General features: G+C 38.1%; 4 protein-coding genes across 8 annotated transcripts; 3 read left to right on the top strand and 1 right to left on the bottom strand.

The window, feature by feature from the left end:
- The first annotated feature begins 57,257 nt into the window (after positions 1 to 57,257).
- On the top strand, positions 57,258 to 83,266 carry PON2 (paraoxonase 2). 3 transcript variants are annotated; one of them, XM_032642811.1, is made up of 9 exons: positions 57,258 to 57,570; positions 65,508 to 65,578; positions 72,403 to 72,458; positions 76,091 to 76,256; positions 76,793 to 76,919; positions 78,364 to 78,564; positions 81,143 to 81,224; positions 81,947 to 82,075; positions 82,648 to 83,266. In XM_032642811.1, the coding sequence occupies exons 1-9, from the start codon at positions 57,497 to 57,499 to the stop codon at positions 82,804 to 82,806; spliced, it is 1,065 nt and encodes a 354-aa protein (XP_032498702.1). In that variant the 5' UTR covers positions 57,258 to 57,496; the 3' UTR covers positions 82,807 to 83,266. The 3 variants fall into 3 exon arrangements, with proteins under 3 accessions (XP_032498702.1, XP_032498704.1, XP_032498703.1); XM_032642812.1 differs by having other exon boundaries at positions 57,406 to 57,570; positions 76,829 to 76,919; XM_032642813.1 differs by lacking the exon at positions 81,947 to 82,075 and having other exon boundaries at positions 57,397 to 57,570.
- An 8,830-nt stretch (positions 83,267 to 92,096) lies between these two features.
- PON3 (paraoxonase 3) lies at positions 92,097 to 125,498 on the top strand. The gene is made up of 9 exons (XM_032642995.1): positions 92,097 to 92,177; positions 94,043 to 94,113; positions 107,123 to 107,178; positions 111,555 to 111,720; positions 116,325 to 116,451; positions 121,244 to 121,444; positions 122,426 to 122,507; positions 122,752 to 122,880; positions 125,327 to 125,498. The coding sequence occupies exons 1-9, from the start codon at positions 92,104 to 92,106 to the stop codon at positions 125,483 to 125,485; spliced, it is 1,065 nt and encodes a 354-aa protein (XP_032498886.1). The 5' UTR covers positions 92,097 to 92,103; the 3' UTR covers positions 125,486 to 125,498.
- An 18,754-nt stretch (positions 125,499 to 144,252) lies between these two features.
- On the top strand, positions 144,253 to 163,019 carry LOC116759151 (serum paraoxonase/arylesterase 1-like). Its single transcript, XM_032642578.1, is given in 11 exon segments — positions 144,253 to 144,309; positions 147,308 to 147,377; positions 149,087 to 149,142; positions 150,391 to 150,480; positions 150,483 to 150,579; positions 153,593 to 153,719; positions 157,619 to 157,709; positions 157,711 to 157,789; positions 157,792 to 157,819; positions 159,039 to 159,120; positions 162,849 to 163,019. Coding segments are annotated over 11 exon segments (948 nt in total).
- Positions 163,020 to 167,410: 4,391 nt separating this feature from the next.
- Positions 167,411 to 486,251, bottom strand: PPP1R9A (protein phosphatase 1 regulatory subunit 9A). Of its 3 annotated transcripts, none has more exons than XM_032643664.1 (19): positions 486,216 to 486,251; positions 482,441 to 484,047; positions 312,704 to 312,836; positions 305,976 to 306,096; positions 288,570 to 288,674; positions 271,839 to 271,974; positions 247,752 to 247,907; positions 233,416 to 233,469; positions 230,523 to 230,752; positions 228,483 to 228,579; positions 227,611 to 227,782; positions 207,522 to 207,679; positions 206,713 to 206,956; positions 196,954 to 197,041; positions 196,771 to 196,854; positions 179,357 to 179,555; positions 177,230 to 177,349; positions 175,002 to 175,184; positions 167,411 to 173,639 (listed from the first exon to the last, which is right to left on the bottom strand). In XM_032643664.1, exons 2-19 carry the CDS (start codon positions 483,824 to 483,826, stop codon positions 173,430 to 173,432), a joined length of 3,876 nt encoding a protein of 1,291 aa, XP_032499555.1. In that variant the 5' UTR covers positions 483,827 to 484,047; positions 486,216 to 486,251; the 3' UTR covers positions 167,411 to 173,429. The 3 variants fall into 3 exon arrangements, with proteins under 3 accessions (XP_032499555.1, XP_032499554.1, XP_032499557.1); XM_032643663.1 differs by lacking the exon at positions 486,216 to 486,251 and adding an exon at positions 485,311 to 485,446 and having other exon boundaries at positions 206,713 to 207,010; XM_032643666.1 differs by lacking the exons at positions 179,357 to 179,555; positions 196,771 to 196,854; positions 196,954 to 197,041; positions 206,713 to 206,956.
- Between the last annotated feature and the right edge of the window lie 22,585 nt (positions 486,252 to 508,836).

Here is a 508,836-nt window from a genome sequence, read left to right as displayed (position 1 = left end):
AAGAAAGCAGGGTAGGGTGATGGTGGTAGGGGATTATTTTAGGTAAAAAGAGACTAAAGAGACAAAACAGCTAAATGCAATGACTGAGTAAACTTTATTTAATCTTGTATTTTAAAAAATCAGTTAGAAAAGACTATATTGGTACAGTTGTGGAAATATGAATATGGACTAGATATTACTTGATTTTTTAAGATGTGGTAAAAGTATTGTGGTTATATAGAATAATATTCTTATTCTTAAGGGGTAAACTGTCATGATGCCTAAAGCTTCTTTTCAAATAATTCAGAAATACAAAAATAAATGTGTATATATATGTATACATATATACGTGTATAGATATGTGAGTGTGTGTGTGTATGTAAATAGAGACAGAGAGAGAAAGCAAATGTGGCAAAAAATTAAAAGTTGGCAAATCTAATGAGGGATTTACGGATGACCATGATATTATTTTTTCAGTTTTTCTGTAAGTTTGAAATTTTCCAAGAGAGAAAAATACTCAATTTTTAAATGTACAAATCATTACAAATTAGAAAAATTGTGATAGTAAATGTTAATTTGAACATAAAGAAATTACACTTTATGTATTTTCTGTGGGAGTCAAAACTGGTGCAAACTTTCTGCAGAATAATTAGCAACATGAATTTTAAAAAACTAAAAATGATAATAGTATTCAATTCTTAGAATTTACATAAGCATATAGACATTGATGCAAATTGTAACATAGTATTTTAACTTATTTCATTGATGTGTAACACAAATACAAGAAAGTAGAAAGTGACAAGTCATAAGTATACGGCTTGTCCAATTTTTACAAAGTGAACACACCCCTGTAACCAACCCCCAGGTCGAACCACAGAGTCATTCAGGTACACTTGAAACTCCCTTTATGTCACTTTTCAATCCAAATACTCACCTGACCCCCAATGACAACGACTATCTTGACTTCTAATATGGTAGATTAACTTTTTTTAATGTTTAAGATTTTCGTTAATATTCTTAATTTTAAATCTTCAAGAAGATAACATTTCAAGCTTAACATAGTGTAAAGTACTTGTCCTGAAATAATGGATGGATAAATGAATAAAAATGTATATATAGATGATTATATTGTTAACAATAGTAAAAAACATGGAAGCAATCTAAGTGACTGACAGTAAAAAATTTGATAAACAAATTATGTCATATCCATGTAATGAAACACCCTTCAGTCATTATGACTAGGTAGATATATACTGATTTTAAAATATCTATGAGATAAGTAATTTATAAAATAGTATATGTAGTATAAATATTCTTTAAAAATATCTATACTTATATAATGTACAAATATATGTATATATTTACATAATTTGTCTCTATCTATATAATGTATAAATATGTGTACTAAATGCACACGTAGGAAGAAAACTCTGTACGCATGCATCAATTCCCAAATATCATCAGCTTTTATCTCCTAATGCTAAGATTACATCTGATTTCTTCTTTATCTCTTTCTTATTTTCTGAAGTCATCTACAATGAGCACAAATTACATTTGTGATAAAAATGTATTTCTGCACTGAACGTATTAATAACGATAACTTGGTAACGCAGCATAAGCACAGAATTGTAGATTCCATAAAGTAAGGAACTAAATCGTTCTCCTGCCCTCAGTGCTCAGTATGAACGAATAAATGAATAATGAATGAATAAAGAATTAAATAAAGAATAAAGAATTATTGATTATTTACAACGTCCTTAGCACTATGCTTGGTTTATGTCCACATGTGTGACTCAAGTATAGCAATTATTGATTGATATGTTTTGGCCCTTTTTGACAAACTTAAGAGAAAGAAAAGCATCCCCAGTAGAGGAAACAGAGACATAGAGTTTTACTTTATTGGAGGATAATTAGTCCTGGAAAAGATAATGAAAATTCACACTACCTAAAATTAAGACTGAATTTCACAGTTCGGGGGTGGGGGTGGGGTTCTCTTAATTCATCTTGAAAAAGAAAAGCAAAAATTATAGGGAACAAATTTTCATCTAATATTTAACTTGTAGGCTGACAGTTACTTGTATAATTCATAGAACCACAAAATACAATGTTTACTATTTTTGGAGAAAGATATTTAATTCTTCTGATTCAATTTCATAATGACATGAAGCAATATACTTTACCTTTTGAATGGTTTTTGTCAAACTAATATATAAAAAGAATCATATTTACAAACGTACTCAAGAGCTTCAACAGATTTGCCTAGGGCCTTTCTTCATCCTTTGATATTCCAATGACATACAAACTCAATGGATGGAGTTCCCTCTAAAACACCAATCAAATCCTCATGCTCTCAAACTTTTCTTATGCAATTATTAACAGAAATAACACTGACAAATTGCCATTAGTAAATGGTTTTGTATGTGATTTGGGCAGTTTTCCAACGTTTTCATCAACCTCATGAAATCTTAGCTGATTTACAAAATTTGCAATTTCACTTTGTGATGGACATCAGAAAACCCAAGTGAGATATAGACCCAACAGTCAAGGGTATGTTCTCATATTTGAGTTTGCCACCTTGTGACCCGACGGACTAAGATAATGGGTGATCAGTTAATAGGCTCCATAATTCTTAACAGTAATAAAGTTTTTAATCTAACCTTACCATTCCAAATTTTACATTTTCTGCTTTCAAGGATAAACAATAAGTTGAGAGGGAGGGAGGCAAATACCAATGAATATTGAAAAGGAAATATCAGATAATACATAATTAAATCTCACATTGTGGTTCACAAAGCAATTCATTCCATTATTGGAAAGTTAAAGTCAGAGCTTCTTTGTTATATTGAGTCAATATCTGCCTATTCATAATTTCTTCCCATTAAGTCTAATTATGAACATGCAATTATACATTTACAATTATACTCTTTCTAACATTTGAAAATAGCATTCTCTCTCATTAATCACTTTTTTCCTCAGGTTGTGTCAACTGTTTCTTTTTGGGGTGATTTTCAGAATTCTCTTATCCTGCCTGTTCTCTTCCGGATCCTCTTTAGTTGATTGATAAATGCCTCTCTTAAATTTTGGTGCCTAACATGGAACATAATATTCCTAGAGGGAGCTGAAAACAAAGGATTCTGATGGATGACACCAGGGACACTCTGTTTTTGTTGAAATTGTATTGGGATTCTTAGAGGGCACTTTGCAAGCTTGCCTCGTGTTACAGTTGTAATTCCTTCAACAAATACCTACTCAGACCTTCAATATGCCAGACACTTATTCAGAGCACTGCAGTGGACAACAACAACAAAAATCCCTGCCCATGTGGAATTAAGCTAATGGATTTAAGTAGTAATGAAGTCTCCAGATCTTTCCAATCACCTGTACACTAGAAACTGTCACAAAGTTGTAATTCACTGAATTTCATACAGAAATAATATAGTTTGTTTATATGCAATTAATTGATCTGGTCCCCCTTATGGGTTTTCTACATAACTTAGTGGCAAAGGGAAGGACAACTTAATTTTAGTCCAACCGGATATGCTTAGTCTGATCCAAATATTTAGCAGTCTCTTTAGGTAAATCCTCAGTCTCTTTGGATAAAAGTCTCTACCTTTGAGAATTTTGAATTTTCCCCTAATATGGTCATTTCTAATCTGGATTTCCCTCTGAAAATATGGGATATGTATAGGAGCAATACTAATTCAAAATACTAATTCAATATACTAATACTTAGCATCCAGAATCAATTAGAAGAGAATTTAGCCATAAATAACCAGTATGGCTAGACCAGTGTACACCAGGTGAAGATCACCAGGGGTAGGAATGCAGCTTATATGACCTCATGAGAGGAGTGGCAGTCCTAAGACGAACTCATTGTCCTCTAGACCCTCCCTGATCTTCATAGTAGAGTGGCTCCACTAAATTGGTCTTGTCTGGGTGTATTCAGGTTTCTGGCGTCCACCACTGGAGAACGTGATCCTAGTCATTTGCCTCCAATCTTGATGTCCTCAAATACCACAGCCTCTGGCTATGTTAGTCCAATGTATGCTCTGAAACTCTGTGTCCTCTCTCCAGGCACACTGCCACTCTCTCACACTTCATACAGAGACCATGAAGAACCAGCAGCTTTCTATAGCCACCTTCTTGCCATCTTTTGGGGGCCAGAATGGACATGGACCTAAGCTGAGGGCTGGGGTTCTCCAGGGGGTCTACATTCTCCCTGATGCTGAGCCACTGCTCTCAGCATCTTCAGACTTCCTCAGGCATATCTTGTTACCAAGTCCCCTCCCCTCTCCATGGCTCTACCAACGTTCAACTCTGAAACAAGTGTGTGACTAGGGATGAGAACATGGCATCTAACCACTCAATCAACCTATATCTCTTCTCATAATCCCTCAAGACTTCCAGGCTTCCTGACTAAAAGGGTCCAGTTTTAGACTTCTTACTTCCTCTTTAACTTTTTCTTTGTCTCCCTAGGTTGGCAAGCTTGTTGACCTCCCTCCATAGGCGGAAGAGCTGTCATTGCATTGTGGAAGAAACTTTGGATCCTGAATCCTTTGAGCATGGTTCTTGATATACTAAAGAAGGAGATACAATGATTTAGAAAAAAATCCTCATTTTCTTAAAGCCTGATTTTCACAACTATTGTATTTCTAAAAGTCAGCATTGAGATTTAAACCTTATCAAAGGCCAATATATCCTAGAGTGTTCTCATACTTTCTTTCCTTGGGTTGATAAACATCAAGACTTGGCCCTGAAGGCTGAGGGCTACAAAGTACACGATTTAAGAATGAAAATTAAAAGCATTGATTTAATGTTTGTAAACAAATTTATAATTTTGATCTAAAGAAAGGACTTTAAGTTTTCCCACAGAAGCTATTTCGGTCCCATCTCATAACTATAAAAATAAATAAATGTAAATTCTGCAGAATATTTTGAGAAAACAAAGCAAATTTCCATGAAGAAATGCAGAAAATTGAGAAAGTCATCTGGATTATTGTGCTAAAAAATCAATTATTGACCAATTTATCTGAGCGGCAGAGGATAAAACTAAGAGATTATTATTTGCACTTAGAAAACAAATAGCAGCTTAACTAAAATGCCCCTCAAGGTCGTTCTAATATATAGGAAGTAAAGTGACCAATGCTAATAAAACACATTTGAGAGCTTTCCACATTATCCAGACCACTGCTTCAAGCCACCATCTCTCTAGGCCTCAAGAGGCAAAATTACACAGAGACTATATTTCACTCTGTCTGTTCAGGCCCATCAGAAATTCCTGTCTCCTCTGATCTTAAAAATAAAAACTCCCCATCCTGTAAGAAGAGTTTTTTATTAGTGTTTCACAACATGCTCAGGACAGTGTCCTCTCCTCTCGGAGCAAAGTGAAGAACCTTCTAACAAGGTGATGATATTGTGCAAGGGGCCTGGAAGACCCTCTTGTACTCTCTGAGGACCTATAGGGGAGGCAGCAGGCACAGAAGCCCGGCTGCTTGCTTTCTTGATGTCTGTGTACAACATACTCTGACCACTTGGAGTATCTTCTCTGAAATACAAATAGCTCCTTGGTCCCTGAAGGCATTTAAACATGAATTTGATGCTACTAAGCCAGCAACTACCTATCAAAGGCAACCACAGAGAAGAAATCAGAAGCCAAGGCTTCTAAGATATACCTACAGAAACCAAAACTTCTGTGAAAACAGAACCCCTTGGGCCTCCCTGACTTTCCTAGGCAGATGAATTAGGATGTCCTTGCCATCAGCCCACAGAAATTGTTGATCAGGTGGTCTGATATCTTTTTCTTCTTAGCTGCTATACTTAAGTCTACCATGCAGCATCTTACTGATTACATGTCATCTTGTTTTGTTTGTTATTGTGTCATATATGTTAGTGTTAATGTTTTGTATAAAGATTGCTTTTGGTTATAGGTAACACCAACAACTGAAACTGACAAATAATCAAAAAGATTTATCGGTTTACAGAATGGACAATTCCAGTTAAAGCATGGGTTTCAGGAGAGCTCTGATCCAGGGATTTATAAAGTCATCAGGGCACTTTCAGGTTGCTGGTACTGTTAGTGGTATAATTACAATTGTCATCATTATTTCTAGTTTACAGATTAGGAAAGCTAAGAACGCAAAGACTGTAAGTGAATTATACAAGGTTAAATGACAAATAAATGACAGATCCAAGATTCAAGCCTACTCCTTGAGACTCCAAACCAATGTTGCTATTGGAGCAAAGGCTTTTTATAGAGTTTTGTGAGGCATTGTATTATGATCACTAAGTAACCTAGGAAAAAATCTGCTCAATTTACCTCTTCATTCAATAAACATTGATTAGGAACTTACTACGGGCCAGGCACTATATTAGTCATCTTTTGCTACATAACAAGTAACCCCAAAATGCATGACCTTAAAGCAATAATAATCACTTATTATCTCTCATGGTTTCTGTGGGTCAAGAATTCAGACAGGACACTATGGGAAAGGGAAAGGCTTGTCTCTGCTACATGATATTTGAGTCCTCTGCTGAAAGACTCAAAGGCTAGGTGTTAAAAGATCCCCTTTCAAAATGGTTTGGTCACTTAGCTAACAAGTTGGTGCACGCAGTTTGGTTCCTGTCCGTGTACTCCACGGGGCTGCTTCATTGTCCTCACGACATGGCAGCTGGCTTCCTCCAGAATGAAGAACCCGTGAGAGAAAGTTGGAAGCTGCAATGCCTTTTCTTACCTGACTTAGGAAGTCATACACCACCACTTCCACCATATTCTTTTGGCCATACTGAGCTGCCCTGATTTGATGTGAGATGAAGATAAAAGAAAGGCATGGGGGACTTCCCTGGTGGCCTACCGGTTAGGATTCAGGCTTTCACTTCAGGGGCCCGGGTTATATCCCTGGTCAGGGAAGATCCCACAAGCCACACAGTGTGGCCAAAAAAAGGAAAAGAGAAAGAAAAAGAAAGGCATGAATACCAGGAAATGAGAGTCATTGGGGGTTCATCTTAGCCACTGCTGGGGCTCTTCTTAGGCACTGTAAACACATGAAGAAAATCCCTACCTTTATGGAGCCTGTGTACTCGTGAAGGGATCATAGGGGAATCAGACAATTAAAAAAACATAGTTTGTCAGGTGGTAATACATGCCATAGAGAATAATAAACTAGGGAAAGTCTAGGATCCCAGCCAGCTCATAAGTCACCCATGTATAGATCAGAAAAATGTATGTTCCTTTGGGCCAATAAGTGAAAAAAAGCACCCTCCACTTCCAGGCTAGTCCTGGGAAGGTGTTATGGCCTTGGAAAGCACGGCAATTTCAAATATATGATCAGAGAAGTCCTCACTTTCCCTGAGCAAAAACCTGAAAGAAGTGTGAGAGCAAGGTATGCTGATATCTAGGGGAAGAGCTTTCTAGGTCACAGAAGCAGGAGATGCTAGTGCCCTGAGATAAGGAAAAGGAGGTGACCCTAAAAGGCCATCCTGATTCAGATACCTCTACCTCTTTTCAGGTATTTCTGAAGCTCAATAAAGCTTAACAGTGGAACTGATGTATGTCATTTATTTCATTTCTTATACTTCTTGAACCCAAGTCCAATTCTCTAAGTTAAACCTAGAACAGCATTTTTGTATTTGCTGTGTGTCTGGCCTGGTAGTTAAGTTCTCAAAAATGGCTTATCATTGATGATAGTTTTATATGTTCCGTAAATAAGCAGAAAAGTACACACTTCATTTTATTTGTGGATATTCAGTATTGAAGTGGAGCAAACACAAAAATTTCTCAAACTATATTAGGGTTTCAATTCCCTGTTCTCCAAGGTCCCTGTATCACCCTTCATGTTGGGGCATGGCAGACGATTTATAACAGAGACCTCGCAAACTAGTACCATTACAGCTATACTTTTGTAACAATGCAGATCAAGTCTGTGTGCTAAGCATACTATTTCATAAGAACAATTTCCATGGTTGAAAGAATCAAACCAAACAATGTATATAAATGTGATTTGTACGTTGTAAAGCATTCCAGAAGCATTACAGGGTTACTGTTGCTGCCGTTCATATCAGTGAGCGCTAACAGAACATCACAACTCTCCTGAGAAAGAAAACTCTCCTGAGTAGCTCCTGGTGTTACTGTAAAAGAGCACTGGACTGGGAAACCTGGTTGTGTTTTTTATTATCACCAGCTCTGGTGATAATTAGCTGTGTGTGTTTCAAATAATTCAAAATATCTCTCAATGACTCAGTTTCCTCTAAATCAAAATGAGACCTACTAGACTCACTCCTCAGCCTTTAGTTTTTCTTTTCATCTCTCATTGAATTCGGGGTCTCCTGGATATTGGCAAAGCTTGACAGTGTTTTACAAGGGCAGACGTCCGTGCCCCATTCTCTGAATGGGCTGCCCATTGCCCTTGCCCGCAGAGAGGGTCAGTTTCTGTCTTCAACCAGTTGGGGGCGCTGGAAGAACTCTTAATACCGTCTCAATTCTAAAGTTCTTGGTGGAATTACAAACTGGAAGCGTGTGTTTGGCATAAAATCTGTTTTTAAAAATCCCACAAATGACTGAAATGATTGCTTTGTAAGCAATAGGGCTCAAAATCCTTCTCAAGCACATCCTCACTTAGAACTCTATTTGTGGCCTGGCATCCTTCTCTTTGGAATGCTGAAGCCATTCTTTAGCCACTACTACACACTTGGAATTAATATCAGCGAACAAACCAGCTGTCTTCCATGTGAGAGTATTTAGACTGAATTTGTAGTGCATCACTCGGAGCTTTCTAGAGCTTCTTGGTCGCTGGCACCATGTTACATTGTTCTCTTTCATTTGCTCCCTTAATGAGTGGTGGATGACAGAATGGCTGGATTGACACAAGCAATAACCAAGCTCTGGTCCACCTGAATTTTGACAGACTGTCATCGTTGACTGTGAAAGACAAGGTTTCTTGAGATAAAACATCCCTGCGCACACAGGGGGGCACTGACTCTGTGCTCCAGGTCTCCTAGCAACTGGCCTGCATTTACATGCCCTTCCAGCATGGTTCAGACGCCCAGCACAGCTTGTATTTCCATCCCCCACCCCGTTACACACATCACAAAATCAACTCGAGGGAATCATTTACCACAATTTTGTCTCATCAGAGCATACACAGCATTTGCATCCGCTTTTTAATTTTGACAAATTTACAAAGCAAGAGGGAAGAAAACTGCCCTTCCCTTTCAGGTGTTAAAGACATCAGACTGTTCTGAGTTGTCTTTTCTAACATTCTGGAACGTCTATTAAGACATACAGCTCTGGGCTTCCCTGGTGGCGCAGTGGTTGAGAGTCCGTCTGCCGATACAGGGGACACGGGTTCATACCCCGGTCCGGGAAGATCCCACATGCCGCGGAGCGGCTGGGCCCGTGGGCCACAGCCGCTGAGTCTGTGCGTCCGGAGCCTGTGCTCCGCAACGGGAGAGGCCACAACAGTGAGAGGTCCGCGTACCGCAAAAAAAAAAAAACACAACCTACAGCTCTCAGAAGCCAGTAAGCTTTTTACCAATTAGAAAGATTCCTCAACTTTATTTTATGTTTGTGGAGATACTAAGCTGTGAATGCCCACAAATGCATGAAAGATGTTTGTTCTGGCGCACTGCTGAACATAACACATAATCTCTGGGTTCTTACAGAGAAAATTTTGCATGATGAGTCATGCAGCAGACAAAGCTTCAGTTACAGGAAAACCACAGGAAAATAATCTACCTAAAGAAAAACAGCATTCTTGCTTTTTCTAGAACTTATTTACTTGTCAAGTAGAATCACAGAATTTTAAACTAGAAAACAGTTTTGACTTAAGTGTATCAAACCTACTTAAGGAAAAAAAGTACTGAGACCAGGTAGCTTGTGTGACTTACTCAAGATTCCACAGTTAATCAGTGGCAAAGTGGAGTCTCAGACTTAGGGTCAAGCTTCATACTTTAGTTTTTGATGCTGCCTCCCTACAGTTCTCATTTTATACCTCCTCTCCCCAGTGGACTTAGCAGTGTGAAGAAAAAATAGGCAGCCACTTTAGTGCACACGAGAAAGTCATCCTACTCTCTTTAAAGTGGATAAATTTATAAAAACTTTACAAATTTGTAAAACAAGCAGTGTTCAGTTATTATTTTATATATGTGATATTCTGTTGTGGTTGCTATGTATTCAGGGGATTCAAAAGCTGACACAGAGTTCATCCTTCGGCAGATATTTAAGAATGCTCTCTTAGAAAGAAATCCACAAATATAGCTTCTAACAACAAAGCACATTTAAAAGCTGCAAACATTTTTCTGGAGAGAATTAAAGCCATGCTGTTAGTTGTCATTTATGTGCTGTCTTTAACACACCAGGCCACATGATGGCAGTGTTCCTCGGTAAATGAACCTGGAAAAACAACTGCAGTATCCCCTGGAAAAAAAAAACCTACACCAATGCAGATAAAACTTGATCCAGATTAAATCATAAATATGGGTTAAAAATTTTGGGGTTTTATCCACTTAAACCATATCTTTTATGATCATATTTTCCTACAATGAATTTCTCTGTTCAGAATTTGCCATGGGTCTATGATGTTACAGAATGAATTTCAAGATGTGAGTGGTTAGCAAATACATAAATATAAGTTAAATGTTGTTTGGAGGGGGAGGGTGGTTGTCAGTCTACTGTTTGTTTTCACTGCGATGGTATTAAGAAGAGCACTTAAAATAATAAACTAAATATGTTTTGTACCGTGTGTCTTTAGATTCTTTCCAGACCGTTATTGTCTTATGAGTCTCTGTCTTTGGGTGTGGGAAAGCAAGGCAAGCTTGCTTCTCATGCTCAGAATTTTCCTCTTAGGCTGAAAATATTCCCTCTAAGACGAGAAGGAGATTTCCTGAGTCTCTTCTAAAAAGGCGTGAAGCCACAGATGGAGGTGAAAGCAGCAGCTACTGTCAGTCAAGGCCTCAGGCAAGACTGTGAAATCAAAGATTTGTTCCCGTTTCCCAGCCCCGGCCCTTTCTAGTGTCTCTTAGGCTGCCCCTTGACAGCGCCAGGGGGTAAAAGAGCTAGGCTTGTCCTCTAGATCTTTATTTCTTGATCCTTCCTAGGTGGATTTTGTATTTGAAACACGGGTTGTGAACTTTCTATAAATCTTACAAGAATGAATGTCAGTTACCTGCAAGGGAATATCTGGGGACAGGCATGCAATGCACACCCAACTCATACAGTTGAACAGACTTGGCCGGAAGCTGTCAGAGGACTCTCTGGGCTTGCCTGGCAGTCCTGCCACCGCATACCACAATTCAACAACTATTGACAGAGTTATTATTTATGTGTCTGACACTGGTAGGAGTGGCAGCAGGATGAGTAGCAGGATGCAGCCCCTGATCTCAAGAACTTACAGTAGAATCAAAGAAATGAGAAATACAGACTACACAACAGGGCAGAACAGAATATACTGTGAGAGTATTATGGAAGAAAGAGCTCACACCTTCTGATTGAAGTCTCAAGAAAGATTTCATAGAGGAAATGATATTTTACATAGGATTTTGATAGAAACCAAAAAACATTAGTTGTTTGGTTACACTGTGGCACCGCCTAGGAATGCGCTCTCCCCTATATCTCCACTCACTGAAGGCCCTTCCCAGTCTTAACCTATGTCAACTATCCCTCATGGCAGGGAGTGAGGGCATAGGGAGAGAATGGTAATCCAATTTTACTAAAATAAAAAGAATCTCGGGGCTTCCCTGGTGGTGAAATGGTTGAGAATCTGCCTGCCAATGCAAGGGACACGGGTTTGAGCCCTGGTCTGGGAAGATCCCACATGCCGCAGAGCAACTAGGCCCGTGAGCCACAACTACTGAGCCTGCGCGTCTGGAGCCTGTGCTCCACAACAAGAGAGACCAAGATAGTGAGAGGCCCGCGCACCGCGATGAAGAGTAGCCCCCGCTCGCCGCAACTAGAGAAAGCTCTCGCACAGAAACGAAGACCCAACACAGCCAAAAATAAATAAATAAATAGATAAATTTATAAAAAAAGAATCTCAACCGGAGAAATAGAAGATAACACTGGACACCTGATTTGGGTCTATAACCATAGGAGGCCTTGAATGCAAATAGAGCAGTTCATGTTAAACCCCACCAATAATGGGAATCACTGAGGAATGCTAATACTCTGGGTTGTAATTTTACGTCCAAATTCTGTATCCAGCTGGGCATAGGGAGAACTATGTAAGTAAAGGCAGTCATTAAATATAACTGATGACTTATTCTATTCTATTGGCAGCCTGAATTATGATAAGGGTTCTCAAACTTTAAGGTACTTCAGAATCATCTGGAAAGCTTGTACATTGCAGACTGCTGGGCCCCAACTCTCAAAGTTCTGATTAAGTTTGGATGAGACCTGAAAATTTGTTCAGTGCCAATGCTGCTGGTCTGGGGACCACACTTAAAGAACAATTAGTTTATGGGCTCTATAGAATATTTGTCAGGTTAGAGAAAGCTACCTCGTCCTAAGGATCATACCACAAAAAAACCTCCTAAGCCCTTCCCTGATTATGGTTTCTACATTTCAATGATTGGGAACATCAGATAATTTTTATCTTAACCACATGCCTGTTCTGAATTAAAAAAAAAAAATTTGCTGTTGAAAACATGGTATGCATATAATATAAAAATGAGTTTTTAGAATTTGTTTTATTTCCATCACAGACCTCATTGATTTGAAACTGTATGTTAAGTGATCATAACCAGCTATTGGGGGCTACAGTAACTTAGAATGTTGAAAGAAATATACAAAACCAAAGACCCAAGAAAAGAAATTTAAATGATAATGAGTGAGATGACTGACTATCCCATGTGATAAATTTTATTTCTTTAAAATATCAAAACATATAAGATATTATTAAGTGCTATAGTCTATGTATATCCTATTTTTATATTTTGGCCAAAAAAACAGAGAAAAATGCAAATGGCCGTTTATATATATAAACGGCTGGGGTAATCATTCAATTGAATAGCCAAGAAAAGCGAATGGGCTACAGTTCAGGACACGTATGCTCTTGGGAGCTAACGTGAGGTCGGGAAACTGTATCAACCTGATCATGTGATGTACAGCTGGGCCATATTTGTTATAGGTGTGCCTCTGCTTTTAGCAAATACCACACATAAAAAGCCAGCTTTACAGAAAAGGTCAGGATTCATTGAAAAATCCTAGAAGAGTCTTTGAGATAATTTATGGCTTTATTTTACAGTTGCTGAAGGTGAAGTATAAAGAGGAAATGTGTCCAAAGCCACCCAGTTTCTTCTTTCCATCCCCCATCCCATCTAACCTGATAGTGAGTGAGTAAACACCTTCCCTTCTCTGATTTCCCACACCCTTCGCTTCCACCAGCCCTTGAGTCTCTCACTATTGTTCCCCATCTGTTGGCTCTGTCTCTCCAACAATGATTGCAAATGCCTCAAAAACAGGAGCCGCTTCTTCATCCCTCTCCTGAATTCCCTATGGATACATTAAGGGGCTGATTATTCCATTTATTACAAAAAAAAAGAAGAAACCTCCAAATTACAAAAGCATTCACAATAGGATCTGTATTCTATAGGCTCTTTCAGGTTGCAAGAGCAATGGAGACCAATCGTGCTTCCCTCATTAATGGGGGTTTATTGTGAGGACAAACAGGACGCAGACTCAGCAGCTGCACACACAGCCGGCCCCACCAGGAACTCCTCACTGCCTGTTATTGTCCTGGATGAACCTGTAGCTCCTACGGCCGAGGCCGCGCAGCTGCTCTCCTGACTTAACTGCTTACCCTCTCTGTGCCTCGGGTCCTTCACCTTTAAAATGGACATCATCATAATACCCACCTCGTTGGCTTGTTGGGAGGATTAACTGGGTTGACATATGTAAAGCTCTTACAAGGGTATCTGGGGCATAGTAAATGCTAGAAGATGTTGGCCATCACTATTAATTCAGCCCCTCCCCAATATCTCCTTGAATATGAGGGTTCTGGCTCCTCTGAAAGATACAGGCACAAAATTCCCTTTTTGTCTTCTGTGAGAAGTTGGCTTCCCCCCCCCACCCCCCCACATAGTTTCTGCTCACTGGTATCATTACTGCCCTGGTGCAGAGAATCAGCTCACTGCCCTTCACTTCAGAAAAGGCCTCAGGAGCGAATGATTCCATGGAAACTCGCCACTGGTGAGCCATCATTTATTCTAGTGCCAGACTGCTGGAGGGTTGAGAGAGGAAATGGAGGATTTATCAGATTAGCTTCCTTGTACTGAGGCAGTTTGAATTTTCTCTACAAGTTCTGGCAAATCTTGACTTAACTATAGCATGGCTAAATTCTACAAACACTGTGAGGTGGGAAATAGAAATTTCCAGGAGGACCTGAGCTGAAATTGTACAGTTGGACCCGTGTGAGTCTGCAGGAGCACTGCTTGGGGCCGGCTGCAAATCTAGCTGAGGTGTTAATGTTTTATCATTCTGCAAAGAGGCTCTCTTGTAGTTAGCCCCGCTGTTGAATCTGGAGTCTGTCCTGAGCCTTTTTGCTCAAGGCTATGCACGTGGACCTAGGCAGAACATCCTTAAAGCCCCTATTAGTGAGAGCTGACTGCTTTCCCCTGTGAAGACAAGCATTACATTGCAGTAAAATGCAAATCCACTAACAGGCAACTGCAGATTTATAGCACTGCAGTTCCAGAGGAATCACAGGAAATAGAACCTTGTCTCTCCTGGTAAATCGGAGGTACAGACTTCTCCAGATTGCTCAGGACTCCACGCAGGAATGGCTACATAATTTGCAAGGCCCAGTGCAAAGTGAAAATATGGGATCTCCTGTTTAGAAATTACTACGACTTTCAAGATGGTGACAACAGAGGATTAACACAAGTGCTGGATCTTTCAGAGCACAGGGCTCTGGGCAACTGCCCAAGTCACACGCCTATGAAGCTAGATCTGATTCCAGGTGTCACTGAAAAGTGGCACTTACGGTTTAAACACATCATATGGCCTATGGGGAGAGAATATGAGTGCAGGGGTCAACCTTGTTTCCCCACCTCCTGCAGCCCTGGGGACAACCACCCCATCATTTGATTGACAGGGGTAGAATCAAAACGGACCGCATTGCTGAGCCCCGCCTAGTTTTACTAGTGATACTGTGTCATGCTCCTACCACCACACACCACACATCATCCTTTGCTGTGAGTCTGAGGACACTCACACTCCCCCTCTGGTCCTTGTGGTTTCTGCTTTGCATTCAGTAAGAGATCGAGTAGCACAGTGCTTGAAAGTACAGACTCTGTACCATGGCTAGTTGTGCAACCTTGGGCAAGTTATTTAATCTTTCTGTGCCTCAGTTTCTTCATGTATAAAAATGTGGACAACAGTAGTAGCTGTCTAAGAAAGCAAACTATGTTAGCACATATAAAATACTTAGAATTGTCCTGGGTACACAGTAAATGCTCTACGGTATTAGCTGTTATTAACCTGCCACCTTTGTCCCAATTGAAATCTTCTGTTGCTACCATCACTGTCCTCTGGACTCCTGAAGTTCATGTTGGGGGTTGGGGCATTCCTTCACTGAGGCAAGAGGGTACTGGGCCAGGACTTCAAATTCATTACAGGCCAAAAATTCAGACATTTGTTTATATTTCCAAATGAGGTTAGATACATATGTTTACAGAGATACACTAACAGCATTGGAGGGCCTCTGTTCCTCCTACAAAAGTAATTGCTAAGTGTAAATATTTTAAGTTCAGTACAACCCTACTTTGGCATGTCTTCATTTTTAAGTATACCGGAGGCTGTGGAAATAGAGGGGGCCTCAGCGTGTCAAGGGTCCTTGACACGGCCATTCCTGACCTTCCTCCTCTTTCCAGTAGTTAGAAAAGCAGGAACTGGAATCCACATTGTTCTGCAAAGGAGGAAGCTCACAGGAAAGAGAAGGGAAAATAACATGGGCCCTGAAGCAGGAGCTCTGGGGATCAAAACTGACTCAAACTCCAGCCCCATTTTCTGTGAGGCCAGCCACGTTCATTGAAGGGAGCATCTGTTCCCCTGTAGAATGGATTAAATGTACCTTCTTCCCTAAGTCACAGGGCTGCTGGCATTCGGGCAGGATAGATACTTCAGAAAACACAGTAAGAATGGAGCCAAAGGGGAACGGAAAAAAGGAGACATTTCAAAGAGGTCATCAAGAACCAAGTCACTCTGGTATCAATGATGGCTGAAAATGGAAATATGGCATAAAATAGGAGTTGAATTTAAAGCTCTAGAAGAAAACAAACAAAAGGTTGAGCTTACTTTGTAAACAGGGTCATATACTATGAGTTATGTGTGAATTTCTTTCTCTTGTTTGGTGATAGATTAGAAAGGAATTTTAAATAAAACATAAATATCTTTCCTAATTGGTGGGGGTGGGGCGGTGGAGAGGGAAGAAAACCCTACCTTTAGTTTCAAATGAATTAATGGATGGGGAAGTGCGAAAATTATCATCAGCCTTTCTTCTTACCGTCAGTCACCACAGCTGCAATGTCTGTCCACACAGCAAACAAGAAATGAGAAAGTAGCTGCTGATGCAGCCTCTGCAAGGCTTTACTGTCCTCCTGGCGGTGCAGGGGTAGACAGGGAATCTTGAGCAAATCTGTGTACTCTCTGCTTGATAGATAAAAAGAGAATTTTATTGCACAAGGTTTATAAATGTGGCCCTTGCTACATGTGTTTGTTCATTTTTTTTTAATTTTAATGGAAAAACAGTATTTTATTTGCTTAGATCTATGCATTTTAAGAGTCTTAAAAATAAGCGTAAAAGAGCTTTTACTGCAACATAAAGATCAAAGAGAGTCAATTTCTTCCCACAGCTATTTCTTCAGGTGTTTTTTATTCTGAAATGTTATCTTCTTCTTTTCAAAATCGTGCCCAGAATGAAAAAGCGATCTGTATTTAAATATCTGCATTATATTTCCTTTGCTTTTCAGGAAACTGTGTGCCCAGACATTTAATGGTCAGATTATACTTACAACGAAACTAGAACAAAAATTCAGAAATTGTATACCTGTAATTTGGGGGAATGAGTTTAAAATTAAAAACAAAAACCAAAAACTTTTTCCAAGAAGAAGCTCTGTGCACTGTATTAGGATGGGCTACTCTGATTCAGAATCTGTTGCCATGGTGACCAATCTGGGTGCCTTGTGGGCTCTGTAAGACAGGCTAGTGTGGTAATTATATAAGCTGAAGTGCTGCTGAATAACCCCAGGAAGGCAGGACTGCCTCAGTGCAATTTCTAGGAAACCACTATTTTAAAATTCATACATCATAATGCCTTCTTCTTTTATATGGAAATCTACAATTTTGTATTTTTTGTATATAAATCTGAGAAGACTATCTAGAGTAGAAAATAAAATTTACTAACTTCTGAACATCAGAAATATGCCAAATTAACTGTATTTTATACTAATGAATTTATTTCCAACAATTCTATTTTTTTATGACTGGACAATGAACCAGCAATTAAACGGCCTACTGTTTGTCATAATATGCCACGCATGACTTTTTTTTTAAAAATATGTAATATGTAATAATTATAAAAGTATAAGTAGGTAATTGATTAGAACAATAAATCAATGCTATTTTTAACCTAAATAGACAAGTTAAATTAGTTAAGTGTGAAGTGCAATTAATACATAGATTTCAATAATTTCAATGAAAAATATATTTAAGAAGAAGATACATACAGATCTTATCAATCTTTTTCATATTTTACATTCCACATTGTCACACATGGTCATAGGCCATGCTTGTAAGAGATAGATCGTTACTTGGCACACAGGAAATTGGTTTCTGATGATGATGTAATGTTATTCCTTCATTCAGCAAACAGTTACTTAATGAGAAAGCTAGATATTTCACCTTAAACAAGTCTTTTCACCTCCTCGGGTCTTCAGTTTCCTCATCTGTAAAATAAAAGTTTGTATTCAGGGCCTTTCCAGATCAAAAATTCCACAGTTCTAGAACTCACAAGATAAAATAGTCTTCATTATCACTTGTCTAGTACTTTTACTTTGAAGAAAACTACTATTTATTCAATACTGACCATATCTTGACACTGTGTTTGATATTTTACTTATATTACCTGTGGTACTATAAGGTAGGTACTGTAATCTCACTTAACAAATGAAGAAACAGGGTATATAATTTGAATCTAACTCAAATTTCATATACTTTGTATTACACCATGCACATTAGTGAAGGATCTTCAGCTATCTCTATGGATGGATGATATTTTTGTGATGATAAAAAAATGTAAAGTACGATTGTATAACATGTCAGAACTCTGAAAGCATTGATTTTTTTAATTATTAAAGAACTCTGAAATCAATGTGACAAAAGATTAAACTGAACTATCATGAAATAGGGACTTGCAGATTCTTCCAAAGGCAATGGGATGTAAGAAGTGGACACTACTTAGTGCAAGAACAATGCTAAAAATGGGACTTAGACATTCTCTTACTGTTTATTAGTACCCATTTTTGTCTAGTCATACTTAGGTGATTAATCATGGATCTAGGTCTGATGAATTGAATTTTATAAAAATTAAATGCTGGTAAAAATAACCATTGTAATGAGCACTTAAAATGACAGATATGACTTTCATTAACCTGAGTGTTTTTTCTACTACTCCTCAGAAAGCACTTTCTCTCCCCCTGTATTTGAAGATGAGGCTGATAATGAAGCGGCTATTCAGGTGTCCACATTTATTTGCAAAATCATCGTGTATTCCACAAACTCCCTCCATTACGTACATGGTCTTCTGTTCAGTAGTTTTACATACTTTTTACTGAATCAATACTGGCCCTTTCCTGTTCTGTCCAAAGAAGAGCCCCCCCCCCCCCCCCGCCCACCAAATGCTTTATAACTCAATGAATGCAGTTCTGGCTCTTTATCTTGGAGACTTTTTTGCCTCAAGTCCCAATGTTATACCCCATCTTGTTTTCTGTTGTGTGAAAGAGGGGTCTGATGACAGATTTCATTTCCCAGAATTTATTACCTATTGTGTATATTGCGGTTCAGTCACAATGACCCCATCTGCATTTAGGTTGAATGGGGGGCCCCCACCCTGACCCAATTTAATAAAAAAATAATGAGGCCACTCAAAGCTCATAGATGTGTCAGCACTATGAAAAGGGTCTATAATCAATGCAAATGTGATGTTTTCCTGCTTTGTGGAGCACAGAGGTTTGACACCCATCTCTTTTACTGGATCAAATCAGACTCCCTCTTTGCTTTGAGAATCTAATGAAAGGTATGGACTTTCTTCTTCCCTCAAAAAAAAAAAAAAATGCATGTGGCTGGATAATTTATTGAAATGTTAATTGGTGGGTTGTTTCATGCTCTATTTTTTCCTCCCTCCTGTTTCAGGAATGTGGTCAAGCCTCTTGAGATGCGAATTGTCCCCCTGAGGTTGTACAGAGCACAACCTGCCAATCCATTCATGGGAGGCCTCCCGGAAAGTTCAGGAAGCTTTGTATTGTCCAAGGATGGGGCTGGAAGAGTATCAGTAATGACTGAGCTCGGATTTCCTGCCATCCAAGGCAGAATGGGGGCTTGAGGTCAAGTTTAACTTGATTTAAAGTTTATTGCATAATATGATGTTTTTGCACACTTGTGTGTAGATATAGGTTCCCATCCTCTCTATAATTCTATGTACCCACACATAATTTTACACAATATTTCTGAGGGTTTGTGACCTCCATCCCCCAATTCATCCTACCCCACTCTCTGAGGTCAATAATAAGAATTTTAATGTTTATTAAGCGGTTACTATTGAGTTTTAACACAGAATGATTCATGTATTTTTAATGAAGAGGAGTAAGGGTTAAGAGGTTAAATAACTTTCTTAAGGTCACACAAGCCATATTGATGGAGGCAGGATTTGAATCCAGACACACATGGGGTAGTAGTAAGCTATACTGTTGCACAAAAGCCATTGCTCTAGGATGCTATCCTCAGGACTGACTTTTATTTCTTTTATCTTCCTTAGTTTCCTAAAGACACCCTTTAGTAATCCACGCCCCTGAACCTGGTCATAATGTAACAAATCCCCATACAGAGATCAGTCACCATTCACACTCTGACATATTAAATGAGGTCCCTGCTATATGCCATTACCTGTTGGACCCAGGTCCCCACTATGCCATCCCCACATCTTAGAAGAACTCTGGCTTTGACTGGCTATTTCACCTCTCCAAACTTCAGATTCCTTATCAACGAAATGGGGATGATAAAAATACCTATGACATGAGATTGTGTGAATTATATCAAAAGCAGGGCACATTAATTACTTGGCATAGGATAGGGTCTAGTACATAAGAGTTCAATAAACGGCAGCTCATTGTTATAATTAAACTGCATTATTCTAATCATGAAGAATTGCCCTCAGTTGATACTTCTTTGAAAGCAGACAAGGCCTGGGATCTGGAAGGTCTTCTGTGACTCCTTCAGGCTTATAAATTCTTCCTTTGCACTACCATAGTATTTTTTTTTTTTTTTTTTTTGCAGTACGTGGGCCTCTCACCATTGTGGCCTCTCCCATTGCAGAGCACAGGCTCCGGACGCGCAGGCTCAGCGGCCATGGCTCACGGGCCCAGCCGCTCCGCGGCATGTGGGATCTTCCCGGACCGGGGCACGAACCCGCGTCCCCTGCATCGGCAGGCGGACTCTCAACCACTGTGCCACCAGGGAAGCCCTACCATAGTATTTTGAACATACTTCATTGTTGCTTTTTGGATTCCATAAAAATTATGTTTTCACATATCTGTTTTCCATCACTGGACTGATAGCATCATATTGATTGTTGACATCTCAGTATCTAGCACAGGATCAAGCACTTAGGCTAGGAACTCCAGGAGTCCACCCCAGTTGTGCCTGGCTGTGACCTGGGTATGGCCAGAATAAAATATATCTATAATAATAATGATTTTGTATGTAGGAATACTAGGTATGAAATAATATTTGAAATGGAACAGAAAAGAATGAAGTACTATAGTTTCACATATTTTACCATTAGCATTTCCCCCCAGCTTTATTAGATATATAATTGACACATACATATTACTATTTTTCTTATTCTTCTCAGGGACTGTTTAATTTTTTTACTGTAACAGAAAACATAGAATATAGCAATATTTTAAAGGTAACACACATCCAGCCTTCAAGTGAACTAAAGATTTTGTTAGATGTTCTTAATAGAATTTAAGTTAGAATTTAATATTGGAAAAAATAACTTATCATTGACAATAAATATACAACTTCTTACCTTTCCCTAGTTTGTGTAAATTGAGATCATTTTAAGTCAAGATTGGTAGCATAAAATGTCTTCAAAGCTGGTGCACAGAACTCCTGTACCAGTCATTTAAATGAGTTCTCAAAGAGTTGAAAAGAATCCTGATTTCATTCGATTTACTACTGATGTGTCTCATGGAGAGAAAGGTTGACTATTAACAAAACAGTTAGACTTGAGGAAAGGTTTTGAAGAAAGAAAATGAAAAGCATTTAAAATTTAAAATGTAAATCAAGTTTCTAGCTTTAGAATAGAATATTAATTCAGGCCAGACTAATTTCAAATTTATGATAATTTCATTAGCTGCATTGAAGCTTTCCTTGATCCAATCTGTAAAAGAGTAGTTTGCTAATTAATAATTAAAAAATATGGGAGATATTTAAGGCATTGTTTTCAAGCACTATTTGCATTTGTTGTTTTCAAGCACCATTTGCTCACAAGCTACTAATTATAATTTTAATTCATTTATTAACTTAGATCCAACAGAATCTTTGGTAATGTTTTACTATTCATTACTAATATTATTGTAATTACTTAAAAGTTATATAAATGCATTTATGTTCCAATAATATAATTCAGAATTTTAAAAGTAATTAAACTTCATTTTCTGGTATAGGCTACGTGTTAGCTTTTAATTTACTAAAAAAGACTTAATAGACAACCTCTAAATTAATACTTTCAACTATATAGTGAAGGACTGAACTGCTATGGAGAAGTAAATAAATAAAACATTCTTACAAGTATGGTGAAACCTGTCAATGTTTTTTTTTTTTAACTAAGCTACAAACTTTTTATCAATCTGTCTTAAACTCACACTAATCAGATAAAATAATTTGTATAAACTCTTTAATGCAATAGGGCATCTTTCCACTTTAATTAATATCCTTACATGCCCACAACGGTCATAGTTTACCTTTGTTTCTCAAATAGTCCATGTTAATTTCTGTGGTAAAATTGTAAGTAATAGTAATTATTATAATGGATGATTAAGTTGAAGACAAATATCAATCCATGGTTCTTTTCAAAATGGTACTATTTTTTTTTTCCATCTCAGTAGTTATATAGAGCTCACTGATCCTCCAGTCTTCCTCTTAAACCTCTGACAAATCTTTTTAGAAGTCCCCCTGAGACCCTTCTTCTTTCTCTTTTCTCTGGGTTTTACTTGGGATTCTCACCTAAGTTCTTTCTCTTCCCCTTTGTATTCACCTTTCATCTCAACTGTTGCCATGGAGTCAACCATAGCAACAATTGCCCAATCAATAGCTGTCTGATTTCTCAAAAGCAGCTCAATCCAATAGCTCATTTTGTCTCTGTGGTATTTCTTTATATATATAAAGCTAGAAAAAAATCCCAGTTTTAATCATTTAAATGCTTTATTAATTGATGCATATATTTTTGCTGAAATTAGTATTTCTTTGCATGTAATTTTGTTATTCTCAATAAGCAGGATTTATTAAGAGAGTTTTAAATAATTAAAATTTTATATTTTATAAGCCCTTTACATAAAATAAATTCACAGAAACAAATGTTCTTTATACTCTTGTTCTGGAGGACAAACTGATCCCATGTGGAAGCTCTCCCTTCCATAGTGATTAACTAAAAATAACAGAAAAGATGTGTGATTTTAAAATCCATTACCACAGAGGGAAACATAAATGGGTAACTTCAGGGGAATCCTAGAAAAATTTTTAAAATGGAATTAAATATGAGGAAAAAAACCAAAGGGTGCTGCTCTGGAGACTGCTGGTTCCAGATAAAATGGTGTAAACACATTCCATTTTATTTCTCCCACTAATCACAGCAACAACAACCACAAAAATCTTGGGAAAAAAATGTAAGACACTTATAGAAGACTCTAAAGGGAGGATAAAATAAAGTGGAATGGCTAGGGACCTTGGAACTTGAGGAACAACCTGGCAGTAAATTCTCTGAGTTTTTTCTTGCCTCATAAATACCTCAGCCTGAATGCTAGAGAACCTAGAAACATCAACAGTCACAGACAGAAAACAGCCCCAAGAAAAGTCTGCTTTCTCTAGCCAGAGGACCAGGAAAAGGTGATCCAACAAGACACAAACTCCTTAACCATACCTGCCTGTTCTGGGTGGGGGTGAACATTAGGAAAAGCACCACTCCTCTCCCCTACCACACTGGGCACTGCAGTGGCAGACCAAGGGGGCAGAGCTCTGTTTTCCACTCTGCCCACTGTAGTAACAAGGAGATGACCCTCGCCACATGAGTCAGAGGGTGAAACCCTGTCTTCCAAACTTGCCATGAAACAAAGAGGTGGTACCCTTCCATATACCCAGACAGTGCTGAGAGATTGTGGGATGCAGTACAGTCATCTGGGTAACCGAAGCAGAGCAGATCAGAATAGCATGGCAGAGTCTTGATAAACTAAACTGATATTTGAACTATAGTACACCAAAAGAGTAACAGGATATGCATTCTGAACCTCAATAGGTTGCTAAAGAAGATGACTTAATAGGAACCAAAGTCTCATAACACAATACTCAAAATGTCCAGGGTACAGTACACAATTGTCATACCAAGAACCAGGAAAGTCTAAACCAAATGAGAAAAGACAATCAATAGATGACAACATCTACATAACACAGATGTTGGAATTGTCTGAGCAGGATTTGCAAAAAGCTGTCTAAAATGCTTTAACAAGCAATTGTGAACAATTTTGAAACAAATTTTAAAAAACAGAAAATATTGCAAAGAAATAGAAGATGTAAAGAAAAATTAAATGGAAATTCTTGAACTGAAAAATACAATAATCTAAATAAAAATCTCGCTGGACAGTCTCAATAACAGAATGGAGATACAAGATAAGAATCAGTGAACTTTAAGGTAGTTTAACAGAAATTATTTAATCAAAAATACATAGGGAAAATGTTTTTTGAATAAACTGAGCCCTAGGGACCTATAGGATAATAACAAGAGATCTTAGATTCATGTTATCAAAGTCCCAGAAAGAAAGAAAAAAAAATGCAGTATTGAAAACAATTCAAAGAAATAATGGCTAAAAACTTCACAACTTTGATGAAAGATATAAACCTACAGATTCAGGAAGCTGAGCAAATCACAAACAGAATAAACTCTCCAAAATCTATACCTAAATACATCACAGTCACAGACACGAGAAAAACTTTTGAAAGCAGTTAGGTAAAAATCAACACATTACCTACAGAGGAACAATGATTCAAATAACAGCTGGTTACTCATTAAAAATCATGAAGGTCAGAAGAAGTGATACAAAATTTTTCAAGTGCTGAAAGAAAAGAACTGTCAACCCAGAATTATATATCCAGTAAAAATATGCTTCAGGAGTAAGAAGAATTTTAGAGGATAAAGAAAAAATTAAGAGAAATTATCCCCAGCAGAATGAAAGAATAGCTAAAGCAAATTCTTCATACTGAAAGAAAATGATAACAGAAGGAAACAAAGAACATCAAAAATGAAGAAAGAACAACTTAAAGGATAAAATATATGGGCAAGTCCAATAGATTATTTTTCCTTGCAATTAAAAAAAATCATGTTTAACAGTTATAACAGTGTCTGATATGGTTCTCAGTGTATGTAGAAGTAATATTTTAAGACAACTATATTATAAAGAGGGAGAATAAAGTGACCTAAATAATGGTGATGCATCCACATTACACTTGAAGTGGTAAAATACTGATGATAATAGACTACAATAAGCTGTATATACTTATTGTAACACCTAGAACAACCACTTAAAAAAACTGAATGAAGAGACAGACTCAAGAGATAATACTGTAGATAAATCAAAATGGAATACAAAAAAAAAAAAAAATGCTCAAGCAACACCGAGAAAGACAAGAAAGGAAAAATCAGAAGAATGAAAAATAAAGAGAATAAACAAAGCACATAATAAATGGCAGACATGAATTCTGAAATATCAATAATTACCTTAAGTATAAATAGCCTAAAACACATGAAAAAGGGAGCTGCAAAGCACATGAAGCAAAAACTTACAGAAATGAAAGAAGAAATAGAGAAATCCATAATCACAGTTGGGGACTTCAATATCCCTTTGTTAAAAGTTAGTAGAAATAGTAGAAAAAAATGTTAGGAAGGATTTAAGAGAATTAAACAATACCCAGCCAAAGAAATCTAATTGATATTTATAAGAACATTCTACCCAACAGCAGCAGAACACACATTCTTTTTAAGTGTGCTTGGGACATCCACAAAAGACTATTTCTTAGATCATAAAATGAACCTTAAGAAATTAAAAGAATTAAGATCACATAAAGTATGTTCTCTGATCATAATGGAGTCAAACTAGAATTCAATAACAGAAAGAAAGGAAAAAAAATCACTAAACACTTAGAAATCAAACAATCTACTTCTAAATAATCCATGTGTCAAATAAGTAGTCCCAAGGAAAAACTTTTTAAATCAACTGAATTAAAATGAAAATACAGCACATCAGAACTGTAGAAAACCACAATGAGATATCTATCACTACATATTTACCAGAATGGCTAAAATAAAAAAAAAAAATAATGACAACACCATATCCTGGCAAGGATCTGGAGAAACTGGATTTTTTCATACATTTCTGGTAGGGATGTAAAATAGTACAGCTACTTCAAGAAGCAGTTTGGCAGTTTCTCAAAAAACTAAACATGCAACTATCACGTGACCCAGCAATTGCATTCCTGGGCATTTATCTTAGAGAAATGAAAACTTATGCTCACACAAAGACCTATAGATGAGTGTTCATGGAAGCTTTTTTGTTATAATCAAAAACTGGAATCAGTCCAGATGTTCTTGCAACAGGTGAATGGTTTAACAAACTTTTACACTGTTACAGTTACACTGACCATGGAAAACTACTCAGCAATTAATTTAAAATGAACTATTGATATATACAACAATTTGGATGAATCTCCAGGGAATTGTGCTAAAAAGCCAATCCCCCAAAATTGCATACTGTGTGATTCCACTTATGTGACATTTTTGAAATTGCAAAATTTTAGAAAATGAAGACAGAATAGTGGTTGTGAGGAGGTGGGGAAAGGAAGGATGAGAAGGAGAGAGGTATGGCTGTAAAAGGGCAACATAAGGGACCCTTGTGGTGGTGGTAATGGAAGTGCTCAGTGGTGGAGGATACATGAACCTACAAAGGTGATAAAATTGTATAGTACTTAATACACACACACATACAAATGAGTACAAGTAAAATTGGGGAAACCTGAATAAAATCAATGGGTTTCATCAATGTCAATAACCTAGTTGTGATATTATACTATAATTTTTCAAAATATTACCATCGAGGGAAACTGGGCAAGGTGTATGAGGGATCTCTCTGTATTATCTCTTACCACTGCATGTGAGTCTATAATTATCTCAATAAAAATATCAATTAAAAAATCTGTGGTATGTAGCTCAAGCAGTGATACAGGGAAATTTATGGGAATAAAATGCTTAAACTTTAGCCTATGTTGCTAGTAATTTTTGCTCAGAAAGTCCTGATTATGCAGAAAGATGAAAATATTAGTTGCTTCTGGACAAATATATCACAGATTTAAATGTAAAATATAATACTATAAAACTTTTAGAAGAAAACATGAAGAAAATCTTTGTGACCTAGAGTTGGGTAAAGAGTTCTTAGATATGACTCCAAAGGCATGATTCATAAAAGAAATAATCACTGAATTGGAGCTCATCAAAATTTGAAATGCTTGCTCTGCAAAATACCCTATTAAGAATATAAAAACACAAAACAAAAACTGGGAGAAAATATTTGCAAATCATGTATTCAATGAAACATTCATATCCAGAACATGTAAAGAGTATTTTACCTCAACAGTAAAGCAAACAATCCAATTAGAAATGGGCAAAAGATTTGAACATACACTTTACCAAAGGGAATAGAAAATATGTACACTCAAAAATTTTCAATACCATTAATGTGGTAGGCAGAATAATGGCCTCCAAATGGTGTCCACCTTCTAATTTCTGGAACCTGTGAATATATGATCTTACTTGGTGGAAGGGACTTTGCAGATGTGATTAAAGTTAAGGGCCTTGGGACTGCCCTGGCAGTCCAGTGGTTAAGACTTTGCCTTCCAGTGAACGGGGTTCAGGTGCAATCCCTGGTCGGGGAGGTAAGATCCCACATGCCTCGGGGCCAAAAAAACTAAAGCATGAAACAGAAGCAACATTGTAACAAACTCAATAAAGACTTTAAAAATTGTCCATGTCAAAAAAAAAAAAAAAATCTAAAAAAAAAAAAAGTTAAGGACCTTGAGATAGGGAGATTATCCTGGCTTATCCAGGTAGGCCCAGTTTTATCATATGAGTCCTTAAAAGGTGAAAATCTTTTCTGGCTATGGTCAGAGATACACAGCAACAGAAGGGTCAAAGATATGTGATATTGCTGGCTTTGAAGATGCAAGGAGGGCCAGGAGCCTCTGGTGGCCTCTAGAAGCTAGAAAAGTCAAGGAAATAAATCTTCCAAAAAGGAACGAAGCCCTGCCTACACCACAATTTTAGCCTCATGGGACCTGTGTCAGACTTATGAACTACAGAACTATAAAACAATAAACTTGTGCTGTTTTAAACTGCTAAAGTGGTGGTAAGTTGTTAGGGCAGCAATAGAAAACTAATACAATCAGTCATTACAGAAACGCAAATTAAAACCATGATGAGATACCAAAACATGCCCATTAAAACAGCTAAAATAAAAATTACTGACAGTAGCAAACACTGGAGAGGATGTGGAGAAACTGAATCCTCATTAATTGCTAGTGGGAATGTAAAATGATATAGCTACTCTGGGAAGCAGTTTGGAATTTTCCTTAAAACATAAACATGCAACTATCACATGAGCCAGAAATTGTACTCCTGGACGTTTATCTTAGAGAAATGAAAACTAATGTTTACACAAAAACCTATAAAGTAATGTTCATAGAAGCTTTATTTTTAATAGCCCAAAACAGGAAACAATCCAAACGTCCTTCAATAGATGAATCAATAAGCAAACAGTGATATACCCATACTATGAAATAATTCTCAGCAATAAATAGAAACAAACTACAGACACATGCAACAACTTGGATGGATCTCAAGAGTATTATCTGAGTGAAAAAAAAAAGTCAGTCTCAAGGAGTTGAATACTGTATGATTCCATTTGCACAACATTCTCAAAGTGACAAACTACAGTGATGGAGAACAGGTCAGTGGTAGCCAGGGGTTAGGGTTGGGGAAAGTGTGTGACAATTAAGAGATAAAATGAAGGACTTTATCTGCAATGATGGAACATTGCTGTATCCTGGTTGTGATGATAGTTATCTGAATCTATGTCATAAAATTTTATAGAACTACCTCCCCAAAAAACCCACAGTATACAACAGCATCATTCATAAAACCCAGAAAGTGGAAGCAACCCAAATGTCCAACAACTGATGAATGGATACACAAAATGTGGTACATCAATATAATGAAATGGTTTTTGGCAATAAAAAAGAATAAAGTACTGATACATGCTACAAAATGGATGAAAACATTAGGCAAATATACAGAGACAGAAGGTAAATTAGTGATTGCCTAGGACTGGAGGATAGAGAATCAAGAGTGACTGCTAATGGGTATGGGTTTTCTTTTTGGATGTAATGAAAATGTTCTAAAATTAGATTATATTGATGGTTTTACAACTCTGAATTTACGACAAATCAGTGAATTGTACACTTTAAATGGGTGAATTTGTGGTATATGAATTGTATGGCATATGGTATAAGAATCATAATTTCAGTAAAGCTGTTTTTTTAAAAAAAGGAGTGCATGTCAAAACTGATGAAATCTGAATGAGGCCTGCCCCTGAGCTAATGGTATTGTGCCAAAATGAGTTTCTTGGCTTTGACAACGTATTACATACACATTGTACTGAGTGAAGGGTACATGGGAATCCTCTGTACTATTTGGCAACTTCTTGTGAGTCATAAATTACTTCAAAATTAAAAAATTATTTTTAAGGAAAGTGTGCTGCTTCATGAACTTGGTTGAAAGACCTTTGAAGTAGGAGGGAGCCCTGGGGCAATGGACAGAAAGATGACAGGGTTACTACAGCGGGAGCAGTCAAGTATGTCAACCACTCCATGGTTCTTAAGAAACAAGCAAGAGTGGTGCCCACCTTCAGGCAGCAACAACACATGTAGAGGCCTCCACTGGAAAGGAAGGACTAGGATCTTCGAATAATGGTCACAAACAGGAGGAATGAAGAGTGTCCATCCCTCCTGTAGCTATAGGTACACCCCAATCAATAGTCTATTCTGCCTCTCCCACAAGTGACTGCAAGCAGTCTGCCAGTCCACTCCCAGCATCATTTCATGAATCTCCCCCATATGTAGGCTGGAGTAAATTGATGGAGCTTTCCCAGGATGGCCAAACAGGGCAACACAAATACAAAGATACACACACGACCACTTAACAGTTGAGATTAGCCAGCATCATGAGAAAGAGGTACCATGCATGAAAGAATGCACACGTGAAGAAATAGTTAATAGAGCTGGCAGCACTGGACTTTAGACACCATCACTACTTTATTTAACACATATTTCCCGAGCTTCCCTGTTATGTACCAGGTACTTTAACTTCTGGAGATACCACAGTAAACACAACAGGCAAGGTTGCTACCATCATGGACATTTCAATTTTTACTGGTCGAGACAGACAACAAAAAATATAAACAAAAGAAAATATCAGAGCACAAAATGTGTTTTGGACAAAAATAAAGCAGGGTGGACCTTCCCTGGTGGTGCATTTGTTAAGAATCTGCCTGCCAATGCAGGGGACATGGGTTCAAGCCCTGTTCCGGGAAGATCCCGCATGCCGCAGAGCAACTAAGCCCGTGCACCACAACTACTGAGCCTGTGCTCTAGAGCCCGCGTACCACAACTACTGAGCCCACGTGCCACAACTACTGAAGCCCGCGCACCTAGAGCCCGTGCTCTGCAACAAGAGAAGCCACCGCAATGAGAAGCCTGTGCACTGCACAAAGAGTAGCCCCACTCATTGCAAATAGAGGAAGGCTGCACGCATCAACAAAGACCCAATGCAGCCAAAACTAAATAAATAAATTAATTAAAAAAAAAAGCAGAGTAAGAAAGGAGTAGGGGTGGAGAGAGAATATGTCTTTGAAGGTATTAGGTGCTGCTTTGGATAAGGTAGTCAGGGATTATCTCTCTGATGGGGAGGTAACCTTTGAGTGGAGATCTGAATAGTGGTGGGAGCAAGTCTTATAACATCTGGCGGGGTGTAAATAGTGCTAGCAGGGGAGGGGAACAGGTATATGTGTGTGGAGGGTTTGAAATCTTGACAATAGCAGGGAAACCAAAGTGTTTGGAGCAGAATGGGCAAGGCGGGGGGAGTTCAGAGAATCCACAGGAACCTGATCATCTAGGACAATCTAGGCCATTTTAAGGACTTGTAATTTTATTCTAAGCTTAATTGATACAGTATATTCCAAGAGTATTTTAACCAGCAATTCTTTAAAAAGAATCAGCCAGCAATCGTGTAAATTAAAGGCTTCATCTTTGAAATGAATCATTCAATAGATGAGTAGAATAGCAGATGGGACACACAAAAAGAGCAAATTAGTGAGCTGGAGGAAAAACCCAAATATTTTTTTTCCAGAATATAGGACACACACACAATAAAAAGATGTAAAGTAAGAAGAGGAAGACAGAATCTCAAACAATCCATCCAGAAGATCCAAATTTTACCTAATAGAAGTTTTGGAAGATACTATTAGAAAAGTCCTTTTGGGAAAAATGGAGAAGAGACAATGTTCAGAGCAATACAAATGTAAATATATGCTTAAATAATACCATTAAGAAGTTTCAACTTATATGAAACAGAGCAAATTCTGCACCTAATAAAGACATAAATATTTATCAAAAATCCATGGATCATTACAAAATATGACCATATACTACACAACAAAAGAAGAAGACAGTTATTTTATAAGACTATTACAATCTCTAAATGTAAACAGGGCAAATCCTGCCCAAGAATAAAATTAGAGGTCAATTTCACTTAAGAACATAGAGGTAGAGTCCTAAATATATATTAGCAAATCAAATCTGGCATTTTTAAAAAATGATGAAGTAGAGTTCACTGTTTTTTAAAAAACTCTATATGTAATTTATTATGTTAACACATTAAAAGTTAAAGCAATACGATTATATCAAATGACATAAGTAAAACTTTAGGTAGATTTCAACATTCATTTAAACTTTAATTTTTATTTTTTCAGCTACAAGAGATTTATTAAAGAAAGGCTTCCTAGAGACATTAAGCGAATGGCAGAAGGACAGGGAAAGGGAAGAAGCCAAAAAAGGATGTGATTTCATGTGAAGTCCCAGCCTGATTCCAAGGGGAACTCTGGAGCATAAATTACTCCTTAGACCATGTCCTTCCTTGAAGCAGGGGAAGAGGGCTTGGTATTCTCTGCACTTCCTGCAACTGTGGTTTGGTGTCTGACATTAATTTGGGGTAAATCTTCAGTCATTATTACTTCAAATATTGCTTTTGTTCCTTTCTCTCTTTCTTCTCCTTCTGGTATTCCCATTATGCATGTTAGATCTCTTGTAGATGTCTCACAGTTTCTGGTTATTCTGTTGTTTTCTTCAGTCTTTTTATTCTTTTTTTTTTTTTGCTTTGCTTCTCAGTTTTAGAAGTTTCCATTAAGATATCAAGTTCAGAGATTCTTCCCTGAGCTGTGTCTAGTCTACTAATGAGCCCATCAAAGCCATTCTTCATTTCTGTTATGGTGATTTTGATCACTAGCAATTCTTTTTGATTCTTTCTTAGGATTGCCATCCCTCTGCTTACATTATCTGTCTGTTCTTGCATGTTGTCTAGTTGTTCCATTAGATTCTTTAATATATTAGTCATAGTTGTTTTAAATTTCTGGTCTGATAATTCCAATACTCCTGCCATATCTGACTCTGGTTCTGATGCTTGTTCAGTCTCTTTAAACTGTGTTTTTGCCTTTTAGTGTGCCTTCCAGCCTCTCTGGGAACCAGTGAAATGGTAGGAAAATTTGAACTGTAATCATTAAAGACTTGCTAGAGGATTAGTATGGACAAGTATGAAAGTTAAAAACTCCAAGGGGACCCAGTCATGGGGGGCTGTCCCACACTTGTGAATTTTATCACTAGGAGCTCCAATAGGTCCTCACAGTGAATATCAGAGAAAAATCCCTTTGTGCTTCTAGCAGCGAGAGGGGAAAAGTAACCTTTTTGAAATGTGTCATTGCATTCTATTCTTCTTAACAAAGGCTGCCCTTGGAATAAACTATTTTACCAGAGAGTAACCTGGGGAAGGGAAACACTCAACTCCAGACTCCTGTAGCCATCCTCTCCCAGCTAAGAGCGGGGAGTGGGGGGGGGGGGGGTACTTAGAAGCACTGGTGAGGTTCACAGTGCAGAGGCAGAGGCTCACCAAAAGACTGAGACCTAATCACAGGACTATAGAACACCTCCTTTCTTCCCACACCTCACCACCACATCACTAAAGGCCTACTTACAACTGTTCCTTTTACTCAGCATACCTAAATTAGTGGATAAATACCAAGTTCACGGAGGGTAAGATTTGCCATTTTAAAGATGTCAATTCTCCAAAAATGAATCTATAAATTCAGTATATCCCATATCTAAGGTCAATAGGATTTTTCATAAACTTTTACATGCTAACTATAAAATTTATATCTTTATTTTTGCTTTAAAAAGGTAACTGGGCTGGGGCAATAGAATTCATTCAATCTAATATGCAATTGTATTATAAATATATAGTGATTTATTAAATTTTTTAAAAATTAATTAATTTATTTTAGGCTGCATTGGGTCTTTGTTGCTGCACGCAGGCTTTCTCTAGTTGTGGCGAGCAGGGGTTACTCTTTGTTGCGGTGTGTGGGCTTCTCATTGCGGTGGCTTCTCCTGTTGCAGAGCACAGGCTCTAGGTGCGCAGGCTTCAGTAGTTGTGGCACACGGGCTCAGTAGTTGTGGTGCACGGGCTTAGTTGCTCCGCAGCACGTGGGATCTTCCTGGAACAGGGCTCAAACCCGTGTCCCCTGCATTGGCAGGCGGATTCTTAACCACTGCGCCACCAGGGAAGCCCCTATAGTGATTTAAATAGCATTATTGGCACAATAAGAAAAAGAGATCAATTTTTTTAAGAATAAAAATTCTGGAAACAGACCCATGAATACCTAAGAAAGTCAAATTGCAGAAGAATTACAAAGATAAATGAGTATCCAAAAAGATACTTGGTCTCACAAAGATTCAGAAGCATACAAATAAAAAGGAAAATGAAATACTTTTTTTTATGCAACAGTCAGGCAAAAAATAAAATGTCCAATAACATCAATTGATTGGTAAGGATTAGAGGGAAAGCTATTTTCATATTGCTATTGTGTTAACTTAGTATAGCCACTCTGGAGGACAATTAGGCAGTGTAGTAATTGATTAAAACTGAATAGATGCATACTCTAAGACTCAGCAAATCTATTTCTAGGCATTTACCTATAGAAACACTTATACTTATGCACAAGAAATCACATGCAAGACTATTCATTGCATAATTATTTGTGATAGCAAAAAATCTGAATATCTATCGATTAGAGTCAGTTAAATAAACTAAAGCACATTCGTGCAGAGGAATATTATGTATCAAAGAATAAAGTACTCCTGTGAGAACTAGTAACATGGAAAATATATGTAGGTGACCTCAAGTTCAGAGATATAATTTAAATACTTATAAGAGTTTTATGGGGCCTAATGATAAGCAATATTGATAGACAGCATATGAAAAGAATTCAGGTAGGATTCATGTAAGCTCAAAGATCTTTAGAGTTAAATGGAACTGCATTTACTTATTTTAGCCTTAGGAATGCAATCTTTAATCAAGTGATGTTGCCCCCTGTGTAGGATTTCACAGTCTAATCTGATTTAAATGATGAGTAATTAAAAGGTTAATTTTGTGTCAATTTGGCTGGCCCACAGTGCCCAAATATTTGGTCAAACATTATTCTGGATGTTTCTGTGAAGGTGCTTTTGTAGTTTTTTTTCTTTTCTTTAGTTAATTTTTATTGGAGTATAGTTGATTTACAACGTGTTAGTTTCTGCTGTACAGCAAAGTGAATCAGTTAAACATATACATATATCCACTCTTTTTTAGATTCTGTTCCCATATAGGTCATTATGGAGTATTGAGTAGAGTTCCCTGTGCTATACAGTAGGTTCTTATTAGTTATCTATTTTATATATAGTAGTGTGTATATGTCAATACCAATTTCTCAATTTATCCCTCTCCACGTCTCCCCCTTGGTAACCGTAAGTTTGTTTTCTACATCTGTGACTCCATTTGTTTTGTAAATAGGTTCATTTGTACTAATTTTTTAGATTCCACATATAAGCGATATCATATGATATTTGTCTTTCTCTGTCTGACTTAACTTCACTCAGTATGACAATCTCTAGGTCCATCCATGTCACTGCAAATGGCATTATTTCTGTGAAGGTGTTTTTGAAATGAAACTAACTTGGTGGACTTTGAGTAAAGAAGATTACTCTCCATAATGTAGGTGGGCCTCATCCTATTAGTTTGAGGCCTTAATAAAACAAAGACTGACATCCCCTGAGCAAGAAGGAATTCTGTCTGCAAACTGCCTTTGCACTCAAACTGCCCCTCTTTCCTGGGTCTCCAGCCTGCTGGCCCACTCTGCAGATTTTTGGACTTACCAAGCCTCCACAATCACATGGGCCATTTCCTTAAAATAAATCTCTCTCTATGTAACTATGTATAGCCTATTGGCTCTGTTTCTCTGGAGAACCCTGACTAATCCAGTAATGAATGACAGGACTCAAATCCAGGCATGTAAGCTATGTCTGTGGCCAGCTTACTCTTGAAGTTTTGGAGTCATTGGCTTTACAATTTTTCATACAAGTAAGGACCAATGCATATCATCATTGCCACAGTGATCCAATTATGCAAGTCTATAACCTCTGTTTGTTGCAAAACTCTATCAAGCAAAGAAAACAACCCCAAAATTATATAATAAAGTAACCCCCAAACTCATGTGAAATAACATAATTTTTCTTTAGTAGTAAGCATCTTTCAACCCTAAGAAAATTTGAAGGTAAATATATAAATGTCAAGATAAACAAATCTGTGTTTTCAATAATTTAGTGTTCAGAATTTTGCATAATTTTATATTTCATATACCTGTAATATTCAAAATTTGGTCTGATAGAATAATAGCTTATTAGAACAGCAATCTTGTGATTCTAATTTAAAATGTATTATATAATTTATTTAGGCTTGTGATTTTAATTTAATGTCTATGCTTCATAAATATTAATGGAACATTAAGAGAATTTAAGAATCATCTATTTATAAGTTTAATTTATTTCACATACGAGCTATTTAACTACTCGGGAAAATTTTGTTTGTTAAATCAGACAATGTAGAACTTTAAAAGGAAACAGAATATTAGTTTCATGAATACAGTTTGGATAAAGAAGTTTAAATACCTAACTCTATAAATTGGTCTTAATATTAATCAAAGACCTCTTAAAGGGATTGTTGAAATTTGCTATGAATAGAATAATAAGATTTGTAATCTCTTCTTCAAGCATAAGATATAGGTTTCATAATCTATAACTAATAAATTATCAATTTTTAAAAACAAACATCACCTCTGAAGAGTGTTTTCTGTGCTAAAAAAGTCATCCTCAAGGCACCAGAAAAACTAGTTGACAATATTGCTTCATGAACACACAACTCACACAATAATACCATATGTTTCTATAGGTACATATATAAGAAAATAATAGACAAAGAAAAGAATACATATGAAACTAAGAAAAGTATTTTTCCATGGACAAAGGGTAGGGAGATTTTAATTTTATCAATAACATCTGAATATTCTGCAGTGTGAAAGCATACATGTGTTGCTTGTGTAAGAAAAAATAAATTAAAGAAAATCCTTTGTCAGATCATGTGTACCCATTCCGGGTTCAATAATCAGGGGTCGATATACTTCTGACTCTCTCTGTTGTCTCAAAACGAGTCTGTGTCAGGAGTTAACCTTGCTCCTTCCATACTAACACAAAGCCATTCTCCTAACACCACCATTTCCAACCACCTTCCTATTTGAGGGGCTTTATATAATGGGTAAAACTAAAAAATACAAATAAGATTCTGAATGTAATTTTGGTACTAATGTTGAGAGTTTTGTTGGATTTGTCAGTATCACCATGGCAAGAGGTGAAACATAATAGTTTAGGGAATATCAATGAAAGTAGGAGGGCATGCTTGTAAAAAGGCTCTGGGGTGGGGAGCTCCTGACATACAAGACCATATTTTCCAAGTGTAGCCTGGAGAAGAAACTTGTTATTTTCAAAGAACTAAAGGTAGAATTCCTCTTGAGGTGCTAAGACTCTTGTTTATTTGCTAGAAAAGAACCTGCAGCCAGGCTGGATGTGAAATGACAGGCTTTGAGACATGGTCTGGAAGAGAAGGCAGAACAGAGGGAAAGTGAAAATCCTTGGCATAAAGATTTCATTCTAGAGCAAAACTGGGAGGGCCCTAATATTGAAGTAGAGTGTACTTGGGTGAGTGTCCTTTTAATATTACCATGTATGATCCTTTCTTGAAGAACAAATAGGCAAAATAAAGTGGCATTACTGGAGCTTGTATACAAAGGTTTTTGAAAGATGAGATATTTAATTAAAATTGCTGCTATCCATTAAAAACTTGTTCTTATATGTATAGCTGATTCACTTTGTTATAAAGCAGAAACTAACACACCATTGTAAAGCAATTATACCCCAATAAAGATGTTTAATAAAAAAAAAAAAAAAAAAACATTGTAAAAAAAAAAAAAAGAAAAAACTTGTTCTTAGAAAAGTTTATTAGGTTGCAAAATTATAGGGTTTAAAATTTTATTTATTATTATTTTTCTTAAGATATAGGCCAGTAATGCATATTGTCTTTCCTGGCTAAAGCTCTAGTAATATCTGACACGACCATAAAACTCCTTGCTGAAATTATGTGTAAAAATTTTCTCAGCACAGGAGATAGTTCCACCCTGACCTAGAAACCAGAGTCAGGAGCTGAATGATCTGATCCAACCTTCCTTTGCTCCTACATGTTAAGCCTTAGAAGAGGGAAAGTCCCCAGCTATCCAGGTGAGCTGCACGACTCCTGGGCAGAACTCAACTCTGAACTCTGCAGGACCCCCAGGTAAGCAGTGGCTCTCCTCTGCCACCCTGCTGGAGGACAGTGTCTAGGAATGGTGGCAATAAAGATCATTCCTATTCCCACATAGTCAGGATGTTAATCATCAAAAGACCAGTTGGGATTATTACAGAAAAACATCCTTCAGTGCTCTCCTGGAACAATAAGAACACAAGGAGAATTCTGGTTTTACCCTTGGAAACCTGAGAGGGAGAGAGATGCTTGAGAAATGGACTGATGGCCCAGCAAAATGGTGAGACAACTGGGTGGAAGGAAGAATGAGGACAAGAAAGAAATGTCCAGTGATGAAGGTGACTGGGAGTTAGAACAAGGAGAGGTAGAATAAGGCTACTTAATAATTACTTTTATACTGTTTATTTGGCTGTACTGTGAAGTGACTCTCCATCCCCCAGCTACCTGTATCTTCAGTGCCAACTTAACGGTTGTTAACGGTTCTTTGTAGATCATTAAAGGAAAGGGAAGGTAGCTGCATACTGCAGGGTGGAGGGAAGAGAAGAGACACAGGAAATAAGACACACAGCAAAGGTGGAGAATTTCAAGTAAGCAAGAAAGAAGGGTGATCCAAGCCCCTGAACTTCATGCCAAGGAATCTTTAGGGGGACTTAGAGCAACCCATTACATGAGATGGGGTTTGAGCAAGTTAAAAAACCTATTAAAGAGAAAGATAACTCCAAAGTTTGGAGGTGTGAGGACCACCCAGGAGGCTATCACATGTATTACACATCACTGACACCAGAAAGGGAGAAATGAAGAGGTCAAAGACTGGTTCTATGTATTCCAGTGGACTCTGAGATTCATTATCTACTTCTTTGTCCATGCATCTATCCACCCATCTATCTGTCACTGATTTTATCTATCAAGTTGCTCACTCCCAGTTTTCCTCAATATCACTATTTCCTTTAAGCTTTGAATGGTTTCTTCAGTATTGAAGGGAATTTCTTTTCTAGTTAATAACAGGGGTAGAATTAGCAAGCACTAATGCAGTCTGTGGCCCCAACCTAAAACCAACAAAACACAAAGAAAAAAGTGCTTTTTCTTGCTATTTCCCTCTTTGGTGGCAAGAGGTTGCTTACTAAAGCTTTAGGAGATGGCCTAAGTGAGTTTCTCTGTAGCCCCCTAGGGGTGGGGGTGATGGGGACAACTTCCGGTCCCAGGTCAGCTCCACAGCTGCCCTTGGACTAGAGGAGTTCAGCTGTCAGCACGCATGGATGATCACCAGCCTGGAGTCTAGCAGAGGCTGCTGCCCCACAAGCCCACTGTCCTCTTTCATCCCTTCCGCCTGTGTGCTCTTCACTGTTCAATTCTGTCCAATTTCCTCCACCAGGAATTTTCCATTATTCCAGTGGCCTGGACAAATTCCTGTGATTTCTCATGACCTATGGGCCTCTATGCAGTGCCTCATGTTGCTAGAATTGGCTTCATTTTCCACTTTTAAGATATTCAAGTAACTTCAATTTCTTCTCACTTAGAATAGTCACACAGCTTACTTTCTAAATTTTGGAATGTAGGAGAGGTTACTTGAAATGAAATATAAGGTTACAAAGAATACTGAGGACTTAATTTAGCATCCCCCCTCCATCTCTGCAATTTAATCATATTTCATGTAAACAGTCATTATGTTTTCAAGTCATAAAATATTAAGTAAACATAGATGATAACCACTATCTGTGTTTGAAATAAGAAAGAGCCCTGCCCCTAACTCCCACACCAGAAGTGAGCTCATCTTCCCCCCAAGGCAGCCAGGCAAATTCAAGCTCCAGAGCTTCTGTGAAATATAAAATAATGAAAAGAAAATGCACAGGCTTAAAAGAAATAATGATAATAATAATAAAACACTGCTTGCAGGAAAAATAAATGAAAGGCAGAAAATGAAATAGGTCTCCAAAAGTAATTCCTTAAGACTCTTATGTCAATTCTCCTAAAATAAAACATACCAAATAAAATCTAAATTCCTCCTGCTTGTCTGTGCTGTACACACATAGTCCATTAGCAAAGGGGATGGGGTCCCTGGAAATGGAAGCATGAACCGAGTGAGCAGTGCCTTGGTCTTTCTAGCGTTGCCTCTAGGGAGAAGGTTCTTGACCTCTCCCACCACCGATCACTGTCCCTTCTCTGACCCTAGAAATGGGTGCTTTCAACTTCCACTTGTTAAAATGCTGGCCTGTCTTCCCAAGCTGCAGTTAGGTTCATGATGTCCCCTACAATGTCAAGGGCTGGCCCCAGAATCTCAGTATCTGCTAATCTTTACTTCTGTTTCTCAGATGTCTCCTTGAATGGGCTTTGAGTCTCTCGCCTAAAACTGTGACGCTCTTCCTGTGTCCTGTGGCAGGCCCGGTTCTATCACTTGCACCCCTTTTTGTCAGCCTGCATGACAAAGCTGTTCACCAGAACAAAGAATAAATTGCCATTTGAAAAGGTACTCAAAGGAAGAAATCATGAATTTTTCAGAAAACTTACCAACTTGACGAAATTATCAAAATTGTTTTTCAGTAGTTCTTACTAGATACAAGTATATGGTAGCCCTCAGAACTTAGGAAAAACATATATACTTACAGTCTACTGCACTGGATTTATATATAGCTATTTCAGTGAAAAAGCACACTGTACAGAATCAGCACTGTGCAAAGTGGAGTGTTTGGGGTGAAAGGCAACCATTTTTAAAAACAGTCAGATATCAAACAAGGTCAAAGAATTTTTCAAAAAGTGGAGTACCAGAAGGAATGAGCTAAAAGATAAAAGATGGTAGCTGGAAAATGAGATCTTAAAAGTAAGATTTTAGAATTGTTGTGATTAGTGGTAATAGCAAAATCTTAAAGTATAACCATAGAAGCAGGCAGCGAAGTAGCGTAGAGACAAGGTCACTGGAGGAAAGGCAATTGTGGAACTGAAAATGTAAGTGTGGAAAGGTTACACACAAGGATGTTAAAATCATCAAGCATTTTGGCAGTATAGTATAAAAGGGAGTGATTGTGAGCGGGGGCAGAACCATCGAGGACAGATGGGGAAGTATCCTGGGGTTGGGGGGTCAGTAGATAACACAGAAAGTTGAAAAGAGTATTTAGAGACGATGTTTCAGAACAGAGGGGATTTTGTTAATGACTGACTATGGGTTTCAGAGGACACAACAAAAGTGTTTTGGAAGTTGGGGGTGGGGGAGGATAGGGAGATGGGAGAAAGTACCCTGCCATATGGGAAGAGTCTGCAGGATGAAGGCTGACTAGGAAGCCTGGGCTTCTCCACGTGACCACATAACATAGGGATAAAGGGCCTAATGAGATGAAACAGATATTGGAGGTGAGGAGGTGAGTTGTTCCAGGGCTCTCTTGTCACTTTTGTCCATGGAGGTACAGAGGCCAGGAGAGGGGCCATATTATGCCAAGCACAGATAACTCTGGAGATTTCTTTCCAATCCTATATCACCTCCACCGTCCACATTGTTCCCAGTCCATATAAAGGGACAGATAGCAAATAGGTTGCATTCTCTATGGTCAGGGAAGGACTGACTGGAGCACTGTGGTATAAAGAACTTCAAGGCCACATTCAGGTTCAGGAGAAAAGGAAAATGATCACCTCTATGCCAGTATCTGCCTTCCCTAGCTTAAGGTGATCCCTAAAGCTCAGTTCAATGTCTAATTCTCCATCCTACTTCCTACTTTTCAACCTGCCTCCTAGCCACTTAGGACTTTTACATATGTCACTTTGCTTCAGGCTACAACCTCAACCCTTCCTGAAGATCCTCTACACAACTTGCTGTGCTCTCTGCTAACGAACCCCACGTTTCCATGTCCAGACAAGACCTCATTCCTAAGCACTAAAAACTTGTCCTGCAATCTTCTCCTGGGCTTGGAGCACATCAAAGGTGCTCATCAATCTTCCCCCGTCCATGCCACCCCAACCTGTTCCTCTCCCATCCCAGTTAGTGTATCCCCATTTACACATCTGAACAACCCAAGTCACCTTCAATTCCTCCTTCTCCCCCACGTCTTATCAGTCACCTATTTCCGCCCCTTCAATTTCTGAAATTCCTTAAATCTGCTCCTTGTGCTCCCTCCCCACGGCCTCAGCCTTGTTCACATCTTCTCTCAAGGAGACTTAGGAAGGAGACTCTACCCAACTCACCTTCCAACAGCCATCAGAGTGACCTCTGTGAAACACTGTTTCTCCCTTCCTTAAAAGGCTTTTGTAGTGTGCTCCAAAGACAAAGAAGAAGATAAACTCAAAGGGCCAATATTGCCAGAACAAAGAGTTACAGGACTCCTACCACTCTGTCACAATGTGACCACTGCAGTGTCCCAGGGCCCTCGCAAGCAGCGTGCCCGGTCCCTTTCCCATCCCATTATAAGGAAAGACATTTGCCCCGTTTTTCTCCCTCTCAGCACACTGAATGTATACATACTCTGCCCAGTCAGCTAATGACTTGCACATTCCCTGGCTATAAAAACAGACAAGCAATCCATGCTCATTGTCGACTTTCCCTGGCTACCAGGAAGTCGGCCTGCTATTCTTGCAGCGACCCTTCTCTTTAATAAACTCTGTTTTCCTTACATTCTGCCTTGTGTCTGGAAATTCTTTTCCAACCTGCGCTCCAACCATGACAGCTTTAGTGGCTTTGCAGCATATACAGGATAAAAATCAAAGTTCTTAGCCCTTGACAGATAACATTGTACATGTTTGTTCAGGTGCCTCCTCTCCCACTAGATTATGATCTCCACCAAGGCAGGAAGGTATGCCTCCTTTATTTTGAGTTCCCAGTAACTGCTTAGAGATGCAGAACATACTCAATAAATGTGAAGTGAAGTAGTGCAAGCAGGCAGAGGAAAAGTATAAAAAGTAACCCAATTTTAAAGATGCTCTTTCATGAGAGTTGACACAAGCACATTTTCTATAACTCTCGCTATAGCTAATTCACCTCTGCTTACCATAAATAGCAAAGGAATAAAAATCTTTTAATTTGACAATTAACAAAAAATATAACAGGGTGGAAATGAGGGGGTTTTTTTCTTTTGTGTTTTGGAAATGAGGGGTTTTTTGTTCATTTGTTTTTGTTTAACTTTTTATTTTATATTTTATATTGGAGTATAGCCAATTAACAATGTGTGACAGCTTCAGAGGCACAGCACAGCGACTCAGCCATACATACACACGTATCCGTTCTCCTGCAGACTCCCCTCCCATCTAGCCTGCCGCATAACATTGAGCAGAGTTCCCTGTGCTATAAAGCAAGTCCTTGTTGGTTATAATTTTTATTATTGTTTTTATTTTTTAAAACATCTTTATTGGAGTATAATTGCTTTACATTGTTGTGTTAGTTGCTGCTATATAAAAAAGTGAATCAGCTATACGTATACATATATCCCCGTATCCCCTCCCTCTTGCATCTCCCTCCCAATCTCCCTATCCCACCCCTCTAGGTGGTCACAAAGCACCGAGATCTCCCTGTGCTATGCGGCTGCTTCCCACTAGCTATCTATTTTACATTTGGTAGTGTATATATGTCAAGGCCACTCTCTCACTTCGTCTCAGCTTATCATTCCACCCCCGGGGCCCTCAACTCCATTCTCTACGTCTATGTTTTTATTCCTGTCCTGCCCCTAGGTTCTTCAGAAACTTTTTTTTCTTTTTTTAGATTCCATATATATTTGTTAGCATATGGTATTTGTTTTCCTCTTTCTGACTTACTTCATTCTGTATGACAGACTCTAGGGTCCATCCACCTCACTACAAATAACTCAATTTTGCTTCTTTTTATGGTTGAGTAATATTCCATTGTATATATGTGCCACATCTTCTTTATCCATTCATCTGTCGATGGACACTTAGGTTGCTTCCATGTCCTGCCTATTGTAAGTAGTGCTGCAATGAACATCGTGGTACATGACTCTTTTTGAATTATGGTTTACTCAGGGTATATGCCCAGTAGTGGGACTGCTCGGTCATAGGGCAGTTCTATTTTTAGTTTTTTAAGGAACCTCCATACTGTTCTCCATAGTGGCTGTATCAATTTACGTTCCTACCAACAGTGCAAGAGGGTTCCCTTTTCTCCACACCCTCTCCAGCATTTATTGTTTCTAGATTTTTTGATGAGGCTATTCTGACCGGTATGAGGTGATACCTCATTGGAGTTTTGATTTGCATTTCTCTAATGATCAGTGATGTTGAGTATCCTTTCATGTGTTTGTTGGCAATCTGTATATCTTCTTTGGAGAAATGTCTATTTAGGTCTTCTGCCCATTTTTGGACTGGGTTGTTTGCGTTTTTGATATTGAACTGCATGAGCTGCTTGTATATTTTGGAGATTAATCCTTTGTCAGTAGCTTTGTTTGCAAATATTTTCTCCCATTCTGAGGGTTGTTTTTTCATCTTGTTTATGGTTTCCTTTGCTGTGCAAAAGCTTTTAAGTTTCATTAGGTCCCATTGGTTTACTTTTCTTTTTATTTCCATTTCTCTAAGAGGTTGGTCAAAAAGGATCTTGCGGTGATTTATGTCATAGAGTGTCTGCCTATGTTTTCCTCTAAGAGTTTTATAGTGCCTGGTCTTATATTAAGGTCTTTAATCCACTTTGAGTTTACTTTTGTGTATGGTGTTAGGGAGTGTTCTAATTTCATTCATTTGCATGTAGCTGTCCAGTTTTTCCAGCACCACTTATTGAAGAGGCTGTCTTTTCTCCATTGTATATTCTTGCCTCCTTTATCAAAGATAAGGTGACCATATGTACATGGGTTTATCTCTGGGCTTTCTATCCTGTTCCATTTACCTATATTTCTGTTTTTGTGCCAGTACTATACTGTCTTGATTACTGTAGCTTTGTAGTATAGTCTTAAGTCAGGGAGCCTGATTCCTCCAGCTTCATTTTTGTTTCTCAAGATTCCTTTGACTAAAAGCTGGTTCTTTGAGAAGATAAACAAAATTGATAAACCATTAGCCAGACTCATCAAGAAAAAAAGGGAGAAGACTCAAATCAATAGAATTAGAACTGAAAAAGGAGAAGTAACAACTGACACTGCAGAAATACAAAAGATCATGAGAGATTACTACAAGCAACTCTATGCCAATAAAATGGACAACCAGGAAGAAATGGACAAACTCTTAGAAATGCACAACCTGCCAAGACTGAATCAGGAAGAAACAGAAAATATGAACAGACCAATCACAAGCACTGAAATTGAAACTGTGATTAAAAATCTTCCAATAAACAAAAGCCCAGGACCAGATGGCTTCACAGGCGAATTCTGTCAAACATTTAGAGAAGAGCTAATACCTATCCTTCTCAAACTCTTCCAAAATATAGCAGAGGGAGGAACACTCCCAAACTCTTCCTAAAAGGCCACCATCACCCTGATACCAAAACCAGACAAGGATGTCACAAAGAAAAAAAATTACAGGCCAATATCACTGATGAACACAGATGCAACAATCCTCAACAAAATAATAGCAAACAGAATCCAACAGCACATTAAAAGGATCATACACCATGATCAAGTGGGGTTTATCCCAGGAATGCAAGGATTCTTCAATATATGCAAATCAATCAACGTGATACACCATATTAACAAATTGAAGGAGGAAAACCATATGATCATCTCAATAGATGCAGAGAAAGCTTTTGACAAAATTCAACACCCATTTATGATAAAAACCCTGCAGAAAGTAGGCATAGAGGGAACTTTCCTCAACATAATAAAGGCCATATATGACAAACCCACAGCCAACATCGTCCTCAATGGTGACAAACTGACAGCATTTCCACCAAGATCAGGAACAAGACAAGGTTGCCCACTCTCACCACTCTTTTTTTTTTTCGGTACATGGGCCTCTCACTGTGGTGGCTTCTCCCACTGCGGAGCACAGGCTCCAGACGCGCAGGCTCAGCGGCCATGTGTCACGGGCCCAGCTGCTCTGTGGCATGTGGGATCCTCCCAGACCGGGGCACGAACCCGTGTCCCCTGCATTGGCAGGTGGACTCTCAACCACCGCACCACGAGGGAAGCCCTCACCACTCTTATTCAACATAGTTTTGGAAGTTTTAGCCACAGCAACCAGAGAAGAAAAGGAAATAAAAGGAATCCAAATTGGAAAAGATGAAGTAAAGCTGTCACTATTTGCAGATGACATGATACTATACATAGAGAATCCTAAAGATGCTACCAGAAAACTACTAGAGCTAATCAATGAATTTGGTAAAGTAGCAGGATACAAAATTAATGCACAGAAATCTCTGGCATTCCTATACACTAATGATGAAAAATCTGAAAGTGAAATCAAGAAAACACTGCCATTTACCATTGCAATAAAAAGAATAAAATATCTAGGAATAAACCTACTTAAGGAGACAAAAGACCTGTATGCAGAAAATTAGAAGACACTGATGAAAGAAATTAAAGATGATACAAATAGATGGAGAGATATACCATGTTCTTGGAAGAATCAACATTGTGAAAATGACTATACTACCCAAAGCAATCTACAGATTCAATGCAATCCCTATCAAACTACCACTGGCATTTTTCACAGAACTAGAACAAAAAATGTCACAATTTGTATGGAAACACAAAATACCCCGAATAGCCAAAGCAATCTTGAGAACGAAAAGCGGAGTTGGAGGAATCAGGCTCCCTGACTTCAGACTATACTACAAAGCTACAGTAACCAAGACAGTATGGTATTGGCAAAAAACAGAAAGCTAGATCAATGGGACAGGATAGAAAGCCCAGAGATAAACCCACGCACATATGGACACCTTATCTTTGATAAAGGAGGCAGGAATGTACAGTGGAGAAAGGACAGCCTCTTCAATAAGAGGTGCTGGGAAAGCTGGACAGGTACATGTAAAAGTATGAGATTAGATCACTCCCTAACACCATACACAAAAATAAGCTCAAAATGGATTGAAGACCTAAATGTAAGGCCAGAAACTATCAAACTCTTAGAGGAAAACATAGGCAGAACACTCTATGACATAAATCATAGCAAGATCCTTTTTGACCCACCTCCTAGAGAAATGGAAATAAAAACAAATGGGACCTAATGAAAGTTCAAAGCTTTTGCACAGCAAATGAAACCATAAACAAGACCAAAAGACAACCCTCAGAATGGGAGAAAATATTTGCAAATGAAGCAACTGACAGAGGATTAATCTCCAAAATTTATAAGCAGCTCATGCAGCTCAATAACAAAAAAACAAACAACCCAATCCAGAAATGGACAGAAGACCTAAATAGACATTTCTCCAAAGAAGATATACAGACTGCCAACAAACACATGAAAGAATGCTCAGCATCATTAATCATTAGAGAAATGCAAATCAAAACTACAATGAGGTATCATCTCACACTGGTCAGAATGGCCATCATCAAAAAATCTAGAAACAATAAATGCTGGAGAGGGTGTGGAGAAAAGGGGACACTCTTGCACTGCTGGTGCGAATGTGAATAGGTACAGCCACTATGGAGAACAGTATGGAGGTTCCTTAAAAAACTACACATAGAACTACCATATGACCCAGCAATCCCACTACTGGGCATATACCCTGAGAAAACCATAATTCAAAAAGAGTCATGTACTAAAATGTTCATTGCAGCTCTATTTACAATAGCTAGAAGATGCAAACTACCTAAGTGTCCATCATCGGATGAATGGATAAAGAAGATGTGGCACATATATACAATGGAATATTACTCAGCCATAAAAAGAAATGAAATTGAGCTATTTGTAATGAGGTGGATGGACCTAGAGTCTGTCATACAGTGAAGTAAGTCAGAAAGAGAAAGACAAATACTGTATGCTAACACATATATATGGAATTTAAGAAAAAAAAATGTCATGAAGAACCTAGGGGTAAGACAGGAATAAAGACACAGACGTACTAGAGAATGGACTTGAGGATATGGGGAAGGGGAAGGGGAAGCTGTGACAAAGCAAGAGAGTGGTATGGACATACATACACTATCAAACGTAAAATAGATAGCTAGTGGGAAGCAGCCGCATAGCACAGGGAGATCAGTTCGGTGCTTTGTGACCACCTAGACGGGTGGGATAGGGAGGGTGGGAGGGAGGGAGATGCAAGAGGGAAGAGATATGGGAACATATGTATATGTATAACTGATTCACTTCATTATAAAGCAGAAACTAACACACGATTGTAAAGCAATTATACTCCAATAAAGAGGTAAAAAAAAAAAAGATTCCTTTGGCTATTCGGGGTCTTTTGTGTTTCCATACAAATTGTGAAATTTTTTGTTCTAGTTCTGTGAAAAATGCCATTGGTAGTTTGATAGGGATTGCATTGAATCTGTAGATTGCTTTGGGGAGTATAGTCATTTTCACAATGTTAATTCTTCCAATCCAAGAACATGGTATATCTCTCCATGTGTTTGTATCATCTTTAATTTCTTCCTCAGGGTCTTACAGTTTTCTGCATACAGGCCTTTTGTCTCCTTAGGTAAGTTTATCCCTAGATATTTTATCCTTTTTTGCAATGGTAAATGGGAGTGTTCCCTTAATTCCTCTTTCAGATTTTCCATCATTAGCGTATAGGAATGCAAGAGATTTCTGTGCATTAACTTTGTATCCTGCTACTTTACCAAATTCATTTATTTGGATGGAATAAATTCAATTTGCATGGAATATCTTTTTCTATCCCCTCACTTTCAGTCTGTATGTGTCCCTAGGTCTGAAGTGGGTCTGTTGTAAACAGCATATATATGGGTCTTGTTTTTGTATCCATTCAGCCAGGCTATGTCTTTTGGTTGGAGCATTTAATCCATTTACATTTAAGGTAATTATAGATATGTGTGTTCCTATTACCATTTTCTTAATTGTTTTGGGTTTGTTAATGTAGGTCTTTTCCTTCTCTTGTGTTTCCTGGCTAGAGAAGTTCCTTTAGCATTTGTTGTAAAGCTGGTTTGGTGGTGCTGAATTTTCTTAGCTTTTGCTTCTCTGTAAAGGTTTTAATTTCTCCATCGAATCTGAATGAGATCGTTGGTTGGTTGTAGGTTTTTCCCTTTCATCACTTTAAATATGTCCTGCCATTCCCTTCTGGCTTGTAGAGTTTCTGCTGAAAGATCTGCTGTTAACCTTATGGGGATTCACTTGTATGTTATTTTTTGCTTTTCCTTTGCTGCTTTTAATATTTTTTCTTTGTATTTAATTTTTGATAGTTTGAGTTATATGTGTCTTGGCGTGTTTCTCCTTGGATTTATCCTCTATGAGACTCTCTGCACTTCCTGGACTTGATTGACTATTTCCTTCCCCATATTAGGGAAGTTTTCAACTATAATCTCTTCAAATAGTTTTTCAGTCCCTCTCTTTTTCTCTTCTTCTTCTGGGACCCCTATAGTTCGAATGTTGGTGCATTTAATGTTGTCCCAGAGGTCTCTGAGACTGTCCTCAATTCTTTTCATTCTTTTTTCTTTATTCTGCTCTGCAGTAGTTATTTCCTCTATTTTATCTTCCAGGTCACTTATCCATTCTTCTGCTTCAGTTATTCTGTTGTTGATTCCTTCTAGAGAATTTTTAATTTCATTTATTGTGTTGTTCATCATTGTTTGCTTGCTCTTTAGTTCTTCTGGGTCCTTGTTAAACGTTTCTTGTATTTTCTCCATTCTATTTCCACAATTTGGGATCATCTTTACTATCATTACTCTGAACTGTTTTTCAGGTGGACTGCCTATTTCCTCTTCATCTGTTTCATCTGGTGGGTTTTTACCTTGTTCCTTCATCTGATGTGTATTTCTTTGTCTTCTCATTTTGCTTAACTTATTGTGTTTGGGGTCTCCTTTTTGCAGGCTGCAGGTTCGTAGTTCCTGTTTTTTTTGCTGTCTGCCTCCAGTGGGTAAGGTTGGTTCTGTAGGTTGTGTAGGCTTCCTGGTGGAGTGGACTGGTGCCTGTTTTCTGGTGGATGAGGCTGGATCTTGTCTTTCTGGTGGGCAGGACCGCATCCGGTGGTGTGTTTTAGTGTGTCTGTGAACTTAGTATGATTTTAGGCAGCCTCTCTGCTAATGGGTGGGGTTGTGTTCCTGTCTTGCTAGTTGTTTGGCATAGGATGTCCAACCCTGGAGCTTGCTGGTCGTTGAGTGGAGCTGGGTCTTAGTGTTGAGATGGAGATCTCTGGGAGAGCTCTCGATGATTGATATTATGTGGGGCTGGGAAATCTCTGGCAGACCAATGTCCTGAACTTGGCTCGCCCACCTATGAGACTCAAGCCTGACACACAGCTGGAGCACCAAGACCATTTCAGCCCCACGGCAGTGAATGTGGCAGTCTCCATTATGAAGTCAGACTATGAGGGTCTACAATAGCTGTTCAGCTAGAACAGGCTGACTTGGGAGCAATTTGTCTATGAGGCTGTCTCCAGCAGCTCGTGTCTGAAAGAGTAGGACTCCGCATGTGCTGCGAGAATCTTAAACGTTTTTATAGAGGTCTTCACTGGGTTCAGTCTCGGATTCAGTACAGATGGTCTCTGAAGAACACCTTACTCTCTCAAGGTCGTGTGCTTGAAACAGCTCCTAAGCCTCAGGGTCTACAAGCTGCAGGAAGACGAGACTGCCCGGGGTGGCCTGCAAGCCATTCTTGCCACGAGCCCCGCTGCTGCTGTCGTGGAATCCGGCTTCCCCCACCACTCACCCTGTAGTGAGTTTTCAGTGAAGCTTTCTCTCTGTGCTAGTGAGATTCATGCTACTTGAGTTGCGCAAAGCCCCAGAGCGCGTAAATGTTGGGGTGGGGGTACAAACCCAGCAAATCTGGCCCCAAGGTCTGTGTTATGTCACCCAACGAGAGTGGGGAGGCCACACTCCTAAACACCTCACTCCCACGAGCCAGCTCCTCAAACCCACAACGCCACAGGTGGTTATCCTTTTTAAATATGGCAGCGTGTACATGTCAATCCCAAGCTCCCTAACTATCCCTTCCCTCCACCCTTCCCCCCGCCCCGGTAACCATAAGTACATTTTCTAAGTCTGTGAGTCCGTTTCTGTTTCTAAGTACGTTCATTTGTATCATTTCTTTTTAGATTCCACACATAAGTGATATCAAACAATATTTCTCTTTCTCTGACTTACTTCACTCAGTATGACAATCTCTAGGTCCATCTATGTCACTGCAAATGGCATTATTTCTGTGAAGATTACTCTCCATAATGCGGGTGGGCCTCATCCTATTAGTTTGAAGCCCTTAATAAAACGAAGACTGATGTCCCCTGAGAAAGAAGGAATTTTTAATATGTATTTTCTTATATTGGATTCTGGTTCCACCATTTTCTAGGTGTGTAACCCTGGGCAAGATACTTAACCCCTGGCCTCAGTTTCATAACTCACAAATTGGAGATAATAACAGTAACTAATCCAAATGGTTGTTATAGGAATTAAATGAGGTAGTGTATGAAAAGCCTGTTGGAATGGGAAATGTTCAATAAGTAACAGCTGTGGTAGTTACTCTGAAAGAGGTTGCACATATGGTTTATTTATAGATAACTAGAAACATTATTGCTATTAGACAATGGGAAACATGCATGTATTTCCTAGAATGAACAGAACATATCTTAACTTTTTCCATAGAGTTCAGGCCATACTGAGTCAGCCTCTGAAGGAGATTGGGAGTTTTTGTTTCTGGTCTCCCCAGCTTTTCTCTCTCCCAACATTTTCTACCCTCTGACCTCTCCATCTGGGGTCCAACTGCTCCTGGAAGAGAGGCAGCAAATCTGACAGCCCTCTGTAGAAAGAGGCTTGGGTCTAGTGGACCATCTGGTTAACTTTCAACTTTAACTCAAAATTGTTTATTCATCTGTTCTAGAGATACATTGACACAATTGAAAAAACTCATTCGTTTTCTTTTTTTTTGCTTTTGAACTTACACACTGCTCTTTTCCTTTTAGCATCTTACCTTAAGAAAGTTTAAAGTTATCCAGTATCTCTGCTCTCTTCCCACACATACAAGAACATTAGGATGATTTAACACAGGTTCCACTTCCTCTTTCTTGTTCTTATCCAGAATTTTAAAAACTCATTCATTTTACTGGGCCACTCCTCCTGTAATAAATCAGGCATATTTTTTTACAAAATGCATAATTATCTTGTGACTAGCACATAAAATTTTATTTTACGTTTGTGTGTTTCTGACCTCTAGAAACAGCAAGTTCATATTGTTCAACCTAATATTTGAAGAATGTTAATTTCTTGACTATAAATATTTTAAAATATATACAACAATTTTCTGTTTCTGTTATGGCATTTCTTCACTTTTTAGTATATTGGAATTCTCAGAAAATGACTTGGTGGTGGGGAAGTCTCCTTTACCCTCCAAGAAGCCCTAGCGTGAAGCCTCTACAAAGTAAATCTTTCTTTTACTGATAATAATTATCTTTTATAACACCTTTTCCATGTATTTTTGTGTTAAAAGATCTAAAGATATGACTCCTTAAAAAAAAAAAAGAGGTAAGGAGAGGAAGGAAATAAAAAGGATGTGGAGGGACCAACACCCCATCGTATATTATATAAAATGACAATAATCACAAGAAACCTATTTCACAAATTGCTGGGAATATTACACGTGATAATATACCGCAAAGAACTTTGAAGAGTTAAAAGTACAATCATGAAAGGCAGTCCACTTATGTGTTTGAAGAAACATTTTTGGTCTGTGAATGCTTTATTTCTGGTCCATGGTGACGTAAGTATGAAAATTTGAGAGTAAGCATTTAGAAACTGTTATACGAATTTGACAAAGTCATTTTACATCTGTTGAATCAATAATAAAAGATTTGGGCTTGTATTTTGTATGCCTGAATTTTTACTTCATTTTCTAGTAATTCACTTTCATTTTACTTTACAAAGGCAAAGAAACCCTGTCCTTCACCACACATAGTTTGAGAAGCATCGATAAAAGCTATTATTATTTCTGAAATTTTGCTTAACAACCATTAATTTCTAATTACAAACTAGTTATATGTCATTATTTGAGAAATACTCTCTCAAACTAAGTGTAAGGAGTTGCCAGCATACAAACAAGTTCCAAAACAAGTTTGTTTTGTATTGGGTAACATGGTTATTTGGGAGTCAGACACCATTTTTCCCATGAAATAACATTAGCCGAGGGTTAGGTTCTTGGTGTAGCCTATCAATCCCAGTTATCTCAAAAGATGGGTAAGCTATACAATAAAGTGTGATCACCCGTATATACTGTAAATTTTTTTTTTTCGCGGTACTCAGGCCTTTCACTGTTGTGGCCTCTCCCGTTGCGGAGCAACAGGCTCCGGACACACAGGCTCAGCGGCCATGGCTCACGGGCCCAGCCGCTCCGCGGCATGTGGGATCTTCACAGACCGGGGCACGAACCCGTGTTCCCTGCATCGGCAGGCGGACTCTCAACCACTGCGCCACCAGGGAAGCCCTATACTATAAAATTTAATGACCAGACTTCTCCACCCTCTTACAATGAAGAAATTAGGCTACTGATTTCCAAATCAGAAAACATCCCTCTTCCCCACCCAGCCATGAGAAAAGGTGATTCTTAGCTCTGGCAGGGTGGTAGGGATAGGGATAAGGATGGGGTTACTTTTGCAGAAGTTGCTTCAAGAGCAACTCAGAAAGAGGAAGAGTAATGGAGCTATAGTACTCTTCACACAGAGAATGGAGGAATTAGGAGATCAAGTTTGAGGGAACTCACTGGTCTCGAGTTAATAAAATTAAACTGAGGATTCTCTAAGATTCTCTGAGAATGAGGTTTGGCAGGTTTTGCTGGACTTGAAAGCCTGGTTCTTTACCACAAATGCCTCTATCCTAAACCCCAGGGCACTGTGGTGTCCCAAGACGGTGAGTAGGCTTCATCCTGAATTGAAATCTGTTAGCGGCTACCTCAGAGATTTTAATTTTTCTTTTGTCGTTGTTTGAAAAGATGTGAGGACAAGTCTAGGCTTAGTGAGAAACATTGGTAGAATCAATTAGTGATGTCTGCCACGGGCAAGAAGGGAAAGTAAGCATAAAAGCTTTATTTTGCTACCCTGAGTACACTCTGAAAGAAACAGACCTTTGGCCCTTTAATTTCAGCTGAAACCAGGATGAATTATTAAGCACATGACTTTTTTAAAAGCCTGGGAATAGCAAAAGGGGAACAGCACACAACAAGATAATCTTATTTACAATTTATGGTTTCCTCATTTTGTGATATATTTGAAAGACACAGGAGCCTAGCTCTTGACCCAGAGTCCAAGAGGAATAGTTTTATATACTAGTCACTAACCAGAAACCTTGGAACAAGACTCTCAGAACTAATACAGAAGCCCTGGCCACAGTCCCAGGCCTTCTTCTTTAGGTCCTCATTTTAATTCTGATTTCATATATGAGATTCTTCTCTGTCCCCAAAGATTGACATTAAAAACGTCCCTAGAGAAGAGATCCCATCCACACGTATCCAGTCATAGGGTAACTATGGTGAAATTCTTAACCAAAATGGTCCATGGATAGAATCTGGGGGCTTCATGACCTTGAATGAAGGGGAAAAAATCTTGATTTCTAAAGGAATTTAACATTTCCTTCAACTATGAAAGTAGAAAACAAATCAAATCTCAGAAGCATTAGCAATACTTGTGACTTCGTTACTAATGTAAATGAGAGTTATGTTCATTATTTCATTATAGTGCTGCAGACATCTTGAAATAACATTTATACTCATCGCTATTTGAAAGAATGTTGCTAGATCTTGTTATTTAACGTGTTAATAATGTAGCACACATTACACTATTATATTACTATAGCACAAACTTTTTTTTTTTTTTTTTTTTTAAACATCTTTATTGGGGTATAATTGCTTTACAATGGTGTGTTAGTTTCTGCTTTACAACAAAGTGAATCAGCTATACATATACATATGTTCCCATATGTCTTCACTCTTGCGTCTCCCTCCCTCCCACTCTCCCCATCCCACCCTTCCAGGCTGTCCCAAAGCACCGAGCTAATATCCCTGTGCCTTGCGGCTGCTTCCCCCCAGCTATCTACCTTACTACGTTTGTTAGTGTGTATATGTCCATGACTCTCTCTCGCCCTGTCAAAACTCACCCTTCCCCCTCCCCATATCCTTAAGTCCGTTCTCCAGTAGGTCTGCGTCTTTATTCCTATCTTACCCCTAGGTTCTTCATGACATTTTTTTCCCTTAAATTCCATATATATGTGTTAGCATACGGTATTTGTCTTTTTCTTTCTGACTTACTTCACTCTGTATGACAGATTCTAGGTCTATCCATCTCATTACAAATAGCTCAATTTCATTTCTTTTTAAGGCTGAGTAATATTCCATTGTGTATATGTGCCACATCTTCTTTATCCATTCATCCGATGATGGGCGCTTAGGTTGTTTCCATGTCCTGGCTATTGTAAATAGAGCTGCAATGAACATTTTGGTACATGACTCTCTTTGAATTTTGGTTTTCTCAGGGTATATTCCAAGTAGTGGGATTGCTGGGTCATATGGTAATTCTATTTGTAGTTTTTTAAGGAACCTCCATACTGTTCTCCACAGTGGCTGAACCAATTCACATTCCCACCAGCAGTGCAAGAGTGTCCCCTTTTCTCCACACCCTCTCCAGCATTTATTGTTTCTTGATTTTTTGATGATGGCCATTCTGACTGGTGTGAGATGATATCTCATTGTAGTTTTGATTTGCATTTCTCTAATGATTAATGATGTTGAGCATTCTTTCATGTGTTTGTTGGCAGTCTGTATATCTTCTTTGGAGAAATGTCTATTTAGGTCTTCTGCCCATTTTTGGATGGGGTTGTTTGTTTTTTTGTTATTGAGCTGCATGAGCTGCTTGTAAATTTTGGAGATTAATCCTTTGTCAGTTGCTTCATTTGCAAATGTTTTCTCCCATTCTGAGGGTTGTCTTTTGGTCTTGGTTATGGTTTCCTTTGCTGTGCAAAAGCTTTGAAGTTTCATTAGGTCCCATTTGTTTATTTTTGTTTTTATTTCCATTACTCTAGGAGGTGGGTCAGAAAGGATCTTGCTGTGATTTATGTCATAGAGTGTTCTTCCTATGTTTTCTTCTAAGAGTTTGATAGTTTCTGGCCTTACATTTAGGTCTTTAATCCATTTTGAGCTTATTTTTGTGTATGGTGTTAGGGAGTGATCTAATCTCATACTTTTACATGTACCTGTCCAGTTTTCCCAGCACCATTTATTGAAGAGGCTGTCCTTTCTCCACTGTACATTCCTGCCTCCTTTATCAAAGATAAGGTGTCCATATGTGCGTGGGTTTATCTCTGGGCTTTCTATCCTGTTCCACTGATCTATCTTTCTGTTTTTGAAGCACAAACTTTTAAAAGACTACTTTGATAATTGCATTTGAATGTAATTGGTCTCCTTTGCAATCTGCACCTTTTTAAAATAATTTTTTAAATTATTTATTTATTTTTGGCTGCATTGGGTCTTCGTTGCTGCATGTGGTCTTTCTCTAGTTGCGGCAAGGGGGAGTTACTCTTTGTTGTGGTGCGTGGGCTTCTCATTGCGGTGGCTTCTCTTGCTGCAGAACGCGGACTCTAGGGCGCGTGGGCTTCAGTAGCTGCGGCTCGCGGGCTCTAGAGTTCAGGCTCAGTAATTGCGGCACAGGGGCTTAGTTGCTCCGCGGCATGTGGGATCTTCCTGGACTAGGGCTCAAACCCGTGTCCCCTGCACCGGCAGGCGGATTCTTAACCACTGCACCACTAGGGAAGCCCCACACCCTTTATGGTATGCATTTATGTTATTCTGCGAAGGTATCTATAATTTCACTACTGCCAGAGGGGTTCATGACGTAAAAAAAGGTAAGCCTCCAGGACTTTCAAAGTACAACTATGTTGCTATCTACCATGCAATATAACCTAATATCCTTTAGGACTGAATCAGAGACATACAGAAACTGAGGGGTCTCTTTTTTTTCTTGGTGCAGAACAGGTGAGAAACTGGCATTTGCTTTTATTTACTGGTTGTTAATAAAACCGATGTTTGTTGAAAATTGGCAATTGTGACCATTTCTGCCTACATACTACAGGGTGGCAATTAAGTACTGGCAACCATCAGAAGCTTGTTTCAGCCATACTCACTTATTATAACTGTCTCAATCTTAATGGGGAAGGTTCTCTTTTATACTTTTTTCTTTCTTTATTCACGTTTTGATTGTTAAGTTTTAAAATGGGGTTTGTTTTTGGTGGGGTTTTTTTTTTTCTTGTCTTATTCCCATAAACTGAGTTTGGAGCAAAAATAGTGTCCAGGTGAACTTCCCTGGTGCTCCCAATGCAGGGGGCACGGGTTCAATCCCCGGTCAGGATTCCGCATGCCGCAGGGCACTGACAAAAAAATAATAATAAAATAAAATAAATAAAATAGTGTCCAGGTTTTGAGGTCTCTAGTCTAGATGAAGCATTACGTAATAGAATGTTTCCTTCCTCCCATCTACATCCTGTTATAAAAAGTAGTGATTCCAACATGACGTATTTACAAGATATGGCCCAGTATCTTTTCCTGTAATTAAAAAATATATATATTTAAAACTGTCCTCCAGAAGTTTCTTACCGGACTAGGACGGAAGGAATGTCTTCGAAGATTAATCGAGAACTGAGAAAGGCCTGTAGCCTGCTTGAGATTCCCGTGGGGTTGTCTGTTAGTGAAGGGAGGTGAAGGAATTCAAAGTGTCACGCCCTTGGCCTAACCAGGGGCGGGATAGGACGGTTCCCACTGCCGGGAAGGTGTCTCAAGAGGCAGGTTTGCGGTGACAAAAGCCAAGGGCCGCGCCGAGGGCGGAGCCGCCGCGGCCTGTGAGCAGGAACCGGGCTCGCCGACTTCGGGGCGGAGCGCGGCCCGCGCGCAAGAGCCGGACCGCGGGCACCGCCCACAGTGCTCCCGGGCCCGGCCGAGCTAGGCGGCGCGGCTTCCGCGCCATGGGACGGTTGCTGGCTCTGAGCTTGCTGGGGATAGCGCTGGCGCTCCTGGGCGAGAGGCTCCTGGCGCTCAGGTAGGTGGGGGCCTCTCGGGTCCCCAGGCTCAGGGTAGCAGGGGCTGCGCGCAAGCGGGGACCCCGGAGCCGGCGGCCACGTAGGACCTCTGCATCGCTCTGCTCCTCGGCCGGCGGAGCTCCTCCACCCCAACCCCCAGCCGCCACCAAAACCCGGCAGAGTTTGGGCTGAATCGCGAGACTTCATAGCGAGTTTGTAAGCTTTTGCTGCGCACCCAGGTCTTTCTTACGTAAGTTGACAAGCGAGTCCTTTGCGATTTACCCAGGGGCGAGCCTAGTGCTTTAACTTGAAAACAAAACTATTACTCATTCACTGAAACTTTAATTATAAAGATTTATTTCAGGTCATTGGTGCTGCTTCCCTTTGTTGCCCGAACCAGCCTCCGTCTTTAATAAAGTTGTTTTCCGTCTCTTCCCTTCAGAGTTTGAGGAACTCTTCATCTGCTCTCTAATCTTGGCATGGTTGATCAAAGATACTTGAGATATTCAGCTATTGTTCTTACATCACTTCCTTATTTATCTCTCCGTCTGGGAACACCGAAGCCAGAATGCCAAACAGGACACGCCTAGTCTATCTCATGTTTTAGTTATAAGGAAAAAACGTGGGTGATCAGACGTCATAGTCTCTAAATTATCAACTCAAATTATGATAAGCCTCATGCGAAAGAATTCCAGAAATGTTGAGCACCTTCTCTGTACGCTATGCACTCTTAGCCTCCTGTAATAGAGTAAGGCACCGTCCTTACTTACCCTATTAAAGGGAAGGAGAGAAATAAATCAAATAGATAAATTAGGATGTTCAGGACAGGTACAAACCAACCCCTGTTGGTTTAAGGAGGAGAAGTTACAACGCCTGAAGGTGGAGTTCAGGAGGAAGAGACATCTGACACTAGCCTTGAGGGATGGGTGAAACACAAGTGGGGATGAAGGAGGCAGTCCCAGATGGAGAGTGCAGCGTGAAGAAGGGGAATGGCGGGGGAAGTTTAGATTTGAGCGGAGCATAAAGTTAAGGGATGAGAACAGTAGGAGTAGGGTTTTGAGTTGGTTAAACCTACGTTGAAAAATTGGGGCCTGCATAGATAGGCCAAGGGGAACTAGCAATGTTTGTTGTATGTGTTTTATTTTTTAAAACAGGAACCTGTTTAAACCATCTAAAGCATAACCAGTTGGGCTGTGTAGAGATGACCTGGGAGGCTGGATTGGAGTAGAGCAGTGGTTCTCAGTCCTGGCTGAGCCGTAGGGATCTACTGGACGCCTGCTGTCTGGGCTGCACCCCCAGCAGTTCCAATTCTGTTGCTCTGGGTGGGGCCCAGGCATGAGTATTTTTTTATTTTAAAAAATTCTCCTGATAATTCTAACATGCAGTTAGAGTTGACAAGTACCAGAATAGAGAGCAAATAGACCTGGGGAAACTAGTTAAAGTCTTGCAGTAGTTTGGCCCAAACTCTGGAACCCCAGGGATGAGGGGTAAGGCCAAGGTGATACTACAGTTTCCAGCTCTGCTGTCTTAGCTGCAGCTTCATCTGCTCATAAAGGGATGCCAGGAGGAGGAACAGTGTCTATGCAACAGGAAGCACCAGAGTTGGAGGAGGAACATTTACTTGTAAGAAATGGACATGTTGAGCTTAATTTTCACATTATATAAATGACCATCCTGCTCTGCAGAACGTTATTGAGTTGGGTGATTTTGTATGATCTGTCCAACTCTTGGTTTCAAAGGCAGGACCACTAAAGTTCTCAAGCTCATTAAATTATCCCTAAACTTCAAACCACCAGTGTTTCCATAAGTTGAAGTTTTCTCAATTAGTCAATTTTTTCTTCTTACTAATCTTAAGGTTTTAAATTTAAATCCCTTTAAATGATAAATGTAGATGCAAACCTAAGAAAAAGTAAATAAAGCGTATTTAATTTACATAGAACGCACCTGCTAGATGATTTAAATTTGAATGTATCTTTTCTTTACAAAGACTTGACTATAATAAACTTTACTGAGCAGTGACTTCATAGGGTTGTAACCTCATTGGACAGTTGAAGCCTTATAGTGGCTGATGTGAGAATGTTGGGGTGAATGATGGGTGGCTAGATCTAGCAAATAAAAATGTAGGACACCCAGTTAAATTTGTATGTCAGATAAATAACAAATCATTTTTTAGTATATGCCTATCCCATGCAATATTTGGGATATAATTAGACTAAAATAGTATTCGTTATTTATCTGAAATTCAAATTTAACTGGGCATCTTGCATTTTATCTGGCAACCCTATGAGTGCAGAACATCAAGTGCCTGCTACTTACAAAGTTCGGTGGAGTGCTTAAATGCATAATATTTCTCCTTTCAGACCCTTAGAGTATTTTGAAAAGCAGCATGTTCCCACCTCCACATAAAGAAAGGCTCTTCAAAAACAGGTTTTTGGTTTGTTTTTTTCTCTCATCTGCTGCCTTCTATTTCATTATTCTATTTTTAGAGATGGCACTTTGGCACTCAGGTTATTTCTCTCCCCCAGGGTGCCCACTTAAATTTCAACTTGGATTTCAGATAAACAGTGAATGATTTTTAGTATAAGTATGTCCTGCATGGATAAATGGAATCAAGGTTGTCTCTTTCCTTCTGAACTATAACTGGCTAAGGTTCCCAGGGGAGGATGGCATGTCATACCCAACTTTTCCACTCCTCCCTCCAGGAGCAATAAAGGAAAAAGTAGAAATACAAACATGTCCCCAGGCAAGTGCTCCCTGTTGCAAAGCACACACCCTTGAATGAATCATGAGACTTGAGTATATCAGAGACCTATGCCTGAGCAGGAACTCCAAATACAAGCATCTGAACTTTTGCTTGTTGCTTGACACCTTTTATGACAGCTCCACCAAGAAGCTAGCTATCCAGTTAGCTTTTGAACACTTCTGAAGGGGCAGACTTGTTTTCAGCCACCATCCTCCTTATTTATTGTGTGACTACTGTGTGCTGGTCTTTGTATTGAAACTGTCAGCAGTTCATTATATTAAACTAAAACTTACATTTACTGAAATTTGGAAAGAAAGCCCTTTTACCTTCCTGCTTCTTCCAGTTTTCATATATGTCTTCCTTCCTATATTATACATAATATTAACTGAGGCTTGGAGAGGCTGCCTAGTTAGTTCAGAAGTTAGTGCCAAACCTGTGCTCTAAGCCAGGTCTTCTGTTTCCAAATACAGTTTGTCCCAGCTCCACCATGGCCTCCTCTCTTCTCTGCCATTGGAGCAAACTTTCCCCAGCTTTACAAGCCTAAGCACAAATTCTTAATTAAGTAAGAGCATTACAGGGGACCAAGGGGTGAATTTCAAGGGGTTTTACAAGTCTGTTTGTGAAAGATAAAGCCCCAGTTTGTCTGAATATAAGTCTGTACGTAAAAGATAAAGCCCCATCAGTGGTTTGTAAGTTCAAAGGCACTGAGATATGGAACAAACCTGGTAGTAACACTGTGTTCCCAGTTTGCTCAAAGCATATTGGCACACCAAACTGGTGCATCCTTACTGCTACCACATGATGAGGCAAGATAATCAGTAACCGCCTGTGACCCATTCCACTTTGGATGGGTAATGCCTTTTCCTGAGTGAAGGAAATAGAGATTCATTTCATGGTAATGACTGTTGGTTAAGGGTTCATGCTTTGTAGCCAGGTCGCCTGAATTCTCCACTATTTACATGAGACCTTGGCTTTTATTTCACCTTTCTGTGCCTCAGTGTCTTAATCTGTAGGATGGGGATAATAGTACTATATGCTCCATATAGGGGCTGTAAAAAATAAATGAGTTCATTCTTGTAAAGTGCTAGAACAATGTCAGACATGTAGTAAGTGCTCAATAAAGTTACCTATGATGACAATGATGTTGGAGCAGGGGTTCTTAGATTTTTTTGTGCCATAGATCCTTTTGGTAGTTTGGTGAAGCTTTGACTCCTTCTCAGCAAGCATCATGTTTCTAAATGCATAAAATAAAATACATAGGATTACAAACCAAACTGAAATACTATCTAAGTTAATACTAATTTAAATACTTAAATTCTATTGCCAAACTATTTAAAAGATCTAATGTAGGATATAATAACATGGCCTTCTTTATTAAAGCCTTAAGTAGATCTAGAAGTAGTTGAATACCTAACAGTAGATACTGTGAAGCAGAGATGAGTATAAATGGTATTTTGAGATCTCTACAACAACTAAAATGTGATGAAACAATGTAATTTCTGTTAGTGACAGAGTCACAGGTACTGCTAGTAGAAAGCTCAGGGCTTTGTTGCCTACACTCATCATCAAAAGAAATACTCAGTTTCAGTCAGAGGTTTAACTAAAGATGTGTTTTCTCCCCCCATCAGAATTCAGAAACCCCTGAATTTTACCCATGGACTCTTTGAGGGTCACTGGACCCCAGATTAAGAATCATGATGTACATGTTTCTGATGGGGGTCATTGGAGGAATGATTACTGGCTCAGTTGAAGGAAGGCAGTATGCATTCTTTCCTGTATTATACCTATCATATACTCGTAACTAAAAGGAAAATAACCAAGTTCTAATGAAAAGGAAAAGGAAAGTGAGAAAAACAAAAGGAACCTAGAACAAAGAAAGCAAATAGCTTTCATCTAGAGTGTCCATTTTAATAGCCTAGTAGTGGTGGCCTGGAACATTGTGTCTAAGCTGGAGCTGAGTTAAAGAGAAAGAGTGCTGTAATTGATTAGCAATGTCTGCATGACAACAGAGTGGCAACTGCCACACCATCTCTGATCTAGTACGTTCATAAGCATGCTGTGGACATAAAGTGTTAGGGAGCAAATAGGCTGCTGCAAAAATATGACTTATTTGTGTTTGTATCTCTTATTTATTTATCTGTTTTTGGCATTAATATATGTAGGCTTATTGATCTGCTAGTCCAAAGAGTTTGTATAGCTTTCATTTGTATATTCTCCAAACTTCTTAAATCTGTTATCATTTAGGAGTGCTTTCAGCTGCAAGTAGCATACATCAAATTAATGGTAGCTTATACGTATTGAAGCTTGCTTTTCTCACTTGATACAAACTCTGTGAGTCATTCATCCTAGAGCTTGTCCATTGAGTCAGTGATCACATCAAGAAATTAGGTTCTGATGTTTTTGTTCTTTGATCCTCCGCTGTTGGCTTTGTGTCCTCATACTTGTGTTAAGGATGCTGAATGATTGCTGTAGTCCCAAGTACCACATATATGGTCAAATCGTGAAGAATGGAGGAGTGTTGCCAGTTAGCTCTCTTCCTATGTCTGCCTTTTCTACCAGTAATAAATTTATCTTTCCCAAAAGGCTGGGTCATATGATTACCCCTAAAGTACAAAGGGGGCTGGAAGCAAATATTTGGCTTGCCTGCTTCTGCAGTGAGAAAGAGCAAGGAAGAAAGGGGTGTGAATGGCTTTAGGTTTGTTAGCTAATAGGATCTGCCACTCTGGAGTACAGAAGTCCACTAATGAGTAGGGAACTGATAGTTCTGCCAGGCAAAAAGCCTAGCAGCTTTCTACTGAAAGTCTTGATGGGCCACAAAGGATGGAAGCAAAATCCTCTCTCTTTAATCATAAAGGAAACACAAGAAAAAATGACTTGATTAACTAGTAACAGTCCTTGTGTTACTCTTCAGTTTTAATAGCGGGCAGTCTGCATATCTAGAGATGATATTGTACAACTAAACTAGCTGATGAAGATCGCCCTGTTAACAAAGTATAATCATCAGTCATTGATGCAAACCTAAGTTGACTCTGAAAAATACCCCACACCAAAGTGTCCAAACACATATGAATTTTATTTTATCCACAGAATTTTTTGAGAAAGTTAGATGGTAATCAACATTACCCCATCTTTGTTTAGTCAAATGGGCATAAAAGTAAGTTGTATAAAATTGACACCCAAACCAGCACATGATACAGAAACTTGATGAAACTTCAGCTGTGACCTAATGACTTAAATTTACATCTGTTTCTGGAATCACACAATGTCAATAAACCTTGGAGGTCATTTAGTCTCATCCTTATTTTTATGCATAAAGAAGACTAAGGCCTGCAGAGATTAATTGACCTGCCGAAGGTCATGCAGTCTTGCTGTTATGACAGAAACGTGGTCTCTTCTCCCCTTTCTGAGAAAAATACAACAGCAGATTAGAGCCTCTGGGTGGAACTTCCTGGCTGGGTGCTGAACTTCAGGGAAGTCATTTTCCTCATCTCTAAAATAGGGATAATGGTACCTACTTCTTCGGGTTGTTTTAAGAATTAAATGAATTCATTCAGGTAAATCACATAGAACAGTGGTAGGCTCAATACATGTTCTCCCTTCTTAGTATTTATTTCCTTTTACCACCCATGATTATCAGCAGCATCCTCCTCACTAGTATTACTGCTACAACTTATGTTAGGCTAAGTATACTTGTTCTCGCCTTTAAATCACTGCTGGGACTCGCAGACTTGAGATTTTTTTGTATTTTTTTTTTTACTGCTTTATTTAAATTTTTTATATGTTATTTGCTTTATTTTTTCTATTACATTAATACATTTTATATCTTTTTTTTTTTTTTTTTTTCGGTACGCGGGCCTCTCACTGTTGTGGCCTCTCCTGTTGCGGAGCACAGGCTCCGGACGCGCAGGCTCAGCGGCCATGGCTCACGGGCCCAGCCGCTCCGCGGCACGTGGGATCTTCCCGGACTGGGGCACGAACCCGTGTTCCCTGCATCGGCAGGCGGACTCTCAACCACTACGCCACCAGGGAAGCCCTATATCTTTATTTTATTCATTTATTTTTATTTTATTGCTTTATTGCTATGTTGTTTCAAGAAGTTTAACAGTATTTGAGTTATATGATTCCAAATACATACTGATTAAAAGTTTAATTGGAAACTTTCATATATATATATGGATATATATATATATATATATATATATATATGAATCGCCAAAATATATAGTTGCCACCACCTGTTGGTAATTCTGGGTTGTCCAGGCCTCGGCTTCTTCCATCTCGCCAAGAAACCAGTAGCCTTCCCCATTTTCCGTGTCTAGAAGTCCAAAGCTGGCAAGGATATGAATAGGAGAGAGACAACTGGCAAATTGTCATGTCTCTTAAACGTGTGGTACCTGTGAACCACTTTGAAACATGTAAGCTACTCTGCAGGCACGCTTGTCAATCTTTGTGGATGTGGAGAACAGAAAGAGAAGGTGAGCCAGTGCGAGGAGGGAAAGCCTTCAAACAATAGAGCCCAGATCTGTTTGCCCACCCTGCTTGGTGGCCCTGTACTCCAGGGTGGGAAGGAGGAGGGAAGATGCTTTATTAGAATTCAACATTTTCTCTTTATTCCTTCACTTCTGTTTTTATGAAATTACAACAGCAAGTAGTTTGGCTACAGTAGTTGGTGCTCTCCAACCTTCTCACCCCAATAAACAGTCATGGGGATGGGACTTTCTCCACTTGTTTCTTAATAACTATTTATGAGGTGTCTTCTGTGAGCCAGGCTCTGAACAATGCCATTTTCTCTCGGTCTGCTTTCAGTCACTGTGTCATTTTGCAGAGGGTCTGGGCATTTTATAGCCCCTCTGGGTCCTCAGAAGGAAGACAGGGCTTCTGGTTCTACATCTGAAGCTCTTCCCACAACACAAGAGCTGTGAGAAATGGGACCTGGTGCCGTGTTTACGTTTGTATAGGAACTTGCATTCCAAGTTGTATTTGTTGAATTATTGGCTTCCTTTTACGACCCATGTTCACATATAGAACTTTGTGATATGCATTTTTATTTTAACTTCATTTCTGGTGCTATTTTATGTTCCTACCCTTGTTTTCTGTCTTCTCTTTTATCTGCTTTAGATTTATGCTGTGTTTTATGTATTGCTGTAAGCCTCTTTAAACCCTTTCTGCTACAAAGCAGGGAATATGTAAACAGATAGATTTTTTTTTTAACAGGAATCGACTTAAAGCCTCCCGAGAAGTAGAATCTGTAGACCTTCCAAACTGCCACCTGATTAAAGGAATTGGTAAGTCTGAGAAAATGCTTGTTACACAGCTTACATTCCTTGGCCCACAACACTAGAAAACTCATTAACAGTATTTTGGCACATAATTACTGTTTATCAGAGGAAAAGTCACATTAAATCAGCAAAAACCTTTTCAGTCAATCTCTTTTGATCTCATGCACCCTGTATTTCTTCTTCTCTCTTACTCTCACTGTGATTTATTAATTATTTGTACAATCCTATGTTTTAGACTTCTTGCTTGCTTAGTGACTTTGCTGAATTCGTTTTGTCATCTGTGTTCTGTATTTTGTCAAGTCTGTATTTTTGTCAAGTCTGGATTATGTGTGGCCACTGAATTCTGTGTACCATTAGCCCAGGAGTCAGCTGGTGAAGGTAAGTCAGAAGGAAGAGAAGTTATAAAACAGAAAATAAAAATCTCCCAACAGGGCTTCCCTGGTGGCGCAGTGGTTTAGAGTCCGCCTGCCGATGCAGGGGACACAGGTTCGTGCCCCAGTCCGGGAAGATCCCACATGCCGTGGAGCGGCTGGGCCCGTGAGCCATGGCCGCTGAGCCTGCATGTCCAGAGCCTGTGCTCCGCAACGGGAGAGGCTATAACAGTGAGAGGCCCGCGTACCACACACACACAAAAAAATCTCCCAACATAATCTCCACCCACCACAAATATTACTGAGCCATGAAAAAGAATGAAATAATGCCATTTACAGCAACATAGATGGACCTAGAGATTATCATACTAAGCGAAGTAAGCCAGACAGAGAAAGACAAATATCATATGATATCACTTATATGTGGAATCTAAAAAAATTATACAAGTGAACTTATGTACAAAACAGAAATAGACCCACAGATATAGAAAACAAACTTATGGTTACCAAAGGGGAAAGGGAGGGAGGGATAAATTAGGAGTTTGGGATTAACATATACACACTACTATATATAAAATAGATAGGGGCTTCCCTGGTGGCGCAGTGGTTAAGAATACGCCTGCCAATGCAGGGTACACGGGTTAGAGCCCTGGTCCAGGAAGATCCCGCATGCCGCGGAACAACTAAGCCCATGCGTCACAACAGTTGAGCCTGCAAGCCACAACTACTGAAGCCCGCACATCTAGAGCCTGTGCTCTGCAATAAGAGAAGCCATGACAATGAGAAGCCTGCACACCACAATGAAGAGTAGCCCCCACTCACCACATCTAGAGAAAGCCCGTGCGCAGCAATGAAGACCCAATACAGCCAAAAATAAATTAATTAGTTAAAATAAATTTTTAAAAAATAAACAACAAGGTCCTACTGTATAGCACAGGGAACTATAGTCAATATTTTCTAATAACTTATAATGGAAAAGAATCTGGAAAAGAACACATATATAACTGAATCACTATGCTGTACACCTGAAACTAACACAACATTGTCAACTATACTTCAATAAAATATAAATAAATAAAAAAATAAAAATCTCTACCTCCCACAAAAATAACCTCAAAGATAGAGTTTCTGTTTTATCCTTTCTGGTATTTCCAGTGCAAATACAAACAAATATATGCATATACATTTATATCTACTGTTTTCACAAATGGCATCTTAGTATAAGGTTATATTCTGTAACTTGCTTTATTCTGAACACAGTGTGAACAGATTTCCTCATCAGCACATGTAGATCTACCTCATTCTTTTTAATATTTGCACGTACCATGATTATTTACCCAGTTCCTTAATGCACATTTGAGTGGGTATAGTTTTTTGCAACTACAAGCAAGTCAGTGAACTTCATTGTACATATAGCTCTTGCATTTGTTTATCTGAAGGATAAATCTTTAATAGCGGGATTATTGTTCAGTTAGCACATATGTTTAAAGTTTTGATAGTCTTTGCTAAATTGCTCTCACGTTGGCAACGCTAATAAACTCAGTACCCCATGTTTATAACCACATTCACTCCAGACAGGATTCATAATGCTCTTTTATCAAAAACAAAGTAGTGAGCCTTTTCTGGATCACACAAAGAAGGCTTCCATTTCATGGAAACTATTTGTTTTCAGAGAAGCCTTTTCTACTTCAGAGCTTCTTTCTGCGCACGGCGCCTCCTGTACACATCTGTTTCCTTTGTGCTCTTCTCCCCTTTTCCCATTGCTACTTCTGTACTTTTTCCCAGTCCTGTCTCCCTTCACAAGACTCCTTGACTTCTTTCTCCTGGGGTTTCCCCTCTTTGTTTATTGCCCAAACACTTAGCAGGAGGATACAAACTCAGTGTCAAATACCAGATTGTCCAGATTGGAAAGGTCTGTGCTGGATAATGCAGAGCGTCCTAGAATTAAGGTTGTCTGGAGTCCCAAAAAAACCCAGCAACTGCATCCTGCCTTCTGGCTGCAATCACGAAGAGCCCCCTTGGAACTGGTCACTAAGCAGAAGCCAGATGGCGTCTGGGAGGGATGTTGTACAGGTTGGGAGGCTGAGTCAGTGATCTCGGAGGTTATTTTTGCTACTGAGTTAATAAATGTCAAATTATTAAACAGCCCTTGGCCCTGTGAAGTCCACCTTCTGCGAATTCAAGTCTCAGAGTAGACAATAGGGCACAGCCAGACACATTACTGGACAAACTGCCAAGTGTATTGCTGCTACAACTCACTGGAATGGAGGGCACCTCAGAGAAAAACAAGTCCAACAACATTTGTATTCTGAACAGGCATCTGTCTGTGTTTGTGACCTTTATGTTGTGATGTGTGTGAGCTGCTGTCTGGAATTGGGAAGAATGAGGAAATATGTCACCTATGGCCCCTCTTGTGAAGTGTTTAATGCCTCTGAGGCACTTCAAAAGGCAACAGAGCGAAGACGATGAGTGATTAGAAGCACATTTGGGATACATTTTTAGATCTCATTAGAACTGTGCTTTTTCTCTCCCCCTTCTTTGCTTTTGCTCTGTGGTTAGCATACACTATATGAACATTCGTTGAATGCTATGTCAGTGATGCATAATGGTTAATAATAGCTTGTGGTTATATGTTTTTAACAACAGTTGCTTATTCAGTGGTCTTTGACTACAAAGGAATAACAGGGCATACTTTCCCATAGGCAAAAGCAGTGTCTCTTGGTAGGCAGCAGGAGTAGAGGGGTTCTCTTTTTTAGTTTCCACTTTGGAAGCAGTAGCAGCCATGCAGTTGAGGCCAGCTAATCCCTCCAAGAGGTAAGGGGACAGGTACATCCCCTGTCCCCCGAGTCCCCATCAAGACATACACACACACACACACACACACACACACACACACACATAAAATAAGGCTACATTCACCGTGACTAGAAATGAACTCTTTGCAATTCTTAGGTGCTTTATAAATATCATATCATCTCACGTCTTTCTGTTTTAATAAGTAATAATCACTACCACATATCATACAGGATATGTGCCTTCAGGGGGTCAGAAAGTAAGCTCACTATTTATTCCATTTTTTTGTATTCCTTTCCAATGTATCTAACAGACAGAAACTAACATTTGGTATAATATCAACATCTAAATAATAAAAATTATAATTAAAGAGCTATTTAACTCTATTTGAGGCTTAAAAGTTTAAAACATTTTAAAATGTCTTTGAAAATGCTGGCATTCAGAGTCCTGGACTTAAACAAAATTTTGAATGGATTATTTCTCTTGAGTTAATAAATGATTTTATACACTTGGCAGCCAAGATCTTTATAATAACTGCTGCTTGAGAGGTTTTTTTTTAAAAAGCATTAAAGTTTATAGCCCTTGTTGTCAAGTACTTTACAATCTACCTATGAAAAGGAAAACAGAAAAACCCACTATGTGAGATATAGACATATTTTTTCTTTTTATAGCAGATAAGGACCTAAGGCTCAGAGAGGTTAAATAACTTTTGCAATTTTTTTCCCAATATAGTATTCTCTCCCAGAGTGATTAATACACACATCTGATTAATGAACCAAAAACGTGGAAAATAATAGGCTACATTACATTTTGGATACTCTGTTGGGTATGGCAACGGCTGATTTGCTGTTATAAAGTTACAATAAGTAACTTAGAGAAGAGAGAAATTGGTTCTCTTTTATGTGACAGTCCAAAGATAAGCAAATGACCTAGGGTGATTAGATGATTCTACTCCATGTGGTCATTCTGGAACAAAGGCTGATGAAGCAACACAGCTACCTTCAACATATTGTTTCCATCTTGGTACAAGACTAGAGCTCCAGTTGTTGCCACTTCCCAGCAGGAAGGGGTAGAAAGAAAATTTACATGGATATTTTTATTTTATTTTACCCAGTAGTTGCAAGTAGTTTACCTTGTACTCTCATGTCCCATTAACCTGAACTCAGATAAATGGCCACCTCTATCAGCAAGAAGGGGTAGAAAATGTCTGTAGCTATGTTGCCGTGTACCTGTAGCTGAAAAAAAAGAAGGGGAGTATGGATACTGGGGAGCAGTTGGCCATCTCTGACACAGATAGATAATTGCTAAAGGAATAAGAAGGGATCAAAATCAGATATGCTAAGTTAGAAGACTTTCCAGAGAAAGAGTGTTTGAAAGAAAAGTACAGGATATGAATTGATGAAGATCTTGGTGAAAGGCATGGAAGCAAACATTTTGGGGGAAAAGCCAACATATGTAATTGACCACAGTTGGATTTACAAAGTAAAGTATCTTCAGAGAGGAACCAGGGGATGGTTCTGACAGAGAAATTTCATTAAATGCTAGGTTGTATTTTTTCTATGCATTTTTAAGTCAGAACAAAAGACTTGAATCCCAGCTTCCCAGTTTGTGACCTTGAACAATTTACTTAACCTTTCAACGGCTCCATAGTCTCTAGTCTAAAATTAGAGATAATAATATTGCTTCTTAGAGTTACAAAAATTATATGAATTAACATATGTAAAGTACTTATAAGGAGCCTGGTTCTTGGTAAACAATATATGTTAGTAGTTATTACTGTTACTACTCACACTACTACTATTTCTATTATTGAATTAGAGGAGAAAAAATTAGGTGTTATGAGATGATAAAAGCCTACTGTCATAACGGCTATAGAAATAAAGATCGGGGAGTAGATCTGGAAAATATTCTAAAGAAAGCTACAGATGACTTTTTTTCCTTGGAATTAGGCAACGGAATTAAACAGAAAGAAGCAGCAATGTGGTTGACATGAATATATCTTTTAAAAAACATTGTTCTTTTCTTGCTTATTAAAAGAATATGATTATTTGTAGAAATTTTTAAAACAAAGAAAAGTATAAAGAAGAAAATGAAAATCACTCATAATCCCACCACCCAAAAAAAATTGTTATTTTTTTCTACATATCTTTTCTTTGTCTATGGGTGTAAGCGTGCGCACGTTGAAGTTAAATTGTCTTAAATGATTTTTCAGGAACAACAAATTTTAATTAACTGAGCTCCTACTCAATGGATCTAGAAAGCAGAACTTAGACTAGAATTCTGTGTGCAGGTGTGTGTGTGTGTTCGTGTGTTTGTGTATGTATACATGGTGAAGCGTTCCTTGGTCCTTGCTCTTTATCAGTTAAGAAACACCATGGCACTAGAATCTAGAGGTTTTTAACTTTTGGGAGGTATCACAGACCCTTTTTTTGAATCTGCTGAAAGCCAAGAACCTTTTTCACAGAAAATGTCTTATCTGTACATACACAAGACATTTTGCATTGCATAGAATTTCAGAGGGTTCATAAACTCTTTGAAACCCATGTGTGGTTACTTAGGGATCCACAGACCTCAGGTTAAGAACTCAAGCATACAATACTTAAACTTTTATCTCTCTTCTTTCTGAGAAGCAAGCATATGGGTCATCTTTATGAAGTGAAGTTTTGGGTTTTTTTTTTTTTTTTTGCTTTTCTCCACTATGATGGAGCCAGCAACACTGGAGGCGGCCAGCCAAATGCAAACTCAGGAATCAAAGTCCATATAGCTGGATAGATGCTGTTTGTTTTTGACAACCTAGAAATAATCGTGGAGAAATCCTTTGGAGAGGGCTTAAAGTGGAAGGTTGGATTTTGTGGACTCAGAGCATGTGTCATGATTTGGCTTAATCTAAGCCATTTTTATTCCTCTTTTCTTGTGTTTGGGTCTATTATCTGTCTGTGGAATTTACACAGTGAGACCACTGGCAAGGTCTTATGTCTAATTATTTGCTGTGCTGTGTGGAGTGTACTGCAGACAATCGATAAACAATCAATAGTAATTGTAGCCTGTTTCAGAGACACTGTTAGGAGTTTCACCTGGCTTAGGTGCATGGTATTTTCCATTAATCTTCTTTTGCTAGTTTTTTTCCTGTAATTTAAAGCCTAAATTTAAAGATTAAACAGAAAGCTTTCTTTGCTTATGAGAACAAGCAGGCATTGTTTTTTAAAGAGGGACTATATAATCCCAGGTGTTTTATCTCTGTTAATGAGAGAAAGTCTGTGTTTGCTTCCGATTGAGTGAGCCGAGAAAGGGACAAGAATATTTGCATGGTTAAATGAAGATGAGCCCTTCATTCTGAAAGTAATATTCCCCTGATGTCAATTACTTTTGTACAGACATCTGGATGTTTATCATAAGAGTGTACAGATGTCAACTTTTTCGGTATTATAGCTGGAAATGTGGTGATTACTTGACTTTGATTTGACTAGACATAAAATCTCTAACATTTAAAGTCAGAAGTTCACTGCAGGAAAGGATTTAGACTGACGTTTATTAAAGAGAGTGGTTCCTTGGAAGAAAAAATCAGAACCATTCCGAAAGATACAGATACTGATAAAGTAAACAACGCTCTACCTAACAAGTCACAGAATTCGAACATGACATTTATCTATTTCTTGAACTTAACAGAAGCGGGCTCTGAAGATATTGACATACTTCCCAATGGTCTGGCTTTCTTTAGCGTGGTAAGTATCTTCCTTCCCCAGTCTCAGTGGAGGAGGTACAAGGGAGTTTGATGAGGCCTTCAGAGCAGTAACTTGTTTTTAAAGTTCCTCAGTTTCAAAAAAAAAAAAGACAGGTCAAACAGGATCTTGGAAATTTTCCTCCAGCTCCTCTGAATGTAGGGATGAAAAAGTCTTTGCCAATTGATTTATTGCTCTTTATGTTCCCACTGGCTTGCACTAAAATATTCCAATGCAATCTGTGTTCTAAAAGTTTGTTATTAAAAAGGATATTTGGGGCATTATTGTGGATATTTGATACTACATTATGCTATTTTAAATACAGCGTCTACCTCTCCATTAGATATTCAATTTGAAACTAGTATTCTTGCTGTTATTATTTATTTTCAAACAATATACCAACTTTCCTAGACAAAGGCCAGTGCTTTTGCTTTCTTTCTTTTTCCCCAAATAGCCTAACGTAAGTGGAATGTCATTGACTGAGCTTATTTATACCCTTCACTTTTGCCTTAATTTTTATAAGCTGAAAAATAACAACCTTTTCAGGCATACATTACAAAGACTTTAAAATTGATTGGCCTGAGTGATGCTAGGCTACACCAATATGCATTCTAATTAGAAAATTGTATATGTGGGCCAAGGAGGAAGTTCTGACCACCTCTCTCTCCTCCCTGGCATGGGCCAAGGTGAGGGACCTTGGCATCTTCATGGATTCAGTTTTTCTTGAGAAAGAAGTATCCAACTTTGAAGGCAGCCTGTAGTTATTCTGTTCCCTCTCAGCAGCCATTATTTTCAGGCACTGAGACTCAGGAAAGATGTGAATAACTTGGAGATGCTTCAGAAGAGAGTCACAACACTAATAAAATAGTTGTCAGACTTATGAGAAAGGTGAGAGAACTCAGCTGAGATGAGAATGAGGGTTAGAACACTCTTCAGGTTCCTGATGGTTTTTATATGAAAGGCTGTGAGTGGCTGGTTATTTACCACAGAGGGAGAAAAGAAATACTGTAGACTTTAGCAGAAACATTGATATTTATATGGATTGGCCAAAAAGTTTGTTCGAGTTTTTATCTCATCTTACGGGAAAACCCGAACGAACTTTTTGGCCAGCCCAATATTAAAACTATGGCTTTAAAAGTTTTAGTTAAGGGGCTTCCCTGGTGGCACAGTGGTTGAGAGTCCGCCTGCCGATGCAGGGGACACGGGTTCGTGCCCCGGTCCGGGAGGATCCCACATGCCGCAGAGCATCTGGGCCCGTGAGCAATGGCCGCTGAGCCTGCGCGTCCGGAGCCTGTGCTCCGCAGCGGGAGAGGCCACAGCAGTGAGAGGTCCGCGTAACGCAAAAAAAAAAAAAAAAAGTCTTAGTTAATTACCTACACACAATGAGTAAAATGACATTTCTAGGAGGACTCTGAGTTTGTGTAGAAGCACATGCTTGCACACATATCTTATATTCTTAGGAAAAAACACTGAGACTCCTAGTCAACATTATTCATAACTAGAATGCAAATATCCAGAGTAGAGTAGAAGGCAGTTGCTTTTTTTTTTTTGCAAAGAAGCTGTTTTCAGAGATTTGCGTAATCCAGAAGTCACCTATTTCAAGATTTTCTCCCCACAGGAATAAATCTGAATTAGGAGGGGTGAGGTCTCCAAGCACAATACATCTACAGCCATTTTAGCTGAGAGGCTTAATATAGTCACAGTGATCTTGTAGCCAAGTCAACAGAATTCCTTCTGCTTGTTTTTCTCTTATCCTTCCTTGGTTATATGACTTTTCTTTTCTTTTTTTCAAATTGAGAAACAATCTCATTTTACTGATGTTTTTTTTTAATTTACTCAGCATTGTCTCTAATATTTCCCAGAATGCACTCCTTTCTAAATGAATAACTCCTACATCATAGCATTTGTTTATTCTTCCAAGCATTGTAGCCAATTAGCCCATCCTATTCCACAGTTACAGGCTTGAGGGGCATCTCAAAACTAACATCACACTTAATGAGGAATTAGATGACATAGAATAGAAAAAAGATTTAAATGACAGTGTGAATGTACTTAACACTACTGAACTGTACACTTAAATAGTGAAAATGGTAAATTCTCTGTTATGTATATTTTACCACATGTGGAAATAAAATAAAATTTGAAAAAGAGAAAAAAGAGGTTAAAATGATAGGGAGTATTACAATAACTCTGGAGAGTTATTACATCCCTGGTAGAGCTTCCTGAGCATTGAAACCCTATCATTTATGGGACATTAATAAACAATAGAGATTATTAACCACTGAATTGGCACTGCCATGTAGCAATAGCATAATTGCAGTTTATTCTACTTGTTGGGCCTTGAAGTTGTGTAATTTTGATAGATATTTTTTAATTGGAGAAAATTTCTATTAAATACAATTTGTGCATAAAGTGAGATTTTTTGGGTACCCTTTTAAATTTGCATAAAGTATGACTTGAAAGATTTAAAAGAGAAAAGACCTCGATTATTTTAGTGAGGGCTGAAAAAGCATTAAATGAAATTCAACTCTCATTCCTGATTAAAAGCTCCAAAAAAACTAGAAGTAGAAGGAAACCTTCCAGAAACCTATAGCAAATACCATTCTTAGTGGTGCAACATTAACTGCCTTCTCATTAATGTTTAGAAAAGGAAGAAAATGCCCTAAAATACTGTAACCATCAGTAATCTACTAGAGTTCTTAATAACCCAAGAAAACAAGAAAAAGAAATTTGAGGTAGAAAAAAAGACAAAACTGACATTTTCAGATAGTGTGATTACCTGTTTTTTAAACAGTCTAAGAGATTCACCTAACATACTCTTAGACCTAATAGGAGAGTTGAGTGATAGGGTTGTATTCAAAATGAACATATAAAACTCAATGGCTTTCCCATGCACTAGGAAAAAACAAATAGAAAATGTAATACTACTACTACTACCAGTAATAATAAGGTTCCATTTGAGCAGCAACTTAATTTCCGAAATTTATACAGAAAAATAAATGAGCAGAAATATTTAAGACTATTTTGGAAAGGTAAAGCAATGTGGTGTGGGATGTGAGGACTTGCCATATATATATACATATTGTATCTTATAAGTAAAGCTATAGTAATTCAAAAGTGGCATATTATCACAGGATTTAGACATGAGTCCAAACAGACCAATATGTAAACAGGGATCTAGTACATGATAAAAGCAACATTTGGAATCAGTAGGAAAAGGACAGACTGACTACACGCCAAGCACTGATCCAGGCCTTGGGGTCTAGCAGTGAACAAATGAGACAAAGTCCCACCTCATGTTACAATGGGGAGAGAATGAATGTGTGTCAGATAGTGGCTTATCCCCGCCCTCAACTCTGCGTTATCTCCCAGTCCACCAACCTTCTGGTTACCCTCTGAAGAGACTAAACCCTTAGTCTTCTGCCTCAACTCAGAAATATCAGTTATTGTTCAGCTTTCAGCCTCCCAGCTTCCAATTATTATTTTTTTATATTGTTTCCTCTCTGCTCTCTTTGTGTTTGCAGGTTTATGCCACCACCTTTAGCCAAAGTCTCTATCATTTATTTATAGTTGCCACTTTAGTCTATAAAAATACTTAAGCCTTTATATTTAACTTTTTCCTCTGTTTTAAAAAGGGTCTAAAATGTCCAGGCCTCCACAGTTTTGCACCAGATAAGCCTGGAGGAATACTAATGATGGATCTAAAAGAAGAAAACCCAAGGGCACTGGAATTAAGAATCAGCCGTGGATTTAATTTGGCTTCATTTAATCCACATGGTATCAGCACTTTCATAGACAGTGGTAAGAGCTGATGAGCTACCAACATTAAAAAAACTTACAATGGCTTGCAAATGACTGTGGAAAATAGATTTGGATCATATCTGTAGTAAGAGAACAATTAACTCATGAATTACTTCTGTATTCTTCATACAAATAAGTCCATTATTTGCCTCTTCAGCTGGCAGTAAGTTATACTACATTTAGAAATTTCTAACAGTTAACACCTGAAAGAATGTTTAGATTTCATAACCTTTTCAAATATCTATTATCATTACATTGAAAAAGAGCTATATTTGTGAATTAAACTATTAACAGATTATTCATGAATTCTGTATATGGAGTGGGAAACACTCTTTCTTAAAGGTCAGGGGACCAATGAACAGAAATAACACCAGACAGACAGTGATGGGAAAGACGGGGAAGAAGAATGATCTGTTAGGTCGTCTAACAGCTTATACATTCAACCTTTCCTTGCTCGTGGTATTTAAATGTCAGTGTCTGCCCAGAGGTCCTATGGTTATGTCTTGTAAATTAACTCTGTTCTTTCAATTCTTTAGATAACACAGTTTATCTCTTTGTTGTAAACCACCCAGAATTCAAGAATACAGTAGAAATTTTTAAATTTGAGGAGGAAGAAAATTCTCTTTTGCATCTAAAAACAATCAAACATGAGCTTCTTCCAAGGTAATTAGTCCTTTTGTTCATTCTCTGATTTATCTGTAGCATTTTCAAATATTCCCTATGATGGTCCTTTCACCTTTTGTAAGAGCTGAAATACACATATATATATATACACATAAACAAATACATGTATTTATATGTGTATGTGTGTATACATAGTTTCCTTGCAGAGCAGGGAAAGTCGATATCAGTGTTCTATGTGGGCTCCCTTGAGAAATAAGGAAATGCTGGACTACCGAGGATTTGCTCTTCAGGGACATCTTGAGAGTAGAAGACAAACCTCACCATTTTTCCTTCTGTCACCTCCCATTTCAGATGACTCATCATCCAAATAGTAATAACACCTGTCCTGCCAAGGAAGAGTAGTCTGCTTTATATGGAGTTTGTATGCTTAGTATGGAACTGACAAGAACTGTTTTCACAAGGTAGCTGTGGGCCAATGGTCCTGCAGAATTGGAAGTGGGTCACTGCTATTTCAAGAACATAGAGCTAGTTGATAATGTGACTAAAAAAGAATTATGTGCCCCGCCCCGGCTCAGCTGCATCTTTTAAGTTTGAACTTGATGAATATTTTTAATTTCTGTTACTTCCCTATCTAGGACTTAAGTGTGTAACTGCCAACCATTCTTCCAAAAATTCAATTCATAATAAACAGGAGCATAAGTACCATCCAGGCAGCCTTTGCGTTAGGGTGCTGTTTCAGAGAGGGGACCCACCTTCCCTGTAGCTCCGTTTTTCCTTTAACAAAGGAGAAAGCTACTCTTTCAGACATTTTTGCATAGGGTAATTGGAATTTAAATTTAATAACACCCTTACCTAATTGGTTCTAAAAATGTAATTGTTTTTAGCATATAAGTCTCTCACCTGAAGCATTTCACTATGGCAATTTCATCATTCTTCTCTCCGTGTTTATTGAGCGCCTGTTCGTTCTTAGCAGGTCGGCTTTGTGAGTCAGGTAGAAATTGAACAGTCAACCTTAGTTTGACTAATAACTAAGCAAAGGAACTCAGGAAAATCCAGCAACTGAGAATATGGAAGCTACGTAAATGTTATTGACAGCCCAATCAGCTCACCAGCCAATGAGGCTCCACCGAGCTCTCTCCCTTGGACAGCTCTGTCTTTTCGTATTGTTATTAAACCCTACATTTCTTGCTGTCAAAAAACACACTCTGTTGGCACCAAGTTCTTTTTCCTTTTATAATAACCTGCCATAATTACTAAATGACCTGTCTTCAAATTACCTGGTACCATAAAAAATTGTTCCCCAGCAAATGATATTATAGTAGATTACATATGACTATAGCCATGTGATTTTAGCTGAGTTTTTCCTGGGAAACCTCACCAAAAATTTAAAGCACATATTATGTAAACCTTCTGGAGACTTAATCTTTAATACTGAGACCAACTGGCTTTTTATATTCTCTCACATGTTATTTTTCTCTTCCAGTGTGAATGATATCATAGCTGTTGGACCAGCACATTTCTATGCTACCAATGACCACTATTTCTCTGATCCTTTCTTAAAGTATTTGGAAACATATTTGAACTTACACTGGACAAATGTCGTTTACTACAGTCCAGATGAAGTTAAAGTGGTAGCGGAAGGATTTGATTCAGCAAACGGGATCAATATTTCACCTGATAAAAAGTATGGTCTCTTATAGAAGTATTTTCATTTCTTCTCAGTCATGGTGCTGGGCCAAATTCTTTACTTTGCTTTTTTTTTTTTTCAATGTAGAAATAGCTTACTTGATATTTTTGGTCTATGATAAATATACTATATATAATATTTACAAATATTACTATAATACTACAATATAGAATACATATATGTAATATATTATTAAATAGATGTTTTATATAAAATATATACATATATGTACTATATATTTACATGTAATATATAAATATATATTTATATACAGTATATAAATTTGGTATATATCCTTGTAGAGTTTAATTTTATAAATGTAAATTTTTATAAAATGGGTTCATATTTATATATACATATTAAAGTATTAGGTAGGTGTTTTCCTTTTAAATAAATATATCATTGTTTTATTGGCTGCATATTATTCCATTTTCAGGATGATTGTAAACTAATTTAACCAATTCTCTATAAATGGATATGTAGGGTTTTTTTTTTCTGTATAAAAACCATTTTTTATTTCTCATTTACCACTGAAACTTATCCAAATATTTTTAAGGAAAAACCCCCCAAGGGAGAATTACATACAGCATAGTGGTTAAATCTTCAGATTTTGGAGTCATATAGACCTAGGTTCAGATGCCCACTGGGCACTGGCTAAATGTGGGGCTATGAGCGCCTCCTCTTTGCACATTTATGCAAGTGTTTCTGTAGAACAAACCCCTCAAAATAGAACTACTCACTTAGAGGGTGCTCCTTTTAAATGTTAACTTTAATAGATACTGCCAAATTGCCCCCCCAAATTATCTCACTATTTTTATATGTCCAACTGTAACCTAGAGGAAGGATATTAAACTCTTTATTAACTTTCCCTTTTACTACCTTAGCACACTGAACAATTTAAACTACTACAAATATAACATGAAATAAATCTGGCATTCTGTGACAACTAAATGTCTATTTTCATGACAATTTCTTCTTTCTTGTTGATTACAGAAAAATGAATAGAGAATCATTTAATTTAAATTGTCTATAACTGACCCAATCCAACCTCTCCCACCAAATCTGTTTTTCTCCTCAACTCTCATCTTTCAGTTATGACAGTCAAACTTTCCAGTCACCCAAGCTAAAAATAATAACAAGAGGGCATCCAGCTTTAACTCCATCTCTCTCACCATTCCTATTCAGCCATTGAGCAGGTCACACTGGTTCTATCTGTGCTTCCGTCCCTGACCCTCACCCCCTCTTCCTTCCCATTGACACCTGCTTGGTTCAGGTTCTCACCCTCTCTGGCTGGAGTATTACACTTTCTTCCCACTTGTTTTCAGTCCACTTCCATTTTTCGCACTGTTGCCAACTTTGTCTTTTATATTCCCCTGCCCTTTCAAGATCTCCAAAAGAGGGACCTCAGTCTGCTTCATCTTTGTATCCTCATACTGAGCACAGCCAATTACAAAGCACATGGTTAGTCATTGTTGAACTGACCATTTGTTATCATGCCATTCTGTTATTCCAGAAATTCAGTGGACCCCAGTTGCTTATCAAATCAAGGCAGGCGAATGGGTTGGACTTTCTTTAATAAGCTAGTTCCAACCTCCCTCTTCTACTGTTTCCACACTTACTATGCTTTAGACAAGAACTCATTATTTTGCAAAACTGCCTCTCTTATTCTTGCCCCTGTGCCTTTGTTCACATGTTTTCTTTTGCCTAAAAGGCGCTTTGTCCTCATATCCTCAAATCCAGTCTCTCTTTCCATGTCCACTGCAGATGCCCCCTTCCTTTATAAGCCCTTCTGTTTTTTTAGGAGTTAGAGATTTCTTCAGTTTCTAGACCTGAAATATGTCTTATGGTACCAATCATGCTGTATTATTTGTTTTATATGTCTAAACCATCTGATCACCCCCAACACACTACAAACTTTTCAGGAGAAAAGGCTGTGTCTTCTTCATGTTTATATCTGTCACAATACTGAGTTCGTGGCTTTACACACTATAATTGCTCAATAGAACAGTTGCCATGGAACGGGCAATTCAATGAGAAAAATTACCGTGAAGCAGTCCATTAATTCACCCTCCTTAGATACAGACAGATTGTTCTGAATAGATACTTATTTCTAACTCTTACATTTCTCGATATGTTAATAAATACTTATTAAATATTAAGTATTAATATTCTAATAAAATGTGTTGTTTTATACCATATGTTTCTACATGTAAATGATCCCTTGAAATATCAAATTATATTGTAGAATGTGAAAGCTTTTTTTTTGAAACCAAATATTTGTTTTACTGTCCTTTCAGTGGCAAATATCACAGACTTTATATTTTAAATGATGTCCTATATTATTTTTCCTTACAAACTTTTTGAAAAATAATTTAACAGTTCCATGATTGTTGTAGTAACACTGAATTGATTTTGAAAGCTTACTTTTTAAATAAAAATTGACCTTTATCAAGCATTCCTTGAGAGCCCATCATTGATTAACTTCTTGGCAGGTTATTAAGACTTATTCGTCATACTGTGTTAATGAAGCTTTATATTAGCCTGGGGCTCTAACCAATATATCCTTCCTGCAAAGGTACATCTATGTTGCTGATATATTGGCTCATGAAATTCACGTTTTGGAAAAACACCCTAATATGAATTTAACTCAATTCAAGGTAAAATATTTCTTTCTATATCTAAAGTAGACATTAATCTTGAAATTACATAGTTATACTATAACAATTCCTCACTTAGAACAGAATAGCCAGTGTTGCTATTCTGGGTTTTTCACTGCTTCCTCTCGGTAACTGGCCAAGTCTCTTGTTTCCCCACAATCACAAGAACTGACTGATTACAAGCAGCAGTGTGTTGGGAGGGATATTTGCATCAGATTTAGAGCCCATTCCATGAAGTACTGACGGCACCTGATGAATTCCAATAAGAATTTTCACAATTGAAAAGACTAATAGATGAATTCTGAAATGAAGATTTATACAAGTTGTCAGTTCTTTCAATAATAAATGAAGGTAGAAATTGGGTTCCACACCATTATTATTTTCTTCCTGCTTGACAACACATATTTTAGATTGATTAAGAATTTCCTATTTTGCTTTGAATGAATTCCTTGAGCTAACTGATCACTGTGCATCTTTTAAGGGGAAAGGAATTCATTTTTTAGAGAGATTGATTATTGCCCCAGCTTTCTTAATTTTAGGAGAAATGAAAAGTGACTCTAAACCAGTGTATTAAATTTATTTTAAGCAATATTGGTGTTAAAGGGTGGAAGCAGGAGATGGGTGAAAGTTCCCCATATGCATAGGGGCAAGAAAGTTTAGCCCTAAATTATTTAATCAAATTTCTCATGGCATTTAGATATTGACATTTTTTCATTTGGAAGGTACTCAAGTTGGATACACTGGTGGATAATTTATCTATTGATCCTTCCTCGGGGGACATCTTGGTAGGCTGTCATCCTAATGGCCAGAAGCTCTTCGTTTATGACCCGAACAATCCTCCCTCATCAGAGGTGTTTATATTTTTTAGTTTTTCAACCTTAATTATTCAAGTCCTTTTAAACTAATAATACCATAAACTTATGTGGTGGTTGGTTTTGTAATTGCTTTTAGCCAATAATTGGCAGAATTTCACATTGTTCAAATACTTTTAGAAAGGTAGTCTTTTGATGTATTAAATTATGGTGGAAACTAGTCAAAAGACCTTTTTATAAAGACACGTGCCCTCCTTGTGTGGTATACTGGCAATTTTTTAAATACCTGGCTTATTGTCAGCTCTCCACATGTCATTACTTTTGTTCGTGCTAAAGCAGTGAGAAAGTAGGCACGTTCGTGTGCAAGTATTTCTGTTAATGCTCAGTTACTATAATAACACTCAATCCTGTGTTGGCATGCAATAACTAGATGGTTTAAGAAAGTACTTTCTTTGAAGGTTTAACAAAGTAATTGAAACATTAAAAAAATTGGCAACTGCTATTTTCAACAGCATGTCCTCTTAATCATTGGGTCTTTGTGGAAGGTTATTGGTGACTGAGTGACTGGGTGGATGGTGGTTCTATATTAATCGTTTGTATCTCCTGAATAGGTTCTCCGCATCCAGAATATTCTATCTGAGAAGCCTACAGTGACAACAGTTTATGCCAACAACGGGTCTGTTCTCCAGGGAAGTTCTGTGGCCTCGGTGTATGATAGGAAGCTGCTTATAGGCACTTTATACCATAGAGCCCTGTATTGTCAACTCTAAATGGTCCTTTTGCTATGCAGGCATGCTATCTTCTCTTAACAATTTTCTATGAATTGCTAATTCTGGGGGAGTTTAACCAGCAACGTTGACCCAGAAATGTATGACATGTATAGTAAATTTATTTCAGTAATGAAAGCCCCCCTTCAGTTCACATAGCACTTTTAACACAAAAGGAAAGTGAACAGTTTTTAAAATTGCCAAGTAAAGGTGAGAGAAGAGAGCTGCTTTCAGTAAAGTGAATACACTTTGCATAAAATAAGCCTGCTTTCCAACTGCCAGAGCATGAATTCCACTGAAACAGGGTAGATTATATTTCCTTAAAATGTAAGTGACCTCAGCTCCACCAGTGTGACCACTGTGACTCAGAACTACTGATAGGTAACATGTTTTGATGTTTTGTACTTACATCTTTGTTTACTATTAAAGAGTTGGAGTTATATTAAAGACTAACTAAAATCCATGTTTTGTCTGTGCTTAATTCTCAAGGCATATCCTCAGTGGGGGAATGAGAAAGTAGCCACTTCTTTGTGGGGTTACCTTGGGATGTGCAGGCATGGCAATACTAATTTTTCTCAGCTGAAAAACTAAACTATTTGAATAAAATAAAACAAAGAGTAACTAAATATGGCAACTGGAATTCTCAATTAATATGGAGTATTCCATCAGCTCTATTTCTTAATGGGAGCCCAACTTGCATACAAAGAGGAGATAACAGGTTGGAGCTGGAAGGTCAATCATGCCACCTCCTTATTGAACACAGCCGTGAACTTCATCAGGTGAGATGAAGTCAACTATCCAGGCCCACATGGTTAATCCCAGCAATGTCAGGATCAGGGTCTGCCTCATGGAGAAGCGTTCTTTCCACTCACTGTACCTCCTGTAAATTCATCTTAAACCCTGAAGAGAGACTTTCACATGTCTCTTTCCATTGTAACTTATCAAAGCACTTCACTTTTCATACTCTCCCCCATCTTTAGCATCATTATAATCAAAATATTTGTCAGTTACTTATAAAGTGAAAGACAATGCATTAAAAGTGGTACATTCATTATCTCATTTAATCCTAATTACAGCCTGAGGGAGTATGTATTGATATTATATCACTGTTAACATTTCACAGATGTTCCAGGTCACACCTGGTAAGGGGTGGCTCTCAATCTATTTCTGATGTCAGAGGCTGTACCATTATCCGCTGCATGATGCTTCTGCCATGGAACTAATGAGGATCTCGTTATTTACTCTTCTTCCTAACATATAGTTTCTTCTGTTTTTATAGTTATCAACTTGAGTTCTGCTTTTCGATGGATCATGTAAAGACTTAAATGTAAATTGCATAAGTATTCTTAATCTTGGCCCCTGTCCATTTGGCCTATGTTCTTATTTACATTTTTAAATAGTCTGATACTAATGTATATTGGACGTATTTCATGCTAAAATAATCATTTTCTCTGTTTGCATTATTCATGGAGAAAACATTAAGTCACAGGTGAATAAAGCAATATTAAATATTATTCATTAGGGATCCAAAACCAAGAAGCATATGTTTTAGATTTTAGACTATAAGCAATGCCTATCTAAAAAGCTACATTCACGAAAAGTACCGGAATACAGTAGGCATAAGATGGACTTTTTTCCATTGTATTTATTATAAATTTTATTTGGACAAAAGTAAATAAAATTTAATAGGCACATGTATTATTTATCTTAGAATTTAAAAAAAGTTAAAAAAAATAAACTCTGGTTTTTGGCCTCTATGGGCCATGAGGGATTCATAAGTATATTGTGCACCTATTTATGGTGATCTTACTGGGATCATACACTGAGTAACAATTTGGTTGGTTATTAAGAGGTCAAATCATTCGAAAGGGCTGAAACTGCAATTGGGATAGGCCACCACTAGGTGGATTTAGGTCTCAGGTGGGGGTGTGTGTGTGTATTTTAATTCTTTTAAATCTGAGATCCTGTTAAGTGACAATAAGTATCTTTTTTTTTTTTTTAAACAAAACCTCAGCTCTTTTACAACAGCTGAATGTGAACATGGATGCCTAATACGGGGAGCAAGGAAAATTAAATATAAGCTACACTATTTCTTTTTCTCATTTTGTGTATGGATTAATTATTATTGACAACTAATCTAAGGCTGATCCTTTTTCTGGACCAGATTTGCTCAGTTTGAATGCTCTCTCGGAGACACAGCTTATCTAGGCTGATGAATATTTACTTGGCAAAACAATGAAGAATTAACAGCACCTACCAGCACACCACCCACATCCTCCTTTCTCTGGCCACCTGTAGTTTTCCTTACTCCCTCAGCTTTTTTTCAGTGCAAGCAAGATATCTTCTGGAATACCCTACATTCTGAATTTATTTCTTCCTGGAGTCCTTAATTCAGTAGCACTTTCCTGTAAATTAGAAGTTACTTGAGGCTTGATTAGATTCAGGTTAAACAATTTTGACAAGAATACGAATAAGTGACATGTACTTCACATTGCATTGCATCAGAATATAAACACAGGTTGTTCCACTCTTTGTGATGCTAAATCTGAGTAACTGATTAAGCTGGTGACCACCAGATCAACAGGGTTAATTTGTCCTTTCTTTTTATAGATCCAATCGAATATTCTGCTCCCTAAAACTTTTCATCTGTTTGGTTTTAGCACCCATTAATGATTCTTGCCCAATTATTATTATATTGGAGTTGCAAATGGTGATTTTACTTCTACTATTTCTAGCATTAATATCGATAGGCAGTATTCTATTTCTTAAAAAATTCTCTGTTATTGAACTCCCCTTCTCCCTCTTCTACATTCTCTCTCTTTTTTTCTGGAAATTATTTTCAGTTTATAGAGAGCCATTCCTTACCTTTTTACAGATTTCTACCTTAATTTCTATCTCCAAAATCAGGATAATATTTATTTTGTAGGAAATTAGTACAATGATCTAATAAAACAGAAAGTCTCTATCCCATTTTCTTTCCCAGTGATTTAAAACTCTACATGGATAAATCCTCCAACTCATACCTTCTTAGTGCCTTGATTCTTCACTCCCAATACCCTTTTCTTCCACTACCTCAGCTATCCACTCCCATGGCCATATTCTGTATCAGAAACTTTCTCACTGTAAAACCTTTATTTCAAGTCTCAGACTCTCCAACAACCACCTCCTGCATTTCCAAGTCATCTGCTCGGGTAGCGCTATTGTTCTAAAATCTTTGAAATTGTTCCAACCTCAAATCCATTGACAAGGCCTGCCTCAGAACTTTCTCCCCTTCCAACTGTCCCCACTCTGCATAACATCTCTCCTTGTCCAATCTAGCTCCCATCCTTTAATCACTTCCTTGAATATACTCTCAACTCCTTTGTACTTCTCTTCTAATGTCTTGTGGGGCAAAACTCAAACCATTCCTTTACTTCACATATGCACCTGAGCAGCTATATGTTATTTGGGAAAATCACAAAACAGCTGAATGCTTTCTCTTGCATGAATGTCAAAGCTCATATTCGGTACTCAAAATGTCAAGCAATCCTCAATTTCTTTAGCAGATTAGCTTTTCTCCTTTTAAGTTAATAATTTTATACCTCCTCCTTTTCCTCAAACTTCCCACCATCCCTCATCTACTCACACTTCGGCTTGAAGGCCTTGCCTTATAATTCATTGAGAAAATGGAAGCAACCAGACATGAGTCCCCTCATATTTCCCCACCAAATCTGCACCTCTCTCTATAGCTACATCCATCTCCTCCTATCTCTACTGTTAAAGTGGAGAAGGTGTCCTCCAGCTGTCCTTAGGATTTCATTTTTTCTATTATCCCTTCTCTCTTCTGCTTCATCAAACTCTTTCCCTACTGATTCATCTTCATCTTTCCCTACTGATTTCATCAGCACAAAGACATACTAATTGCATCTCCCGCTTTAAAAACAACACTCCCTTGACCCTACATTTCTAACCACCACATCATTTCTCTGAACTCCACTGTGGTGGCTTAAAATATGTCCACAGGGGCTTCCCTGGTGGCGCAGTGGTTGAAAGTCCGCCTGCCGATTTAGGGGACACGGGTTCATGCCCCGGTCCGGGAAAATCCCACATGCCGCGGAGCGGCTAGGCCCGTGAGCCATGGCCGCTGAGCCTGCGCATCCGGAGCCTGTGCTTCTCAACGGGAGAGGCCACAACAGTGAGAGGCCCGCGTACCGCAAAAAAAAAAAAAAAAAAAAAAAATATATATATATATATATATATATTTATCGACAAATTTGACATTACTCCCCAAAAGAGGAGCCTAATGCACTGCTCCTTAAGAGTAGGTTGGATTTAGTGGCTGACTTCTAATAAACAGAATAAGGCAGAAGTGACATGTGACTCGGTCATAAAAGGCAGAGGCTTCCTCCTTGCTCCCTGACTCAGGTCACTCACTCACTGGGGAAAGCCAGCTGCCTTATTGTCAGGACATTTCTCAGGCAGCCCTGTGGCAAGGTCCACGTGGCAAGGAACTAAATCCTGCCAACAGCCACGCAAGTGAGTCATGTTGGAAATGCCTTCAGATGACTGCAACCTCACGAGTGACCATGAGCCAGAAGTACTTCACTAAGCTGCTTCCAGTTTCTGACCTACAACAATGCTGAGATAATGTATTTTAAGCTACTTTGTTTGGGGATAGTTTAGTGCATCATAACACATAATTAATACAGCCATGATAAGTAAATTATTCGAGATACACACTGTCTCCTCTTACTCATTACCCATTCACTTCTCAACCAACTACGGTCTGGCTTCTGTTCTTGCCACACAGAAACTGCTCTCATCAAGATCATCAGAGATCTTTGTGTTGCCAAATCCAATTACATCTCTCTCTGCTCTCCTCTCACTTGAGTTCTCAGCAGCATTTGGCATTTTTTCCTCTTCCTTCCTTCTTGAAACACGCTTCTGCCTTGGCTTTTGCAATACTATTCTCCTCTTTCTTCCCTCATTATCCCTTTTTTGACTCCTTTGCTGTTTCCTGTACCTCATCCAAATAGAAATATAATGGTTCTTGAGGGCCAAAATTGGGTGCTTTCCTCTTTCCTCTCTCCCTTTCATTCTAATGGGTTTACATACCGCCTGTATGTAAAGTAATTTGGATTACTACAAAATGAAGTGTATCTTTCAAATATAAATACAGGCAGATACAAATACATATTCTTGTTCTTCCCCTTTACTTCACAAAAGGTAGCAGACTACACACCGTTCTGCACATTTCTTTTTTTCAAATGTTCTAAAATCCATATTCTCTTTTTTCTGAAACAGCTTTATTGAGATATAACCACATTCTCTTTTGTGATTTGTTGCTCTCTCCCTCTATCACTCTGGTCAAGATTCACTAATATGAATGATCTTTTTAAATTAAAAATTGTATGATAACAAACACGATGAAAATACATGGTTTAAAATGTTCAGACATCATAAGCCTTACAAAACAAAAGCAAAGTCTCCTTCCACGATCACTGACCTCCCCAATCTCCATGACCCCAATCTCATGTATCGACTCTTCAGTTTGTGTCATAGACTGTTTCTATGCATATCATACACATGCAAAACAGAGAATTCCTCTCATGTTTCCACCATAGGATGATATGTATGTACATTCTGCATCCCCCTGAATGGTACTTTGATTATCCATGGTGTTGGATTAACTAGATTTATGTACTGCACTTATTGTTTAGACATACATGCTTCCATTCGGTCCTATTAGCTCTTTGAGGAGCCCCACTGTATACGTAAGAAAGGCCCAGAGGGAATAAGTGATTTCTAAAGACTAAAGAGTCACTTCCACACAGAACTGGGACTTGACCTCAGGACTTTTGAATTCGTTTGTCCTGCTCTTTCAATGACAGTAAGTCCCTTTTTATGACACTGATGTACTCAGTGGTCTCTGCACCAAGCCAATTTGGCCTCTTGACAGGGTTTGAGTGACCATTACACTCAAAGATTAGCCTTCAAAGATTAGATATGGATGAGGGGCTATGGGTCCCTTTCCCCACAATCTCACTGCCAGGCAGTATGTTTCAATAAACACAAAGCTCAAACTCAAATCTGTCACACACAAATGTTCATTACCAAGGAGGCATGAAAATCATCCTGTGATCCGTTGTTCTGTAAAGTCAGTGAAGTCCCAGCTCTGTCCCGTGTATTTCAATAAGCACATGACAGAAAGTTTCAGTCTGAGACTAAGTTCTGAAGGGAGGATTCAGCTCACTTCAGATCAGAAAGCAGAATCTTCCTTGGTCAGTAGTGTGGACACAGCATACAACAGTGTTCTAGAGCTGGTGCTATGGTCTGAACATTTTGTCCCACCCCAGATTCATATGTTGAAATCCTAACCTCCAAGGTGATGGTATTAGGAGGTGGGACCTTCGGAGGTGATTAGCTTATGAGGGTGGAACGCTCATGAGCGGCACTAGTGCCTTTTTAAAAAAATTTTTATTTATTTATTTATTATTTTTGGCTGTGTTGGGTCTTCGTTTCTGTGTGAGGGCTTTCTCTAGTTGCAGAGAGTGGGGGCCACTCTTCATCGCGGTGCGCGGGCCTCTCACTATCGTGGCCTCTCCCGTTGCGGAGCACAGGCTCCAGACGTGCAGGCTCAGTAGCTGTGGCTCACGGGCCTAGTTGCTCCGTGGCATGTGGGATCCTCCCAGACCAGGGTTCGAACCCGTGTCCCCTGCACTGGCAGGCAGATTCTCAACCACTGCGCCACCAGGAAAGTCCACTAGTGCCCTTTTAAGAGACCCTACAGAACTCCCTTGTTTCTTTCACTATGTTAAGACACAGCAAAAAGACAGCAGTCTAGGAAGCAGTTTCTCACTTGACACTGAATCTGCTGGCAACTTGATCTTGGACTGCCCAGCCTCCAGAATGTGAGAAATAAATGTTTCTTGTTTCTAAACCACTCAGTTTATAGGTTTTTTGTTATAGCAGCCTGAATGGACTAAGACAGCCAAGAACCCACTTCACTGGTTTGAGTATGCTGGCTTCCTTGTTCTTGTTCTTACTCTAGGCAGAGCTGGAGCTGCTTAGATTGATACAATATGTCTTGCTAATCCACATATTTTGGACAAAACTAGCTTTACCTTGAATAATTATCTCTAATATCTCTTGAGCTAATGAGTGAACTCTCCAGGTGCAGATTTTGATGGTGACACATGATATGGTGATGTCCAAAGTTTGGACTTCTTTAATGCTAACTAACCAGGTTAGGGGTCTGAATCACTGATTATGGTATTCAGATGATAACTATCCACGTTTAAGGTTTAAAGTCAATACACACACACACACACACACACACACACACACACACTCCTCTGCCTAACGTGAAGAAATTTAAAACAAATTATAGATGACACAGCACCTGCAATCAATTGCCCAAGAATATATCTCTTTTCTTACCCTCTTCTTCATGCTATGCTGGGAGCAACAAACGCGGCGAAATAGGAACAAGTACTCTAGGGTCAGTAGGTCTCAATCCAAATGGAATTTCTGACACTTCTTAGTTATGTAACCTTACGTAAGTTATCACGTAACTTCTCTAAGCCTCACTTTCCTTATCTGTAAAATGAGGATAATAAGAAGTAATATGATAAAGCATGCAAAATGCTTAGTACATAGGAACAATTACTACTATTTCATCATCCTTTCTTTTTATTCTCCCAATATTTACTTCTCCCAAGTCCATATCTTGCATCCACCCACCTAATCAATTTTTAGAGGTTAACTATTAAGTGCAAAGTCCTGTGGCTGGCACTGGAAGACCCAGTGATCAATGCGATGGGGGTCTCTCCCTACAATTAACCTACACTCTCAGGTGGAGGAGGTTCAGATTTAAATGATGGTTAATGCTTATTGGCTTCTTACAATGTACCAAGCACAGTGGTGAGCACTTTGCTCTCATCATAACATTTGATTTTAAGCCACGTATGAGGCAGACATTCTTTTACAAAATAGGAATCTGCAGGGCAGGAAAGTTGAGCACATTATCCAAGCTAGATATAACCCAGGTAGCCTGAGCCTTAAACTCTGGACGCACGCCTGCACCACGCCTCCTGGCCCCTCAGCTTTGGGAGCACTCCTCTCTTCTTCATATCTCTCCTCCTATGTCCTCATGAAAACAGCATTCAATTCCTCCTCTGCTTGAACTCTTTTAAAATTAATCTTAGAAATAACGATCTTACCAATACAACTCCAGATGTTACAGTGTTCCTCTAGTAGCCCTTCTTCCACAGCACAGTTAAGGAAGGGCACAGGGTCTGGAGCCAGACTGCCTGACTGCCACTCTCCAGCTGTGTGACCTAGGGCAAATTACACAGCTACCCTGTGTCTTGGTTTTCTCACCTATAAAATTGGGATGTTACCTACCTCAGAGAAGTACCGAGAATCAAAAGTAGGCAAAGTTCTAAGCACAGTCCAAGGCACATAGTGAGTGCTGCATAAATGGAAGGCTTTATTATCCTACAGTAATTATGTATTCAGATTACATTCATGTACCCCACAGGTCAGAAACCTCCTTTTCTTTCCTTAATATCGCCAGTCCTGTATTCTCTCAAACACGTTTACTCAGTTAAACTCAACAGATCTAGTACTATTTCTTTCTGTTGGTAAATAAAAACAGATCATGCTTGAAGATGCTACTTTGCTCTGCCCAAACTCAAGTCTTCCTCACCTTCCGCCCCTCTCCCTCCAACCTGGTCGTCATCCTTCCGTTTATCACTGTTCCCTGTGTCGAGGGATCAATTCACCGTCTCATATTACTCTTTGCCTTCCACAAACGCAAAGTTTCGAGCTCTGAACTCTAGCTCCCCGCGCTCCCCCGCCCCTCCAGTTTCCACTTCAGGCCACACGAGGCGATGAGGTAGAACTCCGCAGCTTTGGGCAGCAAATCGCCTCCTCTATCGTCCCAGCAACCGGTGGGATCTTGCCGAAGCTGCCAAGAGAACACCAGACCTTAACCCAGGGCTACGGCTCCCGTCTCTGTATTTTGAGCCTTGAAGGATAAAAGAATCCCGCGAGTAAATGTTTCCTTGAACCTCGAGCATAAAGGTAGCTTTGATTCACGCGGATAAAGATGGCCTTGAACCTTTAGGGGCGGCGCGGCGGGGCGGGGCGGCGCGGCGGGGCGGGGCGGGGCGGGACAACATGACCTTAGCCCAACGCCCGGGCAGCGCACCAGCCCGGGAGGAAACGACGGGCGGGGTGGGCACCACCAGGGGCGGGGCAGGCGCCAGCCCGCAGCGCCTCCCCAGCGCCTGCGCTCGCGTGTCGCGCCCCAAGACCATGGGGAAGCTGGTGGCGCTTACCCTGCTGGGCGCCGGCCTGGCCCTAATCGGGGAGAGGTTAATGACGCTTAGGTGAGTTAGCATCTTGATGGGAACATCCTCGGCTCCTATTCTCTTCTTCCTAGTTAGGTTAAGGGCTGCCCGGTGCCGCCTTCCTATAGCGGTAAGAATGAGCAGTTTGGGACCCCATTCCTCAATCCCACCTAGCAAACTGTCCCTTGAGAAGCGCACATAGAGTGAGCTGACTTCTTGCCTTTCCTAAGATGGTGGGGCAGAAATGCCGCCCCGCACCCGCCCCTTTCCCAGGTCGCCCTTAGCATTCAGCTCCTGTACAAACTAACTCTTTTGGAAGCCCTGAACTTGGGGTAGGGAGCCAGGCTATAAGCTGGATGTTTTTTGGCCGACTCAGAGGTTGCCCAAGGCAAGTTCCACACTGAGGAGTACTGGGTTACCAACTCATCCCGGATTAAAAGAGCTAGGTGGACAGCAGGGAAATGAGCCAAAACCTGCAGGGGGAACCTGGCATTTTGCAGGTATCTGACCTTTTGAGGTGGAAGATCTCCTGGTGATAGCCATCCCAGAAATATCTCAGGAAAAGTTAATACTGGGCTGGTAAGAAGAAACGTTAGGTGATGATGTGCATTTCTGGGTGAATCTATTAGCCTCTACTTGCCTTCCAATTGTCTTTGGGTTGTTTTTATTTATTTCTCTAAGTAGAAACTGGTCGTCTCCTCAGAGGTTCACGTCTAGAATCTACTGAGGAGCCTAATGCCTTTTTTTTTTGCCTCTTAATTTATTTATTTATTTATTTTTGGCTGTGTTGGGTCTTCGCGCTGCTGCGCTGGCTTTGTCTAGTTGCGGAGAGCGGGGACTACTGTTTGTTGCTGTGTGCAGGCTTCTCCTTGCGGTGGCTTCTCTTGTTGCAGAGCAACGGGCTCTAGGCACGCCAGCTTCAGTAGTTATGGCACGCAGCCTCAGTAGTTGTGGCTCACGGGCTCTAGAGCGCAGGCTCAGTAGTTGTGGTGCAGGGGCTTAGTTGCTCTGCGGCGTGTGGGACCTTCCCTGACCAGGGCTTGAACCCATGTGCCCTGCATTGGCAGGCGGATTCTTAACCACTGCGCCACAAGGGAATTCCCGAGCCTAATGCCTTTTGATAATACTTCCTAGTTCAGCTTGAAAGAGTTTATTGTTACATTTGCTCCCAATGCACCCAAGTGAGAGAATCATAAAAAAATAATAATTATTATAATTTTTATAATAATTATATTATTATATATTATTATTATATAATAATAATTATAATAATTATAAAGCTGATCTAAGGTGTATTTTTCTTAAAGTGACAGTAGGATAAGTCTACGTGTAGAATCTTCCTGAATACAATTTAATAAAAATGTAAAATTATTCCTGGTATTTAGAAGAATGTTTCACTGTGGAAACAAAAACACTATTCAGAAATAGTTTGGCCAATTGTTTAAATTGTGGTCAGTTTAATGAATTTAAATACTTGCAAAGTAAATTAGCGTAAAAATTTAAAAATAATAAAGTTAAAGCAAAAGTTACAGGGTTTAGTTATTAAAATACCCTGTTGAATTTGGGAAAGCAGTAGGGGGCACAGGGATCAAAAGGCAAAACTATAGGGGGTTAAGGGAACCAAAGTGCAGATTTATAATAGGCAATACTTTAGCACATTAAATAATATTATTTTGTGCATTTAAATTAATAATATTTATTTACTATTAAATAAGTAATATAGGCACATTACCCAGATAATGTCCACATTATATAAATAAATAAAAGGAGATGTTTACTTATTTGTGATATCATCCATAAATGATGAGAAAGAGAGTTAATGAATATGAAGGTGATTAAAGACCATGTTTAGACATTGATTTTGGATGTTGTACATTGACCTCCAGTGTTTTTATCTTCTGCAGAGAAAGAACTAATGCATATCGAGAAGTGGAGCCAGTAGAACCCCAGAACTGCCACCTTATTGAGGGACTTGGTATGTATGTGACAGTACAATTTCTTGGTACCATCCACCTGACAGAGGCTGCCAGCTAATTTAATTTGCTGCTACTACTTAAACCCTCCTATTGAGCCTTCAGCCTCATCAGCTTTACCCAAGCTACCTCATCCCACATCTCCAAGACGTCTCCTAAATGTCAAAATCTGTGGCTTTTTCTCAGTCCTCCTTCTTACTGACATCTCTCAGTCATTTGAAAAATGTTATTGACTACTCTTTGGTTGGTCCCTCACTGAACTGTGCTCCTGTCCCTTCTGTGAAATTTCACTTCCTTCTCTGTCTTCTTCTGTTGCTTATCTTACTTCTTTTTTTTCTTCTCCCCTCTCCTTGATGATATTCCTAACTTCAAGTGTCACTTCCTTCAAAATTTATCTGCAAGTACTAAGAGGAATATGACTTAGCTCTTATTCTCAAGAACTTCACAACCGACTGAGTTTTTTTTTTTTTAATTAATTGAAAATCCATAGCTGGATCCCTAATCACTCAAACTGCAGGCCTTCTTTTCCCATCTGAAATCTACTTTACCTTTCTGTCATTTCCTCCCTCATACCCCCACCTATAACCAGCTCTTCTTCTAGACTTCTCCTAAGCATGGTACCCGCATTGTCAAAGAGACTCAGTTCAAAATTTAGCAACCATTTGTTGTCCCCTCATCGCTCACTGTTTCACGTGAGATATGTTGGCCTCTCCTGGGCCGCCACACAGAGCTGATCTCATTTACTCCTTACTGCCTCAACTGCTTATTCTGGCTCCAAGTCTTTCACTCTCCCTGACAATACTACTAGAAAAACAAAATTCTAGCTAGATTCTGTTCACTGTTCTGGCAATGTGTTCTTTCATTTTCTCACCTTTGCTCATGAAATTACCCCCATGATTTCTTCATCTCTGCTGGCTGAAATCAGCTGGAAACTCCTCTCATACCTCTGAACTCTCACAGCACTCTGAAACTCTGATTCACTTGTGACACCTACTACATGCTTTATTTTAGAGCCAGCAGTGTTCTTTTCTTTCTCTCACAATCAGACTGTAAACCTCCTAGGGTCAGGGACTGTGATTTATTTCAGTATGTGACAGGATGAAAGCATAGTTTATTGTGACATAAGATATATATATATATTATATAGCTCTCCAAGATATGTTACTTATATATATATATGTATATATTTTTTCTGATATACATATATATCAGAAAAAATAAGAGCCCTTTTGATTTTAGTTTTCTGCCCTTTTTCCCTCTCAACTTCTAAAAAAAGAAGAGCATTAGCCTGGTACTTGTGCTCACTGGTCTTAGATGAGGTCTGTGCTGCCAGCTAGAAAGCAGAATGAACTGATGACAAACTACTTCCTGAGTTTGGTTTTTAAAAACCTGAGCTCCTTCAAGGGATTCTGATGGAGATGGGAGAAGAATATGTGGGTTTTCTGAATAACAGGGACCTTTGCCCCATTCTGGGGGAAGATCAAGACCTAGGAAGGAATGGTTAGAAAGTATCTTTAGGGAGGCTGGATCCTTTATACCGTGTGTCACAGCCCGAGCAAAGGTTATATGCGTACACACGCAGGACGTGGAAGTGGCGAAATTGTCTAAGTTAAAGGGACCACATGGGCTTGGCAGTGAGTAATTCAGTGGTGACTAGCGTAGAATAAAGGCCAGATGGACTTGCCCAAATATTCAGCTTCGTTTTAAAAGTCACCACCTATGGTACCTGCACAACCCTGGCAGAGAGACTCAGGTTGAATTTCCCTCCAGTTTAGTGGAACGTGGGCTCAGGGTCAGATTTAATTTGATTTTAAAAATAAGGAAATATAACATTTAATCATTTGTTCACTGTCTTGTGGAGTAATATTCATATTGACTACACATATATCTCTCAAAAGATAAGAGCCCTGCCAAGTAATTTAGAGGGGTAATTAGACTAGATCATTTCTAATATCTAGTCCAACTTTCAGATTGTATGATTCAAACAGACTTGAGAAGTTAAAACTAGAGCAGAAGAAAAAACTGTCATGTCACTTCTCATGTCTGTTGGCATGTGTACATTTTGTATTTGTAGAACTAAACAAGTGAGAATGATCATGGGTCATTTGTCAGTAGGACAATATTGCTATATATCTAAAAATAATAATACTGCCTTATCAAAGGCCTAGTGTCTATGAGCTTTCTGCTGAGTCCTTTGGAAACGTTTACATCATCCTCACAACCACCCTATAAGGTGAGTGCTGCCATCTGTCTTTGTAGATTAGGAAACTGACACCCAGAAGAATGAAGTTACTTGCCCAGTGGTCCAGAACTAGAGGGTGACAGGCCTAGATTATGAGCCAGAGCAGTTTTCTTCTATGCCTTGGTACTCTCTGTTGTGTAACACTGCCTTTCTTATCTACTGACAGCACATTTTTATTATGAAGCTTCAGGGAAGTATGATAGCAGCAGAAAACAGAAAATCTGAGGTGCAAAAAGGTGAAATATTAATAAATAGAGCTGACCGAGACAAGGCAGGCTAGATATTGAAATAAAGCTCACTAATAAGATAATACTCGCAAGACCCAACTATTCCAGAGTGAAAAGCTTTATGAAACAATGGAAAACACTAAAGGATTGAAGGCAGGGTGTGGTAGGTAGGCAGTAACAGAGCTGGGGAAAAATTCTGATTTGTGTTTTCTTCAAGACCTAGAGTTTTGTGGTTAATTTTATTGGCGAACAAACTCTTCCTTTTTTTGTTTTCCTTCCCCAGTATTCTTTCTGGGAAGAAAGGTTGAAAGGTGAAATAATTCTAACCTCCGAAAACCATACCTCAAAGATCTTTTTGTGTTATGTTCATCCTTTTAACAAGGCTTTGAGGCTCAAGGATTGTCTTAACTAGGAAGTCGTTTGGTTAATTAGAGCTGCACTTGAAATATGAATAGCTTTATCAGCTTGCCCTTGGCAGGATTATCAAGTAGACAGACAGCCATTGTATGTGGTGTCTTCCTATCTTCCCCTCCATCTCTTTTCCCTCCTATAGCTTCCAGCTTCTCCAAGATATGTTTCTACTCCACGGTAGGTTCCATTTGTTTTCTTAGCTGGCTTTCAGAACCTTCTCTCCAAGGTGTAAAATGAGGATAATATTACTTGATAGTAATTTGGTGTGACATTCTTTCAGGATGTCTGTAGGGAACTATTGGAGGCCAAAGAAATGAAGTTATGCCAACTAATAGGGTTGACAGATTAAAAGGCAGTAGATGCCTATTTGTAAGCCTTGTTTTAGACTTGGCAGTGAGGGTTTTAAGGTTAGTTGTGCACAGGTTAATGAGTATGTGGAGGGGACTCAGGGGTGGGTTCCTGGGGACTCTTACTTCCACAGGTGCCACTGTTTCTGAGATGCATTGGGCCATCATGCAGATGCAGTGTAGGTGGGGGAGGAGGGCAAAGGAGGGTCAGGAGTAAAGTACAGTCAGCTACTAATTCTTTTCCACATCTGAGTGCAAAGCACCAGCTTCCCTACCCTCTGGGTAGAGCAAGTAAAGACAAGCATAGTCCCTTTGGAAAATGCCCACTCCTATTGCAGGTGAATTACTGAAGTGGTTAATGCTATCATGGGAGATATGCGACATGGTGTATGGAAGATAAAAAGACCAAACCAGAGAGTATACAACTCAGGACATCTTCTACTCAGAAATTAACACACACTTGTCAATAATTTAACCTCAAGACAAGACAAAGTTCAAGAAACTAAAGCAGTGTATCATTTTTAGTCAGCATACCAGCTTTTACTGAAAGCTTTTACAGTGAAAAGGCAGGTATTATATTGGGTGCAAGCATACCGTACTGAATAAAACCTGGTCCTTGTTTCCAGGAATCTTACTTTCTAGTAGGACATTAACAAATGCAGGAGGTCGCAGCCCAAGTTTGGAAAATGTCATGGTGGATGCAGTCACAGGTGACTGTATTAGTACATAAAATGGATGCTGAAGCCAAGAGAGGTTGAAAAGGCCGAGAAGGTAGCATACAACTCATCTTTAAGAGCCCGTGATACTCAGCCAAGTGGAGGTGAGGGTGGTGTGGGAAAGGTGTGGGTTGCCAAGAAGCACGTAGCAGCATGTGCTCAGGCATGTAGGTGAATAAGTCTGGCACATTTTAGGAACTGCCGACAGAAGTACTGCAGCACACCTGGAATGGAGAGTGAAGAGTGGGAGCCACAAGAATTGAGACCAGAGCCTCAATTCTGTGGAGAATTTGGGATTTATACTGCCAGCCCTAGTGGACCATTGGTGGGTTTTAAGCAGGGGCATAACAAGGTCAACTTTGCAATTTAAAAAGATGACTGTCAACAGTGCAGAGAATGGTTGTAGGGGAGCAAAGCTGACCCATTTGGAAGCTATTATAGAAATCCAGGAGGGAGTTCTAGAACTTGAAAGACTTGTGATTAGTTAGATTTGGGGAGTAAGGAAAAGGAAAGCATCAAAGATAACTCCAAGGTTCCTACTTTGTGTACTTGGGGGATAGAAGTGTCATCCACGGAAATTGAAATATAGAAAATGGAGCAGATTCAAGAGGGAAATTTCCAGGTCAGTTTGAGACATGTTGAGTATGAGAAATGAAAAGGCCAGGTAGAAATGTCTAATATACAGGTGAATACAGAGGGCTGGAAATTGGGCTTGATTTAGAGATTGGAGAATCAAGAGCATGTGAGTGGAAGCTGAAGCCATGGGCTAGAGTCAATGATGCAGGTAGGATGAGTACTCTGCCCCTAGAAACAACCAAGGGCAGGTAGAGCCTGGGGAGTATCCACATCCAGGATGGAGGTGGGAAGGAGATCGGGCAAAGGGAAACCAAGAAGTGATTGTTTAGAGAAAAAAAAGTGAGAGAAAAAAGTTTGTTCAAAAACTAACCCACCCATATTCAACATGATTTTTAAAATTGCTTTATTCATTTTGCTGGATTCTCCCAAAGTCTATTTTACTCCATGTATAAAAAGCACTAAATCTTTCAGGCCATCAAAATACCATATATAGGTAAATCTTGATTAACTGGATTGCTTAGAAAATAGAAAGCTCTGATTAATGTAATTATTAGGTTACTGGTTGGGGATTAGTTTCAACCTTCAGCATAATCAATATGATTAAATCTCTGTCCTCCAATTTTCAGTGCCTATTGTTTATTATTCTGTTGATTCAAATTTGCATTTTCTTTGGGTTTGTTCCACTTTTCTTTCCCCTGTTCTCCTCTATCCTCTCTCAATTGCCTTTTGACACACTAATAACCCATTACCTTAGGTAACCATTTTCCCACGTATTCCATTTACTATAGCTGTGCAACAAACTACCCCAAAACTTAGGGACTTGAAAGGACAATAGGACTTCCCTGGCGGCACAGTGGTTAAGAATCTGCTTGCCAATGCAGGGGACATGGGTTCGATCCCTGGTCTGGGAAGATCCCACATGCTGCAGAGCAACTAAGCCTGTGCACCACAACTACAGATCCTGCTCTCTAGAGCCAGCGTGCCACAACTACTGAGCCAACGTGCTGCAAGTACTGAAGCCCTCGTGCCTAGAGCCCGTGCTCTGCATCAAGAGAAGCCTCTGCAACAAGAGAAGCCTCTGCAACAAGAGAAGCCTCTGCAATGAGAAGCCCATGCACCACAACGAAGAGTAGCCCCCGCTAGCTGCAACTAGAGAAAGCCCATGCACAGCGATAAGACCCAACGCAGCCAAAATAAATAAATACCCTGTTTTTTTAAAAAATAAAAAGGCAACAGTTATTTTGCTTATGAGTTTGCAGTTTGGGCAGGGCTTGGTGGAGACAGCTCATCTCTGTTCCATTTGCATCAGCTATGGTGACTGAAAGGCTGGGAACTGAAGTCATCTGAGACTCCTCCAGACCTCTCTCTGCACTGTGTGGTCTCTCCACAGTCTCTCTTCTGTAGCTTTAAAGTACCAGACTTCTTATTTTTAGGTTCAGGGGTCCCAAAGTACATGCCTTGAGAGAGAGAGAAAGCAGTGGCAGGTTTGGTTATGACTTTACCTTGTATGTCAGGTGGCATCACTCCCTCTTCATTCTGTTTGTCAAAGCAGTTAGAAAGGTCCACCCAGGTTCAAGCAGAGACGATACAGATGTAGCCTCTTAATGGAAGAGTATGAACATCACATTTTAAGAGGAGCATGTGGGGAGTGGTTCAAGATGGCAGAGTAGAAGGACGTGTGCGCACTCCCTCCTGCAAGAGCACTGGAATCACAACTAACTGCTGAGCAATCATCCACAGGAAGACACGGGAACTCACCAAAAAAGATACCCCACATCCAAACACAAAGGAGAAGCCGCAGTGAGATGGTTGGAGGGGCGCAATCACAATAAAATCAAATCCCATAACTGATGGGTGGGTGACTCACAAACTGGAGAACACTTATACCACAGAAATCCACCCACTGGAGTGAAGGTTCTAAGCCCCACATCAGGCTTCCCAACCTGGAGCTCCGGCAATGGGAGGAGGAATTCCCAGAGAATCAGACTTTGAAGGCTAGCAGGATTTGATTGAAGGACTTTGACAGGACTGGGGGAAACAGAGACTCCCCTCTTAGAAGGCACACACAAAGTAGTGTGTGCATCAGAACCCAGGGGGAAGGAATAGTGACCCCATAGGAGACTGAACCAGACCTACCTGCTAGTGTTGGAGGGTCTGCTACAGAGGTTGGGGTGGCTGTGGCTCACCATGGGGAAAAGGACCCTGGCAGCAGAAGTTCTGGGAAGTACTCCTTGGTGTGAGGCCTCCCAGAGTCCACCATTAGCCCCACCAGAGAGCCTGTAGGCTCCACTGCTGGGTCGCCTGAGGCCAAGCAACCAACAGGGAGGGAACTCAGCCCCACCCATCAGCAGACAAGCGGATTAAAGTTTTACTGAGCTCTGCCCACCAGAGCAACACCCAGCTCTACCCACCACCAGTCCCTCCCATCAGGAAACTTCCACAAGCCTCTTAGATAGCCTAATCCACCAGAGGGCAGACAGCAGAAGCAAGAACTACAATCCTGCAACCTGTGGAACAAAAACCACATTCACAGAAAGAAAAAATGAAAAGGAGAGGACTATGTACCACACAAAGGAACAAGATAAAACCCCAGAAAAACAACTAAATGAAGCGGAGATAGGCAAATTTCCAGAAAAAGAATTCAGAATAATGATAGTGAACATTATCCAGGATCTCGGGGAAAGAATGGAGGCAAAGATCAAGAAGATACAAGAAATGTTTAACAAAGACCTAGAAGAATTAAAGAACAAACAAACAGAGATGAACAATACAGTAACGGAAATGAAAAATACCCTAGAAGGAATCAATAGCAGAATAACTGAGGCAGAAGAACGGAGAAGTGACCTGGAAGACAGAATGGTGGAAATCACTGCTGCGAAACAAAATAAAGAAAAAAGAATGAAAAGAAATGAAGACAGCCTAAGAGACCTCTGGAACAGCATTAAATGCACCAACATTCACATTATAGGGGTTCCAAAGGAGATAGGACCCCAGAAAATATTTGAAGAGATTATAGTCCAAAACGTCCCTAACATGGGAAAGGAAATAGCCACCCAAGTCCAGGAAGTGCAGAGAGTCCCAGGCAGGATAAACCCAAGGAGAAACACACTGAGACACATAGTAATCAAACTGACAAAAATTAAAGACAAAGAAAAATTATTCAAAGCAACAAGGGAAAAATGACAAATACCATACAATGGAACTCCCATAACGTTAACAGCTGATTTCTCAGCAGAAACTTTACAAACCAGAAGGGAGTGGCATGATATATTTGAAGTGATGAAAGGGAAGAACCTGCAACCAAGATTACTCTACCTGGCAAGGATCTCATTCAGATTCGATGGAGAAATCAAAAGCTTTACAGACAAGCAAAAGTTAAGAGAATTCAGCACCACCTAAACCAGCTCAACAGCAGATGCTAAAGGAACTTCTCTAAGTGGGAAACACAAGAGAAGAAAAGGACCTACAAAAACAAACCCAAAACAATTAAGAGAATGGTAACAGGAACATACATATCAATCATTACCTTAAACATGAATGGATTAAATGCTCCAACCAAAAGGCACAGGCTTGCTGAATGGGTAAAAAAACAAGACCCATATATATGCTGTCTACAAGAGACCCACTTCAGACCTAGGGACACATACAGACTGAAAGTGAGGGGATGGAAAAAGATATTCCATGCACATGGAAATCAAAAGAAAGCTGGAGTAGCAATTCTCATATCAGACAAAATAGACTTTACAATAAAGACTATTACAGGAGACAAAGAAGGACACTACATAATGATCAAGGGATCAATCCAAGAAGACAATATAACAATTGTAAATATTTATGCACCCAACATAGAAGCACCACAATACATAAGCCAAATGCTAACAGCTATAAAAGAGGAAATTGACAGTAACACAATAATAGTGGGGGACTTTTAACACCTCAGTTACACTAATGGACAGATCATCCAGACACAAAATTAAGGAAACACAAGCTTTAAATGACACAATAGACCAGATAGATTTAATTGATATTTATAGGACATTCCATCTGAAAACAGCAGATTACACTTTCTTCTCAAGTGCACATGGAACATTCTCCAGGATAGATCACATCTTGGGTCACAAATCAAGAGTTGGTAAATTTAAGAAAATGTAAACCATATCAAGCATCTTTTCCGACCACACTGCTTGAAAGATTAGAAATCAATTACAGGGGAAAAAAATGTAAAAAACACAAACACATGGAGGTTAAACACTACATTACTAAATAACCAAGAGATCACTGAAGAAATCAAAGAAGAAATCAAAAAATACCTACAGACAAATGACAATGAAAACACAACAATCCAAACCCTATGGGATGCAGCAAAAGCAGTTCTAAGAGGGAAGTTTATAGCAATACAATCCTACCTCAAGAAACAAGAAAAATCTCAAGTAAACAATCTAGCCTTACATCTAAAGGAACTAGAGAAAGAAGAACAAGCAAAACCCGAATAGTAGAAGGAAAGAAATCATACAGGTCAGAGCAGAAATAAATGAAATAGAAACAAACAAAACAATAGCAAAGATCAATAAAACTAAAAGCTGGTTCTTTGAGAAGATAAACAAAATTGATAAACCTTTAGCCAGACTCATCAAGAAAAAGAGGGAGAGGACTCAAATCAATAAAATTAGAAATGAAAAAGGAGAAGTTACAATGGACACTGCAGAAATACAAAGCATCATAAGAGACTACTACAAGCAACACTATGCCAATAAAATGGACAACCTGGAAGAAATGGACAAATTCTTAAAAAGGTATAACCTTCCAAGACTGAACCAGGAAGAAATAGAAAATATGAACAGACCAGTCACAAGTAGTGAAATTGAAACTGTGATTAAAAATCTTCCAACAGGGCTTCCCTGGTGGCACAGTGGTTGAGAGTCCGTCTGCCGATGCAGGGGACACAGGTTCGTGCCCCGGTCCGGGAAGATCCCACATGCCACGGAGTGGCTGGGCCCGTGAGCCATGGCTGCTGAGCCTGCGTGTCCGGAGCCTGTGCTCCGCAACGGGAGAGGCCACAACAGTGAAAGGCCTGCGTACCGCAAAAAAAAAAAAAAAAAAATCTTCCAACAAACAAAACTCCAGGACCAGATGTCTTCACAGGTGAATTCTGTCAAACTTTTAGAGAATAGCTAATACCCATCTTTCTCAAACTCTTCCAGAAAATTGCAGAGGCAGAAACACTCCCAAACTCATTGTATGAGGCCACAATCACCCTGATACCAAAGTCAGACAAAGATACTACAAAAAAAGAAAATTACAGACCAATATCACTGATGAATATAGATGCAAAAATCCTCAACAAAATACTAGCAAACAGAATCGAACAACACATTAACATGATCATACACCATGATTAAGTGGGATTTATCCCAGGGATGCAAGGATTCTTCAATATACTCAAATCAACCAGTGTGACACACCATATTAACAAATTAAAGAATAAAAACCATATGATCATCTCAACAGATGCAGAAAAAGCTTTTGAAAAAATTCACCACCCATTTATGATAAAAAAACTCTCCAGAAAGTGCGCATAGAGGGAACCTACCTTAACATAATCAAGGCCATACATGACAAACCCACAGCAAACATCATTCTCAATGGTGAAAAACTGAGAGCATTTCCTCTAAGATCAGGAACAAGACAAGAATATCCACTCTCACCACTATTATTCAACATAGTTTTGGAAGTCCTAGCCACAGCAAGCAGAGAAGAAAAAGAAATAAAAGGAATACAAATTGGAAAAGATGACACAAACAGATGGAGAGAAATACCATGTTCTTGGATTGGAAGAATCAACACTTTGAAAATGACTATACTACCCAAAGCAATCTACAGATTCAATGCAATCCCTATCAAATTACCAATGGCATTTTTTACAGAACTAGAACAAAAAATCTTAAAATTTGTATGAACAGACAAAAGACCCCTAATAGCCAAAGCAATCTTGAAGGAAAAAATGGAGCTGGAGGAATCAGACTCCCTGACTTCAGACTATACTACAAAGCTAAAGTAATCAAGACAATACGGTACTGGCACAAAAATAGAAATATAGATCAATGGAACAGGATAGAAGCCCAGAGATAAACCCACACACCTATGGTCAACTAATCTATGACAGGTTATACAGTGGAGAAAAGACAGTCTCTTCAATAAGCAGTGCTGGGAAAACTGGTCAGCTACATGTAAAAGAATGAAATTAGAACACTCCCTAACACCATACACAAAAATAAACTCAAAATGGATTAAAGACCTAAATATAAGACCAGACACTATAAAACTCTTAGAGGAAAACATAGGAAGAACACTCTTTGATATAAATCACAGCAAGATCTTTTTCGACCCACTTTCTAGAGTAATGGAAATAAAAACAAAAACAAACAAATGGGACCTAATGAAACATAAAAGCTTTTGCAGAGCAAAGGAAACTATAAACAAGATGGAAAAACAACCCTCAGAATGGGAGAAAATATTTGCAAATGAATCAATGGACAAAGGATTACTCTCCAAAATATATAAACAGCTCATGCAACTCAATATTAAAAAAACAAGCAACCCAATCTAAAAATGGGCAGAAGACCTAAATAGACATTTCTCCAAAAAAGACATACAGATGGCCAAGAGGCACATGAAAAGCTGCTCAACATCACTAATTATTAGAGAAATGCAAATCAAAACTACAATGAGGGGGCTTCCCTGGTGGCGCAGTGGTTGAGAGTCCGCCTGCCGATGCAGGGGACGCGGGTTCGTGCCCCGGTCCGGGAAGATCCCACATGCCGCGAAGCGGCTAGGCCCGTGAGCCATGGCCGCTGAGCCTGCGCGTCCGGAGCCTGTGCTCCGCAACGGGAGAGGCCACAGCAGTGAGAGGCCCGCGTACCTCAAAAAAAAGAGGCCCGCGTACCGCAAAAAAAAAAAAAAAAAAAAAAAAAAAAACTACAATGAGGTATCACCTCACACTGGTTAGAATGGGCATCATCAGAAAATCTACAAACAACAAATGCTGAAGAGGGTATGGAGAAAAGGGAACCCTCTTGCACAATTGGTGAGAATGTAAATTGATACAGCCACTATGGAGAACAGTATGGAGGTTCCTTAAAAAACTAAAAATAGAATTACCTTATGACCCAGCAATCCCACTATTGGGCATATACCCAGAGAAAACCATAATTCAAAAAGACACATGCACCCCAATGTTCATTGCAGCACTGTTTACAGTAGCCAGGTCATGGAAGCAACCTAAATGCCCATCGACAGACGAATGGATAAAGAAGACATGGTACATACGTACAAAGGAATATTACTCAGCCATAAAAAGGAATGAAATTGGGTCATTTGTAGAGACGTGGATGGACCTAGAGACTGTCATACAGAGTGAAGTGAGTCATGTATCGTATATTAATGTGTATGTGTGGAATCTAGAAAAATGGTACAGATGAACAGGTTTGCAAGGCAGAAATAGAGACACAGATGTAGAGAACAAACATTTGGACACCAAGGGGGTAAAGTGGGGTGGGGGGTGGTGGTGGTGGGATGAATTGGGAGATTGGGATTGACATATATACACTAATACGTATAAAATAGATATCTAATAAGAACCTGCTGTATAAAAATAAATAAATAAAATTCAAATTAAAAAAAAAAGAAGAGCATGTGGCTTTGATACATCCTGTTTCTACCATATGTGTAAATTACAGTTTACCACTCAATAACCATTGCCTTCATTTCACCCTCAATGCTGCCTGCTTGGCTGCACATTATATGTGGGTCTATCTCTCTCCTAGAAGCTACGAGAGCCCCTTTTTCATCCTGTTCTTAGTCATATCTTACTTATCATATGCCTCTTTCCATAGAGAAATGCACATGACCAGCTCTCAGTGAGAAAAAGATCTGACTAAAATCTTTCAAATTCAATTATTTCTAATAGTTCATCCTAAGATCTATTGGTTTTATAACAGAGAACAGTTACTCAGTAATTTCCCAATATGATAGGAGAAGGATAGATTTTTTTAGGCCTCAGCAAGTTGGAGAGGAGAAATACTTGGCAGAAAGGCCTTTAAGAGAGCTTCGCAGTGAGGACTTTCCAAATGTTATCACTTGGTCTGTAGATAAGTATTCTGTGGGGAATAAAGCTGAATCTCTTAGGACATACCCTGAGAGTTTTTATTTAAAGAATAAATCTAGGATATGAATTTATTTTATAGTTATTTGCTTTTTTTCTCCTGAAAATGGACTTCTAAAAAAAAAAAAGAATTTAGTATTTCAAGAGTCTGGCTCAGGTTTTAGTGGAGTGTATCATGCCTGTGGCAGTCCTGAAAGTTAATAGTTTCCCAAGTAAATAGTTTAAAAAGTTAAGGTAGTTTCCAGAAGAAGTTCAAAGTCTTGACTATATGCGTGATTTACTTTTTAAGGCTTTGTACACGCATCTTTCTGATCCTCTGCTTCTTTTGCAGAAAATGGCTCTGAAGATATTGACATACTTCCTAGGGGGCTGGCTTTTATCTCCAGTGTGAGTATTTTCCATGCCCCTCAGATGCTCATGTCAATAGCTGCATGGACAGTACATTAATGTTGCCGACTACAGCTGCCAGATGGATCCCTACACATTCATCCCGCCCATGGGTAAACTAGTCAACTAAAAAAGCCAAAATGGGGGCTTCCCTGGTGGCACAGTGGTTAAGAATCCGCCTGCCAATGCAGGGGACACGGGTTCAAGCCCTGGTCCAGGAAGATCCCACATGCCGCAGAGTGGCTGGGCCCGTGAGCCATGGCCGCTGAGCCTGCGCATCCGGAGCCTGTGTTCCGCAACGGGAGAGGCCACAAGAGTGAGAGGCCCGGGTACCACAAAAAAAAAAAAAAAGCCAAAATGGGATTCCAGAAGGCTAATTAAGATACCACGAAAAAGAAAAAAAAAAAAAGATACCACGGAAATGCCAGGCTTGCCTAACCCTTGGTGGGCAGCTCCCTGTGGGCAGTTATATACCCAGTAGCGTCTCAATAAATGTATATTGAATTCCATTAGATTCCTAGATGAGACACCAGATTTGCTCAGCTGTTGTTCATCCTCATCATCACTCTATTTGCTGGGCCTCAGCTTCTGGAAATCATCTTCTCACTAATTAGTATTCCTCTCATCATGCCTTCCTATGTTTGGAGCTCAGTAAATGTTTGTGGATTGAATGTTAACCATGTTACTCAATTCAAAACCCTGAGCACTTTCCATCTTGGATACCTTGCCTTTCAAAGAGAAGCTCTTTCAAAGAAGAGTAGGGAAAAACCTGCATTTTATTCTCAATACCACCTTCACAGGTTTGGGATGATGAGGAAGCTATGTGAAGGACTGAATTTCAATAAATTAAAATGTATATGTTGTGAGGATGTTGAAAATTATCATGTACTTATTAAATCAGTTGCATTTGGAACGGGACCTAGGATTTTGAAAAAAGTAGGTTGACTACATTTCCAATGTGAATTCTGATTGCTGGAATTGCATGCTCTAATATTCCATTTTGGCCAATAAAATACTACCAAATAACATAAATTTTTAAAATCTATATCTTTTTGGCCAGAAACAGGGCACATAAAATATTCCTTAATGGCCCCAATTTCTAAATTCTTAAGTGTAGTCAGGGTCTCATTTGGATTTTAAATCGCTGCTGCTGGTGGTACATGTGAGGGTGGGAGGGTGGGTGGGAGGGAATTTATTTCTTTAGTTTTCCTCCAAAACCAAAAATAAAACAAAGCTGTCTAGAAAAGCTTTTTCTTTGTTGACTTAAATTACCTATTGTCAATTTAGATTTTCAATGTTATGCCAAATAGACCTTTAAAAATAATTACTTTACAGCTAGATTTCTTTGCTATTTGGAAATAATATTTGTAGTTCCTACTGTATGTTTCTTTTCTATTTTCACTAGAACTAAGTGTACTAAACTCTTGCTATTCAGAAAGTAGAGATTTTCATCACAAATAATTCCATGAGAAATGTTAGCTCTTTTTGCAAAATAACAAACAACTCATTCTTATAGGATAAGGATAATGTTCTTTGCTTATTTTTGATCTTTCTGTACTGCAGTAAATTCAAGTCCTTGTTCTTGGTTACCTCCTACTGCCCTTTCTTGCCATCCTAGAGCATGTTTGGAAGATGCTGATTTAGAGAGTAATTCTGTGCGATAGATATCTTTAGTGTATTTAGAGGTGCCAAGCAGGCTGTTGCTTCCTTACCTTGGGACTTGGCATGCTCTTTGCCTGCAAGATTACTCCCTTCTTCAATGTTATTGGCTAACTCCTAGTTCTCTATGAGGGCTCATCGTGGTGGCACTTTAATTCCTCAGGAAAATCCCTAACACTCTCTTTCTGGGCAAGGTGACTCTTTGATGGTCCTACAGGTTCCTTGTGGTTAGGGTCTTAGATGCCACACCATATCTGATACACTTGCTCGGCGCTGCCTCCCAGGATTTCAATCCTTTTGAGACCAGGACTTTGGAATGTACATTGCCACACTAGCACCTAACATACTACCTGGCATACACAGGTGCTTGACTACTTACTGAATGTATGTACTGATGAATGAGGGCAGTGGAGGAGTTCCATGCCTGTCCACATGGACCTGTAGTCTGTTGGTGGAAATAAGATGCCTGCACATCCAGGTGATTTTCAGTGGTGAATGGTATCAAAAGAATTGCTTGCAATCACTTGCCACAGATTCTTAAACAGAATTTCTGCCTTAAACAGAAAACCAGGCAAGTGTGAAGCCATTTCTTAGAAGAGTTTCATTCATCATGACGCTTAATGTAGGCCACGTTTGTTTACCATGCTCTACACTTATTCCCCAATCAAATCATTTCCATTTCCAGAGCACCCAGTCGTTCTACTGGCTGTCAGTGCCTTCACATTCCCCCAAGCTCCCACGGTACTTGCTATGGTGTTCCACCTTGAGCTGCCTTCCTGAGCAATATTCTCTACTGTCAAACCTTTCTTTATGGTGTGGCAGAAAGAGGCTGTACAACTAATGATCTGAGTGATTTAGGCAATTCACTTCTCTGGGCTTAATTTTCCTTAGGTGAAAAAGGGAAGGATTAGATGTCTCTGACTTTTTTCCCCCAATGTTACTGGACTTAGTGACAAATGGACTATGGAGGGAAGGGGAGACTTGGAGACTCAATTTTCTGGCCTGAGGTTGGGGAGAGCAGTGATTCCCTTAACGGAGAAGAATAGATACAAATGAGATCAAGGATTCTAGGAGAGATGATTCTGGTTTTGACCATTTGATTTTGAGCTGCCTTTAGGAAGAAGTTGGGATGTAAGCTAGGGCTCCAAAGAGGGGTTCCAGGGAAATGTGCATGTTTGAAAATCACTGGTATAGAAGAAATACCTGTAACCTTATAAATAAGAGCTACAAGGGAGGAGTGTAGAATGAGAAGGAAAGACGGATGGATGAGGACAGAGGAGGAAAGGGCAGGAAGAGAATTTAGACTAGCCCTATACAGTGTAAGAGCTAGAACAGGGCAAAGGGACTTGGCAAAGAATTTGATAAGGCAGCAGTAAGCAAAGAGAGAGGCTTCCTTAGAAGACGGGCTCTTGACTGACGATGGCAGATTCGAGCTCTGGAAGCAGAAGTTTGTGGCTAGGGACATGCCGATCTCTCCTCTAGGTGTGGTGACTTAAGGAGAGGGAATGATAGAGGGAATAGACCTTCCACTGATGGGCTTCAGTGGCCAGTATTGTCTGGGGAAAGCTAGATTTCCCATAAGATTTAAGCATAGGAGAACTGTTCTAAGAAAAGCTTGAAGATATAGGTGGGGTTGTTTGAAACTGAAGAGTTACTACCCCAGGGGTTGGGGGCGGGGAAGGGAGGGACAGTGGAAGGGCCAAGAATAGTATAACTGTAAGTAAGAGAGTGTGTGTGTGTGTGTGTGTGTGTGTGTGTGTGTGTAAGAAAGGAAGGGGAGAGGGAGAGCAAGGGAGAAGGTAGAGTAGGAAGAAGGAAGAAGGAGGGAGAGAGAGAGAGGAAAGAATTTAAACTGATTATAAGTGGAAATGAGGGTACAAGAAAAGATACAATATTGTTGATGTTGATATACATCAGAGTGATGGGGGAAGGACACAGGGAGGAAGTGGGCTGAGTTTTGTAATTGGTATAGAATAAACCAACCCAAAGTTTTGACACAATGACCTGGGATGCAGCAAAGGCCCAATACATTCAGGATGCCTATTATTGGTTGATAAACACCTGGTTTTTCCAGGAGAAAGAGCCACTGTTCAAGTTACTGGAATGAACTTTTTACAATATTTGGAGAAAAGGATTCACATCCAAATCTTTGGACATATCTGTAGGAACACAATAGGTCAGAAATAGTAAACTGTATGAAACTGGTTCCCCTATGTTAATTCTTGGCTGATTATTCTCTTTGTCATTACATAATATAATGGATGTAGGATGGGAGCAGTGCAATAAACCCATACACCCCTCTCTCTGCTTTGAGGAGTGTTCATTATATATAGAATAGGGCTAGAAAGAACCTTCACAATTAAATATTTTAATTTCCTCATTTTATAAATGAGAAACCTGTAGTACAGGCAGGTCAAGGGACTCAAACAAAGTAATACAGCTTAGTCTCTTGCATTATGCTTTTTGGTCTAATTCCTTCTCTATATATTAAAAATTGAACATCGGTTCTTCCCATATTCCCATTTGCAATGGCTTAGATGACATTGGTAATCCCTCAGATCCGATAATGACAATACCTGACAGTGTGAAAAATCTCAGAAATCTAAAAGAAATTTAGAGCTTTGAACATTTTTGTTAGGCCTTGAGATTTTAGCTTCCATGTGAAAACATTGCTTTGATATGTGTATATGTGCATACTTATTCTCTATATTTTAAAGGGATTAAAATATCCAGGCATGCCAAACTTTGCACCAGATGAGCCAGGACAAATCTTCTTGATGGATTTAAATGAGCAAAACCCAAGGGTCCAGGCACTAAACATCAGTGATGGTTTTGACAAAGCATCATTTAATCCACATGGGATCAGTACTTTCATCGACAAAGGTAAAGCTTGAATGCTTAAGAATAAGGGGAAAATGAGGGAAATACAAACCACTCATCCTCAACTATTCAACATGTATGTGAAAGGAGGGAAGATGCCATTTTACCATGAAGATGTATATTTATAAGATAATAAATATGTATCAAAACATTTTTTAACGTCATGTTAAAGAGGGGGAGACTAGACTGTGGTCACACCCTCTTTCTCCTACCCCCTTTTCTTCTCATCTGACCATCAAAACCATTTGGGATATTGTTCTCAAAAATCTAACATAAACTAAAGGCCCTTTGAAAATAATCTCGTGACATTTATAAAGCAACATAAAATGAAACAATGGATGAATTAGACATTGCTAAAATTAAAAAATTCAAAAGACACCATCAAGGAAGTGAAAAAACAACCTAAAGCGTAAGAGAAAAAGATTTGCAAATCAGATACCTGATGAGGCTTATATCCAGAATATATAATTTTTACATCTCAACAACAAAAAGACAAATACCCAGTTAAAAAATGGACAAAGGATCTCAGTATATCTTTCCAAAGAGATACACAAATGGCCAATAAACACATGAAAAGATACTCAGTATCCTTAGTCATTAGGGAAATGTAAATCAAAACCATAATGAGATACCACTTCACACCCATAGGGTGGCTATAATTAAAAAAAGACAGACAGTAACAGACATTGGCAAGGATGTAGGGAAACTGGCATCCTCACACTTTGCTGGTGGGATTGAGGGCAGTCACTTTTGAATGCAGTTTGACAGTTCCCCAAAATGTTAAAGGTAGATCTACCATATGATGCAGAAACTCTACTCCTTGGCACATACCTAAGAGAACTGAAAACATAGGTCTATACAAAAACTTACACACATATATTCATAGCAACATTACTCCTAATACTAAAAAGGTGAAAATAATCGAAATTCCCATGAAATGCTGAATGCATAACCAAAAGGTGGTATGTTTATACAATGGAATATTATTCGGCAATAAAAAGAAATGAAGTATTGATGAATGCTACAACATGGATGAACCTTGTAAACATTATCCTAAGTGAAAGAATTCAATGACTAAATGTCACATATTGTATGATTCCATTTATATTAAATGTGCAGAATAGGCAAATTTATAGAGACAAAAAGTAGATTAGTGGTTGGCAGGGACTTGGCGGGGGGGATTGGGGAGTGACAGCCAATGGATATGGGGTTTCTTTTTAGGGTGATGAAAATATTCTGGAACTAGATAGTGGTTATGGTTGCACAACTCTGTGAGTACACTAAAAACCACTAAACTATACATTTTGAAAGTGTGAGTTTAATGGCAAGTGAATTATATCTCAAAAAAGCTATTGTAGAAAACAAAGCATAGTTATGAATACACTATATATGCTTTAAAACAATAATTTCCAATATTACTTCTTACTTTATAGTTTATAATTCCAGACTAACTTAATTTTTAGATATTTGTGGGTCCACAGATCATGTAGAAGATAAGAAGAATGAAACCTCACTAGTAGTAACTATTAATATGTGAAGGGAAGGCCGAATGGAAATGTTACAAATCAAAATTTTAAAATAAATGGTGTTTTAATTCTTCCAAATACATACTGAAGTTACAAGGCATTGTTAATTGTGAAGTTAAATTTGCTAGAGTGATTTAAATGAATAAAAAATGACTAATAATTATCTCAATCCACTTATCCAACCAATCAATGTTTCATTCTTTCATCTGCACCAACGGACTTATTCATTTTTAAACTAATGGGTACCTTTTAAAATGCTTGAATACTATTTTACTAAGTAGGTTAAATATTCCCCTGAAATCTAATATATGATGTTTACTTGCCTAGCAAGCCCTTCTTTAAAAGATAATTGTACCTAACAATTTTATATTGCTTTACAGTTTATAAAGCACTTTATATATATTTTATTCCTCAAAATAAAACCCTGGGCCCAACCTTGACTCTTCCCCTCTCCCCGTCGCATTCAGTTAACTAGTTACAAAGTTCTGTCCAATTTAACCCTCAAATATCTCTCCAAGCTGCTGACCTCTCCCTATCCTCACTGCACCATCCTAGTCCAAGTCTCCAACATGTCTATCCTGATTGCACTTTCCCTCTTATACCAACTCAAGCTGTTTTTATAAGCAAGCATTATTTTTTATACAAATCTGATCATGTCACTCCCTTCTGAAAATTCACCATATTGTTCCTGTCACTCTGAAGATAAACCCCAAATCTCCAGAATGGTTTCCAGGCGCTACCCCTACATATTCTGGCATCTGGATGCTCTCTCCAGCCTCAGTAGACACCACTGTCTCCCTGACTCTCTGGACTAGTCACACTGGATTTCCTTTAGTCCTGCAGAATGCTGCATGCCTCAGGGCCTTTGCATCTGTAATTCCCTCTGCCTGGAATGTCTTTCCATTGATTTCTGGCTTATTCTTTTTCATCATTCAGGCCTCAGCTTAAATGTCACCTTCTCAGGGAAGCCTTCCCATCATCTTATTTCAGCCTGTGAACCTTGCTATATTTCTTCTCAATGAACTTCCTCTTTTAGCACTCATCAAAATGGTAATTAATGCTTTTTATTAATGTTAAAAGATAACAACCTTCTTTCCCTCTCCCACTATTGCTCTATAGTGGCTCCTTCTCTATAGTGGGCTCCTTCTCATCTCTAGATCCAAGCTTAACTGTCACTTTTCAAGTGGGTGCAACTGTATGAAGAAGGCATATCTCCCCATTCCCATATTCTTTTATTTACTAATTATTTCCTTCCTGTTTTCTTCTCTAGAATGTAACCATCATAAAAGCATATGTGACTTGGTCATTGCTGGATTCCCAGAGTCTAGAACAGTGTCTGCAGCATGTTAGGTGCTCTGTGAACATGTGTTAAATGAATAAATGAATGAACCCTATGAGTCAGGCAGGGCGCAGATACTGATAGTTTTATAGATGGAGAAATGGAGTTTAGAGACATGCAGTAAAGTGTGACTTCACTTCTGTCATTAGTAAATGGCAATGCCAGAAGTAGAACCCAGATGGTCTTAGTTCTAATCCTATGTCCTTAATTCAGGTGAAATTTGGGCTCCTGGCTCTATTTAAATAATTTGAGAGTCATCACTTTTTTGCCTGACACCCAACTAGACATATGATGCTTCACTGGAGAAGGTGTAATGAGTGATCAGATTGGCCTGGGATAGTGTTAGAGGTGGGTTTTTTGTAAGGGGGGGAAGGGGAGGTGAGGGTTGGTTTTGGTTTGTTTTTTTTTTTTTTTAAGATGGGACCAGTTTACAGATTAATCCTCAGGCATATAATCAGGCTTTCAGAAGTTAAGTATGTTGTGATTGACAACTTATTTTGTTAGTGACCTCCCTTAATTATGTATTTAATTCATAAGGCCAAAACATTACACATAAATTGGCATGAATGAGAAGACAGAAAACAAAAGTCTTCTCACCAAGCATCTCTTATATGAAAAGAGGCCTTAAGAAGGGGCTAAAGCCAGGGCAGCAATGTATTTTTCATGCTGTGTCCAGCAAGAGTGTCTTGTCGAAGGGCCATGTGAGGGCTAAATGCTACTCAGGTTCTGCTTGCCAAGTCCCTGGAACAGAGTTGCCATGCCCTGGAACACAGTTGGGTCAGACCAAAAGAAAGATTCATCTGCGAGGGAGCACTTTTCCTTAATTCAGGTAAAGGTGCCCATGTGGTTCAGGGGCCTTGAGTATAAGCCCCACATCTCAGGGCTCTGGCTTGCCCCGCTGCATGATTGGAAACCCCATCAAGAAAGGAACTGGGGAGATGAACGCAGATCACATCCTGAATGGGAGCATGGGCCCAGGCTCTTTCAAACTCCAGAGTGCATCTGACTTAGAACTCCTGATAAGTCAGAAAACAGTACTCTGAGAAGCTAGAGTACTGCCCCCAATCCTGTTCACAGCAGTTCACATTCCGGTATGAGAACAGATAGGTGAACATTCCTGAGGTTGGTTATACCTAGAATTGGCTAATCTATTTTCTTCTACATTTGTATTTACATTCCACGTCTACTGGGTTCATTAATAACTAAATATCGTTACTGCAACCACAGGTAGGTGACTTGTGTCAGGAGTTCATTCTCTACCTGGGAAATGTTCATTTTAAAATATTTACACAGGCCTGACACTTCTTGAACGTGTGTTGCAATGTAGGCAGTTCTCACAGAAAAGAATTCTCGGCAAAGCTTTGCTTGCTGTACCCACTTCTCTTGTTGAGGGGCCACCTTGGGAAACCGCATCCGTGTTTATGCACCACTGTAGTTCTTCATCTTCCTGTTAGAGAGGGTGTGCAGGTGAGGCTGAAGGGAGCATTGCAGAAACATCTGGGCGTGGCTTTGCCACTGGGTGGTGATGAAATTGCTGATGAGTTATTAACCTTCTGAGTGTCAGTTTCTTCAATAAAATGAGGATTCTGGCATTTGTTTGACTTACCTATCAGATGGGTTGTGAGGATCAAAGGCAAGATGTATAAGCAAAATCCTTGGACATGACCAAGTTCTACACTAGGTGTAATAATAGTTGCAACAGAAGCAAACTTCTTGGAAATTATGTCTTTTTTCCACTTTAGACCAAATTGTTTATCTTTATGTTGTGAATCATCCCCACATGGAGTCCACTGTGGAGATATTTAAATTTGAGGAACAACAACGTTCTTTGGTACACCTGAAAACTATAAAACACGAACTTCTCAAAAGGTATGGAATTAAAGTATTTAATTTGCGCCTCTGCTGTGTGCTTTGTTTTCTTTAGTTCACAGCCTTTGTTAAACTTTTGTTTTGAAGCTTTTTCTTCTAAAGCTTTCTAAAGGTTCTCATGGTGACACTGCCCAGCACCTCACTAGAAATTGCTGTATTCGGTATTGAATATCTTTATATTCTCCAACGTTTTGAAAGCATTTTAACCCTATAAAGTTGCTCTAATTCCATCCTCCATAACATAACAGCGCAGAACCTGCTATTGGGCTCTTTAAACACCCACACCCTTTAGTTGTCCTGGTAGGTTGTATTCTGAAAGCCATACCCATTGGGTGTTATAACCAGCCTCCAGAAGGACCATTCCTTTGTTCAAAGTTTTAAAGTAACATTTGAAAAAAGGCCTGTAGGCCTATATAAAAATCACATTTATTAAGTATTGACTATGTGCCAGGCACTGTGCCAAAATCCCTAATTCCCTTTCACTCTCACAACTGCCTTCAGTAATAGGCATGAGTAAACAGAGACTTAGAGCAGTTTGGGGTAAGTTACTTACCCAAATTACATAATTTGTAAGTGGTAGAACTAGGGTGTAAACCTTGACCCATCTGAATTCAAAGCTGGGCTCTTAATCACTGTGGTGAACAGCTTTGAGAAAAATTGTAAGTTTTTTACTAGTAGGTTGCCTGTTTCAAGCCTGTAACAAACAATGAAGAATCTTTTATAAAATGGATTCAATGCTGAAAGACTGGTTCTAAAACAGTAGAGGTTAATCTTTCCATGAGGTAGAAGAGTAGGGAAAGAAAAGGAAGGAAGTTCATCTTCTCTCCTTTGCTCTCTTTTTCAACAACACATTTGAATTTCTCCCCATAGAATTTGGGGGCAACAAAAGGAGAGGCAGGAGAAGTAAGAGAACTTGAAGTTGTTGACTTTTCCCATGATGCACTGTGCTGGGTTCTGAGGCTCAGTGGGGACCAGGACTGCCACTGCTGGGTGACTGAGAAACTGTGGACAAGTCACTCAACCTGTGCTTCAGTTTTCCTCAGCAAAATGGGGATTCCCTCAAAGGCCTGACTTACCTACCTGGTGATTGTGAGGGTCAAATGCAATAACATCCCCTTGTGGGAAGAGTGCTTCAGAAAGCACAGCCTGAGGGAAAACTCAAGACACAACTTCTTTGTTAGGGAGTGCCAGCCCAGGATGCAGAAGTCAGAGACCAGCCTGAGGCAGGGAAAGCAGAGTGTTATGGGTTGAATTGTGTCTCCTCAAAATGATAAGTTGAAATTTTAACCCCTGATATCCCAGAACATGACCTTATGTGGAAATAGGATCCTTACAGATGTAATTAGTTAAGATGAGGCTGTATTAGAGCTGAGTGCGCCCTTAATCCAATATGATTGATGTCCTTATAAGAAGACAGACAGACACACAGGGAGAATGCGTGTGAAGATGGAAAGTGAGATTGGAGTGATGCATCTACAAGCCAAGGAATGCCTGAGGCTACCAGAAGCTAGAAGAGGCAAGGAAGGATCCACCAGTAGAACCTTCAGAGGGAGTATGGCTCTGTCAACAATTTAATTTCAGACTTCTGGCCTCCAGAACTATGAGACAGTAAATTTGTGTTGTCTTAAGCCACCCAGTTTGTGGTACTTTGTTACAGCAGCACCAGGAAACTCATATGGGAGAGAGTCTATAGCAAATGCATTGTTAAGCCAGCTACTGCTACGTGCAACTGACTGCTTGAAATCATGGGATTGCCCTCCAGCAAGCAACATAAACCTCATTTCAAGACAATCTGGCCAAGATAAGAAAGGAAGAGGAGTTTATCCACCCCACCCCCCATCTCTCAGTAGTCAGAGGTGTGCCTCAAGGGGTGTTAATTCCTGCACATACCTTTTTACCCATGTGCAAGGCAAGTCTGGTGATATCCTGTGCTTTGAATTTGACAGGGATGCCTGGAAATGGGAGTAAGAGGCCCATAACAGACATGAGGTAAGGCGCTATAAGGGTACACTGTGGAAAGTGTGTCAGATCCTGTGCAGAGCTGGTTGAAATAGTGCCAGCTGGAATAGGGCAGGCGTGGCTTTGAGGATCTAAAGAGGACCTTGAGAGGTAGATAAACACATACCCAAGCATTTCAAAGGGTAGAACAAAGTGCTATGGAACAAATTATGAGGGAATTTAACTTAATCTATGGTGATAATACTTTTTGGAAGGACTGCGTAAGCTGAGACCTAAAAGACAAGTAGCCCAATAACATTGGGAGAGTCATTGTACAACAAAACCTCAAAGTATTTCCTGATTCATCCAAATTTTTCTTTCCTAAATTTAATGTAAACGTGTATGGATATAACTGAATCACTTTGCTGTACACCTGTAACTAACACATCATTGTTAACTATACTCTAATATAAAATAAAAAAATTTTTAAATCATAAATGCCACTAGAAAGGGTGGCACATTAACTTTATTGACAATATTGTGTATTTTACAAAGTTGCTGAGTAGAGAAGCTTCACACACACACACACACACACACACAGGTTCAATCTTTTTTTTTTTTTTACATTTTTTCTAGTCATCATCTCTTTTTTTCTTTTCCAAAATAGAAATGATTTTGTTTTAATTGTTGTGAGAATGAGACTTGGTTCATTTAAAAATTTCAATGGTATTGAAGAACATAAATAAGAAAGAATAACACTCATAATCCCACCTATGCAGAGAAAATATAAAGGTCAGGATGAACTGGGTCTTGCTACAATAATAGAAAAGAAAAACCCTAGCATCTTTAATGGCTCAAACCCACAAAGTTTTGTCTTGTTTTCATACTCATGCTACATATCCAATGTAGGTGATTCAGGGAGTCAGTTTTATGGTGTCCTCATTTAGAACCTTAAGAGAGGACCACACTCTCATTTATCAGAAAAGTTGCTGGTTACTGTGGAAGAGTGAGGGAAGCATGGTGGATCTTGTACTGCCTCTTAAAGTCTCCCATCTCGGAAGCTACATAAATTACTTCATTTTTTTTTAACTCTTTTTTTTTTTTAACATCTTTATTGGAGTATAATTGCTTTACAATGGTGTGTTAGTTTCTGCTTTATAACAAAGTGAATCAGCTATACATATATGTATATCCCCATATCTCCTCCCTCTTGCGTCTCCCTCCCACCCCTCTAGGAGGACACAAAGCACCGAGCTGATCTGCCTGACCAGCTCTTTATCGGCAACCTGCTGATGAGGTGGACAGGTCAGAGCTTAAAGATTTTTTTCAAAATTAGGGGAATATGGTGGAGCTGCATATTAACAACAGTGGGAAATTACCTAATTTTGGGTTCGTTGTGTTTGATGATTCTGAGCCTGTTCAGAAGGTGCTTAGCAACAGGCCCATCATGTTCAGAGGTGAGGTCCATCTGAATGTGGAAGAAAAGAAGATTCGAGCCGCCCAGGAAGGGGACCGCCGAGCTAACCACCTGCAGGGACCTGGAGGCCCTCGAGGTGGGCTGGGTGGTGGGATGAGAGGCCCACCCCGTGGAGGCATGGTGCAGAAACCAGGATTTGCAGTGGGAAGGGGCAGTGCTCCAAGGCAGTGAATTGCTCTTCACCACCCTAGCTCCCACAAAACGCTAAATTTCTTCAGCCAACCTTTGGTATCTTGGAATCTGATCCTAGTCTATCATAAACTGCTTAAGTTTGTACAATTTTACTTTTTGTGTTAATGGTGTGTGCTCCTTACCCACCCCACCCCCATTTTAGTCCTTCACTTCCAATTTTGTGGAATGATATTTTAGGAAAAATGGATTTTTAAAGAAGAAAAAAAAAGACTGCATTTCCCTGCTTTACTTGCATATACAGGCTGGATTTTAACAGTTTCCCCAAAGGAATGTTTCTTGCTTATTACTGACATTTGGTATGTTTCATTCATTGGAATATTTCTTACTTATTTTCTACATGTTTCAAAATCCTGGGAGAATTACAGGATTTGATAAACATTTTGAAGGCAGGAAAAACCCAAATTGTCTCTTCTTTGAGAGTCAGGACTACCTTCTGGTGCAGAAAAATTGCCATTGGAAAAATTGACAATTTAGATTCTCTCTGGTATGGTTAAAAACTGAATAAAAGGTGTTAGTGGAGTTTTTCTTTGGATACGCGATCACCAAACAGTTCCAAAACCTACTGTTTTTACCACTGAAATTTAAATTGTGAGATAGGTTTTAAATGTCTAGAATGCAACTGATAAGCTTTTCTTGAACTGTTAGACTTTTTTTTTGAAGTAGAGTTTTTTCATGTTTAATTTGTATTTGTAAAAAAAAGAAAACAAAAAAAAATTTTAAATCTGAATAACATAAAACCAGAGCAAAACTGTTGTGCCTTCTATTTATCTTTGATTCCAGTCTTGGCAATTGTTTAAAGAATAATAATTTTAAAAAACCTAGATTTGTTCTATCAGGTTCAGAGTGTGTTGGGAATTACAGAATCCCTCTTTCACCTGTAAAAAAAAAAAAAAAAAACAGTCGCAAGTCAATAGATTTGAGGTTTATTTGTATACTTGTCTGCTTTTGCTGATTTCTGTGGAAGGGAGGAGTGAGAAAATAACAAATGGCTAAAAGAAAATCCATCAGGGCAATGAAAAGTCATGTACTTTCTGTGGAATCCTTTAATCCATACTAGTTCATGTATACTTTTTCAAACTGATGAATTTATTGGTCTTTGAGATTTAGTGATTTTAAATAGCCCATGTTTTTTTTTCTTTTCCTCTCTCTGTCTCTTTCTTTTTTTTTTTTTCTTTTTCATTTTAGTGTGAATGACATTGTGGTTCTCGGAGCAGAACAGTTCTATGCCACCAGAGACCACTATTTTACCAACTTCTTCTTGGTACTATTAGAGGTGGTCATGGATCTTCGCTGGACTTACATTCTTTTCTACAGTCCAAGAGAGGTTAAAGTGGTGGCCAAAGGATTTATTTCTGCCAATGGGATCACCATCTCACCAGACAAGAAGTAAGCTCTTTTATAAATTCCAACCCTTTACCCTTGACGTTTTCATGGATTCCTTCCCTGAAGAAGTGCTTACTTCCTGAGGCTTAAGTAGTCAATACATGTGTGGAGGGATCCAGCGTGGCCAGGGTTCACAATAAATGTGTGATCTTAAGCCAACCATGCCCTCTTGCACTTTAGGGTCCCCCCAAAAAATGAGGGATTTTGACTCAAGGATATGAGGTCCTTGTTCCAGACTCTTATGTGACTAGAAAAGAGTATAAATGCAGGATACCTCTGCCCCTTATGAAGCTAGAGGGTCTTTAATCACTTATACTAAGTTCAGTTACCCAAAAGTTCTTATTGGAGAGGGAGACCCAACTTAGATTGGGCATTGGGATTGTATAAGTTTCAGACTTGTTGTACTACAACAGAATTTTCTATGAGAAGACATTATTTTATGCAGCATAAAATTTTATGAGAAACTCTTTTAAAGTGTTTTTAAAATGGAAGGTTATTTAAAAAGAAGAGTACCATGAATATTAAATGTAAAGGTGACATAATAAATAGAGATGATCCCTGTGGAAAACAACACTAAGTATTCTTCCTCTTTTTGAAAATAATTGTGACTGAGTTTCATGATCATCTGCTACTTCTTTTCAAGCACGAGTTTCTGGAAGTATAGGCTCTATTGGACTTATGAGAGGTCCACTTACCTCCATTCAATTTAAAGAATAAAGTATGATTCGTAACTGATGAGACTGAGCCTATATGTCATCTAGAAACATGATTCCATTACCTTATGGTCATATCTCATATTCAACGCTTACTTAAAGCACTTCAAGAGTATTAAAAATACCAGTCCATTATCTTTTACTGTGGTTTAGAAAGGCACTGTAGTGGCACTTTGAGCTATTGTGAATTTGTATACTTCTTCTCCAAAATAAAAGTTAGTATCATCTCTCATTACTACTTGCTTAAATGTAAATGTTACTTACTTCAAAGGTATATCTATGTAGCTGATGTACTGGATAAGAACATTCATGTAATGAAAACACATGACAACTGGGATTTAACTCAATTCAAGGTAAAAGTACCCTGTCTTCCCACACAACGTGTTCTATTACATTGGTTCCCAAGCTTGACCTGGGAATGCGCTCCCTGAATGAAGGAAATGAGACGGTTTTAGAAGAATGTTGGTGAGATTATGCTTGCACTTCTAAAATTCAGTAGCAAAAATCTAATTTCAGGAGCCAGAAGGAGCTGGTGGGAGGGAGGAGGTAGGGAAGAAAGTCAAAACAATGTCTTCACTACTTCCTCTTTGTTGGAAGGTAATCCAGTTGGGCACCTTAGTGGATAACTTAACTGTTGATCCTGACACGGGAGATATTTTGGCAGGATGCCATCCTAATGCCATCAAGCTGCTAATGTATAATACTGAGGATCCTCCAGGGTCAGAAGTAAGTTCTTATACTTCTCTAAGCTCATGGGAAAAGCGACAAGAACAATCAATTTGTTGAGGTGACTTGGGAGAATTTAGCAGGTCATATGTGATGTTCCAGAATTGAACAAATTCTACATATGGGAAGAGTAAAGATTTGGGGCAGGATCGGGAGATACAGCCCATTAACCCCTTCACGTCACCTGGTGACAGTTTAACATCAGTGCTAAACAGCATATCCCATCCTTGCAAAGGCTGTACTTGCTATTGGGAATCATGGGAAAAGATGAGCTTGATTGTTCATATTGACCCAGATTCCCATATCATAGTTCCAATCAGGATGTAGGCTCTGAGCAGGCCCTAAAGTTAGGCAAAGGGAGAGTCATATATGGAAACATCTTTCATACTGCCCAACAGGAAGCTCCCATGAAAGGGTTTAAACGACTGTAGTCTCATAACAAAATTAGATTTTGCCCGCAGGTTCTATTATATATGATAGTGTTGAAGAATGTCTCATTTTATAGATGTTATTTTAAATCTCTTCTAAAATAATATCATATGCCATTGAATTTTATATGGCATTAGAAACAATAGCATAAAGCATTGCAATTTCTATAGCATTGAGCTTAAGAATAAAAAAACCTCTAGTGAATTTAAATACAGATATAAATTCTTGGCACACATACTAGGAGAGATTTTTTCACAAAAATTTACTGAGCACTTATAATGTACTAGTCTTTGTTCTAATGCTTAGAAAATAATCAGAAAACAAGACATACAAAGATCCCTGCTGTTAGGGAGGGAGAAAGACAATGAACAATAAGCATAAGAAATAAGTAAATTAGATAGTAAGTTTGCAAGTGGTAAGTTCTATGGGAAGAAAAAGCATAACAGTAAAAGGGATCAGGATAACTGTGAACAGAGGGATGGCAGGTCTTATTAAATATGGAGACCAGGCTATGCCTCATTGAGAAGGTAAAGTTTGAACAAAGAGGAGAATGTTTGAATCTAGGTATGGGGAGTTGGGAAATTGAGACTCAAATCCCACCCTGGTAATTGGCCCAGTGGATAAAGTAGAACATACAGTTATTCTGCTTCCAATATTGCTATTCTTTAGTATAAAAAAATAAAGATTTGTTTCTTTTATTAACATACTAGTCACAACTTTTTTTGTTTTGTTTTTGGCTCTACCACATGGCTTATGGGATCTTAGTTCCCTGACCAGGGATTGAACCCGTGCCCTCGCCAGTGAAAGCACGGAGTCCTAACCACTGGACTGCCAGAGAATTCCCTAGTCAACAATTTCTTGACAAAAACCAACAACAACCAAAAAACCAAACCAAAACAAAAAAACACCCCAAAACATCAAAAAATATAAAAAGAAACAAAAGTTCAGCCTGAGACTAGAACCTGAAGAATTGTTACCCTAAGCTACCCTGGCCTCAGATATATGCCCCCCAAAGTGATACATAGAACTTTTCTACAAATGCCCAACAACATCTGCTTTAAGAGAATGAAAATACGATCCACAGAATAAGAAAATTGTTTAGACTCTTTTTCATGTCTCCATTTTCAAATTTAATCATTTGTTTATTTTAGATAAGACTTCTTTCTTCACAATCACTGACACCCTTTATTTTTGGTGGAGGCTAATGTTTTCTACATGAGCTCCAGCTTGAGTATTTCCATGTAACAAACCTGAGATAAAGTTGTAGGATCTTCCTCAAGATAAAACAAAAACAAAAACAAAAAAAACTAAATTCTATTTTAATAAGAGATGTTGATATAGACTCATGACTCGTGAAATCCTAATCCTCAATTAAATCCTAATTTAATTCACGTCATGCCCTATTTGAGTGAACTTCATCCAGGCTATTTGGAAACCTGAGCACTTACGTATTTACTGATTAGCAAACTAAACTGTGTAAATCCTGTGGATCAATAACAGTACTAGGCAGTGATGTGTCAGATTGAATTCCAAAGTATGCATTCTTTATGCTTCCTTGAGGGAGGGGTCCAGCTGTGAAAACTACCATCTACTGCTCTGGGTTGGGTTGGCTGGCTAACTGGTTGTCCCTTCATTATCTTGTCCCGTGTTTCCCTCCTCATCCTGAATGCCCAGTCAAGGGCAAGAACCTTTCCACAGAGGGAGCAACACTGTTCACTGAAGATTAGATAAGAGCATTCACGGTTCTTACCTCTCTCTATAGAGTCTGAACTATCAAAATTGTGTAAACCATCTGCTGAGGAATTTGGCTAATGTGAGATCACTAGTCCACTTGAGTGACTAGATATCGTTAGGACACTGATACTTTCATCAGAAGAAGAAAAAGAAAAGATTGAAGATGTATGGATTTTAGCTTATTGATTTCTGAGAAACATATTACTCCTGGAGTATTTGGGAAGGAAAACATCTCTGATGGCTGTTTGTTCATAGTCTACTAATGAATGATCTTCCTTGACAGGTACTTCGCATCCAGAATGCTTTGTCTGAGAAGCCCAGGATAAGCACTGAGTATGCCAACAATGGCTCAGTGCTTCAGGGCAGCTCTGTGGCTTCTGTGTACCAGGGGAAGCTTCTCATAGGCACCGTATTTCACAAAGCTCTGTACTGTGTGCTCTAGAGTCCAGATATTCCAAAAAGTCTACATATTTGGTAAAAGTATACCCTTAATTATATAATGACTGGAACTGTAAGTGAATGACAATAAAAATAACTAAATAATAAATTTTTATTGGACACACCAATAAAAATGTGTCCGGGGGCTTCCCTGGTGGTGCAGTGGTTGAGAGTCCACCTGCCGATGCAGGGGACGCGGGTTCGTGCCCCAGTCTGGGAAGATCCCACATGCCGCGGAGTGGCTGGGCCCGTGAGCCATGGCCGCTGGGCCTGCGCGTCCGGAGCCTGTGCTTCACAGTGGGAGAGGCCACAGCAGTGAGAGGCCCTCGTACCACAAAAAAAAGAAAAAAAAAAAATGTGTCCGCTTTTTCTCATGGATATAAGTAAAGAAGCAGAGAGATTACATAATATCCACCTAATTGCAAGTCAAGATAGTGACAGTCCAACAAGAAACTAAACCTCTTAATTCTTTTTATCTACCACCCCCAATATTCTTTCTACAATAAGATGAGTGAGCTGTGGTAAGTGACGTGTCCAGCTCACCTAGGGCTCCTTGGTAACTGTGTGGCAAAATTAACCTCCTGCAACTGTGATGTTCTGAGCCTCCTGCGGTCCAGACCAGGAGAAAAGCTAATGTTCAAATATTTATAATTCCCCCTCTCTTCCCTCAATTGTACAAGGCACAGACTACCAATCAAGTGCCCAGCCCATGGATAAAAGCAAGAATTGGCATCATGGGACTGCCCAAAGTCCTCCTTGAACTTGCATTCTCCCAATGTTGACACAGGAAATCAGATTCTGGAAAATCTGACAAAGACAGACCACACTGCCTAGTTTAAGGCAGGGCAGGGCTAATCTGATCTTTGTAACAGGTCTTTATTTGTAGTGATATCTGTATCTGAAGTGTTGTAATCAGCTTGGCTCTGACCCAGGAGATGGTGCCTCAGGACTGTTATCCTCAGTTGCTTTAAACGGTGCTCTTCTGGTTGATTCAATAAACACTTATTAAGCAACATTCCATACACCTGGCCCTAAAGAATCTGAAATAAATAACAGTATTGTATTGAAATCTTGTCTTAAGGACCAACTCAACCTTAGTTTGATGAGAATGAATAGAAGTGTCCCTTTCTTGGTCAAAAACCAGGACAACCTTTAGGAAATCATTAACAGGACTTAGTATACACAAGCACTCCACCCCCTTCCTTTTTTGTGACTTTTGCTGGGGAGTGGTTGGTTAATTTTTTTTTTTTCTCTTCTGGGGATGGGGTGTTGGGGTGACCTTTTTATTTCCTAAGTCATTTTGCTCAGTTAGATGTAAGTTTTGTTGAAAAGTTTTGTAGCGGGGTAAATTTTTAGCCCAGGTAACCCTTTCTGATTTAGACACTAGGATTGCAGTTTCCATTGCTTTAGGGGATGAATGACTCAGCAAAATGTTATAGTCAGTTCTCAGATTTTAATTTTGAGAAGCCTAACCATTAGGGGGACACAGAGAAAATAACTAGGAGCATGTTTACAGCCAGTTTCGGAAAATATGTCTTATTTTCTGTCCTTAACCCTTACAACTACAAATTAGATAAAGTTTACCAGACTAGGGGGGACATGGAAATCCAGAGATGAGAAGAATAAGAGTATTTAGATGCTGGTGTGTTTCTAAGAATTTGCCCTGCCTTCTTCCCAGGCCAGTTTAGGAAAGGCTTCATGATAAAACTCCCAGAGAGATTTGGGGGATCTCATTGCCAGGGACCAATATGTCCTTTCACAGCAAGGGCCTAGAAAGTAACAAAGCTGTAGAGTTTCCCTTCTTGTAGGCACTTCCAATCTTTATGTGTTTATCTTGAGCCTCTTCCCTCACTTGGCTTGGGAGGGAGAGGGATTGCCCCTCAAAATAGATGCTGCATTTTGATGATTCCTTGTCTTTTCTTCCCCAGTCTTTCTGTTTAAATTGTCAGAGATGCAGGTAGGGATACTAGGGTGATGAAGAGGAGGTGGTTGAGCTCAGGAAAGAAAATAGTAAAGATAAGCGCAAAAACCAATGTGGTAGACAGCTCCAAGATGGCGCCCAATGATCCTTAATTTCTGGTATTCATTCTCTTGCACAGTTCCCTTCTACATCAAATATGGCTGATCTGTGTAATCAGTAGGATATTCTAGATGTGATGTGTGACTGTCGAGGCTAGGTTATAGAAAAACACTTCCATTTCTATTTTGCTTACAAAAAAACTGTGCATAGTGATAAAAGTTTCTGATTGTTTTAAGATGCTAAGCTCTGGACTAATTTGTAATGATAGTCAAAAATGAAACAGAAAACCACATATAATGCAGAGATTAAACAAAAGCCAAAAGTTCATTCTTTAAAAAGATTATTAAAAACTAATACACCTCTGGTGAGACTTGCGAAGAAAAAGAATGACTCAGTTATCCAATGTCAGAAATGAAAATAGCACATGTAGATGCTATGATAATACAGAAATAAAAAGAGGGGTTGATGAAACACTTTGTGCCAACAAATGTGAAATTTTTATGAAAAGAACAAACTCCTAAAAAAGTATGTAACACTCTATTAATTGGGGTAAGGCTGACCTACTGTAACATACAAAACAAAACATACAATGCCTTAAAAAAAAGGATGATCTATTTCTCTTTTATTTTGCAGTTTTCAGGAAAGTGATTGATGAGGCAGCTTCCCTTGATGGGGCCATCCAGAGAGATCACTGATCAGAATTTTGCAGGAAAGAGAAAGCACACTCAAACAGGGCTGTTGAGAGAAGTTCTTTAAGGGGGACTATTGACACAATGGTGGGAATGTAGAAAGAAGCTAACAAGAAAAGTACACAACACTCCATTGTTAGCAATGGAGTGAGAGAGATTGGGGGTGGGGGCAGGAGTCCAGGGACTCTTTCCAACCCTAGGTTTGAAGGAACAAGGGGTGGAAGCAGTTACTAGAACCAGAAGAGAGTAGATAAAGTGGAGACTCTCCCAAAAGATGCTCTGGTCATTGGTAGAAAGAGGCAGCTAACCTATGACAACTCAGCAGAGACAGCAGAGGGAATAAATGTCTTGACTGAACTCCCCTTCCACCCTCCCAACTAGAATCCAGAAGGCAGGGAGCTATTAATGGAGTCCAGAAAGCCTCCAGGACAAAGCAATGGAGAGTTGCATAGAGAGTGTATCTTGAGCAAAAATAGCTTCATCTTATTGCTGCACCATTGCCTAGGTTACTCTAGTTATCTGCATGGTGGAAGGCAGGTCACCCCCATGTCTGTATTTCATCAAACTGGAAGGAGAAAGAGGTTGGTGGATGTCAGGGAGAAATACCCCATGTCTTAAGGCCTAGAACCAGGAATGGTAGTCATTATTTCTACTCGCTTACCAATGGTAAAAACTAATCACATGGCTGTACCTAACTAACTGCAAAGAAAAATGGATGATGTAATATGACTGGGGAGACATATGTTCAAGGAGGAAAAAAAGAATAAATTCTAGTGAACAATTAGTGGTCTGTGCCACAGTCCACCTTTTAGCCAACAAATATCCATCTGCACCCTTCTCTTACACATTAGTTCCTCACCAAGAAATATAACCCCAAATTCCATCCAATGTCTGCATCCAGCCCAAAGCACAGGATCTCTGGGTGATGTTTGGGCCTCTGCGTTAGGTCCAGATTTGTCTGCATGAGGCAGCCTAGAAAATAAAATGATTGTCTCCACAATACATCCAATTACAATGGTAGAGTATGAGCTGAATAACTATAATAAACACTCCTAGTTAAAAAAAGAAGAGGAGGAGGAGGGGGGAGGAGGAGGAGGAGGGGGAGGAGGGGGGAGGAGAAGGAGGGGGAGGAGGGGGAGGAGGAGGGGGAGGAGGAGGAGAGGGGGAGGAGGGGGAGGAAGAAGAAGAAGAAGAAGAAGTATAGAATATACTCAGTAGTCACTGGTCCATAACAATGATATTATTCCACCAGGGAGGAAATGAGGTGTTACTTGTCTTGGCAGCGGTGTATTTTCCCATGTCCTCTATGAATCCAAATTTTGCCCTTTCAGAATTCTTTCTGGTACATTATGCTATAAGGCCACATCTAAAGTGGTCTTGGAAAGACTGTGTAATTTTAATAGCCTCCTTCTTATAGGTGTAGGTTTGAGAATCTGAGGACATTTCCAGGCCAGAGTTTTGGCTGCTTTTGAAATGTAAGTATCTTAGAAACTCTGATAAGCTTCTGCATCTATTGTTTCCAGTAATTGCCATGTGCCAGCAACAACATTCAGATTTCTTTATGGAGGTTAGTTTTTTAGCCTAGTTTTACTTCCATGTCTACCCACTTCTCTCTCCCTCATTCAAATGCTGTCTCCTTTGAGGCCATCTGAAGGAATAGGTAAAAGGAAGCAATATAATCTCCCACAGGGCTGGCTCCCTTGGCTTTCCTAACTGGGAGGCATTTGGGAAATGCTATGAGCTGTAGCAATTTTACTTCCTGGTGTTGGGGCACAGAACCAAATTTCTAGACCTTCTCTATAGCCTCTGCTTTAGGCCTGCTAGTTCTTACCTGAGCACATAATTTTATTACAGTCCTCTACTAAAAACATTAAAGAACAACCAACCTTTACATATGAACATTCTGGTTGCTCTCTGGGGAAATGGCCGGCCTTTCAAGATACTGCAGGAAATGGTTTTATTAAATATTTTTGTGAGGAACATTTACAAGGGTCTCCAGCTTTGTAGCCTGTGATGTTTCTTCAACTCTAACCACATATTTAAGGTTACTTTTAGAACCACTTCTAGGTTCAAATTCCTATATTTTTAAGGTCACGCTAAGCTGTTGTAACAAAGTGACCTCTTATTTAGTGGCTTAAAGAATATAGAATTACTAAAAGATAGTACATCACAGTGGGTGAGAGCACAGATTGCGGAGCCCAATTTTCTGGATTTGAATCCCAGTTCAGTTAACTTAATAACCGTGCAACTCTGGCCTTCTCTGAGTCTCAGTTTTCTCTTCTTCAAAATTGAGGTAGTAAGAGTAACTAACACTTAGGGTCGGTAAGAGGATTAAAAGAGTTAGGATATGTAAAATTTAGAACAGCGCTTGTTATACGCCAGTGTTATATACACGCTTCCTAATTTTAAAAAGCATTTATAACCTCTTTCACGTCAGAGATCTCAGATGACTGTTCCTGAGACAGATAAATATGAAAACTCTGATCCTTGTGGTACTCCAGGGGTCTAGTAGTTTTCACGAAGGAGCATGTATTCTTCAGAGCATTAACATGTTCATGATCAATCATCATATTGGATTCCATTATATTGGATTCCATCCCATAGAAAAGGGAAAGAGAGGGTGAGGAGACAGGCCAGACATCTTCAGACCCAACCTGGAAATGGCACTCCTACTGACATTCTATTAATAACAGCATAGTCGTATGCTGACACCTAATTGGAAGGGAAGCTGGGAAATTTAGTTTAGCTGGGGAGCCTTATGCCCAGAGAGGAAGGATTTGGGTAGGTAGCCAGTGCCCTCTATCATAGTTCCTTAAACTGACTCAAGGAGAGTTTGTAAATCATTATAATTCTATTACCATTAAAGAAATTTAGTTTGTAATAAAAAATGTTAACACTAAAAGAAACTAAATACTAGAGATAATCAAGTGTTAATAAAGTTGAAACGGATAAACACATTGTAGTAAACTCATACAATGAAATAGTATACAGCAATGTATACCACAACTAGAGCTATTTGCAACAACATGGATGAATTTCACAAATGATGTTGAGCTAAAGAAAATCAAAATTAATACATGTGGGGTGATTTTATTTGGGTTGAATTCCGAAAAAGGCAAAATTAAACAATGTTGTTGGGGTATGCACGCTTAGGTGGTTACATTAGAGAGAAGAGGAAGATGATGGTTATCACAAAAGTTAGCGTAGTGGTTTCCTCTAGGGAAGGCGGGGGTTGTTTGTGGTCAGGGTAAGATACATGGGGAAACTTCTGGAGTACTAGCACTGTTATGTTTCCTGACGTGGATGGTGGTTTGCATTGATATTTCTTTATAATTATTCTATAACTGTGTATATATATTTTTATACACTCAGGTATATACAATGTATCTCACAATAGATTTTTCATGCATATGGAAAAGCTAAGAACAACTTCAGAAAATAAAAATGAAGGGCAGGGATAGACCTAATAATAAAAACAGTTTAGTATTTGTGCAAGAAAAAACCAAACAGACCAATGGAATAGAACAGAGATCTCAGAAACATATTTCTGTCTAGGGAATTCAAATAAGATAAAATTAGCAGCACCAATTAATAGGGTAAGGATGTTTGTTTAGGAAACAGAAGTGGGAGAACCCACTCGCACTATGAAAGGACATAAAATTATGTCCTACCTGACATCACTAGGTAACTACCAACCAAGGAGCAACTCTATAACCTTTAGAGTTAATAGGAGACAACATAGGAGAGTATCTTTATGACCTAAGGATAGGGAAGGACTTCTGAACAAAGTTTCAAAAATGTAAACCCTAAAACAAGAAAGTTGATTGAATGAATCATCGAAATTAAGGATTTCCATTCAGTGCAGGACACCATTGACAAAGATAATAGATGAATATCAGAATGAGAATTATTTGCAATGTTAAACTGACAAAATATTAATAAGTAGAATACATTAGGAACTCTTGAGAATAACAAAGTGGAGCTAGTAACCCCAAGGAATAACAGGCAAATAGTGCGAAGAGGCAATCTGCAGAAGAAGGGAAAAAAATAAAGCACATGAAAAGCTCAGAATCTTTAGCTTTCAGAGAAGTGCCAATTAAAACAGCACTCTTAAATTACTTTATACCTATTAGGCCAGCAAATTAAAAGGCTCAATATTGTCAAGTGTGGATGGGAAGTTAAGAATACAGGGAAACTCGTGCATCATAGGTAGGAGTGTAGATAACTTTGGCCACAATAAATAAGAACCAGAGCTCAAGGAATCTACAGAACTGTAGCATCCAGAGTCGTGCCTGCAGCCAAACTAGCAGAGCAGATGCTTGCTATACTGCCTCTTTTTCAAGGTTTCAATTTACTCTTGCTCAAGCACTTCTGATTGAGACACAAAATCACCTCCTGTACTATGGCTTCAAGAGTTGTGAGTTTAGGTTCTATTTTCCACCTCTCAGGATAGGAAGGTGTATTAGAAGAGTGGTATCTGACCACCCCCACCCACCCCCCACCCCCCACCCCGGCCAAAAACCTGCCCATGCCCCAGGTGAAGTTCAGGAACTGGTATTCTATAAAATCTCCCTACATGATCTATTATGTAGCCAGGATTTTAAAACACTGCACCCAAAGGGTGTTGGAAAAGTGGTGGATGGTGCTGAGTTGGTGTCTCCACCACACCATCACAGAAGACCTAGGTGCACATACAGTATTATTGATGTACTTGTGTTCATATTGTTTGTCACAATACTGCAGGAAATTGTCTATAGAAAGAAAACAAATCAATTACTTTTTGCCAAAACTCATTTTTCCCATGCATTGTGGTTGTTCAGAAAGCAATTTACTGGAGATGCAAATGACCATAATTAGCACAGTACAGGGCAAGTCATTCAACTGAAAAAATCCAAGAGGAACATGCTTAAGTAGGAACAGAGAATGTAATGGAAACTTTTAACACACAATTTGATACTCTCTGCAACAGACAGAGCAGAAAAAGCTTGGTCCATCAGGGATGACTTTGGGAAATGGTGAAATGATTACTTACCACAAAATTGTGTTCATTGTGTTCAAAGCTCCAGACTTTGCCCACTAGAGGAGCCCTGTGGTTTCTAACAGCTAACTGGTATATCATATGAACCTGTAAAATGTCACTGATTCCATTAAGAAGTAAAACCTAAATGAAGTACTGATGGAGCATTCTGTGGACTGTTAGCAATTTTCACTACAGAAAAAATAGTGGCTTCTGTAGTGAATCTGAAGGCTGCCTGTGGGTAGAATGTAAATTCAAGATCTTTGGAAAATAGATTATGAGTGGATTCTAGAGAAGCCCACTGGTGTTCAAAATAATCACGTCATGTGCTAAAAGTCACACAAACACACACATTCACAAACACCCATATACACCCACCCCATGTATAATTAATGGAAACAATAAGGTCGGATGTGCCCTACCATTAATAGGTTTAAATATTTTGATCCTTTCCTTTTCTTTATCTTGCTACCCTCACTCCTTTCCAGAATTTTTCCTGATGAGCATTCTCTCAGTAAATCATGTGCTTCTGAAATCCTCTGCTTCTAGGGAACCAGGCACTGACCTTCACTATGATTCCCATTAGCCCAAGAGAAAAGCTAGATACTCACTTTCTCAACCTCTACAGTAGGTTGGATAACTTTTGGCCCAAATATCCTTGTTCTTTTCCATTAGGCAACAACAGAGTATAAATAAATTAACAAGTTGACTTTAGAAACAGTAAGTGATGAAAAAAAATGTGATAATATCAAAAGGTTGCTGGAGGTGGCATGTGCTACTTTTAGCCAGACAGAGGGAAGATAATCTGTTAGAGTCACAGTAAGTGGCTTGAGCTAGGTGTGTACATTTTGGAAACACCAGCATACTGATGGTATGTAAATCCACTGGAATTGATGGGATCACCTTGAGGGAGAATGTAGAAAGAGAAGATACCTCAGAACTAGTCCTAGGGCTTCATCATTTTGAGGTCAGTGACAGGAGGACCCTGCAAAGAAGACCAAGAAAGTAGGAGAAAGACTGGGAGAGGGTAGAATCATGAATCCAAGAAAGTATTTAAAAAGAAGGAAGTGGTGATCTGTGCCCAATGTGGTTACAAGTTAAGTATGATTAGGGCAGAGAAGTAACCACTAGATTGGGTAACACGGATGTTATGAGTGATTTAATAAGAGCCAATTCTGCAGCTGAGTCAAAGGAACACAAGCTATATTAGAATGGTTAAGTGGAGAATGAGAGATTAAAGATATTCCCTAAAATTAGTTACTGAACCAAACAATCATTTTCTTATGCTTATAAATGAGAAAAGAATTTGGGCAGGGCTCAGCAAGCATTCATAGAGACAGCACCAACTTCAGGGGAGGGATCTTGTGCCCCACTTTATAATAGGAAGAGTGTCAAAGAATTTGTTTCCATCATTAATCTGTTACAAGAGGTGGTAAAATGGAAGCAGCAACTGTTGACATGTCTTTCAAAGAGATTTAAGATTTTTACAGAAGGAGCAGAGAAAGAGAGCAGTAGGTAGTTAGAATGTGGGATCAAAGAGTATTTTCCCCAGAAAACTATGAGTGACCCTAAAGCATGCTGGTATCTAATGGCAATATTCCAGGAAAAAAAGAAGAGGTGGATGTTGTAGTAGGGAGAAGTTGTAACTGAGACCAAAATCCTTGAGAAGGAAAGAAAAAAAGGGACCCAGAGCAAAGAGAAGAGCCGGCCTTTCATGAACAGGAAACACTTCATTCATGGTAACAGGAGAGAAAGCAGAGACGGGTGTACAGAGGCACCTTCTACCTTGCTTTGCTCAGAAGTCTCCTTGTCAGTGATGCCCCCCCTGACTCCCCTTTCTTAAATGGTACCTCCAGTACGCCCTATACCCTTCCCTGCTTTATTCTTCTCCATAGAATATGTGCATATCCATAGTGCATATTCGCATTATCCATAGCACTGCATATGCAAGAGTGATATATTTTACTGATTCCTGGCCCATAGCAGGGACTCAATAAATGTCAGCCAAGTGCCTGGAATGAATAAACACCGGAGAGATGTACTTGATAAGCTGTAAAGTCAGGAGTGGTGCAGAACGAGATGCTTGATACCCAGATGTCTGAAGGTGACACACGGTGGTAGACAGGTGAGAATAAAATTATATCTTAGGGGTTCCAATCACAGCCCTCCCTTCCTTCTGTACCTTTTCTGGCTGAGTCACGGTGGGTGATCAAGTTACTGAACCTGAGCCACAAAGATGAGGACCTTGTTAACACAAAGTGAGCGCTCCTCAAAGCCTGGCTCTCTTTTCCCACAGCTCTCCATTTCCTCCAGCCTGCTAGTTCTCCCCTTTTTGCCCGGTCTAGGCAGCTAGTTCTCGGTCTCCTCCCTTTAAAGCGCAAGGAGCGTGCAGCTCCAGGCCGCAGGCGCTGGGCCCAGCTCAGGCCGTCGGCGTCTGGGGCGGGCCTCGCCGCGTGAGCTGCGCCGCGGCGGGGGGTGGAGCCAATCCCTGGGCGGCCCGAGGCTGCGGGCTGATGGGTGTCTCCCGCCCGTCTCCTGTCCTTGCGTCCGTGTATCCTTCCGTCGTCTGTCCCAGGCCATGGCAAAGCTGACAGTGCTCACCCTCGAGACTGGGGCTGGCACTCTTCAGGAATCACCGCTCTTCTTATCTGTAAGTTGAGTTGTGCCGAGGGCTGCGGCCCACCCCGCTTCTTGTCCGTCCCACCCCCTAGCCAGGCCCTGGAGGCTCCCGCCACTCCCAAGCAGGTTCCGGGCTCTTTAGAAGATCTGCAGGCGAGCGCTGGACGTGCGTCCCACAGCGATTGCATCAATATCCAACTTTCCCCGGCCACCTGAAAACGTACCCTTGCTCATGGCCTGGGAGAGAGGTTAAGGAGAGTTGTTGTCGGTGTGAGTGGCCCAGCTGTTGGCACACACAAATTAATTTTTCATGAAATTGGTGTATCTTGGCTACAGATTCACTTCCCAACTTTGCTTCAAGTTAGATAACCAGATTGGAGGGAGGCCCTGATATTGTGTAAATTTAGGGAAGGAGCTCCCACCGTGGCTGCCCGGCGTGGCACAAACCTTCCCAGCTTGGAAGAGACAGAAAACTCACGTGTGGAGCGGAGCAGGTGGGAAGGAATGGGCGCCGTGATGGCCCCCCCGCTCCAGTGGGGGATGCGTGGGGCGTCAGGGGAGAGACCCTTGCACTGGCATTTGATGTCCTGGGCTCTTGCTGTGTCCCTTCCATTGTGGGATCTTGGGCAAATCACTTTACATTGCTAACATTAGCTGCTCCAGTAAGCCTCACATAGGAAGCACTTAAAAATGTGCCTGGGATATAGTAAGTATTAAATAAATGTTAGTGCCCTGCTTCCCTTAAAGTATTTTTATAAAGCTTTAAGTACTATACAAGGGGAAAAAGGTTTCTAAGAATGTATCGGTAGTTTTGTTAGTAACATTTTTTTTGGCTGCGTTGGGTCTTTGTTGCTGCGCGCGGGCTTTCTCTAGTTGTGGTTAGCGGGGACTACCCTTCTTTGCGGTGCGCGGGCTTCTCATTGCAGTGGCTTCTCCTGTTGCGGAGCACGGGCTCTAGGTGCGCAGGCTTCAGTAGTTGCGGCACGTAGGCTCAGTAGTTGTGGCTCGCGGGCTCTAGAGCGCAGGCTCAGTAGTTGTGGCGCACGGGGCTTAGTTGCTCCGCGGCATGTGGGATCTTGCCGCACCAGGGCTTGGACCCGTGTCCCCTGCATTGGTAGGCGGATTCTTAACCACCGCGCCACCAGGGAAGTCCTAGTAACTTTTTAATAGGGGTTCAAAGTCTAAAGATCATCCTAATCCCTAAGGCTTAATCAATAAAACCTCATTATTTACTTTGAAGTACAACATCACTAAAAATCAAATTGAACATTTTGGATTTTTAGAAAAAAATCGTATGACCCTATGGACTGATTAGAAACATACATTCAGGATAGGTTTTTGTAACTATTGGGCTTTTCTTTTCTTCTACTTGTTGGTTATTTTTGGAATCACAAACTGTTAGAAAAAAGTAAGAAACAGTGATTTGGGGTTTTTAATCATGTAAAAATTATGGTTTGTGGATTTTCATTAATCATGGTACTATTTGGTGCCAAAGGAGAATATATATAGTATGTATTACATTTATATGTATATAAATACATTATATATGTATATTTTTGCAGTATTACCCTGGTGTTACCCATTATGAAAATAAATGAGATGTAAATATCTGACACCCCTTCTAGGCTTTCTCCTTTTGATTCTCCATTTACATCTATCCCTGGGTTTGTTCTGCCCACACTCTTCAAATTGCCCCACACAATTTGAAGATAGGCCCTCACTCCTTCCTGGCATATCTGTAATCTTCTAAAGGATTACAGATCTGCCAGGAAGGAGTGAGGGTCTATCTTTCTGGTTTACCTTCCTTAATTTACTCTAAGGGTGGAGACTGTAGGCATTTTGTATACGCTTTTGTGTAAAGGTATAGCTTTACCACTACCATCCTAAAAAGTTTCTCTATCAACATGAAGTCTTAGCTTATTTGATCCAACATTAATATTTCCCCAAGTTTGTTCACAAGTCACGCTCCATAAAAAATACGTTCCTTGGATAAATAAATTTGCGAAGTGTTGTCTACTGTAGTAGCCTTTTCCTAGAGATTGACAGTGTATTCTGGCATGTTGAAAGCTTTGAAAAGTCCTTCAGTAACAAAACAAACAAACAGAAAATGATTTTGCTTTGTCATTTCACAGACTTATTTGCCCACATCCTTCACTGCCTTTTTTGGTACCATCTATAAACATCCTGTATAACTCTCTGGGATACAGTTTGAGACAGACTATTGTACACCATTGATTTGCACCAAGACTTAAATTTCAACTGAAAAAGTTGAGGCCTGGCCTTGGGCAGCAGATGGACCTTGGCCTTGGTTTCTGGGCCCCAAGCCTGATTCTGATTTGTCTGAAGGGACCAACGCACACTATGGTCATAGCTGAACATAATATCAGTCTCTGTGAGTCTCGCTGTTGGCCTTGCCCGTGGTTTCTTTTTGTGGATGGGGTGCCTGCTGGAGCTGCTTTGCCGTGGGGTTGCTGCAGTGGGATGACCTGGTCTAGTTTGAAGTAAGAACTTACTGTTTTACTTTCAGCACCTGGACCCAGCAAGTGGGGAGGGAGCCTCAGTCCTTGAACTTCTGGCTGTAATCAGATGACTGAGAAGGGAAAAGGAAAGTGGAAGTGGGGTGGACCTCTGGTTTTTGAACAAAAAAGAAGGCTAGAGCAGCCACGGCAGAAGTAGGAGCAGAAATAGGAGCAATGGGCAGCTAGGAGGATGGGTGGTTATGAAGATGGAGGGCGGTTGCAGAGCCTTCGATTAGCCCAGATACGGGAGGAAGGGAAATTGCACTCACTGTTTGAAAAGCTCTAAAGCCTCACTACTCAAAAGGACTGTGGACCAGATGCATGAGCATCATCTGGAGTTCCCAGGACTTGAAGAATCTCGGGCCCCAGCCCACACTACTGAATCAGAATCAGCATTATTTCACAAGCTCCTCAGGGGATGTGTATGCATGTCTCTAAAGTGAGACAGGAGGGAAGGGGGCGGGCATAACCCTTGAAAGAATGACAGAGCCGTTGAGGACACAACAAAAACTGTTTAGCCGCATAGCACAGGGAGGTCAGCTCGGTGCTTTGTGATCGCCTGGAGGGGTGGGATAGGGAGGGCGGGAGGGAGGGAGACGCAAGAGGGAAGAGATGTGGGAACATATGTACATATATAACTGATTCATTTTGTTGTAAAGCAGAAACTAACACACCATTGTAAAGCTATTATACTCCAATAAAGATGTTAAAAAAAAAAAAGCTTAGCACAGATTAGGCCCGAGATGGCAGAAGATTCCACTCGCAGTAGAACTTGAGCCTCATTATGCACTCATTGTAATACATTACCATATGCCAAACGACACACCCACAGGCGCCATGACACTTCCCCGGCCAACCATAGAAGGCCAAAAAGTGGGCGGTGACCCAATTCCTGGAAATCCTCTCCCCTTTCTCGAAATAGCTGGAACAATCCCCCCACTTGTTAGCCTATGAAATTACCCAGCCCATAAAAAGTAACCACTTCTGCACCCCGGGCCTCTTGCCTTCTGGGCCGGCTGGCACTCTCTCTGTGGAGTGTATTTCTCCCAGAGCTGCTTTCCTTCTGAGACGCCCAAGTTCTGTCTCTGGAATGTGTATCTCTGCTTTCCCTTTACTCTGGCTCGCTGTTGAATTCTTTCCTGCCCAGAGCCAAGGACCCTCACTTGGCGGCCTGAGACCTGGGTCATGACCCTCCTCTCATGCCCCATTTTCCTGCAACCTCTTTACAAAGTCTGTTAATAAATCTACTTCTTACCTGTCACTTTGCCTCTCGCTGAAGTCCTTCTGCGCCGAGACATAAAGAACCTGAGGTTCGTTAAGTCCTGAGACTAGGTGTGCGGTTGCAATCAGAAGACTGTGGGTTCGAGTCCCCTCTTAGGCCAGACATTGTGGATTCCAGCCCCACAGGAGGCTCGTCTGTGTTCGCGTCCCACATGAGGTGTGACTGGATTCGAGTCCTATCTGAGGTGGTATCTGAGGTGCGTGGTTTCAAAAGGACATTCAAATCCTGCGTCACGCATCTGAGAACCAGATCAAGAGCTCCTGGAGGGTCAGTAAATTACCTTTATCCCCATTTAAGAGATAAGACCTCTGAATCTCAGAGAAAATCATTAATCTGCCCAAAGGAGTGAAGGGACGAGATTATGTCCTGAGACCGGCAGCAGGGTCGGGGTGAATCCACAGAGGCGATACATCTTTTTTTCCTCAGAGACGCGGTGTATGCGAGTGGGGCAGGCTCGTAAGAAGTTATATAGTCCTGGGGCTGGAAGGAACTTGTGGAAGAATACTTGAGGGGTTCCCGGATGCTTCTGAGGTGATAGCAGCACAGAGCAAAGAAAGACGGGAGCTCCCCTGGATCACTAGTCTTCCCTGCGCTTCTTTGTAGTTGGCTGCTGTGGCCTCGCGGGTTGTGCACTGCGCAAGTCCCGGAAATGCCGAGGACTACGATATAAACAGCGCCCCCTGTAGTGTGGAATGTTGCAGCCCCGCGTCTCTGGGACAACTTCCTCATTCCTAAATTGCCCACTGTAATGCATGAGACCCTTCATTAGAAGGAAACAGCAAAGCTAGCATTAATATTTCTGCCACCCCCATGCCCACTCTAGTGGGAAGCACGCTCTAGTGGGAAGAGGGCAGTGGGGGAATTCCAACAGACCTGGGTTGCATCTCAGTTCTGCAACTTTGAAGTCACTTTGTCACTGTTGTGGTCTCTCCTGTTCCGGAGCACAGGCTCCGGACACGCAGGCTCAGTGGCCATGGCTCACGGGCCCAGCCACTCTGCAGCATGTGGGATCTTCCCGGACCAGGGCATGAACCCGTGTCCCCTGCATCAGCAGGCAGACTCTCAACCACTGCACCACCAGGGAAGCCCTCTTGGACTTTTTAATCAACAGAAATTGATAACAGGTCAGAAGAGAAATTTAGGCAAGGCTTTTTGGGGACCTGTGCTGCAGCACAGGGAGCGAAAACAAATAACGGGTTCCCTTGCTCTCTCCCTGAGGGAGGGCGATCTGGTCCTTTAAATGGGGTGTGGGTAGGGGCAGATCCAGCAGCTGGGCCAGAGGGGCGGCTTAGGTGGCCTGCCCACCCCCTTGGTGGAGCTTTGTGCAGGGATCATGTGCAGTACCCTGTTTTTGTTCCAGACACCTCATGAATGGCGGTGGGTCTTTGGTCTTTTTGTATCATATTGTCCATAATTTGTCCCAACTGCACATGCACGCAGTTATTTTTAGTCCCTTATAGTTTGTATTCTGTTGCTTGAGGAGATGTTTGTCCAAGTGCAAGCATTGTAACAAAGGGTCCTGGGTCCCAGGTCCCAGCCTGTCTCAACTTTACCATTCTGAGCCTGTTTCTCCACCTAAATATTATGGGCTCATAATACATATCACAGTAGGATATATATCAAATCTGGCACATGAAAGATACTCTGTAAATGTTAGCTTTTATTATTGCCATATGCTATCTCAAAAATCTACCTATGAAGGTTGCAGGATACAAAATTAATGCACAGAAATCTCTGGCATTCCTATACACCAACAACAAAAAATCAGAAAGAGAAATTAAGGAAACACTCCCATTTACCATTGCAACAAAAAGAATAAAACACCTACGAATAAACCTGCCTAAGGAGGCGAAAGACTTGTACTCAGAAAACTATAAAACACTGATGAAAGAAATCAAGAAAGACATAAACAGATGGAGAAATAGACCATGTTTTTGGATTGGAAGAATCTGTATTGTGAAAATGACTATACTACACAAAGCAATCTACAAATTCAGTGTAATCCCTATCAAACTACCAATAGCATTCTTCACAGAATTAGAACAAAAAATTTTACAATTCGTATGGAAACACAAAAGACCCCGAAGAGCCAAAGCAATCTTGAGAAAGATAAATGGAGTTAGAGGAGTCAGGCTCCCTGACTTCAAACTATACCACCAAGCTAAGTAATCAAGACAGTATGGTACTGGCACAAAAACAGAAAAATAGATCAATGGTACAGGATAGAATGCCCAGAGATAAACCCACACACATAGGGGTACCTAATTTTTGACAAAGGAGGCAAGAACATGCAATGGAGAAAAGACAGCCTCTTCAATAAGTGGTGCTGGGAAAACTGGACAGCTACTTGTAAAAAAATGAAATTAGAACACTCCCTAACACCATACACAAAAATAAACTTCAAATGGATTAAAAACTTAAATGTAAGGCCAGACACTATAAAACTCTTAGAGGAAAACATAGAAAAAGCACTTTTTGACATAAACCACTGCAAGATCTTTTTTTGACCCACCTCCTAGAGTAACTAAGGGAAATAAAAACAAAAATAAACAAATGGGACTTAATTAAGCTTAAAAGCTTTTGCACAACAAAGGAAACCATAAACAAGACGAAAAGACAACCCTCAGAATGGGAGAAAATATTTGCAAATGAAACAACAGACAAAGGATTAATCTCCAAAATATACAAACAGCTCATGGAGCTCAATATCAAAAAAACAAACAATCCAGTTAAAAAATGGGTGGAAGACCTAACGAGACATTTCACCAAGGAAGACATACAGATGGCCAAGAGGCACATGAAAAGATGCTCAACATCACTAATTATTAGAGAAATGCAAATCAAAACTACAATGAGGGATACCTCATGCCAGTTAGAATGGCCATTATCAAAAAATCTAGAAACAATAAATGCTGGAAAGCGTGTGGAGAAAAGGGAACCCTCTTGCACTGTTTGCGGCAATGTAAATTGATACAACCACTATGGAAAACAGTATGGAGGTTCCTTAAAAAACTAAAAATAGAACTACCATATGACCCAGCAATCCCACTACTGGGCATATACCCTGAGAAAACCATAGTTCAAAAAGAGCCATGAACAGCAATGTTCATTGCAGCACTATTTACAGTAGCCAGGACATAGAACCAATCTAAATGTCCATCGACAGATGAATGGATAAAGAAGATGTGGCACATATATACAATGGAATATTACTCAGCCATAAGAAGAAATGAAATTGAGTTATTTGTAGTGAGGTGGATGGACCTAGAGTCTGTCATACAGAGTGAAGTAAGTCAGAAAGAGAAAAACAAATACCGTGTGCTAACACATATATATGGAATCTAAAAAAAAAAAAAAATGGTACTGATGAGCCTAGTTACAGGGCAGGAATAAAGAGGTAGACATAGAGAATGCACTTGAGGACATAGGGTGGGAGGGGGAAGCTGGGGCGAAGTGATAGTAGCGTCGACATATACACACTACCAAATGTAAAATAGTTGGCTGGTGGGAAGCAGCGGCATAGCACAGGGAGATCAGCTCCATGCTTTGCGATGACATAGGAGTGGGATAGGGAGGATGGGAGGGAGGCTCAGGAGGGTGGGGATATGGGGACACGTGTATGCATATGGCTGATTCGCTTTGTTGTGCAACAGAAACTAACACAGTATCATGAAGCAATTACACTCCAATAAAGATCTATTAATAAAATCTACCTATGAATGATCCACTTAATGAGTGGTACTTGAATATATATTGTGATAATACGTCACTGAGACCATAGGCTAAGGACGAATAACTCACTGGCCCTCCTCTATCAGTGCAACCAACATCATCTCCATCTGATGCACTAGCCTACTAATTCCACAAAACAATTCAGCTGACATCTACCAAGTACCTTCTTTTTTCCTCGAGTGCTGTATTCATGTGGGAAGTCACAGGGATGAATAGGATGCACTGTATGAATGCATGAATAGTATTCACTCACAGATTTCAGAGTTTACTGTGAGCAATGAGACCACAAACGGATTACTGTAAAACAATATAGTAAGAGCCTCTGTGGATGTATACGTGAAGGTTCATGAGGATAAATGAAGGAGTTACTAATCCTGTCACAGAGTATCAGTAGGAGCTGCGGACATCGTGAGAAAGAATCTTCCAGGTGGATTAGCAGGAAGGACTAGGTGGAGGGAAAACTTGCATAAGAAAGTGATGTAGAGAAAAGGGTCCTTGGTGTCATGGCGCCTGATTTCAAATCCCAATTCCATCTTTTTAAGGATAGTAGGACCCAATAAGGAATATTGAATAATGAGGGGTGTGCAGTGGCAGAAGGTAGACCGGGCGAGGATGCATATGGTCCCAAGGAAAGTTCCAGAATGGATTTCTTAATGCATAGCTAAAGATCCTTGCTTTCTTTTGTAAGGAGCTGGCATGTATTTGCAAAGAATAATTCATAGCAAGGAGTATGTGATTTCTGGCCAGAGTTCAGCAGCTTATAAATCAGCGACCCATCTCAAACATTGAACTTTATCCTTTAGACCTGGAACATTTGGACTTAATCAAGCCCTTGACAAGATATTTCCTGATAATTGAAAATAAAATAGAAAAATATGAGCTGGCTTATAGTAATGCAAGCTGAATTGTCTTCTGGTACTTCCTTCAGCTTTTTGGAAGTGGTGACACCGGTAAATTTCGCTGGGCAGAGGACCAAATGTGATCTTTGCATTCATACTTCAGTTCTAATCCCAGCTCAGCCACTTCCTAATTTTGTAGCCTTGAAAAGCCACTTAATCTTAGTCATCTATAAAATATGGAAAACAGTACCTCAGGGAGAGATTTGAGGATTAAAGCAGAGTAATTACAGCACCTGAACTGTACTAGTAAAGATTAGTCTGTTGAGATTTGACTTCTTTTGGCCACAAATTTGAACCCAGAGCAACTGAGTGCTCACTTAATGCCTCCTTACCTACTGTGGGCTCCCTTTAACTGTGATTATTCTGCCTTTTCCAGGTTAGAGATCAACTTCCATGAGAGAGAAGCCTAAGTTAGAATACAGGCTGATCAGTTCTGCTTTTCTCTGCCCTCTGTGAACACATCACATTTAATGAACCTTGCAAGCCAGGCTGCATACCTCTTCTTCCTGTATGATTTTGACTCTAAAAAAGCTAATTTGGCTATCCTTGGCATTTTTCCCAAGTCTTGACCCACTCACTGATTGCACGTTACTGACTCTTCTTCTATGTCACTCTTTGTAATGTCCTTGATTATGACCTCCACTCTTAACATCTTGTACCTGTCCTTTGAGTTCCTTGGGGCACTCTGTATATTCACGGAGCTTTCTGTAGACCAGTGTTTTTCAAAATGGTGGATCACAAAATCAAGTTAGTAAATTATGATCAACACTTACCTATTTATTTTTATTTTATTGTTATTATTATTATTATTATTTTGCGGTACGCAGGCCTCTCACTGTTGTGGCCTCTCCCGTTGCGGAGCAGAGGCTCCGAATGCGCAGGCTCAGCGGCCATGGCTCACGGGCCCAGCCGCTCCACGGCATGTGGGATCTTCCCGGACCGGGGCACGAACCCGTGTCCCCTGCATCGGCAGGTGGACTCTCAACCACTGCGCCACCAGGGAAGCCCTATTTTATTATTTTTAAAATTGAATTATAGTTGACTCACAATATATTATTTTCAGGTGTACAACATAGTGATTCAGTATTTTTATAGATTATACTCCATTTATAATTATTATAAAATATTGGCTATATTCTCTGTGCTGTACAATATATCCTTGTACCTTATTTATCTTATGCATAGTAGTTTGTACTTCTTAATCTCCTACCCTTATATTGCCCCTCCCCACTTCTCTCTTCCCATTGGTTTGTTCTCTATATCTGTGAGTCTGTTTCTCTTTTGTTATTTTCATTCGTTTATTTCTTAGATCCCACATATAAGTGATAACATACAGTATTTGTCTTTCTATGCCTGACTTATTTCACTAAGCATAATACCTTCCAGGTCCATCCATGTTGTTGAAAATGGCAAATTTCATTATTTTTTATGGCTGAGTAATATTCCATTGTGTGTGTACATATATATATATACACACACACACACATCCTCACCAATATTTGTTATTTGTATGACCAGCATCTTTAAATAAATGAAATAGAATTGAGTAGAAAAGTTAAGAATTTATTAAATGTATTAGGGTGAGTATCACTTTGTGAACTTTGTTTCAGGGGTGTGTGTGTGTGTGAGATGTGTGTTTCTACCATGTAAAATGCTTTTCCTAACGTGGGTCTTAGTCTGAAAAGTTGGTAAGGCACTGCTCTAAACTTTCCCTTTTATTTCTTGTAAACTTTTTTGATTATAATGTCAGAGTTCTATTGTTGAAATATCTTTTTGTTTCTCAGGTCATGGGGGCAGATCCCAAGTTTCCTTTGAAGTCTGCTTTCTAAGTTTGTGTCCATCATTCAGGGACCCACCCTCTCCTTGCAGGCCAGGTCTTCGTCATCTATCCATTCACCTCTGGATCTCTAGCACCCAGGTTCTCTACTCTGTGCCTCAAGGTGAACTGTGGTGCTTTAGCAAAGCTGATTACTAGACCCCACTGCTAACCTCTTAGCTCAGACCCTCGTAGAGGGTAGAATTGATAGCGAATGGCATGATAGTAGGAGCATGCTACATTTTTATCTGAATGAAAAGATGAAATAATCAGTCACCTCCAAATTCCTATTATTTTATACCATATTGTTAGAAATTTTATGCAAAGTGTCCAGTCACCCTTAGCCCACCTTCCTCCTTCTATGAGACTAAATTATCAGTAAGGCAAAGTGAAAACTTTCTCTGCCTGTCTGTCTTTAGTCAAATAAGATTTCTAGGAATTGTTGGATAATTGTTGCTGCTCACTCTGTATTGTATCATTAGTTCTCAAAAAATGTTTATTGTTTAGCTCTCTTGGCTGTGCTAATGTTGTGGTCCATTTCTTTCAAATGCTGCGTCAATAGCTCTGTGCTGTGCAGGCAGCCTGCTGGTACTTCCTTCTCACATCTGTTCTTTTTTCCTTTGTCCTTCACTCACATGTTCCCCGCAATGTTTATGCACTCAGATTTAGTAAGTCACTTTTGGGTGTGTGTATGTGCAATGGCTTTTTATATGTTGGCCTTGGGTATGATTTTCTGAAGTTATAAATTCTTTAAGCCCACCTGCATTTTTCAAGTAACACACCCGAAAGCAGATGTCCAGTCCAGGCTTTGGGGCCACACTGGGCAGATGGGCAGGAGGCCCATCTGTCAGCAGCCCTAAAACATCAATGGAATAAATTGGAACCCTGTTGCTATTTAACCCAAATTTCCACCTAGGACTCCTGACACAGCTGATGAAATAGTTCCTGTTCTGCCAAAGCGCAGAGTCCTCAAGAGGACACTATGTATCTCCTTTGTGTATCTACCCACCTCTGCTAAATAAATACTGAATGTTGTGCCCAGGGACCCATGTGTCTGGCTCAGGTCTGGTCTGGTAGAATTGCTCAAGTTTCAGGGACCACTAACCCTGGGGTTGAATGAAACCCAGGCAAAAAGTACAGTTAAGGAGAACTTTATTGGCTACTTACCTTTGCAACTTAATTATAATTTCTGGACAGTTTTATGCATAGTTGATTCCTTTTTTTCTCTCCCAGAACAAGAAAAAATGCTTCCCAAGAGTAAAATTGGTAGAACTTCCTAACTGTAAATTAGGAAAAGGAATAGGTAAGTATTTGAGAGGAGGCAGTATCTCGCTTGAAGTATTATCTTGCGAGTTATTTGATTAATATACTTGTTAAATTTTGTTCAAAAATAAAACTACGAATCAGGAGAGTATTATTAAGTCAGTAGGTAGTTATGAATACCAAATTACTTGACTTTTGACTTTACCAACCTACTGTCAATGTTTTTGACTGTTTTTTGATCATTTGTTTTTGTTTGGTCTCTTTAGCAAAAACAATAGACAGTGTTTGATTTTATGGTAATATAACCTGAGCAGATGGCAGAGGAGGGACAAAAGAGGAACAAAAAGCAATGAGTAAAGGATAAAATTTTTAAAAGACCTCACACACCTATGCAGTTACCACAGGGCTTCTCCTCATGCATCTCTCTTTTAATATCTGGGAGGACAGTTTTTCCCAGAAACTCTCAGCAGATCTTCCCTTAGATCTCATTAATCAGAGCTAGACAACAGGCTGGTGCCCTAGCTGCAAAGGAAGCTGGGAAGGTAATTATGGGCCTCCTTTGTGGAAGACTGACCCTTCAGCAAAGATAAAAGGGCCAGGGAATAGCAGCTGGTAGGCAACCAACAGGAGTGTTGGAGGACTCAAGTCCCCATCTGGCTTCAACCAACCAGCTTTGTTATTTGAGAACAACTTGTTTGACATTCATGCTTTTGTTATTTTTTTTTTTAATTTTTATTGGAGTATAGTCAATTTACAATGTTGTGTTAGTTTTAGGTGTACAGCAAAGTGAATCAGTTATACATATACATATATCCACTTTTTTTTTAGATTCTTTTCCCATATAAGTCTTTACAGAGTATTGAGTAGAGTTCCCTGTGCTGTACAGCAAGTTCTTATTTGTTATCTATTTTATATATAGTAGTGTGTATATGTCAGTCCCAATCTGCTTTTGTTATGTTTTGAGGGTTTTTTTTAGAATTATTTCTCTCAGTTGACTGAGGTTGGAAAGGCTAGACCACATGACTTAATGCAGTTAGCATCAGTAAGCTTGGTCAGATATCTTATAGTGTAATCTTTTTTTCTAGAAAACAAACATGATATTGATATTAAATATCACTGGATATTTGAAAAACAAACACCTCCACTAAAATGATTAATACCAAATCAAAAATTCCATATGTCTTGAGATTGATTGAAATCCAAAAAATTTACATGTACTTAAAGCATAACTAATTTGGTGATATTTTATTGATGTTTATATTAATAGTAAAAGCATATTTGGCATATGAAATGTATCCCCATTTTAACCAAAGCATTTGGAATTTGTTTATATTTCCAATAGGGTTTTCAAAGAGTTTATTTGGTTTGGAATTATTAAGTATCAAGATATATTGGGAGTTTATGTCTTTAAAAAACAGCAGGCTATTTTCAAATTACTGTACCTTTTGTACATTTAGTGAATTTCCATGTACTTTAAGAGGTTTTGGGCTCTAAGGGAAAAAGTTCTAGCCCATCAATTTAAAACAAATATATTAAGTGTACGTTTTAAATATACTTTATTTCAATATATGAATCGCTTTTAATTTTTAGATAATCACAGTAGTCAATTGGAATAAATAAATGAACCTATCAAAGAAGAGCTAAATATGTAGCCCTATTTTCAAGTTAAGAGTGATAAAAAAGAAAAGGACCCTTAGCTTCCTGCAACAGTATGAAACAATCCGTGCTGTCTATTCTCTTTTCTGACAGAAACTGGCTCTGAAGATTTGGAGATACTTCGTAATGGACTGGCTTTCATTAGCTCTGTAAGTGTTTCCTTTCACTTACTGTGCTCTGAATCATTTTCTAGGACTGGCAGCTTGTCTTTTGTTTAAGCCTTTTTTATACCAATGCCCATCTTCAAGTAAAATGAGCAGTGATATGGTTCAAAAAACAAACCGTATATGCATTCATACTGATGTTATGATTTTGATAGTATATGTTCTATGCATATTTGTATTCCTGTGTATACAGTGAACTCTTATATGCCCCTGTCTTCCATTGTGGCAATTTGTGAGTCCAGTGAGTTCAAGAATGGCTTCCCGTTCATCTGTCTATTCCTTGAAGCACTTAAGTGGTATATTCACATATTTGCTGAATTGAGTGTATATATGTGTGTATGTGTGTGTATATATATCCCCTCCCACATCACTTAGATTTTTATCTTTTTTTATACTTTTCAGAATAAGCCTTTTAATTTAAAATCGTTGATATTTTATTCCACAATTTCCAAACTTTGAAGAGAAAAGCCACCATGTTGTTGAACCTCTCCTGCGTATAGATCATTGCGGTTGGTGATATACCTCAAAACAAAAGAAGTCAACAACCTAGTCTAGGAAAACAGAGTTGATAGGATACAGTGTACAAGTCATCCAGCCATTGAAAACCCTTTGCTTCCTGTTGTAGTTCATTCAATCCAGTTTGCTCCTATGAAGATGGAAGACTAGTCATCCTCTGCAGAAGTGTCTTACAAACTCTTTTTTAAAGGAACAGAACGTATATTTCCAGCAAAATCTTATATGGGACCCAGATACGTAAAACAAATAGATATGTGTCGTTGTTCTACCTTCAGGCTAAGAAAGGAGTTGCTCCCTTTGCTTACTAGACTTCCCCTAAACCTCGTCTCTGAGATGCTTCCAACGAACCTGCTAGGGGACGGTTTAAAAACCATAACCAATGTTCTGTCCGTGTTCCTTGCTTATATTATTGAAGCCCATTCATAAATGTCTCTTTGGTCTGCTCTTCTTTTTTTTTATCTTTGCCATGGGTTGGTAGCTTGATAGCTGTGATATTCGACACACACAGAAGGGTCTGTGCCTTTTGTGTGGGGTCACCTGGTGGAGCACATGGCTCCCAGAGACCCCGTGGGCCTATTGCACAAGCCAACTAAGAGGCTTCCCATGTGGCCCTGTGGCCGGAACCAGACAGTGTGAACCCATGTGCCATCTACCACCTCCATCCACATTTGAAGTATTTATAAAGCGCCTGTGTTTTCTCCTCCATTATTCTATAAGGGATTAAAATATCCTGGAATAAAGAGCTCTGAACCCAATAAGCCTGGAAAAATACTTCTGACGGACATGGACAGCGGATCATGTCCACTGTTGAAGAGGATACAACAGTGTCGGAACTGAGGATCACTGGAAGTAACTTTGATTCGTCTTCATTTAACCCTCATGGGATTAGCGCGTTCACAAATGAAGGTAACAATGTTTATTTAATGTTTATTAAAGATAAAGCCAAATTTAAAAAAAACAGAAAAGTGTTAATGAAAGAATATTTCTTTTCATCCAACTAAAGTATAATCATGAACTATGTTCTTACTCTGGGTTTTAAACTTACCCTCATGTTAATTAAATATAAAGTTATAACCACGTAAAGGCTTGAGAATGCTAAAATATTTGAGATTTGCAAAACACCTAATTTTTAAAAATACCAACATTCACATTATCTCTGTAATTACTATAGTAATGATATTCAGCTCTAATCATTATGGGTTTTTCCAACTTAAAGAATTTTACAGATCCAGGCATTTACAGGCATAGATTTTTCTAACGTAAGACACCTGCAACCTACAGATCCACTGACGGATGGTCACTTTCAATGCCTCCCTGCCCACTGGTGCCTCTAGTAGTCTTCAAACTGCTTCTCCACATTTTAACATGTTGCCTCATCCCTTATGCCTTCATCCCACTTCTTCCCTTCTTTTTGCAGCCGTTTCCTTGGTCTCCACATTAACTCTCAATCCCGGTTGCACACACAAGCACCAGGAGAGTTTTAAAAAGCCTGATGTCCAGGTCCCAGCCCCAAATATTCTGATTCGGTTGGTCTGAGGGAGGCTTGGGCGGTAGTGCTTGTTACAAGCTCTCCAGGAGATAAAAATGTGAGACCAGGGTTGAGAATCACCCTGTCGTCCATCTCCTCATCAGACAATCCCTTCTTTGGTCCCTGCAGACTTTTCCCATTTTGGCGGGCTAAAATTGCTGCCTTGAAAGTTATCAGCAATGTCTCTCTCTCTCTTCCAACTCTCCTCCTCCGCCTCTCCTTCCTCCTTGCCCTCCCCTCCTCTGCTCCCTCCCTCCCCACTTCGTTCCTCCATCTCATTTTATACTGATCAATCGCCCCTCCCTGATATTCCAGTACACTTATCTGTCCTCATTCTGATTCTGCTGCAGGTTGTCTCCCCTCTTTATTATTTTGTCACTCATTTCGAATTCTCTGAGCATTCCCCAAAGGACCAATATTTTGTCTCCTCTTTATTTTCTCTATTTTGGAAAGTTCAGCCATGTCACAGCTGTAACCGTGCCGGCTCTCTAGGAGAACACCCCCAAAGTGGATGATGATGGATGATGATTTTAATCAACTCTTCAGTTCCCTCCCTTCAGCTTATTAGATACTTCTATTTGGGTTCCTCTCCTACAGCCACATTAAACTCAAAATGTCGAAAAGTAATTCTTTATCCTCTTACCTTCCATTCTTCATGTTTACCCCATATGACTTCTCTTCTTCCACATATGTATATATGAAATATGTCCATATATCCATATATCTTTCCCTTTCAATGACCTCTTCACCCATTTATCAACACTATATTTTATTTTCAAAATATTTTAAGTGCAAAGAAATAGGGTGTTGGGTGTGTGCATGCTCTTTTAAATTAAAATGGGAAAAGTAACCACATACATATTACACAAGTGCTCATATAAATTGCTTTTGTATTAAACACTACATCATGGATTCCTTTCTCTGACAGTTGCATTTAGAGCTACTTTACAATGGCTCTTTAGAATTTTGTTGTGTGGGAGTACCATAATATAGTTCATCTGTTGATGGATATTAAACCTGTTCCCACCTTTATGCTCATTGAAAACAATGCCAAAATAAACATTCTTGTACATATGTCTTCTGTGAATACTTCCTTAGGATAAATTCCTAGAGGTGGAATCTGCTGTGCAAAATGTGAATCCGGGTTTTAGTCCTCACTTATGTTTGATTTCTGACTCCCTCATTCCTCAGCCATCATCAGGGACTTTTGATACTTCCTGTCAAATGCCTCTCTTGTCCTTTCTTGTCTTTTCCTATCAGTGCCATCTTCCTGGTCCAGTCCCTTACCTCCACGTGCCTGGATTACTGCCATACGCACAGGTCATGTTACTCCTTGGTTGAAAGCCCCCTATAAGTAAGCCCTGGATCCCTATCCTAAGCCTCGAAGACTGGCCTTGGCTTCTGTTTCTGTGGCTTCAGTATTCCCACTCTTTCACTCCCCCAGCCACAACCTCACCATTAAGTGTTCCAAGGAAATGGGTGCCTCAGGCCCTTTGCACACTCTCTTCCTTCAGCCTGGAGCACTCTTTCCCCAGATATTCACATAGTTCAGTTTCTCATTTCGTGAGATCTCTGCTTTGACATCATCTTCTCAGAACTTCCCTGACTCCTGTGAAGAAGACATCTCATTACTCTCCATCCCTTTATCTGGTTTTGTTTTCCCTTTGTAGCACTTAGCACCAATTAAAATAAACATTTGCTTGTCAAATGGACTAATGGGAAGCTTCATAGCTGGCTTTTGTGTTCAAATTTCTTCAATTCAACCTCCTAAACTTTACACTATTTTCCTTTAAACACCAATTCAGTCACGTCAAAGCTTTCCAGAGACTCACTGCTTCCAAAGGCAAAGACTATGGCCTAACTTCACTTGCTGGTTCTGATCAGACCTTCTTGACCACTTAAACTGGTCTCTTTCATGTCTCAGAGTTGCACTGACTCCCAGAATCTGCTTCCCTTTGATATTATCTCTCGCATGCTCTTTTTATGGAATTGATCATCTCACACTGGGTAAATTACACCTGAGCACACCTTCTCTTATTGATATTCACATCTTTTATCTCTTTTATCTCAGTGCTGCATCTTGCTGAGACCATTTGCAGTAGAAAGCTTAATAAGCTCTTTGGAGTTTTAGTGTCAAGGGCTGCTCACTTAAGTTGAGGATTTTTTTTCCCCTTGTGGAGTCTGGAGTTTTTAGAGACTGTCACTGGGTCTTCCTTTAGCCATTTTTCTTTGGAGCAATCACAAATGCTTCTCTACAAAGAGATGAAAATATTCCATCTGCCTGATACCCTAAGTACTGGTTGGAGGTGGGTTGAAATTGCTTTCTGGAGACAGGGCTGACAGCTGACAGCTCGGTTAATGTTTCCATTTTTGTTTTTAATCTCTTCTCAGATAATACCGTGTACCTGCTGGTGGTGAACCATCCAGATTTTAAATCCACGGTTGAGTTGTTTAAATTTCAAGAAGAAGAAAAGTCACTTTTGCATCTGAAAACCATCAAACACAAACTTCTGCCTAAGTACTGAGATATGTCATATTTCTATTTTCCTTTAACACCAGTGGATGGTTAATCCACTTTTAGTGTTTCTTTTTGGCAGGGAGTGGGGGACGGGGTGGGGGGATAATGGCAACTCCCCTTTCTAATGATCACAAACTCCTCCAAATGTTCTTCTGCAGAAACTTTTTTTTTTAATATAAATTTATTTATTTTATTTATTTTTGGTTGTGTTGGGTCTTCGTTGCTGCGTGCAGGCTTTCTCTAGTTGCGGCGAGCGGGGGCTATTCTTCGTTGTGGTGCCTGGGCTTCTCATCGCAGTGGCTTCTCTTGTTGTGGAGCATGGGCTCTAGGCGCACAGGCTCAGTAGTTGTGGCCCGTGAGCTCAGTAGTTGTGGCCCGTGGGCTCAGTAGTTGTGACTCGCAGGCTCTAGAGCGTGGGCTCTAGAGCGCAGGCTCAGTAGTTGTGATGCACAGGCTTAGTTGCTCTGTGGCATGTGGGATCTTCCTGGACCAGGGATCGAACCCGTGTCCCCTGCATTGACAGGCAGATTCTTAACCGCTGCGCCACCAGCAAAGTCCTCTGCAGAAACTTTTGAGGACTCAAGCCCCTCAGAGAAGACCCATCCCTCATTTCCCAGGTTGGCTGGATGCTGCTTTATGGCTCCTGGCCTCAGAGAATGTTCCTTTAATCTTTTAGCAAGAAAACACTCTGCTTTTCTCGAAAACCAGACTTAGTATTTCAAACCCAAGCCAGTTCCATAGACAAATTTCACATTTTGAGCTTATTTGTTATTTATTTTTATATTAAAAGATGTAATATTACATGTTTCTGAGAATTAGAAATACATACCTAAGAGGAGATCTGAAATCTGGTGCCTCTAAGACCTCCCTGTGCTGCCTCTTCTGCTATTTGTTTTGCACACAATTTTTGAAATAGCAGCTCTTTGGTGACACTGAGCTCCATCCCCGGCTCCTTGACAGTATGACATACAGAGAAAGAAAACACACATGGATCCCTGATCCCCAACAACCCAACACAGAGTCAACATCCTCGCTTGCCTTAGGGTTTGGTTTATGAGGTAGTGATGGATTTAGGAAAGTAATCTGACGCTATCTTCCCAAACAGTTTTTATCCTCTAATCATTATGATTTTCTAGAATCCTACCCTCTATTTGAATAATTTACCTGCAGAATTCAATTATCTCTGAATTTGTAAATCTAGATTTCTTTTAAACAGTGTGTTATGTACATGCAGGTGCCTAGCAGAGCACCTGGTAAGTGATGTGTGCTCAGTGTTACCAGTGCTCCTTCCTCTCCTTTCTTACCTGGTGGATTTGAAGATGAGGAAACCGAGATCGGTGAGAAATGGAGTTACTGGATGAAAGTCAATCAACCAATTAGTGGCCATTACAGACTACAGCCCAGGTCTTCATCTGCATGAAAGTTCAGACAACAGCTTTTGGTGGGAGAGTTTCTTCATACATTCATTCAACAAATACATTTTGGAAAGAGAATGAGGACACTGAGTGTCTGGAGAATGTGCTAAATCCCAAGATCTAAATGAGAAGAAAGTATGTAGACTAGAGAAGCTGGGCTAATGGTAATGACAATAGTGATAATAACAACTTAATGAGCTTCAACTATAAGTTGGGTGGTGCAATAACCAATTTACCAGATTATTTTATTAACTTTTTACAAATATTTTCTTTTTTTTAGTTTTTACTTTTGGCTGTGTTGGGTCATCGTTGCTGCGCTCAGGCTTTCTCTAGTTGCAGCAAGCAGGGGCTACTCTTTGTTGTGGCGCGTGGGCTTCTCATTGTGGTGGCTTCTCTTGTTGCGGAGCACGGGCTCTAGAGCTCAGGCTCAGTAGTTGTGCACGGAGCATGGGCTTAGTTGTTCCGCAGAATGTGGGATCTTCCTGGACCAGCGATTGAACCCGGGTCCCCTGCATTGGCAGGCGGATTCTTAACCGTTGCGCCACCAGGGAAGTCCCACAAATATCTTCTTAATTAGGTTTTATTTCTATACCAGTTTGGATTAAAGAAAATGAGGCCTGGAGTATTTCACTTGCCTCAGGTGACACTGTCAATAAATGGTACAACTGGAACTTTAACCCTGGTTGCTGGAGTCTGGAGCTTGTGCTCTGAGTCACTATGAAATAGTGAAAATTTATTTTATTTGTTTTACTATTTAATCTTGGAAATCTCAATTTTGTCCAATTTCCCAGGGTTAGAGTATTTTTTTCTGGGCAATTGCAAATATATTGATCTTCGGCAATATAGAACCAAACTATAGTTAGTGCCACAATTAACTAAAATTCTGCTCTCTCAACCCAAGGATTAGCCATGTATATTTTCTGCTTTGTGTTTGATGGTTGTTTATATGGTTGTCTACAACATTAATATTCCAATGACTATTATAATTTGAGCATGTTATTAATAATATTAACAACACAGTGGTCATTACTGGTCATTTACTGTATGCCAGGCATGGTGCTAGTGTCTTTGATTCATTATTTCATTTTATTCTTACCCCAACATTTCAAGGTATGGAGAGGCTCAGAGTTTAGGGACATGCTGTGGCCCCATGGATGATAGCAAGCAACTCGGAATTCAAATGGAGTTCATCAGATTTCAAAGCTATTACTCTAAACCCTTCTGCTCTGCTCCTTTTTATGAAAAATAGCAAAGGATTATAAAGCAAACTAATTTCAGAAATCTACCTTTAAAAAGGAGAGGAAAAAACCCCAGCTTGCAGGCTTATGCCTGAAGCCTGTACAGACTAATCCTAAATTCCTAGACCCTTTTTCTCATGTAGTAACTGTGGCTACCATTGATGGAGGCTTTGTGATTGGTAGGCTCCCCGCGAAGCGTACAGCAGGCATCATCTCATTGTAATTCCTGCTGCAGTGCCACAAATGAAGATTCTGACCCTTAGTCGTATACTAATGAGCTGTATGACTTTGGGAAAATCATTTAACCTCTCTTTACAGATGAGAAAACTGAGGCTCTGTACGCTTATCAAAGTCGCCCAGGAGCCCAGAGCTGCGTCAGAGCTGATGTGCTGGCCATGACGCCCTCCGCAGTGGAGCGGAGATAATTCTCTCCCAGATAATGGCCCCCGGGAACTTCTGTCACCTCAATCAGCGCAGCATGACTCACTTATGTGTTCGCTGTTGTACCTATTAAAGCAGAAAAATAGACTCATATATCTTAGATTTTCAGTAACACAGGGAGAATCAAAATCAGAACAGCACCGGAAAAGCCACAGCATCCTATTTCTGAGCATTCTTGCTCACAGACATTTCACTGCATTTAGAATTATGAAACTTCATGGCTGGATGTGATCCTGTAAGGCTGAAAGATAGACCGGTCCCTCTACTCCTTTTTTATAGATAAGGAAACTGAGGCCCTGGGATGTGAAATGATTGATTTTCCCTAGATCACACAGCTAATAGTAGCAGAGCTTTCACCAGGATGAAAGTCTCAAGATTGCCAGGGTTTTTTGCACTGCCTGATGCCGACTTGGACTGTTCTATATGAGCATCAAGAAATGTGTGGCCCTGATAATAATTCCTGGCCTAATTTAATGTCTGTGGAGTTTAGTCTATCTAAACATACACACACACACACACACACACACACACACACACACACTTTTTTAAAGACACAGTTTATATAGGATTTTTATGTTCCATTGCTATTAATTAATAACCTTTTAGGGTTTCTTAGGGTAATTATTGTCTTTGAGGATTGTATAGGTTGGACTGATTTCACATAATTCTGGGCTGTAACAGCTATTGTGAAGGCTCCATTCCACTTTTTGATTTTATAAGTAGACATTAATGAATGCCAATGCATAATCCTGTAACGTACCATGGCTTCACCTGCATGTGTCATATGTGTGTGTTTGAATTGCAGTTTGAATGGCATTGTCGGTGTGGGACCTGAACACTTCTGTGCCATCAGTGATCGCTATTTTGTTGACCCCCTACCTGAGATCCTGGGAGTTGTATTCGGGTCTAGCGTGCTCATTTGTTGTTTACTGCAGTCCAAATGAAGTTCGAGTGGTGGCCAGCGGATTTGATTTTGCTGTGGAATCAACGTCTCACCTGATGGCAAGTATGTGAACTCTTTAAAATGCCATGCATGTCCCCAGATTCTCCTTAGACATCTTTAGAGCATATTCATTTTCTAAATGATGGGATGCATTTTAACATGTTATCCCAGTAAGAGGATTAGGGAAAATGTAAAATATCTTAATTTTTCAGGGGGTAACATATATCAAATCAGAATTTTCTGTTTTGTGAAGGCATACTCTTTTTAAGTTGCTTTTTTGGGGAAAAAAGTGCATTTCAAGAGGGGGTACTGCAATAAACATTTAGTATTACTAAACAGCTTTGTTTTGAGGGAAGATTTTTGAGCGTATAATGAGATTAACAATTTGAAGGCATGTATATATCAGTAGTGCTGGTTTGTGACACGACAAAAAGCTTGTACCAAAATGTAAATCAAGGCACCACTTCCTTCATAAAGAAAGTGTTACCATGGGAAAAAAGTCAGCCTCACTAAGTAGTGTGCTTAGTGATGTAGCTGATTTACATTATTTTCTGGTGGTGACCGTGAAACAATTCACAGACCAGCCATGGTTTGGGGACCACACTTTGGGTAGCATTGGTGTGTATATAAAATCCTCCTCGTCTTGTATCATGAAGGATTTGTAACATACTTAGAAGGTTAGTAACATATTTAGAGGGTAGTAACATATGTAGAGAAAGCAGCACAGACAGTTTTCAATTATTCATATCATCTCCTGGTCTTCACAGATAGCAGATAATCGCGCAGTCATTTATCTCTTTGTCCTGGGATGCACTGTGCTTAGACTGGCCACAGATCGTTATGATGAATGTGACATTGCACTCAGGGTAGAGGGGAGGAAGTCTCCTCTCAGATACAGGCCGAGCACTTGTCTTCTCTTGTGCTTTCTCTGGCCTAAAACGAGGGGCTAAAATGCAGAACCTGGGGCTTGCCATTATGTTGACAAACCAAGAAAAGCACTGTCATGCTTTTGCTCCCAGATATTTGTGTTAGAGTTAAGTTCCTTCCCTACTAGTCAGTGCCAATTAGCTTCCCACCTTTAGAAATAACTTTTCAGAGATTAAAACTCCTCTGTGCGCTGTCAACTCATTGAGTTCCTTCAGAATTTGGTGTGCTTTGAGACAGGTTCCATTTTCCAGTCTCTAAGCAAAGTTCTTCCCTAGGAAGAGTTATTACAACTTCATGGTAACCTTCTGAATCACATTGCTTCACGAGCTTTGATGTAGCTCTTTCTTCTTTGAAGGTATGTCTGTATATCTGAAGTGCTGGCTCATAAGATTCATGTGTATGAAAAGCACACTAATTGGACTTTAACTCCATTGAAGGTAAGATGTATTAATACTATAAGTTTGCAGAGTGATAATTAGATTCTAATTGATTTGTGAAATTAAAAGTGAGGGAAAAAGGATTGTCTAATTGGAGTGGGTGAGAACCAATTCTCCACTCTTTTATTGAGTCGTCAGCATCATATGGGTTTGTCGTTCACGTTTGCTTAGCTGCAGAGGGGGAAGCAGCAAACCACACACATCACCTGTGAAACTGATTCTTTCTGCTCTAGTGAATTTTAAGCTTGGCATTGTGTGCTTCAGTTCTCTCTTTCCTTTCTTCCTTCCTCCTTCCCTCCCTCCCCGCCTCCCCCTTTTTTTTCCCCTCCATGTTGATGGAACAGACAATAGCCTCAACTTGTATACGATAGCACAGTATTTATAAAGTCCAAGTACTCACAATGGCCGCCGGGTGCCCTGGCAGCCCATCCCTTTGCTGCCTTTGTCTCCAGCCCTTGGCCCGCTGCTGAGACACTCCTGCTTGAGTATTTCTGGGGCTCCCCCGGCAAGGCCCTGCCTCAGGACGGGGCACTTGTCTCTCTCCTCAGGTGCTCTTCCTCCAGATCTCCATGGCCCTTCCTTCATACCTTTCCAGATTTCGCTAAAATGTCACTTCAGCGAGGCCTTCCCTGGGCACCTCATCTAAACTTGCAATTCTGCTCATTTGCTAAACACAACACACACACACACATTTCCTCTCTCCTTTATGGCTTTATTTTTAGCATCCTTTGCTAACATATTTTGTATTTTACTTCTCTTCTCTATTGTCTGTGTGCCTCTCCTACTAGGGTATAAAGCGCCACAGGAGCAGATATTTTCTCTATGTGTTCCTGGAAGAATTCCCACATGTAGTAGGCACTGAACAATTAATTGTTAATTTAACATGCTGGGACAGGGCATTCTTCGAGCTTCATCTTCACCTGAACCAATTCTGATCCGGTCTGAAGGTTTGGAGCAAAAGGGGTAAAAACACAAAGGAGAGGAAAGAAGAAGTAAGAGCAAAGTGGAGTATTATGAAAGTAATGCTTCGGAAAAACACGAAGATAATGCTCCCCTGTCACAATTGCCCACGGCATATGAAGCGCTGTCCCCAGGCCCCGTGTGACTGTGCCCGTCGGCGCGTCTCAGTGACTGTGCCCGTCGGCGCGTCTCAGTGACTGTCCTGAGGGGCTTCACTCTGAGAAAATTACCTTGAAGCAACATCAAATGTAACATCATGTTTGACATTAAAATCACTGGCAGGGCTAGTTTGGTATTAAGTTGAAGTAAATGGAATTACTCATATTGGCTGGGGGAATAAAAACAAATTGTAGTTATAACTATAGGCAACTTCTGCAAATTGAAAGTTAAAGGATTTTATAAGAATAAAACCCAATACAGTATACATTCAACACAGAACCATAAAGGCACTGCTCTTGCCGAGGCAAGATGGAGGGCAAAGCTTATTTCAGGTTTGGCTCCCACTTCCGGCAGCAAATCATGCCTGTCTCCTGACACAACATTTCAGTTGAGACTCCCCCCCTTCAAGTGTAATGTTATTCTTTCTTTTGAAGGATCATATTCATGAAGACCAGTTAATTGATACTTGGAGTGCCAAGAAATTTGATAAACTAGCTGGGATTGTTCTTAGAATTTGGGATGAGATGCAGATGGGTTTATGTCCTGTCAAAGTGTGGTATATACATACAATGAAATATTATTCAGCCTTAAAAAGGAATGAAGTACTAAATCATGCTGTAACACCTATGAACTTGAAGACATTATGCGAAGTGAAATAAGCTAGACACAAAAAGACAAATAGTGTATGATTCCAGGAACCTAGAAGAGGCAAATCCATAAACAGAAAGCGGAATAGAGGTTACCAGGGGATGGGAAAGGGAGGAATGGGGACCTACTGGGTACAGTTTCTGTTTGGGATGAGGAAAGGTTCTGGAAATGGATCGTGGTGATGGATTCACAACATTTCGAATGTACTTGATGCCATTGAATTGTACACTGAAAAATGGTTAAAAATGACAAATTTCAGGTTTTACATATTTTACCGCAATAAAAACGATCCCCTCCTCAAAAAAAAAAAAAAAAAAATTCCAAGACACAGCCAATGAATAGTCTCACTTCAGTGAGTTCCAACTCTCTAAAAATTGGGATATTTGTTAAGAGGTTCCAGTTTTTCCCAAAGAGAATAATTTACTGTTTCCCTTACCAAGGAATGTAAACATTTCCACTGGACTTTGTGGAAGCATGAAACGCGGTCTGAGTGTGCATCGTGGTGAGTTAGTATTGCTAGGAATTACGGATTTGCAAGGGAAGAGTTCATTGCTGAGCCCAAGCTGGGCTCCCTGCTTGGACTGTCAGCTCTTGCTCAGCAGGACCCAGGCCTGCCCCTTGCTCAGCAGGTGTGCAAGGCAGGAGCTCATTAATCATGCAGTGAATGAACGGGACCCCAGGTTTCTGTGTCCTTCTCCCACTCTCACTCCCCACCCTCATCTTTGCAGCCTTTCATCTGCCATGGAATTCACCAGCTGGCCGTGACCCCTTCCAAAGATAATAGCAGAACGCTGCGACAAACGTTTTCCTCACATAAAGAATTTAACGTTATCAGCCTAGAATGGCTGACACTGGGATAGATGGGGTTTGGGGATGGAGGAGACTTGGAGCTGATTTTGGCCAGAGGATGTTTGCTCAGCCGCCTCCTTTGGCCGAACTTGCCGGTTTCCAGGGTAGGAATGAGTGATGGCACTGCATGAAGGTCGAAAGGAGGCTCTGCCTCAATGCTTGAGCCCTCTCGTCCCTTCCCGGCCATGTGGAGAGAGCTCATTTTGAGTAGGAAGCACAGGTCAGCGTGGGCTCACCACAGCTGTCTGTCTGCCCACGCTCTGGCCTGTGCAATGAGTCACCGCCAGTTATTACAGGGTCTCTGGGTGCTGAGGTAGGCTAGCCTCTGTGTGAGGTACACGGTAGATATTGTTTCTCCAACTGAGAGTTAGAGGTAAACAAATAGACGCGATTTCTCCCCAGTAGAAGGCAGCCAGGATGATGAATGATGGAATTAAGGATCGTTGGTATTATTTATGATCCCGGTACAAAGCCGCGACAGCAATCTGTGCAGTCATCACATGCTTGCAACTTATATTTAGAAAATAAGCAGCAGAAGAACAGGGAGTTGAATAACATCAGGAAGCCAAGGAAGAAACTTTTCCTCAACTCCAAGGCACAAATTAGACCCCGGGTGATCATTTCTCCTCTGGCTGCAGAGCCTATGATTAGCCATTAAAGAAGAGCCTACATTTCATTGATGTTCTCATCAGAAATGAACCTACATTTCCTGGTTGTTTTCTGAATGCTTATAAAAATATCATTTGCACATGCCGTTTTAGAAGGAACTGTTTTAGGCCGCACTTAAAACTTTTTTTTTCTTTCAGTTTTAATTTCATACACAGATGTTAGTCCAAATGCCTTCATCTAACTTTTAACAGTCTTCTTTGGTTTTCTGATCTTCCCCCTCCCTCGTGTGTCCTGGAAACCGGCAAAATACTAGCATAGATGGAAAGCTAGAGGAATTCCCTTGAGTGCTAGTGAAATGGGGCAGAATTGTCGTGTCCCTGGAGCCAGGAGTGTGGTGACCAAGGAAGGACAGGATGATAGTTTTCTCTGATGTACTGCTCCATCACCTCTCAAATTTTTTTCACTTTCTCTCCTTCCTTCTCTCCTTGGTTTTCATCTAGAAGCCTCTGGACTTTAACACACTTATGGATAATGTATCTGAGGATCCTGTGACAGGGGACCTTTGGGTTGGTCGCCACCCCAATGGCATGAAAATCTTCTTCTATGACCCAGAGAATCCTACTGGATCAGAGGTTAGTTTGCAAAATGAATCATGTCAGTGGTTGAAAAGATAAATCTCAATTATATGTGCAAATAAAAGGGGGCCATGGATAGATGACCCCAGAGATCAGATATAAAAGGGAATGGGACTCCGGGAGGCATTTGAATCAGAGTCCAGGCGGGAGACAGATGGTACATGTAAACTGGGCGACTTGAGGGGACTTCGTGAGGGCACTACGTACAGAGGTGTAGGCACAGGCAGTGAACAGGGATAACGCAGTACCCCAAGGCTAACAAGGAAGGCCAGGGATGGTAACCGGAAGCCAGACGAGAAGGGAGCTGTGTGTGGAGAAGGCGCTGGGAGGGGAACCTGACCTCTGGTTGAGGGGTGTAGCCAACCAGCAAGGGCCTCACGGGGTTGGGGGGCTGGGGTCAGCACCCCACCTCCCTCTCGGCCCTCCCTCTCCCCACTGCTGCTGCTCCTGCTCCTGCTCCATGGTCAACCTCTACTGGAGGCTGGAGGGAAAGGGAGCCTTGAATGGGCTTTGTACAGGCTGAGCACAGTGGAGGGTGGGCCTGGAGGGCTGGGTTAGGATAGCAAGCACTGGACTGGGGTCCATATCTTTATTTCAATAGTGAGTTCCTCCAACTTGGCAATTCACAAGAGTCTAAAAAATATACCATACCACATTGCTATGGTCTAATCATTTGTGTGTTACCTGCCTTCCTGTTCAACCCCCTTTTCCTGTGTGTCAGTACACGCACAAGTTTGTGTTATGGACCAGTCCTAAAGCAGGGATGGCCATCCTCTCCAAACCTTCCTGGCGGAATGGAAACCTAAATCCCTTGCTGGAATGATCTGGGCTTAAAAGAACTTCTCTTCCATCTTAGTTTTAGTACCCAAAGACCCTACTGGTGTCCATGGTCCTTTTTTTCAGAGGATTGTTTTGGCAGTGCAAACAAGAATTTGAACCTCACTTTGCCAGGGGCATCTGAACGTTTACTATGACTTACCTGGGGTTTTGACTCGGAGTTTTCAGTAGGTACTAACTGTACTTGTTACTTACGTCAGATACACGGTATACTTTCTGACATGGTTACTGCTATGTATTCTTTTTAAAGCTCAGTTTTAAGAATCAGTCCTCGGGCTTCCCTGGTGGCGCAGTGGTTGAGAGTCCGCCTGCCGATGCAGGGCACACGGGTTCGTGCCCCGGTCCGGGAAGATCCCACATGCCGCGGAGCGGCTGGGCCCGTGAGCCATGGCCGCTGAGCCTGCGCGTCCGGAGCCTGTGCTCCGCGGCGGGAGAGGCCACAACAGTGAGAGGCCCGCGTACCGCAAAAAAAAAAAAAAAAAAAAAAAAAAGTCAGTCTCATCCCACCCTCCACCCCTGAAAAAAAAAAATTTTTTTTTAAAAGCCTACGTCTCTTGGATAAGAAACAAAAAACCAGATACATATTTCCATTTGCCTGTTGGCCCCTCATGCCCTTTATCTCTGGGTTTACAGGACAATTGTGATTATGGTGAATGGCAATCCTCTGTGCCTTCTGTTAGTTCTTAGCTATTACGACTGCTGTATGGTATGCTGAATAGAATTGAAGCAATGTATGCTGTGGCGTGTTCACTGCTCAGAACTGGGCAGAATGTTAGATTCTAATTTGTTCTTGCTTGTTAGCTCATTTGGGGAACTTGGGCCATTTGCTATAGCATGGACTTAGTTTGCTGTTCTGGAAAAAAAAATAGTTCCTTTCTAATGATGCATCTGGTAAGGTATAGCAAAAAGTAATAACGATCCATTGTCTAATGCAGTGACCCACAGGAGAGTGATTTAGTTTTATTAGAAAGTGGTTTCCTAAAGCCAAGGTGCACCATCACTATTTCCCAGTAACTAACTGCGACATGTGAATGCTACAGCAATTTCCTAAGACATCTGTCGTTGGTCCAGCTGTTTTGGAGAGGTCCTTTTAAAATGCTCACGTTGACCCTTTAATAAACAAGCACTAGCCTTCCTATTCTGCCATATTTGGTGTTTTTGTATATCGGTATCTGTTCTTCAAGTCACTGTACTTTATCCTAAAGCCTTCAGAAGAACACGAACTTAAAGTTGAAAGCGAATTTAGAGTTAATATGGTCCCCACCCATCTCATTCTACAAATGAGAAACAAACAGTTAAGTGGAAGATCCAAAATACAACCCTGGGCTCCTGCCTTACAGTGTGCTCGGTATAGTAGGTGAATCATATGAAATTACCATTTTATGGGCCAGAATGGTCAAAACATCGGCTATCATGTACAGCCATCTTAGATACTATCAATACTATACTGCTGCTAACGATACAATCAAATTTCTGCTCAACTAAATGGAGGAAACCAAACTCATGAAATCTTACGCATTTAGAGTTGGGACCCTAAGTTCAGAGGAATGATGAATGTGGTGGAGAGGTATGTTCTTTTTTGGGCAATGCTCTTTTTTGTGTTTGTTTTTGTTTTATTGCCACATTTAAAAACCAGGAATTAAGTGTAAACATCCAAATTCCTAGCTTACCTGAAAATATACAAAACTGGCCTGAATTCCAGCATGGCAATAATTTGACTATTACTGAGTAATACCCCTCCTTCCCGCAATTTACCATAGTCCCTACTGCTCCTTTATGTCTCACACCCAGGCTGTACTACTGATTTATAGTTCTTGTCCCTATAGGTCTTTGAGTCTCTATGTCTGTTAAAGATCATCTGATCAGAATCTGTCATTTTGCCAGGAGGAAACAGGTATGATATAGAGAGTAATTTTGGAACAAAATATGGTTTACCTAAAGGCTTCTTCTTATGGAGAAATGACCCCATATTTAAAGTTATGTCTTGAGTGACCTTTAAAAAATATTAATCTAGGGCTTCCTGGTGGCGCAGTGGTTTGAGAGTCCGCCTGCCGATGCAGGGGACACGGGTTCGTGCCCCGGTCTGGAAGATCCCACATGCCGCGGAGCGGCTGGGGCCCGTGAGCCATGGCCGCTGAGCCTGCGCGTCCGGAGCCTGTCCTCCGCAACGGGAGAGGCCACAACAGTGAGAGGCCCGCGTAACGCATAAAAAAAAAAAAAAAAAAAAAAAAAAAAAAAAAATATTAATCTAATGTTATTTTTCGATGGGTGCTCCAAATCCAGAAGATTTTAGAAGAACCCAAAGTTACAGGTGGTTTAGGCAGAAAATGGTACAGTGTTACGAGGAAGGACGGTTGCCTCTGTATACAAAGGGAAACTGAAACTGCTGATTGGTGCTGTGTTCCACAAAGCTCTTTATTGTGAGCTCTAACAGGCCGATTTGCACCCATGCCCTGACAACAGGGAGCTCCTCATTTCAACTGCTTGCCACAATCTAAGGGGCCACAGTGATCTCATCTGAACAATGAATGCTGACCCTAAATTTGGACATCACAAGAGATGAAAGTGAGTTAGCTGGGAACAGATGTGATGCATAAGGCTTCTTTGAGAGTACAATATCAAATCAGTCTTGGGATATTTGACAACCTTCATTTACCAGTAAAAATCCTTTAAATGGAATTGCTAAAATCGTTACGTCAGTTGTCAGGTCTTAAGTAACTTAACTATATGTGACCCAGAAAGTCCTTTCCCTAAAACACGTTTCCCTGAGAGCACGTGAGCTTATGGCTGCCTTGCCTTGTCTTGTTCAAAAAGCAGGATGAACGCACATGTCATCAGAGCCCCAGCACCCAGAGCCTCCAGTTCACGTGCTGACAACCAGACAGGCACTAAGAAGCTGTCCTCAGCTCCAGGCCTACCTCCTAGCAAAGCCATTAGACATCCTGGCACACTCAGACCCATTCCCATTTCCCTTCTAAATATGGCTTTCCCAGTAAAGAGAAACCTAAATTACCGCACCTCTCCTTTTACTTTTGCTCATTTTTGCATCGCCAAAGGTTAGTCACAGATAACTTACGGTTTGTGTGTGTGTGAGAGAGAAATTAATATCCCCCATTTGTTAACATTCAGTCTCTGAACAGTTAAGGCTTTAGGAATAAAACTGTTGAAGGATCCCCCATACTCTGGGGTGGGCTGACTCTAAGCTTGCCCTATGCGGCGTGAGGCCAACTGCTTAATGGATTTGTCACAGACCTGCACCTGGCTAATAGGTATCAGAAGCTGTGATGGTGAAGCCATGATGGGGGACAGAAAGGTGGACGAGGGAGCATCTAGTGGAGCTTTGATCTTTTAACTTTAGGCCCAGTTCCATAATTGTGCTTTCAAATGTAATTCTAGCTCGCCAATTTACACTTCACCAGGGCAATTTACACTTTACCAGGGCTGAACTTATTTTTAGTGTCATTTTCATGGAAAATGTGCACTTTGGCTCTTGATTGATAGATGATTTTGACAGTTAATACAGGTTACCCAGTCAAGGCTTGTTTTAGTTGAAAGTGAAAATGGAAGAGGGGGGGAAAAAAATTACTTTGACAGATCTTGGTATTTCTCTCTTTTATTGCATTCGTTGTCTAACAACAATAATACTCATTGGCAAGAAATTTATTTACACTAACAAATTAAATTTAATCAAGGAATTTTAGATTGGTTAGAAAACAAAGGACCACTGTGATATTTGCTTTGAATGCCTCTGAAAACCAAAGAGTACGAAATGGCGTTTGAAACAGAACAATCTAGAGAAGTACACGTTAACCAAGCACAAGAGAACAATCCAGGACGTGGCACTATTGTCTCTTCCATGCAAATGATCAGACACCAAAAGGTACAAATTAAAAGTTTCAGATAACATGCTATCCATACTTACTGAACTTAGAATGATTTCCAAACAACTGTTTTCCTTTAGTGATACATAAAGAAAGATGAAAATAAATCAACTCCTCTGCAACGGAATAGAATTCATTCTCTCTCTTTTTTTGTTTTCAGCCGGCCAGTTTTTGTTAGTGATACGTAGCAGATGTACTAGTGGTTTAACTGCAACACCATTAAAAGGTACGAAAGCAGCAGTGATGATCGTAAATAATATTAAGGAAAACATATACATACATATTTAAGGGTTTTCACTAAGCACTAACTAACTCTGATGTTGTTGGAGGTGTTATCTAGCTGGAGTGCCTCCTAATTTCCACTTTTTAAGGGGATTTAATTATTTTGGCCAATTGTTCTTTCATGGGTGAAAGTTTAAATTCTTAACAGGAAACCTGGGTGTGTGAATAAGACAGCTGAAGGAAATAGAAGTGTACACCTTCCAACAACACACTCGCGCTCCTATCCACTTGTGTTATATTTGGTGATGAGCTAACTGTGGCATCACTCCACAGAAGATGGCGGAGGACCACAAATAAATGGTCCTGTGATAGCAACGCTGCCATCGGAGAGCCAGTAGTTAGTGACTTATGCATCACAGCGACCAAATATGTAATTTCAGAGCGTGAGCGAATGTACAAGAACACAGTGCAATTTTTAGCCAAGGAAACTGCGATCTGCAGCTGAAAATCCCCAAAGCTGTATAAACTTCTGAGCTTCAACTCAGCAATGTGCAATCTTGACATCAGAGCATTAACCAAACGTGTGAGGAAATTTCATCCTGCTAAAATACCAAGTATCTAATAAACCAATTTTACCAAAATATATAAACATGTAGAAGGATAAGTGCATTTAATAGAAATACATTAAAAAAATCTCTTAAAATCTCATGAGCCATTCAGTGTAACACACACAAAAAAAGTGGCAATAAGGCTATGATACTGCTCAGGGTCCTATCTGACATTACCAAGTTCCATATGCAATATATATTTTGATGCCATGTGATTGCAGTATGTGCATGTATGTATGGTGGGAGATATATTCACACGTATGTAGTTCTGTACGTCTACACAAATGGCATGCACATTCTTGAGACGTTGCTCTTGTTCTCTTATTCTTTACCTCATTCATTCTCGCGTCCCTAGCGATTTGGGGGGGGGGGCTGAGGGGAGGGGCAAGGATTGGAAATCATCATGTTTCTTTCTTTCCCACTCTGCAGGTCCGAAGCGGGTCACGCGCCATGCTTGGTCCACCCACTCACACGTGTGAGCCTTCCAGTAACCACCATTCCCTCAGCGCATCCACACAGGACACGCACACACAAGCACGTCAGGACCTCTGTTTTGCATAAGGTAGAGCCTGATGTTTCATTTTCAGGGGAAGTTGCTTCTGTAGGCTTTTTCTTTGCCCTTTGATTTCTAGATCGGGTCTATTCTATGCCGCTACTTTAAATACTACTGCTGTACTGTCTGGTGTTATTTTTTCCCCCAGTGTTTTGGACCAAGACTAAGTTTCCTGAGACTTTAAATGCCTAAGACAAATATAAACAAGATCTGCCTGCATAAACAGGCTGTTCTTCAGGAGTGAATTTCTGAAGCACGTTCGTATTTCTTACAACGCTGCTTCTTTTTGAGAACTTACTTCCCACCCCTATCATCATAACAAAAGGCAATTCTAGTAGAAAAATATGGACATTTTATTTCTGGACTTCTTCCTTAAATGCTTAGCTTCATAAAAGTGTGCAGGTAGATCCTTGATTAAAGGTAAATTGGAAAAAGGTATTTAAAAAACTGGGCTTTTCTTTTTACCTTTTCATGCAGAAAGCACTAAGGACTTGGCATTAAGCAGGTGACTTGAACCCTAGTTGACTGCCGTCCACCAGTTGAAATGCCCTCATCTGCAGCTCTATTGGGACAGTAAATTTACTCAATGGAAGTTGGTAATTCTGAAATATCTCCATGTAATGAAGGGGGCTACATCACATCCCAAGCATAGACATTCAATTTAGAATTGCTGGGATACCTCCTTTTGAAACTTCTTGAATAGTATGGCCAAACACTGGTTCTCCTCTCTTGCAGCTTGGTCTGTATAAACTTTAACACTTACAAATGAGTTAGAATAGCCATATAAATGTGAGTTTTCATTTACCTTTTACAATATAATTTTAAAGCACACATTTCCTATTACATACACAAAGAACCTAGCCGAGAATTCTTTGTCTTCAGCAGAAACCATAAAGGCTAATTAAAGTGCTAGATCAAACAACCTGGCTTGGGCCTGTAGCTTGGGCCTGGGATATCTCAAGATTTCAGGGTAGCGATGACTACAGGATAAAACAAGGGTTCATTTGGTTCCTCTCTTGGCCTCTTGCCCCTCTGTTTCCAACGACAACAAAGAAGCACAAGGTAGTTTTCCCATTTCACGCCCCGTTTAGAAGCGGAGGCACCCCTATCACACTGCAGTCATGAACTGTTTGTTTGGGTTAAAATGCTTACGGGATGTTGAGGGTGGGAAATCCATGTCAACCCCAGCTAAAGGAGGATAGTATAGAGTAGCTTTACTGTCATGAAATTAATGCTGGACTTCAGCAGTGTGTTAGAATGGGCAAAATTAGATTTCTACCCTAACTTACCACTCTGCAGTGAACTTCTGATTCAGGCAAAGAAAGAAGGAGAAAACTACTACATAACCTGTGAGTTACTTTAAGGGAGACAGTCTTTAAATAAAGTAATCTAAGTCCTTTAGTGGAACACCCTGCCCCAGACACCCAGCTCGTACAATGCTCTCTGTCTACCGCTTGGCCTCACCACAATCTCCTGTCCCCCAAAGCACTACCTGCACCCCCAAAACACTTTTGGCTTTTGTTAGAGTCATACTGAGCTGTTGTTTAAGGAATATAATTCCCAGTAACCAGATATTCCCTTTTTGTTCATTTTCTGATAAATAAAAAAACTACAAAGCCTGTAACGTTCATGAAGCAACGATTCTGGGCTAAACTGTAAGGATACGGAAAACCACTAGCGTTAAAGTTAGGATTGTGTAAGACACTGGAACCTCAATTAGGCATCATGCACCAGAGTCAATAAAGGAAGTAACAGGAAAACAAAATGTTCACAAGATCTGAGGTCCTTCACCTTGTTTTCATATCCTTTTATCAATATGTTTACGCTTTATCCTTTGTTGGACAATCAAATCAATTTCAGCAGTTTTAATTAGTAATGTTAAAATAACTCATTAAGACCTAAAATTACTATAATTTAACTTAAAAAATCAAAACTGTTACACTACAACCTAAATGATTTGAGGAATAAGACTTTGATGTATAATATTGTCGGTTGTTGATCTAAACATTGGAAGTGTACAAATAAAGTTAAAATAAAGAACAATACTTCTAAGACATCTAAAAATGCAATATAATAGATCATAAATTATGTGCAGAGACTGAGACTTATACACATTTCCAGTATATACTTCCATTTTCAAATATTACCAAAGTGTAAACATAACTTAACATAAATCATCCTTCTATTTCCACTCTTAAAATGAATACAGAGAAACTTCCAGTACGATCCAGATCACTTTTTTCCCCCAAAGATAAGCGAAAATGGCAAAAAGTTACAATAGCAAGCAGTAGCATTACCGGATTTTGACTAATTTAGTCTTTTAGTATTGAAAAGATTTGCTGAATTTTGTAGTTCATTGATAGTGGTTCCTGGTTTCCCATGGTATTAATAAATAGCAAAGCACCACCTATCTCAAAATATTAATAGAGATTCTAGTATGGAGTTTCATTATCATACCCCAAATGACAATAGAAAAAAACAGGTAGTGACTTTGATAATTGTAAAACACAATGTTACTTTATGCCAGTGTTTCTGAGGAGCAAATGAATGATCTATACCTAGTGACAAGGGAACTGAAGCTTAACAGACAACACTGTCACTGAATAGGAAACAAGCCTTAGGGAAGAACAAGATTATAAATTTCTAGTTTAGACAATTTCAGATTTTGGATATTCAGACAAGCAAAAAAAAAAAAAAAAATCACAATGCTTCAAAACAGGAGACGGAGCTATATGGGAAGAAGCCCCTTTACGTTATCTGTTACTTGTAACCTTCAAAAGCCCTCCCCTAAGCTCTGCGTATAGAGCATTTCCAGTGGAAGACAAGGACAGAGACCACCCCCCCCACCCCCCAAAAAACAAAGTAAAGGAAGTAAAATACTTGTCCAAGGATTGGTCTGGCCTCAACTCTTATTTTGAAACTCGTCCTCTGGAAAGTGGATGACCTCATTTTTACAGCCAATGCAGCAAAGAGAACAAGATGCATGAGCATAAAAAGCAAAACAACAACATCAATGACAACAAAAAATCCATCGTTTGAAATTTCTCAAGATGAGTTTATTTTCTCCTCCTCCTGCCCCACTCTCCTGCACTTGCATTAGTTTGATGAAACACTGAAGTCCTTAATACTGGCTTTAAAATAGTATAACCGCCTGCACTGCCAGCCTGCATCATGTGTACCGTCTTAAATAAACTTTAACTGTAAAGTGGAGATCTCCAAAGAATGAAAGAGAATGGCTCAGAAAAACCATTCAAAACATCTCTAAAATATAACTGACAGCTCTTCTTTATGGGAACATTCTGTGTGCTCAATAAAATTGCTTCTCTGGTCCAATGTTAGTCAAATCTAACTTTTCTCTAACTGGTATTTCTATTTTTCTTAAAAGTCTAACTGAGCCCACTTGGGAAATCTTGAGTAGAAAATATGTGATGAGTTCCTGATTGTGTCATAGTCAGGCTGAAGACCAGCCAGAATGTTCCCCAGGAAGAGGAAACCTGAAAATGTTGGTTTCCTTAAAAATCAATTTTCTGTTCAGTTTGTTGGGGAGAAAAGGAACCGTGTTGTGTGTGTCGGTGCTGCTGAAATACTGAACACGCAGCAGTAGCAAAGTAAACAACAGATCCCAATATCCCATGGCTGCACTAATGTCTGAATTTTTCTTTGCTTGGCTAAATCTGGAGGATAAATGTTACCGTCAGAACCCCAAGGTAACGCCCACATCCGCATTCTTAAGGCTTTTGCTTCCTTCTGGGGTTAACAGATAAGTGTAATTCTTTTCTCTCTTCCCAGTGCCCAGCGGGCAGCACAGTTTGCTTGCTTTTTGCCACAGTAGGCAAAGAGCACCCACATTTCCACAGCGGGGTTGTCTCAGTGTCCAGGCACAGAAATGAGGGGGAACCCTTCCCATGCAACCGGGATAGATTCTGCAGCCCAGATCTCATGGCAGAGCGGTGTTCTCGGCCATGCAGATATGTGCCGTTGCTCAGTTTCAGGATCGCATATTGAAAATGCATGGCATTCCATGGACAGCGCCACGGTGTGTCATGCTCTTGTCGAGCAGGATCACGCTGGTTCTCCAAGTGACACCACCCACCCAACACAAGGAAGAGAGAAACACTGCTACTTTGCACCTCTCACAAATGAGATCCTTGGTTTGTTGCTAAACCAAAGGTGGCTTGGGATGATTTCAGTAGGTTAAGAGCGAGTGTACTCTATTAATGCAGAAAATGCAGTTATTGAACACACAGTTCCCCAGTCTGCCTAGAGCACATTACCCCTGTCATCAGTTTCTTCTTCATCCTCCGGGGGAGAGCAGGGCAGGGAAGAGGTGGAAACTTCTCCGTGTGTGTCACTGCTCACCAGCACCCTCTGTGGCAGCTGCCATCTTCTCTGTCTTTTTAGACTTCCTCTGCATTTGCTCTTGTTCCTTCCTCCTCAGCTTTTCTCTTTGTTTTTCTATTTTCTCTTGGGCCTTCCGAGCCTTCTCTAGAGACACTTTCATTTCTTTGAGTTTTTTTTTGACCACTGCTCGGTCCTGGGATGATGTCATTCCAAGAGCCTAAGAAGGAAACACATAAACAAACTGAATTTGAAAACCAATGACTTCTCTGCTTATGATGGGGTTGATATCACAAGATGTTCAAACTCAAGAACTAATGTAAACATAATCAAAGAGGTAGAAAGAGCTGATTACATTTGCCAAAAATCTACATACTGTGGGGCTGAGCTTTATTTGTTCTTTTATACTTTGAAGTCCCTAGCACAGTACCTCCTAAACCTCAGCAAGTAAATGCTTTCTGAACTGGTAATTAATGGGTCAGTGAATGGAAAAAGGGCACAATTCTGCTTCTCCAACCTTTGGGCTGTAGACATTTACAGCCAAAAGTATTGCTAAACTCACTGATATTTTCAAAAGATAGGAGTGGGCACCTGCTGCCACGGAGGGTTCCAAGAAGGGCAGGAGGAATCGAAGTGGCTTCCTTTCTGCCAATGTATTCATTTACAATGGAGACCAAAAACGTCGCTGGGACCAGAATGCTCATGTCAGCATGATTAGCCATTCTCTCCCTCTAGGCAGACCTATAAAGGAAGCCTGATCATAAATGAGGCTGCTTGATGAGCTTGGAATTCAGAATAAGGGGAGTTGGTTACGTACTTTAAATGTTTCATGACCTTCAGAATCAACAGCGGGATGCATCCATCTCCCCAACAGGGACAGCCTTGTCAATGGGCCTTCATATTCACAGGCTATTGATTGATCTCTAACCTTTTCAAGACTGTCAAGAGCTACTCATCTGCCCGTCAGCCCAGCAGGGGGCCGAGGTTGGGGGTGGCAGGCTGGCTGTGAGCTCCTTTTGCCCTTTTTCCACAGGGGTAGGTGCCACCTCAGGCTCTAAAGGAGATGGACTGGACAGGTGAAAATGAGAGTGCCAGGGCAGGGGAGGGAAGACACGGCCTGCACTTGGTGGGGGAAGAAAGTTCTGGGGAGAACACAGTCCCATTTTTTGAGTGGTATGCAGGGAAGAGGGAGGGTGGGGGGAGCAATGAGTTAAAAAAAGGGAAGATTCATGGACCTGGGTTTTAACTCTAACGTTATGGGAGAGTCCACATCGGCCATTATTAAAACTCATACTACACAGGAAGTAAGTAGAGTTAATACATGGACCATGTGTTGCTTGGTGGAAGCAATGGAGTGAGCCTCTAGCTCTCCTGCTCCACAGCCTACTGTTTGATTCAGAACCCGACGACTTTCCGAAACTTCCTTTACCACTCAGAAATCATTCAAGGTCCTTTCTGCTAACTGTTGAGTGAGAAGTACCTCTCAGATACGCGGGATGCTCTCATCTAACGGAAACATTTTAGGCGCTCTGTGTAATACAAATTACACTTGGTAACCTAACACAAACATATAATTCTTTACCTTAAGTTTATTTCCATCCAGCTGCAGGAGCTGCTCTCCAGTGATGTTTTGGGCACTGAATTCAGAGACATACTGCTCCAGATTTAGGCTCATCAGCCAGTGAGAAACCTGCTGCACGCTCCATTCGTGAACGGCCCGACTCAGACACTGACTGTGTTTGGGAGACTGTCCGTCATCAAGAATCTGAGGTAGGAATGTTACGCAGGGTTGTTAAAGGACCAAGAAGCTGTAGCTCAGTATGGCATGTGATGCTATCAAAAGCCATTTCTTGCCTACTAGAGCCACACTTGTTTTTAAACCATAAAGTAAACGAATGGTTCTAGCTGTATGTGTAACATACACAAAGTTATTAACTCTACATTTTGTTTAGGTATTTGGAAATTTAAAAATTCCCCCAAACAAAGCATTTTAATGTAGGAAGTTTAAAACTGAAGAATACACTCCAGTGTTGCAAGTTTTTACATTAAAACACTATGGAAAGATTATCAGATGCAGAAAACGAATACATCATTAATCTCTACATGTAATGCATCACTGCACTGATCCTCTGCTAAGACATCAGAGATATGTAAAGATACATTTAAAAATACTGAGGTATATCTTTTACTTAGAAGGGGAGAACATTAAGTCCTCAAACATACTTAGGGGAAATTTCACAGCCATTATTTCACTTGAGCAGCAAGCAAACCTATGAGGAAGGTAGGACAGGTAATTTCCATAATTACTTTTAATAAACAAGGCAAGTGAGGCCCAGAAAGTCTCCAGATCTGTCCAGTATCACACAGCTAGTGAGTGGTGGAGCTCAGCATTTACTGGTTTATTCCAAATCCCAGGCTCTGTCCAATGCAGGACGTTGCTATGAATAGTGCAAAGGGCAGCTGGGTTCCCAGAACCACTAAGCTGAGAGGAGATGAAGGCAATGATAAATCCGGGAGGAGAGACAGGCGTCACCTCAGTGACCATGCAGGGAACACAGAGGAGGGGATGGGGAAGCTGAGATGAAGGCAAAGGAGGTGAAACACAATGGGCTGTGTCAGGGTAATGGTGATGGGAGGCACAGCAAGGGAATCTGGAGATCCTCTTGAATGTCTTTTCAACTAAGATATAGACAAGGGCAGAGAGTGAAACTATTTAACACGAGGAAACCCTCCACTACAGAGGAAAGTTTCTTGTCTTGTTTGATTTTAAATCATTTGCAAAGAAAAGAAGTGTCAGACAATACCATGTAAGCCACCAAACACAGCCCACTGAGAGCTCACCTCGTCATCTATCATATCCAGGCTCTGAGTGAGAGAGCAGCAAAGGAACCAAAAAGAAAAGTGTTACAGGAACAGGAGACACACACGTACAGTACAAAGTTTTAATACAATTAAAATCACGCCAAGCCTGAAGAATATAGGCAGAAGAATTTAAGGGAAAAAAAAAGTTTTACAAAGCAAAAATCACATTAGAAAGAAATAACTAAGAGCAAATATTTTGGGTGAATATATCTTTACTTACAGCGCTTCCCCCAGCCCAACCCCGCCCCCAGTACTGGTATTTCTTCCTTCTACTTATCTCTTGGAGCACTAAGTCAATCACCAGTGTAATCTCCTGCCCTCCTCTACACATTATATCTCCTGAGAATCCATTGCAATGCACACTTGACCCCGGCTTCTAAGTGGTTCTCCCCCAGTTTTCCTTCCTTATCGCAAGTGCACCTCTCCCCTGCGGTGATTCTCAATCAGGGGCCACGCCCCACTCAAGAGGGAACATCAGGGATGGTGAAAAAGGTGAGGGAGGAGGGGGATGGATCGTCTGTAAACTCCCTCGAGATTTTTTTTTTTTTGCCGCACCTCGCAGCTTGCAGGATCTTAGTTCCCCAGCCAGGGATCGAACCCGGGTCCCCCTGCAGTGGAAGGACGGAGTCCTAAAGACTGGGCCTCCAGGGAATTCCCTCCCTTGGGATTTCTGGGCCGTTCCCTCTTGCTGCTCTCCAGTGCCCAGCCTCCCATTCCCAACCCTCTGTTGATAGTCATCCCATTTATATCAAAGAAAGGCTGAGGAGGTCCCTGGACAGCTTAAAGGGGCTCAGAGATAGTACTCTGCATCCATGTTGAGACAGAGAGGGAGCGAAATCATGAGGACTGATATGCAAAATCTGCCTAAAAACATTTTCCCCAGTGATAGTTCATCGGTAAAATGTATGATCTGAGAAAGCAGCTCTGTCGTCAGTGCCATGCACGTACCTCATCTGATGAGAGCACCAAGGACTGAGAGAGCCCAGGTGTTTTGGGTTCTGCTCCCAGGCCGCTCAGGTCTGCTGAACTGGTACTGCTGGGGCTGAAGTCGTCACTGAAGGTAAAATTCTGAAAAAACAAATAAAGCTCACTGTTAAAATGAGCATAGTGAGTGAACCAGAGGTAGGTATGTTTGCAAGTTCTGGAAAGGTTCTTTTTAAGTAATCTTAGAAGAGATTCATATTGGGTTTGGTGACCTTCATCCGGCAGTGGTTGAGAACACTGTGCCTTCTGCACTGGATAGGGAATTCTGGGTGCTTTCTCCATCACATGAAAGGATAGATATCTTAGAGAAATGATTCTTCAACGTCTCTTCAAGGGTACAGCATTCATTATCCTCTGCAACTGCTCAGAGGGGTAATATTAATAAGCCTATATTCTTTGACCCCAATCGTGATAAGTAACAGTGTAAGTAAAAATACAAGATGGTGTGGTGAGCCTGAGTTATTAGGAACAGATGGCAATCCATATTAGAAAGGTAGCTTGAGCACCCCCTGGGAAGGATCGCTTGCTGTTGGCCGTGATAAATACTGTGAGAGATGGCAGATCCTCTCCTGGACGTAACCTTCAAGATGATGAGTTCTGGGGTAGGTCACAGTCTGCCATTACACTAGTAGTCACATGCTAAAAATACAACTCTTGCCCAGCACCAACGGAGTACCAAAGAGGCTGCAGCACGGACAGAAACACATTTCCAAATAACCACCTGGGGGTTGGGGAGGTTGAGGGTGTGTATGTAAAACTTCCCCAGAATTTCATTAAAATGTTCAGTGGATATTAAAGTTAAATAAATTCACAATGACTACATAGCTGCATTTGTAAAAACATTTTAAACCAAATCTGGTGTCTCTCCAGTGCAAGATAATGGTAGAATCTATTCAAACAACATTTAGATTTCTCAGATCCAAGACTGAAAATGTTTCAAGACCAAAGTGGCCTTCTGCTTCCAGAACTTCTTTTGCTAATAATTCTAGAAGGACTGGCTTTCCTGGAACTCTAAGTACCTGACCAACACCATCTTGTTTCCTATTCCCCTTCCTTAGGAACTGGACTGTTAGTTTTCCATTAGGTTCCCTTGCACTGGGTTTAGCTGGTTGTCAAGAATAAATACCATGCCAGAGGCTAGAGAATTCAGTACCAAACAAACGCCAAGTTTGCCAAAACTTCAGAAAAGGAGACGAAATCAGAGCACAAGGAGCTAGGCTAGTAAAACATTTAAGCAGGTGAGCATTTAACACAGCGCATTACCATCTGACATTGTCATTGGAGATATGACCCCAAATTCTGTCAAAACCTTATGAGCTGTTGACCTCAAGAAAAGAATTAAATTCAAGTTAACATTAATCACAGGTTTCTGTTTGAGAGAGAAAAGTGAACATTGATAAAGGGAGACCAAACAACATGTGAAAGTTAGCCACCGTATGTGTTTCAATAAAATGTTAGGTAAGGTTTGCAGCGCCATGCTGGAAATAACCATCGTGCATTTAAAAACAAATAAGCATATAATTCCTCATTCTGCTGAAGTTAAAAAACTTTGGTGATAGAATTGTTACAGTTTATCAACATGGAAGTTTGATTTAAAAGAAGAAATAAGGGTGCTATGTCAGCATTGGTCTGTTTGAAAGAGTTTCATTTAGATATATTGAACACATATTCAGTCCCAAATTTATTTGTTTTCCAGTAAATCTTGAAGAGCACAGCAAAGATAGTTTTGTAATGTAATTTAAAGTGGAATACCTGGTAAACAGATCTATCATACTTGTTCCATGATTCAAATGCATCTTTCCCAGCATGGCTTGCCTGTCAAACTGAGATTAACTAGAAGTATGTGAAAAGACAGGCAAATCAAAGATTAACGTACAATCTAGAATGGAACAGTATTAAAGAAGGTGATGGTTAGATGAGGCTTTCTTCCTCCCCCACGCAAGAAATACCATGCATTGTTTACTGCAGTGTTATCACATTGGTTTCTCGGATCCAGAGTATACACACAAGTTGAGAATGCTTTCCAAAGATCGAAGAGGAGGAAGGATTGGGGGTTTTCTTGTTTGCTTTTTAAATCCATGTGTTTTCTACCTTAGACCCCTTTTTATCTGAAATTAGAGTTTCAGGAGAAGGCTGAAGGGGACTTGCAGATGCAGGCAGGTTCCTGAAGGAATAGGATCCTTTCCGGCTTTCGTTAAACCACGAGAAAGGCAGGCCCGCTGATGGCGTGGAGGCCTGAGCAGTGGAGGACAGCTTCGGTTTCCAGTGTTCCAGCCTGCCGCTGAAGATCCTGGGTTATGAAAAGAACGGGTATGTTAGACAAAGAAAAGGCAGATGTAAAACTTATTGAAATGAATTCTGAAGGGACTCTGAATATAGTTTGAAGTCATAGTTTGAGAAATTATTCTACACAACGGATAGAGTAAAAATGTTGCCCTTTTGACTAGAACGTTAATCTTAATAGTTATCTTTTTTTTGTTAATTTTAATTTTTCTTTTCTTTTGGACCACACCACGCAGCACGCGGAACTTCCCTGACCAGGGATCGAACCTGCGCCACCTGCAGTGGAAGCGCAGAATCTTAGCCACTAGACCACTAGGGAAGTCCAATAGTTATCTTTTTTTTGCATCTAATTGGATTCTATAACAATGATCAATATTTTGTTATCATTATTGCCACGATGAATTTTATGAAATGTGCCTAATACATGTATGTGGATAAATTAGTATCAGGCATGGTCTTTTAGGAATTGCTATTAAGTTAATCATCACAGCATTCCCTTTATTTGGGTCACATAACAGTGCCTCACACTAGTGACATGAGCTCATAACCAGCATTCTACCCTGGCCTCCTCTGAGCACAGGTTCTCAAGAGCCTGAGACTTTAGAAAATGATATATTTAAATACTTGGAAATTTCTGGGTTCATGACACTTTAAGCAGAACACACACACCTTATTGGTTTTTCATCATCATCTTAGTGCCTTATCACAGGAGGAACATCAGACCCAAGGTCCTAAAACAGTACACACTTCCTGTGTACATGGCCTTGGTCCTTCTCTCAGAGTCTATTTCCTCATCCATAAAAGGTGGATATTTTATATATATCATATGTGGTTGTTAAGAATTAAATTAGATAAGTGTGAAAGTGCTTTGAAAATGTAAAGGTATAAAGGTCTATGCTTATTTACTACTTAAAGGACTCAAAAGCATTTGAAAAACACAGTTTGAAAACAGACTTTTGGGACTTCCCTGGTGGTGCAGTGGTTAAGAATCTACCTGCCAATGCAGGGGACACGGGTGTGAGCCCTGGTCCGGGAAGATCCCATGCACCGCAGAGCAACTAAGCCTATGAGCCACAACTACGGAGTCTGCAAGCCACAACTACTGAGCCCGAGTGCCACAATTACTGAAGCCTGTGCGCCTAGAGCCCATGCTCCACAAGAAGAGAAGCCAGTGGAAGAGTATCCCCACTCGCCGCAACTAGAAAAAGCCCGTGCGCAGCAACGAAGACCCAACGCAGCCAAAAATAAATAAATTAATTTAAAAAAAAAGAAAGAAAGAAACCAGACTTTTTTTTCTTAATGCAGTTACCTGCATATTTATATTTACCTTTTGGTTAAAAAAAATTATCAGGAGCTGAGGCAGGAATGGGCAGTAGTTTCTATGCACTTGGAAGAAGTCACCCTCAATATGTCCAAGTGATCTCTGGTATAATGTCTATTATTTGTTAGCTGTTGATGTCATGACAACAAAGAGATTCCCCTTCAATTAAAAGTGCCTCAACAGCATGGCTTACGGACAACTTTTGTCCCAGATGTATACTGAATTTCAACCGTCTCACATCTCATTTCTCATTACTTTGAAATATTTCAAATTTATATAGGTAATACAACTCCTAACAATTTCTGTTCCATTTCCAAAGATTATTGTGAGAATCAAATGGGACAATTAATGTAAAAGCATCTTGTAAACTGTAAAGCAATATATGTATAAGGGGATTATGAGAACGATAACTAAAGAGAATGCAGAAGTCAGCGAAGTTTTGGTAGCATACTGAAACCACAGGTTGGGTCGGTTAAAGTGTTTCTCACACTAAAGATTCCAGAAGATCTGATGATTTTAATGGTGTATTTATTTAAAAAAACAAAACAAACCCAAAGGGGTCTTCAAGGATAATAAAGAACAACCAGAGATGTGTCAACCTTCAATTTTATCCTGACGTTGAAACTAAAAAAAATTTGTATCCTTAAATCCACTTACTATCAAAATATGGGGGGATGTGGGTTTACAATAACTGAACTTAAGTAAGCATGCTAGCAGGGGCAGATTGGTCTTCTGTAAGAAGCACTTTTTATTCCTGGGTCTTGGACCAGTGCTGTGGTCCCCAAATAAGTCTGATAAGGATCATCTGAAGTAGCTATTCAAATACAGATTCTTGGGTACGTGGACTTACCAAGTTAGAATCTGGGGGAGAGGGAGGAGTTGACCTGGAATCTATATTTTTTAATAATACATGTCTGATCTCACTCTTAAAGTTTTTAATAACTGTATTTATTAATATTATCCTGAATATAAATGTGAGGTTTCTGGAGCAGAAACAGGTTATTATTTACTTACAAAAGTTATTGCACTGGTTTCCCATGCCCTAATTTCCTCTTTCCAGGCTGCCACAATGGGAACAAGTTGTCGTCGTATACTTGGTCTACATTATAGGTGAGGAATCTAAAAAATATGAATCTGGATGATTATATAGGAGAGGGACAGCTGTCTGCCTTCTCTCCTCTGAGAGAGGGAGAGATGTCTTATCTCCTTAATGTAAACAGTTCAACTTGAGAAGGATCTTGGGTTCTTATGCTTTGGAAAGTAATATATGTCAGAGTAATATATATAAGTAATATATGTCAGACTAGTGTCTCCAGCTTTACAGCCCCGGGAACGTCTCCATAGAGTTGGGTCTCAGCCCCCTCTCCATATCCCCACTTCTGGAAAATGTAATCACATACCTCTGGGGAGGTAAATCTCTCTGCAGGTAAATCTATCTATCTAGTCATACTTTAACTTCTCAGGCTTATCGTTTAGCTCAGGTCCCACATTCCAGTAAAAGTGCTCACAAAGCTCTGACTGGGCAGAAACATAAAAATATTTCCCCTGTAGCCCCACACTCTTATAATTGGGGATATTTGAGATTAATTGGACCTGATGATTATTTTCCTCCTCTTTGGTTATAAATTTCTGAATCAATTAATCAAAGTAACATGGGAATTTTTTAAAGAGTTCCATCCATAATTCAAATAAGACATGGTAGTGCTTAAATATATGGATACTGTTTTAAAGGTTATAAACAGGCCATAATGAATGACAGCATGAGTATCTTGTCTTACTCCCAAGTGAAGTGCCTTTGTGGCAATGCTTTTAAAACCACCACCACTACCACATTAAAAAAAATTTTTTTTAACATCTTTATTGGAGTATAATTGCTTTACATTGTTGTGTTAGTTGCTGCTGTATAACAAAGTGAGTCAGCTACACGTATACATATATCCCCGTATCTCCTCCCTCTTGCGTCTCCCTCCTACCCTCCCTATCGCACCCCTCTAGATGGTCACAAAGCACTGAGCTGATCTCCCTGTGCTATGCGGCTGCTTGCCACTAGCTATCTATTTTACATTTGGTAGTGTATATATGTCCATGCCACTCTCTCACTTCATCCCAGCTTACCCTTCCCCCCTCCCTGTGTCCTCAAGTCCATTCTCTACATCTGCGTCTTTACTCCTGTCCTGCCCCTAGGTTCTTAGAACCATTAAAAAATTTTTTTTTAGATTCCATATATATGTGTTAGCATACAGTATTTGTTTTTCTCTTTCTGACTTACTCTGTATGACAGACTCTAGGTCCATCCACCTCACTACAAATAACTCAATTTCGTTTCTTTTTATGGCTGAGTAATATTCCATTGTATATATGTGCCACATCTTTATCCATTGATCTGTCGATGGACACTTAGGTTGCTTCCATGTGTGGCTATTGTAAATAGAGCTGCAATGAACATTTTGGTACATGACTCTTTTTGAATTATGGTTTCTATGGGTATATGCTCAGTAGTGGGATTGCTGGGTCCTATGGTAGTTCTATTTGTAGTTTTTTAAGGAACCTCCACACTGTTCTCCATAGTGGCTGTATCAATTTACATTCCCACCAACAGTGCAAGAGGGTTCCCTTTTCTCCACACCCTCTCCAGCATTTGTTGTTTCTAGATTTTTTGATGGTGGCCATTCTGACCAGTGTGAGGTGATACCTCACTGCAGTTTTGATTTGCATTTCTCTAATGATTAGTGATGTTGAGCATCCTTTCATGTGTTTATTGGCAATCTGTGTATCTTCTTTGGAGAAATGCCTGTTTAGGTCTTCTGCCCATTTATGGATTGGGTTGTTTGTATTTTTGATATTGAGCTGCATGTATATTTTGTAGATTAATCCTTTGTCAGTTGCTTCATTTGCAAATATTTTCTCCCATTCTGAGGGTTGTCTTTTGGTCTTGTTTATGGTTTCCTTTGCTGTGCAAAAGCTTTGAACTTTCATTAGGTCCCATTTGATTTATTTTTGTTTTTATTTCCACTTCTCTAGGAGGTGGGTCAAAAAGGATCTTGCTGTGATTTATGTCATAGAGTGTTCTGCCTATGTTTTCCTCTAAGAGTTTTATAGTGTCTGGCCTTACATTTAGGTCTTTAATCCATTTGGAGTTTATTTTTGTGTATGGTGTTACGGAGTGTTCTAATTTCATTCTTTTACCTGTAGCTGTCCAGTTTTCCCAGCACCACTTATTGAAGAGGCTGTCTTTTCTCCATTGTATATTCTTGCCTCCTTTATCAAAGATAAGGTGACCATATGTGCATAGATTTATCTCTGGGCTTTCTACCCTGTTCCATTGATCTATGTTTCTGTTTTTGTGCCAGTACCATACTGTGTTGATTACTGCACCTTTGTAGTATAGCCTGAAGTCAGGGAGTCTCATTCCTCCAGCTCCGTTTTTCTTCCTCAAGATGGCTATGGCTATTCGAGGTCTTTTGTGTTTCCATACCAATTGTGAAATTTTTGATTCTAGTTCTGTGAAAAATGCCCTTGGTAGTTTGATAGGGATTGCATTAAGTCTGTAGATTGCTTTGGGTAGTATAGTCATTTTCATGATGTTGATTCTTCCAATCCAAGAACATGGTATACTTCTCCATCTGTTTGTATCATCTTTAATTTCTTTCCTCAGGGTCTTATAGTTTTCTGTGTACAGGTCTTTTGTCTCCTTAGGTAGGTTTATTCCTAGGTATTTTATTCTTTTTGTTGCAATGGTGAATAAGAGTGTTTCCTTAATCTCTCTTTCAGATTTTTCATCATTAGTGCATAGGAATGCAAGAGATTTCTGTGAATTAATTCTGTATCCTGCTACTTTACCAAATTCATTGATTAGCTCCAGTAGTTTTCTGGTAGCATCTTTAGGATTCTCTGTGTATAGTATCATGTCACCCGCAAACAGTGACAGTTTTACTTCTTCTTTTCCGATTTGGATTCCTTTTATTTCTTTTTCATCTCTGACTGCTGTGGCTATAACTTCCAAAACTATGTTGAATAATAGTGGTGAGAGTGGGCAACCTTGTCTTGTTCCTGATCTTAGTGGAAATGGTCTCAGTTTTTCACCACTGAGAACGATGTAGGCTGTGGGTTTGTCATATATGGCCTTTATTATGTTGAGGTTAAGTTCCCTCTATGCCTACTTTCTGGAGGGTTTTTAATCATAAATCAGTGTTGAATTTTGTTGAAAGCTTTTTCTGCATTGAGATGATCATATGGTTTTTCTCCTTCACTTTGTTAATATGGTGTATCACATTGATCAATTTGCGTATATTAAACAATCCTTGCGTTTCTGGGATAAACCCCACTTGCTCATGGTGTATGATCCTTTGAATGTGCTGCTGGATTCAGTTTGCTAGTATTCTGTTGAGGATTTTTGCACCGATGTTCATCAGTGATACTGTCCTGTAGTAGTTTACTTTTTTTGTAACATCGTTGTCTGGTTTTGGTACCAGGCTGATGGTGGCCTCACAGAATGAGTTTGGGAGTGTTCCTCCCTCTGGTATATTTTGGAAGAGCTTGAGAAGGATAGGTGTTAGCTCTTCTCTAAATGTTTGATAGAATTCACCTGTGAATCCATCTAGTCCTGGGCTTTTGTTTGTTGGAAGATTTTTAATCACAGTTTCAATTTCAGTGCTTGTGATTGGTCTGTTTATATTTTCTATTTCTTCCTGGTTCAGTCTTGGAAGGTCGTGCTTTTCTAAGAATTTGTCCATTTCTTCCAGGTTGTCCATTTTTTGGCATAGAGTTGCTTGTAGTAATCTCTCATGAACCTTTGTATTTCTGCAGTGTCAGCTGTTACTTCTCCTTTTTCATTTCTAATTCTGTTGATTTGAGTCTTTTCCCTTTTTTTCTTGATGAGTCTGGCTAATGGTTTATCATTTTGTTTATCTTCTCAAAGAACCAGCTTTTAGTTTTATTGATCTTTGCTATCGTTTCCTTCATTTCTTTTTCATTTACTTCTGATCTGATCTTTAGGATTTCTTTCCTTCTGCTAACTTTGGGGTATTTTTGTTTTTCTTCCTCTATTTGCTTAGGTGTAAGGTTAGGTTGTTCATTTGAGATTTTCCTTGTTTCTTGAGGTAGGATTGTATTGCTATAAATTTCCCTGTTAGAACTGCTTTTGCTGCATCCCATAGGTTTTGGGCTGTTGTGTTTTCATTGTCATTTGTCTCTAGGTATTTTTTGATTTCCTCTTTGATTTCTTCAGTGATATCTTGGTTATTTAGTAGCATATTGTTTAGCCTCCACGTGTTTGTATTTTTTACAGTTTTTTTTCTGTAATTGATATCTAGTCTTATAGCATTGTGGTGGGAAAAGATACTTGATATGATTTCAATTTTCTTAAATTAACCAAGGCTTGATTTATGACCCAAGATATGATCTATCCTGGAGAATGTTCCATGAGCACTTGAGAAGAAAATGTATTCTGTTGTTTTTGGATGGAATGTCCTATAAATATCAATTAAGCCCATCTTGTTTAATGTATCATTTTTTTTTTTTTTTTAAATATTTATTTATTTATTTATGGCTGTGTTGGGTCTTCGTTTCTGTGTGAGGGCTTTCTCCAGTTGTGGCAAGCGGGGGCCACTCTTCATCGCGGTGCGCGGGCCTCTCACTATTGCGGCCTCTCTTGTTGCGGAGCACAGGCTCCAGACGCGCAGGCTCAGTAGCTGTGGCTCACGGGCCCAGTTGCTCCGCGGCATGTGGGATCTTCCCAGACCGGGCTCGAACCCGTGTCCCCTGCATTGGCAGGCAGATTCTCAACCACTGCGCCACCAGGGAAGCCCTAATGTATCATTTAAAGCTTGTGTTTCCTTATTTATTTTCATTTTGGTTGATCTGTCCATGGGTGAAAGTGGGGTGTTAAAGTCCCCTACTCTTACACTGTTACTGTCAATTTCCCCTTTTATGGCTGTTAGCATTTGCCTTATGTATTGAGGTGCTCCTATGTTGGGTGCATTAATATTTACAATTGTTATACCTTCTTCTTGGACTGATCCCTTGATCATTATGTAGTGTCCTTCTTTGTCTCTTGTAATAGTCTTTATTTTAAAGTCTACTTTGTCTGATACGAGAATTGCTACTCCAGCTTTCTTTTGATTTCCATTTGCATGGAGTTTCTCTTTCCATCTCCTCACTCCTCTTCTGTATGTGCCCCTAGGTCTGAGGTGGGTCTCTTGTAGACAGCATATATATGTGTCTTGTTTTTGTATCCATTCAGCTAGTCTATGTCTTCTCGTTGGAGCATTTAATCTATTTGCGTTTAAGGTAATTATAGATATGTACATTCCTATTACCATTTTCTTAATTGTTCTGGGTTTGTTACTGTAGGTCTTTTCCTTCTCTTGTGTTTCCTGCCTAGAGAAGTTCCTTTAGCATTTGTTGTCAAGCTTGTTTGGTGGTGCTGAATTCTCTTAGCTTTTGCATGTATGTAAAGGTTTTAATTTCTCCGTCAAATCTGAAAGAGATCCTTGCTGGGTAGAGTAATCTTGGTTGTAGGTTTTCCCTTTCATCACTTTAAATATGTCCTGCCACTCCCTTCTGGCTTGCAGAGTTTCTGCTGAAAGATCAGCTTTTAACCTTGTGGGGATCCCCTTGTATGTTATTTGTTGCTTTTCCCTTGCTGCTTTTAGTATCTTTTCTTTGTACTTAATTTTTGATAGTTTGATTAATATGTGTCTTGGCATGTTTCTCCTCAGATTTATCCTGTATGGGACTCTCTGTGCTTCCTGGACATGACTGACTACTTCCTTTCCCATATTAGGGAGGTTTTCAACTATAATCTCTTCACATATTTTCTCAGTCCCTTTCTTTTACTCTTCTTCTTCTGGGACCCCTATAATTCGAATGTTGGTTTGTTTAATGTTGTCCCAGAGGTCTCTGAGACTGTCCTCAATTCTTTCCATTCTTTTTTCTTTATTCTGCTCTGCAGTAGTTATTTAATACACTATTTTATCTTCCAGGTGACTTAACTGTTCTTCTGCATCAGTTATTCTGCTATTGATTCCTTCTAAAGAATTTTTAATTTCATTTATAGTGTTGTTTATCATTGTTTGTTTGCTCTTTAGTTCTTCTAGCTCCTTGTTAAACGTTTCTTGTATTTTTCCAGTTCTCTTTCCAAGATTTTGGATCATCTTTACTATCATTAGTCTGAATTCTTTTTCAGGTAGACTGCTTATTTCCTCTTCACTTGTTAGGTGTGGTGGGTTTTTACCTTGCTCCTTCATCTGCTGCGTGTTTCTCTGTCTTCTCGTTTTCCTTAACTTACTGTGTTTGGGGTCTCCCTTTCGCCAGCTGCAGGTTCGTAGTTCCCACTGTTTTTGGTGTCTTCCCCCAGTGGGTAAGGTTGGTTCAGTGGGTTGTGTAGGCTTCCTGGCGGAGGGGACTGGCGCCTGTGTTCTGGTGGATGAGGCTGGAGCTTGTCTTTCTGATGGGCAGGACCACATCCAGTGGTGTGTTTTGGGGTATCTGAACTTAGTATGATTTTAGGCAGCCTCTCTGCTATTGGGTGGGGTTGTGTTCCTGTCTTGCTAGTTGTTTGGCATGGGGTGTCCAGCACTGGAGCTTGCTGGTCATTGAGTGGAGCTGGGTCTTAGTGTTGAGACAGAGATCTCTGGGAGAGCTCTTGCTGATTGATATTACGTGGGGCCGGGAAGTCTGTGGTGGTCCCATCTCCTGAACTTGGCTCTCCCACCTCAGAGGCTCAGGCCTGACAGCCAGCTGGAGCAGCAAGACCCTGTCAGCCACACGGCCAAACTTTAAGCTTGATTTATTTGTTTAATTCGAGTGCCCATCCTTGACTCTGTTCCCATATGGAATGGATCTTGATCTTATATATCCTTTTCTTAATCCTCCTTGGAACCAGGAAAAAGAGAGTAACGTATCACCTCATTTCCAGCATAGAGTTCACTGTCCACTACCACTTTTAATAGGTAGGAAATAAGAATATTGTTGCCAAATTGTTGTCATTCTAATGCCCTATTTGAAAAGGACTTTTGGTAGTTCATATCCTGGCCAGGTAACGTTTCAAAGAAAATCTGCAGACCATGTCTCATTAAACCCTTTCATAAAATTCTCACTGCCAGGGAAATACTCAAGAGTAAAAATTCCATGTGGACTTGTACATCCAGCACTAAAGACGGGTCCAAAGGCCAATGTGATGAATGAGATCATAGAAGCTCAGCCTTGGATAATATCCAGAGGCTTTCTGCTCTAGCTTTCCACACCACGATAACGGAGGAACAAAGGAATAGTCACATAGAAAGCAAAGAAAGCCCACTTCTAAGGAGACAACCACTGTCCTCACAGCTGCAAACCACTAGATCCTGGGATATTTTGAAGACTATTTTCGAGGTCTGGCAGTGCCCCTGCTGGGGCTGTATCCTGTCCCCCTCATTTCTTTGTGTATCCTTGACTCTAAAACTCCCTGAGCTGATGGAACCTCTGTGTGGTTCCTAGTATCCTTCAAAAAACTGAACAGTGATATGCTTCCATTTGCTTGGACCTAGAGTATAGAATATTCATTTAAAAGAGCAAACTCTTCACTACTTTAAAATTATAGACCTATCAGCTCACCAGCTTTCTAAAATAAATGCCAATTTCCTTTTGGATATACAACTCTCGGGCCTACAAAAGGAGCAGAAAGGGTTTGGTAACAGTTATTCTACTATTGACCACTCTTATAGTCTGTTTCACTTTGTGGAGAAATCTGTTAAGAATAACATAAAATTCTTCCTTCCCTCCCTCCCTTCTTAACTTTTTTGACTCTGAGGGCAGGTTATGGGCCAAGGGACATAAACTCCATACAGATCCTTAATAATTCCCTTGAAAAATCAAGATTGGTAGAAATGAATACTTAATAGATCTGAAAATAATTTCTAGAGGATCAAAACAGGTTATGTGTTCTATACTTGCTTCATTTTCTTTTTTAGCTTATACACTAATGACTTACTATCATTTTTGGAAAAAATAGATTCACAAATCACTGCTATATCCCTGATTGTTTTATTGTTAGGAACTGGGAGAAAGCATGTCTTCAAATTAAGTCTCTATAATCCGAAAATGCCATATGCTGGGGGTGTGAGGTGGGGAGAGTAACTGCCTCCTGGCATTTAAATGGTTTATAATTAACAACTCTATAAACAATTAACTCATTTATATATCTTGAAACCAGTTTACCCTGGTGCTAGCACCCCAAAATTAAGTTGCTCAGGTAAACATTCCATGGTGATTTTTTTTTTTTTGGTTTGTTTTAATTTTGAATACAATTAAGTATTCAGAGTCTAATTGGATGTCATCAAAATATAATTAGGAGTTCAGGAACTTCCAGAACAGAAAAAGTATAAACAGAATATAGAATTCAAGCAGGTAGTAAAGGAGGTTAATTGAAGAGAGTTAGGTGCAACCAGAGGAAGGATTGCAGACCTCCATTTACTCAAATCAGATGAAATAATTCTGCAAAGTTCTAACATCCACCAAGGACACGGAGGTTGTAAAGCCAGCCCCTTCTGAAGGGGACTGAGAGACCTGAACAGGTAACAGCTATAACAAGCAGGTATCCATCTGCAGCCAGGCCAACAACCTTGAAATATCCTTCTTCTGGATCCTGAGTTATGGTCTAAATATCTGATCAATAACTAACAGTCCATTTGAGGTGGTCAGCGTAGAGTGCTTAACCTTAACTTATGATGGGGTTCAGGACACGCTACCCCCAAATAGGGCACACCTTGGCATAGTGAATATTTTAAGCTATGAATATTTTAAGGAATTTGAGAAATGGCAGGTGCAGGAAGGGCTCTCTGACCTTCCCCATCTCCCCTGAACCAGGTCATAAGACCCTCATGTAAGAGAGGTGCCCTCCCTATACCCAGAGGAAAGGAGCATCCTTAATTCCATAGATGGATAGACGCGAAGAGGAACCTGAGCAAATGAATGAACAGGCCTGGTTAAGTTTCCCCAGTTTACTACCCTTAGGCTCATACCTTTCTGTCCTATCACACTTCCCCACAACTTTCCATGCTTCATCAAACCTACGATAAAAATTCTCCAGGCTTAACTCCTTCTTTGGGTCTTTATTTCCTAAGGAAGGCTCCTGTGTCTCATAAAACTTACATTAAATATATTTGTATGCTTTTCCCTTGTTAATCTGTCTTCTGTCAGTCTAATTTACAGGACTTCAGTTGAAGAACCTAGGAGTGTAGAGGGAAAAATATATTTTTTTCCTCCCGTACACTCACTTGAGATGGAGAAACTGTTCCCTTAATGAGTCTCCCCCATACTGGGAAGATATAAAATGAAACAGCAAGATGATCATGTGAATAAAATCCGTATTATCAAAACAAAAATATTAGTTTAGGAATAATAAATATACTGGTTAGTTTTAAAGAAAATTTATATTATTAGAAATTGAGAAAGAAACTTGTCTATTGAGTCTACCTTAATATATTTAACTGATTTCAGATTTAACTAATTAGGTGTAAAACTACCACACTGATAAAGAGTATTGGGGGGCTTCCCTGGTGGCGCAGTGGTTGAGAGTCCGCCTGCCGATGCAGGGGACACGGGTTCGTGCCCCAGTCCGGGAAGATCCCACATGCCACGAAGCGGCTGGGCTCGTGAGCCATGGCCGCTGAGCCTGCGCATCCGGAGTCTGTGCTCCGCAACGGGAGAAGCCACAACAGTGAGAGGCCCGCGTACCACAAAAAAAAAAAAAAAAAAAGAGTATTGGGATGTTTAAAGTCACTGTAGTTATGTTAATTTAGTAGATTTTCAAGAGTTTTTTTAAGTAGGAAAAGTGTTGATTTGTTAGGAATGTAAGTTTGTCAGGTTTTAGGCACTGGAAATTACTTAAAAGGAAAACTAAATAGATTAAATTTATAAATGCAGCTAAAAACAGGACAGACAATTATGGGGGAACAGGTCTACTCTCCTGAGGCTAAGCTAATATTGTTCGAAGGTTTTCACAAAAGTGAAACCTTTTTTATTTCATATAAAATTTTACTCGATGTGTAAAACGAAATGACGGGATTTCTAAGTTGAGCTAAACTCAAAAAAAGCTAGGTTTTAAAATTGGAGACTTTAACAAATTACTCTTAATTTATAACCCAAATAATCCTCTTTTTAAGAACAAAGCTACTACCTTTGGGCATTAAAAATATCAAGTGAAGGGGAGAGCCCACGTGAGCTACATGGCCAAGGTTAAGTTCTCCAGTGGTGAGTTTTTGCCATCACTGTTCCTGGCCACTAGTGTCTTGGTAATGTGCACTCTAAAACTTTTCAGGCTCAAATTATTCTGCCATTTTCTAATGGCCATTCTCCACCGGCATTTATAGCTACATTTTTGTTTCTTGTTTTTTAAAATGTTTTTTTTGAAGGAAAAAGCTGGCTCCTCTCTGGGGTGCCTCTGTGGACCGGGTTTAGGCAGAGAAAGGGGTTTCTCTCTCTGTGTACATGTGTTTATCCCACTCCTCAGCTCTTCTGAAAGGGTGTGTTTCAACTCCAGCTCAGGAGCAGAGGCTTGGCCCTTGCTCAGCAACAGGGCAGAGCTGCCCTGCAGATACTTGTCATGCAGTATAATCTCAAACTCACTGTAGTACCATGATTTATCTAAAGTTTCTTTGAGAGAAACGGCATCTATGAAGGATTGCCTGAACTATAATCCACATAGTCCATTTATTCGTCAAGATATTACCAAAGTCACCCCTGCATGAATGAGACTGCCAGAAAAATATGTCCAGAAAATATTCAGTTTTATATCCCTGCAATAAGAATTACTTTAAGCGTTAATAGTGATGATAGCCATTTATATTTATTAAGGACTTAAAATGTGCTTAAATGTGATCTCAATCCCCTTAATGACCTGAAGAGGTAAATATATGTTTCCATCTTATTGATGAGAAAACTGAGGTACAGAGAGGTTAAGTAACTTGCTCAAGAGGACAAGTGGCAGAGCTGCGATTTGAACTCGGGCTCTTAATCGCCTTGACATTATGCTCTTGGCTTTTACTGGAGGTCACTGTTATATTTACTATGAAAGATGTTTACTGCTGAAGATGTTCTAAGTACCAACCTTACTTTTTGCTTTATCTTGTTTTACCCTATCTGATTTACTTTTAAAATAAATTATACTGTTGTACCATATATATTTTTGTATATAAACAAATAATATTTGGAACAAAGAGGAGTACATACAGATAAAAAAAGAATGAACAAACAAATGAATACATGCTAATTTACAGACCAACAAAATAAAGAGTCAGAAATCAAAAGAGTATGTTTTTCATAGAATCATATAGATCAACACTGTCCAATAGAAATATAATATGAACCACATAAGTCAACTAAAATTTTCTAGTGGCCACATGGAAAAAAAGAGGTAAAATTAATTTTTATAATATATTTTATCTCACCCAAAATATTCAAAATATTATTTCAACATGTAATCAGTATTATAAAATTATTAAGATACCAAGACACGTCACATTCTATTTTTTTCCATGCGAAGTCTTTGAAATCGAGCATGCTTTTTCTCCTACAACACATCTCGATATAGACAAGCTACATTTCAAGTGCTCAAGGGCCACATCTGACTAGAGATTACCATGCTGGATAGTGCAGGCAGAGATGGATAGGGAGTTACAGACCATGTAGTTTTAGTTGACCACACTTATTTTTTGGTAGGAAACCAAAGTCCAAGGAATTCAGACTTACCTATGGCAAAGTCAGGACGAATAACTGGATTCCAGCTCAGTGTTTTCTCCACTGTTCACACTTCTAAGGTGAAAGCAGATTTGCTTCCACAGAGGAGCGCCATCTCCCTTCCCCATAATTTCCCCATGTGCCACCCTCTAGCCTTGCTTTGAGATACACATATCTGCTCACAGGGCTTTCCATTCAGTGACTAAACTGGGAGCTTCTCCTACAGAGCTCCAAAAATAGACACTCCACTGACACCAGTGGCTCCTTACTCTAAGGAGAGTATTTTATCTCACTCTTTGGTATGTACTTTAAGGGATGAACAAGCTCTGACGATTAAGTGTTTCCTGCTTTTGTTATCTGCTATGTTATCTGGTTAAATCAGAAAGTTCACTGAGCACGTGTTTGAAAAGGACAGAACCAAACCATATATGTCTGTAGGGTTTACTTCTTCTTATTTTAACCTCATCTACTTGTTTCATGTTGGTCATGTATTTGAATCACTTTGTCTCCACAAGGAATACAGTAAATTCTTTACTCTTTGGGAAGGGAAAAACTAAAACCAAGACCACATTTAGAGAATGTCTGGCCTCTTTCAAGTCCGGTAGCCTTAGGTTATCACTGATTGAATGACCTGATCAGGTTTTTACAATCTATAAGAACTGGATGAAAAGCCTAAAAGATAAGATTATTAACTCAATTTGTGAATCATTCCCTCCTTTTTCTGAGGAAACCTCACAGGAGTGATGAGTTTACCCCCAGTTCTTCTCCACAACTGCAGTGGGACCCTGCAGCTGATGGTGCTTGCCACCCACCTACCTTCAGGGGCCCTGTGAAACCAATTCAACTGCATTATGCTCCTACTGGGCAGTAACTGTACTTCCTGGAATATGTTCTGAATAAGGTTCTGGCCCATTATTCATCTACATAGGAGAATGGAGGCTGTCATTAGATTTGATTACTGTTAACCAATTACTGTGATACCTCAAAAATTTATTTTTTTGAAACTGAAAAAATCCTTCTTCTTCCCTGCCCTACTGTTTCAGTTACATGAATTCCTTTCAGTCCTGTCAACCTTCTACTGTAATTACAAATAATTATGAAACTAGGATTCTAACTGAAAACTACTTTGTAATGTTGTACACGTGAATTGTTTGTGACTACTGATGCAGAGAGACTGCAGAGTTAATGTTTTAAAATGTAGCTAACTAGGCAGCCTAGCTGGCTGCTGCTTCAAAAGCTGGTATCGGCTGCAGTTAAGCAGCACGATGATGACCACCCACCCTGGATTATGGTGGTTTTGCCTGGAGTAAGGTGAGTATTTGCCAGGAGAGTCAACACCTGCTTGACTTTCACCTGCAATTTACACAAGGGCGTGAGAACTCTCTGGCTCCTACGACGAAATTCAGTCAAAGCTTCTCCCCTCCACTCTGTTGGATGCCTGCGCTTATGTCCCATTGAGGGTGGGGCCCCAAAGGTGAGAGGTAGTGGCTGCCTCAGGAGCCCAGGGACCGAAGGGAGCACAGTGTCACTTCAGAAGTGTTCAAGTCTCTCTCCCATTGTGCATTTGGGCATCTCTCTCTCTCCCTTAAACGGTTTCACTATCTGTTGTTGTTTTTTCCCCTGAGCGTATTTGACAGTTTTCTATTCTTAATTCTAAGGCATAAAGTAGACTGTTTTATATTTCTCACTCTAAAACCACACAAAGTTAAAAGTGCTCTTGAGTTGCATTATGGCCTTATTTTTCCTGAAATTCCTGTCCTTAATATAAACAGAGCTTTCTTGCCTTTCTCCACTGCACAGCATAAAGGAAACCCAGACTAACAAAAATAATTAATTTTGGAATTCTCTCTTCTCATCCCTCACCCTCTCCCCCATTCTCCTGTAATCCCAGGGAGAAGGTACAATTTCTCACCAAGGTGTATGCCAGAAAAGAGAAAAAAGGAAACAGCTGGGGACAACCTATAAAATGGATAGGTGGTCCCCAAATAATTTTACATTCTTTTATTCTTAGCATTTTGTCTGTTTCTTCCTTAGTCTATACTATTGGGATGATTCCCAAAATTCATAAATAAATGTAAACATCATTAGATGCTTAAGTAACTAGGAGGTGACATGCAGTGTTGGAAAGACATCTGGACAGGAGGCCAAGCCCCAGCTAACTGACATTAATTGCTTGTTGCATAATCATGGGCTAATCAATTAAATTCTATGAAGGTGAAGTTCTTCATCAATAAAGTATGGTATTATTATCTGCCCTCCCAATCTTATTGTAAGGATCAAATGAAATGATAAATATAAAACTTCTTTGTAACTTGCAAATAATAATAAGAATTATAGCAGATTGCTATCATTATTATTGAACGCCTCCTTATGTGCCAGGTACCATTTTAAATGCTTTACATGAAAACTCATTTAATCCTTACACTAACAGGTAGCTACTCTTATTATCCTCATTTCATATATGAGAAAACAAAGGCACAGAGGCTAAATAACTTGTCGAAGGTTTTAAAGGTAGTAACTGGGAGAGCGCTGATTCAAACCCAGGCAGTTGGACTTCAGAGAGAGCTCTGTGCTTTATTGTCTCCCTATATAAACCTAAGTTTACAATTATGTAATCTCAGCATAAAGTTGGGAAACCTTGACAATGTGCTATACAAAGTTCACTTCTCTATAGGAAAGTCTCTATTGAACAGTAAGCATAGTTGATGGCGCCAGCAAAAATCAACTTAATAGCTGAGTTCAGTGAGACACTGGTGGGTAAGACACTGGTGTTTCTTACCCACATGTGGACAGAACAGTCTTGAAAGCCAACAATATACTTAAATGCAAAATTACCCTTTCAGACTTATAACCAGAAGACACAAGAATTGTGGGTAGCCAGGCAAAAAAGCTGAAATGTGTCTGACACATCACATAGATACATTTATACTGTATTTAGATAAACATTTATTAAAACTCTTCATGTGACCATAATTCTGCAACTAAGCCAATGGATCTACCCAAGGCCAGGTGTAGGCTTCAATCGGAGTAAGACAAATACCAACTGCAATTTGTTTTCATCTCACCTCTAGCTGTATCACTTCAGCAAAGAGGTAACGACCGACCGCTAATTCCGGTTAACAACGGAAAGGGGCCAGAAAGTTTAGATGCAGAGATACATCTGTTCTTAATCACCCACCCGTACCTGCTACCTGGAGAAAACCTACTGGCTTCTTTCTCTTTTTCTTTCCATTTCTTTCCCTTGTTGGAATTCCTTCGCAAAGGCGCCCTATAATGACAGCACACAGTCAGAAAGGGGGATTTGACATTTTCTCCTTTAATCCTTCTCTTACAGAGGGCTTGCTTTTTAACTTCATGAAGAGCTTACCCCAGATCCACAAACTTCCGCTTAATTTTTCCTCCTCGCACCACCAACAAACTTGATGCCCTCAGTGATCTGGGACCTTTGGCACCATCTAGGATATACACATATGTGAAAAAAGCAATTATTATCATTTTTAAAAAGCTACTGTCAAAAGTCATTGCATCTCTGAATCTACGGGGTTTGCATCAATTCCTAACAGTAAAAGAAAATACTGGATGCCTTTATTAACATACAGGAAACATAGCTATGTTGAGGAACATTCAGTCAAACCAGGAGAGGTCCTGTTAGACAGAAGCCCAATACTTATCACAAAGAATTTTAGCTTCAAATAAACTGGAATGAAAAAAAATAAGCAAGAATAAACACTATCAAGTCATTCTTTACGTTCAAAGCAGGGACCAAATGACTTTCCTTCTGTTCCCTCTCTGGCTCCAACTCTTTGCTTCAAATGTCTGGGCTCTGTCCTCCATGCCTTTCTTGCCTTTGGGTTTTAGCACCTTCTGACAGGACCCCAGCTCACTTCCCCCATATGTCCCAAGTCCAATAAAGAACGTCACCCCTGAGAGTCTGGGAGATTAGGGAGAAAGTGAGAGTCAAAGCTTTCCCTTCTCATCTGCCCCTTGCTAATGGCTTGTGGCCAGTCTTGGGATAGAGGAGACAGAACATGGGGGAGACTTCTCAAGCAGGAGCTCAGCTATAAAACATTTATATTTTTGAAAGGTCTTTTTTTAGAAGTTGGCTTTAAGCACAACTTGGCTGGCTTCCCATGATGTGGAAGACGCCAAAACCTCCCCAGTGCTTGCAGCTGAATGATCTCTGCCTCTCTCCGAGTTACGCTGGCACTCTAAAGCACAGCAGCTGCTGGGGGATGGGGACCCTTGAAATGATGCCAAAAACCAATCAGAGGAGACGCTTTGCCAATGGAATTCAATGTCAGTTGTAGGAACTAGATTCCACTGGTGGCACTTACTCTACCTTGGACAAGGTAGAAACTCCTAAGGCTCTACTTGGAGCTATTTAGCAAAGAATGCTGTTTGGCATTGTATTTCAGCATATCCAGTCATCTGAGATCATTAACAAGGGGTGTCTTTGATGCATATCTGTGTATGAAACTGCTCTTTCCCAATTGTCTGTTGGTGTCTTTCTCTTCTTAAAATTAAGAAGAAAATCCAGCAACCTTCTGGCATGGAGTGTAATTCTCCTAAGAGAGTGTTCAATTAACCTTGCAGTTAATTTTGCTTATGCTTTTTGTCTATTTCAGGAGAAACTTCTAAACACACATAACTTACAAGCCATGATGTGCACACAGTTCTCATTTAGGAGCCTATTTTCGAAGCTCTGAAGAAGCACAGGATGTTGAAAAATACTCTAAGGATTTTTAGCAATGAGCTTTTCATAGTTTTAATGATACACAGATTATAATAATCAATTCCTTGAAATGTACATAATCAAATAGAAGAGTAAGAAATATGTTCACGTCAAAATCCACTTCTAACCTCAAATATTTATTATGGCTCTTTGCATCATTACTCTTTGGGTAACTGAATTAAATAGACACAGATGTGACACAGGCACATAAAAAAATATACACACATGGCACAAACTCATTCTAAGGTGATTTTACTAATGGACATTAAAAAAAAACCAAAGCAGGATTTCAATTTTCTTAACAGAAGCTGAAGGAAAGAAAGTACTGGATTCTTCCAAATAAATTCTAGAGCAACTCTCAACAGCTAGGAATGTGCAAAGTTAAAAGGAGACTGCCTTATTAATTTCGGAAATAAAGGTGGCTGGGAGATATTTTAAAGAGTGGTGCTAAGACCAGATGAAGCAATGTACGTGGCAACACTCTGTAACCTATTAGTGTGGCAGTTATGTGGACATCTTGGGACTAAAAGCCTGATTCTGCCCATCAGAGAGCCTGCTGCTAGGCAACCTCACATCATTATCTCACACATTTGCCAAAGTGTGTTCCAAGGAACACTTCAATGAACTCTTTCAAAAGGCCGAAGAGGCAAGATTAAGTAATAATACACTTTCCCACTTTAAATCAATCAAATCCATCGTTAATGTACCTCAGAACTTCTAGTCCGCATAAAAACCAACATTGGATTGGTATGATTTCAGGAAAAGAAAAAGAATTGTGACATTTTTGTTTGTTATTTAGCTGTATGTGGAATTTCCATTAGGCTTTTTGAAATCTCTCCAATACTACCTTGACGAGCAATTAGAAGTCCAAGTCCTCATGTTGGGTGACCCAGCTTTAATCTTTGGCAACCTGGTCTTCATTTTCAAAGGTAATGATTGATCTCCTGAGCTAAATACTAAGGCCTTTTCTGGGACTGCATTCTTCTTAGTCTCACTGCAACAAGACCCTTGACTACCTCTTCTTTTATTCTGGGGACTCTGAAATCTACCTCCCAGCCCTGGCTTCTCTCTTTTATTTATTTATTTGCGGTACGCGGGCCTCTCACTGTTGTGGCCTCTCCCGTTGTGGAGCACAGGCTCTGGACGCGCAGGCTCAGCAGCCATGGCTCACGGGCCCAGCCACTCCGCGGCATGTGGGATCCTCCCGGACTGGGGCACGAACCCGTGTCCCCTGCATCGGCAGGCAGACTCTCAACCACTGCGCCACCAGGGAAGCCCCTGGCTTCTCTCTCGAGCTCAAGACCTCCTCTACTAAAAATGAGTTAATCACCTTTCCCTCATAATGCTTCTGATTTCCTACTTTCTATCAATGACAAGACCGTGTTTTCTGAGGCTAGAAACCCTGTGATCAGTTTTGACCTCCTCACTCTCTTCCCCCTGATCTCGTCAAGTTACATACATTTCAACAGTTCTCATATCATTCTTCCCTGTCATTGTCTATTGCTCCTCCACCTTTCAGGGTCTCTTAACTCATCTTCCTCATACCTAGTGTCTTTTCCTTTTTATTCCTCTGCTCAAGCATCTTGTGGTTTTCTAGTAATATGATAAGGTATCTAAGGTATTTAAATTCTAGAGCTATAGCCCTAACCTACCTGTTCAATTTTACGAGCAATCACTCTAACCTGAATAAACAGACTGCTTCCAGCAGGCTGGGACAGCCCCACTCCTGTCATTTCATCTTACGTGTGCCTGTCTCTATCAATGCCATCTCCCTGCCTTATATGCCTTCCTTACCTATCTTTTCTGTTTTTTCAGTCCTTCAGTAGTTACTCTAATTGTATTTTCTTTGTCATGTCTCGTTTACCAATCTCAGCTAGGGTTAACCTTGCCGTCCTCCGAGCAATGATAAAATTTACTATTTCTATATGTATAAAGGCCTAATGCAACATAACAATAAGTGAATCCTGTAAAGATTTCTACTTGCAAGGACATTAATTCAACAAATATTTCTGAAGACATGTTCTGTGTTAGGCAATGCGCTAACGGCCACATATACACTTAGAATAATGAACAAATCACAAATAGAAAACTGATAGTACTTCATTTACTCAACCTTGTCTGAACAAAGGCCCACTGCTATGTAAGTCCAGAGACTAAAACTTTAGTATTAGGCTACTCAAAGAACAGACGGGGGAAAATATTTTCATGCCCTTTATTGCTATATAACTTGCTTAACAAACCTCTCGGAATAATCTTTTACTTTCTCTAATTTTAACTGAAATGGGGTTAGATGTTTATCATTTAGCCAGTTGTAATGGGATTCTTTCTATCCTAGTTTCCACTGAGGTCCCACAAATATGACAACAGAATTATGACTTGTGAATGTGGTACTGGTGCAATTTAGAAAACACCCAACTTCAGTTAGGTGTTCAACTGAAGAACGGAGAATTTGCCCCAGGAATGGAATCAACTACAGCTGTAACTTAATTAGTACCCTTGTGGTACCTTGTTAGATCAAAAGTAATGGTATATCACTTTAAAAAATCTTGATAAACAGCAACCAATGACTAAGACATTTTCAGAGTTTATCCAGCAATGCTGAGTGGAAGAAAATGTATGTCTAAACCAGGAGTCAGCAAACTTTCTGTAAAAGGCCAGAGAGTAAACATTTTAGGTTGTGGGCTACTGACTCTGCCACAGCTACTCAACTCTGCTACTGGAGTATGAAAACAGTATGTAACTGTTTGAGTGTGGTTGTGTTCCAATAAAACTTTACTTATAAAAACGGCTGGCAGGGGCTTCCCTGGTGGCACAGTGGATAAGAATCCGCCTGCCAATGCAGGGAACACAGGTTCAAGCCCTGGGCCAGGAAGATCCCACATGCCACAGAGCAACTAAACCCGTGCACCGTAACTATTGATCCCATGTGCCACAACTACTGAAGCCCACGTGCCTAGAGCCCGTGCTCTGCAACAACGAGAAGCCACCACAATGAGAAGCCTGCGCACCGCAACAAAGAGTAGCCCCCGCTCGCCACAACTAGAGAAAGCCCACGTGAAGCAACGAAGACCCAGTGCAGTCAAAAATAAATAAATAAATAAATAAATAAATAAAATAAAAGCATTTATCTCATCGGAAAAAAAAAAGGGGGGTGGCGGGACTTCTCTGGTGGTCCAGTGGTAAAGAATCCACCTTACAGTCCTTACAATGCAGGGGACCTGGGTTCGATTCCTGGTCAGGGAACTAAGACCCCACATGCTGCAGAGCAACTAAGCCCATGTACCACAACTACTGAGCTCACGCGCCTCAACTAGAGCCCGTGTGCTGCAAACTACACAGCCCAGACGCCTTGGAGCCTGCGCACCACAACTAGAGAAGAGAAAACCCACACGCCACAACTAGAGAGAAGCCCATGCACCACAACGAAGAGCCCGCACACCACAACAAAAAATCCCACATGCCTCAATGAAGATCCCGTGTGCTGCAACTAAGACCCGATGCAGCCAAAAACTAAATAAAATAAATAAATAAACCTTAAAAAAAAACGGGCGGGGGCCAAATTTGGTTTGACGACCTCAGTTCTAGAAGACTTGTACTGATTATCTAGAGTGACATACTTATTAATTTGTCCAAGAACCTTATTAATATCAATTATATGCATATACTTTACTAGGGGCTATGAATACAAAGATGAATCAGACAAGTGAGAAAACTCTGGCTCACACTTGACAACCTGATCACTTATTATCACACACAAAGTGACAGAAGCAGAAGTAACTGTGAAAATTTCTGTGGGATCAGAGAGAATAATTCACTTTGCCCGGGAATGGGGAGGGTGTGCAAAGGGTCCACTAAAGGAGGTGAGATTTAAGCTGAGCTTTGAAGAAGGACCAGAATTTCCTGGAGTGGCATGTTACGTATGAAGTTTGTACTTGTGAGTACAAATCCCATTCTAGTTCCTTTATTAAGGAGCCAGTGAATTGTAAGAACCACACACATATAAACACATACACACAGGTAAATCAGGCTAGCCACACTTAACCTCTGTTGAGTCCTGCTCTGAATAGTCGATTCGTCTCACATGGCAAAGAACTCAAGGATTTCACAGAATGTAAAGAGTCTTGACTGATAGGTTTCTTTGCTATCTTTCAAGGTGCAACAGAGCCTGAGAGTGGAAGGCAGAAAGTACAGGGGCTTCCTGGGGTTATTGATGGTGGTGGTTGTGTGGTGTCAGAGAGACAGGGTCTGTCACCAAACAAACAAGCAAGCAATAAATCAAAGAGAGAGAGAGAAACAGAGACAGAGAGACAGATAAACAGTTTTTTTTTTTGCAAACTCCCTGCAGGAAAGGATGGAATATTATCACTGTATATTCAGCCTTTAGCACAATGCCGGACGCAGAGCAGGAGCACAATAACTATTTGTTGAATAAATACGTGAATGAATGGATTAATACTAGTGAACATGGAAGGCACAGGAAGCTCTTCAAGGCTGGAAACTTTTATCAAGGGAAGGAAAGAATGTGAGGCACTGCTTTCATCTGGTCATAGTTAATGTCTAATAATGGTTATCATACTAGTAACTATTTATAAAGTTAATACTTTATAAAAGCTCAATTAATTGCTCCTTTCTAGTTACCCAGACGCATGACCAATCCAGGAAAATTTAAAAAATGGGAAAGCTTAAGAGTTTGTCTCTGGAGAAGAAACTACCCACCCCCTATTTCTTGGTCCTGCTTACTACAGCTGGAGGCTTAATCCCAAAGAAGAGGCAGTAGCAAGCAAAGGCGGTATTGGAGAAAAGATGGAATTCTCACATTTTAATGCTAATCACTGCTAACCACATTTTGCTCTATATTACTGCCAATGGACTGTGAAGCACAACTCACATCCATGTAATACTCCTCCAATTTGAGATGAAACATTTGCTTTTAGAAGGAAAAGGAAAAGAGAAATAATCTAGACAAGATGTAGCCACTTTAAAAAAATTTTAGTCAGATTTCATGTGTGAGGGATCCACTCTCCGACTATAAAGCACTTTCTTTCAGACAGCTAAGTTATGCCTTATAAACTCAAACAGTGGACTACAAAGTATTAACCTATATTTCCAAAATATATGCTCCTGCTCTTTTGCCGCCTTATGAACCAAGTAAGGTCTATACACATTTTTTTTTTCCTTGAGGAGATGACAGAGGGCTTCACACAAGTATATTTCTATAAAAGTGCCATTACAATCCACAATTTAGGTTAGTTAATGAGAGTTTCTGAAGCCTTCATTCTTTTGAAAGTAGGTCAAAATCACAGTCTAAGTCCTTCACCAACTTTACAACTGCTTTTGATGAATCAGCAGGCTTGGCATATTTTCTCTTGCCTCCGCTAGTATCTTGTACTCCCTAAGTACTTATTTTTTACCTTAAAACGTCTTCTGGAAGACTTGTGCTTAGGACCAGTCTGTGGAAGAGAATTCCAGCAAATCAACAGGCTCAGGGAAGGAAACCAGGGAAAATGTCAGGGATAAAGCTATGACACTTACTAAGAGTTACAAAACAAGGTGAGCCTCCACCATCAACTGTATTTCTATGTTCAGGATGTATTTGTAGAAAGATTACAACTTTTGCTCTGGTAGAGATAAGTGCACATGGACTTTTCAGTGCAGTGGTGCACAATCATATCTGTAATGAATGAGTGTGTCCCACATCTTTGCTAGCACTGGTTGGTGGAAGTAATCTGATGGGTATCTAACTCAAATGACTATTTCTCTGGTCATTAATGAGGTTGATCACCTTTTCATATTTTATAAGTAACATGAATTTTCTCTTCAATAAACTGACGATTTATTACCTCAGCCTATGCTTGACTTAAAAAATTCTTCGAAGCTACTTGTATGTTAGACATATAGAGTCTATCAGTTAACTTTGTATATATATTATTGTCTACTGAAATCAAGAGTATTTTATAAAATAATTTTAGAGTTTAAAGGAAAAACAGTAAAATAAACACCCATTTCACTTCTCACCCCACTCCCATGAAGTTTATACCTAGGAAGTCCCCAGTATATTCTCTTCCATTTTCGTTCCCTGACACTCCTCCCAAGTAATTAACTTTGTCATTCCATTTGTAACCTCAGCATTTTGTTTGTGTCTCTAAATAATCTGCTAGTTTTGTGTGGCTTAAGATTCACTATTCAGTATGATGTTTTGTCATTGCTCTCTGGTGAATAACTAATCTTATTTAGATGATTTTTTCCTAATACCTTCTTTACTTAACAAGTTTTTATAGGAAATGTCTGAAAAATTGTATCAAATTCCTTTCAATGTCTATTAATATTATAACACTTCACTTTTCCTTTGTTGATATGATGATTCATACAGTTAGATTTTCTAATGTTAAACCATCCTTACATTTCCATAATCAACCCTACATGATTATGGAATATAAGTAATTTTCACTTCTGGATTTAATTTATGAGCATCATATTTAAAATGAATCTACATTTAGATTTTATATAAGATTTTCTTATATAATAAGAAATAAGATATATTTCTTAAGGTATAAGATTTTCTTCTTCCACATGATCTTAACTAGCTTTTAAGACTCTAGCTACATAAAATAAATGAAAAACATCTCCTGGAATAATTAACATAAAATAGATGCTCTATTTTATCTTTTCCTATCTATTTTTTTTATAGGTGAGTCAGAATTCAGTTATAAAACCACCTGGGCCCGGTATCTTTCTAAATGGAAGCTATAAAAATATATTTTATATTTCTGTACTTATTGGCTTATTCAGGTTTTCTTTTTCTTAGACCATTTTGAGTACTTTATATTTTGGTAGGAAATCCTCTATTTCCTCTAGATTTTCAAATCTGCCATAGAGTTGGGGTGCTATCTTAAAATTTTTTTTAACCTCTGTATCTCCTTTCTCATTTCAAACGCTGTGGGTGTTTTTGGTTTCTCTATTTTTTTTCTTAACCTGTCCTTCCAGGGGGCTATTCACTTTTACATAGCTTTGCTGCGTTTATTTTGTGGAGGTGTTAAGAGCAGGCTTTTCATGTTAATAAAACTTCATTAAACTCAGCTTTTCTCTTCATTATCCCCTCCTTTCTATTTTTTGGTTGTTCTTTCCCTTTATTTTGAATATTTATTTTATTTATTTTCAGTATTTATTTTTTACAATAAAAGCATTTAAAGCCATACATTCTCCTCTGAGTACAATATACTCTGACTACTGATTCAACTTTTGGAAATTTATTCTACAGAAATGAAAGCATCAGCATACAAGAATGTAAAGCATCAGAATGCTTATATCTTTTTCACAGTGGTAAGCAAACAAGCAAATCAACAACAACAACTTACCCCCACCTGGGATACAACTTAAATGTCCATCAATACTACAAGGGTTGCCTCAGTTATATTATCGGCTCACTATAGAAGATTATCTTGTCATTTAAATTTGTGTATATTGCCCCAGAGGGATGTCCATAAAATATTATCATGTGTATAACAAAACTGCAGAATGTCATTTGTAGAATTCACTTTTATAAAAAAAAGTATATAAAACAAAACACACACCAGAAATTATTTTTGTTTATATATATATATACACATTTGTTTAAAATATATGTGTATATATATACATACGGACACACATACACACTATATATACCTATGTGCATTTCAGATGTGAAAATAATATAACCAAATCTTCTTGGTTACTTTAAAGGAACACATCAGATGTGGTAGGAAGAGAATGAACCTATGCTTTCTATATCTCTGCATCATTTCATTTGTTTAAACAGGAATTTATTACTTCTATAAATTAAGGCACACAATTAAAAGGACAACAATCTGTTGACACTGCTATGAAATTCTGATGCTAATTCTAGGAGCATATTTTCAAATTTATTGACTAATCTCCCTGCATTATGTTTATCATAGCTTTTCTATCACATTCTTTGCAATATAAATTACTGTGAAAATTTCTTCTAAATAAAAACCAATTAATGGGTTAAGACCTATATTGTTTTCACTTTCATATATACATATTTTTTTCTAAATGATTATGTTAGTAGTTATTGAAACTATGGGCTACTATTACACAAAATCTCTCGAAGGCCTCCTGAAGAATTTCCTTCAGTAGTAAACTTGTAGAAAGCTGAAGAAGTGAAATACTAATCAGGTAGGAAAAGGTTTAAAAAAAGTAAAAGAGAGAAGGGTGTTCTCTTGTCCCATAATATAAAAGGAATGCAGTATTAATTATTAGTTATGAAAAGACACAGGCCTTTGTTTTTGTTGCTTTCTTTTTTTTGAAAAGAGCCATTTTTACATGGCACAAATTGAGGTGTTAGTGAAGTCAGACAAAACAGAAGCTAAACAACAACAAAATTAACGGTACCTTTTTCTTGTAGTATTTTCTTGGTGGTGGCTTGATGGTGGCAAGGAGATTCTTCCATATCATGATCAGATTTTGAAGGAGAGGAGAATGACGTGTCTCCCCCAGTAGAGGAGGAAGGCTCCCTTTCTGGGTGCAGGGGTCCCTCTTGAAATTCAGCTATGTGGTCAGACGAGAAGGGCACACTGCCAGCCACTGGAGTGAGGGATGAAGCACCAGAATCTGATTCTGGAGAAGTTCTCAAACCCTTGGGCAGAAGTGATTTGGTAATGTGCATGTGGTTATAGAAACTGTTTGAAGGCTGTTGGTATAAGAGATTATAAAGGAGGTTATGCCACTGAGCATCAGTCCCATGTGATACTTACTTTGAAATCAGATGGATCTTTTTTTAGTAAATCCCTATGAAAACCCATTTTTGTTGGTTTACAGATAAGACTACATAGTTCACAACAATTCACCATATTACCTTTGTAGCTACCACAGATACCTAAGACATATAGAAACAATGACTTGTACACTCATTAGTTACCATCAGATAAAACCAACAGCTGAATATCAAAAGCACCATCATGAAATATGACAATATGGACAATGCTCTTGGTTATTAGTTCATCAAATGAGTACAGAAAGAATTTGAATTACAACGATATATCGAGGTGAATAAGAATTTAGGAGACAAAGAAGTGAACTATTCCAGCTGTTTCCAACTAGAATACAGAATATGGCTGCAGGAAAATCATTATCTTCAATAAGCTGTAGGAACAAGGATACAGCCCAAACTCACAAGTCAGAAAGCAGTCAGGGGCACTCACCTTTCGCTCCAGACTGTCCTCGCCATCTGTTGAACTGACACTATCATAGAGTCTTGTCCTAGAGGGCCTCTGGCGTCTGTTCTTCACGGAAAGCTGGGCCCGGGTTTTCAGTGCTTTTGAATCCAGGCGTTCTGTCTCTGGGACTGCTTCATTAAAGTCTAAGAAAAGAATATTGCAAAATAATCTGTGAAAACTTTAGAGAGGACTGACAGAGACCACAGACACTGATAACAAAATCTCAAGGTTATCAGTAATACCAGGCAGGAAACAGGTGACAACCATGGCGGCCTGTCTGGTAACAGAGGTAACAAAGAAATCAGTGAGATTTAGGAGAAATGTACAAAGCCTAAGGGAATAAACGAACACTAAAGATGACCAAGTCGTCAACAAAAATCTAACATCCAAAGACCATTAAAACCTTTCTACAACATAACTATTAAAAGCACACACTTGTATTTATTTATTTACAAGAATGCATGCTGGAGTGTTGGATGAACAAATATACAAGAAGGTGTATCAAAGTTGGGAGATCTTAGAAATCAAGAAAAAAAACTAAAAAAGTCAGGTGCCAGGTCAAGAGCAGATAACGAAAGGTGACCATCGGCATAAATTTTCTACAGCAAAAGTTACCAAGACTGTAACTGTAAGGACTGTACCATTTTGGTCTTAATATATTTTTTTCCACCCAAAACAGAGTTTCTGAAAATTTAGCTTGTGCTTCTTTGAACTCTCTAGAAAGACCAGCAAAGAACTTACCTCAACAGCAAATTTAAGATAGCTGGGGAAATAAAACAAGGTCGGGCTATCCAAGCAAAACAAAAACAAAAAACAGGTAAACCACCACAAGTACTTAATTTATTAGTATTATGGATGAAGTATAATAAACTGACCATTGATAGATGGATGGATAAAGAAGATGTGGTGTGTGCGTGTGCGTGTACACAACAGACTATTACTCAGCCATAAAAAAAGAATGAAATCTTGCCATTTGTAACAACATGGATGGACCTAGAGGGTATTATGCCAAGTGAAGTAAGTCAGACAGAGAAACACAAATACTGTATGATTTCACTTATGTGTGGAATCTAAAAGGGAAAACAAATGAACAAACATAACAAAACAGAAACAGAGTCTTAGATACAGAGAACAAACAGGTGGTGGCCAGAGAGGAAGGGATATGGAAATGAGTGAAATAGGTGAGGGAGATTAAGCAGTACAAGCTTCCAGTTACAAAATAAATGAATCATGGGCATAAAATGGACAGAGTGGGGAATATAGTCAACAATAGCATAATATCTTTGTATAGTAACAGATGGTAAACAGACTTTCTGTGGTGATCACTTTGTAATGTATAAAAATATCGAATTGCTATGTTGTGCAACAGGAACTAACATAGTGTTGTAAGTCAATTATACTTCAAAAAAACCCCCCAACCAACCAAACAAACAAACTCACAGAAAAAAGAGATCAGATTTGTGGTTACCAGAGGTGGGGGTGGGAGAAGGGGGAGTTAGATGAAGGTAGTTAAAGGTACAAACTTCAGCTATAAGATAAATAAGTACTAGGGATGTAATGTACAACATGATAGATATAATTAACACTGCTGTATGTTATATATGACAGTTAAGACAGTAAATCCTAAGAGTTCTCATCACAAGGAAAAAATATTTTTTTCTCTTTTTCTTTTACTTTGTATCTATGTGAGATGATGGACATTGACTAAACTTATTGTGATAATCATTTCATGATTTATATAAGTCAAATTATGCTGGGGCTTCCCTGGTGGCGCAGTGGTTGAGGGTCCGCCTGCCGATGCAGGGGACACGGGTTCGTGCCCCGGTCCGGGAAGATCCCACATGCCGCGGAGCGGCAGGGCCCGTGAGCCATGGCCACTGAGCCTGCGCGTCCGGAGCCTGTGCTCCGCAGCGAGAGAGGCCATAACAGTGAGAGGCCCGCTTACCGCAAAAAAAAAAAAAAAATTATTATGCTGTATGCCTTAAACGTATACAGTGCTGTGTCAATTATATCTCAATAAAACTGTAAGATAAATAAAGTAAAAGAGCTGAAAAGTTAAAAGAAATACCATCCCCCAATTTCCTTTTATTAACTTTTAAGTTTATATTCCAAGTTATGTGTATGCGTCTTTGTCTCATTTTGTTTTTCTTGGATATCTTCTCTCCCCACCAGAAACTACACTGATTTTTCAAAGGGAAGTGTTTAAGTCTTTAAATAAAAAGACTCAAAGAAAAAAAGAGTGAAGTGGAACACACACAAAATGACCTGGTAAAGGCTAGAGGGAGAAACCACTTTAGTCTGCCTCTCCCCACCCTTAATGTTGCTGCCCAGAGTCTAAGTCAGGACTCAAAAGTTGCAATTCTGAAAGGGAAGAGGGTAGGTTACCCATGAACACTGGCTGAATAGGCACTGGCTGAGGAAAAGTGTTCCACTAGTTGAATTTATTTGGAATGCTACTGCTCCTTACATTTGCATATGTAGCCACTCCTTAGAAATAATGAAGTTTGGTCATTAACTCTATTTTACCTTTTCAGAGCGGCAGTCATTAAATGAAGTCATAATGTTCAAGAAATTAATGATCAATTAATTCTTCTTGGATTTAAATTATTAAGAATAAAGCAAATAACTGAGCTGTAGAAAATATTAATATGTACTGATATTAATAGGGTAAAACAATTTCTCACAGTAGCATTACCCCCAGGAAATTCTTTTCACAGTATTAAATATTATGAAGTATTATGTTCTAAATATATTATATTATAAAAGCAAAACAAGAAAGCACCTCAGGTTGTACCTTTCTTATCTATGGAACTTAGCACTTGGCGTATGGTTCTAACAAATAAAATTAAATATATTTTTCCCTGAGAGATACATCCACTGAATAAAAATATGTACAGGCTTGCCTTTTCATTTCATTTGCCTTTCCTTTCTTGAAAGAAAAGTGGATATTCAGAAAAGTCAGACCATTCAAGTATATTTAAAGACAGCTAAATATTTTCTATCAGTAGTCCCTTTATTTTTTACATGTCAATGAAGAAAAAATAATCTCCTTGATCACTTTAATTTCCTCTTTTCAATAAAATCTGAACCTGTAGCTGCCCATTAGGAGTTGTGACAATTGGGAGAGAATCAACTTCACCAGCTCTTGTTTACATATAAAAGGTGGAAATACCACATGGAGGAATGCAATAATATAATTAGATATACTGCCATATACACACATCTTACAACTTATCTATCTCATATTTAGACTGTACATTTTATAACACCAAGCACTGTCACATACATCATCTCATTTGTTCCTCACAACAGCCCCAAGAGACAGAGCAGCCAAGTATATTTTTTCCTCTCCTGAAGCTCAGAGAACTTGACTGCCTTGTCCTCATCCACATATCTAGTTTATGAGCTGCCGTGACTACGTATTCTAGTTTTCTGACTCCTAGGCCACTAGTCTGTACACACCAATTTAGCTAGTGTTCAACAAATTATTAGAATAAGATTTTAATGCAGTTAGAGTTCAGTGTGTTCAGCTGTCAATCCACAATTGATGTGACTAATCTAGAAAATTCACTTCTCCACCATGTAACTGTGAAATGTTATTAATCTTCCACATTCGTGGAAGAGCATAAAAAAGGAAGACGTTGAAAACTATAGAAAAACTATTTCTCGGATGATTTCTTCTTTGGTTTAGTAACAACTCTGGTTACCTGGTGACAAAAAGAACCAAGTAGGAAGCTCATTCTACTTCTGTAAACATGGTTCCTTTTGCAATAGAGACCTAACTCTGGAGGACCTAGCATAGTATATAACATCCAGGATTGCAGTAGCTACCTCATCACTAGGTGCTGAACAAATAGAGTGAGGGAACGTGAGAACTGCTTATCAGCAGGGTTGAGAGCAGAGAGAATTATTCTGGGGCTTCTGCCCCATTACTGTTCAGTAATTTGCCTGGTCCTGGTGTTGGACAGCCCCCAAATGGCAATCTTGTATGTTTGCTTTATCATCAGCTAGCACTGACTGGACTCCACCTCAGTACACCTGCATTTTAAGTCTAGCTTCAATATTGCTTCACATTGGATCCTTTAAAAGAAGTTAATGGATTCGATCACAATTTTAGCAGCTGTTATGAAAAATGTTCTGTGAAATTAGGATGTTATAGATCATATCACACAGAGACCAGTTCTCTACAGTAATGCTCTGAGTCATTCAGTTTTTTCACTAGATTGACGTTATTTTTGACGTAAATGGAATGCTGCTCACAGATCAGACATAGGCTGCGAGGGAAGTAGGGGAATGGTGCAGCATAACAATGGGGTCTGCTCCGCATTCTTATGTTCATTATTCTCCTCAAAAACAGTCCCACACACCTTATACCATCACACCGCCTGGCTTGTGCTATTGTCAACCGAAATGCCGAGCATAACGAGGCACTCGGTGGCATCTTTAAACTTGAACAGTATCTGCATATCGTTCAGTCACTGCAAGTTCACAAAAGATGGACCCATGGGGCTTTGGGTTGATACACACCGCATTCAGAGGTAGGCTAATGCACCTCAGAGAGGCGGTGTACAATAGTTGCCGTGAGAGGAGACCTGGAGTTAGTCTTCCTTGAACAGAATCCAAAACGGTGGCTCTGTCACTAAATTGGGCAATTTCTCTAATCTCTCTTTCCCTCAGAATCCTCAGCTGCTAAAATGGGCATGATAATAACAACATAATAATAACTGCACTGTCATGAAGACTAAATGCATTGATATACAAATGCTTGAAAGAGTACATTATAAGCACTCAACAAATGCATTTACTGACATAAAAAAATTAGCAAGATATTCTTAAGTGACTAAAGCAAGGTGCAGAACGTGTATATTCATTTTAAATATTTAAAAAATCCCAGCAACATAAAATACATTTTTCCAACAGTAAATATATGCATATAATTGCATAGCAAGCGAGCTGAAAAGGTATACTTCATACTGATAATGGTGGTTACCTCCAAAGAAGATATTAGATTTGGAGATGTTGGTCAACAGGTACTTTAGTCTTATTTGTAATGTTAAATTTGTGTTTTGTTTTTTTTTTGCATTAGGTATTAAAAAAACTCTATATATTACTTATGTAGTTAAAATTAATAAAAACGAAAAAACACATATTCAGTAAATTTACTTTTACAGACATCTTAATTCCATTCCAATCTGATAGTTCTCGTGTTCTAGGACTCAGGATTATCAGATGTTGGTATCAGCTCAGGATACTCTGTCAAAATCCCTGTGACTGTCAGCCTGCCCTGTGTGAGATGGCTGTTCTTTCATCACATCTATGGAGACTGTTTGCCTGCCTTGCTATTTCACTGCCAGGTGATTGGGACTAAATAAGGGCCCTATAGTTTAGCTTCCTTCCAGTTACTACTTTGTTTCAGTATTGTATGGGGAGGATGTACTGAATCAGACACGGTAATTTGAGACCAAGTTATACAACTTCAGCTCATCTTATGATAGCACTTTGGTTAGGAACCCATCCATGGGTAACTCTCACTCTGAACTCTATTAATAGTCGAATTCTTTATAACCACCCAAAACTTGATAAATTTTGTATCCCAAGTAGTATTTATGAAATTTTAGGAGGCTGATTTGATTTCTTACCATTTTAGAACCAGCAGAAGATTCTTGCTGTTTCTTAATTTTTTAATTAGGTCTGAGTTTATTGCTGTGTGAACTATATATTTCATTTGCTAATCTTTGAAAAACATTGAGGAATTCTTTTTTTACCTATTTATGAATAAATGCAATCTCAAAACTATCTGTATGGTTTTGAAACATAATTTGGTAATTTGTTTTAACGTAGTGCTTCTCCAGTGCAGTCTGATATTTAACTTAGCCTTCTTCAGCTTACGGTCAACCTACACTCCTATTCTCAAAGGGGAGAGAGGTCCAAATTTTGCTGTCTATATCTCTTAAGACTATATTTTCAGGGATCATTTCTACAGTTCATATCTCAGGAATGACTCTTTAGTAATGCCACTAGGCTAGACTACCCACGGAAGAAGTGACTACAAGTCAGAAAAAAACTATATAAAAAACGAAATTCCATCATATATCATTTGAAATACTTGTAAGAGTTGCTTGATTCTGAGAACATAAAGGAATACAGAATTGAGATTTAGACAACAGAGCATTTAAATATCTTCGGACTCCTTCATTGTAAGCTGTCTTTAGACTCTGATAGAAAAGATCTGCATTACCCAAAATTTGAAGAAACGTAAAATCAAATCAAATGGGCAAACCGGCTGGGAATTGCAGACTTCTGTGAGTAGGACTATGAAGTCATGTCAGAGCTTGGGTCTAGGCAGGTGGTTTATGTGCATATCCTTTTCTTAACACTATAGTGTCTTTGCCATGACAACAATAAACAAGCTTCTGTATTCTCACTCAGGGTTGCTTATAGGAATCTAATCAGTTTTCCTGTCAATAATCTCTGGATATTAGTAATTCCAAGCATGCTAGTTAGGCAAGTCCCCAAATTATATACTGTGACATAACATCTTCCTTGATTAGTATGGGAAGAACTAAGATTTTACGTCTTTGGTAGAAAATAACCTAAGTTACCTGAGGTGATAATTGTTGGCTTCCAAAACTGTGCAAAAGATACTTGCACAGTATCTTTTGAGAGGAAGATTGAGTTGCATAATACAGCATTAGAAGATTTAAGAAAACTTTAAAGATCACAATACTTGTAAGTTTAATAGAACAGATGTATAAGAGCTTCTTAAGTACTTGCAAAGACTGTCAGTTGCTAACAATAGTACTTAAAAAGGAAATCAAATATAAAAAATTTATAAATGCAACTTTAAATATTTGTACATGTTCAATTAGCTAAGTCTGTAAATAGGAAGTAAATATTATTCAAAGATCACTTAGCAGTGATTTGCAAATCAAGTTTTAAAATGTAAAGAACTAGGTTTTTGATAATATAACTTGAATAAATCAAATATTAAAACCAAAATAAAAATAAGAATGACTTTTTGGTGCCCCAAACCCTTCTGTTTCATCAGAAAACTCACAAGCAACAGAGTTTTCAGTTTCAAATTTTCAAATACGTTCTAATTTTTCCTAACTTTCCTCATAAGTGGAATTTCCTATAGGTCTCAGAAATAATCAGGGCACAGCACTGAAGTAGAACATTACTTCATGTCCACCTAAGAGAATTCAGTTATAACCTGATGTCTGTGCCCCACATTAACAGAAAAAAACCTTAAGGATCTCAGTACTATAACTACTGGAACAATATGGTTGGCAGACTGTTCAGAACCATGCACACAAGAGAATTTTCTGGTCCTAATTCCAGAAATAGCCTTTCATCGTTCGAGTTTTAATTCTATAGATGCTGTGACCCCATGATTGATTGTGTTTCCCTCTTGGCTGGTAGACATCTTAAGTGAAATCTTAAATAATCTACAGGAACCCACTGCACATACTTCATATACAAACCACCCCGTGCAGCATCTTCTCCTTCCTACTTTTATATCCCTCCACCCTGATTTCCCAGCTAATTCGTTTAGTCAGCTTACCTTAGCATAATCATATGCTGTCTTCCAATCTATAAAATTAGGATTCCACGGTGAACCAGAGCATATTTATAAAATATAAGAAACACTTCAAAACACAGCTATCTTGTGACATTTCCTTGAAAAGGAGCTACATTCCACATTTGGGTTAAAATTGTCTTGACTTCCAGAAGATCATAATCTACCTTTACAGTTCAATTGGCTTTTGAATAAAATTTTATTTTAATTGAATTTTATTCAAAAGCCAAAATACTCAAAAGCCAAAATAAAATATGAAGTAGCTTACTTTTCCTAAAATGAACAGAAAATTACTTAGCTTCTGAAAAAATAACTTGCTTTCCATCAAAACAACTTTAGATCTCTTCTAGCACTAATACATATTCTCAGTATGACTGAAGGGTCTGGTGACTTCTGTGAACTTATGAAGATGCAGTGAGAAACAGGAACCAAGGAGAGTTGCCGTTTTGCCACTAAATACCTCCTTTTGAATGCCTCATTGATTTGTCAACAAAAGTCTTAACGGCTTACACATAGACAGATGCAAAACTTGCACAAAACTAGACAGGCAATTTAGGTGCTTTGCTTTTTGAGTAAGAGAACAGATTTTGGCTTTAATGATATGCCAGAAAACAATCAATAAGTATCGATTTCTCATTTATTTGGCTTGTTCATTAAAATTTTCCACAGTGATTTACTGGGAATGTTCAACCTTTAATTAGTGCAATTCAATAGTATTTCATGGTCAAAATTACTTATTGGGGATCAAGAGTTACTGAAGGGACTTCCCTGGTGGTACAGTGGTTAAGAATCTGCCTGCCAATGCAGGGGACATGGGTTTGAGCCCTGGTCCGGGAAGATCCCACATGTCGCGGAGCAACTAAGTCCGTGCACCACAACTACTGAGCCTGTGCTCTAGAGCCCACGCACCGCTACTGAGTCCACGCGCTGCAACTACTAAAGCCCACACACCTAGAGGCTGTACTCTGCAACAAGAGAAGCCACTGCAGTGAGAAGCCCGCGCACTGCAACAAAGAGTAGCCCCCGCTCGCCGCAACAGTGAAAACCCAACGCAGCCAAAAATAAACAAATAAATATTTTTAAAAATTACTGAAAATAATCTGTTCAGGAAAAATAAAAATTGTGAAAGTTTACCAAAAAATTATATCTATAGGCATGATAAAGAAAGCTTGAATCTAGTCAAGAATTCTCCCCTGCCCCAATTCAGAACTAAACAACATGACAGCATGGAATAATTACTTCGCTGCTCTGTATCTCATTCTCTTGTATAAGACACTCCTGATGATGTAGTGTAAGCATTCACTTTCCTTTTAATAACTTTCCATTTCATGAATTCTGACTTTAATCATGCCTTTAACTTTCTTTTAAAATTCTGGGTTCCAGTGCTAAAAGTGAATGTTTAATGTACTCTCAGACTCTATCAGGAAATAAATCAGATGCGGTGGTAGGAGTCTGGCCTGGCCTCATATCTACAGGTAGCAGAAAAGAGCCACTAACATTGAGGGCTCAGGGAAACACAAAGATAACACATAGTTACAGCCTCAGCAGAAAATAATTTCTTGGAGGAGTCCAAAGACCTCATGAACTTCCTTATCAATGTAAATGTCTGGCTGGTGCTGGCTTTTTTTCTTACAAATCTTAAACTAATATTTTAAGCCTAAAAATCTTTTGTGGTTTTTCTCATTCTCATCTTTTAATTATGCTACTTAATTTTTTTATTTTAAAATATTTTATTTATGCAGAAAAGTATACCATATATGTAAGTCATATAGAAATAGAAGGGGGAAAAAAGACACCCATGTACCTACTATCAAGCCTAAGAAACAAAATTAGTACTTTTGAAGCCCTCTCTATGTCCCGTTCCTAGTTGTAACCCCTGTTTTTTTCTCCTAGTTATTCCACAAAAGTATCTCTAAAGAATATACTGATTAATTTTGCTTGCTTTTAAACTTTATACACATGGTAATGAACTGTACATAATATTCTTCAAATCATTTTTTTTGTTTGCTCAACATTACGTTGAAAGGTTTGACTAGAATTAATTAACTTTTTACTGTAGCTATTATGAATGATGTTGCTGTGCATTTCTGAACATGTCTCCTGGTACACAACAAGAATTTCTGGAGAGCATATATATACACAGGAGTGAACTTATTGGGCCATAGAATTTGTACATCTTCCATTTTACTAGATAATATCAAATTGTTTTAACAAAATAGTTGTATGAGTTTTCTCTTTTTCCCCTACATGCTGGCTATCACATATTACTGTGAAACTTTATCTTTGCCAATCATTTTATTTTTGTTAATGAGGTTGAATGTTTATTTATGTTCACCAATCTTTGGGTTTCCTCTTTTGTGAACAGATTGCTTATGTGTTTTGTCCATTTTTCTATTATGTTAGTTGTATTTTCTTATGATTGGGGTAAGTTTTAAGTATATTCTGGATAACGATAACAATCTTTTTTCTTAGTTACATGGGCTGTAAATATCTTCTCTCAATTTTTGGCTTCTCTTTCTATGTTTTTATAGTATCTTTTCACGATCAGATTTTCTTAATATTACTGTGGTCAAATTTATCAAACTTTTCTTATGATTTGGATTTTTTTGTGTTAAATAAGAGATCACATAAGCATTCTCCTACATTTTCTTCTAAAAGTTATAAATGTTGCTTTTCATATTTGAGACTACAATCCATTTGAAATCTGTTTCATGAAGGAATTCTATTTCATGAGATCCAATTTCATTTTTTTCCATTTGAATAGTCAATTTTCCCAGACATTTGTTAGTCCATGCTTGCCCCACTAATCTGCAATGTCAGTTTTGTATCATTCTCAAACTAACATGAATGGATCAGTCTGTTTCTGGACTCTATTCTGTTGCACTGGTCTACTTGTCAATTGCTGAGATTATACTACACTGTCTTAATACTACTGCTTTACAATGAATCTCAGCATCTGAAAGAACAAGTTCCCTCACCTTGGTTTTCTTCAGGAGTATCTTGACTATTCTGCGTCAAGTTGTTCTTCCACCTACATTTTTTTTTTTTTTTTTTTTTTTTTGCGTTACGCGGGCCTCTCACTGTTGTGGCCTCTCCCGTTGCGGAGGACAGGCTCCGGACGCGCAGGCTCAGCGGCCATGGCTCACGGGCCCAGCCGCTCCGCGGCATGTGGGATCCTCCCAGACCGGGGCACGAACCCGTGTCCCCTGCATCGGCAGGCGGACTCTCAACCACTGCGCCACCAGGGAAGCCCCCACCTACATTTTAGAAACAACTTGTCATGTTCCAAAAAAAAAAAAAAAACCCTGTTCAAATTCTGATGGAAACTGTATGGAATACATAGATTAATTTGGCATAATATCATTTTTACAATATTGAGGCTTCCTATCTCTTTTGATTTATATGGGTCTTCTTGAATGTCTTTTCATGGGTCTTGAGCTTCTTTTGTTAAATTCATACTAGCTACCTTATATTTTTTGTTGCTATCATAAATGGTAGCTTGTAAAAAATTACGTTTTTGGGGACTTCTCTGGTGGTGCAGTGGTTAAGAATCCGCCTGCCAATGCAGGGCATACGGGTTCGAGCCCTGGTCCAGGAAGATCCCACATGCCACGGAGCAACTAAGCCCGTGCGCCAAAACTACTGAGCCTGCGCTCTAGAGCCCGCAAACCACAAGTACTGAAGCCCGCGCGCCTAGAGCCTGCGCTCCGCAGCAAGAGAAGCCACTGCAATGAGAAGCCCAAGCACCGCAATGAAGAGTAGCCCCCGCTCACCGCAACTAGAGGAAAGCCCGCACGTAGCAACGAAGACCCAACACAGCCAAAAATAAATAAATAAATTTATATTTTAAAAAGTTACGTTTTTTGTTTGTCAGAGTTGACTGATGTCTTATGATTCTAAGAGCCATCCACCCTGCTAAATTCTTAATTCTAATGACCTGTAGGCTCGAGTTTTTTTATGTATTCAATTTTATTATCTGTGAATAATGATAGTTTTGCCTCTTTTCACTCCTTATATTTTTTTTTATCTCTTTTGCTTGTCTACTACTTGCTAGGACCTCTAGGATAACATTGAATAGATGTGGTAATAAACATTTAGTAGGGGACTTCCCTGGTGGCACAGTGGCTAAGAATCCGCCTGCCAATGCAGGGGACACAGGTTCGAGCCCTGGTACGGGAACATCCCACATGACACGCAGCAACTAGGCCCGTGACCCACAACTACTGAGCCTGCACTCTAGAGCCTGTGAGCCACAACTACTGAGCCCACGTGCCACAACTACTGAAGCCTGCGCACCTAGAGCCCGTGCTCCACAACAAGAGGAGCCACCACAATGAGAAGCCCGTGCACCACAACAAACAGTAGCCCCTGCTCACCGCAACTAGAGAGAGCCCGCATGCAGCAACAAAGACCCAATGCAGCCAAGAATAAATAAATAAATAAATTTATTTTAAAAAAATTTAGTGGTGAAATGTTAAAAATATTCCTAATTTTAAAGGAAATTCTTGATTTTAACATTTGACCACTAAATATGATGGTTGATAGAGACTTTTGTTAGCCTCACATAACAAGAAAGTTCCTATGTATTTCTAGCTTAATAAACTTTTTACCATGAATAACTGTTCAACTTTATTGTTTGTCTTCATCTAATAAAATGATTATATACATTTTTCCTCTAGTTAATGTGTGAATTATATGAGTTTTAAAATGTTGAACCAACTTTGCGTTTCTTACATAGACACAGTTGGTCATGGTAATATATATGTAGACTTTAAAATACATTTCTGGATTCAACATTTACCTTTGTGAACAAGTAGGTTTTTTTTTTTTAAATAAAGAGAATTCTGGCCAGCCAGTGGGCATTCACTCCGCTCATCTGAGAGTAGAGGAGTAACTCTATTCCAGAACACAATAACGTTAGTTTAAACCTCAGAAACCTATATTAACCCCATATCCATCCTAACTGTTAAATATACAGATCTATACTACATTAGCTACACAGAAAACCATACTCAAGGCATTTGCCAGGGAGTATAACCTCTAACATACTGACAATTTATATTTATTAAAAGCTCACAAAGAAGTACAACACTTGTATAAAAAGAATGTTTTCTTGTTTTTTTTGTTTTTAAGAAAAAACAAATCCCCAACGCTTTGAGGATTTTTATCAACTCTTTACTCAGTAATGCAGGTCACGCTCCAATTATGGAAGATATTTTTTTATGCTTAGTTGCAGTAAGGACTCATTCCCAAACAAAACAAGTCGTGACTTCACATGAAACCAATAAATGGATTTTTTTTAATAAAAGGAAGACTGGCAAAAAAGCTTGCCCATTCAATTTCAAATATTGGTTATAAGGTATAGCCACTGATATTCTTTCATGTTTAGAAATTCTTTGTCATTATTCAAAAAATCTTGTGGTTTTTTTTGCGGTACACGGGCCTCTCACTGTTGTGGCCTCTCCCGTTGCGGAGCACAGGCTCTGGATGCGCAGGCTCAGCGGCCATGGCTCACGGGTCCAGCCGCTCTGCGGCATGTGGGATCCTCCCGAACCGGGGCACGAACCCGTGTCCCCTGCATCGGCAGGTGGACTCTCAACCACTGCGCCACCAGGAAAGCCCCCCAAAATGTTTTTAATCATGCTAATAAACTTGTTTACAAACAAACCCCCCACAACAGTTGAATGGGGACATCTTAATGAATAGTCAATCCATCCTCTCCAGCAAATATTCTAAATTTTATCTGTAGGTAACCACACAAAGAATAAAGTTAATATAGGAAAAAATAAATAAGAAAAGAAATCCCCACTTGATTAATCCAAAAGAAGGCAAGAAAGCAGATAAAAAGAACAAAGAAAGATTTTTTGTTAGATTAGAAACAAATAGTAAGATGTTAGATTTAAACTCAATATATCAGTAAAGTTAAATAGCAATGTTCTAACTGCATCTTAAAGACTGAGAAAATTTTTTAAAAGCAAGATTGAGACTGTAATAGAAATAAACAACTAGCCATTGCTTATAAAAGACATGGAAAATTTGTAGTAAAAGAATGGAAAAAGATACCACACAAACACTTACTAAAAGAAAGCTGATACAGCTCTTCAAATCTCAAACAAAATCAATAACAAGGTGAATTACTAGAAATAAAGAGGGACACTTCCTAATGATCAGAGGTCAATCTACCAAGAAGATATAACGATTCTATATTGTATGTATCCATTAACATCACCTCAAACACATAAAGCAAAAACCAACATAACCAAAAGAAGAAACAGATGAACCTACAATTATAGTGTTATTTTTTGACGCATCTCCCTCATAACACATTCTAGAAGTTTTGAATATGGTTAACAAATTTGACCTGACATACATGACAGAGCACCTGAGCACCAACTTAGGTCAACAGAGAGCTAAGTACCACCATTTCTTATACATCCTCTCCTCTCAGTAATTTAAATTGCTTTTACTGAACAGTACATTGTATATTTATGTGATGCCATTAGTCCACACTGAGGTTCACTGTGTGAAAATGCCCTAATACAATCATCAGTGGATCTACTGTAAGGATGTTATCAATATTAATATCACTGCTCCAAATCATGCATTATTTGTACCAATAGTTATACTTCTCTTGAGCAGATGGTTTGTCTTAATCTTATGAACACTGTGTAGAATGTAATGGACCAGGGTTTCCATCTCCTTCTGATGACCAGAAAGTTTACAGCCAAATTAAAGACTTAGCTTCAGAAATAATATAAATATGGTATATACACTTGTAGCATCATATCTGGTTCTACTCTGTCCTCATCCTCATTGTCTCCTTTATCTTGCCACTTTCAATTCACTCTATCCTGTCATATAAAGGTGTCGCTCCAAGTTATTTCTAGACAGTGCATGATGAATGAAATATAAGAATTTAAAAACACACAGGTGGTGAAAAAGGCAAATACCCTTAATGGCAGTTGTTTACTTCCCCTTGCTCTTCCTGATAAAGACTTTATTTAAATATGAGTAAGTTACAAAAGAACGATTCAATTCAGGAAAATCAGATTCAGTGCAAACCAATAAGCTAACAAATGGGTCACAATAAGCAAATACCATACGATAGGGCCTACTGACCAAAGAATTAGCTGGCCTGAATATCTAAGCAGGCTCAGAGCTCTACTGATATGTCCACAAATCCCAGGTTTGGGACGATGCTTACTGGGTTCAGGATTCAAATGTGGACTACTATCTGAGATCTACTTTTAAGAAATCTGGGGCCTGAGACTTCCCTGGTGGTGCAGTGGTTAAGAATCTGCCTGCCAGTGCAGGCGACACAGGTTCGAGCCCTGGTCCAGGAAGATCCAACATGCCGCGGAGCAACTAGGCCTGTGTGCCACAACTACCGAGCCTGTACTCTAGAGCCCATGAGCCACAACTACTGAGCCGTGTGCCACAACTACTGAAGACCTCGCGCCTAGAGCCGGTGCTCCGCAACAAGAGAAGCCACCGCAATGGGAAGCCCGCACACCACTACGAAGAGTAGCCTCCACTCACCGCAACTAGAGAAAGCCCGTGGGCAGCAATGAAGACCCAATGCAGCCAAAATACAGCTACTGAGCTTGCGTCTCTCACTAGAGAGCCTGCATGCCACAAACTACAGAACCAAAGCACCCTGGAGCCTGCGCACCACAACTAGAGAAAAGAAAACCCGCACAATGCAACTAGAGAGAAGCCCGCAAGCCACAACGAAAGATCCTGCATGCCGTAACTAGGACCCGATGCAGCCAAACATAAATAAATAAATAAATAACAAATCTTAAAAAAAAAAATATCAGGATTGACTAATTCCAGCCACAATTTATTATGAAAGTCTCGACTTTCCTATAATCCTCTATCTTGCAATTTGTCTTTTTTCTTCTTGCACAGTTCTCATTAGAGTTAAGAAATAGTAAGTAACTAAAAGAACTAAGGATAAAATGCTTTATATACCATCTTCCATGTTCATACTTTGGAGAAGATAACTTGCAGTGTTATCTAATCAGTGCCCCACTGGCTGAGTAGATGGGTGTGAAATAAAAGAAGCATTTGGTACTAATGCCCAAACTTCAAAGGGATCCTTGAATTACACTTGCAAACCTAGCAGTGACCCAGTTCCTGTTATGCCTCAAAACTATTAACGGTATTGCTTTGGATTTCCTGACTTCCTATGATTTCAGCCTTTTCTGGGGGCAAAGAGTTCCTATCAGTTGTCTAGGAGAAGCAGCAGACTCCAGAAAACCAGTACAGTTCAGTTGAAGAGTTAAGAAAATGGGCTGTGGAGCTGGATGAGTCCAGCTCCTGGTTCTACCGCTTGCTCATTGAGTGACCTTGGACAGATGGTTTAATTTCTCCATCTGAAGTTTCCTGATCTGTAAAATGGGATGACAGCAATACTACTTCTTAGGGTTGTTGTGAGGATTAAATGAATTGCTGTAACTTAAAACACTGCCTGGCCCGTAGAAACACTACATCAGTTCCCAAGAATAATTTTTTTAAGTGAAGTATGGTTGATTTACAATATTGTGTTAAAGTATTGTTTGTTATCACTATTGCTGACTTTGCAAATGTTATCTTTTTCCATTAAAAGAGTTTTTGGGCTTCCCTGGTGGCGCAGTGGTTGAGAGTCCGCCTGCCGATGCAGGGGACACGGGTTCGCTCCCCAGTCCGGGAAGATCCCACATGCCGCAGAGTGGCTGGGCCTGTGAGCCATGGCCGCTGAGCCTGCACGTCCGGAGCCTGTGCTCTGCAGCGGGAGAGGCCACAACAGTGAGAGGCCCGCGTACCACAAAAAAAAAAAAAAAAAAAAAAAAAAAAAAAAAAAAAAAAGAGTTTTTAATTTCTGAGAAAAAACAAAACTGTTAATGGGTCACAATGCTTACAGAATTAAGTATAAGCTCTTCTTCCGGCATCCAAAGACTACTTTTACTCCAAGAACACCCTATGACATACTTTTAACATAAGGTCCCACTTTTAACATAAGGTCTATGAATCAGGAAAAAAATTATTCTAATTTTATTCACTTTTTTCTCTTCTTCAAACTCCCTCTCATCTCTTAAAATGTTTCTATCAATTTGTTTCATACCAAACCCTTCACCTGCCTCAGGAAGAGCATGGTATTTAAGTGAGTTTTTTAGAGAAGTTAATCAAACTACGACTACAACCCTTTTTCCTACAAAGATCTCTCTAACATGCCTGTTTTCTGCTCTTTTTCTAATCCTGACTTGAATATCTGAGTGGCCACAGACATTTCTAGTCACTTCGGGGCCTTTGGATACAAGGTAGAGAACTCTTTTTTTTTTTTTGTGGTACGCGGGCCTCTCACTGTTGTGGCCTCTCCCGTCGCAGAGCACAGGCTCCGGACGCGCAGGCCCAGCGGCCATGGCTCACGGGCCCAGCCGCTCCGCGGCACGTGGGATCCTCCCGGACCGGGGCACGAACCCACGTCCCCTGCATCGGCAGGTGGACTCCCAACCACTGCGCCACCAGGGAAGCCCAGTAGAGAACTCTTATACAGACCAGCATTACTCAGACACTAAGATATTATAAATATGAAACATGGCAGTGGGACAAAACTGTCATTTTTCACATCCTGGAACACATGTAAACTAATATCTGACCAGCATACTGGTGGAAACTAGAAGGGATTTAGAGTTTGTTTCATCTCTTGGTGAAAAATCATTGTTATAGTTGCTTTATGGATTTTAAGAAAAAAGTTTCAGAATGTGTTAAATAATATATTTGTATATATAATCTGCCAACTTTTTTTTTTTTTTTTTTTTTGGCGACCAGGGATTGAACCCGGGGCCCTCAGCAGTGACAGCGTAGAGTCCTAACCACTGGACCTCCATGGAATCCCCAATCTGTCAACATTTTAATGAGATACTTGAGTAGGCTTAGTTTATAGAAAGAACCATACATATGATGTTTGGATATAAATTTAACTGTGGCAAATTTTTGCATGGTTTGAAAAGCGGTTTTATCACTCTAAAAATGTACAATAATTTAATATCGAGAGTCACATAATTAATCCATCCCCAGTTGGGACTCTCATTCCTAGAAGAAGATGAGTTCTTGTGGAGAAGCAGCTGCTTACATGCTCTTCCTTTCCTCCTCTTACCTTTCTGCCTCCTTCACTCTCTCCTTCCTTTCTTTCACATTTCATTCTAACATAGATTTTCACTGACCTATAACTGATAATCCTTTTGCTTCACTGAGCTGCCTCAGACCCAAAAAGATGCTAAACCACTCATCCTATCAATAAAACACTCCAGTGCTTGGAAAACAAATCAGAACTGGACAGTCCACAGGAGGTGGGGAGGTAAAGCACTGCACCTCAAGGGCGCAGACTAGCAGAACTGACTTCAACCGCTGTACCCATCCTGTTGCAAAAAGGTGTGTGTTGGGGGGGAGGGTGATCATTAAATACCAAATGGCTTGCGTTTGGTCCGCTGCTTTACTTCCTTTTCTGAACCTCTAGGACTTCAGTGTTCCCTAGCAACAGAAGCAAAGGATCAATTTAGAAAAGTGCTTTCCAGAGCATTCCTATCTAGCTACTGACCAAGCCATTTTAGTTTATGTGATCACACAACTGAAATTCAAGGAGATTTATCACTGACTGTCCTCGGCAGCAAAACTGGAAGAGTACCGCTTGATATGTATGCTACTAATGTCTGAGATGACTGATTCCACCTCTACTGCACAAGCATGGATTGGTTTCAGGAAGAATTAGTAGTCTCTGCATCTCACCGTGAACCGACAGTGTTGCTAGGGAAACTGGTAATTATGTGGCAAAATGGAGGGTGCAGAAGAGAAGAAAAAGGGTTCAGAAGAGATGTAAGGTTTTAATCCAAATCAGCATGTTTATAGTATAGTTTGCTGATATTCTGCAGTCATATAATTTAATAAATACCATTAATTATATGTTTGACAAGATACAGATTTCTGAACTAAAAGAAATGAGCAGAAATGAATAAGACTCTGGAAAGCTACTGGTTACTGATCATACTTTGTGTATGGCATAGCAGGAATATATATTTATTATAAACTACGACGAATTTGAAGAATTAAAATACTCAAAAAGGTGAAAAAAACACATTGATTTGATTTCTGACTTTTTTAAGAAAACAATCTTATCGAGTTCCAGATATAAAAATTGTAACTCCATAAAAGCTCTAATAAAATTTCTTTTTTTCACCTCAAACACCCTTTAGGGTGGAGAAGAAAGAAGTGTTGCCATTTTGATATTATACATAGTAAAAAACCAAGCCAGAGAAGTTGAATGACCTTCCTAAAGTCACATACCTCTTCAGTTAGTGGTAATGTTGGTGCTAAATACTCTTCTTTAACTGCCTGGGAGGCATTATTTACAGATTATGTCTTAGTAAGGGAAAACACAGCAAAAGGATATAAACTTAGTGAACAGATGCAAATCTCTAAATACCACTTTACTTTTAAATGAAAATTTCCAATACTTTTCACTTTCAACGGCTAAGAGTTTAGTTCTGAAAGTTAATGATATGATATAAACACTTGTTTATCAGGAAAATCTCATTGGAGACATTTTAAAATGTGCGAAAGAGCATCAAAGAATTAAACAGTTCATTAGTGATCACAGTTTTACTGCATGTCAAACCACTGCCTGTGAGTTGTCAGTCCCTTCACGACTGCTGCCACATGACATTCTTTTATTTCACTTTTCTAAGGTCTACTAGGTACCTATTTTAAAAGATGAATAAAAAGTTTTATGTCCGCCTGTGCATTTATTGTTATAAATTCTTATACATTCTCTAATTTATAAATACACTATACGTATTAAAACATTCATACACATTCTTATACACACAGTCTATGCACGGGCGTGTGTGAGGGAAGCAAATAAGTGATTTATTTATGGTTGGTGTATGAAAGAAGACAGCCATTCACAATACAAAATGCTTCCCGTGTTCTGGTCTGATTTGGTCTCTGACAGGAAAGAATGAGACATATACACAGGACATCGAGGTAAAAGCAGAAAACTACACAGAACTTCTTAGTGAATTCCAAGTGCTAGAAGTCAGCCTTCTGATGTTATGAAAAAGATCTTCTTTCTAGGGACTTAAAAATCACTCATTTTAAGCCTTACTAATTAATACTTAAGTAGTGTAACTCACCCTATATGGGACGAGCTATCAATTTAAGGCAGTTTATTAAGCTTATCAATTTTATGGTGGTTTAAAAATAATATCTGACTTGTCCGATTTGGAATTTTGTTAATTCTTTACATCAAAGATTTATTTTTGATAAGATGAGAGAAAAATTATAACTTCCTAATTTGATAAGCCCGTTTTTCTTTCCCACAGCAGGAAGACTTTTTCAACTTTTAAATTTCTGAGTTAAAAAAAGAAGAATGTAAAAAAAAAAAAAAAAAAGAAGAATGTAAGGCCAAATTTTTACAGTCATTAAAAACATTTTTTATGGTTAGGTTAAACAAACCTTGACTTAGGCCATCTTGACAAGGTGTCTGCTTGACATCCAAGTTCTCCAAGGTATCTCCCTTAGAGACCTCACTAAGAGATGTTCTTCTCTCAAAGATGTTGTTGTTATTGTTGACTTGAGTCCCATTTTGCTTCAGTAGCCTGAACACCTCAGCTTCCAAATCTCTAATCTAAGAGAGAAAAAAAATATCCATTCATGAAACCCTAAATCAGCACTTCTCTCCAAGCACTAGGCAAAACTACCCTATTCTTTTTTTTAATTTTTATTAAAATATAGTCGATTTACAACGTTGTGTTTAATTTCTGCTATTTAGCAAAGTGACTCAGTTATACATATATATACCCTTTTCAAATTCTTTTCCATTATGGTTTACCACAGGATATTGAACATAGTTCCCCGTGCTATACAGTAAGACCTTGCTGTTCATCCAACCTATATATAATAATTTGCTTCTGCTAATCCCAAATCCCCAGTCCTTCCCTCCTCAACCCTCCCGCCTCTTTGGCAACCACAAGTCTATTCTCTATGTCTGTAAGTCTGTTTTTGTTTCATAGATATGTTCATTTGTGTTGTATTTTAGATTCCACATGTAAGTGATATCCTATGGTATTTGTCTTTATCTTTCTGACTTACTTCACTTAGTGTGATAACCTCTATTATTTCATTCTTTTTAATGGCTGAGTAATAGTCCATTGTATACATGTACCACATCTTCTTTATCCATTCATCTGTCAATGGACATTTAGGTTGTTTTCACATCTTGGCTATTGTAAATAGTGCTGCTATGAACATGGGGGTGCATGTATCTTTTCAAATTATACTTTTGTCTGGCTGCCCTATTACTCAGTGGCTTTGAGCATATAACTCACCCGTACTTGCAGGCCTTGAACTTCCACAAGATGAGCTTTTTCCAAATCTTCTATTTTCTTTCTTTCTGCTTCCTGTCTTTTGATGAAATCAAGTTCTCTTAAGAAGAAAATAATAGATCTCATTGCATCAAACACTCAATAAATGAGGAAACGTAAAAATTCTTATCAGAAGCAATGAACTGCACAGTGAAATAAATAACTACACAGCTGTTTAAATAAACAAAACTCAATCACAGAGAACAGGTATCTAGTAACGAAAGCAAATAAAATGTCTTAATGGGGGCTTCCCTGGTGGCGCAGTGGTTGAGAGTCCGCCTGCCGATGCAGGGGACGCGGGTTCGTGCCCCGGTCCGGGAAGATCCCACATGCCGTGGAGCGGCTGGGCCCGTGAGTCATGGCCGCTGAGCCTGCGCGTCCGGAGCCTGTGCTCCGCAACAGGAGAGGCCACAACAGTGAGAGGCCCGCGTACCGCAAAAAAAAAAAAAAAAAAAAATGTTTTAATGGATTACAAAGTAAAGAAAAATGCTTTGATTCTGCTTACTAAGATTTTCATCTGTAGCTCCTGACTCTAGAGCACCCGTTCATATTTAGATAGAAACTACTGAACTAATGACCCATGTTGGACAATTTAGTGGAGATAATTACATGTCAAGTAGATATAATTCCACATTTATAAAGTCATTTACCTAGTAAACTGATGGAACTGGATGGTAAGAGTTTTAAAAAGATAATTATAATAAGATTGCTTCCTATAAATGGCAGTAGAGGGGCTGTTGGGTCAGAAACACTGAGGGGGAGCTGTCACTACATACCTGAGGATAATATGGGGAGAAGGAGAAATACCTCCATTTGAGAGTCTGGAATGCAATATGCAAATTTGGTAGAATTTATTATAAATTATTACATGAAATAGAGTTAGGTATATTTTTGGTAAAAAGAGTTAAAACAGTGATGTACTGAATTCATGGTCATAAGAACAATTCCCCCCTTTCTAATACACTTTTTATAGCAATATCTTTTAAACATTACAAACATTATTTCCATGATAGGAAATAACAGTTACGGTGACTCTTACATATATGCTTAGCTTTTAAAATTTTTTTGCAGTACGCGGGCCTCTCACTGTTGTGGCCTCTCCCGTTGCGGAGTACAGGCTCTGGACGCGCAGGCTCAGCGGCCATGGCTCACGGGCCCAGCCGCTCCGCGGCATGTGGGATCTTCCCGGACCGGGGCACGAATCCGTGTCCCCTGCATCGGCAGGCGGACCCTCAACCACTGCGCCAACAGGGAAGCCCTATGCTTAGCTTTTAAGGCTTGACATAGAAGGCCAGATGAGATACTGGTGCTACTTTCTATTATTCTAGCTAGCCATAAGTAACTGTTGAAAAAAATCCGTAAAAATCTCCCTGGTCAGTCTCCCTGAAATTACACCAAGATTCAACAGATGGAAGCAAAGCAGCATCAGCTCAGAAATAGCAGTTGAAATTTAAAAGCAGAGTGTGGTGATGGTCTCTACTGCACTGAACCAAGGCCCTTTGATTCTCTCAACAGCTGAAAGAAGGAAACTGGCAGGGCAGGAGGTCTTGCTAGTCAATATTTACACTATCTGTAGTGGGAAAATTCTGAAGTTAACTGATTCTAAGAATAGACATAGAAGCAGCCTCATCAAGGCCCCAGTTGCTGCTTTGTAAGTACTTTATCCAATAGTCATTCTGCATGACTTCAGCTGGGCTTCTTGCTTCTAAATCACAGATGTTTCAAAAAGGATAGAGGTTCAAATGGTTTAACAGTTACTATTAATGATTAACAACAACAACAAAACAGGAGGTTGCCAAAAAATTATAGAAGAAAAACTATAATCGCATATGAAAAATGATGCAAGAGATTCTAAAACTTAATGTCTATTTATGCATTACCTATGCTCCTTAGGGGCATGACTCTGAGGCCACCTTTTCTTTTCCACTAGATATTATGAAATTACTGGATGTAAACCTTCTTTAGATACACATAACTATTCTTTAGTCATTGGAAGCTGCTTACTTTTGTTGAAAATCCTTGATCAGTTTCTTTGCCTTGTTGTACTTCTTTTCCAAGGCTTGATACTGGCTTTGAGTCTCTTTGAGGTGCTCGTTCACCGTGTGGCATAACGTTTGAGCCTCAATCCAGTAGCTCTCCAACTTCAACATTCTTTCTTTATTCTCTTCTATATTCTGCTGGAGCTGGGTTTTTTCTAGTTCCCACCTCACTTTCTCATTTTCTGCGGCTTGTAGCTGGACAAAGCAAATATCAAAGCAAGCATTATCTGGGTACTTCTGTAGCAAAAATCCCTCATATTTTTATAGTGTATTTTAAATTCCATTGTTACATATATTCAAATCATCAAACACACTGAGATGAGAAGAGCAAGTATTATTTTCATTATTACACAGATTATAAAATGGAGGCCTTGAAAAGTGAAAATGTTTGTACAAGGTCACGCATCTGATAAATGACAAAACATGGATCTGATTCCAACTCCCATGATCTTTCCATCACACTATGTGGTGTATGAAATTCTCCGAGCAGGAAAAAGTGTTTTAGAGTTTGATTCTATCCAATGAACTTCAACACGCTTTCTTTTAGAGTTTTTCTTTTTTTTTTTTTTTAACATATAATTATAAATGAAAAGTTAACTAAAAAGGGAGTGGGGAGAGGCAAGCTGGGAGGGAGAGAGGGCAGAAGCACACAGTATGGCCTAATGGATAAGAGGGGGACCGTGGAGTCATACAGTTTAGATTGAATTCCAGGCTCTGCCATTATTGGCCTTTAAACCTTGGACAAGTAACTGAAGTCTCTAAGACTAAATTATGTTATCTTTAATCAGAACTGTGATATAACACATCAGCATGCTTGGAACAGCTCCTTGGGCATAATAATCTGATAAAAGTGATTTTTACTTTGTTTCTATCCCTTTTGATGATATTATCACATCTTTTATTTCAACTGACATGAACATAGCTTGTAGCTCATTATTTTGCTGACACTGTTCTGAGTTTCTAGAGCCTAATAAATCCTGATTTGAATAAAAGTATAAAAGACAGTGTGAGTAAAAATATAAATGATTGCTGAATTAATTTAAATCTCTCTGATGGGACAGAAAGGCAGCTTCTCGTGGTTTCTGCTTTCAGGGAAGCTTAGGAACAGACAACACACTGGTCCAAATCCCTCATTTCTGAAGAAATTCAAGACTGATCTCTCAGGTAAGGGGTCAAAGGTCATTTATTCACAATAACCAGCTAACCTTTAAATGAGTGCTTCATCTACTTCACATGCCTCTGTTAAAGTTCAAAAGGATGCAGAGGCATTATAAACTATCAATTTTCAAAATCTAAAACATTCCAAAATCATTCGGAAGTGGAAATATATGTTTTATGTATATTTTAAACTAAACACATTGGCAAAACAGGTTACAAAGTAAAAAGTAGTCAAAAACATTTCAAGATTAGGAATTCTATTATCAACTTGGATATAAAGAGTCATAGTAAAACAAGCTAATCTATGGCTATTATATGCCAATATAATATTGAGAAAAATATAAAATACTAATTTATAGAATTTTCTAGATTAAATATCTAACACATAAGCTTTGTTAAAGCACTTGCAATCCCAGGTGAATCTTTTTCCCTGATTGTACCTAACAACTAAAAAAAAAATCTTCTATTCTTCCATTCTATGACAAGAAACATGGCAATTTAAAACAGGACTGGGTATTTGCTGCATCTTTTATTAAGCAATGTTTTGTGTTTGAGTTGTTTATTTACCAACCACTACTAATTTAAAACTTATTATTCACAGAGCTTGGTTGAAACCATGAATGATGTATAGACATGTTTTGACTAAAGAGCTGCAGAGTTATTAGCTAAAAATACCATTTAACCAAAATAGCCTTGCTAATTCATCTCCATTTAAAACACATGGAAAAACCAAAACAAGTGTATCTAATGTGAACAGGGAAACGGACTGTTAGTAGTGTGAGAACAATTATGTCTCAATTTTTTAAAAGACCATAAAAAATAAAGATTATTGTGTTTTTAAAGTAACTCAAAAGATATTTTTAAATCTTTGAAATTATGTACTTGATAAAACTAAACACTGTTCTAGAAACTTACAAGTACCTTATAATTTACCAATTAAAAATGCCCTTCTGAATTATGTATTATTTCATATATAAACTAAAAACATATACTCCTTTAATCAAGACCTATATTTCCCCACAGATTTAAATAACATGAACTAAACTTGTCTAAAGATTTCTGGTAGCACCTGGCACCTAAAATAAAATTATTCATATATTAATTAAATTTCATAATATTTAATTACTAGACATTGGAAGTTTTCTCTGTGAAAGATAAGTAATGGTGCTATGTTAAAATACATTATCTCTGATGAATAAGTTAAAATAATTAAACATTTAAGATAAGATAAAGAGATACAGTATAACGGCTTGTGCTTAAGGAATTAGTGGTCAAAATGTAATTTGGATTCTTGAACTATTATAAACATTTACTTTTTAATTTAATTTATTTTTTTAAATAGCAGGTTCTTATTAGTTATCCATTTTATACATATTAGTGTATATATGTCAATCCCAATCTCCCAATTTATCACACCACCACATAAACATTTACTTTTTGAGGAAAGCTCAGAGGGAACGGGCCACATGTGTGCAAATATGTAATTAAAAATACTGTGCTATTTTCACTGAGGGGTATGGTGGTGCTAACCCCCTAAGAGTATGCACTGCAGGATTTTCCGCTAACAGTGGAAATGAATCTCTCACATTTGTATTCTTTTCAAATGCACAGAAACAAATTCCTTTAGTCCTCGGGTTGAATTTATTCATAGCATCTGAAGTTTAAAAAGTACAATTCAAACATCATGTATTGGTGCTTACCTTGGTCTTCAATTTTTGAATCTCTGCTTCTGTAACTGCATGTTTGATTTGCAACTGAAAATGGAAAAGGAAGAAAAAATCTGAACTAAGTGTATCTATATTTTTAAAGCTTCAGCAGCTAGCAGAATACCTTATTATATAGCTGAAGGCCTAGAAAAGTGCTGCAATGCAGCAGGTTGTAAATTAAAATGTCTAGTGTGTAAAATGACTCTAGGTGCAAACTAATTAAACATGGGTTTATGGCTCACACTCCCTAACATCAGATTAGGTTACGAATTTAATTGCTCAGGGACCAAAGAGAAGGAAACACATTTTCTTGCCCTCTTTGCAGCTCTTCCTTTATGATTTGAGGGTCAAGGAATTGTTTCCTTGCAGTCTTGTGGATTGAACAAGCCTCGGCAGGCAAGTCAGCCCGTGGCCGCGGGAAGCTTCAATTCCAAATCTGGAAGAAAGGTGGCGCTCTGGTTCCGTGAGTCGCACGCATTTTAGGCTTAGCAGCTCTTTTACAGCTCAGGCTGCTGCAAAGCTGGAGAAGAGGATGATGCAGTCCCGCGGCGAAATCTGTAATTTTTTTTTTTAATTGCAGGAAAGTACAGATCTAGTTTTCTGTCCTTTAAAAGATCTACTCCTATTGAGGACCTTAGACCCCCACCCCCAAAGCTTCAGCTACAGTTTATTCTCCTGAGAGCCACCATTTAGACTTGTTTTGCTTCTCCCCTCCCCCACCCCACTTTTTCTTCAATAGGGAAGAAAAACGAAGGAAACGTTCATTCCTTAAGGGATAAATAAGTACACCAAAATTTACGGAAAACTTTTTATGTGTTGAAAATCACTTTTCTAAAATCCTTGGGGCCAGATGGTTTTGGAATTCCGAGTTCTTTTCAATTTCAGAAATGCAGTAAATGCATTTTTCCATAAATGCTTTTTGCCCACAGCAGGGTCTGTGGAGGCAACTCTGTAATGAGACACATGAATATGTTTGCCACCAAACATGTGAATATTCTCACTAAGGGAGGTACCTAAAGACTGTAGCATCCTGTCAGTTTCAGTCAGATTTACTACCCAAGTGATTGTTCCACAAAATTATTTTAAAAAACTGTCTCAGAGCATTTTGAATTTAGGATTGTACAGAGGGACTGTAAACTTCCCATATTACTGTAATCAAATAAGTCCAAGATTTTCTTATCAGAAAGACGGCTAATGAAAGACAGAAATGTGACCTTTGGAGATCACACCACCTCATAACCCTCAGCTTTCTCTCTGGTTTGTAATCTGTACTTCCTTGGTTTTCACCTGGCCAGCAGGGGCGTATGGGAAGGATGACGAGGGAAAGAGTTAGAATCAAGGACAGGGTTCATTCAACACCCTTAGATGCTGATGAATAAAAGCCCAGAAACTGAGAGGCCCATGCTCCCTGCAAAATGCCCCCTCCGGGATGCTTTCAGCTTTCCGGGCTCTGCAGCTACAGCTCTGCTCCTGCTGAGGGGTGACCTTGAAACTTTCAGATGTGATTCTGCCCACTCTCCTGCTTTCAGACCTGGTCACTCTTGCCTCTTCGGCTCTTGCTCCTTTCACCCTCCCTGTTCCCAGGGCCTTCTGTGCTCTAACAGTCTCTAAAGAGGAAGTACTCTTTGTTAGCACAGTGTCTAGCATAGAGTAAGTCCTCTATAAAGTTAGCCAAGACTAAGAATGATTTGAAGAACTCAGATGTGATTACCCTAACTCTACTTCTCAGTTAAAGCGCTAAATGCTGTAAAATGTTGCACCTGAAATAAAAGCCCTCTGGTTCTAAGCTGAAGAGTAGCAAGAAATCAAAAAGGCAGACTTTTTGATGAACACCGCAACTAGGAGGAACTGCCGTATCTTATTTTCTCCGTGGTTAACTCCCTGTAGGGTAATATATTGCAATACAACTTGCTGGGACTTTGGATTTTCTTTGTTCAAATCGCCATGTTCTCTAGCAAGCTACTTCTCTGGGCCCTGGTTTCCCATATGAAAAATGAGAGGGCTAGGTGGGAAGAACCCCAAGGCCCCTGTAAGTACTCCAGGTGTGACACGAAATGAAGGGCCTGGAGATGGTTGTCAAGGCGGCAGAGTCTAGGAATTCTCGTTCCAAGCCAGCATTTTCATCCCTATGAATGCATACACTAGACTAATCCGCTGGTGTGTGGGACAAACTGACGTGAAACTGCGAAGAAGCCAAGTTGATTTTCAGTTATCCTGCCCCTCCCATCTTAGCGAAACAGATAACAGAAGACAGCTGAACTCGTAAGCGGTGAGGTGAGAACACTGGTAAAAGCTTGAAGTGTTACTCAGTATAGCCCAATCCTTTAGCTACAGGAAAGCAGAATGAGGTCTGTAAATTCAGACATTATTCAGAAGATGGACAAAAGTTTTAGTGTGAGGTTTCCCCCAGTACTCATAAGGCTGAAAATTATAGATATGTGATTATTTTAATCCTGCATGCACATGAAGAGAACTTCTACAAATCCACCACTATTAACAGGAAAAGCAATAAAAATAAACTAATCTAACACTTTCATTTTATATAGGAAGAAACTGTGTTTCAGTAGTTTAAGCTGCAGAGCTAGTAAGTGTCAAAGCCAGGTTTTACGAATTCCAGTCCACAGTCCTCTCCTCTAATACTAAGTTTCTTACATTCGTAGGACCCTTTTTCCCTTTTTCATCATCTCCTTCCTCACTGCAAATGAATCTGTAAGCGAGGCAGGACAGGCACTGTTAACCTCGCTGTTCAGACAGGGAAAGAGGCTCAGAGAAGTTACATGGCTTCTTCAAGTTCCCAGCAGAAGCAGGTGGTGGAATGGAAATTATCCCAGGTCTGACTCCACCTACCTCTGTTCCTCCCTTCCTTATGCCCCTCATCTGAACCAGCTTTGGAATACATTTTTCATTTGATCATCACAGAAACCCTGAGGCATATGTGATCATTGTGACCTCCCAGATGAGAAACTAGGACTCCACCTGGAAACCACGGATCACTTCTGGTAGGCTGAGTATTCTGGCACTACATACAACATGGTGCTCAGTCAGCTGTTATGAGTCATGGAACTTAGAAAGAAATCTCTCCCTCATTATTCAACCAGCATTTACTGAATGAGACTGTGTGCCAGGTGCTGTGCTAGTTGTTGAGGATACACGAAAGCGACATAGAACCTAACTTCGAAACACTTACTACAGGGAAATTAATATATACCACCTCCTGAGAGAAGTTCCCAGATGCCTCAAAAAAATCTTGGAGAGAAACTTCAGGTGACCTGCGGCTTTGGCCTACTATGGACCCTGCCTCCCAGGCAAAGTGGGCACGATGGGCCTGGGATACCTCCATTTCACGAGCAAGAGGAAACTGCTGTTCAAAGAGGTGAAGTGACTTGACAAAAGAAGCACAGTGCATACAAAGTTGAGTTTTCTTATTCTAGAGCAGTTCTCCTTTCACGTTTAATAGGCTTTCCAGAGTACAGCTGTAAGGGTTTGCAGACAACCCCCGAGACTGGTCAGGCTGACTGCAGGGGGCAGGGTCTACAGGGCTGGTTAATAGAAACAGAGCCTGAAATACCTGTTGGACCTTTTGGGCTTCAGAGAATCTAGGTTTGGTGAAAAGACTTGGGAAGGGAGGATACAAATAAAAAGAAAAGGTTAAGGACTGCAGGTCAGTGTCTCTCAACTTATAAGATCAATCTCTTTCATCTCTTCTGTCATCTTGAACATGAATGGCATCAATATCCACCACAGGATTACAGCACAAATAAACACACACACTCCTATGGAGAACAGGAGCTCTCATATAACATTCTGCAGGTGTACCTGCTGTGTTTATTTTCTGTTTATTTCTTTCAAAAATATGAGTACAGCACATGTACTCACATCACTGAATCAATATAATCCAAATATAACTGCACTAGAAATAGAAACATCCTTACGCATAAACGTTGTAAAACCGAACTTCTGCACTCTTTACTTATCCTGTGCAAGCATGAAAAACATTTTTCTTTAAAAAGGAAAAATGTTATCTTCGCAGGAAAGATTTTAAGGGCGCTCTTGTACTGGAGATTTTACGGATAAGAGCGACATTCTCTGTTTTTACTTTAGAAGGGCAAAATAATAACTGATATTTGCATACAACTTTATGAAGTAGTTTCAGCATTGGAATCAGAATTTTTACAATGATCTCTGTGATAATTTGACTGCAGTCTGTCTTACCCATGACAGTGTAAGTTCCACAAAAGAAGAAATAAGTGCTGTTTTTGCCTATACTTCGGTGCTGTTAAAATGAAACTATGCCATATTGCTTTATAATTTCTGCTCAAAGGTTTATATATGGTACCTACCTTTATATTAACAAAAGTGTTTTTCTCAGGAAACATTATGCAAAACTAGCTGAAATCAGCTGACTGAATGATATTGTAACCTAATGTGAATGGCAACACTAACTGCCGTATGTGCAGCACAGGGTCACTCTCTAAGGAGGTGCCATAAACTGGTTATTGATGGTGAAGGTGCTGGATGTAGGTGACAGCCTGTAATTACAGCTACTCTTTAAGTATCTGTTTCTCGTTAAGTACATAACATTTTTTACCTTCTCTACATATTAATGGGAAGTTCCATAAAGATTACTATCTAATGCATTAATAACTTCTTCTAGATTACTTTTCATAGATTCTCTATGACTTAAGTAAGCAAAATAACACAATTTTTTACACTCCATATTTTTTCCTCAAGACAAATGCAGAACTGTTTTTACTGGGAGCTGATATCTATGGCTCCCGAGAAGGAATGGTGGAGGGGAAGCACTGCACAGTCCACTGAAATGGCACCTGGCCAGCAGTTTCCGATTCAGCCTCTTCCTACTTCCCACTAAATTTCCAGTGAAATCACATTACAAAAGAAAAACTCACAACCAAATTGACACTGAAACTAGAAACAACTGTTACTAGAATATGAAGGAGTCATGAAGTTGAATTAAGAAAAATCTATCCAAGCTTCACTCCCAAGACAGGGAGATGCTTTGTGTTGCTCTCACTGATTGCTTGAGATACCAGGTCTACGCAGTGAGGAAGATGGGCAACCTCTACTGTCCTTCCCAGGAGCTGTCCTCAAACCAGGTTCTCTAACTCTCCACCTTCCATATTCATTCAGAAAGCAACTGCTAGATGAGGAAAAGAATGCAGGAACGGTGGCTGATAGTGGCACATTGCCTACTTTCACCTGCAGACCCCAAAGTGCAACAATACAGACAGGGGCAGTCACAGTAAGTGCTTTGATAGCAAGGAATAACTTTTTTTTTTCCCTTTAACTTCAAGAACTGAGTGGCGAGATTTGGATATCCCACCTTAGTACAGAGAACTGCTTTAGATGATATGTTGTCAGAAAATAGCCACCAGGCTGGAAACTAGGCACATAGATATGTCCTCCTGATGTAGGTCTGGAAATGGAATTCGTAATTTTTAAAAGTGGCTAATTGCTGCTTGAATACAAAAAAAGGTTTTTGCCTCATTTCAAGATAAATAAATGAGAAAAAGGCAAAACTGAGCCTATTACTAAATACTTCAGATCAAGGAAAAGAGAGTATCAACTTGAAAATTCAAATAAGTAAACCTGTGAAAATTATGTATCCCATAAATAAAAAGACATTTTAAAGTAACTCTATGGAACACCAGGATGAAGAGAAAGTGAAGAAGCATGAGGAATAAGTGGAGAGTAAGGAAACTAAAAATGTAATTAAAAGTCATTTTAGAGGTGCTTAAGAGCATACCTGAACTTGAAGTTGAAAGCATATTTAATGCTACAGAAAACTGAATCATTGACATGAGAGGACACATTTGAGAACAATGTCAGAAATAGAAAAAAACAGAAAAGAGACATAAAAAAGATAATACTGAAGACAGGGTTTCTAGAAAAGAAACAGAAACTGAAAAAATTTTTAAATGAAGCAAATATTCATAGACTAAAATGAAAACATAAAACAAGGAAAGCAGATTGGAAGAAAAAAATTAATGAAAGGAGGCCTACTTCAAGAAACTGTAAAGAAGATGTGGCACATATATACAGTGGAATATTACTCAGCCATAAAAAAGAAACGAAATTGAGTTATTTGAGGTGAAGTGGATGGACCTAGAATCTGTCATACAGAGTGAAGTAAGTCAGAAAGAGAAAAACAAATACCATATGCTAACACATATATATGGAACCTAAAAGAAAAAAAAAAGGTTCTGAAGAACCTAGGGTCAGGACAGGAATAAAGACATAGACGTAGAGAATGGAGTTGAGGACACGGGGAGTGGGAAGGGTAAGCTGGGACAAAGTGAGAGAGTGGCCTGGACATACATACACTACCAAATGTAAAATAGCTAGCTAGTGGGAAGCAGCCGCATAGCACACGGAGATCAGCTTGGTGCTTTGTGACCACCTAGAGGGGTGGGATAGGGAGGGTGGGAGGGAGACACAAGAGGGAGGGGATATAGGGATATATGTATACATATAGGTGACTCACTTTGTTATACAGCAGAAACTAACAGAACATTGTAAAGCAATTATACTCCAATGAAGTTGTTTAAAAAAAAAAGAAATTGTGATAAAAAATTTAAAGTACAAGGTTAAAGTAATACAAGCATCCAAATATCTGTTGTCATTAGACTTTTCCTTTACAGTATGCAATGCTAGTTCAAAACAATGAAGCTTGCCCTACAACATTTTCAGGGGAAAATGTTGTGAATCAAAGTATTAAAACCAGCTAATTATCATTCCTGTGTCACGATAATTAGAATGAGAGGAGAGGAGAGGTAGATAAACATATGCTATGGCTATCATTTTGTTAAATGGTAAAGACATAGCTGCTGATCTCCTTTCTATGTTGCTGGGAGAAAATATCCTAAGACTGAGTCAAAGTTACTCAAGGGTAATCTCTAGAAGAGTAGAATAAAAATGTATAACTTTTAAGCTGCAGATGAAAATTTGATGTATCTAATGGCAAGTAGGTAAAAAGATCAAAACAAGAAGCATGGTAACTGTAATATATGAAATAAGGTGGTAGATGTAAGTTCTAATATTAAAATGATTAAAGTAAATATAAATGGGGTAAACTCACCAATTAACTGACAAAGACTCCTAGAGTAGTATAAAGGATTTAGGAATAGGTTGACTGAAGGAAACACAATTGTGCAAAAGGATACAGAATGGCTGAAAACAAAGAGATGGAAGAAATAGATACTGTGAAGCAGATATGAAGCAAAAGGAAGCCAGTGTTGAATTTTTACTATCAGACAAAATAGAATTTGGAGTAAAATGCCTCATTAGAAACAAGGAAGATGTTACAATAAATCGAAAAGCTGTAATAATCCTGAACATATAGGCAGCTAACAACAAAGATTTAAAATGTATAAAACTACAATTGCTAGAATTATAGGAAGAAAGAAACAACTGTAGCTGGCAACTTTAACATATGCTTTTTAGAATTAGTACATCAAGCCAACAAAATCTAAGCCACACAGCAGAGAAGACATGTGTGTCTGTATTATTAATCTTATCTATATAAATTTAACTTATGTAAATTTCATACCCAAGCACAGAATATGTTTGCTTTTTACATACATGAGAAATATTTAAATACAACTATTTATGAATTAAGTTACAAAAGATGTCTTGAAAATTAAGTTACAAAAGATGTCTTGAAAATTCTAAATAGCTAGGAATATGTTTTCTGAATAGTGTGATAAAATTAGAACCCAATAACAAAAGGATAGCAAAATAAAGTTGTTATGTGTGGAAAGTAAAATATGCCACTACATAATTCTTGTGTTAAAGAGGAAATTGCAAAAGAAATTACATCTAAATGGCAGTGGCATTCTAAATGTAAAAAAAAAATTGTGACATGTAGCTAAAGCAATATTCAGAAAAAAATTACAGCTTTAAATAGACTTATCAGACTGTAAGGGTTATCAAAAGTAAATGTACCAAGTGTAACTGATTAATGCCAAAAAATAAAAAAGGAGGAAAAATAAAGATATTGGTAGGAAATAATAAGTATTTTTTAATTTAAAAAGAAATGTAGGGCTTCCCTGGTGGCACAGTGGTTGAGAGTCCGCCTGCCGATGCAGGGGACACGGGTTCGTGCCCCGGTCCGGGAGGATCCCACATGCCGCAGAGTGGCTGGGCCCGTGAGCCATGGCCGCTGAGCCTGCGCCTCCGGAGCCTGTGCTCCGCAACAGGAGAGGCCACAACAGTGAGAGGCCCGCGTACCGCAAAAAAAAAAAAAAAAAAGAAAGAAAGAAAGAAATGTAAAGCTAACATGACAGATAAATTCTAGAAAAAAAAACACTGAGAAAAAATTGAAAGTACTCAAAGAAAGAAAAGAATAAAAAAAGGAACTAGTTATAGATACTAAAGATTTCAGTATTTTAAAGCGATATTATAAAAATATAAGTTAATAAATATGAATGCCTAGAGGAAATATATGAATTTCTTGAGAAATACAAAATACCAAAATTGGCCCAAGAAAAACTTGAAAAGACTAATAGCTATTGTAAAAAAGTATTTCAAATCTTCCTCCACAAAGGCACAGATGGTTTTACAGCTGAGTAATAACAAACTTTCAGGGAACAGAAATTGCCATCTTATGCAAGTCATTAAGTGTCTCTTATAAAAGTCATTTCTGAAAATGAAAAATAAAGAAGACTTCTCAACTTATATTGGAACTAATATAACCTTTGTGGCAGCTTTTGATTAATCCACTCTAGTTAAGATTTTCTTAGGTGACATTTATGTAATAGAGGGGACTATAAAATTTGAGAAAGGGTCAGGAAAAAAAGGCTTGAATTAAACAGATACATTCCATAAACTTGGATTAAAAGAGTCAATGTGATAAAAATGCCAGCTTTCTGCAAGTAATTTACTATCTTAATGCAATTACAGTACGAAAATGCAAGGAAGTTTTTTCAAGGGAGTTAAAGTGATTCAAGTGTTTTCTTGAATAAGTTGAAAAGTAATGGAATTTCTGAAGAGAAGAGTTAGATGGATCTGATTTATCCCATCAATGCTTTATATATATTCTAACAGTACGGCACCAAAAATTAATGAGAAAGTGGAACACAATGTGAAGACCAAAAGCAGTCCAGAGTGTTAAGGCACAAATACTGTAGATAATAACGCTGGGCCTCCAACCAGAAGGAAATGGGTAAATGAGCATGTAATAAAAGTGCTAGCCCCCTTGTCAGCTCTTTGGGAAAATTAAATTAGGGAGCTGTCTTGTTTATACAACAAATTCTAGTATATGCTTGATACCATTCATTCACCAAATATTTAACCACTAACTCTATGCCAAGAACCGTGCAAGGAATGTGGGTACAATATTCAGCAAAAACAGAGGAGCTTAGATCTAGTCTAGCAAGATACATAATGGCTAAAAGTAGGAATGACTGAGAGAATGTTAGTCTAATTTGCTTTGCCCAAACAGTGTAACATATACTTTTGCTTGAAATAATGTAATTAAGAGAACTCTATGTAATATAAGACTTTCTACAGATTCCAACACAAAATGACTCTCCACCTCCACCCCAGGTTTTGTGTATAATCTTGTGAAAAATATCTAACACTGTACAGTATTTGGGCGTGTATGTTAATCACATAAAGAAATTTCAAACTGTGGTAGTGGCAGCATACGAGATACAAATCCTGTGACAGAGGGCCACACAGTTGATACTGAGTAGCAATCTCCTGAAGAAATAAATATATTCATATGTTAAATATAAAACAAAAGAGAATAAAAGGATTAGAAGTGAAATGATGTGGTATTTGTCTGTTCTAGAGGTGGTGACAAACCTCCAATTCTTAAAAGCCAAAATTAAAACTACAGATTTGGTTACTCAGGCTAAAACGAAATCAGCCATGCTATATAGAATGGGTCCAGATCATGGAGCAGCCTACACCAACGCCAGCAGCCACTTTCTGTAAAAGTCCAAAGAATTTAGGATTTGGAGGCCATATGGTCTCTGTACAACTACTCAGCTTTACTGTTGTAGAATAAAAGCAACCACAAACAATAAATAAATGCACATCCATGGCTGTGTCTGAATAAAGCTTTATTTACAAAAAAAGGCAGCAGGCCCAATTTGGCCAATGGGCCATAGTTTGCCAGCCCCGGGTCCAGATCACGCAGCTGTCTGCACTATGGAGTCAACTTCAAACAATATTTATGGAGCACTGACTGAGTCCTTGGCTCAATTCAGAAAATGGAGGCTATAACCTTCCATATACTATTTCTGCTTTTTAGGCTCTTTAGCTTCCACTAAAAAAACGTGTACCCTATTTCCAGCTCAATTATCTAACAAAGAGTAGGGGTCATGCTTACCTGGCAACATGCAAGAGCTATATAATAGGTTTTTGCCAGGGTACACAACCTTGTCCTCACTGCCTCAAAGTTGGATTGAGAGTTACAACATTCAAAGAAGTTTTTTGTTTTTTGTTTTTTTTTTAGATTCCACATATAAGTGAAACCACATGGTATTGTTCTTTTCTCTTTTTTTTTGATTGGAACAAGAATTTATTTGAACAGATTTATCAGAGGCTCACCAAAATCACAGCAGCATCAACCACAACTGCAACCACAAACATAAAACAAACAAAAATATAATACTTTAGAAGACCCTTGGAATCCCATGGGCAACTATCAAGGACATTTGTGTATGATCACAGCTCTTTATTCCTCTATTCCTTTCATTAGATGTATGTCAGAAGATGGGAAGGTGAGTGGACAATAACAAAGAGACACACTAAATTGAGAGTGTTATACTAATTAGTGCAAAATATGTGAGGATTTCCCAAAGTGTAGCAAGAATGAGATGAGGAAAATAATACAAGCTACAATCAGTAAAATCAGGAATATAAGCAAGGCAGGGGCATCTACTGAATATGACTGAGTCCTCTTACATTTCCTAGAAGGTCCTAGGGTCTTTTTTTTTTTTAAATACAGCAGGTTCTTATTCGTTACCTATTTTATACATATTAGTGTATACATGTCAATCCCTATCTCCCAGTTCATCCCACCACCACCACCCTCTTTTCCCCCTTGGTGTCCGTACATTTGTTCTCTACATCTGCATCTCTATTTCTGCCTTGAAAACCTATTCATCTGTACCATTTTTCTAGATTCCACATATATGCATTAATATACAATATTTTTCTTTTTCTGACTTACTTCACTCTGTATGATAGTCTCTAGGTCCATCCACGTCTCTACAAACGACCCAATTCCATTCCTTTTTATGGCTGAGTAATATTCCATTGTACATATGTACCACATCTTCTTTATCCGTTCGTCTGTCGATGGGCATTTAGGTTGCTTCCATGACCTGGCTATTGTAAATAGTGCTGTGATGAACACTGGGGTGCATGTGTCTTTTAAAATTATGGTTTTCTCTGGGTATATGCCCAGTAGTGGGATTGCTGGGTCATATGGTAATTCTATTTTTAGTTTTTTAAGGAACCTCCATACTGTTCTCTATAGTGGCTGTATCAATATACATTTCCACCAACAGTGCAAGAGGGTTCCCTTTTCTCTGCACCCTCTCCAGCATTTGTTGTTTGTAGATTTTCTGATGATGCCCATTCTAACTGGTGTGAGGTGATACCTCATTGTAGTTTTGATTTGCATTTCTCTAATAATTAGTGATATTGAGCAGCTTTTCATGTGCTTCTTGGCCATCTGTATGTCTTCCTTGGAGAAATGTCTATTTAGGTCTTCTGCCCATTTTTTGATTGGGTTGTTTGTTTTCTTGTTATTGAGCTGTATAAGCTTTTTATATATTTTGGAGGTTAATCCTTTGCCCGTTGATTCGCTTGCAAATATTTTCTCCCATTCTGAGGGTTGTCTTTTCGTCTTGTTTATAGTTTCCTTTGCTGTGCAAAAGCTTTTAAGTTTCATTAGGTCCCATTTGTTTATTTTTGTTTTTATTTCCACTACTCTAGGAGGTGGGTCAAAAAGGATCTTGCTGTGATTTATGTCAAAGAGTGTTCTTCCTATGTTTTCATCTAAGAGTTTTATAGTGTCTGCTCTTACATTTAGGTCTTCAAACCATTTCGAGTTTATTTTTGTGTATGGTGTTAGGGAGTGTTCTAATTTCATTCTTTTACATGTAGCTGTCCAGTTTTCCCAGCAACACTTATTGAAGAGACTGTCTTTTCTCAAGGAAGATTTCTTAAAGAACAAATAGTTCATCTACTCTTCAGATAATATGTATTATTGGGCCAATTCAGAGCCAAAGAGAAACAGATTATACCACTTCCTCCCACTCAGTCACTTCCTGCAGAAGAACTTTCTTTTTCTGCATTTTTCTTTGGTTTGAAGATATCAGTTAATCTAGAAAGACTTTATAAGAAATGGTCCTAAGATAGGCATTGCTACTTCTACTATAAGAAAATTCTAATCATTATATAATAGTGTACTTCATTGTCACTGAGACGTTTGTATCTGATTTAGAACTAGGAATAGTCATAAATCATCTGAAAAACCCATGTATTTTGCCTCAAGGACTCTGTGAACTATATAAATGGAAATGGTTCAACCTGACTAATAACAATATGTGGAAGAGAAATGGGCACTCGAAACCACTGGGTGACATCAATAAATTTCTATATTACCAAGAAAAGCCATTCTGGTGGCAACTTGGCATTAAGTACAAGTCCCCAAAATATTCATATTCTTTGATCTAATAATTCCACTGTAAGAAATTATCCTAAGGATAATTTATTGCAATATTTATTGCAACATTACTTTTAATAATTTAAAAAGACCTGGAAACAAAGGATATGTTCCAAAGCAAAGAATTAAGTAAATTATATAAGATCCATAAGATGAAACAGTAAATAAGCATCATTTATGGAAAGATATTTGATGACATGGGAAAATCCTAATAATACACTTTTAAGTATCAAGAGCAGGAATTTAACACAGTATACATCCTACAATCCCAAATACCACAATACTGGGATTAGGAATGATTTTTTGGCATTTATACAAATCTGTATTTTCTAAAACTCTATAGTGAACATAAGTTGTTTTATTTAATAAAAACTTACATTTGAAAAGTACATTCACTTTGACACTGGTCTCACTACTATAAATTTGTCATAGGGAATTAAAAAGGTAAGTCAATGTACTAGGTGTATTAGGTAAAACATGAGAACATATAAAATTGACCTGTTTATAATACATCAAAATTAGAAATTATAAATAAATTTATAAATTATAAATCTGCAATTATAACCCTTGTTTTTCATGAATAGGAGAATATATTTTCCAAGTGGTCAAGTCCCTAAGAGACTTGCAACCACAAAACAATGGTTTTCAAGTCTCAGTGCTTCAGGGTTATTGTGGGCAGGCTGTAAATAATGACATACTTGTTTCCAACAACGGAGGATGTTCCACACAGCAATGAAGAATAAAATGCTTGTGGACCCATTCATCACTGTTTCTGTTTTACAAGTTGGGGGTCTGAGAAGTTCATTTGGAAGAAGAGTTTTTGTGGTTATCTGCATTCGCCCCCTCAGGATCCATTCCTGGCCCTTTTCTGACAGCTCCTGCCTCAGGAGGCTAATCTCTTCAGATTTCAAGACTGAATCTCCCAGGCTCCCCTGCCTGGGTTAGGCTGATGGGAGGCATCAACAAGAGGACAGAAGGGTCTTGGTATATTATCACCCTTACCCCCAGGATGTAGTTTTTAGCAGTGGTTGCATCTTACAAAACTGCAGATGTTGAATGGCCCTCCTTCAAAAAAAGGTAATCTCTTTCCCTCTTTACCCATTAAGCCAAAAGATGGTAACAACTTCCCCTGTGGCCGGTCCCTCTACACTGCACCATCCCTTGGTAGTTCTTTTAACTCTACTCAAAGTTCATTCATTAAACTTTCTTCAGTTAAACCACTTGGGAATGTCATCTGATCCCTGTTGGAACCTTGTCTATTTAAGGAAAAGAAAAACAAAAGCCTTTTTAGAAATCACTGCCTTTGAGGAAAGCCAGGTTCCAAAACTTTCATAAAGCTTTACAAATATAACCTTGACACAAAAACTGCAAATTTAAGCTATAGCTTGAAACTATGGAACAGACAAGTTAAAAACTGTCACTATGACAAATAACAAGCATTTAAATTAATGACAGTGGAATGAGATCTTAACTTTTGCCTTGAAATTCAATGAGATTCAGGACAATCTGTTATTGAAAGGCTTTCTTTAAAAAACTGATTATTCTTAATACACTTTTCAAACAAATATAGATACTTAATAATGAAATGGACAGCTATAGAAAAATACTTCGCAGATCAGCAACTTACCTCTTTGAACTTGTGACTGAGCTTGCTTGTGTCCAGGTCTGATGGGGAAAACATGTCCTCATTCTCAGGCAGCTCGAAGACTTCAATGGCGATGTCACTGCCAGGAAGAACAGGTCCTACCTCATCCTCCTCTTCATCTGTGGCATATTCTCCTGTCTGAAAGGAAGGGGATTTCAGAAATCCAGCTGTCCTTACCCATGTGGAGGTGGGTTATTTTAAAATATTTTATAAAAGAGAAATAAAAATGTCACCAAATGGTAAAAGTGTAAGTAGGCTTTTGAGTCAAGCATGCCTCATTCAGCCAATGTTACAAACAAATGTTAGTTCAAAGATCCAAAGTGACATGTCTATGCCATTTATAAGTGCATTTCTAAAAATCTAAGAGCATCAGCAGTACCTTTAGTAAAGCAACAAAACCTTTATTTTAAATCAAAGTGTTTGATGTTTTTTACTAAATAAAATTATGTTGCTAAGGGAAATAAGTAATTCCTTTAAATTCCCAATACCTATAATGAATAAGTCACCCAATATTGACAGCAGGGAAGAAGGAAGGGGAGACCAAAAGATTCATCGAGTTGGAAAGGACCTTAATTAAGCCTTACAAAGGTTTAGTAGATTGATTCTCCTAAGTTTTAGAGTTTAATCAGCTCTGTTTCATTTGTTTGTCTAACTAACGTGGTGGTTAACTAGTGACCTAAAGAATTAACCAAAGGTTTCTAACTTACAGCCCACACAGGTGTATTGCTTTGCCTAAACAGTACTACTTTAATAAATCTCAGCATTTTGGCAATGTTAAAAACTTTCACCTATTCTAGATTTCCAGTTTTTCTTGAGAAAGCCAAAGATCTGGCAATATAGGCGCATAACGACATGATAACCACTGGCCAGAGTCAGCAGTTGTTGTCCCTTTACACAGGTACACTTTCTAATACACCATAACTTCCATAATTCATTATTCTAAGCTGTTAGCATCACTCCTTCGTGATACCCATGGGCCCCTGTAGGTATATGAGTTCATGACCCTTGGAATAAATATTCCTCCTCACAACTAAGTTCCTTAACATTATTAGAAAGTAGCTCCTCTCCTGGCAGCATCAGGCTATGAGACTCTAATTCAAAATAATTGTTTGAAATCTATACCGTCTGATATAATTTAAAGGTAAATCACTGAGTCACAGTGTTGAAAAACAAAGTTCATTTAATTCACCCTTGTTCCTTCAGGTAGTATTACATTTAATACACAAAACAGTTAGGGATTCATACTGCCTTTAAAAAAAATTTCATAGTGTACTGAGTGATCTATTCCTTTGATTAAAGAGGCTTAGCATCTTACTGTTATTTTTTCTTTTGGTTCTACACTATATTCTTCTTGCTAAACCTGAAACTGTATTTACTTGACTATGTTTGCACATGAAGGAAATCCAATCCTTAACCTCAACGTAATAATTCCTAATTTCTGGAAGACCATTAATGAATTGCCGTTCTGACTTCTCTCTTTCAAAGTAAAATAATTCTAGTTTCCTCGTAGGTCTCATTCTCTGTAATTGTCTTTGCGTCTGTACTCTGACTTCTCTCCAAGCTCTCGGTATTTTCTCTTAAATTGTGGTGTCCAGAAGTAGATACAATTTCTATTAAGGAATCTGGCGGGCATTGACCACGATGAACAAACAAAGGATGCCTCAGCATCCTCAGACTCTTTTTCCACACACAGAGACTATAAGCATGAAGATTTGACTTTGGTGGCATTTGTGTATAGAAGTAAGGTCAGGATATTTCATACAGAGCAGTGATTTTGCAAACTGGTTACATGTTAGTTAGAAACCCCCTTCCCCCGCACAGCCCTAATATAATCAGCGATGCTTTGACTGAAAGGGAAAGAGGTGGATGGCCTCCATCTTTTTTTCTTTTAATTTTTTTTATTTTTGGCTGTGTTGCGTCCTTGTTGCTGTGTGCAGGCTTTCTCTAGTTGTGGTGAGTGGGGACTACTCTTCGTTGTGGTGCGCAGGCTTCTCATTGCGGAGGCTTCTCTTGTGGAGCACGGGCTCTAGGTGTGTGGGCTTCAGTAGCTGTGGCACATGGCGCTTCAGTAGTTGTGGCTCAGAGGCTCTAGAGCGCAGGCTCAGTAGTTGTGGCGCACGGGCTTAGCTGCTCCGCATCACGTGGGATCTTCCCGTACCAGGGCTCGAACCCGTGTCCCCTGCATTGGCAGGCAGATTCTCAACCACCAGGAAAGTCCTGGCCTCCACCTTTATACTATATAGCTCATCAGCACCTGGAACCCTAGGGGTCTTTAGAAACCAATCTGAAGGGAATTCCCTGGTGGAGCAGTGGTTAAGAATCTGCCTGGCAATGCAGGGGACACGGGTTGGATCTCTGGTCCGGGAAGATCCCACATGCCGCGGAGCAACTAAGCCCGTGTGCCACAACTATTGAGCCTGTGCTCTAGAGCCTCTGAGCCACAACTACTGAGCCCATGTGCCACAACTACTTAAGCCCTCACGCTCTAGGGCCCACGTGCTGCAACTACTGAGCCCACGTGCTGCAACTAGACCCAATGCAGCCAAAAATAAATAAAATTTTAAAAAAAGAAAGAAAGAAAGGTCTGAAGTCTTCTGCCAGTGTTCAGTAGGAGGGGCAGGACAGGAATAAAGACACAGACCTACTAGAGAATGGACTTGAGGACATAGGGAGGGGGAAGGGTAAGCTGGGACAAAGTGAGAGAGTGGCATGGACTTATATATACTACCAAATGTAAAATCGATAGCTAGTGGGAAGCAGCCGCATAGCACAGGGAGATCAGCTCGGTGCTTTGTGGCCACCTAGAGGGGTGGGAGGGAGGGAGACGCAAGAGGGAAGAGATATGAGGATATATGTATATGTATAGCTGATTCACTTTGTTATAAAGCAGAAACTAACACACCATTGTAAAGCAATTATACTCCAATAAAGATGTTAAAAAAATAAATAAAATAATAAAAGAGAAAGAAAGAAACCAGTCTGAAAATGTCTAAACTGGAAATACCATTCTAAGTGTCTTTGGCACTGGCAGGGCAAGGTAGCTGAACAGTGGGGCTGGTTGGTTCCAGATAGCTTCCATTTGTGGTATGATTAGTTCCTATAAACCTTAAAAGGACTCTTAATTCCAGACTTGGTATTTTTTTTGTGTGATATTTTGTAAATTAATTCATCTCCTATTCATACATACTTTTAGAACTAATAGGTACTTTATGAATCCCAGTGATGTTATTAATAGAAAGGTAGCAAGGCTGGCAAAGTGCACAATCTCAAGATAACCTGATGAAAGTTTTGATTTAGAGATATAAAACTCTGTGCTTGTTTCTGACCCTATAGTTACAACTAGCAGCAAAGCCAGGTGTTTATTATGAAGGCCTACGCCAGGTACATAAAATTCACTTCTATATCAGATCAATTTGATGACTATCATGAATGACTCAATAAAATCTTAAGTTAAATTTAAAGTCTGATGACAATGCAGCACATTTTAAACATAAGAGTTGAAATGAACAATTTGATTTCCCTTTGCCAGCTTGAAAATAGATACTTCTTCACCATATCTAAGGGAATGAACATAAGCATGTGCCTATGAGGGGGCCTAACCTGTAACAGGATCTTAACAAACATTTTTAAAAGAATAAATCCAAGAACGCCAATTCATTTACTTGGTAATATCTATAACCTGCTAAGGAAGTTTTCAATAATATCCAGAACATGCACTGTAAAGTCATTTGATGAGAAGGCAGCATTCTATCACATTTATTTTTTTAACGCTCCTTTTAGTGAATAACAGGATAAGGGTTGTACAATATATACAATTCTTACCTCTAAGTATAATTCTGGCTTTGTTACCCATTTGAGTCATCAAAATTATCTCCATAAATGTAAGTTATTAATAATTCTTTTGATTCTTTTATTTTTTTTACTCTACCGGTCTCTCTCAACACCCAAATCACCTGCAATCTGCTAAAATTTTTTATCTCTCATTTCATCTTTCCATTTACTAATGTTTTCTGTTTCTAATTAGTCTCATAAGCATCCTGAGAACAAAATGTATATTTTACTGTCTTGGTTCTACTTATTACTTACTAGAGACTCTGGATAGGGCGTTTAAAAACGTTATATTGCCATTCTCTCTCGCAGATCATTTACCAATCCCATCCTAAATAGGCTTTAGAATAAAGGGTGCATTTACTACAGAACCTCATAAACACCTGGAAGTTAAAAAGTTACATTTGGTAGACTTAGAATATGTGTTCTTCTGATTCTTTTATCTTTGTGGAAAATGGACATTATTTTTATGGTAATCTGCAAATAAAATAAATTACACGGAATGATATGTTAGCAGAATTTCATAAACCTCAAAATTAAATTGGACTGAATCTGACATTTACAGAGGAAGACAGACAACGTTTTACCCCCCAAAAGTTGCTACAACAAAGTATTTCCAGTGGTATCCAGGTCCTTCTCTTTATCTCTTTATTCTGAAAAGATTCAGCATCTTTCAAGTAAACAGAGACTCTTGAAAGTTCTTCGTCCCAACCTGCAAATCCACTTTAAATGAGGCAAGAATAGTTCTTGCCTTTTCATCTTCTTGTCTACCTTCTTGATTAGTATCTCATACTCTTTAATGGCTTCCCAAAAAGGGTCAAAAAAAGAATAGTGATTATTTTGTAACTTACTATGTGCCCACCACTGTACCTTCCTTAAAAAACTAACTGATATAGGTATTACTGTACCGTGTTAACTTGAGGAAACTGAGGTTCAGAGACTTTGCCCAAGGTCAATTAGTTATGTTGCTGAAGCTACACATCTAACATATTCCAAAGCCCATGCTCTTTCTTCTATGCTATCTTGCTTACAGTCTACAGAACTAAAGCTTTGTAAAAAAAAAAAAAAGATGGAAATACAGTCCTTTCATTTTTCTCCAACCAAAAACCCTGGTGCATAATCCTGTGGTGTTGAAATTCACCCTCCACATCTTTGAACGTTATCATTCAGTTCACTTTGAAGACTTGCACCTGCCTGCAATGAGCTCCAAAGTTCCTGTCCTCTTCTTTTCTCTCATAATATGCTCACCCTGGGCAAGCTCATAGAAGTCCCCTTCAAAAGGTTTGGCTCACAGGTATGCTGACTGATGTTTCATGCACTTTTTCTTATATAAACCAGAACCAGAGCATATAATCTATAGAATTAATGCAGTGTCTTAAAATGGATGAAAAAGGGCTTCCCTGGTGGCGCAGTGGTTGAGAGTCCGCCTGCCGATGCAAGGGACATGAGTTCGTGCCCTGGTCCAGGAAGATCCCACATGCCGCGGAGCGGCTGGGCCCGTGAGCCATGGCTGCTGAGCCTGTGCGTCCGGAGCCTGTGCTCCGCAACGGGAGAGGTCAAAACAGTGAGAGGCCCGTGTGCAGAAAAAAAAAAAAAGGATGAAAAAGATTCTTGCAGGGCAAAATGAGTGCTAAGGTCCTCTAGATTTTTATGGTTTTTCTCTTTTACGTTTCCTTCTCACATCTAATTTTCTTGAGCTACCAGTCTTCACTGAATCTTTGCAAAGCATTGTATCTGCTTTCATAGACACGATTTCCTTTATACTCATATGCTATTGGGGCATTTAATATTTTATTAAAATACAAAATTACAATGTTAAGTACAACTGACAGGTTCTGCCTCTTCTGGTGGTTCTGGTAGGACCAGAAGCATGTAGACATATTAGAGCCTTGAATACTCAGGAGGGCTGTAGATCTCAGTGTAGGTTTTACAGAAGGAACAGACAGTATCTGTTATAGTGGTGAGTTAAGTGGTGACCAATTAAAGCATCTTGGTTTTGAAGTCACGTAGGCCTGGGTTCAAATCCCGGCTCTTGATATTGGTAAAGTTAGTTTTCAGATCTAAGTTTCAATTTCCTCATCTATAAAACGAGGATAAAAATAGTTCCTTAGTATAACAAGGTTGTCATGACATTAAGTTAGATGGTACCTATAGAGTGTTCAACACAAGGTCAGGAACATGGCAATGCTCAAAATAAGTGAGCACTGCTGCTGCTGCTGCTGCAGTACTTATACTACAACAGCAACAGGCTAAAGCCTTCATCAAATCTTGTAACCAGACATCTGCTAACTTTTGGTCTCATAAATATAATATCCTAGAAGACTTTGCCACATGAATCTTTTAAAAGCAAACTGGTCGGGCTTCCCTGGTGGCGCAGTGGTTGGGGGTCTGCCTGCCGATGCAGGGGACACGGGTTCGTGCCCCAGTCCAGGAGGATCCCGCGTGCTGCGTAGCAGCTGGGCCTGTGAGCCATGGCCGCTGGGCCTGCGCGTCCGGAGCCTGTGTTCTGCAGCGGGAGAAGCCGCGGCGGTGAGAGGCCCACATACCGCAAAAAAAAAAAAAAAATAAATAAATAAATAAAAAAAAAAAAAAAAAGCAAACTGGTCATTTCTGAAGTAAAACTTCTCCTTTCCCTAAACCTGCTCCTCTTCTTGTATTCCCAGTTTTGGAGTAGGTACCAGCTTCTACCCAAGGCCAAGCAAACTTCCAGGCCTCTGTTCTCCTCACTGATCGACTCCCCTCCTGCCCCAGTGGTCCAAGATGAATATCCATCTACTTAGCACATCCCGTGAAACTGCTGGCATAAGACTCTTCTAACTCACTCCTTTATGTTTCCATGGCATGCCTTCTGTCACTCAGGAAGCTTGGCTGTTTTTATATCTGCCTCCTCCCAACAACTTCTTTCAACTGTAGATTCCCTGAGAATGCCAGGCGTAATCTATCCCTGTGATCCCAGTGTGGCTAGCACACTGCTTGGCATACAGTAGGCACTGAACAAATGTTTGCTGAGTGAATTAATACAGTTTTAGTCACATCTGCACAGCACAGTAGAGCCCGATTTTCCTGTTAATTCTCAGCCTTCAAGTAAGAAATACAGTGAAGCACAGCTGCAGCTGGGGCCTAAATGACCCTTTTGGGGATTTTCTCTTGTTGTTAGGTTCAACCATTAGCAGTAATTTTTGCTGCAGCAATGTTTGTTCTGGTAAATTCAGGGAAACTAAATGGTGCTAATCATAAAAATAGCCTTAATTACGCAGTTTTTGTTGGAATTTGTTTACTGGAATTGAATTTGGTTATATATATTTTCAGACTCAGTTCTGTGTGAGAACAGAAGAGAGTTGCTTTTTCTCTGGAGGAGAAAGACCTCAAACTAACACTTTAATGTTTAAAATTCCTAAGTCTGTGCCAACCATCCAGATGGCTTTCAGCAAAAGCATCCCCTTCTCTGCAAAGGCATCTCTCTTTCCATTTTCGGTCAGTTGACTTCTGTGTGTCCTGATTTTGTAGTGTTGGGCTACTTAGTCCCTTTTCACATCACTGGGAATAACAGCACCTTCTTCATAAGGTGGTTGGGAGAACTTCTAGTAGTGATATATTCAAAGTATTGATCATAGTGCCTAGAATATGCTAAATGACAAGATGACTTTATGACTACGATTATTTTCACTGTCCCTCGTTTCTCCAGGACAATGCCACAGAACAGTACAACAAAAGAAGAGCATGACTTGGGGCTGGAGAGACCAGGGCCCCAAAAGAGAAAAAACAATGTCACAGCTGTATGATAGTGGGCAAGTCATTTAGCTTGTATCTTCCGTGATCTCCTCTTCTATAAAATGATTCAAAAGATACCAATCTCATAGGTATTGAGAGGATTCAAAGAAATAAAATATGTAAAACATCCAACATGATAGCCCAAGATATATATTCATTTCTCTCATTTATCAAGTCATTCAAAATTTTCTTGTCAGTCTTTGTTCTCAGAATGTTTTCTGACATTTCACTCCATTCTTACTGTCTAGTCGCCAAATCAAGAAACATCTAAAATCTCTATCTTGATTACTCATAAGGCCTCTTGTGTTCCCTGCCTTCAGATGCTCAGCGCCTCAGGTCACTGATAATACTGCTGGCAAATTATTCTTCCTAAAATTCTGACCAAATAGATATAAGATTTGCCTATAAAATCCTCTGTAACAATTCAAATACACTTTTCCCTTCTTAAAATTGTTACAGCAATTGTGGTAGACCATCCAAAAATCAGAATTAGATGTTACGGAGTTTTAAAGTTTTTTTTTTAGTTTTTTTCTCCCTTCCTTTTCAAAAGTATACTCCTCAAAAGCAGGGACTCTCTTTACCACTCTGGTAGGAAAGCTCTAAAATGACCCCTAATGATCCCTTCTTCCTGGGCAATCATGCTCTCGTATAATCCTTTCCCTTGAATGTGGACTGGATCTACAGACTCACTTCTTTTTTTTTAATTAATTTATTTTTTAGTTTTGGCTGCATTGGATCTTTGTTGCTGCACGTGGGCTTTCTCTAGCTGCGGCGAGCTGGGACTACTCTTCGTTGCGGTGCGTGGTCTTCTCATTGTGGTGGCTTCTCTTGTTGCAGAGCACGGGCTCTAGATGCATGGGCTTCAGTAGTTGTGGCACATGGGCTCAACAGTTGTGGCTCATGGGCTGTAGAGCGCAGGCTCAGTAGTTGTGGTGCACAGGCTTGGTTGCTCTGTGGCATGTGGGATCTTCCCAGACCAGGGCTTGAACCCGTGTCCCCTGCATTGGCAGGCAGATTCTTAACCACTGCGCCACCAGGCAAGTTCCTACAGACTCACTTCTAACAAGCACAATACAACAAAAGTGATGGGGTGTCACTTCTAAAATTAGTTTACAAAAAACTGTGACTGGCGTCTCTTTTGTCTTCTTGCTCTTCAAAAACAAGCCACCATGTTGTATGTGGCCCCATGGAGAGGTGCACATCACAAGGAACTGATGTTTCTGGCCAATAGCCAGCAAGGACCTGAGGCTTGCCAAAAGGCACATGAGGGAGCTTGGAAGTAGATCTCCTGCCTTCTGCCAACATCTGTGAGTGAGCTTGGAAGCAGATCTTCCTCCAGTTAAGCGTGTATATGACTGCACCTCTGGCTGAAACCTTATTTTTGGCCTTGCAAGAGATCTTGAGTCAGAGGTATCCAGGTAAACTGACCCACAGATACTGTAATACGTGAATACTTCTTATTTTAAGTTGCTGAGTTTTGGGTGGTAATTTGTTATAGAGCAATAGAAAGGGGGTACTGCCATAACAAATATAGAAAAACAGGGAAGTCTGGAAACAGGCAGTGAATGAAGGCTGGCAGGAAGAATTTTTTTTTTTTTTTTTTGTGGTACGCGGGCCTCTCACTGCTGTGGCCTCTCCCGTTGCAGAACACAGGCTCCGGACGCGCAGGCCCAGTGGCCATGGCCCACGGGCCCAGCCGCTCCGCTGCATGTGGGATTCTCCCAGACCGGGCACGAACCCGTGTCCCCTGCATCGGCAGGCGGACTCTCAACCACTGCGCCAACAGGGAAGTCCTGGCAGGAAGAATTTTGAAGAGTATGCTAAAGCAGCCTAAATTGCCTTGAAAAGACTGTAAGTGGAGATCTGGAAGGGGGATCCTTGCTGTGTAGTGGCAGAAAGCTTTGCCACATTACCACCTTCTGTAAGGAAAATGTAGGAAATATCCCTACTGAACTGAGTGAGCCAGGGAAGTAGATTTCCAAACAAAGTGCTGAAGGCGCTGCCTGATTTCTTCCTGCTGCTTCTACTAAAATATGACAAACAGAGATCAATTGAGAGGACTGTTGAACAGAAAGGAACCAAGACTTGATGGTTCTGAAAGTCTTGATTCTAAAATTAAGAAATGGCTTCCAAACAAAGTTCAAATCCAGGATACTGTCATGGTCTAAAAATGAAGCAGCAGCTGTGACCATAAAACTCTTTTGTTAAGAATTCTGAGCTTAGGAAACTCAAATTTTTTATAATAGGTGGTAAGCAAGTCTGTCACCTACCCTGAAGAGAGATACTATCTCTATTTTCCAAGGTTGTTCATTATACAAATATCATTGAAAAAATAATCTGAAACAAAGGCCAACATGCCTCTGCTCACAAGACATGCAGAGAAGTGAGAGAGCCATGGGGGAATTGTCTCCCAACAATATCCACCCTCATTTCTACACTATCTTGACAACTGGTGAATTTTTCCGTGAGTATGACATTCCCTTGACTACACTGATACGTGTGACCAAGACTGGCTAGGACCAAAACTGTTCAGTCTGTCTCACAGCATATAATTAAAACTACTATTAAAAGAACTCCAAACAGCAGAATGAGCCCAACTTGCAGTACTGAGATCAACCATACTTCCCAGGCTTCCAGACTCTACTGGCTAAACAAATCCCATAAACGATCAGGGTTACCTTAGAAATCCAGGTAGCTTTCTCCTTAAGCTTCTTCACTGAGTTTTCCACTTGGTCTAAGGTATTAATCCAGATACAGCAGGAGGTATCAGTGATTGCACAGACTAGGCATTGGACCACAGGAGGAAATCTAGGGTTCAGGGCGATTCTATCACCCACCACTGGGCCAGTGAGTTGAGGTCAACCTGAATGCCTTCCAGGATAGAGGTGGTGTCATTGATAACATCACCTAAAGTTTGGAACAAATTTTGAACCACCTTATCTAATTAAATGACTCCAAACCTAAGAATAATTGCATATAAATTGCATATAAATAAAAAGTCAGCTATCCCCCAGGAAAGCAACCCCGATTAACTAAGAACAGCCTCACTTCTAATGTCATCTGAGGGCTACATGATCTGATAATTACAGTGTTTTCTTTAATACACGAAGGCCTCTTATGACTACCCCTAAGCTTCATGAAAAGTCTCAAGAGTGTGATCAATTGCCACAATTTGTTTCTGTAGTTTGCCATCCTAAACTTTAATCTGTAATTTTCCAAGTGACAGACCAACAGGCTGTTGACAGCAGCTCAAAAATCAGTAAAAATATCACAAGGTTCATCAAGGGGAGTACTGGCCAGAGTTATAAGTATGACCTTGAATTCTGCCCAGTGAGCAAGTGACCATGTTCATTTTGGGGTCTGCATAGCTAGTGCTGAGGTTGGAAAGCCAAGCAGGTGGAATTGGACAGCTTGGCTGAACCACTGGTGAAAGAAGCCCAGGCATTTAAGGAAACCTCTATGAACCAAAGGCCTCACTGAGCTAGAGGCCTTGTTTCAGGAGGATAGTTGCAGATAGTTCCCCCCAAATAAAAAGCTGCTACTCGTTCATGTAAATCTAAGATGCTGCTTGGCCAGGCTAGCAGCTTTCTTGAATCTATCATTTCCATTTGACAAGCAAAGTCTGTTGGGCCCTTCCAACCTTATTCGTCAGTGAGGTCAAGTTGACCCACATCAAACTGAGAATATTAGACCAGAGAGTGACAATGCCTCCATGGGTCGAGCATTCAGATTCAGTTTCCATAAGAGCTTAGTAGGAGGTTAATAGCTACCCATCTCCTCTTTCTTCGGTTGCTGCATCAGGCATGCAGTGTTGTGTTGAGAAATGGCCTGAGTATTCTGGCAGCCATTAAGTGTTTAAAAAAACTGCGATTTACCCTTCTCTTCCTGTGATTCTATATTGTTTCTACTGGACCACCTGGAATAAAACAGGGAGAGTCATCTACATATCCTATCACTTCTCTATATGTGGCAATCCTTGAGTGGGAGAATCACCACCTGTCACTAATGGCACAAAAAACTGCAGGCATATAAGAAATCAATTCCACTGCAGATTTAGCAGTGGAAGAATAACAGCTTTACACTGCACCTGCCAAAAGGGTCCCATCCACCATTTAAAGGCCTCTCCAGCTTTCCTTCTTGCTTTGGACTCTGCCCAAACCACATCAGTTGAATCTGGATATTCTTTCTCACTATGGGATCAGGTGAGATGCTGACTGGTGAGCCAGCATCCACAGAAGAACATAAAGTTTGAGTGCCTCCCCTCCCAGTTTCCAGTATATTCAAGGGTTCATATAGCATTTGATCTCTCTGGAGGACAAAGAGATCTACCTTAGCCTGACCCCTCATCATCTTTCTCCTAAAAGCAGCTGAGGTTAGGGTAGTGAGAGGGGACATCAAGGGGCACGGAGGCAGGGAGAAGCTCTGTGCCTGTAATAAGGTGCCATAATAATTCATTTCCAATTATTCAGTTGATTTAATCATTCAATTTCATGTAATAAGTAATAGTGCATTTTCAGTTTTGAGCAGTGCAGTGGTTAATATGTTTTACCAAACTTCCAATGTCTGTGGTCCACCTAAAACACTATGCAGGGTGAGTCATCATTACTGATAGAACCAATCTAGCTTCAGGGAGTTTTTGACTCAGAAGCCTTGTCCTTGACTCCTACAACAGGGACTCTGTTATGGAGTCCATCTCAATCAGGAGTCCAGTCATTAAGTGTAGTGTGAACATAAGGGATGGGACGTTTTTCAAGTGGTAATGCTGACTGCAAGAATTTATCCAGATTGTTTTGAACAAAATAGTGTCTCATTCTCTGGTGAGTTACTTTTATCAGCATTATAGACCAGTTAGGACCCAAATATTCACCCATGGTTTCCCACAGGAGTCTGTCAATTTGAAAGAAATCTCCCCGACAGGGCTAATCTTCCCTTATAGCAGTCAAGACCCACTGCAAAAGCTTCACGATGTTTTACTGTCTGAGTGAATCTAAAGTTGGCATGATAAACTGCAGGAGGGGTTGAGTCAAAAGGCAGCTCAACTGTTGCTATTTCTCCTTAACTAGCATTATGTTCCTTGTCCCCTAATCTCCCCAGTGAACAGCCAAAGTTTTAAGGATTTACCAGGGTTTTGACTATGACAATGACAAATTCCTTCCTTTCATGCTCAGTGTCAGTATGTATCCCTGTAACTGCTGTCTGAACAAGGTCAAGACCTTCTTCTAACCCAGAATGGGTCTTCATACTAGTTGATTTTTGTATCACGATTTTTTGTGTTGGTATCTCAAGCCACAATTTCCAAAGAGTGATAAGAGAGCCAGAGGATTCCTGAACATGCAGCCATGTCAGTAGAGACACCCAGACATGCCTGGTAACCTGCATCTTTCATAACAGGCAGTAAGTATTACTGTCCTTGCTCGAGAGGAAAGTCTACCTGTATCTTCCAAGACGTTATCTATATAAACATTTGAACAGATAGTCTAGAACAAAGGGCAGTCAATGCCTCAGAAATGTTAGAGCCTTGGAGAGAACTGTTTCCTGATTTTTTTTTTTTACTTATCAGAGTCTTCTGGTGTTGACATTTTACCCGCTCAAATGAAGCACAGAAACCTTATTTCCCTTTGCCCCAATTATTATTTAATGGAAAAAATGTCTAGAAAGTCAGCTGATTTTTAAAGTCCCTACAATATTATTCAGTTTACCTTTTCAAAGACTTTCCAACCATTATTCCTTTCTATATACTCAGCTCTGCAGGTAAACTGGTCTTTTTATTTCTTGAGCACACCTAATATTGGCCCAGCTTCTTAGTTACAGAAAACAAATAAACAATAACAAAAAACAACTTCTTGCAAATAAAATTGAAACCACAAATCTCAAATTCATGCTTTTACTTTTGTATGTCCTTTGTTGTGATGATTCTTTATACTATGGTTATCTGGCCTTTTGACAGATTGCCTTGAAAATGATTTAAATTCTTTACCATATATATTTATTGTTTCCACAGCAAAATAGCAAGCTTCTTGGGAGTATAAACTATATTTTTCTATGACTCAATATTCCTAATTCAATTCCTCTTAATAAATGATAGCTACTTACTAAGACATGAATGCCATTGTCTTTAAATCTCTGATAAATATATTCTATATGAGGAGGGAACCAGTGATCCCTATTTTTCCCACTGAGATCCAGAACTAAACAGTCAATAGACCAAAGTAGACCTCTGTATTCAAATGTCACATTGCAATTTCAAATTGGCAGCCTTCCTTGAGTTTCATTTTACTTGCCAAGGAAACAATGAAGCACTTATTCTGATGCCAGCAGGACTGTGCGAAGAGACTAAGAGATTTGTATTTCCCTAAATCTTTAATCTGCAGAAGAGAACAACTGCACTGACCAAGTGGCACATGTTTTATTATCTTAATAATTCTTTAATCTTACAACGAACTGAATCTCGGAAAATATGGTGTATTCATATAAAAATTGACTCATATGATTGCAAAAATGCTGATTATCACATAGAACCAGAAGTTACAGCTACAGAATTTATAGTAAACAAAAAAGTAAAACCAACAAAATATTATTGATGGTATTTCTATGGATTATCTACAGATTAATAATAAATATAATCTCAAACTTATAATTTCCTATGAGGGAGAATAATTTTACTCCTTTCCTCATTATGGCTATCTGGTGGTTTGTGGAAGCAATTTCTTCTTGAGAAGTGTCTGCAATACCAGGACTCAAAAGTCTTTACATCAGTTTTCCTGGCATCTTTAAACTGGACAACTCCAGCTCTGATTGCATCTAACCCTTCCCACAAACTCCCATTACCCTAGGCTATTTACAATGCATATTCTGTTCCAGCAGGTGTGAGGCTGAGTGGAGAAATCTGCGATCTTAAAGAAATACTATGAGAGTCCCACTTTAAGACACAGAGTCTCAAGTCATTTTATAGGTCCTTGGAGAGCAGGAATCATGTCATATTCACTTTATATCCACATAACTATTCAACATAAGCAATTGGACATGCCAGATTTTAGTTTTCTTCATTAAATATTGAGTTGACACAAAGAGTATTTATGAAATATACAAAAAGGATAATGAATAATGATGTAACCACCACCAATTAACTAACAACTTAAGAAAAGGAGCAGTACCACTACATTTCAATTATAATCCTCTCTGTGTGCCTCCCTGATTCTATTTTACTCGCCTGCCCTTCGGAATAATTCTGCTGAATTTTATTATTCTTGTTGTTCTTTAGTTTTACTATATTTTTTTAATGACTAAACAATGTATCATTAATTTTTACATGATTTTAAACTTCATATAAATGGAATCATGTATTCTTCTGTGCCTTTCTCCTTTTAATGGTATGCTTCTGAAATTCCTCTGACTGTTGTGCACTGCAAAAACAACTTCTGTGTATCATTCCACTGAATGAATATACTACAGTATATTTACCCATTCTCTTCTTCATAGAAATGTCAGTTGTATCCAATTCTTTTCTATTACAAGAATGATAATTACACGTCTTACACTTCATGAATTTAAGAATTTTACTAAGGTGTTTAGTAAGAAATATAACTGTTGAGTCAACTTTACTAGATAATGCCAAATTGTTTTTCAAAGTGAATGGGCCTATTTATACTCCTATTGCAGAGAATAAGAGCTCCTTTTACTCCATATCCCCACCAAAACTTAAAATATCCGATTTAAATCAATTTAGTAGGTAGGAAATAGTATTTCATTTTGGTTTTTAACGTTTACATTTTGATTCCTAATATGTTTGGGCATCTTTTCATGTATTCGTTGGCCACTGAGATTTCTTCTGCTACGATATGACAATTCAAGCCAATAGCCCATAAGCAGTCTTTCCCACTGGCTCATGGGGGACTTTTTAGATAATTCTCTTTCAGTTATTTAGTTTTCAAATATTTTCTTCCAGCTTCTGGTATGTCTTTTTGCTTTCACAAAGGCATTCTTTTGATGAATAAAAGTTCTTAATCTTAATGTCAATTTTCTCAATTGTTTCCTTTATGGATTTGCTTTTCTTAAGTGTTCCTTAACGTAATGAACCATTTCTTACACTGAAGTCTTAAAGATATTCTTGTACAGTCTTCTAAATTTTTTAGTTTTGCTTTTCACATTTGAGTAGTTAATCTACCTGGAATGTAGCCCATGGGGCTCTAGCTTTACGATGGAGTTCTTCAATTAGAATTCCACTTTGGGTGGGCCGTGGGCTTTTTCTATTGTAACCCAAAGCAACACCAATTACAGTATAATCATAATATAGAGAACACTTAGGATAAGTATGACATTATGATAGAGATATGAAAGAAGCCAGACATTAAAAAGTATGTACTTTATGATTCCATTCAAATGACATTCTAGGATTGACAAAATTATAGTGTCAGAAAGCAGACTGAATGCTTTTTTGGGGCTGAGAGTGACTGCAAAGTTCTATAAGGGAACTATTTGAGGTGATGAAAATGTTCTGTATATTTATTGTGGTGGTGGTTATTCATCACACTGTTAACCTAAACACATTTGAAATTGGTGCATTTTATTGTATATAAATTATTCTTCATTAATGTTGATTTTAATATGTGAAATATGGATATACAGTAATAAAAATTATCAAATTACACACTTAAGATCTGCACATTTTGTTCTCTGTCAATAAAATAATTTTCAAAAACCCCTTTAAAAACCAGAATTCCAGAAATCAATTAAGAGTTTTTACCACCACCCTTACTAGCATCAGTATCAGTTTAAAGTAAATGGAGCCCTTATCAGACCAGGTAAACCTCCACAGTAAGGCATCTTTAGGACGTCAGTCCTTGGTCAGGTCACCATTTAGTTTTTCCTGCTGATGAAAATGTATTTCTATGATTGAAGCCTATTTCTAAGTTAATACAATGGGCAGGAGAAGATGGTTATCTATGCAGTATTGATCTTGGCATCATTTAGGACATTTCAACTATTCTATTTCTACTACATGTTTATTCATTTATGACTAAAAAGTCATGTCAATGTGAGTCACCAGGTTGCCATTTCTAAGGTCCTAAAGGTTTTCAAGGAATGAAATAAGCATATTTATTTTTTTGGTTTTACATGCAGAAGATTTTGGTGCAGTGTGACAGAAATCGGGTCTTCTTGTAAATTCATGGTCTCTCAAAACAATTAAAATGTGGTAGCAAAAGCCCACAGAACGTTGCTAAACCCCAAAGTGCCAAAGACAAGTACAGCTTATTCCTTCAGCCCTTTCCCTGTCTTCACTCTCTAGTCTAACTAGGTTTGACATTTCTTTTATCTCTGTATTGTATGCCATTCTTCCTTCACTATTTCAGATTATGTTCCTAACTAAATTTCATTCTCCTCATTTAACTCTACTCTCCACTTTTCATCTTAATATCCTTTGGGTGATTCAAGTCAGTTCAATTTCTTGGCTTCCTCTAATCTGCCTAGTGCTGTGCTCACCACTGTATGTATTAAAAATCAACCAGCTGGGCTTCCCTGGTGGCGCAGTGGTTAAGAGTCCGCCTGCCGATGCAGGGGACACGGGTTCGTGCCCCGGTCCGGGAAGATCCCACATGCTGCGGAGTGGCTGGGCCCGTGAGCCATGGCCGCTGAGCCTGCGAGTCTGGAGCCTGTGCTCCGCAACGGGAGAGGCCATAACAGTGAGAGGCCCGCGTACCGCAAAAAAAAAAAAAAAAAAAAAAAAAATCAACCAGCTATCGAGACCTGTCATTGAAGACATTACAAGCTTATGGGTAAAAAATGATAGAGAGCGATACACAAGGTGCTACTGACTCAATTAAGAAAGGGCCCTCAGCCCAGCTGAGAGAACCCAGGAAAGCTTTTTGGAGGAGACAGATGAAATATAAACAGAGACCTGAACGGTGAACAGGATTAGTGGGCACAAAAGAGCAACAAAGACTGTATGGAATGACATTCAAGGTAAAGAAAACAGGAGGAGCAAAGGCATGGGAAACCACAGGATCCTTATGGCCCACTGGAAAGTTAGTCAGTTTCCCAAGCTAATAAGGCCCATCTCTCACTATGCATTTTAGCATTTTAGAGCTTTTTGGTAAAAAATTATATTCAATTTATAAATGCTTTTAAAGTTGGAAAAAATGCTGTCATTTGTGTTTGTTTCTGTGACATTTCTGTAACACTGCAAACTCTGTGGTTCATCACTGAATTGTTCTAGCATGGTTTCTAGAAAGTACAAAGTCTATAATCTCAGAGGAATTTAATGGCTTAGAAGTACTCGATAAAGTGTATCTGATATTTCATATTTGGCTCATGAATTAATATGACAATGTGGTAGTTGGAAAGAAAGTAAGAAAACATATTCAAATCACTTGAATTATGATAAACAAAATAAAACTAAAAAAATGAGCTACAAACAGATGGCATTATTTAGGCAAAGGTTTCTATTCTAACTTCTAATTTCCCTTTACAATGCACATCTTCCTGTCTCTGCTCCATGTTATAAATAATAATATTTCTATACACAAAGAATATTTCTAGAGAGGACCTTTCAAGTAGAGGAAGATGTCCGCCTCCTGGGGATAGTGCATTTATGTGGGTGTATATGTGCATGTGCACACATGCATGTGTACACTGCTTAGGTAAGACCAAGAATGGATACAGTCTTTAACTGAGTGTCTTCCAAGCACCTTATGATTCTGGGTTTCAATTACAATGACCACTACTATAGATTTGGGGATCACAAACCAAAGGACATAATTAAATTAAATAATTTTAAAGGTCCAGTCAAACTGGAGTCTGTAAACAAGCTGTTTTTCTTGTTTTGTACTTCTTCTATTCTTCTGGCTCATCTAATCACCATAAAGCAATCTCCCTTTTAAATATACCTGACTTTCCATTTCTAAGTTATTCTGTCACTGTTACTGGCAGCTAAAGATAGTGAGAATTAGTTTATGATTTAAAGTGTAAAATCTTTTTACACATTTTAGTATGCCTACCATATAAACTGTGCAAACAAGTACTATTATAATTTAAATATATATACATTTAGTTTTTTGAAAAATTAAGAACTTTGTATCAAACGATCCTTTTCTAAAAAAATAATCACTGGATTTAAAGACAATATAAGTCACCGTGTATGTTATATTTTATGAACATCATACAGCTCTGTTGTTGGATATCTTTTTCTTCCCTTTAATATAAATCACAAAATATTTAAAACGTTAGGAGTTTAAAACACCCATGGTTAAATATTAGGAAGTGAGCCCAAATTGCAGAAACTGTGCCTAAAGTACGTGCTATGTTTCAGAGTTAATTATTTTTCAATTGGTTATTTTCAAACTATTATTCAACATACAAAACACATGGCTCTAGAGAAGTTCTTCCAAGCACAGAGCTAGTTAATAAGACACATAGAATATTTAACTTCACACATGAAAGCAGGAAGGTACAGATAAGCATTATTTTCCACCAAAAAACAAACCTTAAGGAAATAGTTGTTATTGTTATTGCAGTTGCCAGACACTCCTTGCAATTCAGCCACAGTGTTCTAAAATGGTTGACAACAAAAATTAAAAAAGGCTTTTTCCCCCACTAGAGAGAACAGCCTAATGAGAGAAAAAACACTGACGTTCCAGTGCTTGCTGTAACATGAACTTTCAAGAACTAATACCCCTAACGCTTAGTTCCTTAGCCCTATACACACAGCATAAAGCCAGTTCACATTACTAAAAGGCCATCCATAATAACTGCAGTCTCTTGTTCACACGACACCAGCTGCTTCCAGACAGGGACAGCAAACAGCATGAGTCAAGTTTAATGTTATCCCTTTAATGCTTTTCACATAAAAATTACATTGTTGTAAACCTTTAACACATGCAAACCATAGCTTCCATTGTATTTCTGCCTCTAATTATTACATATTAACACAAGCAATAAAAATGCATATCCATGTAGGCAGTTGCTCTAAATGGTATTTAATACTTTAAAAGATTCTAAAAAAATAATGTTGTCATGATACAGTTGTTAATAATTTCTAGTAATAAAAACAAATTACGAAAAAAAGATTAAGTTATATTTTAAGAGAAGGAGGCTTGGTTTCTGGAGTGATGATTAATCTTGCTTTGAACTACTACACAAAGCGGCTTTGAAATGCCATATATACTCTAAGACTTTAAAGTGTAATAAATATTATATTTAAAGAAGCAAGACCAAAATAATCATATAATTTAAAAAGTGTATGTAAAATAATTCATTTTAATGTGAATGACCATTATATACTTTCTAATTTAAAAAAGTGGTACAGTACCAGTTCATACTTCATTTCCAGTCTGAGCCCACAGTGTTTCACATTGCATATTGCTCTTTGATAGAAACAGATACCCAAAATATACATACATGACCTACGCTACACAAAACATATACCAGAATTACGTCACCTCACCATTAAAAGGTAAACATTCGTAACTGTGGCGTATGAATGGAAATTAAACTTGTTATTGAAAATAAAATCTAGTTGAAAAATTTACCATACCCCCAGAATTTCGTGGGATAGTGCTGACTGTCTGAGGGGTTTACTGAAATCCTCCATGGTTACCTTTCAGATTGTTTAAAAAAAAAAAAAAGGAAAGAAAGAAAGAAAAAGAAATGAACAATAATTCTATAAATCCAGAGTACAATCACCCAATCACAGATATATTCAGATCTACGTTTAAAATTTTTCAGTGGTTCAGATTTATACCTCCCTCTTCTTTATAGGATCCTCCCTTTTATTTTTCAGCCTTTAGGCAGAGCTATTTTAACTTTTTTTAAAAATCATAATGTTTAACAGAGAATGAACAGAAACAGGAATGCAATTCTAACTGCACTGGGTGTTTGCTTATTTTAAACTCTATTCTAGTTTAAATATTTGAAGGAAAAAACCCCAGAAAATTCAGAAATTTAAATGAAGTTTGGGAATTATCTATATATTTTAAATTCTACTGGAGTATGATTTATAATTTCTTAAAACATTAAAACAGATATATGTAAGCACACACAATACATAGTAAGGTATTCTTAATCCTAAATATGGTTCTGATAAGATGCCCACTGAACTTTTACAATTTCAGGATATATTTCTCACATGTTTTCCCTGTAGGCAGTTCAAGCAAGCAACTCCCCTCTGTCAATGTGACAGGTTCCAAGTTAGAATCAACCTTGGATTATTTGACCAAAACCAGAGCTATCTATTCTTCAGCAGACAAAGCTGATCTAAGTGCTGGCTCTGGAAATTAGTTGGATGAACATGGCTGTTCTGCATTTAATTAGAGGTTTTCCTGGCTGGCCCAGGGAATGTCACAGGGGATATTATCAAATAAAAACGATTCTAACTTTGAAATCATAGGATGATTCTATAAATGAGAAGAAAAACAAGAAACCAAGTGATTGATTACACAACTCAGGGTTAACAAAGATATGTAAATCAATAAATTGTTCAATTACATATAAAATTAAATCAATTATTCAAGGACCATTTACTCACTGGATAACAAATATTGGTTCTTCTCATTTCCATTATGTCTCTTACTTTTCATTAACACAGAGAGAGAATAAATAAAAAATAAGGACATAACACTCAGGTCAATCAATTTAACAATATCTGGTTAAATTGTAACCAGATAGTAAAAAATTAGTAAAAAATGAATTTCATCAAGTAAATAAATTAACATGTGTACAAAAGTAGATTTTTACTATTTGCAGGGTGTTCATCTCTCCGATGCACAGAAAATTAATGGTAGGTTTTAGTTGGGCATGCTTTGGTGAGGCAGTGTGTAACACACAAGAAAGGGAAAAAGGTACCTCAGAGAGGAACAGGAGAGAGAAACAATGGGAAAGGGTTCCTTGACCTTTTCAATAAAGTGAAGGTTACTTGGAGTAGCATAATAGCAAGCACCTGCTTTCTATTTCTACAACTTACAGACAGAAGAAAAAGTTTAACCTAAAGCTAAACTCTGTTTTTTTTGTAAAATAGTTGTATACTTAGCTATTCTTCCCTTTAAGCCCTATCTTCATAGGCTACTTCTGAATTAAGTATTTACCTATAGTAAAATAATTCTGCAAGTCTTCAATCCCCCTATTATTAGAAATATAGAACAAAGAATTACAGAACCTAAGTATTACAAGAAACTCCATAAGCCAAAACAGGAATCTTCCTTCCAGCATCTCTTGTTCCCCAGTTACTCTGTGTGTGCCTCAAAACAGACAGACCCATCAGTCTACTCCATTCAAAATTAGCAGTGTGTTGCAAAGAGTCCAGGCCTTGGAGCCAGGAAGACCCTGTTCCCATCCTAAATCTGGCAACTACTAGCTATACCACTGGAAAAAGCCTCAATTACTACGTTTTTAGAAAAAAAAAAAAAATAGATTCTTCTGCTTGCTGTAAAGATTACATGAAACCATGTAGGAAAGGCACCTGGCCTAGTGCCTGGCACTGAATATTTATTTACCCTCCTTGCCCCTGAGAATATCTGCTCAGGTGACAATCAACTAACTCTGCTCTCCTTATAAAAACAGGCAAACAAACAAACAAAATCCATATGATGTACTCCTAAGTATAAATGTTGAATGATAAATATTCCTTTTGCATTTAGTCAAATTTTTAAATTAGAGAAAATCTGATATTAAAAAAAAGCTTTAGCTGCTTAAGTTGAAAACCTTGGGGGATGAATGTGATCATTTCCTCAAAATAACTGGAGGAAGTATGTAGTAAATGATCTAAAAATTTCAGTTGGGAAGCCTCAATTAAAGAACTATCTTATTTTCCCTCTGTCCTTGCTACACCTGATGCTTCATTTCACAGGCTCATGGAATATTAGAAACTGGAAGGAATTTAGAGATTTAGCCCAATACCTGTACTTTAAAGCAAAGACAGCTGAGGTCCACAGAGACTGAAAAATTTGGCTTCCTCACCTTCCACCACTTGATGTCACCCGTACTCCCCTGAACCTCAGATCCAAATTCTTTCTAACAGAGTGAGCAGGTAAAAGCCAAACCTGCCGAGAATGATTCTACAATCCTAATTCAGGCTTGAAGCCAAAGCAAATCAGTGTCTCTGATAAAACACAAAACTGAAAACTAGGGAAGATGAAAGCTCAAATATTTGAGGAAATCCCTTTTTTAGTTTCGAAATCCCAGATAACATTTTCATATATAATATCTTAATATAGTACAAAAACAAAAAAAACCTTGCCCTTTAAAGTGAATTCTGAAAGTGAAAAACTAAATCAACTAAATAGAATTCTAAGAAACTAATTCACTCAAGTGAAGAATTTCTAATGTTTACTCTTAGATTAACAATTAACTGAAGCACCATCTTAAAATTTTCTACTATAATAAAGAGAGAATACATCCTCACTATACTACAAACAGATAAAAAATTAAGATACATTTGGGTTAGAACACTCCAGACTAAAAATACATGAAAAATATTTGAATGTCTCTTTATTGGTCTTCACTAGGTCCTGGCTAGAAACCAAGAAAGGTTCTGGAAAAAGAATATATTCAGATGAGCAGAGGTTGAACATATGAAGTTACACCATCCTTATTTATATCAGCTGGTATGAAGAAGAGTATTTGTTTTACCTGAATATTTACTATGTTTATGAGGTATGAAATACTGCAACTAAATTGTTGATGGATCCTTTGACATGCCAATGTGAAACATATGCATGTTTAAACATGTTTATAATAAAGTATGTTGTCCCATTTTATCAATGTACATTTGGCATTTACATTAGAAATAGACCAGCATCTGTATTATATTACAACACACAAGGGTTCCATAGAGAAGTTTTCACTTGGGGGTTAGCTTCTATTCATTTGCTTGATCTCCTGCAGAGAGCAGGATGCAAAATTATTCCAGTATGTATCTACTCTACGGAATATGTGCTGGTGGAAAAGCTTTGTTCTGCATTATGTTAGCACAAATCATAGTGAGCAGATCCAAAGAACTTTCTCTTCCTGGGGGGGAAAAAACCTGAAAACACTCGGCAATTTTCAGTACTTCTCTGTGTATGTTTGTGTATATATATGTGCCTTTTCACTCAGAATGTTTACCGATTTAGAAAATTTAGAAAAAATTGAAAAAATATAAACCAAAGAGAGAAAATCACCTAATTCCAACAAAAAGATAGCTACTATTCACATTTTGGTATTCTTACCCTTTTTTGTTTCAGTGAATTTATCTTAATACTGTGGTAAAAGAGGACTTATTTGATCCAGAAGTCTTCATACTGTAAATATGATACCATTACTTGACTGATAAGCTAATAACACACGCAAGTAATATTTCCTTTCTGTGAGCTGAATGTTGACACGTTCTCCTTGAGAAACTGCAAAGACCTGTCATACTGTTATACGGTAAAGAGAGGTTTATCAAGTAGGGACGTAGTAAGAAGAAATGAAGGAAAAAGAACGTTTGCAAATGCAACTTACCTCATCATCGTCGGCATCATACTGGGCATAGTGCTGTTCAAGCAGCTCTCTCTGGCGCCTTTCTTGTTCCAGCGTTTGGCTTATCAACTGGGCAACCTCACTCACTTGTCCTGGTTTTTCTCGCCCAATAACAAATCTATACGAAGGTTAAAGAAAACTGATATAGTTAGACTCTCCAGCAAAAAGGAATGCTAAGAAAAGTAACCAAGCTTCATATTTCATCAGGGTACATCAAACCTCAAAAAAATAATACTACCTATATTTTTGAAAGGTATGCCTGGGTAGAAGAAGAGGTTAGCTGAGCAATTAAAGTGATTTTTTCAGCCACAGCCCAAAGGAAAAGAAATGGGAAAAGTAAAGGATCATAAAAAATTATTACTTTAGGAGAAGACAAAACAGATGTAATCCATTCTACTTTACACATTTTTGATGCCCTGCAAAATGAAAGCAAGCTCATAATTTACTGTACCATTGAACTTCAGAATCATTTTCATAATTATGTCCTCTTTATAATGCAAAAACTACTTCAAAAATATTTTGAGGTATGGCATACCCTATGTGAGTAAATAAATAAAGAGGTACTGACCTGTTGCTAAGCAATTGTAACTCTGGAGATAAGAAAAAGAAGGGGAAACAAATGTAGTTTTTGTTTTTGTTTTTAAAATGAAAAACTAAATAAGGAGAGGTGGCAAATTAGTTCATTTCTTTTGGAGAAAGATGCTGTGAGGAAGGATGTGGCCTCAAGAAATAAAGAGTCAAGGGGAAATATCTGTTGATACTAATTCCTATAAGTATAAAGAAAAAACCAGGAAAGCCATTTACTTATTGCCAGCTAGTCACTTATGATACACCCTCATTGATACTATGGTTCTTCCCCAACAAATTAATATTCACTTTTTAACATCTTTTCACACTAATATATGGTTCTATTTTTCTAAAAATACAAATAATATGTCTCCATGATATAGTTTCCATATATTACTTAACTTCATTATTTTGGATGTAACTGTTTAATCTTGCTTCTATGCTTAATTGATGATTTCCTCTGATTATAATACGTTGTTATTTTCAATTACAATTTTAAATGAAATACTCTACCATTCTCTGTACAAATTCACTAAAGGTCAAAATTTTTATACTTGGATGTTAGTAATTAAATGTCTTTTTAGAAATATTTTTATGTAGTTTCAAACAGGACTGTTGAAATTATGCTTGGGTATTCATTTATCATCTGAGTTATTTTCCTTTGGGAAATTACTAATTATTGAGTTGTAATAACTGTTTATATATTCTGGATATATATCCTTATCTATAAATGTTATAGATACATACACATACACAGATACATACATGCACACAAATCATATATGTATATGTTTGATTTATTACCTTCTCTCAATCTGTGGCTTGCTTTTTCATCTTCTTAATTGTGTCTTTCAAGGAAGTCCAATTTATCGCTTTTTAAAAGATTGTGCCTTGTGTTTCCTACCTAAGAAATCTTTTCCTGATTTAATATTGCTGAGATTTTTCTCCCATTTTTCTTGTTAAAGTTTTGACTTTTTATTAGGTATGCGAAATCTTTCAAACTAATTTTCATGCATGATGCTTGGTAAGGGGGGAGTTTCATTATTTTCCAAATGAGTAACCAGTTGTTTCCATACCATTTCTTAAAAAGACTATTCATTACCACCACTTGAATTACTCAGGGACATTTGTTGCAAATCAACTGACCATGTACTTGTGTGCTGATTTTTGGCTTTCCAATCTGTTCCATTGATGTATTTATCCTTGTACCAATACCACACTGCCTTGATTACTATATAGTAATCTTGAAACTAGGTGCTATGAGTTATCCAACTACGTATATCTTTTTCAAAATTATTTTGACTATTCTAAGTTATCTAAATTGCTATATAACTTTTACAACCAGCTTGCCAATTTCATTTAAAAACCCCATTGATGTTTAATTTGGTATTGGTTTGAATCTACAGATTGTGGAGAACTGACATCTTAATAATATGGAATTGTCTGATCCATGAACATGGTATATCTCTGCATTTATTTTTTTCTTTATTTCTATTGAAATATAGTTGACATACAATATTATGTTAGTTACAGGTGTATTCATAATGATTTGACACTTGTACACATTATGAAATGATCACCACAATAAGTCTAGTAACCATCTGTCCCCATATTATTACAATATTACTGACCATATTCCTTATGCTGTAATATTACAACACCTTGACTTACTTATCATACAGCTAGAGATTTGTATCTCTTAAAACTTTCACCTATTTGGCTCACTCCCCACACACACCCCTCCCTCCAGGCAACAACCCATTTGCTGTCTATATCTGAGTCAGTTTTAATTTAAGTTTTTGTTTTGCTTTTCAGCTTCCAAATTTGAGCTCCTGTATTATTTGTCTTTCCTTTCTGACACATTTCACTTAGTATAACACCCTGTAGACACATCTATGTTGTCACAAATGGCAAGGTTTCATTTTTTATGGCTAATATTCCATTGTATAAATATATCACTTTGTCTTTATCCCTTTGCCTAATGTTGGACACTTAAGTTGCTTCTGTTTCTTGGCTATTGTAAATAATGCAGCAATGGACATTTGAGTGCATATATTTTTTCAAATAAGGGTTTTTGTTTTCTTCAAATAAATACCCAGAAGTAAAATTACTAAATTATATTGCAGTTCTGTTTTTAATTTTTTGAGGAACTTCCATACTACTTTCCATAGCGGCTGCACTGATTTACAATTCCAACAACAACACACAAGGGTTCCCTTTTCTCCACATCCTCCCACCACTTATTTGTGTTGTCCTTTTGATAATAGCCATTCTGACACGTGTGAGGTGATATCTCATTGTGATTTTGATTTGCATTTCCCTGATGATTAGTGATATTGAGCATCTTTTCATGTGTCTGTGGCCAAATGTCTTCTTTGGAAAAATGTCTATTCGGGTCCCCTGGCCATTTTTAAATAGGGTTCTTTGCTATTTTGATGTTGAGTTATATGAGTTCTTTGTATATTTTGGATATAAATCCCTTATCATTTTGCAAATACCTTCTCCCATTCAGTTGGCTGCCTTTTCATTTTGTTTGATAGCTTCCTTCACTGTGCAGAGCTTTTCAGTTTAATGTAGTCCTATTTGTTTATTTTTGCTTTTGTTTCCCTTGCCTAAGATGTATCCCAAAAATTGTATTGCTAGGACTGACGTCAAAGAGCATACAGCCTATATTTTTTTCTAGGAGTTTGATGGTTTCAGGTCTTACATTAAAGTCTTTAATCTAGTGTGAAAAAGTAGTCCAGTTTGGTTATTTTGCATGTAGCTGTCCAGTTATCCCAACACCATTTATTGAAAGAGACTGTCTTTTCCCCATTTTGTATTCTTGCCTTCTTTGATTGACTATTTAAGTGTCATTTTATTTCTGAGATCTCTATTCTGTTCCATTGATTTATGTGTCTGTTTTTGTGCCAGTACCATACTATTTTGAATACTGTAACTTTGTAGTATAGTTTGAAATCAGAAGCATGATACCCCCAGCTTTGTTCTTTCTCAAGGCTATTTTGGCTATTTGGGGTCTTCTGTGATTCCAAACAAATTTTAGAATTATTTGCTCTAGTTGTGTGAAAAATGCTTTTGGTATTTTGATAGGGATTGCACCGAATCTGTAGACTGCCTGAGGAGCATTTTAACAATATTAACTCTTCCAATCCATAAGCATGTATATTTCCATTTTTTAATTTCATCTTCAGTATCTTCCATCCATGTCTAATAGTTTTTCTGAGTAAAAGTCTTTTACCTCCTTAGTTAGGTTTATTTCTAGATACTTTACTCTTTATGATACAATTGTAAATTGGGTTGTTTTCTTAATTTCTCTTTCTGATATTTTGTTGTCTGTACAGAATTACAGGAGATTTCTGTATATTAATTTTGTAATCTGCTACTTTACTGAATTCATTTATTAGTTCTAAGTTTTTTGGTGTCTTTAGGATTTTCTATATATATAGTATCAGTCATCTGCAAAGTGATAGTTTTAATTCTTCTTTTCCAATATGGATTCCTTCTATTTCTTTTTCTTGTCTGATTGCTGTGGCTAGAACTTCCAATACCGTATTGAATAAAGTGGCAAAAATGGGCATCCTTGTCTTGATCCTGATCTTAGAGGAAATGCTTTCAACTTTTCACCATTGAGTATGATGTTGGCTGTGGGTTTGTCATATATGGCCTTTATTATGTCAAGGTATGTTCCCTCTATACCCATGTTGTTGAGAGCTTTTATCATAAATGCATGTTGAATTTTGTTAAAAGCTTTTTCTACATCTATTGAGATAATATAATTTTTATTTTTCAATTTGTTAATGTGGTTATCACATTGATTTGTGGATACTGAACCATCCTTGCATCACTGGGATATAATCCTTTTAATGTATTGTTGAATTCAGTTTGTTAACATTTTGATGAGAATTTTTGCATCTAGGTTCATCAGTGACATTGGCCTGTGATTTTCTTTTTATGTGTGGTAATTTTGTCTGGTTTTGGTATCAGGATGATGCTGACCTCAGAACAAGTTCGGAAGCATTCCTTTCCCTTCAAATATTTGAAGTAGCTTGAGAGGGACAGATGTCAATTGTTCTTTAAATGTTTGGTAGAATTCATTAGTGAGGCCATTTGGTCCTGGACTTTTATTTTGTGGGGCATTTTAAAATTACTGATTCAATTTCATTACTGGTAATCAGTTTTTCTATTTCTTCCTGAATCAATCTTGGGAGTTGTACATTTCTAGGAATTTATTCATTTCTTCTAGGTTGTCTTCTATTGGTGTAAAACTGTGTAGTAATTTCCTGTGATTCTTTGCATTTCAGTGGTGTCAGTTGTAACTTCTCTTTCACTACTGACTTTATTTATTTGGGCTTTCCTTTTTTCTTGATGAGTCTGGCTAAAGTTTATCAATTTTGTTTATCTTTTCAAAGAACCAGCTCTTAGTTTCATTGATCTTTTCTATTTTTTTTTGTCTCTATTTCATTTACTTCTTCTCTGATCTTTATGATTTCTTTCATTCTACTAATTTTGAGTTTTGTTTGTCCCTCTTTTTCTAGTTCCTTTAGGTGTAAGGTTAGATTGTTCGTTTGAGATTTTTGCTGTTTCCTGAGGTAATGCTGTATCACCATAAACCTTCCTCTTAGAACTGCTTTTGCTGTGTTCCATAGATTCTGGATCATCATGTTTCCATTTTCATTTGTCTCCAGGTATTTTTTAATTCCCTCTTTGACTTCTTCAGTGATCCACCGGTTGTTTAGTAGCATATTGTTTTGCCTCCATGTGTTTGTGTTTTTTGAAGTTTTTTTGGTTTCTAGTAGTTGACTTCTAGTCTATTTAGCATTGTGGTAGGGTAAGATACTTGATATGATTCCAATCTTCTTAAATTTGTGGACTTGTTTTTGTTGATGTGTCACTTGAAAAGAATGTATATCTTGCTGCTTTTGGATGGAATGTGTGTGTGTGTGTGTGTGTGTGTGTGTGTGTGTGTATATATATATATATATATATATATATTCTATGTGGTCTAATCTGTCATTTAAGACCAGTGTTTCCTTAATGATTTTCTGTCTTCATGATCTGCCTATTGATGTAAGTGGGGTGCTAAAGTCCCCTACTATTATTGTATTACTCTCAATCTCTCCCTTTATGTTTGTTAATATTTGCTGTATGTATTTAGGTGCTCCTATGTTGGGTGTACACATATTTACAACTGTTAAATCTTCTTGTTGGATTGATCCCTTGATCATTATGTGATGTCCTTCTTTGTCTCTTGCTGCAGTCTTTGTTTTAAAGTCTATCTTGTCTGACAGAAGTATTGCTACCCCAGCTTTCTGTTTCCATTTGCATGGAATACCTCTTTTCATCCCCTTATTTTCAGTCTGTGTGTGTCTTTAGATCTGAAATGAGACTCTCCTAGGCAGCATACATATGGCTCTTGTTTTTTAATCCATTCAGCCTCTTTATGTATTTTGATTGGAGCATTTTAATCCATTTACATTAAAGTAATTATTGATAGGTATGTACTTATTGCCACTGTGTTTACTGTTTTGGGGTTTTGTAGTTTTGTTTGTTTCTTCTTCTTTTGCTCTCTTTCCTTGTGATTTGATGACTGTCTCCAGTGTTATGTCTGGATTCCTTTCTCTTTTCTTGCATGTATGTATCTATTATAGGTTTTTGGCTAGTTGTTACCATGATGTTTATCTATAACAGCTATATATGTGATTATTATAAGTTGATGATCTCTTAAATTTGACTGCATTCTAACAACCCCACATTTTTACTCCTCCCAACTTTTTTGTTATCATTTAACTTTTAACTTTTTTGTTATCATATTTTACATCTTTTTGGTTTTTGTAGCCCTTAGTTATTGTGGATACTGATGGTTTTACTTTTGTCTTTTAACCCTCCTACTAGCTTTATAAGTGGCTGATCTACTACCTTTACTATATGTTTGCCTTTACCAACGAGACCTTTTCTTTTGTAATTTAAATGTTTCTAGTTGTGGTCTTCTTTCTTCTGCTTAGAGAAGTCCTTTTAACTTTTCTTGTAAAGCCAATTTAGTGGTTTGAAATCTTTTAGCTTTTACTTATCTATAAAACTCTTTATCTCTCCTTCAAATCTAAATGATAGCCTTGCTGAGTAGAGTATTCTTAGTTGTAGATTTTTTTCCTTTCATCACTTTGAATATATGGTGCCAGTAGCTTCTGGCCTGCAAAGTTTTTGCTGAAAAGTCAGCTAACAGTTTTATGGGAATTCCCTTGTAAGTAACTAGTTGGTTTTCTCTTGCTGCTTTTAAGATTCTGTATCTTTAATTTGTGCCCTTCTAATTATAATGTGTCTTGGTGTGAATCTCTTTGGGTTCATCTTGTTTGGGACTCTTTGTACTTCCTGGATCTGGATGTCTGTTTCCTTTCTCAGGTTATGGATATTTTCAGCTATTATTTCTTCAAATAAATTCTCTGCCTCTTTCTCTCTCTCTTCTCCTTCTGGGGCCCCTAGAATGCGAACATTAGTATGCTTGATGTTGTCCCAGAGGTCTCTTAGGCTAACCTCATTTTTAAAATTCTTTTTTCTTTTTTTGCTCAGCTTGGGTGATTTACACTACTCTGTCTTCCAGTTCACTGATCTCTCTGCATTTATTTGAAAGTTTTACATTGAACTACATATGTCTCTTCATTCAGGCAGCAAATTTGGGTAGCGTTATAGCTTCTAGTTAGACATGCTTTAAAGCCTTGTAATCTGGTATAATTTACAGTACAGATTTGCAATAAAAGTATGTCATCATGGTAAGTGTGGTCCAAAGGGAAAGCACACAGAAGTGGAACTTAACTATTCTCTGTGCCTTATTTTCCTCATGTGAAAATTAGTACCTACCCCATATGTCTAAAGGAGTGACAGAAGAATAAAATGTGGTACAGACATGAAAGGACTTTAAGGCACTATTATTAAGATAAGACTAATAAAATCTCCCATTTGGAAAATGTGTAACATTCAAATTACCTGTCTATATATTCTAAATGTTTGGTCCATTTTTAAGCTGTCATTATAAGTGTGTCCTATTGTATGTGTATAATCTAGCATACATAGAAATGAGTGGCAAATATAAAATTTAAAGTAAGGTTATTATTTCAAGTATGGATTCAGAATATGGACATACTGTGATAGTATAATTTAGGAGTTAAAAGTGTATGTAAAAGAGAAAAATGGCTTTGACAGAACAAATCCACTGAAACATAAACATGACTTATTGGCTCTGTGACCTTGAATGTATTAAAATTCCTAATTCTTAGTTTCCAAATTTGTAACATAAATATACTAACAATAACAAACAAATATATAATCCATATAAAAAGCTTAACTAAGTACCTGGCGCCTAGAGAGTATCAGTACATGTTTACTGTTGCCTTTATCTAGAAAATATATTAATATCTACACAGGGTTGAGTGCATTTCAAAGTACTGTATGTACACACTGTCCAAATTATTTATTTGCTCTCACTAGTTTTGAAAGAGAGAAGGTTTTTGTGAGTCAACCACAGGAAAAAGATAAAATACTTGCACTGAAATGTGCTCTAAAAAAACCTTAATTTCAGTTGCATTTGAAATAGGAAAGTATGGATTATATAATCACTCCACATTGAATTTTAAAGATCATCAAAAATATAACAATTAAAGCCAGCAACAATCAGACCCTCTAAATATATGTGACCAAATTAACTGACATTTATGCACAATTATTATTTATATTTTAGACATTATCCCCAGCTGAAATGACAACACATGTAGTCAAATCATCCTGTTTATAAACTTAAAATTCCTTTAAGAGAAAAATACCTTTCTTGTTACTTTCTCTTTTTTTTCCTTGCTTCAGTAAGGAACAGTGTGATCTTTTGTATTTTAGCTATAAAGAATGAAGTAAAAAAAACCCCAAAAAACGTAATGTACATTTAAATTAAACTTAGGTATTTTCTAAGCTTACAATTTATAAATAATGGCAATATTAAAAACAAAATCTATAACTAGGGTTTATGTTTTTACAGCATGGCTAGTTTCTAGTGTTTGAAACAATCATGCGTTTCAACATGAATTATTTTACAAAGAACTGTCTCCTCTCCCCCTCAGGCTGAGATAAAATAGGCAAAGGCAGATAAATCAGTTTTTCCTTTTCTTTTCATCGATTATAAGACAAAGCAATGTCCATGTACTGTCCTTTGGAGTTTAGATGACGCGATTATATGGAATTCATTTGATTAGTTTATTGAATTCTCTGGTGAGCTGTCAAACAAAAACAAACAAGTATAAAATCCCATTTACAATTTGCTGAATTGTAGTCATAAAGAATGATGTGAGAGGTTATGTTGAAAAATGATGATTTATGAGTGTTTTTCCGATATAAGCTATTCCAATAAAAGTGATACATTAGTCAAAAATGGCACTTATTATGACATCAAAAATTTTTAATTATAAATGTGGGATTAAGCTAATCTAGAAAAGGAAAAGCTAAATCAGGATATAGTTATTAGTTCTTATAAAATCAATTCTTTCATTCAAATATTCTATAAACAAATATTTATCATATGCACACAAAAAACCTTAATAATAAAAAGAAAACTAGATGCACAAGACCTATTATCATTTTACTTCAGCCTTGGATCACAAGATCACATGGTGCTTTAAAACATTTTGGTAAAAACTCATTGTTTTCTATATTTGATGACATCTTACGGTGTGAACTTGACAGCTTTTAAAATATTTAACTTAATTTTACTGAGCAATGGTGGCAAAAGTATATCCATCTCCCTTCACTAAAATTTGCTGATTGTATTCAGAGGCTGAAGTTCTGCACAACCAGGCTTTTCCCTCTTTCTTATACTTGAAGACTCTTACATATTTTTCCTTTCCATATTGGGATCTAGATTAATGTACTATATATTTAGCATTTAAAATTTTTTAAATTCATCTAAAAATGCTTTTAAAAGACAGATCTGAAATATTTAAACCTAATTGTAAGCCTTAGTTCCCGGAAATGAATTTTGTATCTAACCCAACTCTGATTATAAAGAACTTTTTTCTACACTATAGTTCAATGTAAAAAAAGAAAGTAGTTGAATTATTTAAAAAACACTGCCTAACTTATGCTATGTCAAGGACTATATATTTTCTAAAATGCTACATCCTTTCAAGAAATGACATTTCTCTATTTAATAGTTAGCTCTGATGTCTCAGGTTTAAACGTTTACACACAAAAATACTAAAAAGGATTTTTTGAGGATGTTAATCTGTACATAGTGACACCAGAAAACATCTCATTAAGCCAAAGTCCCCTTTAAGTAGTTTTCTGAAATCTCCACTGTCTTTAATCTTCTTCCTATCACTACTTGTTGCTGACTATTCTCATATATATGAAGTAAACTTTTATTATCCACGGTCCCAACTTTAGAGTGGCTGCTCCTCTTATCTGAGGGAAAGGGGATATAGTCTTAGGAGTAATGTAAGTACAAAATCCACAATGACTCATGATTTCCATGAACATGATAATACCCTCACCACCCTCCATTATGTATGACACTCCATTACACCCAACCACAAAACCAAGGCTCTGTTAAAAAGTGAAACTCTCAATTTCCCCTTGTGCTGTAATGGTGACAAAAATTCTTATTAAAATGATGTGAATGAAGTGAAAACATTTCAATATTCAATGCATTTCAATAGAGATCTCAAATACACCAATGACATTACATAAAGAAGAATATTTTAAAACTTCCATACTTAGAAATTACATGCCCAGGGGTGAATCCAAAATAAACATGAGCATAGCTATAAAAAAGTCACTTACCATTCACTTATATTTTCTTTTGAATATCATAACCTCTTCCAAAAAGGACAGAGGAATATTTAACATCCTCACATTAATTTATTTTCTATTGTGTGTAACTATAGTTCCTATAAAATCCTGACCTCCAGAAGTGTTATATGACTTGATGTCAGAAAGTTGTTAAATACATTCACTGGGGATAAAAGCATGAGTGCTTAGTGATTGAGCACAAGTAGCAGCATTTAAAGCTTAATGTGAACGGCACTGAAGAGCAAACATAAAATTTATTAGAAATTTCTCATACTGAAGCACAGTCTCTTCTATAGCATCACTTTCCTATAACAGCTGCCTTTCAGTACTAGGAAGGCTGTCTGGAGATAAAAACAACTCATCCTTGTTCCAGAGTTCACTCTTTCAAATGCTTGACAATTGTTACCATGTCTTTTAAAATTTTTCTATATTTTAGGCAAAAGTTTGTATAATCTTTTATGTATAGAAGGAAAAATGTTTAGATCTCTCACCATCCAAAGGTCAGTCTTTCTTAAATAGTCTCAAGGTTTTCAGGGTTCTTAAGGTAAGCAACGTTAAACATAAATTATATTATGGTATAACATTAATCTGTCTGCCTGTCTATCCATCTGTCTGTCCATCCATCCAACTAGTTACTGATCACTACATAATAGGCAGCCTCTAAGATGGATTCAAGTAATCTCTGTATTCTTATATTTATGTCTTGTGTAATTCTCTCCCGTTGAGTGTGGGATGGACTTTTTGACTCACTTATATCAAATAAAATACAGAACTGATGGAATGTCACTTCGGCTCTATGAAAAGATGGCAGATTGCATCTTGGCTACTCCCTTGCATCGTTCCCTCTGGGGAATCTAGTTTCCATGTTGTGAGGCATCCCTGTAGAGAGGCTCTCATGAGAAAGCGGGGAAGTGGATCACAGAAACTGAGATAAAAAAAGTTGCTGTTTCAAGTCGCTACATTTGGGAGTAATATGTTATGCAACAATAGGTACACCAATTATGCCAGGCACATAGTAGTAAATAAGATAGGTAAGGTCCCACTTAAAGCTACAGACCCAAAAACATGAGTTCTTAAAAGTCACGTTGCAAGTCTATGTTTGAATAAGGAAAAGGGTCCATACATAATAAAGAATTTTATATAGATATATTTTTTCTGGTAAAAACTCAGTAACAAAATATTCTAAAAATAAAAGTATACAGCACAATAAAATCTACATATTGTTAATGAAATTGTTTGACTACATCTGCCTTTCTTAAAGAAACATGATAGTCCTTCCCAAATCACCATCACCTCAATACAATTAGTTAGCATAGCACTTTTTAAGTTAATTTTAACTATTATCACATATTTTAAGAATCAGTTTTACTGAGGTGAAGTTTATATACAACAAAACTTTCCAAATTTAAATTGTATTATATGTTTTGAAAAATATATATACAGTTGTATAACAAACACAATAAGCACAATATAGAATATTTTGTCACCCCAAAAATGTTCCCTCTTTCTTCTTTGCAGTTTAAATGGATTCAAGCAGTGTAAAGCCTTTTGTGTCTGGCTTCTTACTCAATATAATAGTTTTGAGAGTCATACATGGTGCTAAATATATTGGCAGCTCACTCCTTTGTATTGCTAAGAAATCTTTCATGGTATGGAATATAATACAATTTGTAGATGCATTTATCAGTTAAAGGACACTTGAGTTGTTTCCAGTTTGGAGCTTTTTTGAATAAAGCTCCTATGAATATGCAAGTATGAGACTTTGGGTAGATACATGTTTTTATTGCTCTTGAGTAAATAGCTAAGAGTAGAACTGCTGGCTGGTATGATACGTGTACGTTTAACTTTATAAGAACCTGTCAAACTGTTCTGCAAAGTGGCTGTGTTATTTTGCATTCCCACCACAAATGAAAGGATGTTATATTAAAGTTGCTCTACATCCTTGTCAATGCACAGCAGTATCAGTCTTTTAAATTTCAGCCATTCTAGTGGGTGTGTAGTTGTACCTCACTGTGGATTTAATTTCCATTTCTCCAATGATTAATGGTGTTGAGCAGCATTTCATGAGCTTAACTGTATATCTTCCTCAGTGAAGTCTCTCGTTAATTGATTTGCAGGTTTTCAACAGGGTTATGTATCTTCTTATTGGATTATAAAGAGTTCTTCATATCTTCTAAATAACAGTGCTTTATCGGATAATTGTTTTGCAAATATTAGTCAGTAGCTTGCTTTTTTATTTTAAGGGTATTTTTCAAACAAATGTTTTAAATTTTGATGGTTTAACTTATCATTTCTTTTTCTTAAATTTCTTGCTTTTGTGTCCTAAAAGATCTTTGATTAACCCAAGATCATAAAACTTTTGCCTGTTTTCTAGAAATTTTATGGTTTCAGCTGTTGCACTAAGGTCTATGATCAATCTTGAGTTAACTTTTGTACACACTGTAGGATGAAGGTCAAGTTTTTTTTTTTTTTAAATGTGGTTTTCCAATTGTTCCACCACCTTTTGTTGAAAAGACTATAATTCCCCCCATTGAATTACCTTGGTGCATTGGTCAAAAATCAGTTGTTTATGTCTGTGCAGGCCTATATTAGAACTGTCTATTCTGTTCCATTAATCTATACTTTTATCCTTATGCTTAAACCAGACTGCTGTAACTAGTGTAGTTTTCGGACAGTGGAAGTCCTTCAACTTTGTTCTTTGTAAAAAAAAAATGTTACTTTCCCCAAAAAAGCCTGCTGAGATTTTCATTGTGATTGTGCTTTAATCTGCAGATTTGGGGGAAACTGAAATCTCAACACTATGAGAGTCCCGTACCACACAAAGACTTGGGCTTCTTGGTACCATGCCCATGCCCACAGTGGTTTAAAATCTGGAGATCAACAAGTCCTGTGAAACCCACTGGAGGGATGATAACGAAGACTGTCTGATTCCTCCATGCCCACTCCTTCAATGCTTATCTTTCTCCTGCTGTTGTTGTGATATATCATTTCTGAGTATAAACTATTTGAGTCCTCTAAGTCCTTTCCCTAATCAATTACTTAAAGGAATTAACATGGTTAGCATAGTACTCACCAAGATCTCACTATGATTACTTAGTTTTAAATGATATCAGTAAAATTGAGGAAATAATAATGGTTTTCCAATGCTTTCAGCCAGGCCTGGGCTTCTAATGCCCCAGGAACATAGCCTGGTTTGAGCTGAACCACTTACTCACAGTGGACTAATATGCTTTAACTCATATAAAAGATGTAGGGTTGAAAAACACATATGCCCTTGGAAGTTATCATATTAAAATACTTGTCTTATAACTTCTCTGGTGTGTCAAAAATGGCACACCAAGGAGGTTTTCATTAGTACTGTTAGTTCACAAATTCAGGTGTAACAATTCAAAGTTTAATAAAATAAAGCAGACTATGGTCAGATAAAAAGTGATTCTCTATAAGTGTGGGTGAAGTCAAAAGAACTTCATTGTGTGATTTTGATTTATATCCAAATGCTGGCACCAATTTCATATGCATTTCCAGGAAATAAATTTAAAAATCTATCTCCAGTACTTAAAATATAATCACATCCAAATCTCAGCTTCGATTTCCTTAACACTATTCGTTTCTTATCTTTCCCCTTCCTGGCTCTTTAAAGCCATGAGTTTCATACATTCCTTCCAGATCTGTGCTTAGTAGTTAGAAAAATTCAAACTAAATTTAGTGATTTTTCACATATCCCTTTTAAAAAATAAATTTTAGTAAGCACTAAATGTGATAGCTAGCTCACCAATAAATAAAAAATATAGAACCATACATGTTTTAAACCCTCAGTTTAAAATGATTCATTAAAAATACGGGTCTAGTTTTTGGATCTTGTTTTTTTTTCTTTTTTTTGCAGTACGCAGGCCTCTCACTGCTGTGGCCTCTCCCGTTGCGGAGCACAGGCTCCGGACGCGCAGGCTCAGCAGCCATGGCTCACGGGCCCTCCGCTCCGCGGCATGTGGGATCCTCCCGGACCGGGGCACAAACCCGTGTCCCCTGCATCGGCAGGCAGACTCTCAACCACTGCGCCACCAGGGAAGCCCTAGGGTCCCATTTTGATATGAAGATTTTTGCAAAGTGAATGAGGAAATTAAATGTATGCCTTTAAAAAATTAAAGTGGAATGTTCTGTAACCTCAAGGTCAAAAAAGTGGTATGAATGATGAATGTTAACAGGATGAAGAAATCACTAGGGGATAGGGAGATCAAGGAGGATTTCTTGAAGGGCAAAGGAGCTAAAATATGTTCCTCAAGATAAGTAGGTTGTAACTAGCAGACAGTATTTTAAACAGAAAGAATGATAGAAAGGCACAAAAACAATAATTCACAAGTCATGTTTGAAGGATGATGACTACATTAGTAAGACTGTACTAGCACATGAATATAGGGAGAGGTAAGAGATAAGACTGGGGATGAAAGACTTTTAATACCAGGATAAGAACTTAGATTCTGCACAGAATGGAGGGCCACTGAAGGTTTCTAAAGAAGAGAGGGACATAACGAATGCAGAATTATTATTTCCACCCACAGGTCTTAGTTCTACTACTAGAGTTATGTAGAATGAGTCGATTCCTTTTTCCATGATAGCCCTAAAAACTGCTATTATGTTCTTCCATTAGGGATAAGGATGAGAAGGACAGATTAAAGAAAGAGACTGAAATCATGAAACAGTTAAGCCATTCGCCATCTGTACAAGGCTTGAAATGAGCACAAAATTATGAAGAGAAAGAAAGGGATGGCTATGAGTTCATGTAACTACAAACTTTTTTCCAAATGAGAAATGTTCTTATAAGTTGAACATATTTCTTACTTTATTTCACTTTAAAATTCACTGCAGAGTGTAATGAGCACCTTCAAAACCAAGTTCTTCACTGACACAGAGAAGTGCTGTCTCAAGAACAGACAGCAATTCTGCAGAGACAATCACATTTACTGAGGGGCTCACCCGTGCAGCTCTGAGAGTACATCAGACAGTTTTCCCTGCACTCTTTCCAATTATTTTACATACTTTTCTTAGGATGACGGGTATTCTTGAAGCATTAAAATAGCATCCACAGAAGTCATTTAGGTTGCATTCTTTAAACACTCCTTTCATTGTTAAAGGATGTTTTCCAATTGAAAAAGTCTAAATTATAAAACCTAAACCCATGCTTGTGCAACATAAAATATGCTGCAATAGGGCTTCCCTGGTGGCGCGGTGGTTGAGAGTCTGCCTGACGATGCAGGGCACACGGGTTCGTGCCCCGGTCCGGGAAGATCCCATGTGCCGTGGAGCGCCTAGGCCCGTGAGCCATGGCCTCTGAACCTGGGCATTCAGAGCCTGTGCTCCGCAAAGGGAGAGGCCACAACAGTGAGAGGCCTGCGTACCGCAAAAAAATAAATAAATAAATAAATATATATATATATATATATATATATATATGCTGCAATAAAATCTTAATGTTACTCTCTTTATAGCAATATTAACTAATCGATATTTTCAGAATATTTGGCAGTTTCATTTTGATGATGATAACACTAAAACACTTTCATAACTACACACAGTAAATAATGTCCTCTTATGTGTTCCTTTATAGGATTTATGGAAAAGTATAAGGCATAAGCAATACTATATTAAAAAATAAGTACCCTGCGACCAAATAAAATGGATTTCAAACCTTGACCTTAGTTGGCTCAGGACTACTTTATTTGTTTTCCAAGCTACAAATTTCAGGACCCCAGGGTTGGATATAAATTTAAGGTCCAAAATAATGTACCCTCTGTCCTATTAAGTTGGAAAAGTTATAGTTTACCAAAGATTAGTCCTTCCTGATTCTTTAAAACAATAAAGAGATTTGAAAATGCATTTATTAACCTTTTAAGGTTAATGATTTATCATTCAGCCTGCTTGTCTAGTAACATGTATCATTGGATATATGTATCATCATTTCAATTTCAATTTACTGTGTAACTGGTTTTATTGAAAGGATTTGGAGTCTAAATTCATATTTATTGAGAAATTCTATCTTCCTAGAAAATACTGCTATGTTAGCAATAAGACAAACTAACATAGCTTGGTAATTAACCATATTGATTCACACTGTACACTTCATATCTTTGTGTCTTTCTAGAATACTATAATTTTTAGTTTTAAATTACATTTATGAACTAATTACAATAAAGAAGGAAAAATTTTAAACTAAAGGCAAGTTTTTAGTATTTAGATAAAATTCTTCCTGTAATTATAGGTACAGTTAGAGAGAAAACTAAAATTCAACAAAATATCAAGTAACCCAATTGTACGTCTCAAGCCACATACCTGACATTGCCCTTGGTGTTTCTGAGAACTGTTGCAGCAAAATTCTGTGTGACACCCACCAAGCTGATTCCATCCACTTCCACAATCTGGTCATTGACTTGTATTCTTTGGGAAGAGGGAAAAAATTACCCACAATTAGTTTTTCCGATAATATATTACCATTCCCAATAAATGAGTTGACAAAACTGATTTTCAAGATACTCTTATTGATTCAAAATTTGTCTCCAAGTTCCAGATCTTAGTCAAAAGCTTAATGTTTTTTAAAAATTATTTTGAAAAACAGAAAAATTATTTTGAAAAACAGAAATACATGAGTGTATGTGTGTGTGTATGTATATTTATTTATGTCTAGGAGCTATATATAGTATTATTGTAGTTTATCATATAATGCCTTTAAAGTTATATACATGTTTTATATATACCATTTTTTATTCCTCAAAATGAAGTATTTCAATCATGGAGAAATGCAGAGGGAATTAGATAATAAACACTCATGTACCCAACACCCAACTTTATCAAATCCCGGCACTGCAATATTTGAGTCAGACTTTTTTCTAAAAACAATATTACAAAAAAGCCAAAGCCCCATTATTATTTGTCTTCAATTCTATTCCCTTCTCTGCTTCTACAGGAGTAACTATCATTAATTTTGATGCTTAGCCTTTCTACTGATGCTTTGAAATATAAATAATACATACACGTGAAGAGGCACAATATGTGTACATCTGCAGTTTTCAAACGTTATGAAATATACCTCTCTTTCTACAATTTAGTTTTCTTCACTCAACATTATATATGAGATTTATCCATGGTTATAAATACAATTCTAGCTAGTTCATTTTATTTTACTTAATTTAATTAAATTAATTAATTTATTTTTTGGATTGGCAGTATTTTTATTCTCTGTTCTGGTAGGTCTAAATAGGAAGCCAACTTAATTCAGAAGTCGGTAAGTGATAACCTAGTTTAACAAGCATATAGTATTATCTTTCATGAATATTCTAAAATATATTCATCCATTATTTTACAGATGGGCACTGTATTGTTTTGAATTTTAGCTATTATGAATACTGATGTAATAACTAATTTCATATGTCTCCTTACGTACATGTGTGAGTTTCTCCAGGATATATAGCTAGAAACAGAATTTCTGAGTCAAAGAACACAGGCATTTTCAACTTTGGCAAACGGACACATTTCAGTTCAAAATGCTTATACCAGTGCAAATTCCCAACAGCACTGTAGAGAGGTTCTGAGTCTCTCCACACCCTCACCAATACTTGGTATATTCAGACCCTTTAAATACCACCAAACTTATAATTGTAAAAAGGTATCATGTGATTTTAATTGCATTTCCCCGATTATAGTGCGGTTCAATGTTTTTTCGTAAGTTTATGAGTCATAATGTCCCCTTCTGAAAACTGTTAGAACCTTTTACCAATCTTTGTTGAGTGTTTTTTCTCATAGATTTATATAAGATGTCTTTATCTTGTATACCAACACTTTCTTAATTAAATATGTTGCAAATATCTTTGGCCCAATCTGTAGGTCATCTTTTCACATTTTTGAGGGAAATGGTGGTTTTAAGAAGAACAGTTTTTAAAAATATAATCATATTTAAAATTTTGGCTTTATATTAGGTAGTTTTTGTGTTTTGTTTAAGGAATCCCTTTCTGCCTCAAGGTTATAAAAACATTCTATATTTTCTTTTAAAGGTCTTAAATTTTGCTTTTCTGCATTTTTAGTTATCCACCTGTAAATAATTTTTTATTATGATATGTGTTAACAATCTTCTTATTTTTTCCAAGTATATAAACAATTGGGTTAACAACATTTAACAGTCCACTTTTTATCCACTGAGTTGCAGTGCTGCCCCTGTCAGGTTTCAAATGTGCGTCAATGTGGTTTCTACTTGACTGTCTATTTTTGCACACTTACATTGTTTCATAATTAGTTTTGACATTTCATAGGGTAATTCCCTTTACCTAGTTCATTGTCTTCAAAATTTTCTGAGCTCTTCTTGGGCTTTTTCTTTTCATAGTTTGTTTTGGATTTACTTGCCAAATTCTCTAAAAACATTTTTTGGAGTTTTAATAAAATTATACTGATTTCTAAGATTAGTTTGGGAAAAACTGAATCTTTATCATATTGATTCTTCCCATCAATAAAAATTAATTGCTACTATAATGATCTTGAGCAGATGTTGTATATATCACATGCTGTTGCTATGTATTAAGAAAAGTTATTTAAAGCTTGGAAATAAAAACCAAAGGAGAGGCAGTATGTTGTTTCAATGTCATGTACATACATTATTAAACAGGCCCAACCAAGGATAATTTGGGGGAATGTATTTTAATTGATCTACTGTTTTTAAAATTGATTAAAAGTCTGAGATATACTAAAGTAGAACGTTAATTTGTAGACTTTTGTCCTAAATAAAATCAGATACTTTTCTTCTGTTATTAAAGATAATCCCATAGGTCATGGTTTATTTCCCTGTAGAATATTAACTGGCTTTGTATCTATCTTAGCAATGTTATTCTAACATTACTTTATTAACTTTCATGTAAACACCTACTCCTAAAATGTTCTTTGAACCACACTTACCATCTCACTGGTTCTCTCATTAATTAGTGAGTTGAATAAAGTCTGATACATGTACGTTTTATATTTATGAGTCATCTGCTAAACTCTGAATATTAGCCTATAATAGCTTTGGAGTTTCCATAAGAGGCCAGAGTGGATTCACAAAACTAATTCAATTGTGTTACCACAGAAATGCATTCATGGACTTTTGTTTTGTCCCCAGAGTTAGTCTAACGCAGCAACAGAACTTTATCTTTGCTATCATGTTTTTTTCTAATTCAGTACTTTTGACTTTTTTTTTCTTGGTTCTTGGCCATGTTGGTTCTGGACCTAGTTTGTACTAGATAACAGCGACATCAACAACAACAACAACAATAAATAATTCCCCACTGGTAGAAGAAATGACTGGGAGTGTAATTTCATAATCTGACCATTTGAGACTTCTAATGGGATTATGGGGATCTGTTATCTCCCATGTAAGAGAAGATAAAGAATTTGAGTTGCTATCCTTTAATTTCTTTGTCTATTTGTGATCTCAAACTATTTCATTAAAAAAAATTCATGAACACTAGAAAGCAAAAAGCTCTTTGAATCTTGACTAGTGAGTTTTTTGTTTCTTGGATTACTTAACCTGTTTCTGAAGTTGCAGAACTGAGGCTACAAATTCTCTGTGCTGCTGTAATTGAGAGAACCCATGATCTCACTGTGTGCGTATGAAGTATGTTCCTAACTTAGAAGGGTATTAATAAACTAAATTATAAAGCCTCTTAAATTAAAGGAGCGAAAATCTAATTGGTTCATAGAGAATAATAAGCACTTTCATAAATCTTATATTTTAGTATCTAATGAGAGTTTAAATGTGCTAGACGTTTAAGAAAAAAATCCTTCTTGGAGATTCTGCTAGAAGTTCAGAAGTATTTTCATATAAGAGACCAAGTTCATGTAATAAAAGTGAGTCTTTGGACAAATAAGACTAACTAAATAATTTTGGTTTAAAATACCTATCTATGTTTTCTCCATGATTTTGTAAAGGTGTGGGTTTGTATTTTTCTGAAGAGACCAGTTAATCTGAACTTCCTAAAATTCTGATACAAATACTGATCAGATAAATTAAGTACCTCTACATAAAGTTTAAAAAGCATAAAAAATATAAAATTGTGCTCAACTAAACTGAATCATAATACTAACAAACTTTTATATCAATGGTAATTATGTTTTATAGAGTGTCAGCTTAAAACATGATTTCCAAGATTCTTAGTTATTTCCAAAACCTTGGTCATAAAGCTTTTAATATATACAACTCTCCTTATGTTAAAATGTTACAAAGTTAATATAACTTTGCATCATGTTAATGAACGTGTTTATTCTTGCACTTTAAGAATATGTAAAAATAGTGCATGTGGCTGTAGAAAATTGTATTTGTTAGTCTGTTAAATTGCTTGTGTATGATAGGTGATTATTATCAACTTTCTATCTATGAGTGAAGGTTGCTTCTAGAAGGTGGTTAGGCAGACTATGAGTTAAATTTAAAATGAGTAATTAAGACTATGCTAACAGCAATGCGATAGAAAAAAAAATGAGTAGGTAAGGTAATGGAATGAATTTCTGTTTTTCAAGAGAATGAATAGCAATTTAGTCCAAAAGTATCAGCCTGTTTTAGAATATGAAAGAACATAATGAAGATCAAAACTTGAGCGTGTGGAGAAAGCTGAGGAAGGTTTAAAGAAGCGATTTTTATTTACCTTGGTTTATACCATGTGGGGCCAGAAAGATGCTATAAAATGTGCTGCATTTTGACAACATTTTTTTTTTTTTGCGGTATGCGGGCCTCTCACTGCTGTGGCCTCTCCCGTTGTGGAGCACAGGCTCCGGACGCGCAGGCTCAGTGGCCATGGCTCACAGGCCCAGCTGCTCCGTGGCATGTGGGATCTTCCCGGACTGGGGCACGAACCCGTGTCCCCTGCATCGGCAGGCGGACTCTCAACCACTGTGCCACCAGGGAAGCCCAAAACTTACTGAGTTTTGAAGGACTTACTCAAAATATAATTTAGAAGAAAAGAGTGTAGTTCTTCTACTACCAGAGTTACATAGAACGAGTCAATTCCTTTCTCTATGATAGCCCTTCATATATTTGAGAACTGCTAATATGTTTCTCTATTAGGGGTAAAGGAAGAGAAGGACAGTGAAGAGAGAGACTGAAATCATGAGACAGTTAAGAAGCCATTTGCCGTTTGTACAGTTTGAAATGATAACAGCACAAAATTACGAATGAGAGCTCCTTTTACTTCACATTCTCATCAGCGTTCATGTTGATAGCATTTTAGATTTTGGCCATTCTAATACGTATCTAATGATATTTATCATGGTTTTAATTTGCAGTAACTCATAGATTGGAATAAAAACTTTAAATATCATATATCTTATATGGGGCTGGTATCTAGAATATTATAAAGAACAGTTACAAACCAATAATAAAAAGACAAACAACCCAACTTAAAAATAAGTCAAAGAAAAGTATTCAATACCATATGATCTCACTTACATGTGGAATCTAAAAAACAAAACAAACAAACAAAACAAGAAAACCCACCAGCTCACAGATACAGAGAACAGATTGGTGGTTGCCAGAGAGTAGGGGATAGGGGATGGGCAGACTGGGTGATGGGGGTTAAATGATACAAACTTCCAGCTATAAAATAAATACGTCATGGGGATGTAATGTACAGAATTGTGACTATAGTTAATAATATTGTAGTGCCTATTTGAAAGCTGCCAAGAGAGTAGATCTTAAAAGTCCTCATCACAAGAAAAAAAAAGAAAAAAAAATTTGCAACTACATTTGGTGTTGGAATGTTAACTAGACTTATTGTGGTGATCATTTCACAGTGTATACAAATATCAAATCATTATGTTGTACACCTGAAACTAATATAATGTTATATGTCAATTATACCTCAATTTCAAAAAGTGAGCAAAGGATCTGAATAGGTATTTCTCCAAAGAAGTTTCACAAAAGGCAAATAAGCATATGAAGAAGGTGCTCAACATCATTAGCCATCAGGGGAATATAAATCAAAACTAAAATAAGACCCCTCTTCACACCTACTAAGATGGTTATGATCAAAAGAAAGGTAGTACCTGAAACTAAACACAAAATTGTTAATCAACTATACTCCAGTGTAAAATAAAATTTTTTTAAAAAGACAGATTGTAGGGCTTCCCAGGTGGCACAGTGGTTGAGAGTCCGCTTGCCGATGCAGGGGACGCGGGTTCGTGCCCCGGTCCGGGAGGATCCCACGTGCCGCGGAGCGGCTGGGCCCGTGAGCCATGGCCGCTGAGCCTGCGCGTCCGGAGCCTGTGCTCCGCAACGGGAGAGGCCACAACAGTGAGAGGCCCGCGTACCGCAAAAAAAAAAAAAAAAAAAAAAAAGACAGATTGTAACTTTAAATGGAGCATAACCTATAAAAATATTGATTCACTATGTTGTACACCTGAAACTACTATAATATTGTAAATCAACTATACTTCAATTAAAAAAAAAGACAGATTACAAGTTTTCATGAGATGTGGAGAAACTGTAACCCACATAAATTACTGGTAGCAATATAACATGATGCAGTTGCTTTGGAAAACCATCCAGCAGTTCTCCAAAAGGTTAAACCTAGCGTTACCATACGACTCAGAAATTCCACTCCTAACTACATACTCAAGAGAAATGAAATCATGGCCACACAACATTTGTACGTGAATGCTCAAAGCAACATCATTCAAGATAGCCAAAAAGTAAAAACAATCCAAATATCCATCAACTGGTGCCAGAATAAACAAAATGTGGCATACGCATTCAATGGAATATTATTTGGCAATAAGATGAAATGAAATTTGATAGGTGCTACAACATGAATGAACCTTGAAAATACTATACTAGTGAAAAAAGTCATCACAAAAGATCACATGTTATATGATTACATTTACATTAAATGTCCAGAAGAAGCAAATCTCTACAGACAGAAAGTAGATTAGTGCCTAGGAGGGAGGAGGGGAGAGATATATTTTTCAAATTTGCACAAAAGTACAGTATGAGCTAGCAGTGGCCATACCATGCTGGATAGGATAGTCTAGGGCACTAGTTCCCAAACTGCCTAACTGCAATGGAAGAATGGAGCAATTTTGAAAATTAAAGATTCCTCAAGTTGCACTCCTCCAAAATTCTCATTCAGAAGCTATGGAGTAAAGCACAGGATAGACATTTGTTTTTCAATTTTGTCTATTATGAATAAAGTTGCCATTCACATATAAGTCTTTATGTAGACATACATTTTCATTTCTCGGAAAATACCAACAAGTAGAATTGCTGGCTTGAAAGGTTAAGTATACGTTAAACTTTAAAAGAACTGCCAAACTGTTTTCCTAAGTGGCTGAAAAATTTTTTGTTCCCACAAGCTATGTAGGAGTGTTCCATCTCTCCACATCCTTGCTAACATTTTATATTGTCAGCATTCTTATCTTTAGCCATTCTAGTAGATGTGGTATCTCACTGCAGTTTTAATCTGTATTCTCTACTGACGAATGATGTTGACCATTTTTTCATATGCTATTGACCATTCATATATTTTTCTCTTCAAAATAACCATTCAAATCTTTCATCTGTATTTTAAAAATTGAGTTGTGGTTCTTTTTGTTATTCAGTTGTAAGTGTTCTTCATATTCTTGACACAAGTCCTCACATGAATGTTTAACAAATATTTTCTTCTTGTCTATATAGCTTCCTTTTATCATTTCATAACTGTGCCTCTCAAAGAACAAAAGTTTTGACTTTAATAATGTTCAGTTTATCAGTTTTTTCTTTGATGGTCCATGCTTTGAGTCCTGTCTCAAAAATCTTTACTTAATGGTAGGACACAAAGATTTTCACCTACGTATTCTCTTAAGAGATTTCATGGTTTGAACTCTTATGTCTAGACCTATGATTAATTTTGAGTTAATTTGTATATGGGGTGAGGTAAGGTTTGTGGTTCAGATTTTTTGTTTTTCCATATGGATATCTAATTCTTTTTTAATTTTTATTCTATATTGGAGTATAGTTGATTAACAATGTTGTGTTAGTTTCAGGTGTACAGTGAAGTGATTCAGTTATATACTGAATCTATATCTATTCTTTTTCAAATTCTTTTCCCATTTAGGTTATTACAGAATATTGGATATCTAATTCTTGTAGGACTATTTATTGATTGTACATTTTACCACTGAATTATCATGGCACTTTTTTTTTTTGCGGTACGTGGGCCTCTCAGTGCCGTGGCCTCTCCTGCCGCAGAGCACAGGCTCCAGACACACAGGCCCAGCGGCCATGGCCCACGGGCCCAGCCGCTCCACGGCACGCGGGATCCTCCCGAACCGGGGCACGAACCCGCGTCCCCCGCATCGGCAGGCGGACTCCCAACCACTGCGCCACCAGGGAAGCCCTATCATGGCACTTTTACTGAAAATCACCTGACTATATCTGTCTCAATCCTTTCCTTACTTTCTATTCTACTTCCCTGATCTCTGTTTCTATTTTTATACCAATATCACATGGCCTTGGTTACAGAAGTTTTGTAGTAAGTCTTGAGAAAGGTAAGGTTAGTCCTCTAACTTTATTCTTTTTCAGAATTGTTATTCTAGGTCCTTTGCATTCCCATATGCATTTTGGAACCAGCTAGTCAATTTCTACCAAAAAAAAGAAGTCTCCTGAGATTTTTATTGTATTTCTTTGAACCTACAGATAAATATGGGGACATCTGACTTCTTAACAATGTTAAGCCTTCTATTCTATAAACACTGTTAAGTCTCCCTTTATTTATCTAACCAAATATCACATTACCATCAATCCCTAATATCATCTCAACATTTTTCATATTTTATCCAACAACATCCTCACATAACTAAAAGCTCTAAGATAAGCCATACCCTGAAAAGACTGTTCACATTTGTGCTTTTGTACCTTTTACAAAATATTTGCCAAAAATCCCTTCTCTACCCTCTCAAAAGCCTTCTCCTAAAGGCCCAGCTCTTCTCTTTGAGGAATTATCTGCTTATCCAAGCCTAACGATTTTTAAAATTCTTGAACCTCTTCTAGATCTTATATTTTATACCCCCACGTAATGTTGATGCTACCAGATATTGTTTGATACTCCTTTTTAAATTTTTTTGCATTTTTAAATTGAACTCTGGTTGATTTACAATACTGTGTTAGTTCCAGGTGTATAGCCAAGTGATTCAGTTATATATGTAGATAGATAGATAGATAGATAGATAGATAGATAGATAGATAGATAGATTTAACAATGAATCCAGGGATACACCATACACATAACATGATGAAAAACAAACACAAATGCATGTGCTACAGTCTATTACATTTAAGGGTACAGAGGCCAAGAGTTCAGCTGGGCTCAACTAATGGCAGTTAAATGGTTTCATTGAGGAACTGGATACTAAGCTTAGCCTTGAAGTAGAAGGTAATAAAATGTTGAGAAAAATATGATTCTGGGTAGGGTGAAGAGGATGAAAGGAAATGTGGCAGTAAGAAAAAAAACGTGAACCTTGGAACACTCAGATCTAAATTTCAATCCCAAAGCAAGCTTTCACTTACTGATAATCTAAAAGAAGTCCCGACTGCTGTTTCCTCATCTCTATGTTGTTAATATTGTTAAATTTGTGTGATGTAGAGAAACACAGAAAGGAATTGCTGAAAGATAGAAAAAGAAAAGAAGGAGAAAGTAGATGGCAGACTGGGAGTGAAAGTTTCTGCAAAGGAGCCTTGGAAAGAGAGAAAGAAATCTGAGGTAAAGTAAACCCAGACCTAGCCTCCTATCTTGCAAGCATAGTGAAAGTTAAGAATGAATAAGAGAGATGGATGGCTTGAGCTATAGAGTCCCAGACCTTGGTAGTAAACAACTCCAAATTTACAAAACCAGAAAAGCAATGAGTATTTGAAGAAAAGATGATGGGTTGGGGAAAAAAATGCCACTTAAAATGCACACCACTACCAATAAGGTAGAACAAACTTACAACCATTTTCCTGATGCTGGATGGGGGTTAGAAAGGGATATCCTATTTAAATGTATGTAGCATGCAAAATATTAAATGTAAATTAAGGATACTATACCTATTATAGCAAAATTTTAAAATGTGTAATTGACAGTCTCTTTCTTTACAATGCATTTTGATTGTTTTATTTCAGCAAAAGTTTATCTATATGCTTTCACTCATTTACCTCACGCCACAGTTTTCTATAAAACCTTAAGTTTCTTCAACTATGAATTCCTGAAACAATTAATCCTTAGTTTAGAGAAGGTCTACTATAACTACCACGTATGCTGGTTGTAAAGATCAGCAAAAATCGTATGTAAGGGCTTCCCTGGTGGCGCAGTGGTTGAGAGTCCGCCTGCCGATGCAGGGGACATGGGTTCGTGCCCCGGTCCGGGAAGATCCCACATGCCGCGGAGCGGAGGGCCCATGAGCCGTGTGGCCACTGAGCCTGCGCGTCCGGAGCCTGTGCTCCGCAATGGGAGAGGCCACAACAGTGAGAGGCCCGCGTACCGCCAAAAAAAAAAAAAGAAAATCGTATGTAAAAGGATTAGGGCAGTAATTGACATATCATACAGCCTTAATATACTGTAGTTTTAGTAGTTATTATTTTGACTCAGATGTGCAAGGAGGTTGGGGAAGGAAACTAACAAAGACAATAATGTACTTTTCCTGAGTAAAGTAGAGAGTAGGTACTTAAGAAATAACACTGGTATCCAATGTCAACAAGATCCTGGGTTATGACTGGCAAAAAAATGTAGATCAACTATATGCTGTTATTCAAAAGCGCTGCACAAACAGAGTGACAGTTGCAGAAGAATAATCTTGGGACCAGGATAAGGATAAAATGGGAAAGATCAGCTAAAAGAAGCCCACAGACACAAGGAATAAGAGAAAGCTCATAGCCAGGCTCTGCCACTTATTTGCTGTGACTATATAAGAGGAGCCACTGTTCCTTATATCTAAAACAGAAATAACAATAATTTTATGTATTTACTCAGAGCTATTAGAGGGATTAAATAAGATACAAAATATAAAGAGCACAGCATATTGCCTGACATATAGTAAGCACTCAACAAATATTATCTTGATGAATAAAATGTACAAAACCCCATAAAGCTATATATTCACTGATTTTAATCTTTGTTAAGTAAGTAAACAAAGGCATACGCACAGAAAAAACTCTGGAAGAAAATTCACCAGCAGGATTTTAAGAGTGGTCAATTCTACATGGTGGGATTACATGAGACTTTTATTTTCTTCTTTACATTCTTCTACATTTTCCAAAATTTCAACCATGAACATGTATTACATTTATAACTCTAAAATGTTCTCTAAAATTAGCACATGTTTATTTGACAACTGATGATGGCATTTTACAGTGACTGTGGAAATAGTCTAAAAAGTTTTCCTCTAGACTGAGGCATTACAGTCCCTTGTTCTTTATTAAAGATGCATATGTGAATAACCATAAAATAACTAGACAAAAGGTTCTGGACTCAAAGATCTATAACTTCTAACCCAAAGCCAAAAAGACATTTTCTCAAAAAAGTAACGGATGGGAGAACTCATACAAATGGTTTTGGGCTTCTGGTTTTCAATAGAAATTTTACAACGCTTATCATTAACTTAAGCAGAAAATAAACAATATTGATATTTATATTATAGCACTTCCTAATTTTCTTAATTCATCTGTGTCAATGTTCATGCACATCCATGAGCCTAAAATTAGAAAAAAAATCTGGGAAAAGTTCTAAATGGAAAAAAAAACCTGTCAACCTAGAATCCTATACAAAGAGAAAATATATTTTAAAAACTCAAAGGTGAAACAAAGACTTGTTTAGATAAACAAAGCTGAAAGAATTCGTCACCAGCAGACCTGGTGATATAAAGGACGTCCCTCAGGGAGAAGAAAAGTGATGCTAGGTGGAAATACGGACTCCACAAAGGAATGAAGAACACTGGTACTGGGCTTCCCTGGTGACGCAGTGGCTAAGAATCTGCCTGCCAATGCAGGGGACACAGCTTCGAGTCCTGGTACTGGAAGATCCCACACACCGCGGAGCAACTAAGCCTATGCTCCACAACTTATGAGCCTGCGCTCTAGAGCCGCAAGCCACAACTGCTGAGCCTGCACGCCTAGAGCCCATGCTCTGCAACAAGAGAAGCCACCGCAATGAGAAGCCCACACACCACAATGAAGAGTAGCCCCCGCTCTCCTCATCACCTCAACTAGAGAAAGCCTGCACGCAGCAACAAAGAACCAACACAGCCAAAAAAAAGAACACTGGTCCTGGTCACTGAGAAGACAAGAAGATAGTCGAGCTTTAAAGCATTCCATGCAACAGGAAGAGTGGCAACAGACATTTGGCTGAATTTGCTCTCTGCATTCAGAGCCCAGTGTAAGAAAGGAGCATCCCACAATTAAATTGCAGGTTTCTGATCCTACATAATTCTTCCTGCCTGCCTTAATACAGCAAGCATTAAGGGGATGAAAAAGAGCTCAATAATATTTGATTATTATTTTCATTAAAAGGGTATTAATTTTTAAAACTTTTTTTCTCATTTCAAAGTGATACATTCATTAAAGAACGGATTTGAAAATCTGATACAAAATTACAACAAGGAAATAAAAGCCACCTTTAAATTAGAAAAGAGGGAGGGAGGGAGGGAAGTTCTACAGAGTTTGCTATTTTATTTGAAGGGCATTTCAATTTACTTTTTAGAGGTAAGTTGTGTGGTGATTAATGTGGAGACAAACTCAAGAAACTGTAGAAATGAGCAGAAGAAGGAGGAGACGTAGAAACGATTGGACAGGGGTGATAGGAGTAAATAATATCGGTTACAAAAAAGGGCACCTGTTCAGGGTTACTGCTACCATGGACTGACCCTACAAACCACAAGGTCATGAACCAGCAGGGTACTTACTACATAAGTGGTTATTACGGTAGGGAAAAGTTTTCTGGCATCTGATACCTACTTTGCTTCAATCTCTTACCCTGAGAGAAGGTAACTTTTAGATGCAATCTCACTAGTAGTAGTTGGTAATACCTCTCAAATCTTGGTTCATAATCAGAAGCACAGAAAAGACAAAGGATGAGTCCTGGTGGTAAAAATTAAATGGACGGCTCTCTGCATTAGACCACCCCAGAGTAGAAAGAATACAGGTAACAGACTTTCCCAACTTTTTCCAGAATAGCAGAGGAAATAGCCTGTTTTCCCCTGGAAACACTGTCTACTGGAATGGAATTTACAGGAAGGCAGCTGGCTAGTTTGTAAAAGGCATCTAGTCCTGGCCATTTCTTCAATGTTTCCATGTGCTCATAAACACAAGTGTGCAATACGGACTGCTTTTCGACCTCAGTCTGATATTTCTGAAATCCCTCAATTCTGAATCTAAAAACCAGAATCAGTGGGGGTAAGGCTAGTAAAAATATCTAAGTTGGAGTACTCTGGAGTTTGTTTAATGTTACTGGGCAGTTATTTATTGACATGATGTATCTGGGATGGGGAAACAAAAACAAAAATCCTACCTCACAGGGCTTATATCAACAAAGCAACCAAGGATGAATGAAAAGGAAATGAGCTGAAGCAACATTAATGAACACTGGACAACACAGAGTTTTCCCCAAAATGCTAGATAGCAAAGTTTTAAATGCATATGAAAATACATATCAGAGCAGTAATATCCCAAAACTCTCTAAGGGGTGAAGATGCTTAATTAGAAGAGTGACAAAAGAGTGTGTGTGCAGAGAGGAAACCATTGACTAAGGAATTAGGATATATGGACACATGAAAACAGAAGTTCCTATTCAGGGCTGTCCCAGGCTTGAGGATACCTCATGGGGACACACAGGTCCTGCAAGGAGGGAGAGTTTGCTGCAGGGTAAGCAGAAGAATAGGATTCTTCATCTGTTTTATATGTTAGTGTTACCAGAAAGATTGTTCAAAATGATTAAAATCATTTAAACCAACACGTGAATGAGGATAAACTACATTGCACCTTAAGTTCAAATTTGATTATCTTTTCCAAAAAACTGAAAAATAAACAGGACAGTGTTCTAAAATGACAGTGTTCTCAAGCAAAAGCTTGAGAAACAAACATAAGGAGCCAGAAACAAAACAGATTTTAAATGCATTTTCAATTTGCCTCTTTAGCCCAGCATTATTAATATCTTTTGTCAGTTACCATCCACATGATTTATTCTACTATCAGCGTTTTCAATTGTGTTATTATAAAATTCATTTTGCTTTATAGATTCATTAAAGAGGACTGGAGAAATAGTGTGTTAAAGTGTCCTGTGTACATTCATAAAATTATGGCAGCAAAAACTAATGGTTAATATATTTAGTATTATTTTAATAAAAATTTAGAACTAACACAGAAAGTGTAAATGGCTATCATGCCACTCAGCTAAATTACAAGATAAACTATAAGAGGCAAAGTAGCCCAAAAAAAAGGAGAAGAAAAGAACAGAAAAATGTTAGGTCCCAGTACTAAATGTCTTGAAAGAGATTAAAGCACAGGTATTCACTCATTCAACAAATATTTATTGAGCACCCCCTATGTTTCAGGTGTCATATGAAAAGATACAGACAGATGTGAAGAGACATTTAGAATGTTAAGACATCATATCAAATAATAAGGAAGACTCAAAACTTTTTAACTATACTAGATGACTGGAGATAAATATCCACGGCAAAATTTTAGAAGTACTCAAAATGTGATGAGTTTATGAGACATTTGGAAGGGGTAAAAGCAACACAACAAAAATGGCTTCTTGTATTGTGGGTGGGATGGGCAGAGGAAGGAGAAAAGAATTTCTCTATATACCTGTTTATTTGACATACCTTGAAGGAAGTTTGCCCAAATCTGAGATTAAATTGAAATCATTTTCTTAAGTAGAGTTATTAAGAGACTAGAAGCAAGCCAGAAAGCTATAATACAGACTCAATCTTTTTAAAGCTAAAGGACCTCTAACCAGAACTTTAATTCTGTCCACAACTAAGGTCTGGAAGAGTAATTCCAAGGCCACATGTGATAACTTTAATTAATTTTAGTTGCAGGTTAAAATATATAAAAATATTACATATTCTCTATACAAATTAAATATTCCATATTAGATGAAATTTTAAAAGAAACACAGGACTAGAGCCATTCAAACACTTTGGTGTATATTAAATCCAGTTTTCTGAGAGAGAGAAAGAGAAAAAAGAGAGGAGAACAGAGAGAGATGGGGGCGAGGTGGGGGGAGTGATGAAAGAATAGAAAACATATCACACAAGAATGGCATTATACTAATCATACTGTTTTGTGAATCCTTAACACAGTATCTTTCTGTATCAGTAAGTATACATAACAAAACTTTAGAAGATTATTGACTGTAGGCAGCAACCAAGTGTTCCAGTTGTAGTTTTTTAATTACTGATACCTTTAAATAGCAAACATTAAAATACTGTGCAAATGAGCATACCCATAATGGTCGTAATAATAGTGTAATAATTTATTGGTTGGCCCAAAAGTTCATTCATGTTTTTCCATAACATCTTACGGAAAACCCCAAATGAACTTTTTGGCCAACCCAATAAAAGATGTGAACACTGCCATAGGTGTAATAATGTGACCACTTATTTTCAAATACACACACACTCAATTTTCATATAAAATGAAAGGTATGGAAAAGATCTCTAAAGTCCCTCTGACCACCAAAATCTTATGATTCTGTACCTATTTCGTACATCTTTCTATAGTTTTTCATAAGACTTCCCATAATAACTATTTTTAATAAATTTCAAGCTTATGCCTACTTCAGTCAAGAACAGCTTCATACACAAACAGCACTGTGGAAGGTTTTTTATTTATACATGCTTATTTAATGCATACAAAAATCCTGCAATGTAGAAACCTGAAAATTAAGTAATTTGTTCAATATCCCTTAGCTGGTAAGTAGAGGGTATGAAATTAAGACTCCTGGTCACATGATCCCAAAGATTCTGCTCATTTCATTACATCAAGTTGTCTTCTTTAATATATTCACTGAGGCATTTATTAAGCATCTATTATAACAACAGCAGGATTACTGTACTAGGTAAACATTCATTTAGAAGGACTGAGGAAATGCACACTGGGACTGATAAAGCAAAGTTCTCATATCAGTGTAAATATTATTAACTACACAGGAGAACAAATCAGTAAATAGGTTAATAGAAAACAAACCTAATTTAAAAAATGAGTGACAGAAAAACAAACAGTTCTGAGTTTAGAACAATGGGAATTGGACTAACTGATGAATACAAAATTCTCTACTTTTTTGCTTTTAATCAATTTGTAGTTTGGCTTGGCTTTGTGGCTCATTTACTTGAGAGGTGATTTATAATAATTTAATATGTTTGAATATTAACAGTAAGAATTATTTCCTATCACTTTAGAATGACTTAAGTTTTTCACAAAGCATGAAGAAAAAAGATACAGATTTTACAAACAAATTTTAGCTCACTTGGAAGAAAGGTTCTAAATTAATAATAGGAAATATTTACTACTACCATTATATAATTCACTGAAGGAGCAAAGAGGTTATTTCCTTAACTACTTTGAAAAGGAGGAAGACTTAATAAATTACTTTTAAACACAAAATATTAATATCTCACTTTCTTTAAGTGTGATAAACATTCACTCAGCTGAACATTCACTCAAAACATTCATTTCAGACCTTCTCTGTTCAAGTGTTATGGGAATACAAATAAGGCTACTGGCTAAGATGTGGTCCCTAACCACATAGAAAGAGATGGTACTGAAGGCGTGGCTTTCTATTTAAATAAATCAATTTAGTTCCTCTTGGGAAACATCTGTGTATATAAATATGTTTTTAAAATTATGAAACAAATAATACTACTATTGGTCTCATTGGAGGTTCACAAATAATTTTCAACATGGTTTATTATTTCTGGATAAGCTGGTTGAGTGATACATACTTAAACCTTGAAAAAAATCAAAGCCAGTTATTCAATGTTCCTAAAAAAAATAAGATGACATTTCTTTGAATTTGGCACTCATATTTTTGAGTCTACTTTTATTTCTGTTTCAGCCCCAACTTGATGCATCAGGAGCCTAGGGTCAGGATTAATCAAATCTTTAAAGATACTTGTAGCTTGAGATGATGAAAGCTAAGACATAAAACAATGCCCATCTGATGCTCTGGTGTGCATCCAAATTACCCAAGGTGGATGTTTAACCCTCTCCTAGAGATTTTAATTCCAGATTTAGGTGGCACTCAAGGACCTGTGTTTTTAGACAGAACACATTTTGAGAGACACTGATCTCCAGAATTACCATCATTGCAGAATTAGTTCCTATTTTCCCTCCTACCTCTGTCATTTTCAGAAGTGCCAGAACTATTATTATTTGTTTTGATACCTCTGAAGGGAAAACTATATGCTGATCTCCACAGTACATATTCTTAAGTGATACACATCCATGATTCTGCTCACCTTCCACTGGCTAGATAGATGAATGGATAGATACAAAGACAGATACAGATAACAGATCCATCCACCTATTTATCTAATATACATTAAAGGAATGTATTCTGCCTGCAAATCAGAAAGTAATTCAAGTGTTTTAACATTTTCCACATCTGAGACACACTCTGAAATTCTGTTCTAAAAAGTCAAAAGAAAGCTACCATTGAAAGAAATTCCCAGAAACATTTCCTAGGAGATTTGAGTTATTAACAACAGTAGTTGGCTTACCTGCCATCTCGCTGAGCAGCACCACCTTCCGTCACTGTCTTGACAAATATTCCCAGCTTTTCAAGTCCAGCATCTGCTCCAACACCCATTCCAATAATACTTATACCAAGCCCATCCTCATCTATGAAAAAGGAAAAAAAAATGAAACAACCTAAGTTTTACACTCGTCCACAATTAGCTGCTGAGATCTATTTGCTGCTTTTAATTTTGTTCTTTGTGAACTATATTGATATGCTTCCTCTGACAGAATTTTTATTCTATGCTGGGGAGCAAGGATGTCAAATTAGACCCCTCAAAAGGCTCATTAGTTTAGTCTCATTTTACTACTGCCAGTGGCTCTTCCATTGTGATCCCTCAAAAAGGTAATATTACTGAGCAATCAGTCTGCCTGACTAAATAATATTTTTAAGCACAGACCATACATCCTCAAATATATATATATATATATATATATATATATATATATATAATTTAAATAAATGTGATCATAATATATCTGGAATTTCCCCTTTATTTATGCGGTCTTCTTTTCTTTTTTACTTGGTCCATATTCCCATTCATGTTAATAAGATGGTATGTGTCTCTCAGTACTTTCCTCTGTCCTACTATACAAGCATATAAACGTATCATCAGATACGATATATACATTATATGCATATAATTAAATATACATATTATATATGGCTTAATTTTCCTTCTTATTTTCTTTACACAAACAAGATCATATTATACCTACTTCTCTCTGCAGCTTACTTTTCTAATCCAATGATACCGCATGGATATCAACTTACATAGCCTTAAATCACTTATAATGCATATTTCATGGTGAGAAGCTGTCGTAACTTATCCAACCATTTCTCTACTAACAGGCATTCACTTTTGTTTCCATTTTACTGGCCCTCTGAACAATACATGTTTTTTAATTCACTTTAATTCACTTACAAATCCATATTTCCAATTCTCCTCTCTGTGAACACATATTTTAACATTAATGAAATAAAAGATACACTATGTGCATTCCACATTTTTTGGTTAACATTCAAAGTTATTTTCTGATAGTCTCAAAGTCTTTATAGTAATGGTGTATTAGCTGCATAAAAAATAGATGGTATTGGCTAGTCAGCAGTGGTGGAATGTTAAAGGAAAACGGGCTCATGTGCTCAATAGAATACTTGATGCTTTTAAAAGCCTTTTTAGCAATAACCTTTAATTTGTTAAGTATTCTCAACTAGTAATTTTTTTTTTTTTTTTTTGCGGTATGCAGGCCTCTCACTGTTGTGGCCTTTCCCGTCGCGGAGCACAGGCTCCAGACGCACAGGCTCAGCCACCATGGCTCACGGGCCCAGCCGCTCCGCGGCATGTGGGATCTTCCCGGACCGGGGCACGAACCCGTGCCCCCTGCATCGGCAGGCAGACTCTCAACCACTGCGCCACCAGGGAAGCCCTCAACTAGTAATTTTTTGAATAAGGTTCATCTCATTGATTATTAGTTACTGCCAGCTTCTGCTTTAAGTATTTCTAAGTACAACTCATAATCCTACATCTTTATTCTACATATGTTTAAAAGTATGTCATTTGGCAAAAGTGATGTGTTTGCTCAGCTGTGTGCTAAAGAAAGCTATGTAGAGTGCTCTCCCTGGAGGAAATGTCTGACGTGATCCCCAGCTGAAGGCACGTCCTCATTGATTCTAGGCACAGGTATCTAGTGTGAGAACTGCTGACTAAATGAGTGATCACTGGAGACTTTCCTTCCTTCCTTACATTTAGAATATTTGCACACGTCATTTCCCATATTTATTACATTCTAATCGTTTCCCCAGTATAGATATTCATGTTCATCGAGAGGCATTCTCCTGCTAAAAACTTTCCTACATTCATTACAGTTTTCGAGTTTCTCCCCAGAATGAGTTTTCTTACGCACATGAAGGTTAGATCTGTGCGAAGGCTCTTCCTCATTGGTCACATGTATAAAGTTTCTTCTCTCCCACATGAATTCTCTTATGTATATGAAGGTTAGCTGTATTGCTGAATTATTATTATTGCACATATTCATCATATTCATAGGGTTTCTCTAGAGTGTGAACTTGTTCATGTTGATAAAGGGATGAATGATGACCAAAAGCCTTCCCAGTGTTTACATTCAAAGAAGTATTTTTTTCTTCCTCCAGTGTGTTTGCTCTTGTGTAGTTTAAGAGATGATCTCTGTAGACTTTTCCACATTGAAAAATGTCATAGGGTTTCTCTCCTGTATGAAATCTCTGGTGTGTATTAAGTGTTAGCTGAATTCTTATTCATATTCATTGTATTTATAGGACTTTTTCTTCATTATGAATTATCACGTGTCAAGCCAATGTTGAGTTCCCATACTCAGTATATCGAAAGGGTTCCCCTCAAATGTTGATTCTCTATACTATCATGCCATTAAATATAATAGTTACTTCCTGCAAATAACCTGCATGAAAATTATATCTGAGTTTTTAAATCCATTTTCCCTGCCTGGACTCAGGCTTTAGTAAAATTATCTTCTTTCCTTCCATAGCTCCTCTTGATGCTCTAACTGGAAAATTACTCAGATTTGCAAAGCTGAAAACCCAACTGTGGGCAAAACTATTATATCAGCTTGAGCCATCCTCAATTCCATTGCCGACCACGTGAAAGACATGGTGATAACCGAAGGAAAATTAAAGAAAGAGTACAATCAACCCACAGAGACCAGGTGACTAATCTCATCTCTGTACAGCTTCTTTGAGATGTCAAGCATGGGTTAAGTCCAAGCCACAACTTCAAGGCCCTGATTCTTGTGGTTGCACCATCAAGAACCCAGGAGCCATCCTGTCTTCCTCTGTATATACTCTCCTAGGAACAGGCAGAGCACTAAGCATGCAAAGCAGCCAGGACAAGATGGAAACAACTATAAGGCTGTGTTAGGAAGATGTTATCACCACCCTCTGGAGGTCAGGAAAAAAAATCTCATGTTAGTTTAGCATTCCCCTCATTGCTAGTGAGATTTGAGCTTGTATTCATATGAACTTGGGCCATTAGATTTCCTCTGAAGTAAAGGGCCAATTTTTCTAATGAGTTTTGCCTGACTCTTTTTTCCTCATCATTTCCGAAGACTCTTAGAATATTATAGCTATTAACTCCATGTCATCTGTGATGAATATTTCCCCCTTCAAATGTATCACTTATCTCTTGGCTTTGTTTGACAATATTGCCTTTAAGAGTTTAACATTTTGAATGAGTAAACTGGTCCATCTTTTCTTTTATAATTTCTGATTTTCCATTTTGGTTAAGCCCCTCCTCCCACAAGCCCAGATGATAAATGTAGACATAAATTTTCATCAAATATCTTTCTCATTTTTAATATTTTATTATGTAATTCACGTAGAGTTATTTTTATATATGATATAATGAAAATGATGTTTTCCAGCTTAATAATAGTAAAGCACCCTGTCACTTCTAAATTAGAGTGTCTTACGTGTCATGTCATTAAATTCTCATGCACACGTACAGCTTTCCCTGGACCTTGTATTTTGTTCCACTGATCAACTGCTATACGTATACAATTTGTTCTGATTATAGAGGCTTCACGTTACATTCAGATAGTTGGGAAGTTAAATCCTTTCACATTCTTTTCCACACTTCCCTTAGGTCTGTATTTTTCCATATAAAATTTAGTATTGTATTATGCAATCCCCTCTAACAATGAAACTCTGATGGCAGTTGTACTTGAACCGCATTAAATTTATTTATTCATTTATAGGTATAGAAGACAGAATAGGAGAGACTTTCCTATACTGAGTCTTCTCATCCAAGAATACAGAATATCTATTTGCTCAGATCTTGTATCTTTAATAGCTATAATACAACTTTTACAGCTTTAATAGCTACAAAATGACAATGATATATCACCTCACACTTGTTACAATGACTATCATCAAAAAGATAAGAGATAACAAGTGTTGGGAAGGATGGGGAGGAAAGAGAACTCTTGTGCACCCTTGGTGGGAATGTAAATTGCTGGAGACACTATGTAAGACAGTATGGAGATTCCTCAAAAAATTAAAAATAACTACTTCATTTAGTTCTCTTCTAGTTTAATTTTTCTAGTTTAACTTTTACTATGAAATGTAGCATACAAACAAAAGAGTTTATAAAAACATTTACCTACAAAACATTGCGTAAAACAAAAATAAAGCAAACATTCATGTCCTAACAAAGACAGAAAACATTACAAATACTCCAAAAGCCCACTAATGTAAGCCTCCCTGAAATCATAACTCTTCCTTTGGTAACCATTATCCTAAACATGGTGCTACCATTCCTCCCTTTTCTTAATACTACTTTTTAAAGCTACTTATTTGTGTATTTCTAAGGAATATGCTGTTTAATTTTTCCTGGCTTTTAAATTTAAATAAATGGAATTGTACTGAATGGCTTCTTCTGTGATTTGCTTCCCACCCTGCCTCAATTTCATGTTTGTAAGAATCATAACACACTGCTACATGGAACTGTGGCTCCTTCATTTTTACTGCTGAGTAATATTTTATGGAATAGATATGCTACAATTTATATACCTTTTCCTATCATTGATGATTACTCAGATTGCTCTCATTTTTGCTATTGTAAGCAATACAATGACCCACAGCCAAATCCAGCTGTCTTTGTATGGGCCATAAGCTAAGGATGGTTTTTACATTTTTAAATGGATGAAAAGTGTAAGCTTCACTCTTACATTCTCTTTAACCTCAAATGAAAGTGTCTTTTATAGGAACAATTATTGGCCAGTGTTGTTTAGTGTAATAATTGGTATTCTTTACATATTTTTCATCCAAGCAATTTTATGCTTAATACTTACATAGTTTTCAACTCTCTTTCCCTAACATTTGCTGTGTTGAACAAGTTGTTCTTTGTTTCTTTTCCTCCTTGCTAATTGAGAATTATGAAGGAGATATGTTCTTTAAGTCCTTACATATAAGCAAATTTCTTTCTTTCACCAGGATAGGTAAATATTCTGGGATGGATAAAGGATTCTTGGATCATTATCCTTTTTCTTCTCAGTGGTGTGTGAAATCATACATACCTCCCCACTCCCAGTGTTACATATAAGAAGTCTGATGCTAGTCTAATAACTACCTTTTTGCAAGTACCTTTGCTTCTTTGTTTGCTTTTGGCCTGGTATTTTGTAAGATTTTCACTTTATGTTTGAAGATTAAAATTTTCTCAGGCTGTGTCTGAGTATGGGAATTTTTTTTAAAGTCCTTTCACTTGCAACAAATTGGCTAGGACCTTTAAATTATGAGGTTCAGATATATTTTGAGCTCAGGAAAATTTCTTCTATTTTGTCTAATATGTCTCTTGTCCTGTACTGTCTTTTCCCCTTCTATTACAACTTATATATTGGGTCTCCTTCATGATTTTTCTTGGATTTTTTGCTCTGTTTGAAAATTACTTTGGGACATTTCTTATGTTTGACCTTCTAGATAACCAATTTGAGTCTCAACAATAACCTTTTCAATTCCTCTACTGAAATTTTTAATCTTAAAATAAATATTTTTGTTGTTAATTTGCTTAATTAAGAATGTCTTTTTATATATATTTTTTTACTTATTTATTTATTTTATTTATTTACTTTCGGCTGTGTTGGGTCTTTGCTGCTGCACGTGGGCTTTTCTCTAGTTGCGGCGAGCAGGGGCCAATCTTCGTTGTGGTGTGCGGGCTTCTCATGGCGGTGGCTTCTCCTGTTGCGGAGCACGGGCTCTAGGCGCGTGGGCTCAGTAGTTGTGGCTTGCGGGCTCTAGAGAGCAGGCTCAGTAGTTGTGGTGCACGGTCTTAGCTGCTCCGCGGCATGTGGGATCTTCCCGGACCAGGGATCGAACCTGTGTCCCCTGCGTTGGTAGGCGGATTCGCAACCACTGCACCACCAAGAAAGCCCTAAGAATGTCTTTTTAAAGCCACACTTGAACATCTTTATTTGGTTTCTTTGGGTTTTTTTGTTATTCAAGTTGTCATCTGTTTGTTCTGCTTTTTTCCAAAGCTCTCTGAGATGTGCTATTTTTCTGTTCATTAGGTCCTAGTTCAGTTCCCAGGTGATGATTTATGATGGTAAACACAGCAGGCTCTGGTCCCGTAGGTCCCCAGTTACTGTAGCAGGCAGTCTGTGATTCCAGGGAAAAATCAGGAGCAAGCCCCTCTGCTCCTGTCCTCCCTGCTTTCCTTTAGCTTTCTCCCCTCAGAGATGAAGAGGATTCCACTGCCTTCATTCCAAAAATCCACCATTTTCTAAAGGCCCAGCACTCCCCCTATCTACTACATTCAGAATCTAACCATGACCACTCTCCCTCCACCAAAAATCCCCAAAGCAACCACCTGCCCCAAGCTCTCACTTACGGCAGCTCTCTCTGGACTCCTCACCTGCACCAGCGCTTTGCAGTTGTACCAAGAAAACATCAGACCTCACTCACACCTCCCTACTCCTAGTCACCAACCCAGCAAACTAAAGTAGATGGGTTTCAGTGGAGTGCGTAAGGGAGGAGTCTTTCAATCCACCATCTATACAGAATTCATATAAACTATTTTTGAAATTTAATAAATAAAACCCTCCATGAGAAATAAAGCTTTATCCAATCCTTCGGGGGGGGAAAAAGGCTATACTTAGGGAAAATAAAGTCATTTCTACATTATTAACATAGCAATATAATATTATTAACATTGTAGAGCTCATATACCTTTCTCTAGTTCCACTGGGAAAAGTTCCAGCTTTTCTACACGCTTTTCAAGTTCATACTCGGCTGAAGCAGCCACAGGGTCTACTTCATCATTTCTCCTGTCATAGTCTTCATTGGAGTATGTGCTGAAGACCTGTAGTAAGATATCAACAAAAAGATGAAGATCTAGAAAAGACAGTTTTCTTGATTAAAAAAAAAATCTGCTACATATCCAAAACTACGTAAGTTAAAAATTTTGTACGAAGAATTTCTTCAAAACAACTGTTTTGTCATAAAATCAACTGAGATGTTAAGAAAAGGAAAACTGAATCAGACTAAAAATAACTTACTAATTTAAAAAATGTACCACTTTTAATAATTTGAGAGACAACATTAGCCACAGAATACATTATATGGTTAGCAACATTTATCACTTTTTATAGAATCAGAGTATACCATATTAGCTGCAATAAAATTAAGGTAAAGCATCTTCAGGCTTTATTTACCGAAGCAAATACCCACACTGAACCCATTTCATGCTATGACCTATACAAGCCCTGATGTTGCAGTGTGCTGGTTTTATTAGAATTATATTTCAAACACAGAATCATTGAAACTGACTTCTATTCTGTACTGGGCTGTGTTAAGTTCTCATTTGTCATCTCTCATTTTACTTCCATGTAGATATAAATTAAATCCTCATTGAACCTTTTAATGAAATGACTATCAAAATATTGCTCAAGAGCTGCAGAACAAACAGGATATTGGTAGCTCTTTCTTTCTGACCTAAATCATTCAAAAGACTACTAAATGTGGTCTTCAGATGTAGCTGTACATCTTCTTTCTGCTGAAATATTTGTTTTATTTGAAAAGTAACTGGAAATAGGTATACAACCCCTCACTTAATACACTGAAGAATATTTTTTAAAAAGAAATGTATAATTCATCAAGCCTAATTAATTTGCATGATAAAAACTGACATTTTCAATTAAATTCAACAATTATGAAGTATCTAGACTGTGCCTGACAAAACTTTGTCATATCCTCCCAAATCTAGGAGTGAGTAGTTTTTAAAAATATATACTTTACAAAGTGATAATAAAAACATCAATAGAAAGCAGGACAGAAGGTCAGAGATGAAAGAAATTAAGTCTATTGCCTATAAAGCTGGCCCTGCTAGTCCAGATGTGCTTTACATTCATATTATTGGAAAACTGGCAACTCTTACATGCTGTATATGGTAACCTATAAACCAGAAATATATACTGCGTACAAAGAAACAGATGTAGTGTGGTTCCTAATTCTACATACTTCTCAAAATCGTGTCATTTATAGGTTTTGTACCAGAATGCATAACTGTTTTTCTTCCTGACTTTCAACATGTTTTCTTTTTTTTTTTTTTTTTATAAAACTCAACATGTTTTCATAGCCTTGTACCATTCACTTGGTCTCTACCACATTTCTCCAACACAATAAACATTTCTACATCAAAACGAACACTTCTAAACTATGGGGTTTGTACCTTTTAAATTAATCTTTTCATAAAATATGCTTCCTATGCCCCTTCCATAGAACCTTCCAATATTTTTCTTAAATTGTCAGGTTTATGACTTCCTCTTAGACAGCCTGTTTGATCTTTCACTTCCCTTATATGTTTTGGTAATCACTTATTTATTCATTCATCAAAAATTTACAAAGAATCAACTCTATGCCAGACATTGTGCTAGACACTGAAGAAGGTACAGTTTCAAGTAGCTCACAGCTCAGTAGGGACACAGAAATCAAAATAAACTAAAATATATGTAATAACTGATGTAACAAAGGAATATACCAAGTAAATTTTTATTGTCATGAATTTCATGGAGGGGAAAATATTTGAGTTGAATCTTAAATAAACAAAGATTCACATATTCAAATGTAGAAGAGGTGGAATGTATATTTCAAATATAAGACACTAGAAAAAATCTATATCCGTATCTTTTGGAAAACATCGACAGTTGAGTGGACCACAGTGCAGCATGCCTAGGGGAGCAAACTTTAACAACATACAAAAAAAGTTACTTGGATCTGGAACGTACATGTCCTGGAAACTATCGGCAGAGATGACCGGAAATTATTCCATTGATGTTTGCCACTTGTCTACTTCTGCTAATAGGTTCAAGTATATGATTGCTAAACAAGGATTCAAACGATATTCATACGGGAACATAACAATTTTGCTACCAACTTAATGTATGAATTAAAAAATGTGTGTATACATCAAATGTCCTTCCCCAATCAGTCTGGTTTATAAAGTCCATTTGGGGATAACCAGAAATTAAATAAAACAAACAGAAAACTAACTATATGACTACATATTGGAAAACAGTACTTTAAATAATGTTTGAGGCATGTAGCAATCAGATGACCATAGCACCATTTAATTCTGTAGAGAAGAAATAATGTAATATACTTTTCATCTTCAGCTTGTTCATAGTCTGGTAAATTATGTGGGCACATAGGTAAAACCTATAAATACATGAAACAGAAAAGCCAGAATTCATTATTTGCAAATTAAGCTTTTGTTTACCTGGAGAATCCGAGAGGTTAAACAGAAAAACTGTTAGAATGAACAAGAGTTCAGTGAAAACAGAATTTCAAAACTACCAAAAAAGCCCGTAACAGCTTTAGAAAATATAACAGAAAAGATCAGAAATTATAAAACACTCAAGAATTGCTGATTATAAATGTGCAAGGATATCCTTTATCTATAAAACTTAACTGAAAAATTTAAAAAGCCTTGAATAAGTGTAATGCCATACTATGTTATTGGATTAAAATCCTTAATATTGTAAAAACCTCTATGATCCTAAATTACTGTAAATGTCTCTTTGCCCCAATTTAATTTATGAATTCAGGGCAATCAAAATTAAAATCCCACTAACATTTTTCATGGAAACTAACAAGCTGCTAGCAAACAAGGAATAAGGATGGAAATAGACCCTATCAGATACCAAAACATACAATAAAACTTCGTTTATTAAGGCAGTGCAGTTTGCCCCAAGACAGATCTATTTTTGTACTCTATTCTGTTTCACTCCTCTACTTTTCTATTCAAATTAGCTTGGGTGGTCTATTCAATAAATAGTAGGGAAAGAATGAGATATCCATATGAAAAAAGATTCCTATTTCATATGATTAACAAAAAGTAAAACTTAACATTGGTTAAGAACAAAAATTATAAACTATTAAACTGCTAAAAGAAAATATGGGACAATGTTTAACAGGCTAGAGAGGACATTCCCAAAAAGCCGTAGATCCTAGAAATCCTAAAGAAAATGAGTAAACTATTTGATTAAAAATTAATGCTAAAAACTTCTAGGTAACAAAATATACCATAATGAAATTACAAAACAAGTCAAATATTAGGAGACTATATTGCCAAATATCAAAATGAAACATGAATATTCATAATATAAAAAGGGTTTTATCAACTTAAACAACCACATCTGTAAGTAGGGGAAAGGAAACTGAGAATTCAACAAAGACATATCAATAAATGATGTAAAGATTCTCAACTTCATTAAAAATTAAGCAAATTCAAGAAGTAAATACTATATATTCACCCATAGGATGATTTTTTTTTTAAAAAAGACTGCAACATCCAGTGTTTGTGAGGATATAGGAAAAAGAATACACTTGGAAAAGCAGGAAAAAGGTCGCAATTTGAGAGTAGCTATCAAGATTTTAAATGTAAATGCCCTTGATCCAATAACGCTATACCTAAGTATTTATAGAGATACTTGCAGGTGTGCACAGATACCTGTGCAAGGAAGTTCATTACAGAACTATTTATAATAGCCTAAGATGGAAAATTACCTAAATGTCCAATGATAGAGAAAATGTCTTACTAAATTATAATATATACAAATATGTAATTTCATGCAATGATTTAAAAGATCTATCTCCGCTGAAATGAAAGTCTCTGAAATACATATATTATTTAACCAAAAAAGCACATGGCAGATATACCTATATCTACTGATATATCCTTTTGTATCTATTTATATATTTCTCTCTCTATATATACAGGTATAAATATGTTCTCAATTGGTATGATCCTAACTTTAAATTAAATACCTCCTAAATTCTCTAGCTATGTAGCTCTTGCCAAATTGTAAAACCACTCTAAGTTTCATTCTTCACAAAATGGCTATTATAATAATAATACCTACTGCATAAAGTTGCTGTAAGAATGAAATGAGACAGTCCAAATAATTATGCTGGGTTCAATGTCAGGGGAGGGAAAGCTGTCCCAGGGTAATATGAGAGATAACAATATTGCCCCAGATACCTACACTCACCTCATATTCTCATTTATAAATAAGTTTTGAATATTTCATCCACTATGATGCTTAATGCCCTTGGAACAAAAATCTGCAAGACTAATTTAGTGTTATAATGTAGACTGGCCTGCCAAAATCCCTACCCATGTCCAGAGCAATACAGTATCGTTACACAATGGCTCATCATCTGCCGCCAGGCTTTGTTTTGCCTTCATCAGGTAGAACCTCAGAGATGAAAGGAAAATTGACCTAGGTAAAGACTTCCCCTTTCATCAATATGGTCATGACTCTTTCAGTATTCTTATAATAGTTCTATCATTTTTATTTATATTACCATAACTGCTCTACAAATATATATGAATAGTTAATTACACAAATAATAATCAGAGCTCCATCATGATACCACTGCAATGCAAAAATGCAAAAAACTAAAGGCCAACAGCATCCTGGGTCCTAATATTCAACGCCATTCAAGATATAAACATATATATTTAGTTCAGTCACCTTCACACTGTTCCTGCTTTATTTCACTGAGAAAAGCAAACAAAAGGCTGTTTAAGTTTAAGACTTCTTGTTTCAGAGCCAACAAGTGATATTCTATTCCTTGATCAAAGGAAACAAAACAAGACCATATCCCCTGCTTTGCAGCAGAGGCAGGCTTTTAGGGATAACAAGTTTACAAATACAGTTAGCAATGACATTTCTGACCCAGCAACCCAAGGCTATGGAAAACAAATAAAGTTAAAATTAGCTTATAAGATTTCAACTAGAATCATTCTTTTTCACATTTCTGGTAGTTTGAGCTCCAACACTTTTTCAAAACAACAGCAACATTTTTTTCAACAATAAGGAAAAGAAAACCTTATTTCCTTTACTTCCTTATGACACATTTTTTTTAGTCAATGCAGGTCAAAATGAATTCAGGATCAGTCCATATCTTAAAGTTTTAAAAACAAATCTGGCAATAAACCATCCTCAGAAAGGAGGATCCTGACAGCCTTAAAACTTCAGTTTCCTTTTTGTCCCTCACTGATTTATGATATAAGAATTATAGCTTCTTGACTGCCTACTGTGTGCCAGGGAGTATGTTAGCTTCTTGTTCTAAATTGACATAAGCCAAACTGAAGTGCACAATTATCAGGCATTTGGGGGTAAGCGTTGGCAATCTCCAAAGATTCTAAATAAGTGAGAGCTTTCTGCTGCATATAAACACATTGATGAGCCGGAGGATGGAAGAAAAAGACCCACAGCTCTATCTTGCAAGCTCAGTAAAGTCTCAGATTTCTGTCCTTTAGTTACTCTGACAAGTAACCTGCATGGAGGTATACTTAAAGCAACTGTGACAATATTCTACAGTAGGATGTGTCTAATTTTCTAACTGGATCCCTCAATGGAATCCTACATTTCAGAAAACAGGACCAAATGAGAACTAGAGTTAGGTGTCACTCTAAAAGCTTAGCTTGCTTGACTCAAAGTCTATTTACATAAAATATTTCTAAAACCAATCCACATATGTTCAACATTATGCATTTCACCAATTATTTGTAACATCCCCAACATTAATAAACCTTCTTATTTAAAGTATGCATCGCTGGAATGTAGACTTCTAATTAGGGACTTTCAAATACTAATCCTAGAGTGAAGATTCATGATTGTTATACCTAGAATGCTAACTAAAGGCTCCTAAAACAAAGTTATTACCATAAATATGGTGATATGTGTGCTGAAATAACTGGAAGTAAGTTACAGACAATACAAAACATTACACAAGTAATCTTTCACTCTTGTACCAACTGATGCAGTAAGTAAGGCAGAAAAGAGGAAAGATTTGAAGCTCAGAGAACAATATACATGGTATATATGAGGATAACTACTAAAGACAAAGTCTATAAGGACAAAAGGTATATTTCACTAATTGTAAGCCTAGTGTTTTCATGAATAACTAAAGAACAGGAAGTGAAAAAATAAATATACATAATGGGAGGTAGACAGCAAGGCTAGTCAAAAGGAAACACAGGATTGAGGGGAAGATGGCGGAGGAGTAAGACGCGGAGATCACCTTCCCCCCCACAGATAAACCAGAAATACATCTACACGAGGAACAACTCCTACAGAACACCTACTGAACGCTGGCAGAAGACCTCACACACCCCAAAAGGCAAGAAACTCCCCACGTACCTGGGTAGGGCAAAAGAAAAATGAATAAACAGAGACGAAAGGATACGGACGGGACCTGCACCAGTGGGAAGGAGCTGTGAAGGAGGAAAGTTTTCCACACACTAGGAAGCTCCTGTGTGGGCGGAGACTGCGGGTGGCTGAGGGGGAAAGCTTCAGGGTCGCAGAGGAGAGCGTACCCACAGGGGTGCGGAGGGCAAAGCGGAGAGATTCCGGCACAAAGGATCGTTTCTGACCGGCACTCACCAGACTGAGAGGCTTGTCCGCTCACCCACCGGGGCGGGCGGGGCTGGGAGCTGGGGCTGGGAGCTGAGGCTTGGGCTTCGGTCGGAGCGCAGGGAGAGGACTGGCGGCGTGAGCACAGCCTGCAGGGGGTTAGTGCGCCACGGCTAGGCGGGACGAAGTCCGGGGAAAAGTCTGGACCTGCCGAAGAGGCAAGAGACTTTTTCTTCCCTCTTTGTTTCCTGGTGCGCGAGGAGAGGGGATTAAGAGCGCTGCTTAAAGGAGCTCCAGAGACGGGCGCGAGCCGCAGCTAAAAGCGCAGACCCCAGACACGGGCATGAGACGCTAAGGCCGCTGCTGCCGCCACCAAGAAGCCTGTGTGCGAGCACAGGTCACTCTCCACACCCCCCTCCCGGGAGCCTGTGCAGCCCGCCACTGCCAGGGTCCCGGGATCCAGGGACAACTTCCCCGAGAGAACGCACGGCACGCCTCAGGCTGGTGCAACGTCACGCAGGCCTCTGCCGCCGCAGGCCCGCCCCGCACTCCGTGCCCCTCCCTCCCCCTGGCCTGAGTGAGCCAGAGCCCCCGAATCAGCTGCTCCTTTAACCCCGTCCTGTCTGAGTGAAGAACAGACGACCTCAGGCGACCTACACGCAGAGGCAGGGCCAGATCCAAAGCTGAGCCCCGGGGAGCTGTGCGAACAAAGAGAAAGGGAAATCTCTCCCAGCAGCCTCAGGAGCAGCGGATTAAAGCTCCACAATCAACTTGATACACCCTGCATCTGTGGAATACATGAATAGACAACGAATCATCCCAAATTGAGGAGATGGCTTTGAGAGCAAGATATATGATTTTTTCCCCTTTTCCTCTTTTTGTGAGTGTGTATGTGTATGCTTCTGTGTGAGATTTTGTCTCTATAGCTTTGCTTCCACCACTTGTCCTAGGGTTCTATCTGTCCGTTTTTTTTTAAATTTTTGTCTTAATAATTATTTATTATTTTAAAAACTTTATTATATTTTTTTTACTTTATCTTCTTTTTTTTCCTTCCTTCCCTCCTTCCTTCCTTCATTCCTCCCTCCCTCCCTCCTTTCTTTCTACTTCTACTAATTCTTTCTTTCTAGCTTTTCTCCCTTTTATTCTGAGCCGTGTGGATGAAAGGCTCTTGGTGCTGCAGCAAGGAGTCAGTGCTGTGCCTCTGAGGTGGGAGAGCCAACTTCAGGACACTGGTCCACAACAGACCTCCCAGCACCACATAATATCAAATGGCGAAAATCTCCCAGAGATCTCCATCTCAACACCAGCACCCAGCTTCACTCAAGGACCAGCAAGCTACAGTGCTGGACACCCTATGCCAAACAACTAGCAAGACAGGAACACAACCCCACCCATTAGCAGAGAGGCTGCCTAAAATCATGATAAGTCCACAGACAACCCCAAAACACACCACCAGACGTGGACCTGCCCACCAGAAAGACAAGATCCAGCCTCATCCACCAGAACACAGGCACTAGTCCCCGCCACCAGGAAGCCTTCACAACCCACTGAACCAACCTTAGCCACTGGGGTCAGACACCAAGAACAGCGGGAACTACGAATCTACAGCCTACAAAGAGGAGACCCCAAACACAGTAAGATAAGCAAAATGAGAAGTCAGAAAAACACACAGCAGATGAAGGAGCAAGATAAAAACCCACCAGACCTAACAAATGAGGAGGAAATAGGCAGTCTACCTGAAAAAGAATTCAGAATGATAGTAAAGATGATCCAAAATCTTGGAAATAGAAGAGACAAAATGCAAGAAACATTCAACAAGGACCTAGAAGAACTAAAGATGAAACAAAAAACGATGAACAACACAATAAATGAAATTAAAAATACTCTAGAAGGGATCAATAGCAGAGTAACTGAGGCAGAAGAACAGATAAGTGACCTGGAAGATAAGATAGTGGAAATAACTACTGCAGAGCAAAATAAAGAAAAAAGAATGGAAGGAACTGAGGACAGTCTCAGAGACCTCTGGGACAACATTAAACGCACCAACATTCGAATTGTAGGAGTTCCAGATGAAGAAGAGAAAAAGAAAGGGACTGAGAAAATATTTGAAGAGATTATAGTTGAAAACTTCCCTAATATGGGAAAGGAAATAGTTAATCAAGTCCAGGAAGCACAGAGAGTCCCATACTGGATAAACCCAAGGAGAAATACGCGAAGATACATATTAATCCAACTGTCAAAAATTAAATACAAAGAAAAGATACTAAAAGCAGCAAGGGAAAAACAAGAAATAACACACAAGGGAATCCCCATAAGGTTAACAGCTGATCTTTCAGCCGAAACTCTGCAAGCCAGAAGGGACTGGCAGGACATATTTAAAGTGATGAAGGAGAAAAACCTGCAACCAAGATTACTCTACCCAGCAATGACCTCATTCAGATTTCACGGAGAAATTAAAACCTTTAAAGACAAGCAAATGCTGAGAGAGTTCAGCACCACCAAACCAGCTTTACAACAAATGCTAAAGGAACTTCTCTAGGCAAGAAACACAAGAGAAGGAAAAGACCTACAATAACGAACCCAAAACAATTAAGAAAATGGGAAGAGGAACATACATATCAATAATTACCTTAAATGTAAATGGACTAAATGCTCCCACCAAAAGACACAGATTGGCTGAATGGATACAAAAACAAGACCCATATATATGCTGTCTACAAGAGACCCACTTCAGACCTAGAGACACATACAGTTGAAAGTGAGGGGGTGGAAAAGGATATTCCATGCAAATGGAAACCAAAAGAAAGCTGGAGTAACAATTCTCATATCAGACAAAATAGACTTTAAAATAAAGACTATTAGAAGAGACAAAGAAGGAGACTACATAACGATCAAGGGGTCGATCCAAGAAGAAGATATAACAATTGTAAATATTTATGCACCCAACATAGGAGCACCTCAATACATAAGGCAAATACTAACAGCCATAAAAGGGGAAATCGACAGTAACACATTCATAGTAGGGGACTTCAACACCTGACTTTCAGCAAGGGACAGATCATCCAAAATGAAAATAAATAAGGAAACACAAGCTTTAAATGATACATTAAACAAGATGGACTTAATTGATATTTATAGGACATTCCATCCAAAAACAACAGAATACACATTTTTCTCAAGTGCTCATGGAACATTCTCCAGGATAGATCATATCTTGGGTCAAAAATCAAGTCTTGGTAAATTTAAGAAAATTGAAATCGTATCAAGTATCTTTTCCGACCACAATGCTACGAGACTAGATTTCAATAACAGGCAAAGATCTGTAAAAAACACAAACACATGGAGGCTAAAAAATACACGACTTAATAACGAAGTGATCACTGAAGAAATCAAAGAGGATATCAAAAAATACCTAGAAACAAATGACAATGGAGACACGATGACCCAAAACCTATGCGATGCAGCAAACGCAGTTCTAACAGGGAAGTTCATAGCAATACAATCCTACCTTAAGAAACTGGAAACATCTCGAATAAACAACCTAACCTTGCACCTAAAGCAATTAGAGAAAGAAGAACAAAAAAACCCCAACGTTTGCAGAAGGAAAGAAATCATAAAGATCAGATCAGAAATAAATGAAAAAGAAATGAAGGAAACGATAGCAAAGATCAATAAAACTAAAAGCTGGTTCTTTGAGAAGATAAACAAAATTGATAAACCACTAGCCAGACTCATCAAGAAACAAAGGGAGAAGACTCAAAACAATAGAATTAGAAATGAAAAAGGAGAAGTAACAACTGACACTGCAGAAATACAAAAGATTATGAGAGATTACTACAAGCAACTCTATGCCAATAAAATGGACAACCTGGAAGAAATGGACAAATTCTTAGAAATGCACAACCTGCCGAGACTGAATCAGGAAGAAATAGAAAATATGAACAGATTAATCTTAAGCACTGAAATTGAAACTGTGATTAAAAATCTTCCAAGAAACAAAAGCCCAGGACCAGATGGCTTCACAGGCAAATTCTATCAAACACTTAGAGAAGAGCTAATACCTATCCTTCTCCAACTCTTCCAAAATACAGCAGAGGGAGGAACACTCGCAAACTCATTTTACGAGGCCACCTTCACCTTGATACCAACACCAGACAAGGATGTCACAAAGAAAGAAAACTACAGGCCAATATCACTGATGAACATAGATGCAAATATCCTCAACAAAATACTAGCAAACAGAATCCAACAGAACATTAAAAGGATCATACACCATGATCAAGTGGAGTTTATTCCAGGAATGCAAGGATTCTTCAATATATGCAAATCAATCAATGTGATACACCATATTAACAAATTGAAGGAGAAAAACCATATGATCATCTCAATAGATGCAGAGAAAGCTTTCGACAAAATTCAACACCCATTTATCATAAAAACCCTGCAGAAAGTAGGCATAGAAGGAACTCTCCTCAACATAATAAAGGCCATATATGACAACCCCACAGCCAACATCATCCTCAATGGTGAAAAACTGAAAGCATTTCCACTAAGATCAGGAACAAGACAAGGCTGCCCACTCTCCCCACTTTTATTCAACATAGTTTTGGAAGTTTTAGCCATAGCAATCAGAGAAGAAAAGGAAATAAAAGGAATCCAAATCGGAAAAGAAGGAAAAAAGGTGTCACTGTTTGCAGATGACATGATACTATACATAGGGAATCCTAAAGATGCTACCAGAAAACTACCAGAGTTAATCAGTGAATTTGGTAAAGTAGCAGGATACAAAATTAATGCACAGAAATCTCTGGCATTCCTATACCCTAAGGATGAAAAATCTGAAAGTGAAATAAAGAAAACATTCCCATTTACCATTGCAATAAAAAGAATAAAATATCTAGGAATAAACCTACCTAAGGAGACATCAGACCTGTATGCTGAAAATTATAAGACAGTGATGAAAGAAATTAAAGATGATACAAATAGATGGAGAGATATACCATGTTCTTGGACTGGAAGATTCAACATTATGAAAATGACTCTACTACCCAAAGCAATCTATAGATTCACCGCAATCCCTATCAAACTACCACTGGCATTTTTCACAGAACTAGAACAAAAAATTCCACAATTTGTATAGAAACACAAAAGACTCCGAATAGCCAAAGCAATCTTGAGAACGAAAAACAGAGCTGGAGCAATCAGGCTCCCTGACTTCAGAGTATACTACAGAGCTACAGTAATCAAGACAGTATGGTACTGGCACAAAAACAGAAAGATAGATCAATGGAACAGGATAGAAAGCCCAGAGATAAACCCACGCACATATGGACACCTTATCTTTGATAAAGGTGGCAGGAATGTACAGTGGAGAAAGGACAGCCTCTTCAGTAAGTGGTACTGGGAAAACTGGACAGGTACATGTAAAAGTGTGAGATTAGATCACTCCCTAACACCATACACAAAAATAAGCTCAAAATGGATTAAAGGGGCTTCCCTGGTGGCGCAGTGGTTGAGAGTCCGCCTGCCGATGCAGGGGACACGGGTTCGTGCCCCGGTCTGGGAGGATCCCACATGCCGCGGAGCGGCTGGGCCCATGAGCCATGGCCGCTGAGCCTGCGCGTCTGGAGCCTGTCCTCCGCAACGGGAGAGGCCACAGCAGTGAGAGGCCCGCGTAACGCATAAAAAAAAAAAAAAAAAAAAAAAAAAAATGGATTAAAGACCTAAATGTAAGGCCAGAAACTATCAAACTCTTAGAGGAAAACATAGGCAGAACACTATGACATAAATCACAGCAAGATCCTTTCTGACCCACCTCCTAGAGAAGTGGAAATAAAAACAAAAATAAACAAATGGGACCTAATGAAACTTCAAAGCTTTTGCACAGCAAAGGAAACCATAAACAAGACCAAAAGACAGCCCTCAGAATGGGAGAAAATATTTGCAAATGAAGCAACTGACAAAGGATTAGTTTCCAAAATTTATAAGCAGCTCATGCAGCTCAATAACAATAAAACAAACAACCCAATCCAAAAATGGGCAGAAGACCTAAATAGACATTTCTCCAAAGAAGATATACAGACTGCCAACAAACACATGAAAGAATGCTCAACATCACTAATCATTAGAGAAATGCAAATCAAAACTACAATGAGATATCATCGCACACCAGTCAGAATGGCCATCATCAAAAAATCTAGAAACAATAAGTGCTGGACAGGCTGTGGAGAAAAGGGAACACTCTTGCACTGCTAGTGAGAATGAATTGGTACAGCCACTGTGGAGAACAGTATGGAGGTTCCTTGAAAGACTACAAATAGAACTACCATATGACCCAGCAATCCCACTACTGGGCATATACCCTGAGAAAACCATAATTCACAAAGAGTCATGTACCAGAATGTTCATTGCAGCTCTATTTACTATAGCCAGGAGATGGAAACAACCTAAGTGTCCATCATCGGATGAATGGATAAGGAAGATGTGGCACATATATACAATGGAATATTACTCAGCCATAAAAAGAAACGAAATTGAGCTATTTGTAATGAGGTGGATAGACCTAGAGTCTGTCATACAGAGCGAAGTAAGTCAGAAAGCGAAAGACAAATACCGTATGCTAACACATATAGATGGAATTTAAGAAAAACAAAATGTCATGAAGAACCTAGGGGTAAGACAGGAATAAAGACACAGACCTACTAGAGAATGGACTTGAGGATATGGGGAGGGGGAAGGGTAAGCTGTGACAAAGCGAGAGAGAGGCATGGACATATATACATTACCAAACGTAAAATAGATAGCTAGTGGGAAGCAGCCGCATAGCACAGGGAGATCAGCTCGGTGCTTTGTGACCGTCTGGAGGGGTGGGATAGGGAGGTTGGGAGGGAGGGAGACGCAAAAGGGAAGAGATATGGGAACATATGTGTATGTATGACTGATTCACTTTGTTATAAAGCAGAAACTAACACACCATTGTAAAGCAATTATACTCCAATAAAGGTGTAAAAAAAAAAAAAAAGGCAACACAAAGTGGCCTTTATTTGTCAGTGTTCTCCAGAGAAACACAACCAACAGGATGTGTGTGTGTAAAATATTTAATACATACTATATTTGTATTTATATTAAACGATTCATTTTAAGGAATTAGCTCACGTGATCATAGAGGCTGACAAGTCCAAAATCTACAGAGTAGCAGGCTGGAGACCCAGGGAACAGTTGTTGTTGGAGTTCAAGTCCAAAGGATTCTCTCTGCTTCAGGGGAGGTCAGTCTTTTACTATTAAGGCCTTCAACTGGTTGGATAAGTCCCACCCACATTACAGAGGGCAATTTGCTTTATACTGAAAGTCTACCAATTTCAATGTTAAACTCACTCAAAAACACCCTCACAAAAACATCTAAAATACTGTGTGACCAAATATCTGGCCACCATTGCCTAGCCAAGTTGACACACAAAATTAACCATCACAAAGGCGTTAAAATAGAATATTCTCTGGCCCCAAAAACTAGTCTTTTGACATCTGATGAAGATAATCATATCTAGATAGTGTCTCTCTTACATCATTGGAGTGTTGTAAATTTTTTTATCCCCAGATATTCATAGAATGTACACAAAACCCATGATAAAATCCAACATACATATTTGTATTATCAATGGCACCAATCACTTCATACTTGTAGATTATCAACAACCAAATATGAAGGATGCAAACTCTTCAAATTTAGAATAGCTGTGGTTGACTCTGTAGAAAGATAAATGCAAGGAAACTTTTTATGAAAGAACATTTTAAAATAAGTGGAGTTTTATCAAGGTAACATATACAGAAATTATCAATGAAATAAAAAGATTAGAAGGTCCTATATCTCTTCATTTTGACAAAATAGAATTCAATTATAATTAGCACATTTACCCGCAAATATATATAGTTTAAGTACTTGAAAAATCTTAAAATTAAGTTTAATATCTCCTTACAAAATCAGATTATGTCTTTAACGTAATCAGGAAGAAATTCCGTCATAAATAGATATAAACTTAGCTCATTCGAAACTTGGACAAATTGTCCAAATTAGTGAGTTTTTCCACTAGACAGTTTAACCGAAAACTGGGCAATTCCACTGATGTTCATGTTTTTCACTGTATTTTTCAAATTATAATAAACAATTAAACCTATCCATGAGAAACTAGCAATGTTCTCGTTCAGCTCAGCCAAACTTTTAGTTTAAACCAGAGACATATGCTTTACAAAACTGACAGCTGGTGGCCAGTATGAAATAAATTGGTGGCCTTGGTCCTGTTCCCACTGGACAGGTGTCTCCATCACAGAAAAAAATGAACTAATTGGCACCTTTTTTGGGGGGACAGGGTAATCTCCTTAGAGGAATACCTGACTTCCCATTCACAAGTTAATACTCTTGTACATATACAACAGGATGAGTTATGAAGTCAAGGTCTGTTCTAGCATTTGTTTTAGCAGTTGGTATTCACTTCTTTTACTACCAGAGCCAGCACTGTGTTTCTAAAAGCCCATGGAGGGAGATTATTCTGAACTGTCTAAATAGGAAAACAGATGGGAGAGTACTATAACATGTGTGGTTAAAGGGAAGAAAGGGGGCCAATGACCAAACCAAAGAGGCTGAGAAGGGAAAGACTTCCCTAGGGTATAGAAGTTGCTCAGGTATAGAAGTTTACACTCCCCCATGCAAAGCTCCCAAGGGTGACTGCACCTCTGATGGGAGGGCTAAGGGGTATCATGAGGACTAAACTGTAAACTCTGAGGTTTTAGGAACCTTGGGTTTTAGGAACCCCAGGCCCAAAATTTTGCCTGGAAACAGAGTAAAAGAGCCTTGAAGGGAACTTGACCATCTGTTCAAGAATATCATCAGAAGTAACAGTGCAGGTTAAAAGGAGAAGGACTCCTAACATAAGGAATTCTGTAAAACTCTCAAAAATTGTGCACTTACCCAGGGTAATGGGAGAAAATGTGAAAACATGGATGGAACTAAATACCAGCAAACAAGTGGGTAAGGATCTCAAGAAGGTTAACTTTATAGTACAGCAGAAGAAAGGAATGTGATGTAAAGCATCCTAGTGGTAGGTGAACTAAAATTGATTCCTATCTTTAGATAATAAAATGGGCTGAAGACCAGGCTCCTTACACCTCCTGTGATGGCCTTTTGATATGCCAACTTGACTAGGCTACAGCCCCCAGTTATTTAATCAAACACTAATCTAGGTGTCACTGTAAGGTATTTTGTAGATGTGATTAAAGTCCAAAATCAGTTGACTTTAAGTAAGGGAGATTACCCTAGAAAATCTGGGTGAGCCTCATTCAATCAGTTGAAGGGCCTTAAGAGCAGAGTTGAGGCTTCCCAGAGGAAGTAGAAATTCTGCCTTTGGACAGCAGCTTCAGTCTGTTGCAGAGTTCTACACTCCCTCTCATCTTGATGGCCTGCCCTACAGATTTCAGCCTTACATACCCAGCCCCTACATTTGTGTAAGCCAACTGCTTGCAATAAATCTCTTAATATGTATCTTCTACTGGTTCATATTCTCTGGTTGAACTCTGACGGATACACCAACACTCCGAGTATAGGACAAAGTACAGTTATTTGGAGCAGTGGTTTCCAAGGTGCTGACTGTGACCTATAAGGGTTGTAAAATCAATCTAGTAGGTCATGAACAGCATTGAGAAAAGTTAAATAGAGAAGAATAGAAAACATCAGTGTTCATTACAATTAGTAAGAGTATGTATTAAAACTTAAAACTTTCAGTTTGATTTAAACACACACATACACACATGCATGTACCATGTCTTGATGTAAAATGGTTATGACGTAGACGCTAAAAAAAAGTATGCTTAAGTAATAATTTTTTAAAAACTCTAACCCACAGAGAATTCCCATTTAATTTACATTCTATTCTAAAAGTCAAAACAGGCAATACAAGCTTCTCAAACTACTAAGCCTATGAATGATGACAGTAGGTACAGAAAAAATTACTCTTCACATTTCTTCTCCTTCCTGAGCCATTGATTCTTACTTCAATTTTTTATTGAGCGCCAGCTCAGTGGTTGGCACTGTGGTCAGTACTGGGAGCACCTAATCATCTCAGACCTATGACTGTAACCAGAATAAGAGCTGTAAAAGAGAGGAGGACAGTGCTATGGAAGCACACGGTGGAGGCATCTAAGCCCGCCTGAGAGAGAGGGAAGGAGAGGTGTAAGCAAGAAAAGATGAGAGATCTTAAAAGCACAGACTTCAGGGCTTCCCAGGTGGCGCAGTGGTTGAGAGTCCGCCTGCCGATGCAGGGGGCACGGGTTCGGGCCCCGGTCCGGGAAGATCCCACATGCCGCGGAGCGGCTGGGCCCGTGAGCCATGGCCTCTGAGCCTGCGCGTCCGGAGCCTGTGCTCCGCAACGGGAGAGGCCCGTGTACCAAAAAAAAAAAAAAAAAAAAAAAAAAAGGACAGACTTCAGCCAGCTATGGTTACCATCAGCAAATAATAATAAGTGGGGAAGGGAAGGCATGTGGAAGGCATTCTGGGAGAACGAATAATATGTGCAAGGTAGGAATGAGAGAGAAGAACAGAATTATGGACCAAGAAATAATTCATTCTGGCCAAAGCTGGAGTAGTGAATGAACGGTAAGAGATGGGAAAAAGTATGTAGGGAGAGCTTTGTGACACATGGTTTGTTGTGTGAATAAAATTCATATGCTCTAACCTTGAAAGATAATGGGAGTTTATGAAGAGGGTTAGGGGGGACCAGAATTGGAAGGGGAGATGAGCTAGAATCTCTAGGAATCCTATATCTTCACCCCTTTGGGGGGACTAAGTGGGAGCCTAAGTCCTCAAGGTACTAAGAGACTTTCCCCAAAGTGCCCCTGGTGGCGGGGCCAGTCGTTCACATGACAACAAAAGGCAGTCAGGGACATGGGCACGCTGCCCTTGCACAGGGACTGGGAAGCAAAAAGAGCAGAGGCATCATCAGTCTCAGAAGGACCATGAGTAAACCCAGGTACTGGGAGCTGAAGCTCCTCTCCAAGGTCAGCTAAAACAATAGAGGCACATGAGTGACAACAGCAACAAAAGACTATATTTAATGCATTGTTAGGGTGAAATTATGTAGAAATCATGCAAGACAAAGGCCTATCTAACATCCTGCACTTCAGGAGTGTGCTGGTCTCTAGAAGAGAGCATCTATACTTGAGGTTTAACACCTTTTACCAGAATCTATACTTGAAGTTTCACATTATTTTACCAGAGGTCAAATATTAAAAGCAAAGGCTGCACAATTTTCCAAAATCTCCGACAGGTTCAAATGCTGATAGAGCTAAAAAACAAAAACAAAAACAAACCAGTAAAACTGTTTTAGCAAGCATTTCTACCACCAGCTGAGACCTACAGAGCAAACTGAAAATTTTAATTTTTGTAAAGGTCATGAGTAAAATACGCTTAAGTTTTAAATTCTGCAAGCTGAGGCCAGACATCACGTGGTGGAAAAAACTGAAAAACAAGGCCGAAGCACAAATAACCAATTGTTAGGGAATGCATATATACATGAGACACTGATGCTATGTACAAGGCTGAACTTGTAACCTAAGCCTAGATGCGACAGGAGCTGTACTACATTCGGCACAGCCGTGATCCAGTGTTAAGACTAATTACGTTACCCTACAAAGCAGGAAAGACTGCTTTCTTATAAACAAACTGTCCCTTCCATTTAGACTTCTCCAAGAACTATAGTCAAATGTAATTGACCGATTCGGGATCATCATTGAAAATGTCAACATAATGCTAAATCTACAAATGGTATCTGTCTCCTTCTTCCCTTATTTATTGGCAAAACCTAAAGGGCAGCCGTGCTTTACGGGAAACAAGACAATGGGCAATCTTTGTCAAAACATGTGGAGGACAGTGCTGTCACATTAATTCTTGGTGTGTTTGAGGTGAAAGCTGCCATCACTTCCATTACCATAGGATTAATGGTCAAAGCTGCGGATCACTGACCCTTGAATCACAGTAACTTTGACCTCATATATCTTGTAATAGAAATGATGACTTTGTAAATACTGTGTTAACCACTGTGCTTCTTAAATCAATTGTTTCCACAACCTCAGAAACTGTCCATACAAAAAAAGATGCCAACAAAGCTAAGCGGTAATTTGTTAAAAATAGGTGACTGCTCTGCAAACAGAGAAGAGGGTGCAACAACCACTGCTACCTGGGCCCCTGATTTATGCATAGTCCACACTTCAGGGCCAGTTCAATGCCTTCATGACACCTCAAACTTAAAGGGGCCCAAGGCAAAACTGTAGTGTCTCCCATCCTCTACAACAAACTTGGGAGGCAGGGTTGGGGTGGGGAACAGAAGGAGAGAGAGTGATCTATGAGTGATTTTGCAATTTTTCTGCACACCTTTTCTGTGCCTTCCAATTCTGTATAATGGCCAAGTATTACTTTCTTGGGGGTGGAGTGGGAAAGACATTCTAAAAAGCCTCCTAAGGTCCTCCTCTCCCACAGGAATAAAGTTGACATGTTTAGAAGGACATCAGAATTCTCCAAGATCTGACTCCAGCCTACCTTGCCAGCCTTTACCTAGCACTACTTCCTTTCACTCACCCTATGGTGCAAAACTTGTTACTACTTTGTTATATGTCTGCAAAACTTCTTTCACCTCTCTTGGGGTCTCTCCTACAGAATTTACCCCATGCTATATATTGTATTTATCTGTGATCACATTTTCTATTCAAATAAAATGTCAGCTCCCTGGGGCTGGAGTAGGTCTTATTCATCTTTCTACTACCTGCTGGTTTTGTTTTTGTTTTTTGTTTTCCATCTTTATGGAGGTATGATTAACAAACAGAAATTATAGCTTCTTAACAACATGATGTTCTGATGTAAGTATACCTTGTGAAATATTTACCACAATCAACATCACCTACTGTTAACAGTAAAATGTCTTAAAAGCAACGGGTCTTTTATCATTGTTAGTGATCTATATATGGATGGTATCTTAAGTCAGAACTGCTTCTGAACAAATGAAAAGTGACCTTCACAAGGCAAAAGGGAGCCTCAATCCTAAAATGCTTCAAACTAAAACTTACAACTTCAAAACAAAGACGTCTTCACATATGCACAGTTTGGGATGATCTTTGGTGGTCATCCATTAGTCAAATAAACCTGTGATAAAACCCAGTTAGCATAAACATTTGCAAGGCTGTATTCTAGAAGAGATGACTTAATAACCTAGTCTCAATGATTATTTGTGTCAGAGATCAAGTATTACCAAAGAATGGATATTTATTATTAAAATTAATTTTAAGTCCTATTGTAGATAATACCAAAAAAGGACCACTGCCCCCCTTTTTAAAAGGCCAGTTAGCTCCTAGTAAGAAATTTTATAATGTTCCCCTTTTGATCAGATTAGTATGACTGACAAGAGAAGTCAATTTGGTAGAACTGATTGTTTTTTAAATGTATTTTGAAATGCTAATATAAAAGTGTATTGGTACGAATAGGGCAGTCAAGGGTAATTAGCTCTCTGAAAGTGTAACATTTGAAGAGCTATAATAATATCTAATATTGGGTTCTCTGCTTGAAATGAAACACTGGCAGGAGAAATTTTAAAGTATTTCACTTGTGTTTAGACAGTGGATTTAAATATATAAATATATAAAAGTGGTTGGCTCCTTTTGTAGCGTTGAGTGCAGCATCACTTCCTAAGTGAGAGGGGGTCAGTTAAGGTCCTAATGTCTCACAACTGTGGCAGATTTGCTAATTAAATCCAGCAGTCACTCTTATAGTTTTGTGTTCTGGTCACGGTGGTCCATCCATGAGAAACTCCATCTGCTGGTACCTATCCTCTCTCAAGCCAAAAATTACAAACAGTGCAGTGTGTAAGAGCTAAGTCTACCAAAACCTGTTCCCATGTCATCTCCACCTGCCATACTGACATCGGGAGGGTAAATGTGTTTGTCATGTGCCTAAATTTGATGTCCTCAAATGCCCATCTGCCTTTTGCTAATCAACCTGACACAGAAGGTTTAGAAGAAAAGTTTAATACAAACGAGAATGTACCTCACCCTTCCACATTGGAAGAAACAAAAGGCACTGTCTGGAAATACAGGACTCAATTCCTTAAATATTTTGCAGCCTCATTATGATAATATCCTCCAACATTCGATCACTTCCTTCTTTTCCAGAACTCCTTGAGTCCTCTGTCAATCACTTAGTGCTTATATCCTGCCTTTTATTTGTTAATAATAGTTTATGTGTTTAAATCTTATTGTTATCTGGCATCTTCAACACAAGATTAAAGTCTTATTCCCCAGTGCATCTCCAACACTTGGCATCATGCTTGACACAAGGTGCCTACTCAACAGATGTCTGTTGACAGAAGTGCCTCATAAGGGAGGCTGTTGGATAAATTCATTTCTTTTGCAAATTCTGTAACTAAACTCTCTTGAATAGGTTCTCCATTCATTCAAATAGTTAGTCAAGTTTTCCAGATAAGTTGTCAACATGAGCAAAGGAAATCTTCCTGTCTGGTCTACCCGGCTAGCTTCCACTACAGCTCTGGCATTCAGGGCACTGAGATTCTGGCAGCAGCTAAGAGCAGCATAAAAATGCAACACAGGGAGTCAGCCCTTAATAAAAAAGTAGTATCAGAAACGGGACAGAAAAAGCTCGTCCTCTCGTAGTTAGGCCAATCAGCCCTATCATCAGAATTGAGAAGATGATTTCAATAGTGACCATTTGGTGGACAATGAGGAGAACCCACCCACTCTGTTTACAAGCAAACGTAAACGTGGATAGAGTTTTCCTTCAATTTTGTTCAAGAATATCTAAACAGAGAAATGACAGTAGGTGATCATGAGGAGATGAGGAAGGGGAAGATAACTGTAGCTATCACTGAGTGACTCTTCTGAGATAAGTGTTCCATAATGGTCCTATTTCACAGATCAGTGAATGTCAGGCTCAGAGATGACAGGTAGTTTGCCCCCCAAAGACACATGGAAAATACATGTGACAACTGAAATCTAACACCAGGTCTGGCTGGATTAAAAAGTTCATGCCCTTTCCCCCATGCCACACAGCTTTGGTAAAGGAAGCATGATTAAAAACACGAAAATTTAAAATAAGCACCCCGTGTAGAATAAACAACACACACACGCATGCACGCACACACACACACACACACACACACACACACACACACACCCTACAACTGCAAAGGACCAATAAAATAAGGGGGGAAAATTCCAACTCACTAGAAACTAAAGAAATGCAAATTACATAAGTCATTTTTTATTTACAAAGATTTAAAAACAGGCAAAGGGACAAACTATCACTCTAATACACTATGGATAAAGTAAACTGGTATAAGTTTCTGGAGAGCAATATGTTAAAAATCTTGAAAACTTTAGTATCAATTGACCTAACAGATTCTAAGGATTTAATCTAGTGAAATCATAGATTATATTTACCCAGAAATATATGTACACTGACATTAATCACAGTATTATTTACAAAAGGAGAAAAATTCAAAGTTGGCTAAATGTCAAAAAAGGAAGGATTAATAAATAATGGTATATCCGTAAGATGGAACACACTGATTCTTACAGGTGTACCATAATCATCATGCTTTGTAAGATTATTTAATAACACAAAAAATGTTAAAATATAGGTATGTGAAAAGATACGAAAGCCACGTGTGTGTACACACACATAGAATATGAATGATCCCAACTATGCATATGCACACAGACATGATAAGCCGGGGTACTAAAATTATAAATAACTTTATATTCTTTATACTTTTCTGGCTTTAAAAAAATAGTGTTGGTAAATAAGTGAAAAATAAAAATGTTATTTTTAAAATACTCATTACCAAATCTTTAATGATCAACAAGCATAAGTCTTTCCGCATACTGTAAAAACAAGTTTATGTGGCTTTAATTTGAAATATATTTTAATAGCACATCCAGCATTCATTTATATCGTGATAACTGATGTTTGCAATGATGAATCTAAGGAACAAAAATCTTCAATGCAGAATAAAATCATGTTTGGGTTTTTTTTAATATAATTTATGTGCCAAGCATTTATGTGCCAAGCAGTTAGAAACTATGCTTTAGAGTTAAGGTACTATTCATGAAAAAAAAAAATTTTTTTTTGAGAGTTTTGACCTTAAGTACTAAGACACTACAAAAGCCTTGATCCTCAATAACAAAGAAGATCTAGATCCCACTTCCTATGCAAGAGAGCTTAGTTACTGGAACACTCTGGTTTTAATTCTGAGCATATGCTATAGGAAAGTCAGCTGTACATTTTCTTCTTTCAGACATCTGGCTGAGGGTCTGCTCAGTGGAAAATCACTACTCATGCTGAGCAAAAAACTAATACTATGCTTTGGTTGAAGTTTTCTGGGCCGTTTGTGTGTTTATGTGGAATGATTTTTTTCATCATGTGAAAACAGAAGAACTGTTCCCCTGAGTTATATCTATAGATAAGTATGGCAAGCTGATCAGTGTGAAGAATATAACTTTATTTAAAACTCAGGTAAATCAACCATACTCCAATAAAATATAAACAAATAAAATAAAACTCAGTGAAATTATAAATCGGTTTAATTCAGAAAAAAATCAGCTTCTAACGTATACAGCCACAGAATTTTACAACCAGATGGGATCGTGGCAATGCCTACATGGGGATACAAATAAACACCACCACACATGATACCCCCCCTCATTCTGTGGTGGATTAACCAGGTGAATAATGCTAGCGAAATTGAGCCATCTCCTAGCATCTTCAATGTAGTCACTGTTAAGTGATCAAGTCGGGGGAAGGACAAAAGAAACAATTCGCCATATTTGGTCTAATCTCTCATTTTAGTTTCAGGGGAAGCTATCCAAGATCACCCAGTTAATCAAACCTGATGTTATAACAGTAATTTCAAGATGTTATAGAGTATTCTTGATACTACCTTGTATTCCTTCAGAATGGTTCTCTATAAAAAGACAAGTAGCAAAAAAGTCCTTTCATATGAACCAAAATGGGCCCTCCTCAGAAAACGATTCCAATTTGGATGTCGCAGTTATGCTCCACATATAAGTTTTAAGCATTAAAAAGCTTTTGAAAAGAAAACATGTAAAACAAGGATAATAGTTGTTTTAAGGTAGCTGAATTATGAATTTGCTTTATTGTTTTTGTTATTTTCATATTTTTTGTTTTCTGCACAAAAATGGAAATGAAGAAATTCACTTAATTTTTGGTTGAAAAAGCAATACATTAGCATTCCTCCTTATAAATAGATGTCTGCAGGGTGACTCAGAAGATCTGCTCTTCCACTTGTGTTATCTTAAGAAAGTTGACCTTTTTAGGTCCACATTTTCCTCATCTGTAAAAACGAGAGGAGTGAAGTAAATGGTCTCCAAGATCACTTCCATCTCTGAAATTCCAAAATTGTACCTACAATAATCTGCTATTTGAAAGTAGAATATTATCATTAATGGTTTCCAGTCTTAGCAGTGCCACTGATTGGGAGAAAAGGAACCACTTTTTCCCTGGCTTTATTTTTCATGGGAAGGAACGTCAATTAGTATATGCCTCCAGACTCAGGTAAAAATGATCTACTTATCTGTCTGGTCCTTTAGGGATAAGAAACTAGGTCTGTGAGACTCTGCTCTTCTCTTTTGGAAGCAGGTACTCATATTCTGGTCTGCTCCTCAATGTTTTAATTTTTAGGGCTTTCTCTTGGCTGGAGAGACCTGTTATTTTCCATTGCCAGCAGGAACTGAGTGGTAAGTCTAATTTTGGAGTTCAGAATTTAGAAAGACTGACGTTCCTACAAACCTAAGGTACACCTTCATACCCACTCTTTAACAGGGGAACTTTGATATCTATAGCTATAACTTTACCAAGTTATGTCACATGTGGTGCAGTTTTATCAGAGAAGAGGAATACTGTCCACTGGGATCCTCAAACTCTAAACCTCCAAAAAGGAAATTTTGTTCTGGAACACAGACCATTATGGGTGTAGTTCATCCTCTTTAATCTTTAAGGTTCTCCAACTGCACAGTGTTTTCTGAGTACTTACAAACTTCAGTAAAACTTCCATGTAATACAGAATGCTATGCTCTTTAAAAGAAAAAAAAGAAAGAAAGAGACTCTTGTAAGGGCACCACCATCCATTTAAGTCTCTTAAAGTAAAAATCAGAGTAATGAGTACAATATACTCCGCCTCCTTAAATAGTCTGAGTTCCTTTCTCTCTTCCACAGTGACAGAAGCTCTTCTCATTGATAAATTACACTGATTATTATACATCAATTCTCAGCTACAACTCAGGTACCACTCTAATCGCCGCATATTGTCACTAGAGTACTCTTCTAAAAACCTGAATTTCATTAGGACTCTGCTCTGCTTAGGGAGACAAAAAAATTTTTTTTGGTTTCAAATTTAAAACCTTCAAAGGATTCTTATAAGCTACCAGACAAAGTTCCAACAATATAACAGATCTTACAAGGTTTTAAAATATTCTCACTTCTCATCCTCCCCCAATACACTCTTATCAGTATCTCCAACAATCTCAACATCTCTAACTACATAAAATAACCAGAATTCCCTTTCATGGTCCTGTTACCCATCTTACAAACAACTTAACCTTTAAGATTCCATGTAGACATTACTTCATTACCTTTCTTAACTAACAAAGCTGGAGTTAGGAGCTTCTTCTACTCAAGTTCTATACTCTCCTCTATGACAAACTGGTGACCTTGGTTCAGTTCCAGGAGATATTCATAGGTGTTGCCTTAAAAAGGATTTCCTGGCTACATACACCTGGGAGAAAATCAAACACTACATTCACGATGAGTATTATCAGATTATAGCCACAGAGAAGACCTGGAATTACGAAACAACAATGATGATAACAACAAAAACACGACAAAGCCCAGGATTTGCCAAACTTATCTGATCATTTTTTAGCAGCACACTTGTAACCATCCTAAAGAATAGTGTTGCACGGGAAACACAAATCCATTAGATCATCTACCCCTTTACTATATATATTTTCATCATGTTTCACTTTTCCCATGAAACTGTGAGTCCTTCAAGCATTATAGATCATGATCTGGTAAAGAGACTGCCCGTATTAGGGATTCAATAGTACTGTGAATAAAGGAAATTTATTTTATTTGTAGTTTCAAATAAAACTAGAGTGAGGAGACAAATTTCTAATGAGCCATAATTAATGTTACATTTCAAAAAGTATTTATCTTTAAATAAACTATTGCAACCATATCTGATTAGAAAAAGAGAAATCCAAAATACATCACCAATTTCTCAATATGATAAAAGTAAACAAATACCTGGTGCTATACATTCACATCTGAATTGTGTTTACTTCTATGCCTTAAAGGGTGAGGAAATGAGAAGGCAGACTCACATTCTCAGCACAACTACAATAAGTGTGTTAGGCTTTACAGAATGGAATGACAATAATTTGATCAGCTTTATGCTTTTGTCCCTCTCGTATTCTAAACCCTTCTTCTGAAGTGAAATAGCATTTTCATGAATTTCAATGACTTCTTGTCTAAAGTATCAACTACTTTATAAATTATGATCGCTATTTTCCTTGATATTATTTTTACACCTCTTGAGCTGAAGTTCAAATGTATTCTATATCCTTTTTTGAGTCTCCAAAGTTACAGAAGATGAACCTTTGCCCCTAATCCCATAGAAATGGAATAATGCTTGACAGTGAGGAATTGAAAGCAGCTCTTTTGCCCCTTTCCTGTTTGTCCATTTTTGTTCCCCTCTAACCTCAAAAGAACCCAATTAAGCAACCAGTGCATTTTTTCATCTGTAGAAGTTTAATTTGGATCTTTAATAACTTCTATGTCTCTATCTCATAATATTCAATCTTTCCTCTAGCATCTCAAACACATGGAACAGTCTAAAAAACTACTGTGATATACTTGTGTACTAATTCCACCATTTGTGTCATGTCAGCGTCAAAAGATTGCTTTTTCTCCTCATTATGCTTTTTTCCCCCTGCTTCTTTATATCTTGGAAAATACTAATTGAATGCCAGATACTGTGAATTTTACCTTCTTGGATTATGGATATTTTTGTGTTTCTACAAATACTCTTGAGCTTTTCTTCTGGGATATGGTTAAGTTACTTGGAAATGTCTCGCCCATTCAGGTCTTGATTTTAAGCTTCGTTAGGAAGGAATGAAGCCGCATTTAGTCTAGATTTAATTTTTTCACCACTAAGGAGGTGAGACCCTTCTTTGACACTCTAATCAATACCTATAGAATTATGAGGTTTTCTACTCTAGCTGCTGGGAATAAGCCCTCTTTAACACCAGATATGATATATGGGCACTGTTCCCTCTAATCCTTTCTGGTATTTCATTCCCTGACCATGCGTACTTTTCTCACATGCATGCACGGATCAGTACTCATCTCAGTCTTTAAGAGGGGACCTCTGTAGATGTCTAGAGTGTTCCCTCTGTGCAGCTCTCCTCACTAATCTGCCCATGGACTCTAGTTGTCTTGGCCTCCTCAGACTCGCAACTGTGTCACTACATCTCAGTGATTGTTATGATAATCTCTGTCTGGGTTCTCCTTACTGCACAATGGTCTGGCAACTTCCTTCTGGTGAATCTGAGCAATTGCAGGATCACCATTTTTCCCGTCTCTCAGGGATCACTGTCTTGCACTGCCTGATATCCAATGTCTTCACTGTAATTATTTCATTCAGTTTGTCCATTTTTTTTTTTGTTTCAAGGAGGAGGGTAAATCCAATCCTTGTTAGTACATCCTGAATGGAAGCAGAAGTTGAATTTACTCTTGAAATGAACTTGTGTAGACTGACTTTTATTCAACTTTATTATTATTTAAAATTTTTCTGCAGATAATGAACCCTACGTATAGCCTGTACTTAAAGCACATCACTCCCACTGCCCTGCCCTTGGTGTGCCACTGATGCACATAAAAGCACTGAGAAGCATGCATAGACTAATGAAAAATAACTACATTGCACTAACGAGCTTTCTCAGGAAAAATGTGTTTGTGCGTATTTGATAAAAAAATACCAGTCAGCCAAGAGATTTATCAAAATGAAGATCTCAAGAATTGGAAAGTGATAGTATGAAAAAACTGGTGCTGAACCTCAAATAATTTGTATAGAGCAGAGATGAACAAAATACAGCTCACAGTCTGCTTTTGTACAGCCCACAATAATGGTTTGTACATTTTTTAAAGGGTTGTAGAAAGAAGATAAAAATAATAAAACAAAAATTATATGAAAGAAACCATATGTGTTCCACAAGACCTAAAATATTTGCTCTCTGTCCCTTTAAAAAAAAACTTTCCTAACCCTTAATACAGAGTGAAGGCTAAACAACTCTGGAACTTACATAAATATATAAAATAAATATCATAAACATTTCCTGTGTAAAAGTAAGGTCAATAAAATTGCTTGTGTTCCAACAAAAACTATGCACCTTACGTAGCATAACCTTCTGGGTTAAGGAAATCTAGTTCCATTGTTGTCTTTGAGCTATTTTTCAACTTTTGTAAATTATAGTTCACTGATAGATATGTAAATTCTGACCTGCCTGACAGTGTTTTGGCTTCCTACTCTCTGTAGAAAAACCAGTTTTGCTTTCACTTGTAAGCCATCTCAACATTTCCCTACCTCATATCAATCTATGCTGTTCCTTCTCTGAACCTGTTATAACATCTACTTGGTTCCCCCATATCATATGAGTAAATTAAATTCTTTAATGAATGTGCATTATTAAATCTGTATAAAAGACAATTTTACATTTTTCTGAAAATTATCCTTTACACAGCAAATGAAAATCAAAAAGATGAGAAACAAGTCAAATAAAGGAAATGGACATTGTAGGAGAGGAAAAGTTTTTTCTCTACCCTCTTAGGTTCTGTAAATGGGGACAATAAATTAAACTGACAAAAGACATATTAACAGGAGAAGGGGCATACAAATTTTACTGTTGTCTTTAAAATCCTAGGGGCTTCACAGAAAAGAAGTGAAAACCCAAAGAAGTGATTACATCTGGGGGCTTATCGACCATTTTACCAAAGGGCAATAATTTGTGAGAAGTGACTAAACAAAGAACAAAGGACTTTGGATTCCTAGAGGTGGTAAATAGCAGAAAGGTAACTAAGAAATGTAAGGTTTAAGCTGTTTAGAAAGGTTTGTTGTACAGACTCAAGTCATCTCCAGTGGTAAGAATCATTGCCCTCTTCTTGGTACAGGAAGGGAGGTGGGAAGGGGGCATGTTTACAAATGGATATTTATTTCACCTTTACAAAGGAAAATTTATGTCCTATTTTTAGGCAGAAAGAAGGCAGGCAAAGAGCTCCTTTTATATCTGCTGTTTCTCACTTGCCTTCAGTTCAAAGTAACTTATGCCAAAATGGCATATTTGGGGGCAGCATATTCTGATCCCCTTCAAAGTATACTAATAATCTTCATATTCAATAACAAGTTGGTAATTGTCTCTACTTGATTAAAAAGAATAAATTATATAACTGGAATTTTTAAAGATCACTACTAATGGTAATAACAAAAATATGAACCATAAAGCGAAAACCAGAAAACAAAGGAAGCACTGGAAACAAAAACTATAACAAAGTAAGTGGCTAAAATTAAGATCAAACATTTTTGTCATAACAATAATTGTTTACTGAGCAGTCAGCTATTTAAATGAATAAGAAATTTGAGACTGGATTAAAAACTAAAAGCCAACTGTATATTTACACAAAAGGCTCATTTAGAATAAACTCCCTCAAAAAAGTTGAAAGTAAAATGGCACTTTGGAAAGAATCATCCAGTGACATGAGAAAAGAAAAAGAAATAAAAAGTATAAACACTGGAATAATGGAATAAATATTGGAAGGAAAAAGACATGACTATAATTTGCAAGCAATATAACTAAAACAAAAAGCAACTGGAAAATATTAGAAACATTATATTGATAATTAAGTAAGGAGTCAGGTTATAAAACTAATATGTATAAACTGAAAGCTTTCTCGTATATATAAAATAATGACAGAAAATCTAATGAAAAAAATATCTTTATGATTACCTTAGAAATTGTCCCACTGAATATTAAGATATTAAATTCCACTGAACTTATAAACTCAATGGAGTCTCACTTAACCTCCAAATTTTGTGGGACTTTTATTTTGAAATATGACAAAGAAGTTGTAGTTCGCCGAAAAAAAATACACACTGAAGAATGAACTAGAAATTTCGGGATAAAAATGGTGTTGGGGAAGGGTAGCTAGAAATAAGAGAAATTTAAAAATATTACAAATAAACAATAATAAAGAATGCTTATTACTAGTATTGATAAAATAGTACACTGACAGACTGATGAAACAAAATAGAGTACAGAAAGCTCCAACTCAAGTACATGTATATATATGTACACACATATATGTATATAAATATCTGCAACTTAAGTTTATGAGAAGTACAATATTTCAAAATAGTAAAGGGAAGATGGAATATTCAATAAATAGTATTTGTAAAATATTCTAACCACCTAAGAAAAAATATAAAGCTGGATCCTTACTTCATGTCTTATACCAAGGTAAATTTGCAATGGATCAAAGATTTAAAGGTAAAAATAAAATTATAAAAGCACTAAAGAAATAGATAAGTAAATCTTATCTTCTTATATTCATAAAGATGGTGATGATAGTCTGCTGATCTATACTTTCAATGGTTATTACCAAAGTCATGGTAGAATTTAAGGATATTTTTAGTCTCCTTAGCCTTTACCCTCCAAGTTACTGCTTTAATTCACCCTACTAAATAAGGTATTGTTCATATTCTGACACTCAAGTTGAGGAAAAATTTTATGGGAACATATAACTTTAGACTACACTTTAGAGACCTTTTAATCTTGTATTCATTTTTAAATGAAATTTCAACTGTTTCTTGTGCACGAGATACTGTTCAAACATAGAAAATGGCTGATATTAATTTTGAAGAATTCTGTCCTCTTCTTACTGGAAAAAAAACTCAGGATTTGAAGTAAACCTGCCATTGAAACACACATACTAGAAATGTTCAAAGAAAGTCAAATCCAAATTTAATCCTGTGTTAGATTTTATATGTGCCTCTATCTTTACATGCAGCTATAACTAAAACAATATTAATTCATAATATAAACACTGAAACATCAAAACGATTAACTCTATATAACTTTATAACTCTATAACTCTTTTCTTTCTAATAAGACAAAAGTTGTGTGTATTACACAAATATTTTTACTGTAAAATGTAAATAAAAGATCAGTATCCCCTAAAAAAAAAAACCTAAACGGTGAAAGAGTTAGTGAACACGACATGGTTTTAACATGAATATTCGTATTTCTTTTATAATAAACTTAGTTAATAAAACCAATTTTCTTAAATTGAACATTAACATATGGTTCACCCACATAATGTAATAGTTTGCAGCAATTAAAATTATACTGCAGAATAATATTTAAAGAAATGGACTACTATTTAAAATATATTAAGGTAGGGAAAAGATGTTAAAAACGTAGATAAAATATGATCCCTTAAAAAAATAAAAGTATTTGTATTCATAGCAAAATAGCCTGAAAATCTACTTTCACACTGTAATAATAATTAACACTGGGTAACAGAGCTACAAAAAAATTTTATTTCCTTCTGGCTTATATTATTTCTGTATTTTTTACAAATAATAGTTTTTTTTAATTTTTTTAAATTTAAAAATTTTTATTTTTTTAATTTTAATTCTTTTAATTTTTTTTACATCTTTATTGGCATATAATTGCTTATCAATGGTGTCTTAGTTTCTGCTTTATAACAGAGTGAATCAGTTATACATATACATATGTCCCCATATCTCTTCCCTCTTGCGTATCCCTCCCTGCTACCCTCCCTATTCCACCCCTCTAGGTGGTCACAAAGCACTGAGCTGATCTCCCTGTGCTTTGCGGCTGCTAGCTACTAGCTATCTATTTTACATTTGGTAGTGTATATATGTCCATGACACTCTCTCACTTTGTCACAGCTTACTCTTCCCCCTCCCCATATCCTCAAGTTCATTCTCTAGTAGGTCTGTGCCTTTATTCCTGTCTTACCCCTAGGTTCTTCATGACATTTTGTTTTTCTTAAATTCCATATATATATGTGTTAGCATACGGTATTTGTATTTCTCTTTCTTACTTCACTCTGTATGACAGACTCTAGGTCCATCCACCTCATTACAAATAGCTCAATTTCGTTTCTTTTTATGGCTAATATTCCATTTTATATATGTGCCACATCTTCTTTATCCATTCATCCGATAATGGACACTTAGGTTGTTTCCATCTCCTGGCTATCATAAATAGAGCTAAAATGAACATTTTGGTACATGACTCTTTTTGAATTATGGTTTTCTCAGGGTATATGCCCAGTAGTGAGATTGCTGGGTCATATGGTAGTTCTATTTGCAGTTTTTGAAGGAACCTCCATACTGTTCTCCATAGTGGCTGTACGAATTCACATTCCCACCAGCAGTGCAAGAGTGTTCCCTTTTCCCCACACCCTCTCCAGCATTTATTGTTTCTAGATTTTTTGATGATGGCCATTCTGACTGGTGTGAGATGATGCCTCATTGTAGTTTTGACTTGCATTTCTCTAATGATTAATGATGTTGAGCATTCTTTCATGTGTTTGTTGGCAGTCTGTATATCTTCTTTGGAGAAATGTCTATTTAGGTCTTCTGCCCATTACTGGATTGGGTTGTTTGTTTTATTGTTACTGAGCTGCATGAGCTGCTTGTAAATTTTGGAGATTAATCCTTTGTCAGTTGCTTCATTTGCAAATATTTTCTCCCATTCTGAGGGCTGTCTTTTGGTCTTGTTTATGGTTTCCTTTGCTGTGCAAAAGCTTTGAAGTTTCATTAGGTCCCATTTGTTTATTGTTGTTTTTATTTCCACTTCTCTAGGAGGTGGGTCAGAAAGGATCTTGCTGTGATTTATGTCATAGTGTTCTGCCTATGTTTTCCTCTAAGAGTTTGATAGTTTCTGGCCTTACATTTAGGTCTTTAATCCATTTTGAGCTTATTTTTGTGTATGGTGTTAGGGAGTGATCTAATCTCACACTTTTACATGTACCTGTCCAGTTTTCCCAGTACCACTTATTGAAGAGGCTGTCCTTTCTCCACTGTACATTCCTGCCTCCTTTATCAAAGATAAGGTGTCCATATGTGCGTGGGTTTATCTCTGGGCTTTCTATCCTGTTTCATTGATCTATCTTTCTGTTTTTGTGCCAGTACCATACTGTCTTGATTACTGTAGCTCTGTAGTATACTCTGAAGTCAGGGAGCCTGATTGCTCCAGCTCCGTTTTTTGTTCTCAAGATTGCTTTGTCTATTCGGGGTCTTTTGTTTCCATACAAATTGCAAGATTTTTTGTTCTAGTTCTGTGAAAAATGCCAGTGGTAGTTTGATAGGGATTGCGGTGAATCTATAGATTGCTTTGGGTAGTAGAGTCATTTTCAAAATGTTGATTCTTCCAATCCAAGAACATCGTATATCTCTCCATCTATTTATATCATCTTTATTTTTTTCATCAGTGTCATAATTTTCTGCATACAGGTCTTTTGCCTCCTAAGGTAGGTTTATTCCTAGATATTTTATTCTTCTTGTTGCAATGGTAAATGGGAGTGTTTTCTTGATTTCACTTCAGATTTTTCATCATTAGTGTATAGGAATGCCAGAAATTTCTGTGCATTAATTTTGTATCCTGCTACTTTACCAAATTCATTGATTAGCTCTAGTAGTTTTCTGGTAGCATCTTTAGGATTCTCTATGTATAGCATCACGTCATCTGCAAACAGTGACAGCTTTACTTCTTCTTTTCCGATTTGGATTCCTTTTATTTCCTATTCTTCTCTCATTGCTGTGACTAAAACTTGCAAAACTATGTTGAATAAGAGTGGTGAAAGTGGGCAACCTTGTCTTGTTCCTAATCTTAGTCGAAATGCTTTCAGTTTTTCACTACTGAGGACGATGTTGGCTGTGGCTTTGTCATATATGGCCTTCCTTATGCTGAGGAAAGCTCCCTCTATGCCTACTTTCTGCAGGGTTTTTATCGTAAATCGGTGTTGAATTTTGTCAAAAGCTTTTTCTGCATCTATGGAGATGAGCATATGGTTTTTCTCCTTCACTTTGTTAATATGGTGTATCACACTGATTGATTTGCGTATACTGAAGAATCCCTGCATTCCTGGAATAAACCCCACTTGATCATGGTGTATGATCCTTTTAATGTGCTGTTGGATTCTTTTTGCTAGTATTTTGTTGAGGATTTTTGCATCTATGTTCATCAGTGATATTGGCCTGTAGTTTTCTTTCTTTGTGACATCCTTGTCTGGTTTTGGTATCAGGGTGATGGTGGCCTCGTAGAACGAGTTTGGGCGTGTTGCTCCCTTTGCTATATTTTGGAAGAGTTTTAAAGGATAGCTGTTAGCTTTTCTCTAAATGTTTGATGGAAGTTGCCTGTGAAGCCATCTGGTCCTGAGCTTTTGTTTGTTGGAAGATTTTTAATCACAGTTTCAATTTCAGTGCTTAAGATTAATCTGTTCATATTTTCTATTTCTTCCTGATTCAGTCTTGGCAGGTTGTGCATTTCTAAGAATTTGTCCATTTCTTCCAGGTTGTCCATTTTATTGGCATAGAGTTGCTTGTAGTAATCTCTCATGATCTTCTGTATTTCTGCAGTGTCAGTTGTCACTTCTCCTTTTTTATTTCTAATTCTATTGATTTGAGTCTTCCCCCTTTGTTTCTTGATGAGTCTGGCTAATGGTTTATCTATTTTGTTTATCTTCTCAAAGAACCAGCTTTTAGTTTTATTGATCTTTGCTATCGTTTCCTTCATTTCTTTTTCATTTATTTCTGATCTGATTTTTATGATTTCTTTCCTTCTGATAATTTTGGGTTTTTTTGTTCTTCTTTCTCTAATTGCATTAGGTGTAAAGTTAGGTTGTTTATTCGAGATGTTTCCTGTTTCTTAAGGTAGGATTGTATTGCTATAAACTTCCCTGTTAGAACTGCTTTTGCTGCATAGCATAGGTTTTGGGTCGTCGTGTCTCCATTGTCATTTGTTTCTAGGTATTTTTTGATTTCCTCTTTGATTTCTTCAGTGATCACTTCGTTATTAAGTAGTGCATTGTTTAGCCTCCATGTGTTTGTATTTCTTACGGATCTTTTCCTGTAATTGATATCTAGTCTCATAGTGTTGTGGTTGGAAAAGATACTTGATACAATTTCAATTTTCTTAAATTTACCGAGGCTTGATTTGTGACCCAAGATATGATCTATCATGGAGAATGTTCATGAGCACTTGAGAAAAATGTGTATTCTGTTGTTTTTGGATGGAGTGTCCTATAAATATCAATTAAGTCCATCTTGTTTAATGTATCATTTAAAGCTTGTGTTTCCTTATTTATTTTCATTTTGGATGATCTGTCCATTGGTGAAAGTGGGGTGTTAAAGTCCCCTACTATGAATGTGTTACTGTCGATTTCCCCTTTTATGGCTGCTAGTATTTGACTTAAGTATTGAGGTGCTCCTATGTTGGGTGCATAAATATTTACAATTGTTATATCTTCTTCTTGGATCGACCCCTTGATCATTATGTAGTCTCCTTCTTTGTCTCTTCTAATAGTCTTTATTTTAAAGTCTATTTTGTCTGATATGAGAATTGCTACTCCAGCTTTCTTTTGGTTTCCATTTGCATGGAATATCCTTTTCCACCCCCTCACTTTCAACTGTATGTGTCTCTAGGTCTGAAGTGGGTCTCTTGTAGACAGCATATATACACGTCTTGTTTTTGTATCCATTCAGCCAGTCTGTGTCTTTTGGTGGGAGCATTTAACCCATTTACAGTTAAGGTAATTATTGATATGTATGTTTCTATTCCCATTTTCTTAATTGTTTTGGGTTTGTTATTATAGGTCTTTTCCTTCTCTTGTGTTTCTTGCCTAGAGAAGATGCTTTAGCATTTGTTGTAAAGCTGGTTTGGTGGTGCTGAACTCTCAGCTTTTGCTTGTCTGTAAAGGTTTTAATTTCTTCATCGAATCTGAATGAGATTATTGCTGGGTAACGTTATCTTGGTTGTAGGTTTTTCTCCTTCATCTGTTTAATTATGTCCTGCCAGTCCCTTCTGGCTTGCAGAGTTTCTGCTGAAAGATCAGCTGTTAACCTTATGGGGATTCCCTTGTGTGCAATTTGTTGTTTTTCCCTTTCTGCTTTTTTTTTTTTTTTTTTTTTTTTGCGGTACGCGGGCCTCTCACTGTTGTGGCCTCTCCCGTTGCGGAGCACAGGCTCCGGACGCGCAGGCTCCGGACACGCAGGCTCAGTGGCCATGGCTCACGGGCCTAGCTGCTCCGCGGCATGTGGGATCTTCCCAGACCAGGGCACGAACCCGTGTCCCCTGCATCGGTAGGCGCACTCTCAACCACTGCGCCACCAGGGAAGCCCCCTTTCCGCTTTTAATATATTTTCTTTGTATGTAATTTTTGTCAGTTTGATTAATATGTGTTTGGGCGTGTTTCTCCTTGGATTTATCCTGTATGGGACTCGCTGTGCTTCCTGGACTTAACTATTTCCTTTCCCATATTAGGGAAGTTTTCAACTATAATCTCTTCAAATATCTTCTCAGTCCCTTTTTCTCTTCTTCTTCTGGAACTCCTATAATTTGAATGTTGGTGCATTTAATGTTGTCCCAGAGGTCTCTGAGACTGTCCTCAGTTCTTTTCAATCTTTTTTCTTTATTCTGCTCTGCAGTATTTATTTCCACTATCTTATCTTCCAGGTCACTTATCCGTTCTTCTGTCTCAGTTATTCTGCTATTGATCCCTTCTAGAGTATTTTTAATTTCATTTATTGTGTTGTTCATCATTGTTTGTTTCATCTTTAGTTCTTCTAGGTCCTTGTTGAATGTTTCTTGCATTTTCTCTATTCTATTTCCAAGATTTTGGATCATCTTTACTATCATTATTCTGAATTCTTTTTCAGGTAGACTGCCTACTGCCTCTTCATTTGTTAGGTCTGGTGGGTTTTTATCTTGCTTCTTCAACTGCTGTGTGTTTTTCTGTCTTCTCATTTTGCTTATCTTACTGTGTTTGGGGTCTCCTCTTTGCAGGCTGTAGGTTCATAGTTCCCGCTGTTCTTGGTGTCTGACTCCAGTGGCTAAGGTTGGTTCAGTGGGTTGTGAAGGCTTCCTGGTGGAGGCGACTAGTGCCTGTGTTCTGGTGGATGAGGCTGGATCTTGTCTTTCTGGTGGGCTGGTCCACGTCTGGTGGTGTGTTTTGGGGTTGTCTGTGGACTTATTATGATTTTAGGCAGCCTCTCTGCTAATGGGTGGGGTTGTGTTCCTGTCTTGCTAGTTGTTTGGCATAGGGTGTCCAGCACTGTAGCTTGCTGGTCGTTGAGTGAAGCTGGCTGCTGGTGTTGAGATGGAGATCTCTGGGAGATTTTCGCCATTTGATATTATGTGGTGCTGGGAGGTCTGTTGTGGACCAGTGTCCTGAAGTTGGCTCTCCCACCTCAGAGGCACAGCACTGACTCCTGGCTGCCGCACCAAGAACCTTTCATCCACATGGCTCAGAATAAAAGGGAGAAAAAGTAGAAAGAAAGAATGAAAGAAAAAAAGAAAAAGGATAACAGAAAAGAAAATAAAGGTAAAATAAAAAAATTATTATTAAGAAAAAAAATTTTTTAATTAAAAATAAGAAAAAGGACGCATAGAACCGTAGGACAAATGGTGAAAGTAAAACTATACAGACAAAATCTCACACAGAAGCATACACATACACACTCACAAAAAGAGGAAAGGGGGAAAAATCATAAATCTTGCTCTCAAAGTCCACCTCCTCAATTTGGGATGATTCGTTGTCTATTCAGGTATTGCACAGATGCAGGGTACGTCAAGTTGATAGTGGAGATTTAATCTGCTGCTCCTGAGGCTGCTGGGAAAGATTTCCCTTTCTCTTCTTTGTTCGCACAGCTCCCGGGGTTCAGCTTTGGATTTGGCCCCGCCTCTGCGTGTAGGTCGCCGGAAGCGTCTGTTCTTCGCTCGGACAGGACGGGGTTAAAGGAGCAGCTGCTTCGGGGACTCTGGCTCACTCAGGCCGGGGGGAGGGAGGGACACGATGCGGGGCGAGCCTGCTGCGGCAGACGCCGGCATGACGTTGCAAGAGCCTGAGGCACCTCGTGCGTCCTCCCGGGGAAGTTGTCCCTGGATCCCGGGACCCTGGCAGTGGCGGGCTGCACAGGCTCCCCGGAAGGGAGGTGTGGAGAGTGACCAGTGACCTGCTCGCACACAGGCTTCTTGGTGGCGGCAGCAGCAGCCTTAGCGTCTCATGCCCGTCTTTGGGGTCCGCACTGTTAGCCGCGGCTCGTTCCCGTCTCTGGAGCTCCTTTAAGCAGCACTCTTAATCCCCTCTCTTCGCACACCAGGAAACAAAGAGGGAAGAAAAGGTCTCTTGCCTCTTCGGCAGGTCCAGACTTTTTCCCGGACTCCCTCCTGGGTAGCCGTGGTGCAATAACCCCTTCAGGCTGTGTTCACGCTGCGAGTCCTCTCTCTGCGCTCCGAAAGATGCCCGAGCCTCAGTTCCCAGCCCAACCCGCCCCGGCCGGTGGGCAGACAAGCCACGCGAACTGGTGAGTGCTGGTCGGCACCGACCCTCTGTGCGGGAATCTCTCCGCTTTGCCCTCCGCACCCCTGTTGCTGCGCTCTCCTCCGTGGCTCTGAAGCTTCCCCCCTCCGCCACCCGCAGTCTCCGCCCTCAAAGGGGCTTCTAGTGCGTGGAAACCTTTCCTCTTTCATGGCTCCCTCCCACTGGTGCAGGTGTCGTCCCTATTCTTTTGTCTCTGTTTTTTCTTTTGCCCTACTCAGGTACGTGGGGATTTTCTTGCCTTTTGGGAGGTCTATGGTCTTCTGCCAGCATTCACTAGGTGTTCTGTAGGAGTTGTTCCACGTGTAGATGTATTTCTGATGTATCTGTGGGGAGGAAGGCGATCTCCGCATCTTACTCTTCTGCCATCTTCCCCTAGATCTTCACAAATAATAGCTTTTATAATAAACTATTTTCTTTTAATTTTAAAAATCCTTATCCTCAGCTATTTGAAAATCTTGACTATTGAAAATAATGGTCCTAGATAGCGAACATTTTTGTATGCTCTACACTTTGTGCTCACTTAAAATTAACAAAAGTAGAAGGTGAATTGAGCCAAGCTATTCACAATTCTGGTTTCGCCACACTCTATGAACTGCCACACAAAAGACGTTCAACTAGATGTTGTACCCAGGAAAAATAAAATTTAAAAACTCAAAAATTCTCAAACAAGGATCTGATACTGTTTACCCTTGCAAGGAACCCTGATAATAGATTTATCTGTATAATATGTCCCCAGTCTCACCCTCTTCCTCGTTTGCTAGTTTCTCCCACTATATTACAAATCCTTCTGTGCCATTGCTAATTCACAACAAAGAGGATGGGCTCAGGTAGTTATTCTCTAAATCCTAAAATCTCATCATTTTATAATTTGTTTGAATCACTAATATACTTGGAATTTGCTATAATGAGATATTGCTTGCTAATCCTACCAGATGCTGAGATAGTGTCAAATCATCTCTAAGTATGATCACTTAGTTGTATGAGCACTGGATATAAGTGAATCAAGTGAAAATCTTAATTTATAGTTACAATTGAAGGCCAGATTCCAGTTTGAAATGAATCATAAATAAATGTTCCTAGTACACTAATGAAAAGCTACTTTTTTTCTCTTGACATTCTAAAAAAAGTTTTCTCAAAAGTCTAATCCTTTCTCGGTTTTTTTGGGGTTTTTTTGTTTGTTTTTTGCCAATTACCATTATCCTGATCATCTGAAGACCTCCTCCAATTAAAAGTTTTAAAGTAGAAGCCACTGTTCACTAATATTCTCTCTTTTCATATGGGTAGAATTCAAATGATGATTTTATAACATTCTGAAAAGCACAAAGATATTAAATACCTCTAAGTAGAAATAGGTAATGACTGTAAGAAGAGCGGTAGGGGGGTAGGGGAAGCATGACCTGACAAAATACTCCAAGGAATCACAGAAAGTATTATTCGTCACAATACCGAACTTATAATTTCTTAAGTACATGAACTCTGACAAAGGAGTCTTATTTCATAAGCAAAAACAGCATCTTACACTTATCCACCAGAGATGAAAATGATTGAAATTTAAACTTTAGCATCAGCCAAGTGTGGTAATTTTTCTGCTTCTATGAGATACAAAACTGTTACAGTTCATTTCCTCTCTTTGACCACTGGTCTTCAGCAATTCCCTAAATTTGCTTTCACTGAATGGTTTCACAGTAAACTGTTACAAGGTCATGGTGGTCTATGTTTACTCAAGTAAATGCTTCAATATCTCTTCCTTGAGCTTACCTCCATTCAACAATATTATTTCCAAATATAATTAAACCCAAATCATTTCTAATTGACATAAAAAGTCCAGCAACTACATCCTTCCATGACATATAATGAAAGAAATAAGGTTTGCAAGGGTGTGAGGTTGACGTCTATGGTTTTTTACACACTGTGGAATGATTTCTAGAAAATATCAGGTGCCACTGGAATGTTACATCAAGGTTAACAAAGAGGGCCGAGTAAGCCAATAGCTCAGGAAACCCTAGTGTAAGATGGGCTGGAAAAAGTTTCCTTTTGCAATAACGTAATACTTGCACCCACAAATAGCAGTCATCATATATAAAAAAAAAGGTACCTGAGGACAATAGGAAATGGAAAGGAATTATATGGTTCTAGCCTCAGAGGGTAAGAAGAGACCATTTTATTGTGTGTTAACAACAGCATGTAATGAGATTTTCTGCACTGCCTGTAGAAAGTTGAAGGACCCCAATGCCTAAGGTAAAAAGTAATGGTTAATTTTACTCTCTTCTCTTTTGGCTGTCTCTTGTCTGTCTGTTCACTCTGTCTCTGACAAGAGCACTTCCAGGGGCAAAAAACCCACAAAAAAACCCATACAAACCAAGGGGTTTCAAAGGCACAGCAGGCACCTAACAAATATAGCTTTTAAGTGGAGAATCCTGGCTGCTACTATCTACATATGTCAACACTGAAAAGAAAGCAGGCTGACTGTTGAGCATATAATTATGGAACAATAAAAAGGCTGGGGCATATTACTTTTTATATATATAAACTTTATATACATAACCTATATAATAAAACTGAGCCACCTGATGGAGAGTCTCCAAGGTGCCCTGATTTTTCCTTTTCCCTCTCTCTCTCTCCCCCCACAAACTACAGTCGGCCTTATGTACGCAGAATCCATGGATACAGAGGGCCAGAGGCCCAGAGGGCTAACTGTAAGGGACTTGAGGATCCTCAGATTTTGGTATCCAAGGGGGGCCCTGTAACCAATCCTTTGCAGATACCAAGGAACAACTGTACAGTTGACCCTTGAACAATGAGGGGGTTAGGGGCGCCCAACCCCTACGCACTCGAAAATCCACGTGTAACTTTACAGTCACCCTCCCTATCCGTGGTCCTGCATCCACAGATTCAACCAACTGTGGGTCGTGTAGTACTGTAATAATACACATGAATGGATCCGAGCAGTTCAAACCCGCATTGCTCAAGGGATGACTGTACTTTAAAAACCCCATCCTGCAGTGGATGAACTTCCTCCTTCACTTTCTTTCCATTTTAACTGCCCCCCCTTATGAATGTATTCTCTTAAATCTAAAATGTAGCTCTCCTTCCTTTCCTAACATTAATATTTTTGCTAAAAGGATATAAGTATAAAAACTTTAAAGTCAAACAGTACTATTAGGTTTGGTTATAACAAAGAGTAATCCTCTCCCCACTTCTGCACACTCTTGATTCCTGCCCCCTCCCACCTCCTTTTGGGCAGTCACACACACACATCACTCTCCTCATATGTTAGGAAAAGTCAATATTCAGTATTTTCATTATTATTTAAAAGTTGTTTACACATAAGCTACTTTGTGTATATACTTACCTTTTTTTTTTTGCAAAACTTTTTGTTAACTCTAAGGTTTATAATTGCCTTTGTTTTTTGGATAACTGTTTTGTGTACTTTTACTAATTCAGTTCAAGACATTCCAAAAGGAAAACAAAACTTCCATTTACTCCAGTGCAACACCTCAGATAATATATTAGTTTCATGCCTGTTTGTTTGCCTTTCACATCCTCCTGGGGTCTTCTAATCTGGACTGTATCCTCTCTAGGCATTTAACCAACTATTTTCCTAAAACCTCACTATCACTCTGGGAATTCCCTTTATTTCTCTCTGCTGGACCCCACTCCCATATATTCCTTTCTCCATTAATTCCCTTAAGTTGTATGGTATACAACTCCAGTAGCTTCCTGAGAAAGGGTAAAGGAAAAATGTTTTTAAAACACTGCTTTTATTCTATTCACGTACATGATTGACAATCTTGGTGTAGAATTCTATGATGGAAATTATTTTCCCTCAAAATATTTAAGATACTCTCTGTTTCCAGTTTTCTTTGTTATCACTGAGAAATGTTGTGCCATCCAGATTTCCAAACCATTGATGAAACCTCTTTTTCTCCCCTGCAGGTTTTCTTAATTTTATCTCTGGTGCTTTAGAATTTCACAATTGATAGTGAAGTCTTTTTCTTTACTGAACATTTAGTAAACCTTTCTATCTCAATAGTTACATGTTTTAATTCTAGGAAAATCTCCTATATGATTTATTTGGTAATTTCTCCTTCCCTTTTCCTCTCTTCTCTAATTTTCTGGACTCCTGTTAGTTGAACGTTGGACCTCTTTGATTGATTATCTTCTACTATCTAATTTTTCTCTTCTATCTTCCATATCTACCTCATTGGGAGGTTTCCTCATCCCTATCTTCAAAACCATGTTGAATTTTTAAATGTCCACTACTCTCATTTTTAATGTCCAAAAGCTCCTTTTTGTCCTCTGAACATCAACTTCTTAGGACACCCAATATTTGTTTCATAGATGTACTTACTATCTTCTCTTACGTTACTTATAGTATTTTAAACTAAATTGCTTTCTTCTTCCTGCATTATCTCCACTCTCTTTAACTCCCATTTTTTGTTTGTTTGTTTGTTTGTCCATCCTTGATATTTGGCTCTGTGTACTTAATTACGAGCACATGTATTAGTTTGTTAAGGCTGCCATAACAAAGCGCTACAGACTAGGTGGCTTAAACAACAGAAATATATTTTCTCAAAGTTCTGGAGGCTGGAAATCCAAGGTGTTGGCAAGTTTGGTTTCTTCTAAGGCCTCTCTCCTTGACTTGCAGGTGGTCACCTTCTGGCTACATCCTCACTTGGTCTGTTCAAACAAATCTGTTTGATTTCAAACAAATCTCCCTGATCTTCTTCTATTGCACATTCCAATTTTTAGAGGTACCTGGAGTGTCAACTTTTGATATTCTCAATGGTTCTTCATTTCTTTATGTGGGTCCAAGTTTCTGTCTGGTATCATATTCCTTGTGTTTGAAGAACTTCCTTTAACATTTCGTGTAGCACAGTTCTGCTGCTAATGAATTCTCTCCATTTTTTAGTTTTCTAAAAAAAGTGAGTTTTTTCACCTTTATTTTTGAAAGATATTTTTACTGAGTATAGAATTTTGGGTTGACAGGCTTTATTTTTCCCAGTACTTAAAAAAAATTCACCTCCACTGTCTTATATTTTGAAGTTTCTGAAGAGTTCAGCTAAAACCCTTATTGTCATTGCTATGTCTGTCATTTATCTTTTTTTCCTGTCTTCAAGATTTTCATTTACTCTTTCATTTTGGACAATATTAATGTGCCTAGGTGACTTTTCTTAATACTTATCCTACTTGAGAATCTCTGAATTCCTCTAAACCATAATTTAATGTATTTTGCTAACTTTGGGAAATCTGGCTATTATCTCTTCAAATATTTCTTCTACTACATACTCTCTCTTCTTCTACATTCCCATCACACAAACATTAGACTATTTAGCATTGTTCAAGAAATCTTTGAAACTTTACTCTCTATTTTCCTCACTCTCTTTTTCTCTTTATTTTTTGGTTCGGGTAGTTTTTATTGATCTACACTCAAGTTCACCGATTCTTTCCTCAACTGAGTCAAGTCTCCAAATTAGCCCATTGAAGGCATTCTTCATCTCTGTTACTGTACTTTTAAAAACATTTCTGGCATTGGTCATGAGTTAATGTTAATGAATCAACAATATTACATAAAGTGTCTTTAAACAGAAACACACAATATAAAACAAGTTTTATATATATATATATATTTTTTTTTCTTGTTGTTGTTGTTGTTGTGTTGGGTCTTCGTTGCTGCACATGGGCTTTCTCTAGTTGCAGCGAGCGGGTTATACACTGATTGGTTGATGAAAATGTTGTGACCAGAGGCTCACAGGAATCTAACACTATATTTTCCCTAGGAGCAAAGATTCAATATGCACTAATACAGTGTTTGCAGCAACTTTACAGAACATAACTACTGCAAATAATAGTAACAGACTGTACTTTAAAAGATAAAAGGAAAAATATTCTGCTGAATGTATACAGTTAAACAATTTAAGGTCCAAGTTAACTATTACCAAGATAAGTAGATCTGAAAGTCCTCCTTTTTATAATAAATTTTGTAATGCCCTCTTTACTGGGTTGAAATGAACTCACATGATAAAAACTACCCCACACATAATGACAAAATAATAAGTATTATGACCTAATTAAAATATGAAGGAAAATAATAATATGATAAACTAATATGCATGTCATTATAACTCAGACTCAACTAAACTAAAAGACAAATCTCCATAAATTTCCACAACTCTTGAAAATCACCATCCATTTATTCATTTGGCTCTACTGCAGTTTTAAGAAAACTGTGACTGTAGGGTACAGTGCAGGCCAAAGTAACATCTAATATGCAAACTCACCACATACAAAGTCTTATGCACACGTAAGAATCTGTGATACAGGTAAATGTACTTTTAACTGAGTAAGACACATATTACAGAGTGGTACAAGATTAGTTTGTGGAATGAAACCTTCTTAAAGTAAATAATTGAATTGCTTTCTCTTTCATCAAATACTCTATCAGTGACAGTTTTCCAGTCATCCCTAGAGGCGTCTTAGGGTCACAGCTCACCAATTCTCTGCCAAGAAACCACATCCACACTGCTCAGCATAAAAGTTTCCATGGCTCAGACAAATGCTTTTGCTCTTTTTCAGATTAGACTTTCAACTCTGCTTCATCACAACGACACTCTATTTGACCAGTCAATTTGCAATGGAAGTTTATTTTAACAATATTTGCAAGACTGCAGCTGCAGCCCTGCCATCCCCCATCTGCCATCAAACACCCACAGCCACTCCCGCTACCAAGCAACACTCCCCCTTTCATAAAGGAGAAACACAGATATAAGTGCTCTCTGACAGCAAAGCCTGTTGTGGATAGTTTTCTTTAAAACATTTAGTGGCTCTGCTGGAAGTAAAAAGAAGGGTAAAGATATAGTTTTATAATCGTACTATGACAATCATAGCTGAACGGGAGAAAAATCACTCATCTATGAGCTGAGCTGCTTCCATCTGTAGGAGCAAGAAGGACGTGCAAAGGACATTTTCGGTTCTCTTTCACACCAACACATAGGGGCCTGGGGAAGCTGGGGTTTGCAATTCCCTTCTTATGCCCTCTCAAATGTTAATTGTCATGTGCTTTTCATAAAAACAAGGGTGAGAATTTGAATCTGAAGACACTGGTTTCTGAATCTGTACAATAACAGACGAAGTGTGAGGCGGATTGCTCCACTCACCCTGAAAGGTCACCTAATTCATTCCCCTGATTCCAGGCACCTGTCAGCTGTGCAAAGGAGGATCTCTTCTATCTTCAAGATATACACAATTGCTCTTGTCAAAGAAAAATGAGAACCAAAACAATTTCCAGAGGATACAAGCTAATGAGACTCCCTTCAATTAAACTGCCTTGATGGTTTAATTTAAAAAGAATTTGGGCCCCTAGTATAGCATCTTCTCATGGTAATCCAGGTTTGTTCAAATCACTAAAGTATTTTAAGAAAATTCTGTATTCACTATCCTAGTATATCACTGTTTTTATTTTAAGAACACTAATTTACAAGCCATTTTCAGGTACAGTGCTCTGTATTAATAAAGCTTTGTTGTATTTTGGGTAACAGTGACATTACCCTGCATCACGTTGCTAATAGAGACAAAGCCACAGCTTATTAATGCCATTCAAAGAATGATGACAACTCATTTTTAAAGGCCTGTGGTTATTTTTTAAATTACTTTATCACATAAATGATAACATTCCAAACTTCAGTTATTACAATATCACTGAAGGAATTTTTGCCCAACTACTTAATTTTTTATAGATGTTACCTCACACATGTTTAAAACTTCCTATAGATTTCCATAGAGAACTTCCCATTGGTGACCCCGCATTGAGCCTAGCACAAGCCCAGGAAGACAAGAAGGCCAGAAAATTCCAGGTGTTTTGTTTGTCCAGGTGTTTTCATTGTCGGGACGTAGGACTCCATTTACAGTGCAAATGATTTTTCTAAACTGCATGTTATAATAGGATTCTGTTGCAATAAATTTATATCTCGATATACATATTTATTTATTTATTTTTACATCTTTATTGGAGTATAATTGCTTTACAATGGTGTGTTAGTTTCTGCTTTATAACAAAGTGAATCAGTTATACATATACATATGTTCCCATATCTCTTCCCTCTTACGTCCTACATAATATATTTAAAGCTGAAGGTAAAGTTTCTATCTGAGCTCCCCATCACCACTCCATACCCCGGCCACTGCTATTGGCTCCCAGCTTTCCTGTGTCATCTGCCCCATAGACTAGGAGTATCTCTGGCCTAACCACTGTACATTCATAGTTTGAATTCCACTGGGATTAATGTAGTATTTATATTCACTAAGAGGCCTCATCTGGAGAGCGTACAGTTAGGTGATGTATGTATGAGCTTGCTGCCACATGGTACAAGCTTATTATGTTAAAGCTGTATCTAAATTGGAATAATCTGACCCAATGAAGTTTGGATGGGGTAAAAGAGCTGCCTTTCTGAAGCTGCAAAACCACTCTTAGATGATGCCAGCATCTAAATCTAATTATAACTTGTGGTGACAGTTTGGGAGCTCTTGACCTTATCTCTTTAACTGTGGTACAGAACTGAGTGATTCCAGTACCTAATTTCTATAAACACCTGCTCTTAGTTTTCAGTACTACTTAGGAAGGACCCTCTCATTGGGCACTGGTGATGGCGGCATGGCTTGGGTGACCATGGGTCATGGCCACTTCATCTTTCTTTTATATTTTATATATCTGGTCTTTATTAGGTAGTGTCCAAGTTCAATTCCTAACGTATACCTTAATCCCTCCACCATAATAAAGCCAATTTATATAAATCCCCAACTCTGCCCCACCTCCTTGCCAAACTGCATGGCTGCCTGGAACTCCCACTATCAGAGGTTCCCAGTGTGGGATATTCAGCCTACACAGACACTTATTTGCACAGCAAGAACTCAGATCCTTGGACTGCAGTTTCTTAAGTAAGCCTGGACATATAGAAGCTGAGATTTAACCCAATTAGGCCTGAAGGCACTAAAGCACTTACAAAGCTAATGTTTTAGACTCAGACTTGTGCCCTGTACTGTGTTGGAGATTCGAGGACGGTAGATTTTAGAGGATCATCAGTCTATATCCCGGATTTTCTCCATCTCCAGGACCGTTTCCAAAATGTCTGCTAGACCCTCCTCAGACTGTAGATTCTCCCACACCTTAACCCCTCCCAACATCACAGGCAAAACATCTGTCACACGTTCTTCAGAAACTCCCTGATGTTCCTATATCCCCTCTCACTCCTTCAGGACAAAAGCAAAAGGGCTAGAAGGCGGTCTGGATCAGGATCCAAGGTCTGGATCTCAATCTCAAAAGGACCCAGTACACACTCAGAATGAAGGAAACAAAATAAAATCCAAATTCAAGGCTGAGTGGTGGAGTTATTGAGCTGCAAACTTATTTTGTGGGGTTAATACATCACAGAAGTTTTTGTCCTTAAAGCCCACACTTAATGTACATAAAGTTCTGTCATGTTCAAGCTCACATAAAATGCCAACTGCTTACGTTCTAGAATTAACAGATATAGAAAGATGAAATAATAATATATTTAGGACTACCTTTAGTGCTCAGGACATAGTCTGTTTGGGGTTATGCTTGGGCAGTTTAATCATATGGTCATAGAGCAGACTGGCTCACAGCTCTCGGAATTCTGAGCTGAGAACTTAGAGCCCCTTATTATTCTGTTATTCTCTTGTACTTTGGAGAGAGTGGGATTTTAATAAAGACTAAAAAGCTACTGTGATAGATGTCTCTGGGACTTTGTAAAAAGAAACACGAAAGGATAAACAAAAAACTAATCAGGATGGTTGTTTAAAAGGAGTGAGGGCTAGGCGTAGAAGAAGCCTGGGATGATTGTGAAAGTGAGTCTTAAATATACCTTTTTATAAAATTTTGACCATGCAATATCACCTATAAAAGTAAAGAAGAAAAAGAATGAAAAGTAATTAGGATGGTGCTTAGAAATTTAAAAAAACACAGAGATGATACATGAATAACTAAAGCTGGAAAAATACCTCTTTGATATGAGAACCTTCCACCCCACCCCTCACTGCCCCCCATCCTTTTCTCCTTTGGTAAAGCCTATTTTCTAGTCCTCATTTTACCTGACCTTTTATGTCAGCTTCAACACATTTGAATATTCCCTCCTTGCTGCCATGATACACCATCCCTGTCTTCCTCCCACTTTTCTAACAGCTGCTTCACAGTCTCTTTCAGACCCTTTCCCCTTTAAACAAAGGCTAAAGTCAATATTCCTGAGGACTCCACACAGGCCCTCTTTTCTTCTCATTTTACATTCTCCCCTAGGAAGTCTTCTTTACTAGACTGTTTCCATCTCCAGCCCAAGTATATATATCTTCTGATATATATATATATTTTCTTTTTCTAGGAAAAACATCTTATAATTTTTTGTATTTTCTACCCTACCCAGCATAACACCTAACACCTAGTAATGAATCCATTAATAGTCCAATTAATTACTTTAATTTAGCCTAACCCATTCTTCTTTACTTAAAGATCAACTAAACAGTCCAGCTAAAGATAATATTCTCTGGGGACTTCCCTGGTGGCACAGTAGTTAAGAATCCACCTGCCAATGCAGGGGACACAGGTTCGATCCCTGGTCCGGGGAGATCCCACACGCTGCGGGGCAACTAAGCCTGTGCGCCACAACTACTGAGCCTGCGCTCTAGAGCCTGCGAGCCGCAGCTACTGAAGCCCACACGCCACAACTACTGAGCCCACGTGCTTCAACCACGGAAGCCCACACACCTAGAGCCCATGCTCCGCAACAAGAGAAGCCACCGCAATGAGAAGCCCGCACACTGCAGCGAAGTGTAGCCCCCGCTCGCCACAGCTAGAGAAAGCCCGCAAGGAGCAATAAAGACCCAACGCAGCCAAAAAAAAACTTTCTGGAGGTAAATCTACACAGGAAAAAATGCTCTTTTTTTTTTCTTTTAAAACCAATTCTTGAAGTATCATTTAAGGTGACTAAAGAACAACACTGTTGTCCATTATTTCTAGCACTTATTCACAGGGCCACTTAGGGCTTACTAAGTCAGAATCTCTAGGTCAAACTTGAGAATACATGTTTCCAATGTTCTCCATGAATCTCTAGTATTCAGACAGGTTTATAACCATTACTCTCTATATCTCCCTAATTGGCAAATATGGTCACCCCAATTATTCAGAACAAAGGCCTTTCCAAATCCTGACCTACTTCCCATAACTAAAGTTCTAAATGAGAAGAAAAGTAGATGATTAGAGAGGAGGTAAATGAAATAAATTTAAGATGAATTGTTCAATATAATTAATTTCTCTTCAATACTATACTGAAAAGGTACAGGAAGAAGGAATCAAATGGATTTTGTTACACAGAAAATTATTCCAAGTAGTAAATTGGGTAAGTGGAAGGGATAAAAAGGAGCAAGTAAAGAAGAGAGTTATTAACAAATGAGCTCAGCAAGGATTAGAAAAAAATAAAACACAGGTTTTCCAAGTTTTAGAGGGTTGTACAAGCTCTCTGTATTTATTTCTTTAATGTACCTAAAATTCACCTTCCAGTTCCTTGTTGGGAAAAATGCCTCAAGTTCATGGAGGGAACCCATATTAAACCTCTCTACCATAACTGTAACTTCTTATAAACCACCCTAGAGATGTAGAATATTCCACATCTGCACTAAATGAGAAACAAACCACCAGTATTTGATGCTACATTAAAAGCAAGGTAGTTACTTACTAATCTATAGCATTTTGGCTGAATGGATTATTTCATTACTATGGAGACAGTTTAAATTTTCCCTGTTTTGTTTTCTTTTCAGTATTCTTTGCTTTTCACCATATTCAGAAAAAGATCAATTTCATACAACTACAGTTTGTGGCATATTTAAAACAGCTGTGGCTGAATGATGTAGTATTTGAAATCCCCTAAATTATGTGAGTGCAAAGACTGAATTTCTTGGGAACAGACGACAGTAGAAAAAAAGAAAAAGCTCAGCATGAAGGCCAAACACATTTCCTAATGAGGTTCTTGATGAAGTCATAAATTCCTCCTTTTCTTCTCTAAGTGAAGTCTCCAAACAAATAATGTGTCACAAAGAGAGAGAACTAAATTCAACACTTAAGCAGTAAATCATATTGATAATTTGATCAACTTTATATGTAATCTGAAGTTGTCTCACAAATTCTAGCAATGGTGTGTCCGATTATTTTTAGAACTGCCCTGGCTGAATTACATAGCAAACAGCCACACATAAACATCTGACTTAGATTTTGGCCTTTTCAAGATTCAAGAGGGTAAAAATTCAATTTTTCTTAAGAGCTGCTGTTGAAGCAAATACCTGCAAAAATATACTAGTTAAAATATCTGTTTTAAACAGACCAGTGATAAGTTTCATAAGTTATATACAGCTGTAAATGCCATTAGTATTACTTCAGGCTAACTTGGCTATCATTAAGCAACTTCTGGGAATATGGTAATACAATGCATGCAGTATTCACAAACTGAAAAATGCAGCAAAATCATATGGCAGGGGAAAAAATCATATGGCAAGAAAAACCTGTATTTTGTAACATCATAAGCTCACTATGATTAATAAGAATGCAACACTTCATTAACCTCAGACTACTGTGAGCTCCAGGGTTTGAAGTAACCAGTATTAAAAGAAAGAAAAAAAGAAACCCACTCTGCTGCTCTAAGTATTCCACTGTTGTACTGAAATTATCTTTGCATGACTGTAACCCAGCGTGTTGGTCTGGGGGGTTGCAGAGGGTGATTACCCCATAAATCCATGGTTATAAACTTGTTCCTGGATAATGAATGATTACAAGGGAAGTAGCAAATTCACTGAACTTCTGTCATTCCAGTTTAATTGTTCAGATAAGAACTTCTTGGACCATTAAAGTTCTTCAGCACACAAATTCTTTAAGTATCAAGTGTGCCCTACGATAAGAAAAGTCAGCCTTCAGGAAATATAAAACATATATGCAATTTTAACAAGTATAAGTGAGAACTTAATATCTCTAATATGTGCAAGTGAAGAAGTATGAGACATGGGTATTGCCTTCTGAAAGCATTTCAGTTTTTTAGTATGAAATCACATTTATATACAACCGTTAAATAACACACGTTAGCAAATAACTGCATTAATACCTTTTTGGGTTGCTTTGTGTTGATTTTTGTAATTATTAAGTAAAACATTTGGAATATTATTCCTGGCATATGGTAGGTACACAATAAATGGAAGCAAGAATAGGTACAATGTTTCATAACAGAAAACAAGTGCAAGAAGTTTTTTAAGTATGCTGAGATTAAATGTGGGTTGTATTGTCAGGAAAGACTTCCTGGAGGATAAGGTACTTGAGTAGAAGGGCACTCAAGTGGGGCAAAACCACAGAAATAAGTGTATTAATAAGAATACAAGGAGATGGACACGAGGCAGAAATCAACTCCAGCTGACTGTAGAAAATCCCAAAGGCAAGTCTTAGAAATGTGGATGTTTTTAAATAGGCTACAGGGATCACTGAAGGTTATTGGAAAACATCTTTTAAGGAAGATTAACCTGCCTTTGGTGAGCCAGATGGGAAAAAGAAAAAGAACATGTTAAATATTATCATAGTAATCTAGGAAAAAGTGATGAGGCAGCACTAGAGTCAGGTGTTTAGTGGCAATAAAAACTGAAAGTGGAGATGTTTCAAAGGAAAAATTAATAGAGCTTAGGGCGTGACTCCATGTCAAGAACAAAAGAGTGGGTAGAGTTAAGACTATTTCTAAGGTTTCCAGCCTGGAGGCCTCAATAGAAACTGGGAAGTTGGAAAACAGCAATATTTTAAGTGGGAGAGAAGTCGAACATGTATAGTAATGCCTTCTAATTATAAAAGCCCGCTAACATTTATTCCTTTCCCAAACATGTATCTTATAATGGTGACATGGGCAATGCAGATGTTACCTCCACTTACCAGATTTGAGGAACAGGGAGGGAAGAGCCGTCAGTGAAGGCCTAAGGTAATCCAAGAAAATCATCCCTTCTGCCTCCTATACCAAAGTTCTCTTCCCCCAAATAAATTCTGTTTACAACCATGATAGATATAATTCATCAGAATGGATCATTTAAGCTGTAATTATTAACTTGCTTTTATTCATTCAACAAATATTTTTGAACCTTACATACCAGGCACTGTTCTAAGCACTGGAAGTATGGTAAGGAACAAGATAAACACCGTCCCTGCTCTTTATTTTATGGGGAAAGACAGACAAATAAGTAATTAAATACACAAACACAAAATTTCAGATGGTGTAAAATGCCACGAAAAACAAAGGTTGGTGAGCTAGGAAACAGAAGGGCTCATTTAGATGGATGGACATAGATGGATGGATAGGGAAGTCCTCAGCAATGAAATGATATTTGTGCTAAGGCCTGAATAACAAGAAACTAGCCATGTGAGATCTGGCAAAAAGTGTTTCAGGCAGAGGAAGAGAAAGTATAAAGGCTCTAAGGCAAGTACAAACCTAGACTAGTCAAGGAAGAGAAGAAAGGCCAGTGTGGAAGATGAGGAAAAGTGGTAGATGAGGTGGGAAGGACAAGCAGGGACCAGGGAGCCAGGACCCATAGAGCCTCAGTGTTCAGGTAACTGTACATCCTAATTTGCCTAAGACAGAGCTAGGTATTCCTGTTCTTCAGGTGCAATTAGTAACAGCACTTCTCTCACTCTCAAGAGTTCTGACTTCAGTGATAAATTAAATGGTCACCGTAGTTCCAGGCAATGCATGGTAAAGACTTAGAATTAAATCCTAAATACAATGGGAAGCCACTGGAGGAAGCCATAGTGGATTAATGTAAAATGACCAATGTACCCATTTTAAAATGTCATGCTTCTGTACTAACCTAAGTTATTTATATAGGCTTATTGTAGCTGTTTTTAACATTCTCCTCCATCAGACATCTTTTTAGGCTAAATATAGTTTTGTGATTACACTCCAAATCTTTCCTATCTTCAATATACCTAAATGAGTTGAACTATCTATACTTCTAGGGAGCAGAGCACAGACCCATCATGTGATAGTGGATACACTTGTAACATCAGCTGACTGAAAGGACATATAAGGACCAAAAAGCTACCATGAATTTGATAACTGTATAAATAAGTTCACATTCATGGAATAGGATTGCTTCTACATCCATTTGGAAAACAGCAATGCATACGTGAGTCATATATTATGAATTCAACCGACAGTCGATACTGGGATTTGCAGAACTCTTAAAATCACCCATCATACACACACAAGTTGGAAGTCCCTAGAAAAGCTTATCCCAGAGGTTTTCTTAAAAAGCAGAGTTAATGTAAAATAGGTTACTATACTAATATTTCTATTATTGTACCTGCATAGTATTTGTTTATCTTTCACATCCAAGTTTCTCAAGTTAGCTCTGAGGAAAAAACTATCCTATTTATCTTAAAACCCTACCAAGTCACAAAATTTTTTGAATGAACACTTAAAATGATAAGTTAATGAATGGGTTATAATATAAGAAGACATAAAATAGATTTAACGGATGCTATTTTTTTTTTTTTTTTTTTGCGGCATGTGGTCCTCTCACTGTTGTGGCCTCTCCCGTTGCGGAGCACAGGCTCCGGACGCGCAGGCTCAGCGGCCATGGCTCACGGGCCCAGCCGCCCCGCGACACGCGGGATCCTCCCAGACCAGGGCACGAACCCACGTCCCCTGCATCGGCAGGCGGACTCCCAACCACTGTGCCACCAGGGAAGCCCCGGATGCTAACTATTAAGTAGGAAAATGCTCCTGAATTTTTATCATTTTAGTTAATGAAAATTAAACATCAATATTTGTACATTATGTTTTACATTAGACCTTTTTGTACTACCGTTTAATATACATTTTGTTTTATGTAAAATTAGATGAGAAATTAAAAACATAATAAAGTCCTCTTATTCTATTTACAGCTGTTCCTTTTTAAAATAAATATTCAATCTGGAAATCTATAGTCTTATTTTAATTTAATCTTACAAATAAAACTGTAATCTAAGAAAAAACAGAAAATATTTATTAACCAGCATGGCTTTATACTTATATTTTGTATAAGTATGCATTTAGCATACAGCATACATTTTTTAAGAAATCATCAAACAACTTCTATATGGATTACTTCCAACTGCCAAGGCCTAAACAATATGTCCCTTTTAAATCTACACATACCACTATGCAAAAAGTTAAAGTGGTCCCCAATGAATCAGTATGCTGGCAAAAGTTACTGCAAATTCAAAAGGAAAACTGAAGGCAGCTAAAATAGCCTAGAGAGATTGGGAAAATTCTTCAAAATCTCCTTCTTCAGTTTCAGCAAAGGTATAGAGCCTGAGAGAAAGCGTACTCAGAATAGACTTTTCAGGCTCAACAAGAATGTCAACAAGGACACTCAACTATATTTACAACAAAGCAGTATCAGAAACATTCTTTACTGTGAATAAACAATCAGGTCATTCAAAACAGGCACAAAAAGATCCTGGAGAACTGAAGGGACTGAGGCTCAAGAAGAGAAATTTTAAAAAGAAAGGTTTACAGTTAGTTGGAAAAAGAGAGTTAGAGACTATGTCATTGAAGACAAAGTATCAATACTGATGGCCCTCTGTAATTGACATGGTACACAACAACTAAAAAATGTACTATAAAACATTTGTTCTGAAAAACTTACTTAATAGTCACTACTGATACAAGTTATTCATCTATACTACAGAAGTAAAAAGGCCCTTAAAAATAATGCAAAAAGATGACATGTTGACTTTAATCTCGTGGCTGGAACAATTATAACTCCAGTGGAAGTAAATGTGAAATAGCTCTCAGCTGCTGCCAACAATGGTGTGTGTTACACAGCACCTGGAGGGCTCTCCCTGGCCCCTCTCTGCTCTCCTGAATTACTCCATTGTTGAAATCAAGAAATCCAGGAGAGGGGCCAGCACCAAAACCAAGACATACAAAAAGCTTTCGATTACAAATGTCACAATACATTCAGCTGGGCGGTCACAGACAGCTGCAGGTCATTGTTTCTCTGAGAAGGAACGAGGAAAAAAGACTTGATCAACCAAGTTGGTTATAAACATTCAGAAATAATTTTGGAATTGCAGGGTCAAGAAGACCTGAATGTTTGCTTTTTTTTTTTTTTGGAGGATCTGTGGTATTTTATTTCTGGTCTAATTTAATCAAATATGATGGATTATTTAGAGACAAGCAGTTTCATACTGGTATGAAAAGAAGGAGGTGAGAAGTCAGTAGCAAATAAAACAGCAGCTGATATCCCCGCAACTGGAATCCATGGCAGAGAAACCTCAGCACTCAATCCAACTATTACCCATGTAGGCTGCCATCTTTTCTCTTTAAAAAAGTATCCTCTTATTTTTTTTAAAGTATCCTCTTAGAAAATGTGCATATTAAGGAAAAATTTAAATATAACAGAAGAGAAAATGAAGTACATCATATGATGCTCCAAATTCCAATGGTATAAAATAGTAAGAGTCCAAAGGGTTATAGGGAATACAAGAGGTCATCAGGTCATCTGCTTTTAGGAAAAATATCTAAAACTTTCCTTTAGTAGCTTGTTTCTGTGTCTAATAACACCTTAATTCAGAAATTTAACTATTCTCTGTTGCCACAATTTAAGGCCATTTTCTCCATTTGACTTTTGGAGAGATACCAAGTATAGTATATGTCAATATAATAATACTTCATATGCTTGAAGGAGTTAGAGTTAGTCATCTTACCTGATTTTATAAGGACAAATAAAGTCCCAAGCCTTTTCAATTTTACTCTTAGGACTTATTTTCTGTTCTTTTCATTCTTGCTCTTTACTGAATCCACTCAAATTTTACCACATCCTTTTAAACCAAATGTATTCCTCTAATAAAAATTGGATCAAATTATACCAAGCACGAACAATGGAAAAAGATAGTTAATAACAACTTATTTATTGTACAGCCCTTTACAGTTTTCAAGCCATTTTGATATTTATTTTCCTCTTTTAGACCCATTAGAACCTTTCAAGTTAAAAAAAGAAAATGGATACTACATTTCTATCTTTCAAATACCATAGGGGCAAAATGCTCACATTTTTTTCTTTTAAACTTCAATTGCCTTCCTATGGGAGAGGAGAATTTCATATAGTGGAAAGAAAAAAAAGAAAAAAAGAGTACGAGTGATGAGGAAGAGCAACTCTTAAGGTGGAAGGAGAGGGAATCCACTTCAGGTGGCCTCAATCTTGTCAATGAATAGGAGGTGAGAATGATGGATGAAGGGTGGCTTTCAAGACTTGAGAAGAGAGGAAGCAGGTTTAGAACAGCCCCTGGGAGACAGGGAGCCGATATTAACTACAAACAACAACAACAACAAGCAGTAACTGCCTTATTTCCTTCTCACTTAGCCTAAGGCTTTGCTTGGTGTTTCTCCTTTTCAGTCAACTTTTGAAACACGGAGCCTCCAACGTGTTATTTTTCTTCTGAGATAAGTGGAATTTAAATCTTGGCCAAGCTGAAGAGTAAGCCACTAAATCTTACCTCTGAATTACTTCAAAAGCTAAGAAAATTAGTGAAAAAGTGGCTTAGGTATCTAAGGACAGAACTAGGTAGAATTATTAAAGCAAAAAGTAGAATAAGGAGTAGCAAACAAATGGGTTGAGGCAGCCTGTAGGAGGTAGAAAGTTAAGTTCAAGTTTGGAAATGATGTTATAACAGTTTATTATTAGAGGAGTACATCACTCACAAGTTTTCCGTTCATTTGTGCTGTATTTATGTATTAATATCCAAAGTATTTTAATTTTATAGAAAGTACAAGCAAGCATATTTATTTAGTGGGGTGGGTCTGTTTTTTCTCAGCACAATTATTCAAGGCAGAAGTAAGTCTTACCACTATGCCTGTGTTATCCTAATGCGGCACCACTAAATACCTCGAAGCACACACAGACCTCCAATAAAAGAGAACCCAAGGGGAATTTAAGTCTCTCCAGAATTTAATTTGAAATCTCATTCCCTTAAATGATGAAAATATCACAAAGGAATACAAGAATATAGTTTTAAAGAAAGTAAAGAAGAAAAGACTTAATTTAGCAGTCTCATTTTTTCATACATTTACTGTGACTTCACAGTAGCAAAATTTCCATGTCTCTAGCTATGAAAGGAAAACATTTTAAAAATATGGTTCTAAGTTAGAGAAATTGCACAGCAAATGGAATACCTAAAATCTGTCTTAATGGAACACTTCTCCAGCAAAAATTTATTTTATATGTATCAGAAATATAATAATTCCAAAATGAGAATTATCAGCTAAATGTCTAGGACTATTTGGAATTTATTTCAACATGTGGATGATGCTAAAAGCATTGTATTTTGGTAGCTTGATCTTCTCTTTGTCTTGATCATGAAAATAACATTAGACAATCTATTGACTAAATTCAACATCAATACGAAGTTTCTTTAGATCAAGACATCATGAGGTTCCCATAATATACTTCTTAGGAACAGGTACACTGTACAGGCAGAGATATTCAGAGAGTGCGTAATAAAGAAAACTGACATACTGCGAATGATCTAAAACTTAAATTAATCACAGTGTATGGTTCATTTTTCAAGGATTCATAAATGAAACAGGTTTTACCAAAATTTGATATTTTTATTTGGTGAAACTAAAAATGGTATAGATACCTTAACACAGAAAACAGGATCATAAAATAGCATTCTTAAATCCATTTGATGTAAAAAGTTTTCTATCTAAAGAGACATGCCCTCTGCCTCTTCTAATAGAGCATTTATCAGTTTCAAAAAGTAGTAGCACACACACACACAAAAAGTAGTAGCCCAAGTAGGGATTTCAGCAATTTAAGCCAAAATTTTAGAAAGAATTTTGCCATGATGCATCTGTAATATGGATTTCCTAAGCACTTTTTCTTCGTTCTTCACTCCTAATTTTACATCTTCTGAAAAGTCAGTATTTATGGTATAATCCTACAAAGCCCAGAGATAAACCCACACACCTATGGTCACCTAATCTATGACAAAGGAGGCAAGAATATACAATGGAGAAAAGACAGTCTCTTCAATAAGCCATGCTGGGAAAACTGGACAACTACATGTAAAAGAATGAAATTAAAACACTCCCTAGCACCATACAAAAAAATAAACTCAAAATGGATTAAAGACCTAAATGTAGGACTTCCCTGGTGGCACAGTGGTTAAGAATCTGCCTGCCGATTCAGGGGACATGGGTTCGAGCCCTGGCCCGGGAAGATCCCACATGCCGCGGGGCAACGAAGCCCATGCACCACAACTACTAAGCCTGTGCTCTAGAGCCCACGAGCCACAATTACTGAGCCCACGTGCCACAACTACTGAAGCCCACACACCTAGAGCCCGTGCTCCACAACAAAAGAAGCCACCGCAAGTGAGAAGCCCACGCATCGCAACAAAGACCCAATGCAGCCAAAGTAAATAAATAAATAAATAAATAGACCTAAATGTAAGGCCGGACACTATAAAACTCTTAGAGGAAAACATAGGCAGAACACTCTGACATAAATCGCAGCAAGATCTGTTTTGACCCACCTCCTAGAGTAATGGAAATAAAAACAACAATAAACAAATGGGACCTAATTAAATTTAAAAGCTTTTGTACAGCAAAGGAAACCATATAAACAAGATAAAAAGACAACCCCTCAGAATGGGAGAAAATATTTGCAAATGAAGCAACTGACAAGGGATTAACCTCCAAAGTGTACAAACAGCTCATGCAGCTCAATATCTAAAAGACAAACAACCCAATCCAAAAATGGGCAGAAGAGCTAAATAGACATGTCTCCAAAGAAGACATACAGATGGCCAATAAACACATGAAAAGACACTCAACATTACTAATTATTAGAGAAATGCAAATCAAAAGTACAATGAGGTATCACCTCACACCGGTCAGAACAGCCATCATCAAAAAATCTAAAAACAATAAATGCTGGAGAGGGTGTGGAGAAAAGAGAACCCTCTTACACTGTTGGTGGGAATGTAAATTGGTACAACCACTATGGAGAACAGTATGGAGGTTCCTTAAAAAACTAAAAATAGAACTACCATATGACCCAGCAATCCCACTCCTGGGCATACACCCAAAGAATCCCATAATTCCAAAAGATACATGCACCCCAATGTTCACTGCAGCACTATTTACAATAGCCAGGACATGGAAGCAACCTAAATGTCCATTGACAGAGGAATGGATAAAGAAGATGTGGTACATATGTAAAATGGAATATTACTCAGCCATAAAAAGGATTGAAATTGTGCCATTTGCAGAGACGTGGACGGACGTAGAGACTGTCATACAGAGTGAAGTAAGTCAGAAAGAGAAAAACAAGTATCGTATAATATCACTTATATGTGGAATCTAGAAAAATGATACAGATGAACTTATTTGCAGGGCAGAAATAGAGACACAGATGTAGAGAACAAACGTATGGATACCATGGGTGGAAGGTGGGGTGGGATGAACAGGAGATTAGGACTGACATATATACACTACTATGTATGAAACAGATAACTAATGGGACCCTATTGTATAGCACAGGGAGCTCTACTCAGTGCTCTGTGGTGACCTAAATGGGAAGGAAATCCAAAAAAGAGGGGATATATGTATACATATAGCTGATTCACGTTGCTGTACAGCAGAAACTAACACAACATTGTAAAGCAACTATACTCCAATAAAAATTAATTTAAAAAACTACTTATGATATAATCCTCAAGTCAGATGCTTAGGCATAGGCATATTTCATGCACAACTAGACTGGGAACTCCCCAGGCAGTAAGAGGGCACCTGGCCACCTGCCCTCCCTAACAGCCACACCCACAGTTACCTACAGACTCTCCCACACCAAGGCCTGGAACCAGATGGGTATGAGGACCCTTTCCCACCTGTGAGTGAGGCCTAGAAATACTCTTCTGTTCCTAAGGATGAACTACATGGCTTGCCATGCATTTTGCCCTCTAACTACTATAAGAAGGTCCTATGTAAAGTGTTAAAGGTCCCATTTGCAACACCCTGTGTGAGTGGTCAGTCTCTCAGTCAGGGCCTCCCAGTCCAGGTGCTGGAAGTCTCACTGAAAACAGTTTAAAGAAATAATGAATTTTTAAATTGTCATAATAACTAAAACATAATATATAATATAATAACAAACTACAATTAGTATTTTTGATGTGTCCTAAGTCACTTCAGAGTGATTAAGTACTCCTTAATGACATGACAATAAATAATTATCCCTATTCCAATAAAGCAAGAGGTTTTCAGTCACAAGAAATTGCAAATAGGGGCTTCCCTGGTGGCGCAGTGGTTGAGAGTCCGCCTGCCGATGCAGGGGACACAGGTTCGTGCCCCGGTCCGGGAGGATCCCACATGCCGCGGAGCGGCTGGGCCCGTGAGCCATGGCCGCTGGGCTTGTGCGTCCGGAGCCTGTGCTCCACAACGGGAGAGGCCACAACAGTGAGAGGCCCGCGCACAGCAAAAAAAAAAAAAAAAAAAAAAAAAAAAAGAAATTGCAAATAAAAACATAATTAACCACAGGCTTTGTGAAAGGAACATTATCAGGTATACATTCAGATTTTAGGATGACAATGTAAATGTAAATAATATTTTAGGGAGGCTATAAAAAAGCAGCACAAAAATTCATAAGAAATGAAAATGCGTTATTCTTCTCAAATTTGCCAAATAAGCCTACACTCACATTGTTAAAGTGAAATATAACCACAAATAAAATAAAACTGAGCTGTCTGCAAGACTAAATTCTGCCAGTGCAAGTTTCCAGAAACATGGTTAAAATCTTTTTTCTCCTGAGATTAAGAGCAGAAAGATTTTTCCTCCTATTTTTCTGCATGATGGTCTTTGCAGATTATAAACAGACACAGAAGATCACTCCTAAAACTCTTGGAGAAGAAATCACCATTTTGAGAATCATGTACTAACATGTGTCATGACCTCATATGCAGCTGGCCTCCATGTGCATTACTACCAAGATGACTTCAGTCATGCTTTTCTCTCCTGTTCCCATTCCCCAAAGTTCACATTCTTCAGTCCTAGCATTTCCCAAACTGTACTCTGCAAAACATAAGAGACCCAGGAGACATCAAATACATGTTTCTGTCAAATAAGTTTGGAAAATATTTCATAGGGTATCTCCCCCCACAAATCATAAAATACATTTTGGGGCAGAATATAAAGGTCCTTGAAAGACAGGCCTAAGAGGTAGATTTTATTCTGTAGGCAAAGTGAGAAGCATAAAAGAGTTTAAGCATGGGAGAGATATGATTAATCTGGTTCATAGAAAATGTATAGGATGCTGGAAAGATGCTATTGTGGAGAAGAATGAAGGGATCATCACAATAATCACGCAAGATAGGCAAGGGTTGAGGCAGTAACTGTAGAAATAAAGAGGAGAGAGCACATTAAACAATTTCTGCAGAGAATGCAGAGTGCCTTGTGAAAACTGGATGTGGCCTGAGGAAAAGGGTGGAAATGAAGATGGCTTACGTTCTCCATTGTTACTATTTTCTCAATGAAATAGAAGGCAAGATAACCTGAGTGAGGGACAGATGAAACCTGAAAGAGACATGAGGAAAATGATGAAGGTCAAGTTTTGGGTCAACTACTGCAAACAAAAGGAAAAGAAGTAAAGTAACTGCTTAACACCATCATTCATAGAGCTACTCCTGACCTGCCCAGTCAGTGCTATTTTTCTTCCCCTGAGTCCCCTATTACTCTTTTTTTGGTACCTCCCAGGGAAGAGTGGGTTATTAGGTCTTATTTAGCCTCATCACCTTTCATAAAACATGACACTTAGCAGGCATTTAAAACACCCTTGTTAAATTGAAAGTATAAATACATGTGCCTTTAATAAGTGTAACCTTGCTCAACATCCACCTTTCTTATCCTTGGTTCCTCCATAGTTAAGGTATTTTCTCCCTCTGGCTTATTTCAAGATTTTCTTTTTGCCTTTGGTTTTCAGCCATTTGAATACGATGTGCCTAGGTGTGGGTCGTTGGTCTTTGTTTTTCATTTGTTTGTTTGCTTGATTGTTTTGATGCTACCTGGTATTTTCTAAGCTTCCTGTGTCTGTGGTTTTCTGTCATAAATTTTGGAAAGTCTGGGCCATTACCAACTCACTTTTTTCTGCTGTTTTTGCTCTTTATCCTCCTCTGGCATTCCAATTGTGGATCTGTATGTAACACCTTTAAAAACTGTCCCAGAGTTCTTGAATGTTCTCTTTTTTTTCTTGTCTTTTGTCTTTGCATTTCAATTTGGGAAACTTCTATTGACCTATCTTCAAACTCCCTGATTCTTTCCTTAGCCGTGTCAAGTCTACTGGTGAACCCATTAAAGGCATTCTTCATTTCTGTTACAGTGTTTCTGATTCCTAGCCTTTTCTTTTGATTCTTTCTTAAGAGTTTCCATCTCCATTCTTATATAACTCATCCATTCTTGCATGTTGTCTACTTCTTCGATTATAGCCCTTTACGTATTAATCATAGTTGTTTTAAATTGCCTGTCTGATAATCTTCACAACTGTGTCATATCTGAGTCTGGTTCTGATAATTGCTTTGTCTCCTCAGACTGTTTTTTCTTGACTTTTGGCATGCTTTGTAATTTTTTGTTGAAAGCAGGCATGTTGTACTAGAAAAAAGAAACTGAAGTAAACAGACCTTCAGTGTGAGAATTTATGTTCATCTGGCATCGTGGGGTTGTGTTTAGTGTTTGCTGTAGCATAGATGCCAACAGCATCAAATTCCTCTCATGTCCTTGTTTTTGTCTTCTGTCTTGACTTTGGGCTTCCCTACAGACTCCTCCTCAGAGGGAGTCTGTGTCTTGCAGTTCTTTCAGCTGTAATTCACTGTTATTATACTGGAGACCTGTTGGTGTACTGGTAAAATGTGGGTGAGAGGTAGCATTCTACAATCTTCTGATTAAATTTCAACTTTTAGCAGGCCTGTCTCTGACCTTTGACTTTTACACGTGTTTCTTCTTGAATAGCTTTTCCCCTACTTCCTTAGATGAGACAGGACGGCAATGGGAGGCTAGAGAGGAATGCCCTACTCCCATGGCTCTAGGACAAGGCTCTGATAAAGATTTTCACCCTAGAGAGTAGGCTTTCTATGGAGAAGGTTCTGGGTGTATTTTTGTGATGATTACTTGTCCACACCTCCTGTCAGAGCCATGAAGGGATCTGTCTCAGATCTTCTGTGAGAACTTGATGGGGTTCCTGTAGGAAAGGCCCATGAACACGTGGACTAAAACTGCAGCCCCCAGGAGTTTCTAACCCTCACTAGTGCATACTCAGCCTGTGGCAATTTATCAAAATTACCATTTAAATGTCACTGCTTCAGCAGCTTCTGCTCTGGGTAAGCAGATCTTGGCTAACACCATCTGGATGCACCCATCTCCCCAGATTTCAGGGTGGTAGTCTGCCCTGTATCCTCAGTTCTATGGTGGGTGACATGGATTTTTTAATTTGTCCAGCTTTTTCTTGCTGTAAGGATGAGAGCGACAACCTCCAAGATCTTTAAATGTCAGAGTTGAAATTGGAAGTCTCGACATCTACTTTTCACATTAATACAGCGTTAAAATACACACACACACACACACACACACACACACACACATTTTTTCAGATCCCTATTCTCAACAAGAGGTAAGGGAAGAAAATGCATGTACAGAGCATATTCAAAGATGCTAATAACTGATAACAGCTTAAGTATACTATATGGTGCAAACCTGATATTTTAGAGTCAGAAGCTCTGGACTTAATACTTTTCAGATGTAATACATCACATCTACCTTTAACTCTTTTAATATTAATTCAACCAGATAGATATGAAATCACTTTTTGGTCATAACATATGTGGGTGTTAATTATTATCAAAACTCCAGGTAGCATTTTCATTCTAAAATAAGAAGATGAGAGGGACAATGCTTTATATTTATGAATGCAATTACTACTGAAAAAAATTCATAAAGTGAGGAAAATCAATATTCTTCCTTGTAGAATCTTTATCACTGTGGTTCAGTTTCTTTGTTTCATTGCTTCTGTTACTCTTCGCAAGCGTAAGAACCAATTTTTTAAGTTAATTATGAGCAAAGATTTACATTTATATTTTTTAAAATTTCTAGTTATGGAATTTTCAAACATGTTCAAAATTGAGAGAAATAATGGACCATTATGCACCCATAATGCAGTCTCAATAATCAACATTTTTGCCAATCTTCCCTTGTCTCTCCCTCCCACTTTTTTTTCCAGAATATTTTAAAGCAAATCCCAGATAACATACAAATACTTCAGTATGCATATCTACTGGACAACAGCATCCATTCACTGGGTACAATGGCTTTATCCTAACCCCTTTTAGGGAGAAGTGAGCTCGATTCTTTGTAGGAGTGACGGCTGCACATTTTTGCTACTAGTGGTGTTGTTTGGAAACCTACACGAGTAGAAGAGCATATGTGAGTTTTGAGAAATCAAAGGGGTAAACTAAGTTGGATATTTTTCACTGATTCTCTCATCTGCCCTTCTACCCTCCATCTTGATAGCTGGACAGGTCAATAAACTAAGAACATTTCTCTTGTACTCAGAATTCTGGATGAGAGAAAAATAAATACTGTATGCTAACACATAAATATGGAATCTAAAAAAATTTTTTAAATGGTTCTGAAGAACCTAGGGGCAGGACAGAAATACAGATGCAGATGTAGAGAATGGACTTGAGGACACGGGGAGGGGGAAGGGTAAGCTGGGATGAAGTGAGAGAGTAGCATGGACATATATACACTACCAAACGTAAAATAGATAGCTAGTGGGAAGCAGCCACATAGCACAGGGAGCTTTGTGGCAGCTCGGTGCCTTGTGACAACCTAGAGGGGTGGGATAGGGACGGTGGGAGGGAGATGCAGGAGGGAGGAGATATGGGGATATATGTATATGTATAGCTGATTCACTTTGTTATAAAGCAGAAATGAACACACCATTGTAAAGCAATTATACTCCAATAAAGATGTTTTAAAAAAAAAAAGAATTCTGGATGAGAACTAGTTCTACAAATACAAGCAACTCATTTAAGATGATGAAAACAAAAGTGCAGCAGAGCCCATTTTCCTTTCGGCTGTTTCAACTGCAAACAAAGACAAGGAAATGTGAGATTTTCTACTATATATAAGCAGGGCTTGTAGTGGCACCTTCCAATTTTCTGGTGACAAGAGGCAACTGAGGCCACAGCAGCAGCAGTTTAATTCTGATTTCCTAATTACTGGATTGCAGCTATGGGAGTATGTTCTTAAACTCATAGCTCCAGCAACAGCCTCACATATAAGCAGCTCTTAGGTGGATCAGTTCTATACTCTCTGCAAGTCATTCCAGTAGGAACAACCTTTTATAAGCACCTAAATCCCTTGCATTAAATATCTTCCTGTTTAAAACCCATGTTGTTTCTATTTCCTGGACTAAATCCTGACATACACTGTTTGATAGATCTGTAAGTCTGTGGAGATGACACTAAATTTTCATGAATTAATACTTAACTTTATTGATATACTAATTTTTCTATTCTACTTGTCCCATTTAAAATTCCCTTAAATTTCTATTCACTTTTAAATTTAAATTTCCATACTATTCTACACTATTCATTAGATAAAATGCTGATTACAATGCTTCAAACCTATTTCATGACCCACCAACAGGTTGCAAGCCTCAGTGTAAAAGACACTGCTTACACCACAGTCTAATGAAAAGAGCTACAAGTATATTGTAGAAAAATCACAACAGCATTTACTTATTTTTCTTTTATTTCATCCTAGCCTTCAAGGTAGACAATATGGAGTTTTTCCAGCTATCATTTTATTGACCTTTACCTAAGTAGGTGATAGCTCTCAGGCAAATCTCCACATAGCTAAGAAATATTTTAAAGAAACAGACAAAAGTGGAAAACAGAATAAGAAAAAAGTAGTACGACTGACATTTAAGATTGAGGAAAAACTGCTCTTGATTTAAAAAAAAAAAAAAAAAACTGCTCTTGATTTAAAAGAATGCAAGTTTTTCATAAAATCATTTTCTGAAAGGTTTCATTAACCACACTTGATTTTGTTATTAAAACATACCTCCAGAAACCATATGCAATGTTTGAATTTTTTTCCTCCATCTACTCATTTATTTCAAACAGAAATAAATCTAATGAGCACCAAAGGAACTTTTAAAAACTAAGCATCCTTAAATCTTGTTATATGAATAGTGAACTATATTCAGTTTTTAGTTCTTGATTCCAAAACCAATAAAATCACAGTAAAATGTTCAATGAGTTCACAGATCTCAAAGGATTACAGATCATAAAACTCCCACAGATTTGGCAAGGTGGCAGTCACTGACAGAAGGAGAAAAGATATATAAATATAAGCAAAGTTCCACATTTTTCCTTCCTAAAAGATTGAGCTTTCAATATTAAAAAAACAAACAACCCAATCCAAAAATGGGCAGAAGACCTAAATAGACATGTCGCCAAAGAAGAGATACAGATAGCCAAGAAGCACATGAAAAGCTGCTCAACATCACTAATTATCAGAGAAATGCAAACTAAAACTATAATGAGGTATTACCTCACACCAGTTAGAATGGGCATCATCAGAAAATCTACAAACAACAAATGTTAAAGAGGGTGTGGAGAAAAGGGAACTCTCTTGCACTGTTGGTGGGAATGCAAATTGATACAGCCACTATGGAGAACAGTATGGAGGTTCCTTAAAAAACTAAAAATAGAATTACCATATGACCCAGCAATCCTACTACTGGGCATATACCTGGAGGAACCCATAATTCCAAAAGATACATGCACCCCAATGTTCATTGCAGCACACTGTTTACAATAGCCAGGACATGGAAACAACCTAAATGTCCAATGATAGATGAATGGATAAAGATGTGGTACATGTATACAATGGAATATTACTCAGCCATAAAAAGGAACGAAATTGTGCCATTTGCAGAGACGTGGATGGACCTGGAGACTGTCATACAGATTGAAGTAAATCCGAAAGCAAAAGCCAAATATCGTATATTAACGCATATATGTGGAACCTAGAAAAATGGCACCGATGAACCGGTTTGCAGGGCAGAAATAGAGACACAGATGTAGAGAACAAACACATGAACACCAAGGGGGAAAAGTGGCGGGGGGGGGGGGGGGGGGGGGGGGGGGGGGCGGTGTGTGTGATGAATTGGAAGATTGGGATTGACATATATACACTAATACGTATAAAACAGATAACTAATAAAAACCTGCTGTTTGGGGCTTCCCTGGTGGCGCAACGGTTGAGAGTCCGCCTGCCAATGCAGGGGACGCGGGTTCGTTCCCCGTCCGGGAGGATCCCACATGCCGCGGAGCGGCTGGGCCTGTGAGCCATGGCCGCTGGGCCTGCGCGTCCGGACCCTGTGCTCTGCAACGGGAGAGGCCGCAACAGTGAGAGGCCCGCGTACCGCAAAAAAAAAAAAAAAAACCTGCTGTTTAAAAAAAAACTCAAAAATTCAAAAAAAATTGAGCTTTATGTGAAAAGTAGAGTTCTTAACTATAAAATATTTTTAACAAATAGCTAGCATTAATGACTATTATATTTATGCATTATATTTTTCCCTTCTATAGGAAAGAGTGATTTGAATTAATTTCAATCATAAAGCTCAGCAGGCTTAAACTTTGATTTTAATGTTTTGAATGGAAATCTTCCAAAATGTATTGTCTTCTTTCTTGCTTAGTGAAACAAAATAAAATGAATATTAATTAGTCTTTTGACGGTTTCGCATTATCATAATCAGGTTTCTCATTATCATAATCAATTACCATCCCATTCTGAAATACTGTGCTGCCCTCAGGAGCTACTTACAAAATGTTAAAAGTGAAAACATAGGATGTTGGTGTTAGACACAAACTGGTTTAAATCAAGGTACTCACAACTTTCTAGCCCTGTGTAAATGGGCAAACTAATTAACATCACCACATTTAAGTTTCGTCTGCTATAAACAGGGCATAATGCTGTATTCATACGGTTGCTAGAAGGACTAAATAAGCATATGTAAGAGAATATATTAATGCCATTAACAATATAAAATCAAACATTGGTTACTTCTCAAATTAGAATATTTCCTAATTCTGAATAATTGATACAACTGTACAAACAACTGCTGGGTACTCAGGGCACTACTTTCTTTGTAGAATCAAATAGCATAAACTTTTAGAGTGGAAAGCACAAAAATAAGGTGGTAAATTTAAACCTTATGTTGAAATATATTTAGAATAAATGTTTTTGCACATTGTATCTTTTTAAATGTTATTTTGTTTGTTGCTGCTATATATAGACATACAACTAATTTTTATTTTAATTTTGTATACCAGAAACCTTGCTAAATAGGAATATTTACAAACATCCAAAGATAACTTTGTAAAATTTTTTGAGACATTTAACAAAACCTAGATTAATGAGGAGATATAGCATTTATATGGCTTAAAGGATCAATTTATCCCAGATTGTTCCGTGGATACAATGTAATCACAATCTAAAATTACAAAAGAGTCTGTGTGGAAATTGACCAGCTGATTCTAAAATTTATTTCGAAATGAAAAAGGGCAAGAATAAACAAGGCAATCTTAAAGAAGAACAAAGTGTGAGAACTCTATCAATTATGAAGAGTTACTATAAATAGTGATTTATTTATATATATCTCTAATACATATAAAATATATTTATATATAATTTTACATATATAAATTAATTTCTATTTATTTATAATAACAGCACAGCACAGTATTGGTACAGCAACACAAAAACAAGTATAATTGGGACAGAACAGAGAACCCAGAAGCAGACCCATAATATATATATATAATATATATATTAGAGTTGATTTAGGATAAAAATAGCACTTGATGGAAGTAGAAATATGAGCGTCTTTTTAATAAATAATGTTGGTACAATTAGATATCCATATAGAAAAAAATTTTAATTGAATCTTTTCCTCACACTACCCAGAAAAAAACAAAAACAACAACAACAGCAACAAAAAAAACTTCAGGTGAATTTTCAGGCCTTAATGTGAAAGACAAAACTATAAAACTTTTAGAATAGAGGAGAATATCTTCATGATCTTGGGGGAGGGAAAAATTTCTTAAACAGCATACTAAAAGCATTAACCATAAAGGAAATAATTGACAAACTTGACTAAATTAAAAATAATAACTTTTGTTCAGCAAAAAACATAATAAAGAGTGAAAACAAATGGTATAGAGTAAAACAAGATACTGTCACGCATACAAGCAACAAATGGTTTCCAGTCAAACTCTAAGCAGAAATTCTGCAAATTGATAAGACAGCACCATAGAATGAAAAAATGAGCAAAGAACTTCAACATGTAGGCAAAAGTGAAGAGCAAAGTGGACCACTTAGGAATACATGTAAGAATTTTAAAATAATTTTATTCAAAAAGAAACAAAGTGCTTGCCATGAAAGTCAGGGATAGTTGTTACCTCCAAAAATTAGAATGACTTCTGAGTTAAGGACAATATTCTATTTCTTCATGTGGGAGGTAGTTACATGGGTATTCATGTTATAATTATTCATAATTATACATACTGTACAATTGTTTTATATACTTTTGTGTATATACTTTGTAATAAAAGCATATTTTCTTAAGTGTGCTGGAAGAACTCAGTTTAGACCAGACAGTGACAATTTTCCAGATAACCCAGGCTATATACCAAAAATAAAGATTCTCCTTAAAAATATAATTTCTAGATTCATATTTTCCCCATTTTGTTTTTCTAGAGTCAGACTGACCATTGTAGGTCATATTTTACTTTCTCCAGAGAAGGCTACATGGAAGATGTATCATATGGTCTGGGTCTTAAGGGATAGGAATTAGACATGGGTAGACTGAAGAAGGGATTCAATTAGTTGTACCAATCCTACTGTCAGTTTGTTGATGAGTAAATCCTCCTGAGTGAGTTTGCTTCCCTGGATTTCAGTTTTCTCATTAAATTAAAAAAAAAAAAGGATTATGCCATAATAAAAATTCAAGTATCAAGTTTTCTCCCCCTGGTGATATGCTTTCAAAATATGCATGCTTGACAAGTAGTCCATAGATGTGCCCCATCTATTAACTCTCACTGTGATCTTAAGCAGTCAGACTACAGAGGATACCTTTGGCTGGCTATGCAGGAAAAGTTACAAGCTGCATTTTTTTACCCAACCAGTGTGAATAATGAAATTAGATAGATCAGGAACGAAGAAAAATTCTGGGCCTCAGTTACGCCAAGTTTCAAATAGACACAATAACTTCCATGTTACATATCTTGAAGGTCATGTTATCTTAATTGTTGCTAAAGTGATCTGAAGAAGACAAACTAAAGACAGCCATTGCTTCTTAACACAAATAGGATACAGCAGAAATAACAGGAGACAGAACAGACGTTCTGGCTCAGGCATTAGGCATTTATTTACCAGCTGGGTGACTGACCATAGATGAGTTGGAACAAACTGGTTAAAATCATTTAAGGTTTTTTTCCCAACTCTATGATTATATGTAAATTAGCCCTTCCAAAACTATATACTATCCAGGGTTCTATTCTCTATTAATAATGCTTTTATAACAAACTTAATAAATAAAAATTCAATATTATAACTAAGATAAATTAAAATCATCACTTTCTGAAAGAACTTAAAATAAGATTTCTTTAAATAGCTTTCCCAGAGCATATATTCCCATTTATTAAAGCTAACACTTTACATATACCTTCCTAAAAACACAATTAATGTTATATTAAGTTATACCTACAACTAACACCTACAGTTGATTAAAGAAAATAAAAAGGATGAATAAGCTTCTGTAAAACAAAATTGAAAACCAGGTATAATGAATCCAGTTTTAGATACACACCTTTAGGTAAGCTCAAGGTTATATTCAATAGTTACATACAGGTTTCTGTACTACTTGGCCAAGAGTTGAGCTGCAGTTTAACAGAGGGCCCGAGTTCCACTTTCCCACACAAGCTGCCCAGTCCCCTCAGCCAGAACCCTTGCAAGGCCACCTGCCCTAACCTCCCCACAATTCCACAACTAAAGATCTAAGCCCGAGTAGAACAGGATGTCCCCAGTACACTGTTCTAGTCCCAACTCCCTGGTGCCTAGACCATACTGGTTGTCAAATATTTGGCACTCTTGGGTAAACTGGAAGTAAAATGTTTATTTTGCATTGTAAAGGAAAAATAAGAGGTTAAGTGGGTGTGACTTACCAAATTTTACTATTTCATTGGTTGAAATTACTGATTACTGGCAGCTTTTTGTAGATAGACAGCCAGAGTCACTCTTCACCCTTTTCTGGATTACCACATCTCTCACATTTGTTGTCATTACAATAACAAGAAGTTCAGAAATAAAACTTGGACAAGAAAACTCTGCTAGACTAAGTACAAGGTATTTGCCTCTAGGAAATCAGACAGCTAAAAGTATATGTCAGTTTCATTCTCTAATCTCAACCTGTGCAAAAAAAATATATATACACATATGATTACAAAAACGGCTTTTAAGGAAACATATTAAAATATACAGATTTTTCTAACCACAGTCTCAGAGGAACTTAATAGAATAGTGCCTACTGGCTATATAAAATACCACCAAATACAAAAAGGGTATCATTCAATTCAATTTACTGAGTTAAGATAACATTTGAATTTTTTTTTTTTTTTTTTTTTGCGGCACGCGGGCCTCTCACTGTTGTGGCCTCTCCCGTTGCAGAGCACAGGCTCCGGACGCATAGGCTCGACGGCCACGGCTCACAGGCCTAGCCGCTCTGCGGCATGTGGGATCTTCCCGGACCAGGGCACGAACCCGTGTCCCCTGCATCAGCAGGCAGACTCTCAACCACTGCGCCACCAGGGAAGCCCAACATTTGAATATTTTAAAGAAGCTTTTTCTAAATATTATCTCATTTGAGCTGACCATTTATCTTGAGATATATGCTATTATCTCTGCTTTACAGATGAGGAAATTGACGCTCTGAGACATCTGCCCAATACTCATTTGGTAAGTAAGAGAGCTGGATTTGAATTCTGAAACACTGCCATTTGGAAAAAGAGCACTAGCAAAGGACTAGGCACAGTGTACATCACAAAGAAGCCTAAAGTGTTCCCTAAAGAAACTTAAAATTCTAACTAAAGAACAAGCTCAGAGAGAGAACATAAAGTAGAGTCTATGGGGCCTCTCTCTTGCACCGTCATTACCATATTCACCCTACTACTTATTCAGGCTCCTGAGAAGCAATGGAGGGAGCATGGCTCCTACTAGCCATGATACTCAGGCCAGGGCTACTGTCACTATAAGACTGTAACACAAAAACTACAGGATAAGCACCAATCATGTAATACACTAAACACCAACTAAAATGGTAACGTATGTCAGTTCTGATTCAGTGAAGTATGCATCAGAAATCAAACACACATCCAAATAATTTTCCAAGAAGCAAAAAACTAATGAATAAGATAGAAAAGACATGCTTCAAAACAGAATCTTCTTCCCTGAGAATTGTCAGATAAAACTCTCATTTAAAAATTAATTACAGGGCTTCCCTGGTGGCACAGTGGTTGAGAGTCCGTCTGCCGATGCAGGGGACACGGGTTCGTGCCCCGGTCTGGGAAGATCCCACATGCCGTGGAGCGGCTGGGCCCGTGAGCCATGGCCACTGAGCCTGAACGTCCGGAGCCTGTGCTCCGCAACAGGAGAGGCCACAACAGTGAGAGGCCCACGTACCGCAAAAAAAAAAAAAAATTAATTAACTATAATAATTTTAGTAGAGTGTTATAAATCTGCTATACCTAACAGTTCTTTAATGAGCTTACTAAGGAAAAAAAAAACTATTTCACTTTATATACATACACACATGGCTTCTTCTATAATTTCTTAAGTCTAAACAGGTCTTTTGGGCTCCCTTCAATCACCGATGACTGAACAGTTAATTATCATTTCAATATGCATTCTGTCAAGTTGCTCAGAATTTTAACATCATAAGTTATTGCCTGATATCAATTACCTCAATCACAATTTTCCTAATTTTTTTTCTAAATCAAAATCTGGCCTGCTTCCATGGGCTCTAAACCTGCTTGCATTTCCAGAATACGAGAAAGTTCCACTAGTGTAGGACTCACTAAAAACAAATATAATAATAATAAATTTTAACTGATGTTTTCACACCACCTTTTAAAAACTGGCTTCACCATCCATGAAACACTTCCTCACCCTATGGAAAAGATTTGTGTCAGAGCAGTGTGAAAAAGGCAAGTATTTGGTGCAAAGAGTAAACAGAGCCTCTGTATATTAACATTTTATCAATGGTACAGTGTCTAGGATGTAATCTAGAGCTTACCCTCCAAAAGGCAAAAAATATTAAATGAGGCTCTTCAAACAGAGAGGCTCAGCTGTGACATATGCACCAAAAACAGGGGCTCTATTTTCCTTGGCTTTTTAAAAATAACTTCTGAGAATGACTTCTGAGACCAACTCACAAACAGACTGTTCACACTGACCTCCTTGTTTGTCCAAGCATGGCCTAAAGAGTGAAACCACAACGTTTGGTCAGTAAAGCTATCTTCCTGCTTCAGGCTCCACTCAAAGAAGGCTATTCTATCAATGCAGTCCTGGTACAAGCAACTTTTGTAGGTGTTTCATTTCTGTCACCAGGGAACATCTGTCTATGGAATTTGTATGTATTAAACAGGATGTTCTTTATGTAACAAGTATATTAAAGTAAAACTTAAAAGCATATATACTAAGAGCATTAAACTTCAAAAAGATTTTTTTCTTAACATTAAAAAAACACTTTTTCTTGATTCTCCACACCCGTGTTCCACATTCTGTTCAACCAAGTGAACACACATTCTTTCCCCTATCCCTAAGAAGGTTACCTAATACTCATCCCATTACATGATTTCTAATAAAAACTTACCTAGACTACTACATGTGGACATGTGCAATTGCATTAACAATATATTAATAAAATTTGTTGTGTTAATTTTTTTTTTTTTTTTTTTTTGCGGTACGCGGGCCTCTCACTGCTGTGGCCTCTCCCGCCGCAGAGCACAGGCTCCAGACGCACAGGCTCAGCGGCCATGGCCCATGGGCCCAGCCGCTCCGTGGCACGTGGGATCCTCCCAGACCGGGGCACGAACCCGTGTCCCCTGCATCGGCAGGCAGACTCTCAACCACTGCGCCACCGGGGAAGCCCCTGTTGTGTTAATTTTAAGATTCCTCGAGCAAAGCATGAGATAGTTCTTCTAAATCATTCCAAATACACAGTAAGCAATATGAATTCATTTTTATGTAACAAAAATTCATTTTTCTTACATTTCACTTATACTCCTGATTATAAATACTAGTTAATCCAGACAAAGACTGGCTTTTCATCTTTGGATAGCTGTTTTCTAGTTGTCCAACTTTTCGTTACCAGATTGGTCTAAATTTATTCAAAATGTTCTCTGAAAGAATTAACATGAACTCTATGACTAAATATTCCTGATCTCATTACAGTGTTCTCTTGTGAGGTGATTCTGAATCCCAAAAAACCAACTTATCCACAATTACAATTACAGAATTTCAGTAATCGAAGAATCTTTGGTGGTTATCTGATACAACCCTAAATTTATAGTTGAGGAAAGTGAGGCCAGTTAAAAATTAAATTGCTTTTATGTTATCCCCAAACATATGTGGGACCAAATGGACCTAAACAATATACAGGCAAATGATTCATGAGACTGCAATCAAAAATACATGAAGTAAATAAACATGCATCTCTTTTGTATAATAAAGCTCTGTTTAGTAAACTGAATATTCTAAAAAATGATACTAAAATATTTAATTTGAAATTTGTCTTCCTTTTCCCATTTTATTGAGATTTAATCGACATACAATGACCCATATATATTTAAAATGTACAATTAGTTCTGACCTATATACATCCATGAAATTATTACTACAATCGAGATAACAAACATTTCTACCAGCCTCAAGAACTTCCTTTCAATCCTTTATAATCTATCCCTCACTCCACCACTGTTGCCAGGCTAATACTGATCTGCTTTATGTCATTACAGATTCATTTGGGCTTTCCAGAACTGTACGTAAGTAGAATTATATAATATGTACTCTTTGTTTGGCTTCTTTAAATGTAATTATTTTGAGATTCATTCATAATGTTGCATGTAACAGCAATTTGTTCCTTTTTTACCGAGTCCACTGTATGGGTATGACATAGTTTATCTATTCACTTGTTGACTTTTGGGTTGTTTCCAGTTTTGACTATCACAAATAAAACCACTATAAAAAATTCATGTACAAATCTTCGTGTGGGCATATGTTTTCATTTCTCTTGTGTAAAGACTAGGATTAGAATGACTGGTTTATAGGGTTCGTGTACATTTAACTTTTTAAGAAAGTGCCAGACTGTCTACCAAAGCAGTTATACCATTTTACATTATGTTCATATGTTCAGCAACATATAGAAAGTTCCAGTCGCTCTACATGCTCACCATTCTAATGGGCGTGTAGCAGGATGAAACTGTGCTTCCTTTGCATTTCTCTGATGACAAATTATGCTAATCATCTTTTTATGTGCTTATCCTTCATTCATGTATTTTCTTTTGTGAAGCCTCTGTCCAAACATTTTTCCACTCTTTTTTAATTGAATTGCTTGTTATTATTAAACTAAAAGAGTACTTTGTAGATTCTGGACACAAGTCTTTTGTCTGATATATATTTTGTAAATATTTTCTCAAAGTCTTGCTTTTTTTTACCTAATGGATTTTTAAGAGAAAGAGTTTATTATTTTGATAAAGTCCTATTAATCAATATTTTCTTTTATGATATGACTTGCTGTGTCATATGCCAAGGTTGCAGAGTTTTAAGTTCTACGTTTTCTTTTTTCAGTAGTATAGTTTCAAGTTTTACATGTAGGTCCATGAGTCGTTTTAAGTTGATTTTTACATCTAGCATGAGGTAAGGGTTGATGTTCACTTTTTTCTGAATGTATATCCAGTTGCTCCTGTGCCATTTGCTGAAAAGACTTTCCTCCCCCTTTTTAATTCCCTCAGTACTATCAAGAACTATGAAAGGTCTGAATTTTACCTTACTTGCAAACTACAAGTTAGTGTGCCACAGTTTCCTTGATACTAGCAGAAGACTCAAGACTCCTGGGTCAGAGATAAAGCACTTTAACCCTTGGCACATTAGGCAGCATGAGCTTCACGTTCACTTTGGCTCTCTTTGCCCTCAAGTCCCACAGGGGACATGCAGAGGTAAATTCAGGTGAAGGCTGCATACACAGTGGGTCTGGGTCACAGCTGAGGGACTATAACTTAGGAAACACCAACTCATATAAAGGGGCTGCTAGCAAACCTGCCCAGCCTTTGCCTGAGTGGAAGACATTACGTTTCTCTTTCTGGAAGAAAACAGATCCAGCCTCTGCCCCAGAGAAAGGCACTCTCCCAATATCCCAAAGCTGTTTGCTATACAAACATCTATGCAAAGATAGTCTGGAACAAAGATGTCAATGCCTCTTGCTCAGAAGATGTGTAGAAATTTCAGAGAATCGAAGGAATTGTCTCACTAAAGGAGCTTCTATTAAAAATCAATTGATCAAATGGAACAGAATAGAGAGCCCAGAAATAAACCCATTCATATATGGTCAGTTAATACACAACAAAAGAGACATACAATGGGGAAAGCACAGCCTCCTCAATAAATGGTGCTGGGAAAAATGGACAGCCACGTGCAAAAGAATGAAACTGGACCCCTATATTACACCATACACAAAAGTTAACTCAAAATGGATTAAAGACTTAAATTTAAGGCTTTTGTGAAACCATAAAACTCCTAGAAGAAAACATAGCCGGTAAGCTCCTTGACATTGGTCTTAGCGATGTTGCTTTGGATATGGCTCCAAAGGTGAGGGAAACAAAAGCAAAAATAAACAAATGGGACTACATCAGACTAAAAAGCTTCTCACAGTGAAGGAAACCACCAACAAGACGAAAAGGCCACGTACCGAATGGAAGAGGATATTTGCAATCATATATCTGATAAAGGGTTAATATCCAAAATATATAAGAACTCAAACAATTCTACAACAACAAAAATCTGATTAAAAAAATGGGCAGAGAATCTAAATAGACATTTTTCCAAAGAAGATATGAGGATGGCCAACAGGCACATGAAAATTTGCTCAACAACATATAGAATCATCAGGGAAATGCAAATCAAAACCACAATGAGATACCACCTTACAGCTGTCAGAACGGCTATCACCAAAAGATGAGAAATAACGTGTACTTACTGGTGAAGATGTGGAGAAAAGGGAACCTTTGTGCACTGTTGGTGGGAATTTAAATTGGTACAGTCACTATGGAGAAGAATATGGAGGTTTCTCAAAAAATTAAAAATAGATCTACAATACAATCCAGCTACTACAGTAGCCGTAATCCAGTTCCGCTACTGGGCATCTATCCAAAGAAAATAAAAACACTAATTTGAAAAGATATATGCACCTACATGTTCAATGCAGCACTATTTACAATAGCCAAGATATGGAAACAACCGAAGTGTCCACTGATAGATGAATGGATAAAGAAGATGTGGTATACACACCACACACCCACCCCCCCACACACACACAATGAACTACTACTCAGTCATTAAAAATAAAACAATAACAAAAACCACAATGAAATCTTGACATTTGTGACAACATCGTGGACTCTGAGGGTATTATGCTAAGTCCAAGAAGACATACAGAGAAAGACAAATACCACATGATTTCATTTACATGTATTCAATAGAATCTGCAAACAAAACAAACACCCAGATTCATAGAGTGAAAAAATACAAAATATTGCTAAAAAAATGTAAAGAAGCTTAAACGAACGGAGGGATTAAACCACATGATATGGGTGAAGGGGATCAGGAGATACAAACTTCCAGTTACATAATTAACTAATTAATTTAATTAAACATGGGGAATATCCTCAATAATACTATATTAACTTCATATGGTGACGGGTGGTAAGTAGACTTATTGCGGTGATCATTTCACAACGTATACAAATGTTAAATCACTAGACTGTAAACCTGAAATTAATATAATACTGTATGTCAATTATACCTCAATAAAAAAGTCAACTGATCATTTATGAGTGGGTTTATTTCTGGATTTTCTGTTCTGTATGATTTCACCATACCAAATTATATTGATGACTGTAGCTTTATATAGTAAGGCTTCAAGTTAGGTAGGGTAAGTTATTCAACTTTGTTCTTCTCTTAAAACTGCTTTGGTTATTCTAGGGATTTTGAGCTTCCATATGAATTTTATAATCAGCTTGTCAGTTGCTATCCCCCCAAAAAAAGCCTGCTAGAATTTTGACTGGAATTATGTTAAATCTATAGAGCAATCTGAAGAGAATTCCCATCTTAACAATATCGTGTCTTTCAACCCATGAGCATAGTTTAATCTCTCCATTTACTTAGGCTTCCTTAGTTTCTTCAGCAATATTTTGTATTTTTCAGTGTAAAGTCGCAAAGTTGAACTCAATGCAAAGAGTAGAGTCTGACGTAGACTCCACGATTTGGGAGTCATCTAACTCATTCAAAATAAAACGTGGAACAGAGTTAAAGAAAGAGCTCCCCTAAATGTCCAACAACAGATGAATGGATAAAGAAGATGTGGTACATATATATAATGGAACTTTACTCAGCCATAAAAAGGAATGAAATTCAGTCATTTGTAGAGATGTCGATGGACTTAGAGTCTGTCATACAGAGTGAAGTAAGCCAGAAAGAGAAAACAAATTTCATATATTAACACATATATGTGGAATCTAGAAAAATGATACAGATGAACCAATTTGCAGGGCAGGATAGATACGCAGACATAGAAAATGGATGTGTGGACATGGAGGGAAAGGGGAGGTGGGATGAATTGGGAGATTAGGATTGACACATATACACTGCCATGTGTAAAATAGATAGCTAGTGGGAACGTGCTGTATAGCACAGGGAGCTCTGTTCGGTGCTCTGTAGTGACCTAGATGGATGGGATGAGGTTGGGGGAGGGAGGTCCAAGGTGGGGGGGATATATGTATACATATAGTTGATTCACTTTGTTGTACAGCAGAAACTAAACACACCATTGTAAAGCAACTATACTTTGATTAAAAAAAAAAAGAAGAAAGAAAGAGCTCTCTTTCCAAGCTGACACTGATTCATGTAGTCCATTCACTTTTAGAGTCTTTAGCCATCCTGCTGTGAATTATTTTAACTGAACAGTTGCTCCCTTTAATAGAGTAGTTTTTTAAATATCAGTCCTCATGATAATTCCTGACTAGTAGTAATTGTGTGATTAATAAACTTTAATTGAATAAAATTTTTAAAATTAAGGAATTAAAAGAAAAGGAATTATTTACAGAGAAAATAGAGATAAAAGGATAAGAACACATACACGGTGATGACTGTTGAAACATTACTGTAGGTTTTAACTTATTGCCCAGTTTTTTAAAAACAACAAAAAATAAAATAGCATCTTTGCTTCCCCCTACAATCAGTAGCTCACAAACAAAACCACAATCTGCCAGAATGCTCCTTTGAAAAAGACCAAGCTTGCCAAAATTTTTCAGATGCTTTTACTTGTAAGATAATCTAAAATCAACCTCGAAAAAGAATATTCTAATTCCACATCTAAAAGTATAAAATTAATTTTATGTGCTTAATTCAGATATTAATAACTCTCATTTTTAAATTTAACATAATATTTAGCATGAAGTATTTTGGACGTAATATGCTGATATGAAAAATATCTTTAGAGAAATGCTGAATTCTGAAAGGCAACATTGTTATCTTAAAAAAAAATTCAGGCCAAGTGTAGCGTTCTATTCAAAGAGGAAAATTCTCTTCTCAGACTGCATTTCTGTTAGGCAGATCATCCAATGCATCATTTTTAATCTACTAGCTATGTGCAATACTGACATCAATGGAACTTATGTATTTTTATGGGCAATAACATATACAACTAAACCAAAACATCAATACAAGATATTGTTCCATTAAATCCTATTTATGTTCAATTTTGAAAAATGTTATGTTATAGCAACAGAAGGCAGAAGCTCAGAATGAACTTCTTCAAACTTCCCCCAAAGTCTCTGAAATATATATACATATATATAGAATTTTTATCAATGAGAGTTATTTAAAATAAAATACTATGATCACTCTGCAATCTGATGAATTTCTTCCTGGATGAAATAGTTTTAACTGTTAAAAGAGCAGCATATAAAAATTTTTTTGAACTATGTATTTTGATTATATATTTTAAGGTAAACCAAAGGAGAAGACAAGAAAAAAACTATTCCAAGACTTACTAACTACAGAAAATATTCATCTGTGCTGCTCAGGATACACTGTCAATACTGAGTAGCTACACTAAAGAACAAATATTAATTTATATATTATATAACTTGACCCCCCTGCTGCTTGCTACAAATGCATTATGAGTGGAATTCAGTGACAGAAACCAAAAAAAGACAGAGTAAAATTAAAAGAACAAATTCCCTTCCATTTAAAAGCAGAGATAGTTATCAAACTTGCAAAGAAAAAAATGGGAGAAGCTCAGAAATTAGATGGCACTTGGAGGAAGGTATGAAATTTAATATCTGTAAATAGTCTTTGATATTAACATTCTTGGAACTGTTATAGCACATACAGTACTAAAAAATGCTAAATATGTTTTTTTATAAACTCTCTGGCATGGACAGTTTCTTAATAAAATATATCATTCATTAAACAAATGATTTAATACAAAGGTCTTCTGTTTTTCTTATAATCAAACAATTTTCCTGCCCACCTGACCGTGGCTATAAAATCTGAAGAGCCATTTGCCCTATCTGGCAAGGAGCACTGCTTTCTTGCTAAGTCATTCTGCCCTCTACTGTCCTCTCTTACCTAGCCAGGATACACTAGGGAGCTTTCCAGCCTCTATACCTAAGTAACCAGAACTTTCAAACTTCACCAATCTATGAATATATATATATATATATATTCATATATATATATATATATATCCCCTTTCAATTGCCTCTTGATGATTCTAAGCTCCTAGCTGCTTGGCCAACAACTCTAAGCTCCATCTACTTGACTGCCAGAAGCCCGCCATTTGACAGGGTGGCACAACTTTCCAGTTTTCTCAGGAATCGAAAGGAGCACTTGCAAGAGTCCATGGATGGATTATTCTTGATTTCTACTTCCCATCACAGGTCATCCAGATCTAGCCCTGATGGTTTTAGAGAGGTGGTAATCAAAGCAGCATCCATAAATTCCCTAATACCTAGCCATCGGTAGCACTGGAAAACCACCACATCTTATTGTCAAGAGGTAAGAATTCCAGCATACCTGAATGCTAGAGAACAATGCTATAATTCTTGTCAAGATAGTAAGCAGCATCCGATTTCTTTGGGAAAAGAGTCTAAGCCGAAGCCAAATCCATTCTTCCTCAGTCTCCACAGGGGTACGTATGGCCATTACACCAAGTTCTCACCAAAGGAAGAACAATAGAATATGAGCAGAATTCATCTGTCTACTTCCAGATCATTGCTTTTAGGAGAGCACGGATGACTCTTCCACACTCTTATCTCCTCCACCATCTGGACAACAATGAAACTTACAATGGGCATGGTGACTCCATTAAATGGAAGGAGACTCAATTTCTGAATGAATGCCTGCCAACTTGAAGCAGCCAGGACTATTATGTAAGTAGGAAATAAACTTTACTGAACCAGCCATTAAATATTTGGGTTTGTTACTGCAGACTACCCTAACTGAAACAGGATCCCACAGTAAGGATGATACACTCTCAACCATTGTCCTTTCTTGCAATCTACTCTACAAAGAAATATATACAGAAATCTATAAGGAGTCTCTATAGTGCATATTAAAAGCTCATTTATAACATTTTTTAATATATAAATTTATTTACTTATTTATTTTTGGCTGCATTGGGTCTTCGTTGCTGCATGCAGGCTTTCTCTAGTTGTGGCGAGCAGGGGCTACTCTTTGTTGTGATGCTCGGGCTTCTCATTGCGGTGGCTTCTCGTTGCGGAGCACGGGCTCTAGGCACGCGGGCTTCAGTAGTTGTGGCTCGCGGGCTCAGTAGTTGTGGCTCGCGGGCTCTAGAGTGCAGGCTCAGTAGTTGTGCCGCATGGGCTTAGTTGCTCCACGGCATGTGGGATCTTCCCAGACCATGGCTCAAACCCGTGTCCCCCGCATTGGCAGGCGGATTCTTAACCACTGTGCCGCCAGGGAAGCCCCAAAGCTCGAATGCCACCTCTGGGGAGATTTCAAATAGGTTTTCTGCCCCCTAGAAATCCTTTATGTAAATCAGAGAATGCAAATAGTAAAGTAGAGGTAAGGGTACCATCAAACTACACCCACCAAAAGCATTTGACTTTTAGCTGGGCTTAGCCTATTATATTAATCGTTTAATTTGACCCTCTCAACAAAACTGTGAAATAGATATTATCCCCATTTTACAGAGAGAAAAAATTGGAACGTAGTTTCCATAACTTTGTAACAGCCACAAATGGAAAACTAAGCATGGACTTTAAAACTGAGCTAAGAGATACCCAAAGGTAACTCTTTTATTTATAATATACTTGGATTATACTGTATTTCCCCTCCAAGTTTTTATGTATTTGTTGGTATACACCAGCTATAAAATAAACATTTCTACACAGTATAATCAGGCCTTGAAATAAAGTTACGATTTCAATTCAGTCAAAATTTATTGGGCTTTTTTTTTTATGTATTATATATAATTAGAAGGGACATGTGTGTGGTTCTCAACCATACTTTTGCCCCCCACAGGACATTTGGCAATGTCTGCAGACATTTTTGGTTGTCAAAAATGGAGAGAGAAGGGCTTCCCTGGTGGCGCAGTGGTTGAGAGTCCGCCTGCCGATGCAGGGGACACGGGTTCGTGCCCCGGTCCAGGAAGATCCCACATGCCACGGAACGGCTGGGCCCGTGAGCCATGGCCGTTGAGCCTGCGTGTCTGGAGCCTATGCTCTGCAACGGAAGAGGCCACAACAGTGAGAGGCCCATATACCGAAAAAAAAAAAAAAAAATGGAGGGAGAAGATGCCACTGGCATTTAGTGGACAGAAGTCAGGAACACTGCTAAACATCCTACAATGCACAAGAAAGCCCCTCGGAACAAAGAATTATCCGGTTCAAATGTCATAGTACATAGGTTGAGAAACCCTCCCCTAGAGTAATTTACAATCTAGGGCAAAATTCTACGTTCCAATGAAGCACCTATAATTTAGGATGACCATTCAAATAAAAAAGATTGCTCCAAAAAGATGAAAGGGTAGACCATGTATTTAAAACATACACACACGCACACACACACACACACACACACACACACACACACACACTTATTAGACCTTGAAACTGTGTATCTCAAAGGACAGCAGAAGGAGGCAGTGGTAAGATAACTAAATTGCTGGAGAAGCAAACCAACCCTGTCAGACCTCAGGCAGACCACATCAGAATTGAGAAGGGGAAGGGTTCTAGAAAATTACTCTTTAAAATCAAAATGTAGTCACTTTTATTTTTTTCTCAAAAGGCTACTAGAAGGCATTATCCTACTGAATGAATAGTGAATTTCTTGCATGGTAAAAATATTTTTAAACATCAGTTATAACAAGCTGTATACCTTATTCAGGGCCGTCTTTTCAAAAATCAAAAATGTTCTTAAGATCTCAATTTATTTTCTTCCTTATGTAAATTGCAAATTGGAACAAGTGGCTCAGATCTCAGCAAAATTAGCAAAAATTAACAAATAAGGCTAGTACAAAAATACTAAGGCATGGAAAGCTTAATTAAAAATTCCTCCATAAAAATACCACTAAGCTTTTTACAAAATTATAATCCATAATCAAGATGCTAAAAATAAGTCTAGATTATTTCTAACATCCTCTCCTTTTCTAAAACTGTATGATTCTGCACATCATCAATTTTTTGTATAACTTTAGGTGAGAATAATTTATTTCTAAGACCCTCTCCTTTTCTAAAACTGTATGATTCTGCACATCATCAATTTTTTGTATACCTTTAGGTGAGAATAATTTATGCCAGATAACAGAAAAAAGCTAATTAATTTTCCTATAAGCATCTGTTTGAGGTGGGTAAAAGAATTCACAAATATTGTGAGTTGGTAAGTTTACAGCACTTATTTATACAGGCCGCTATAAATACAGCCAGGACATTTTTCTAAATGATAGATCTTACGGAAATTCTGTATTAACTTTTCTCATAGATGTTGACCGTAACCAGGTGTTGGTGTATATCACATTTTACAATATACACGGTCCTAAAATGATCTGAAATTTGAGTTTTTGAAAATAAAATTAGGTTTAAACTTACTTAGGTGAGTAATTTAGAACCATCCCTTAGAAAAATTTTTACACAATTAAGAGTTTTGAGATGTGAATAAACCAGTATGATTCTGAATGGAATTCTTTAATATATTTATACCTGTGATTACATGTGTTAGAATGTTTTAAAATCTTATTTAAACTCTTATAAAGGTTTACTGTCAGAGAAAGACTCAACACTAATGTTCAAGTCATTAGTTTTTTAACTGTTATTCTCTATAAAATTAATCCATAAATTATCCACAAACCATCAGTTTTACTAAGTGTCTTTAATATATTGTAAAAGATTACCATATTTAGCTCTGTGGAGAAAACTATAAGCGGATTACATCATATAATTACAAAGTGAAATAACAAGTAAGAAGAATGAAAAAGTTAAAAAGTAAATAAATGACTTCATCAAAATTTAAGACATTTAATTTTTATTGACGATACAATAGTGAACAAAACAGACAAAATCCCTGCCCAGATGCAGCTTAGAGGCTACTGGCCTAGAACCCAATCAACAGAATGCATATTCTAGCATACTTTACTAACAAAAGAATGCATGTTTCCATAAAAATTACTTCCATCACCTCTGTTCTAAGATAATCAAAAATCTTTACCCAGTTGATTGACCAAAACAATAGACTTCCTCTTTTCCACCAGGAAACACCCATCAGATCTTTGCTAGGGTATATACTGTCATCAATGGGAAGGAATCATCATTTCTGATGTGTTCTTCCCTTCAACATGGCAGTATGCAACAGCAAATGTTGGATGAAATGAGTGTTTAACCAGTGACTACAGGGTTGCAATTTCTAACTGTTATACCAGTTAGACTACATACATACTCCTCTGGATTGGGGGGAAAAAAAGTTAATTTAGGCATATAGTGTCCAGAATTGCTATTAACATGACAAATCCTTATTCTTCTTTTCAGTCTTTAAACAGTTCCATACACATGGGACTCATTCAATAGATATGTATTCACAAATCAGTTAATTTACAAGTGCACAATAAAGTTGATACCAAAAAAAAAATGCACAGAAAAGGGATAACGACAAAGTGAGCTTTCCTCAAAGATTTTAAACCCTTCTCAGATTTTTTAAAAGAAGCACAATGTAATCCAAGTGTGTGTCCTCTCTCTCCCTTCTCTCTCACTCTAATAGCTTTTTTTTTTTTACTTTCTTCCTATTTTGAAATAAATTTCTGTACAAAATTACCAGTGCTTGCTCTGCCAAAGCTTAGAAAGAAAGCGAAAAGGAATGCTTTTAACTTCATTGGTTTGAAGTGATACACACAAATCTGTTCCATTCGTATATTTTTCTGACAGATTGCCTGATACTCTTGGCACAGTAATTTTTTTCCTAAAATGCTAAAAAAGCAGGAGATGGTCAACTTTTTACTCAAAGTCAAGCAAAACCAGAGAAGCAAAAATAATCTATCATTCCTTCACTCCTGGCAAGAAATGCCACCACACTGCAACATTCAAGAACATTACTTCCAGTACTGCATAATAGCCCATGTGCCCCGCTACACAGGATGCAAAATCCAGGCCTTCAGCTGCTCCCTTACCTTGATCCCTTAAAATAAGCACAGATGGGTAGCTAATGCTACAGGTCACCTTTTTCTTCCTCTTCCTCCCTCTGACTTTATATGAAGACAAAAGAAAGTTTAACTGAATGTTTCTAAGGCAGTAGTTCTCAACTCTGACTGCATGTTAGAATTACCTATGGAAAAAAGTATGGAGATTCCTAAAAAAAATTAAAAATAGAACTACCATATGATCCAGCAATTCCACTCCTGGCTATTTCACAAAGAAAACAAAAACACTAATTAGAAAATATATATGCACCCCTACATTTATTGCAGCATTACTTACAATAGCCAAGATATGGAAGCGACCTAAGCTCCCATCAATAGATGGATAAAGAAGATGTGTTTATACACACACACACACACACACACACACACACACACACACACACACACACAATGGAATATTCCTCAGCTATAAAAAGAATGAAATTTTGCCACTTGCGACAACATGGATGGACCTCAAGGGTATTATGCCAAGTAAAATAAGTCAGAGAAAGACAATACCATATGATTTCACTTATATGCGAAATCTAAAAAACAAAATAAATGAACAAACATAACAAAACAGAAGCAAGTTATAGATACAGAGAACAAATAAGTGGTTGCCAGAGGGAAGTAAGGTGGGGGTAGGAAAGAAATAGGTGAGGGAGATTAAAAGGTACAAACTTCCAGTTGCAAAATGACTGAATCAATAACTATGTAATATGGTGACATATTAGAACTAGACTTGCTGTGGTGATCATTTTGAAATGTATATAAAAAGAATCACTATGCTGTGTAACAGAAACTAACATAGTGCTGTAGGTCAATTATACTTCAAAAACCAACAAACTCACAGAAAAAGAGATCAGATTTGTGGTTACCAGAGACAGGGGTGGAGAGGGAATTGGATGAAGGTGGTCAAAAGGTACAAACTTCCAGTTATAAGATAAATAAGAATTAGGGATGCAATGTACAACATTATATAAATATAATTAACACTGCTGTACATTATATATGAAAGAGAGTAAATTCTAAGAGTTCTCATCACAAGGGAAACATTTTTTTTCTATTTCTTTAATTTTGTATCTGTATGAGATGATGGCTGTTGACTAAACTTATTGTGATAATCATTTCATGATGTACATAAGTCAAGTCATTATGTTGTACACTTAAACTTATACAGTGCTATATGTCAATTATATCTCAATAAAACTGGAAGAAAAACAAACAAAAAAAAAGAATTACCTATGGAACTCAACCACCGCTGAGCCCCACACTAAACCAATAATAAATCAAAATCTCTCGGGGTGAGACCACATTGGTAATTTTAAAAAGCTCCCCAAGTGATTCTAAAGAGCAGCCAGGGTGGAAAACCAATGTTATAGGTCAAAAAAATAAGGAGACAGAGCTGCCTCTCCCTACTTTAAATTATTTCTGTAAAAATTTATACATAGATTACAACCAGGGTTCTCATCAAAAGAGAAATTTTATGGCTGAGTAATATTCCATTGTACATATGTGCCACATCTTTACCCATTCATCTGTCGATGGACACTTAGGTTGCTTCCATGTCCTGGCTATTGTAAATAGTGCTGCAATGAACATTGTTGTACATGTCTCTTTTTGAATTACAGTTTTCTCAGGGTATATGCCCAGTAGTGGGATTGCTGGGTTATATGGTAGTTCTATTTTTAGTTTTTTAAAGACCCTCCATACTATTCTCCATAGTGGCTATATCATACAGCGTGAAGTAAGTCAGAAAGAGAAAAATACCATATGCTAACACATATATACAGAATCTTAAAAAAAAAAAATGGTTCTGATGAACCTAGGGGCAGGACAGGAATAAAGACACAGACATAGAGAATGGACTTGAGGACATTGGGAGGGGCAAGGGTAAGCTGGGATGAAGTGAGAGAGTGGCACTGACATATATACACTACCAAATGTAAAAGAGATAGCCAGTGGGAAGCAGCCTCATAGCCAAGGGAGATCAGCTCGGTACTGTGTGACCACCTAGAGGGGTGGGATAGGGAAGGTGGGAGGGAGACACAAGAGAGAGGGGATATATGTATACATATAGCTGATTCACTTTGTTATACAGCAGAAACTAACACACTGTAAAGCAATTATACTCCAATAAAGATGTTAAAAGAAAAAAAAAAGACACTGGGAAAAAAAAAAAGAGAAACTTTTTGTTTTGAGTATCAAGGGACGAAACAAATGTTATATTTTTGTTTCCTAATCAGAGAGTTTTAAGATTGAAGAAATATACCCTTTAAAAGTATCATGGTTTAGGGACTTCCCTGGTGGTCCAGTGGGTGAGACTCCGTGCTTCCTCTGAGTTCGATCCCTGGTCAGGGAACTAGATCCCACATGCACGGCACAACTAAAAAGAAGTCCACATGCCTCAACTAAGAGCCGGTGCAGCCAAAATAAATAAATATATTAAAAATATTTTTTTTAAATAAAGTAACTAAAACAAAAGCCATGGTTTAACATTCACATGGTAGACTTTAATTTCTAAATGATTTTGCTTGGAATCAATACTGAAGAATTCTTTCTGCAAAGTACAGGATAATAGCTGAGTAACCATGTTTTGTAACAACTAACAGAACCAGGAAATTGTATTTCCTTGATCATTTTAGAGACAGGCATGCACCTACACTTTATGCATGGTTCTTCATATTAATTGAGACACAAAATAATTATTCATAAGTTTTACATAGGAGGCTTGAATCTGACTACTAAAAACAGTAGAAAACAACTGTTATCTTTAGTCACTAAGAATAACACCTCACTAATATAATTATTAATGAATCCTAAGGAGAAAAATGAAATAATAACTCAACATTTTTAAAAGGCAATTTTCTGGAGATCTATTCTTACATACTTTTTTAAACACGTGTCCTTTACATGTATCTGGTGGGGCTTTTTTATAAGCTACAATGACACCAGCATTCTCCAATCAGAAAGCCTCATGATCAGGTTCCCATAGACATATCCACTAGATAGTACTACAGTGTGGCTATTCAAGGAATTATGAGGCTGGCCTTCTCTTTTCTAGACATAGCTATTACTGCTATCACTGATGGAATGTAAATAAAGAGTAAATTCAGATGAACACTTTCATTACAGTGTAAGGACATCAGAAAAGCACAAACTGTACACAGATACGTTAGACACCTGTAATGCCATTCAGTTAGTGAATCTCATGTTGAAAACATACCTGATTTCTTTCTGTTTCTCTTCTCTTTTTCCTAGGAGATGATACTTCCTCTTTCACTTTTCCTTCCTGTTAGATCATTCTACTTCTGATCCTAGGCCACATAATAACTTTCAACTCTGTATATTTTCTCTTAACTCTGGGTTTCAAGCCCACAAATACATTCTCAGGTCTAAGCTATTCTCCTTGCCTTCACCTGAGTGTTCTTTCAGTGAAGATCCCTGCATTCTCCTAACAGGCATCCCCAACTAGACTTTCCTGTGTTTTTAGCCACCTAGCACCTTCCTCAGGTTCCCTAAGGCTAAGCTTACTCCCATCTCAACTTGCCTTACCTAGACACCCACCCCAGCTACCTCTCAGCTCTTCTTCCCTTCCTTTGTTTCCTGGAACCTACAGGACTTGGATAGACTCCCAGGTGGCTCATAATCCTGACTTCTGCCTCGAAAACCTTCTTAAGTGGAATATTATTCACATCAACATATTAGACTTAGTGTATAAAGAAATCTTATTCTGTAATATTGTAATTTTTGTAATAATATTCATATACTTAAAATACCACACGCATATACTTTTAAACACATATTTTTGAACAGTTTGAAGCCTCCCCATAACCATTCCCCAATGGTTTCAGTATGAAAAGCAATTTTCACTTCCACAAAGTATTTTGAAGAGCTAGCTATTTCCTGTGTAATAGATCAACATCAATATTTACCATAGGTGAAGCCACTTTAAAAGTTCTCCTTTCTAAAAAGCATGGCTTGTGAGGTTCACACGAATACTAGAACACTTCAAATAATTTTGTCGATGACTAACTTTTAGAGTAGACATACTTGAATAATGCCACTTAGAAAGAACACTAAAGTTTCATTTGTTTGTTTTTCAAATGTGCCTCTAGAGAAAGAGAGAATAATATCAGATTTTTATGAATTTCTCTGTCTTTAATACATTTAGAAAACTTCTCATGTAGGTAGACTTCAGCTTTCAGAAGCCAGTAAAAATTAACTCCTTTTGAACTGATGATCAAAAAACACTAATCAAAAACATAATACAGAAATGAAAGATAATTAATTCTAAATAAATAAGGCTAACAAATCAAAATAAAATTTGTGTTTCAACTGATTAAAAATGTTGCAAAAATCCCTCAAAGCATCATTTTATTCTCCTCATACAAGGATTCTTCGTGGGAGTCACATGGCAATTAGATCTGTTAAGAATCTCAGAACATTTCTTTTCAACGTATTATAGGACACAAAGGTTCTTATTCACTGAAAGATTTAATACCTTTTGACTTTCAACTTTTCTGCCTTTATATAAATGCCTATCACTGTAATGGTTATTCAGTATAACAGAGGAAAAGACCATTTTGAGAATCTGCCTGCCAATGCAGGGGACATGGGTTCTAGCCCTGGTCAGGGAAGAGCCCACATGCCGTGGAGCAACTAAGCCTGTGCACCACAACTACTGAGCCTGTGCTCTAGAGCCCGCGCGTCACAACTACTGAAGCCTGTGCACCTAGAGCCCATGCTCCGCAACAATGAGAAGCCCGCGCGTGGCAACGAAGAGTAGCCCCTGCTCGCTGCAACTAGAGAAAGCCTGCGTGCAGCAATGAAGACCCAATGCAGCCAAAAATAAATAAATTCTTTTTTTAAAAAAAGAAGAGCTTCAAATTTTCTATCTCAAAAATAAAGATTTTTCTTTTAATAGTTCAAAGGAATAGGTACATAAAGATTCAAACTTTAATTATAATTCAGGCTAAGTCCTTGTTTACAACAGCCTTCCTGAATTCAAGTGCAAGTACACTTCCAGATCTAAACAATATGGGCCCCCTGAGACATGTGAATTCCAGACTAGCCTCCCATCAGTCAAAATTCTTATCTGTAAAACATCAAATTACCACAGCAACAATAACAGATCTGGAAATCATTTTCTCACCATCTGTTTATATCAGAAACAAATTATCAAACTGAGGATGTTAAGACACAAGGCCCTAGACAAGAGAATTATGATGACAAGATTAAACATATAAATATATATATATATATATGATATAGATATATATCAAAATCACCCTTTGAAATTATATTGTCTCCACTGAGTACAATGTCGTTTCCTTTAATCAAAATGGCAAGTCAGTTCTAATAAAAGTTAATTAAAGCAAATAGATTGTATCACTTTTTAAAACATAATATACAGATACAGTTTAGAATCAGCAAAAAGAAACTGGCCTCAGAGTTCTAACTCTGTAACTGAACTAACTGTGTAACTTTGACATGGTCAATTAATCTATCTGCATCACTTACTTTAGCTGGCTACCTACCTTACAGTGAAGTTGAGGCAGCAAACAAGATAACATGCATGAAAACCCTTCCTAAATTGCTCTTTTATAAACGTTAGTAATCAGTCCAAAAGCTACAAGTTTTATTTCCAATAGGTGGTAAGTTTTCACCTGGGTAAAGGAAAAAAAATCAAATAAATTCAAGTTATTTAGGCTATAAGAAGAGTACACAGAAAAAGTATCAAATACTACATTAAAAATTTAAGACTTTTTAAAAATAAAAATTTCTAATCAATGTTAGAAAGGAATGGCTACTAAGAGATATCACAAGTAGAGAGTAAAAATATGTGTATGTTAAGTGTATATGCAAAAATCCACATGAGATTATTACAGTCATGAAAAAATAGCTTTTTTAAGACCTGCTAGGCCTGTCCATGAGTGCAATGAAATGTGACAGAACAAACTTCTTGTCTCATTCCACAAACACTTCCTGAACACCTATCATGGGAAAAACACTATGATGGGTGCTGAGAAAGAGTAAGATGAGTAAGAGGAAATTCTCCTGCACTCCTCATGGAAAGGCTGTATCACCATGGCATGCCTAGCCTTAACATAAGAATAAGGTAACTTGACTGGTTTTGCCAAAGAGTAATCAAATTCTTCCTGTTCTGTAAAGTAGTACATTTCAAATAATAGTACAGCTCATCAACATTTTCTTTTGGGATAGGGTATTTGTTGGGTTTAGTTCATCTGTTCATTAGCAAATATTCATTGAGCCTCTAATAATTACAACGGATGTGTCTCAAAGGAAATCTTAACTCTAAAACTAAACAACGTGGACATAATGCACAACTAAAGTATTTGGTGTTTTCTTTTGAGTTCCTTTTTCAGTAAGAAGAAGAAAATTAAAAAAAAAATAGTGGTAACATTATTCTTCAATATTGAAATCTAGCTACAACTGGTAGACTGAAAAGAGTGAACTAATGCCACATCTATCCTGCCTGTCCATCTCTCATCCATCTATGGTGATTGTCCCATTTCTACACAATAGACCACACTAATAAAGCAGTGAGTGAACACAGGATGGCTTTCAGGATGAAATAACTGAAGCGTAAGCTCTTAGATTCTGATTGCAGACAGCCCCAGGTACACACAAAGCAGGTTTTTGCCAAGAAATACAGTGCAAGCTGTTGACACTCTGTTTCCTTCAATATGAAAACCTCCCCAACAACTCAAGGTCACAACCAATCATCTACTATTTAGAGTTCAAACTACAGCATTGTTTAGAATATAGTCCAAGTAGGTTCCAGGAGATTAAATAACATAGCCACGATAAGAGAAGAGGAGCAAGGAACAAAATAAGGGTATGTAACCATCTTCATACAGAGTTCTTATAAAATGGATAAGCAGAAATCTATCATACAGAAACACTGAGAAAGCAGAATAAACCAAAGTGCTGGACTGGTTTTAAAACAAACTATTCTAAGACTGTTTAAACAGCTATAAGTTACAATATAGTCCATGTGAGCTCAATGCACTACACAAAGGTTAATAGGAAATGGAGTTCTCTAAGAATCTCATGCTGAAACAGCTCAAAATCTAAGGGACCTTTTTTCTTTTTCTTTTTCTTTTTTTTTTTTTTTTTTCCCAATCAAGCTGACCTAGGCAGAATAAGACACTGAGTTTGGATATAAGAGGTCTTATTTCAAATGCCAGGAAGTCCATACGAGCAAGATAGTTTAAGACTCATTACTTTCGGACAAAACATTTGACCCTTCTAGAAGTTAGTTTCCTCATACGTAAAATGAGAAGGGTAAATAGTTCACTGGTCTTCAAATTTTATTTTCAGGAGTACCAGACTGCTTCAGGGTTAGGTGGAAACCAAGCCAGCTCCAAACCTCACTTAAATGAGAGCAGATGAAGTTTTAACTAGTTTCTATATTGGAGTCCTGTGTAGAATTTCATTTGGGAAAAAAGGGAGGAGAGTTCTGCTGCTGAAAAGAATTACTCAGAAAACAACAAAAATAAATAACCTCAGATCACATTTATTTAAAATCATGATTGCAATAAACACTTTTATTGAAAACAGAAAGTGTTCTACCCTTGCCATAATGCCCTCTCACCATAAACAACTAGAAAATTGGAAAAAAGATTTTTTTTGGACACTAAAAAGATATTTTTTTGGAGACAGACAATAGGCAACCCAGGACTTATGACCCGTGAATGAAGAAAAACAGACAGTGAAACTCTTCTTCCAAGAGGCACTTTCCACAACAGAGTGCAGGAAGGGGAACCTCCTGAAAGATCATGAAAGTCTCACTGAGTTGAAGAGACAGAAGTAAGATTTAGGGGAGACAAAAGAGGCTGGAGTTTGTGGAGCAGAAAATCAGTGTTGGGAGGTCGGCAGAGGAAAAGCTCCAGAACCTGCACAGAGGTCCTTTGAGTCTATGGCTGACTATTAAACTACGCTTATGTATGGAGAAAACTCCATGAGGTTTGGCAAACCATCTGGGAGCTGTAAGCTAAATAATTCCGAGTGGCCTCACTGGGCTGGGAGAACGAGTTCTGATGGACATGAGTGTAGAGAAACTGACAACCCCAGACACTGAGTGCAGAAGGGTCATATCTTAGTAGGCCTAAACCAGCCTACATAAAAGTGTCACTAGACCCACCCCAACAAAGCTTTGAAAAAAGTCTCAAAAAAAATCAAGCTAAAGCACAGTAACTTAGCCACCACCTGAAACAAATTTCAAAAAATTTAAAGGAACACAATAAAATCTAAACACTTAACAGCATAATAGTCATACTATCCAACACCCAATCAAAAAATTCTAGGTGTTAACGGTAAAAAGATAAAAGTGAGATCCATAAATGGGTGCAGAAAAAAAGAGAGAACAAAACAGACCCCAAGATGCAAAAAATAATAAACGAGGGAACTTTAAAACAGTTTATACAAATAGGCTCAAGTGTTTAAAACAAAATATGATAAAAAGGAAAATGGAGGGACTTCCCTGGCAGCACAGTGGTTAAGAATCTGCCTGCCAATGCAGGGGACATGGGTTCAAGCCCCAGTCCAGGAAGATCCCACATGCCGCGGAGCAACTAAGCCCGTGCGCCACAACTACTGAGTCTGCACTCTAGAGCTCACAAGCCACAACTACTGAGCCCGCGAGCCACGACTATGAGCCCGCAAGCCACAACTACTGAAGCCTGTGCGCCTAGAGCCCATGCTCCACAAGACAAGCCACCACAATGAGAAGCCTGTGCACCGCAACAAAGCGTAGCCCCCACTCGCCACAACTAGAGAAAGCCCGCACACAGCAACAAAGGCTCAATGCAGCCAAAAATAAATAAATAGATAAATTTGTTTTAAAAAAAAAAAAGGAAAATGGAAGGGATAAAAATGGAACTTAGGGAGATGAAAAACACAATACCCAAAATGAAAAGCTCAGTAAATTTAAAAACACAGGAACTAATAAAAGTAGGAGAAATTTTTAAAGGACTGCAAAAATGAATAGATCCTAAGTAACCTGTGGGACAACATTAAACAGTCTGATATATGCACAACTAGAATCAAGAAGGAAAGAAAAAAGGTCAGAAAAAGAATTTGAGGAAATAATGGCCAATAATCTTTCAGATTTTTATAAAAATAATAAACCCACAGATAGTAGGAGCTCAGGTAGGATATATACAATGAAAACCACACCATAGTATTTAAATCACATTACTGGAAATCGGTGATAAAGAGAAAATCTTAAAGCAGCTGTACTTTAAATAGTCTACATAGGAGTCTTTTATCAGATATTGTAGGGCAAATACTTCGTCCTAGTATTCCTAGTCATTTTTTAACAGTGTCTTTTGATGAGAAGATTACAGTTTTTATCATGTCCAATTTATCAATTTTTCTTTTACGTTTAGTGCTTTCTATGTCCTGTATAATAAATCATTTCCTACCTTCAGGCCATGAAAATATTCTCCTATGAGCTCCTATAATCTATCACAAATTAATGTTTATATATATCATGAACTAGAGTTCAAGGTACATTTGTTTCCCAAATATATACCCAGTTGTTCCAGCCAGACTGGAAAACACCATAATTTATGGGGCATTGCATAGAGTACTCAGAAGGGCCTTGCCTCACTGGTGAAGAATAATGAGCCATGGACTAAATGCTGCTCTTGCCCTGCCTAACAAATATTTAAAAGCAAGATCCAAAAGAATCAAATTGTTTCCAAGTAACTTAACTGCATCTTAGGAAAAAAGCTCAAAAATATTAGTAGGAATACAAAAATGTTTAGTACCCAATAGTGTCTGGCATCCAATCAAAGATTCTAAGAAATTCAAAGAAGCAGGAAAACTTGAACCATGACATGGAGAAAAATCAATCAATTGAAGCTAACCTAGAACTGACACAAATTTTAGAAATGGTAGATAAGGACATGAAACCATCACTTTAACTGTACCGAATGGTCAAAAAGTTAAGTAGAAATATGAAATATTTAGGGATAAAGCTGGCAAACAAAAATGTGCAAGAATGCACACTGAAAACTACAAAACTGCTCAGAGCAATTAAAAAAGACCTATATAAATGGAGAGCTACACCTTGTTCACGAAAATTCAATACTGTTGCGATGTCAGTTCTCCCCAAATTGATATATAGATTCAAATCAAAATACCAGCAGGTTCTTTTGTAGAAATTGACAAGCTAATTCTAAAATTCATATGGAAATACAAAGTACCTAAAAGACCCAAACAACTTTGGAAAAGAAGAACATAATTGGAAGGCTAACTCATTCTGATTTTGAGACTTATTATAAAGCTACAGTGATCAACACAATGTGCTATTGGCAGTGTCCAGAAATGGACCCACACGTATGACAACTGATTTTTAGCAAAGGAAATTCAGTAGAAAAAGACAGTCTTTTCAACAAAAGGTACAGGAACCTCTAGATATCCATATGAAAAAAATAAAGAATACTGATCCATATCTCACAGCATATATAAAATTAACTCAAAATGTTATACACTAAAAAGTAAAATCGAAAACTATAAAAATCTAGAAGGAAACATAGGAGAATACTTTTGTGGCCTTGGATTAACCAAAGACTTCTTAGATGTGATATCAAAAGATGATTCGTAAAAGAAAAAACTACAAAACTGGACTTCAAAGTTAAAAGATTCTTCTATCCAAAAGACATTGTTAAGAGAATAAAGGGACAAGCCAAACACTGGGAGAAAGTATTTGCAAATGCATGTATCTGACAAAGGCCTTGTATCTAGAATATATAACAAACTTTTAAAACTCAACAATAAGAAGATAAACAACTTAATTTTAAAAACTGGGAAAATATTTCATCAGAAATTCACAAAATAAGATATATGGATGGCGAAAAAAATCACAATAAAAGATGCTTGATATCACTAGTCATTAGGGAAATTCAAACAGAAACCAAAGTAACATTCTCCTACACACCTATTAGAATGACTAAAATTAAAGACTGAGCACATCAACTGTCGATGCGGAAGCAAAGGAACCAGCACGCTCACACACTGTTAGTGGGAGTGTAAAGTGGTACAACCATTTTGGAAAACAGTTTGGCAGTTTCTTAAAAAGTTAAATGTACACCTACCATGTGATCTAATCAACCCACCCCTACATGTTTACCCAAAAGAAAAGTGTATGTTTATACAAAAACTTGTATACATACCTTTCACAGCAACCCTATTTGTAATATCTAAAATGTAAACAATCCCTATGTCCAACATCAGGTAAATGGATAAACAAATTGTGGTACAACATAAAATAGAAGCCTATTCAGCAATAAAAAGAAATGAAGAATTGATATGTGCACAGCATGAATAATTATACAGAACAAAAAGCCAGACCAAAAAAAAAGTACATACTGGATTATTCTATGTATACAAAATTCTAGAAGATGCAAACTAGGTAATAATGACAGAAAGTATCTCAGTAGTTGTCTGGAGTGGAAGGGGGGATTACAGTGGGACTCAAAGAAACTTTTGTATATGATGACATGTTCATTATCTTCATTGCTGTGATAATCTCATAAGTGTATACACTATGTCCAAACTTACCAAACAGAATACTTTAAATATGTGCAGTTTATTGGACGTTGACTGTATCTCAATAAAGCTATTTTAAAAGAAGAAACCATAACCAATCAGGCTTTGAAAAGCAAAGGGGGAAACGAGAAAGCGAAATGGTGAACAACAGCAAGTTAGCACACGCTGAAAGATTTCCACCGTGCAACAGCCGAAGTATTACACACTGTTAGTGCTTAAGAAGACCATGACTCTCATTTGGCTCTATCATCCCAATTTTGTATGAGAAAACAGTGGTCCAAACGCAAGCGCCTGTCAACAAGAGCCTTGCTGCAGTTATCTTTATGTTCCCACCACCACTGTGAATTACAAATTCTATAACTTACTAGCTACAAAACTGTAAGGAAACTGGGAATGAGAAAAAAGATGACAGTGTGCTGCAGTGGGAAAATATGGACTTTGTAGTACACACCCTTCCTTGTTATCTGATGCTAGTCTTATCTTTGACCACTCAAAGCAAGCTGTAAATAACTGATTATCATAGATAACCAAGAGCAATGCAAATAATTCTCGTCTATAGACAATCCATCCAGTGGAGGTTCAGTGAGTCCCTGAAATGGAAAAGGCCAATTTCCTGACCACTTATAAATTCATTTCAGTATTTCCTACACTGTACAAATTTGTATTTCTTTGACTCTACTTTGAACTGGTTACAACATATAGCTGCTTCCCTCGTTAATAATGATTTAAATAATGATTCATCATGTGTACAGTATTTATTAAAGTCCTTGTATATCTCTGAGAGTGATGATTTTACGTTTTTTTTGAAACTTTAAGAATGAGTTGCAGAGTATACATGCTAAAGGAGTGGGGTTTTTGTTCAGTGTGGCACCCATACGAGCAGCATCAGCATCACCTGAAAGCTTATCAGAAATCACATTCTCAGGTCACATTCAGACCTGCTAAATGAAAAAATGTGGGGATAAGGGCCAGCAATCTTGTCTAACAAGCCTTCCAGGTGATTCTGATGCCATCTAAAATTTAAAACCTCTAGGCTAAAAGATTCCTTAAAATTGAGATAACCATTGTGTGGGGGCTAATTACATTTTCCTTGTGTTTTTTTCCCCCTTGTCAAAGGGACCACCATATTTAATCCTTAGTTTTATAAAGAAGTAAATAACCGAAAAGATGTAATGCGAACTTAAAAGTACTGAACAGCTAAGCACTGAAAAAATCTGGAGAAAGCAGGAGTTATGCAATGTAAGAAATACAGGTTAATACACCACCACCACCACCACCACCACCTAAGGGGATGGAGGTGGAGAGGCAGGGGATCAATCACTCCAAAATGTTAGGATAAGGAAAAGTACATGGATTTGAGTTACAGGTATTCTACTTCACACCTAAAGAATGGTCTCCTCTCAACACATATTTTGATTCATAATTTCTTATTTTCACTTTTAAAGACTTTTTTCTAAGACCAGTTTCAAGTTTACAACAAAATTGGGAGGAAGGTACAAAGATCTCCCATATACTCCCTGCCCCCGCACATGCACAGACTCCCCAATTATCAACATCTTTCACCAAAACAGTACATGTTTTACCAAGGATGAACCTACATTGACACATAATGATCACTCCAAGTCCACAGTTTACCTTAGGGTTTACTCTTGCTGTACATTCTATGGATTAAGACAAATTATAATCACATATATCCATATAATATCATAGAGTATTTTCACTGCCCTAAAAATCCTCTATGTTCTGCCTGTTCACCTCTCCCCTCTCCCCCTCATTTTTCATAAAGTACTCTAGTAGAAGTTTCTCATTTTACTTTTCCACTGTTTTCAACAAAGGTTAAGAAAATGTAACAGAAATAATTACCTACATAATTCAAATAATCAAGTCCTGTTTTTATATTCAGTAGAAATTATTTAGCATGGCTTTCTAATCTAATCAGATCTGCTGGAAATTGGCTCATCTTTCCAATTCACTAATTACTTAAATATACAGTATTACCATTTGGAAACATTAAGAAAAAAAAACTTACAAAACTGCTGTGCTGGCCTTTTATCCAGCAAATTTTTTAAAACTGGATAGGTCTGTTCTTAAATAGTTAAATTACAAATGTCTAAAATAAATAGTAGAATATGAGAAGCTATGAAAGTTCTATCATTAAATTATAAAGGTGTTTTAATATACTTGATTTTTTGTTTGTTTTAACTGAGCTATTTCCTCCAGAGTTGCATTTGGGTTATGTCTACATACTCCCAACATCTGCTGCTAACAAAATTTTCTAGTATTTTAGTTGTAATGAAGACCAAATATCAGAAGGTAAGAGTTTCCCATCTGGAAACACAGATGACAAATTCCTAGGCTTTTTGCCCACAAGTGTCCAGGGTAATGAACCTCTGACCCAATAGCAAGTATTCATTGTGTTACCTATTTTTTAAATCCAACAAACCAAAACTTATACACAGAAACATGTTTTTTCTCACTTTTGAGCTATGCTATTAAATCATTTAGAATACAAGAGAGCTGCACTTCAAATGACAATCAATATTTTACAAGAATAAACCTAGAAATCTGAATAACAACATAAATGTATGTAATCGGATAAGGAGCAATTGGTAGAAAAGTAAGTTACCAAATAAGTCAGAAGGGAAAAAAAAATTATCCTGAACATGTTGTCAAAAGGTAAGGGCATTTTTTGAGGTTAAAAAAATGGCTCATACATAAATGGTACAAATTTAATTGTGTAAAACATTTTTACATGACCCCTGTTGCTATAATAATTCCATATATCCCTTTTAGTAAAAGATTGGGTACTATAGCATTCCAGGAAGATACCTAAAATTTTACACTTTAAGATAAGGATACACACACACACACACACACACACACACAAGGATATATATGTTCACTAGTATAAATAATGCTATAAAGAACATTTCCCTCCTTTTGGATTATTTATATAATATACAGTATAAGAAGTAGGCCTACTAACTCAAAGGATATAACATGTCTTGACTGATTTTACTGGAGAAACTACCTCTTCTCCTACTGTCTCATACTTAATGCAAAAGGAGTATAACTTTTTCAATATCTAAGATACTATTTTCTTAGTAGGATTTAATTTCCAAATATTCACTTATTTTTATAGTTTCACTGAAACTGCATTTTTTTCCATGCTTCCAATGCAGGGGGCGTGGGTTTGATTCCTGTTTGGGGAACTAAAATCCCACATACCACGCCACGTGGCCAAAAAAAAAAAAAAAGAACCCAAAACACGAAAAGTTATTTTTATGTACACCGTCGTAATAAAACATTCCATAGTTACAGGGCACCCTGGAGATCAGCTAGGCCAAGATCATGCACATAGCCAGTCATTAGCCAGTAATGTGTTTTGAAATCAATTTAGTTCATGTACAATAGTCTTTTAATTAATTAGAATAGAAAAACATTCTAATGTACCACATGACGTAAAGGTAAGTATTATTTCATGAAACTTTTACATATATATCACATATTACATATTATAACTAATTATTAACACATACATGGACATACAAATATATGCACATAAATGTGTAGAACTGTACACTGGGTTAGAGTGTGGAATGAATTCTTACTATGAGTTATGAGTTAAATTTCTTGGAAAAACACTGATCTAGACAACTACACCAATGGTTCTTCACAAATATGAATTTTCAGATCTGGTATTGCAATCTGCAGAGGTAAATTCTAAACGGTATTCCAAAGCCAAAAGATAATGATTTTTACATTGCCAACCAGTATGAGTTATACACAACTCTTTTCCTCCTCTTATTAGACAATTGAGAGCTATGTCTATATAACACCTAGCTAAAACTGGCTTCCACTACGTTTAATAACTGGCCATAGGATATAGAAGATAGCTGCATAGTTACCATTCAAAACAAAAACTGAGGAATGAGCCTTCTTCTTCCACCCAAGTCGCCGCAGAATTTGATATCTCCTCTGCGGAAAATTGAGAGGTAATAACTATACATGGTTCAATGAGTATTCAGAGATCTTCTGTGGTGTGACTTTGATAATAACAGATTACAAGTATCTGCAAGTCAACTGACAACAGCTTTCTAAAAAAAAATTTTTAAGTCCACATTTTCTAGAAGTAACCTAAAATTACTGTCAAACCTTTGCATCCATTTGCTAAACAGCATTTAACATTAATGCTTATTATCTTCCATAAAAATATAAGGGCAATACACACAAACCACACATCCCATTGAGAGACCTCCAACCAATTTCACATAAGATAGCACTGATTCATGGCTGTACCGTCCTACAAAGACTCACTGATGGAGAGGTGGAATACGCCTGGCCATTATTAAACTGAAATTAATGCAAATTATGACTGAAAAACTAAAAATTTGATCAGGAATTACAAATACATGACAGATCTGACTTACAAAACAGTAGGAGTTTGTTCCAACAATCAAATTTTAACAGCAAAAATTTCTAGAAACACAGAAAAGTTGAAACAGGTTTTAGAATACTTACACTGGGTCATGATTTCATTCTAAATAAGACTGGTGTTTATTTCAGAGAAAAGCACAAGACAAAAATCTGCTGAATGAAAATGAGTACAACCCCATAAAGAAAGACCAAGACAGAAAAAACAGTGAGGAATGACATGGCAATGTGGAATTTTTAGGCAACCTCTGAGAAAAAAAGTAAATGTATAGGAAAAATACTATTCACAGCTAAAATTATTTATCAGGCCTTCAGAAATTTATTTAAAGGAGAACCTGTAACATTTACTCATTTTTTTCAAGCATTTATTCTTTCAATAGCCATTTACATGTCATATAAAAATTTACTCTATTTTGTAATAATAACTCGATTAAAAACATAAGCTCTATATTTACTAGATAGCCACGGTTTGGCTTCTTAGTACAATTCGATCTCAGGTAAACTGCAGCAACTTACTTTCCTAGATTATTCCTTGGGAAAATGTTCTGTAAGAAACTATTGGCCAAAAATCAAGGCTGCAACCTAGAGCTCCAGGTGACCTTGGCCAGACACCCACCCTTTCCTATCCCTCCACTTTCACCAGCTTTGTATCACAATCCACTTTGAAGACTATTAGGGCTAAACACATCACGTTCCTCAGCCCACTTCCTGTCAGTCACCACAAGATGCCCAAGGAGCCCAAATACCCTTCAATGCCTGCTCTCTAGTCCCCATAACATTCTCTATATCCAGATTTGGTCTTATCTCCCATCCTTCCTCACCTTCTGAAACGCTGCCACTGCGCCCTCTGGAACTCCCTGCTTGTCAACTGACTGTATACCTGACTTTCATTTCTCTCCTTTAAATTCTCTCCTGAAATTGAGGCTTTTGTTTCCACCTCCCAAGAAAATGACTTGTCAGAAGTCAGCAATGTCCTCAATGTTGTTCAATCAATGGTCAATTCTCCTATTAGCTGAACTACAAACAACATTGAACAGAATTATCATTCCCTTTTTCTTGAAACACTTTTTTTTTTTAACATCTTTATTGGAGTATAATTGCTTTACAATGGTGTGTTAGCTTCTGCTTTATAACAAAGTGAATCAGCTATATATATACATACATCCGACCCCTCTAGGTGGTCACAAAGAGGGTGGGAGGGAGATGCAAGAGGGAGGAGATATGGGGATATATGTATATGTATTTTTTTTGACGTGGACTATTTTTAAAGTCTTTATTGAATTTGTTACAATATTGCTTCTGTTTTATGTTTTGGTTTTTTGGCCGCACGGCATGTGGGATCTTAGCACCCTGACCAGGGATCAAACCTGCACCCCCTGCCTTGGAAGGCAAAGTCTTAACCACTGGACCACCGGGGAAGTCCCGAAACACTCTTTAACTTGGCACCAACCGTCTTGGTTCTTCCAGAAGTTCACTGCTCTTGTCTCCTTTGCCTGTTTGTTATCTCCCCAACCCCTCAATTTTGGAGTGCTCCACGGCTAATACTTTGGACCTCTCCTTTTTATATATCCACTGTCTAGTAACAATTGACAAATTTCTATCTTCAACCCAGACTTCTTCCCTGAATTGCCTATTAAATATCTCAATTTAAATGCCTAACAGGTACCTCAAATTTAATACATAAAACCATATTCTTGACCCACCCCAGTGACTCCAAGCCCCCATCTCCTGCAGTCTTCCTCATACTAAGAAAAGGCAGTTACATGCTTCTAACTACTTACGCCAAAATCTCCACTGATATCCTTGACTCTCATACACTACAGCCAATCTGTTAGCCAAGTGGGATCTACCTTCACAGTATATCCAGACACACTATATGCTTACTTACGCAGTTATTGTTATTCTCTGTACTCCCAACAAGAATATAAGCTACAAATGGGAAGGGACCTTGTCTGTTTTGGTCATTGTAGCATCCCCAATACTTAGACTAGAGCCTGAGACATAATAGACATTCAATAAATATATGTGGAATGAATAATTAAATGAATGAATGAGAGGTTCCAGATCCTCAATTCCACTCAAAACAATAGTAAATCTCATTAAGATAAAACATTCCTTATGGTTGAACTTAAAACAGCCTTAATCATTCTTTCACAGCACTCCTTTCATTTAATGAATATATGTTCACCAACGATGACCAGTCAAAATGAAATATGGGGGCTTCCCTGGTGGCGCAGTGGTTGAGAGTATGCCTGCCGATGCAGGGGACACGGCTTCGTGCCCCGGTCCGGGAAGATCCCACATGCCGCGGAGCGGCTGGGCCCGTGAACCATGGCCGCTGAGCCTGCGCGTCCGGAGCCCGTGCTCCGCAACGGGAGAGGCCACAAGAGTGAGAGGCCCGCGTACCGCAAAAAAAAAAAAGAAATATGGATTAAGAACATAATATGTTAATTATAATAGAGATAATTTACTATGCACGGCTCACCAAAGTTCAAAGCATTAAGATATAACAGTTAGTGTTATAATAATATTTCATATAATTTTATGTTGTTGATAATTTAGTAAGTATTTCAGTATTTTGCCCTGGACAACACCAATCATCACCATCCTTGCCAGATAACATATAATTTCCCAAATAAGCTTTACATCCTAAGCCCTCACCAGTCCCATTTAAGACAGAAAGTGATTAACCTTATTAATTAATGCTGGTTATGAAGTACAGGAGCACTAGACATTTTATAGCCAAATCTGTTGTTACAGGCAACCCCTGATTTATGAACATGCACTTAATAATGGCCCACATTTGGGGAGGGAAGAGGAGAAAGGAGAGAAAGTAAAGAAAGAAGAGTGAGAAATGGAGGCCATCTTTCTGAAACAGGAATTACCTGGGGAGTGAATAACCTAGAAATGTTCCGTTATAATGGGGAGAAGATAGCTATTTACAAATGTACAAGTTAGTAAATTACTGGTTCCCAGCTTGACAGTGACACCTTCTGAGAAGACCCCTATCCCAGCTAAGCAAAGATAACCCATTTCTTTCAAACTGATTTGGGATATATTTTCCCACAGAAACAAAAATATCACCCTTAATGAAGTGAAACTGTACAGTTAAAATTTAGGGTACATTTTGGGTTAAAAAAAGATTTGTGAGCTGGCCTGGGAACATAGCCAATATTTTTTATACTGTTTCAGTAAGAGGGAAAAAAATGTGTTCTGAGTTCCAAACAGCTGCCTTACACATAAACTTTAGAAACACAACTGGCTATGCTGGAAACTATCTGTATACAGGTTAGGTTTCATGGGATTCAATTTGGCCTATGGCATTTCTGAATATGTTTAAGAATAAGTCACTTTATATTAGGTCTCTTCCACTCAGATGGTGCAGTTAGAAAGACCTCCAGCTTGTCCAGAGGTGAATAAGCTTGCTTAACATTTTATAAAATATACAGCAGAGCCAAAAGAAGGGCTTCAAGCTACCAGGCTACTTTCCTTCCTTTATGAATGGACTAAACTTCCTTTATCACAATGAGTCACATCAATCTGGGAGCTGAAGTAGAATGCCACTACTTATTTGATTTAGAGACCAGAGCAATTTATATATACCCAGACTCTCCTAAACAGTGCAACACAGTATTTGTTTTCCAAATTAAGAGAAATTAGAATTAATTTTTGAGAACTTCAAAATACTAGCTAAAATTATCTGCAGAGCTTTCTGGGAATCCTGAAAAATATGAATTAAGAGTCACTTATAAATGGGGTTACCTCAGATACTATTAACATAATAACGATGCCAGTGCCTACATTGGAAGAGGTAAGTTATTGACATATCGTCACAGATTAGTGCTATAATTATTAACAGTGCTTTATTCGCTTATGAATTATTTCAATGTGCCTCAACTGAATAGCTCAAACAGCTGTCTACAGTGGCTGAGAAACTATGTCAAGACCAGCTTGACTCCACCGAAGACATTTATGTACATTTCCCAAGAGTTGAGAAAATAAAACAGGAAATGTCAGTGTTCTTTTAGAAGGAAAATAAGAAAGCCGTGTTGAGATGACTTAAGAGATCCAGCAGTGCCTGGTGTTTCTGAGGTAAATTAATCAGAAAAAGGTCAAACTCTGCTCTTTGTCCAACACCCTTCTTCCTGATACATTATCCACTCTCACAGCCAGACAGATGTGCTCCATCCAATGCAAAGACCTATTTTGACAGGACAGCTCTTTCCACTTGGATGTCCTGCCATCAAACTCACTGTAGCCAATAAAGATCACACTCAGCTTGTCCAAAACCAAACTTACCATTTGCCTCACATATTTACTCCCCTGATTTCCATTTCTTCATCTGTGATTATCCCAGTATGTTTGGCTGGAAACTTTTGTTTACTGCTTATTCAGAATTACCTAGAGTACCTTTGAAAAATGTAGATTTCTGTCCTTTCCCCATCCTTTCAAAATCAGAGCCTCAGAGGGTGTTATCTGGGAATCTCTTCACCAGCTCTTCAGGTGATTCTAATGCACATACAAGCTTAAGGACTTCTACCTTAGATTCATCCTTTACTCACTCAATTCATCTAATATCACATCCTTCCCCCACAAATCCTATTGCTACCAGAGTCCAAGACCCTAAAACCACAATCAACTTCCTAAATGATGTCAACAATTCCTCAAATTAAAATTTCTAAAAACATCATTTTTGTTTTCCTGCTCTGTAACTTGTCTTGACTTACATACCATAATTTTTAAAACTCATCTTGCTAATTTTTGAGACTCTCTACAACCTGATCCCAAGCTATCTCTCTTGTCCCCCATGAACCCTCTAGTCCAGTCACAAATCAAATCATTCAAATTCCTACTTCAGTTTGACTGTACTCTGTCTGACACACTCTACCACAGACAACTCACTCCCCCAAATCTATAGTGTCTACTCCTCTCTTATCTATGTTTCAGTCCCTCAGGGGAAAGCTTAAGTCCCAAACTCCCTTCTTGGCTCTTTACACATCACATTATCACGACTGCTTTCAGATATCATCTAGCCTTCCATTTGCTCCATATCTCTTAAACAACAATGCTACCAAAGCACTTTTTAAAACTCCTTCTCTTACTCAACAGTAGCCAGTACTGGTCTTTATTACCCCTTCAACGATGTCCAAATCCCAGGGCTAGCATACAAGGCCCCATCAACTATACTATATCTACGAACTCCAGTTGTCCCCAGAACTTGATTTTATTTGTACTCTTCTTGTCTAGAAAGATCTTCTCCTTCCACCCTACCAATCCAAAATCTTTTCTTTCTTTCTGAGTATAAGACTCAGCATCAATTGATTAAATAAATATTTTGGTCCTTTCAACTGCAGGAATGTATAATCTAAGGTAGAAAATACCTTACTGAACAATAATAACTAAAATACACAAAGACGTATATTATTTTTATGATGCCCGTGGATGTATTTTTTACTTTACATTTTGTGGAGATCCCTTGCTTTCACAGCATTTAAGAAAAGGGACAAAAATCTCATAAAGCAAAAAAGTGAAGGAAGTAAAATCTCAGCATTATTTTAAAGAACTGGAACATTCAAGAAATCTAGTAAGTCATTTCTACTTCTGTGGGGTTTTTTTCTAATTATTCAGTCCAGAAAATGGTTATTTTCTCACCAATAAAAACCTATTCATTTCATTGGTCTTCGTATACTACAGTGGAATGAAAAGTGCATGGAATTTAGAGTCAGAAAGTGTATATTAAATCCAGCATGGGACAACTTTTGGGCAAGTGCCTCTGTCTCTCTAAGATTCAGTCTCTTAGTAATGGGGTAGCTACCTGTCTCCATGACTTGGCAAAAGTTTACATTTAGATCATCAAAAGCCTAAAGTATTCTATGTGCTCTCAACCTGTCTTCAGATTAATCTTCCTCAGGGCCAAGCCAGTACAAACCCATTACAAATCTATTTAACTGACCATTCATTTTCTTCTTACTCAGAAAGCCCAGTTCCTGAGAAGAAAAACCTAATCCAGGAAACACAGCTGGAACAAGTTAGTATCCTAGCCACTCTGCTAATGCTAGAAAAATCATAAATCTATTATTCATAAGATAATGCTTAGCTTCTTGTGACAAGTTGAAGGTTGAGAAAATATTTGCACAAAGAGCCACCATACCAGCTGAGTCAGGGCCAAGGTAGAGGTCACCGCCAGAGAATGAGCAGCCTGCCACATTTGTAGAGAAAAAAAAAAGTCTTAACAGCATAAGTTAAGAATGCATTGCTTCATCTAAGAAAGGTTGTTTCCCTTCTCTCTGTTCTATGTTTCATTTGCGTCAGCGTAATAAATCATGAAAGCTGAGGTCAGTATGAATCTTTCCCACTTATAGATCTGGAACCAAAACTCAGAAGAGACAAACTGCCTAATTAAAATAACAAGACCCTGAAATAATACGAATAGTACAAAACCAAAGATGTATGAAAAAACAGATAACTGCATTCATGAATTAAAATTAAGTGTTATCATTCATGTCCTGCAGTCACCTTTTGTGTGTGCCTCGGTCATCATGGCCAGGGCAGAAATATCTCCGTAATTTTATTTTAAATCAATCCATTAGGAGAATACAAACTAGGTAATAAATTACATATCAGTATTCAAGAAAATAAGATAAGGGGAGTTTTTTAATGATGGAAGGCTTTCTTTAAAGGAAGCTTTAAATCAGGTTTTAAAGGAAATGATGGTTATAAAAGACAGGGAAGAATTTGGGAGGGGAAGAAAGAATTCTTATATCTTGATTAAAAAATCCTGGAAATTTCAATTTATGAACAAAGTTAATTGTATTTTTCGTTTTAATAGCACCAAAGAGTTTTTTTTAATACTTCAACTAGATTTTTGACTCTACAAGTTAGAACAACTCTCAGCACACCCTTTTTGGTTGTTGTTTTGTTTGTTTCTCCAGTGACCCACAATCACTTACAAACACTCCTATGGGAACACCACCACGATTACTACAGATTACCACACAGAGAGGATTCCGAAGTTACATACCCTTCACCTGCTGGCTACAAAACGAATAGAAAACTGTGAATTCTCTCAACAAAAGCAAAAATCAACAAGTGGGGCTACATCAAACTAAAAAGCTTCTGCACAGCAAAAGAAACAATCAACAGAATGAAAAGGCATGGAACGGGAGAAAACACTTGCAAACCATCTATCTAATAAGTGTTAACATCCAAAATATACAAAGAACTCGTACAACTCAATAACAAAAAAACAAACAACCCAATTTAAAAATGGGCAGAGGAACTGAATAGACATTTCTCTAAAGAAGTCATACAAATGGACAATGGGCACATGAAAAGATGCTCAATATCACTAATCATCAGGGAAATGCAAATCAAAACTACAATGAGACATCACTTCATACCTGTTAGGATGGCTTTCACCAAAAAGACAAGAGATAACAAGTGTTGGTGAGGATGTAGAGAAAAGGGAAGCCTCGTGCACTGTAGGTGGGAATGTAAATTGATGAAGCTACTATGGGAAACATTATGGAGGTTCCTCGAAAAATTAAAACTAGAACTACCATATGATCTAGTAATTCCACGTTTGGATATATACCCAAAGGAGTTGAAAACAGGATATCAAAGAGATATACACACTGCCATGTTTTTTGCAGCATTATTCACAATAACCAACATGTGGAAACCACCTACGTGTCCATCAATGGATGAATGGATAAAGAAGATATATATATATATGTATATATATATGTGTGTGTGTGTGTTTGTATACACACACACACAAACACACACTAGAATATGATACAGCCATGAGAAAGAAGGAAATGTTGCCATTTGTGACATGAATAGACCTTGAGGACATTATGCTAAGTGAGGTAAGTCAGACAGAGAAAGACAAGTAATGTATGCTATCAATTTTAAGTGGAATCTACAAAAGTCAAACTTAAAGAAAAAAGAGAGTAGATGGTGGTTACTAGGGGCAGAGAGGTGAGAGATTATGGATATATTGGTCAAAAGGTACAAACTTCCAGTGAGAAGATGGATAACTGGAATACATCTAGAGAGCTACTGCACAGCATTGTGACTATAGTTAACGATGCTGTATTATATTCCTCAGAGTTGCTAAGAGACAAATCTTAAATGTTCTCACAACAAGAAAGAAATGGTAATTATGCAACACGATGAAGGTGTTAGCTAACACCACAGTGGTAATCATATTGTAATATATAAACGTATCAAATCAACATGTTGTGCACCTTAAACTTTTACTATATTATACCTCAATAAAAAAGAAAGAGAGAGAGGAAGGAAGGAGGGAAGGAAAGAAGGAAAGAGGAAGGGAGGGAAGGAAAGGAGGAAAAAAGAAAAGAAGGGAGGGAGAAGTGGGTGAGTCCAAGAGCCTCAAAAGTAAACCCCCCCCCTCAAAAAAAAAGACTTTACCTGTCAGTTCTCATGGAAGTAAATTACCCTCCACATAGGTGGTGCTCAGCCACTGCACTGCAGTCTCTGAAGGGAGTTGCAGTCAAGACTCAGGCCTCACAATTACCATTTCACCCATTCCCAGGTTGAAGCTGGCCATACTTATACAGAGATCTACATTCCTAGCCCAAATAACTCCATTCTGAGGCTTTCACAACTAGAGACCCTCAGCCAAGGCCATTCCTACATTTCCTTGTGAGGAAATATGTAACTACTAAAAAATTAAATGATTATTCAACAAAGTTTAATTTCTTCTTAAGAAAAAGAAAACTGAATTTTCCCATGATGATCGCCAACAGTTTCGAAGGTGACTAAAATAGTTCAAGTAAGAGTTCAAGTGGAGAGTTAAGAGTTAATTTTAAGCTTAATCAGCTTGTTTTACATTCTTTTGCAATGAGAAAAACAAACTATGAAGTCTGGCAATGAATAGTAAAAAAAAAAAAAAAAAGTGTTGCTGTTTTTTCTTGCTTGGTCAATTTCAACAATTCATTCACCCAAAATTTTAAGTGTGAAATAATCATCAAGTAGCTTCTGTTATAAAATGCCATTTACCCATTCATCCACTTGGCTGACCTTCCTGACGGTTGCTTAAGCATCATTTCCATGAAGAGATTTCCTCAGACCTCCTTGCACCCCACACCCACAGTGGGTGAGTTTACCACCCCTCAGTGGTCCAGCAGCATTCAGTGATTTCCCACCCTCCTCTGGGCATGCACAACACTGGCTTCTAACTGTTGACTATGAGCTCTGCTTTTTCTGTCCCTCTCCCCACCTGCCTACTAGCCTCTAAGCTCCCCCGAAGACTCCACTATCCCCAATCCTTGCACAAATCTGTCAGAGTAGATTACTTAACAGGATGTTTGGTGAATGAGAAAAACATACACACACACACACACACACACACACACACACACACACACACAGAAAGAGCTTAAGAGTTTAAATGGATCTTCCAATTCCAACTCTTACTTGTCATATAAGGAATCAGAGGTACAAAAGGTTTAAATACTAGAGCCAGGATTAAAATACACATTTCCACTACTCAAAGATGTTGCCTTATGTTAGTTCATTTATACAGAAACATTATTTACTTTTAACAATGTAAAATTAATGTTTTCAATTACTAAACTATACACTTCTAGATATACATCCAAAAGATACGAAAACCTATGGTCCCTACAAAAACGTACATATGAATATTCATAATAGCCAAGAAGGGGGAAAGAATCCTAAATGTCCATCAACTGATGAATGGATAAATAAATATGGTATATCCATATAATGGAATATTATTTGGCCATAAAAAGGAATAAAGTATTGACACATAGTACAACATGGATGAACCCTGTAAACACTTTGTTAAGTGAAAGAAGCCAGAACACAAAAGGACCATATACTGGTATGATTCTGTTTATACAAAATGTGCAGAACAGGAAGAAATAAATTAGCTGTTGCCTAGGGCTGGGGTGAGAGAGGTATAGGGAATGACTTGGTACAGAGTTCCTTTTAGGGCTGATGAAAATATCTAAAACTGACTGTGGTGATGATTGAGTAACTCTGTGGATATACTGAAAACATTTATGGTATATGAATATAACTCAATAAAGCCATTATAAAACTAGTAACTATAGTTGAAAACTGATTTATCTGGCATATTAGAATTCAGAAATTTCTCATTCACAAACTTTCATTCCATGCTTCACTAATACAGGTTAAGTGCTGCTTAATTGGTAACCCAAAATTCATTTTAAATGTCTAAAATGCCATGTTTAAGTCATAAAAAACACTACTTATATTCAAAGGGAGTTTGATATTAAATATAATTTTAATATTTGAGAATTGGTTGTCCATGTAAAGATATGTGGTTACATAAACCTGAATGCTTGATTCTCCAAGCATCTTAAATATAGAGAGATTTTTGCTGTATTTAAATAATTCCTATTTGGAATGTTAAATGCTGTGACTTCATGTATTCAAAGTAAATTGTTTCACTGATTAAGCATATATGAAGAGGAAGCAAGTCCAGGAAAGGAAATTTATTTCTCTAAGAGCTACTACTTATTATCCTGTATTATTATTAATCCTGTATTATTCTGTAGCAAGTCTTCTGCCTACACTGAAAACCCACAGAAACAGAAATTCAAAGGGACCTGTGTTAATAATACTAGCTTGATTACAGTGGGAATATACTTAGTCCTTTTGTGCTGAAGTCAATGACACTGTAGTAACTCAGACTTCCAAGATCAAGCCTAAAATTAAGGTGAGTTTCACTGCACTTAAGGTATATTTATTTTTTAGATTCCACAACATCAATTTCAACGTATTTTCTAATGCAAGGTGATTTTGCTAGCTAGTTATCTGAACTGTCAACATGAGGTGAGGGTGGTTTTTTTTTTTACTTGAATACTATCTGCTTATAAATAGAACTCTAGATTTTCTCCTTACAAGGAATAAATTCTACATTTTCTTTAAACAGAAAAGGTTTTCTTATGGGGAAGAGGTTAAAGTAATCTAATTTAGGGTCATATGTCATAACCCAATATAGGGGGGGAAAAACTTTTGAGCATTTTGTAAAAATATTCAGTAGAATTTTTTTTAACCCACTAGTTTCAACTGACAACCAATATAATAATATCTCACAATCCTGCTTTATCAGGAAGTTCTTTAAAACTCTAAGAACACTTAAGCCACTAGAGTTGACAGTATATACTTTAAAAATTAATTAATAACTGATATCTGAGCGGTAGCACATTTTTATGGCTTACAAATTTTAGGAACAGTAAACTGCACAGAAATAGAGCATGAGCTAATCTGAGAGTGAATTAGGCATTCACTAATATTTTTTTAAAACCCATTCTTTATTAAAGGATGGATTCCCAGGTGGGACTGCACCAAAACAAATAAAATTAAATAAATTAAAAAATAAACTAACTGATTCTAGGAGAATGAGATCTGATACTCCTGATAGTTGATAAGATTTAAATTAGGACTAGAGGATTAGTCCATCTGCAGTGAATCCCAGGAAATTCATTTGAATCTAAAGTAAGTTTCCATCCAAAAGCCCACTGAAGATTCAAAAAGTAAATTCAATATATCTTTCACAAGATACAGACAAGTCATATAATGATCATTCAGATATTTCTATAATAATTGACAATATTCATAAATTAAGGCAAAATGAGCATCCTCTGACATACTGACCCTCAGGGCTGTGTTCAAGTACATTGCTGTACCAACAAACATCTGTTCTAGGATATGTGCTCAAATCACAAGCAAAACAAGAGTGTGTTAAAGGACAAGAGGCAAACATTTTCCAAATGCTTTAACTCAAACTTTAAATAGTAATTTGCTGCCTAAGAGACATTTTACATCCAAATTTGGCACTATTTGCTACCACAGTGGGTACAGATATTTCCAAATAGTTTTTGCAAAGGGGGTACCAGTCATTTCTAAAATTAACCTTAACCTAGATGCTCCAACTTCCTATAAATAACCATCTAGAATTCCTAAATCTATCTAATTTTATATTTACAAGGAACCTCATAGTCTTCCCTTTTGTTTAAAAAGATTATAGATTTTCTACTCTGAGTTAGCCTGAGGTAAGTGATTCAGGTTATTCATTTTCTTATTTACTTACTAAAGAAATAGCAATAATTCCTGTCCTATCCAACCCACGTGGCTATTAGAATAATATACTGATTGTTAGCCTTGATACCATTTTGAAAAGCATAAATATTTGATACAGCCAAAAGATACCCCAGTTATAGGAAAAAATGAACTACCTTGTAAGGTTCAAGTTTCCCTTTTAGATGTCAAGGAAAAAAGCTTTTCCTCTACTCTCTTAGGTTCAGTAATGGTGAGCCTTCAAATTACACTAACAAAAGATAGGTTAACAGGAGAAGAGGCATACATTTTTTATTAATATTTTAGGTGCATGGGAGGTCACAGAAAAGAAGTGAAACTCAAAGAAGTGGTTAGACTCAAGGGCTTATATACCGTTTTAACAAAAGAAAGGAGGTTCAGACTTCAAGGGACGATAAACTGTGGGTAAGTGACTTGGAAATATATGGGGGAACCAATGGAAGATCAGCTATTTTAATAAGATTTATTTATGCACACTCATCTCGGTGCCGACTCTCCAAATCCAGTGATAAGAGTTGCTTTCCTCTTCCTGGTATAGGAGAGGGGATACCTTCACACGGGAAATTTATGCCCTGCTTTTACGCAGATAAGAGGAGGGCAGAGAACTCTTCCTATGTTTGTTGACTTTTATTTCCTTCAGCTCAAGATAATACTTATGCCAAAATGGCATATTTTGGGGTAGCTTATCCTAATCCTGTTCAAGGGCAAATGTGTCACTTTATTGGCCAGCTTTGTTTCCTTCCTATGAAGCAGAGGGAGGAGAACAGAACAAGCCAGAGTCGGGAAGGTAGTGAACTCTGGAGCTTCCCTTCCGGACTAGGAGCATCATATCATTATTCAGTTCTCCCCTTTACCTAATCAAGCTCATTTACATAGAGTAAATGAGTGGATGCCAGCTCCACAGAACTTGTTAGAACTTCCAACAAGTGAGTCTACAAAACCAATAGTGGTAATTTAGGAAATGCACTGAACTTTAGCTTTTCTACTAAATATATTAGCAGGGGAAATAAGCAAATGTGAGGAAGAAACATATTTTTTTAATGAACACATCTCCAATTTATTTTCATTTATCTTCTGCCATGACAGGCAAAGAGGTCTGGATATGAACAGATCTAGATTCAAATTCTGGCTCCATCACTTAACAGTTTTATGAACTCTGGAAAGTTTTTAACCTTGCTGACCCCCTATCTCTTTATCTATAAACAAAGACACTTTATGAGGAAATAATAATACCTGCTGGCAGCTATATGGTTAAGAATGAAATGAATTTAAATCAGATAATATATGTAAAACACCTGGCACAGTGTAGGGCTTAGTGTTGTTTCCTTTATTGTCCCCTACTTTCTAAAAGGATTTGAGTTCTCTCTTCACTTTATGTTGACCCAAACTAAAAGGAACAGAGGCTATCATTTATAATATAAAGATATCATAGGATTAGCATCAGTGTACCTTTTAAGAGTACTTTCTTTTTTTTCACCCCTAGTAACAGGACATCTACAAACCCTTGAAGAAGGGTTAAGAGACTAACAAAGTTCACTGTTCACTTTTACTTAATATCAGTGGAATGACCTTGAAAGTTGTAACTGAACAAAGTCTTGAGAGAATGCCAGCATTCAATCAGATATTTTTAATATCAGTAAGATTTTTGTGCTCCAGCCAGGAAGAACATTGCAAAAAAATTCCACTAACTTCAAAAGTCTTTAAAGTTTGGTGAAAAGACATTTAATTATTTAACGAGCCAAAGAAATACAAAGTCCAATCAGATACTACAGACAACATTGTATACATGACTAGAATAGGATTATGGGCATATGGTTAAGAAGGGAATAACTTAATACGTCCTTGTCATCTATAAATAAATTTTAATGTGTCTGTGACAAGAACCGACAAGAATCTGATAAGCATCCAGCTCAAATTCCTCATGCAGTATCAAATGGTTGAGAAAATTGCTTGGAATGGTATAACCCTGAGGAGATTTAAATTAAATGTAAAAATATTTAGAAGAATCAAACACATATCATTACCATTTTATGACAAGTTCAAGTATATTTTAAGTATTTGTGACTTTTAAGATAACCTGACCTATTAGAGTGACAGGTCAGCCTTGTAATTCCAATTAAAATACAAAATTGAGTAACTGATTTAGACCAATGATTATAAGTAGGAACCTCACTAGCTTGATACATGGTGTGGACATATTATGGGAACTTTTAGAGTCACCATATTCATCAGTTTAATTTGTGAGATGTATAAGAATTATGTTGATTTTCTGAAAAGCACTTAAATCAAATATAATAAATTTTATATGAATAGTTTTAAATGGTTTAAGGTGTTTAAGTTCGTAAATGTGACTAAATATCGTTCAAAATTTTTACCAGTTTGATATAATAAGAATAATATAATTTATATGCTAGACTTATAAAACAAAGGTAAAACTAGGAATTTGAATCTGTAATTTTAAATATTAATTTTTAAAGTCAATATAATCCCTGGATAATTTTTTTCTGTACACAACTACTATGCTCAGGAGTATCAAAAACATCATATCGAGTAAAGTAAATTTAATGACAGGCTCTAAAAGTGGCTGCTTTTTCTACAGAATGTGAATGCATAGACTCCCTTAACTACATATAGGTGGTTGCTAAATACTAAGGCATAAGTAAATACTTCTTTCCAAAAGTAAAATTAAATACTTACTATTCTTGTGTCTTTTGATTTATATCCAAACTAAATCTAGAGTGCCCTTTCACTATCATTTTAGATTTGATTTGGATATAAATGAAAACTTTTATTCTACTTTCTAGTGGTTGTTCATTAACTATTTTCATTAGCTTTGTCCTAGTCATTTATTAACTATTTTCCCAACTCTGTAATCTGTAAAAATATGTAACTATATTCATCCTTGGAATTTTAAGCCATACTGTTGTAAAAGCCCTAAAGGGAATTTGGGCAGCAATACAGAAAATGTCTCTTTTGTTTGAAAATAACCAAGTCAATTGAAAAAAGAAATTGATTATATAATCTGGGATTTTAGCCAGTTGCAATTTTTGTGAATGGAAATAAATGTATAATCAATATAATAAGAAAGCAAATACAACAGCAAAGCTTAATTTAATATTGCTGATGACTTAATGAAACTACATTGACCTGAGAGCCCTAATTTGATATGGCCATTCATTACATTTTAGGGCTCCACTATGATTTATTCCCATAATAACTTACACAGTGCCATCATACCAAATAACAATGATCAAAAAAGTCTGAATGAGAAAATGTACACATTCAGTTAAGGAACATTTTTGAGCACCTGTCTTATACCAGGTACTGACCTAGTCCCTGGGGATAAAGAGGTGAATGAGAGAGACAATGTCTCTGCTTGTCCGGGGACAAAAATTCTAAAAGGAGAGAAATAACTGAAGAAGAAAACATCAGGTATTGATAAGTGCTATTGTGGAAACAAAAAGTGTGATATGATAGAGCCTAAGAGGCTAATTTAAACTGGAGAACACGGAAGACCTCTAAGGAGGTGACATTTAGGCACAGTGACCTGGATATCAAGAACCAGCCTTGCTAATATCTGGAAGAAGGGACATTCAGCCCAGACAGATGCCTAGTTCAAGGCCAGAAGCCAGTGCAAGCATGAAAGCCACAGTACCTGGAGCCAAATTCATAAACTCCTTATGGCACATCATTCACAAAATTTACCTAGTTTCTACTATGTTCCTGGCAAGGGCTAAATCTACTGAAACCAGCAACCACATCATAGGCTTTTTGCAAACAAAGTACACATTATGCCTTTCTTCAGGTGGGCACTTATAATTCACACTTGTCGCTGATTAACGATTAATAAAGAATAAGGGTCTAACAGCAACATCTCACCCGCTGAGCTACTTTCTAATCTAGAAGAGAATATTACCTACTTGTAAAATTTCTACCCAGAAATCATGACAACAGGCCTATCAAATCTACAGGTGCTTTTTCATAACTACTTGGTTAAACAGAGAGAGAAAAAATTATAATTGCTTTACTTAATATGGCTTACCTCCTACTATTACTGTTGTTCTATAAACAGAGGTGTGATGAGGGGTTTCAGCAAAGCAGGCTAAGTATGATATCCCAGGTGCCAATTTTTAACTGTTCCAAAGCTAATCACTACAGGCCTCTTTGAAAGCAACTATATTTTATGCTTCAGCTATGATGCAGTGCCAAGAATAAGTCCACTATTAACAGATAAAGTTTGCTGCAGTATAGATTTAAAACAAAAAAGAATATAAGAAACCAAATTTTCTATTTTTTCCAAAATAAGAGATAAAACTTAAGAACTTTGTGATTCCATAAGTCTCATATATGCTAAAAGAAATAAAGTGTATAATGATAATTAAACTCTGAAAGATATATTTAAACATGATACAAACCACATTGATGTTTATTTAACACCTTACTTGTGAAAATGTGATCATGTATACCGATATCTGGATATAAAGAACTGCAGGAAAGTGGTTATCTTACAATCATCTACATCTTTGCAAATACTGACAAATGAAAATTCGGAATCTAAACTTTGATGCTAGCTTATCTGATTGACTTCTATTCAAACACTGATTGAAGCCCTGCTATGCACTGTGGGCAAGCATTGAGCCAGGACTGTGAAATAAAACAAGGTAAGATTTGCTTTCAGAGGGCTGACAATCTATATATCCATATACACTTTTTTACCTTAAGTAAAAAGTGGATATTCACCAAGAAAGTAAACGTAAGCGAAAGGCATGTGGATTCAGAAGGAAAAAAAATTACTTAAAGATACCAGTTTGATGACATTTGAGAAAAGAAATCTAATGCATTTACCACTCTCATTTACCATAATATACTCCAAAGTATAGCTCACAGGGACAAAAATGCATGTTCTGGAAAAAACTTTTTACCACTGCTGTATCAATTTATAAAATTGCCACTGCTAAATTTTAACCAGTCCCACTACAGTGAAACTTGCACTAACTTACAAAAATTAATCACTGGGTAGCAACTAAAAATGAAAGAAATCAGGTAATATTTCAGTACTGTAAAAAATAATCCATTTGTTTAGTCAAGTTAAATATGAAAAAATAATATGAAATGCAAAATACAGAATGGGGCTTCCCTGGTGGCGCAGTGGTTAAGAATCTGCCTGCCAATACAAAGGACACGGGTTCAAACCCTGGTCCGGGAAGATCCCACGTGCCACAGAGCAACTAAGCCCATGCACCACAACTATTGAGCCTGCGCTCTAAAGCCTGCAAGCCACAAATGCTGAGCCCACATGCCACAACAACTGAAGCCCACGCGCCTGCAGCCCATGCTTTGCAACAAGAGAAGCCACGACAATGAGAAGCCTGCACACCGCAACGAAGAATAGCCCCCACGCACCTCAACAAAGAGTAGCCCCCGCTCACCGCAACTAGAGTAAGCCTGCACACAGCAGTGAAGGCCCAACACAGCCAAAAACAAACAAACAAACAAAAAACCCAGATAAATATATAAATAAATTTTTTAAAAAATAAAGAAAGAATGAAAGTAAGAAATCTATCTTTATATATAAAATAAGCAATTTAAAATTCTACTGTTATGGCACACAGGTGGTAGTTACATTTTTGTTTGAAAATAAACTAAAACCAGACAAAGAATATTAATATTAACACTCAATATGTTTTCAATAAAAAGGTTTCTTACTTGTAGCTAATTTTCTCCTGAAAGCTTGTGGAACAAACCAACTTTGTCCTTTCCTAAATGCCAACTGCTACATTAGAACAGTGGTTCAGATACCAACAAAATGGGCTGTCCTGGGAAATTAGACATGCCTACTGAAATGACGGGCTTCAAAGTTTATCCAGCAGCATTCACTAATGGAAGGAATCCAACCAACCTGTGGGCCAGCAGTAACTGGAGAACACAGCATCAGGCAACAGGATAGAGTGAGCAACGCTGTGACAGGTATAGGCTGGCAGGTAGGCAGGCAGGCCTGGCAGCAGATAGCGAGATCCTAGCTAAGGTTGCCAAGGTACCATGAAGGCAGATAACCAAACACGGAAAGCAAGACAGGGTCTCCCATCCTATAACAGGGGCACAGAAAATCTCATCTTCCCCACCTTGAAACAATACTGGCCCCAAAGCCTAAGTAAGTTAGGAAAGTGGGGCAAGCTTATGGGAGATTGATAGAATTAGAGACACTTAGTCATGCAGCTTATCACAATGTCCAAACTACAAAAACACAAATGAAGAAATTTTAAGTCCAATTTCTCCCTCAAATAAGCACTGATTTTTAAGACCGTAAGAAACAACACACTTGCAATAAATGAGAACGTACTGATAACAGCTATTCCCTCCCCTTTTATGAGGAAATTCAGTGCCCAGACAATTAAACGAAGTAAAGAAAATTAACACAAGTCTAGTTAAGATATTTTTATAGACCAGCAATTAGAGCAAAAAAGAAAGTACTCTCCAGTGGGAATCAAAAGAAATAGGAGAACTATTTTTGGGCCAATTTTGTAATAGGAAAAAAGATTATGAATCTCCTACAAGTTATTCTTGATTATCCATGCCACAGAAAGAGTATAAGAGTATGGATAATACAAAGCAATAGCTGTTACAAAAATCATTACACTTTCATATACATTTTAAGAAGTAATATTTTTACACTAAATTTGTTTTACTACAATAGGAATCAGATAGTGTGCTATTTAAGGTTGCTTAAAAATAAGCATAAAATTTCAGATAAAAAATATGAGAGGGCTAATACCAATAATCTGTTATTAAAGGAGGTACCCTTCAGGAAAAAGAAAACTAATCCAGAGGAAAATCTGGAATACATGAATAAACAATGAAAAAAGAAAATGAAAAACAGGTATATAAATCATATTAAATAAACAGTAATTGTGTTAATAATAATTGTCTAATTTGATAAGTTTTTAAAAAGACCTAAAATATGGACAATTTTGTAAACACAGGAAGAGTGGTAATAAAAGTTACTTTCTAGTTCAGGAACAGAGTAAAAATATTGAATAACTTTAGACTTTGCTAAGATATTACATATATATACACATACATACATATTATACACAGAAAAACATACAGTTGACCTTTGAATAACAGGGGATTAATTCACATATAACTTATAGTCAGTCCTCCATATCCCGAGTTCCTGGCATTTGTGGATCCAAGCAACCATGGACCTTATAGTACTATAGTATTTACTATCAAAAAATATCTGCATATACGTGGACCTGAGCAGTTCAAACCTGCTGTTGTTCAAGGGTCAACTATAGTTCTAGAATAACCAGTTAAAAAGGAGACTCTATATCTTCCAAACTAGTGGAGAGTACAAAACAAGCCTAAAGGAAAAACTCAAAAACTCACAAAAAAAGAGAAAAAAAGAGACAAACAGTAAAAGTGTGAATGCATATTAAAAAATGCTCAAAATAAACATAAATCTATTAGTAATCATAATAAATCTAAGTAGGCCAAGCCCTCTATTTAAAGGAAAAGTCTGAGTTTTTAAAAATCCAATGCTATGTTTTTCATAAGAAATGCCTAAAAAGCATAAGGACAAAAAAAGTCTGCAAGTAAAAAGATAAAACAAGATTACTAGGTCTACAAAAGAGAGCTGATATAGCTATAAATTTATATCAGAGATAGAATACCTTAAGCAGAAATAACAAAATGACATATAATGATACATAAAGACTGATTTAAAAATTATAAAGTGTAATAACTCTGAACTTGTATATATTTAAAACTAGCTTCAAATTACATAAACTAAAAAATTGTCAATGAGAAAACACAATTCTCTCATATTAATACATACAGCTAACAAAACGCTTAGCAAAGATATATAATTCAACAACATAAGTATCAAACTTGAGTTAATGTGCATATATAGTAAACTTGTCATGAAATGGAGGCCTTTCAAGCACACAGGAAATGGCTACAAAAATTGATCATAACTCTTGAAGCCACTCTTAATTTAAAAAAAAAAAATCTGTATCATATAGACCATACTGTATGATCATAACACAAGTTAAGTTCAAAATAAATAATAAAAACATAAGTGGAAGGCATGCATTAGGAAATTTCAAAACACACTTTTAAATAAATCGTAGGTAAAAGAGTAATCACTATAGGAATCAGAAAATACTTTAAAATGAATAATGAAAACATATGAATATAAAAATTTGTTAGATTTAGCTAAAGCAGTACACAAAGTAAAATTTAGTCTTAAAATCTTGTATTCGAAAGAAAGGCTGAAAATTAATGAGCTAAACATCAAACTAAGAATTTACAAAAAGAACACCCAAAAAAAGGAAAATGGAAGAAAAAAATTAGAAATTAATAAAACAAAAAGTTAACAGAAGATCAACAGAAACAAAAGTTGGTTCTTTTGAAAAGATTAAAAATGGCATACTTCTGTAATAAATTAATAAGATATGTTAACAATATTAGGAACTATAGATAGAGCAGAAATGTAAAAAAAAGAGAGAGAATATTATAAACAACATTATGGTAGTAATTTTGAAAACTAGGACAAAATGGGCAATTCCCTAAAAAAATATAACCTACCAAAATTGACTCAAAAATGGCATTAAACATGAGTGCTATAATCTTTAAAGATACTGAATGAAAATTTTAAATCTTCTCACAAACAAAAGAAAATGCTTATATGGTCTTACAAAAAACTGAATCAAACACTGAAGGAAGAGATCAATCCAGCATTACACAAACCATTTCAGAAAACAGCAGAGGAACCACTCCCCAGGTCGTGTGTGAGACTGGTACACTCTTATTACCAAAACCGAGCAAGGACAGTAGAAGGAAGGAAAATTATGAGTCCTATCTCACTCACAAACACTGATGCAAACCTCCTGAATGAAAAATTAGCAAATAAAATTAATCAGTGAATAAAAAATATAAAATACAACAAAGTTAAATTTATCCCAAATTTATCCCAGAGATTCAAGAGTGGTTTAACACCAAAAACACCTATTAATATAATAAAAGAAGTCCTATATGATCATGCAAACAGATACAGAAAAAAAGAAATCAATGAAATTCAAGATTTAAAAAGCAAAATGCCAAATAAATGGCAATTGAACAAAGCTTTCTTAACCTGATAAATGATATCAAAAAATTATAATAAACAGTATATGTAATAATAAAATATTAAAATAACTTCCAATAAAATCAGGAACAAGACAAAAAAGTCCACTACCACCACTTCTGATCAGTATTTGAAGCGGGTCCAAGTAAGACAAAAAAAGACAAAGGTATAGGCTTAGAAAAGAAGAAATAAACTATCATTGTTAAGCTATTATATGATCATCTTTTTAGAAAACCCAAATAATCTACAAGCAAATTTTTATAATTAATAATAATTGAGAAGGTCACCAGACATTAAGAACAATACTAAAAATCAACTGCCTTTCAATTTATAGACAAAAAAAATACCATTTACAATAGCAACAAAAAATTTTAAATGAAAGTCACACAATAACCTACAAAGATATTAAAGAAGACCCAAAGAAACAGAAAGGTATAGCCATATACCTTTCCCTAGCCACACTAGAAAATACAAAAGTCTCCATAGACAGACTAGAAAATACAAAAATTCTCTCAAACCTGATGTACAGATTCAACAAAATTTCAATCAAAATGGAAAAAAGATTTTTGAGGAATTTCACAAGTTGCTTCTAAAATTATACAGACTAGCAAAGGGCTAAGATGAGCAAAGCCACTCTTAAGAAACAACAAGGTAGGGGAACTTGAATATCTGATATCAAAACGTACAGAATGTGACAAAATGAGTTTGTGATTGATGTAGAAATAAAGACAAATCAATCATTAGATCAGAAAAGAGACTCAGAAACAGAACTCTACTTACATAGAAATGAACATCAGAAAGCTGGCCTAGTCCATTATCCCTGGGTTGGCCATCCAGCTCTCTGAATACACTGAACTATATGAAATGTAAAACTTCCAATATCCACTATTCATGCTCCAAAAATGACAATAGAAACCTCACTCAGTCTATCTTCTTAAGTCAAATTTTATATATTTTTTAAAAGGTATAAATGATTGGAGATAAGTGAACAAAGGCAAAACAGTAGAGACAAATACTTTTCATAGAAACTTAATTCATTGTACAATAGATATGATCCACACAGACAAAAACATTTTGGGGTTTTCAATAACTTTTGTGTAAAGAAGTCTTAACACCAAAATGTTTGAGAATTCCTGAATTTAAAAAAAGGCGGGGGGCGGGGGTGGGCACCTCTTAAAAGAATAGGAATTTTGACTGGGGAGAGGCAACACATGTCATTTTGAAGCATGAACCATAATAATCTCAGTAGAGAAGTACCCCAGTGGAGAGAGGAGCAAATGACCCCAAAATGATACCCAGTGGTTTACCTTGTTTCCCCCATCACCACCCCACCAGTCCCGAGATGAGGCTCCTGCCCTATTAGGAAACATTCCAGAGCTGTGTGTTCCTGTTATACTTCTGTCATTATAGACATCAGCACACTTCAATGAATTCCCACCACTGTCTAAGCCACTAACTGGCCTAACAGAGACCTCAAAGTCCCTAAAATAAGTCATAGTTACCTTTTATTTTGGGTAAATCCCATTCTCGTTCTATTTGAGAGCCATAGCATTCACCCCTATTCTGAAGACCTTCCTTGAGCTAACCTGCAAGGTGTCCCATTCCCGGCTTCATACTTCCAACCAGAGTCAGAACTAGCAAGAATCTGAATACTACTACCCTTCTTAATATAACCACTGAACCAAATGGGCCTCATGAAATTCACCCTTTATTGCTCCCTGTCCATCTTGTATCAGTGGGTGAATGGTGAAAGTTTGTGGCAGGGGTAGAAGCAAAAGAACAATTGAGAATTTCAGGAGAATTAGACACAAACTACCAAAGGTAAATGCTAGCCCTTGAATTTGTCCCATCTAAATTGAGCAAAGCTCTCAAACAGGCCCAAGCCCTTTGTGTTGGTTCTGCTCACTCTAATCAAAAGTGGAAATAGATGGGTAAACCTTGTAATATGTTTCTCTCTTTTAAAAAATATTTTTTTACTATTCTTCCTTAGTATTTAAGGATTTAAGGCCAGTGTTTTCTAAGGATCATTAAGGTGTAAGTTACCCAGGGTATTCCCAGAGAGCTTTAGAGTGCTAGTTCTAGAGGGGAAAAGAAGCTTTCAGAACTTTGCTATAGTGCAGGTATCACTTTAGTTTGAGAAGAGTCTCAATACATCTTTTTCATGTGGAATTTTTAACTTTTTTAAGAATCTCTCTACCTTCTTAGCATCGTATTAGATTTCTGATGACTGCAAGTTCCCAGAATTAATGCTATGGAAGCCACCAATCTAGTAAAATAATTTAAAATTAAAATTCAGACTAATGAAACAAAATCCAAAAACTAAATTCTGTATTCATGCAAACCTCTTTGTCAACAAGTTCTTTCACTTCTATTTATACTGCTTTGTGCATGTCAAGCAGATTACTAAGAAAATATTTAACAGATGTAAACTGTTTTAACAAAACATATCTACATCTTTGCTAATTCTCTTCCTCCAACATTTCCAAATTTCAAAACATATGTTCATAAATTTTTTAGCCTATTTCAATTGATATACTTGAATAGAACGTAATCGTCTTCTCACTGTGACTAAACAGCAAGAGGATGTTTGTGAACTGGGCATAAATATGAAGTGACTAAAATGACAGTTTTATGCCAATTTCATACAAAACAAAATAAAAAATTGGCAATTTATCAGTGAACAGGAACAAGTACAATGAATCAATTTAAATTTAGATACCCTCCCTGAAATATGTCCCTCCACCCCCTTAAAATTATCCAGATTACCCTCACTACATTCATTTCACCTTAAGAATCCCTGTTTTTTATATATGTCATGAAAATAAGCCTCACAATCTCCATTTCAGAAGGTATAATCATCGTCATTTTGTAAGAGGAAAGAAAAGCACAAGAGGTTAAGTAACTTACAACAGGTTACTTAAGCTTGCAAAGAGCTGGGAGACCTGACCTAAACGCTTTTACTACCATCTTACTCTGATTTTTCAACATACATGTGTATCTTATGAAAGTGAAGACATCATAGACCATCCTCTAAAACCCACTGGGTGGAGAATCTAGACTTAGAATCCAAAATGTGATTCAGAATTTCAACTTTTTGACTCCTTGGAATCTAATTAGCCATACATCTGAAAAGCCTTATCCCCAATGCCCTGAAATAACAGAATTCAATTAAAATTCTACAGTTGCTCTCAAAATCCTCTTCATATGTAACTAGAATACAAAATCCAGTCAATCTGCTGTTTTGAGAAAAAGAATCAGAGCCCAACAAAGTATACAAAAAAGTGGCGACTAAAGAAACTACTCTGGAAAGGGATTGGGATTTCTACAAACGAACAAATCTATCAAAAAAATGTCTTTGATCACAAGGTCATCACTCTGGTTTTAGTCAAAGTTTAACTACAACTGCAAGTTTAGGAAACGGGGGGCCCTCTTCCCCCTTGAGTAAAAATTAGCTGATCTAAAGAACCATAAATCAACTCCAAGGAACAGTAGTAATAATCTTTTTTTTTTTAATGGAGCACATTTCTACTATAGTCACAAACTACTTCACTAATTATATGTTAAATGTTTAGTAAGTGTGTAAAGGACACAATGTTGATAACACCCAACATTATTTCATTTAAACGTCAAAGAGAGATATAAAGGGGCAGGTGATCAAAGAGGGTATATGTGTTGGGTGGGAAGGCAGGGAAGCCTGAACTGGTTTAATGAAGAAGTGTTGTTGGAAACAGACTTGGAATACAGGCCAGACACTCATAGAGATGACTGGATGGAGGTAAGCATTTTACCAACAAAGGGAACAAACTCAGAAATAAGCAAACTGACCACATTTAAGAAACAAATATTCCAGTTTTGCAAAAATACAAGTCACAATTTAGCCTTCCCTGATTCTGTAATAATCATATCCCACTGCAAGAGATCTGAATTCTCAACACATGACTCTAACCTCTTTTTTAAGCTGTCACTATCTACCATGCATACAAATGATGATAATTCATGGACCTATCTTTTAAAATGTCAATATGGACAAGGGCCTACCTTTGGGTCTAAAACATACTCGATACATTTTATCTCCACCCCACTTCTACTCCCTAGGGTCTACCACACTGCCTTGTACCATGATAGTTCAAAATACATTATTAGATAAAGCAGATACAGACAAAACCTTTACTTCCAAAAACAGATGTCTAGATAATAGAAATAAAAATGCTTATGAAACTATTTTAATCAGCAGTTTATTAAGTTTAAGTAACCAGGAAACAAGTGTACCGATGTTTTGGGAAAAAACATGAATTATTAATAATAAAAACTACGGGACTTCCCTGGTGGTCCAGTGGTAAAGAATCCACTTTACAATGCAGGGGACGTGGGTTCGATACCTGGTCACAAACTAAGATCTCACATGCCGCAGAGCAACTAAGCCCACATGCCACAACTACTGAGTTTGCGTGCCTCACTAGAGCCCACGTGCAGCAAAATACAAAGCCCACGTGCCCTGGAGCATGCGCGCCACAACTAGAGAAGAGAAAAACCGCACCCCACAATTACAGAAAAGCCTGCGCGCTACAAAGAAACATCCCACATGCCTCAACGAAGATCCCGCATGCTACAACTAAGACCCCAAGAGGCCAAAAATAAATTTTAAAAATAAATAACAAATAAATCTTTTAAAAATAATATTAATAAAAACTACATGTTCTACCCCAAACACCTAATTAGTCCAAGAATAGTGAAATAATGAGATCTATGAATTCTAGATCACATTTTAGTTCACCCAGACTCAGTGTAGCAAACTCTCAGAAGTTATGAGATCGTTTTTTTAATGAGAAAATTAACAGTTATTCAAACATGAATATTTCAAACAAAGTTTGTCAGGAAACATTCACCTAAAGAAACTACCACAGAGGTGCCCGCGAGCAGTTGGAGGAGATCTGGACCGCTGATGGGGCTTTGTGATCCACTTCCTGGGTGCTAAGGGACTGCTAGGCTGGGGCCAAGGCGGGCAGCAGCCCTCAGAGACAGCGCACAGAGGTGCTTCTGCCAGGAAAAGGCTCCCATGGTGATGGAGGTAGCCGGGCCATGTGGCTGACAGGGTCTTGTGTTCCGGCCAGGTGTCAGGCCTGAGCCTCTGAGGTGGGAGAGCCAAGTTCAGGACATTGGTCCACCAGAGATCTGCTAGCCTCACACAATATCAATCAGTGAGAGCTCTCCCAGAGATCTCCATCTCAATGCAAAGACCCAGCTCCACTCCAGGACCAGCAAGCTCTAACGCTGGACACCCCATGCTAAACAGCTAGCAAGACAGGGACACAACACCACCCATTAGCAGAGAGGGTGCCTAAAATCATACTAAGTTCACAGATACCCCAAAACACACCACCTGACGCAGTCCTGCCCACCAGAAAGACAAGATCCAGCCTCATCCACCATAACACAGGCACCAGTCCCCTCCGCCAGGAAGCCTACACAACCCACTGAACCAAACTTGCCCACTGGGCACAGACACCAAAAACAACAGGAACTACGAACCGGTAGCCAGAGAAGAGGAGACCCCAAACATAGTAAGTTAAGAAAAATGAGAAGACAGAGAAATACACAGCAGATGAAGTAGCAAAGAAAAAGCCCACCAGACCAAACAAATAAAGAGGAAATAGGCAGTCTACCTCAAAAAGAATTCAGAGTAATGATAGTAAAGATGATCCAAAATCTTGGAAATAGAATGGAGAAAATACAAGCAACATTTAACAAGGACCTAGAAGAACTAAAGAGCAAACAAAAAATCATGAACAATGCAATAAATGAAATGAAAAATTCTCTAGAAGGAATCAATAGCACCCAGGGAGGAGAGGGAGAAGAATGGATAACTGACCAGTAAGATAAAATAGTGGAAATAACTACTGCAGAGCAGAATAAAGAAAAAACAATAAAATGAATTGAGGACAGTCTCAGAGACTTCTGGGACAATTAAATGCACCAACATTCGAATTATAGGGGTCCCAGAAGAAGAGGAGAAAATAAAGGTCTGAGAAATTTTTGAAAAGATTATAGTTGAAAACTTCCCTAATCTGGGAAAGGAAATAATCGATCAAGACCAGGAAGCACAGAGAGTCCCATACAGGATAAATCCAAGGAGAAACATGCCAAAATACATATTAATCAAACTATGAAAAATTAGATACAAAGAAAAAATATTAAAAGCAGCAAGGGAAAAGCAACAAATCACATACAAGGGAATCCCCACAAGGTTAACGCTGATCTTTCAGCAGAAACTCTGCAGACCAGAAGGGAGTGGCAGAACATACTTAAAGTGATGAAAGGGAAAAACCTACAACCAAGATTACTCTACCCAGCAAAGATCTCATTCAGATTCGACGGAGAAATTAAAGCCTTTACAGACAAGCAAAAGCTAAGAGAATTCAGCACCACCAAACCAGCTTTACAACAAATGCTAAAGGAACTTCTCTAGGCAGGAGACACAGAGAAGGAAAAGACCTACAGTAACAAACCCAGAACAATTAAGAAAATGGTAATAGGAACATAAATATCGATAATTACCTTAAACGTAAATGGATTAAATGCTCCAACCAAAACACATAGACTGGCTGAATGGATACAAAAACAAAACCCATATATACGCTGTCTACAAGAGACCCAACTCAGACCTAGGGACACATACAGACTGAAAGTAAGGGGATAGAAAAAGATATTCCATGCAAATGGTTATCAAAAGAGAGCTGGAGTAGCAATTCTCATATCAGACAGGATAGACTTTAAAATAAAGACTATTACAAGAGACAAAGAAGGACACTACATAATGATCACTCCAAGAAGAAGATATAACAATTGTGAATATGTATGCACCCAATGTAGCAGCACCTCAATACATAAGGCAAATGTTAACAGCCATTAAAGGGGAAATCGACAGTAACACAATCATAGTAGGGGACTTTAACATCCCACTTTTGCCAATGGACAGATCATCCAAAATGGAAATAAACAAGGAAACACAAACTTCAAATGATACATTAAACAAGATGGACTTAATTGATATTTACAGGACATTCCATCCAAAAACAACAGAATACACTTTCTTCTCAACTGCTCATGGAACATTCTCCAGGATAGATCATATCTTGGGTCACAAATCAAGCCTTGCTAAATTTACGAAAATTAAAATCATATCAAGTATGTTTTCTGACCACAACGCTATGAGACTAGATATCAATTACAGAGAAAAAAAACTGTAAAAAATACAAACACGTGGAGGCTTAACAATATGCTACTAAATAAGCAAAAGTTCACTGAAGAAATCAAACAGGAAACCAAAAAATACCTAGAAACAAATGATAATGAAAACACGATGACCCAAAATCTATGCAATGCAGCAACAGCAGTTCTAAGAGGGAAGTTTATAGCAATACAATCCTACCTCAAGAAACAAGAAACATCTCAAATAAATAACCTAACCTTATACCTAAACCAAGTAGAGAAAGAAGAACAAAAAAACCCTAAAGTTAGCAGAAGGGAAGAAATCATAAAGATCAGATCAGAAATAAACAAAAAAGAAATGAAGGAAACGACACCAAAGATCAATAAAACTAAAAGCTGGTTCTTTGAGAAGATAAACAAAATTGATAACCATTAGCCAGACTCATCAAGAAAAAAAGGGAGAAGACACCAATCAATAGAATTAGAAATGAAAACGGAGAAGTAACAATTGACACTGCAGAAATACAAAGGATCATGAGAGATTACTACAAGCAACTATATGCCAATAAAATGGACAACCTGGGAGAAAGGGACAAATTCTTAAAGAAGCACAACCTTCCGAAGCCAACCAGGAAGAAATAGAAAATATAAACAGACCAATCACAAGTACTGAAATTGAAACTGTGGTTAAAATCTTCCAACAAACAAATGCCCAGGACCAGATGGCTTCACAGCGAATTCTATCAAACATTTAGAGAAGAGCTAACACCTATATTTCTCAAACTCTTCCAAAATATAGCAGAGGGAGGAACACTCCTAAACTCATTCTACGAGGCCACCATCACCCTGATACAAAAACCAGACAAAGATATCACAAAAAAAAGAAAACTACAGGCCAATATCACTGATGAACATAGATGCAAAAATCCTCAACAAAATACTAGCAAACAAAATCCAACAGCACATTAAAAGGATCATACACCATGATCAAGTGGGGTTTATCCCAGGAATGCAAGGATTCTTCAATATATGCAAATCAATCAATGTGATACACCATATTAACAACCTGAAGGACAAAAACCATATGATACTCTCAATAGATGCAGAAAGAGACCTTGACAAAATTCAACACCCATTTACGATAAAAACTCTCCAGAAAGTAGGTATAAAGGGAAGCTACATCAACATCATAAAGGCCATATATGACAAACCCACAGCCAACATCATTCTCAATGGTGACAAACTGAAACCATTTCCTCTAAGATCGGGAACAAGACAAGGTTGCCCACTCTCATCACTAGCCACAGCAATCAGAGAAGAAAAAGAAATAAAAGGAATACAAATTGGAAAAGAAGAAGTAAAGCTGTCACTGTTTGCAGATGACATGATACTATACATAGAGAATCCTAAAGATGCCACCAGAAAACTACTAGAGCTAATCAATGAATGTGGTAAAGTTTCAGGATACAAAATTAATGCCCAGAAATCTCTTGCATTCCTACACACTAATGATGAAAAATCTGAAAGAGAAATTAAGGAAACACTCCCATTTACCACTGCAACAAAAAGAATAAAATTCCTAGGAATAAACCTACCTAAGGAGACAAAAGACCTGTATGCAGAAAACTATAAGACACTGATGAAAGAAATTAAAGATGATACCAACAGATGGAGAGATATATCATGTTTTGGATTGGAAGAGTCAATATTGTGAAAATGACTATACTACCCAAAGCAATCTAAAGATTCAATGAAATTCCTATCAAATTACCAATGGCATTTTTTAAGGAACTAGAACAAAAAATCTTAAAATTTGTATGGAAACACAAAAGACCTTGAATAGCCAAAGCAGTCTTGAGGGGAAAAAACGGAGCTGGAGGAATCAGGCTCCCTGACTTCAGACTATACTACAAAGCTACAGTAATCAAGACAATATGGTACGGGCACAAAAACAAAAACAAAACCAATGGAACAAGATAGAAAGCCCAGAGATAAACCCACACACCTATGGTCAACTAATCTATGACAAAGGAGGCAAGGATATACAATGGAGAAAAGAAAGTCTCTTCAATAAGTGGTGCTGGGAAAACTGGACAGCTACATGTAAAAGAATGAAATTAGAACACTCCTTAACACCATATACAAAAATAAACTCAAAATGGATTAGAGACCTAAATGTAAGACTGGATACTATAAAACTCTTAGAGGAAAACATAGGCAGAATACTCTTTGACATAAATCACAGCAAGATCTTTTTTGATCCACCTCCTAGAGTAATGCAAATAAAAACAAAAATAAACAAATGGGACCTAATGAAACTTCAAAGCTTTTGCACAGCAAAGGAAACCATAAACAGGACCAAAAAACAACCCTTAGAATGGGAGAAAATATTTGCAAGTGAAGCAACTGACAAACGATTAATCTCCAAAGTATACAAGCAGCTCATGCAGCTCAATATTATAAAAACAAAAAACCCAATTCAAAAATGGGCAGAAGACCTAAATAGACATTTCTCCAAAGAAGATATACAGATTGCCAACAAACACACGAAAGGATGCTCAACATCACTAATCATTAGAGAAATGCAAATCAAAACTACAATGAGGTATCACCTCACACCGGTAAGAATGGCCATCATCAAAAAATCCACAAACAATAAACGCTGGAGAGGTTGTGGAGAAAAGGGAACCCTCTTGCACTGTTGGTAGGAATGTAACTTGATACAGCCACTATGGAGAACAGTATGGAGGTTCCTTAAAAAACTAAAAATAGAACTACCATATGACCCAGGAATCCCACTACTGGGCATATACCATGAAAAAACCATAATTCAGAAAGAGTCATGTACCACACAATGTTCACTGCAGCTCTATTTACAATTGCCAGGACATGGAAGCAACCTAAGTGTCCGTCAACAGATGAATGGATAAAGAAGATGTGGCACATATATACAATGGACTATTACTCAACCATAAAAAGAAGTGAAATTGAGTTATTTGTAGTGAGGTGGATGGACCTAGAGTCTGTCACACAGAGTGAAGTAAGTCAGAAAGAGAAAAACAAATACCGTATGCTAACACATATATATGGAATCTAAGAAAAAAAAAACGGTTCTGAATAAACTAGGGACAGGACAGGAATAAAGACGCAGACATAGAGAATGGCCTTAGGACACGGGGAGGGGGAAGGGTAAGATGAGAGAAGTGAGAGAGTAGCGTTGACATATATACACTACCAAATGTCAAACAGATAGCTAGTGGGAAGCAGCCGCATAGCACAGGGAGATCAGCTTGGTGCTTTTTGACCACCTGGGGTGGGTAGGGAGGGTGGGAGGGAGATGAAAGAGGGAGGGCATATGGGGATATATGTATACGTATAGCTGATTCACTTCGTTATAGAGCAGCAACTAACACAACAATGTAAAGCAATTATACTCCAATAAAGATGTTAAAAAAAAAACTTAAAAAAAAAGAAGAAAGAAAGAAACTATCACAATCTTCTAAGACAGCGATTGGCAAATTTATTTTGGGAAAAAAAGCAGATAATAAATATTTTAGAGTTTGCTGGCTATACAATCTCTTTTGCAACTACTCATTCTGCCTTTAAAGTGTAAAAATGGTCATAGACAACACTTTAAAAAATAGGCGTGGCTGTGCTCTATAAAACTTTATTTATAAAAACAGAGGTCTAGATTTGGCCCAGGGGTCATAGTTCACCAGTCTCTGTTCTGAACTATTCAATTATGATGACTGCCTTCTAACTGAAATTGTTAACTTATTCCTAGATAGGTTCATACTCTTTTCGTGCTCCCACCCAAGTCAAGAAAGTGCCCGTTTCCTAATGTAGAATACAGAAGGAAAACTAATTTGAAGCTCAAATTAAACTCCTAGGGAAGTCTATAACCTAGGGAAAGTGACTTTTGTGCTATTATGGCTTCTGAGTGATTGGTTCAGGGATTAAGAATCAGAGAGAAATATTCTAGCTTACTGAAAAGAAGACAGAAGTGGGGAAAATAATATTTATTGAGTGAATCTATGTATCACACCCAAACTAGGCCATTTATATACATTTCATGTAACGTAGAAAGCCATATGAGGCAGAAATTATTCCTATTTTCAGGTGAGGAAACTGAGGATCAAAGAAAATAACTTCAGTCCAAGATCACAACAAGGATGTGAAAACTGAAACTTACATGACCAATTCGATGCTCTCTCCAATGAACTATACTGTCTTGCTAAAAAGTTCCATGATTTTGTTTTCTCATTTCCTTGACTACTTTAAAAATAAAGATAGCACCCCAACTTTTATCAAGATAATTTTAAAAAGATTTTAACGATGTATAGATATTAAAACTTAATTGTGCAAAAATCAAGATTTAAATCGAAAATTAGATTCCCACACCTGCCAGCCCACAAAGCTTATCAGACCCCCCAAATACGAGTGGCTTTTAATTCCGGGAAGTTGGTCAGCCTAGGACAAAAAGGTGTGGGGGGGGGGGTAAGTTGCCAATTAACTGCTGCTTGACCATTAGGTATCAAATTGTATTTCTGGAACCTTCAGCTAAACTCCTTTCTGAAATATGCAAACACACTTCCATGCTGTCTTAAAAAGAGCGCACTGGCGAGGTTCAAATTATCAATAAATCATACTGTCGCATATGCGGGGGTACAGACGCTAGTTTCAAGGGCTAAAAATCCACATAAAGATAATTCCAATGTCCACATCTTCTCTAAGGTTTAGGTGACCTACACTGGCTCACACACACTCCATCTCACTACCCACACACACTCTCATCACTGCCACCTGTTCATGGCAAAACCCATCTTTGCTTCGTCCCTTAGTTACTACCTCTAAGTGTCTGTCCCATCTGATCTCTGCAATAGCTTCTAAACGCCGCTGCCTTTTTTTAAAACCTCTTACTTTCTCTACTTCCATTTTATTTTTGTCCTTATATGTTACTGCCTGTCCTGCTATCTCTCAATTTTTAAAAAATGTTGGTCTTTCACATAGACAACATCAAATCAAGTAGAAGATACTTATCTTTCATGCTTTCTGGCAAAATGAAGAACCACAGTGACAGTGTGCATAATGAATCTTCCATTTTTCAGTTCTCAGATTTCACTGCTGCTGGAAGAGGTATGTTCTTCATTGGGAAAGACTTTCTATGGCTTACAGAAAGATGGGAGCTGGGCAAGGTGCTCTGGGCAGAGTTAATACTCTAAAACTTCCAGTTTCCTAACTTATTTTTTTAAGTTTTCTTAAAAGATTTTCCCCAAACTAAAAAATAAAATAAGCCCATTTCCAATCTTCAAATTCTATGAATCTACCAAAAATCTTGTATATGATGATTCATTTTTTGATCTTGCATTCTGGTCATGAAAAGAAGCTGGTTTCAGTAGAGAAAGATAATAAAGTAGATGAAGACATTTGGATGGATTCAGACTGGACTTTTAATTATTTTCAAGAACTCTAGAGGCTAACAGAACTGGTTCATTTTACTTTAAAACTTGAAGCTTTCCTCTTCCTTTATTACAAAGATAATATTAATCCCAATCTCATGTTTGTGAGCTATGATTAGCATCATCTTTGGCTCATGGACCAAGAGAGGGAGAGACTCTTCAGAGTAAGTAGGAATGAGTTAGAAGGGAATGGAAATAGTATTAAGGAGGATACTGCACATCTGGCTGAAATAAGCTAAGCTCAAGTTAACTCAGCAGAAGTGAGAAGAAAAGAAAAAGCAAAGGTTATGCTATACTTGATCCTCCTGAGTGGGAGAAAGGAAGAAATAGGAGATAGCTACAAGACATCAGGCAAATTATCTAACCCCTCTAAGATGCCAATCCTCCATACATAAAATGTGAACAGTAACAGTAGCCTCCTCAAGGTATAAGGAGAGGATGAAATGAGTTACTGCCTGTAAATCACTCAGCATTTACATGACACATTGTAGGGTTTAATTAAGGTGAGCCACTGTGACGGTTATGGCTCAAGTTCTTTCCTGAACAAACACTGCCAAATCAGGACCTTCATCTAGTCATCACTCAACAATACTTACTGAGCAGCTGTTATGTCCTAGGCACCATATCAAGTACTTGTGGTATAGGAGTGAGTGACACACACCCCTGCACTTGTGGAGCTTGCAGTCAGCAACCAGGACAGGTCAAGGACCACATAAGGTAGGAAATAAAGAGACAGAGTATATCTAGCAGGCTGTAGGGTTGGGTTAGCTCATCTTGTCCCTGCTGCAACACTATATAATTCCCTGGGATTGAACACATGATAGGCTCCAATCAATGTTTACCTAAATGATTAAATACTCAGTACATAGTGTATATTCAATAAATAGCTATTTCTTATGTAAACTGTTTAACAACATAAATAATTTGTATCCTCAATCTGTTTTGTTGACTAAAGTGCTGTATAGTCCAATGGAATATTGAGTAGTCCTTCATTATAATTATTATTAAAATCATATCTCTGCCAAATATCTGTGTTTTAGAAGGTAAATATTTCTTTTCTGGACTTGGAACATACAGAGGAATAAAATAAAAATGGATAACCTAAATGTTTATGTTAAGAAGGAAACTGTTCCAGCTTAATCTTCCCCTGGCTCATTTATTTAGCAAGTATTTAATATACGCCCACTATCTACCAGCACTGCAGTAGATGCTGGCATAGTAACAGTTCAACTTATCAATGTAGATAAAATTTTTAAGTTTAGAAAGTGCTTTCACATATTCTCTTATTTAGTTCCCAAAACAACACTATGAAAAAGTATTATCCCTTTTCTAGATGAAGAAAGTGAGACTGGGAAGAGATGTACACAAAGTTACATGACTAGCAAGTTCCAGAGCTGAATCCCAAACTTGATCTTCTCCCTCCAAATCCACCATCCTAGCTACTTTACCTCAAGGTTTTCTCAGTGATTCATCTACATCACACACAATGAATTCTGGCTTAGCATCCCTATACCAGCAAAAAAATAATAAAACATTTGCTCATATGGGCTTCCCTGGTGGCGCAGTGGTTAAGAATCCACCTGCCAATGCAGAAGACATGGGTTCGAGCCCTGGTCCGGGAAGATCCCACACGCTGTGGAGCAGCTAAGCCCACGCGCCACAACTACTGAGCTCTAGAGGTTGTGAGCCACAACTACTCAGCCCATGTGCCACAACTACAGAAGCCCACACGCCTACAGCCCATGCTCCACAACAAGAGAAGCCACCGCAATGAGAAGCCCGCACACTGCAACGAAGAGTAGCTCTCGCTCGCCACAACTAGAGAAAGCCCACGTGCAGCAACGAAGACCCAACAGAACCAAAAATAAATAAGTATAATTTTTTTTAAAGTGTGTTTTTTAAATTTGCTCATAAAATTCATATACTTTTTTTCACAGTGTGGAGGGAAAATCACCATTTTTCTCTCCCTTAAAAAAAAGGGGGGGGTAGTGTATTCACATCATGATACTTGTCTGAGGTTATACAAAAAAATACTGTCAGAACTGCTGTGGCCTCTCCTGTTGCAGAGCACAGGCTTTGGACGCGCAGGCTCAGCGGCCATGGCTCACGGGCCTAGCAGCTCCGCGGCATGTGGGTTCGTGTCCCGGACCGGGGCACGAACCCATGTCCCCCGCGTCGGCAGGCTGACTCTCAACCACTGCGCCACCAGGGAAGCCCAGGTGCAAGCATTTTTAAAGAGGACCTGTTGGGGAAGATCTGCCAGTACTGATAAACACTGTATTTGCAGGTTGGCACCCAAGCGTCACTGATTCAGGCACCACCATTGTCACTTTCTTTTTCAATCCATCCCATTTATAATTTCTGGGATCAATTTCCAGCTCAACCACCAATATCTTAGAGAATTTTCCTTCTCTCTCTTTAAAAAAAATCAAGATATTTGCCTAATTCCTTGCTTCTGGCCCCACTCTCATGGATCATGTCTTCCTCCAAGGTCTGTCAGCAGGTTGTCCATCCCGTTTGCAAGCCAGAGACTGTTCTCCCTGGCAAGGAAGCCAGTGGCAGCTGGGAGAGGGATTGTGCCTCTTTTTTTTTTTTTTTTTTTTTTTCGGTACGCGGGCCTCTCAGTGTTGCGGCCTCTCCCGTTGCTGAGCACAGGCTCCGGACGCGCAGGCTCAGCGGCCATGGCTCACGGGCCCAGCCGCTCCGCAGCATGTGGGATCTTCCCAGACCGGGGCACAAACCCGTGTCCCCTGCATTGGCCGGCGGACTCTCAACCACTGCGCCACCAGGGAAGCCCGTCAGAACTCTTTTAATCCCCAGAGCTACATACGGCATGGCATATTTCACTTTTGGGCCCCCAAAAGAACTTACTTAGAGAAGAATCAACCAATTCTATCTCTACTAGTTTATGCTCTTGAAACTAGTTTTACTGTTTATTCACAAACTGGTCTGATGAAACTTACAGATTAGTTTAAAAATGAGTTTGAATGTATAACATTCACTTTGCTGTATACCTGAAACTAACACAATGCTGTAAATTAACTATACTCTAATAAAAAAATTTTTTTAATGGTTTTAATCAAGAATGATGAGAACCAGGACCATTTCTGATCTTTTGACAAATGTAATCTAACTCACTTGGAAACAGGACCAGTCAATGAAATTTTTCAAATAAACCTCATTAAGCAGGATGACAGAGAAGAAAGACATAATGGTAGTAAACGCCTGGTGATGACAGCAACACTACAGTCAACACATTCATACCAAGAAAAAACACTGGGGGAAGTACTGTATGTGTCTGAACGGCCAAAAAAAAAAGACAGTAATTGTCTAAAATCTCTGATACGTCTCACACTTATAACAATCTTCTACTCTACCAGAGTATCCCAGGGTATTAAAAACTATGGTGGATGTGCTGTCGGGTCCGTTCCCCTGAAGGCTGGAAACTCTGAAGGTGCCTGGGAAGGGAACTAACATTTCCCTAGTGTCTATCATATCTAAGGCCCATGTTAGGCATTTCACACTTAAGACCTCCTTTAATCCTTCCAACACCCAACCTTATTTTTTTATATCTGTATATTTTGAATAAAAGGAATGTTTACTTCTTTTTGTACAAGCATCTTCAGGTCTTTCCAATTTTATAGTTTATATTCATATCTACAAGTCTAGATGATTAAGAAAGGAATCCAAAAAAAAAAAAAAAGAAAGAAAGGAATCCATTTTTATAGGTTGAAGAGGTTACCTATCTTAATACATAATACTACCTTCCTTTTACAGATGAGGAAACAGGGTCTCACAGAGATCAATAAACTTGCCCTAAGTAAATAACTATAGTGTGCCACGGAGAAGATGCTTGCAAACATCTGATGCCCAAACCTGTATTCTATTCACTCTACCACAATACATATTACATAAGGCTTCTCATGCCTTGATTTCTAATTAGGAGAATTATCTCAAGAGACTTGTAAAACATTTCATCCTGTAAGAAACCACGCCTGTGTAACTGGGTCATGCCAAGCTTCTGAAAGTTAAGTTGCAAAGAACAGGGGAGCTTCTCTTTATGATGATGGCTACATATATCAGGAGAGCTATGTTGTCATGACCCAAATGCAATGGAAATAAATTACTGGAGAGTTAAAGAAGTCTGTAAGAGACACGTCAAGACTTTAAAATAAAGGAGTTGGATACTGATTCCGAGTTTCAAGTTAAGCTCAAATTTATTTTTAAATACTGTGTGCCCAGTGCTAGGGACACAACAATAAATAAATCACAACCTCTATCCGCTGAGAGTATCTAGTGAAGGGAAGAGCCTCATACTTACAATAAAATATGGTCCAGCACTGTGCTAGAGGGATGCACAGGGAGCTTGAGGCACCTAGGAGAGATAGGCATAACCCAGATTGGAGGACAAGAAAGGACTCTGAGTAACACTAATACTAGGAATCTGTCCCACAACAACGCTCACATGTGCACAAAATACATCAAGATGTTAACTGGGCATTACTCATAGAAGCAAAGAGAAAAACTGGAAATAATCAAATATCCATCAATAGGGGACAAATAATAAATTATAACATCTATACTAAGGAGCTATTAGAAATGATGATACACAGGCATGTAATGACATTATAACAGCTTTAACTATCATACTATTAACTGAAAAAAGAAACATGAAGACAAAAAATATGTGGTCTTATGTTTACTGTTCTATGTATAAATTTATTCAGATAAGTCTAAGTATATATATGAACTGAGGAGTCTCAGAACTGGAGAAATGATTTTCCCAAAGTCAAGGAAGCAACTATGGGCTGGTCATTCATTAAACTGAACATATTAAAGAATTAATGTTTGGTGATATTTCCCCTCAGTAATTTTAGAATTCTTAATTATTTTGAGCTGCTAGGTTATCCTTTGAAATAAATAAATATGTGTGTATGTATATATTTTTTCCATTCTCTTTGTACTTAGTTTATTATTTTATTAATATTAAACACTTTTAATATTATTTCAGGCTAAAGTACTTTCAAAGATTTTTTTTCATATGATCTTGGCTCAGGTTTCCCTGTTTATAAGCCTTCATAAATACGTCCTACACAAATAAGATGGTTCTATTCAAATCCACAGAAAAAAGAAGATAATGCATGAAATAAGATAGAAAATAATAGGATGAAAACAGAGAATCCCTTTTTCCTGGACCTCCAGTATTATTAAAAACAAAAAGTGTTATTGGTCTAAGACTGATTTGGTATTAAAAGCTTTTCCAGGCAAAAAAAGGAATAAGAACTGAAATTTTTGTTTAGATATGGAATTAAAGGAAAATGAGTTTAGGAGCTGGAAGAGTCTTAAAAAGATCATCTAATAAGACTTCCATTTCCAGAAGAGGAAACTGAGGTTCTTAATAAAAAGATCACTCATAGCTAATGATTACCAATAGGAGAATATAGCCGGGAAAGTGTAAAAGTATCCTCACTCTAAGTCCATTGCCTTCTCTGGTACCCATACAGCAACACTTAAACCTAGTTATTGAAGAAAACTACTTTAATTTAGGCTTAATTATCTAAATGGTCTAACTCTAGGGGAAGAGATTACTACTCAAATCTCCTTTTCCAGATGTAAACAGAGCCTGAAGTATTTACTTCACTCTTTTCAACTATTTAAACAATAAGAAAACAGAATGTTTTTAATTTTCTTATATTTTATGGCAATATAGTTATCATGAGACAGAAAATATAGCATGCTATAATCCAGACTGATTCAGTAATTAAAAGAAAATTTAAAATCCAAAATCCCTGGTTTTTTTTTTTCTTTTTTTTGGTACGCGGGCCTCTCACTGTTGTGGCCTCTCCCTCTGCGGAGCACAGGCTCCGGACGCGCAGGCTCAGCGGCCATGGCTCACGGGCCCAGCCGCTCCGCGGCATGTGGGATCCTCCCGGACCAGGGTACGAACCCGTATCGCCTGCATCGCCTGCATCGGCAGGCGGACTCTCAACCACTGCGCCACCAGGGAAGCCCTCCCTGGTTTTTACAATGAAATAGCAACAAGCTTTACTGAAAATTGAAACTACTTCATCATAGCAGTACTTTCATTAATTGAAACCACTTTATTATAACCCAACATCCATTAGTATTAAATTTCAGATTTCTGGGATAATCACTGGGGGAGTGCAATAAGAGCAACTGAACCTTTGAAATGCAATTTAAAAGAAAAATTCTGTTTTAAAAACTGTACAACAGGGACTTCCCTGGTGGCACAGTGGTTAAAAATCCTCCTGCCAATGCAGGGGACACGGGTTCGAGCCCTGGTCTGGGAAGGTCCCACATGCCGCGGAACAACTAAGCCCGTGCGCCACAACTACTGAGCCTGTGCTCTAGAGTCCGCGAGCCACAACTACTGAGCCCACGTGCCACAACTACTGAAGCCCACGTGCCTAGAGCCCGTGCTCCGCAACAACAGAAGCCACTGCACTGAGAAGCCCGCGCACCGCAACGAAGAGCAGCCCCCGCTCACCCTAACTAGAGAAAGCCTGCGTGCAGCAAGGAAATCCCAATGCAGCCAAAAATAAATAAATTTTTTTTAATAAAATAAAATAAAAACTGTACAACGATTTTTCCCAAAGTGTGTTCCACAGCCATGGAATGCTACATGATACCATGAAATGCTAAATGAAAAAGAATAAGATGCGAAGAGATTCTTTTCAAAAATGTGACAGTCTCCTTGAAGCCTTGAACAGGTGGATAGTCTTGTGATTCTCTAAGAAGGAACTACGATGTAAAGTTTTCCAAACATATTTAACCACAAAACCATTTTTTCGCAGTGCTCCCTAAAGAATTAATATCCAGTAACACACATCTTTGGGATATGCCACCACATCTTGTTATTGGCCTCTAGACTGTACAAAGCCCTTGCTCACTGGTGTTCTAAGAAGGGCTATGGAAAGGAATGATGTAGCTCAGCCTTATCATCCTCTCATACCTTGGCAGAGAGAAGAGAACTGAAGATGACTAATTTCAGGCAATGAAAATGACCCTTCCATAATGTATGAAAACACAAAGTACATTATTTATGAGCATGCAGTCTACACGTCGTAAAGCTCAAACCACTGCATTTATTATTCTCACACTTTATTACATGATATTCTGTTCGGATTGTTGCTGACCCAAAAATTATATTCACTACTCCAAAACATAAACGTATTTTAGGTTGCAGGTATGGAGCTGAGATTTGTGACATGGTTCACCAATGTGCATCCTGGGGAATGCTAGTTTGACAAGCTGTTAATAGATGTTTGTCAAAACATAAACATATTTTAAAAAGATAACCTACAGAATAAAACACGGGCCCCCAAATGACAAAGGTTCAGAAAATAGGCTAAACAGAATACAAACGTACTGTGAACTGCTGGCTGTACTCATTTTGCAGTATTTTCTTAACCCTTCACTGAATCTGTTCTGAATTCACCGGCCAGATTTTTTTGACCAAAAAAATAATAATAATTTATAAACATGAGAGGTAACACTTGGATGATAAAAATCAGGATAGATCTCAGCAGTTAATGCTGAGAAGCTCTCAAATTTATACCACTTGTTAGAGATCTTGAAAGGTCACATAAGAGGAGATTAAACAAAGGTCTATACGTTCAAAGCAAGTGTTTGATGTCTAAATTGTTAAGGGTGTGCTGCTGTGACTCAATTATACTTACAGAGCTGTCAGTAAGTCTGGTACAGGAAAGACACATGAATGATCGATGGTCTGATGCTCTACTCTGGACATAAAATGCACATCCAGTAAAAGGCCAAAATGTTGCTCAAACAGAATTCTACATCCAAATTACTCCTGGGTCATCTCTCAATTTACCTTGATCTTATGGACCTAACTGCCTCTGGTTCCCCATCTGTTAAATATGAACTTCTTCACAGAAATTTTTCAAAGACTAGTCAATAAATTAACAAAGAAAAACACAATGTTAGAGTCTTATTTGTCTCAAATTGAGAACCTGAATTTACTTTGATTATGCTATGCGATGGCAGTCAGTTCTAAACTCAGTTAAAAGCATTAATAGAAAAACTATTTTCCAAATAGGATTAAAAAATAGAAAGAAGGGGACTTCCCTGGTGGCACAGTGGTTAAGAATCCTCCTGCCAATGCAGGGAACATGGGTTCAAGCCCTGGTCTGGGAAGATCCCACATGCCAAGGAGCAACTAAGCCTGTGCGCCACAACTACTGAGCCCGTGCACCACAACTACTGAGCCTGAGTGCCACAGCTACTGAAGCCCACCTGCCTAGAGCCCGTGCTCTGCAACAAGAGAAGCCACCACAATGAGAAGCCTGCACACTGCAACGAAGAGTAGCCCCTGCTCGACACAACTAGAGAAAGCATGCGCGGAGCAACGAAGACCCAACACAACCAAAAATAAATAAATTTTAAAAATTGATTCTTTAAAAAAAAAAGAAAGAAAGAAAGAAGACAGCTTATCATGAAGGGCCCATTCTAAAGGCCCTTCACTAGTAACGCGCATAGTCTCCAGGGCAAGACCACCTTGACCACTAGGCTCCATGCTCAAGCGTGCTGTTTCTGGGCTTCCACTGCTGTAAAGTGACTGGCTATCCTAAGGACTAAATGAATTATCACAGATAAAACCCTATAAGTAGTGCTTTTGCGTGGTAAATGTTAGGTATTTCTATTATCATCGTCATTATAGTGTCTCGTGTAAAAACTTTTTCTTTATAAACAAAAGTTTTGTTGCTTCTGAGGTTAAAAATGCTGCTAGTCCTTAATATCAGAAACATGTAACTGAGTATACCTCCTTTCCACTATGGTTTATAGGATGTTCAAGATCACATGTGAAGCACAAGCAGAGCAACCAATTCTGCTGATTTACAATCTCCACATTTGGGCTCCTCTTTGCTTTATTCCTGATTCTCTATTTTTATTCGGGTTTTTGTCTTCTTGTAAATCACTTGGAATCCTCTGCGTAATACCATGTACAAAGTTACCAAAAAAACAAAAAGACTTCTAAAATACTTCTTTTTCAAGTAAGAAACCAATGTGTTTATGTAAGCAAAATAAAATGAAATGGAAAACAGCAGAAAATGTTACTAGAATAGGGATCTAATGAAAAAGAGTATAGACGGAAAACCCTAGAATTGAGGACAAAAAGTTTGAATATTAAGCGATGGCAATGTGGGGAATTCTATGAAGAGACTTATGGGTGAAAGCAGCCTTAAAATGGCAATTTAATAACAAAATGACACATATCAACTAGGGAGTCTGAATCTCACAAAAATTATAACCAAATTACATCTGAAATAAAACCAGATTTAAATTTCTGTTGCTGAAACAGAACCACAAACTTAGTTATGTTAAAAGAAAAAATTATTTGATTGTATCAACTCCAACCATACGATGTTTATGCATAACAAAAGACAAAGACAGCAGATTCAAGGGCTCCAATTACTTTCTCACAGGGGAAAAATTACACCTTATAAAAGGAAAACGCTGAAAATATAAATGCATTGGGAAAAAACAAATAAAAGTTACACATAAAATAGTTATGACGATATAAAATCTAAGCAATATATTTCACAATCAATACTTTAAATAAAAAGCATAATCCAGATGAATAAGAAATTTAAACACCACTTCTGTGCACACCCTGACTTCTACAAGGGTACAGTAAGAAGATGCTTGAAATTCAAAGCACCTCCTCCACTCGCTAACAAGTTACATACGCCGTTTAAACAAATAACACCTCAAATATCTGCTCCCCTCCCATAAGCACTGTCATCATTTTGCTGGGATAATGGCAAGGGAAGAACAAATCCCTCCGTGAGCATATGGAGAGATGTCTAAAATATCACCATGCCCAAAGCAAACACTCAACAAATTAAGTATATGCAATATTACAACCTATAAAAGAAAACTAATTCTCAAAGTTACTGTAAATTAAACAAAGAAATGAGACGGCTTGGCAACCTATCCAAAATGCTATACCAATTTACAGGTAAGACAAATATCCATCATCAGGGCCACGTTACCCAATGGTCTGGTTGAGGAACCAGGCCATTAGATATCTTGAATATCTTCATCTCCTCAAAAGTCAGACAGAAAATGGGACTTCCCTGGTGGTACAGTGGATAAGACTGCACTCCCAATGCAGGGGGTGGCTTCGATCCCTCGTCAGGGAACTATAGCCCACATGCACGCCACAACTAAGAGTTTGCATGCCACAACTAAGGAGCCCACAAGCCACAACTAAGAAGCCCACCTGCCACAACTAAGACCCAGTGCAAACAAATAATTTTTTTTTAAAAGTCAGGTAGATAAAAAGAAAAAAGAAGATATTGTTATTTCTCTAATTTTCTATAAAAAGCAGTTCCTATGAGAGGCATATAGTTCTTTATGAAACCAAACCACTAATGCCATATACTTGTAATTCTAATTAATATCTAAGAACTCTGGAAATCATGACATATGTTCTTGGAACTAAATTATGGGAAGATGGCTATAAAGTTTCACTCATTCAAAATTAATGAACACCTAATTTGTACCATAGGCAGTGGGGACAAAAAGTTACAAAGACACAGAGCTACCCACCCTTAAGGAGTTCCTAGTCACATAGGTTATTGGTTGAAGCACGGTAACAAAAGGATCTTTAAAAGAAGGCTGTGAGACGGAATACAAATGAATATCCTAGAGATTTAAGGGGTTAGGCTGAGCAAGCACTCAAACACTTGTTTGATTGTTGATCCACTGGTAATGCACAGCATACTTATACTCAAGAACCTACAGAGGCTAGGAATAAAAAATGTTTCCTCAAGTGGTAAGGAATATTCCTTCAATTATGAAGAAATCCCTAGGTGGTTACAGAATAGAGACAAAGTAATTAAACTAAATTTTACTCAGGTGACTTTACCTGGGGGCTGCGAGTACCCTAATCTCACTGTACCTCACTGCTCTGCCCTGTGATGCTACTCTTCAGCTCATCGGAGTTCCTCGGGGTAGAGGACCTGAGCACACTGATTTTCAAATATAAGCACACAGCATGAGCCACACTGGCACTGTGTGCAATACAGCTGAGAGGAGGGAGGAGAATGACTCCCACTTCACGTTCTATTCTGATCTCTCTGCCTGTCTACCTAAATTCAGTGATGACTTAAGCACTTTGATACTTTACATGCTTCAGCGGCATTTCTGCAAATGGTTCCGAATATTTTAACTTCACCTTGGAGCAGCCTGCAGTTAAAACCTGAACCATAATAAACTTCTCTCTGTTAATCTCCTTGTCAATTTGCACATTTCCACAGTGTAATCACGGCAAACTATGTTCCCAGAGAATTTCTTTCAGTTTTGAAGTTTGATAATGTAACTATTCTTAATAATTAAAGCACTGAAATTTTCCTACATGATGACAGGACACTATATATGCTATATACATACATATGCATAGAAATGTGGATGTATGTATATAGCCAAAGACAATCTGTGTGTGTGTGTTTTATAGTCAAAGTTAATTCTTTCACGATTAATCATATAGTCACATATTCCGTCACTTAGTGCTATTCTATAGATGTATACTGCATTCCTGACCGTCTGTTTCACAGTTATGTGATACCAGTCACACAGGAGATCAAATCATAAAATGTATACGAATCAAAACCTTATTACAAAGCATATGTCCCAGGTAGATCAGAATCTCTGTCTCCATCTTTGTAAATGAATAGCAGCAAAAAAAAAGATGTATCATAATTATCATTGGTAGAGTAGGTGGTTAATTTAATTCATGAACTGTCATGATGAGTCCTACCATTCCCCTTTCCCTTCCTCTCAAACACTCCTACCTATAATTCCAAGGTCAAATGCTATGAATACATATTCTGTCAATTTTAACATAGGACTAAATTTAACCTCTAGAATTAGCTCTACAAAACTTTGCCTCAGTTCTAATAAGCTTAATAAACACTAAATTCACACCTCAAAACAACATTTACCAAAGTAAAAGGTCTGACTATTTACATAGCAAATTAAGAATTATATAATAAAGGCTTGAAATTTTATAGCTACAAGGGACTTCTAGATATAAAGATCATCTAGTCCAGCATCTTCATTTCAGAGAATTCAAGTATGGAGTTGGTACCAATCCAATCTTGTTGACATAACTTACAACGTCATAAGGCAAAATATAACGAGACAAAATCCAAAGCGCCTTTAGGCTGGTAAATACTGCTTTGTTTAAAAATAATCATAATCATAATCCATTCTTTCTAAAGAACGGCAAGTAGCGCTATCTCTAGCCACTCCTGAGATAGAAAGGCTCAAGCACAAGCATTTGTCAACTTATTTTATACAACAGCAAAGAAAACTAAACTTGCCCTTAAAACTGGCTCTGCCCAGCCCAACCCCACCTCAAACGAAGTAAATGCCAAGAGCCAGGTCAGTGTAGGTTCAACAGCAAAAACTCCCTGAAGAAGAAACAGTCATGGAAACAGCCACTCCTATCCAAATACCTTAGGAGGCAAACATTCGTACACATAGAAGTGGTATTTTAAGAACCCACAGTCTAATTCATGCAGAAAAATCCCTTAAAAGGAACATTTATATTATTGTTGGTTAATATACCTAATATTTGCATAAACTTACATTGTGTGTTCTCTCTATTCATTTTCATGACTAATTTTAGTATTTTTATAAGGTGACATCTGTTTCCAGGAATAAAATCTCCTAAATCATTAGAATCACCTAAATCATTAGAAATCACCTAAAACATTAGACCAATAGGAAAAAGATTTTAATTTACAATGACCTGTCAAAAGGTTATTCTTCAAATCAACTAGAGAATCAACTCTGGAGTATATTAGGAGTTACACCAGAATACCACCTGAACCTCACCATGCCTTCAGAAAAGAAAACAAACACAACATCTTACTGATGAGCACTTATTTTTGCAATGTAAATGAAGATTGAAAGAAATACTAATTCTGTCTACTGCTTAGAATGATATTCATGTACATTACTCTGGAGGCTTTGTTTGGGATCATTACAGATTCAATATACCAGAGGGCAAAATACTACAGCTAGAAAAATCTGCAAAGGAAAAAAAAAAAAACTTCCAGCTGAGCATGCAAAGTAATTCTACAGAAGGTAACAGCAGTCTGCATACTTGACTATCTTGGATAGATATATTAATAATCTAGGCTTAACTTGCAATATTCTGACAGCTAGGCATGGCACTGGTTCTTTTAGACCCTGAAATCTGATTCCAAATCTGCCACCAACCTTATACACAGCTGTGACTTACTATTACATATTTTAAATGGTACAATAATACTAACCTACTTTATCAGAAATAAATACTTGTCAATATCCTTACATTTCTGTACCTCTCTTACCTTCCCTGGTTAGAAGAGCTCTGCCCCAGTCTCAATCCATAAATACCACCAGCTTTCCTCAGAATTACTCAGTTTGGTACTTCATCTACCAACCCACCAGGAAGGTTGTTAAACCTTTACACTTCTTAAAATCTTTCTAATCTCGTTGGAGATTTCTCCAAAGCACTATTTCTCAAACTCTCTTCCTCCAAAATGTGGGCTTGCCCAATCATGCTGCCTCCCACCACTCATCAGGTCTAACCCCTTATTCTTTTTTTTTTTTTAATTTATTTTATTTGTTTATTTTTGGCTGCATTGGGTCTTTGTTGCTGCGTGCGCACTTTCTCTAGTTGTGGTGAACCGGGGCTACTCTTTGTTGTGGTGTGTGGGCTTCTCATTGCGGTGGCTTCTCTTGTTGCAGAACACGTGCTCTAGGCATGCGGGCTCAGTAGTTGTGGCTTGCAGGCTGTAGAGGGCAGCCTCAGTAGTTGTGGCGCACGGGCCTTAGTTGCTCCACAGCATGTGGGATCTCCCAGACCAGGGCTTCAAACCCATGTCCCCTGCATTGGCAGGCGGATTCTTAACCACTGTGCCACCAGGGAAGTCCCACCCCTTATTCTTATCTCTCCTCACAGTACCCCAATGATGTAGATATCTAGATCAAACCCTCAGATCCACAGCCTTTGCTCAAAGGACCCCATTAGCTCATCCACCCTATTTTGCAGCTGTTGGATCAAACATAATCAACTCCCTCTTGATGTCCAGCTAATTCCTTCACTATCTCTCATTTGCTGAGTACCTGCGTATAAACCAAGCACGAGGCAAGGGAAAGACAAGTAGATAGATGAGGGACTTCCCTGGTAGTCCAGTGGTAAAGAATCCGCCTTCCAATGCAGGGCACACGGGTTCGATCCCTGGTCCGGGAACTAAAATCCCACATGCCGTGGGGCAACTCCAGCTTGCCCTTTGGCTGTCTTAACCCCTATCCTTACAAACACTCTTATCCCTGCTCATGTGGACTCCTGCATACCCATCCCACCCCCATCTCCACACCTGCTCCTTCAATCCACCTTCCTTCCTCTATCAGAGTGGTCTTTCTAATATACAAATTCAACCTTCCATTGCAGGCTCAAAACCCCTTCCCGTGACTGGTGAGTTTTCAGAAAAGCACGCAGAGTCCTAAGTCCAGCAGCAGAAAGACCCCTTCCTGATCTGCCCCTGCTTTACCTTGTACCAACAATATTAAACTACTTTAAGATCCACAAAAAAGAGCATGCTTTTCTCTTTGTCTTCCTGCTACCTTGCACACCTGCACCTTTCTCTGCAAAACACTTACTAAACCTTCAAAACTTAGCTAGAGCTCACCTCCTCCTAGAATCTTCCCCTAACTAGCACCCAGAACCCAGGCACCCTTCCTCTACACCCAGAGTATCCTGTGCACACCTCTATCAAACTGCTTCTCTCACAACATCTCTCCCACTGGAATGCAGGCTCCTTGAGAGAGGACACGTTCTAATACATAATTTAGGTGATTAGCTTAGTCCCTAGCCAAGAGCAGACCGTCTCTACAAGAAGATGTGCTCTTAGCCAAAGCAAACTGGATTATGAATTTGTCAACTAATTGAAAAAGGCAGTTAAGTGGGAAATCATAAAAACTGATACATATTTTACCATGTCTATATTAATGTAAGATACCTAAAAGTGCATTCATTCACCAATCTCTGGATATCAGGCCAGGGCCTTCCCTTTGAGTTTAGGTCTGCAGATTAACAATCAGCATTATCTTTCTGCATAATGCACTGGCTATTGACGGCCAGTTTGGCTTTCTTAAAGTGTACCAAAAAACTTAAAAACACGTGAAAAATAATTGGAGTAGTCAATCTTTTTAGATTATTTGTTCAGTTTTATTCATCCATATCGCCCTCATTTAATTCAACAGCAAGATTTTTAAGTGATCCCTTTATCAAATCTTTCCAAAGAATTCAATTTACATTTTTATTTTTATCATCTCACACCAGTCAGAATGGCCATCATCAAAAAATCTAGAAACAACATATGCTGGAGAGGGTGTGGAGAAAAGGGAACCCTCTTGCACTGTTGGTGGGAATGTAAATTGATACAGCCACTGTGGAGAACAGTATGGAAGTTCCTTAAAAAACTACAAATAGAACTACCATATGACCCAGCAATCCCACTACTGGGCATATACCCTGAGAAAACTATAATTCAAAAAGAGTTATGTACCAAAGTGTTCATTGCAGCTCTATTTACAATAGCCTGGAGATGGAAACAACCTAAGTGTCCATCATCGGATGAATGGATAAGAAGATGTGGCACATATATACAATGGAATATTACTCAGCCATAAAAAGAAACAAAATTGAGCTATTTGTAATGAGGTGGATAGACCTAGAGTCTGTCATACAGAGCGAAGTAAGTCAGAAAGAGAGAGACAAATACCGTATGCTAACACATATATATGGAATTTAAGAAAAAAGAAAATGTCATGAAGAGCCTAGGGGTAAAACAGGAATAAAGACACAGACCTACTAGAGAATGGACTTGAGGATATGGGGAGGGGGAAGGGTAAGCCGTGACAAAGCGAGAGAGAGGCATGGACATATATACACTACCAAATGTGAAATAGATAGCTAGTGGGAAGCAGCCGCATAGCACAGGGAGATCAGCTCAGTGCTTTGTGACCGCCTGGAGGGGTGGGATAGGGAGGATGGGAGGGAGGAAGACGCAAGAGGGAAGAGATATGGGAACATATGTATATGTATAACTGATTCACTTTGTTATAAAGCAGAAACTAATACACCAAAAAAAAATAATAAGAAGAACCAAGACAAAAAAAACTTTCTTTCACACTCATATTTCATCAATTTACATAATATTCAATTAAATACACATTTAGAAAGACAAGAAGTCAGCAAAAAAACAGGTTTAGAAATGTACATAACCACTCACAGTTAGCCTACAACTCAATATGGCAGGATGATGGTGGAGGCATTCTAAAGAATAGTCTTTGAACCAGAATCACTCAGACGGTCATTAGTCAGCACAGTTTGTCCAGCAAATGGAAAACATCAGTTAGCCCAGAAAGTAGGTTAAAGAGAAGTTGGCTGAAAGCTTCTTAGATAAATGTTTACTGAAAGAACATAAGGAATGAAAGAGAAAGCATGGAGAACCAATGAATTTCCTCCAACCTTCCATAACCACTCATGGGAGTGAAGCACTACAGCAAAATGATGAGGTCATCCATCCCTCAAAGTTCTTCAATGACTCCCCATAGTTTGCATTTAATTTCCAACGCCTTAGTATACAAACACTACCTGCCCACAATCTTACCCTACACACACACACACACACACACACACACACACACACACCCCTGCTGTTCCTCCAGTTGTTCTGATTTATTTGCAGTTATCTCAAACATGCTTTTCCCTGGACTTAGGATGTCCCACTTCTCTACCTAATTCTTAGTCATCTTTAAAGTTTCACGTGTCACTTCCTCTAAAAATCTCTCCCTTATGATACCCCTCCTCCTAAAGAAGGTGGACACCGGTGCTCGGGAGCACCTCTGCACCCTGTTATATGTAGGTGACAATGTGAACTGGCTGCCTTGGGTCAGTCGTAGGTTATGCCTGTTGTCTCAGCATAAATATTGGCAGCACTCATTTCACTATTAAAAAGAGTCCCAGTCTGATAATAACAACTAAATGGGCACCCTAGACATTGTACAATACAAAGAAGATTAAGCAATGGTCTATGCTCTTATTTAAAAAAAAAAAAAACACACACATACACTCAGACTATCCCATTTCTCAAATATGTGTAATTATTATTCACGCCATTTTTATCCTGAAAAGCGTCACATTTGGACAATAAATGATAAATGGTTGCCTTCTGTATATACCTATATACATTACAGTACCATTCAATGTTTTCTTCTCTATCTCCTTCACAAGACTATAAATGTCTCGAGGAGCAAGGGCTTATTTTTCACAATATCCACACAGCAGAGCCCAAGCTCAGTACATATTAAGTATATTCATTAATGTTTGTTGACTGTTACCAATCAATTCAGAATATAATCCTTCTCTAAATAGCTGCAGCATAACCCGTTATTTATAAACAGCTGACTAAGTGATTTATTAACCTTGACTTATGCCCATACAGTAGTTATAGAATGTTATAATCATATTAGTCTCAAAACAAAGAATATCATCACCAGTAATAACATAACATTTGACATACTGACTCAATTCATTCACATAACATATGAACGCTCATATTATCATATATTCTTAACAACATCACTAGCATTAAAAGGTAATTTTTACAGAACACTTTTTTGTGTCTCCAGAAATGCACATAAACCCTAAAAAGTAGTTATTGTATTTTTATTTAAAAAGAAAAATGCAGAAAACAGCTTAGCAATTCTCTTTCTTAGAGTGCCATTAAAAGCTACTTCTGCCTGGGGAAAATGATATACATTTTGTACGTAAACAAATTTACAAGAACAAGGAAAGCCATTCCATATTTTAGTCTAATAACAGCTGTTAGACATCTTCCACGTAACATAATTCATGGAGAAAACATACAAGCAACATACAGGCAAAAAATATGATTTGAAGACCTTGGATTATTTGTTCCCATGTGGTTTATTACTAATTACTTAAAAAGCACCAAGAAAAATGGAAAACTTTTTCTGGATAAGTAAAAGTCATACTCAGCAAGAGCTTGATCAGAAAATGAGACAACTGGCTACCAAAATACGTATAAAATTATGACTTAGGTCTGGAATTAAAACCAAGGACATTTCTAAAATCAGTATCAAGGGGGTGGGGGTAGAAGTGATCCAAAAAGGTAATTCCTCTCTAATCACTGAAAAGAACAAAAGAAACCACATTTTAATAAACAGATCAGGAAATAAAAGGTGGGGAAGAGACTAAACTGTAAGAAATAATTCAACTGCCTTCTTTAATTAAATTTTCAATAATTTTCATGAAAGAATATAGATATATTCACAGACTCAAGTTACCAAAGACGTGGCAAATTACTGCAATTTCTAAATAAGTAGCTTTACAACTTTCATACGGAGCCCAATTTTTATATTATCTTGCAACTAATTACAAGCTTGGGCAACCACTCAAAGCAGAAATAAAGTTAAAGCAAAATGAATACTCTCCCCCTTCAACTTTCACAGCCATATCTCATGCAACCATACTTTAATAACTGTTTCTGGTTACTTAGAAACTGTCATTATCTTACCAGGCAATAGACTGAGATTTTCCAAATGAAAGAGAGCACAACAGCTTCAGCAAGCCAGAGCAGGGGCCAGAAAAGATGACAATCTGTAATGGAATCACTCAGCTTTCATTTATAACTGCTAACTTGAAGGGTTTTACCTATAAATAAATTATGCAATCATTATACATGTACAAATATTATCCCATCAACCCAACTTGGACCTTGAGATGTGGGGAGAGTGAACAGGAAAGGGGAAGGAGCATGGGTGACGGACATCAAAGATTACTAACACGATGGGCTTCCCTGGTGGCACAGTGGTTGAGAACCCGCTTGCCAATGCAGGGGACACGGATTCGAGCCCTGGTCCAGGCTTATCCCACATGTCGCGGAGCAACTAAGCCCGTGCGCCACAACTACTGAGCCTGTGCTCTAGAGCTCGCACGCCTAGAGCCTGTGCTCCACAACAAGAGAAGCCACCACAGTGAGAAGCCTGCGCACCGCTTCGAAGAGTAGCCCCCGCTCGCCGCAACTAGAGAAAAGCCTGTGCACAGCAACAAAGACCCAACACAGCCATAAATAAATTAATTAATTAAAAAAAAGATTACTAACACTGATTATGTGCCAGGCAGTGTGACAGTCCTGGAGACACAACCATAAAACAAAGTCCCTGCCTTTAAAGTTTAAACAAACTTTGTTAAGAAGATCATATGTCAGCAGGATCTGAATCCAGGTCTGATTCCAAACCATGTGGTCTTTTTTCTACTACTACTGCTACTACTACTACATCCTGTCCCAAAAGAAAGAACCTGTTTGGCAGGTTTTCTAAGAATGACAGGGGCAGAACAACTCTTCCACTAAGGTGTGTGGGGAAATTGAGGGGTTTTTTCCCCTGAAACAGCTTCAGAGGGTACAACCAAATAAGAAAACCTGATTGTGATAGATAATTTTATGTGTCAACTTGGCTGGGCCATGGTGCCCAGATACTTGGTCAAACATTATTCTGGATATTTCTGCAAGGATATATTTTTTTAATTAATTATTTATTTATTTATTTTTGGCTGCATTGGATCTTCGTTGCTGTGCACATGGGCTTTCTCTAGTTGCAGCAAGCGGGGGCTACTCTTCGTTGCGGTGCACGGGCTTCTCAATGCGGTGGCTTCTCTTGTTGCGGAGCATGGGCTCTAGGCACGCGAGCTTCAACAGTTGTGGCACACAGGCTCAGTAGTTGTGGCTCACGGGCTCTAGAGCACAGGCTCAGTAGTTGTGGCACATGGGCTTAGTTGCTCTGTGGCATGTGGGATCTTCCCAGACCGGGGCTCGAACCCGTGTCCCCTGCATTGGCAGGCAGATTCTAAACCACTGCACCACCAGGGAAGTCCCTGCAAGGATATTTTTGATTGAGATTAACATTTAAACTGGTTGACTTTAAGTAAAGCAGCTTGCCCTCCATAATGTGGGTGGGCCTCATCCAATCAGTTGAAGGCCTGAATAGAACAAGACTGACTTCCCCTAAGCAAAAAGAAATTCTCCAGCAGACAGCGTCTGAACTTACACCCTGAGCCTCTAGCCTGGGTCCTTCCCTAGGTCTCCACTTTGACAGCTTTTAGACTTAAACTGCAACATCAGTTCTTCCCTGGGTCTCCAGCCCACCAGCCCACCCTGCAGATCTTGGACTTGCCAGCCTCCATAATCATGTGAGCCAAATCCTTAAACATCTCTATTTCTATCTTTCTCTTTTTCTCTCTCTCCCTCTCTCTCTCGATATCTATCTATACACACACATACACAAATACACACATACACACATCGTATTGGTTCCGTTTCTCTGGAGAACACTGACTAATATATTACTTAAACATTAAATACATGACATGGAAAAAAGACAACTAAAAAAGTATTTTGTGTCAATATTTACAGCTTATTTCCACCATCCTCCAGTGACAGGGATCAACTACTCAGTCAATGATTCATTTCTAGATTAAGGGTAAGAATTTCACAAAACAATAAGTGCCAAACCCAAGTAGCTTCAAACTAAAACTTCTAATTGCCACTTCTACAAGTGGAGCAATCTACTGAGAGCTCTCTAGTTCCTTAAATATATTACTCACAGAACTCATTATTCAGAGAAGGATCCAGCAACATAAAAATTCCACAAGCATCACAGTCCCCAATGGAAAAACACAAGTCTCATCTCAAACTTGGTTGAGTACCTAATAATGTTGCCCTCTTTCCTTTAAATAATACTTACAATTATGTATGTAGTACATATCTAAGTAGTACTATTATAAATTCAGTATTCAATAAAGTACAAATAGAATTTATTAGCCATATCACAGTAAGGTTTAAGTATACTTAATGAAAACTGATAATGCAGCACCAGATTATATAGTAAGGCAGTTTAAAGGACTTCACCAGAACTTATAAAATGCTGGAATTGCTTGAAACTGTAAGATTTATCAGCTGATCTAATTAGGCCAAAAGCAACACTTTAACATTCTGATTTCAGAAAACTCTGCCGCCCCCAAAAATATTTTTCTTATCATTTATATACTACCGAAACTTTTCATAGGTGCAACACTATCCAGTGCATGAGGGTAACTGACCCTTTGATGCTAACTAAAAATATTATATACTACCATATACTCTAATCATATATCAAATCAATCTTTTCAGCTAAAACTTTTGTTAAGAATAACAACAGGAAACTACATATTGGCTGGTGTTTTAGAAAACATATTCAAAAGGATGCTGTGGAGACCTAGGACACAAAATCCCATTTTTAACTGAGTACATGCAAGTGTTTTCATAGGATTACATACAGGCAAGATACTAAACTTGACATCTCTACTCTCAGCTTCTGAAAGACAAAGCCTGTTAAGGCTCAATAATTTAATAGACCCAAAAGAAAGATGTGATCTCACAAGGGAGAATTCTTAGGCTTTCTTTCAACAAATATGTATTATTTTGAGTAAGACTATGCATTAACATATTTTTCACTTCAGATCCAGAATATATGCCCAGTTTTTAAAAGCACATGTTAAGTAACACGTTAGGATATCATACAGACAACAGCAACTCAAAGAAAATATCTAACACCTATGCAGGTATTATCATCATAATTTAAAATTCATTAGAAAGTCCTGCCCCACATAATACGTACAAGCTTAGCCACAAATATGGGATCAATTTTACCAAGGATTAGAAAGTATGTGCTTAAGGAATTCAACTGTCAAAAGTCCACTCATTTTCTTAAACCAACACCTTCTTCAGTATTCCATAAATTTATACCCCAAAATTTTTCTCTGTGACCTCCAAAGAAAATTACATTAAAAATTAATTATTAGAATCACAGGCAGTATTTTTTTAAGTTTTTGTCAATTTTAGAGTTGTTAGGGACTTCCCTGGCAGTCCAGTGGTTAAGACTCTGCACTTCCACTGCAGGGGACATGGGTTTCATCCCTGGTCAGAGGAACTAAGATCCTGCATGCCACGTGGCACGGCCAAAAACTCAAAAATAAATAAAATAAACAAACAAAAAAATAGAGTTGGTATTGCTGATTGTTCCAAATGTGTCCCCCGTTTCTTTTTCTTTATAATTAAAGTAATATATCATCATTGTAGAAAATTTAGTAAATCTAGAAAAATTAAAATAATTTTATAAACATCACCTTTATTCTCTGCATCCAGAAATTACCAGAGTTAACATTTTGCTATATGCACTTTCAGTCTCTGCTCAGTCTTTTAGTTTTAAAACTAAAATGGTGATAAAAATGCATATTAAATATTTAACCAGTCTTTTTATTCTATAGTATATTGCAAAATATTTCTCATATTTAAAAATTTTAGAAAACTTGATTTATAACAGCTTTATCTTATTACACTATATGTATGTATATATATATCATAATGAATTTAACCATTCCCCTATTATTGAATATGTGAGTTCTTTTAACTTTCTACCGAGACAAATAACACTTTGATATACTCCTTACTAACAATCATTGACAAAAAAAGGCAGTAAACACCACCCAAAATTCATATCCAAAAATTGCCTGTAAACACAAGAAAACATTCAACCTCACCAATAAATCAACATAATACACAGAAATTATAAGAAACCTAATAAGCTGAAAACTATAAAGCATATATATAATACCAAGTGCTAGTACAGGGATTGTGAGAAAACCATTCCAGTGCAATGCTAATTATAAACTGATAAAATCTTTTTGAATTCGGGCTATGTGTATCAAAGGCTTTAAAATATTTTAGGAATCTATCCTAAATAAATAATCATAGATAATTCTAGATGCTGACCAAGAAATATAGGGTTAATTCCCTTTCGACGTAATTTAACATTGAAACAAAACATAATCCGTTATGCACATGTATCAAAAATCAGTGAAGGGCTTCCCTGGTGGCGCAGTGGTTGAGAGTCCGCCTGCCGATGCAGGGGACATGGGTTCGTGCCCCGGTCCGGGAAGATCCCACATGCTGCGGAGCGGCTGGGCCCGTGAGCCATGGCCGCTGAGCCTGCACGTCTGGAGCCTGTGCTCCGCAGCGGGAGAGGCCACAACAGTGAAAGGCCCGCGTACCGCAAAAAAAAAAAAAAAAAAAAAAAAAAGTCAATGAAGACCTGAACTATATATTAACATTCTTGTATTCTGCTTTCCCTATTGTATCACAGATTTTCATTTCTGGTTCAGCTTTTACGTTTCATAAGATTTGTGTGTTTGTTTGTTTTTCGGTACGCGGGCCTCACTGCCGTGGCCTCTCCCATTGCGGAGCACAGGCTCCTCAGCGGCCATGGCTCACGGGCCCAGCCTCTCCGCGGCTTGTGGGATCTTCCCGGACCGGGGCACGAACCCGTGTCCCCTGCATTGACAGACGGACTCTCAACCACTGCGCCACCAGGGAAGCCCTATGTGTTTTAATGTTCAGTGCTCAGTCTTAAAATTTCTAAGAGGAAATGTATGCTTTGGGCATTCATATGTTAAAACCGATGCACTGGGAATTTCCTGGCGGTCCAGTGGTTAGAATTCCATGCTTCCACTGCAGGGGGCATGGGCTTGATCCCTGGTTGGGAAGCTAAGATCCTGCAAGCCCGGCCAAAAAATAATAATAATAATTACGTTTTACATACTGGTGCACAAGATGACAGTCAAACACCCTATAGTAAGTTTTGCCTTTCCTCTGAGGAATGGTTTCTTTTCTTTTAATTTTTTTTATTGAAGTATAGTTCATTTACAGTATTACATTAGTTTCACGTGTAAAACATAGTGATTCAATATTTTTATAGATTCTGCTCCATTTAAAGTTATTACAAAATAATGGCTATATTTCTCTGTGCTGTACAACGTAACTTCCTTCTTTACTTATTTTATACATAAATAAGTTTCTATCTCTAGTAATGGGTTCTTTAAAAAAAAATACAATAGTTGATTCATAATGAAAAGTGTGAATTTATGTCTGTTTCTTTCTTACAAAACAACTTTGCACATCCATTTTATCTGAAACAAGTGCTTAGTAAAAAGAACCCATCAATACAGCACTGACTCACAAGTACACCTTAAAAACCAACCAATAAACCTGTTTTTCTCCCTCCTCTATTGAGGTCGCTTACAGTGAAGGAAAACCCTTCAAAAGCCTGAATAGGCACCTTTCACTTTGAGTACTATTTAAAATCCTTGTATCAAGATTAGACAAATTTTGCAGTATGAATGTACCCTCCACGAAGCTCTATCCTGACATATGTTCTGACAGAAGAGAAGTAAAAAGCAACTTTTGGAGAAGAGATCTGAAGTGGAAGAAAGGGAAAGGTCCCCCTCACTGGACCGTGACAGACTCAAGGCACAAAGCCATACAGTTTCTCAGGATCACACCAGTCTAAAAGCATCAAGGGAGAAACACCAAATACCTACTCTCGAAGCCTCTCACCTGGACTCTCCCAGGTCACCATTCTGTTTATCTTTCTGACCCTTGTCAACCACTATGTGTCCCAACCTAGCCCACTGTATTTCATCTGGCACAGAAAATAATGTGGAAGATTAGCTTTCCCCAGAACAAAACTCATTCATTATCTGACTTAAAAAAAAAGAGAAAGAGGATAACATGTCTGTGAGCCGGTCCATTTAAAACCACTTTTCTTCACACATAAATATATATGGAATAGTTTTGACTGTACAAACTCTTTTTTTAGTCCCTCTGAAATATATTAAATAAGCAACAAGACTTTGGTCCTCCTAAAATATAAAATTTCCAAATATCTTTATATGATCTGCCTATTTCATTGTCCTTTTCGTAAGGATAGGGACCTGAGAAAGAGAGAGCAAGTTTGGCTAAAAAATTGGGAATCATGCAAAAGGTTATCGATATCTCAATCATGTTGAACAGTGCTGTGAAGCTATTTCCAGAACAACAGTGAGTGAAGCAATTAATATGTCAGCAACTATATTACAAAACATTTCTTTCTTTATTCGTAGGTTCCTCAGCAAGGTATTTCAGTATATAGTTCAAGCCACACTTTCAAAAGTCGAGTTGCTCTAAAAGCCACTTTATCAAAATGTACTCCGTTGGATTTAACCTTTTAATCATCTTAAAGTCTCTACTATAATCTATAGCATATATAACATTCCCAAGAGCAATTTAATATAACTTCTTCATTTTGAAATTTCAACAAAAGATGTTCAAATTTTTCCCTTTGAAATAACAGCACAAATATTTATGATAATGGTACTCTACAAATATGTTTAAGAGATAATGAAGATAACAAGAGGTTAAAGCTCAGAAGAGGTCTTAGTGATAAACTAAAAGTAAGAGAGCCTCAATTACGAATAAGAAAACCAAAGCCTCAAGACGTAGATTTGTCCAAGTTCACAGAATATCAAGAAACTTTTGGTGTTACTTTCATTATCAATTAATAATATTTAACAGTGGTGTATATAATATACTTTAGTTGACAATGTGCAATGAATTAAATAAGTGCCTGCCCAAAATGACTTATCTCATACATGGTTATAGTATAGATATTAGCAAGTATGGCATATAAAATCTATATTGAAGTACTGAAGGAAGAGGAGAATCTTTAAAATAAAGAGTGAAGTCTGTCCATGAACAATTCCAATCAACGTAAAAGAATAATGAAAGCAAGAACATAAGAGCAGTAGGATAGAAATAAGCATCAGGTCATTACAAAAGGGCAAGGGTCTCCGCATGCTAGAAAAGACCAATGTAAAGATGAAAATTGGCATTAGCGCTTTTGTGCCTTTAAAGATACACTATGCTGAAGCAATCACTTAGCTTCATCAACAGCAATTTCAGATTATGTGAAGAAAAGTGCAGTGTCCCAAGGTAGGGAGTGATTCTAACCATCCTCTTTGCCCCATACACTAGTCTTCTTCAGTTAACAAATATGCTCATCCCTTTCTGGATCCTGCTGTTACTTCAGCTTCCTGTCTTCTTTCTCTCCATGAACTGCATTAACAGGCAGGCAGCATTTGTTGTCCCCACATTGCCACTTCATCTTAAGACCATGTCACCATCCCAAAATTCCTTTATCCTTGCTCTCTAGACCTTCCTAAGGTCTGCTGCCCTCATGGTATCTTTAATTTTAACATATCTCACGCCATACTCATTGCGTCTCCTACACTCCCTTTAAAAAGCATGCCCCGGATCCCATTTATATGAACTGTCCAGAAAAGGCAAATCCACAGAGACAGAAACTAGATTAGTGCTTGCCAGAAGATGTGGGAAGAAGGGGAATTAGAAATGACTGCTAACAGGCACAGGGTTTCTTTCTAAGGTGATGGAAATATTCTAGAATTAGATAATAGTGCTGGTTGCACAACATAGTGAATATACTGAAAACCGCTGAATTGTACACTTGAAGATGGTGAATTTTATGTTATTTGAATTTTATCTTAATAGAAAATTGCAAATTAAAAACAAATAAAAAAAGAAAAAGAGAAAAAATAAAATTAAAAAATAAAAACAAATGAAAATAAGCAAATATAAGAGCATGCACGCACATACACACACACACACACACACACACACAACATGTCCCTACTTCTTTCCTTTTGCCTTGAAAAATAATAAACTCCCCATAAGTGGAATTATTCAAGCAGAAGCTGAATGATCATCTGTCAGCAATATGCTATTGAAGGGCTAACTGAAGTGAGTGGGGCAATTACACTAAATTACCCTTAAGTATTTTTCATCTTTAAGTTTCTATGTCACAAACCAAGAGGAAGAGATCAGAACCAGGGAAATTTTTTTAAGTGACCAGAAAGAAAAAATATGAAGCATTACTTGAAAAGTATTCTCCTATTCAAAATGAAAACTGTAGAATATAATGAAGCAAAAGAACAAAAATGAAATAGATCCAAAAAGGAAGAGCATAGGAAATTAAGAAAAAATAGTAAATAAATTAGATAACAGCACAAAAATCAATAAATGATATTCAGAGTTTAACATAACAATATTTGTTTTGTTTATACAGAATTTATCCTGTATATAACTGTGTTTTTCTATAGAAATTCTGAAGCCTTTTTCTTTTTGAGTGGTGAAGAAGATGTTAGAAAAAAATCTAATGCAGATGAGATTTAAATCAAATTACTGCTGACCGGCATGTGACTGGATTAATAAAGTAAACAATGTATGGATGACATAATAGAAAGTTATTTTCCCCCAAATTCAGCCTCTTGTCTTTAAAGTCCATTACCCCAACACTAGCATCCTTTGTGAGGAAATTTAGAGAGGAATAAAAAATATTGTTGATGACACAAAAAGCAAGAAACTTTAAATCTTTCTACTACAAATAAATGCCGGCAAACATCTATAATAGTCTGCTGTAGAAAAGAATCTCTTTTAAATACTAAATGACCAATGTTCAGTGAAAAAAAAAAAGAGGTAGACCCACGCGGCATTAGAAAAGGGGTCATTCAATAACTATTCATTAGTTGATTTTACACAGTACATTAAAATATTTGACTTATTTACCTGGTTATAAACCATAATTTATAAACCATCAAATTTTAAAAGAAAGTTCAATTTAAATGTTATCCAAATAAAAGCAAGCTATATAAGATGATGATGCTTATACTCTCTCTAGAAGTTTTTAAATTTAGGCTTCCAAAAGAATGAGAGAAATGGAATTTCTGAGTCTATCAAGAACTTCCTACTCCTGTCCTTCTATAATTAAAAACTTAGACCACTGCGCTTCCCTGGTGTGCAGTGGATAAGAATCTGCCTGCTAATGCAGGGGACACAGGTTCAATCCCTGGTCCGGGAAGATCCCACGTGCCGCGGATCAACTAAGCCCATGCGCCACCACTACTGAGCCTGAGCTCTAGAGCTCACAAGCTACAACTACTAAGCCCCCATGCCACAACTACTGAAGCCCACGCACCTAGAGCCCGTGCTCCACAACAAGAGAAGCCACTGCAATGAGAGGCCCACGCACCGCAACGAAGAGTAGTCCCTGCCTGCCACAACTCCAGAAAAGCCCGCGCAGCAACGAAGACCCAACGCAGTCAAAAATAAATAAATAATTTAAAAAAAAAAAAAAACAAAAAACCACTTAGACCACACAAAGAGTCCAAGATATGACTTTTTAATGACCCAAACTCCTTATGAATTTAGGGCTCATAATCCACTTTGGTATCCAGAAACAGAGTGCTTCATGCACTTTACAAATTTACACCTGTTTCATCTTCAAAGAATATTATCCCATACAACCAGCTACAGCAGACCCATCTGTAAAGCAAATCTGTTAAGTGAGCTTCCCCAACATTTCGTTACAAGCCCCTTTCAGAAGCCAGAAGATTATACTTCAAAATCATACTCCAAATAGTGACCAGCAGCATCAGCACCAACTTGAGAGCTTGTTAGAAATGCAAAATCTCACCCCAGACCTACTGTTTGAGAGTTTGCTATATTCCTTGAGAATATCAAATTCTGTTATAAAGGTCAAGAAAACAAATGGAATGGATGAAACTCTAAGAAGTGATAATCACTGATGGTAAGTGAGCTAATACTCAGAGACTCAGTTTATAGATAATGAGAGCTTGTAAGGCCAAGACAAAAGTTACAAGATATGTTAAAAATACGTAAGTTAGTAACCTGTAAGACATTCCAAAGTAGAAAATATTGTGGAACAAACAAGAGATTTACTTGTAGATAGAAAGGGGTGGAAAGACCAAGTCATTACCATACCATCTCTGGTCTGACAGGTATGCCATCTCCATATCGCCACCCAGTATGATCCTATTCTGGACCCACAGGTGCTCTAACCAAGAAATGCAAATAATGCCCATGGCTCATCAGCAGGCAAACTGGCAAAGCTACAGCTGTATCTAAGTGTACTTGTCCCCACTCTCTTCCATACAGCAAGTATGTATCCCAGGAAGTACGATGCCAAGGGCATCACGAGTCTGTGGAGTTCTTGCTCAAATATCAACTCTAGCCCTCATAACCACACCATCAATGGGAAAGGCTGATACAAAAGAGAGAGGGACAGGACACATGAATTTTGTGTACCCAGGACTCAGGTAGTGAGTCCAATCTCTTTTGCACCTTAAGTGTGTTAACTTACCCCCACTGCTTTCCTCTTGCTTCTGGCTGTGTGTTTTAAACTAATTTGATAAATCATGTGATTCAAGCATTTAAATTTGGTTGCTGAGCCTATCTATTCCATACCTCCAGAATAGCTGGGAGTGTACTTGGAGGCTAACCATTGCATCAAGGTAATTTCCTACAAAACAACCACTGAATAAGAAATATGCATTTTAAAAGGTCCCCAGGTGATTGATATGCAAATTCAAGTTTAGAAGCACCGAGCAGGACTGTTAGAAAGAGAACGCTGCACAAAGACAGAAATTTGGATTTCAGAACTATGCTCAGAACACCATCCTGAATAAAAGGCCTTGTGTACCCCCTGACAATAACTCAGAGCCCCAAAAGAGGGAGAGAATGCTAAGAAACCCATTTTCAACAACTATCATGTAAGTCTCAGAGAAGCATTGCTGCCCTTGGTGACCCTCCTTTGAACACCAGCTCTGTAAAGCTCGAGGCAACTTGAGAAAACACACAGAAGAGTATAGCATTAAGTATCCCAACATTAACCCAGCAATTTCATCTTCTGGGAATTAGGAAAATAACCTTTTTCAGATATGCTATGTTTCAAGAACACCAATCCAAAGGACATAAGGCTACCAAAAACAGAAAAAGAGTCATGACTTCCTTAACAAGATTGCAGTGATGATCTTAGAAAGATCATCCAAGAACAGAGTTGAGCAGGATGACTGAAGAAGTGACCTTAATGGGCTGTACACCTCCCACCGACCACCGGTTCCTGACTTGATCAGCTCCAGTCATTTTATGTATTTATTACATTTGCATTGTTCCTGACACATATAGTAAGGGCTCAATAAATGTTCTGAATTAATAGAAAAAATAATTTTAAATGTCACCCGTTCTATCTTTGATTTATCTAAGACAAATTTAATTCAATTCCTTGGTTCTGAGAAATTCCCGAGAATGAAGGTATAATTCCACATCTCAAATTAGCATCTTCCTAACACTCCCTCATTCCATATCTCGAAGTTGGATTTTACATTTTCTATTATTAATTCCATTCTAACTTTCCATGACACTATGAAACACATTAACGTATCCATTAAGAAACGATCTGACCATTTCTAAAAGTCACCAACAATTATACATAAGGGATATACTACACAGGAAAGATCAGCTATTATTTTGATATTTTTCTAGGTTCAGATTTAAGACATCTTAGGGAAATATCTATTTAAAACATCTATAGAAGAACTGAAATAGAAACTGAGGACATTGTCTCACACACACAAGATCTAAAACAAAAGACCAAGAGTGTTGAGAATGTTTACTCTAGTGAAGAATAAGATGAGACTATCGGAAAAAGAATGTAAAAGTTCTAAAAATCATTTCTGTAAGGAATATGCTTCCTATTACTTCTAAAATAGGGAATGTGTTTCAGTTTCAAAGGAAAAGATTTAAGTTGGAAATCATAACTTCCATTCCATAAATATATATTTATAAAAAGAATAAGGAAACACACATAGGGAATGGCTGAGTGTATTCCCTTCCAAATGATCTACCAAATCCTGTTCACTCCATGCATTTAGTATAGCCAAGAACAGTTAAAGTACTCATAGGACATTAGACACTTCAGCACAGGTTTTCACACTGTGTTTCATGGGTTTTAAATACCATGTGTTTAAGAATTGACTCTACAAGCTCACAGAGGAAAGAGGGAACCTTATAGATTTTTGTGTCCTCTGCAGCTAACAGCATGAGAAAAGACATATGATAAGCCTTCAATAAACACTTACTGAATTTAATTATTACCACTCTCTGAGGCAAAAATCTTAACTGGAGAATAATCTGAACACTACCATCATCACCAGTAGAAAAGTAGCACTCAAAATTTCCAAGTGAATCCACTTACATGTTAAACAATGGGAACAAGAAAGAGTAATTGTCTTATTCATTACAAAGGGCTAAAAATGAATCTTCTGTTTGGAAACTTAATCCACTCCAACTAGTACTGTTAACTGCCCACTAAAACGTAGCACATTATCTTTCACAAATCTGATGCTTGATCCATATTCTTAATGAAATGTGTTGAACTTAAATGTATGTAATCTAGTTCATTCCTTGTTACGTGAAATACACAGTCTATTACGTGAAAATTCAGAGGCAAAATGCTTATTGTTATAAATGGCAGAAAAAAAAAAAAATCACTTCAATTTCAAAGTATCACACCCAAAACCTGGTTTGTTCACAAAAGAGCATCCAAATTTCAATGATCCTTTAAATCCTTTAAAATCCATTAAACCTATTACTATGCAGTTACATATTGTGCAGCATAGGACCCAAATACAAGGCTGGTGCCCCATTTGGTTGCCAAATTTTCATAAACTGCTATCCCCCATTAGGGAGTCAGCCAGTGGTTTTAACAAACTCCCTGAAGAGTTCATTTCAGTTATTCCTGCCTTGCTCAATGCGTAACAATTTAATCTTATTGCTTTCTTCCTCAGGGGTAAAAAGATGATGTTCCAAGGGGAGCACCTGCAAAGCGGATGTAAAAGATGAAATTTAGAAGCTGCTGGATAGGCCTAGGGGAAAGGCAACTCTAAAGAGAGTACCTACCATTGGGGGGTAGGGGAGAGAATGACAAAGGAAGGTGGGAAAGGGCAGCGAAGAAACTTAGCTTACTTAGAAACTAGATTCACAACTCCAGTAGTTATTTCAAACATAGTTTAATTTGACATGGCCCATTCTGACCCAGAACTTTTGCTTTACACTATGAAAGAAAAGTCTGCCTGCTAACACCAGTAAATAATTTCATAGATTATTAGTTTATTTCATAGTTACAGAAAGGTCATATTTATCTTTGCTAGGTAAATTATGTATCTTAAAGCCTTCTATGAAAGTTTCATAAGATGGAAATAACAATAGACAGTGACTTCAGATTTTGAGGAGAAAATTTAAGAAGATACCAGATCTAATTCCAAATCTATCATATATACACACTGTGTAAGCTAAAAGCCCCTAGAAAGTGGTTTCAAACTACATATTCTGCCACCACAAGCCCCCAGATTCCCCTAGGAGGGCATGCCAGCATCTTGGGGCTGAGCCGATGGACAAGTACACTTTGAAAAAGCACTCCAGGAGATTCTGATACTCAACCAAACACCTCCTGTCCCACTGCCATTATCAGCTAATAATGTTTCACCACCGCTGCGGATGTACTTTGTGCTATTCTTCTATTCCAAATGTTAACTAAGTGAAGTCATTAGAATAGAGCGTCTGAATTCAATTGGCATTTATCCAGATTTTAAGAGGTAAAAATAAATCCATGAATGGCAAATCAATTTAACATCCTTTCACACAATTTCATTTTAAAGCCATATAACAAATTCTGAACTCAAAGCTATTTAGAGTCATAGCTTTCCAATTATTTAAGTCCGCTAACATATTTCCACGAATCCAACATTCACTACCAAGTAGCAGTAAAAAAAAAAAGTTCCAACATTCCTCACAATCCACTTACACTTAAGTAAGGGATAACTCGGATTTTTTAAGCAAGTAAATAAAGAATATTATTTCAAGGTTATCATAACTCTCCCTTTGTACATTATACCTCATATCCTACAGTGTTTCGATTCAGATAATTTTATTATTCATGGGTAATTTCAAGTAAAACTAGTTAAAGAAGTAATTCTATTTCAAACTAACACTCCTGGTTTTCAGTGTTCATATTATTCATACACCCGTCCATTGGAATGTCTCTCAAAATCCCCAAACTTCTTCAACTTCAGTATTGCTCAGTACTGGTTTAGACAACTATAAAGCACATCAGGAAATAGTATCTCTCAAACTCCAAACTTTTAAAATCACCTGATAACATGTGTATATCAACAACCTTGAATTCTTTATAGCTGTCAAAGCTAGTCTACATACAGTCAGGCCCAAATACTAAAAAACAAACAAACAAACAAACAAAAAACTTAGAAAAAACTTCAAAAACAAACTGAGAAAATATACTTACCTTAATTGGAGCACTACTAAACTTAATTTTCCTAGTTGCCGGGATGTCTTCTTCTTCTGGCAATCCAACGATTTCTGAGTATTCCATATCAGGTTGATAGTAATTGTTTTCATCACTATCTTCCTGCTCATCCTGTTCAGTGCCTGTTTCTCCCCAGTCTGAATTATACCTGGATCTCACCCTATATATATTATAGTCACTGTGCATGTAAACATGGGAGCTCCCAAAATTATTTGAATCTTCGAATACTTCCTTTCCACAACTGAATCTAGACGCATCAGCAGAGGTAAAATCACCACCTGCGAGTTCTTTCTTCTGTTGCATTGCTGCCTCACTCCCAACCAAATGAGCTTCTGCGTCTTCGTTTTGTGGTGAAGGGATTTCAGGCTCTGTAACTGCCTTGTTTTCAGCACAAGGTTCTTCAGGAATGTCTCTGTCGATTCTGTCAGGAGTCTCTTGGTTAGATGTGGAGTCCTCGGCTTCCTTGCTCTGCTGTGCCTCTTCACTGGGCACTGAAGCTAGAGAGGTACTTTTCGAAGCCACTTCTAGTACTGGAGTTGTATTACTCTTCTGAGCATCCTCTGCATCGTCACTGTGTTTGCTTGGAGGAGACCAAGAATTAGAATCCTTAAGGTGCCCAAAGGTGTCAAGATTTGTAACAGTAACCGATGGTAAATTCAGGGGATAATGCCCAGTCACTGAGTATGCACTGTTCTCAGCCTTCTCAGAAATGATGGCACTGGGGGAATCGGTGTTCTCCAATACTGCACTCAGTTGACTCACAGTTGGGGAGACAGCCTCCGTCCGGGAGCTAAGGCTGTCCAAGGAATCAGTACTGCCTCTGTTGGACTTAGAACCACCCCATTCATCCTGAGGTTCACTCCCTCCACTTTTCTCCTTCTTTGGGGAATAGCGATTGTTCTGTCCTGATTCATGCACACTTCTCTCAAACATCTTGCGAGTTTCTGTGAACTTAGAATATGAAGGGCCATCGTACATTGTGTCAAATCTACTAATTCGTTCTGAAACAGAGGACTCCAACTTAACAACTGAGCCATCTGTTTTTTCCAGAAATTCTTTGGGCTTCATTCGCCTCTGAGGGGATGAAGATCCACCTTTCCCCCTTGTTTTGGCAATGACTGCAGCATTCTCACTGGGTTCCATACCCATCTGCATAAATAGATTTTTAATTCTGTTGACATTGGAGCCATATTTCCTTCCCCTGCTCTGCTGGGATCCCTCACCTTCTTTTGTTTTTTGTTCCCCATCTGACTTGGGTTTGTCAAAGGTACTTTTCAGTGCCTGGAACTCAGTTCTATATGCATTCCTGTGAGGAGAGGCACTTCTGAGAGTGGTACGTTCACCTGAAGACTCGGTTTTCAACATTTTTACTTCAGGGGTGAAAAGCCAATGTTCATAATGATCAGGAAAAAAAAAACAAAAAAAACCACAAAACACCTCTCTTCTCTAATCACCAGTATCTGGTCAAGAAAAAGTACCTCTCAAATGGCATACTGTGTCAGTGATCCTCCCAACAGGTGTATTAGGAAATTATGCAGTCAAGAGTTACACAAAATGGCTTTTTCAAAGCAAGACTAGAGGTTCATCTGTAATAGAAAAGAACGAATTTCTGAATTCATTTACTTATCTGAATTTACGTTTAGTCAACTATTATACATTTTTTTCCAAAGTGGCTTGGCCACATGTCAAATAAGAAGAAATTACATATTGAAATGGGAATTTCAAAGCCAAGAATTTAAAAGTTATAACTCTGATTGGTCTTTGGTAACAAAGCTGTTTCAAACATAACTTGAGACCCCTACCAAAATCACACACATATACACATACAAGTGACACATAAGTATACTTCAAAGCAATACTTTAGCCCAAGTTTTGGTTGGTTTTGTGAATGACCTTAAAAGAAACCAGCAGTTCCTAGATCTTTAAGAAATCATCCAACTGTCCAGAAAAATGAAATTCACTTGAGATTCTCCCCATCAGGTAGAACTTATTCTTTCTATACAAGCACAATTGAAAGTTCAGAATCTATGTTTACAAACTCCAAAACGTGTCTACAGAGGCTTATTTCACTCCTTCTGGTCCAATATTCTCATCTACAGCATCCCCAAAACAACACTAGTGCAATTTCAGACCAAAACAAACAGAAGAAAGTTCTTAAATGGCAGTAAGTTTCACTGTAAGTTCAGAACCACATCAAATATTTGGAAGTTTCCTAAGAGTGAACATTATTAATTATAGAGTGGGATACAGGATATCATGGGAATAAATGTATGAGAACGTGAGGATCAGAAAATCATGAAACCTCTTTTCATAGCCCTGATTTGTTTATTACACTTGCCTCTAACTTACTACAAGCTCAGAATACAACGCAATACGTGCTGGTCTCCTCTAGCCCACAGCTGTATTTCACATCAATATGCCAGCAAGCAAATACTTCAAGATCCGCTGAGGAGCAGATGTTGTAGTTCTAAAGATTTTTCATTTTGTTTTTGTTTTGTTTTTTAATGTTAGGCGGAGCCCTATCACCCTCACGCACCATCAGACGAGGAAGCACACACTTTCACTTAAACCGTCTCCAGACTCGGCTCCTGGCCCAGCACGCATGCATGGCCCATGCAGACAAACAAGAAAGGCTTCAGAGTGTGGTGCCTGTTTTTTTTTGTCAAGCTTCGACAATCTCCTTCTACCCTGACATTTGTTTAAACCATACACACCCTCCCCTCCCCCCAACACCCCCCCCACTCCCTCCCCCGCCAATTCGAACCCGAAGGGGCGGGGGGCGGGGGCGCTGGGGCCGCCGGGGTATTCAAAACCTGCCCTCACAAAAGACAAACATAAATAACACCAACTTGAGAGACAGCCGATTCCCGAGCCTGGTTCGGGACGCAATCCCTCGGCCCCGGGCAGGGGCAGGGCCGGGAGAGCAGGTGACGCCAAGCGCTATGGTAGGAGGTCGCTGTCTAGCTTTGTGCCAAGAAGCACCTGAAGTCCTAACACATTGGCTGCGGCTCCCGGCGGCTGCCAGGCGGATCCCAGTGTGGCATGGGGAGAGCCGAGCTCCCCGTACACATTAAAAAAGAAGAAGAAAAAAAATTACAGGGTAATACTAATAAATCCCTTTGTTTTTCCTCCCAGTGTGCCAGGAAACAATAGATCCCACCGATACTGCCTCCGATCCTCAACCTAACGCTCCCCAACCGCAGCCCACCCCCACCCTCAGCCTGCAACTCAGCCTTTGTACATCCCGATTTTTTCCTCCTCATCTCCACCCTCCCCAGCTCCTCGCCCCGCGCACATCCTCCCCCTTACCCGAGCGGGAGCCGCCGCCGGTGGGGAGGGTCGGGCGGCCGCGGCTCCCACCCCCGCCTCCGAGGCGCCCCCCGCCCCACGGTGGCCGCGGTTCGGCTCGGCGCCGGCCCGCTCGCTGCCCCTCCACCCGCTCCTCCCGGCGCAGCGCGATGGGCGGCTGCGGCGGCCGCTTCCACGCGCGCCGCGGCCCCCCACGCGCGCCCGGCCCGCGGCGGGCGGCCCCGGGAGGCGCGCTGCGCTCCCTAACGCCATTGCGGGCGGGCGGCGGCCCGGGCCCCGACGCACTCGCACACTCGGGCCGACCTGGGGAGGGGGTCCCAGCCCGGGCAGGGGCTTCGCCCACGTGCGGCCGCCCGCGCCGGGCCGTTTGGCTGGCGGCGTAGCGGGGGTGTAACGGGGGAGAGGCCGCGGGGGTGAGGAAGGCCCGGGGTAACAGGTGCCTCACCTCGGCTGATGGGATTAACTCTAGGGCCGCAGAGAGAGGGAGCCCGGCAGCAAAATCCCAGGAGAGGGAGAGAGAGGGAGCCTCTGGCGGCCAACGGAGGGCGAAAAGCACCGGCCCGAGGCGAGGCCGCCCCACCCCCTCGGCCGTGGGCGAGGGGCCCCTCGGGCCTGGGGCAAATCCTGCCCTTCAGCTCGGGTCCTGGTTTCGCGAGAACTGGGTTCTTGGGCTGTCTGTTGCTGGGGCCCCACGAAGTCTGCAGTTAACTCCGTGACCCCAGGGCATCCAAAACCCTGGGCCACGCTCCTGGCAGGGAAGGCCGGCACCTAGGCCCAGATCCAGAGTGGCCTCCACTCCTCCGCTTAGGCCACTGTGCTTCGCCTAATACCCACCTTAACCTTCCGCTGCTAAAAGGAAAGAGGTGAGGAAATCTTCTGACTTCCTTATCAGGAAAGAGCTTTTCAGACTCCCCTTTTATAAATGCTCAGTTACCCCCTCCTTTCCCCATCAAAAATTTCGGAAGTGTTACAGCCTTACTGCAAAATATAAAACCAATCATAACCGTCAATATAGACCTTTAAACCAACTCTCAAAAAAACTGTGGAGTAGAAACTTTTAAGGATAATTTTTCAAGAAGGTAAAAATATACTCTAACAGAAATGTAAAATGAAGCTGTGTCAAAAATGTTATTTGACTCATCAGTTAGGGAGGGAACACCAAAATATTGCAACCCATCCAAATGAGAATGTGAAGAGCAAAGCTTTATGGAAAATCAGAAAAGAGGCAAAACTGGTTAATAAGGCACTAAAATGTAATATTTTGAATTATCTCCTATACAGGGCAGTGATAACTGTATCTCTAAGGAACAAAATAATTTTGCATATGTATAGATACAGAATTTTGCATATGTATAGATAAGAACCATTTACAGTATTGTTAAGTTTCTAGGGCTTATAGAGTCGTAAAAAGTCAAAGACAAGCAAAGGTGCAAACTGCTGTAGAACCATGAAACTCCAGAGTCCTTTAGATAACATCCAGCATTCCACTGAAAGGACACTCAATAATCTTTTGCCCATTTCAAAGTCTTACAGGAGTTTTTCCAACAGAGCTATTATTATCTACATTTTACAGATTGGAAAACTGAGATTTAGGCTTTGTAACTTACCTACAGCTTTATCGCTAGTAAATGATTATGGCTGCATACGAACTCCGGCAAGTCTATACACAGAATTTATACTCTGGAAGCAAAATCTTTTCTTGCTTAATTTCAAAAGAGCTTTGTAGCTGCTCAATTCTATGTATCTCTTACTTTGAACAGTGGAATTTTTTCTTCAAGCCTCACCAAATTCTGGGTGCTTTCCCAAGAAATTGGTATTCCCTGTCTACGACGTGGATGTCACTTCTATGAGCATAAACAGATGTAACAGGCAATGTGAGGGGGCTTGTGGTTCCAGTCTCCACTTTTGGAAAGAACATTTGTGTTGTCTGGGGTAATTAGGTGGAAAAGTTCCTGTCATTTATTTGCAGTATGGAAACCATGTTTTTTAGGAGAATAACCTAAATAAATGCAGGAACCTAATCACTACAGTTCTATCTGTAGAAGAGGGGGCAGAGTTGGCAACAAAACCAGTCTTACACCTCTTTACAAAAAGATGATTCATACAGAAAAGCAGCCTAAAGAATTTGGTTGGTTTAGGTCTCACTTTTTTTTTAATGTGAACCTTCTGGAAAAATTCGTACTGAAGGGATGAATGACAGAGGTTTTTTTTTTAACTGTTTTTTAAAATTTATTTAATTTATTTTATTTTTGGCTGCATTGGGTCCTCATTGCTGCCCGCGGGCTTTCTCTAGTTGCTGTGAGCGGGGGCAACTCTTGGTTTTGGCGCGCGGACTTCTCATTGCGGTGGCTTCTCTTGTTGCGGAGCACGGGCTCTAGGCGCGCGGGCTTCAGTAGTTGCGGCACGCAGGCTTAGTAGTTGTGGCTCGCGGGCTCTAGAGCACAGGCTCAGTAATTGAGGCGCACGGGCTTAGTTGCTCCGTGGCATGTGGGATCTTCCCGGTCCAGGGCTCGAACCCATGTCCCCTGCATTGGCAGGCGGATTCTTAACCACTGTGTCACCAGGGAAGTCCAATGACAGAGTTTTAAAAACATAATTTTTCATAATTTCAGATTCCTGGATTGTCCATAACCTACCTTCCATTTCTAACACTTACCTGAGTGTTTGAAGGGACTGCTAGACCAGTAGTAATTAACCCAATACATGTGGTTATTTAACTTTAACTCAAATACAATTTGAAGTTAAGTTCCTTAGTCCCACTAGCCACATTCAAAAGACTCAGTAGCTACCTACTGAACAGTGTAGATACAGAATATTTTCATCACAGAAATTTCTATTGTCAGTGCTGTCTTAGACAACATTTGCACTTCCATAAAATAGGAAAGGTATTTTAACTTTGTAAGGATCAAAACTTAGTTCAATAGATCATTAATGTACTGAGGATAAGAGGTCATAAATTTTGCCTGTTCTAATCGAAAAGGGACTGGGGCAGTGTTAGGTGAAGTTTAGTACTGACATGCAAGGCATCCAAAATGCAATGTATTATATTTGGGAAAGAGGGGGATTTTGATTTTCATATGTGATTTATTTTATAAATCATGTAGAATATTGTGGGCTGTTACTCTTATTTCCTTTGTAACCAAGAATGGACCATAAGATTAGTCAATAAAAAGTACAAAATGTATTCTACATTGTCTTAGGGGTTTTCTCAATATATTTTTTCAGTTTTCATAATGGATATTGAGTATCTATTCAAATAATTAAATTATTCATATGTGAAAGTGAAATGTTGGGTGTAGTTGTGAAATTAAGCCTAAATCAATCCCAAATAAAATTTTAAGACTAGAGAAAATTGACTAAGCTGAGCCTGAAAACTGCCTATCACTCCTTGATTTATAGCATGAAAGCACCTGGATGATTGCATGTTAACAAGTTCATAAAGGGAGAGAAAAAAATAGAATGAACTTGGAGGTCTCTAGAATAATTTCTTTATGGAATAGGTGAAGTAATGGAAGATCAATTCCTATAGGTAGTTTTACCCATAACTTTAGCTTAAAAGGATATTTTACTCATACTACTGTTTCTGTACCAGTAGTAATAAGACAAGGGTGTTGACAGTAATGAGGCACTTGTTTACCAAAAGTTTAGTTATAACTGCTTATTTTACGTTTGTAAATATCAGAGTGCTTTGTCATCTTTAGATGTGAATGTTGATATTCTGGCATCTTAAAGGTCCATCTTTTAAAGTAACCATCCCTATTTAAGGGTAAAAAATTAAGTATGTATTTTTTAGTCTTACAATATTTCACACACACTTCATTGTAGAGGTAAAATATACTTCTGTAAAATAGTGATAGAGTCCTCAGGCTTACATTCAGAATACATCAGAGATATCTATGAACAGTCTGATTTTGTGATGCTAGTTATAAAATTAAGCTTAAATGGATTTTGTAATCTAGAAGGTATAATTTTTGCCTAAATAAATTGATAATGATTCAGCATGACTTTCTACCTACATTCATGGCTAGGGCGTGCCATTGAAAATTTATACCATCATTTTGGTTCATTTTGCATTCTACAATACAGCCAGTATCTTGGCTTTTCAGCCTGAAGTAGGTTCATGATAGGTTTGAATATTTACTTTTAGTTGCTACAAGTAATAAACTATAGAACTTCTTGGGATTTCTTAAAGTCATTTTTAAGTTATTATTAATACATTAGCTCTACAAATAAACCACAGTAGATTTACACAGCACATTTAGGCCAAGGTGATACATCTTCTCTCTTTTCTCTATTTTTACTTTATTTGGTTGCCCACACAAAACACAGAAAACCAAGAGTTTTATTGCACCAGACTTGTGTGTGATGTTTTTATTACTGTCACTACTTCTCAGGTTGAAACAATACCTGCTATACCAATTCTTTTTGGTTTTCAGTTTTATAGTGGTGCAAATTGCATGTTGAAAAACAAGTGTTAGGTATTTATCTGTCTTTACAGAAACCCATTTTACTTTCAGCAGATTAGCCCCTCTGGCAGAAGGATTCTAGGAGTGGTACACAACCTGCCAATCCTCTACGCACAAGGTGCACCTGAACTCTGGCATCCTTGCACTTGGCAGGTTGTCTACTCTGCTTCAGAATGATTTATTATTTCAAGACTGAAACAAATAAGAGAGACACAGCGACCCTTCACTGAGAGAACAGTTAGCAAAGTGTCAAAATGAGATTCAAATCGAAAACCTTTTACTGAAATTCATATTCAGTACTTTTTTTACTGTAGAGATGCTAAGCCTAGTTATTGAGCTATATAATAGCGTAGCTCTCTTTTGCACACAGCTGTTGGGGAAAATAGTTGTCCCAAACAGTCTTAATTGTGAAAATATGGGGGAAAAAAAAATCAAAGAATAACAAAGGTATCTCAGTAGCTCCTCCATTCCATGGCATTAGCCTTGCTCAATTAATTATTAAAGTAAGTAAATAAACATCCCTGTTTGTCTCCAATTAAACAGGAGGTTTCTGTGATTTTATTTCCATTTCCAGTCTAGTTCTAGTAATAAAACCTCCTTGAGGTCCATTACAGTCCCGCTTTACACAAAATTCAAATTATAACACACTGCATTTTAAGAAAGCTCTAGTATTTAATTTGTAGATGTGGTCATCTGCTTTTAGAAATAATAAAAAATTTGCTCTGAAGTTGTTAGTACATTTTCTATAGTTTCCTAGCCATAAGCCTGATGTCCAGCATAGAATCTTGTCAATTACCATTAACACAATAGTTTCAAATAAAGTTTGAAAATATAGATGAATGACTTACATGTTTATACACTATTAAACTTTTGAATTGGGTGAATAATGAACAAGAACTTATCCTAATCAGCGGGCAGATCTTGAGCAACCAACCCTCTTGTTCTTGTCCTAGAACGGTTCCCAACGCTGTGATTGTATTTGGAGATGTTGCTGGCTTTAGAGCTAGTTTCTTTTTGATTAAGCCACTACAAAGTTCTTTACTTAACTAGTATCTTTGATTAGATTCTACGTGTATATATGGATCACATACTTTCTCAGGGTTTTTTTTTTTTGTATTGTTTTTAGAAGAAAAAAGCTTTAAAACTAAAATTATAAGGTGTTAGTTTTCTAAAAATGTATTTATATAAGCTGAAATAAAGCGACCAGTTAGTCTAGAAAATCTTGTGTCTGAATCCTGCTCTTGATTTTTGTTTAGTTGAGCAAAGCACTGTTAAATTCCACATTAATAATTATCTGGCCTACAAGCTAAGTTTTGTTCCTTCATATCACATTACTTTTAAAAGAAAGCCATGGGCACCAACATGGTACATGTCTATGGAAAAAATCAGAATACTACTTATCTCCTTATTGAAGTGTGACAAAACTTGAACAATAATCTAAGCCTCTTCTTTATTTTGCGAATACAGTAACAATAGAGTGAACAGTTGAAAATAGTTTCATACCTAGCTGGGTCCTCAAAGGAAATGGAATTCATATTTATGATTCTGAGAATAGAAACAAACACATTAATGAGAGATGAAATTGAGCTTTATTAATGAAAATTTTAGAAGGGGGTTAAATAGTATAGTTTCAAAAACGCAAACAAGATATTATCTTTGCTAGAAATGTAAATTTGACCTGACGTAGCTTTAAAGGGAAGGAAACTGAATTTTGTGGATTTTAAAAAAAATTTTTGCTTTGTTCTAGAAGCTAACAATTTAGTCTGACATTATTTTGTGAAGCCTGAAAACTTTCTTATACTAAATTACATGTGTTTGCAGTGTGCTATAATATTATTTATGCAAAGTGTATATATTTTGCAAATTCATAAGCTGAGCCCACCTCAAGAGCCTCAGAAAGTGAGCAAGACCAGCAACCTAGAACCAAATGATAGACTACCAACATGCTCGGCCGAGGGAGAGTTGGCTCAAGGCCAAATGAAGCATCTAGATGCATAGTCGTTTATTATGTGATGTAGTTTTACTTTCTGAAAAGCACATGCACCTTCAAAAGTCTAACACTAGGCATAAAACTGACACCGAGATACCCTCGCATGAGTGCCAACCCGGAAACTTACATATAGGCACATTCTCCAAAACATCTGTACATCAGCATCACCTCATTAAAACTGTTTGATCACTTATGTGGGATTTTCGAATCACAAAGTCAATGTATACTATAATGATTTTAATTTTGCTTTAAATGAAATTGTCTCCAGCTATGGAAAATACAACTTCTCTGAAAGATCCTAGCCATATGTTTGGGTATATAAAACCTAAGAAATATAAGGAACGAAGAATTCATAACTGAGGAATTAATAAAAATACAAAATGTTTCTAATATATCACTATCTTGTAGGTTTGCCATGTAGAAATCAAATACACAATTGATTCTGAAATAGTTATCGGTAGAATTTGACATTATAAAAAGGAAACTGACTTCTATATTACTTAAGTTCAAAAGAAACCAATTATGGTGGCCTATGGAATCATTATTAAATAAATTAAGACTCTGTGATGTTCCTTGCTCATAGAAAGTTTGATTTAATTCAAAATATTTCTCTTTGTTAGTATCATATCCACTGACTTCAAACCTTGTGTGAAAATGAGAGTCACCTAGAGTGTTCGATCAGATTCAAATTCCTGGGTTCTATGTCAGCCTTCCTGAATAGGAATCTCTGCGATGGAATCTAGTAAACTCCAAAATGTTCCAAAGGTGATTCTGTTGTACAGCTGGACAGTGGATGGATATTTGGGAAGCACTAACTAGATGATGTAATGGATACTAGAATCTAGTGAGTTGCTCATGTCTAGCATATACCTGAAGTTCTCACTCCTGAATCACCATTTGGTGAACCCTGTATAGCAGGGTTGTCATATATGTGGGGAAGCTTCTGAGACCATGAATAGGAAGTATCAGAAACCACGATAGCCCCATCTTCCCTATTACATTTTTGGTTATGGAGGTCTACTCCTGGCTTTTTGGTTAAGATGATAGTGACAGCCATTGCTTTATAGTTGCTATCCTTATTAGCTCTCTACAATGATCCAAGTAGGCTAGAAAAACTTATAAATGTGGTACTCACATATCTACGAATTGAAAAGTCTTCTTGAGTTCTTCTGCTCAAAACTTTCCTGTAACTTCTAGACTATCCAGAAAAATACTCTCTTAGAATGTACTTAAATTTGACAGTACAGTGATATGTTACCTACCTTTGTTGAGATTTCAGAAATTTCTTGACCAACTGGTGGATACTTCTCAGAGCCACTGAAATTCTAATTCCACCAGAAAATGGAGAAGTTTTGGAGGCAGCCAAGTATCGAGCATGTTGTTAAAAGACCGTTTTCCAAAAAGGCAAAATCATGACTCCCATACACATTTAAGAATGAAAATGTGTTAATGATTTTATTTAATTCATTAATAACAAAACTAATAAGATATTACAACCAGTTCAAGGGAGATTATTTTTTAGACACATATTTATAGATAAGAAATATTGAAATTAATGTCTAAATGAAAGTAAAACTGGCCTCTTCCTCAGTTGGGGAGGGAAGGCGAGTAAACCTCCACCTGTCAGAATTTATTGGTCTATAGAGAGGAATTATTTTACTTTGCTATCAGCTGTCTACACATAGGGAGCTGTTCAAAGATGAAGGAAGACCAGAATCAGATAGCTGGAAGAATGTGATCTAAACAATGCACAGCTTTCCTTGAAGCATAATGTCCTTCTCACAATGCCAGACATCAGGACCTCCACAAGGGTTCTCTTCTTTATTTCCAAACACTTACATTAACAGTCTTTGACTATAAACAGGAATGTTCATACCAGCATTATTAATAATAGTTCAAATGGGAAAGCAACAAAAATATCCATCAAATGCTGAATAAATAAAGTGTAATGTACCAATACAGTGTAATATATTTGGCAATGAAAAGAAATGAAGTAGTGATACATGCTACAAAATGGATAAAGCTTGAAAACATAGTAAATGAAAGAGGTTAATCACAAAAGGCCACACATTGTATGATTCCATTTACACAAAATGTCCAGAATACGCAAATCCATAGAGATAGAAAGTAGACTGATGCTTACTTAAGGCTGGGTCTGGGGGGCTGATGCTGGGGAGTGACAGCTGATGGGTGTGGAGTATCTTTTTGAAGAACAGGAAAATGTTTTAGAGTTATATGGTGGTAGTGGTTGCACAACCCTGTGAATATACCAAAACACACTGAATTGTACTCTTTAAAGGGGTCGGCTGTATGACATGTGAATTATCTCAATAAAGCTGTAAAGAAAAAAAAAACAACTTTGACTAATCTATAAAGAAGTCCACAGCCCCATAACCGGTTGCCTAGTCAAGTATGATTCTCATATTTTAAATCAAGTTAACTTCATTCATTAACCTGTAGTCTGTCACTGAATGGTCCTATATATACAGACCAATGGAACAAAATAGAGAACACAAATAAACCCTTACATATATGGCCAAATGATTGTCAACAAAGGTGCCAAAGATATACAAAGTGGAAAGGCTAATCTCTTGAACAAATGGTGCTGGAAAAACAGAATATAAAGCTGCAAAAGAATTAAGTTGGACCCTTATGTTACACCATATATAAAAATTAACTCACAGTGGGTTAAAGACATGAAAATAAGACCCAAATCTATAAAACCCCTATAAGAACACATAGGAAGAGCTTCATGATGTTGGATTTGGCAATGATTTCTTGAATACGACACTAAAAGCACAGGCAACAAAAGCAAAAGTAGACAAATGGGACAATAGTAACTTAAAATGTCTGTGGAGCAAAGGAAACAATCAATAAGGTGAGAAAACCTACGGTATGGGAGAAAATACTTGCAAACCATATATCTGATAAGAGGTCAATATCCAGAATACATAAGGAACTCCTACAACTAAAAAAAGAAAAAAGTCCTATTTAAAAATGAACTAAGAACTTGAGTAGACATACCTCCAAAGAAGATACACAAATGGCCAATATATGGCCAACAAGTATATGAAAAGATGCTCAATATCAGTAATCATCAGAGAAATGCACAATGAGATATTACCTCACACCCATTAGAATGGACACTATCAAAAAAAACAAAAAAAAAACACAAGAAAATAACGATTATTAGTGAGAATGTAGAGAAATTGAAACTCTCGTGCACTGTTGGTGGGAATATAAAATGGTACAGCTGGTATTGAAAACAGTATGGAGTTTCCTCACACATTTAAACATAGAATTACTATACCCAGTAATCCCACTTCTGGGTATTTACCCAAAAGAGTTGAAAATCAGATCTTGAAGAGTTATTTGCACATCCACATTTACTGCAACATTATTCACAATAGCCAAGATTTGGAAGCAACCTAAATGTCCATCAGCAGAAGAATGAACAAAGAAAATGTAGTATATGCATACAATGGAATATTGTTCAGTCTTTAAAAATGAAGAAAAACATGTCATATGCTACAACATAGATGAACCTAGTCACCAAAAGACAAATACATCATATTTCCACTTATATGAAATATCTAAAACAGATTCTTAGAAACAGAAAATAGAATACTGATTGCCAGGGGCAGGGGGAGGAGGGGGGAAAAGAGAAGTTGTTCAATAGATACGGAGTTTCAGTTTTGCAAGATGAAGAAGTTCTAGAGATCTGTTGCACAATGTGTATAAAGTTAATGCTACTATCTTAACTACTGTACACTTTCAAAAAGTCAGTAGCAAGTTTTATGTTATGTGTTTTTGACCACAATAGAAAAAAGTGTTTTTCATTGCTGCAAGGTGAACCTATAACACAGAAAATCAATTTTACATGTGTAATAATCCCTGGAGAATCATCGAAATCAAGGTGAATTGGCAGGAGAAGGTAATTCATACACAAGTACACAAGTGTACTTTCCCAGGTTTCACATTTTTGACTTCGCAGATTCCTCGGAAGGTATGAAAATTGCTTCCTTATTTTTCAGGCACTTTATTACTTAACTGTGTTATAAAATCCAAGTGCCATATACTTTGAAAGTAAATAAATGCTTAAGTTCTTTTAAACCTGACTTTTGTATTTGTAATGGCAGGTCTGACTTCTTACTTTACTGATGCACAACAGAAAGTCAGACAACCGTTTCCTCATGAATCCTGATGTCATTTTGATTCTTCCCATCTGATAAGGAATGATTTTAGCTGTTCCAGACTAACTCAGATTCATCTTTATTCTGATTAATTGGGTGCTGTCAGTTCTCTGGGCCTTCTGCTATGAACTTAATCCCCTGAACTTGAGCCAGAGAAGACTCCAATTGCTATTTGAACTCTGGAGTTCCCATATCATTAGGCCTCACCCTTCCCCACTTTGAATTCTCCCTCTCTCTCTCTCTCTCTCTCTCTCATCATTCTCACCAGCCAAGTGGAAGCTGTATACCTAGTTAGCCATGAACATCTATAAATAGCAAATACATTTTCATTTCACTTATTCCACTTTAGCCTAAGAAATCAAGTTGAATTTCCTGATTCATTTAAAAAGCAAATTAACAGTACATTTTATTGGTCTAATAAAAAATCAAGCAGCTTGGTTATTGGTCTGAAACTTTATATTTGGTTTCATTAAATGTTTGACAAGTTTTAACATATTTATTGTAAATTAGGCTTTAATTCCAAACATGTTAAAACCTTTCCTATTGATTTAGATGTATACTAGTTTATAAAACAAGTGTAAGAAAACCAGTGGTGTGCTGATAAATGTTTAACATCTGGCTCTCCACAGGGATTAGGGAAGCCCTAGTTTTCAGTATTTGCCAATTGCCATGGTATAATGACTCCAACCATGGCCAATTTCAAACTACCAACATACAATTCCTGAAAATTTAATGGTCAGCTAGAATCTGTCATACAGAGTGAAGTAAGTCAGAAAGAAAAAGACAAATACCGTATGCTAACACATATATATGGAATTTAAGGGAAAAAAATGTCATGAAGAACCTAGGGGTAAGATAGGAATAAAGACGCAGACCTACTGGAGAACGGACTTAAGGATATGGGGAGGGGGAAGGGTGAGTTTTGACAGGGCGAGAGAGAGTCATGGACATATACACACTAACAAACGTAGTAAGGTAGATAGCTGGGGGGAAGCAGCCGCAAGGCACAGGGATATTAGCTCGGTGCTTTGGGACAGCCTGGAAGGGTGGGATGGGGAGAGTGGGAGGGAGGGAGACGCAAGAGTGAAGACATATGGGAACATATGTATATGTATAGCTGATTCACTTTGTTGTAAAGCAGAAACTAACACACCATTGTAAAGCAATTATACCCCAATAAAGATGTTTAAAAAAAAAAAAAAAAAAAATTTAATGGTCAGTTCTCATAGGCCAATAAGACCCAGCTCCAACTCACCACTGAAGAAAACCCACATATTATTAAAAAGAATACATTGACAGGTAATTAGTTACAATAAAATAATTATAGATTTTCTTTAAGAAAATGTTTTATAGTAAGTTTTTGAGCAAAAAATTATATATACAGTAAAATTTGATCAATATATTATTGCTCAAAGTAAAATATGAGATTAAAAGTGTTTGCTACTATATTTCTATTGTGTAAATTCATAAAAGGCACATTTTTTGACAATAGTGAGTTATGTCATTAGCAACAACTTCACATTTATCTAAAAAATACTTTTTTATTCTAAAATACTAAAACACAGTTGGCTGGCATAAGAGAAAAAGATTATCCAGTAAAAGCAAGTCACTGAGAGATTCAAATAGTTAGATTTGAGCCTTAGCTAAATTTTTAATGCTGGTCTGCTCCAAAGGTGTTTCTAATTGTAGGTTTCATTATTATTCAGGTTTGGTGAACCAAGACATCAGGAGATGATTTCTGTTGCAAAGATAGCTTGTTTCTCACAGTTCCCAGGAGGAGGGGCACACCACACCACGCAGGGCCGTGAAGGGAAGTACCACAGTCAGTCAGGAGGTGGAGGGAATGGAAGAAAAAATTTAAGAGCCTCTGTTGAGTTTTCTATTGGAAGAAACAGGTGAAGCAGGATAAGCGGATTTATGATTGCCTAGTTTGAATAATTTCAACAGGCTCTGGGGTGTAAGGGCTGTTTCTAGTCTGGCACATGGCCCTTGGATGTTTAGGGCTAGGAAACAGTGACCCTGAGTGCGAGAACTCTGTGAGAGCCCAATAAAACGGAGGTTTAAGGGTATGGGCCCCCGGATTGGTGGGTTTGCATTTGAAAGGCACTCTCACAGGTGCCTAGGAATCAGCTAGCCTTGGGAGGGGCAGTTCCTCCAGGATCAGCAAGGCCCCAGATGTCAAAGAATCAAAACTACCGAAAATAAAAAAGCTTGATTAATACAAACGGAGAAATATACGTAAAATACTTCTATTAATCTTCTAATAATTTTTCCCCTACAGGGGTTATAAGAATTGAGCAATAAGCAATCTAGGACACACTCTTTGGTAGGAGTTTGGAATTAACATATGCTATTTTCCCAAATAAAGACAGATTGATATGCTCTGACAATCAACTAATTGTCAAAGTAGGAAGGTTCCTTCTTATAAAAATGAAGGCTGCCGAGGAGGCACATGTTTGGATAGAAAGCCAGACTGCTTCCAACAGAGATGAGCCAAGGGCCTATTTTTAGACAAAGCCAAGATTTTCTTCCAAAAGTAACTCTGTATCTTAGCATATAGATAAATGGATAAAGGAGACCTCAGTGTCCTACTTTATAGAGCGACAGTAAGTTGCCATAATTATTTTTGCTTGGGGAATATCTACAGGAGATGATGCATAAAAGAATTTGATAAAACACCCGTAAAATATCTAATTTTTAAAAATGTAATATTCTAGTAACCTTCCAAGATGCACTAGTTACAAAATACATCCCTAGGGATATTGACTTGATCTCTTATATAGGGTCATTAGATATGTTTATCAAATATTGGCAAATATCTGCGCAAAATAATAACTTACATTTCATACTGGTTGCTTAAGCCATTCTTTCTGGGAACAATTTGGGGTAATAATTAGTTCATTAACAACAAAAATATTTTATCAGGACCTACAGTACTCACATTCATGTCCCATCAATCAATGATTATTTACTGAACATTTACCATATGGGGGCACTGTGTGAAACACTGGGAACTGTTATCCATAAATTGTACCAAGGTATTCATCAATCTATTAATTAATTAATATTCTTCCTCTGATCTTTGTCATATATATATTATCAACATACAAATTTTAATTTAGCTCTATTTTCTGGGAATTTATGTTTATTGCATAAAGCAAAGTATACCATAACTGAGTATAATAAACACATGTGACCAAATACACAAATATAAATACATATATGTATGTGCACAATTTTAGCTTTGGTTTTCTTGGTCGGTCAGTGCAGTAGCTTCTCAAGTTTAAGGATGGTCAACAGAAGGGGTGGGAAGCAGCCAAAGGCCAGCCCAGATGGCAAACTGTATCTTGGATTCATCTGTGTAGAGTCTCTAGCCTCTCCGGACCCCATTGTTCCAGTCTGTCAAATGTGGAGGTTGGACTACCTTTGTGACTGACTTCAATGTATTCTGTCATTTACAATTAATTAGGTTCTTTTTGATAACTATGTGTAGCCACCAATATTTAGAGGTAAAGTTTGACACGACCTGGCTATTAGGTGGGACGTATTACAATGAAGGAAATCTTAGACAAAATTCCATCACACATGCACACACATTAGCAAGAAGACACAAGCTGTTCTGTAAACTCAGAAAAGTCCCAATTATTTGTTCTGTTCTTTTTGGCACCCAAACAAGCTCTTTGTATGAAAGCTTCATTTGGGGATACTGTACAATATTATAGCAGCAGGATTCAGCTAACCTTCTTTTAGGAGTCAGAGGGCAAAATTTTAAGTTACAGAATTGAATATAGGGCCAGAAAAATATTGTCTAGAGTGCCATTTATTGCACTTCAAACTTTAATGTACACACAAATCTTGTTCAAGTACAGATCTCGTTAAAAACACAAATCTGGTTTAGTAAGGCTGGAACGGGGCCTGAGATTCTGCATTTGAAACAAAATCCTTCCTTCCTGTTACTGGTGCTGCTAGGCTAGAGCACACTTTGAATATCAAGGATATAGACCATTGATCTTGATAAATCCTAATACCCTGTTCATGCAGGGGCTGGAGGACCTATACAGTCTTCCCAGCCAACCACATACCTTAAAAAGCAATGAAAATTTTCTGACATTTCTTATGCTATTTTAAAACACACCTGGTGTTGATAATAGTAAGAATAGCCACCTCTCTGAAGCCTAGAGTATAGAATTGCTTAATCTTTCAAGTAGAAACAACCTACCCCGGGACTGTGCATTGCTTAATCTTTCAAGTAGAAACAAACTACCCCGGGACTGTGCATTCAGGACGAGGATATTTGAACTGTTAACTCACTTCTGTATTACAATGCCTATGCTGGATCATTTGCAATAAACTAGCCTCTTTCCTGCTCTGAAACTCTAAACCCTATCCTCCACTTTCCCCTTCTCTCTTCTCTGTTTCAAATCTGAAAGTAAGTAAACCTGGGTAACTCCAAGAGCAATTAAATGAGACTCTCTGGGAATGGATCTCCAAGTAGCCGTCTTTTGTACACCCTCCCTAGGTCATTCTAATATGCAGCCAGGGTTGAGAATCATGACTCTGGTACACTGATTCTTTTTTTTTTTTAATTTTATTTAATTTTTTTTTATACAGCAGGTCCTTATTAGTCATCAGTTTTATATACATCAGCGTATACATGTCAATCCCAATCGCCCAATTCAGCACACCACCACCACCACCCCCTTGTAGTACACTGATTCTTAAATGTGTCTACATGCTGTAATCCTCTGGTGAGCTTTTGAAAAATGTTTGGGTCCCACCCCAACAGGTCCTGTCTTCATTGTTCTGGAGTGTGGCCTGTGATTCAGGATTTTTAAGAGCTCTCCAGGGAATACTAACATGTCTCAAAATAGAACCCAACTTGGTTCTGTTTATAACACCAACTTCCAGGACTGGTCAAAGTAAACTAGCAGGATGCCTAGCAATCTCTTTTACACTAGGGAAAAGGATTCCATTTACTTTTGTTACTGAAAGCTCGGCCTGTCTCTCTGTGCACTGGTGCCGAATCAAGTCCCGGAGACAGAGTTTTGGGTGAAGTAGAAAAGGATAGCTTTATCGCTTTGGCAGGCAAAGGGCTTCTGCCTCGAACCCCAGAGGATATGATGAAGGGTTCTTTTTGTTTTTTGTTTTTGGCTGTGTTGGCTCTTTTTTGCTGTGTGGGCTTTCTCTAGTTGCGGAGAGCGCAGGAGCTACTCTTCCACGCGGTGCACGGGCTTCTCATTGCAGTGGCTTCTTTTGTGGCAGAGCACAGGCTCTAGGTGCGCAGGCTTCATTAGTTGTGGCGCATGGGCTTAGTTGCTCCATGGCATGTGGATCAGGGCTCGAACCCGTGTCCCCTGCATTGGCAGGGGTATTCGTAACCACTGCACCACCAAGGAAGTCCTGATGGAGGGTTTTATAATACTGGTTCCAGGGTGGGGTCTCTGACAAGATTAGGGTGTGAGCAGGGCTTGCCCTCCCTGAATCTCAGGTGGTCTTGATGAGCTTCTCTGGTCCCTTTAATCTGGCCTCAGGTGGTTTCTTGGCTGCTCCTCCTGTTGAGCAACTGTTGGAATCTACCCTTTGGAACTCAGGGAAGGTCATGGAGGCTGGAGTCTTGCCTATAAGAAGTGGTGGACAAAAGAATACTGTTGCTTGTTTCATTATATGTACACGCCAAAGGTACACTAGTGGAGTTCTCAATTTTTGAATCACATAACAGTCACCTGGAATGCTTGTTGACAATGCAGATCAAAATCTCCAGAGATAGGCTGGAAAAAGGACTTATCAGTCTGCATTTTTAAGAAGATCCACAGGGCTTCCCTGGTGGCGCAGTGGTTGAGAGTTCGCCTGCCAATGCAGGGGACACTGGTTCGTGCCCCGGTCCGGGAAGATCCCACATGCCACGGATGCGGCTGGGCCCGTGAGCCATGGCCGCTGGGCCTGCACGTCCGGAGCCTGTGCTCCGCAACGGGAGAGGCCACAGCAGTGAGAGGCCCGCATACCGCAAAAAAAGAAAAAAAAGATCCACAGTTGATACATTTATGAGATTATGGTGAGCACACCATGAAAGTAGGTCTAAGTACACGCTTGGGTAGCCATCTAACTGTGTATATGGTTGTATGAGGTTGAAGAAGATCAGGATATGCCACCCCAAAATATGTCATTTTGACGTAAGGATTGTTTTGAGCTGAAGGCAATTGACAATCAGCAAATGCAGAAGAGTTCTCCAGCCTCCTCTTATCTGCCTAAAGGCTGGCATAAATTTCCCATTGTGAAGGTGTTTCTTCCCCTTCCTATTACCCCCTCCCCTACTCCCTACCAGGAAGCAACTCATCACCAGGGATGGAGAGTCTACACCCACCTAGATAAGTTTTCATAAACAAACCTTACTAAAATACACCTTATCTCCTGTTAGTTACCTAACTTATTTCCTAGTCACTTCTCTAGGATTTATCATCACTGGAAGCCCAAATCCTCATTCTTTTGTTAAAATGGTATATAAGCCCCCAGGTATAACCACTTCTTTGAGTTTCACTTCTTTTCTGTGAACTCCCATGCACGTAAATATTAATAAGAATTGTGTGTCTTTCGTCCTGTTAATCCGTCTTTTATTTTTTTAATTCACAGGACCCTAGTACTGAACCTAAGATAATAGAGGAAAAGTTTTTCCTCCCTGACAAGGTTCACATGTAGGGCTACCTTATCCACCAATACCTCATTACTGGACTGGCTATGGTGATTATAATTTCTACTCTGGACTTATATAGTCAGGCCACTCAAGATGGTTGTCCTCTTACTGCTACACCTACACCGTACTCACCTGCTGCCCTTCCTAAAAACTTGCCCCAGGCCCCAGCTAATGATTGTTCTAACTGTAAATGGGACCATCTCCACCTGATAGCTGATCAAAGGGGAGGTGAGGGGCGTGCCCTCTGCTATTTTCCCTGGTAACCAATGAGCCCACCTGACCTCAATTCCCCCTATAACTGCTAACCTGCCCCTCCCCCTGGGAGTGAAGACTGCCGCCCTGGTTCTTCCTGCCTTCTGCCTCAGACGGTGGGGTGTTGCTCCAGTACCTTGCTTTAGACCATGTAAGCTCCCCCTGTCCATGAAACCATTGTCGTTGACTCCAGGCTCTTTCTTTGGTCTTGAAGCTGGGCAGGTCTAGGGCTTATAGGCCTGCGGGGTGCAGCCCCAACAATTGGCAGAGCAGCCAGGAGACTCAAAAAACCCCCCTGAGCCCGGAGATGTCAGGAGGTAAGGACGGGTGAATGGAAGGTTGCAGGCGTCACCCACTAGCCTATGCGGCCCAAACGTTGCAGGGGTAATCCAGAAAGTCGCGGGGGTGATCCCAGGGTGGCTGCCCACTCGTATGTGGGGCCCTCTGGTGACTGTCCTTGGTTAACGGGGGCCGCCAGGGGAGTTCTGAGAACTCACAGACACCCCCAAGGCTGTTGCGGAGATACTGGTCGTCGTTCCGGTGGGAAAAAAGTGTTAGAGACAATAAGGTGGTGGCCGCAGCTGTGGGCTGGCTGTCGCTTTTTATTTTAAGAAAGGCCGCAGAGGCTGAGCTAACAGCTGAGGTAAAGGTTACCTTGAATGCTGATTCCTGTTCCTCTGAAAGTGAGGCATGCGAATGTGAGCGAATGATATGTATTATTGTTTATTACTGTTACTTCTTTAAACTGAATTAGCTATGTTGAAACGGAGAAAAAAATCCCTGAAAATGGCCAAGACAGGAATCTTTTGACATTCTAAAACTGGCTTTTGCATACGCCATCAGAGGAAGTTAGCTTTCTAGAAGGAATTGGTATTTCTGTTTTGGGGCTTTTGAGATGTAAATGATCTACTTGGACTCTCAGGATCTTTCATTTAATCCTACGTGGTCTCTAAGAGTGAAGGAAAAAAAGGTCTTTTCAAACTGTATAGGAATAATTATGTTTTGGGAATGTCTGTGTAAAACAGTCTCTCCGTATTATGGTAAACTAAGTTAAATGAAGAGAATTCGTTGACTATCTGGATAGTCATTTCAAATAGGATAAAATACTGGAGCATTAATTGCTGGGCGGGTCTAAATTTATCTGCCTTGGCCTTCTTAGAGGAAGACTCAAGCGTGTTTTCCTGCTGGTATGACAAATAGTTCACAATCACTTGCTTCTTGCTACAGATTAAGGTTTTTAAGGGTTAAGATGATAATCAGTCATAATTCTAGGTATTGTAACCAAGTTTATCGATTACATCAGAATAAGGTGTTTAGTCTTTTATCATTTATAGATAGATATTGTACTCTGATGCTTTTGCAAAAGTGCTTCATCTTCAAGAAGATCCATAGGAAGGACTTTTTTTTTTTTTTTATTTATCTATTTTGCTGTACGCAGGCCTCTCACTGTTGTGGCCTCTCCCGTTGCAGAGCACAGGCTGCGGGCGCGCAGGCTCAGCGGCCATGGCTCACGGGGCCCAGCCGATCTGCAGCATGTGGGATCTTCCCGGACCGGGGCACGAACCCGTGTGCCCTGCATCAGCAGGCAGACTCTCAACCACTGCGCCACCAGGGAAGCCCGGAAGGACTTTTTTTTAACTGAAGTATGGTTGATTTACAATGTTGTGTTAATTTCTGCTGTGCAGCAAAGTGATTCAGTTATACATATATATGTGTGTATATATATATGTACATATATATGCATTCTTTTTTATATTCTTTTTCATTATGGTTTATCACAGGATATTGCATATAGTTGCCTATGATATATAGTAGGATCTTGTTGTTTATCCATTCTATATATAATAGTTTGCATCTGCTAACCCCAAACTCCACTCCATCTCTCCTCCACACCCCTCATCCTTGGCAACCACAAGTCTGTTCTTTATGAGTCTGTTTCCGTTTTGCAGATAAATTTGTTTGTGTCATATTTTAGAATCCACATATAAGTGATATCATGGTATTTGTCTTTTTCTTTCTGACTTCACTTAGTATAGTAATCTCTAGGTCCGTCCATGTGGCTGAAATTGGCATTATTTCATTCTTCTTTATGGCTGAGTAGTATTCCATTGTGTATATTCCAAGTAGTATTCACATCTTTATCCATTTATCTGTTGGGCATTTAGATTGTTTCCATGTCTTGGCTATTGTGGATAGTGCTGCTATGAACATAGGGGTTCATTTATCTTTTTGAATTAGAGTTTTCTCTGGACATATGCCCAGGAGTGGGATTGCTGGATCATATGGCAACTTCATTTTTAGTTTAGTTTTTTGTTTGTTTGTTTGCGGTACGCGGGCCTCTCACTGTTGTGGCCTCTCCCGTTGCAGAGCACAGGCTGCGGGCGCACAGTCTCAGTGGCCATGGCTCACGGGGCCCAGCTGCTCCACGGCATGTGGGATCTTCCCGGACCAGGGCATGAACCCGTGTCGCCTGCATCGGCAGGCAGACTCTCAACCACTGCGCCACCAGGGAAGCCCATTTTTAGTTTTTTGAGAATCTCCTTACTGCTTTTTATAGTGGCTGCACCAATTTACATTCCCACCAACAGTGTAGGAGGGTTCCCTTTTCTGCACACCCTCTCCAGCATTTGTTATTTGTAGACTTTTTAATGATGGCCATTCTGACTGGTGTGAAATGGTATCTCATTGTAGTTTTGATTTACATTTCTCTAATAATTAGAGATGTTGAGCATCTTTTCATGTGCCTTTTGGCCATCTGTATGTCTTTGGAGAAATGTCTATTTAGGTCTTCTGCCCAATTTTCATTTAGGTTGTTTGTTTTGCTGTTGTTGAGTTGTGTGAGCTGTTTGTGTATTTTGGGAATTAAGCCCTTGTTGGGCACATTATTTGCAAATATTTTCTCCCAGTCCATAGGTTGTCTTTTCATTTTGTTTTCCTTTGCTGTGCAAAAGCTTATGAGTGTGATTAGGTTCCATTTGTTTATTTTTGCTTTTATTTCTATTGCCTTGGGAGACTGACCTAAGAAAGCATTAGTACGCTTTATGTCAGAGAATGTTTTGCCTATGTTCTCTACCAGGAGTTTTAGGGTGTCATATCTTACATTTAAGTCTTTAAGCCATTTTGAGGGTTTTTTTGTGTGTATGGTGTGAAGGTGTATTCTAACTTCATTGATTTGCATGCGGCTGTCCAAATTTCCCAACACCACTTGCTGAAGAGACTGTCTTTTTCCTGTTGTATATTCTTGTCTCTCGTCTTCTTGTTAAAAATTAATTGACCATAGGTCAGTTTTAGCAGGAAGCCTTTCAGCTTTTTGCCATTGAGTATTATATTGGCTATGAGTTTGTCATAAATAGCTTTTATTAGGTTGAGATATGTTCCCTCTATACTCAGTGTGGTGAGAGTTTTTATCATGAATTGATGTTGAATTTTATGAAAATGCCTTTTCCGCATCTGTGGAGATGATCATGTGGTATTTGTCTATTGTTGATGTGGTGTATCACATTGATTGATTTGGGTATGTTGAACCATCTTTGTGACTTGGGATAAATCCAACTTGGTCATGGTGTATGATCTTTTTAATATGTTGTTGGGTTTGGTTTGCTAACATTTTGTTGAGAATTTTTGCATCTATATTCATGAAATATCTTGGCCTGTAATTTTCTTTTTTAGTGACATCTTTGTCTGGTTTTGGTATCAGGGTGATGGTGGCTTCATAGAATGTCTTTGGAGATAGGTAGGACTTTTGACAAATAAAGGTCTCTGATAAATTTCAGATGATAGTGCTGAACTGGGTAAGAAAGTAAAGAATCCTAATGGAAAACTTGATGGTTTTGTAAAAAGTTAACAAAAGGATTGGTTACTGAATGAACTGGTGAATATGATTATGATTTTATTGTTTTTGTCTAGAATATTACTGGCTTTGATCTGTGTTTTACAGATATAGGGAAGCCTTTCTCAAGTTAGTTATGACTTACAACAATTGAGTAAACTATACCTGTGGGTAGAATTGAAACATTTCTCTTTTCTCTCTGCCTGGACCCTCCAGAAGTTAAGAGACTTGGGTTCCCAGCAGCCTTATTAGGCAAGTGGGAAAAACCGTCTCCTGGCATGTGCAGGAATCTCGATATTTTGAGAACCTCTAGAAGAGAGAAATCCACTGAGGTGGAGTCTGATGGCTTTCCTGGCCTTGAGGGGCCTTTTCTGAATTCAGCCTGAGGCTCCATCTGAGGAGTTCCATGAGAGCCAGTTTGGAGTAACCTATGTGGTCAATTGACTAGACTTATTTTGTGAACAAATTAATCTTGATTTGGCCGTGTTTGGTGGAGATGAGGGTAATTTTAGAGAGGAAAAAATGTTATGTTTCAGTGAATAGTAACTTCTTGTTCTGCTGAGGTCTGTATTTATGAAAGTGATTGTGTTAGCCATACTTTTGCCCTGAGATTCAGGATGGAAAGAGAATTCTCTCGTGAAGTTGTCAGAGTATTACTACTCTGAGATGATATATCATGAGATGATATATAACACTACTTGCTTTAAGTCTATTCCTAAAAGCACATGTACAATGTTTGTGTAGCAATTGGGTATAATTGATAAAATGTATAGCCTCTAAAATGTCCCCCACTGACATACCTCTGAGCTTGTGTGATCAGTTTTCTCCTTATGTGGATAACTAGGCAAATATGAAGAAGGCCTAGCACTGAGGCACATGATCTGGACATGATCTGGTCCCAGGACATATACTTTGGTCTATCAAAAGATTTGCAATCGGGCTTCCCTGGTGGCGCAGTGGTTGGGAGTCCGCCTGCCGATGCAGGGGACACGGGTTCGTGCCCCGGTCTGGGAAGATCCCACATGCCGCGGAGCGGCTGGGCCCGTGAGCCATGGCCGCTGAGCCTGCGCGTCCGGAGCCTGTGCTCCGCAACGGGAGAGGCCACAACAGTGAGAGGCCCGCGTAACGCATAAAAAAAAAAAAAAAAAAAAAAAAGATTTGCAATCAAAAGGGGAAACGATGGAAAAATCTTCACATGTGGAAGTCATTCTGGCTTATATATCATTTAACTTAAAGTTTACTGACCTCAGTGGCCTATGGAACATGCATTGTACATCTGCTTTGGCCGTTGTGGAGAGGAATGCATTTAAAAGTCAAAATGAGGTAGCTGTAGTTCAGACATCCAAGGTAAAACAAGGTGGCCATTGTAGATGTGATTTTGGACATGTTCCTGTGTTACAGAAAACTTGAGTTTTCTGAACTATATTGCAGACCAGGACAGAAACCACAGGCAGGTGTGGCATTTTGCTTAATGGTCATGATCTCCCCTGTGTTGTGCCTGTTAAATGTCTTACATTTCTTCCCTAGCTTGAGCGGAGGAAATCTATTTGAGGTTTGAGCAGCAACACTGTTCTCACTGCAAAATAAGTCTAATTGCTGGGTCTACAGCGAGATGCTCTTGTCGTCCTCCTCTGGACTTCCATGATAA

The sequence above is a fragment of the Phocoena sinus genome, chromosome 9 (genome assembly GCF_008692025.1).
Source record: "Phocoena sinus isolate mPhoSin1 chromosome 9, mPhoSin1.pri, whole genome shotgun sequence".
NCBI lineage: Eukaryota > Metazoa > Chordata > Mammalia > Artiodactyla > Phocoenidae > Phocoena > Phocoena sinus.
Note: the sequence above shows the minus strand (reverse complement) of the source record. Positions and strands in the feature narration are given on the sequence as shown.

Bases quoted from the DNA above. Each gene is read 5' to 3' on its own strand.
- PON2 (XM_032642811.1), top strand. From the start codon at position 57,497: ATGGGACGGTTGCTGGCTCTGAGCTTGCTGGGGATAGCGCTGGCGCTC. The intron at 76,257-76,792 runs GTAAGAGCTGAT...TCAATTCTTTAG, and splicing joins CAGCACTTTCATAGACAGTG to ATAACACAGTTTATCTCTTT. The intron at 76,920-78,363 runs GTAATTAGTCCT...TTTCTCTTCCAG, and splicing joins AAACATGAGCTTCTTCCAAG to TGTGAATGATATCATAGCTG.
- PON3 (XM_032642995.1), top strand. From the start codon at position 92,104: ATGGGGAAGCTGGTGGCGCTTACCCTGCTGGGCGCCGGCCTGGCCCTA. The intron at 94,114-107,122 runs GTATGTATGTGA...CTTCTTTTGCAG, and splicing joins CCACCTTATTGAGGGACTTG to AAAATGGCTCTGAAGATATT. The intron at 122,508-122,751 runs GTAAAAGTACCC...CTTTGTTGGAAG, and splicing joins GGGATTTAACTCAATTCAAG to GTAATCCAGTTGGGCACCTT.
- PPP1R9A (XM_032643663.1), bottom strand. From the start codon at position 483,826: ATGTTGAAAACCGAGTCTTCAGGTGAACGTACCACTCTCAGAAGTGCC. The intron at 247,908-271,838 runs GTAAGTTGCATT...CCTTCCTTTCAG, and splicing joins ATGATGCCGACGATGATGAG to ACAGGAGAATATGCCACAGA. The intron at 207,680-227,610 runs GTTTGTTTAACC...TTCTTTTCTTAG, and splicing joins TCAAGATGGCCTAAGTCAAG to ACTTTAATGAAGCAGTCCCA.